Source organism: Manis javanica, chromosome 10 (assembly GCF_040802235.1).
Source record: "Manis javanica isolate MJ-LG chromosome 10, MJ_LKY, whole genome shotgun sequence".
Taxonomy (NCBI): Eukaryota; Metazoa; Chordata; class Mammalia; order Pholidota; family Manidae; genus Manis; species Manis javanica.
Window position 1 is genome coordinate 118,599,465 of NC_133165.1, and position 545,395 is coordinate 119,144,859.

Consider the following 545,395-nt stretch of genomic DNA (forward strand, 5'->3'; position numbering starts at 1 on the left):
AATACCCAAGATAGAAACTAAAGCCACCCGGCATAAGAAGAACACAAAAATCTCAACTCACATGGGAAAGCACCATTGACGTGATTAAAGTTCCGTGGCAGGAACTTTAAGGCAGCTGCTATAAAATGCTTGAACAAGAAATTGCAAACAGTCTGGTTACAAATATTAAAATAGAGTGATTCAGCAAAGAAACAGAAACAAATAAGCAGCAAATGGAAATTTGGAACTGAAAAATATAATAACTGGAAGCAAAAGACCCTGACTGAATGGATTCAATAGCAGAATGGAGATGACAGAGGGAAGAGTAAAAAATTTGAAGAAAAAAGCTATTAGGAAATGAGGAGTCTCAGGAACCTGGGGGATGACAAAAGGGCTAACAGTTGTGTCACTGGCACCTCAGAAGAAGAGGAGAAAGGTGGGGACTGAAAACACATTTGAGAAAATAACAGCTGAAAACTTCACAAGTTTGGTGAAAGACATAAACCGATAGTTCAAGAAGCAGAGCAAATCCCATGCAGGACAAACTGAAAGAAATGCGCACCAGGACACTTCATGATCAAATTGCTGAAAACTAAAAAGAAAGAGAAAGTTTTAAAAGCAACCAGAGAAAAATGAAGTATTACCTATAGAAGAACAATGCTTGAATGACTGGATTTCTCATCAGAAACCATAGAGGCCAGAAAGAAGTAATACAACATTTTTCGAGTGCTGAAAAGGAAAAATCAATTAAGATTTCAATATCTAGCAAACTTCCTTAACCTGTCAAAGGGCATCGACAAAAACCTCACAGCTCACATCGCACAATGTGAAAGAATCAGTGCCTTCCTCTCAGATCAGGGCCGAGTCAGGACTCCCACTCACCTCTCCTACTCAACGTAGGGCCAAGTTCTCACCAGTACAACAGGACAAGAAAAGGAAATGAAAGCCATACCGATTGGAAAGGAAGAGTAAAACTACCTTTATCTGCAGACAACATGACTGTCTATGTAGAAAATCCCAGGGAAACTATTTTTAAAGGAAGAACCAAATTCCTAGAACCGATAAGTGAGGTTAGCAAGTGTTAGTTGCAGGATACAAGGTCAACACATAAAAGCCAATCATATTCTCATATATAAGCAATGAATAACTGGAAACCAAAATTTTAAGAATGTTACCATTTCTAATAGCTCCCTGGAATGTCTGGGTGTAAATCTGGCAAAACATGTACAGAATCTGTGTGCTGACAACTACAAAATGCCGTCATAGGAAGTCAAAGGAGGTCTAAATAAACAGGAACGCTTACCATGTTCATGGATGTGAAGAATCCGTGCACTAAGTATGTCAATTCTCCCCAAAGAAAGCTACAGACTGAACACATTACCAGCCAAATTCCAGCAAGATTTTTTTTGTAGGTGTAGACTAGTCATTTTTAAATGCATATGGAAGGGCATCAGAACTAGATGAATGAACGCAATTTGCAAAAGAAAAGCACAGCTGTTGGAGTCACTCTCCCCAATTCTAACACTCACTCTCAACAACAGTAATCAAGACCAGGTATCTGTGAAGTGACAGAGTGACAGGTGCACACATAGATCAATGGGGCAGAACAGATAGTCTGAAACAGGCTCACAGAGATCTCTGATGACTGCAGGTGGAATTCAGTGGAGAAAGAATAGTTTTCTTCAGCAAATTGTGCTGGCACAATTGGCTGTCCACGTTCAACAAGATGAACCTTGACCTAAACATTACACGTCATGTGAGGATAAGGTCAAAGTGAATCCTAGGTCTAAATGCAGAACATAGATTCTAAGACTTTCAGAAGAAAAAAAAGGAGACACTCTTTGTGACATGGGGTTAGTCGAAGACTTTGTAGAAATGACACCTAAAACATGATCCATAAAAGAAAAAAATGGGTAAGTTAGACTTCATTGACATTAAAAACTTGCTCTGACAAAGACTCCGAAGAGAATGAGAGAAGCTACAGTTTGGGAAAAAATATTTGCAAACCTCATACCTGGAAAGGACTTGTATGTAGAATACAAGAGCTCTCAAAACCCAACCCTAAGAAAACAGCACAGCTCACAGATAGGCAAAGGTCTAGACATTTCACCAAAGAGAACATCCAGATGGCAAATAGGCGCATGAGAAGGTATTCAATATCCTTAGCAGGTAGGAAAATGCCAATTAGAGCCCTGAGGAGTCACCACTACAGGCTTATCAGAATGATTAAAAGAAGAAAGACTGACAACACCTAGTGCTGGTGAGGATGGAGGTAACTGGAACACACACAGCCCATGCTGGGACTGAAAAATGGCACAGCTACTCCAGAAAGTGGTTGGCTCCCCAGTTTCTTGTGACATTTACTGTGTGTTTCTGTAGGATGTGGTAAACCCACCCTGGGCATTTATCCTAAAGAATGGAAGTGTGTGTTCACACAAAAACCTGTGCGTGACTGCTGTTAGAGGCTTTGTTTGTAATAGCTGGAAACAGCCCACATGTCTCAGTCGGTGCATATGGACTGCCGTCAGGTGCAGCAGGGAGGGACATGGGGCAAGTAACATAATTAATTTTTCCTAAGATGAAAAATGCCAAGATATGGATAGTAAGACCAGGAGGGACTCCATCTTAAGGCTAAGATTCCATTTTAAAAACCAGGGAGTTAGGAGGAAAGGTTCCTGACATACTTTATGGTGATCAGCTAACAACCGACCGTATCCTAAGGCCAGGTGAGCAGCCCTAAATGATAGGTCCCCACTGCTTGAGGGTAACCAGCATCGTGGAGAAGAACAGGATAATAAATTATGTGTGGTAAGTTTATCTTACAGAACATCTCAGGACTGGTTGTGGATGGTGACATAATGCCTCTCACCAGAGACAGACATCAGGAGACCACATTCCAGCCAACTCTGGCCCTTTACCCCATTCTTGAAATCCTTAAAACCCAAATCCTAAATCTTTAAGTGCGCTTCCTCTCTGCGGTCACCCCGCCTCCCGTGAGTGTGTACCGTCTCATCAGACAAACTTTGCTGTCTCATAAGCTTTACTGCACTTTCCCCCTAAACTATTTTTCATGATAAAGACAGGAACTTGCCAACCCCCATCTCTGGCTGTAAGTGTCTGTTACTTTGCTATTTCATTCAATTTTCCAGACTTAAGCACTAGTCTTCACTCTCCCTGTTCCACTTCAGACTAGGAGGGAAGGGCTACTGAGATCTGGCTCGGGGTGGCCAGTTCCCTTCACCTGGGTGACCTGGATGGGACGGCAGCTGCAGGACCCGCTCTTCGGGAGAGGGCCACCCCTTCCTTCGCCCTCCAGGCCTGCTTGAAAATCTCCTTTCTTTGCTCTGGGAAGTTCTCAGAACATAATCTCACTCCATCCAGGGCTCTGTGGCTCCCCCAATTCCTGGGGTGGTGGGGGCTCAGTCCCCAGGCCATGCAGATTCAAGCGGACCCTGGGTGCCAGGTGACTCTGGCTTCAGGAGCTGGCCGGGGGGTCTGCCCTGTGCCGGGCAGGAGCTCAGTGACCCCCCTCTCCTCCTGTTCTGCCCGCACAGCTGCTGCCACTCGCTGCCACTCTTGCCGCAATGAATTCCTTCCTTACCACACTCTTGATCCGTTTCTAAATCCTTTCTCCGTCAGAGTCAAGAAGCCTCCCCCACCCAGGCTGCGGTCTGACCGAGGCGCAGCGCCTTCTCCCCGGACTGGTGTCCGCAGCCTGGGGGGCCGCCCCACGCAGACACGCGGGATCCCCACAGCCCCCAGGTGAGTGGGCAGCGTGCCGAGGGGTCCGGCCTCCGAAGGCCACGTGGGCTGCTCCCGCTTACGGGGTGTCCTCAGAGACCCCCACAGGGCGCCCAAGGAGGGCGTCGGGCCGGCGGCGCGGACTGTGCCCCGCGGTGGTGACAGCATCCGAAAGGGTTAACGCTCCCAGAGCAGCGCCCCAAAACAGGTCAACGGCGCTGGGTGGTGGTTCAAAATTAGATAAACCGAAAAACACGGCGAGCGACCTGCGAGCGCGGCTTTCGCCGCACAGCAAGGCCCCCCGCGCCCCCAGCTGGCCCCGGGACCCCCGGTGAGCGGTCCTGGGAGGGCCTGGTCTGGGGTGAGTGGGCGCCTGCCGGCGGAGGTGTCCCCCAGGCGGTGCCCAGGAAGGCCCGGGCGGTGGGGGGGCCTCCCCAGCCGAGCTCTCCGGCCGCCCCTTCGCCCGCCCCCCAGGCCTGCGGGCCAGGCCCCCGCCCCTGCCTGGTCGGGCCGCCGGGCATCGCGGCTGCGCCCCCTCCCACCCCGCCGTGACCGCCGCCTGTGCCCCGGGACCGCGACCTCCGCAGCCGGCCGGGACCTGGAGGAAACCACACCTGTGAACCGGACCAGGGGCGGAGAGCGCGGGCGCGTCCACGCGGCCCCCGCCCCCCGCCCTGCGGCCCCGAGCCAAGGCCTCTCAGGGCCCAGGAGCCCCTCCTCGCCCCGCCCGCCCTCCTGACCCCTGGGTGCCCACCGCGGGGGTCCTTGCCCCGATGCCTCCCAGCGCCCTGCAGGCTCCTCCTCCAGAACGGGGACCCCCTCCCTCCCTTAGGGCATTTGCTTCTGGAAACTTGTGAAACTTTCTGTCCCTTTGAGATGTATGCAAACCTGAAAAGGTAAATAAGCCTCTTGCCAGTGTAACAGCCCAGGAATGTGCTTCTCCATAGTTTCACATCATCCCTTTGAAAGAATCACACTGTGCGCAGCACCCCCTCCCTGTCCCAGTAGGATTGCGACTTAACCTCTTGTCTCCCAGTTGTACCTACCTACCTGCTTGTCACAGACATGATCATTCAGATTTTTTTTTATTTGAATGGCTACCCCAGTTACCAGGTAAATACAGGATGGACTACGAGTCACACACCAGGCTGTCAAGTCCTCTTTTTTTTTTTTTTTTTTGGTAAAATATACATAAGAGAGAAATTTCCATTTTAACCATTTTTAAAAGTACAATGTAAGGACATAAAATACAGTTACAATGTTGTACAACTTTCATCACCATCTATTTCCAGAACATTTTTTATCATTCCGAACAGAAACTGTATCCATGAAACAGTAACTCCCACCTCCCGGGGCCCACATAGCCTCTAATCTCTATCGCACAGGCATCAATCTGCCTGTCCCAGGTTGCTCATACAAGTGGAATCACACATACACTACGTGGCCCTTTGTGGGTGGCTTATTTCACTTGCTGTAATGTTTTCAGGGTTCATCCATGTTCTATCTTCTATCAGAACTTCATTCCTTTTTAAGTTGGTCCATATTGCATCGTATGTCTACACATTTTGTTTATCCATCCGCCTCTAGATGGACACTTGCCTAAGGGTCCAACTTCACTCTTGTCCATGTGGACATCCAGTTTCCCCAGCACCACGTGTTGAAAAGTCTGTCCTTTCTCCATTGAAATAATCTTTCCACCTTGTTGAAAATCAGTTGACCATATGTATGAGATTTTAGCTCTTGAGGCCCATCTGTCTTCCTCTGAGCAAGGATGTCTGCCCAGGTGCCAGAACCACATTCTCTTGATTACTGTAGCTTCATAGTAAGTTTTGAAATCAGGAAATGTGAGTCCAACTTTGTACCTTTTCAAGATTATTTTGTCTATTCAGGTCCCTTGTGATTCCATATGAATTTTAGGATAAAATTTTTTTTCTATTTCTTCAAAAAACATCATAGGGGTTTTGAGAGAGACAGCATTGATAACAGTCAGGGAGATCTGTGCCAAGACACATGTCAAATTGTCAAAAGCTAAAGCCAGAGAGGATCTTGAAAGCAGCAAAGGAGGTGACTGGTCACATACATGGGCTCTTTGGCAAGATTCCCAGCAGATTTCTCCTTAGGCTCCTTGCAGACCGGAAGGCAGTGCGATGGATATTAAAAATCCTGAAAGAAAAAAAACCCTTTCAGCCAGGAATTCTATATCCAGTAAAACTATCTTTAGCCAGAAATTCTATATCTGGTAAAACTATCTTTCAAAAAAAAAAACTATCCCTACAAGAAATGCTATAGTGAGTCCTTCAGTCTGAAATGGAAGGACACCAGACAGTAATTCAAAGCCATATGAAGAAATACAGAACACTGGTAAAAACTACATAGGAAAATATAAAAGCTGATACTTTTGCAGTTTTGGTTGAAATTCCTCTTTTTATCCCTATATAATTTAAAAGGCAAATGCACAAAACAATAATATAAATCGATGTTAATGGGCACATAATATATGGAGAGGTCTGTGACAACAGTGGGGGAGGGGGATGTGTGGGAGCACAGTGTATGAACACTTGAAACCAAATTCACATCATTTAAATTAAGTTGTTATAAGATTAAGATTTTAATTGCAACAGAAGAAAAACAATCATACTGGAAAAACACACAGAAAGGGAAAGAAGGGAATAAAATGGTACAGTACAAAAAATCAAGTAAACACTAAAAAAGGCAGATCTGGAGGAGTTGAGATAGAAAGCCATAGAAGACACACAGAAAACAAACGAAATCTTTTTGTGAAATAATTGCTTTAAGTGTAAATGGATTACTGTCTAATTAAAAGGCAAACATTGGCAAAGTGCATAAAGAATCACGAGCATCCACAAGTTGTGTACAAGAGACTCACTTCAGATACACAGACACCACGAGGCCCGAAGTGAGGCTGGGCTGGGGCATCAGAGTGCAGAGGGACCGGGGAGGGCTGGGCAGGCTCTGTCTGGCTTTATGTCGGATCCTCTTGAGGACACGTCACTGTTTCTCTTGAGGTCACATATGGAAAGGGTTGTGCCTGCCTGGGTCACATGAGACGGTGAGATTTCTGTCTGCAATCTCCGAATGCTTATTCCATAATAAATGGTTTAATTCTTTTGTTCCTCTGGGAGAAGGGCTCACCAGGTTGGTGGGAGACTTTCTTTTCATCTGCTTGTCCCGACTACGTCCACAGGCGGCCTCATCGCCTTCACGCTGTTGCAGGAGACCCGCTGGGCCACTCTGCCCCCGTGACTGTCTCCTCCCCTCCGTCCTGCTCTACTTTTTCTTTCTGAAGAGCCCTCTGTACGTCATCATCCTTGTAGCGTTCAGGACTCTCCCCTTTGCCTTGAGCTGCCCCTTGTACACTGGGAGGGAGCAAACAGCAGGCCACATCAGCAATGCCAAATGAGCGAACAAATGAATGTCTCGCAGGCGGCCTGAACTCACCGTGTCCACAGCCCGTGCCCGCTGCTGCATCCACATCTGCCCACGGAGCTCCGCCCTCCAGTCTCTGAGGCCAGAGCGTTGATCTGTTTGCTGTACCCACGGTGCACACGAGGACACCCCACGGCACCACCTGCCCACCGCACCCCGCCGTGCACCCGCCAGATCCTGCTAGAATCAGGCAGCTCTCAGCCTCTCCCCTCCGCACTGTCCACTCACCTGTCTTGGGACCACCCTGTTCTAGCTGGAACCCCTCCCACACTTCCCCTTTGTTTCCCCAGCGCCTTCTGCCTGGCCTCATGCTGGCACTGGGCAGCCCATATAATCCACACAGGTAGCGTCCTGTGGTCTGCCTGCCCCATGCAAAGGTCAGCTCCAGGTGCTGACCAGAGGTCAGCCCCTCAGTCCGTCTGGGCTGCTTGCTCCAGCACTGGGTCAGCGTGGCCCCGGGCTCAGCACTTGCTTGAGGAATGAACGGGGAGGGACGGTCGCAGGCTCACCCCAGCTTGTCCGTGAACCTGGCGTGGTTCCGCCCTTACTCACCCCCCATCCGGGGTGGCTGGTCAGCACCTTCCTCCTGAGCAGGTGCGGCCTGGGGGAGGTGTTGCTGGCAAGGGAGTGGGCCTGCTGGGCCCTGGTGCGCTGGGTGTGGTCTCAAAACCTGGCCCAGCTCAGAACCCAGCACTGAGCTCCATGGACACTTGGCAGCAGCCCGTGGGGACTGCTGGGCAGCTGGGACCTGCACATGCCCTCCCCACCCCATGCCCTGTAGCCTGAGCTTCCCTGGCCCTGGACAGGAGCTCAGTCATGGCCTCTGCCTGAGCCTCAGTTTCCCCTTCTGGGATGGCAGTTTGTGGCGAAGCCCTGAGGGAGCCCACACCTGGGCAGCTCCCGCAACCCCCTCATGCAGGTCCTGCCCCTTCTCCATCTCCAGGTGGGCAGGATTCCCGGGGGAGCCCTGCTCAGAGGGGGTGTCTCCGTGCACCTCCAGGGGCTCCTGTGTGGACCAGGACAGTGGAGCCAGAACTTGGGGCCAGGCCGCCCACCTAGAGCCAGAGCTCTGGTCTCCTCACCAGCCCTGTACCCCAACAGGGAGAGGCACCTGGGGGGCAGGGGTCTGCAGAGGAAGGCCTGCAATGAGGAAACATGCGGAGCGTGGAGCCCCAGCCTGCTGGCTGTGACCCTGACCTGGGGTAGAGGGGGCACCTGGAGCCTGAGGGCTTGGCCTCCGCTTCCGGGAGGTCCTCCCTCACTACTCCCCAACTCCTTTCTAGTCCCTGGCCTGACCAGGTCTCAGCACCCACAGGGTGCCCCTCAGCAGCCCCTTTGTGGGGACACTGGGAGGTTCCAGAAGAGGCAGACACCCATTTCCAATGGTATGGGTGGGTCTTTGGGCTGAACTTGGGGAGGCGGCCTGGACGCGGCTCTCCCACCCACACCCACACCCACACCGGGAGCCACTCTGTTGGGGTGTTGGTGTCTCCAGCCCAGAGGACGTCCTCAGGCGCAGCCCGGGAGCTCATGCGCGGTGGGGGCAGGCAGGCGCTGTCCACCGCCCACGGTCGGCCTCACCCCAGGCGGCAGTCACAACCTTCGCCCACTTTAATAAGGGTCCCTCACTGTGACCCTCCCCCCGACTTGCCCCAAGGGGATACTTGCTCTGCGGACCCCACCCTTGCCCTCAAGGGAAGAGGCGAACCAGGCTGACGGGTGTTTACTGAGCAGACAAGGTCTCGCCCACCCCTAGTCTTTCCAGACGGCAGCCCCATTAGGGGAGGGAGAGAAGGCCCGGTGGCCGCGGCGGGCTGAGCGAGGGACAAAGGAGCCGGGGCAGCTCAGGGTGGGCAGCTGGTGGTCCGTGTAGGCTGGCACGAGAGCTCTGGGAAGGCAGACCTGGTGGGCCAGCTGTGACACCTGGTGTGGGGCAGGGAAGTCCAATAAAGGGCTAGGGGTCCCTCTGTGGTCCTTGGTCGTGGCTGCAAATGGGGGCCCCAAGGCCACTGGACACTGGGCTGGACAAGCTGGGCGGCTGGAGAGTGGGACATGGCCTGACCCTCTGGGAGGGCCGGTGCGGGGGTGGGGGGCTCTGGGTGGCATGCAGGACCCTGGGTTCTCAGCAGGGTCAGAGGGACAGCTGCGAGGCACTCTGGCACACACTGGACGTGGCCCTGGGTCACCAGGGGCTGGCCAGCCTCAGAAAGCCCAGGGCAGCTCTGGCAGCCACTGGGCAGAGGCTAGTACTTGTCCTCAGGGCAAGGATGGTGAGGTGATCACGGGCTGCCCAGAGGGAGACGGGACCAAGCCGAGGCAGGGCAGGGCAGGGGCTGGGCCACCTGGGGGAGGGGGCAGGCTGCCCAGCTATTTGGTTGGCCCCCACCCAGTGGGTTCAGGAAGGGGCTGAAGGTCCTTCATCTGACCTGAATCTGGCCCCCACCCCCAACGTCCGGCCCGAGGAATCCCACGGAGCTGCAGGCCTCTGGACAGCTGGGAGGAGCCTGAGCCCACAGCCTGGGGTCGGGTGAGACCACCCCCATGCTGAGACCTGGCCTTTGCTGTCAGAGCTTTGGGGTGCCCGGAGGTGAGCTGTCCCCCACGCCACACCCCAGCAGTCCATCTGGCATGCTTTCTTATTCTGCATGAGACACCTGGGTGGCAGCTGGGGAGAGAGGAGTGGGGGGTTGGCTCAGTGTGCCCAGTACCAAGCTGGTCTGGGGGCACACTCCAGCCTGGCCCCCACTGTGCGGCAGAAGCGGGGGAGGGAGCTGCAGGCCCCAAGTGCTCAGGGCTCAGGCCCCTTCTGGGCTGCCCAGTCCTCGGGCACCAGGGCCCATGGCTGTAGGCAGCGTCCCATCACAGAGGTGTCTACCTGGACCCCGAGAGCAGCAGGCACTCCCCAGACGCCACCCACTGAGCTGGCTCAGCCCTCCCAGCGCTCACGGGCCTGTGCCCGGCACCCTGGGACTTTGCTGTGTGGCCCACGTGGACTCCAGCAGTGGTCAGTTGTGGGGGGGGGCTAGCCCCCAGGTCACCTGGCTGAAAGGCAGTGGAGCCCCAGTGCAGACCCCAAGCCCCAGGGGGTGACCTGTCACCTGCTGAAGGTGACCTTGCCAGGGAAAGGGACCCAGACTTGGCTGAAAAGCTCTTCTAGGGGGTAGGAGGAGGTGGAGGACACAGGCTGAGAGACCCTCAGCAGGCCTGGGGACATTCCAGGGGGCAGGATGACTCAGCTGAGCTCAGACGTGGCTCTGAGACCCCCCCACAAGCCACCCATCAGTGGGAAAGGGTCAGTGGGGTCTCATGAGAGGCTCTGGGTGCCGGGGTGCTCTCTGCTCCCCTCTCTTGCTGGCCTCTCCTGCCCCCCACAGCTTCTGCTGTCCACTCTCACTCCAGCATCCCCCAGGCAGAGGCCACCCTCCTGGGCCCTACCTCAGGCCCACGTTGTTAGCTGTCTTCTGCCAAGTCAGAGGTTCCAGGGATCTGGGCCTCCGTGGCTGGTTGGGCAAAGGGGGGTGGGAGGCCATCGTGAGTTCCTAGGCAGTTGTAAGCAGAGCCCTGCTCAGGGGTGGTAGACACTCAGGGAGGAGGACACAGCGACACACAGTGGGCCACCCGGCCAGGGGTGGGGCCAGGCAACTTCCTTCTGTCTGGCCTGTCTCTACCTCGGCTCAGAGACCTGCCTGACCCAGGGGGCAGCCAGCCCCTCTGCCCCCAACCAACCCCAATCTCTTGTGCAGTGCCTGCCACATCCGCCGTGACAGTGGGAGACAGATGCCAGGGGCAGGCTCAGCGCAGAGGCGAGGCTCCAGCCCTTGTCCCCCTGCGGTGCCCAAGGGCCCGGCTGCCCTCTGTCCCAAGGCCCGGCCCTGGTACTCACCGCAGCGGAGGTCACACAGCTGCTGGGGTGCAGAGAAGCGCACATCGGTCCTCCGACCCTGCCGACATGGGGCAGCTGGTTCAGCACAGTCCCTCTGGCACCCCACCCACATCGCCAGAGGGACGGCCTCCAGGGCAGGCCAGGGCCCCACAGCTTCCCGGGGCAGCACCACCCACCTGTATGCAGGTGTGGGGTACACAGGCCTCCTCCTCCAGGATGTCCACGAAGGCAACTGCAGGGTCAGCTGTGAGGTCACCCTGGGCCAGGGGAGGGGAGGGTCACAGGCGGTGGGGGCAGTCCAGGCTACCCCTGTCCTGCTGCACAGGCACACGTGTGTGTGTGGTGCCCATGCGTCCGCAAGCCGTACAGCTGGTCTGGCCCTTCGCCCTCTCCACCAGGCAGCAGTGGGGCTGGCTCAGGCCAGGTGAAGGGTCAGCCACCCTCCCAGCACGATGCCCGCAGACCTGGCTCACTGAGGCTGGAGGGAGGGAGGTGGCCTGGAGCTCTCGGTGGCAGACAGGGGGCCACGTCTTCCCTCCGTGGCACAGGTGCACCTGGAATCGGGCGGGACTGCGCGAGAAGAAGAAGACCCGGAGGCGGCCCCGAGAGGGTGCGGGCTGGACGGCCATCTGCCAGGCTGTGGGGGCGGGGAGGTGAGGCCCAGCACTGCGCCTGCTGCCCCTCCTCCCTCCCACGGGCCCAGCGACCTGTCCTGCCTCGCTGACCACGAGATGTTCTACACAAGCAAAGAAGAGGGTTATTTGCCCCCCAAGGCCCCAGGCCAGCCTCCCCACCCGCCTGCCCAGGGAGAGCTCACCCACAAAGTGCAGCTGTTCGAAAGGGCACCTCACCCAGAAGCCCAGGCTGGTGGAGAACTGCAGAGAGGGTATGCAGGTGGCCATGCGTGTCAGGGGTGGTCGGGGCTGGGACCCGCTGGCCTCCTTTACAGCGCTTCGGGACGCCCCACCCCCACCGCTACCAGCCCTTAGCTCTGCCTGTGGTCAGACTGGGAAGGGGTCAGAGGGGCTGCTGGACCCCAGGGCTAGGCTAGGCAAGGCATGATGGGTAGCTGCAGGCCCCCTGCCCTGATGCCCCAGGCACCCCCACCTGCCTCCTTGCCCCCTTCCCTGGGTGCTGGTACTGTGCCCGGCAGGCCACAGCCCAGTCCCCTTACCTTCAGGCAGAGCTGGGGCTGTGTGTCCACCAGTGGGTACTGCACCTGGGGTGAGCTCAGGTCAGGCCCTGGCCATGCTGAGCCACACCCACCCTGCCTGGTGGGCGCTCACCCTGCCGTGGGCAGGCCCGCCCCTCCTGGTGCGTGCTCACCCTGCCGTGGGCAGGCTGGCCTGAGTGCTCTAGCTTGCGGCACTGGGCCCCTGGCCTCGGGCGCCAGCACAGGCTCACGTGGCCGCTCACGGGGCAGGCTGGCTCCCAGCTCAGCGCCTGGCTGCCAGGGTGGTAGCGGATGGCGTCCCACAGCGCCTCAGTGTCTGTGGCCCCAGGCCCGGGCTGAGTCAGCAGTGCACGTGGGCCACAGGGCCTGGCACCTGGTGAGGGACCACGGGGACAGGCCGGGGCCTCACGTGCCCTTTGCCCGCGGGTCCCAGGCTGGGTCCGGGTGTGTGCACCCGCCGGCGTGCAGTCACCGAGTGGAGCCAAGAGTAGGGAGCCCACTTGCACCCTCAGAGAGGCCCCCTCACAGGACTGGTTGCCCCCAGAGAGCCAGGGCACTGGACCCTAGCAGGGCTTCCGCTGGTGGGCTGCAGGATGGGGGTGTTGGAGGTGCTGGGACACACCTTTGCCCTCCCAGCTGGATCAGGCTGAGCCCACCTGCCTCCCACTCTTCTCGCCTCCCTCCAGGCCCCCAGGCACCACAGGGTACTTGCCGGCTTCAAAGGGGCAGATCTGGATCCGCACAGCATCGGGGGTGGCAGACCAGCCCTGCAGGAGGGACTGGGCTCAGGCAGGGCCTGACCATCCCCTTGTCCCCTCCCGGCAGGCAGCGGGCTGCGCCCTCACTGACCTCAAGGCACAGGCAGGGCAGCTCTTGGCTGTAGGGCAGAGAGACCGTCCTTGAGGCCCTGTTTGTTGTCACCTGCGGCAGAGGCGAGGGCTGGGGTCTGGGGGCTGGGCGCGGTGAGACTGGGGGAGGGGAGGGAGGAGGGGGCGGGACAGGGCTTGGGGCGGGTGGGCGTGGTCGGGGCTGGAGGTGGGGTGCCAGGCTGGGCCTGGGGCTCACCCGCACCAGGGCGCCCTCCTCTGTGCAGGTGAACCACTTGAGGCAGAGGCGCACGTAGTAGTCGCGGCCCCCAGGGGCCTCGGGCACCTGAACTAGAATGACCTTGCGGCTGCGGTCCACCCAGTAGGAGAGATTTCCCGCTGTAGGAGGGTGGCAAGGTGGGGGCCATGCTGGGGCCAGGGGTCACCAGACCCAGGGCTCCATCTGTCACGAGAGCCTTGACGTGGTGACCCCTGCCAGACCCAGGCATTTGGGAGTTGCCCACCTGGGGATCCATGGCGGATCCCCAGGCGGGCCTGGCAGGAGACCTCAGGCACATGGGGGTCCGCAGCAACCCTGGGGGTCCTCCCAGGGGCACCAGGGCTGGGACCCACCTGCAGAGGGGGCCTCACCAAAGCAGTCGGGCACGCTCCTTCCTACGTGCTCATCCCCACAGCCTGCAGATGACAGGGGCGATGGCGGGCTCAGTCTGTCTGCCCCCAGGGTCTGTCCCGCTGGCTGGGCCTCCTCCGCAGGGAGGCCGCGAGCCCAGAGTAAGCCAATGCTCCTGCTGGGAGCTGCCCAGCATGGCCCTGCCCAGTCAGTCCCTCAAGGCCGAGGGCAGCTGTGCCCAGGCCAGCCCCACCTTCCACTTGGTACTGCTGCTCCAGCTGGACACCGCAGAAGTGCGGGACACTCCTCAGGGTGACGTAGAGGCTCTGGGCCACGCTCACTTCCAAGCAGTCCAAGTGCACCTGGAGCTGAGCAGGGACTGGTGTGAGCCAGGCACACCTGGGCCTCTGCCCACCCAGCCCGCCCGGGCCAGCTGCTCCTCACAGAGCTGGAGCCCAGGGCCTCGCACAGAGGAGGAGGGGTGCCCATTCCATAGGCCTGGGGTCCAGGACAGGCTGTGGGTCGGGAGGCCGGGAGCAGGCCGTGGGGCAGCTGCTGGTGCCCAGCAAAGACTCGGGGCTGGACCCGCAGGCCCAGGTCAGGCCCTGGCCTCACCTGCCGCCCCGCCTGCAGCCGTCGGGAGGCACGGGAGACCCGCACGCTCTGACACCGTGTCTCCTGGGTGTCCAGGCTCATGGAGCAGGCCTCTAGGCCCCGAAGGCTCTCTGGGCAAAGGCAGGGGTGCGTCAGACCATGGTGGTGGGGCTCCGTCCCCCCCACCTCTCTGTGAAGTGCGGTTAGGGGACTGCTGTGCCGTGTCCTGCCCCTGGGGGTCCGCGGCCCCTCTCACCGTGCATCGTGAGGGAGGCGTGCATGAGCAGGAGCAGAGAGCAGCTGCCATGCGGGGTGCATCTCATGGCGGTTGACAGTGTCAGGGTCCCCAGGACCGACCTGGGCATGGACATGGGGGGTGGCCGGCAGAAGCTGTTGAAAATATCCCCTGGGGAGACAGCAGAGGGGTGAGGGCCATGGTAAGGCCACATGTGGTCCGGCAGGGCCTCGCAGCCTGGGAGGGCCCCTCACTGTCCTGCCCAGTGCCATCAGGGGATCCCCTGTGGGTGGCGGGCCCACCCCTGAACCACGTCTGTACTGCCTGCTGGGCATCAGGCAAAGGACCAGGGGGCGGCCTGAGCGTGGGAGCTGCGGTCCCACTGGGCCACTCTGCCCAGCCAGCACACTCCATCACTCCCTTCAAAGAGGAGCAGCAAAAAAGCCCTACTAGGGACAGCTGGTCATGGCCCTGGGCCCTGCAGCCTAAGGCTCTGTCCACAGGCAACCAGCTGTATCAGCCCAGGTGGGCCTGGCCCTAAGGCCCTGGGCAGGGCTTGGGCAACTGCAGCCAGGCCAAGGGTCATGCAGGGCAGCTGGCCTGACATCGGAGGGGCTGGGGCCTCACCTTCCGGGATGGGGGCTGCATGGCATTTGGGGCTGGGCCAGGTTTACAGGTGGCGGCTTCAAGAGTAGTGGTGTTAGTTCTATGCAAGACACCACAGGCAGGGTGGCCTGTGCCCCACAGACGTGGCTGCCCAAGTTCCTCCTGCACCCATGGCACGGCTCATCCACAGGCCTGCTGACATGATGGTGAAGGGCCCCAAGGTAGGACGGTGCGCCCAGGAGGGGAACGTGTGTGTGCTCGGTGGGTGCTTCCAGGGCCCCAGGACTCCCAGGGCCCTTCAAGACCTAGGGGGTCTGTGAGGAAGGCCCCCACTGGGGCTCGCCCCCGAGAGGGAGTAAAGGGAGAAGGGTCAGGCCCTGCAGCTCCTCCTGTTCTTGGGAAGGACCACCCTTAAGACGAGGTTGAACTGTTGAAATGAAGGTGAAGGGAGGGAAGCCCGGGGAAGATGAACACCAAGACCCCTCTCTGCAGAGTAAGCAGAAATGAGTGCCTGCAGGGGTCAGAGCTCGGAGAACTGAGATGAGGCGCAGGCCCGGGGACACCAACCGGCCATCCCTCCCGTCCTCGGGTCACAGCGCTTCCACTCAGAGGCCTTCCTCCACCAAAACGGGCAGGTGGGTGATGGTGAAGGCCTGCTGTCCGCAGGAGGGGCAGGGGCACCACTGAGGCTCGGTCAGACTGCCGCAGTCAGCCACCGTGGCGGCACCCGGAGCTCGGAGAGTCCCTGCTCAGCAGCTCCAGAAACAGATGGCAGGGACCGTGGGGGCCACGGGATCTGGATCTGTCCCCAGAGCAGAAGCCTGTGGATCCCTCCATGGCTCAGACGGAGTGAGGGGGACCAGATCTACCCTCCTGCCTGAAACAGCCTGGAAAACTGGACAGAATATGTGGAGCAAAGATCTTAAGGACACGAAGAAACAAGGACGGTGATGCCCGAGAGAAGGGAGACAGACAAGCAAACTCCAGGGGGGCCACTGCCATCGCAACAGGGTTCTGGGCACAGGCAGGGGCCAGGGAGACCTGGCCTCTTCCTGAGCGAAGGGGTGGGGACAGACCCAGCGAGATGGGAGGAGGGGATACGAGGGCTCTGGAGGGTGTCCAGCAGAGCAGCGTCAGCACGCAGGTGTGAGGAGGCCGGCAGAGGCAGGGCCGAACCAACCTCAAGGATTTGGGGAACAGTACCCTGCACCCACACAGGGCAGGTAGCCCCGTTCCCAGCCAGATTAGAAGCCTTGCAGTTCACCAGGCTCTGGGTGCAGCGTACACGAGAGACCTGCCTGTGTGAGGGGAATCACCAGCCTCAGACTGAGCCACACTCTGGTGTGGCCTAACAAGCCTGGAAAGCAGGACCCAAAAAGATGAAGCTGTTTCCAAGTAAGTGAACTATATTCCAGAAAGAGCTCAAGAATATTTGTAGGAATAAAAAAACAGTGTAAAATTCACAATGTCTGTCATCCAATACAAAATTAGAAGCCCTGCAAAGAGTCAGGAAAACACAGCCCATACCAGGGGGAGGAATCAGTTAATTAAAACTGATACAGATAATAGAATTAATAGACTAAAACATTAGAACAATTATTATAATTGTATTCCATATGTTCAAAACATTAATTATAAACATGGAAGATATTAAAGAACCCCAAACCCAGCTACACATGAAAACTACAATATCTGAGATGAAAAACACATCAGGTTGGTAAGATTAATAGCAGACTAGACATTGGTTGTAATACCTGACAACACAGATTTCAGGGCAAGGAGTGTTACCAGGGGAAGATGGTCATTTCATAGAAATACAGGGAGCGATTCATAGGAGTACACAACAGTCCTAAACTGATATGTACTTAATATCACAGTTTCACAATACATGAAACAAAAGTGATAAAACTACAAGGAGAAATAGACATGTCCACAATTATAGTTGTAGATTTCAATGTTCTTTTATAATTGACAGAATGAGTAGGCAGAAAATTAGAAAGAACGTAAATAGTCTTGTACACCACAGCTGACCGACCTGATTGACGTTTATAGGTCACTCCACCCACACCCAGCAGAACCTGCTTGCTTTTCACGTGTTCATGGAACATTTATCAAGATAGACCATATTCTGGTCCACAAAACAGTCTAAATAAATGTAAAAGGATTTAGAGCATACAAACCATCTTCTCTGACCGAAATGCGATCAAACTAGACATCAATAAAATATTTCTGGAAAATCTTCAAATATTTGGAAACTAAACAGCAGAGTACTAAATAACCGATGGGCAAAAAATAAATGAAAAGGGAAGTTAGAAACCATTTTGAACTGAATACAAATGAAAAGACAACAAATAAAAAAAATTGGATGCCGCTAAGGCTGCGTTTAGGGGGATGTTTGTAACACTGAACTCCTATATTAGAAAAGAAAGATTTCAAATTAGTGACCTTGGCTTCCACCTTAAGGAATTAGAGATAGAGGAGTAAAGTATACCTTGAACAGAATACAGTGTTATATGTCAATTATATCTCAAACTGGGGAAGAAGAATAATGAAACCCAAAGTAATCAAAGGAAAAAATAAAGATCAGAGTGGAGACCAATGAAATGGGAAACAGAAATGCAATAGAGAAAAATCAGTAAAAGCGTATGTTCTACTTTGTAGATTCTTCTAGAAAATTGAAAAAGAGGGAACAATTCAGAACTCTGATATCAAACCTGATAAAAACATTGCAAGCAGAGAAAACTACAGAACAATATACCTCATGGCTTTTGAGTAAAAACTCTAAGCAAAATTTTAGTGAATTGAATCCAAAGATATATAAAAGGATAACACATAATTACCAAGCATGGTTTGTCTCAGGAATGCAAGGTTTGATGTTTGAAAATCAATCACCATGATTAACTGTGTTAACAAATTAAAAAAAAAACATGACAATATCAATAGCCATGGTAACATTATTTGACCAAATCCAGCATCTTTTCCTAATAAAACCACTCTCAGCAAACTAGGGACTGAAGGGAACTTTCTCACACCGATAAAGGCCATCTGTGGGAAACCTATAGTTAGTATCATATTTAATAATTGAAAGAATCGATTCTTTTATCCTAAGATCAGGAGAAAGACCAGAATTGCTGCTCTGATCGCTTCTATTCAGCATGGTATTGGAGATCCTAGTCAATGCAATAAGGCAAGAAAATAAACTTCTTTTCCAATTTGGAAAGGAAGAAGTACATGTCTTCATTTGCAGATGACAGAGTTGTCTCTGCAGAAAATCTGAAGGAATCTACAAAAAAGATACAAGAACTAAGGAGTGAGTTTAGCAAATTGCAAGATACACAATCAATATACAAAAATCTACCATATTTCTTATATTAACAAAGAACAATTGCAAATTTAAAAAATTTAAGTGCCATTTATAATATCAATTTGAAGTACTTAAGGACAAGTCAGACAAAAGATGTATAAAATCTATGCCCTGAAAAGTACAAAATATTGCTGAGAGAAGTTAGAGAAAAACTAAATAAGTGGAGAGTTATACTGGGTTCATGGGTCAGAAGACTCAATATTGTTAAGATGTCAATTCTCCCCAAATTGATCTATAGATTTAAAGAAATATATAAATAAAAATCCTTTTGTAAAAGGCCTTTTATTTTTTTATTTATTTTTCAGAAACTGACAAGATGATTCCAAAATTCATATGGAAATGCAAAGGACCTAGAACAGCCAGATAAGCTTTGATAAAGGACAAATCAGAAGCCTGACACGGACCACTTTCAGGACTTAATATAAAGTGATCGCGTACAGGGATCAGGACCGCGCTGTATTGGTGTCAAGATAGAGACAAATGGACGGGACAGAAGACAGCCCCAAAGTAGACGCGTTCACACAGGGACAACTGATTTTCAACAAACCTGCCAGGCGGCTCACTGAAGAAAGGACAGTCTTTTCAATAAATAGCGCTGGATCAACTGGATGTCCAAATGCAAAAAAAATGAGCTTTAATCCATTCGTTGCACTATACACAAAATTCACTCAAGATGGAATTTAGACTTAAACGTAAAACTAAAAAACTTTAAAAAGAAAAACATAGTAAAAACTTTGTGATCTTGTGAGCTACGAAAAGATTTCTTAGCTACAGCACTGAATCATGACCCTTTAAAAGAAAAAATTTGATAAACTAGACTTCATCAAAATTCATCTTTGAAAGACACTGTTAAGAGATTGAAAATACAAGTCACAAGCTGGGGGAAATACTTGCAAAGCATATATCTGATAAAAAAAAACTTGTATTCAGAGTCTGTGAAGAACTTTCCAAATTCAGTAATAAGGAAACCAACAACCCAATAAAACCTGGACAAAAGCTTGGACAGAGACTTCACCTCTGAAGACACAAATGCAAGCAAGCATGTAAGAGACGCCCACCACCGTCAGGCATTAGGGAAACACAAACTGAAACCGCAACACACCTCTGTCACCTACGAAAAGGGTCGGATCCTAGGGGACTGACTGTACCAAGTGCTCAAAAGGGGTGGAGGGACTGAGTCCTCACCGGCTGCTGGGGGGAATGTAGAATGTAAAGCGCTTTATGATCTGGTGACTTCTTTAGTAGGTAGGCACCTGCTATGTGATACAGCCGTTCCATGTGTGATATTTACCTGCATAATGAGAAAGCCTTGCCCGTGAATGTTCTCTGTGGTTTTACTTTTAGTGGCCCGAACCTGGGAGCAGCCTAAATGTCCATCAACAGGAGACTCAGCAAACAGACCGCGGGAGAGCGATGCAATGGCGTGGATTTTTGACCCATGATGAATCTAAGAATAATTATACTGAGTGGGAGAAGTCAGACGTAAGAGTACACACAGTCTGATTCCACTTCTATAAAATTTTAGGAAGTGCAAACTATTGTCTATGGACAGAGAGATCTGTGGTTGTTGGGGAGGAGGAGATGGGGAAGGGCTTCCAAGGGGACAAGGACACTTTGGGAGGGATGGAAATATGCATTATCCTGACTGTGGTAATAGTCTCACAGGTGTAAACATACGTAAGACCTTAGCAAATTGATTACTTAAAATATGTACAGTTTGCATTAATGTCAGTTATATGTCAATAATACTTAAAAGGTCATTTCCTCTCCCTGCCCATTTACAATGTGTGTTGGAGAACAGCAAGCTTCCAAATCCTCCCCCACACACAGTGGGACACGTACGGAGCTTGGCCCCCTGGCAGGGGTGCTCCCCCAACTCAGTCCAAGTTTACACAGATCAGAAGTGGGAAAAAGAAACAATAATAATAAGGAAGGAGACTTAAACACCCAGGGCACAACTGTCTTCATGCCCTCCGGGACTCCTTCATCAGCACCCTCACACCCTCAGGGGCGAGGGGGCTACAGCAGGGGTGGGGCAAGGGGAACAGCAGGCTCAGCCCCCGCCCCCTCCCAAACCGATGGAGGTTTTTTTAAAAAGCTAGTGAACGGTTGTTTCGCCCTTTGCTCTCACTGTGTGCTCAGTGCTAAACAGCAGGAGTGACAAGACCCTCCTCCCAACTGGTCCAAGATTTAAGCAACTGCCGGCCCTGCTCGCCCGGGACCCACCGTCGTCTCGGGACTCATGTAGTGGAGACACTAGGAGCCTCCGGGGGGACCCCACTCAGGGCGCCGGCTGGGATTGAGGGAGAGGCCGCCTGAAGGGCACAGCCGGAGCCCTGGCTGGCCACAGGCCTCCTGGCTGAGCCTGGGTGGTTAGTCAGGTGAGTGACTGTGAGGAGAACCTTGTCCCCAGGTCTGATGCTCCCTCGCCATTGGGGGTCACCCACAGGGCTTGGCGGCTGCGGTCCTACGGAAAGTGACCGTGCCGTAGAATTCCCCATCCAAGTTATCCTTCACGTGTGTGAGAACTTCCTCCTCCACGCAAGAAGTGAGAAATATGCATCTTCTGACCTTTTCTAGAAGAAAACAAAGGCCTATTCCAGCCCCAACCAAGGAAAGGACCCAAACCAGAATATTAAAAAATGGCACAGATTGACAGAAGTGAAGGGCTCATGGTTATGCTGGGAAATGACGAAATATGTACTTAAGTATAAAGGTTGCAAAGGGTAAGGTGGCTACTAAAAAATAAGATGCATAACAATAGGGAGAAGCTTCGTCTCGGGTTCAGCTGACAGCAGGGGGAGAGGGGCAGGTGCCGGAGGAGGACACACCGAAGTGCTTGTGGCACACGGCCCCGGGGTCCCCCGCTGCCACCGCGAGGAGTGACCAGGAGCCCAGAACTCACCACCAAGACTCAGGGAGAAGTAAATATATTCAGTCATATTCAAAGATTTAAAGACTGCCACAGAGCCTTACTATAAGAATACCTAACAGATGTGTTTTAAAAGGAGAAATATGAACCCAAAAGGAAGAAGTGGGTTAGGAAAGGAAAGTGAGCCGGGGGGCCGGTGCAGCACGTTGGGGGCCTTAGGTCCATATCGATGGGGGCACTGCTGGGTGTCCAAAACTAGTTGGGAGTTTCATTTCTGATGTGATAGTCCAGGCTTTTCAGGCCAGTTCACTGTTGAAAACAGCAAGCCATGTGCAGTAAAAGGCTTACTTATGAAAAAATTCTTAAAAATGTGTGAGAGCTGAAAAAGGAACCTGGATCATCAGGCCCAAACTCAGAAAGGCCAGAGGGGCACAGAGCTCGGGAGGCATGAGCCCTAGGGCATGTCCCAGCCCAGGGGGCTGAGGGCTTTGGGGCAGGCACAGGCCAGGGGAATCCCTGAGCCCCCTGGAATCACGTGGGCCCTCGTCCTGGGTGTGGGCGAGAGTCAGGGGGAACCCACCCCTCCCCAGGCCCTGGGGCCCTGGACGAGGGCTTCTCCAAGCAAGCAGGGACAAGGGTGGGGCTCCCTGGAGATCCAGGAATCTCAGGAGGGTCTGGGTGTTGCGTCCAGCCCAGGTTCGCACCTCCAAGAAGACCCAGGAAACCTCAACCAGTGATTTAATTGGAAACAGCCCTGACGTCACACATTGCTCCTGGATACTCCTCAGAGACAGGTGAGTCTGGTCTGAGGGACGCCTCTTCTTCCTAGGCCTTGGGGGAGCACCAAGAGTCATTTCTCAAGGGCCTGGAGCAGATGTATTTAAAGATAAACATGTTGGGAAACCGAAAGCCAAGAGGGAGAAGCAGCAGACAGCCCCACGGCGCCTCCGCGAACAGAGGCAGACGCGCACTGCGGGCCAGCTGTGCTGGACACCTGCCTGCAAATGTGTGCGGTGGGAGAGACTATAAAGAGGAACCTAGCACGTCTGAGAGAAACGAATACAATTTTCAGAAACGAAACCCACGGAAACAGAAACATAGAATGCAATAAATGATTTTAAGAGCAGATTGGACATCACTGCAGAAAGAATTAGTGAAGGGAAGGATCACACTGAATGATCTGGAAAGGAGACAAAAAGATGGAAGACACAGAAGAGAGGTCAAGAAACGTGGGGAAAGAAGTAAAATGTGTAAGATGTTCCCTGATCGGGAGTTCCGGAGGAAAAGCCGAGAGAACAGAGGCAGAAGTGGAGATGACAGCCGACCTTCACAGGTTTACACGGGAAACCGAACGTGCGGGCCGGTCTCACTGTTACTGTTTAGAAGAGCTGCAAAATCCTAAATGAAATTTTAGCAAATTGGCTTGATAGTATGTTAAACATAACCAGATAGGACTTGTTTCAGAATTGCAAGTGTGGTCCACATTAGATAACCTATCGGTAAAATGCACCTCATTAAAAGATTAAAGGAGGAAAATTATATGATTACCTCCATAGATATGTAAAGTTTTCATAAAATTCAACACTTACTCATGATAAAAGAATGTTTAGCACACTAAGGAAAGAAAGGCACTTCTTGTCTAGATGTGGAAATCTCCAAACACCCAATAAACCCAATATTAATGATAAATCCTGGGGATCTTTGCCACTGATATGAGGACTGAGGCTAGGGTTCCCCATTCAACATTGTCCTGAAGATTCAAACCAATTCCATAACATCAAAAACAAACAAACATAAGCTTATAAACTATCATTATTTGCATAATATGTGATGATTATCTATATACAAAAACTTAAGAGAATCAGTGAGAAATCTATCAAAAATAACAGATTTTAATAAATATGTTGGATACAAGATCAATATACAAAAACAGCATTGCTTTACACCAGCAAAAACCAACTAGAATATGTAATAAAGTATGGAAATCATTCACAGTATCCTTCAACCTCTGAAGAAAGGTTTGAGAAAGACCTAAATAGGTGGAAAGGCATACCATGTTCATGGTTGGAAGACTTAACTCAGGTCATTTCTGCTTGAAATTGATCAATAAATTCAATGTGGTTCTAATAAAAATGTGTGATATTGTGACTTATAATAAGAAACATAAAGGGGGCCTGCCTGCACTCTCAGGCATGTACTTTCTCTTTTCTTCAAGCTCTTATTTTCCAATAAACTCCTAAAACTCAAAAAAAAAAAAAGAAACATATTTGATCTTTGTCCATTTCTGATACAGAGCTCCTAAAACCCTTGGAATTTCTGAAGTGGTAAGAACAATAAAGTTTCCTTTTGTTTCTTGACAAACCATGGCCAACCACACCTGAGTCTGGGCTAATGAGGTGACCTTTGGAAAGCACTGAAGGGTGGCAGTCTGACTGCCAGAGGAGCCAGCCATGTGGGGGGACGGTTGGTTCAGCCCCACTCCCCCAACCTCTGGGGCTGGAGGTTGAGTGCAAGCACCAATGGCCAATGATTTATGAATAGTGCCTATGCAATGAAGCGTTCATAAAAACCAAAAAGGACAGTGTTCTGGGTGCTTTTGGGTTGGTGAACACGTGGGGGTGCTGGGAGGGTGACATGCCTAGAAGGCAAGGACTCTCCACAGCATATTCCATGTGCCTTGCCCCATCTATGTATCTCAATCTGGCTGTTCCTGAGTTACATCTTTTTGTAATAAACTGGTGATCTAGTAAGTAAAATGATTCTCTGAGTTCTGTGAGCCACTCTAACAGATTAACTGAATCCAAGGAGTGGGATCTGGGAGCCTCTGATCAATACCAGTCAGAAGCACAGGAGATAAACTGGTGCCATTGGCCCTTGAAGTGGGGACAGCCTTGTGGGGGTGAGTCCTTAACCTGTGGGGTCTGAGGCTAACTCCAGGTAGATGGTGTCAGAATTAAGCTAATTGCTTCAAGGTGCTAAAAAGCACACACCTCACCCTTCTCCCTGTGTGCAGGAAACGCATCTCACCTCATTGCTTTCCCAGGGAGGATGCCTTGCTAATTAGTCAAAGCCGAGCACACTTTTTGAGCCAGTTTTAAAAGTGGACAATAACACTGTTCTTTAAAGAAAGGAAAAAACATGCCATCCTCTCTCTTGCATATGTTTTTGGCTTCTAAAAGCAGGTTTTTTTCCTCAGGACAGTTCATTCAAACATCCTTAGCCACAAAGCTGGTTAAAGAAACTCGGGGTCTGCTCTATAGACTCCGTCACCTCAAATTGAAAGAGAAGCACTTATGTCATGCGGCTGGCAGATTTATCAGAGAAGTCCTGTACTCAGACACAGTGGAGTGCTTGCACAGGTGTTAATAAAGAATATTGCATTACCTTTAAAAAAACAAACAAAAACAACCACATTATAAAATACCTACTGAAATATTCAGGAAAGTTGACAATCAAAAATTAATATTGAAGAGTTGAAGGTGTACAAAATGCTAAGACCCTTTTAAAGACCTTTTTCATATAAAAGTGGAATACAGTTGTACATAAAAAACCCTAAAGAATCCACTCCAAAACTACTAGATCTAATATCTGAATTCAGCAAAGTTGCAGGATACAAAATTAACACACAGAAATGTTGCATTCCTATACATGAATGATGAACTAGCAGAAAGAGAAATCAGGAAAACAATTCCAGTCATAATTGCATTGAAAAAAATAAAATACCTAGGAATAAACCTAACCAAGGAAGTGAAAGACCTATACCCTGAAAACTACAAGATACTCTTAAAAGAAATTAAAGAGGACACTAAGAAATGGAAATTCATCCCATGCTCCTGGCTAGGAAGAATTTATATTGTCAAAATGGCCATCCTGCCTAAAGCAATCTACAGAGTCAATGCAATCCCCATCAAAATACCTACAGCATTCTTCATGAACTAGAGCAAATAGTTCTAAAATTCATATGGAATGACATAAGACCCAGAATAGCCAAAGCAATCCTGAGAAGGAAGAATAAAGCAGGGGGAATTATGCTCCCCAACTTCAAGCTCTACTACAAAGCCACAGTAATCAAGACAATTTGGTACTGGCACAAGAACAGACCCATAGACCAGTGGAACAGAATAGAGAGCCCAGATATTAACCCAACCATATATGGTCAATTAATATATGATAAAGGAGCCATGGACATACAATGGGGAAATGACAGTCTCTTCAACAGCTGGTGTTGGCAAAACTGGACAGCTACATGTAAGAGAATGAAACTGGATCATTGTCTAACCCCAAACACAAAAGTAAACTCAAAATGGACCAAAGACCTGAATATAAGTCATGAAACTATAAAAATCTTAGAAAAAAATATAGGCAAAAATCTCTTGGACATAAACATGAGCAACTTCTTCATGAACATATTTCCCTGGGCAAGGGAAACAAAAGCAAAAATGAACAAGTGGGACTATATCAAACTGAAAAGTTTGTGTACAGCAAAGGACACCATCAGTAGAACAAAAAGGCACCCTACAGTATGGGAGAGTATATTCATAAATGACATATACGATAAGGGGTTGACATCCAAATTATATAAAGAGCTCATGCACCTCAACAAACAAAAAGCAAATAAGCCAATTAAAAAATGGGCAGAGGATCTGAAAAGACAGTTCTCCAAAGAAGAAATACAGATGGCCAACAGACACATGAAAAGATGCTCCACCTCGTTAATCATCATAGAAATGCAAATTAAAACTGCAGTGAGATATCACCTCACACCAGTTAGGATGGCCACCATCCAAAAGAAAAACAACAACAAATGCTGGTGAGGATGTGGAGAAAGGGGAACCCTCCTACACTGCTGGTGGGAATGTAAACTATTTCAACCATTGTGGAAAGCAGTATGGAGGTTCCTCAAGAACTAAAACTAGAAATACCATTTGACCCAGGAATTCCACTCCTAGCAATTTACCCTAAGAATGCAGAAGCCCCTTTTGAAAAAGACATATGCACCCCTATGTTTATCACAGGACTATTTACAATAGCCAAGAAATGGAAGCAACCTAAGTGTCCATCAGTAGATGAATGGATAAAGGAGAGGTGGTACATATACACAATGGAATATTATTCGGCCATAAGAAAGAAAACAAATCCTACCATTTGCAACAACATGGATGGAGCTAGAGGGTATTATGCTCAGTGAAATAAGCCAGGTGGAGAAAGACTAGTACCAAATGATTTCACTCATATGTGGAGTATAAGAACAAAGAAAAACTGAAGGAACAAAACAGCAGCAGAATCACAGAACCCAAGAACGGACTAACAGTTACCAAAGGGAAAGGGACTGGGGAGGGTGGGTGGGAAGGGAGGGACAAGGGGGAAAACAGGGCATTACTATTAGCAGACATAAGGTAAAGGGGGACACGGGAAAGGCACTATATACAGAGAAGACAAGTAGTGATTCTATAGCATCTTACTACACTGATAGACAGTGACTGTAATGGGGTATGTGGGGGGGACTTGATAATGGGGGGAATCTAGTAACCATAATGTTCAAGTAATTGTACATTAATGATATCAAAAGAAAAACAAAGTGGAATACAGATGCTGAAAAGCACACAGAGAAGCGCAGCTCAGTGACTCGTCGTAGAGCCATGGCATGGCCGCCCCGGATGGCCTCCCATCTCAACCAAAGTTCCTACGCTGCTCACTCCACAAGCAACCACTACACTTTTATAACAATGACTTCTTTGCATTTTGTTGTTTCATCACCCGAACGTGCCTCTCCAGAAACTACTACTGATTCTTGCTTGGTTTTTAAAACCTGGCTGATCTGTGGTGTCTCTCTTAGTTACGGGTCCCCCTCACAGTTGCTCTGTTGAAGAATCAGGCCATTTGACCTGCCATGTGTCCTCGACCTGCATCTGCTTTCCTCTGGTGCGAGTCAGCATGAGTCTCTGTCCCCAGTACTTCCAGGAAACCTGCAGTGGGTCCAGAGGCCTGACCTCGCCCAGGGCCCAGTCCTTTGGCAGGACTAGAGCGTCTGGACATTGGCCATGGCTGACGTTAGCTGTCACCAGTGCCTCTCTGTTGCTTCCATGCTGTTTATAATACGCGGGGTGCCTTTCCCATGTCTTAGCTCTTTCCCCTTGACTGCGTCTGTCTGCGTCTCTTCGCTTGCCTTGTGTCTTGTTCTGCTGGGCCTTGATGCCACCCGTGCTCCTGTGCATCTCATGAGGTCCCAGTGCTGGAGCTGGCGCTGGCCCTCCCTCTGGCCTGTGCCGCCACCCGCTTTTCCCAAATTGACTGCATGCTTTCCAGGGCTTACTCCTTGTCTGTTGGGCTCTGCTGCACTTGACCTGTCAGACACCCCTGTGCCTGCTGCAGCGCAGGTGCTGATAGCCCTTATGCCTTGGGGCTTGGCAGCTCCCCTGGGGGTTTGTGAGTGTGTACCTCGTGTTGCCAGCACCATACACCACCTCTATTTTACTGGCTCATTGCTGTTCGTACCTGAGGATTCAGGGAAGCCACAGCCACCCTGCCACTACCATCTCCTAGGATGATTTAGGGCAGGAAGAACAAAGACAGGGCTCAGTCCACCAGAAGTCAATGACCAGCCGAGGTGGAGAATGGTCGAGGCGGTGCGGCCTTGCTCATAAGGGGACGGGGTGTCAGGAGCCAGAGCAGCTTGGGAAGGTGACAGGTGACGCCTGGGGTTGGCGGGAACATGAACTGATTTGTAAGTGGCATCGACACAGCTGGATTTTCGGGCAGCAGAAACTACAGCTGGGTTCCCACCTCCCATCACACATAGAAATAGATCCTAGGTGAATTAAACCTGAAAACTGAAACTTGAAATACAGGAAATATAGAAAAAAATAAAACCTTAAAATATAGGAAATAGAGGGAGAAAAATATTTGTAAAGATCCCCCCAAATTCACACAACCCATTGAAGAGAAGACTAGTAAATAGGATTCCATCAAAATCGAAACCTCGGTATGGCCTTACAAGGCTAGAAGGGAGAACTGCGGGGGGGCCCGTCTGGTGGGGGGGCCCGTCTGGTGCAGGGAGAGGCTGGACACCAGCCTTGGCTGGAAGGCCTTTCTCAGAGACAGAAGGGATGTGGCAGCAGCCAATGAGAGACAGTAAGGGTGTTTTTAAAGTGGGGTATGGCTTTGCATTGGGCAAAAATGAAAATATTGATAAGAGGAAATGGGGTTTCCATATGCTACTGGTGGGGATGTTAACTGGGGCAGCCTCTTTGGACAATGAATAAGGGTGCATGACTTCTAGCTACAGCAAGCCACCAGGTTGTGGGCGGGATGTCTGGAGGGCACGCTGCTCTGTGGGGTGAGCTGGGAGGTCAGTACGCATCTGCAGGGCAAGGCTGGCCCCAGGGCAGGACAAGGTAACCCGGGAGATCTGGGTGGACCGAGGAGCAAAGGGCAGCAGTCCCCTTGGCCTGATACTCACGGGTCATGCGGCTCCTGCAGGTGAAGCCCTGGGGACAGAACAATGAGATGGGGTGAGAGGTCAGCTCGGCCACCTCCTGCCTCCCAAAGCCAGTCCTGGGTGGGCCTAGAGAGTCCCCAGGTGGGGCCTGGGGCATTGGCTCCATATGCCCTGGTCACTCAGTGAGCAGTGTGACGGGGACCTGTGGCCCTCAGGCCCCACTGCCCCCGACTGCATGCTGGACGTCTGACCGCACCTGCTGCATGTCTGCGGCCAGCACACAAAGCACCCCCACCCACCGTTCATTTGTTAGGTGAACCTCTTAGGCCCTGACAGGGGCCGGGGTTCACAGAGTAAAGAAAACAGGGCAAATGTCTCTGTCTTGGAGGGGCCTATGTCCTGAGACGGGAGACCCAGAGACCGGAAATGTAAGATGTCAGAAAACCACATTTCTTGTCTGTCGTTGCGAAGTGAAGTGATGGGGAGAGTAGGGGTGTCTCTGGGGTGTCAGAGGGCCTCACTGGGAAGCGAGTTCGTGCCTGTGAGCCATGCGCATCTGGGGAAAGGGCGGAGACAGCCTGGGAAACCCTTTCCCACCTGCTGCTCCGTGAGAGGGGATTCTCGCCCCCACCCCAACCGCTGCCTGACAGAGCGGATGCGCAAGGGAGGGCACTGGGCCAAGACAGGGGGCATCAGAGTGAGGGGCCAGGCTTGGACAGGGGCCAGGGGAGGTGGCTTGAGGCCCAGCCTGCAGACCCCACTTTAGTGGGTGGACTGCGGGGCCCCCAACTAAGCTTGGGAGAACAAGGTCGGGGGCGGAGTTCTGGGAGTCCATTGGCAGCCCCTGAGGTCCACCGCAAACCAGACCTGCCCTGGCCGCTCAGCCACGACACCACAGGGCATTGAGGGCAGCAGCCACGGGGGCCCTGCTCCCTTCCCCAACCCCAGCCCTCGGGACCCAGGAGGCTGGGACAGTTGGGGTGGGGGCACTGCAGACAGGGACCTTGGGGCTGCTGCCGGCCGCACGGGTGGACCACGGGGGGATAAAAGTGGGGTCCGGTTCTGTGACCTTGCGGAGCTCCACCCTTTCTAAACAAGCTTTTATTTTGGAATAATTTCAGATTTACATACGCTGTGGAGACAGTATCGAGTGTTTTCCCAGCGTCCCCTGATGCCCGCACCTTGCAGAGCAATGGGGCCTTGCTCTGGCGCTTTGCTGCTGGCTGACCTCCAGACTGTAGGACCCCACCCGGTCCCCCCAAGGCGCTTTCCTGCCCCAGGCCTCACTAGCCGCCCCAGGCTGTTAGCCTGCTGCCACCACCCCTGCTGCTGCCACAAACCCAGCTGAGGCTGGAGAGACAGACTGGACTGTGGACTGACCCCCGCAGCCCCGCCCGCGGCCCCTGGGGCAGGCAGAGCGGCAGTGGTCTTGGACCCTTGGACCCCCGCTCCCTCCCGCGGCCCCTGCTGCTGGGGACCCCCCTCGGCATCCTCTGCCTGAACCCCGCCCCCGTCAGCTCCAGGAGGGAAAGAGGACCTAGTGGGGGTGGCTTTCAGAAGCCCCAGGGGTTGAAGGGCGGACCTGTGTCCTGGCCACTGGGCTCTGCTGCCCACCGGGGACCACGTGCTCATCCGTGTTCCTGAAGTCCGCACGGCGGGGCACTGTGGTCCCCGTGGGAGCCTGTGGAGAGCGGGGATGTGGTCTGGGGGCTGGCCCTTCGCCGCCCAGACCCCCTCCCCTCTCCCCTTGGACACAGGACAGGGACCAGCAGGGGCCAAGGCGGGGTCCAGGGGGCTCCTGGGGTCAGTGCCCTCAGGGACCGCGGGCCCTGGCAGCTCTGGGGTGGGGGAGGCGGGGCGGGGCGGGCCGGGTGCCCTGGGGCCCTGCGCGGGGTGGGGGCTCAGACGGAGGAGTGGCTGCCCCCACCCCGGGGTTTCCCAACGGGCTTCCCGGGGCTTCCCGAGGCGGGCTCCGGAGGCGTCTTTGGGGCGGGGTCTGCGTGCCCACTGCTGCCCCCGAGGGGCCCGAGCTCCAGCCGGAGGGCAGGACCCGGCGTCCTGGGTTCGCGCCCGACCTCGGCTCCCCGCCCGCCGCGAGGGGCGCTAAGGGCGGGCGCGGGGGCGGAGGCGGTCTGCGCGGGGAGGCCCGGCGCGAGTCCTCGGGGGCAGGCCTCGCCCATCCACCGCCTCATCCGCCGCCCCAGGACCCTGCCCCAGCCTGTTTCCTCCTGGGCATCTCCTGCACTGTGGTCCCCTCTCCTGTGCGCGCGGCGCTCACTGCCAGGTCAGCAGGACGGGCCTCCACGGCGGGGTTGCCAAGCCCGGAACAGCCCCCGTGGGCACGTGAGCCGAGGGCCTCGTGCCCGTCCTCTCCGGCTCAAACCCTGCTGAGCGGCCGCTCCGTCCCCAGCGGCCCCGCCCCAGCTGCGTGCCAGCCGCCCGGCCTTGCTCTGTCTGCCCCTGCCCCCACCGCACCCTTCCCAGCAGGGCCCCCAGTCCCCAGTCCTGCCAGCCTCCCCTGCGAGGTGGACCCCAAAGCACCGGCCTTCCGACTCCATCCCCACCGCGGGCGGGTCCAGGCCGCTGCCCGCTCCCACCTGGACCTGCTATTTCCTCCGCACCCAGGGGTTCCCCCAAGCAGCCAGTGGGAGCTTCTCCTGGTCCCTGCACCTCTGATCGGAGCATGGCCCCCCAGCCTCTGAGGGCCTGCCTCCCACCCCAGCCACTGGAGTCCACTCTGTCCCTCGTTGAGCTTCCTAGGCCCTCTGCTGGACATGCTTCCAGGCTTTGGGAAGGAGGGCCCAGCGTCCCCAAGTGTCCCCCCAGGGTGCTGCTCCGGTGGCACATAGGAGCCCCTCATTTTCTCCTCGGCATCACGACCCCCACGTGGTGTTTTGTTGTGTGCTGTCTCCATCCAGAACACAAGTCCCTCGGGTCTGGGGCTGCATCTCCTCCCTGCGGTGCCCACACCTGGAGCCGTGCGCACAGCCCTGTCCCCTTGATGCCTTCCATGTTCTGTCTGCCACGTTCCTGCTGTGCCCCCACTGCCAGACACCTTCCAGGCTGTGCCCATGGTGCCAGGCAAGCCTCCGGCCCTGGGGGAGCCTGGGATGCAGGCCCATCTCCGGGCAGCTGCTGCTGGAGCACCTTCCTCAGGTGAGGCTGAGTCCGTGAACCCCGGGACACCACCGTGTCCAAGCTGCGACCTTGCCTTGTGGCCCTTCCTCCTGCACGCGTTGAGCACCTTCCTGCAGCATTTCCTTAGCCAAGTTTGCAAGAGCCCAGCACCGCCTGGAGCCTGGTGCCCGGCGTGAGGCAGCACCATTCAGCGAAGCCACGAGGGGCTCTCGGTGCCCTGAACGTGGCCTCCCCGGAGCGGGACACCACCGTCTCCCAGCAGGGACGTGGCACCGACAGAGCATGGAAGGTGTGGTGAGGACAGGGGCTGTGGCATGGCTCCAGACATGAGGAGCGGGACGGTCAGTGTGCCGGCTCGCTGCTGCCCCACGGGCTCCCAGCAGATCCTGGAGCAGCTGCCAGCCAGGCCAGGCCCCTCGCAGGAACCCCTAGGCCCCCGAGTCCTGTCTACCCTCCATCACCCACTGCCCCGGGCCTTCCACACCCTTCGTCCCTGGGCCTGTTACTCTAACTTGTGTGCTGGGGGTGCCAGCACCCACCTGCAGAGGACCCAGGACCCCCTCAAGATGAGCACCTGGGGGTGGGGGGACTGCTCACCTGAGAGCAGGAGAGGCCACATTCTGCAACCTGGGGGATGGCCAGGCCCTGGTAGGTGTTCCAGGCCAGGTAGATGAGCACGACTGCTCGCCCAGCCAGCATTGGGTGGGATGGGCCGTGGAGTGTGGTGAGGGGCAGGCTTGCAGGACACCCCGTGGCGGCTGCTCTTGGCCTTCCCAGCCTGCAGCTCCGGTCAGAGACAAGTGGGAGAGTCGAGTGAGCTTGCTCCCCAGGGCAACACTCCCCACCCTGGTGGAAGACTGCCCAAGTGGGCCGGCCACAGCCACAGCCCACAGCTTCCTGCCTGGGCCCGGCTCATGTGCGGGGCCTCTGGACTCTGGCCAGATGCCCATGGGGTTTCTAGGATGCCAAAGGAGGTCCCAGGTAACCAGGTTCCCAGAGGGACTGGCTGCTGCAGCAGGGTGGCTGTGTGCCTGTGGGATCAGGGAGCTGTTCTGAACACCCCAAGGCTCCTGGGTGTACCCCCATGTCTCCGGCCCCCATGCTGATGGTGGGGGACGGACCGTAGCTAATGAGCTGATGGCCCTGGTTGTCAAGCTCAGTTGGGCCAGCAGAGGATCAGGAGCCGTTCGGGCGCCTGCATCTGAGAGCCACGGGCTCTGGCCCGGACCCCCGAGAGAGAACTCCCCTGAATCGGATCTGGGACTCTGCCCCAGGTCCCGAAGGCCCCGGTCCCCCCTCTGGATGCAAGAGGCTGCCACACCCTGTAACTCTGGGGCCTGGCTTTTGCTGGGGAATCACCCTGAGTTCCTTTCGCCTTTGACCCTTTCTCTGTGTAGAAGATTCCAAGCAGAGGCCCAGGGTGTCCCGCCCGCCTCTAGCCCCGGCTGGTGCATGTGGGACAGTGGGAAGGAGGGAACTGGGTGTGGATCTGGGCCGGGATCCAACTAATGAATACTGACTTTCACAACATACCACGTACTGAAACAATTCCAGGTAGAATACAGATCTGAATATAAAAGGTGAAACATTGCAACTTTTAGAAGAAAACAGAAGTGACTGTTTTTTTTACTTTGGGGTAAGGCAAAGATTTCTCAAAGAGAAAACAAAAACATGCTAAGAAAAATTGATGTAATACATTGAGATGGGTTTATGTGCATCAAAACATGCTATTGAGAGCAAAAGGCAAATGCTAGAACAAAAGCCAATAGTTTTACACCAAAGAACTTATATCGCAGAATAACAGAACTTCCAGAAGTCAATAGAATAGGCCCACAGAAAAATCTGTCCAAATACAAAAATGGTGCTGTACAAGAGTATTGTTCGAATGGACCGTAAGTATGAGAAGATGTGAGCCGCAATAGTCATCGAGGAAATGCAAGCTGAATCTGTATGTGGATCCACTGCTCATCTACTAGAAGAGTGAAAATGAAAAGAAAGAACACCTAGTGCTGCCCACAGGGCGGAGCGACTGGACCGCTCATGATTCGTAGTGGGATGCGAGCTGCCACGGTCGCTTTGGGAGATCCCTTGGGAGTGTCACTGCCAGAGCTGCATTCATGACCCATCCACTCCATTCCTACAGAAAGGTACACACATGTTCAGCAGGTAAAGGAACCTTCTTGGCAGCCCTGCTTCTACTAGTCTGAACACAAAACAATGCAAATGTCTCTCAACAGCAGTGAGAATAAAAAGTTGCGGTTGAGAATGAATTTTAACTACATGTAAGAAACTAAATTCAGCCACATATCAAATCCCCCATCAAACCAAGTTGGAGTCATCCCTGGAATGCAAGGTTGGTTTAACATTTTTTAAATGATTGATATATTTTTTTAAAAAATCATATTATTCACCACTAATATTACAGAGGAGAAAAATCTCATGGATGCAAAAATGTTTTTGAGAGAATTTACTATATATTCTTGATAATTCTTAGGATTAGAAAGACACTTCTTTAATATGCTAGAGTGTCTATATGTTTAAATCTATATTTATATCATATCTATATCTTTAGAAAGACCTAGAACACATGTCATTATAAATGAGGAATTGTTACAAACATTCCCTTTAAAATCAGGAATTCAACAATGGTGCCCGACAATGTGTGCGAGGTCCTAGCCAGCACAATAAGGCAAGACAAAGAGACTGGAGACAACAAGATTGAAATGCAAGACAGAAAGCTATTTGCATGTGATACATAATCTATGTAGAAAACTCATAAATAAAACTCAAACCCATAAACAAAAAGACATAATATAAATTTTTAGAACTAATGAGTTTAGCAATGTGGGGGTACAGACAATTAATATATAGAATTCATCTGCATGCTATATACCTGTAGCAAACAATGAGGAAATTTATAGAGATGACATCATGTGCAGTAGTATCAGAATCTCAAGTAACTATAAGTAATCTAATCTAATCAAAGATGTATAGGATCTCTATTGGGAAAATCATAAATTTAAAAAAGACCTTAGTAAATGGAGAGAAATATATTCATGAGTAAGAACATATGACTTCATTCATTTTACAGTTTCCCCTAAATTGATCTGCGGATTCAATGCAAATCCAACTGAAATTTCAATAGGACTTTTTGTGGAACTTAATAAAACAATTATGACATTTTCATAGAAGAGAATGAGGCCACAAGACTAGGGCCCCTTTGAAGATATGCAGAGAGAGGAACTTGCCCCACCAGATATAAAGAAAGCATGGCACTGGTGAAGGGGCACAAATTCACCAGTGGAATAGAACAGAGACTCCAGAAATGGACCCACAGATGTGCAAAGCTGAGATCAGTTCACTGGGAGGAAGAAAGGGATCTTTCAATAAATAACTGAAAAAAAATAGTAATCCACTAAAGAACAAAGATAAAATATGATTATTAGCTTATACTATATATAAAAATAAAGTTCAAATGGATTAGGACTTATGTCAAAGACAAAATTTGAAACTCTTAGCAATAAATGTAAGTAAATCTTTTACCTAAAGGAAAAATTTCTTAAGATAAAAATAGCACAGACTAAAAAAAATAAATAACTTTGGCCACATTAACATTTGCAGCTGTTTGCCTTTTAAAAGCTGGAAACACAAATCACGGACTGGGAGAAGCTATTGACAAGATAGTATGAGCACAGATAACCCCATAGAAAAATGGGCAAAAGATACAAACATGTATTTCCCAGAAGAGGAATTCACTTTACCAACAAAAACATACTAAGATATTTAACACCATCACTGAAATGGAAATCAAGATCACAACAAGACACTTCTTAAGTCCATTTGTTTGGTGAAAATTAGAAAGTCGTATGCCTCACAGTGTTGGGGATTCTATGGACTCACAAGATCTCTCACACATTCTTGGTGAGAGCAGAAACTTTTAGGCACTTCGGAAAAACAGTTGTTACCTCCTGAAATTCAGCGTTCATGTGTCCCATGAGCCAGCAATTCCATCCTGGATAGATACAGCATCTACTTACAAGAAAACTTGCACACATGTGAGACATGTGTAAGAAAGTCCCTACAGTCACTGACCACAGAAAAAGCCCTGGAAACAACTTAAATAAACACTCACTGGAAAGTGGATGGATAATTGTAAAATATCCTCACAAATGGGCTGCAATGACCTACAACAATACAGATGAATCTTAGCCGACTGATATTTGGTGAAAGTGCAAGTGCCCTTAAACAATGAAAGCAGCTGCGGCCTCTCCCTGTGGTGACGGACAGGGCCTGCGGCGGGGTGCGGGGGCTTGATGACATGGGTGACTGCAGTGACCACGGTGGTTTTCACGTGAGGCCTTCACAAGAGTGTATATCAATGACACCTTAATAAAAAAATTAAAAAGAGTAAAATCAACTAAAATTAAAAATCTTTTAGGGAATACATACAAATGCAATAAAACTAACTAGAAAGCGGAAAAGGGAAGGATGAACACAGGACTGAGGAGAGTGGTTATCTCAGTGGGAGCTGCAGGGAATGGAATGGGGGCCGGACGGGTGGGCGTAGGTCACCACTCGCAGGCCCTAATCACCTTATTAAAACTGTAAGTGAAAGCGGGCCATGCGAGGACAAGTGACGAGACTGCATCATGAGCCAAGGACTAAGATGAATCGGGGACGCACACCTGAGATGAAATGAGAACAGTGAGTGAACAAGACCCACAGCACAACAAAGCAGGGAAAGATTATGACAGATACAACGTCTGTGAGGAAAAGGAAAACGCAACAGAGCTTTTCTGAAAAATCCACATAATCTTCAAAGATATTAACAGATTGACAGAAATGTTAGCCAGATGGCTGGATTTAAAAACAAAATCAACTCACAGAAGTCAGTTCCATTTCTATCAACCAGGCACAATTTGTTTAAAAAAAAAAAAGAAAAATTTGATATGACTTAGGATAGAATTAAAAAAAACACTTGCAAGACTAAATCTAACAAAAAAAAAGTGTAAGACCAATACAAAGAAAATTCTAGGAGTTTTCTGAAAGATATTTATGGATAAACGAGAGAGATACCATGTTCACAGATTGTAAGACTCAATGATGTAATGGGTCCATTCTCCCCGAATTGATACATGACTTTAACTTAATCTCCATAAGAGTTTTTTATTTCAATTTTTTTTTTGGTGGCTCTTGATAACCTGATGCTATGACTTGTATGGAAGTACAGGAGCTCGAGGAGCCAAGTCATTTCCAAAGGAAAAAAAATAAGATTGTAGGATCTGCCTGAACAATATGAAGACACCTTGCAAACCTACAGTGATGAGGACGCTGGCCGTGGCCCAGGGCAGATTGACAGACCGATGGAGCTTGAAGGAAAGTCCAGAGACACTGCAATATGCCTGCAGGAGCCTGCAGATGTGTACGGGAGGGGCCTTCCAACAAGCTGCCAAGTAGAAACGTGCTTGGGCCCCACCTCACACAGGTGCCAGGTCAATTCTGGGAGCATTAAAAACAAATACATGAGCAACAGCAATGCTCCTAGAAGATGCCACTGGAGATCATCTTCACAACCTCAAGATAAGGACATAATCCACAGAGATCACCAATCACGGAGGAAATGGTTGACCAACTTGGGTTCATTACAATTAAGGTAGCTTTACATCAAAAGACAACATAAAGGACTGAAAAGACAAATCACAGCGTGGGAGATGGTATGTGCAACCCAGTCACCTGAAAAAGGAGAACGCAGGGCTGACACCACTCCTAAAGGACAGGCAGAAAGAGACCCACAGCTCTGCGGCGACGAGACACAAGACACGAGGATCCTCTCAGGAGAGGAAGCCTGAGTGGCCACGCGTGTCTGAAAACAGGCCATTTCACGGGCAAGTAGAAAAATGCCAGTGACCACGCCACACGCTCTCCAGCGGCAAAGATGAAGGCGTCTGTTGCCGCCATCAAGGGTTGGCAACAAGGGGAGCCGCAGACAGGGTCATACCTGGGTCAAGCACGATACCACCCCCCCATGCCAGCCATGCCCGGCGCACTGGGTTTAATGGTCCCCCCGGCTCACGTCTGCTGGGAGCCTGTGAATGCGACCTGGTCTGGAACTAGATCTTGTAGGTGCAGCCAAGTTAAGACGAGATCACACTGGAGGAGGGTGGAGAGGGACATTTGGAGCAGAGACACACAGACAGCGCCACCTGAGGACCGGGCGCCAAGCACTAACGGCAGGACCAGATGCCAAAGAGACAAGGAAGGGGTCTCCCTTGGGCCTTCCGGGGAGCCCGGCCCAGCTGACGCCTTGACTTGGCCTTCCGGCCTCCAGAGCCACAGGAGAGTGAGTTCTGTGGCCAGACCACCGGCTTGTGGTTTGGCACAGCAGCTAACACGGTTAATGGTTAAGCTGAAGCTGTGTGGCCCTATCGATGCCTCACTCCTGGGAGATGCCAGTAGAGGGCCACATAGACAGCTCCTAATAGCAAAAATCTGCAAATGACCCTTACGGAGAGGCGAGCTGCTCAGTATGGGACTGACAGGCCTCGGTGGCAGATTGGACATGGGGTAAGGAGGGTGGGCACGAGTGGGGATGTCCCACAAGGGCACTGCTGCTCTGAAAGCATGTGGTCCTTGGGCCCAGAGCGGCAACTCGGGGGTGACCATGCATGCGTTCAACCAACAAACATCTGCTGTGCACCTGCTCTGGGCACGTGCCACCCCAAGTGCTGGAGTGGGGAAAGCAGCAGTAAGGACCTGTATGGGCAGCTGGCAGCTGGGGGTGACAGACGCCCAGCAGACAGACAGGCGGGCCAAGAGGCTGTCGGTGCAGGAAGGGGAGGGGGTAGTAGTGATGGAATAGGGCCTGTTGAGGAGGTGCGGGCACTGGATAGAGCAGGACAGGGACGGGGCTGGCCCTGCCTTTCCTCATGCTACCCTCCGGGCCAGGCACCATGGGAAGTGCCCTGGTGCAGAGGCTCGGTGCCGCCCCACACCTGTCTGCCCATGTGTGTACCCAGGCCTAGGAAAGGTGCCAGGGCCATGTGCGGTCAGCTCAGAAAAGAAACGTGTGGACATTTCAGAAAACAGGACACAAGAGCCAAGCCGTCTCTGGCCACAGCCTGTCGAGGGCCCTTGGAACTCAACCCCCGACCCACAAGGCACCCCACCCGGAAGTGAAGCAAAAGCCGTCACCCGCCGGTCCTGAGGAGGGGACCCTGGTGCTCAGCCAGTCCCCAGAGCCCCGGGGAGGCAAGACCCCCACCAGCCCCACTGCTTGGCTGGGCCCAGGATGGGGCCAGAGCGCCCCCAACCCTTCCCTGAGCCCAGGCTGGCTTGCGCGCCAGTACACACCCTGCTGAGACCAAAGGAGCTGGAGGCCCGGGCAGACGCGGGGTGAGGGCTCCCTGCGCACCTGATGGCCCGGCCGCTGAAGCACAGCGGCCCCCCGTCTTCACGCGTGGGAGCGCCGTCGGCAGTGGGCATCTAACAAGCTTGGACCCAAGAGTTTGTCAGGCTCGGCTTTGATGAGACCAGTTTTGGGGGCCTTATTGTCTACATGTCGATAATTATAAGTGGGGAACTCTTATCTTCCCGGCAGACTCGGTATGGACAGACCTGACGTCACAGCCCCTCAGCCGAGCTCGCTGAGGGCACAGGCAGGGGAAGGAGGGACCCCTCATCCTTCAGGTCCTGCGGGAGGGCCGGCTGTGGGGGTCCTGGCTCCAGGTCTGGCATGGCCAAGGAGCGCCTCACTTCTGGTGGCTGAGTGTCCGAGATGGAAGATGAAAAATTAACTTTGGAAGTGGGAGGCATTTGCTTCTTGGCTTTCCTCACGCCGACACCTTCCACGCGGAGGTTGGCCCTGTGGACCGGGGACAGCTCCACAGCAGGCTGGGGAGAGGAAGGCAAGGTTAGGGGTGCGAGGTCAGAGGTTGTTCCTTCTCCCGGGTCTGCTGCCAGGTGGGTGTAAGGCCTTAGAGAGAAGCACCAGCCACAATTCCCAATGGCTGGGCTCCTACTGGGTCCCTCCTCTAGGGAGGCCCAGGCACAGGGTCCCAGCCATGAAGCCATGTCACTGGCAAAGCCACCCGCCAGGCCTGCCGCCCCACCTGCAGGAAGAGTACCTAGGGGGGCAGGACCCTGAAAGAGGGCAAGGCTGCTACCCACAGAGAGAGTGGTGGGCGCTGCCGACCAGAAAGGAACAGCCTAGAAGGGCCCAGGCCGTGCTAGCCCTGCCAGCCAAGGCTGGGGGCAGTGGTGTGGCAGCCACAGAGCTGGTGGTGGCCGGGGACAACACGAGGAAGGCTGGACCTCAGGGTCCCGAGTCAGCCTTGTGCTCAGTTTGCGTGAGGCAGGTGCGCCCTGACCACGGCAGTGGGCGCAGGTGCCTGGCGCTCAGGTGGCCCCTGCAGAGGGTCTGCTTTCACGTGGGCTGTGCCCCCAGCTCCTGGCCAGGAAGCAGCAGTGCCCGCCCACCTGTCTCCACAGCAGCTCGAAGTTGCCGATGTCACAGCTGCGGTCTGTCCTGCGGTCCACCACCACCTTGATGGTGTCCACTTGCACCTGCGCACAGAGCTTAGCTGTGACCGGCGTGGACGCGCGCATGGTGGGGCTGGAGTTGATCTCGATCAGCCAGGGCTTGAAGTCTCGCCCCAGAACAAAGTCGGCACCGTACAGCTCGAAGCTGTTCCTGCGCGGCTCCACGTGGTCCTGGGCCATGCGCATGACCTGGACGATGGAGCGCTTCATGGATGGGTAGATGATGCCGCCCCATACGGCCCCGCGGCCCCGCTTCTGCAGGTACTCCTGGAACCGGGTGCTGGTCCACATGTTGTGGCGTGGGAGCAGGGGGCTGCGGTCCTTGTCATTTTTGAGGCGCTTCTGGATGGAGTTGTTGCACAGATGGACGGCACTGCCAGGGGAGGGCACCGTCAGGTAGCTGCCTTCCCGGACCCAGGCCCCACCTCTGGACAATGCCCTGAGATACCCTCCCACCTGCCTCTGAAGCCCTGTCCCCCAGACCCTCACCCCATTCTGTAAACCCCACCTTGACCCCACTCTGGACCGTGCCCTCTGACCCCGCCTCTGGACACTCCTACCCCATGGAACCCTCTCCCCACCCTGCTCCCCACCCCAGTCCCTGCCTACCTCCTACCCCACAGACGCCAAGCCCTTCCCTGTCCGGCACAGGGCAGCTGCCAATCAGGTCCCCTTCCTGAGGCAGCCTTGGAGCACCCCTCCCAGCCTGGGGGCACCATGGGCCGTGGGGACAGGCAGGAGCCCACCAGTCAGAGCCACCCCCAGAGGGGTCCTGTGAGCACAGCCTCCCCCGCCTCACGTTCCCCATCTACACACAGCAGTGAGGTGGGCCCTCGAAGAGTTGGTCTGATGAGACAAGGTGAAAAAGATTTTTATACTCTTGCCTCATTCTAAACAGCATTTAAAATGAATAAGATCTAAAAGATGATAAACTTGTATGGCTCCTGCCACTGCGATGTTCATTGAAATGTGTCACTGGCCCTGGGAGTTTGGCCTGGGTGCCGAGCCTGCAGCAATCAGCAGATGCAAGGGAAACGCAGCCGGACACAGCACGCAGGAGGGTCTGGAGACAGGACGGGGGTATAGGGTAGGGGACCCACAGAGCTGACACCACACTCTGTCGGTTTTGTCCATTTGTGCGAGGTGCAGCCATGCCTGCTTCAGAGGCGATTTCTGGAAGTGCCCTGTCAGCTCAGGGTGAGGGCTGTGGCCCCAGATGGACAATCAATCAGGGTACAGAAAAGGTAACCGACGTCCTGGCCGTGGGGCCGCTCCCTGCCCAGGGGGCTCCTTGTGCACCGTGAGCTCCGGGGCCTCTCCACCCCCCCTGGCCTGGTGGGGACAAACTCGCTCCTGGAGCTGCCTGCCAGGACCCCTTCTCCCCAGTGGCCTGCTCCTGCCCAAGTGGCCTGCCAGGCATGACTCTGGTGTGGACACACCCTAGCCCAGGGACGTGGCTAACCCTCCAGGTGCTGGTGAGCCATTCTCAGGGTGATGCTGAGGCTGCCCCAGGCTCGCTGAGTGTGCTCAGAGAGCAGAGAGCCGGGAGCCCTTAGTCTGGGCAGCAAGGAGGCGGGATTCTCTGCTGTGAGGATGGCAAGTCTCTGAGGCCCAAAGACCAGCTCTCACTGTCCCCACCAAACACATGCCACACCGGACTCTGGTGAGGTGCCGGTTCACCTGCCCCAGGGCCCCCACTCCGGGCTGGCTGAGCCTCTGCCCGGTACCCCAGCACCTCCACACAGCACCTTCTGCACCCTGCACCAGGGGCCTAGTGATCCAGGGTACTCCAGACCCTTCATCCTGCCTGGCACGGCTGGGGTCCTCAGGGTCCTGCCTCACAGCCCACAGGCTGCCTCAGGGGGCGCTGCCCTGCACCCCTCAGCAGCTCTGGCAGCCCCCTCACTCATTTGCAGGGTCCCTACCACAGGGCTTCTGGGGCTCACAAAGAGAAGGCCCTGCAGGAGCTCCTGGAAGGTTGGGGGGCTGGCACAGGCAGACATCTGCTGCTCACCAGCTGTCCTGGGGGCCTCCTGGAGGTGCCCTGGTCTGTGTTCCTGGTGGGCCCTGAGAGAGCAGGACAGTAATGGTGTGCGACCATGGCCAGCCACTCAGCTCCCAGCAGATGGGGCAGCACACACCGTGCAGGGTGGGTCTTCCTGTGGCTGAGGCGTGTTAAGCCTTGGCCATGCCTGGCACCTAGCAGGCACGTGGAAAACGGTCCTTTTAGGACTTTCTGGAGAAGGCACACATTGTGGGGTGCAGAGCACCAGCTTTGAAGGGCCGTGGGCTGGGCCTGTCTCTTGGGGAGGGAGGCCTCAGTTTCCCCATCTGTCCGTCACATGGTGACCCCCCACTGACCTGTCCAGGCTGTCCAGGGAGAAGCGCTGTGTCGAGAACCGTAGGTAGCTCTCCTTGTAGAACCAGATGGTCAGGGGGTTCCAGTCAGTGACCAGGAACCACTGCCTGATGTCAAACTTGGTGTCGTAGATGAGCAGTGGTGTCTCTATGTACTTCTGCACCACCCACTTGGCCTTGGTGGGGAGGTCGTCTGCGGCCACCAACCCCAGGATGTCCTCCATGCGGTTCATGCACACTATGTCTGCAAGCATTCACCACTCAGCCCCGAGCACAGCGTGCGTGATGGAGGCTCAGCCCTGAGACCCAGAGCGGCTTTTCTTGGACCAGGAGGCGGTGCAGCTATGGGCCGGGCAGGTAAGGCTTTGCCCTCAGGTCAGGGCCCCGGCCAGTGTGGCCCCCAGGCCCGGCCCCCAGGACTCCAGAGCAGACCCAGAATGGGGAGGGGCCGGGATGGGGTCAGGGGCACTCTCAAAGGCAGCCAGCATGCAGTGGCTGAGCCCTGGCCCTGGGGGTGGGGTGGGCAAGGGCTCAGGGAAGCCAGCAGGCAGAGACGAGCTGTGTCCCAGAGATGCTGGCTGTGAGGGGCAGGCTCCAGGGACCCCGGGTCCGGGAAGGCCTCACACTCCAGGATGATGGAACGAATGGGGTGAGCCAGGGCAAGGGCAGCCAGGGTGCACCAATGTTCACCCACTGTTGTCAGTCCTGCTTTTTTTTCCTAGTTTATTATTTCTCACCCTCACCCCCTGCAAAGTTAGGCCACACTGGTAGTACTGGTGACATCTGAGCACTAATGTCACCAGTATGTCTCCCGCCCTCCCTTTCTCTGCTGGGACCTCCTGACGCATGAGGGGAGGGGTGTCGTAAGATGGTGGAGGTACTTTGATGGGCAGACCCCCTGCCACCCTCCTGTGCCAACCCATAATAGACAACAAGCGTGAGTAGAGACAGACTGGGCTTGAGAACCACCGAGGTTTGGGAACGGCTGTTCCACAGCATGACCCAGCCCCTCCTGATGGGAGCGCTGTCTGCAGAGGCCCAGAGCCCAGGACGCCACACACAGGAGGTGAGCTCTCTCACAAAAACACAAGACTAGTGTCTTCAGTCATAGCAAGGTGAGACCTTGCCGTCCTGGAATGAAAGCCTAGGACAAAGTGACAAACCGCTGAAGTTGTTCTGGGCCAAGAGCAGGAGGCACTTAGATGCCAGGCACAGCCAGTGACCGGGCAGAAAGAGGTGCATTCCATTTTGAACAGGTGGGTTTGAGGTGTCCATGGAGCAGCCCTGGGGAGCAGGTGTCCACAGTGGGGGAGCAAGGTCTGCCTGATGGATGGGAGGAGGGGACCCCTGCACACAGACGCCACTGTCAGAGGAGTGCGCTCAGGACAGAGCCCAAGGGGCGCACCGGCCCCACCCAGGGAGGGCGGTGCTCGGGCAGCAGGCGGGAGCTCAGGAATGAGAACGTGTTAGGACTGAATGCAGTAACATCACAAATTAATAGAGATTTTTTAAAAATCACATAAAAATTAACTACTTATAAACTTAAAACAATGAAACTCTTCAAACAACTCAAGGGGTGAATGGAATATCCAAGCAAGAAATAAAGTCTAGACACTCAGGAATGTCAATATCATATGACATAAGCAAGAAGTTGCAGCTAAGGCCATATTTGGAGGAAATTTCATAGCCTTACAGGCCAGTTTAACTTAAACAGCAAACCTCGGAGCATGGCTGTGTTGGCCAGTGTCATCGAGATGCCCATTCCCCTGGCACCAGGGCCACTGGGCACCTGTGAGTCCTGGCCCCACGGACGGTGGTGTGCAGCCCACTCGGCTGCCATGGGTCCTCACAGGCCCACCTGGCACCCAGGAGGGCCCACCCCAGCCTTGGCGGACTCATGTGCGTGGTGCCTGTCCTGGGACTCACCTCGGCCACGAGACTTGGCTGCAGGCTTTATGATCCAAATGTTGCGGAGCCCGTCGATCTCCGTCTGGGGGCTCACAGACGTGACTTTGTCTAGTAGAGCCTGGCACCGCAAAAAGTGATTCCTTGGACTGGGGATGAAAGCGTTGCCGCTACAAAGCAAGTCCCAGAGACCATGTGAGATTTTGCAGGGGCACAGGCCTTGCCCACCTGGCACCAGGCAGGCAGCCATCCAGGAGGGAGGGTGAGGGGTATGCCTAGCACTTGCTCCTGCCCCCATGAGGGACACCTGGGACATGTCCCTGCAAGGCTGCTCCTGGCTGGGGCCATGCAGAGACACGGGGAACCCCGATTCGTGGGCCCAGACTGCACAGACTCCCCAGGAGGACTGGGCCTGGGGCCCGCAAAAGCTGCAGGGAGACAAGGGGGATGTGACGCTCACAGGCCTGTGTGTCTGGAGGTGGGTGGCACCTGGGCCAGCATCGCGCCTGTAGGGAGGCCCCAGCATCCTGCCCATGCTGGCAGCACCCTGCGTCCTGCAGGTGAGGCGGGCTGGACTGTCAGCCGGATGCCGGTGGCCACAGTCGTGGCAGCAAGGGGGCCGGCTCAAGAAGCCACAGTGACTGAAGGGGTAAAGCCACAGCAGCTGGCAGGGCCGTCGGGTAGGTTTCAGAGCCTGGTGGTGCATTGCTGAAGCCTGGGACGGGGAAACCTGCCCCCTGCCTCAGACCCCCAGGCTACAGCTGAGGCTCCGCGGATGCCTGCACAGCCCGTGGTGGTGGCCTAGCACATGGTTGTCTGTGCACGACGTTCTGTTCACACCTCCTGGGGACGGAGGACAACAGGAAGGGAAAAGGAAGTGGGGGCGCCTCTGATGATGGGCAGTGGCCCCAACATCGTAAGCTGCAGGTGGGGGCAGGGAAAGCAAAGGCCGTCCAGCGGTGAGCTAGGGTGATGGTCAGTGGGGCACGGCTCCTGGTTCTAAGTGGACATACCAAAGGGGACCCCAACCCTCCAGGACCTCTTTTGTAGCAAACATACTCAATCCAACCCCAGATGACAACAGGACATGACGAAATGGGCGCGAGTCCTGTCCAAAGCAGGCCCGTTGGCCGCAGGTGGCCCGTGAGCACGGTGCTGAGACGGGGAAGGGCACAAGAGAGTCATTATGCTGGCCTGGGCCTATGTGCCCAGGGACCAGCGAACTGACGGTGACAGGCCTGCAGTCTCAACTGTGGCTCAGAAGGAAGACTGGTGGCTGGCCCTCCCCAGGAAGGCAATCCCGGGGCCTCGGAGCCCGGGCCCAGCACAGTGCCTGCCCTTGGCATGGCAGCACTGGAGTGTCCTGGGAGTGGCACTGTGGCCTTGCCCTGGAGGGAGAGGACGGAAGGATGGGGGCTGTCCGTGAGCCTGGTCAAGGTGGCCTGGACACCCCAATCCTGAGAACCCGCCGCTCCCCGATGCCAAGATAAACATGCACAGCGGGCCTTTCTGGCTCTGAGACCCACACACCACACTCAGGCCCCAGGCCCCAGGATGGTGAAGAAGGGCGGGACTGTGCTCAGCAGCCCCGGGGCCCAGGGCCTGCACGGGTTTGCTGCCACCCTGTGGCTTCTCCTGGGACTCTTCTCTCTGGTTGTGCAGGAAAACAGTGGAGCGCGCAGCGCCCTCCCCGAAATGCAGTTTGGCAGCCTGCCACCCGGCTGGCGCTGTGAGCACTTGCAGCCTCCCGGGTACACCGTCCCGGCCAGTCCCCACTGCCTCCCGACCCCCACCCGCGTGAGCGCACCCTCCTGTCCCTGAGCTTCACGTCAGCGGAATCGCATGACATGAGCTTGGGTCTGGCCTCTAACCGTTAGGTGCACGCGTGGCACTGCGTAAGTTGGTCAGCAGCTCCTTTCACACCGGTGGGGTGACATCGGGCTGTTGTGAGTAAAGTCCTCCTGAGGACACGTGTTCATTTCTCATAGATGAATGCCTCAGCACGCACAGGTGAGGTATAGGGCCTGTAGATGCCCAAGTTTATGAGAAGCTGCCCAGAGCTTTCCTACACAGGCTGTGCTGACGTGCACTCCCACCAGCTCCACACAGCAGGTTGGTGCTCCAGCCGCCCCCACGCTGGTGGCACCCGTGTCCTCAGCCTCACATCCTGCCATCCCGGTGGGTGTGTGGTGGGCTCTCGTTGCTTTGACTTCTCTCATGCATAACACCGAGCATCTGTTCACATTCCCTTATGCTTATTGGCCACTTGGATGTGTCCTTTGTTCAAGTCTTTTGATATTTGCAATGGGATCATTTCTCTTGTTGACGTATAGGAGTTCTTTATATATTCTAGATACGAGACCTCATTGGCTATGCGTGTTGTGAACCTGTTCCTCCAGTTTGCGGTTTGTCTTTTCATTCTCTTTCTAGTGTTTCTGATGAACAGAATTCTTTAGTGTCCAAAAAGTGTAATTTACCAATTTCTTTCTATTATGGTGAGTGCTTTTATTTATTTATTTTTATTAAGGTATTATTACAACACTCTTATGAAGGTTTCACATGAAAAACAATGTGGCACTACCTTCACCCATATTATCAAGTCCCCCCCATACCGCATCACAGTCACTGCCCACCGGTGCAGCAAGATGCCCCAGAGTCACTATTTGCTGAGTGACTCTCTGCTTTTAGTGAGCTTAGAAATCTTTGCCTTCCTTGTCATGAAGACATACTTTAATGTTTTCTTATTTTTTAACTTTCATGTATTACATGATACATCCCAAATTAAGCTTTGTGCATTTGTGAAGCAGTACTTTTTCCTTAACGATGCTCTTTGCTCAAGCCCCGTTCAGTGGAAAGATAGCCGTTCCTCATTGGAGGAGGACTTTACTCACAACAGCCCGATGTCACCCCGCCGGTGTGAAAGGAGCTGCTGACCGACTCACGCAGCGGCACCTTGATTCAACGGGCTCAGCCATATAAGGACATATTTCTGGACTCTGTTCAGTTACACTGGTCTGTTTATTGACTTGATCCCAATACCACACTGCCTTACTTATTGTAGATTTGTAGTAAGTCTGGGATATTGGGCATAAGGCTTCTAATTTTGTTTGGTTTGGTTTTATATACACACATACTTGTTAGGTCATTAATTTCTCTAATTTTATAATCTGTGTCTATGATCTTCAATATATCTTGTTTTATTATTTTCTGGATATTTGCTATTATTGTAAATTGTATTTTTAAAATTCTATTTTATGATTGTTGCTAGTGCATAGAAAAAATGACTTTTGTATATCCAATTGTTACCTAGTGACCTTGCTAAACTCATTTATGATACTTTTTGATTTTTAAAATTTTCTGTGTGCACAGTCAGTAAATAGTTTTACATCTTCTTTTCTGATCTCATGCCTTCCCCCCACCCCGTATTATTAAACTAAATGGACAATTTGGTCAATACTGAATCAAAGTCATGATAGTGGGTATTTTTATCTTTCTGATTTCAAGGGGAACACTTTCAATACATAACCATTAAGAAATACATTAGCTTTAGAGTTTTTCTAGATAAATTTTATCAAATTAGGAAGTTTCTTTCCTTAGTTCGCTAAAAAACCACCTTTGCATCTATGGAGATGACCACACTGTTTTCCTTCTTTATTCTGTAAATGTGATGAAATGGACCAATTGTTTTTTTCTCTAATTTTTTTTATTGTGGTAAAATACACATAACATAAAACTGATCTTAGCCATTTTAAACATACATGTTAGTGGCATGAAGCACGTTCACCTTCTGTGCAGCACTGCCCCCATCTCAGAACGCTTCATCTCGTGAAGCTGAAACTCTGTCCCCACTGAACACAAACTCCCCATCCCCCATGTGGGGCTCCCCACCTCTGGCACCCGCCATTCTACTTTCTGTCTCTGTGATTTTGACTACTTAAGTACCTCATATAAGTGGAATCATAAAGTATTTGTCTTTGTATGAATGGCTGATTTCACTTATTATAATGTCCTCAAGGTTTATCCATGTTGTAGCAGGTGTCAGAAATATCTTCCTTTTAAGGCTGAAAAATACCCCACTGACTGACTTTTGAATGTTAAACCAACCTGAGTTCCTGGAACTCAAGATTGGAAATCAAAAAATAAAATTGTTTTCAGTCATAGATGACATATCCTGTGTGTAGTGGAAAATCTTAAGGAATCACCCACACATGCTATGAACTAGAACTGATAAGTGAGCTCAGCAAAGGCAGTTACAAGATCAATATAAAAAAACCAATTGTATTTATATATGATCCAAACAAAAAAATCCTAAAGTAGAATTAAGAAAGAAATTCTATTCATTTAAGAAGGAAAGTGCAAGATTTGAACACTGAAAACTACAAAATGTGGTTAGACTTTTTTAAAAGTTCAAAGCAAGCAGAGAAGCACTCCATCGCCATGGATTAGAAGACTCAATATTACTAAGAACGAGAAAATACCTAGAAAGACAGGAAAAGATTAGGATTGGACCCAGCTAAGACAGGAGGAGGGGCTTTATGGGATGATAGAAATGCTCTAATACTGGACTGTGGTGATAGCTGTAGAACATGATGAATTTTCTAAAAATCATTGAATTGTACATTTACCATGAATGGGCTTATGGCATTCAAATAATAATTCAGTAAGTGTATTTTAAAAACTTAGGCTGAACTACAATGGAAAAACTTGGATGCCTCCTGCTTGGTTACCAAGATCTATGCGAGCAAAGACTCTCCGGCTGTGAACAGGCCAGATGCTTCTGATCAAAGGCCAGTTACATTTTACACTACTGCAACCCTGACTTGTGACAATGCCATATGGTGGGGAAAATTAAAACTTCTCAATAAATTGTGCCATTTTCAATACTCATATGGAAAAATATATCATGATGCCTATCTAACATCATATGCAAAAATCAACTGTGAATGAACTGTATATAAAATATATTAATGGGAAAATCATGGATATTTTAAAAGAAAACAGTACAAATTCATGACTTGGTAAAAACAAGGATTTCTTGAATACTACTACAAAACATCAATCCTAAAGAGAAACTCAGATAAATTGGATTGTATTATGATTAATGAATCTTCTATCAAAAGACATCAAGAGAATTGAAAAAGCCCATAGAATGGGAGAAGATACTTGCAACATATATATCAGACAATGGGCCCTTACCTACAACATATATAAAACTCCTATAAATCGAAACAAAAGAGACAAGAGAATAGAATGGGCAAGAGACTTAAATAGTGACTTCACCAAGAGCATATCCACACGGCCAGTAAACACGAAAAGAGGATAAACTTCACTAGTCATCAGGGAAATACATCTAGAAGAATTCATATATGAGAATAGGAATTTTCTGGAAAAGGGAGTAAAGACAATGGACTACTCCTACTATGAATTAAGTTCTACATATATAGTAATTAAAACTGGGCAGTAGTGTTACTAGGGTAGAAGAGAGCAAGGTCAGTGGGGGACAGCACAGTCTAGACGCAGACCCAAGGGACCAGGAGGCCTGTCGCAATGACAGAGCCGAGAGCAGCGCAAGCGACACAGGAGGCAAAGCCGAGCGTGTGTACGAGGGGAACCCCGGGCAGAGGTAAAGAGAGGGCGGGGAGGAGGCAAAGTCTGACAGAAATGATAGCCAAGAGTTTTGTGAATTTGGTGGAAAGCTCCAACTCAGATCGAATAAGCCTCACAAACCCCAAGCAGGATAAATACAAATAATGCTCCTAAGAACATTATAATCAAACTGCTGAAAAACGAAGACAGAGAGAAAACCTTAAAGCGCCGAGAGTAAAAGAAAATACTACCTTCAAGGGAACAAAGTAATACCTACAAATGATTTTTAAACAAGAAACTATTGGAACAAGATGATGGAATAACAACTTAAAATGCAAAAACATGAAAATCTCTGCAAATCTAGAATTTTACTCCAGTGAAAACATCTTTTACAAGTGAAGGCAAGGAAGTTTTTCAGAATAAAAGAAAACACTAGTGGAACTGCAGAAATGAGTGAAGACCCTTTGGAAAGGTTAATATACAGGAACATATAAACTGATTGACTCTTTAAGACAACAGTAAATATGTCACATGCAGTTAAAACATACGCAGAGGGGAGGGCTGTGGGAAGACGGCAGAACAGGATGCATGAGGAATCTGTCCCCCACCTGGACCACAACTGCACTGGCAGAATCTGATGGGACTATTTTGGCACTCTGGGGGCTACTGAAGGTTTACAATTTCCAAGGGAAGTCTTGGTCAGTAATTTGCAGTTAATTTTGGTCAGTGTGAGCTCTTACCACCATCGCAGATCCCCATCCTCCATCCCTAGCCACGTGGTAGGCAGCTGTGCACATGGTCCTGGAGTAGCCTGCACGCAGCATGAAGGAGCCAGGTGGGGAAAAAGACCCTGTCCTCCAAATATTGGGGATCTATCTCTGCTCTGACCGCTGATTGCTGCTCTTGATCCCAGAGGTAGAGACAAAGGGAAGACAGCTATTGTTGTTGGACCTCATTCCCTTTGTTGTATGCTCCCCTCCTCTGGCTGAAGTGCCCTCCAGGAGATTGAAAGGACCAGCACTTCTCCCCACTTTGTTTTACTCGTCTTCCCTTTTGGGGAGCCAGACATTAAAGATTGGGATGTTTAAAAACAACTGCATATACAGGGAAAATTAGAAAGTGCCCACACTTGCCTAAGAAAAGGCATGGGAAAGACCTGAGACGGCCTTAAATTCACACCTCAGGCACAGAGACACACTACAAGAATTCTTTTCAAAAAGCAAAAATAAACAAAAACAATAACATAAAACAGCAAATGCTGGAAGAGGGGGAAGATCTGATTTCCACAGTTACTAGGAAAGTTTGGCTTATTCAAAGGAAAAAATAAATCAACAGTATCTGTCCCTGAAAGAGATGTAATGGTGGATATATTACACAAGACTTTTAAAAAAATCTTAAATATACTTAAAGAACTAATAAATATGCAGAGAAAGTTTAAAAAGTGATATATGAACAAAATGGAACTACTAACAAAGAGACAGAAAGCCTAAAAAGAAATCAAAAAGAAACTTGGAGCTGAAAGCTGTAATGACTTAAATGAAGATTTCACTAGAGGGAGATCGAGAGGCAAATTCAAGCAGGCAGAAGACACACCAGTAAGACTGAAGACAGGACAGTGGAGACTACTGATCGAAGAGAAATGAACAGAGCCTAAGAGACCTGTGGGCGCCAAAGTGGACCAACATATGCACTGTGGGAGTCCCATAAAAAGAATATAAAGAAAAAAGGGCAGGGAGTTTACTTGAAGAAAAAGTGGCTGAAAAATTTCCAATTTGATGGAAGACATGAATATAAACATCCAAGAAAGTCAATGAATTTCAATAAGATGAATTCAAAGATACCCACCCACAAGAAGACACATTATAAGGAAACTTTTAAAGACAGAGAATCTTTAAAGTGGCAAGATGGAAGTGACTTGTTATATACAAGGGAGCCCCAGTAGGGTCATCAGCAAATCAGAAACCTCGGAGGCCAGAAGGCAGTGGTCCAATACTTCCAAATGCTAAAAGAAAAAAAAAACTGCCAACCAAGTACCTGATAACCAACAAAATTGTCCTTCAAAACCGAGATAAACCAAGACATTCCCAGAGAAACAAAAGCTGAGAAAGTTCGTTACCATTAGACCTGCCCTACGGGACCTGCTCCAGGGAGTCCCGCAGGACGGCACGAAAGGACACTAGACAGTAACTCGAGGCTATAAAAATAGATAAGTAGCTCAATAAAGGTAACTATGTGGGCAGTTAGAAAAGCTGGTACTGTAACAATGGTTTGTTATAACTCTACTTTTTGTTTTCTTCTGGATTTAAGGGACTAATAGATTTATAGAAACAATTCTTATCCCAAAAGGCAATATTATTGTAAATTTGGTTGTTATTTTCTACAATTTAAAAGACTAATGCACTTTAGAGAATTATTAGTTTATGTTTTTGGTCATACAAAGTTAAAAGATATAATTTTATGACATTTAAACCCCAAAGGGATAGGAACAGTGTTGTAAAAGAGCAGGGGTTTTGTATGTTATCAAAGCTAAGCTTGTGTAAATGCAATTTAGAGTGTTACAACTTCAGGGTGTTGAATATAATCCTCGTGGTAACCACAAAGAATACAATATACACAAAAGGAAATGAAAAAGAAATTTAAACATTTCACTTCTAAAACCAACTAAGCACAAAAGACAACAGTAATGCAGGAAATTAGGAACAAAAAAGCTACAAGGCATATAGAAAACAAATAATAAAATGATAGACATTTCCCTCCTTATCAGTAATTATTTTAAATGTGAGTGGATTAAACTCTCCAATTGAAAGACAGTGATTAGAAGAATGAATAAAAACACATGATCAAACTACATTCTGTCTATAAGAGATTCATTTTAGATCTGAAGACCAAATAGATTTAAAGTAGAAAGATACAAAAAGATATTCCCATGCAAATGGTAACCAAAGAGGAGATGTGGCTATACTAATATCAGACAAAATAAACTTGAAATTAAAAAAAGTTTTCAAGAGACAAAGGAGGACATTATATATCAACAAAAGGCTCAACACAGCAGGATGATATAACAAAAAATAAACATTTATGCATCTAATGATAGACCATCAAAATATATGAAGCAAAAATTGAAAGAATTGAAGGAAGAAATACAGTTCTACAATAATAGTTGGAGACTTCAATACTACACTCTCAATAATGGATAGAACACCAAGATAAATGGTAAGTAAGGAAATAGATGACTTAACACAATAAACCAAGTAGATTTAACAGACACGTACAGAATACTCCACCCAATAACAGCACACATATTCTTCTCAAATGCACACAAGACATTTTATAAAATAGACTATATGTTAAGCCACAAGTTAAGTCCCAATAGATTTTAAAAGACAGATAGCATACCGAGTATCCTCTCTAATCACAATGGGATGAAATTAGAAATCAGTAACAGAAGTAAAACTAGAAAACCCACAAATCTGTGGAAATTAAACAACATATTTTTAAACAACCAATGGATCAAAGTATAAATCTCAAGGGAAATTAGAGAACACTTAGAGACAAAAAGTGAAAGTGCAACAGAGCAAAGCGTATGGAATACAGTGAAAGGAATCCGTGCTAAGGGGGAAGCAGGGCTGTAAAGGCTGGCATTGAAAAGACAAGAAAAGTCTCAAACCAGTAACCTGACTTTACAATTTAAGAAGCTGTAAAAAGAACAAACCGAACCCAAAGCTAGTAGAGGAGGGAAATAAAATTAGAACAGAATTAATCAAAACAGAAAAATAATAGAGAAAATTAATGAAACCAAAAGTTGGTTCCTTGAAAAGATCAACAAAACTGACAAAACTTCAACTAGATGGACTATGAACAAAAGAGAGAATAATCAAATTACTAAAGTAAAAAATGGTATTAGGGACATTACTACTGAATATACAAAAATAAAAAAGATCACAAGAGAGTTCTATGAACAGTTGTACACCAACAGATGGGGTGCCTAGGATGATGTGAACAAATTCCCAGGAACACAGAACCTACCAAGACTAAATTATCAAGTAATAGAAAATATGAACAGATTTGTAACTACTTCATCTCTCAAAAAGAGATAAAAAATCTCTTAACAAAGAAAAGTGCTGGACCTAATAGTTTCACTGATGAAATCCAGCAAACATTTAAAGAAGAATTAATACCAGTCCTTCTCAAACTTTCCAAAAAATTAAAGAGGAGGGAACACTTCCTAACTGACTCATTCTATGAGGCCAGCGTTATCTTGAGATACCGAATCCAGAAAAGACACGGCAGGAAAACCACAGACCAACATTCTTCATGAGCACCGATGCAGAAACCCTCAATGAAACACTGACACACTGAATTCAGCAGCATATTAAAAAGACTGTACACCATGACCAAGGGGACTTCATTACCAGAATGCAAGGACGGTTCAGCATATGAAACCATCAATGCTGGTGATGTGATATGATCAGTGTAATATGCCACATTAATAAAATGAAGTGAATAGAACCACATGCTCATCTCAAGTGATGCAGAAAAAGCATTTTCAAAATACAACACCCTTTCCTAATAAAAATACTCAACAAACTAGGAATAGAAGGAAACTACCTCCACATAATAAAAATCATACATTATTTTTATGATACAGTGAACATCATACTCAATGGTGAAAGACTGAAAGCTTTTCCTTTAAGATCAGGAATAAGACAAGGATGCCCACTTTCAACATTCAACAATATAATGGAAGTGTGCTAGCCAGAGCATTAGGTAAGGAAAAGAGATAAGTGGCATTCAAATTGGAAAAGGAAAAGCGGTATAATCACCGTTTGCAGATGATATCACCTTATATGTAGAAAACCCTAATGATTCCACCACAAAAAAAAGAAGTTACACCTAATAAGTGAATTCAACCAAGCAGCAGGATACAAAGTCAACACACACACAAGTTGTATTTCTGTACACTAACAATGAACAACCTGAAAAGGAAATTACAAGAAACAATTCCATTTACAATCACATCTAAAAGAATAAAATACTTAGGAATTAACCAAGAAGGTGAAAGATGTGATGAAAACTACAAAAAAAAAAACCCTGCTGAATAAAATTAAAGAAAACATAAATGGGAACACATCCCATGTTTGTGGAAGACTTAATATTGTTGTCAATAGTACCCCAAGTGATCTACAAATTCAATGCAATTCCTATCAAAATCTCAATGATGTTTTTCACAGAAATAGAAAAGCCCATCCAAAAATTCATGTGGAATATCAACGGAACCCAAATAACCAAAATAATTTCAAAAATGAACAAATTGGAGGACTCACACTTCTTGATTTCAAAATTCATTACAAAGTTACAGTAATCTAAACAATGCAGTCCTGGCATAGAGAGAGATATAGACCAATAGGACAGAATAGAGAACCCAGAAATAAACCCTCACACCTATGGCCAAATGGCTTTCGATCAGGTGTGAAGACCATTCAATGGGGAAAGGTCAGTCTTTTCAACAAGTGGTGTTGGGAACTCTGGGCATCCACATGCAAAAGAATGAAGTTGAACACTTACCTAAGATCATACGTAAAAATGATCTCAAAATGGATTTAAAAAAAACTAAATGTAATATCCAAACTTATAAAACTCCTAGGAGAAAACACAGGGCAAAAGCTTCCTGACATTTGATTTTGCAGTCATTTATTGGTCATGACACCAAAGCATAGACAACAAAAGAAAAAACAAAATGGACTTTGTAAATGGTTTTTAAGTTTGGACATCAAAAGACAGTATCAACAGAGTAGAAAGTCAGCCCACAAAATGGGAGAGAGTGTTTGCAGTTCCTGCATCTGAAGGGGGGTTAATCTCCAGAATGTATTACCTGGGGAATAGAACTCAGCAACCAAACAGTCTGATTCAAAAACGGGCAAAGGATTTGAGTGGATTTGTCTCCAAAGAAGACATACCAACGGCCAGTGAGCACAGGAAAAGATGTCCAACATCCCTGATCATTAGGGAAATGCGAACCAAAACTACAGTGAGAAACCACCTCACACCCATTAGGGTGGCCACTACACTGAACATAACAGCTGTTGGCAAGGATGTGGAGAGTGAGACTCATACACGGTCGGTTGGAATGTAAAATGGTGCAGCCACTGTGGAAAACAGTATGAAGGTTCCTCAAAACACTACAAGTAGCATTTCCATATGACCTGGCAATACCACTTCTGGGTATATACACAAAAGAATTGAAAGCAGGGTCTCAAAAGCATATTTGCACACCCACATTCACAGCAGTGCATTCACAATAGCTAAAATGTGGAAGCAACCCAAGTGTCCAACTGCAGACGAGTGGATGAGCAACAGGCGTTGCATCCACCCAGTGGATGTTATTCAGCCTTAGAAAGGAAGGAAGGTGTCACATGCTCTGACATGGAGGAACCTTGAGGACATCATAATAAATGAAATAAGGCAGGTACACAAAGACAAACGCTCTATGGTTCCACTTGTATTTAGTCAGAATCCTAGAGACAGAAAGTAGATGGTCCCCAGGGGCTGGGGAGGTGGTGTGGGGATGTTCACTGGGGACAGTTTCAGTTTCACAGAATGTAAAGAGCCGTGGAGATGGATGGTGGGGATGGGCACACGACATTATTAACATATTTAATACCACTGAACTGCAGATTAAAAATGGTTAAGACGGTAAATTTTATGTTGCCACAATAAAAACATTTGAAAAAATGTACGTAGAGGTAAAATAAATGACAATGAGCATTGAGTAAGAAGGGGATAAATGGAATCACACTGTCATATTGTTGGGAAGTTGTGAAAATTCCAAGTGAAGGTAAACAATAATAAGTCAAGAACATATATTGTAATTTCTAGGTAAACCCTAAAAGGCAAAAAGCAAAACTGTGTAACTAAAAACCTAATGTAGGAGATGGAGTTAGTAAGAACTTGACTGGGCCGTCTTAGGTAGAGCATGGTGGCGGCCAGCCACTACGTCTGCTGTAACAAGAGGCACACAGGCCAGCCTGCCCTGCCTTTTCCCACGGCTGCCCTGGGGCCCAACCAGGCAAGGACCTGATGGGTGGGAGGTGCTAAGAGGTCCTGCACAAAGGAGCTCCTGAGGTGGGGTGGCATCCTGGAGGGACAGGAACAGAGGGCCTGGGCACTCCAACACCAGACAGGTGATGCAGTCCCTGGACAGACACCCCAACTCCCAGGCAGGCACCCACACATCCCAGAGGCTGCACTTCCCTAGACAACTGAAATCACCCAATGTCCCCAGTTAATGTGCACAGGGGACGCATACGCACTCTGGTTTGTGGGCACCTTGGGCACACAGAACTCTGAACAGGGCGCCTCTTACTGGATGAGGGTGTAGTATTGCTGGGTCAGGTCCTTCCACTCGTCCTCTGTGAGATCGTTGGCAGTGTCCTTGGAGATGTCGATGTCCTTGTGCTCCAGCTGTTCCAGGTAGGCTTGGCACACCTTGCATGCCATGTCCACGAGCTGCCCCGAGAGGCCTGTGAGCTTCGATTCAGCAATCTCAGGAACTGAAACCCAAGCACAGGCACGTGGCATGTGGACCCCCACCCTCATCCCTGGCCACACCTCGAGGATTCTGGCGAAGGCTCCCGCCTCCCTGGGCAGCACCCCCAATGCTGCACCTGTGTCTGGGCAGTAGCCTGCCCTGTGCACGTCCCCTCCCACCATCCCCTCTAGACCCTCAGCCCTAGGCAGGAATGAAGTAGTTCCTATGAACTCTCCGCAAAATCTCTCCTCTTTGGAGCACGGACTTGGCATTCCACAAGTGCGCTGTGACCAAGCCTGCACCACAGTGACGCCTGCAGGCCCCAGGGGTGACCAGGGCCCAGGCGGACGCCCTCGAGTTTATGTGGCTGCTAGAGATTGTAACATGCATTTTAAAATACACTCAGATGAAATTCACATAACATAAAAATTTAAGAGTTTCAGGCTGCCAGTCACGCACATAAGGAGCATGGAAATAGCCACTCCATCCTAACAAGTAAAATGCTGGACAGATGGGAAAATCCACAGCCGCTCTTAGACCCATCAGGGAACTGAGGTCACAGGGCTGCCTCCAAATTGGAGAGAGAGACAAGAGGACAGAGAATCGCAGGCACCGGAGCCGCTGCCGCGCCAGGAACCAGCACCGGAAAACCTGAGCAGAATGTCTGGAGGCTCCGTGTGCACAGATCTGAGAGTGAGAGACTCTGGGAGCATCTGTTACAGGCGCCCCACTCTTTTGTCAGTTTTACTTCCAAGAGTTTGACCTGGTTCGCACTGAGAACACTAGAGAAAAGCCCCTCCTGCTTCTGGAGGAAGACAGGACAGGGGCCATCTAGAAACCCGCCAGACCCGTCCTCACAAGGCCAGCCCACAGGGGACACAGCCGGAGCCTGCCCCGCAGGGGTCCAGCCGGCGGGGGGGACACACAGCTCCACCCCTGTGGTTACCTGAGCTACCAAAGGGGAAAACCGAGCGGTTCTGGCGACATGCACAGCGCAGAGGCGCGAGCTCAGGAAAAGATGGAGGCCCCATCATGACACTAGGAACATTTTATTAAACAAAAGAACAGAGGGAATTTTTTGCCAGTAGACCTGCCTTGCAAGAAATGTTAAAAAAGATCTTCAGAAAGAAGGAAAATGGGAAAGGTCAGAAACTCAGATCTACATAAAGTACAAAACAGCATTAGAGAAAGAATAAATGAAGGTAAAATTAAAACTTTTAGTTTTCTTAATCTGGCAGAACAATCATTTAATAATTATTTTAAAATAATAGCAACAATGTATTAGATGATTATAGCCTATGGATAAGTGGGATGAATGATAGCAATGATACAAGGCCAGGAGGGAGGAGTTAAGAGTGCTTTGTGATTATAAAATACTTGCATTACTGTGAAGTGGTCTAGTGTCACTTGAAAGTGGAATTGGATTCATAGTAAATGTATATTGCAAACTGCAGGGCAACCACTAAGAAGTATGTATATGTATACATATATATATATATAAAAAGAAGTATTACTGTTTGCTAGGAAGGGAGAGGTAATGGAATCATATAAATGCTCAAATAAAACCACAAAAGGCAAAAAAAGGCTGGAAGAAAAAATGAGAATGAAGAACAAGGGCAATGAACAGAAACCAGTGATGACAAAGGTGATGTCACTCCCAGTAGCTCGGTAATCACTCTGAACACCAATGGTCTAAACACGCCAGCTGAAAGCAATCAGAGATTGCTGAGTGGGTCAAACAGTAAGACCAACTGCGTATTTTCAACAAGCAACTTTCAATATAAAAATACTTACAGATTATAAAACCACAGTAATCCAAACTATATGTTATTGGCACAAGAACAGACCCATAGATCAATGGACAAGAGAATAGAGAGCAGAGACATAAACCCGAACATATGTGGTCAGTTAATATCTGATAAAGGAGCCACGGACATGCAATGGGGAAAGGACAGCTTGTTCAACAACTGGTGTTGGCAAAACTGGACAGCTACATGTAAGGGAATGAAACTGGATTATTGTTGAACTCAATACACAAAAGTAAACTCTAAATGGATCAAAGACCTGAATCTAAGTTGTGAAACCATAAAACTCTTAGAAGGAAACACAGGCAAAACTCTCGAATATAAACATTAGCAACTTTTTCCTGAACACATTTCCTTGGGCAGGGGAAACAAAGTAAAAAATGAACAAGTGGGGCTACTTCAAACTAAAAAGCTTCTGTGCAGCAAAGGACACCATCAGCAGAACAAAAAGGCATCCTACAGTATGGGAGAATATATTCATAAGTGACTTATCTGATAAGGGGTTTTCAAAATATATAAGAACTCACACGCCTTAACACCCAAAAAACAAATAACCTGACTAAAAAATGTCTGGAGGATCTGAACAGACACTTCTCCAAACAAGAAATATGGATGGCCAGCAAGCACATGAAAAGATGCTCCACATCGCTAGTCATCAGAGAAATGCAAATTAAAACTACAATGAGATATCACCTCACACCAGTTAGGATGGCCAACATCTAAAAGACAAGAAACAACAAATGTTTGTGAGGTTGTGGAGAAAGGGGAACCCTCCTACACTGCTGGTGGGAATGTAAATTAGTCCAACCATTGTGGAAAGCAGTATGGAGATTCCTGAAAAAACTAAAAATAGAAATACCATTTGACCCAGGAATTCCACTTCTAGGAATTTACCCTAAGAATGCAGCAGCCCAGTTTGAAAAAGACAGATGCACCCCTGTGTTTATCGCAGCACTATTTACAATAGTCAAGATATGGAAGGAACCTAATTGTCCATCAGTAGATGAATGGATAAAGAAGATATGGTACATATACACACTGGAATATTATTCAGCCATAAGAAGAAAACAAATCCTACCATTTGCAACAACATGGATGGAGCTGGAGGGTGTTATGCTCAGTGAAATAAGCCAGGTGGAGAAAGACAAGTACCAAATGATTTCACTCATATGTGGAGCATAAGAACAAAGGAAAACTGAAGGAACAAAACAGCAGCAGAATCACAGAACCCAAGAATGGACTAACAGTTACCAAAGGGAAAGTGACTGGGGGGGATGGGTGGGAAGGGAGGGAGAAGGGGGAAAGGGGGCATTACGATTAGCAGACATAATGTGTGGGGGTCACGGGGAAGGCAGCACAGCACAGAGAAGACAAGTAATGACTCTATAGCATCTGACTACGCTGATGGACAGTGACTGTAATGGAGCATGTGGTGGGGACCTGATAATGGGGGGAATCTAGTAACCACAATGTTGCTCATGTGATTTTATATTAATGATATCAAAATTTTAAAAATTAAAAAAAAAGAGGATATAAATTACTAATACCATCAAAGACAGACACATCACTACAAATCCTATGAACATTAAAAAGATAACTAAGGAATACCATGAACAACTCTATACCCACAAATTTGATAATCTAGGTCAAAAAGATCAATTTCTTGAAAGATAAACTCTGCCAAAACTCATACAAGAAGAAACAGACAATCTGAATAGGCCTCTATCTATTAAAGAAATCAAATCAGTAATTAGTAACCTTCCAAACTAGAAAGCACAGGGCCCAGTTGGGTTCACCGGTGAGCTCTACTAAACATTTAAGGAGGAAATCATGCCAATGCTCCACAGTCTCTTTCAGAAGACAGAAGCAGAGAGGGTATTTCCTGACTCCTTCTACGAGGCTATGGTATCACCCTAATACCAAAATAGATAAAGACATTACAAGAGAACTACAGAACAATACCTCCACGAACAGAGGCGCAAAGATCCTCAACAAAGAATCAGCAAATCGAACCCAACAGTGTACAAAAAGAACCGCGTGCCAATTAAATACCATGAAGTGGCATTTATCTCAGGTATGCAAAACTGGTTCACCCTTTGAGAATCAATTAATTCATCCACATCAACAGGCTAAAGAAGAAAAATTGCACGATCATGTCAATACACGAAGAAAAAAACATTCGACAAAATTCAACACCCATTCATGACCAAAACTCTCAGCAAACTAGGAATAGAGGGGAACTTCCTCAATTTGATAAGAATATCTAGAAAAAATGTACAACTAACATTATACTTAATGGTGAGAAATGAGAAGCTTTCCCAGGCATAAGGCTAGGATGTCTTCCTCTCGCCACTATTTTTCAATGTCACACTAGAAATCCTAGCTAATGCAGTGACACAAGAACATAAAATAAGAGGTGTACAGATCGGGAAGGGAGAAAAAAACAACTGTCTTTATTCACAGATGACATGATTGTCTATGTAGAAAATCTGAAAGAATTGACCAAAAGCTCCTGGAACAAGTAAGTGACTACAGCCCGTCACTTTCCTGCATACCAGCAATGAATAATTATAATTTGAAACTAAAAACACAATACCATTTACATTAGCATGATTTCAATTACCATTGCATTATATTATCACATATATGCTTACATTTCACCAAAAATGAAATACATATATAAATAAATATCTTTTTACTTAATAAGTAAATTTACTAACTTATTAAGTAAATAAATATATAAGTAAATCTAATGCATAAAAAAGTAATTCTGGAATAATTACAAGATCTATATGAAGAAAACTACAAAATTCTGATGAATGAAATCAATAGCTAATGGACAGTCCATGTTCATGAATAGCAAAGACTTAAAATTGTCAAGATGTCTGTTCTTCCCAACTTGATGTATAGATTCAACACAATCCCAATAAAAGCCCCAGCAAGTTATTTGGTGGATATTGGGAAACTGATTCTACAGTTTATAAAGAGAGACAAACCTAGAACAGCCGATGTAATATTGAAGAAGGGCAAAGGTGGAAGAGAGACACTTTCCAACTTAAAGCTTTATATAAATCTACAATAACAGACACAATGCGATATCAGAGAAACACTAGACAAACAAATCAATGGAAGGGACTAGAGAGCCCAGAAGGACACACGTGGATAGGATCGATGCCATGGTCTTTGGCAAAGGGGCAGAGGCAGTGGGGTAGACAGTCCCCTCAGTGGGTGGAGCTGGAACAACTGGATGTCCACTTGCAAAGAAGAACCCAGAAACAGACTTTACACCCGTCACAGAAATTAACTCAAAATGGATCAAGACCTACATGTTAAATGTAAAACTGTAAAACTCCTAGAAGATAACATGAGAGAAAACCGAGGTGAACTTGGGTGCAGTGATGACTTTAGATGCAACATCCCAGGCACAACCATGACAAAATGTTGATAAACTGGACTTTATTGAAATTAAACACTCCTGCAATGCAGAATACACTGTCAGGGGAATGAGAAGACAAGAGAGACACGGACCTGGAGAAAATACTTGCAAACAACACATCTGATAAAGTAATGCCATCCAGCGTATACAAGGAACTCTTGAAACTCAACAGGAAGAAAACCAACGACCCAATTAAAAAATGGACTGGGAAGCAGGACAGACTTCTCACCGAAGAAGATACACACAGTTGGCAAGTAAGCACACAAGAAGAGGCTCCGCAGCCTGTGCCACCTGGGAAATTCAGGGTAAAAGCAGTGGGACCCCACCCACCACACACCTGCTGGCTGACCAAGGCCCAGGCCGCCCACAACACCATGTGCTGCCGAGGATGCGGGGCCGCAGGAATGCTCAGTCATTGCCGGGCGGGTGCAGAGTGGTGCAGCCACCTTGGGAGACAGTTTGGCAGTTTGTCACCACACTGAACAGACTCTTGCCATTCGATCCAGTGGTCGCACTCCGTGGCATTTACCCAAAGGAGCTGAAACCTTACAGTACACAAAAATGTGCACACAGACATTTACAGCAGCCTTATTCATAATTGCCAAGACGTGGAAGCAGCCGGGATGTCCCTCAGCAACTGATGCAGAGAAAGCTGTGGTCCGTCCAGACAATGGGATGTTATCAGCACTGAAAAGAGATGGGCTCTGAAGCCAAGGAAAGATGTGCAGGAGCCTTAAACGCATGTCACTGCGTGAAAGAGGCCAGTCGGAAAAGGCTGCGGAGCGTGTGACTCTAGCTCTGTGACACTCTCGGAGGCAGTAAAGGACCAGTGGTGGCCAGAGGTCAGGGGAGGGGGGGATGACCGGGGGGAGCAGAGGGTTTTAGGGCAGGGAAGCTACTCTGTGTGACACTGTGATGGTGGACACGCATCACACGTGTCCAAACCCACAGGACAAACACCACCAAGAGTGACCCTGATGGAGACTGGACTCCGGGTGGTGGTGACACGTCAGTGTAGGTTCGTGGATCATAAGAAATGTCGCTTTAGTGGGGATGTTGACAGTGGGGAGCTTGGGGGGCAGGGCGCATGCAAACTCTGTATACCTTCCCCTCAACTTTGCTATGAACCTAAAGCTGCTCTATTAAAATGAACAACAGTGGAAAAAACTTATTTGGGCTTCATAGGCCTAGACCCACAGTGGCCAAGGTCTCCCTACACACAGAGGTGCCCTTCTCTGCCATCCTCTCCGTGGGAAGACACGGGTGGGGCCCATCCCAGACGCAGTCCCCCTGCCCTCCCTTGCTGCCCCCAGTGTGGGGAGCCCGGCAGGCTGCACAGACCTTTCGTGCTGTTGGCTTCCCTGTCACTGGTCTGCGCCCTCCTGCCCTTGGGTCTGTTCCTGCTGCGGCTCTGCTGGCTGACCACCCACTTGAGGATGCTGGAGGCCATCGTGCGCCGGAAGTCGTCTGAAATTTCATCAAGCCTCGCCCCCTCTGCCCGTGCTGGGGACCGGGGGCCTCCACCAGCACCAGCATCCTCAGCCCAGGCATCCTGAAGCCAGGCCCCTCCCCTCCCACCCTCATAGCCCTGGGCGGCAGGCCTCCAGCCCTCACCTCCCACCTCAGCTGTGCCCTTCCACGCCCTGCGAAGGGCTCCACCCTGGCTGCTCACCCAACGCCTGAGCTCTGGCTGCTTCCATCTGGGTGTCTGCCCAGCAACCCCTCCCCAAGGCCCCAGCTCATGGTCCTTCCCCCAGTGCACTTCCCCCAGCCCCTGTGACCCCTGCCCTGAACTGCCTGTGGCTGTCTGCTCCTGGGAGCCCATGGTGGGGTCAGGCATGGGGCAGGGGTGCTGGGCAGGTGTTGCATCTCCATGGCCCCAGATCAGGTGCTCAGGAAACAGGTCACCCCTAAAGGGACACCTCCCCTCCTGCCCTGACCTCTGCCTTCTCTCTCCTGGCCTCTTGGCAGATGGACCCAAGAACCCTCCCTTTGTGCCTGCCCAGAGCCAGGTGCCCAGACTGGGTTCCCAGCACCACCCTCAAGCCAGCCTCCCCGACGTGTGTTCTCCCAGAAGCCCCACCAGCCTACAAGGCCCCCTCCTGCCTCACAGATGCTGCCCATGGAAGTTTCTGGACTAGCCTTCACCATGGGAAGTGGAGCTGAGCCCCAGGCCTTGGTTGGAACCATGCTCCCCACCATCACCTCCTGTCCCAGGCTACAGCCTCACTCCCAAGGGCTCCTGAGGCCACCTCAGCAGGGAGCCGACAGCGAGGTCCTGCCCAGTGTCCTGGCCCACTGGGCGGCCCCGACCTGTGCCTCCTGCCACTCACCCAGGAATGCCTGCTTCTCGCTCTCAGTGTAGAGGCCGTAACAGCGAGGGAAGAAGGAGTCAGGGTTGGCCTGGACGTACCTCGGCAGGCTCCGCATGTTCACGCACAGCCCCATCTCCAGAGACAGCACCATGTTAGGCCCCCGCAGGCCGAACGCCAGCCTCCCTGGGACGAGCCTGAACACCTGCGGGCCTGGCGCAGTGGCTCTGGCTCCAATTGGCTCCGGGGGGCAGGGGGTGCCTCCCAGAGCGAGCCCCTCCCAGCCCCTCTGCCCCCCTGGCTGGCGGGTTGCGCAGGCCGGGGCCGTGGGCTTGTCCTCGGGGCAGTGAGGGGCATGTCCAGCCCAAGGGAGGGTTGTGGGCTATCCAACAGGGCCGGGTGGTTCACCTCCTAGGCCCTCAAATGGGGCCATGCTCAGGGCCCCAGAGAGGCGGGAGCAAAAGCTCTCAGGTCTGCAGCCCGGACGCCTACCCTGCTCTGAACCCATGGCCGACGCACCGGCTGTTAAGGAGGCCTGGGGGGAAGTTCTGCACCCCGGGGGTCCAGCTCTACATGGGAGTCTTTGCAGGGAGCCTGGCTTGACTGGACTGCCCAGAGGTATTGCCCACAGCAGGACACCAGTGGTATCCTGTGGCTGAGGATACCAGTGGCTGAGGCCTGGCATGGATGCACAGGGGACCAGACCCCCACGGGGAGCCCCAGGGCAACCAAGAACCTGGTCCCTGACCCCCAACGTCATCCTTGCCTGTTGAAGGAATGATCCCCTGGCTGCTGGGAAACCCTTCTACCTAACCTCCAGCGTGGCTGCATGCAGGCCAGTCCACCCCTGAACCTCAGCCCTGGGGACAGATGGGAATGGCCACCTCCAGGACAGGGCTGAAAGGAGGTGAGGGAGGAAGTCCGAGCGTGGCAGAGCTGTGCCAGTGCTCCTGAAGCCAGAAGTCATCGTGCAGGTGAAGGTGGCCCACCCCGCCTCCGGAGCCGGAGCCCCCTCGGGGCCCTGAGCCTGGGTCAGGCTGTGGCCGCTGCCCTGTCTGAGCCCTGGAACAGCACGAGGGGCATGGGGGCTTTGTGGGGGCAGGTGATCAGCAACTCTGGACACGGACAGCTGGGCAGCGACCCCTGACCAGGCCAGCATGAGGCTCGCATCCTCTGGAGGAGTGGCCAGTGTGTCTCTCTGAGCCACAGGGGTGCTGGCGTCTCAGGAGGTGAGGCGCTGCCTGCTGCTCCCCCTGACCTCCCCCGAGCTCCCCACTCACCTTGGTGGTGAAGGAGGATGTCTTCCCGAAGTGGTTCAGCATCTGGTCACAGCTCAGGCTGCGATAGTTGATGACACTCTTTTTGAAAGTCCAGAGGAAGTATGGCATTTCATTTTTTACCAATCTGGACTGGCAAGAAAATAGCCTTTATCAGCATCCAACACTCAAGGCTCATGCCCTTTGACAGTTGGGCTTAAACTGAAGGAAATCAGATGCCAGAAGACACACGATATGCAAATTTTGACTGTGCCCCTCATCTTGTCACCGCAGCTGCGACTGTGACCACACAGGGCTGCTCTCAGGAGGCACCCGCTCGGCTGTGGGGCACAACGGAGGGCCTCCGGACGTGGCACAAGTGGGGCCTGCGCTGCCCGCTGCATGGCCACCCACGTCGGGCTTAGGGATGCACCGTGGGGGGGCGGGCGAGGGGTGGGTGCACACTTGGTGGCCTGGCAGGACCCCCCTTCCACCACAGGACTTGGTTTCCTCCCCCATCCCCCACTCCTTCAGAGCAGCAAACCCAGGTCCCCAGAATGTAGGCCCAGGAGAGCATGTCCTTGGTGCCTACACTTCTGTGTTCACAAATGGCACGTTTGGTTAAAGATACTAACCAAAAAGGTACAGGGAAGAAACACGTTCCCCAAATTCTGACCCCGAGTCTGGTGAAGACCCTCGGGGGTCACTCTCCGCTGGCCCGCGCGCACACACCTACCACCCTGTGACAGGAGCAGCCGTCCAACCCCAAGTCGGGGCAGGGCTGGGCGGCTCCCACCTGCTAGCTCAGCAGCCACTGGCGACACCGCCTACAACGTCCGGCTGCTGCTCTCGGGGGCTTTGTTGTTTTCCCTACTCCAAGAGTGCTGTCCATGGCCTCTGGTGTCGCTTTCCGAAATTTGTGTCATTTGCCAGTGAGCGGTGACCCAGCCGCCCAGGTACCAGGGTGAGAAACAGCACCAGGCAGAGCCGCCTCCCAGCCAGACACAGGGACCTGGACCCTTCCCGGCTCCCCCGCACCCGTGGGGCCGCGCCGAGCCAACCTTCACGGGAATGGACCAGCTCCGGGGACTGCCTGTGCCGGTGAGCCTGCTCAGCTCTCTGCCTGTTTTTCTACTTGTCCAGTTTTGTTCACTGGTTGTTTCTGATTTGAGTCCTTTACATATTCTGGATATACTATCTTTTAAAATTACACACACTGCAAATATCTCCCCGACTGCCTCATCTCTTGCCTCTGGGGACTCTTCAGAGGAGCGGGCGCCCTCCATTCTGATGTGGTCAGACGTCCCAGTGAGTGCTTCCCGATCTCATGGCAATGTCTTCACTCCCCTAAAATCGCAAGTGAGCCCGCAGTGCCGCCTGCCTCCCGTGCTGCCCCTCCACCCCGGGTCCACAGCCCCCATGCAATGCCTCCCTGGCTCTGCACCCTCTCCGGCAGGTCCATCTTTGCAGGCTGACCCGTCACCCCAGCTACCACCCAGGTCACAGGAGCTCGGCTTTGGGGCTGTGCTCTGCCCACGGCTGGCGTGTTCCCAGCACGACACTGTCCTCATGGCCACAGCCTCACTGAGTGGGGGGCTTGCTCTCCTTTGAGGGCTGTTCCCACCCTTTGCCACTGGATTTCCAGAGTCACAGACACAGCTCGTCACCTTACACATGGGGACACAGGGACACACACGGGCATGCGCCCCCACGTCCCGCGGGGTATAACTGGGGCTGCCTGACCCCCAGTGAGAAGCCAGGTGCGACTCTGGGTCTGTGGCCCACCCCCGGGCTCGGCGGAGGCAGGCCCCGCCTGGGAACTCGCAGTGAGGTTGCAGCTCGGCCGGCCACCGTGCGGGGACCTACCCTCATGTCATGGATGTTGTACATTCTCTCCAAAGCCACCTCCTGGGTTTCTCTGCCTTCAGCACATTTGTGTTCTGCAAACCCAACACAGGAGAGACGTCAGCGTGCCACGGCCTGAATACCTGACCACAACCACACCCGCTGCAGGGCAGCCGCCGTGATGGCCAGGACACCGCTTGGTGGCTTCTCAGCACCCTCATCCCACACCCTCTGTGGGCCTGCGATGGAGTGGGGCAGAGTAGGGCTCGGCTGTGCCCACCTGTTCAGGCGCCCACCACATGGCACCTCCACCTGGTGCCGCGCAGGACAGGGCCCCCAGGGTGTGGGCGGTGGGGACAGCCAGGGGCGAGAGTGCTGGAGGGGCATGGGGACGCAGGCCCACGGGGGCTGTGGCATGGGGGCAGCCTGTGCAGACTCCCCAGCCAAGAGGGTGCAGGCACCGTGCGCAGGTGGGAGGCATGGGGCAGGCGGCACTGCTGAGGCCGAGGAGGGACGGTCAGGGCTGGGACTATGGGGACTGTCCAAACATGGCAGGAGCCCGGCAGGGGCAGGGACACTAGGAAGTGAGCCGCGCTGGGGCTTGGAAGCACCTGCCGAGTGTGCGGGCGCCTGGGCGGGGAGGCCGGCAGTGTGGCCTGTGGTGTGGTCCGTGGGGTTCTCTGCCCCCAAGGCAGACCCCGACACATTCGGGGAAGGCCCAGGTCACAGGAGGTGGGGCGGTGCCAGCACCCCACCCAGCAGTGTGGGCTCGCTCTGGGTCCTGCGGACATACACGCCCACACGGAGACACTGAAATGCAAGGTGCTGATACGTTACCAGTCACTGCTGGGCTCCCATCCTGGACACCCGCGGGGAGCCCGGGCAGGAAGTGGGACTTCTTCTCCACCCAGCCCTTTCTTCGCAGAGCTGCCCGGATCACTGGGTAGTGCCCATAGATGGAGAAAATCTTCTTCTCCTCAAATTGCAAGAGCATATTTTAATTAAAGAATTGAAACACAAGTTGCTCATTTCTCTGTAAGAGGAGGCATCAAAGCAGGGTGGGGTGGACCGCACCTGTGTCCAGCTCCAGGATAAACACCCAAGAACACCCCGGGGCATGGGGACGCAGGCTGGGAGGCAACGGTGGTGTTCCTGGGGGGCTGGGCAATCCTAGCTCAGGGCAAGTCTGGGTCTGGGAGGGGATGGCAGGGCCTTGCGGGCAGGGGGAGGGAGAAGCCATCTCACCGCCAAGGAAGGGCCAGTGGGGGAGGCTGGAGGGTGACCTCAGGTGCCTGCACAGAGCAGGGAGATAGCAGCTGGGGCTGTGCCTAGGCCTCCCCCTCAAGGGATGGGGGCAGGAGAGTAGCAGTCACGTTGGAGCCGCAGGGGGGACAAAGCCGGGACACGTCCACCTGGGGAGACTGAGGGCTGCAGGGCCAGCAGAGAACACAGGGCCTCTTGAGCTCGCAGGAGTGCACACGGAAGCCAGGCAGGAGGGCCGTGGCCCAAGCACACTGGTATCCCTAATTAGCTGACTTTGAATAATTAAAAAAGAGAGATGATCCTGACCTAATTAGATGCACCCCTTAAAAGTGGGTTCAGGGCTTCATCAAAGCTGGAGTTTCGAAGCAGCAGAGACTCCCTCTCCCCACTGCTGGCTTTGAGGAAGCCGGGTGCCAGGAGTCTAGAGCCATGGGGAAGCTGATTCTGCAGACAAGCTGAAGGAGCCTGAGGTGCGTCACTGCCCAGGCAAGCTGCCAGGTGAGACCCCAGCCCAGCCAACGCTGGAGAAAAATCTACCTCAGAAAGACATTTTTGCCCACCCATCAGCTGCTCCATCATCTGCCTTGTCCTGGAGTCCCTGCTGGGAATGTGCCAAGTCCATCCGAGAAGTTTTGAGTTGACACCCGAGTGTGACTTTGGTTATCTATGTAGCTCAGCTTTTTCAGCACATGGATCAACAAAACCAGCAAGGACTCAGGGGCCTCATTAACAGTGGTGTGGCTGGGCAGATTACGAGACCCTCAGAGTATGATTACTGCTGGAGGAATTTGGTCAACTACCCCCCTGGGAAAGAAGCTCCCTGGCCCAGATACCCCCCTCTGTGGATGAAGCTATATGCACTGGAACTCCACTGCATGACTCTAAGTCTCCCCCCGTGTTTAAAGATTTCAAGAAGATGTCAGAATCATCTTACATTGTTGAGACTTAATCTTCAACACTGCCATTACCAAATGATTTCACCCAATATCCTTTTAGCTGCAGGGTTGATACAACTTCCTGTGATGCGGAGATGGATAGAATGATTCTTTGTACATGCTGTTTCAAGAATAGGCGATGATGACCCACTAAAGAGTGAGTGCTATTAGAATTTAGAAATTTTCAGCTTGTGTTTCTATATACTAACAATGATTAGCTGAAGAAGAAAAAAATAATTCCAATTACAGTAGCATTAAAAACAATAAAATAGGTAGGAATAAATTTAACCAAGGAGGTGAAAGATCTGTACACTGAAAACTATAACACACTGATTAAAGATATTGAAGATGCAAATAAATAAAACGATACCCCATGTTCATGAATTGGAAGAATTAATGTTATTAAAATGTTCCTACTCTCCAGAGTCATCTGTAGATTCAATGCAATTCCTATCAAGATTCCAATGGCATTTTTTTACATAAATAGAAAAATCAACCCTGAATTTCAAATGGAACCACAAAAGACCATGAAGAGCAATCCTGAGAAAGAACAAAGCTGGAGGCATCACACTTCCTGATTTCAAACTGTATTACAAAGCTACAGTAATCAAAACAGTATGGTACTGGCTTTAACAGACACAAACACTATTGCAACAGAATTGAGAGCCCAGACATAGACCCATGCACATATGATCAACTAATATTTGGCAAGGAAGCCAAAAATACTCAATGGGAACAAGAATATTCTCTTCAATAAATGGTGCTGGAAAAGCTGGTATTTACCTGCAAAAGAATGAAACAGGACCCCTAACTTATATCACTCACAGAAATTAATTCAAAATGGATTAAAGGCTTAAATGTAAGACCTGAAGCCATAAAAATCCTAGAAGAAATCTCCTTGACATTAGCCTTGTCAATGATTTTACAAATAGAATACCAAAAACACAAGCAACAAAAGCAAAAGTGAACCTGTGGGACTACATCAAATTTAAAAACTTCTGTATAGTAAAAGAAACAGTCAAAAAAATGAAATGGCAACCTACGGAAAGGGAGAAAATATTTGTGTACCACATATCTGATAAGGGACAAGTATCCAAAATATATAATGAACTTCTACAACTCAATAGCAAAAAACCAAATAATCTGATTTAAAAATGGCCAAAGGACCTGAACAGACATTTTTCCAAAGGTGATATTCAAATGGCCAACAGTTACATGAAAAGTTGCTCAACATCACTAGTCATCAGGGAAATGCAAATCAAAATCACAATGAAATATCACCGCATACTTTTCAGAATTCCTATCATCAGAAAGACAAGAGAGAACAAGTGTTGGTGAGGATGTGAGGAAAAGGCAATCTTTATATCCTGTTGGTGGGAATGGAAATTGGCACAGTCACTATGGAAAGCAGTATGGAAGTTCCTCAAAAAAATAGAAGTAGAACTGCCATGTGATTCAGCAGTTTTGCTGCAGGACACATTATCTGGAGGAAATGAAATCCCTGAACTCAAAGAGGAGTCTTCAGTCCCATGCTTATCGCAGCGTCATTCACGACAGCCGAGACATGAAAGCAACTTGTGTCCATCAACAGGTGAATGGATAAAGATATGGCACAGATAAAACGCACAGTGGAATATTACACAGCCACAAAAAAGAATAAAATCCTGCTGTTTGCGACATCATGGATGAAACTTGAGGGCATCATGCTATTTGAGATAAGTCAGAGAAAGACAAATACTATATGATCTTGCTGATGTATGGAATCCAAAAAGAAGTCACAGAAACAGCAGATTAGAGATCACCAAGGGCAAGGATGAAGGTCGTCAAAGGGTACAGTTTTCAATAGTAAGATGAATAAGTTCTGGGGATGTTAACAGTACTGCACTGCATACTTGAAATTTGCTAAGATAGTAGATCTTAATATTCTTACTACCAAAAAGAAAGCATCTATGTGAGGTGATGAATGTGTTAACTCACCTTTTGTGGTATTCATTTTGCAATACATATATATATATCATATCATTAAGTTTACACCTTAAACTTACACACAATGTTATGTGTCAGTTATGTCTCAATAGAGCTGGAGAAGAAAAGAGATAAAAATAATAATCTAGAAATGTTCATAAATAGTGGTATTGTAGATTGTGTTATTAACTGCTCCATCACAAATTACCCCAATTCTTTGTGGCTTCAGATAATAATAAACATTTATTATGTCACACACACAAAAAAAGTAATCAGTCCACAGGGAGGCAAGGACGGAGGGAGAGCTGAACAAATAGAAGGGCATGTGGGGACATGGGTGCGCACCTGGACTTTAGCCACAGATACACAGTCAGGGCTCCAGTTAAAAGGTGGAGAGTGCCAGACTGGGTTTTATTTTTTTTCATCTAATATTATGTTGTTTGCAAGAGAAAAATCAAAAGGACAAACCTACAGATAGTAAGACATAAAAGGATCTAAATGTGAGACAAAATAGCCTTTGGGACAAATAAACATCACCAAAATAAAGAAAAAGATTCCATACTTTAAAAGAAAGGTTTGGTGCACCACAAAGATACATTTGCATGTGCCTGTTGAGAGTGCTGTCTGTTACATGACACAGAAACTGACTGAATCACGGAGTGGACAAACCCACAGTCACAACAGGACATCACGTGGAAGAGCGCACAGACCCGAGAGTGCAGTAAGACCGGATTTGAGCAACACAAACAGCAAGGTCCACCCTGGCAACAAGAATGGTCTCTGCAGCAACTTTCACACGTGTTAACAGAATTCTAGGTGCAAGCCAGTCTGAGCACGTTCCCAGGAGATAACTTTATGCAGGTTACAGTCTCAACCACAGCGCAATCAAGGTAGAAATCAACAGCAAAATAGGGAAAAACCCACCAGTATCGACCTTAAGAACTATGCTCTTGAGTAACCCATGACCGATGAAAAGTAATCATATGGATTATAAAGGACTTTGAACTGCAGCTCATGAAACGCAACCGGAGCAATTGTCAGAGGTGTGTTTGCAACCTTACATGTTACTCGTTTTGAGTAAAAGCAAATTACCAAGCTGGTATGGCCCGGGTACATGAAACCCCAGAAAGGACAGGGACGGGGGCATAAGGAGCACACTGGTGGCCAGTATTTGGGGGCTGGGAGGGGAATAGCCTGCAGGAAGCTGCAGAAAGCAGCTTCCCTGGTGACACAAGCATTGCCTGCATGTGCTCTGGGGGCTCTGCGCCCCTCTGCAGGTGCACCAGCCCCCCTGCCATGAGCTGCACAGGTATGACTGGAGCACTTTGTGTGTGTGCGCGGGCTTTGCTTCCAAAGAAAGTTAACACATTGAGACGTTTTCATGGATAGTGCGTGCTGTGCTTCTCAGGGCTCCCACACGGTCACTGCCCTCTAGGCAATAAAGACAGAAAAGCCTCCTCCTGTTCTCATCTGTTTCCATTTAAGGAATACTAGCACCTGCCATCTCTCTCCCAGGCCCAAAATCTCACATTCTGGTGGAAGGCAAGGCTCCCTCCCTGGAGAAGGTGGTGGGATGCCCACTGCGCCACCAGGACTCGGGCAGCATCTGCCCTCGGCAGGCCGCCCTGGGTTCTGAGTCATGAAGCATCTGACCCTGACCCAGAGACCTCTTCCAGGGTGCATGCCCCAGTCATCCTCACACGCTGGGACAGGCGCTCACCGCGTGCCTGCGGGAGAGAGTTCACCCTTCATGTGGCCGCACTTTTCAGAGTTTGAAAGTATTACCTGTTTCAAAATGCAGCTGAAATAAAGTGACTCAAACACAAGCTTTCACATGGGAGCCAGGGGTGGGGGCCAGGAGGTGGGGTCCAGGCAGAAACCCGGGCTGACGGAGGGGGCTAGGAACCTCGACAAAGAGTGTGACAGAGCAACCGACTCTCTCCAAATCCTAAAATAAATTTGTGACTTTAAAAAGTGCCCCTCCCCACCAAGCCCCGAGAGCACCCACCTGGATCGCCTTTTCTGTTAATTGTCTTGCTATTTTGTATCTGTCCAATTTGGGGGAAGAAGTCAAGTCTTGGGAAATTCCTAGTTTTAATTCTGCAAAAGAGAAACAGACATCAAGGCAAAGGAAAGGGCAAGCGACACTGGGGACGCCGAGGCCCCAGGCCCCAGCACCCACAACCACCTGTCACCTCCTCCTGCCCAACCTCTCCTGGACCTTGGCCCCCAGGCCCTCCTCCCACCACCCTTCAGCCCCTCCCCGGGCCACCGCCCCCGGCCTCACCCCCTGCACACCTGCCCACGCCCCTGCTCTGGCCACGGGGCCTCCTCCTCACTAGGCTCCTCGCCCACTGTGTGGCCCCTGAGGACCTTGTCACTCTGCCTGGGCCAGGGCCATCCAGACCAGCCCCCATTCTGAGAGGGGGCTCCTTTGTCTGAGCCTGGCCACCAGACTCCATCAGCACCCCCTGAGTGCTACAGCACCCAGCTTGAGAACCCAAAACAAAATCCTCCCTGCACCCTGCAGCCCTCCACACTCCCCCCATGCCCCATCTTCCAGGCTCCCCCCACCACAGCACACGCTGGGGTCACATGGGCACAGGCCTCTCCCGTGTCACTCTCCTGGGCCCTGGCCTCAGGAGCACCATACCCCCAGCTGGCTAGCTCCTCCTCAGCCGCCCTCCTCCCCGACTGTGGCGCCTTCCCTCTCCCCACACCTTAACCGTGGAAGCCCAGGCCAGGACACATCCTGTCCAGAGCACTGGCCTCCCAACGCCGCCTGGACCCGCCTGCGTGTCGAAGGCGCAAGAGGCTTAAGACTGATGGAATCAAGGAGCGATCGGTGAGTCCAGCCAATCAAGAGGTAACAGGTGTAAAAATGTAAGAATAGGGAAGAAAAACTTTTTACATATTCAAACACTAAGAGGTGTTAAGAACTTCATGGCAATACATTAGAAATTTAGATGAAATGGACAAATTCCTGGAGAAATACAAATCACCAAAACAGACACAGGAAGAAATAGAAAATACACATAATTCTCTACCTAATAAAGAAACTAAATCTGAATTTAAAACCTTCCCATAAAGAAAACCCCAGGGCTAATGGCTTCACGGGCAATGCTACCAAACTCTCAGTTTTGTGCAACTTATCTCCAGAATAGAAAAGCCATGGCCACAAAAGGCCACAAATAGCCAAAGCAATCCTGAGAAGGAAGAATAAAGCTGGGGGAATCTCGCTCCCCAACTTCAAGCTCTACTACAAAGCCACAGTAATCAAGACAATTTGGTACTGGCACAAGAACAGACCCACAGACCAGTGGAACAGAATAGAAGCCCAGATATAAACCCAAGCATATATGCTCAAATAATATACGATAAGGAGCCATGGACATACAATGGGGAAATGACAGCCGCTTCAACAGCTGGTGTTGGCAAACTGGACAGCTACATGCAAGAGAATGAAACTGGATCACTGTCTAACCCCATACTCAAAAGTAAACTCAAAATGGATCAAAGACCTGAATATAAATCATGAAACTATTAAAACTCTTAGAAGAAAACATAGGCAAAACCCTCTTGAAAATAAACATGCGAAACTTCTTCATGAGCATGTCTCCCCAGGCAAGGGAAACAAAAGCAAAAATGAACAAGTGGAACTATATCAACTAAAAAGCTTCTGTACAGCAAAGGACACCATCAGTAGAACTTTGTAGGCATCCTACAGTATTGGAGAATATATTTGTAAATGACTTATCAGATACGGGTTAACATCCAAAATACATAAAGAGCTCATACACCTCAACACCCAAAAAAACAAATAATCTGATTAAAAAATGGGCAGAGGATCTGAACAGACACTTCTCCAAAGAAGAAATTCAGATGGCCAACAGACCATGAAAAGATGCTCCACATCGCTAATCATCAGAGAAATGCAAATTGAAACCACAATGAGATATCACCTCACACCAGTACGGATGGCCGGCATCCAAAAGACAAACAACAACAAATGCTTGTGAGGGTGCGGAGAAAGGGGAACCCTCCTACACTGCTGGTGGGAATGTAAATTAGTTCAACCATTGTGGAAAGCAGTATGGAGGTTCCTGAAAAAACTAAAAATAGAAATACCATTTGACCCAGGAATTCCACTCCTAGCAATTTACCCAAAGAAAACAACTTCTCAAAAAGACAGATGCACCCCTATGTTTATTGCTGCACTATTTACAATAGCCAAGAAATGGAAGCAACCTAAGTGTCCATCAGTAGATGAATGGATAAAGAAGATGTGGTACATATACACAATGGAATATTATTCAGCCATAAGAAGAAAACAAATCCTACCATTTGCAACAACATGGATGGAGCTAGAGGGTATTATGCTCAGTGAAATAAGCCAGGCGGAGAAAGACAAGTGCCAAATGATTTCCCTCATTTGTGGAGTGTAACAGAGAAGCAAAAGTGAAGAAACAAAACAACAACAGACTCACAGACTCCAAGAAGGGGCTAGCGGTTACCCAAGGGAAGGGATGTGGGAGGGTGGGTGGGGAGAGAGGGAGAAGGGGGTTGAGGGGCATTATGATTGGCACACATGGTGTGGGAGGATCATGGGGAAGACAGTGCAGCACAGAGAGGGCAAACAGTGACTCTGTGGCATCTTGCTGGACTGATGGGCAGTGACTGCAATGGGGTATTGGGGGGGACACGATAATATGGATGAATGTAGTAACCACATTGTTTTTTCATGTGAAACCTTCATAAGTGCATATCAATAATACCTTAATAAAAAAAGAAAATAAATAAGTAAAAATGCATTTAACTATGAAAAAAATGGGATAATATAATCTACCATTCCACAAGGCTAGAAAGGGAACAGTAGAAGACAAAGAAAGTAGAAGACAAGAAATAATAAAAATAAGAATTCAACTAAATAAAAAACAAATGTATCATGGAGAAAATCAACAAAACCAAAAGTTGGATCTTTGAATTTTAAAAATTGATAAACCTCTAGATGAGGAAAAAAGAGATAACACAAATTACCAGTATCAAGAATGAAAAGGGGGACTTCATTGCTGATTGTAGAGATGTTAAAATGATAATAAGATATTACAAACATCCACATGCTGATAATTTAACAGTTCATGTGAAATGAACATTTTCCCCAGAAATACAGCTTACCAAAACTGACAAAAAAATAAACAGAAAATCTGTATACGTTTATTTCTGTTAAAAAAAATTAACTCCATAATAAAAAATGTCTCCCACAATGAAAACGCCAAATTAGAAGGCATCACAGGTCAACCTCACCAAACATTTAAGGGGAGAAAAATACCTTTTGTCAACCCTTTCACTGAATAGGGAAATACAAAACTCTTTACAACTCTTTTTAGGAAGCCATCAATTTAATACCAAAATGTCACAAGAAAATTACAAGAAAGGAATAATACAGGCCAATTTTGTTCATGAAAGTAGATGCAAAGATCTTAAATATTTGTAAATGAAGTCTGGGGATTTACGTTAGAACAATACAGCATGACTACATGGGGTTTATTCCAGGAATATAAAGGTGGTTTGATATTTGACAATCCATCAACATAATCCACATTAACAGACTAAATGAAAAATATATATTATTTCCTCAATAGATGCAGAAGAAAACATGCTATACACATAATAACTACTCACTTTAGAACTCTCAGTAAATCAGGAATAAAAGGAACTTCCTTTAATGCTTACAGCAATATCATACTTCATGGTGAAATACTGAGTACTTTCCCCCTGTGGGGAGAGGGGAGATATCCATTATACCACTTCTATTCAACATTGTTATTATACTGAAAGTACTAGCCAATGCAAGAAATGATTGAAAAGATTTGTAAAGGATGCTTGTATATGTAACTAATGTAAATTAATCTACTAGCTATTAGAATAAGTAGGTATATTTAACAAGGCCACCAAGTTTCAAGTCAGTATTTTAAAATCAATTATATTTCTATACACTAGAAGTAATTAGGAAAAAACTAAAAAATGTCATTGCCAACATTAAAAAACATCAAATATCGGGGAGTAAATCTAACAAAAGACATATGCATACATGTACACTGAACACTACAAACAGCTGACAAGAATTAAAGAACTAAATTGTCACAGATTGGAAGACTCAATTGTTAAAATGTTAATTCTCTTCCAAATAGCTATCAAATACAATGGAATCAACATTAAAATCTCAGCAGGATTTGTATGTTGGGGAGAGGAGTTAAATTAACAGTTTGATTCTAAAATTTATATGGAAATGCAAAAGTTCAAGAAAACCTAAATAAATCTTGAAGAACAAAGTCAGAAGACATATGAAATATTAAAACTTATAAAGCTACTGGAACTCAAACAGGGTAGTATGAAGTAAGGATGGACAGATAGATTAATAGAACAGAATGGAGAACCCCAAAATAGGTCTATCCCTCTTTTTCCACAAAAGTGACACTGCAAGGCAGAGGCGGAGTCAATTAGGTATTTATATGAGGAGAGAATGAACATTTACCCACTGATCCCCTACCTCACGACACTCAGTCCCTATGAACTGTGGATCTAAAATGTGAAAAGTGACCTTGTAAAGTTTCTAAAAGAAAAAAAGGATACTATCTTCTGGACAATGGAGTAGGCAAAGATTTCCCAAAAAAGCTTCAAAAAGCACTAACTGTAAAAGAAAAGATTGACAATTAGACTTCATTAAAATTAAGAGGTTTGGATTATCAAAAGGAATCAGTAAGTGACCAAAAGGGCCAACCACAGACCGCCAGTGATATTCACAGTGCACCGATCTGACCGACACCCAGCGTCCCGAATACACAAAGAATTCCTACAAGTCAGTAAGAAAAGACCCACAACCCAATCTACTAAAGGCCGAAGGATCTGGACCAGGCTCTCCACAGGAGCCCCAGATGGCCAGTAGGCACCTGGGAAGGCGCCCGGTCACCCGGGAAGCCACACAGAGGTACTCATATACACCCACCTAGTGCGCAAAGTGACAGCGACAATGCCAACTGCAGCCTTGGATGTGGGGCAACTGGGACCCATCCTCGGGCCAAACCCCATTTGGTGGTGTCTTGTAAGACTCAATACGGCCTGCCCTAGATTCGGCAATTTTGCTCCTAGGAGTTCCCCACGAAAATGAAGGCCTGTCTCACAAAGAAGCGCGCACAGGAGTTTACCAGGAGAAAGGAAAGGGCTCTCCATCGCCTCTGGGAGACCCCTGAGTGCAAGCACATTCGGTTTTCCACCGGTTTCCCAGGAAGGCGGGCTCCCAAGTTGACCGGCTTGAGGGGCGGTGGGTAGGGGGAAGTAGGGTGGAGGGCAGGGGGTGTCCAGAGTAGGGGCATGGAGGGCAGGGTGGGTGAGAGCAGGCGTCCTGCCCTGGGAGCCTGGCGGCCCTGGGTCTGGTGGGCGCGGACACTGACTGTTCTCCTCTCTGGGGTCCTCTTCCATTGCGGCAGGGAGACAGCGCCTTCCCTCCACCCGGCTGGATGCCGCCGCTCTGGCCGCTGCGGGATGCGCAGGCCTGGGGCGGGGGCGGCCCAACGGCCGCGCAGGACCAGCGCGGGGGGTGTGGGAGGCGGGCCCGCGGCCGGGAGGCAGGGGTGGGACCGGGCCGCCCCGCGCCGGGCTTTCGGGGCCACACAGACCCTCCCTGGTGGTCAGAGGCCCCCATGTCAAAAACACCCGAGGGTCACAGTCGCCCCTCCCAGGGACGAGCCCGGCGCAGGCTCCGCCCCGCAGCTCCCACTCCCGGGGACCCCGCGGGACTCCCGGAGCCCCAGGTGCAGGTTGAGAGGAACGAACAATTCTGGAAGATTCCAGGTGTATTCGGGACAAGGAGATAGCGCACTGACTCTCGGGCATGATTTTAACTGAAGTAAATGTTATTCTCATACCCAGACTGTCCCTGCACCTTGTTGGGGGTGACCCAAGACACAGGAGACCCCCAGCCCTGGGCTAGACCTCCGGTGAGTGAGGATCAAAACACACTACTTACTAAGGGATGGAGAAGGCAGGGAATGCCCAGTGGCGGCCCCGCGAGGATCCCCGCGGCGGGGGTGCAGGGCCAGGGCTGCGGACTGGGGCGGCTCCCCGTTCCGCGGAGGAAACGGGGGTGGCTCGGGAGTCCTCGGGATCACTGGGGCCCGCGCTGCACCCGGTGTCGCACGCCCCCTGGACGCCCCATCTGGGCGTCCTGCATCTTTGCGGAAGGGGTGAGTAGAGAAGATCCAACCACCCTACTTGTGCCCTAGCTTGGTAATTTCCAAAACCTAGATATCATCTTTATTAGGTTTAAAATAATCATTTTGCATTTAATTTCCCAAGAAAACCCAAAAGTGAGGTTCTGCTCCCACTTTGAAGTGGCTGTGGACGACACAGCGCGGTGTGGGTCGATCCCTCGAGGGGCCCCCCCAGTCCCTCTGCGGTCTTCACGGGGAGACTCCCCACCCCAGACAGACCGCAGGGGTTACATAAAGCTGCTGAATTAGCAGGTGGCTGGCCCTCCTAAGCTTTACCTCTCAATTTTTCCAGAACCTGGGCAAGGAGATGCCTGGGCGACCCACAATTAAACAGGCCATTATTTACATGTTAGCGTTTATTAGGCAGTATTAAACCATATTAAACAAAAATGTAAATAGAAACATAAGTATCAATTTAAAAACCCCATTTGTCTGCATTTTTCAAACTCTCTTTGAAATAAGTAAGTGCAAGCTTGTATTAAATCCCCAGGTGCCTACTCTATGCCAGCTCTAAGACTCAGGCTTTCTGGACCCCGAAGAAGTTGCCAGCATCACCTGTGCAGTCCCTGGGACCCTGTTCCGGCTCCAGAGAAGGCCCTACCTGGCCTCCTTGCCTGGGAGATTCCGGAAGAGCAGGCAGCCTGAGCTACAGCAGGAGGTCTGCAGGAAAGAGCCGCCTCATGTGCTCATGCTCACGTGGGAATGTGGCCAAGGCATTAGCCTGTCTGGCCCCTAGCTCTGTCCTTGTCCCTTGGAGCTGCCCTGGAGTGTGAAAGGGGCTGCTTTGCCCCTTCACCCAGCAGCCAGCCAGGGCTGAGGACCACACTTCCTAGGACAGCACTCTCCGAGTTCCAGTTGCCTTACCTGCACTCCTGTTTGATTGAAAATGGCCCGACTTGTCCTGAATACTGTGAGGACACTCTAGCAGCCAGTCACTTGTGCTCAGAGGTGAAAAATCAGGGTGGATCCCCAAATTCCCCTCACAGGTGTGCCAGGTCTCACTGGCCAGTCCCAGCCAGCCCTCATCTCCTGGGGCACATTAATGTGCCTCAACTTAGCAAAGAGCAAACATTAGCATCTCCAGCACAGGGCACTAATCTCCTCATACTGGAAGAAAAGAGACAAAACCTATTAAGTATGCAGCCTTCTGAATGAAAGAACCTGTCCAGAAACAATTCCTAAGACAATTAACATTTCCACTTTGAGAAGGCGCTCACTCGTGGGAATTTCCTGGTGCCCATGTCAATTGAGAGGAACTAACAATTCTAGAAGATTCCAGGTGTACTCGGGACAAGGAGATAGTGCACTGACTCTCGGGCATGATTTTAACTGAAGTAAATGTTATTCTCATACCCAGACTGTCCCTGCACCTTGTTGGGGGTGACCCAAGACACAGGAGACCCCCAGCCCTGGGCTAGACCTTCGGTGAGTGAGGATCAAAACACACTACTTACTAAGGGATGGAGAAGGCAGGGAATGCCCAGTGGCGCCCCCGCGAGGATCCCCGCGGGGGTGTCTTGCATTCTGAGCAGGGTAATGGGAATGGGAGCAGAACTGACAAGGCAGGTGGGGGGCCTCAGCTGGGTCACCAAAGCCATCAAGACAGAGCTGTGGCCCTGTCAGTTTTCAGGCCTTTGGACACAGCCCCATCCCAAAGAACACTGAGCTGCCTCTCGCTGTGTGGGTCAGCCGTAGTGTGGATGTCGGCGGAGGGCTTAGTGGCTGAGCCTCCGGGGAGCTGGGCATCCACAGGCTGTGCACGACCTCAGGACAGGGACTTCACCACTGGGCAGGCAGGAACCTTCTGGAATGGCCGGGTTTAAGTGCAGGCAGAGGGCAGGAAGTCAGGCACCGGGCTCTCATGTGGACAGGCAGTGGGTATGGGGGCTGCCCTGTGCCATCCTGGGGAGGGGTGGCTGCCCTGGCCCTGAAAGGGGCAGGTGCTCCAGGCTCTGCTCCCATCAAGAAACGGTGCTCGCAGGCTGGGCTGTGCCTGGGCACAGAACAGCACCCTGGAACGGGCAAAACCATGCGGGATGAGCTCAGCCCACATGCTGTCTGCACACAGTGGGTGCTCGACCAAAGGGGCAGGGAAGCGGGTGCGGTGTGGGGGCAGCAGACAGGGCAGCAGCGACCTGAGACCCTGGAAGGCCCAGCCACAGCCCAAACCCCTTCCTCAGCTGGGGTCCTGGGGCCACCACTTGTGTCTCAGCCCAGGAAGCACAGAGTCACCATTTGCCTGTTTCACGTCAAATTACCACCAAAAACGAGAGCTCCGCCCTGCAGCCGGCTGCCCTCTCAGAAAGCAAGTTAGAATGTGTTAGCGCAAGGGGCTGGCACCCCACAGACTCGTGACGGGTCTCCCCTCCCGGGGTCACTGGGCCATCTGCACCACGACAGCCCGCCATGCTTTCTCCTTGTCAAACTCCTTTGGGGGGCTGCTGGCCACCTGCAACCGAGAGGCGAAGTGTCACTGCTCCCAGGTCACTCGGCGGCAGCAAGAGCGGGGGCTCTGCTGACCTGGGGGCTTTTCCCAGGCTGTGGCAGGAGAGGAGGCACCCAGCCCCTGAGAGGGAGAAGGAGGCGTCTGCCCACATCCTTCACGCCTGTGCCACCCCCACACCAACAGAGCCTGGGGGGGAACTTTTTGGAGGCCCCACATGCTGACTCTGAGTGACTAGGAGGCTGCTGTGGGGCTGTCATCTGTGTGACAGCCGAAGGGGGGGCTTCACCCCAGCACCCGGCAGAGCAAGCCTCTGCACGCAGTAGGTGCTCAGTGAATGCTCACTGACTGGGAGGACGACACACACCGCAGTACAGGAACATACCCGAGGTAGAGGGTTAGGACCCTCCAAGCTCTTCCTGGGTGGCAGAGGTCGGGTGTCCCCACAGAGAGTGTGCAGGCATTGGCCAGGGGCCTGACACGCAGACAAGGAGGACACTTGAGGCAGAGGTCCCCAGAGACCACCCAAAAGGGAGGAGGACAGCTGCCAGTGCCCCGAGCCCCCGGAACCAGCAGCTTTGGAGCCCGGGGGAGGTGCATCCACTCCACCCCATGCCTTGCTGTCCCCACACAGAACCAGGGTGGTCTCATCGGGGCCCAGCGGCAAAGCCAGCCTCAAAGGAGACTGACCACCTGGGGTAGAAATGACATCTGCAAGGTGCAGGGAAGGATGGAGGCCAGGTCACCCTGGGCAGGCGGCCCAAGGCAGGCGTGCATCCCAGGGAAGAACAGGGCAGCCCTGCAGAGGCTCAGCCCGTACAAGGGCCCCGAGCTGACAGTGCTAGCGTGCTCTAGGATGCCACAGGGAAGGGCCCGAGTGGAGGCCTGGCGGCAGGAGCGTGTATTCCACCCTCGAGGACAGGGCCTGGGGACAGGGCCTCGTGGGCTGAAGGACAGTGGGCAGGTTTGCCCAGTAAAAACACCGCAGGACAGGTTGGGCACGCGGACAGTCCCGCCTTTCAGCTGTGTGGGGAGGAAAAGCAGGACCCGGGCAGAGGATCGTCCACGTTTGTAAGAGTAAAACTGGAAGCACCTGGTCCACACGGTTCTTGGGTGCCCGTGTTTCCCTAGCCTGGGACGGATCTCAGTTCGAGATTTTCCCAGGGTGCTTTAGACAATGAAAGGACGCAAGAGGTCGCGAGGGAAGTCCCTGCCTCCCGGGCACTCACCTCCCCCACGGGGCGCTCCCGCGGCCCGGTGTGCGCGGCGCCGTGCGCGCCCGCCTTGAAGCCCGCGCACTGGATGACGGTGCCGGTGTTGAGGCCCGCCTGCAGGAGCAGCTCGAACATGAGCAGCAGCCCCAGCGCATCGGAGGGCTGCGGTGGGAGGAGGGGCCGGTGACCGTGAGGCCCCGCCTCCCCAGGCCCCGCCCCCGAGACGTGCCCACCTCCCCAGGCCCCGCCCCCGAGACGTGCCCATCTCCCCAGGCCCCGCCCCCGAGACGTGCCCATCTCCCCAGGCCCCGCCCCCGAGAAGTGCTCACCTCCCCAGGCTCCGCCCCTGAGACATGCCCACCTCCCCAGGCCCCGCCCCCGAGACGTGCCCACCTCCCCAGGCCCCGCCCCCGAGATGCGCCCCCAGAGTGCAGCAAAAGGTGCCCAGGTGCCCTGCTGGAGCTCCTGTTATCAGCACCACGGCAAGTACGTGCATCATGACGGGAAGTGTTAGTTGCATTCAGCGTTATTAGGAAACAAAATTTGGGACCAAAGGGATGCAAAATAAAACAACATAAGTTAAGACAAAAACCCTAGAACATATAATTCGTACTGGAATTACCAGTGTAAATTCAAGATCTTTAAAATCTGTATTCCTCAGCTCTGTCCACTAAGAGGGCTTAGAGGCAATGATGGCCCAGTGGAGTGAGCACACAGAGGCCCCAAATCTTGGCCTCTATGTACCATTCCCTGGCCAAGGGACCCAGGCACATCCTGGGCAGGGCGAGGTGAGCCTGGGCCACCTGGGTGTCTGCCCAGAGAAGCTGGGGGCTGCCAGGGAGCGCCAGGAGCCCTCCAACAGTAACGAACAGCCCCGAGCCCTGGGGTGCCAGCTCACACAGGATCTCTCCTCACTCCTCCCTTAAATGCAGCTCAGTTGGGGGCCAGCACCACTGCTATGCTGCCCAAGAGGTGAGCGGGGCCAGGGGATACCATGGAGCACTTCCTCCCCAAAAGAGGGGATCCCCGGGCTGGCAGCCGCTGCTGAACCAGGTGGGGGAGCAGCACCATGTGCCCCTGAACCCACTCCTGCTGACGCCGTGGGGAACACACTGGCGGGACCATCTCCCAGACAACTGGCCTACATTCCAGCAGGTCGGTGTCATGGGGAAACTGTGGCCGTCCTGACCTGGTGCAGGGTGCAGGCTCAGTAGGCCCTGCCCCAAGACTTCAGCCTGCAGAGCATATTCTGGGAATGATCCCTGAACATGGAATGTGACAACACGGGATGACTTTACCTGTCTTAGGTGAGGCAGTGGGGTTCGTGGCGCCTCACTTTTAGAATTGCCAAAGTATTTTAGGGTGAAGGGCCAGACACCTGCCACTCACTTTGAGATGGTGGGTAGGCCAACTGCACTTGGCTCACCACCAACACACATGCACCTACAGACAACCCTAAGCCACTGGGGAGCTCGCATCTTACTGCAGAATTCCTTCAACTTTTCTGCATGTTGGAAATTTCTCACAATGAACATCTGGGGGTAAATACCATCTATACTGGAAGGCATGTAAGAGATAAACCCAGCACTGCATGCCTGAGTCTTCAAGACACAGTAACTGCACGTCGCTGAAGGACTATAGAGAGGCTGGAGGTGTGCACATGGAAAGGCTCTCAATTCTTCTTAAATTTATCTAAAGCTGTGTGATTCAGATAGGAATTCCAGTGGGGCCACTCATAGAACTTGACAGGTCAGTGATTCTAAAACATGAGTGGAAGCAGAAAGGGCCAAGGAAATCCGAGGGGTCTGGGAGGAAGGGGTGTCCAGGTGGGCTACAGGGCTACCTGATGCCAGGAAGAACGGCCCACTCACAAAACCAGGAGCAACCTGAGCACTGGGAGCTGGAAGCAGAGCTGGACCCGCCGGCAGTGGATAGAGCGGGCATCAGGGAATGGTGCAGACGCCCGGCTGTGGGCCTGGCCTCGTGCTGTATGTAGAGCCGGCTCTGGGCAGGTCAGACTGCAAAGCCCATCCTGGCCGGGCGGCCTCTGGTTCAGCCACCTTCCCAGACCCATGCCAACGGTATAGCTGAGCACTGCTTCTGCAGCTTCACAACAAAGGAAGGAACGCGCACCTTGATGGAGGGTGGGTAGTCCCTGAAGACCTCCATGATTTTCGGCACACTGAACGACAGGTATCCAGAGGCGGTGAAGAGCAGCGGGGCTGTGAGGCTGCAGATGGCAATGAGCACCTCCACCTGGTGGGAAGCAGACAGGAGCAGGCTGCCAGAGCCCTCAGCAGATGCCCGCACAGTGGGAGCTGCGAGGAAGCGCGTCTGGGTATAGCAGGGAGCGCCCGCTGGTCTTGACGGGGGTTTTGCACTCTACTCTGACTTAAGCCTCTGCCTGTGCACATGAGTTTCCTCAATCTTTGCACAATTCCGCCCTCTGTTTGTTGAAAAGGTAACAGCTTGAATTGTTGGCCCCCTCTCACTGCCTTTAACACCTGTTCTTGAACCTTCCAGAAGTCTTCCCAGGACACCCAGTCGGGTTCAGAGCCACACTGCTAGAAGCACCTGGGCCATACTTGACCCAGGCAGCGGCCACGTGGGGCATTTGCAACACGGGTATCCCGCCCAGATTCAGTGGCTGTCCCTGTGGAGCTGCTGATGACCACGACAGGCAGCAGGAGCTAGAGGAGCATCTCCTCACGCTTGTGCTCCTGACCCCACCCAATTGGGTCCCTTGGTGCCTGCAGATGGCCGGCTGCCCACCGGCCCCACACACTTAGCTGCCTTCACTTACCAGCTGCGGGCTGGGGCACTCTGCTGCCACATGACTGGCGATGGCACTTGGGAAGCACTGAGGGAGAGGAGAGACAGGCATCAGGGGCAGCAGCTGTGGGCTTGGTGCTGCCCCCTGCTGCCCCGTCCTGTGCAGCGCCGTGGCCAGCAGGGAGCGGCTGCCTGCGGGGGGCCTCCCGAGGCTCTGGCCCCTGGCTCTCCATCCTCATCTGCTCTCCCAGGCAGCTGTGTCTGCTGGTCTCCTGGATCAGGGACACCTAGGCTGACCTTCGCCTGCTGTCCCCCTGATGCAGACACCCTGAGAGGGCACCCACTGGCCACAGGCAGGCCTCGGCCTGCATCAGTCCAGCATTGCTTCATGATCAGATTCAGGGCATCCCACCCACCTGCCATGCTGGCTTCGGCCACTGGCCCGGCCCCCAGCCCCTGGGTAACCAGTAAACTCCCCTCTGTTTAAGGAGTTTGGTTTAGCTCCAGACCATCAGGGCAGAGGATGGTACACACGTCCTCTCCAAGGTTGTGCCCTCCTGCCATCCACCTGTCACCATGGGCTCAGGTGCACAGCACACACTGCTGTCCCAGCTAGTGACCCCGTGTGCATCTAAGCCCTACTTACCCACCCTCACACCCACAGTGGAAAAGGAAATGCCCACATGCTGGGCAGTAGCAGACTGCTCCCCTCAAAGCCCCGGACACTGGAGGGACACCTGCATTTGTCAGGGGCTCTGGCTTGAAGGCGAGGGGTACAGAGGTGGGCTCAGGATGGCGGGAGGAGGACTGGGGAGGGGAGCAGATGAAGGAAGGTGGAGGCAGCAGCAGCTTGTGCAGAGGCCCTGGGGTGGAGACACATAGGGGCCTGGGTGGGGCCCGAGGGAGCCGGAGTGGGTGTGGATGGGACTGTGAGGCAGGTGGAGCTGGGCAGCAGGCTGACGGGGCACAGGTTTGCTTCTGCTCAGTGTAGCATGGCCACTGCAGTCCCTGGCATGGAACGTCCCTGGGGAGGCTGCAGGGGGACAGGCACTCAGGCCCCCAGCCCTGGACCTCTGCCTGGTCTGTGTCCTTGGCCTTTCCCACTGTCCCCCGCCAGGATGGGGCAAGGAGAGCTGGCTCAACCCACCTGGGGAAACCCCACCCGCGCGCTCCCCCACCTCCCTAGGGCCTCCCCAGGGGTGATGTGGACTGGTCCAGGGAGGAGCCTGAAGCCAGCCAGCGCTGCATATGCAAACGGGAGGTGCTGGCCTCAGGCAAGGGCTGTGCCCCACAAGCTGTAGTCCAGCTAAACATGAAAAAATATTCAGTTACATGAGTAAACTTAGAATGACTTATAAAATGATGAAGGACCATATTTAAAATAGTGACCGTGTAGTAAGTACTTACCACATGTTAGGCGTTGTGCTAAGAAATTACTAGAGTAGTATTAAATGTAAAAGGGTAACATATATATCACATTTTATAAAATATATCACATTTTAAAACAACATAAGTGTGTTATATATTATAAAATTATATAAGTATTTTTTGTGAAAAATAATACAAAAAATATAAAATAACAATAGCAATTAATATAAAAGCAGTTCACCAGACTCATTTAATCCTCTGCTCTCAGGGCCAGCGAGGACCTGCCCGGCCCCCAGCCCCCACCTCCCCTCCTGAAACCCACCCGGACAGAGCTCACAGACAGGCCACGGCCAGCCTGATGGGGGCAGCCCAGGGCGGGGGCCAGCGATTGTGCGGCCACAGCGGACCAGGGCCACCCGGGATATACTCACAGCCACTAAAATCCAAAAGAATGTCACCGAGAAGTAAGGGCGGGAGGCTGCGTCGTCCAGGCTCAGAGCAATGGCCCCGCCCAGGACCGCAGAGACACCGGCGGTCACTTCGATGGCCTGCAGGGGCAGGCCGGGAGAAGCTCAGCCAGGAGAGAGGGGTGGGCCCCAGAGTCCCCGGAACACCAGGGGCGCTGAAGGTTGCCGGCAGGGTAAGGAGGGCGCGAGGGTATCCGACGGGTCAGGGCAAAGCAGCCTGCCTTGAAATGTGATGGTGACTGATAAGGGTACCAGAGATGCTTATTTACAGCCCAGGTTCATGAGAGAGGAAGGCAGAGGCTCCCACCAGTTCAAAGGAAGGGAGGGAGGCAGGAAAGGGCATAGGAAGGGGAAGACAGAAACGTGTTGGTGATTATTCTTGAAGATAATGGGCAGAATTCAAAGGCCACAGGTAATGAGATTTAAAAAATAAGATACAGTTACATGTTGTTTATAGAAGCATAGGAAATACACAGACAAGGAAAGTTTGAGGGAAAAAAACACATCAAGCAAGTGTTAACCAAAAGATAACTGATGTAGGTAAATTAAACCAGTCAGTACAGATTGTATGGCCGATACCAAAGAAAAGAGATTCACTGGACACGATTCGAAACGTGTATGTAATTAAAAACATAGGCTCCAAAAGTCTCTGGCAAAAAACTACCAAGCTACGAAAAGAAACCGGTAACAACACACTCAGTGAGAGGTTTTAGCGGCTCTCTTTCAGCAACAGAAAAGGGAATAAAAGGAAATTTGGAAACAACACAGGGTGGCCGCGATTTGCCCTCCAACCAGGCCCCTGGAGAGAGGGTCCTCGGGGGCAGCAGGTGCCCATCAGGACAGCCTGTGCCGCGGGCACGCACACGCCCAATAAGGACCAAGGGAAGGAACGCCCTCTTACCGAGTAGGATTTCAGGACCCGAGCAGGAAACCGCACTTCGTACAAAATGTTGGAGCTTTCAGAGATGAGACCCTAAGAAATAACAGCGTCGTGGAGCCAGCCGCGGCATGCGGACGTGCCTGGGGTGCCGCGGGGGCTCGGGGCGGGGGCAGCGCGCTGTGAGACACCAGCTCCTGCCGCTAGTGGATCTTCAGGCATGAGAGCAAAAGTCCAAACATGCGATCCCGGCCCCGCGATACCAGTTTACAAGGCGATGCTGTCTGCGGACTCAGTCCCTCCGTGTGACCCTCTGAGCTGGGGTGACCCTATCACGCTCTGGAGGAGTCGGGCTGCGTCCCGTCTCTGTCCCAGCAGCCAACCCCCACCCCAGACCCCAGAGTGCCCTGGAGCAGGCCAAGCGGCCCGCAGACGCGCCTTCCCAGGTGCCTGCAGAGCCGGGCCTACCTTCTGCTTGCAGGATGCCTCGCCGGACCGTGCGGAGATGATCACCGTGGCTGCCATCAGAAGCTCCAGCAGAAGGAGCAGAACCAGATTGAAATTTATCTGCCAAAGGACAACATGGGGTCTGTGAAGCTGGCTTTCTTTGCTTTTATCCTGTAGCCTTAGGTGCCTGTCCGAAGCTCTGGGCAGCTACTTCTGTCCAAGGCTGGATGCCTTCTAGGTGCGTGGGCCACACACCACCTCTAGTTCACACTTTTTTGTTGTTGTTGTTTTAAACCATTCTTAGCTCAAGGATTGGACATGGCTCTCGGGCTGTCATCTGCTGACACCTAATCTAAACCTCCCTTGTGTTTGCCCTTCCTGGGTATTTAAAGAGCTGAAATCTTTCTTTCACATCAACACCTGCACATGCTTACAGCAGCTCTCTGCATAATTGCCAAAAATGGGAAACCCAGGGTCTTGGGGGATTAGGACCATCCCACATCCTGATTGTGTTGGCAGGTCCATGGAGCCATACCTGTGTTAGTGTTCAGAGGACAGCAACCTCAGAAGACAACCTAACCACCTGACACAGAAGGCAGACAGGGAGAGCCCGGCCCACCCTCCTCCGCGGGGCTCACACGCTGGCTGCTCCTCCGGCCTCCTCACCCTGGGCCAGGTCACCCCGACCGGGCAGGCCCTGGGCCCCGCTGCCCACTCTCATCACCCACACCAGCCAGTCCAGAGCTGGGCCCTGCCCATGTCCTTTCCTGTGGAAACCCCCGTGGCCCCTGAGGCTCCTCTGTGTGCTTCATGTGCCAGAGCAGCACACCCACAGGGCAACAAACAATGCCCTCAGCGTGGTGTGGCTCTGCCCTGGATGTGTCCCACCTCTCGAGCCCAGGAGAGCAGAAGTGAACTGAGGGAGGGAGTGAAGCAAGCCTGAGCAGGGGGAGCGGGCTCGAGCCAGCGGCGGACTCCTCTGCTGTGGCCTCCCTCTCAGCTCGCCTCTGCTCTGCCAGGCTCGAGATCCCGCGGGCAGGAACAGATGGGACAGGAGCCCTGGCGCAGTCTGGCGCAGGTGGTGGGCGGGGTGGACGCTGCAGTCTAGGCACTGGGAGAGGTGGCACAGTGGGCCACGCTTGAGCAGAAGGCTGAGCAGACGAGGTTTCGTGTGTTACAAGGTTTCGTGTGTCTTTCACAATTTACCCACTCCATGTCCCTGGTGCTGTTCCAGGTGATTGATGCGCAGTGGGTTGCCTGCTTTGCTTTGGGGCTTCTGCCACCATACGTGGTGCTGCTCGGAGCCACACCTCCCAATCCCACGTGCAAGTGTGTCTGTCTGCACCCATGGCAGGTGAACACATAGCCACAGCGTGTGCATGTCTTCAGAGGCACCTGTACTCTCCAGACTGCCCTCCCAAGGGCCTGCGGCAGGCTTGGGAGTGCCGGACAGAGGCCCGCCTCCTGGACCCCTGCCCGTCAGATGTGGGCCAGCACCCCCACAGTTTTAATTATCTACACTGGTCACTAAGCAGCTGAGCGTCTCTCCAGCTGCCTGCGGCTGCCCCATGTCATCTCCTGGCACACCTGACTTTCTCTGTAGTGGGAGGTCCACCACACTGTGGAGCCAGCTCTTCATCCTGAGACTTCACCGCCCTTCCTTAGCGAGCACTCCTTGTCTCCAGGGCGGGTGGGCAGGTGTGTCTCAGCACTGGGACCGCCTCGGCACCCGTGGCACTGCTCCCAGCCCACCTGCCTTGTTGGGGACCTAAGGCAGCTCCTGGCTGTAGGGGGAGTGGCCAGCCTGTCTTCATGGGGCTCCTGCCCTGGCCTTGGCTCACTGCCCCAGCCACTGGGTCCCCCCTGCACTGGCACCCCAGGCCCAGGGTGTCGCCACCTCGCTGGCTGGGACATTAGGGGAGATGCTGTGATTCTCAGTGAGGCTTTGTGATTTCCTACAAAACCGCCTTGCAGACCTTTTGTCTCATTTAGTCTCTGGAACTTTACATGTTTCTTCCCACGCAATATGTATATTTAAATTACATTTTCTAAATGCTCTGTTATGGCACACACAGTCATTTTATGCTGATCTTCACACCCAGCACCCTCCTTCCAGGCTTCTGGAGATTCCAGTGACAAGCGAGTAGGAAATCCTCTCTTCTGCAGAGGTTGGTAGTAGGTGTCCCTTCAAGGCCTGTGGGTCTGCTCATTTCTCGTGCCTTTTAAGCCTGGCTCAGACTTTCTTGGGGCCCCCTCATCCTTCTACCAGTCTTAAAGTGTGTTCAACATTTCACACAGGCAGGGGGCTATTTTTGAGACATATTCAATCGGGTCCTTGTTTTTGTCTGGGATTCTTCTCTTTCAGCAACATCATTTAAAAGACAAGACTTTTCCCTTTTCTCAGTGGTACACAAGCAGTGTGTCTTATGATCAAGAGCATCACAGGCTGATGAAATATGTCACTATGAACTGTTATTTTTTAAAAACTGTTGTAGAAAAGATTGTGTTATCAGTAAATCCATTTACGGAATCAATAAGAATTAATTAAAAACAATTCTTTTCTTCAGAAGCATGTGTAAAATCCTCAATATTTTTCAGACTCAAGAGTTATGATGCACATTTAACTGCATAGCTACGGCGCTTTCGCGATGCAACGGATGGCCCTCCTGACGCCCACCCTGGGGCCCAGGGCTCAGCAGGCTCCGTGGGCCCAGAGCGCAGCCCCTACATCAGCAGGAAGGCAGGGAGGCACCTTGGGGCCCGCCTCCCTTTCTCATGACTCACGTCTGTTGCTGATGGGCTCAGGACAAGTTTGCATCCAAACCAGATTAAACACGTGGTGGTGACAGCAAACGTGGAGACAAACAATATCTGAAAGTTGGGAATCTGAAACGCAAGACAGCGGGTTATTCTCCACTGTGTAACTAGAGAAGTGGAGGTCACATTAGACCAAATCCCAGGTCACTGATCAAAAATCCTAGAACTCTTAACACTTACGAATTAGCTGGGTGGGTGGCCTGCAAGCTTGGGCCTCTCTTGGCTGGAAGGGACAGGGCACCCCATGGCGGGGGCCTAGGGCTGCTGTGGGGTGGCAGAGACACATCCCACCCACACGCGAGTGCCCACAGAGGGCCCGGGCCTGCCCCCCCCGACCGCTGGGGCAGCACACCATCATGCCTCTTCCACGGCTGAGGGCTGGGCAGCTCCCCCACCCACGGGACAGGACAGGAGGCTGCACTCACCACCTCAGTGGTCCTCCTGGAAATGGCAAAGCTCGCAACGGCTGATGGGATGCACTGGGAAGAAACAGAGCCAGGTGAGCAGTCACACGGTGCCCTAAGAGCACTGGGGAAGACCTGGGACACGTCACCAGCCCACTGGACGCATGTGCCTTTCAAAATAAATTTATCCTGGAAGAAGCTTTAACTTTTCAAAAGAGATGAAAAGATATCTAATCATGAGGACCTTCCGGCTGGACATTCTCGGAAGCCCAGTGCGGCCTCTTGTGCACAAGCCTAGGGCTCCTCTTCGCTGAAGAGTTGCCCATGAAGGGAATCTGTCCTGGGAATCTCACCCGAGGCCCCACTTTGATCCCCACAGGAGCCAAGGATGAGGAAGAGGGTGAGCATGGGGTGCCAGGGTGGGGAAAGTGGCCAGAATGAACTGCACGGACCTCTCGGGGACACCTTGAGGGCCACACCAGGTGCCACTCTGGGGCAGAGGGCTGCAGACCCCACAGTGGGAGCAGCCCCAGCCATGGCGGCAGAGCCCCCAAGACGAATGGCAGTGATCTGAGGGGGCCCCAGGGGGAGCAGTGAGACCACGTGACTTGCTTCCCCTCCTGTCATCTCAGGGGAAGGGCACAGCCAAGAATTTTGCCTTGCCCTGGAGCCATCTGGGTTGGAGGTCAGAGGTCACCATCACCCCCAAGAGCTGCTCCAGTGGTGAGGACAAAGGGCTACCTAGAAGGTTCCAGAGAGAACCGTAGGGGTGGGTCAAATTCTTTCAAGGGGTTTTGTTCTATGGGAGCAGAGGCCGGTTGACACAGGGGCTGGGGGACAGTACAGGGAGCTTGTGTCTGCTTGTGCTCTAAGACACTGAGGGTGCTGATGGGTCCCACAAGACCCCAGGGGCCATGCACCTTGGCCTCCCGTGGCTCCCATGAATCCAGAAGCACGCACGGGCTTTGGGGAATGGTGGGGGTATAGTCCCCAGCTGCAAAGGGCGGGCTCCCTGCCAGCTCCCAGGGTGGTCCGAGCATCATATACTGCCCGTTTGAAGTCAGAATGCCATTTCTTGCCCAGGAGTCTGTGAGTAAGACCCAAACCTGCTTCTTCAGTCATTTTCAAGAGTAACAAGTCCTGTTTGCAGGTAAAGTCACACAAAGAGATTTTGAATGAGGAGCAAGTGACCCTGAAGGGAAAATCTGGAGCAGAGAGGCTGAGGTGCACAGCCCCAGCCTCCGGCACCAAGGTGCCACCAGGGAACGCCGCTTACCGAGCCTGCAGCACAGCGCAAGTAATCCATTTCAGAAGGAAACACGTTCCCCAGGTAGAGCGAGAACCCCGACGTCACCAACAGGCAGCTCTGCGAAGCAGCACAGCTCAGGTCACACCACGGTCTTGCCCGGAGACTGACGGCGAACACCCGGCCTCTGCCCACAGCCTGGATCCCACCAGACCTGACTCCTCCCTGGTATCACTACAGCCTCATACTTTTTGGGAGAGAGCAGCTCTGTCATAGTTTAAAGCAAGAAGTGGTGCCTCTCTCCAGAAAGTGCTGTCACCCCAACATGTACAATTTCAGGGCCTCAGAATCCCAACCCTGACCACACCTGCTCAGGCCAGAAGGACTCCTGCAGCCCTCAGGTGCCATGAATGTCTGCAAGGAAATGTCCCAGGACCCCAGGCAAGTCCTCTCAAATGTTTGGTGTCCTCCAGCCTGCCCCCCAGCTCTCTGCTGGCCCAAGCCCTCCTCCCACGCTTCCCACCTCGGGACACTGTCCCACCATTCACTCTGCCAGCCAGTGGGCCGCCCTGGGAGCACAGCCCCTTCTCTCCATCTTGAAAGGCCACCCCTCCAGGAGTTGAGGGTCCTAGAGGTACTCTGAGGTGAGGCAGGACCCAGCAGTCAGCGTGGGCCCTGGGCTGTTCCAGCCTTGGTGGGACACAGAGCAGCCGCGGCAGAGGCCAGCAGGCTGATGTGACAGAGAGTCGTGAACTGGAGACTACAAGGCTGTGTAGGACCCAGGAGCAGCTGCTTCCCGGGCCAGCTGGAGCCACACCCAGGCCAGGGGATGTGTGAAGGCAGGCCAGTGGCCCATGGCCCTGTCAGGGAGTTACTCACCCCCATCAGCACAGAGAAGACCCAGGTCTTGTGACTGAAGCAGAGGGGCAGCCTCGTTGACAGCTGGAGGTCACCAGGCATGCCCTCTGGTGCGGCGCTCCCTGCCCCTGGCCTTCCTAGCTCCTCCCTGCACAGCTCCTCCCGGGTCATGGAGCCTGGGGGACAGACGCCGGCATTCACAGCCTCAGGACAGCTGCGCTGGGAGGCCAGTCACCTCTGCTGCCATTCCTTTATTTGTAATTAAGTTATTATTTTCTTTTGATCACTTTGCAAAACCTCTAAAATACATTGTCTTCAATAAACACTCACTTTTAGGTTGTTTCAGTAAAAGAAATAGCGTTCATACCGAGTGAGGTATGAATTTGAAGAGCAAGCTCTTAGTTCTACAGTGCAGAAAATGGTCTGGACTTCAGGGTCTAAGAGCCTCACTCACCCAGTCCTCCGGAACATTCCCACCTTCCCCAGCAGCATCATTCATGTGCTGCGACCTTTCCAAAGTGTGTTCATGTGCTCAAGGTGGCAAGTGAACCCAAGATGGTCAAGTGGGCGCCCACTAGACATCTTGGTGTCTGCCTGCTTACCTGCGGGGGTTCTGGGCGTCAGGAGTGCTGGTCTGTAGGTGAGGGGCTTGCTTGCTGTTAGCCAGTCAGCCTGCCTTGGGCTCCCAGCAAGAACTATTCACAGACAGAACAAAAGCCCAAGAAAACTGCACTTCAGTGGGGGAAGGAGGGCTGCCTCCTGAATTTCAATGAGGAACTGCAGCGCGGTCCTGGAAAGCTCTGTGGTGGCCGCATAAGCAGTGGCCGCACAATGGCTGGCTCAGAGCGCTGCTCGGCCAGGTCAGCAACACTGGGGAGGTTCCGTCACACAGCTCTCTCGGGCACCAGAGCAGGTACCTTGGAAGAAACAGCCGTACCTAAGGAAGAACTGCCATTGACCGAGCACAGAACCCGGCAGGCCAGAGCGCCAGGAGCCTTCTTTTGAAACAAGTAACTTATTCAAAGGCCTTTTCGCACATCCTTTCAAGCAGACTTTTCCCATCCTGTGATCATATGAGGAAGGTCTCCCTTTGCAAAGTCACATACACACTTGCACACCCAGCTCGGCTGGCATGGCCCCGGAGCTGCTTGGAATTCTGGCCATTGGCCCTTTATTTCCGCTCACTAAGCAGAGAGAAAGGACGGGGAATGTACTTTGCCCAGAGTCACTGGCGCGCTGACAGTCACAGCAACAGTCTTTGTGCACATGGGAACCATGAAATGCCCACACCAAAGCATTCTGAACACCCAGCTCCTCAAAGCAGAGGCATCCGTTTCAAATCATAGGGTGCTCTGTTGTCTCAGTTTAAAGGTTAGAGTTAATTTGCACACACTGTAACCTGTGAAAGTCAAGAGATTTCAAAGAGGTTGAAAACCCTCCCAAACATCTTTACTAATTTTAAAGTAATGCACAGAATTTGCTGGGATTGGTCCAGCTGGATCAAACCCTTCGTGTGTCTGCTTGAAGAAGAATGCTAAGTTGATTTCACCATTTCTGTGCCTTTCCAAAGTTGTTCTATTAAAAATCCAATCACGTTGCCTTGAAACAGGGACTGTAACACAAATTTGTCAAGACCCTAGAGTCATAGTCACTTGAGAAGTGGTTCCTTGTTTCCATAGCAATGCTAGTTTTGAAACAAGTCCTGTTCTTTCTTTCATACTGTCTTCAAACACATCATTGCTCCTAAAATGTACTTCTTCCCATCTGTCTGCTGAGGTCCTACCCATGCTTCAGCATTTACACGGCCATTCTGCAAATATTTATGGAGGGAACAAAGCTGGCCCCATCCTTCCTACATGGAGCTTACATTCTGATTGGGGGACAGGTGCACACAACACAAATACATTAGTGTGTTCTGTGGTGACGCACCTGTTCTCCACGATGGAAAGTGGGGGAGGGAAACGAGGGGGTGCAGTTGGGGAAGTCAGGGCAGGCCTCACGGAGGAGGAGGCATTTGAGCAAAGATGTACAGAAGGTGGGGAGAGGAGAGGCACAAAGGCCCTGAGGTTGTATAGTTGGAGGACAGAGGGCAGAGCGATCCCGCGGGGTCAGGTGCAGGTGAGGCATCCAGGTACAGGGCTCCTGTGGATGTGGAGACAAACTTGACTTTAACTCTGAGATGGACCGAGGGTGGGTTCTGGGCGAAGGAGCATCCAGCCACCTATGAGGCGAGAACATCTGGCTAGGACTCAGGTGGAGGGGTGGGCCGTGGAAGGTGCCTGGATTCTGGAGAGATTCTGAAGAGCTTGTAACACCACCTACAGTCAGCCTGACCTGGGGCAAGAGGGGCAGGAATTCAGGCAATTGGACCTGCCTCACCTAAGATGGAGAAGATGGTGAGGCAGGTCCAGGGGAAGGTCAGGAGGCTCATTCTGATGATGAGGTTCAGATGTCTGTGGGGTGTCCAAGGGGACTGGAAGGCAAAGTCTCAAATCCAGGTCAGGCTCAGGCTGACGACTCCAAGCGGCAGTCCTGTGAAGGGCAGTCCCCTTTGCTCCGGCCACCTCTTCTCCAGGTCCCTGCTGGGAAGCCCCACCACGGCTCCAGCCGTGTTGTGATTTACACGTTTCTGAAGGAATGCCTCTTCCCACCTACCCAATAAATGCCTGGGAACTTCCCATTCCCATGTGTACTCCAGGCCCAAGGGGAGGACTTAGCCGTGCTTCCTAAACGTTTAAGGAATGAGTAGCTCCCCCATGTCTCAAGGAATTATAATCATCGTAAGCATCTAAAGACAGGGAGGCCCAGGCTGTCAGTTAGGCTGATGATCTGACCAGTAAATCAAAAACATGCTGACAAAACAAATTTGGACTTCCACCAGCCAACAACGGTAGGACACCTGTTTTCAACTGCCTGTGGAACATTCACAAAAAGAGACTATAGGGAGGGAGAACTCAGTAAACTTAAGACTGAATACATCCAGATTTTATTTTCTGACCATGACAAAATTAGAAACTGAAAGTTAAAATACAAGACAAATTTTGTAGTATGCTGCTTAGAGCTTAGAGAAGTTTATAACTTCATTGCTTATATTAAAAACGGATAAAGTTCCAAAATTCATGATCTAAATTTCCACCATAAGAAGTTAGGAAAAGCACAAATTAACCTCCGCCCCCCCACCAAAAAAAAAAAAGATAAAACGCAGGAAATACTAAAGAAGAGATAAGAATCAATCAAACCAAGAGGTTTTTTTTTTTAAAAAAAAATTGATAAAATCGATAAACCATTAGCTAGACTGATGAAAAACAAGAGGGGAGACAAAAATTACCATTACCAGGAATGATAGTCCATCACTATGGATCGCGTGTGCATTAAAGATAGTAAGTAAACACTGTCAACAATTTTGTGTCAGTAACGCCACACCTTAGAGGGAGTGGCAGAAATGACAGAAGCTTACTGAACATCACCTCGATAACGGGATGGTCCTATAGCTACCGGGCAAGTTGAATTTGTAATTTAAAATTTTCCCACGAAGGAAACTCCGGGCCCAAGTGAGTGCACTGGTGAGCTGCACTCACGTGGAATGAATTACACTGACGCTAGCCGTCCAGACAGGGGAGGAAAGGGCTCGCTGTGTGCAGCCAGCTTAGGATGCACAGCAAAACCCCAGGCCGGACAAAAGAGCCAGACGGGGTGGCAGGGACCCATATCCCTCGGGAAGCTCCTGCCCCTTGACCGGTGCCACAAGGCGACTGGCATTCCCCAAGCGTGGTAAACCGTGAGCGGCCCAGGCGAGCAGGGCTTCCGCAGCCTGAACTCCGGCCCGTGCGTCTCACTCCCGCTAACGGGCCCCGCGGATGCGGAGGAGCAGCCGGGGACCGCCGCACCCCCGCCCTCGGCTCTCGGAGGGCGGGAAGAGGGCCCCGGGCCCGCGGAGGCCGCCGCCCGCCCAGTGCCGCCCGCGACGTCACTCCGCGGCCTTGCCTGGCTCGCCAGCGCGCCAAGGGCCCAAGAGCCAACCGCCGACCGCCAACGGTCGGGGCCGCGAGGCAACCCCATTGGCCAAGCGCAACAGCGCGCGGGCGCAGGCGCGGGTGCCGCGGCCCCATTGGCCCCCGGGGCGGAGCCGTGCGCAGGCGCCGCGTGGTAACCGCGTTGGACGAGGGCGGTGGGCAGCGCGGCGCTGCGTGGCGGCGAGGCCGAGGCCGCGCCATGCTGCGTCTCGCGGCCAAGCTGGTGGCCTTCTTCTGGCGGAGAGCGGACGGCTGCGAGGGAGAGGCCGGGCCGCCGGAGGCCGAGCTCGCGGAAGGTGCCTCGCGGGCCGGCGGTCGGGTGGGCGGCCGCCGCCTCGGGGCTGTGCATCGGGGCTGGAGAAGCGCCGGCGTCCTCTTTTGCTCGTTTCCACCCCAAACGCAGGCCCTGCCCCGGGAGTGGCAGTGTTTAGCGTGTCTGGACGCCAGTCCCACCTGCGGGGGCCGGGCCATCTCAGGCGCCCCCTCGCTCAGCGCACCTGGTGTCATGGCCGCCGGCAGCGTGCCGCGCCCCCCACCCCGGGCTCCCTCCTTTCTTCGTCGGTGTTGCTCGTGTGCTTAGAAGGCTCTGAAAATACAGCGCCCTAAAGAACCTCATGGGATCGTGTGCCACCTGTCTGGAGAGTGTCTTGATTCTCTCCTCCCGGGAGCCCAGGGCACCCAAAATTACACAGTTGCGTTGTCCGGGGGTCCTAGCGTTTTCGCCCAGCCCCTCCTCCTCTTTGAGAATTGAATTCATGCAGGCACGTCAGAATTGGAGTTGCACGTCGAAGGCCCCGCGCTAACAGCCGTCTGTGCCTAGAGTTGCCGCTGCCTGCGTAGTTGTCTATGAAATGCCCTGGGCTTCAGCTCGGTGCCCCAGCAAGCTTGGGTGTTGTACCACGACCTGGCCACAGCCCAGAGTAGCAGTGAGGACTCAGAACCCCGGTGCCAGTGGGGGATCTCACCAGGACTGGGGGCTCGCTGTTTGGATGAGGGCATGCCCCCTCCTGGGCCAGACTTACTCCCCAAGCCCAGAATCTCTTCTAGCATCTCCTGGTGAGACAATACAGAACCTCCTGACTGCTGCTAATGTTACCCATGATGGGAAAATACAACGGGGCAATAACAGTAGGAATGACCCCTCAGACCCCATAGAATGCTAAGAAGTTACCCTGCACCCCACCTGTGCCAGCCATTCGGAGGTCTGTACATTGCACTTGATTCTGTCGTGTAACCCTCAGCTCTTGGGTAGAGACCATATCTGTCTCCATTTTACAGATGATAGATAATAGGCACAGGGTGGGTAAGGATCCAGCCCAGGGTTACACGGGGCAGTGGGAGATTCAAAGCGGGCAGGCAGGCTCTGCAGTCAGAGCTATCTGCCCCTCGGAGAACCTGGGGCAGTGTGCCTCAAAACCCCTGCATTCTGAACACTCATTTCCCCCGGAGAGTTCTCCAGCCCGTAGGCTCCTAGCCCATGGATGCCAGTGTCCTCCCCCTTTCTCCGGTAGGGAGTATTTGTAGTGTGGGCTAACTTTTGTGGTCAAATAGAACCTCTTCGTTTACCCATCTCAGGGGACACCAAGTTGAAAACTGTCCAGGGTGTGGTGACAAGGTACTGCAGCGATTATGGCATGATTGATGACTTGATCTACTTCTCTAATGAGGCTGTGACTGGCAGAGTGCTCCTGAATGTCGGACAGGAAGTCACTGCGGTTGTGCAAGAAGACAAAGTGTCAAACGGACTGAAGGCCATCAGGGTAAGGCCTGACTTCATTCGGGAAGTCTCTTCCCCACGGGGCTTCCTGCTGCTGTCCTGCTGCTCAGAGGCAGCCTGGCCACTGGAGAGCAGAGTGTACCTGTGCGGGATGCCCTTGGTCTCATAAAACTTAGTGGTGGTCAACTGTAAATCACTCAGACAACACAAATTTAAAATTCCTAAACTTGCCTATAATTTTATACCACCGTAAAGAACACCTAACATCCTACATTTATTTTAGTTTTTTGAAAAACTGTTGTTAAAAATTATTATTATTGGACACTTTGTTATCCAATTAGCAGAGATAATTAGTGGACTTTTTTCATTTAAAGATAGTATTTTCGTACTCTAAATTCTCGGAAGTTGAGTTAGTTAAAGGGTGTGCACCTCTAACATTTTAATGGCCATCACCAAATTATCCTCCTATAATGTTCTGATTTTTGAGGTGCAAGGTGAAAAACGGCCTGTTAACCCAATGTTGGCAAAGACATGGACATTATCAATTCTTGAATTCTTTGCCGATCTAATAAGTGAAAGTGATCTCATGAATTTTATTTGCACTTAAGCTTTAAAGTAGATTAATACTTCACAGTGTTTCTATGAGTTATTTTTCATGTCCTTTATTTTTTTGTCATTGTTGGGTTCAGCTTTTTTAAATTAAAGTTTCTATGTTAGCAAAATTTGCATTTTTTAAGGAAAATTACTACATGAAAGTTGCAAGTGTTTGTCCCAGGACCATGTTTTGATTTTGCTAAAGTTTCATTTGACGTAATTCCACGTGACTGTCTACTGCATGTCACTTTGGGCCTCTGTGAGAACCCTTAGGCTTAATTCCCCCTCTTATCACCCATATGCACTTGGATTTTCCTCTGAAAATTGTTTATTGACATTTAAGTATTTAAACCACCTGGAATTTATTTGCTGTAGACTGAAAGAAGGAACCATACACTTCTTTCCCAGGAGCTAGCCAATCATACCATAAGTGGTTCACTTTTTTCCTGCTTATTGGGAAGGTCCCTTTACCATATACACCAGATCCCCACCCACATGGGACCTTGTCTGAACCACGTGGGCCCCGTGGTGTGGCCATATCCATGAGTGGTAGACTGGCGGCCAACCTCCTTTTCTCCGTGGATGGTATTCCCTTGGTTCTCTACTCACCCTGGGTGGGCATCAGAGTCATTCTTGTTTGTCCTTGTCAGCTCAGAGTCTGTTTGGAAACCACTGAGTTTGTGGATCATTTAGGCTGAGTGACATATGAATCATACACAAACTTCTCTAGCTACAAGTTATGCCTCCCCATTTATTTAAGACTATCTTTGTTTTTTGTTTTTTGTTTTTACAGTTCAAAAGTTTTCTCATTTAAGTTCTGCCCATTTCTTAAGTTTATTTCCAAGAACAATATAATATTGTTTTGTGTCTTCAAGCTACTCTTTTTTTCCGTATACAGCAAAGCTGTTGATTTTTGTTATGTAATTTGGTAGCTGGCAAACTTACTGAGCTTAAATACTTTTAAAAAATGGTTGAGATATACTTTATTGCTACTAGAGTTAGTAAATGCCATCTTAATTATTAATATCCTCTTTCTCGAAATTTACAAATCAAATTCTAGAATTGCATTGTTCAGTATGATAGCTGCCAGCCATGTGTGGCTATTTAAATTTAAATTCATTTAAGTATGTAAAATTAAAAATTAATTCCTCAGCTTCACTAACTACATTTGAAGGACTGAATGTAGCTGGTGGCTACCAGATTGGGCAGCACAAACATAAAACATTTCTGCCATCGTAGGAAGTCCTATTAGATAGCTTTGGCCTTGAGTGCTACCAGAAAAAGTAGACTGACTCTCTTGCCATGTTCTCCACCTGCACTTTAATTCCTCAGGCCTAAAGCTCTCCTGGCTTCTGGTTTTAGCTCCCTGGTAGCTCCCTGATCACCTAAACCAGATGCTGATACCTTTGCTTGATTTACCAACACTAGGTAATATTTACTGACTTCCGTCATGAAAGACATGGAATTGGCTCTTTTACACTACCCCCTGAATTTCTTTATTTTTTATTTAGTTTTTTGTGTGTGTGGTACAATACATAACATAAAAGTTACCATTTTTAAGTGTAGAAATTCAGTGGCATTAAGTACATTCACAATGTTGTATATCCATTAACACTATTTTCAGAACCGTTTCGTCACCCCCAAATAAAATTCTGTTCCCATTAAGCAGTAATTCACTAATCTACTCTTTGTGAATTTGACTATTTCAGCAGTCTCATAGTGGAATCATACAATATTTGTCCTTTTGTCTCTGCCATATTGGACTAAGCATAATATTTTCGAGATTTATCTGTGTAGCATGTATTGGAACTTTATTCCTTTTTTGCATGGCTGAATAATACTCCATTGTAAGTGTAGACTACATTTTGTTGCCACATTCATTCCACAATGGCTACATCATTTTACGTTCTCATCAGCAATGCACAAGGATTCCAGTTTCTCTGTATCTTCACCCACAGAAATTCTTTCCTCTTTTGTGGAGGAGTAGCCATCCTACTGGATATATCTTCAAGTGGTATTGTGGGTATTTTTTAAATTTACATTTTCCTAATAATTAATGATGTTGAGAGCATATTTTCATGTGCTTGTTGGTTTTTTCTATATCTTCACAAATGGGGAAATCCCTTTCCCTATTGAATGGTCTTGGCACCCTTGTTGAAGATCAGTTGACTGTATGAGTGTTTATTTCTGGGCTGTCTATTCTAGGCCATTGGTCCATGTCTTTTCTTTATGCCACATTTTTGATTACTAGCTTTGTACGAAGTTTTGAAATCAAGATGTGTGAATCCTCCAACTTTGTTCTCCCTTTTCAAAAAACGTCTTGGCTGTATTGGGTCCTTAGAGGGACCATACGAGCTTTAGGAACGTTTTTTCTATTTCTGCAAAAGACTTCACTGGGATGTTGACAGGGATTTTGCTGAATCTGCAAATCACTTTGGATGGAATTGATGCCTTAATATTAAGTCTTATAATCCATAAACATGTTGTCTTATTTGTGTCTTTTATAACTTCTTTCAGCCACATTTTGTGGTTTTTCAATGTATAATTCTTTTACCTTTTTGGTTAAATTTATTCCTAATTATTTGGTTATTTTTGATGCTATGGAATTGTTTTATTAATCCCCTGTTTTGGATTATTTTTTGAACACATATAGAGGTACAACAAAGTTTGTGTATTGCTTTTGCAATTGCTGCAACTTTCCTGAATTTGTTTATTAGCTGTGACAGGTTTTCTAATGGAATTTTTGGCAGTTTCTGCATATAAGATCATGTCATCGGCAGACAGATAATTTTCTTCCTTTCCGACTCGGATGCCTTTTGTGTCTTCCGGCTGAATCGCCCTGGCCAGGACCTCCGGTGCTGTTTTGAGCAGAAGTGGTTAGCGTGGGCGCCTCTGCCTTGTCTGTGGCCCCAGGGGAAAGCTCTCAGTCTCTCACTGTTGGGTGCGATGCTCCCTGTGGTCTGGTCACAGATGCCCTCAGCGTGTGGAGGGGGTGCCCTGCACTTCCTAATCATTGAGCGTCTCATCATGAAGGGGCGTTGAGTTTTGTCAGGTGCCTTTTCCTCCCAGGTGATAGTGTGTTTTCCGTTTGTTCTGTTCTACCAGTGTGGGTGTGTCACGCCGATGGGTTTTCCTGTGTGAAACCCTTAACGTTTTGGATAAATCCTCCTTGAGGATGGTTTGTAACCCTTGATACACTGCTTCAGTGTTTTGTATCTGTATGTGTAGATTTTCTTGTTGTGTAGTTCTCTTCCGGTTCAAACAGTGCCTTGCTTGTCCTGCAGGTGGAAGCTCTCTCTCACAAATGGGAAGATGACAGCAACAACCATGGCAGAGGACTGTCAGAATGCAGCCCCCGGGTGCTGATTGGCTTTGTGACTTCCCTGACAAAAGGTGCTGGCTACATCAGTCAGACTACATACTTCTCCCTGGACAATGTCTGTGAAGGTAGACTAAATGGGTTTCTATTTCACATCTAAGGTTAGGTTTCGTGGGCCTTTTAATTTTTACAGAATAGGTTTGAGATGGTTACACGTGTGACTGAACAGGTGAGATTTGGACATGCTTTGCTTGTTGAGAGGGTTTGGAACCAGAGCGGCTTCTTAGGTGCCGGCTCCAGGCTTGCAAAGGTGACTGCAGTTCAGGTAGTCCTGCTGTCATTTGTTCTGTGTTCATTTGTCAGGCGTGCCACAAATGTCTGGGTAACTGTTCCTCCTCAGAATCATTGTCACTAACATAAGTCAACAGTATTACAGATACATAGAAGTACTGCTGTTTTGAAGTAATTCAAATGTTTTAAATTGGGACTTGGGGATACTTTGTCCTTTCCCAGAGTATATATCCATTTTTAATTGCATTTGTCTATAGCCGATCTAATGTTTTGACTTTATGCCTGAAGAATTAATTTGTCGGTGCCGTTTATTGAGTTTAGGATTGATTGTGTGCATGCCCTCTCTAGTGGCACGTGGGGAGCTGGGCAGGGAGAGGCCCAGAGCCAGCTCTTCCTCCCGAGGAGCAGCACCCCGCCATGCTCTGTAACTGGGAGGCATGGGGAACGCTGCCCACTGCAGAGGGGCTTTCTGAGCTGCGTTCGAGCCACACACCCTCCTGCTGCACGTTCAGGGAGAAGCAGAGTAGGAATTCTCTGACACTGTGGCTCCCGGGGAGCCCAGGTACAGAGGGCAATTAGCTCAGCCCAGTGGGCAGCCTGCTGTCTTACCTTACATGGAAAAAAGCCAGGACTCTGACCTTGGTTACTAACGCGGGGATTCCCCCAAGTGAAACTGACAGGTGGTTGCCTGGGATTTTTTTATCTCTGTTTTGTCAGAGAAACTCAGCTCGGGAAAAATCCTGGGATTGCTCAGCTCCAGAGAGAATCCCTAGGCCCCTATAATGATGCCGACAGGAAGTCCCTCCCAGACTGGAACCCAGCACATGCCGTAGATGCTCCTCGGAGGCGCAGAAGAGAAGGTGCCTCCTGAGGACTGGCACCAAAGCACAGGCAGAGGGATTCGTGCCCCTGAGCTACAAAGTTGTGCCATAAGCCGCCCGAAAGCTGCTGTTGACATGACTGCAGAACCTTATGGGTGAAGCAGAAAGAACACCTTTGAAAGAAAAATGTGAAAAGAGCTAGTGGAATCTAACCAGGTCGACAGCGCCAGAGAGTAAAGCTTGCGTCTATGGGGCCTCTTCGGCCTCCTTACCTCTGGGCGAGCAGTGGCAGGAACAAGCAGCAGACAGTGCCTCTGTGAAAGGGCATGGCTGTGTGCCCATCAGACTTTATTTATAAAAGCTGGTGGGAAGAGGAGGAATTAAGCTAAATTTTTTGTTATTTAAGGGAGGGTCAGAATATACTGTTTCCTTCTTGATACTCAGTCAGCAAATCCTGGAGTGCATTCCTCCAGCCAGGTGCTATTGTGTAGAATTCACTCTCACAGGACTGAGAGCTCATGGACAGTGTGTTCCGCTCCGCAGGACCAGTAGTAGGTGGGTGGGCACCTGCTGGCTTTGGGCTCCCTTGGGGGGAGGCGGGGCCCAGCCCCCGGGTGCAGAGCAGACTGAGGACGCAGTCCGGGTGAAGCGCAGGCTCTGTCCTGTGCATGAGCTCCTGAGGGGGCCAAGGCAAGGCCAGCACAGTCAGACCGCGGTGTGGAGACGAGCCAGCCCCCCACCCTGGAAGGGGTGACTGCAGAGAAGCAGGAGTCTAAGCAGTGTGCACACGGGAGGTAGGGTCCCAAACAGGAGCAAAGCCAGTGCAAATAGCGGTTTGTTTTCCCATCAGAATCATGGAATCAAAGGGAAGGTCATACAAGAGCATGCTGGTGAAGGAGAGCTATCTGATATTACTGTGCATGCTGCTGTAAATTCACTTTAAACCCAATGCTGCAGATAAAATACTTTTTTTACGATGATAATATGAATACAGGTTTTGATGGAGTTAAGCACTGTAATAAAAACAAGATCCCTATATATCGGGAAACCTGTGGTTCACACGGTCCTGTTTGCCTCACAGGCCATGATGTTCAGCCAGCTGAACTACAAGCTGTGGAGTCAAGAATTTATAAGCATTTACAGATTTATAAAGGTAGCCAAGCTATAACACTTCTATCACAAAACTAATGTTAACAAACCACTGGGATCTGGCAGCACCTTTGTTTTTTAAGCTGTTCCATGTATCTCAGAACAGATGATTTCAGTGTAACTTCAGAGTGAATTGTACACTTTGACGTTACCAACATCACCAAGTAATGCACTGTGGTTTCCCTACCTCGGAGGTTTCAAGCCCTGCAAGGGAGACTGGGTGGAGGCTGAGTACTGGATCCGGCCAGGCACGTGGCGCAGTGAGGCCATCTCAGTGAAGCCGCTGAGGTATAAACGCGTGGACAGGGTAAGTGTTGACCCTCATTTGTCCCTGGGTTCCTATGTTTCCCTGGCCTGTGGCTCTCCTGGGTGCATTGAGAAGTCAAAATAAATAATGCTCAGTCTTGGCCAAAGAAGACCCTAATTTCTTGTAAGAATGCCGTTTCCTTAAGGAAACATTGGACCCTAGCCCTTCATTACCCTCATAATTAAGTGATAAGTCATGTTGCTTAGGTGAAAGTGTGGAAGCATCCTAATTGCTGTGTGTGATGGAGTGGGTGAGGATGGGAGTGTGTGTAAAGCTGGTATGGTTTGGCAGAGGAGGCTGGAACTCAGAGGTACTCACACGGGGTGGAGAGGGAGGCGAGTGCTGGGCTGGGGCAGACACCGGGCCCTGAGCCCTGCCACCCACGCCCTCCCACTCCACGATGGCTACCTCACTTCCCCATGATCTTCAGGGTACTGTTTCTGCCCTGACACCAGGGTCCCCACTCTCCCCAGAGACAGGACTTTAATTGTCTGCCGTGAGGCTCAGGCGAGGTGTTGCCAAGCAGCCCACCAAGCACTTCTGCTCCCAGTGACCTGCCCACCGGGGACCGGTTTGGCACAGTGCCAACCAGGCTTAACCAGCTCTCAATTGCTGGACTTGCAGGTCTGCATTTCTAGCCTCTGTGGAAGAAATGGGGTGATAGACGACAGTATCTTTTTCACCCTGGACTCACTGAAACTTCCTGAAGGATACGTGCCTCGAAGACATGACATGGTCAGCGCTGTGGTGGTGGAGAGCAGCCAGTCATGCTACATGTGGCGAGCCCTCTGTATGACCCCAGTGACAAGGTGGTAATGAGGAAATGGCTTTCTGCACTGGGAAGGGAAACACCTGGTTTGAGTGCATGTTAAGAGTTTGCTTTAATAAGCCCAGATACCAGGCTGGCCAAGTCTGAGCTGGGGAGGGTAAAGGGGCGAAGCTCCTGGAGGTGTGCTTGGCAGTCTCCGTAACTGGTTGAAGATTGAGGTAAAGGTTTCTTTTTAGTCCTACATGTTATGTTGGTGATCTGATTTCCACATTTGGGTGGATTTTTACATCTTTTGTTCTTAGAACACACTGGACATAGTAGGTCCGTAGAATTACTGATTTCTGTGTCCATGTTCGTCCTTCTGTGCCCTGGTGACCTGCCACCTCCTCCATGCATGTTTATGAAACACAGTGGGCCTCCCTCCAGCTCCCTTGTAATGGCAACCTCCCACTTCCTCCCCTGTGTCACCTGCTTTCCCCCATGGCACTCACCTCCTGGAACTTGTCATTCATTTGCGGTGGTCATTTCTGCTATAGGCCACCCTCACCAGAATGTGAGTCCCTGCTTTGTACCAGTGTGCACGTGCCGTCCAGAGCCAAGCAGTGGGGCATTTGGAGGCACACACCAGTACACAAGGCTCAGAGATGGACAGCCTCATTCAAGTCTGTGGGCGTGCGGGTGTGGCAGACCTGCCAAGGGGCAACCTGGCCTCTGACCTGTCTAGCAGGCCCTTGTCATCTGGCCACTTGGTGCTCATTTCCTCTGCCCTGCAGGCCCCTGCTTTCCTTTGGGAGAATGACTCAGGCCCATCTCTGAGGTGGTGAAGCATGGTGTGTGGCCCTCACCTCTCACCACCCAAGAAGGCCTCTGGGCACCACATTTCCCGTGGCCCATCTGACTCCCAGTGTGTGAGGACAGACGAGGCGGGAGCTCACGTGCAGGTGTCTGCTGGGAGGTGCAGCGGCTCCTCCCTGTGTGTGACCCAGGCTCTGGCTTCCTGCTGGTTCTATACTCTTCCTCTGCCCCAGGGCAGAAGCTGGGAGGCCCTCTTCTGCAGGGGATGTGTGGTCCCTTGGAGTCACTTGCCTACTTGAAGGTGGTACCTGCAGGCCTGAAACTTCCCTGACGATTCTCTTTAGACCGGAAAGGCTGGATGGCAGTGCAGCCCTGATGGGTTCCAATTGCCGTGGGCACAGTAGGGCGGGGTGGGCGGGCGGCCAGTACTGGCCCCAGCTGACCACTGGGGAGCGAGCTTCCCAGCTTAGACCTCAGATGACTTGTAATTCGCTTCCAGCTCTGCATCTGTGTTGCCCCATCTTTCAGTCTCAGCACTTACATCCCCACGTGCTCTCTGTCTGCCAATCACTTTTCGAGATGAGTGGTGCTCACAGTGTGTATTCACTAGCACCTGTTGGATGGAGCAGTGGGGGCACAGCCAGTGGGCTCCCTGTTGTGGCTGGTTCTGGTCCTTGGGAGCCTCCTCAAGGGACCCTGGACTGATGTAGATGTGGGACCTGCAGAGGTGTCAGGGCAGCCCGTCCAGTGAAGGGCTGCTGGCTACCCTTGGGCAGGGTGGCTCTAACCCAGGCACATCCACGAGGCTCGTCCCTTGATGGGGGTCTGCTTGTGGACTCTTGAGTAGCCAACTTTCATAGGCAAGGGGACACTGTGAGCCAGCCCCAAGCCCTGTGAGTTCAGAAGTCCTGCAATCCCCTAGTCAGGGGCCTAGGGGTGAGTAGATGGGGGCCATTTGCTGGGTCCAGGGGAACCCCTGGCCAGTGGGCAATCAGTTCCCATTTCCTGAGTTGTACTGGAGACGAGCACCCACCCTTCTAGCAGATGCCAGTGAAGCTGTCTGCTGGTGGAGCCCCGTCCTCACCCCAGAGCACAGCCTCGGACGAAGAAGAACCACAGGTCTGCCCTGGGCTTTGATATGCTGTTGCCACCACACCCACCCACCCCCGCCCCCCAGGCTTCCCTAGCAGTAGTCGAGACCCCTGAGCTCAGCACGGGCCACCTGCTATGTGTGTGGGTTTGCTGGGCAAGCTGGTCCAGACCCTACAGCCCTTTGGGTCCAGGATGCTGCCTGCATGCAGACCCCTGTCTGCTGCCTGCGTGAGTGATGGGGAAACTGCCAAGTGGAACTTCTGCACTCTTGCAGACCTAGCACCTCCCTCCATCTCTCCCTCTCTGTTCTCTTGGTGGGTTGAGCAAAAAACCTGGGAATCATTTTTATTATTATTATCATTAAGGTATCACTGATACACACTCTTATGAAGGTTTCACATGAAAAATATTGTGGTTACTACATTCACCCGTATTATCAAGTCCCTCCCACACTCCATTGCAGTCAGTGTCGATGAGTGTAGTAAGATGTCCCTACTTGTCTTCTCTGGGCTACACTGTCTTCCTTGTGACCCCCCCCACACACCATGCGCACCAATCATAGTGCCCCTCAATCCCCCACCCCCTCTCCTCTGATAACCTCTAGTCCGGGAATCGTTCTTGCCCCACTTCTCTGATCATGCTTCTCAGCTCACCCTTTAGCAGGCAGAGGCTGTCGCCAGGATGGAGACTGCACTGCTCTCACATGCGGATGAGAAGAAGAAGGGATGTGGGTGGGGCGTGTATGGGGACAGGAGCTGGTCTGGGAGGACCAGAAAGACAGAGAGGCACTCCTGCCTTTAGGCCCCAAGGCCCTGTTTTCTGGATGTAGCTGCAGGTGGGGCCGGATGGCAGGAGGCGCCCGTTCCTCCTGGAGAGCGCTTCCTGGGTAAGCCTGGCAGAGGGAGGGGTGGGGGAAGGCTCTGTTCTGGGGTTCAGGGTAAATCTTCATGCTTTCTGAAGAGAAACTCCTCTGTCAGTTGTGTTCGAATCCTCAGAAACAGTAAAGCTCTTCTACCATCAGACTCACGTGGGCCTCTGAAAGCAAAGCACCGCTGCCTTCGCTCTTGCGGCAGGCCGGACAGCGCAGGACCGAGCCCGCACCTCCACCTCCAGGCCCCGCCCCGGGACTCTGGGGTCCATTCATGAGGTGCTCCTGGAGGCAGCTCTGTGATGCCACCACTGTGCCCCATCCTGTGATCCAGGTTTTATAGGATCTGTAGTTTTCTGCCCCGGGATACTCTGCTGTCCTTGGAAGTTCTGAGTATTGTGGAGCTCGTGCTATTGCACGACCGCCTGTGTGGCTCCGCCCTTGCCCCGAGGAGCAGCGCGTCCTGCAGCTGATGCATGTGGAAGGAGAGCGCAGGTCAGGAGGGACCGTGGGGGTGGCTTCCCCCTGATGCTGTGCTTCCTGCTTCCTGCAGAGACGCCCCTGCTGTGGAGAGGGCTGCACCTGTGTCCTGTGGAGCCCTTTTGTTGAAAAACAAAGGTGATGTTGAAGTCACCAGGATGACAGATTTTGGAACACTGGCAGAAGGAGGAAGTAAAAACATGGTGATCTGCATAGAGTGAGCGTGCAGCTTCAGTAAAATGATGTTAATGTGCTTTAAGCTGTGATTTAAGGATTTCTGTAAAACCAGCATTATTTTGCCCATTTATTATTTCCTTCAAGAAAATCTTTTTGAAGGTTTTCATCCCAAAATACCCTTTTTACTTATCTCATAGAGAGGTATTTATAATTGTCATTCACTAGATAGATTGAATGATATGTTTTGGGGTGACTGAATATTACAGCTTTAGGATCCTGTCTGTGTTCACAGCTAATTCTCTTTTACCAGGAATAAAGGAGACATTCCTCAAAACTTAGTCAGCTGCAGACTGGCTGGCTGGGATAAAGCTAAACAGTTCAGATTTCAAACAATGGATGAAGCCCAGGCACACCCAGGAGTGTTTCTCGTTTCTGATCCCAAGAAGGAGAATTTTTCAGATGAAAATATCAACTCATTAGACAGCTACCAAAAAAGCAAAACCTGTCAGACGTTGGAGAACAGTTTGGTGGACCACAAAGAGGTCCCTCCAGGTAGACATTCAGCCGTTCCCGGTAGACCAGCCTGTGAGCCCAGTGAGAGCAGCCCATCCTGGATGAGGACACTCCAGCTGTTCGGCAGTTCATGCCTCAAGCGCCTAGTCCTAGACCTGTCTCTGGTGTTTAGGGGCTGGGGAGGCAGACAAAAGTAGCCTGACAGACAGCCAGAAATTCCTTGATGTGCCATTTCCTGCACATACTCCTCCTGCGGGCGAGACTGCTCAGGGCTCTGTCTCCGCAGCAGGGCTGTGGCCAGTGGCCAACATGGTGCCTGTGTGCATGGAAGCACACTTCTCCACCAGCGAGCCACCACTACCAAAACGTATCTTTCAGTCTAATTTGGATTTAAATTTCACTTACCAGATGGCTGTACCTGCACAGGAGAAAGTGGGGAAGAAAGAAAGAGTGCGTCAAAGGTGCAGGTGGCTGCAGAGCCCAGCGCCGGGGGACTCATCCCTCCAGGTGGAAGAACCCTGATTGTGATCGTCTGTGAAGCGAAGTGCGTGGCTGGAGGGTTTGGAGCAGGCTTGCTCTGGGGACACTGTCCTTCTAGATTTCAGGGATGGATGTTGTAAAAAGCATTTGTAACTATTTTGATAGGATAAATCATAAGAAAAGCATTGGTGGAGAAAACGGCTGAGTGAGTTGATCCACCTGCCTCCTGGCAGCCCTGAGCCTGTGGGAGGTGCCCACTCTTAACCTCTTGGCTGCTGCCCCGAGACCTGTCTGCTCCCCCACCTCCATCTGGGCAGCTGGCTGAGGCCTTTTCTCCATGCCTGGCTGCGTGTAGCTGGCCACCTGAGCCCTAGCGGGTCTTTCCCCTCCTCTGCCTCCTCCCCTGGGTCCCGAGTTCACCGCCCGTCCCCCGGTCTCCCTCCTCAACAGTCAGCCCGAGTTTTGGCTACAGGCCTTCCTCTCAGTAGTCATCTAACATTTCCTAATTCTAAATCTTTAAAAACATGAATCTACCCAGTTGCTTCCAGCCCATGGACATCCAACCACTGGTATCCATTTAAGTAAACAGCTGTCCTCAGCCCTTGGTCTGCGATGCCTCTGCTTTAAATGACCTTTTTAAACATGGCAGTGTGAGCATAGCAGAAGGTGGTTGGTGAGTGTGCTGAGCCTGGATTAGAGCAACAGCAGGGAGTGGGGCAGAAAGCAAAGTAAAGCATTCTGTATTTTGGGGTTTAAAACTTCGATTTAAACTGAGGAATATGGAGAATGTTTTCCTGTTCTTAGTTCGAGAAATACAGAAAAGGCTGTTTAAAATTCTTGGTTTTATTTTGGGACAATATTATGTTGCTTATTTTAGAGAGTCTGTTTCCCCCATTAAAAATAATTACTAAAAATTAAGGGTTGTGGCTGACCTTGGGGGTTATACCCTTACTTGACTCCCAGCACTGCCGCTGGGAAGCTGTGACCTTGGCCCAGTGTCTTAACCGCTCTGAGCCTTGGTCTCATTTGTAAAATGACAGCCCTTCCTCTGTGCGGCTGTGAGAGTCATGAGGAAGGTGTGTAAAGGGCGCGGTCCCTGGCACGGGGCTATCAGCACGAATGCTGCGCTGCTCGGACGTGCGGGGAAGGGGGCTGTTGAAGCTGCCCGTTTTATTTATAACTAAGACCGAATGGTGTCTTGTCTTTTCAAGGAACTCTGGCCGCTGCAAGGAGCTCCTCCTGCTTTGCTTCTCCAGTTTCATCGTCGGGCGGTTCCTGGAAGTGAACGTTGTGAGTGAGGAGGAGTCGCTGATAGTGGTCCGAGAACCCTTTACATGGAAAAAGCCTAGAGGCCCTGAAGCATCAGCTTCCATGAAAACTACAGTCGTGACCACACAGAAAAGGTACCGTGAGCAGAGAAGGGGTGCACTGGAGCACGCGCTCCGCTGTCGTTGACGAGATACGGACATCCCGAAATGGGACGGGTTTGCAGCTGGGAAGGAGGCCTCTTTCCATGCTTGTATGTGGGGGAAGGTACAGCTCTATCTTCACACAGCACTCAGGTCCTGTCTCTGAGGAGGGCCCAGAGGCGGCCTCTGCACCCCAGTTAGTGTCGAGGTGTCTCTCAGAGCAGGACACAGTCTGACCCTTGCCCTCCCATTCCCTACAGCCCCACCCGTATCCCAAGACATCCATGTCCCACATGGGCACCCAGAGACACTGGTCGGCTAGATCAGCGGGGTGCGGCCAGTGTGGCCTCTGTGATCAGTGCACAGCCCCTGAGAGTGGTCTGTGCTGGGGCAGCGCTTGGCTGCTTGAAGCCCCTGTGGAAATGTGGCTCCTCTGAAGGACCAAGTGGAAACAGTGTGGTCTGCTAATGTGGCCAGGGGACTTTGGGGCATAGTCTCAAAATGCTGCAGCTCACATTTGCTCATCTGCAGTTATGAAACCCAAAAGGCTCTGCAAAGCAGATTTTTTTAAGTTTGGTGCCAAAAAATATGACCTATAGGGATGTGAGGCTCCTGCGTGCCTGCATGCTGTGGATCATGAATGCGTAGAGACTGACAAGCTGAGCTCAGGTGCTGCCCAGAACCCACTGGTTGAAATGGGTTACTTCTCTAACATGGGAAAATCCTGACTTCACACCCCATCTTGCCCAGTTACAGTTTAAGATAAGGTATTGTGGACTTCTACTAATTTGCAGCCGAAGGAGAAATCTGCTATCAGAGAACACAGTGTGGCTGACCTTGGGGGTTATACCCTTGGGGGTTATACCCTTACTTGACTCCCAGCACTGCCGCTGGGAAGCTGTGACCTTGGCCCAGTTTCTTAACCGCTCTGAGCCTTGGTCTCATTTGTAAAATGACAGCCCTTCCTTTGTGTGGCTGTGAGAATCATGAGGAAGGTGTGTAAAGGGTGTAGTCCCTGGCACGGAGCTATCAGGAGTGATGAGGAAGTGGTAACTTGGTCACATGAAGGCCGTGTGCTCAGAGGCTGGAACCTACACGCAGGTGCCAGAGGCTGCTGTGACCTGCAGCCCGTCAAGAGTCCCAGACAATTGGGTTTTAATTACAAGAGCTTTTAAGGAGCCCTAGTTGTTAGGGTTATTCACGCAACTCTCTAGCTGGGATTTGGCTAAACTAGAGGAGAGAGACAGACCAAAAGCCACAAGTATTGTGATTCCCTGGTCGGTTATTTCTGTTTGAATGTCATATTGTCACCATACAGGAACAACTCTAAAATGAGATGTTCATTTCCTATTGTCGAGTCAGTGACCCAAACATCAGTCCTGGTTGGCTCAGACACCCTTGGTCTCCCAGCATCTGCATCTGCCCCATCCTGGGTGGCCCAGCCAGGGCCACTGTCATCCTGGTTGTTCTCTGCTGCTCCTGCCTGCCTCCTGAAGCCTGTGTTCATGCACCCCCTTAGCCAAGCTGCAGAGGACCCTCTTTGTGCCCGGATTTTGTCAGCCAAGTTTCCAGCCATCCTAAGCAGTGAATAGACATGTTTGTTAACTCAGCGTGCCTTTTGAAGCCGCATGGTAAGATGGACTACTCAGGCCATTTACGTAAATGTGTGTGTGGAGGCCATCCTGCCCTTTACCTTGTTCGCATGAGTAATCAGTACTTTGCTGTCACTTACTGCATGCTCTGCCCACCACATGCACTTCACGGGTGTGCTCTGCTCCAGCCCTTGCTGCAAACCCACAAGGGAGAAGGTGTTCCGGCAGGAGGTGACGGCCTTCCAGTGGTGGCTCTGGAGCTGACTGGGTGTTTCTGACAAGACTTGTCTGTAATCAGACTCCCTGTCCAGAACTGAGCTAGAGGAACCTGCCTGTGAGGTGACAGCTGTCAGATATAGAGCCTGGAGGGAGCAGGTAGTGGTGGTGGGCCCTCCCCCAGTCCCTCCCCATCACCCTCCCCGCACAGCCCCTGCCTCACTTCGCTCTGCTGCACAGCCTGGAACTGGGGGCTCCTCGCACCCCATGCTCGGATGCTTTCCTGCTCTCCTGTTTCCATACCCAGCTTTTTCCTCCCCTCACTCCTGTTGCTGCGTTAGAGTGCCCATAGCAGCACTGATGGTCTTTGTCCTGCTGCCGGCAGGCTTGGTGACTTCTGATGACAGCCCTCTCTGGGGAAAGGCGGAAGCTGGAGCGGGAAGCTGAACTTACCCAGAGAAATGACAGGCTGAAAATGGGCAAGCAGAGCCCGGACAGCACCTTTACCTAATGTGTTTTTCTCCAGTATAGTTTCTAATACATCCTTACAAAAGCATAGTAGTAAGAGTTTAGCCAATTGGAAGCCTACAAATAGTTGTTTTCAAACTCACTGGTACCAAGAGGTTCTGGGGTGTCCAGCCTGTTTTCCTGTTGCTGCAGAGCAGTTGTTCTGCTCTATGACAATGAGAGGACCCAGGGAGAGGACCCCAAAGCTAAAATAAAGGTTTGCACGTTCCTGACTTAGGCTGACAGTTCATACATCAGTTATTTTTGGTGATTGAGGAAACTTATCTTTCTAAAATAGGAGAAGATCTCTAAGTAAGAATGGTTGGTCTAAAATGCCTCGTGATTAAGAATTGTTTTAACTTGTGGATTTCTTTTTTAAGGAACCCAAGACGGCAGCTTCCAAGTTTTCTTCCACAGTATCCAATACCAGATAGACTTAAAAAATGTGTGAAACAAAAAATTGACATACTGACTTTTCAGCCGTTACTTGCAGAGGTGAGAGACACATCTGGTGTGACACCCTGGCTCTCCGCCCACTGGAGTTGTTTTCTGACAGTCAGGATGAGCCCTTCTCATGCTTGGGTGCTTCCTGGTCCTTTTGCCACAGGCAGCTGGGAATTCACAGAGCCTCTGAGAGCTAGTGCTTGTGCGAATACCATGCCGGGAGCCAGGTGGCCTGCCCTTCCGGACTCGACTCTCACCACCGGGGCTTTGGGGCTGGGAGCAGAAGATGGGGGAGGGGCACCGTCTGCCACCAGCCCAGGCCAACCGGCCTCCTCACAGCTTTCCAGTCCTGGTGAATCCTCAGTGACTGAGAAGAGGTGGAAAAGCCCTCTGGCCCCACAGATGGGTGCTAGGAGCCGGGCCTTGTTCCCTCAGCTGACTCCCTCCCTCACCTCACCATGCTGTAGTGTCCTCACCTATAACCCCTCGGAGGAGACCCTGCCGGAGCCTGTCCGCTACTGCAAGCGGTAGCTGAAGCAGGGAGGCGTCCAGGCCGGCCAGCACACTTGTGAGCCAAGCTGGTGGGCAGGGCTGGGAGGCCTGCTGCATTGGGCAGCTGGAGGGAAGGGCACAGCCCTGTCTCCAGAAGGGCGTCTTCCTGGGATTTGGGGGTCTGTTCGCTGCAGAGCGGATGAGTAGAAGTGAGGGCCTGGGCAGAGTCCAGGTGAGGAGGTGTGGGCCCAACAGGGCTTTTGTGGGGGGAGAGCAAGCTCGGGCCACATGGGGACTGAGTCAAGACAGGAGACAAGGTTGGGAGAAAGCTAGTGCGAGGTTCTCCTGGGCCCTGGGTGAGACAGGCAGGCAGGCAAAGCTCCCTTGGTGCTGCCACGCCGTGTGATGCGGCCAGTGCCGGCAAGAGGCGGCCCCTCGCCAAGGGACTTGCATGCTGACATGCCCAAAGGGAAGGGAGTGACATGGTGCGGCGCAGGGGGTATGCCCCGCATGGTCTGCTGTGGGGCCCCTAGGAGGCGGGGCACGTGGTAGGAAGTTGCGGCTGTGATGATGTTAGGGCCTGAGGCGAGGCCCCCCTGGTGGCAGGTTAGCCACGATGCCAATGATAGTGACGGGGTGCTCAGTGCAGGCGAGCTTCCCAAGGCTTCCGTGCTGCTGAGCATGAACCCCTTGATGCCAGACTCACAGGCTGCCCTCCCATCAGCTTGTGGAGGTGGAATGGATGCTCAGGGACTGCGGGGCTGAAGGCGCACCCTGGGGCAGGCTCCAGCTCTGGGGGCCCAGGGGCAGCGCCACGGCAGCCTAGTGCATCACCTGCCCCCGACAACCTGTGTCCCTGGGCCCACCCAGGTGCTTCAGAGGCTCTTTGACTCTGTTGAGAAGATCACGTGGTATTTCTTGTTCAGTCTTTAATGTGGCGAATTGATTGATTTTTCAAGCGTTCAACCCTTCGTTCCTGTGATAAACCCCACTTGGTCTGGATCCTCGTACCCGTATGCGCGCACGCTTGCACTGACCCAGTAAAGTTTGGTCAGGACTTCTGTCCGTGCTCAGGAGGGAGGCTGAGCTTGTCTCCTGTGGCGCTGCTGTCTGAGCTGGGGGCGTGGTGCCGACCGTAGAATGCTTTGGGGGTGTTCGCTCCTCTTGACTTTCCTGAAAGAGAGAGTTCACGTAGAACTGGTATTATTTCTCCTTACAGTTTTTGTGGAATTTATCAGTGGGGCATCTTGGGTCTAAAGTTTACTTCCTGGAAGATAATTTTACTATAAATTCAGTGTCTGTAAGCCATAGGACAGTTCAGCTTTTCTCTTTTGAATGAGCTTTGGTGGTTTTTGTCCTTAAAGAAGTGTCTCTTCATCTAGCTTTTCTAGTTTCTTGGCATAAAGTTGTTTATGATGTTAGTAATTTGCGCCTATCCTTTCTTCTTTATCAGTCATGTTGGAGGTTTATAAATTTTTATTAATCTTCTCAAAGAACCAGCTTTTTGTTCTATTGATTTGCCTCTATTTTCTGTTTTCTTTTTCACTGATACCCACTCTGATCTTTATTATTTTCTTTCTTTTGCTTACTTGGCTTCATTTGTTCTTTTTTCTGCTTTTTAAAGGAGGAAGCAAACATCACTGATTTGAGATATTTCTTCTGTTCTGATAGGTTTTTTTAGTGCTATAAATTTTCATCTAAGGACTGTTTAGTTACATTCCACAAATTTTACTTTGTTGTATATATTTTCATTCAGTTCGTTGTATCTTCTAATTGACCTTTTGATTTGTTGATTGACCCATAGATCATTTTCAGGCATTTGGGAATTCTTCCAGATATCTTCTGTTGATTCCTCATTTAATTCTGTTCTGTTTAGAAAACATAGTTTATATAACTGAACTCTTTTATGTTCAATGACTTTTGTTCCACAGTCAAGATAAGGCCTGTGAGCACTGCTGCTGTTGGGCGGGCGTCCCCATGAGTGTCAGTGCCAGGTGGCTGGTCAGGTGGCTGACGTCTGCATTATCCCTATTGACTTCGGTCTGCTTGTTCTATAAATTGAGAAGGAAGTTAATTCTCTAACTATGAATATGTATTTTTTTCCTTGCGGTTTCCCAGGCCTCTGCTTCGGACATCGAGGCTCAGGATTAGGTGTATGAACATCCGTCGTTGCTGTGTTGAGTGGCTCACCCTTTGCTGACATCCCTGGTGGTGTGCTCGGCTCTAGTCTTCTTCGTGTGACACTAGTACAGCATCTGCAGCTTGCTTTGCGTCGCTGTGAACATGGTGTCTTTCCCACACTTGCTAACCTGTCTGCATCTTTATCTTCAAAGTGGACTTCTTACAGCAAACATCTGCTTGGGTGTTGCTTTTATCCGTCTGACAGTCTCTGCCTTTTAACTGTGGGGTTTAGATGACTTGCATTTTATGTGATTATTGACATGATTTGGTTTAAATCTACCATCTTGCTATTTTTTCTCTATTCACTGTTTTTCCTCTCTTCCTACCTTTTTATGATTCCATTTATCTCCTTTCTTGGCTGGTACAGTAGCTCTTTCGTAGTGTGTGCAGCCGCTTCAGGGTCTGTCACGGTGCTAGGCAGTAGAACCCCCTGCTGATAGGAATTTCTGGACCCACCCTGAGATGTGGGGGCTGCTGTTGAGCATTTGAAATGTGTCCAGTTGACCAAGGGAACAGAATCTTTCATCCTCTTTAATTATAGTCAGTTTCCTTGTAAACAGCCGTGCACGCATAGTGGCTGTTTGGATGGCACAGGTTTAGAGCCGCCCTTCAGCTCATCACGGCCACGGGGGTCCTGCACCACTTCCTGTGGAGAGCCGGGGCCTCCCGGGGAGCCTCTGCTTCTCTTGTCTCGGACTTTTTGCTCATGTTGTGAATCTGACTTCTGCATGTGCTTCGAACTCCATGATGCATTTCACCATTTTTACTTAGTGTGATTGTCTTTTTCTTATTTAATTAATTCATTTATTTTGTTGTCATTAATCTACAATTACATGAAGAGCATTATGTTTACTAGGGTCCCCCCTTCACCAAATCCCACCCACAAACCCCCTCACAGTCACTGTCCATCAGCGTAGTGAGATGCTGTAGACTCACTACTTGTCTTCTCTGTGTTGCGCAGCCCTCCCTACATTATACACGCTGATCGTAAGGCCCCCTTTCTTCTTACCCGCCCTTGTCCCTCCCTTCCCACCCATCCTCCCCAGTCCCTTTCCCTTTGGTAACTTTTAGTCCATTCTTGGGTTCTGTGAGTCTGCTGCTGTTTTGCTCCTTCAGTCTTTCTTTGTTCCTATAGTCTCTGGGTTTGAGATGAGTCTCTTGTAAGCAGCATATAGATGGGTCTTGCTTTTTTATCCATTCTATTACTCTGTGTATTTTGATTGGTGCATTCAGTCCATTTACATTTAGGGTGATTATTGAAAGATATGTACTTATTGCCATTGCAGGCTTTAGATTCGTGGTTGCCAAAGGTTCAAGGTTAGCTTCTTTAGTATCTTACTGTCTAACTTAACTCACTTATTGAGCTATTTTAAACACTGTCTGGTCATTTTTAATTTTTCTCCCTTCTTATTCCTCCTCCTCCGTTCTTTATATGTTGGTTCTTTTATTCTGTGCTCTTTTGTGCTTCCTTTAACTGCTTTTGTGGGTAGTTGATTTTATTTTTTGCCTTTAGTTAGTATTTGGTTGGTCAGCTTTCTTTGCTGTGATTTTATTTTCTCTGGTGACATCTGTTTAGTCTTAGGAGTGCTCCCATCTAGAGCAGTCCCTCTAAAATACCCTGTAGAGGTGGTTTGTGGGAGGCAAAGTCCCTCAACTTTTGCCTGTCTGGAAATTGTTTAATCCCTCCTTCATATTTAAATGATAGTCGTGCTGGATACAGTATCCTTGGTTCGAGGCCCTTCTGTTTCATTGCATTAAATATATCATGCCATTCTCTTCTGGCCTGTAGGGTTTCTGTTGAGAAGTCTGATGATAGCCTGATGGGTTTTCCTTTGTAGGTGACCTTTTTCTCTCTAGCTGCCTTGAAAACTCTGTCCTTGTCCTTGATCTTTGCCATTTTAATTATTATGTGTCTTGGTGTTGGCCTCCTTGGGTCCCTTCTGTTGGGAGTTCTGTACACTTCCATGGTCTGATCGATTATTTCCTCCCCCAGTTTGGGGAAGTTTTCAGCAATTATTTCTTCAAATACACTTTCTATCCCTTTTTCTCTCTCTTCTTCTTCTGGTACCTCTATAATGCAGATATTGTTCCTTTTGGATTGGTCACACAGTTCTCTTAATATTGTTTCATTCCTGGAGATCCTTTTATCTCTCTCTGCGTCAGCTTCTGTGCGTTCCTGGTCTCTGGTTTCTATTCCATCAATGACCTCTTGCATCTCATCCATTCTGTTTATAAATCCTTCCAGAGATTGTTTCATTTCTGTGATCTCCTTCCGGACTTCATCCCTTAGCTCTTGCATATTTCTCTGCAGCTCCATCAGCATGGTTATGAGCTTTATTTTTTAATTCTTTTTCAGGAAGACTGGTTAGGTCTATCTCCTTCTCAGGGTTTGCCTCTGTGATCTTGGTCTGTATCGATTTCTTCTGCCTTTTCATGGCGATAGATATATTTGTGGGGAGCTGGCGCGTGTGTTGGGTAAGAGAAAGTCCCTTCTTGCCAGTTTGTGGCCTTCCTCTCCTGGGAGAGCAGCGGCCTCTAGCGGCTTGTGCTGGGCAGCTGCACGCAGATGGGGCTTCTGATCTTGCCCGGCTGCTATGGAGTTTATTTAGCTCTGCAGTCGCTGTGGGCATGGCTGGCCTCAGGCTGCTGCTCCAAGATGGCGGAGCCACGTCGGAGGGGGAACAGGCGGGAGGCTGTTTATCGCGGTGTGGGCTTCCAAGCTGCGCTGCAGTGGTTTGGGTGCCCGGAGTTCCCCGTGATTCCCAGCTGCTGGGCTAAGTGTCCCAGGGCGCTTCCGTCCAGCTGTGGGGTCCCTGTCCCTTTAAGACTTCCAAAAAGCTCTCGCTTTTCTTTGTCCCCAGGGCGCCGGCTGCGGGACCCGCTCACAGGTCTTACTGCCCTGTTTCCCTAGTTTGCAGCACCCCACGCACTGTGTGTCTGTGCTCCCGGTGCGGGTGTCTGGGGCTGGGTGCTCAGCAGTCCTGGGCTCCCTGCCCCTCCCCCTCCGACTCCTCTCCTCCTGCCGGGAGCCGGGGGGAGGGGCGCTGGGGTCCCGCCGGGCCGCAGCTTGTATCTCACCCCCTTCGCCAGGCGCTGGGTTCTCGCTGGTGTGGATGTAGCCTGGCTGTTGTCCTGTGTCTTCTGGTCTCTCTTTTAGGAATAGTGTTGTATTTGTTATATTTTCAAAAATGTATATGGTTTTGGGAGGAGATTTCTGCTGCTCTACTCACGCCACCATCTTGGTTCTCCGTGATTATCTTTTAAAGGCATTTTAAAAAGTGAGTCTCTTGCGCCACAGCATAGCGCCATTCTTGGTGCTCTGTGCACCCGCGTGTGGGTGCCGGCCTCCACAGAGTCCTCCTCCTCCCGCTGCAGGGCGTGGACGTCTCCTGCGGGCTCGTCTGCACGGGCTTGGTTCTTTTGGCCTTTGTGTATCTGGAAAAGTCTTCATTGCACCTTCATGTTCAGAAGATCTCTTCCCCGGGTCTCGCATCCCAAGCTGAACCTTTACAGGTGCAATGTTCCTGCGAGATGTCTGCTTTTCCTTCTCACCTTTGTTCTTTTGCTTGAAATGTGTTATTTTTTTTCTAGCCACTTTTAAGATTTTCTCTTTATTACCAGTCTTGTGAAATGTAATTTACAAAGTGCCTGGGTAGAGTTCTCATATTTCTCGGCTGGGAGTTCTTGGAGATTCTTTGATATGTGGGCTTATAGTTTTTCTGAAATTTAGACGTGAGTGGGCATTCTGCACTCAAATCCTCCTCCTGCCCGTGGGCCACCCAAGGCCACTGCCCAGCTCACTGATGCCCTGTTCTTTTTGCTTCAGTCTTTTTCCCTCTGTTACATTTTGAGTAGTTTCTCTTGCTGTGTCTTCAAGTTCATCGCATTTTTCTTGTACAGTTTGTAATCCCACCAGTGTATTTTTATGTCAGACATTGTAGTAACTATCTCTACAAGTTCAGTTTGGGTCTTTTTTATATCCTCTGGGTCTCTGCTCAATACGCATAAGACACTTAAAACAACTTCTTTCATGTCTTTGTCACTTAATTATCACACATGTCATCTCTGGGTCTTCTTCTGTTGATAAGGTTCTCTCATCAGGAGCTTCCAGTGGGTGGAGGCCAGGTGTGTTGCTGAATGCCCGACGGCACACGAGGCAGCCCAGCCCTGGAGCCAGGAATGCGAGCCGCGGACTTGGAAGCTCTCCAGACCTCTGTCCGTGCTGCTCTCTTCCTGGCACTCCGTCCTGTCGGCTTCCTCGGACCCCCAGCTCTATCTCCTCGACCCAGAGGCCGCATGCCTCCTCTGGGCTCTCTCCCTGTGCTGGGGCAATTGTAGGGCTCACCTAGATGGTTTCTCCAGTCTCAGGGTACGGTCAGTGTTGGAAAGATGCTCTCATTGCCTGTTGAGTTTCAGCAGCTTGGACTCAGTAGCTCCAGAGCTGCTTATTTCCTGGATGTGGGCATGTGTGGTGCATCCTCTGCTCTCACCAACTTCCTGGGTTTTTTTCAGCTTTTGAACATGTCTAATTACAAGGAGAAGTTTTCAACTTTGCTCTGGCTGGAGGAGATTCATGCAGAAATAGAACTGAAGGAGTATAATATGAGTGGGGTCACCTTGAAAAGAAGTGGGGATTTACTCGTCCTGGAGGTCCCAGGACTGGCTGAGAGCCGGCCTTCTCTGTACACAGGTGGGTTTGTTAGCACTGTATTCTGCTAAATGGAGCAGCAGGTGTTGAACCATATGCAGGGAAAAGGATATTTTTAACTGGCAGCAGTACAACCATGTCCCTTGGTTTTCTGTGCTTTGGGCTGGGATGTCACTTAAGACTCAAGTCAGCAAAGTGAACACACACGGCGCCTCTGTCACACTGACGTTGTTTGAAAGCAATTGATCTCAGTAATGTTTTGTTTTGTTTTTTATTAAGGTATCATTGATATACAGTCTTATGAAGGTTTCATAAGAAAAACAATGTGGTTATTACATTCACCCTTGTTATCAAGTCCCCCCCCATACCCCATTGCAGTCACTGTCCATCAGTGTAGTAAGATGCCACACAGTCCCTTATTTGTCTTCTCTGAGCTGTGTGCATCAATCATGATACCCCACAATCCCCTTCTCCTGCCCTCCCACACCCCTCCCCTTGGGTAACCACTAGCCCCTTCTTGGAGTCTCTGAGTCTGCTGCTGTTTTGTTTCTTCAGTTTTGCTTTGTTGTCATAATCCACAGATGAGTGAAATCGTTTGCTACTTGTCTTTCTCTGCCTGGCTTATTTCACTGAGCATAATACCCTATAGCTCCATCCACATTGTTGCAAATGGTAGGATTTATTTTCTTCATATGGCTGAATGATACTCCATTGTGTATATGTACCACATCTTCTTTATCCATTCATCTACTGATGGACACTTAGGTTGCTTCCATATCTTGGCTATTGTAAATAGTGCAGCGATAAACATAGGGGTGCATATGTCTTTTTGACTGAGAAGTTGTTTTCTTTGGGTAAATTGCTAGGAGTGGAATTCCTGGGTCAAATTGTATTTCTTTTTGTTGTTTTTTGAAGAACCTCCATGTTGCCTTCCACAATGGTTGAACTAGTTTACATTCCCACCAGCAGTGGAGGAGGGTCCCCTTTCCCAGTAATGTTTCTGTTTACTTCCTCTTCAGAGTGTTTGATTTCACTGTACAGCAGCAGCATTTTGTGATTTTTCTGGTTTTAGATGTAATAATGTATTTTTTTGCCAGGTGACAAACTGATTTTGAAAACTCAGGAGTACAATGGACATGTCATTGAATACATCAGCCACGTGACTGAGGTGAGGCTGGCCCTTCCCACAGGGTGGGGCAGGGGGTTGCTTCTTGGGGTGTTGATGGCATTTTGGAAAAGTTGAGGGTAATGTGGACATTTAAATGGGATGAATAGAGAACTTGGCCTCTAAGGAAATACTGTAATTTTTGACCATGTAAAGCATCTATCACGCATGCGTCGCGATGTCTGCCTTGGGGCACTCTGAGTGCGTCCCGGAGGGAAAACCCAGGAGGAAGCCTGTCTGGAGTCTGCAGCTCCCTGGGCGCCCAGATAGCGGTCCCGTCTTCCCTGGTATTCATGCTGCACTGACCCATCAGGACCTGTGTGGGCACCTCAGGGGGCACCCACTACCTGACACAGAAAGCAGAGGAGGGCCAGCTGAAGCCCTGACTCTGCACAGGGAACACAGCTGTGAGACCAGAGGGCCTGGCACGGATCCAAAGGAAAGGTGAACCTCTGACCTGTTGACCAGCACTGCATTCCCCTAAATACCAGCCCCCACATTTCAGCTCAATTGGTAGCATGTGTCCTTTCCTAGAAAATGGAAGCTGGCTGGAGTTCCCGAGCTCTTGTCCCAGTGTAGCCTAGCACTTACATCACACGTGGAGGCTGTGCTTCGCCCTCAGGAGGGAGGGCAGGTGTCAGCACCCAGGGCACTGGACACAGAGGGACACCCAACACCAGTGGGTCCTCAAAAAGCTGTGACCATCCGTTAACCCGTGAGCCGGGCCGGGCACTCGGAGGCTCCATGCCCTGCCCGTCCTCGGAACAGGGCTCCTGCCTGCCTTCCACAGAGGCGCCCCAGGGTCACAGCTCGAGATGGTGACTGGTGCTGAGACACCTGGACACACACGGGACTGAACCCCATTAAGGCCTCTGTATGAACTTGCAAGATTGAGCGGACGGGGCGGGTGCCCGAGGAAGCCTCGTGTATGAGCCCCTTGCTTATTAAACCTGCCACATCCCAACCTGGAGTGGCCGCCTCCTTCTTCAGTCCCAGCTGCCCTCTGCGTACTGGGCCAGCTTCAGACTATACCTGGGAAGCTCCCAAGGAGCATGGGGACCTACATGACCGTATGCTGGAGAGATTTGTCATCTACTTGAGAAGGGGGAGATGACATCTGAAATAGCTTTAAAAGATAATTTTGGAAACCAAAAAGGGCATGGAATGTCATTTCACACGGTGTGAAGGACAAGAGTGAATGAGAGGTCAGCATGCGTAGCTGACGTGTGTGCCAGCTGCCACAGGGATGCTGGCCAGGATAGCTATATCCCATGAGCCTGAAGGGCTGATGGAAGCAGAAGAGGGGTTTTTGAGACTAGCGGGCAGCTCATGATTGCCACTAAGGCTAATAAGCCATGCTTGGAAACTGTGTCAGGCTGACCACAGCAGAATGTGCTACAGACCTGCTCTCACGAGAACATTGCTTCCACCTAGTCAGAGGAGGTACTCCAGTGTAGAGGCTGACGCTGCCCCTACTCTCAAAATCAAGGGTGGGCGTCCCTATAACTGCAGGCAAGATGCTGACCGCATGTCCAGAGCACCTGACAGGCCCCGCCATCCCCAGCTCAGAGGGAGGTCAGGTTCTGGGAGCACAGCCATCTTTTCTGCAGGCAAACTGGCACACACCCCTCTCCTGTGCTGTCACCTGGAAGGGGCGTGCCCCTGGCCACGTCCTGTACTTGCCCAGCTCTGCAGAAGACGCACTCACCCACCCAAGGTAGACAGCCCCAGACCTGCCCTCAGCACACTGCCCATGGTCTCCGCATCTCGCTGGCTGCACACCTGCTCCAGGCACTCCACAGGGCCGCATTGATAGCCCCTGACTGTGGACCAGGCCAGACGGTGACAGGCCTCAGGGCGCCCAACACCCAGAGAGGAGGGAAGCAGCGCCGCCTGCAGTGTGCAGCCATGAAAGGCCAGAAGGACAGAGAAAGGCCTGTGGAGACGGCTGGAAATGTGCCCAGGAATTCACTGTGGAAGCCTGCTCGCCTCCCAGGGTTGTGGTGGCACTTGGCCTGTGTTGGAGGTTCCATCAGCATCCCCAGCTCTAACCCACATCTGCTGCCAGCCAAGAGGCACCGGGAGCCCAAATGGCTGAGTGACCATCTTACCTTCCAAAGGATGGGCCAGCTGTGTCCCTCTAGGAAGCTGCAGGGACCAAAACCTCCCAAGCGGTGGGGATGAGGCTGCCCGGCTCCTGCAGCCACAGCCGTCTGGGGTGGGGGTCGTGGGCAGCACCCTGGCCTCAGGGTGTTCAGCCACCCTGCTGCTCCTCCAGCAGGCCTTCCCTAGCATCAGCTGCTGGAGAGACAGAAGTCACTTAAAGCAGTGAGCCCTGAGGCCCAGCCCATGGCTCTCCTCGATTCTCTAGAATGTAGTTTCTGGGCCAGTGCAGGGATGTGGGGTGCCATGGCGGCATGGGTGATGTGGTTGCCGAGGATGCATGTCCAGAAGGAGTGGCCATCCGGTGGCTGTCAGCCTGCCGTCCTCCATGGCTGTGCCCAGTGTACGTGCCCTGGTGTGGGGGTGGGGACCCGAGGGTGGCTGCTCTGCTCCAGGCTGGCTGTGCACTCCTGGGCAGGGAGGTCCTGGAAGCTTGGGGGCAGACAGCTCCTGAGACTGGGCCTGGCCGGTGCTCTCGCAGCCACCACAGCCACCTCCGTGCAGGGCCAGTCACTCCCTTCCTGTTCAGTCTGTCTCCATTAGCGTAGTTCTTGGTTCTAAATGCTGTTTGATTTGTGAAAGCTGCCATTTTGGTTTTTCTATCATACTTGCTTATTTTTGTCTTTCCTGTTTTTTAAACTTTGTACATGGTTTTTCAAGTTTCTGTAAGGACAGTGTCAGGATGTGCTGCCCTGGCCCCCTTTGGCAGCTCTCAGTGCTGACCCTTCCCCCTGGGGACTGATCCCTTGTGCTTGCTGATCCTTGCCATTGGAGTCCTTTCCATGTGGCCTGGTCTCTGGGGACCCGGGCTGCTCTCTCTCTCCTTTGAGGGCCGATGGCAGCCTCTGCAGAGGGGGAGCAGGGTTGCTGCCAGCACAGCTCAGCAGGAAGACCCCGTGCCACATGCAGGCCCAGGGAGTCTGTTCCAGGCACATGCCACCCGCCCACCCTGTGGGTGCCTGGGCCTTGAGGAGCCCACCACCTCACTTGGTTTGCACTCCTGTTCAGCTTGGGGACTTCCTTCCCGCTTTTGTCCCCTGCTTCCTCAAATTTCCTTTCCTGCCCACTGCCAGGCATCGTTCGTTGTAGGCAGGGTTCCTGGACGCCAGCTCCCTGGGCAGCCGGAGTGGGGCACTGTTGTGGCATGGTCGCAGTGCTGCTTTTGTGATCATTGGCTGGCTGCCTTGGGAGGTGGTGGCCTGTGTCACACGTTCTGCCCAGAGCCCTCGAGAGTTCAGCTCTCCAGGGAGCAGCCCGGTGGGCAGTGGTGGGCAGGTAGGCAGACCAGGCCCCTCTGTTCTCTCACTGCACAGTGACCGAATCCTGTTTGTCTTTGCTACGTGGGCCCAAGGCACCAAACTGAGAAGGGAACTTTCATGATGTGTCACTATGTGTGGATAGATTATCCCAAGAAACTCTGGATAAAGTTTGAAAATTGTTTCTTTTTTAGATTCATGAAGAAGATGTGACCCTTAAACTTAATCCAGAATTTGAACAAACTTACAACTTTGAGCCTATGGATGTGGAGTTCACATACAACAGGTATCACTCTAACGGCCCCTCCAGAGGGGTGTCCCCATTCTCTGGGCCCCCAGCCCCTCCGTGGTGGCGAGGGACGGGCTCCGGTGCAGTGTGTGCGCACAGGCTGTGAGCGGGCACTGCCCCCTTTGCACATGCCTCCTGGGGGGCACTTCATCACCAGACGCTTTCACATCGAGTCCTTGGCTCGTGACACATGGCCACCATCATTTATTGTGTCACAAGTATGGTGACCCTGCCACCCAGCCATCCCCTCCCCTTCCTCTACCAAGCTCCCCACCAATAACTGGGATTTTGTGTTTCTCTCTCCCTTGTATTTTAAAAGAGTAGTTTGTATGACTACTTAAAGATACACACAGGAAGTGTATTTCGTTTCTGTCATTTTGAGCGTGTGGTCAGTAGGTCTAGGAGTCGATGCTGAGATCCATCGTGTCACCTGGCGCTGGTCACTCATCTTCACTGCTGCCCCGGCCTGTGTGAGCCCTGGGCATCTGTTCTCCTGTTTGGCTGGCTGCCTGCTGCTGGGAAGGCTCTGCTTGAATACCCTCCTGCCTCCGCACACACACGCCCCACGGTTTCTTGGTAGTAGGAGTGGGGTCGTAGTTCGGCGATGTTCATATTTCAGCTTTAGACACGGGTGTCAGTGATCCCCGCTGTCAGCGTGTGTGGCAGCCCGATGATCATTTCCTCCCAAACCTGGCTTTCTTGAACTTGTAAGTCTGTGCAAGCCTGGTGAGTGGGACTCCTCACCGTGATCTTGGGGGGTGTCTCTGGACTACTCCTGAGGCTGTCTGTGGGTGCTGGCCATAGAATGTCTGCCTCTGTGAAATGTTGCTCATGTCTTTCATTGAATGATCCAACTCTTACTATTTGTAGAGCCCTTTCTGTGTCCTTTGTGCGCGGCTGTGCTCAGGCGTTTATATCACAGGAGACTTCTCTAGGTTCACGTGTCTTCTCATATTCTTTAGAGTATAGATGGAGTAACAGAAGATGTTCAATTCTAAGATCTGCCAGGTTGCTTTTTTAACGTTACTGCTTTCCACGTCTTGCTTAAGAAACCTCCCATGTTCGGGCTGTCAGAGACTGGAAGGCCTTGAGGGCGCGTCGACTATGGGAATGGGGAGGTAGATGCACTTGGCTCCTTTTTGATGTGGTTTGCTCAGGAAAACAGAAGGCAGAACAGAGAAAGAGTGATAGTCAAAGAGGTACATGGGGTCCAGGGAGGGACTTGCCCTGTTTGCTGTTTAAAAATGAGAGAAACCAGCAGGCATGAGACACGCAGGATGAGTTCAGTACCTGGGGAGGGGGGATCCCAGGCTGAGGCAGGGCGCACACCCTCCACAGTGGCCGCATGAGCGATCTGTGCCGATTTGTACCTGGAAATGCCTGATGACCTGCTCCCACCCTAGAACATGAGTCAGGGATGTTCAGAGGGAAGGGGGAGCGTGTGGATACCCGGTCGGGGGAGGAGAAGAGGGAACCATCCAGTGTAGATGGTGGAGTGTGAGGTGTGGGGCTGGGCCCAGGAGAGGAGGGGGCAGGGAGTGGCCGGGGGGGCCAGTGTGGCTTGGAACACAGGGCAGGTGAGGCAGTTCTTGACCTGTGGAGTACTGGAAAGGCAGAAGTTAGATGGAGGGTGGGGATGTCTGAGTCAGTGATCAGAGGTGGGTGCCGAGGTGGGGGGATGTCAGGTTGGGGGCATCAACAAAGGGCCCACTGGCCGCTTTGCTTCACAGGGCTTTTGCTTGTCCCGTGGAAGTGTTTTAATAGTTTGCATTAGGCTCAAAATCAGGAGATCTCACATTTTAAAAAAAAAACATGTATTCCCACCTGTTTTGAACAGTAGGAAGATGGAAGAAACCACAGTGCAGCAGGTGAGACAGAGCCAAGAAGCAGGGCCCTCTGGGCCCAGCCCAGCTGCGTCTCCATGCTGGCCGCCCGCTTCCCACGCTGGGGTCCCTTTAGGAAGCCAGGCTGAGACTGAGGGCCAGACCAGCTCTGCCTCCCGAGGAGCAGCTTGGCAGCCTCGACCGTTTGAACCCCAGAGAGACCAGCTCCACGGCAGAGAGAGCGAGCATGTCCGTCACCCCCAGATGCTTCCTCCGCACCCCCCACCACCACCACACACACTGTCCCAATGCAGCGCTTCAGTCACGGCTGACAAGTAGGCACTCTAGGGTTTCCGGGCAGCTGCATCTAGGGCGGCCCCCCCCCGTGCCTGCGTGAGACCTCAGCCTGGACTGGGGAGGCTTCTTGCCTCTGATGGAGGAAGAATTCACAGACAGGTTGAACAAGTGTAGGTAAAGGGATTCGTTAAGGCAAATGGCAGCAGTCGTGCAGGCGTAACAGGGAGGAGACAGAGGCTCACTGAACTCCTGCCCAGCACAGGGCAGATCCCTGGGTATCTCCTGAAGCCAGAGTCACCTGGCGCCCAGTGTCTGAATCTGCACGGCCTGGGGACTGAGCCCCCACGACCCCAGGAATTGGGGAAGCCACAGAGCCCTGGATGGAGTGAAATTATGTTCTGCGAACTCCCCAGAGGCAAAGAAAGGAGACTTTTAGGCAGGCTGCTAAGAGTATGATCGTACAGCTGCAGTTCCACATGGGTCACCCAGGAACTTGAAAGCCCAAGTCAGAGACCTCGGCAGCTCCTCCCTACTTGTCTTAAGTGAAACAGAGGGAGTGAAGATTAGTACTTAAGTCTAGAAAATGGAATGAAGTAGCAAAGTAGCAGACACCACTGGGAAAGGGGTATCATATTAACCTCCTCACAGGCTTGGAAGAACATGGAGACAAGACCCACAAGGTTGAGCAGCAAGAGGTCTTTATTTGATGCAAAGTACACACTCAAAGGGGATTGCGGGCAGCCTCAGAGAAGAAGTGCTCTGAACGGCTTAGGATTCTGTCTTAAGGCTTTCAATGGGGCAAAGGGCCGGGGTGGGGGGACGTAGGCTTGACTTGTGGTCTCACGATGTCTTGTCTCCAGTGAGAAGCATTGTGTCACTGTCCATAGTCCCCTGGATGTTCTGTAAGACAAACTTAACACAGGAATTTATTGATCCTGTTCTTCAAGATAGTGGCTATCCTCAAGCACTGGGGACATAACATTTATGGTGAGTTTTTGGCTGATTACCGTATAATATGTTAGGAATCTTCCCTCCTAACTCCCTAGTAAAAAAATAGAATCTTAGCCTTAAGATGGAGTCTCTCCTGTTCTTATGTTTTCAGCATATTTCGTCATAGGCAGGAAAAAATAATCATGGTGCTTTTCCCCTGCCCCCTTCCTCAGAATTTTATGTAAATGGAAGCACAACAGAACCTACTGTTTCTTGCCTGGCAGCTTCCACTCACCCCTCCCACGGCTGGTGGGACTCCAGTCCGAGAAGGTGCCCGACAGCGTGCGAGGTCCCATTTGCCCCACCCTCCCCTGACCCTCTGTGTGACCCTGTCTTCTTGACTTTAGTGATTCTGGCAGGGGGAGATGGTATCTCACTGTGGTTTAATTTGCATTTCCCTGATGATTGGTAATGTGTTGAGCATATTTTTATTTGTATATTTCCCACTCAGGAATGTTCTTTGTTGACATGCCTTTTCAAGTCTTCAGTTCATCTTATTTTTAATCATTTTTATTATTATTGAGTTGTTTACATATCCTCAGTACAAGTCCTTTATTAGGTATGTTTTTGCAATTATTTCCTCAGACCATGGCTTGTATTCTCATTGTTTTTAGTAGAGCCTTTTGAAGAGCAGAAATTCTTAATTTTGATGAAATACAACTTATCAATTTTTTCTTTCATGGATCGTGCTTTTGGTGACACACTGAAGAAATCTGCCACCTCAAGATTGCAAAGATTTTCTCCTGTGTTTTCTTCTAGAAATTTTTCAGCCCCCAGTTTTACATTTGGGTCTATGATCTGTTTCAAGTTTTAGAAATGATGCAAAGTATGGGTAGAATTTAGTTTTGGGGGGTGTGGGTGTCCAGTTGTCCCAGCACCATTGGTTGAAAAGACTCTCCTCTCTCCATTGAGATCGTAAGTTAATGCTGATGTGAAGTCAACTTTGCGTTCTCAGAATAACCACCCCCCTTGGCGATGATGTAATTTCCTTTTAGATACTGTTAGATCAGATATGCTAGAATTTTACTAATTTTTGCATCTATGTTCATGAGGTATAGTGGCCTGTCATTTCTTAAAGTATCTTTTTCTGATTTTGTATCAGTCACACTGGCCTTCCAGTGAGTTGGAAAGTGCTGTCTCCTCTGTTTTCTTGGGACAGTCCATGGATAATGAGTTTTCTTCCTTAAGTGTTTGGTGGGATTTACCAGAAGGTCTATCTTCTAGGTCTGGAGTTTTCTCTTTGGGAAGATTTCTGACTACAAATTTGATATCTATACCTGATCAAGAACCATTGGGGTTACCAATTCCTTGTTGAATAAGCTTTGGTAGCATATGTCTTTTTAGGAATTGGTACATTTCATCCAAGTTGTCTAATCTGTTTGCATGAAATTATTTTTATTTCCTTATTATTTTGCCATCTGTAGGGTCTGTACTGACCTCACCTCTCTTGTTCTAATAATGGAGTATGTGTCTTCTCGTCTCATCAGTCTGGCTGGAGGTTTATCAGTTGTATTGACTTTAGGAAAGAATCAACTTTTGGCTTCATTGATACTCTCTAGTGTTTTCCTGTCTTCTATTTTAATGATTTCTGCTCTGATCTTTGTGGGGTTTTTTTGCTTCCTGTGGGTGCCATTTGCACTTCTTTTTCTAATTGCTGCTGGTGGAAGTTAAGGTTGGTTCGAGGCATTTCTTCTTATATAATTCAGGTGTTTAGTGCTGCATGGATGTTGTCCTACTGAAGGTTGTATTGTAATTGCCCAGCCAGTCTCCATTTGCTAGACATCTGAGTTCTCAGTATTTTTCAGTTGCAAACATGGAGCAAAAAACATCCTTGTCTTTGTAAAATGATTTATTTTTATTTTATTTTATATTTTTTGTTATCGTTAATCTACAATTACATGCAGAACATTATGTTTACTAGGCTCCGCCCTTCACCAAGTCCCCCCCACAATCCCCATTACAGTCACTGTCCATCAGCGTAGTAAGATGCTGTAGAATCACTACTTCTCTGTGTTGCGCAGCCCTCCCCGTGCCCCCCCACACTATACATGCTAATCGTAATGCCCCCTTCCTTTTTTCCCACCCTTATCCCTCCCTTCCCACCCATCCTCCCCAGTCCCTTTCCCTTTGGTAACTGTTAGTCCATTCTTGGGTTCTGTGATTCTGCTGCTGTTTTGTTCCTTCAGTTTTTCTTTGTTCTTATGCTCCACAGATGAGTGAAACCATTTGGTACTTGTCTTTCTCCGCCTGGCTTATTTCACTGAGCATAATACCCTCCAGCTCCATCCATGTTGTTGCAAATGGTAGGATTTGTTTTCTTCTTATGGCTGAATAGTGTTCCATTGTGTATATGTACCACATCTTCTTTATCCATTCATCTACTGATGGACACTTGGGTTGCTTCCATATCTTGGCTATTGTAAATAGTGCAGCAATAAACATAGGGGTGCATCTGTCTTTTTTAAAACTGGGCTCCTGCATTCTTAGGGTAAATTCCTGGAAGTGGGATTCCTGGGTCAAATGGTATTTCTATTTTGAGCTTTTTGAGGAACCTCCATACTGCTTTCCATAATGGTTAGACTAATTGTAAAATTAATTTAAATAGAGGGAGACCTGGGTTTCTGCAATGTGCAGTCTCTTCTTAAATAGCAGTTTCGCTTGAGAAAGTTCTCTGGGTCGTTCATTTCTCTCTCTTCCTTGTTCCCCTCTGGGATTCTCGGTGGCAGTGATGTCAGCTCCCACCCTGTCTGTTTCATCTGCCCTCATGGGTCACCATCTCCGTCGTTGTCTTACTCTACTTTAATGCAGACACCTCTGGTGCCACCAGGCAACACCTTGTCTGTCACTTGTCAGCTTCTGTTTAAGCTGTCACCCTTGCCTTCTGGGCACTTCTTGAGATCTTTTTTTTTTCTCTTCAGCCTATTTAGTCATAAGATATACTGGAAAACTGTCAACTAGATAACTTTATATCAAACCTTTATCATACACCCAGAGTGAAAAACACAGTGCTTTTTATTTTGGTTAATTCCTCCTCTAATGTGCTTGTGGGATTTGTTAGGTGCTGTTTTGTTCGTGTTTTTCACGCTCTGAGGCGGGAACATGGTGATCTGCATGCTGATAAGGTTATCTTGTTTATGGGACTGTCAGTCATCATTTTGGAGTCTTGCTGTGGTGACTTTGAAAAGATTTTGGCAGCCTCCCTCCTCTCCTCCTGGAGGGGTCCTGGTGGCCAGGCGGCCTGTGTCACTGGGCGGGTCTCTGGAAGGGGCAGGCGTTAGGTCCTCCCCTGATTTCTTCCTCTCTAACTGGTCTGCTTTGGGTTTTTTTCCTTGTTGTCCCTCATCCTGCATGGAGTTTATTGTATCCTTGACAAATATTTGCTGAAGATTGTATTGAAGGGATGGCCAGGCTTCAGGAGCTCACGGTCCAAGTGAGAAGCAGGTGGGCCCTGGGTGCCCACGTCTAAGAACGTGGGGGTCTGCTCTCGCACCTTCGCTCGGTTGAGGCCAGATGCTCTTGCTTTGGTCATGGTGTTTCTCAGAAGATGGAGTTTTATTTCCTACTTTTTTATTCTTTTTGTTGTGTTAAAAAAACAGACAGCAGGCACACAGTGGGGTCACTTGGGCTGAACCCATGTCACCACACTGAGACTTGACGTGATTCCGGCTGCCCCAGAAAGGGAGTCTGAAACCAGCCAGTAGGGGTCGCCAGGTCAGCACCAGGGAGCTCGTCTGCCTGGCCGGCCCCTGCCACGGCCTTGCGGTGACCAGACTGCTTGTTTGCTCAGATACTTCCCTGTTCCCGCTCCTGCGGTGTAACAGTCGTTCATTCTAGACAGCTCCGCAGCGCTCCTTTCTCTCTGCTAGGTTGGACGTTGCCCAGTTAGAATTGATTTTTATTCAAATAAACTCAGTTTATTCTAACAGTTGTTTTCAGCGGATTTTAATGTTATGAATCTTTACAATCAGAATTACTTTCCTATTGATGTAGTTGTATTAGTATTTCCCTAATACTTCATAGGGTGTATTTTCATTTTTTTTCCTGCTTGTCCACTCGATACATTAAACCAGAAATATTCCCAGAAAGGAAGGAGTTCCTGCTGCCCCAACATCCAGGATGTTCCTGTTCAGCCTCTCTGTGACGCCCTAGTGCTTTGTACAGATGGCTGCTGGAAAGTGGCCCTCGTCCTCCAGGCTTCCTGGTGGTGCCCAGGGCCCTGGAAGCCGTGACTCCAGCGTGGTCCCTGTGTACGTGGTTCGTAAAGGTCCCGCTAGTGTGTTGACGCAAACTGTGTGATCAGACATCGGGGCCATGCCAGCCTTAGAATTTCTAAGCTGAGTCGTTTTACTTCGCTTTCTCTCTGGCAGGACCACAAGCAGACGATGTCATTTTGCGCTTGAGCAAGTCACCCACCTAGGAGTCAAAGGTACTGCTACTGTGGAGTGATCGTCTCCTTTTCACAGTTTCACATAGGGTTTCATGGAGAGCAGTGTCTTCATCACACATTGGAGTGAAACTATGATAGCCAGTGTCTTTGCTGAGACTGGGCAGTTGAGAGTTCTCTTACGATTTCAACTGTGTAAAAAGAGCATGCTCAAATTATTGAAGACAAAGTCATTTGCATTCTGCTTTTTCTCCCAACATAATTCACGTTTGTACTTACAAATAGACAAAAAATGGCTTTTTGCAGAGCCTGTAACGGAGAGACAGCATACAGGGGCCAGAAGAGAAGGTTTGCAAAACGAGTTACTTCAGGATTGACTGCAGACATTTAGGCTGCCTCTCTTGGTTTCTTAGAGCTTTTCAGTAATATCCACTTGCTTATCTTCTCTTGTTTTAAAAGTGTTGTTTCCAGAAGAAGTCATTTTACAGTCTCCCCAAGTGACAGGGAACTGGAACCACGCACAAGACACCAGAAACGATGGGCAGTCTACCACCAAGGTATTGCTCTGGCAACTTTATATATTTAGACATCTGTAACAGGTGTCCCACCAGATCAGCTCTCAGTTGACTGCAGATTGAGAGGAGTATAGCTGGAACATGACCCAGAATCACAGCTAATAACTAGACCGCTCTGGAGTAGACCTGGCATGAGGCCAGCATATGACTATGGAGAGGTCAGACAGCTATGGAGTCGGGGTTTGCATGAGCCTAGAGTTTTACTTCAGAGTTCCATGCTCTTTGTGCTCACTCAGACACAGGTTTGTGTGACCGTGTGTACACAGCAAAATGTCTGATGGACACGCAGCAAATGGGGAGCCAGTGTAGTCCAGTCACTCTGTGAATAGTGCGTCATGCCTGTGGTGCCAGCCGTTCATTGTCCTAAGCTCTTCTTATGTTTCATGAGGGAAGTAGGCATAGTTTTATCCATGACTGTTTCCAGTAAGGAGACGAGTGGAGGCGGGCCACAGTGGGGCTCATCACCTGCAAGTCTTTGCTATTGGAATTTGTTCTTTTGAGCATGTTTGGAATTTATGATAAATACAAATTTTTCAATTATATCTACTGTTTAGAAACCATTTTACCATTTTATAGTCTCCTGTGAAAATGCAAAAATGGTAGTTTCAGAATGGCTGCACAATCACAGAAAATTCTCTCAATGGAAACAGAAGGTTTCCATTAGTCTGCTGTGTATTTCGTGTCTGACCTCTGTTTTATCCTGAAAATAGAAGCACAGATGCAGTGTCATCTGCAGCCTCTTCCTCAGCTCATTCACTGCCCAGTCCACTGCCTGCCCCTCGGGGGATCTGTGTCTGTGGGCGGCAGGTGTGAGGCAGGACAGACGCGTTCCCAGCGTCAGGTGGGTCATGTTCCTGGTGGTCCTGACTATATTTTTAAATGCAGAACACTGTCCTATGGGTTAGCTAAGTTGCCAATAAATTCCAGGGCGTTCCACACATCAACCAAGATGGATAAGGGAATGGATTCACCTTCCCACCTTAAGTAATTAAAAATCAGACAAAACACATATTAACAGTTTCAGATATGGAGCATCAGGCATTACAGAACTGGGTTTTCTGAGATAGGAAATCAATGAGGGGACCCCTTGATGGCCCCAGCTTACACCCTTCGAAGTTCCCAGGCCTGGGAGCAGAAAGTGGGAACCCAGTGGTCCACTGAGTTGAGGACACCCACTTGGCAAGGACAAGAAGGACGGAGGTTACAGGGCACAGGGTTGGGGACAGCATGGCACAGAGAGCCTCCAGGCCCTGCCAGGGTCCCCCGGGGGACCTGGTAAGTGCAGGTGAGGAGAAGACCCAAGTGTGGGAAGGACGCCTGGAGAGCAGAGAGGAGCCCCTAGTTCCCACAGCCAGAGAGTTGACAGGTCATCGGGAGGAGTCCTCAGAAGGCAGCTCCCGAGCAGCGGGGAGTCTGTCCCTGTGCTGCAGGCTGCTCTGCTGGACGGACCACATGGGAGCAGCCTGAGGAAGCTCCACACACCTCCCGTGGGCTTCAGCCACTGTGCCCCTGGGTATCCACCGTGGGCAAGCAAGGACAGGTCCGGAGGCTGGTGCACGGATGCTCACAGCACGGCAGCTCCAGAGGCAGCCGCCACAGGCCAGAACGACCTGGCGTCCACCCGCAGGCGACGGGAACTGTGCTGTGTTCTTGGAGTAGAATACCACTCAACCCCTCACAAGGAGCAGAGTGTTGATACAACCACCTACGTGAACCCCAAATAGTTCCTTACACTGTGGGAAAGACGTCAGACCAAAAAAGAGTGCACGTGTACCACAGGCTTCCATTTTCAGAGCCTTCTAGAACATAGAGCAGTCGTGCCAGCGGGAGAGCGCTGCCGGGCAGGGAGGCTCGGCTCGGCGTGTGTTCATCTCTGGTGGTGGTGCTGGCTTCACAAGTATATCCATGTGTCAGAACTTGTCACATTGTGCCCTTAAATGTGCACACCTTATTGTATGTCAGTTATATGCCACAGAACTCAACAGTAGGAGGGTCAATTGCTGTGACTAAAATCAGGCAATATGTATAAAACTTTTAACGTGACAATTTTACTTCTAGAAAATTTACGCTGCACAAGTGATCATGCAGTTGCCTAAAGACAGGTGTGCAAAGCCGCTTCTTCACCGCCTTGGTGGTAACAGGAAACATGGAGCAGTTTGCTTGTCCCATGACAAACTCAGTTTGCGTTTAAGCACACACACACACACACAGAACCAGTTCTTGTGCAGAATCTGGAGGCAGGTGACCAAGGAGCCAGCGTTTTGCATTACCTGAAGGCCTGTGAGGCTGCTGAGGGCAGAGCCCTACCTGAGCTCTGCGGGGAGGAAGGTCCTGCCCAAGGGGCCCCCAGGGGAGAGGGTCCAGGACTGCACCAGCCCTGCAGGGCCTCCCTTGAGGTGAGCAGGAAGGGACACATGCTCCATCCAGTAAAGCAGAACCTCTGTTGACAGAATTGCTTTACTTAACATTTATTTTGAAAAAGGAATTCAAAAACGAGAGAGAAGCCTTTTTAGCAGCTCCTTATCAGGTGTTCTTTATTTTCATTATGTTTTAAAGGGTAGGACAGGACTTGTGGTCTATGCAGAGCTCTTTTAAATAGAGCAGGTGGAACCGGGGATGCTTGTGTGTACTCTTCACCCTATGCCACACAAATGCAAAGCTTTCATTAAGCCATTTTTCTGTACAATGTTTCTAGAACCAGAAAGCTGTTAAAGGCCCTAAGCAGGTGACACGGGAGGGGCAAGCTGGAGCCCAGGACGCCCTGGGGCTGGCGGCCTTTGCAGCAAAGACAAGAAGTCCGGGTGCGTATGGTGGGGGCCCTGAGGAGCAGCCACCCTAATGTGTGCCTTGAAAGTAGACCCTTTGAGAAGCTCACTGTCCTTCAGAGTGGTGGGGAGATGTGTGCAGCCTGACAGTTCTGTAACCAGAAAGATGAACATTCTTGTCTTATCTGAAGACCCAGCAAAGACTAGATGTTCTAGGTTAGATAGTTGAAAAAACCTTCATGACAAGAGGCTGCACTTGTCCACTTTTTAAGCTCAGGTCTCCTAACACCTAGGGCAATGCTGCGTATGCACAGCAGAAGAGTGGATTGAATAGCCTACGGTTTTGCACTCAGAAAGCTGGTTTTCCTGACTCTGTTTAGCAAAGCCCCCACAGGTTATTGGCAGGACTATCTCCCCCATGGCCTTGCAGGAGGGAATCTCCCTGACAGGGTTGGCGACCTGTACCATGTTCTCAGCTGCTCAGGGCCGTTGGGCCTCTACCTAACAGTGTCTCTCCTTCGGATGCAGTGAATGGGATGCAGGTCCTGAAAGCGAGCAAGGAGGGCTTCTTCAATCCGGCGCTCAACGAGAACCAGAAGCTAGCCGTTAGGAGGATCCTCAGTGGCGACTGCCGCCCACTCCCATATGTTCTTTTCGGACCTCCCGGGACTGGGAAGACTGTGACAATAATAGAGGCCGTTTTACAGGTGAAAGCCCAGGCAGTGACATACGTAGCAGCAAGTGTAGCTCTGTGCTGTGCTCATGTCATCAGGAAGTGGGAGTGTAAATTGCAGAAACAGTGGGAAAGAGCTTAAGAAATCCTTTATTTCATATTCGGCAACATTTATTTTATATTGCTTATGTGAGCATGTAGGATTTTAAAAGCTTATTTCACACATTTAGGAAGAATCTCATTTTCAGAATGGCAGATCATTCAGTCAAGTCATAATTTTACCACAGAAAATTTCCCTTTATAGTAACTAAAGACACCATTCTGCGAAGTTTCAAGTGTCTGTCTCCATTTATATTTAAAATTGAGTTTGTGGAGATAGTGTGTGCTTAGGACTTTTGTGCCAGTCGGGACCCACATGAGCAAACACCTGCTGAGTCCTTAGCTAGCACTGAGCTGCCAGCCGGGTGCGAGTTACCCTTCTGCACCTTCCCCTTGGGATCTTGGAGAATGTGGGGAGCTCCGCCGCCTGCTCTTGCATCTCATTGGCACGTGCACCCAATGGGCAGGGCCATCAGTGTGGGTGTCAGGGCCGCTCAGACTCGCCGCCCTGAGTTTGCACTTGGAGGGTGGCGTCTATCCCTCTTTGTCTCTTTTGTGCCCTGGATGAAGGTGTACCATGCTTTGCCGGACAGTCGGGTTTTGGTCTGCGCGCCATCCAACAGTGCTGCGGACCTGGTATGCCTGCGGCTGCATGAGAGCCAGGCTCTGCGGCCTGGCGCCTTGGTCCGGGTGAACGCTACCTGCAGGTCCGAGGAGGTGAGCACCTTGGACGGCCCTGGGGAGGACGCCCTAAGTCCTAAGTGGCAGTTCCCGGAAGGTTCACCTCACTCAGGCTTCCCGTCTGGGCTGTGTCCTCAGCGTTCTTAAATACTGAGTTTTCCCCTCGACTTGACCGCCAATGTATTGTTTCCTCTTGGTCCTTACCGCGTTGGCTATCAGTATCCCTTTACGAAAATAAAAGTTGCAGTCTGTTGTAGAATGAGATATTGCTTACCAAAAGGAACTGAATGTAGGAAATATATAAAGTTGTTTAGGGAAGGATCTGCGGGATTATATATTATATGCATGGCTCTAAGGTCCATAAAGCATGGGCTAAGTTAATGAAATATTTTGATTTAAGGAAATAGTCTTAAAACTTTAATCTTAAAATCCTAAATCATACTTAGTCATAACTATGAAGTAGAAGTCGGACAAGATTAACCTTCAGAATCCCTTTCAGCTTTGTCAAACGTCCAGTTTAAAGCACTTAATAATTTGGTCCCCACCCCTTGCAGACAGTCGCTGATGCCATCAAACCTTATTGCAAAGATGGAGAAGATGTCTGGAAGGCCTCGCGCTCCAGGGTGATCATCTCCACATGCAGCAGTGCAGGGCTCTTCTACCAGATAGGGTTGAGGTGAGTGTAGAGGTGGCAGCACAGCCCATGGTGGGGGTACCGGGGTTTCAAGGAGCTTAGCAGCATCCCAGGGGAGCGGCCTTCCCTCACAGAAGGAGCTGCGATTAATACGGAATCAAAAGCGCAGGTGCTCACATGCTAAGCAAGATGCACGATGCCCGTTTCCAGAAGAACTGGAACAGATGAGGTACAAAAATGAGCGTGCCAGTTTCCTCCTCTGTAGGGAGGGCTCAGTGGGCGTCATTTGTGGACTTGACAGCTTGAGACTTACACACTTGGGCCCACATTCAAAGATGTGAACTGATTACCAGTGGAAAGAGAGAGATGGGGCCCAGCACTGCGCCCCTGCCACCAGGAGTGGGGGCCTTGGTTCCAAACAGGGCTCTGATGGGGCCTGTCTCAGGGTTGGAGGCCCAGGGCTCAAGCCCGGTGTCCCCGCTCTATGGGGCCCTGAGCACTCTCAGCACTGTCCCCAGGTGCTGCTGGCATAGGGGGACCACCATGCAGGGTTGGCAGCCAGCTCACTCTTCTCACGTTAGCCATGGGGAAGCCGAGGCCGGAGGGCTGATGTGACCTGCCCAAGGTCCTGCAGTCAGCCTGTGGGGACACAAGGGCGGGTGTTGTTGCCTAGCTTCTAACACATGCCACTGTGAAGCCTGTGACAAGGCATGGCTCGTGTCACTGTGCCTATTCCCAGCCCACATGCATGTGTTGCATTTGGGGTCCCAGGTGATGATAGGAATTGATGTAGGTCTCCTGACAGGTGTGGCCCCAGGCTCCGCGAGCCCAGCCATGGGTGTCAAGGAGTTAGCTGCTAAGACAGAAATGACCATTTAGGGCATGTTTGGCTTTAGAGTCGGACACTTCACACATGTGTTTGTGGATGAAGCAGGACAGGCGAGTGAGCCAGAATGCCTTATTCCTCTCGGGCTGATTTCTGACGTCAGCGGCCAGGTAAGGCCTGTTTCCCTGCAGAGGTGGGTGCTCTGCACTCCCAGAGCTGGGTCTAGGCCTGTGCAGGATGCCTGGTCGACAGGTCAGGAGAGGGGCCGGCCCCGTGAGGCAGCGCACACCCCAGCCTGTGGGGAGGGAGCAGGGCTGCCTTGCCCTTTGAGGATACAGTTGTCAAACCGAAATGAAAGAACAGTTGTGGGTGCACGGGCGAGGCACACCCCTGCTGCCTGTGAGTGAGCAGCCAGGCAGGGATCTGGGCACCAGACCCCCCACCTGGCTGCTGCAGTCCTGCCAGCCACCTCTAGACTGAGTCATCAGCTGCTGCCCTGCTCACACCTGTTGCTTCCTCAGGCCCCTGTGATGGGGACCGGGGGTCATCCTCCTACCCCCCATACACTCACTTAAGGGACATTCCAGCTCCTCCTGGTCCCCAGGTCCCAGCCCCTCCCATTTCTGTGGCCAGGGTATGCTGGGGGACAGTCTCACCAGGGAGCTGAGTACAGGCCTGGGAAGCCACCAGGTCAGGAGGACAGGGGGCCACTCCAGGGAGGAGTGGGTGCAGAGACTTCCAGGACAGGGCAGAGGCTGCCCGTGACAACAGGGAGTGCCGGGGTTGGGGGGTCTCGCACGGACCAAGCTGCGTCCCGCCCTCTGCAGCCTGAGTGACCTTGGGGCCACCCACCCCCACCTGCACTCTCAGAGGGCAGGAGGTCAGACTGCCCCTCACCCACTCCCCAGAGCCCACCTGGCCCGTGATTCTGGTGCATCATGCTGGCCATCTGCCTGCACCAGCTCGGGTGCCCACTCATGCCCACAGATTGTCCTCGCTGGAGATCCCATGCAGCTCGGACCGGTCATCAAGTCTAGGCTGGCCGTGGCCTATGGGCTTAGCATCTCTATGCTGGAGAGACTGATGTCCCGACCAGTGTACCTGAGAGACGAGGCCGCATTTGGGGCTTGTGGTGCCTACAACCCCTTGTTGGTAAGCTCGGGCTCCACACGGGCTGCCCAGGAGGTGACAGTAGTCACAGGCTAGAGGAGGGGGCCCATCCTTCCCTGAGTCCTGCTCCTCTGTCCCAGGAACTCAGAAGTGTAGTTGGCGGGTCCCCTGAGGGGTTGGCAGTCCCAGGGAGCTGAGGCCAGCAGGGAGGCAGTGAAGTCTGCGGTGGTCAGCCAGTGTGGGAAGTGGAAGGGACCGCTGAGGGGCAGATGGCTCCCAGCCGACCACCTGGAGGGAACCTGGGTGTGCCCCCCCGCCCCAGAAAGGTGAGCTAAGGAGGGTCATTCCCTGAGCTCAGGCAAAGGCAGCGCTCACTAACTGAACTCAGACATCAGACAGAAATGAGGGAGGTGCTCTTGGGCAGATCTTCAGGGACTTAGCCTGAAACCTGTGTCAGGCTGTCAGCCGCTGGGCCCTTTATCCCAGAAGCATGGGGGGAAGGAGAGCGCAGCAGGGAGGAGGGGAGGGCTGGCCTCAAGAGGGGCTGCAGTAAGGGTCACGGGGAGGCTCTGGGGAGCCCCAGAAGCCGCCCCAAGACGAGCCAGAGCCAGCCATGTGCCTGTGCCGACCGACCATCCCCCAGGTGGGGCAGTGCTGCCTGCATGCCGCACGTGCCTCCTCCCAGGGCTCTGGAGCTGCAGCACCTCCCCAGGACCCGCAGGCCCTCGTGGCCTGGTGTGGGTGAGGGCAAACTGAGATGCTCATCCAAGTTTGGGGTTTTGATTGGTGTCCTGGACGCTGGACGTGTGATCATTGAGCTGGGGTTTGCTACCAGGAGTCAGCAGAACAAGGCGCTTGTTGGGGATCAGGTGGAGGCAGATAAAGGGCTTTACCTACATACTGGACTGCTGTCACCCTCTGGGGACGGGCTGGGGCGCAAACTGTCCTGCCTGCAGGGCTTCATTCCGAGACCGGTAGCTGCTGCGCCAGACGTGGCTGGCCCATGGGAGACTCCTCAGCTGTCTAGACCCAGGGGACCCAGCCTCTCCTTTCCTGATGTTCATGTTTTTTAGAAAAAGGGACCCTCTGACAAGTTGTCTGGTGTGGAGACCATGTCCCAAGCAGGTAGCAGGTGCTGAGCCAGAGCTGGGAGGGCAGGTGGGGGCAGGAAGGGCCCTGGGCCCCAGGATGGGCCTCAGCTTCCTTCCCCTGGGCAGAAAGGCCTGGTGGGCGCCGCCCCTGTCCCCACCTGCAGACCACCCCGCCCGCAGGTCACGAAGCTCGTGAAGAACTACCGGTCGCATGCGGCTCTGCTGGCTCTGCCGTCCAGGCTGTTCTACCACCGAGAGCTGGAAGTCTGTGCAGACCCCCAGGTGGTGACCTCCCTGTTGGGCTGGGAGAAGCTACCAAGGAAAGGCTTCCCCCTGGTCTTCCACGGCGTGAGGGTGAGTCGGGGGCTGGCCCGGGAGGGAGGGGCTCAGGTCCGCTGGCATTGACCCCCTGGGCTGGTTTCAGGGTTGATGCATGTTCTGAGCAGGTGTTCTGTTTCATCCTGCCATGGACCACGTGCTAACCCTGGGCCAAGCTGGTGTCGGGAGAGTAAATAAAGCCAGGGAGGAGAAGGCTTCTGCCCCTTAGGCCAGCCCACCCACCCATGGTGACTGTGCACAGAAGGCCCGGGAAGGGGCTGTCCCCCGATGCTTTACCAGGAGTATGGACAAGCTTTTGGGGGTGGGTGGCAGGCTGGGGGTCGGCTCCCATGCCGCAGGAGCTACCACCACTCCTGGACCAGCATCAGGCAAGGGAGCTGATGTGGGGCAGGGATAGCGCCTCCCCTGCCTCAGCACCACCTGTTGGGTGCACCTGAAGGGAGGAGTTACACACTTGGTTGTCAAAAAAATCACAAGTGTGCACCAAAGTCAAGGTGCTGGTATTGGAATTCAGTTGTTAAACCAGAAGTTAAGGTTTGCATTAACTGCCCCCAGAAGTTGTCATCCAGTTTGGGGGTACCCCTGGGGTGGTGGTGTCCCTCCCGTGCAGCCTGCCCTTGGAGCATGTTTGCTTCTCAGAAGAAAGTGGAGGAGTGTGTACAGGTGCCACGGTGGACAGCAGAGGTCAAGGGAAGGGCTGGTCTCACTCGCACCCTGCACCTGGTGAGGGGCCCTCGTGGGCCAGGCTCCCCCACAGCTCTGCCTATGCTCAGAGGCTTTCCTGCGTATCAGAAGAAACAAATTGGAAAATGCAGTGTGGGGCTCTGAGGTCCCTGTCTTGCATCTGGTGGTCAGCCTGGGAAGTGAGCACTGCAGAGAATCAGATTTGTGAACTGGGAGAGGGGATGTGAGCAGGCCAGTTCTGACAAGGTGTTCCCTACATTCAGTGCCATGCACGTGCGGGTCAAGGGCTTTCCATGAGAAACTGACTGTAGATGTTGTCAATGCTCACAACACTTTTGTGGAAGAAAACTGAGGTAGGACGCCCCTGGATAATGTGGCAATAGGAAGTAAGAGGGCTTGGGGTCAAATGAATAGTCGAGAAGAAAGGCAGGTCATGAGACAGTCCAGAGACGTCGACTTGTTGAGTATCTTTCAAGGGCCAGATTGTGTCCCGGGCTTCTAATATGTAATGCATGTGGGGCTCGGGCTGGGCTGCACGCCCACTGTTTGATCCCAGGTTGACTGGCCGTGGGCCTGCTGGCTGGTCCCATGTCGGATGCCCTTCCCAGGGTGTTCCCCACCACAGTGCCACCTGGACTTGGGTGTGGCTTGCTGTGTGTCCCTGGTGGAGCACACGGCAGAAGATGCTGCCTGAGCAGCAGAATAAAGCCCCAAGGTGGGGCAGGAGCCTGCACAGCACCCCAGCCACTTGACTGGCTTCCTACTGCCCGGCCAGAGTTGAGGAGAGAGGCATGACCCCACCAGAGCCGAGGATGTGACTCCCTGGACCCTCAGGAAGATAAGCCAGCCTCTGATCCAACTGAAAAACCAGTTTGGGACTTAGTTACTAACTTCACCTGTATCTGTCATCACTCCCCTTGCTAACATGTTCATCTGTTTTCTTTGTTGTGACTCCCATCAGTGGACACTTAGTTCCTGGACCCTGGTCCTCTTCCCAGGGAGGTACTGACGCCAGCATCCCTCAAGCGTGGCTCTGCCCTGGCACGTGCCTTCTGACAGGCCTACCCTTCAGGGATTTCTAGACACCTGCAGCTTTTTCTTTCTTTTTTGAAGTATCGTCTATGATAGTACAGCCTTAGGTTGGTTTCAGATGTACAACACTATTTTCTTCTTTGATCCCATGGTTATAGTAAAGTGTATTTTTCTTAATTTCCAAGTGGCTAAAAATTCTGTTTTTTATTTTCTAATTTTATTAGGTTCTAGTAAAAAACTGTGTCCTGTAAACTTTTTGCTTTTAATAATTTGTGGCAAATACATATCAGTTTTGGTAAATATATACCCCCAAAAATGTACATTCTCTACCTGAGAGATGTACATTCCATTTGCATTTTTTTTAATGAATTTGTGGGCTCTGTTATTCGGTTCTTCTGTGTCCCAGCTTAGGTTTTGTCTGCTAGGCACTCACGAGTGAGAGAGGGGCAGCGAAGGCTTACATGGTAATTGTGCTTTTCTGAGCAAATTCTTGAATTTCTAATTGTTCTTGCCTTACATAGTTAATCAGCTGCTGTGCTGTTTTGTGCACATAGTTGCACATTGTACGATGTACGATGTCTTTCCATCGTATTTCACGTTTTAGCTTTAAAGTCTATCTTGTAATACTATGAATGTTGCCACTCCTTGTTTCTTTTCCCCTGGCATCTCTTTGCCTGCTATTCTCATTCTTTACTATTTTACTTGAGGTATATTTCGTAGCAGAAGCTAATGTTTATATTTAATCCAACTTGAGAGTCTCTGTTTTTAATGAGATAAATCAGTCCAGCCTATGGCTATTTAACTTCATCCCTTCGTCTTCACCTTTATTACTATTGCCATTTCTTCATTTTCCATATTTTTCCCTTTTTTTTGTAGCTGATTGGTTGCTCTTCACTGAATGTTTTTTTTTTTTTGTCAATTTAGAAGTTGGCCATAAGCATTCACCCATTGATCTGATTTTTAGTTACCATTCATTGTAAAGCTAAAGGGTAAATTATATGTGGCTTAACAACAGCAAAAACACATCCTGAAAACTAATATATTCTTATTGCTATATGGTGTTCCCTTTTTAAATTATGGTAAAATATACATAACAGAATTTACAATGTTAGCTATTTTTAAGTGTACAATTCAGTGGCATTAAGTATATTCACATTGTTTTGCAACCAATCTAGAACTTCCTCACCCTCTCAAACTGAAGCTCTGTCCCCATTGAACGGCCCTCCCAGCTCCCGTGGAGGGAGCCTCTCCGCGCCTCACAAGCGGTCCCCCCGTGTCTGTCCTCCTGAGACTGGCGCACTCCGCTGAGCAGTGTCCTCGGGCCCATCCGTGCCGCAGCAGGTGTCAGAAGGCCCCCCTTTTAAGGCTGAATAGTTATCCGTCTTGTGGACAGACTGCATTTTGCTCATCCACCATCTATGGACGGGCTCTTCGGCTGCTTCCATGTTACAGCAGTTGTGCACATGCTGCAGTGAACATGGGTGTGCAAACATTTTGTTGAGACCCTGCTTTCACTTCCTCAGGTTCACATGCAGAAAAGGGATTGCTAGATCCTGAGGTGATGCTATGTTTAATTTTTTTAGGAACCTCCACACTATTCCACAGCTGCTGCTGTGTTTTGCATCCCCCCAACAGTCAGTGCACAGGGTCCGATTTCTCCACATCTTTGCCAACACCTATTTCCTCGTTTTTTGGTAGTAGCATCCTGGGTGTGAGGTGGGATGTCACTGTGGCTTTGATTTGCGTTTCCCTGACGAGTGATGCTTGAGGGCCTTTTCCTCAGCTCACTGCAGGAAGGTCATCTGCTTGTCCTCTTGTCGACTGGCTGTCCGCGAGCCCCCACCAGCCATGAGTGCGGCAGCCACCAGTCCGCTCTCCCGTGGCTCCCAGGTCCGCCTCCTTTCCTTTCCTGGCAGCTCTGGTGTGTCCCCTAGGGGCCTGCGTGCCCTCCCGCACTGTGCACCTTGCTCTCTGACCAGTGCTCGGCGCTGCAGCTCTGGGGGCTCGGCCTGTCTGCCCTGCTGGAATGTATGCACCGCCTAAGGACAGGAATGTTTCTCTGTCTCACTCGTGGGCTCCCAGCACCTGCTGCTCCTGTTGAGTGAATGAGCTTGTGTGACAGATGCACCACTCTCTTGTCTCCTGATGACCCAGGGTGACGAGGCTCGTGAGGGGAGAAGCCCATCATGGTTCAACCCTGCCGAAGCTGTCCAGGTTATGCGGTACTGCTGCCTCCTGGCCAGGAGTATGTCAAGCCAGGTGTCCGCCAGTGACATCGGTGTGATCACGCCCTACCGCAAGCAGGTGCGGGCCTGCTCTCCACTCCCTGTTGAGCTTCCCTGGCCTCTGAGCCCAGAAACAAGCTCGCTAAGTGGTACCAGGTCCCTCCACAGCTACTGCCTCTGTGGCCCATGTGGCACAGACCCTGCAGGCACCCACCCCCAGGGTCCTGGTGCTCAGAGCCTGGGGACAGCTCTTCAGCTCCCAGTTGCCACCTGCCAGTGGGCAGAGCAGGGCGCCACTCGCGGACTGAGTGTGTCTGTCTGCTGTTCCTCCCACTCACCTGCCGCCTCCTGGCGAGGACTTGAGCTTTTCCCCACCACTGAGCTTTTTTTCAAGTTCTCTACTTTTTCCCAAGATTGTAAGTGGGTGCTATTTTTACTGACACCTAAGAGATCTTAAGCTTCATCTGCACCCTGTTAGATGAGTCAGCTTCCTTCAGGGGCAGTTCTACTCCTGCTGGCTTGTCGGCCACTTTTCTGAGTCGTCTTCCTGGCTCTCCTGCTGTGGCTGCCACGTGGTCCACCACCTGGCACCCAGGCTGTCCAGGCCCCCAGAGTGTGAGATCCTCCTCCCCACGAGGGGCCCAGCACCATCCCCGGGGAATGCCCTGTCTTTCTTGGGCCTGCGCATGTCCTCACTTGCCTAGAAACGCATCTCCCTGCCCCTGCCGCAGCTCAGGAGGCCTCAGTCCTATAGTGCCGTGCCCGCGCCCCAGGGCACATGGACCGAGGGCGGCATGCATTATGAATCAGCTTGGGTTTGATGAACTAGGGTTTGGAATTGAAAAGCAGTATTGCATGTTGGCTAGTATTTGGCTTATGCTGAAGCATGAAAAGAAATAGATTTGTAAGATTTTATCTTTAATCCTTTATCTGTTTCAAAGGTGGAAAAGATCCGAACTCTTTTGCGGAATGTTGACCTGATGGACGTGAAGGTTGGGTCGGTAGAGGAGTTTCAGGGGCAGGAATACTCGGCGATCATCATCTCCACTGTGGGTACCCCTGTCTTCAGGGGCACCACCCGCCACCGCTCGCTTCCAGGCCCGCTGCCCTTTCCTCTTGCTAACTGCAAATGGAGGCACACCTGAGATGCCGTCTTTATTCCTCTCTGTGGTTTTAGGTGCGGTCAAACGAAGGCAGGTTTGAGGATGACAGATACTTCTTGGGTTTCTTGTCCGATTCAAAAAGATTCAATGTTGCGGTCACCAGACCCAGAGCCTTGCTGATCGTGCTGGGGAACCCTCACGTCCTGGCCAGAGTGAGTGCAGCCTCGTGGTGGAGCTGCCTGAGGCGAGGGTTCCTGGGCGAGTGCTCGGGCTGGCGAGCCTGGGGCACTGCCCCTCAGGCTGAAGGCCCGGCTCCTGGTGTCTACGCAGGACCCCTGTTTCAGTGCCTTGCTGGAATACAGCATTGCAAACGGTGTCTACACGGGGTGCAACCTGCCTCCAGAGCTCCAGTCGCTGCAGAGGTGAGGCTCTTCCTGGCAGCTGTGGGAGGGAGTGGTCCAGCCCACTGTGAGAGTCCAGCCCACCACCCCTCCTCTCTCCCCTCCTGCAGCTGAGGCTGGACATCAGCGCCCTATGACCTGCAGCAGAGCCCGGGACCTGAGGGACAGGACCAGAAGTCTGTGCGCCTGTGATAGAAGAGGGCCAGGAGGCCTGGCTCCACGCCCCAGGGGTCTGCTGCTCTGTCTCTGTGCTGTGACCCCTGCACACTGCCCTGTCTCAGAGTGGCCGTGAGCATGGGGGCTGCCTGGTCTGATAGAGCCTGCTCCACACTGCTGTTGGCCCCGCCCACCAGCCCTTCCCTGCCCCCACAGTTCCTGCAGCCTGTCACCAAAATAAACACCAAGTGGGACATCCAGCATAACTTTCTGCCTAAAAAGGGTTCAGATACTGGGGGGATGGCCTTGCTTTCATGTGGCCTTTGATCCTTGGTGGCCTCACGATGCCTTCTCCTGGTCCTTGAGCCCGCATTCATGTCACGCAATGGCTCTGCAAAGCCCAGGGGCTCTGCAGGGACTCTGCTTGGGGACAGGCTTGCCAGGTGGAGGCGGGACTGGCACCCTGCCCGCCCATGCCCAGGCTGCCTCAGTGAGCAGGAGCCACCACAGCCCACGTGGAAGGCAGGGCCAGGCCCCAACCGGGAGATGCCCAGAGGCACAGCCTTGCCTCCCTTGCAGCCCAACACAGCCTGGGGCCTCTGCCCCTTTACACGGATGGGCAGGGTGCCAAGCAAGAAGCCCTCTCACCTGAGGGCCTGCCCCGCAGCGAGGCAACTGCTGCCACAGACCCAGGGCCCTGTTTGTTGTGCCACTCCTGCTGGGCTGCCAGCACCTGTGTTTAGAGCATGGCTGCGTCCTCCAGAGGGTAGCTGGGATGGTGGGCTGCGTAGAGCGTGTGTGGACACCAAGGTACAGCCCCCCCATACCTTGAGGCCAGGTGCTTCCAGGAAGAAGCATGAAGAGTCGGGCATGATGAGGGATCAGCAGCTGGTGGGGTGGGCCCTGGCCAGCCCTTCCGCTTAGGCCAGCAGGCCAGGGCACGGAGTTCTTATGGGTGCATAGCTTCAGTCTGGGGACCTTGCTTCTGAAACTGCAGCTTTCAGAGGACCGCCCCTTCTCTCTTGGCCTTTGTAGGCAGGTGGAGAACCTGCAGGACCAGGCCCTGCAGAGGTCCCTGCCCTGGGCAGGTACATGCAGGCGCAGGAGACCTTCTCTCCCCGGGTCTGTGGGAACTGGCCCTGCCATCTCCCTGACCTGCCTGGCCCAGGAGGGGCCTCACTGCCCAGCTGTGGTTTCAGGACGTGGGGAAGGTGTGCTGTGAGCTGCTGGCCAGCAGAGGCTCTAGACTCCATGGTCGCTTAGGAATAAACCAAGAGCAGAGAGCACATGGGCTGGGTGTACCTGGTGAGAAACTTCCCTGCATGCTCAGACTTCCCATGGCCACGCAGGGGGATTCACGTGTGTGGAGGACAGAGCTGGCATGCCTGAGCCACATCAGGTGCATGTGCCCAGAGCCACAGAGGCGGCCCGACAGGTGCTGCTCTCGGAGTGCATCCTCCAGGTGGGGGCAGAGGCTGGGCCAGGGGACACCAGGATTTATGCCCGACAGCCTGGCTGTGACTGTCCCAGCCCTGGGCAGGCGGGCCTGGGGCTCAGGGCTCCTCCCAGGTGTGGGCATCATGCAAGGGAACTTGGGTGCAAGTCTTGTCACACACACATGCTATTCCAGCCACAGGAGGGCCCCTAACCAGCCCCTCCGGCCTCAGGAGTGGTTGGTGCCCAGCCGGGGAGGGTTTGGGACCCTCTGTGGGCCCAGGGGAGTTCCATTTCGCAGGCTGCTGACCTCAGGCACACCATGCGTCCAAGGATAAAATTATCAAGAACTAGGTGCTTGGCCCCCTGGTGCCAGGTGGGGAGGCAGCAGTCTGGCCCACCTGGGAGGTCCCCTCTGTGGCTTAAGCCAGGGCCTGACCTCCCACCACCCCAGGCCAGTGTCTTGGGTTCAGCAGGGGAAAGAGGAGCTGGTAGCAGGCAGGTGGCCGGGAAGGGAGCTGCTGGGCCCCCTTCCGCCAAGTTCAGCCACAGACTGGAAGCGACCTTGCTGAGCACCGCTGGGCTCAGCCTGAGAGGGGAAGCCCCGCAGGGCGGGGAGAGCTCACCACAGGTCCTGAAAGGGTGCGGCGGTGGGAGGGGCAAGGCAGAGGGTGCCTGCACCCGGGCTCCAGGGCTGCCCCTGCCGAGTGCACCCCTGCTCCCCAGGGTGACAATCAGGCCCCGTGAACAGGAATACAGTCTTCCCCATTGACAGACCCCCGTGGGCCATTGACTGCAGGTTGCCCACGGGTGTCCGCTGGACCCAGAAGCACGTAGCAGTTTGCCAGGATGGAGAGGGTGGGGCCTCACTGCTTCGAGAAGCACTCCTGGCTTCATGCAGTCTGCCCCAGAGTGTGCCTGGCTGCCCTGTGCCCCACCTGGTCATCTTGGGAGTCAGGATCCCACTGCCCCCCCCGGGTCAAAGCCCCTTGTTTCCCATGTGGCCTTTCTCCTCAGCGTCATCCCCGGCCAGCCCACTGTACACAGCCATGTCTCCCTCTCCAGAGCAGTTTCAGGGGCCAGAAGTCTGACATCAAGTGGTGACCAGTGGGGTCCAAAAACGCCCTAGGGGAGGAACAATTGTTGGCTGAGGACATGACTTCCCCTGTCAGTCCTCCTTGGCAAGAGGCAGGATCCACCCCCCGTTGTCCTGCCGGGGAGTCGGGGACAGAGCTGGGGTGGTCCTGAGGCTGCCGGCCTAATGTCCCCTCACCCCTGTCCACCCGTGTCACAGAGCTCTGCCTCCACCTAGAAATGTGCATGGCACCCGAGACTGCAGCTGCTCTGCTTGGCACTTACAGCCCAGCAAACCCAGCTGTGCGCCAGGTGACAATGTCCCCACCCGGGAAAGAAAGGCAGCAGGTGTTGGGGCCTCCTGGTCGACAGCCATCCCCCAGCACCAGGGTGTGAGCACTTGGGGTCCCACAGGCAATGATGGGCCAGGCACGTGACCCAGTCCAGGGGACAACAATGATCCCGAGGCTTGTCCAGGGTGCCCGGAGGCCAGGGGGGTGGCTCTATAGAGGACTGAGGGCACCAATGCCCCATGGGCAGGAGATCCAGCACAGCTTCGCTGTGTGGCTGCCCAGTGAGGAGGGGAGGGGGGCCAGCGCCGGTGACCAAGCAGGAGGGTGCCAGCCACAGGAGGGAAGCACCACGGGGTTCCCGCTCAGAGGGCCTTGGCCTGTGGCAAGCTGCGCCACCCTGGGAAACAGGTGAAGGTCCTATAGGAGGAGTGGCCTGCACTGGACTTCTTTTCTTTTTTTAACTTCTGTGCTTGGAGGTCCCTTAAGTGAAACCTCACTTGGTTTTAAGATACCTAAAGTTTTTCTGTATCATTTTTAAAGCTGCTCATTCCCAGCATGTCTGAATGTTGTCATTTTTAAAGCAGAACAGTTAGAAAACAGCCTTTTCAGGATATTCAGTGGAATCAAAATCCCACTGCAATTTGACACTCACCCTGGACCACTTGGGAAGGACCCAGTAGGCTGCGCCTCGTGGTGTCAGCCTCAGGGTCCCCTCCTTCCCCCAGAGCTTCGCCTGGGGAATTGCCCAGAGGCACAGTGTGGTCAGAAGTAGAGGCGTGGCAGGCGGGCTGCTCTCCTCCAGGGTGCGGGCCTGAGTGCATCCTGCCCCACCTCACATCTGCGTCAGCTGGCACAGATTCACGAGAAAGCTCAGCTCACCTGCCACCATTCCCCTTCCCTCCACCAGGCACCTGGCCACGTGGGTCCCCAGGGGACAAACAGGGACAGAGCTCCCAGCAGCCTGGGCTGGAGTGTGGGGCGAGGAAACCCTTTGCTGTTCAGATAGTGGAGTTGTTGGTTAATCCCATGTGACCCAACCTAGGGACACACACCTGTTGTTTCTCCGAGACGTGTGTATTCCCTGATGCAGCTGTTGGTTTTGATTTGTGAAACCATAGGATGAGCCTGGCAAGAAGAACTTCATCTGGAAAGTTACCTCCACAGTAAGTACAACTAGAATGACACATATATTGCAAATCTTCACAAAAAACTTTATGCATGGGAGTAAAATTGGCCTTGAGATGCATCAGCTAATGGTTGTCCGTTCTCATGGGAAAACATTACTGGAGGCTGGACTGACACGGGTTCACAGAAGAGCTGATAAAACTGTTACCTAAATGAAGATGCGGGAATACAAGTTTTGCTGTAGTGCTGTCAGTCTTTCACAATCCTGCCATGTGTGAAAAGCCACGTTAATGCATCACCATGAGAAAGGACAAGCTGTTCCCAAGGCAGTGCTTCCCCTGAGACGGGGTTTGGGAGGGTACCCCTGTTCTCCACATTCTGCGGCAGGGAGCAGAGGCCAGAGGGCTAGGCTCCAGGGTCTCTGCAGGACTTGAGCCCCCACCCAGCATGTCGCTGAGGACCTCTGCTATGGGCCCACCCATCCCCATCCAAGTCCCTCTCTGGCTCTGCAGTCGGGTGACAAGGGTGCAGGATCTGAGGGCCAGGCCTCAGCTCTGCCAGGGGCCTCCTGGTCAGGCTCCAGCTGCTTCCTCTGACGTGGAAGGCAGCTAGCCAGCGCTCCTTGCAGAGCACCCCGGGCACCATCAGTTATCCACAGAACAACCCTATCCTGTGGCAGGCCCACAACCTGCCCCTGCCCACGTGCCAGTGCTGAGGCCAGCCACATGCAGCACAGCGGACAGGACACCGGGGCAGAGCGACGCGAGCCATGATATGAGGGACGATGTAGCCAAAGCAGCAGGACTTCTACCAAGAAATTATTTTAATGCCATTACAGGACATGAAGATCTAAATAAAAGGGAAGATATACTATGTTGATGAATTAGGAGTCTTAACATAGTGCAGAATCCAGTTTTCTCCAAGGTAGCACACATTCTAGGCAATCTCAATATTTTCAGCTACATTTCTTTGATGGAAACTTGACCAAGTCCTTTTAAATTGTAGTTGACCCTCGAACAACATAGGTTTGAACTGCATGGGTCCACTCATGCAGATATTTTTCAATAACTGATTGGAAAATTTTTTGGAGATTTGCAGCAATTTGAAAAAGCATTTTCTCTATGTTACTTTACTGTAAGAATATATATGCAAAATGTGTTAAATCAGTTGTATGAAAAAAGTAAATCAGTTGTATGTTAGAGATTAGGCTTCTGGTCAACAGTTGGCTATTAAGATTTTGGGGAGTCAAAGTTATATTTGGATTTTGATTGTGCAGGTAGTTAGTGCCTTTAGCCCCCATGCTGGTCCAGGCTCAACTTACATGGAAAACTAAAGGTCATGAATACCAAAGTCATTGCTGAAAAGGAAGAATAAAGGGGCACCTGCCCATCCGCATACCTGGTGTACCCCAAAGCTGGAACTACAGAAGCTGCTGCTGCAGGTGAGGGGACAGACCCGCTGCAGGTCAGCTCAATGTAGAAACAAAGTCGGATTCCAGCGGTCCTGCTTGGGGGCCACAGGAGAATGAATGTAGAAGACAGACCATCTTACTCCTGGATGGACACTGGAAGGCATCTCTGACACGGAAAAGAAACCCCAAAACTACAAGCCATACAACTGTGGTGGCTTTGAGCGCCCCATCACAGTGAAGGCTTTCTGTCCATACCCAGATAAACCCACCAGACAAAACCCGGAGGAGGGTTTACAGCTGATCCACAGAGGCAAGTCCAGAACTCCTGCAAGTCAGCCAGAGGCGACACCAGGTGTGCAGGCTTGGAGAGGAAGGAAGCATGCACACCCCACTGGTCACCAGAAAAAGGCAGACCAGAAACTGTGAAACTAGGTCCCCAACCCCAGGTAACACCAGGAGCTGGGAATGCCCCAGGGCAGGACCCCTTTTCACCGTGGGAATGTGGCCTCCTGGGAGGAAGGGAGGCACCGCCCACAGCACCTCTGAGGGGCTCCCCAAGGGGCCTTCCGGGGTCTGCACCAGTCACGGGGGTCAGCTGGGTCATGGTGAGGGGCGTGTGGGTTATCTGGTAGGTCTCTGGCTTATGTGGGGAGTGTCATGTTCTTTGCGGGTTCTTTGCGGGCGGTCCGGGTTGCCTCAGGGGTCTGGGCTGGTCGGGAGTGGGGAATAGGAGCAGCCGAATATTCCTCAGAAAGTGGTGGACAAGGAAAACATGTTAGAGGCCAAGGGTGGGTGTCATGCAGGTGCATTGTCCAGACCCATAAGAAAGGTAAAAATGCAAGGGGTGAAGCCCACGTTTGATACAAGACACCCCATCTCTGAGCCCCACAGGGCAGGTTGCTCACAGCAGTGACCCAGGGCCTGCAAGTGCCCAGGACATACTTGTTGGCCGAATTTTTAAATGAAGGTGAAACTCCAACCACATTAAATGTTTTACAGAGAGTGCATGTATACCCCCATTATAGTGAAAGAGGGGCCAGCCGTGAAGGAATAAAGAGAAAATGTGATAAACCGCAGAGGGTCTTTCGGACATGAAATGGAGGCTAGGCTCTGCTCCTGAGACCAAAGCCAGACTGTTCTGAGGGTGGGAGTGGGGGGGACGGCGGCCAGGGGGCGGGAGGTGGAGGGGCTCCGGCCAGAAGCACGGGAACCCCCCCAGAGCCCGCCCCGGCAGCTGGCACAGGCCGGCGAACGTCTGTTGAGGGGGGCAAATGGATGGGGGACCAGGGGGATGGGAAGGGAAACGGGACAGGAAGGGGCCGTGGGGTGGGTGGCACGGGCCGAGCTGTGGGCAGGGGGCGCAGAGCCGAGATCCCGGCAGGTGCCGGAACAGGGAGCGGCCCCCCGCCCGGGTCCGCGGCGCCCCCCGCCCTCGGAGGCCGCCTGGGGTCGGCGGCGGGGACACCGCGGGAGGCGGGGCGGGGGTCGCCCGCGCTCGGCCTCTTCCACCTCCGTCCCGAGGAAGAGGAGGAAGGACCGGGGTTGTTACTTCATTTAATTTAAATATTTTTGCAAAGTCATCCCCGGCGCCGCATCTGCGGCGGGGGGAGGGCGGGGCCACGCCGGAGCCTCCGCAGGTAAACAGCCCCCTCCCCGCGGCGGGAGCGGGGCCCGGCCCGGCGGCACAGCGGCCGCCGCCCCCGCGAGGGACGCGCCAGGGCCGGGCCCGGGCCCCAGACCCGCGCCCCGACCCCTGCCCGCGGGGGCGGCGGCGAGCGCCCCCGCCCCCGGCCCCCGCGCCCCATGCACCACCTTCTGGAGCAGTCGGCGGACATGGCGACGGCGCTGCTGGCCGGCGAGAAGCTGCGCGAGCTGATCCTGCCCGGCGCGCAGGACGACAAGGCGGGCGCGCTGGCCGCGCTGCTCCTGCAGCTCAAGCTCGAGCTGCCGTTCGACCGCGTGGTCACCATCGGCACCGTGCTCGTCCCCATCCTGCTGGTCACCCTGGTCTTCACCAAGAACTTCGCAGGTGAGAGCGGGCCGGGGGCGGGCGGCGCGTCCTCCCTCCGGCCACCCCGCCGCCGGCCGCCGCACTGGGGTCTCCAGGCAGGCCCTCCACACGCGCCGCGGCCATGTGGGCGTCCGGGCCGCCGCCTCCGAGACCCCTTTCCTTTCATTGCTGTGTTCACCTTACATTCGCTTTCCGGGGGCAGCGGGGCGGGCCTGGAGCCGATGGTCCCGCGTCCATGAGGCAGGGGGTCTGGCACGCAAGGGGGGTGGGGAGCAGGGGGGGTCAGGGCCTGAGGGAAGGACGAGTGGCCCGGGAGGGACCAGCAAAGGACGTTACAGGTGGTGAGAACAACTGATGACAAGGCAGAGGGCGCATCTGGACAGGTCCGGGGAGCGGGACTCAGGTCGGGGGGTCTTTGAGAAGCTGCAGGTGCCGGTCAGTGGATGGGTGACGCCGTGCCGGAGGCCTGGGGAGGTCTGCGGGAGAGTCGGCATCAGGCGGAGGTGGGTGGTGGGCCCTTCTGGCCTGCGGGGCTCCTGCCGACAGAAAGCAGACTGAACTGGCAGAGGCAGAGGCACCGCGGAGTGGGCGCTTAGGCGCTGAGGCCTGAAGTCACCGTACTTGGGCCTGGGTATACCCTCCGCACGAGGGGGCACTTGGACGCCCCTAACTAGAAGTAACCCCAAGTGGAGCTGGAAGATGGGCACAAGGCAGTGGGCCAGCCTGTGGGGAGCCGGGGGCATGGAGGAGGAGAAGCGGGCTCCTGGTGCACGGCACCCCAAAGGCCTGTGGGCAGGTGGAGGTGGCCACTGGAGGCAGGAAATGGTGCCCCCAGCTGGGGTTTGACTGGCAACAAGGGGTCTCAGGGCCCAAGTGTCCAATGAGGCCCCTTCATAGCCCTTGGGCCATGTCTGAGGGCCAGAGGTGCCCATCGGGGGCAGAGAGCTGGGAGCTCCCGTGCACCTCTTGAGGGCAGAGGGACATGTGTCTCTGTCCCCTGAGTAACCCTGGCCAACATGTCTGATCCTGTGCTGGGTCTCACAAAGGTCTCATTTTATAGGGGTCCCTGTGACCTAGGGATGCCAGACCTGAGGGTAGACATTGTCCAGGCCACTGACCCCACCACCCCTTGGAGGGGGCCCTCCACCAGTTTCTGTCTTTGGACACCAGTGCCCAGATAATGTGTCAGGACACGTGCGCAGGGCCTGGGAGGCACAGCACTCAGGCGGGGGCATGACCCACGTGTGTGTGGCAGTGGGCCCTGCTCGTCCCTCGGCACGTTTCCTGGGCCAGTGGGAGCAAAGCGGACAGATTCGGTCCCTCACAATGACAGAACTTTATTTCACAGTCTGGAGGCCTGAAGTCTCAGGTCAGCGGGTGGGCAGGGCTGCCACCGCAGAGGCCTGGGAGGGCCCCCCTTCGCCTGTCCTGCCGTGGCGGTCCCTGTGCTCCTCGACCTTCCTTAGCATCACTGTGGCGCATCGCCCAGTCTGCCTCCATTCCCACACGGGTGCCGTCTCCCTGGGGGAATCTGTCCAGTTCTCTCACCGGGGCTCCAGTTACTGGATCTCTTCTTACCTTGTTCATACCTGCAAAGACCCTTGTTCCAAATAAGGTACATTCACAGGTACCTGGGATTGGGGCTTGAACATCTTTTGGGGGACACAATTCTACCCCCTAGAGATGCACACAGGAGGGCCGGCAAGCTCATGACTCAGGTGACCCCCAGGGACAGGGGCTCCCACTCAGATATACCGCTCTGAGTGCAGCTCACCCCACCAGGCCTGGGGTGCCAGGGTCTCCCAAGTACACCCCCACCCCTGGCCCTGGCAGTGCCACCTGCCTCCCTGTGTGGAACCACCCTTTCATGCCTGCATCTGCTCATGGACCTGCGTGCACCCACAGGGCCCACTGCTGGTGTGGGGAGGGGGCCTGGTGTCCCCCAGCGTGGGTGAGGCAGGTCTTCTGAGAAGTGGCAGATGGGTGCTGGTACCTACTGCCTGCTGTCCTGGGACCGGAAACCCACTGTGTGGGACATCTTATCCTCAGTCATGGAACAAATAGCGCTGGCACCGGTTCTGAGTCTGCCGGTTCACCCCTCCCTGAGACGGGATGCCGCATCTGTGGCCCCCACGGTGTGGGGGAGCCCTGGCTGCTTCTCTTGCTCCCCTGGATCAGGGTCTGAGGCAGGACAGTGGCCACGCCACCTGGTGCTCCTGTCTCAGGTGAGCTGTGTCCTGGTACCTCGTTCAGAACTTGGAAGCATCCTGGGGTCCTCTCCCCAGACCCAAGGACAGCAGGCACACAGGGAAAAGGGCACTTGTAGGTGAGAACCAGATGTCCACAGAATGGACTTGGAGGTGCAACCCTGCAGGCAGGAGGGTGCTGCTTAGGTAGGGCAGAGGTGCAAGAGGGAGACAAGGTCAGGAGCTCTGACCTTGTGGTCAGAGGCCCCTCCATCCAGTTCCCTGAATAGAAGCACCCCCAGGGACCTGTCCCTTTGGCACTGTGTTTGCGCTCATCTGCAAGGTCTGATTTCTGAGGCCCACCCCGAGCCCCTCAAACCACCCCACAGTGGGGGTTGTCAGACTGCCAGTTGTGGGGAGCCAGGCGACCTCAAAGTGCAGGAGTACTTGTGGGGTCTCTGCCCTGAGGTGTAGCTGGCCACCCTCCCCAGCCCCTCACACAGCACCAGCAGCGGCCATCTGTCCTTTAGGCGTGGACACGATTCTGTCTATAGGGCTCCGCACAAGGCAGGCACCCTGCAGTGTGAGGCACGGGGGCTCCAACAGACTGACAGGCATGTTAGTCCCTACCTGTCCTGATGTCAGCTCCCTTGGGGCATTTATTTGGGGGGTGAGAGGACAGTCCAGGCTGGGGCGGGATTGGCATGTGCCACACAGTGGCTGTGGTTGGAGTGAGGGCCTCCTCTCTGTGGGGCGCAGGGCTCTCCCAGCCTGCAGATGGGCCCACAGACACCCAGTCTGGGTCCTTTGGGGGCTGTGAATGTCAGGAGCCGGCTCTGCACAAGGGTCGGCTCCAGACCTGCCAAGTTCTACCCTACAGGGAAGTGTCCCACATGACCTCAAGCCAGGTGGACCCCAGCGTGGGGTTCCTGTGCTCATCTGTGCCCATCACTGTGGCCCCTCCTAGACACTCCATTTGGATCTCGGTCACTGCCTCTGCCCCAGGGTTCTCAGGCCTGCCCTCCCCTGAGGGGCCTGGCAGAGCTGCCCCTCCCGCTCTCAGGCAGGCAGGGCCATGCTGCTTGCTTTAGCTGCGCTGCCCTGACCACCTCTGGCCAGGCAGAACCCAAGCAGGCCACCTGCACTCCTAAAGACAGAGCCCTGGGCACGGCCAGGCAGGGGCCAGCAGTGCCCTGGAAGAGGGACCCCAGTGCAGTGCTGGGGCCTGTCCTGTTCCTCTCTGGGACTGTTACCCGGTGTGCACATGGACAACTCAGGGCATTTGGCTAGGGGCCTGACTACTCCCAGCGCGGGTCAGACCCTGGGGGCCACGTGGGTGGGGCTGTAACCCCCACCCAGAGCCACAGCTGACTGTTGTCAGGGGGTGCCCTGGGTGAGCCCCACACACCACCACGGTCGGGACATCGTGGAGGGTACGCTGCCAGAGGAAGGGAGCTTTCCATTTAGGGCACAGTAGCCCCACTGGGGTAGTTGTGGGGGCTGGGGCAGGGTGGGGGCTGGGGCCCGACCGGTGCCCCACCCCAGCCCCGGGTCCTCTCTGCCCCCAGAGGAACCCATTTACTGCTACACTCCGCACAACTTCACCCGCGACCAGGCGCTGTATGCCCGTGGCTACTGCTGGACAGAGCTGCGGGATGCGCTGCCCGGCGTGGACGCCAGCCTGTGGCCGTCGCTGTTTGAACACAAGCTGCTGCCCTACTCGCTCCTGGCTTTTGCAGCCATCATGTATGTGCCTGCGCTGGGCTGGGAGTTCCTGGCCTCCACCCGCCTCACCTCCGAGCTCAACTTCCTGCTGCAGGAGATCGACAACTGCTACCACCGGGCGGCCGAGGGCCGCGCCCCCAAGATCGAGAAGCAGATCCAGTCCAAGGGGCCCGGCATCACGGAGCGCGAGAAGCGCGAGATCATCGAGAACGCCGAGAAGGAGAAGAGCCCGGAGCAGAACCTGTTCGAGAAGTACCTGGAGCGCCGCGGCCGCAGCAACTTCCTGGCCAAGCTGTACCTGGCGCGGCACGTGCTCATCCTGCTGCTCAGCGCGGCGCCCATCTCCTACCTGTGCACCTACTACGCCACCCAGAAGCAGAACGAGTTCACCTGCGCGCTGGGCGCGCCCCCCGACGGCCCGGCGGCCGCGGCGGCCGTGCGCGTCAGCTGCAAGCTGCCCTCCGTGCAGCTGCAGCGCATCGTGGCGGGCGTGGACATCGTGCTGCTGTGCGCCATGAACCTCATCATCCTCGTCAACCTCATCCACCTCTTCATCTTCCGCAAGAGCAACTTCATCTTCGACAAGCTGCACAAGGTGGGCATCAAGACGCGCCGGCAGTGGCGCCGCTCCCAGTTCTGCGACATCAACATCCTGGCCATGTTCTGCAACGAGAACCGCGACCACATCAAGTCGCTCAACCGGCTGGACTTCATCACCAACGAGAGCGACCTCATGTACGACAACGTGGTGCGGCAGCTGCTGGCCGCGCTGGCCCAGTCCAACCACGACGCGACGCCCACCGTGCGCGACGCGGGCGTGCAGACCGTGGATCCCAACGCCAACCCTGCCGAGCCCGAGGGCTCCGCCGAGCCGCCCGTGGTTAAGCGGCCGCGCAAGAAGATGAAGTGGATCCCCAGCAGCAGCCCGCTGCCCCAGCCCTTCAAGGAGCAGCTGGCCGTCATGCGCGTGGAGAACAGCAAGGCCGAGAAGCCCAAGCCGGTGCGTCGCAAGACCGCCACGGACACGCTGATCGCGCCGCTGCTGGACGCGGGCGCCCGCGCCGCTCTCCACTACAAGGGCGGCGGGGGCGGGGCGGGCGACACAGGCCCCGCCCCCGACAAGAAGCACGCCCGCCACTTCTCCCTGGACGTGCACCCCTACGTTCTGGGCGCCAAGAAGGCTAAGCCCGAGGCAGTGCCCGCCACCCTGCCCACCTCCCGGAGCCAGGAAGGGGGCTTCCTGTCCCAGGCAGAGGAGCGAGGGCTGAGCCTGGCCGCAGCGCCCACCAAAGGTAGGCCAGTGGCCAGGGGCCGGGAGGAAGGGGCCTGGAGAGCCACTGCCCAGGCCCCAGGGGGGGGGACCCTGCCCACCCCTTCCACAGCCCGGGCCCCTGGGAAGCCTGGCAAGGAGGTTGAGGATTAACTGGGTGGAAGCAGGGCAGAACGCAGGTGGGACCCCAGCGCGCCCTTAAGGATGCAGCCAACCCGAGGGCCGAAGAGTATATGGCAGTAAGGTTGCCTAGGCCCTTGAGAAGGTTCCAGAATCGGGCTCCACTCTGTGGAGAGGGATGGCCAGAGGGAGGAGGGAAACCCTTCCGGAGGCCGTTCCTTGCCGTGAGCCCCGCCTGCCTTGCTGGGGCCAGGGAGGGGGCCCGTGGGGTGTGACGCGCCCCTGTTGGGCTGTTTGCAGACGCTCCACTGCCCGAGAAGGAAGTCCTGTACCCAGCAGAGCCGGCCCGCGCCGCACTTCCCTCCGGGGGCCCATTTCACGTGTGTTCACCCCCCGCTGCCCCTGCCACAGCCCCCCTGTCTCCAGCCGGCCTGGGCAAGGCGGATCCCCTCACCATCCTGAGCCGCAACGCCACCCACCCATTGCTGCACATCAGCACGCTCTACGAGGCCCGGGAGGAGGAGGATGGGGGTCCTTGCGCACCCCCGGACATGAGCAGCCTCATCACCATCCCCCCCCCCCAGCAGATCCTCATTGCCACCTTCGACGAGCCGAGGACAGTAGTGAGTACCGTGGAGTTCTGAGGGACAGGACCGCCCGGGCCTCCGCAGCCCCTCTGCATGACCTTGGTGTGCCGCTGACCCCAGCCCACGTGGACATGGTCTCCGCTTCGCCCAGCTCTGCCTGCACCCCTGGCCTCCTGTCCGCATGTCCTGGGGCTCAGCATCCCTCCCACCCTGCTCCCCAGATGGCATTGTTGGGGTGCTGGCTGGGCCAGGGGCTGGGTGTGACCCCAGCAGAGCCACCCCACCCCTGCATCAGGTGTTCAGCTGCAAGGTGAAGAGTTTATTTTTTTAGTCAATTTTGTCCTGGGCCCAGGGTGCTGGACTGTGAGGCGCTGGGCTGTGGCAGGACATCTCAGCCCCAAGCCTGAAAGGAAGCTGGAGCTGGTGGCACCAGGGGGTTGGCCACAACCAAGGGGCCAAGCTCAAGGTTGCCCCAGCAGGCACCAGGAGCGGGGGTGAGAGGGGCTGGAGTCTGCCCTCCAGCCAAAGGTCCACATGCACTTTAACCTTGTCCCAACTTACCCGTACTTGATTTTACTATGATTACTGTAACTAGCAAGTGTGTTTATCAGGAGACTTGGATGCATTTAAAACAAAGGATGGTGTGTGTGTGTGTGTGTGTGTGTGTGTGTGTGTGTGTGTGTGTGTCTCCGAGTGTGTGTGCATGTGCACGCAGGCGTGTGCGTAAGAAAAGATGGGTGTGGGCACCAGCGTGTGAGCAAGCGCATGGTGGCCGTGTGCGAGCCAGGGAAGGAGTCCAACGCAATAACCATGTCCCCCACCAGGCCCCCAGCCTGGCCCCAGGGCCCACGCCACTTGCAGTGGGAGCCCAGGGCCGGTGGCAGGCCTGTCCCTATTACCTCAGCCACGGTGACAACGTGACAGTATTAACAAAGTAGCACCGAGCATATCAATAAATACTATTCTGATACCATCTGAGTCCCAAGTGGTTCATCCTGCAAGGGGCCTATGCCTGGCTGAGGCATCAAAGGAGAACACAGGCAGGTGGGCTGCATCCCAGCACGTGTTTTCAGTGCAGTTCTGTCATCATTCGGGTCGGTGAGGCCAGCAAGCCAGGGGAGACCTGCCGCTGACAAGGTGTTTTGCATGCACAGGTCCCAAGAGGCTATTCACAGGAAGCCCCTGTGTCCCGAGGACGGGGTGGGGGTGCGGTGAGGCCCAGGTAGAGCCTTCTTGCGATTTCTGAGGGACACGGTCAGGAAGCAGCTTTGGACTGGCCGGTGCGGGTGATGAGAGTGGGCAGCGGGGCCCAGGGCCTGCCCGGTCAAGGGGTGGTGACCTGGCCCAGGGTGGCGAGGAGGAGCAGGCAGAGCGTGAGCCCCCCGGAGGAGAGCGGGCCGGGCTGCCACTGCCCGCCTGCATTTAAAGTCGTTTGCTGTGCCCTTCCTTGGGAGGCGCAGCAAGGCCTCAGAGGCCAAAACAGGAGAAACGGAAAAGGCATGATTAACAAGCCCTGTCCCCAGACAGCACTCGCCCTCACCCAGGCAAGGATGCTCCCTGGCCCACGGCCCCTCGGGTCGGCACCTTTCTCACACATCTGGGAAGGGACTGCATGTGCCCACAAGACCTGAGCAGGTCAGCAGGGTGGGACCTGCCCTGGCCCCTAGCAGTTCCTCTTGGTCCCACACCAGCAACTGGCTTCACTGCAATGACGAGCCATGGGGGCTGAAGTGACCCTGTGGGCGGGTGGCTGTGCCCACCCAGGGAACCCAAGTCATGCTGGTGTCAGGCATTAATGTTCCCTGAGTGGAGATGGGGGCCAGCCAGGCCCTCCGGCCCTTCCCAGCCACACTCGTCTCCCTAGCCCTGCACCAGATCTCGGCTCAGCTCTGGGCCCTGTGTGGGTTATCCCTGCCGCCCACAAGGCCTCCAGCTCATCGAATGTGGGGGTCAGTGACAGTGCCTGCACCCCCACCCTTGTGGCTCCACCCTGTGGGGTGTGCATAGCCTAGGCAGTGTGGCCAGGAGTCTCCTGTACTTTCCTCCTGCTGGTGGACACAGCACCGCTGGCTGCAGGGCATCCACACACGCACAGGTCCAGTGGAGCCTCCTGTGCCTTGGATGGGACTGCTTTGCTAGGCTGCCACCCGCCTGCCCCTGAGCCAAGACCTGGCAGGACATTTCTGACCAAGTCCCATCCAGAAGTGGTCTGTCCTTCTGAGTAAAGGCAATGCCCCCGGTGTGTGGACTGACCGGTTGCCCTTTGGCTGGGGAAGAGAAGGGGCCAAGTCAGCTTCCTGTGGACACAGACTTACTGCAGGTACCAGGGAGCCCATCCAAGCTGCATGCTTCCTCTACCCCAGTCCCAAGTCTTGCTGCACCTCCTTGAAGTGGGTCCTGCCCAGACCCTGGGTGGTCTCCAGTGGCAAGAGTGCCCAGGCTTCCCAAATGGAGGCTCTGGGAAGGCCAGGGTTTGGGCCATACCCTGCTACCTCCCGGCTGGTTGTTTCCTTCTGCAGCTCGCTGGAGGCACCATGGGCCATGTTCCTTCAAGACACCTTCCCTCTAGCTGTGCCAGGGAAGGATGCAGCTGCCATCCCTCCCTTGGAAAAGAGGCTTGGGGATACCCTTGCAACCCATCACACATAGCCAGGACTGGACCTAGGCATCTTCCCTGCCCAGCATGGGCATCTCAACCAGACTCGAGACAGGAGTGAAAGTGCCCCAGAGAGGACCAGGGCACAGACCTGGTAACTCCCCCTGCTCTCCTGTGTGAAGGTGGCTGTGGGGCGCGCAGAAATGATGCGTGCCAGCAAAGGAAGGGGACAATGACCTGGAGGCGTCCTTCACCAAGGGGAGCAGAGGCCACCCTGAGGCTGCCCGCAGGGCCCGAGAAACCACCCAGGGGGCAGCAGGAGCCCAGCACAGAGAGTGGACCAGGTTTTCTCCCACATCAGCCAGACAGCAGGAGGACCACCCCTTGACTCAGAGAGGGGAGACCTGTGCACCCACAAGTCACCATGCCAGGGCAGCTCCTCAGTCCCCTGAGGCCGCTGCCCGCTCAGCCAAATGGCGACACAGGGTCCAGTTGTCGTCCCCGGGGTACGGGGGCTCCAGCTAGCCCGGGGTCCGCTGGTCCAGAGACCTCCCTTCGGGTCCCTCCAAGGCCGGCAGCAGGACCACCCAGACCTGCGCCCCTGGGGACCCCCGCCTCCAGGCCGAAGGGGATCCCCCGGAAGGGCTGCGTCAAGCCACGGGGGCGCGCTTCACGACCCGAGCTCTCCGCTCCTCCGTGCAGCCTTACAGTTCTGTATCATTGGCCACAAAGCCACTTCGTGTGCGACGCAGAACATCACTCCCATTTTACAAAGAGGGAGTTACGGTCAGAGAATTAAAGAGCGCTTCGCAAAGCCGCCCCCCCGCGCCCCCGGACGTCCAGCTGGGGACTCGACCTCGCGGCATCACAGTGCCGCCTGCGCCCTAGGTTCGGAGGCGCAGGGACGGGACCGGGCGGTGCTTCTCGCGCGCGGCGCCCCGGGAAGTGTGGTCCGCGGGCGCTCGCGCGCGGCCCCCTGGGAAGTGTGGTCCGCGGGTGCGGGCCGGGCGCGCCGCCGGGCCGGACGAGCTGCTCGCGGAACTGTGCTTCCCGGCATGCCGCGCGCCGCTCGTCCTGGCCCCTGACCGCCCACCAGCGACCTCAGCCGGGCCGGCCGGCCCGCCCCGTCCGGTGGGGCGACGAGCCGCATGGAGGCCGGCTGAGGAGCGCCGCCCCGCCTCGGTACGCCGCGCGGCGCGGGCCTGGGGCGGGGGCGGCGCGCTCGTGAGCCCCGGCGGCCGGCCGGGGTCGGGTCGCGGTGGGAGTTAGAGGCAGCCCGCTTTGGGCCGGGCCCAGCCGGCCGCCAGCGGGGGCCCTCGGGCCAGAGGGGTCCGCCCGGACTCGGGGGCGGGCGCGCGGGGCCGGGGCCGACGGCGGGGGTCGGGGGCCAGGGGCGGGGAAGGCGGCGTAGGGCGGCCTCGCGCGCGCCGGCCCCTGCCCTTCGCGGCCGCGTCTCCGCGCACGGTGTGACCGGAAGCGCCTTCACCGAGGTACGACTCACATGCCGCAAAGTAGCTCGGAGGTCACGTGTGCGTCTTGGTAACAACTGTCCCAAGAAAGGGAGCCGAGTGTGCCTTGGCATCGACATTTGAGAAACAGGAAGCCCAATCAGAGGTGTCGGGCTGGCTTTGGGGGTTCCCACAGCCTCGCCAGGAGAACCGCGGTTTCCAGGTTGAATCCCGCTGGAGAGGGAGGTGCACAGGCCTTCGTGCTCGCTGCGCCCCGGGCAGGCTTGGCTCTGCCCGCTTTGTCCCTTCCTCGCGATGTGACTGGGAGGGATCCTGACGCCGGGACCACCGGCCAGCCTTGCAGTGTGGCTGTAATGCTGGGGTGTGGCGCGTACGAGAGGGCCGGGCAGGGTGGGCCAGACACCTACAGAACACCCTACATGCGCTGGTCAGCGTAGGGACCCAGCATTAGGCAGTGTCCAGGTTCCAGGAGGGTCAGTGGGTGTGCTGGACAAGGAGCCATTCAGACCTCCAGCCCAGATGGGAGCTGCATGCTTCCTCTATCCCAGTCCCAAGTCCTGCCGCACCTCCTTGAAGCGGGTCCTGCCCAGACCCTGGGTGGTCTCCAGTGCCAAGAGTGTCCAGGCTTCCCAAATGGAGGCTCTGGGAAGGCCAGGGTTTGGGCCATACCCTGCTACCTCCCGGCTGGTCACTTCTTTCTGCAGCTCGCTGGTCTTTCCAGTTTGGAACTTAGCTTTCTGAGGCCAGCTGCACTGGTTGGAAGCTGAGGCTTTTTCTCCGAACACTGTCCATGCTGGTCAGCCCTTGGCCAGCACTGGGAAGCCAGGCTGGGGTCTGGGAGGCATTTTCTGGCTTCCCAGTTTTTAGAGGGGGAGCAGGGAGAGGACAGGTGTCTGTCTGCTCTGCAGCCACAACAAAACACCACAGAGTGTAAGGCTGAAGCCACAGGCTGTTTACTGGCGGCTCTGGAGGCTGCCGATCGAGGTGGGTATGGATTTGGTTCCTGGCTGTGGACAGTGCCTCCTCCCTGTGTCCTCACCGGCGTGGAGGGAGGTCTGGTGTCTCTGCTCCTAAGGCACCCCCTTGACCTCATCTGAACTTGATCTTCTCCCAAAGATCACACCTCCAAATACCATCACATTGGGGGTTAGAGCTTCAATGTATAGATTTGGGGGACATGATGCATCCCAACGTGGTAGCCAGAAGAGGGGGCAGCTGCCTGGCCTGGGCAAGCAGGAACCTTTAGCTACCACTCACATTGAACTGTAAGATGTCCTCAAGTTATGTCCTGAAAGAGGCACCGCAGAACATTCTTAGGTGCTGGGAACATCATGGGACGCAAATGAGCCTAACCTGTCACTCTGATTTGTGTCCCAGGGCTGCATGCCCCCCGTGAACCCCTGGTGAGCTGCTCATGCCTCTGAACTGGGTGCTTTCTCTGGTGTCTTGGATAAGACTGGTCCTTTCAGGGCTGTGGGGAGTTCCCAGATCTGGAGCTTATTTTCCTGGAAGCACATTTATGATTGTGCAACAGTCATCTGCATGGAGAGCTGTAATTTCCGAAGCCAGATAATGGTGTCCCTGTGCAGACCAGGAGACACCTGAGAGGACTCGCATTTCAGTGTCTCCTGGAACCAGGCCCTGGTTCTTGTGCCCTGAAGGTTCGGGTTCTGCCCCTGCCCTCCACTCTGGGGACAGGAAACCACGGCACAGCAGAGGGAAGCCTGTAGAGGTCTAGCAGTCATGGACTAAAGAGGCATCTGAGAGTGGCACACAGGTTGCAGCTGGGAAATGCCAGAGTGCAGCTGGGCAGGACAGCTCGGGGGCTGCTCTGACGGCCTTGGCCCTGCCAGCGGAGCCCCGAGACCATGCAGCACTAGGTGGCTGGTCTGAGAGCTGGCCAACCCCATGGCTGTCCCCTGCAGCAGTTGCTGGCAGCCAGCCTGAGTAACAGATGGACTGTCCACAGGCGGTCTTGCTCAGGAGACCCGCCACTTGTGCCCACCACTTGTGCTCTGTGGATAGACCTCGGCAGCGACAGCCGGTTGGAGGAAGTGAGTGGCTGGGTCTGGCAGAAGTGTCCTCCCTTGAGCCAGGTTCCCTAGGCTCCCAGCATCAGTGGCCACAGTGTGGTCAGGCCGTGGGCGGGAGCCATGTGCCAGGCTTCCTGGAGCTGTGCTGGCTGGTGGGGACCTGTGTCAGCCTGGACTAAGGTGGGGCGCCCTGAGGGTATCAGCCAGTGTCTGCGGAGTGCTGCGGCCTGCAGTGGTGTGATGAGCAAGGCCAAGCGTCAGGAAGCCGGAAGGACTCAGACGCTCCCGGGCAGCCAAGCAGGTATCTGGGGACAGGCCGGGCCAGCAGTCTGTGGGGGCCCTCGCTCCTCTTCAGGCAACGAAGAGAAGCTCAGGTCAAGCTGGAACTATTTGAAAGTGCATAATCATGAGGAGGAAATGGGAGAATTAATGACCCACTGAAATCACATCTTAGGAAACATCGCTCAGGCCCTGGCCAAGGCTGAGGGAAACAGATATTGGGAAGACTTGTGGGCGTGCCAACAGGCACTGACCTGCACCTCCAGGTCAGGTGCCTGACTCTGTGGTTGGTTGGCTCAGCCGTCCGGGGCTCAAGGCTGGGCTTCAGACCTGCCCCTGCCCGCAGCCTTCAGGACCCAGCCAGGTGCGAAGGGCTCTCAGGGCCTGCCCGCAGGGGAGCCTGGCCCTGCCCCCTCCGTGGGCACAGGCGTCCTGGGCTGCAGAGGGCGGGTGTGTCCCGCCGAGTGCAGGCAGGGTGAGGGCAGAGACCTACCAGACGTGGCCACCACGCCCGCCGGAGGGAGCAGGGGGGCCTCCTGTTTGCTGGCTGTCACATGAGCCTCCCCACAATGGCCCAGGATGTTGTCTTAAGGTTTCCTAGTCCTTTGGTGCCGGTGCTGCCGGGAAGTAGGAATTACCTGCTTCCCTGTGCACAGCCGGCCCCGGGAGCATGTCCAGCCGCGCCCTCTGGCTGCTCCCGCTGGCACAGCCTCCTCTGTGTTCTGGTTGCTGCTTTGCTTCAGTGGAGATCCTTCACCTGTAAAGGGGAAGAAAGGCCTGGGATGGGGAGGCCAGCAAACTGCCTGGCTGGGGCCCCTGGGGACGAGTGCCCCGGAGGCCGGGCCGCGCTCCTTCCCCTGTGAGGCCCGCGGTCTGGCCGTTACCCTGTCCCAGGGCCCAGTCGCTTCCTTTGGCCCTAGCCAGTTCCTCTTCCTGACCCACCCTCTGACCCCATTTCTTCCAGAAGGCCCCACCATCCTGAGGATGGGCTGCCTCCTTCTTGACCAGCTCCAGGGCAGGTCTGCGTGTCCCTGGACATCAGACCAGTCAGTCGGTCAGTCTCGGAGGGAACCGTGCCCTTTCTCTGAGTCACCTGCCCAAGTGAGCTCCTCCCTGTGGTAGTGAGGAGACCGGCTCGGAGAGGGGCAGCGGGCGGCTGGGTCTGTTCTCGCTGCAGCGCGAGACCACAGGGCACAGAGGGGAATGGGCCCTGACACGGTGTCGTGTTTGTTGTGTTACGTGTTTTTCCTTTTTATTATGAAAGTTTTAAAAAGTGCACCAGCAGAGGGGCTGAAATGACCCGAGGGGCTGTGTGAGAGCCCCTGCCCCAGACCCCCTCAGCGGCCTCTGAAAAGCACGTCCCATTTCATCCCTGAGTTCACACCTGGCAGGTGCAGACCTGACACAACCGGGACACCGTGCCCGGCTGACAGCGACCGGTCACGGTCCCCCAGCGGGCTCGTCCTCATGTGGCCGGGCCACTGCCATCTGTGCGCTGGCGCCCGGCCCTTTGGCAGTGCGGCCCCTGTTCTCCTGACTCCAAGCCTGGGAGTGAGCCTGCAGGCCCCGTCAGACTCCAGTTTGAGTTTTCAGTGCATCTTGGGGAGGCGTGGGAGAAGCTGGTACCGTCAGCGCTGTTCTGGTCCAGGCCAAGGTGCCGCCGTGTCCTCCTTCCTCCCACAGGGCCTGACGTGGGCCTCCTCCTGCCGGCTTTGGAGGCCTCCACTCTCTCTGGCAGTTTCTTTCTCTGGTGAAAAAGGCCTTTCTGGGCCCCTGGGCCCGCCCCCACACCACCGTCTCCCGAGCTCCTGGCTTCCTTCCGAGACGGACAGGGTGCTGCCAGGCTTCGCTGGAGTGTCTGACTCAGCCTCAGGCTTGCGGCCCTTTTCTTGAACCAGAAAGCAAGTGCCGTCTCCCGACCACACGGGCCTGAGCGCCACCGCTCCCTCTGCTCCCCCGCGGTGCTGCCCCCACACCAGCTCCTCAGAGTGGGCGGCAGCCGTGGTGCTGCGTCCCGGAGATGCCCGGCTCCCTGGCCCTCCTAGGGGTGTGGCCGTCACTTGATTCACTTCTGCTTGATTTTCTCTTTTTAGGTAGTTTTGTAAATTGTGTTTTGTTCCAAAGTCAAAAAGGAAAGGTCCTGTTCCTCCTGGCTGCCTGCTTCGCTTGGTCTCCAAACTCTAATATCTCCCCTCTGCTGGGAAAACGGGAGGTGGGAGCTGGGGATCCTGCCCGCCAGGTTTGCTGGGCTCCCTGGCAGCTGAGCCGGCTCTTCCTGTTGTGCTTAGCCCCACACCACAGGGCTCAGGTGTCACCCCGGCCTGGGAACCCTGGACCTCAGTGGCCTGCGACCGACAGGTGTCGGTCTGGGTGGCAGGGCAGGAAGGACATGGCCCACCTGAGGATCGTTCAGAGACCTGCACCCCTTGGTGAGCCCCGTGCACAGCCCTGGGGCTCCGCTGGGCGTGCACTCCCGTCCCCTCCCTGTCTCCTCAGGCTTCGCTCAGTGCCAGGAGCACCGTCCGGCCATGGAGGAGGAAGAGGAGCTGCCGCCTCGGGAGGTCAGAGGCCTGGGCTGGCGTCCCAGCCTGGGGGCTGCTCCCTGAATGGCCCAGGGCTCGGGGCCAGGCTGGCTGCTGGCCAGAGTGTGGGGTCCCCCGCAGTGTGGCCTCCTGGGTCACTCCGGCTGCATCTGGACAAAGAATGACCTCCTGCTGGCTTCCCGGGTGTTCCTGAGCCAGCCGAAGGGAACGCTGGGCATGGCACACTGAGGGTGGGCCACCCCCGAGGGGATGAGCACAGAGGGCATCTGTGGCCCGTCCGCAGGGAGTTCATGGAGCAGCTGCTCAAGTTCTGGGCAGGTCTATTGGGGACAAGCAGGTTCCCTGAGCCAGGGCAGGCCGTGGGGGAAAGTGGGCACCCCCACCCAAGCGCTCCCCTCCCCTCTGCAGGCTGACGTGGAACCCATCCTGACATCGGGGGCTTCGGAGGTGGTGCCCAGGGTGCTTTCCGGAGAACCGCAGAGCCTGTGTGCGTGCTCACTGAGGCAGCCCGGTGTGCGCGGGGTGGGCAGCACTGGCCGGGGGGGCTCCTGCCATGCCCCCCAAGTTTGTGGTGAAGATGGGCTGGGGGCTCTTGAGTCCAGGTGGGCAAGCAGAGCTGCAGCAGTACCATCCTCTGATGGGAGGGCCAGGGCCTCAGCTGCCCTGGCATCCTCGGACCAGCATGGCCTCCCTGGTCCTCTGTCCCTCTCCACCTGGGCGCACCCCCTGTGGGGTACAGAACTCACCAAGGCCTGGCTTCTTTTCTGGGGAGGGTCTGGTTAGATGGCAACCCCCTACCCCCGTCCCACACTGCAGGGGACCAGGACCCGTGGCTTCTGGAAGCCAGAGGGGCCTGTGGGCTGCGCTGCCTGCCAGGAACCATATGCCCCCTGCGCATCTGGGTTCCACAGCGCAGGAGCCCTTGTGGCCCTGAAAGCTGGGAGCCGAGGCCGCCAGTGTGGACAGCACCCCAAGCTGCGCCGTGCTGTCCCTGCAGCTGACATGGACGCTTTCAACCTGCTCCTGGAGATGAAGCTGACACGGCGGCGGGAAAGGCCCGAATTGCCGCGCACAGTGACCCAGCTGGTGGCCGAGGATGGGAGCAGGGTGTATGTGGTGGGCACTGCCCACTTCAGCGATGACAGCAAGAGAGATGTTGTGAAGGTGAGTGCCACGAGCTGCCTCAAGAGGCCTCGTTCCACGGCCCGGCTCAGCTGCCTCCACGGGTCCAGCAGCCTCGCTGGTCTCTCAGTGACACACACACCCGTGTGTGACCTTCTCGTCTTGGTTGCTTGACAAACTGAGTTGTGGCCACAGCAGTGGGTGGCCCTCAGGGGTGGGCTCTGCCCCCAGGGTTGGGGTCAGTGCTGGATCCGTTGCAGACCATCCGGGAGGTGCAGCCCGACGTGGTGGTCGTGGAGCTCTGCCAGTACCGTGTGTCCATGCTGAAGATGGACGAGGCTGCCCTGCTGCGCGAGGCCAAGGAGATCAGCTTGGAGAAGCTGCAGCAGGCTGTGAGGCAGGTGGGCTGTGGGGCGGCCTTTCGCTGGGCCCTGTTCCCACTGAGCCCCAGGAGGCGTGGGGCCCAGATGGGGCCTAGCCTGTGGTCAGTGCAGGGGTGCCCTCTCCACCCTGGGATCTGTGTGGTTCAGGACTCTTCCTGCTGGCCCATGAGGGAGGAAAGGCCATTGTGTACTGGGTTTCAGGTGAGGGACAGATGGACGTGCTTTAGTCCCAAGCCAGGAGCTGTTCAGGGACCCTGAGGACCCGTTTGCTAAGCAGGTCACTCTGGTGTGGGGGGTTCCAGTTCATCCCACAGCCTGAAGCGATACCCCCACCACCCAGACCCAGGCAGCAGCCTGAGTCCCACTCACCAGCAGGTGCCCTGAGGGGGTTGTGGGCAAGAGTCATCGGGGTCTGGCCTGGAGAGGTGAGAGGAGAAAGGGGTCCCCCAGCCGAGGCCAGGCACCTCTCATGGCTTGTGGCCCTGGGAGGGCTGTGCAGGGGCCTCGGGACACAAAGGGCCAGGAGGGGCCCTGGAGTGGCCACTGGCGGCAGCCCCTGCTGGTGTCGGCTTGTGGCCACGGGGACTCCGCTCTCTGCCCGTGTGGCCGGCCGACGCAGGGCCCTTCCCGCAGAACGGGGTCATGTCGGGGCTCATGCAGATGCTGCTGCTGAAGGTATCCGCCCACATCACCGAGCAGCTGGGCATGGCCCCCGGTGGCGAGTTCAGAGAGGCCTTCAAGGAGGTGGGCCTGGGCTTGGCTGGGGAGGGGACTCCACATCTGGGGGCTGCCCTGGGGCCTGAGGCCTCCCAGCCAACACGCAGCCTCTGTCCCAGGCCAGCAAGGTGCCTTTCTGCAAGTTCCACCTGGGCGACCGGCCCATCCCCGTGACCTTCAAGAGGGCCATTGCCGCACTGTCCTTCTGGCAGAAGGTCAAGCTGGCCTGGGGCCTGTGTTTCCTGTCCGACCCTATCAGGTAGGACTCACTGGTCTCCTGACAGGCAACCCCAGCCCAGGAAGGGGCCAGAGGCCCAGGGGTACCCACAGAGTGACAGGGCTGTGTACGGAACTCCCAGCCCATTGTGGCTTGGCCTGGCCTGCTGTTCGGCACGTCGCTCTTGTTCTTGGGCTGGGCCTCCTCAAACAAGACCTTCCTGGCCCGCCCTTCCACCGTGACCCCAAACAAAGGGTGCTGAGGTCCCTGCGCTGGATCAGCAGCACCCAGCCCTGCTGGTTGCCCTGTCTGTCCCCAGCAAGGATGACGTGGAGCGGTGCAAACAGAAGGACCTGCTGGAACAGATGATGGCCGAGATGATTGGCGAGTTTCCAGACCTGCACCGCACCATCGTCTCGGAGCGTGACATCTACCTGACCTACGTGCTGAGGCAGGCCGCCCGGCGCCTCGAGCTGCCGCGCTCCTCTGACGGTGACGTCCGGCCCGAGCGGGGCTCCTGCGGGCCGTCACTACCGGAGGGATGCTGACCCGTTATTCCCTTTACAGCCGAGCCCAGGAAGTGCGTCCCGTCCGTGGTGGTGGGCGTCGTGGGTATGGGCCACGTCCCCGGCATTGAGAAGAACTGGACCACCGACCTCAACATCCAGGAGATCATGACGTGAGTGCCTCCTGCACGCCCTGTGCACCCCTCACATGGCGGGGCCCAGGGAGGGGGTTGTGACCGCACCGGAGCTGGGGGAGCTAGTGCTCCCGAGCCAGGCCCAGCTGCCTTCCTTCCCCCAGCGTCCCCCCGCCGTCCATCTCCGGCAGAGTGTCCCGGCTGGCTGCAAAGGCTGCGGCCTTGGGCCTGCTGGGCTACGGTCTGTACTGGATGGGGCGCCGCGCTGCCAGCCTGGTCCTGTCGCTGCCCGCCACCCAGTACTGCCTGCAGAGGGCGTCAATGGCCCGGCCGCACCAGTAGGAAGAACAGTGCACAGGACCAAGCGGCGCTGGGGTCTGGCCCCTGAGGAGCTCCTGGGTGCCACCCCCTCGTGGGGGTCCAGGCCCAGCCACTCCTGCCCTCCCCCACCCCGCCCAAATAAAGAATCGTTTAACTGCTCTGAGCTCAGGCTTCCCAGCAGCCCTCCCCTATCCCCTGCAGGGGCCCCCCAGGGCTCACGGGGTTCTCAGGGCCAGGACAGCAGGTGGGGAGGGGCTGAGGCACCTGCTGGCTGATGGTCCTACCCTACCTCACTGTGCCTTCTTCGTGCCGGCCCAGGAGCGCCTGCCCAGGAGTGACTGATGGTGGGTGCCTGGCCATCAGGGGCCAGCTGGCACATCTGGTGGGGCTGGATTGCCCCATGCAGCTCTGGCGTGGCTCCTGGGAGTGTTTGTGCTGAGAGGGCAGTTTGGCCAAGCTTGGTGTCCCTGGACATGCATCAGCACCAGCCCTGCCTCCAGAGAGTGTGTGGTTTTGGTTTTAAAAATGTCTGAAATTTTTTTACTCAGGTAGTTTTAACTTAAAACAAACTGAAGCAAATGTCAGGAAATACTAGCCTTAAATGTGCTTGGGACAGAGACTTCCTTGAGGCCTCAGTGGTGAGCCGGGGTGCCTGTGGGGAGGATCAGCTCCAGCAGTAAGGCTTCCTGGCCATGCAGGGTCCAGCCTGCTTCCTGACCGTCTGGTGGGGAGCCCAGAGGTGCCCTGGCCTCCAGGGGCAGATGGCACGTGTCCACCAGGGCCCGCCAGTTTGCAAGTGTGCAGCAGGTGCCCACCGCCCTCCCACGTGTCCACTTCAGGTACAGACTGGGCTGAGGCCGCCAGCCCCACACAGCACCCCACGCAGTCGTCACCCGTGCGTGTCGCCTTGCGATTGCTCCCAGGCAAGTGCTGACACCGTAGCATCTGTGCGGAGTACCGGGGCCTGGAGCACGTGGCTTGTTTGTGTGGCCTCGGTGTCTGACTGGGTCAGCTGGAGCCCATGGCCAGCCCACGGCAGGGAGCTGGGCGGGGCCCGCATTCTCCCTGTCATTCACGTGCTTGTGTATGTGTTCCTTAGAAACTGAAATAAAGTCTAATTTTGGAAGCTCCTGTTTTGTGAAATGTGTAGAAATAGGACTCAAGTGCAGGGTGCCATGGTGGGGAAGGGTGGCAGAGGGCCTGGGATGGGCAGCAGGATGCTGGTGGCACTGCCTTGGGTCCTGAGGAACTTTCTCCCCATGCCAAGCATGGACCCCAGCTTGGCACAGGCACCAGCCAAGGGGAAGTGTGTCTGGAGGAGCCGCCCTTACCCCACCCAGTCCACGTCCTCTGTCTCCTGCCCAGCTCAGCCACCCACCCTGGCAGGAGGCAGGGGAGGAGGCGGAGGGAGCCTGGCAGCCTGAACAAAAGGTGCTCAGGACCAGCAGCTCAGATCTGCCCGGGAAGACCAGTGAGCACCGAGGGTGGCGGGATCTGCCCGAGGCGCAGAGGGCGGGTGGAAGGGTGGGCTCTTCCCAACAATGTCTGCCCCCTAGGAAGTATGGCTGTCAGCCCTGTGCTGGGTCTTGCTGCTCTCCTCTGCCTCTCTGCACCCCCTGCCAGCTCCATGGTGCAGCATCGAATGCGGGTAAGGAGGCTGGCAGGCTGGTGGATCTCACTAGTCCACGGTGGGCTGGGGGCTCCCGGGGCTGCTGAGCCTGTGCCTGACCAGGGCTTGCTTTCTACAGGTCCCCGTGGTGCTGCTGGAACCCCAAGGTCTGGCTGGGTGTCGTGGGAGAGGGAGGGGCCAGGTAGGCGCAGACTGGGCACCCTCTGACCCACCATCCATGGGTCCACACCCAGCAGGCCTTACTCCCCGTGAGGACCCACCTGGCTCCCTGCCCCAAACAGCCTGCAGGAGGGGCAGTGAGGACAAGGCCCCCTTCGGGTCCTGTGTCAGGAGGGGCCAGCTGAGCTTGGGGAAGCCTAGCCAGGCCCTCCAAGAGCGGCGTGTGAGGTCCTCGTTGGACCCATGGGGAAGAGGTGGTGTCCGGGGGCAGTGGGAGACACCAAAGAATTTAGGGGGGCAGCAAATGAGTGAGTCCAAGGAACGGCCCCTTGAGAGAGGAGAGGCTGGTGTGGTCCAGGTAAGGGGATGGCGCTGCCTGTCTGTCAGGACCAAGGTTGTGAATGGTCTGTGGGATTGTCACGGGGGTCTGTGGGGACTGTTTCTGGTCACTTGGAGAGCAGTGCCCCTTCCCAGGCCCTGGGCCTCCCAGCTCATGTCTTCCACAGGGAGGGACTGCTCTCAGATCCAGAAAGAGAACCCCAGCGCCCCCAGTGGTGTGTACGCCATCCAGCCAGGGGGAGCCAGCACCCCCTTCCAGGTAAGCAGCCCGTAGCGTGTGTGTGTTGGGGGTGGGAGGTTGTCAGGGCAGTTTGTGTGTATCACTTTGGCTAAAACAAGAGTTATTACTGTTTGAGGAACTTCCTCCCCATGCCAAGCGTGGACCCCAGCCTGGCGAGGGAAGCGCCAGGCCAGGGCTGCCGGCGGTGTCCATCCACAGACGCACTTAGACAGCAGGTGTTTGCTGAGTGTTGTTTATGATTGGCAAAGGCTTGGAGAAACCTAAATGCCCACCTCCAAGGGTATGAACAAAGAAAAATGCCCAGGATACAATATTATGTAAAAAAATGAAGTCACACACTAGGGTGTCAAATAACACATGCCCAACTGTGGGTGCAGCCCTGGGACCTGGGGAGTTGCCTTGGAAGCTTTGACACATTGACAAGCAGAAAAACAATAACGGTTCATTTTTCAAATAAATAGTGATTAGGGGAGCATGGACAGGAGGGCACAGGCCTGTGTGGATCTGCCCAGAGGCCCCCGAGGCAGCTGATGCTTCTGCCCAGGTTCTCTGTGACATGCGCATGGACGGTGGCTGGACAGTGATTCAGAGTCGAGACGGGAGCAGGGAGAGGCCCCTTGACTTCGAGAGGTGTTGGCAGGAGTACAAGCAGGGCTTCGGCGACTTGGGAGGTAGGAGGGCCGTGCTGCCCGTAGGGCTCTGGGGTGTAGCCAGGCACCCCAGGGCCTTGTCTTGGGGGCTCAGCTTTGACCCCCACCAAGGACACGGCAGGGATGCCAGGGGTGGCGGCTGGCCTGAGCCTGGGCGCCCCGCTCTGCAGGTGATCACTGGCTGGGGTTGGAGCACATCTCCAGCCTCACCTCCCAGCCCAGACTGCACACGGAGCTCACTGTAGACCTGCAGGACGTGGGCAACCACACGCTGCAGGCGCACTACGACAACTTCCACGTGGACAAGGAGGACCGGTTTTACCGGCTGACCCTAGGTCTGTACTCGGGGAATGCAGGTGAGTGCTTGGGAGGGTTGGTGGGCTCTGCGGACCATTTCTCTACCCCCAAGCGGCCTGCTTTGCTGACATGCTGTCCAGAGGAGGGAAGGTCCAGACCCCAGAAACCCCAACTTCCTGGCCCACATCTGCCAGCCTCTGCTCTCTGGGGCTGCTCTCCCCAAGCACCCGCCCTTGGGGTCCAGGTGGAGCACAGCACAGCTGCGCGAAGTGGGTGCGGGCCGCGGGGCTGCAGAGCCCACCACCCACGCCGCTACGCCGCGCAGGGGACGCGTTCCGGGGCAGAAGCCGCACGGACGACCAGGAGGGCTGCGGCTTCAGCACGCTGGACCGCGACCACGACCGCTGCGCGCCCTGCACCGACGGCGCGCGCACTTTCGCCAGCTGCAGCCACGATCGCTCCGACTCCGGCTGGTGGTACAGCGACTGCGGCCAGGCGGACCTCAATGGGCGGTGGCCGGAGCCCATGGGGGTCATCGAGGGCCTGCGCTGGGCCGGCGGCGGCAGCGAGTCGGCCCTGCGCGCCAGCGTGATGCGCGTGCGCACCACTGCCCCCCGCAAGGCCTAGGCCTGCGGTGCAGGGCCAGTCAGGCCTCATTAAACGTTCCAGGCAGGCTGTCAGCTGCCGTCCTCCTTTCAGGTTGGGACATCCTCCCTGCCGGACCGCGGGGACTCTGCGCTGCCCGCAGCACCTGCTCGTCTAGGATGGGACTGGGGAAGTCCAGGAGGCCGTGCTGCCCAAACGGGGTGGCCAGAGGCAAAGGGTGGGAGGAACCCTTGGCACCAATCAGGTGTCCCCTCGGTGCGGGCTCAGCGAGGGCAGCCAGCAGGGCACAGAGCCTGGCACTCACAGACCCTCAATAGCTCAGTCCCCCAGATTCCATTCCACAATGTGCGTAAGACAGGGGTCTGAGGGGGAAAGGAGACTGGTGAGGAGGGCCTGGGACCTGCAGAAGAGGGGAGGGGGTGACAGGCTCAGGCTGGGTCTTCTTGGCGGTTCAGAAGGAGGCTAGGAACAGGGGTCTCTGCCAGCAGACCAGGCCCAGGTGGAGGGGAAGCAGTCAGGCTTCAGGAGGGGGCTCTGGGGCCATCCCCCTCATCTGTGTGCACCCCCCCCCCACACACACACACACGTGAAGAAGGTAGTGTCATGGCTGAGGACCTGAGCTGAAGAGGAGCTCGGGAGTCCTGGGAAGTCATGGCCAGCAGGGGCAGAGTTGGTCACACCAGGTCTGAGAAGTCCACACTGTGGCCCCAGGAGAGAGTAGCCGGGGTGGCTCAAGTTAAATTAAGCAGCCATGGTGGAGCTTTTGTGTGTCCGGAATCTTTGGCCCAGCTCTGGGGCTCAGGTTTTACTTTGGGGCCAGGTCAGGGAGGGGATGGGGAAGCCCCTCCAAGGAACACAGGCTCCACAAAAGCATCTGAGGGCCCAGCTCAGGGGACCCCACAGGCTCACCTGAACCGAACCCCTCACCTGGGGGTGGTCCCTCTGAGAGCCAGGCTTTCCTGCCTCACCCTGCACCCACCCTAGCCTCCTAGGTATCTGTGGGGTGTTTTTCTGGGGCAGGTGCTGTTCTAGGGAACTGGTGCCCGGATTGTCAAGGCTCCTGCCCTCCAAGAGCAGGGGTAAGGAGAGAGGCACTCAAAAAGGAAATTAAGGGAATAAGCTCATATCAGAAGTACTGTGCAGGGAATCTCAGGCTGACTGGAGGCCCCAGATGGGTGTGCAGCTGGTAGGTGGGGTGGACGGGGTGGGCATGGAATCCAGCAAACGCGAGGAATCGTGCTTCGGGCAGAGGAGCAGCAGGAGCAAAGGCCCCACACCAGTGAGGCGCCCAGTGAAGCCTTACCTGCCCTTGGTTTTGCCCCGGGCACTTCCCGGCCCCCACTGACCTGGCCAGATCTAGACAAAGGTCTCCTTTTCCTCTGTAGGTCCCCATGCTCCTTGGGAGCTTCCCAGGTATAGTCTGAAGCTGGCCCAGTACGCAGAGGGCAGCTGGGACTGAAGAAGGAGGCGGCCACTCCAGGTTGGGATGTGGCAGGTTTAATAAGCAAGGGGCTTATACACGAGGCTTCCTCGGGCACCCGCCCCGTCCGCTCAATCTTGCAAGTTCATACAGAGGCCTTAATGGGGTTCAGTCCCGTGTGTGTCCAGGTGTCTCAGCACCGGTCACCATCTCGAGCTGTGACCCTGGGGCGCCTCTGTGGAAGGCAGGCAGGAGCCCCGTTCCGAGGACGGGCAGGGCGTGGAGACTCCGAGTGCCCGGCCCGGCTCACGGGTTAACGGACGGTCACCTCTTCTCGAGGACAACCCCTCCCAACACTCCTGTCCTGGCACGAATCCTGGGCCAGAGCCTCAGCACAGGATGGAGCTGGGCCTGACCTTTGCCTTCACCCGAGTTAGGGACATCCCTGATGGCCCACAGAGGACGTGCCTCAGCACGGTCACCCCACTCGGGGCACTTATCTGGACCGGCAGGTATATCCTGGTCTGACTGCCAACCCTGCGCTGCCCAGCCCCCACCGCGAGCCGAGATGACGGACGGACGACGCAACCAATCAGAGCCAGGCCGTCAGGGTCGCAGGCGCAGTGGTGGAACACGCCCCCGGCGGCAGGACTTCCGGTCTGGGCAGAGGGGCTTCCGCCGCAGCGGCGCAGCGGATGGCCGAGCTCAGGGCCGCGCTCTGGGCTTCGCTCGCGGCTGCCCGCGCCCGGTTGCCGCGACTCGGCCCGCAGCCCTCACGCTGCGTCTCCTCGGCCACTGCCCGCGGCGCCGCCATGGAGCCGGCGCCCCGCTGGCTGGCGGGGCTGCGCTTCGACAACCGCGCTCTGCGCGCGCTGCCCGTAGAGACGCCGCCGGCCAGCCCCGAGGGCGCCCCCTGCGCGCCGCGGCTGGTGCCCGGGGCCTGCTTCAGCCGCGTGCGGCCCGCGCCGCTGCGCCAGCCGCGCCTCGTGGCGCTGTCGGAGCCCGCGCTGGCGCTGCTGGGCCTGGACGTGCCGCCCAGCGACGCCGCCGCCCGCGAGGCGTGCGAGGCTGAGGCCGCGCTCTTCTTCAGCGGCAACGCGCTGCTGCCGGGCGCCGAGCCCGCCGCGCACTGCTACTGCGGCCACCAGTTCGGCCAGTTCGCGGGGCAGCTGGGCGACGGCGCCGCCATGTACCTGGGCGAGGTGTGCACGGCGGCCGGCGAGCGCTGGGAGCTGCAGCTCAAGGGCGCCGGCCCCACGCCCTTCTCCAGGTGGGCCCCTCGCCGGGTGGGCCCCTCGCCGGGTGGGCCCCTCGCCGGGTGGGCGGGGCCGGGGCCTGGCGGTGGACGGCGCCCTGGAGGGGCTGCCCTGCGCGCTTCTCCAGGTGTGTACGTTGGGGCTGGGGACGTGCACATGTCCACAGAGGCCCTCCCCACCTGGGGGGGAGGGGGGAGTTGGAGAAGTTTGATCTGGGGAGCCGGAACATGGCGGGGAGCGGCGTCCTGGCAAAGCGAACAGCTCCCGAGGAGGCACTGAGGCCGAGGGGGTGGGAACAAGGTCTGTGGCCGCTGGTCCCCTCCCCTGCCGATCTCCTGCCACCGAGTGTCCCTGATCCCACAGAACTGGCAGCTGCCGACACTCCGTTCCCGTAAACATCCCAAGAACCTTGGAGTCAGTCCCACTTGTAGCTCTCATGTCTGCTGCGTTTCCAGCCGCCAGTGCTGCGAGTGGGGGGGGGACACTTGTCAGACAACCTCACAGGCAACACAGACTTCCCGAGGGCACCCAGCACACTTGGCACTTGTGGGCCAGCCTGTTGGGGCCCCGCAGTCAGGGGGCAGGGGCAGGTAACTTACAGGAGACCCAGAGGCACAGCACCTGGTCCAGATGCCAACAGCCTGACCCCCAGGGTGCCCTGGCTCTCAGTGCAGTGCTGACAGTCTGTTCTGCTCGTTTCCACTGAGCAGTTCATATGTTCACTCCATGTTTGTTAAATGCAAGTTAGACCTAAGTTGGTATTTTATGTTCAAAGAAATCCTGCAGGTGGGTCCAGCTGCTCCCCTTTCGTCCCCCAAGGACGAGCATGTCCCTCGTGCCCCACTGCCAGCAGCTCCATCTTACATTTTCAGAATAACTGGTCTGTTCTCTTCCTCCAGTCTCCAGACCTTTCTGTCTCTGAAGTTTCCTGAGTTGAGCTCGGCACCCCACCACCTCCCCCGAGCACCCTGCTTGGGCTGTCTGCACCAGAGGCTGGTGCAGGAGTTTCTGCCCCTTGGAAGGAGGTGTAAATACCTCTCATCCCGGGGCCTGCTCATTCTGTGAGCATCTTTAGGCTATCTCTGTTCACCCTGCTAATTTATTTTTGCCAGTTGTAAAGACAAACCTTTTCGTGAGAGTAATCTGCTGGGGGGTTGGTTTTTATATTGGAAGACTTGAGTTTTAAATCAGTTTCCAAATTTGAGGTCTGCCAGAACACTTTTTCCTTTGAAGGGAAGGAGTTACTCTGTTACTCAGGTTCACATGCCCTCCATGGGTCCTGGGGTCTCTCAAGCCCTAAGAGGCTGTGAGGAGCTTAAGGCCAGCTGCTGCTGGAGTTGCAGGTGTGTTTTGGGGCTGGGCAGGAGCTTCCTGCCTCCTCCTTCTTCCATGAGGGTTGGGATTTTAGGACAAGCCTCTCCTGGCAGGTAGAGAAGAGCTAGTCCTCAGCTGGCTCCATCCCATCAGCTCGGCTGGAACGGACTTGGGTGTGTAGGGGAAGGGACTGTGGTCACACGTCCTGTCGGCTCTGGGGCAGGGCTGCCCTGAGGCCTTGTATGCTTGCTGTGTAATGTTCTTCAAGTCTGGCTCCTGCTTTGGGAACCTTGCTCTAGGCAAGAAAACAAGCTGCTTGTTTTCAGGATCATTTCTTGCCAGACTCAAGATAGCTTGGTAGTTGTTCCTGCTGAACAACGTGAAATCTAGCCGGGCGGAGAGGGAACTCCCAAGGCCAGGGAGAGGTGGAATGACATTGAGGATGGATTGCCGTGACATGTTCACCCCAGAGACTAGGTGAGTGGAGTGCAGCTGTGGGCTGAGAGTCACACTGGCCAGAGACCTGGGGTGACCACCAGGCCTCATTTACAGAGGTGTTGTGCATATAGGGGACAAGCTGCTCTGCAGCCTGCAGAGCTCTGGGTGCTGGGTGGGCCTGGCTGCTGCCATTCACCTCCTGGGCCCCTCCCTGCAGGCCTGGGCTCAAGCACCCCTCCACTCACACTGGGCCCAGGTCTAACCCCTTCCTGACAGAGGACATGAGCAGCAGGTGCTGTCACCCTGCTGTGGTGTCCTGCCAAGTGAAGCAGCTGTGGAACTCATTATCTTCCCACACACCGTGCTTTGCCTAGAGGCCCTTCTCTCTAGCAGAGTGCTGGGACACTGCCGTCCTGGACCAGGCCAGGACCCCAGGCTTGACTCCCAGACGAGAATGTCCGAGCTCCAGTTGTCAGTGTGTTTTTGCTGGCTGGGACTCTTGGAGGTCAGAGTGTGCAGCCCTGCATGCTGTGAGGAGGGCTTGTGCAGGCCGGCTGCTCCTGCGTACTGCTGCCGCGTTCCTCTTCCAATTTAAAGCCAATTACAGTCTCTGGTCCAGCACAGAGGCAGCTGGGGGTCACCACTCCATTCTCACAACAAGTAAAGAGCTGAACAAACTGAGAAACAGCGACCTTCCATAGATCTGTAAAAGAAAAGAGGCCACAGTCAAAATGTCCCCAAAGTCGGAGCAGCCGGCAGACAGAGTCACGGCAGCAGAGCAGAAATCCTCACGGGGTCCTGGCCCTGTAATTGATGAATTACTGGAGGCTCAATGTAAACAACTCAGAAGCTCCAGGGAGACCTAGTCATAAGGGGCCCCCTATAGTGAATTTTACCTCCTGAAGTTCTACTAGCTTCTCACAGAGAATATTGGAGAAAAATCCCCTTGTGCTCTGGCAGGGGGATAGGAAAAGGAACCATTTGGAATACACTGTGCTGCTGTTAGATGCCTGCCTCAGGAAGCTTCACCCAGCACCCCCGCTGCTGGGGTTTTATTGGAGCCTGCCGGTGGGGGCGGAGGGTGAGGGGAATACCCAGCTGCAGCCCACTCTAGCCTGGTTGTCCTGCCTAAAGGAGAATACAGGGAGCCTATGGCACAGAGGCATACATAGGTCCACTACAAGACTGAGACCTAATTATAGGACTTAGAGCACTGCCCCAACCCCATACCTATGCCGTATCACCATATTGCTAAGGATCTATTTAAAACGGTTCCTTTTACCTAGTATGTCATGCCTGGCTATCAAGAAAAAATTATAAGACATACTAAAAGGCAAGAAACACTGTTGGAAGAGACAGAGCAAGCATCAGAGCCAGACTTAGGGTGGAGATACTGCAATTCTAAGACTGGGAATTTGAAACTATGATTAATATGCTAAAGGCTCTATTTATGGATAAGGTAGGCAACATGAAAGAATAGATGGGCATGGTAAGCAGAGAGATGCAAGTTCTCAGAAAACCAAAAAGAAATGCTAGAGATTTCTAACAACACAGAAATGAAGAATACCATAATGGGCTCATTAGTAGACTGGACGTAGATGAGGAATGAGTCTGAGCCTGAGGGTATCTCAGTAGAAACCCCCAAAGATGAAAACCAAAGAGAAAAAAGACAAAAAACAAAAACTATCAATAATTGTGGAAAAACTGCAAAAGAAGTAATTATGTAATGGGAATACCAAAAGGAAAGAGAGGAACAAGCATTTGAAACAGTAACAGGATTTCCCCAAATCATGTCAGACACCAAAGAGATCTAAGAGGTCTGAAGAACAGTACACAGGATGAGTCCTCCCCACACCAAGGGAGAGAGACCCAGCTACACCCAGGCACCCGTCCTGGGACATCAGAGGAGAATTCGATAACCTACATGAAATGGTCCGGTTTTGTGAAAGATGCAATTTATTTAAACTCACACAAGAAGAAATAGACAGTCTGAATAGGTCTGTATCTATTAAAAAAATTGGATAAACAATAACCTTCCAAAACAGAAAGCACCAGGCCTAAATAGATTCACTGGTGAATTCTACCAAACATTTAAGGAAGAAATTTGCCAATTTTCTGCAGGCTCTTTCAGCATTAGAAGCAAAGGGAGTACTTTCTGATCCATTTATGAGGAGAATCGTGGGAAGATGGTGGTGTGAGTAGTTCAGAGGAAATCTCCTCCCCAAAGCATATATATTTATGAAAATACAATAAATACAACTATTCCTAAAAGAGACACCAGTGGATACAGTACAACAGCCAGGATGCATCTACATCTGCGAGAACTCAGTATCACACGAAGGGGGTTAAGATACAAGCCACGGCCAGGTGGGACCCGAACGCCCCCCCACCCCAGAACCCAGCGGGAAGAAAGGAGTCAGAACAGGGAGGGAGTGAAAGCCCAGGACTGCTAAACAACCAGCTCTAGAAATCCGCACCCGGAGCACACACACAAGGTGCACGAGGTGCTGGATATTAGAGAAACGGAAAAACAAAACCTGTGGGCAGGTCCCCGCAACCAGCATCCCTGAGACAAAAGAAAAGCGAGTGCTTTCTGCAAGTCTTAAAGAGACAGGGACCCCATAGCTGGACGAAGTCATCCCGGCACACTTAGCCAGCAGCTGGGAGTTCCGGGGAACCTTAGGCGCCCTAAACCCCGGGGAGCCAGCGCAGCTCTGAAGCCCCTCACAGCACTAAGCAGCCTGCCAGTTGTTCCTCCAACTGGCGCGGACCCCGACACACTGGCCCAGTAGTGGGAGAGCGGCAGCACGTGCTGGGGGTGGCGGCACCAGAAGGGACTGGGAGCAGATCGCGTGCACCAGCGGCGCCAGAGGGGACCAGAAGAGGCTTGTGCAAGCCCGCAGCAGCGGCCACTCAACAGCCCAGGTGCGGCCCAAGCACACCGGTGGCAGTGGAGCCAGAAGAGCCCTGCACGCACGTGCAGTGGAGCCAGAGGGAGCACGCACGCTGCCAGCAGCCAACCGGAATCCCAGCCCAATGCACAGCCACCCGGGCCAGACCCAAAGGCCATTGCTGGCACAGCTGCCCGGTAGGCAGCTATCACAGAGGAGCGCACCTGGCGTGCCTGTCACTCCCCGCAGGGCTCCGCACTGCTCTGATGGACACCCCGCCCACAGCAGCTTAGGGGACTAACCCAGTGGCTGCTCCAGGAGTGCGGGTAACCGTCACAGGCAGCGGAGAAGGGCAAGGCATCCAGCAAGCAGGAACCGACTTTCTTCTCCCACCTGACACACCTGCAACCTGCCTACAGCCACCACTGTCCCCATGAAAAGGCAGAAAAATTTAGTCCAGTCCAAGATAGTTCAAACAACACCTGAGAAAGGATCTGCAGAGGCAGACCTAACCAGTCTCCCTGAAAAAGAATTCAAAATAAAAATCACAAACATGCTGACAGAGCTGCAGAGAAATATGCAAGAGCAGTGGGATGATGTCTGGAGGGAGATTACAGAAGTGAAACAAACTCTGGAAGGATTTATAAGCAGAATGGATAAGATGCAAGAGGCCATTGATGGAATAGAAACCAGAGAACAGGAACATATAGAACACACAGAGAGAGATAAAAGGATCTCCAGGAATGAAACAATATTAAGAGAACTGTGACCAATCCAAAAGGAACAATATCTGCATTATAGGGGTGCCAGAAGAAAAAGAGAGAGAAAAAGTGATAGAAAGTGTCTTTGAAGAAATAATTGCTGAGAACTTCCCCAAACTGGGGGAGGAAATAGTTGCTCAGACTATGGAGGCACACAGAACTCCCGAGAGATGGGACCCAAAGAAGACAACACCAAGACACATAATAATTAAAATGGCAAAGATCAAGGACAAGGACAGTATTAAAGGCAGCCAGAGAGAGTAAAAAGGTCACCTACAAAGGAAAACCCATCAGGCTATCATCAGACTTCTCAACAGAAACCCTACAGGCCAGAAGAGAATGGCATTATATACTTACTGCAATGAAACAGAAGGGCCTCGAACCAAGAATACTGTATCCAGCACAATTACCACTTAAGTATGAAGGAGGGATTAAACAATTCCCAGACAAGCAAAAGCTGAGGGAATTTGCCTCCTACAAACCACCTCTACAGGGCATCCTACAGGGACTGCTCTAGATGGGAGCACCCCTAAAAAGAGCACAGAACAAAACACCCAACATATGAAGAATGGAGGAGGAGGAATAATAAGGGAGAGAAATAATCATCAGACAGTGTTTATAACAGCTCAATAAGCGAGTTAAGTTAGACAGTAAGGTAGTAAACAAGCTAACCTTGAACCTTTGGAACCATGAATCTGAAGCCTGCAATGGCAATAAGTACATATCTTTCAATAATCACCTTAAATGTAAATGGACTGAATGCGCCAACCAAAAGACACAGAGTAATAGAATGGATAAAAAAGCAAGACCCATCTATATGCTGCTTACGAGAGACTCACCTCAAACCCAAAGACATGCACAGATTAAAAGTCAAGGGATGGAGAAAGATATTTCATGCAAACAACAGAGAGAAAAAAGCAGGTGTTGCAATACTAGTATCAGACAAAATAGACTTCAAAATAAAGAAAGTAACAAGAGATAAAGAAGGACATTACATAATGATAAAGGGCTCAGTCCAGCAAGAGGATATAACCATTATAAATATATATGCACCCAACACAGGAGCACCAATATATGTGAAACAAATACTAACAGAATTAAAGGAGGAAATAGAATGCAATGCATTCACTTTGGGAGACTTCAACACACCACTCACCCCGAAGGATAGATCCACCAGGCAGAAAATAAATAAGGACACAGAGGCACTCAACAACACACTAGAACAGATGGACCTAATAGGCATCTATAGAACTCTACAGCCAAAAGCAACAGGATACACATTCTTAAGTGCACATGGAACATTCTCCAGAATAGACCACATACTAGGCCACAAAAAGAACCTGAGTAAATTCCAAAAAATTGAAATCCTACCAACCAACTTTTCAGACCACAAAGGTATAAAACTAGAAATAAATTGTACAAAGAAAGCAAAAAGGCTCACAAACACATAGAGGCTTAACAACATGCTCCTAAATAATCAATGGATCAATGACCAAATTAAAGTGGAGATCCAGCAATATATGGAAACAAATGACAACAACAACACAAAGCCCCAGTGGGATGCAGCAAAAGCAGTCTTAAAAGGAAAGTATATAGCAATCCAGGCATATTTAAATAAGGAAGAACAATTCCAAATGAATAGTCTAATGTCACAATTATCGAAATTGGAAAAAGAAAAACAAATGAGGCCTAAGGTCAGCAGACAGAGGGACATAATAAAGATCAGAGAAGAAATAAATAAAATTGAGAAGAATAAAACAATAGAAAAAAATCAATGAACCAAGAGCTGGTTCTTTGAGAAAATAAACAAAATAGATAAGCCTCTTAATAAGCCTCTTGTTAAGAGAAAAAGAGAGTCAACACACATCAACAGAATCAGAAACGAGAAAGGAAAAATCATGATGGACCCCACAGAAACACAAAGAATTATTAGAGAATACTATGAAAACCTATATGCTAACAAGCTGGAAAACCTAGGAGAAATGGACAACTTCCTAGAAAAATACAACCTTCTAAGACTGACCCAGAAAGAAACAGAAAATCTAAACAGACCAATTACCAGCAACGAAATTGAATCAGTAATCAAAAAACTACCCAAGAACAAAACCCCCTGGGCCAGATGGATTTACCTCGGAATTTTATCAGACATACAGAGAAGACATTATACCCATTCCCCTTAAAGTTTTCCAAAAAATAGAAGAGGAGGGAATACTCCCAAACTCATTCTATGAAACCAACATCACCCTAATACCAAAACCAGGCAAAGACCCCACCAAAAAAGAAAACTACAGACCAATCGCCCTGATGAACATAGATGCAAAAATACTCAACAAAATATTAGCAAACCAAATTCAAAAATACATCAAGAGTATCATACACCATGACCAAGTGGAATTCATCCCAGGGATGCAAAGATGGTACGACATTCGAAAATCTGTCAACATCATCCACCACATCAACAAAAAGAAGGATAAAAACCACATGATCATCTCCATAGATGCTGAAAAAGCATTTGACAAAATTCAACATCCATTCATGATAAAAACTCTCAGCAAAATGGGAATAGAGGGCAAGTACCTCAACATAATAAAGGCCACATATGATAAACCCACAGCCAACATTATACTGAACAGCGAGAGGCTGAAAGCTTGTCCTCTGAGATCGGGAACAAGACAGGGATGCCCACTCTCCCCACTGTTATTTAACATAGTACTGGAGGTCCTAGCCACGGCAATCAGACAAAACAAAGAAATACAAGGAATCCAGATTGGTAAAGAAGAAGTCAAACTGTCACTATTTGCAGATGACATGATATTGTACATAAAAAACCCTAAAGACTCCACTCCAAAACTACTAGAGCTAATATCAGAATTCAGCAAAGTTGCAGGATACAAAACACAGAAATCTGTGGCTTTCCTATACACTAACAATGAACTAATAGAGAAATCAGGAAAACAATTCATTCACAATAGCATCAAAACGAATAAAATACCTAGGAATAAACCTAAGCAAGGAAGTGAAAGACCTATACCCTGAAAACTACAAGACACTCTTAAGAGAAATTAAAGAGGACACTAACAAATGGAAACTCATCCCATGCTCTTCTTGGCTTGGAAGAATTAATATCGTCAAAATGGCCATCCTGCCCAAAGCAATATACAGATTCAATGCAATCCCTATCAAATTACCAACAGCATTCTTCAATGAACTAGAAAAAATAGTTCAAAAATTCATATGGAACTGCCAAAGACCCCGAATAGCCAAAGCAATCCTGAGAAGGAAGAATAAAGAGGGGGGGATCTCGCTCCCCAACTTCAAGCTCTACTACAAAGCCACAGTAATCAAGACAATTTGGTACTGGCACAAGAACAGAGCCACAGACCAGTGGAACAGAACAGAGACTCCAGACATTAACCCAAACATATATGGCCAATTAATATATGATAAAGTAGCCATGGACATACAATGGGGAAATGACAGTCTCCTCAACAGATGGTGCTGGCAAAACTGGACAGCTACATGTAAGAGAATGAAACTGGACCATTGTCTAACCCATACACAAAAGTAAATTCAAAATGGATCAAAGACCTGAACGTAAGTCATGAAACCATAAAACTCCTAGAAAAAAACACAGGTAAAAATCTCATGGACATAAACATGAGTGACTTCTTCATAAACATATCTCCCTGGACAAGGGAAACAAAGGCAAAAATGAACAAGTGGGACTACATCAAGCTAAAAAGCTTCTGTACAGCAAAGGACACCATCAATAGAACAAGAAGGTATCCTACAGCATGGGAGAATATATTCATAAATGACAGATCCGATAAAGGATTGACATCCAAAAATAAAGAGCTCACACACCTCAACAAACAAAAAGCAAATAATCCAATTAAAAAGTGGGCAGAGGATCTGAATAGACACTTCTCCAAAGAAGAAATTCAGATGGCCAACAGACACATGAAAAGATGCTCCACATCGCTCATCATCAGAGAAATGCAAATTAAAACCACAGTGAGATATCACCTCACACCAGTTAGGGTGGCCACCATCCAAAAGACAAACAACAACAAATGTTGGCTTGGATGTGGAGAAAGGGGAACCCTCCTACACTGCTGGTGGGATGTAAATTAGTTCAACCATTGTGGAAAGCAGTATGGAGGTTCCTCAGAAAGCTCAAAATAGAAATACCATTTGACCCAGGAATTCCACTTCTAGGAATTTACCCTAAGAATGCAGCAGCCCAGTTTGAAAAAGACAGATGCACCCCTATGTTTATCGCAGCACTATTTACAACAGCCAAGAAACAGAAGCAACCTAAGTGTCCATCAGTAGATGAATGGATAAAGAAGATGTGGTACATATACACAATGGAATATTATTCAGCCATAAGAAGAAAACAAATCCTACCATTTGCAACAACATGGATGGAGCTAGAGGGTATTATGCTCAGTGAAATAAGTCAGGCGGAGAAAGACAAGTACCAAATGGTTTCACTCATCTGTGGAGCATAAGAACAAAGCAAAAACTGAAGGAACAAAACAGCAGCAGACTCACAGAACCCAAGAATGGACTAACAGTTACCAAAGGGAAAGGGACTGGGGAGGGTGTGTGGGAAGGGAGGGACAAGGGTGGGGAAAAAGAAAGGGGGCATTATGATCAGCATGTATAATGTAGGGAGGGCTGCGCAACACAGAGAAGACAAGTAGTGATTTTATAGCATCTTACTACGCTGATGGACAGTGACTGTAATGGGGATTGTGGGGGGGACTTGGTGAAGGGGGGAGCCTAGTAAACATAATGTTCTTCATGTAACTGTAAATTAATGATACCAAAATAAAAATAAGTAATAATAATAATAATAATAATAATTCATTTATGAGGTCAGTGTTACCCTAATACCAAATCAAAGACAATATAAGAAACTACAGACCAAAATCTCTGATGAACATAGATACATAGATAATCCTCAACAAAATAGCAGACTGATTCCAACAGTGTCTGAAAAGAATTATTATAGACTGTGACCAAATGGAATTTAGTCCAGATATGCACAGCTGGTTTGATACTGAAAAATTAATAAACATAATAGATCATATCAACAGGCTAAAGAAAGAAAATCCCATCAATACATGCAGAAAAAGCATTTGACAAGATTCAGTACCCTTTTAGATAAAGACTCAATAAAAGGCAGAATGGAAAGGAACTTCCTCAAACTGATAAAGACTATCTACAGAAAACCTAAGTCTTATCATCTCCTTAATGATGAGAACCTCAAAGCTTTCCCACTAAGATCAGACATTAGACAAAGATGTCTCTTCTCACCACTGCTTTTCAATATCATACTGAAGTCTTAGTTAATGCAGTAAGACAAAGAGGAAATTTGTAGGGAAATCTCAACAACAAAAAAGGAACCAAATAGCCAGTTATAACAAGGTTGTAGGATATAAAATTACTATATAAAATGCAATCACTATACTATATACCAGCAATAAACAATTGGAATCTGAAATTAAAACTATATTAGGACTCCAAAAATGAAATATTTAGTGTAAATCTAACAAAGTATGCTCAAGATCTGTATGAGGAAAACTATGAAACTGATAAAATATATCAAAAAACTAAATATAAAGATATTCCATGTCTACAGCTACGAAGACTCAGTGTCAAGATGTCAGTACTTCCCAACTTGATCTACAGATGCAGTACAGCAAGGTATTTTGTGGATATTGACAAACATTCTAAAATTTATGTGGAGAGGCAAGTGCCCCAGTGTGGCCAACGTGGTACCAAACAAGGTTGGAGAACTGACACTGCCTGTCTTCAAGCTTCACTTAAAGCTGCAGTAACCGTGGTGAAAGAACAGAGAGCCCAGAAATAGACCCACATAAATAGAGTCACCTTCCCTGCGGCAGAGGAGCAGAGACAGTCTTTTCAACAAGTGGTGCTGGAACAACTGGATGTCCACATGCGAAAAATGAACCCACTCACAGGCCCTACACCTTTCATGGAAATTAACTCAAAGTAGATCAAACATAAATGTAAAATACAAAAGTATAAAGCTAAAAGATGAAATAGGAGAAAACCTAGAGGACCTTGGGCATGGCAATAATGATTTAGATAAAAATATCTTTAGATAGATTTAGATAGATAAGCTGGTATTCAGTGAAGTTAAAACTTAGGCTCTGCAGAAGTCATTAAGACAATGAGAAAATCCATAGACGGGGAGAAAAATTTGCAAAGACATATCTAATAAAGGGCTATACCCCAAAATTGTATACCCCTCTAGAGACTCAAGAAGAAAACAGATACCTCATTTTAAAATGGGCCAAAGACCTGAACAGACATGACACCAAAGATACACACAGTTGGCAAATAAGCACGCAAGAAGAGGCTCCGCAGCCTGTGCCACCTGGGAAATTCAGGGTAAAAGCAGTGGGACCCCACCCACCACACACCTGCTGGCTGACCAAGGCCCAGGCCGCCCACAACACCATGTGCTGCCGAGGATGCGGGGCCGCAGGAATGCTCAGTCATTGCCGGGCGGGTGCAGAGTGGTGCAGCCACCTTGGGAGACAGTTTGGCAGTTTGTCACCACACTGAACAGACTCTTGCCATTCGATTCCAGTGGTCGCACTCCGTGGCATTTACCCAAAGGAGCTGAAACCTTACAGCTACACAAAAATGTGCACACAGACATTTACAGCAGCCTTACTCATAATTGCCAAGACGTGGAAGCAGCCGGGATGTCCCTCAGCAGCTGATGCAGAGAAAGCTGTGGTCCGTCCAGACAATGGGATGTTATCAGCACTGAAAAGAGATGGGCTCTGAAGCCAAGGAAAGACGTGCAGGAGCCTTAAACACATGTCACTGCATGAAAGAGGCCAGTTGGAAAAGGCTGCGGAGCGTGTGACTCCAGCTCTGTGACACTCTCGGAGGCAGTAAAGGACCAGTGGCGGCCAGAGGTCAGAGGAGGGGGTGATGACCGGGGGGAGCAGAGGGTTTTAGGGCAGGGAAGCTACCCTATGTGACACTGTGATGGTGGACACGCATCACACGTGTCCAAACCCACAGGACAAACACCACCAAGAGTGACCCTGATGGAGACTGGACGCCAGTGGTGGTGACATGTCAGTGTAGGTTCATGAGTTGTAACAAATGTCTGATCTGATGGAATATTGACAGTGGGGAAGGTCATATGTGTGGAGGGACAGGAGGTACATGAGAAAACCCTATACCTTCTGATCCATTTTTCTCTGAACCTAAAATTGCTCTGGAAAATAGAGTCTATTAAAGAAAAAAAAAATAGGCTTGGTGTAAAAAAAGGTTAAGGCCTACAAGGCTGTCCACCTCTTCCCCACTAGTGCTTCTGCTAAATAAATTCCTGAAACAGAATCGCAGGTTTGCAAGTGCGTGTGGGCCGGGACCTCGTAGAGGCTGACGTCGCCTTTGCTGTCCTTGGCGTCCGCAACAAGCCAGGGACGATGATGGGTGTTAGGTAAAGCAGACATTTTTATGACGATATTAGAGCTGCTTATGAGTTGTTTTTTAAAAGCCTACAGGGTGCTTTGAGTCCCTTCCATTAGCTGTCTTATCCTCTGTTGAATGGATGCCTGCCTAAGCACACAGTGACCTCTGTGTTTGATTCCAGACAGGCCGATGGTCGCAAAGTCCTGCGGTCAAGTATCCGGGAGTTCCTGTGCAGCGAAGCCATGTTCCACTTGGGGATCCCCACCACACGGGCCGGGGCCTGCGTCACATCCCAGTCCACCGTCATGCGCGACATGTTCTATGATGGTAATCCAAAATACGAACCATGCACGGTTGTGTTGCGTATAGCTTCCACTTTCCTAAGGTAATGCCAGGGCCCTTTGGCCTGCGTAATGCACTTGCTTTATCAAGTTGTAGGAAATCTGTGCTTTTGCGGCTGAGAAGCCTGGTGGAGGCAAATGTGCGTGCAGCCAGAAGCCGGCCCCTGCCCGGCCCGAGTGCAGGAGGGGCAGCCTGGCCACAGAGTAGATGCCTTGTGTCCCCCACAACAGGCCCTGGGCATTTTCTACGTCTGGAGTCCAGTCCTGACGTGAACACTTGTGCTGAGCCCTCTGTGCACCGTGCCAGGCCCTTGCTACCAGAGAGGAGGTGATGGAAGGCAGCCTGGTTAGCCAGTGTGTGGTTGGCCCAGGCAGCGGGTCCCCAAAGCACTGGTGAAGGGGGCAAGACCTCAGGCAGCCAGAGGGGCTGCCCAGACGTGGGGTCCTGGGAAGGGCCTGTGCCGAGCTGTTTCCTTGTAGCTTATGACAAGGAACTGCATCAAATTTCCCAAGAAAATGGCCTTACTTTGTCCTGTGAATAAGGGCTGCCCCATGCCTGCTGTGTCTGTCTGCTGCCTTTCTCACACCCCTGGTCACTGAGTCCCTTCCAGCTCCTGTCTTGTGAGCCTGTAAGTCTTTGATGTCCCCTTGATGTCACTAGCATCAAACATTTGTGTGGTACTGATTCCTGCCCCAGAGCTGTTGGGAAGCAGCTGCGGCGACCCTGTGGTTGTCTGTCCTGCAGGGCCGGGCTGACCTTGTCAAATGCAGCTGTCACCAGACCAGCCCCTGGGCCCCCCACACCTGAGGCTAAGGTCCCTGGCTTTCTCTTGTTCTCTGGAGGATGGGAGGAGCCAGGGAAGGTATCTACCTCATATAGGAGACTCCACAGCGGCACTCCTGGCCTTTTGACCAGATTGTTCTTTACTGTGGGCCATGCCGTGCCTTGTGGGGTGTTGGGCAGCCTCTTGGCCCCCACCCACTGGTTGCCAGTAGTAACCCCAGTCATAACAACCAAAAACGTCCCCAGCGTTGCCTCAGGTCCCCTAGGGTGGAGACCTGCCAACCACCACAGGCAGTACGTGCAGTAAAGCCGACCCTGCCCGTCACCCACTGTAGGCTGCTGGTGACCGACGTGCCCCTTGGTGTGGGACAGCACAGACCCTTCTTGTCCTGGTGAGTCGGGCAGGTGTAGCAGTTCCTGGCTGCATGGAAGTGACCTGAAGTGTCTGAAAGGCTAGTAACATTTTTGTCTGTTAATTAAATCAATGTGTTCTTTCCTCTGTAGGCTGAGACCTAGCATCCAGACCCTCCTTTTTTGCAAGTGGGTGGAGTTGTTTTAACTTGTTGAAAACTTGGGTCTTCCCTCCAGGTTTGGGTCCTTTGAGATTTTTAAGCCTGCAGACGAGCACACAGGGCGCTCCGGCCCCAGTGTGGGGAGAAACGACATTCGAGTGCAGATACTGGACTATGTGATTGGCACCTTTTACCCGGAAATCCAGGCTGCTCACGGCGGCCACAGCGTGCAGAGGAATGCCGCCTTCTTTCGGGAGGTAAGTGGGGCTGCTCCCCACCCCAACCCGCAGACAGTTGCCTGGCCCCTGCCCTCCCCCACCTGCCACTGAAGACACCGTCTTTTTGGCTGGTGGACACACATGGGTTCTCACCGTGCCCTCCTCAGAGTCAGCACCCTGTCCCAGACCTTCACCTCTCCCTGGCTGTGACCAGGGCTGACTTCTTGCAAACGTTTGAGGGTCGGGGGTCCTGGGACAAACCCAAGGGTCCCTTTGTTCTAGCGGCATTTGTGGGGCCCTGGCCAACGGGAGAACTTTGGAGGGAAGGGCCCCACTTGGGGAGCCTGAGTGCTGGTGGGGCATATGCTCGCAGGGGCCCCAGCCACGCATACCTGGTCCAGACCAGTCTCAAGCTGGGGGAGATGCTGGCTGCCCCGGGTTGTGTCTGGGTCCAGCCCAGAACTGTCAGGTGTGGCCCCCACCCAGCGGGTCGTGCGGACATCCCACGCATGACACCCTGTTTGTTGTGGCATCAGTGAATAGAAGCAGAGGAGAGGGTGGGGCAGCATTCCTTCCATCAGAAGCGGACGCCGAGTCAATGTCTGTGGGGCCGCAGCAGCCACACTGTTTCTTTCCATCTCTCGCATGGGCCTGGGCCTGGGCCTGAGAACGTGAGTGCAGGGCTCAGCTCCCCTGAGGCGGGTCACCTGGCAGGCTGCTCTGCCTCGGAGCCTCGTCTCTTCATCAGAGGCTGAGAAGACAGTACCGCCTGGTTCCTGGCAGAGGTGTGGTGCTGGGTGGCAGGAGCCCTTGGGAGCAGCCCTGCGTCCTGCAGGCCCTTGCTTTCCCGGGCTCCGCGTGTCCCTGAGGCTGTAGTCACGCTGCAGCGGGGTCGCCTCGTCTGGGTGCATGGGCCACCTGAGCCTCTTCCCTGGCAGCCTGCAGCGTGAGGCACCGCTGCCTGGAACTAGGGCAGCTTTGCCTGACAGTGTGGCAAGTCCCTTGTTTCTTCATGGTCATCATTGGGCCCGAGTCTCAGGCGGCAAGGTTCCCTCATTTTTTTGGTTTGGGTGAAACAAATTTGTGAGTATATAAAACAGACAGCTAGGGTATGTGGACATGAGAGCCTGTGTGCATCAGGCTCATCCAAAATTCTCTTTTTACTTCTTGACTCTTGTCGAGTGTTCTCCCCCGTGGAAGTCTCTGGAGAACAAGGACCACTTTGAGAAACAGCCAACTCAGTGGGGGAAGAGCGAGGGGCGGGGGTCAACCAGGGCCCATCCTACCGCAGGTGACGCGCCGCACGGCCCGGATGGTGGCTGAGTGGCAGTGTGTTGGCTTCTGCCACGGCGTGCTCAACACGGACAACATGAGCATCGTGGGGCTCACCATTGACTACGGGCCCTTCGGCTTCATGGACAGGTGGGCCCCACGCAACCCCGCTGCCCCTCCAGGGACACCGCCCCAGAACCAGCAGGGCGGGGTCCTCAGCGGCGTGAGCATCACGCTCCCTTCTCAGCAGGGCCTGTTCAGCCATGCGCAGGGGCACAAGCACCCTGGAAGGTTTCGAGCAGAGAAGTGGCATTTTTAAAGGGACCCTCCACTTCTGGGTTAAAAAGAGGAAAGGGCAGGAGCAGGCAGTGTGCCAGGGCCATGACCTGGGGGGCAGCCGAGGACGGTGGCTTCCCTGTGCTTGGGGCAGCCTCGGGGCAGAGAGGGCCGAGAGCGGCCACAGGTGCCTGAGCCAGGAAGGCAGGGGTGCAGTGGGCCCACAGGTACAGCCTTGGGGCACCCCAGACAGTCTCCTCACCTGTGTGGCAGGTACGACCCCGACCACGTGTGCAATGCATCTGACAACACTGGGCGCTACTCGTACAGCAAGCAGCCTGAGGTGTGCAAATGGAACCTGCAGAAGCTGGCCGAGGCCCTAGAGCCCGAGCTGCCCCACGAGCTGGGCAAAGCCATCCTGGCCGAGGAGTTTGACACCACGTTCCGTAGGCACTACCTGCAGAAGATGCGCCGGAAGCTGGGCCTCGTGCGGGCCGAGCGGGAGGAGGATGGGGCCCTGGTGGCCAAGCTCCTGGAGACCATGCACCTGACCGGTGAGTGGGCGCAGTGCACGTGCCACCCAGGGCTCAGCATTCCCGCTGAGGTAAAATGTGACAAAACCTGCCCTTTTAACTATTTCTCACTGTACCTTTAGTGGCATTAGCTACACGTGTGCTGGTGACCATCCCCACCACCCGTCTCCAGAACTTCCTCAGCCTCCCCAACGGGATCTCTGTCCCCACTGAACGGGCCCCTGGCCCCCGTGGAGGGAGCCTCTCCGCCCCTCATGAGCGGTCCCCCCGTGTCTGTCCTTCTGTGACTGGCGCACTCTGCTGAGCAGTTGTCGTCTGTGCCGTAGCAGGTGTCAGCAGGCCCCCCTTTCAGGCTGAACAGTAATCCGCACGCAGGCTGTTTCTGCCCTGTAGCCGTTGTGCACGCTGCTGCTGTAAAAACACACATACCAAGTACCTGAGTCTGTTCGCACCTCCTGCTGGGTGGACGTGTAGCAGGATTCTGGGTCCTGTTTACCTTCCCAGTTGCTCTAGTGGGAGCTTCTAGGACTGTGTTGAAGAGGAGTGGCTGACGTGGAAGCCCACCTGTTGTCCCTCACTGCTGAGTGTGGTGGTACCTGTAGCCTTTTTCATATGTGGCCCTTACCAGATTAAGGACATTTCCTTCTATTCCTAGTTTGATTGTTTTTCCCCTTCGGTACCAGTTAAGATGATCACATTGTTCTACTCCTAATTCATACTCCGCCTTAGTCAACTTGAATGGCTGTAATAAACCAGACTGGGCAGCTGAACCCAGTGCTGGAGGCCACAAGGTGCCAGGTGGGCAGCTCATTGGTGAGGCTCTCGTGGGTCCCAGAAGGCAGTCTTCCTGCTGCGTCCTCACAGGGTGAGCAAGATGCTCACGTCTCTCCCTGCCAAGGGCTCCAGTCTGTATTTGCAAGGGGTGTTGGTGTTTTTTTCTTGTGGTGTCTTTGGCTTCAGCAAAAGCAATGCCGGTGTCATAAAATGTGTCGGCCAGTGTTCCCTCCTGCTGTTTGCAAGAGTTTCGAGTAGGATTGTTGTTCTTTAAATGGTTGGTGCAGGTCACCAGTGCCACCATCTGCTTTTAACGTTTTCTTCATTGGGAGGTTTTCATCTGATTCAGTCTCCTTATTATGGGACTGTTTTGATTTTGTTTCTGTCATTTGTTTCTAGGAGTTTGTTTATGTCATCTGACTTACCTGTTGGCATAAATCGCTCATAGTATTCTCCTGTCATTTTCAGCTTCATTCCATTGTGGCTAGAAAAGATAACAGGCTTTTTAAAAGTAGTAAGATTTCTGTTATGGTCTGAAGTGTGGTCTGTCATGGAGACTGTCCCGTGTGCACTCGAGAAGACCGTGGCTCCACAGCTTCAGCAGTGTCCAGGTGGCCACTCAAAGTGGGGCGGCATCTCCGGCTCCTGTTCTTGGACTGGTCTGTTTACTATGTGTACTTTGGTGCTCCTTCGGTACCTGCCTATAACTGTTACATCTTCTTGAAGAACCGACTCTTGCTGTTCTCTTTTGTCTTTTAGAAGCTTTTAATTTACAGACAAAATATACTGCTATTAGTATAGCCACCTGCTCTCTTTAAGTTACTATTTGTGAGGGGTATTTTCTTCCATCCTTTCACTTCAGACAGAAATTGAAAGTATCTTACAGTGTGTAGTAGACCCCATCTTTTTGGTTAATCCATCTGCCAATCTCTGCTTTCTGACTGGAGAAATTAACCCGTTTACCTTGAAGTGATTACCATTAAGGGTCTCTGCCACTTCGCTTTGTTGTTTCACACCCTTGCAGTGTCTTGTTCTCTGTGTTTAGTTGATTGTTCTGTGGAGTCAAGGTGTCAGCCCCCTTCTCACTCTGTGTATGTATCTGGGTGTCTTCTCAGGGTCACAGTGGCAGTGTGTCTGCACAGGTCAGGCTGTGGGCCTCAGTACCTGCTGTGTGCTGACCCCTGGGCTGGCTGAGCTTTGGGGGCTTTTTGCAACTCTGCTACTCCTGAAGTGGGCAGTGGTGAGGCCAGGGCTGACCTGTGCCCTCACCATATTTACCCATTTCACAGACAAAGAAGTGGGCTTGGAGTGACGTTAGGTTCAGAGCGGCAGCTGAGCCGGGTGGCAGATGGGGGGCTGCAGAATGGGCTGGAGAGCAGGGGTCAGGAGTCCTTGGACGCAACACTGAGCAGGCCTCCACATTGGGCAGGCAAGCATGTTGGTCTGGTGACTAGGCGGGGGTATGCAGGGCGCACAGGACCTGGGCCTGCCAGCAGTGGCCTGAGCAGCTGTGATTGCAGGCGCTGACTTCACCAACACCTTCTCCCTGCTGAGCTCCTTCCCAGCCGGGCCACAGTCTCTGGGCCTGGACGAGTTCCTGACCGCGCTGACCGCACAGTGTGCCTCCCTGGAAGAGCTGAGGCTGGCCTTCCGGCCCCAGATGGATCCTCGGTAGGTATTCAAACTTTGCTTCCTTGGAATTTGGTTCCAGAAAGGGAAGAACATTGAGAGTGGAGCATATAGGGGAAAGTGCACGTTGGTGAATGTTGGTGACAGGTTAGCTGGGGCCCCTGGGGGCACAGATGGCTGCTCCACGGCCAGAACAGGGGTAGCCAGGTTCCTGTCCCTGCAGCACTGAGGCCCACTGGTTAGAGGGACAGTGATGCTGGCACTGGCTGGGGGCAGTCCTGGGACAGTTTCCCACAAGGTTTCCAACCAGACTGTACCATCTCTCATTGGGAAGAGCCCACCGTGTCCCAAGGGTGCGACCACATTCAGGATAAAGCACAGGAAGCATTAAGTAAGTTATACATTTGCTAAACAAGCCAGCAAATCTTGGTCAGGTAGGAATTTAATGTGACGTACAAGGGATGGGCTGATGGCCCCCAGGAGACAGAAAGACCAGCTGGACGCAGAGCCAGTATCACTGGGGAAGGGGTGCTGGGGACTGTTCAGGTCCCCGGGCCCATCTGGAAGTGGGGAAGAACCCAGGCCTATGTCACATGGGAGGAACTGATAGCAGTGACCTTCTGGGGAGGTCCCTACCCACTCAACAGGACTACCTGTCAGCTTGTGGCATCTGCCCCATCACGTGGATGGGCTGCCACAGAATAAGGGTGGTGAGGTGTCCACGCCCGCGTCATCGGCTGGTTCTGGGCTCGCCCCCTGGTGGGGTTGTAGAGCCACCGAGGACATTGCCTCCAGCTCCAGGCTGAGATGGGTGTCATTCCAGACGCCTGGCGGTCCTTCCCAGAACACTGCCCGCGGCCGGCCATGGGGACATCATGGCCTCATGGACACACCTCCTACGGTCCCTCGGCACAGGCAGCTCTCCATGATGCTGATGCTGGCGCAGTCGAACCCGCAGCTCCTGGCACTCATTGGCACCCGGGCCAACCTTACCAAGGAGCTGGAGCGTGTGGAGCAGCAGTCGCGACTGGAGCAGCTGAGTCCAGATGCGCTGCTGAGCAGGAACAGGGCCCACTGGGACCTCTGGCTCCAGGAGTACAGGTGAGGCCAGCCACAGCTGGGGTCAGCTGACTGCCTGTACCACAGTCTCCCCACAAGGTGGCTGCACAAATGCCAGAGGGGTGGGGCTCGGGTGTGATTGCAGAGCCCGGCTGGAGAAGGACCGAGAAGACGCAGGCGGGGATGCTGCCTGGCAGGCCGAGCACATGAGTGTCATGCACGCCAACAACCCCAAGTATATCCTGCGGAACTACATGGCCCAGAACGCCATTGAGGCTGCCGAGAATGGGGACTTCTCAGAGGCAAGCACAGCAGGCACTGCCGCCCGTGGGTCCTGCAGCAGGGGTGGCCCCGGGTGGGAAGGGCATCCCTAACATGGCCTTTCGCAGGTGCAGCGGGTGCTGAAGCTGCTGGAGGCCCCCTACGCCAGGGATGGGGACACAGCCCAGGTGCTGGAAGCCACAGAGCTTGGGGAGGCGAGTGGAGCAGCTGGTGGGCAGCACCCCTACAGCAGCAAGCCCCCACTCTGGGCTGCAGAGCTGTGTGTGACATGATCCTCGTAACTGCCGTGGAGGTCCCACACCAGAGGCCCCCAGGCCCCGAGTCCTGCTGAGTCCATGAGGTGGTCCCCAGCTGCTGGGGACAGCCCTCCATGCCCACCTCTCCATGACGGCAGAGATGCCCAGTCAAGACCTGACCCGTCTGTGTCTGATGCGGACTCGGCAGCCTACCCCACATGCTCCCTACAAAGAGCTACTTTGCACAAGGGCAGAGCCCGGCTGGTGGATGGGGGAGGGGTGACCTGGCTTGACCCCCTTGCCACCTGGGAAGGGCTGAAGATAGCCCCTAAATAAAGCAGCTTCCTGCCCCATCTGTGTGTCCTGCCCCCTCCCTCCCCGCAGTAGCTCATGCCCGCTCACACCTGCGCGCGCGGCCCCTCAGGCATCCTGGTAGTAGTTGTTGAAGTTGATGCGCAGCAGGAAGTCCTCCAGGTGGGGCTGGTAGCCCCTGTTCACCAGCTTGGTCACCACTGGGGGTGGGGAGGGGGGTCCAGTCAGCACCTGCCCCGCCCGCGCCCGCCCCGCCCGCCCCGCCCCGGGAGCATCACCTTTGAAGAGGAAGTGGGAGTAGTACTTGAAGGCGCTGTACGACTGCTGCATGAGGGCGAAGTTGGGGTGCTCAGCGCCCCGGGGGCCGACTGGGCCCCAGGGCCGGGACATGAGCTGGCTGCGGAACTTGAGGACCAGGCTGAAGAGGCTGCGGATGACGTTCATGACGGGCGCCGCCCGCTCCGTCAGCAGGCCCCTGCGGGCAAGGCGCTGCGTGGGGGCCCGGCGGCGGCAGGCGCACGCCGCGTGGGCGCCCACCCGGGCCGCCCCGCCCCGCGGCGGCGCCGGCCTCACCTGAACACAGCCTTGTGCAGGTACTCGGCATGGGCGCGCCGCACCTCCTCAAGGTCGCCCGCCGCGGCCAGCCGGGCCCGGAACTCACACCAGGTGACGTGCAGTATCTGGCTGGCCACGTAGCCCTGGATGACCCTCACGAAGTGCTGCATCTCGTGCTTGAACAGCTGCAGCTGGCGGAACTGCGCGGAGCCGCCCGCATGGCTCACGAGCGCTGCGCGGGGGGCGGGGGGGCGGGCCGGTCAGCACGGGCCGCGCGCGCAGCGGGTGCTCGGGCCCCAGCCGGGCCTCACCTGTGCGCTTGAGGTGGAAGCAGACATCCTTGAGCGTCCACATCATGAGCCTCAGCTGCAGCAGGAAGGAGAAGATGCCGCTGTACCTGCTCAGGCTGCTGTCGGTGACCACGACGTTGAGGGGCCAGTCCACCTGCCGGGAAGCCGGCTCAGCGCGCGCCCTCGGGACGGACCCCGCCGCGCCCGCACGGCAGGCCCTGCTGACCTGGTACCTGAGCTCCAGGCAGCTCAGTACATCGGGGGCGTTGGGGGCGAAGGCCTCCGGCAGGAACTTGAGGGCGAAGGAGAGGTTGGCGGCCAGCGGGCTGTCGCCGTGCAGGCTGTGCTGCAGGGCCTTGCTCAGCGCGGAGTTGAGCACCAGCGGGGTGAGGAGCTCCCCCGGCGTCTGCCCCGCCCCCAGCTGGAAGGGAGAGGCCCAGGCGTCGGCACGGGGCCCAAGGGCACGGCCAGGGCGCCGCACACCCCACGGCCCGCCGCCCGCGGCCACCTTCTCGAACAGCAGGTCGCTGAGGGACTGGGCGAACTCCCCGTCCTCCATCAGCAGGAAGTGCCGCAGCGCCTCGAAGTGCGCGTCCAGGCGCAGCTCCACGAAGAAGTAGTCCACGGCAGCCTTGTTCACCAGGGACACGCTGCAGGAGTGGAGGGGGGGGGGGGGGGGCGGGGCCTCGGGGGCGGGGCCTCGGGGGCGGGGCCTCGGGGGCGGGGCCTCGGGGGCGGGGCCTCGGGGGCGGGGCCTCACTGGGCGGCCAGCGGGGCGGTGACCGAGTGCTTCATGAGCACAGCCAGGGGCAGCAGCTCGCTCAGCTGCACCGCGGTCTCGTCTGCATCCGACTGAACCCGGGGATCCTCAGGCAGCGGGAAGGCTCGGGGAAGCCCGTGGTGCAGAAGGTGGGCAATGGGAGGCTCCGCTGCAGGGCGACACGCACCACTACAGCACCCCGCCGACAGGCAGGCCGAGCCCCCACGCGCCCGCCGCAGCCCCCCGCAGCCCCCCGCCCCACTCACACATAGCCTCGTAGCTGTCCGGGTATGGCTCCAAGCGGTACTGCCCCGCCAGACCTGCCAGGTAGGCCTGCTCCCGGTCCCAGCGCTGGGCCGCCGCCACTGCCGCCTCCCCAAGGCCGGGGCTGCTCGCCACACCTTCCTAAGACCAGCCAGGCTCAAGGGACCCGCCCTTCCCTCATGGATGAGGAAGGCAGGGCAGGTGGGGTCCCCCACATGCTTCCGATCCCGGAGGGACGGAGCCCTCGCTGCCCACACAAGGCCGGGCGGGGGGCGGGGACACACTCCCCTGACCCCGCCCCCACCCCGCCATGTCTGCTCTGACCTGCGAGCTTGGAGGGTGGCTTGGAGAGAGGTCCTCAGTGTCCCCACTCCTCCCTAAGTGGCACAAATGAGGGAGGGGGCCTCAGGACCAAGGGCCTGCTGTAGGATGGTGCCTCCAAAATCCCCAGGGCAGACCTAACAGCTTTCCTCCCTCCCCACCACCCCCCTTAGGCCCCCAGACACCCCCGGACAGGACAGGGCTGTTCTGTGTCCCACTGACCTGGCTCCTCTGGTGTGCCGTCTGCCAGAGACCCCAGTGCAGCCACAGCAGACAGGCAGTCCTGGAGGCCACCCTCCCCACGGCTGGAGCTGGCCTCCTGAGGCAGGCAGCTGCCTGAAGTGGCCTCCTGAGGTGGCCACGGCTCCTGATCCTGGCCAGGGCTCTGGGCTCCCAGGCCGAGGCCTGACTGGGACGCACGGTCAGCGGGACTCTGCCGGGGCCTGGGCGCGTCAGGTGGCGCTTCCCCTGGGGGTGCCCCCAGCATCACGTGGGACTGAGATACATGTCCATGGACATTCCACCGTGGCCGGGAGGGGGCCACATCCCACACGTTCTCCCCAACCCTGATGCTGGCATCAGACACGTGTCCGTGGACATTCCACCGTGGCCGGGAGGAGGGCACATCCCACACATTCTCCCCAACCCTGATGCTGGCATCAGACACGTGTCCGTGGACATTCCACCGTGGCCGGGAGGAGGGTACATCCCACACATTCTCCCCAACCCTGATGCTGGCATCAGACACATGTCTGTGGACATTCCCCCGTGGCTGAGAGGGGGCTATTCTGGAAGCATAACCCCCTGTGGGAACATCACCCTCTGACATGTGCCCAGGGAGCTGCCCCGTGGCCTGGCTGCTCCACTGCTGGGGGGAGTTGTCCTGGGGGTACTGTGGGGAGGGCAGAGTCACCTGCCTGTCTGGGACACATGTGCCCAGCTGCATATGAGTGTCCCTCCACAGCTGCTGCCCCTCGCTGCCCAAATCACCTCCTACAATCTGGAGGGACCCTGGGGAAGCCGAGGCAGCTACAACCGGCCTCAGAATGGTTCTGAAATCATACTCCTGTGGCCCAGCTGGCCCTGTGCCTGCTGCTGCAGGCAGAGCCAAGGGTGGCAGGTCTGAGCCGATGGTCCAAAGCGCCTCCTCCAGGACAGGGGCCCTGCTGGTGTGTGAAGAGTGCTCAGCCCACTCGTCTGTGGGCAGGAAATCCTGGATGTGGAGGCCTGCAGAGAATGGCCCAGGCCCCTCCGCCTGCCCTGGACCCATGCCGCAGGCACCTGGGGCTGGAGACCCAAGGGGCTGTGACGTAGGCGTGCACAGGCTACCCTGGGCAGCCGGGAGCTGCTCTGCATGCCCCCAGTCACAGCTGCTGCCTCCATCTGGGTGTTCAGGGCCTGGAAACAAGGCCTGAGACACAAGTACATATTGGTCCTCCAGTGATCTGGTCTGCCCCCCAAATTCAATTCTGCCATCAGCACCAAAACCCAAGTGGGGGGCTGTGGGGACACAGGCCAGCCTGAAACCTGTACCTCCAGGCAGCACCCACCTTGGGCTTCCGCTTACCCACCCTGGACCTGCCAGCAGCCCTCACCTGGGAGCCTGCACCCGAGGCATTGGCTAACGGCTCTGGGGACTCCCCATCAGGCACGTCCTTCAGCATGGCCTGAAGTTCAGTCAGCAGAACATGGGGCTGAGGAGCGGAGCTGGACCAGCCCCGCACCCTCACCCACCACACAGACGCCACAGCCCACTGCCCACAACACTCTACACTCGGCTCTGCCATCTGAGGGCCACACAGCCTCCTCCCAGCTGTGCCGTCTTCTGCAGGCAGCTGCTGTTACCAACCCCTCCCAGAAGGGCACACCCATCCATGTGCAATTTCAGAGGGTTCTGAGGCCCCCAAAGCCCAAGGGCAAGCTCCCACCTGAGGCTGCAGCCATACCTGTGTGTGTTTCTGATCATCTAAGAGAAAACGAAGCCGTGCACTTGACAGTCTGTGCCTCTGGATCTTCCATAATGCCTTTTGCTCTCGACGAGCGGCCTCTGCAGACAACTTGCTGTAATGGTCAACCAGTGCTTGCCTGAAACAACCACACCCAGAGAGGACTGGTCACCTCAGTCACCCCAATGTCCAGCTGGTACCCCATGGGCTGGGATGGCTCTCCATGATAGAGGCCGCTGGTGGGCAGTCTCAGCCCAGCACCTTCCGCAGGCCGGCAGCGGGTGCCTCTGGGCCACCACCAGCACCTGCAGGCACCTTCCTGGGCAGGTCTTTCTGCCCACCAAGTTGGGAGCCTCTGGTGGGCAGGCACCCAGCCAGGGCCTAGCAGAGGCTGATGAATGAATGCCAGAAGAAGCCCCTGCAGCCTGAATGCAAAGGGGCCGGGCACCCAGGCCCTCCAGGGGGCAAGGCCTCCCCTCCTGAGCTGCACAAAAGGCATCTGCTGGGCGGACCCCCGAGAACTGCAGAGCGACGCTGAAGCACGCATGGAGCACAGCGCTGAGGTGCCACGCGCTTGGGTCGCGACTGGTGTAGCGCGCGGCCCCCAAGACTCTGATCCTCTCACCCCAGGGAACTGGGTTCAAACCTGGACCGGCCATTTCCAATTTGGCTGCTGCAGGCCAGGGACACAGCCTCTACACCTTGCGTTCTCCATGTGTAAACAGGAGAACATTTGCCCACACATGCACACGTGAGCCCTCCACACACACGTGCACATGCACCACGCAAATGTGTGTACACGTGCACACATCACTCGCTGGCTCCGGGTCACAGGTGTATAACCAGTACCTGAGATGGGGACAAGCAAGATCCCATGATGAGCAAGAAAGGACTGCCCTCCACTAGGGTGCCCCATGAGACACTGGGCCTGCTCCCAACACAGGGGAAACACAGGGACGGGCGGGACGCACTGACACCCTAAGATCAGACATCCGGACGCATGCTGGACAGATGCTCCTCTAACTGTTGAGCTTAACAGGCTTAAAAATAAATAAATGAACAAGAGCTGCTTGATTTAAAAGAAACAGAGACAGAGAGAACGGGACAAGCAAGCAGCATGTGAACTGGCTGGCTTCCAAATATACACAAACCAACCACAAGAAGATGCTCAGGACAGGTAAGGACATCTGACCGCAGCAAAGTGTTCAGAGGCCCGAGCCTGCTGGGCGTTTGGAGTCAGACCCCTACTCTTCCTACCGAATGTACGCTCCTAAGATTTCAAAATAAAAGTGGAATGACCATCACTGAGATCAATGCAGTTTGGCGACACCCTCGCCCCTGGAGGGTCAGCCCAGAGGGACTGGCCACCCAGAGCACCCACCTGGCCTTCCTCTCCAGCTGCTCCTGCAGGGCCTGCAGCCTCTTCTCGCGGTCCCGGAGCTCGCGGGCGTAGCTGAAGTCGTCCTCTAGCTCCTGCCTGGCTGCCTGGCGCCGCTGAGAAAACACACGCAGTGTGGCCCTGCTGGTGGGCCCTGGCTCCTGGGGCAGCCCCCAGCCCCAGGGCCACCCCACCTACCTCCTGGTCCTTCACAGACTGCTCTTTCAGCCTCTGAAACTGCTCTCGCTTCTGGGCGTCCACAGCCATCCGTTCCGACATCTGCCGATCTGCATTGAGATAAAGAAAGAAAGGGTTGCCATTGTGAGGAGCCCTTGCCAGCAGCTCCCAGAATCAGAGGGGGGGACCTTGCCACACGCACCACTCAGTGCTCCCAGGACCCTCGATGCCGCCTCCTGGGCATGGACGATTAATTCTTGTTTTGCAATTTCCATTCGTAATTCCTGAAAAAGATCCTCTGTAAATGCATCCCAATTCTCTGTCCCCTCCCCAGGAGAGCCTGGGAATGGGAGCTGCTCAGACCCTAGGTGGGCTCCTCCAGGGACGGCGCCCAGGCTACGAGGGTGCAGTGGCCCATCCTGCACAGGGACAGGGTGGCTGCCAGGGCTTCCCCGGCTCTCCCTCTCCACCCTGACTCATGTGCTGGGTCAGCCCTGCCCCCACCTCCCTGCTGCCCGCCAGTGCCAGGCCACAAAGGGCCCCCATCAGCCAGGTGCAGAGGACACTCCGAGCTCAGGCCCCACCCCTTCTGAGCGGGAGACTCAGAGAAGCTGCCAAGTGAGGGAAACCTGGGTCCTGCTGCCATGGAGTCCCTGCTTGGCCAGGCTCAGGCCTGCTCACTGCCTAGCCGGCCCCAGGAGAGAGGACAGAGCCCCTGACCCAGACACACACCCCAGAGCCAGCAACCCTCCCCATCAGCCCCAGACCCCTGGCAGAGAAGGGAGGTGCCAGGAAAGCTCCCACACCCCAGTGCCCAGGTACCTTCTCCTCTTTGCTGATACAGCTGTGGCGTGCCACCCGCTCCATCCGCCCCACATAGATGGCACAGTCCTTCTCGATCCCCTTCAACTCCTCAAGGGAAAAAATGACCGAGATCCGAGGCACGGGGACATCAGACCAGCAGAGGTAATGCTGCCAGGGAGGGAGGGCCTGCAGTGAGCCCTGGGGTACACAGACCACAACCAGCCTGCTTCCGTGTTTGGGGACCCATGTGGACAGCTTGCTTTCTCAGAAAGGGTTCCTTCCACAACCAAGGCGCAGGGATTCTCCTCAGCTCCAGAGACATCACAGACAGGACAAGGCTGCCCTGCAGTAGAGGCCCAGGCTGACCCCCATGAATGACCCTTCAGAAGAAGCTACAAAGACCCATAGACTGTAGGCCTCCTTCATGGGAGGAGTCAACCACAGCATGTGCCACTTGCAGGCGACCAGACAGGACACAACCGGCCACCCCTGGGAGCTCCTCCCCACCCCCCACCCCTGCCAAAGACAATCTCTCAGCAGCTCCTGGGAGCCCCCCCCCAAGGAGTTCGCCAGCATCAGCCCTCTCCCCAAGCCCACATCTCCCACCCAGTCGCTGCACCTGTCCTGGCTACTCCAGTCTCCACCCAGTCGCTGCACCTGTCCTGGCTACTCCAGTCTGTTCTCAGCGCTGCACCAAGGGACCTTATCAGTCACAGGCAGAGCCTGGCCCCTCCTCGGTCTGGATCCTCCCTGGCCCTGCATCTGTCTGGCCCGCTGGCCTCCTGGTCCGGACAGCATGGAACTGCCACACCCACACCCCAGCCCGCCTGGCCCTGCTCAGACATCAGACAGCTCCCCTCCACACCCCACTGCTACCTCCCTGGCCGTCCTCCACAGGGCCCTGGTGACCTCTTCACAGGTGCCCCCTGGCCAGGGGGACACCACCCCCTAAAGCAGCTGGGTCCATTGCCCTGCAGGCGCAGCCATCCCTGTCCCACTGGGTGGTTCCCAAGGTGGAGGGAGGGAAGGCGACTACTGGTCTCTGAGATGCCTCCTGCCCCTCCTGTCTTTGAGTCCCAGACACTCAACGGAGCTACTCACAGGACTCTCAGGGGGACAGAGGGATGACAGATCGGGACCCAGCTCCTGAGGGCCGGCATGACCACAGGAGCCAGAGGGGCAGGACGAGGGGAGAGCCAGCACGGGCCCATGGACCCTCCTCACCCGGGGGCAGCAGAGCTTCAGCAAGTTGATGGTTTTCCCGCAGACGTACACGTCGTGGGCAATGTGCTTCAGAAACACAGGGACACAGTCCTCCACTTCTTTGGAAATGAGCACATAGCCGTGGGTCCAGTACAACTTATCTGAATGTGGGACAGGAGACAAGCTGGCCTGCGTGGAGCAGTGGCCCCGACCCACCTGACGGCACCGGCCCAGCCAGCAGCCACCTACCTCTGCAGCCCAGGTACTCATGGTTCACCTGGATCATGAACTCGCCATAAACGTCTCTGAAGACTCCGCTGTACACCCAGTCATGGATGAACCTGCCAGGGCGGAGGGCCGGCAGGGCAGTGAGGGGCCAGGCGGGCAGAGTGGGCAGAGCAGCACCGGGTAGAGTGGTCTGCCAGTGCCCGCAGTCTGAGCCTCCCTGTCCCGACCCTCACCTACAAGCCCAGCGCTCAGCAGGCATCTGACCAGAGGCGCCCTCACACAGCAGCGCCACCGACCGCGGACCCCAGCCCACAGGTCCAGTGCGGCCGTTCCGCCCACAGCGCCCCAGCCCGAGTCAGGCCGCCCCTTCCCGCCCCACCGTGTGTAGGGCTCGCAGCTGGTCTTCAGCAGGGCCAGCAGCACCGGGTAGTGCTCGTTGCTGCAGTTATCCAGGGCCTCCTGGTAGAGGTAGGAGAGCAGCTTCACCCCCTGGAGACAGCGAGGGGGCAGGGGACGCAGGGGGCTCAGTGCGCATGCTGCCCGGTCCTACACCCACCGCAGCCCCACCAAGGGGACCCCGCTCCGCACGCCCCCTCCCTGGTGCGGCAGGAAGGCAGGACTCACAGTGGGGAATGCAGGCCTGGACTCCCCGCCGGAGCCCAGGGGGGCAGTGCCGACACCACAGAGCTCAGCCAGGTACCTAGACACAGAGGCCGGGTGGGGCCAGGTGAGCGGGGGCTCAGAGCCCCTGGCTGAGCGGGCCCAGGCCCTTCACTGCCTATCGTGCTCCCACATCAGAACCATCTGCCCCGGAGGACCAATATCTGAGCTCCCTGCCAGACGGTCTCCAGGTGCCCCATGCAACTTCACCTCCTTCCCTGGCTCAACAAAGATTCCAAATCATTCCATGCCCCGGCCCCTGCAGCTCTACCCTGAGACCCTTCCTGCACCCCCCACCCCAGCGCCCAGGTTCCCCTCCTCTGGCCCGCATGACCACCAGGCCTGCTGCACACCCTCTCCACCCCACCGCAGTCCATGCTCCACAAGGCAGCACAGCCCCCCGCCAGGGCCCCCTCCCTCACTATGCCCGTCTCCAGCCTCTGGGCCCCTACACTGCCTCCTGGAAGGGCACCTTTACCCTGGACCCATACTGAGGGCCTGCCCCGTGCATCTTCACCAGGTGCCCCGTGCTAAGTGGACTCAGCCTGGCGTCCACTATCCAGCTCATGAGTGCCAGGGCCGGGTCTATGGGGACCTGTGTGCCCTTCAGGCAGGAGCCCCTGACCCTAGACACAGCCCCCATGGCAGGCTGCCAACAGACACGCACACAGGACCTGGGGAACTCAGCTGGGACAGAGGCCATCCAGACACCTACCAGGAGGGCTTTCCTCACAGGCCCTCCACCACCCATCAAGCCCCATGCCTGTCCCCACACTCAGCCACCATGCTGGGCTCACCTGAGCTGGCGGCCCAGTTTCTTGAAGAGAAAGCCAATGGTGAGGAGGCTCAGCGTGGGTGCAGTGGAGAGGACGCAAGCCCTGTAGTACTGCAGGTACCTCCTGAGGCCGCTGGTGAAGGCCTGCAGGCGAGGGGGCTGGGAGGGTGGGCAGGCACACACACACGGCCTCGGCTCCCAACTTGAAAGGGTGCACCAGTACTGGGGAAGGGGCTTGGCCCCCACTCCCAACCCCAGGGCTCCATTTTCCAAGGCATGGGCCTTTGGGGGTCATGCCCAGACACCCCAGACCAGCCAGAAGCCCAGGGATCACTGTGAGCCCGTCCCTGAAGCCAGGACCGGCCATACTGGGGAACTGGCACCTGCGGGCCCCGGGAGGATTCCGGAAAGGTGGCAGGCCCTGAGCACAGCTGCTAACTCTGAGAAGGTCTCTAGCTGTTCCGACCACTGGGGTCTCAGAACACGCACGTCCTGGGCGGCCCCACAGGAGCGCGACCCTGGCTCGGCTCACATCTGTAGGGGTCTGCGTGGAATGCTCCGGGACGAACATCAGTCTGCCACCCACAAGGGAACAGCTGTCCTGCCCTTGCGTCCCAGACAACCAACCTGGTGGGCCTGTCTATGTCAGCCTCCTGCCCACTGCACCCCACTCTGACCTGTTTGCCACCAGTCAGCCTCCACTGCCAAACACCTGAACCTCACCACGTGGCCCCTGTGACCATGCTGCAGCGCCAGGACATGAAGGAGGCACAAGGCCCCTGCCGACTGGGCCCCAGAACGCCCACTTTGTCTGGATGCCCACCCATTCTGCACAAGCCAGCCTGCTGTTCTGGGGGACTGTCTCCAACATATGGGCCAACTGTAGGGTTTTCAAGGAAGACCTGGTGCAACCCCAGCTCCCAGGACACAGGCAGTTCTTAGCAAGGCCAGTGCCAGCCACAAGGCCGAGGGCAGTACCTGGAACACGAGTCCCTTGCCGCACGAGGGGTCCAGCACAGGCTGCAGAGAGAAGTGGCTCAGGCGTGCATAGTGGGTCCCACACTCGGCCACCTCTGAGAGGAGGCTGCTGATGCTCTCGGGGGACGCTCCTGATACATGGACACCCTGCTTCACCACAAAGGCCTGAGCTGGCTGGACGGGCAGAGGGAAGGTCCCTGAGGCAAGGCGTCCAGAGCCCAATACGGTGCTGTGTCCCCTCCCATCACTAACCCACCCAGCCATGGCACTGCTCAGAGGCCCACAGCCGTACGCCCCACGCCAAGACACCCAGACAGGAAGTTCCAAAACCAGAAAGCAAGAGGCCACAAAGCGAATCCCAGCTTTCCCACCCTGAGTAGTAAATACATACAAACAGAAACGACAAGGTGTAATTTTCTCACAGACCACGGTGAGGAAGAACACATTCGAAGGCCAAGCCAACAGGAAAGGGTGCTGGCAGAGAGAACACCTTCCACGCTACACAAGCGGCACGCAGGCAACAACCTCACTGGGGCAGCAGGTTTAGAAAAGCTCTTGTCACTAGATGTGGCCATGCAACTGCTAGCGGTGTGCCCCGAGGAGGGAGCAGTGGGTGCATGGGACGCCTCAGGGGGGGCGCCACCTGCGGAAGGGCCGCTACACCAAGACAGGGATGCAGTGGAAGCTGCGCCAGGGGGGCCGCAGCTCAGCGCCTGCGCCCCGCGAAGGGAGGGCTCAGATTGATAGCCGCACTGTCCCCCTGAAAGGGGGAAGAGCAAACCAAACCGAAAGCCGGCCGAGGAAAACCGGCAAACACAGGAGCCTGGACAGGGGACAGAAGACAGAGATGGAAGGGTCTTGAAATCAAAAGTTAGTTCTTTGAAAAGATCAACAAAACCAACAAGCCCTTAGCTGGATTAACTAAGAAAAAGGAGAGACTCAAATTACTAAAATCGGTGAAATAAGAAGAATTACAAGAAAACAGCACAAATGACTGTAAGCCAACAATGTGGCCTACAAGACGAGGAATCCCTGAAACAGAAGCAAAACTCATTCACGAGACAGAAAATCCCAACCCCCGTAACAGGGACCCTGAACCTGTGACCAGAGCCCCTGTGCGGCCGAGCGCCTCCCGGGGGGGCCCCCCTGACTGCGGAGGCTTCCGCTCCAGGGCGCAGCCCCTCTGCGTGAGGCTCCAGCTCGGGAACAGAGCCAGGCAGCCCCTCCCGTGAAGCTCCTGCTAGGAAGCCATTGCAGTAGGTGACTGACTGCTGAGTGACCCCACCTCTCCCTTCCTGCATCTCGATTTTCCACTTCAGATTCACCAGGAAAGAGTGAACCCATGAAACCCTAGCCCCCCCACCCTCAACCCCAAAAAAGGGAGAGTCCCAGGTCCATGCTCTGCTGTGCACCCTCCAAGACTCATGAATGATAAACCTTGTCTTTCAAACTCCCTGGTAGCTTCTTGCTGAGAAGTGTCCCAGGTGCGTCCTACAATCACAGCACCCCCCAGGGCTGGCCCAGCCACCACACTGGCCTAGTGATGGTGGAGGGGATGCCGGCGGGCCGCCCATGAGGAAGTAAAGGCTGAGTGAGTGCCTCAGGCGCCCTACCAACAGCACCACTGCCACACACCCAGCAGGCTAAGGTGGTAAGTGTTATTTATGTGCACTTTACTGCAGTTCAAAAAAATTAAAACAACAAAAGCCCTCAATAAAGAAAATTCCAGGATCAGACGGTTTCACTGGTGAATTTTACCAAACAATTTAAGAACTAACACCAATTCTTCTCAAAGTCTTCCACAAATTGAAGAAGAGGGGACACTAATTCTGAGGCCAGTACTGCCCCGCTTCCACAGCCAGAGGAACACATCACAAGGAAAGCGAACTACAGGCTAGTACCCCTTGCGAACACCGATGCGGACCCCTGACCGACACCAACAGACCAGACGCAGCCGCAGAGCAAAGGATCGTGCGCCACAGCCGGGCGGCTCTTGTCTCAGGAGTGCAGAGGGTTTCACACAGGAAGACCCGTCGGCGTGACACACCCACACTGGCAGAGCAGAACAAACGGAAAACACACTATCACCTGGGAGGAAAAGGCACCTGACAAAACTCAACGCCCCTTCATGATGAGACGCTCAATGATCAGGAAATGCAGGGCACCCCCTCCACACGCTCAGGGCATCTGTGACCAGACCACAGGGAGCATCGCACCCAACAGTGAGAGACTGAGAGCTTTCCCCTGGGGCCACAGACAAGGCAGAGGCGCCCACGCTAACCACTTCTGTTCAAAACAGCACCGGAGGTCCTGGCCAGGGCGATTCAGCCGGAAGACACAAAAGGCATCCGAGTCGGAAAGGAAGAAAATTATCTGTCTGCCGATGACATGATCTTATATGCAGAAAACTACAGAATCCACACACACACACACACACAAACTGTCAAAACCAATAGATTCAGCAAAGCTGCAAGGTGCAAAATCAATGCACAAAAATCACTTGGATTACTCTACACTAGCAATGAAAGATCTGAAAAGGAAATTAAAACAATTCCATTTACTATAGCAATACAAGAATGAAATACTTAGGAATAATTTAACCAAGGAGGCAAAAGACTTGTTACGACAGTGAAAACCAGAAAACGTTGCCAAAAGAAACTAAAGACCTGAATAAATGGAAAGGCTTCTGTGTTCATGGGCAGGAACACGAATGTTAGGATGACAGCGCCAGCCAAAGTCCAATGGCGGGCTTTTTCAGAAATAGAAAAAAATCTATACTAAAATTAATACGGAATTGTAAGACAGTAACAAATAAAAAAATATAATAACAAACATAACAAAATAAAGAAAACAAAAAAAAAGAAAAAAGGAAAAGTTGGAAAACTCACCCTTCCCAAGTTCAAAACTTACTACAAAGCTACAGTAAACAAAACAGTATGATCCTGACATAAAGAGACACACAGAGCAATGGAATAGAACAGAAATCCCAGAAATAAAATACTCACACGTTTCATTCATTCCCAACAAGGGTATCAAAACCATTCAATAGGGAATGAAAAGTCTTTTCAACAAATGATGCCGGGAAAACTGGACACACATACGCTAAAGTTTTAAGTTGGATCCCCCTTATTTGCCACAAATTAACTCAAAAAAGATAAATGCTCAAACTTAAGGGCTAAAACTATGAAACTATAGAAGAAAACACAGAAGCAAACCTTCACAACCTTGGATTTGGCAGTTTCTTAAGTATAACACCAGAGGCATAGGCAACTAAGAAAATATAAAATGGGCTTCACCAAAATCAAAAACTTCTGTGCTTCAAAGGAAACTACCAAGAGTGAAAAATACAACCCACATAATGGGAGATGTCTGCAAATCATGTGTCAGACAAGAGATCAACACCCAGACTGTATAAAGAACCTACAGTTCAACAACCCAACTCAAAAACGGACAAAAGACACAAACAGACACTTCTTCAAAGATATACAAATGGCCAATAAGCATGAAAATACCACTAATCATTATGGAAATGCAAATTGAAACCACCGTGAGACACCATTTTACACCCACTAGAATGATTGTTACCCACAAGAAAAACCTGAAAGTCGTAAGTGCGGGTGGATGTGGAGACTCTGGAGCCCTGGTGCCCTGCAGGGGGAATGTAAACCGGTGCTGCTGCGGCAAACCGTGTGCAGGCTCCTCAGTCAGTCAAGCACAGAATTATGCCGGCACCCAGCAATCCCACTGCTAAGTACACACCGGAAGCAGGGACTCAGACTCTTGCGCAGCAGCATTATTCACAAAGGCCAAAAGCTGAAATCAACCCATGTGCACACCAAAAGATGAACGGATACACATAACAAATGCACACATGAAATACTATTCAGCCTAAAAGGGGGGCCGTCTGACACCTGCTGCGGCATGGATGGGCCCAAGGACACTGCTCAGTGGAGTGCGCCAGTCTCAGAAGGACAGACATGGCGGGACCACTCGTGTGAGGCGCGGAGAGGCTCCCTCCACGGAGGCCGAGGGAGGAGTTTTGGGGGTCCGTTCAATGGGGACAGAGCTTTCATTTGGGAAGGTGAATTTTGGAAATAAAAAGTGGTGGTTATACAACACTGAACGTAACTGATGCCACTGAATAGTATACTTATAAGTGTTTAAAATTATAAATCTTAAGTTCCATATATTTTGCCACAATATAAAAGGAGGGAGTGCTCATTCCACACAATAAGGGCTTTCACACGACGACACCACGAGGCCAGGAAAGCGGTGTTCCAGAAGTCTCCCGGCGGGGGGGGCCTCAGCACCAGCGCCGCCCACACACAGCATGGCTCTGGGCCGACTCCAGATGTGCCCCTGGCACACACTCAAGTCCCAGAACAGCCACTACAGCAGAATCTGAATTTACAGAGTTTGGACTCTTGCATGAAAGAAGGCAGCTGCAGAATGACATGTCCAGCAGCTTCATTTGGGTAAATATTATTCATTTACTTTATAAGCTCCCAGCAAGAGGCAAAAGGCTAAATAAACTGACTACTGCCCAGAATGAGTGAAGCCCTATCCACTGGCCAGGAGATATGTCCAAAAAGAGAGAGAAAAGCCAGCACCAGAGGCCCAGCATCCTGTGGCCCATCCCTGCGAGGCAGGTCAGCACTCTCTCCGAGTGCAGGGAAGGCCTGGAAGGACCCCTCAGCATTTTCTGGGACAGGCATGGAAATATGAGTACATCTCCATTGTTTTACCGACAGCAATTAACATCCTACTTGAGTTCAGTTTTGCAAAGGATGCCAACAAATTAATACTTTGTAGAACGGAAATGAGAAGACCACTCCAGGAATCACCACACTCCGCCGTGACACTCAGGGGCTTGCATCTGGGGCCACACGCTGACTGCGGGGGGCCTCAGTCTAGCCTGTAAAGGGCTTAGAGTGTAAGCCACCAACACAGTGCTAGGGCCATTACCACATGAGGAACTTCCTTACCTGGCAGAGGGAAAACGTGGCAGACACGACACCAATCAGGACATTGAGAGCGTCCTTCACCAGCTCGTGCTCCTTCACCAGGACAGGCTGTGGGGCCTGCAGGAGTCCCCCGCCCAGCACCTGCAGCTCCCCTTGGCGGAGCCCCCAGAATTTGTCGAAGGCGTCCCTTCCTGCCTCGGTGAGGTAGGGCTCGTCTCTGTGGCCAGGGGGGCTGTGTGGGAGACGGGGGTGGGTGGTCAGCAGGCAGAGCAACAGGCACCTTAGCTACATGACGAAGGCAAGAGAAAGGGTCAGAAGTACAGACCGGGCACAAATCCCAACCGACCACCAGCCCTTCAGTCCTCATCCAGCAGGCTCAGTGCTGGCTGCCACTGAGCCCATCAGGATGACCGCAGAAACACAGCGGTGCCCTCTCACCCTGTGGCCACATGGAGTCGGGAGGCCAGTGGGAACGCATTCCCGGAATGCACCCCCCAGCTGGAGGGAGGAAGTCCCCTCCTCCCTCCAACAGCCCCCAGAGATGGCCAGCGGGCCCCCTCGCTCGTCCTCCTCCCGGGCTTCCCCACACAGCAGCCCTGCCAACACCCTTTCCCCAAAAGTGATGCTCTTCCCCCAACTTTCCCTTGGCTTTGCTACAACTTGCAAGTCCTGAATTGCGATTCCTCTGCCAGTCGCAAATGAACCTAAGAGAGTATTGTTTATCTTTCAAGACAAAAGTCATTTTTCCACCAGGTAATGGCTCTAAGCTATAGGAAGTTCTAACATGGAGGTGGGGTCTGACTACCAGCACATTTCCAACTTCACATCAAGCATGAGGTACAAGGTAGAGAACAATACATCTTAGAACTTGCCAAATCAAAAGTGCTTTTTAGCTGCACCATGACTGACCCTTTGTCATTCAGCAGGTGTCTGAGTGCGGGGGGAGCAGTCCTGGGAACAAGTCCATCCCTCAAGGGGGCGGGTGGCACAGACGGAAGCCACGAGGAGAGGACACTGAGCCCAGGACCGCCTCAGAGACACAGGAGACGCAGGCCACATCCCGGAGCTACGGCAGCAGCAGAAGCCAGCCAGTGGGAGGCCCAGAGACAAGAAGAGAGAGGGGAGCTCAGCAGTTGGGGGTGGGGGAGCAGAGAGGTAACGAGGTCACAGGAGCGCTGACCATCACTGTAGACAAGGGACAGCTGTGAAGCTCAGCAGGCGGAGCAGTGATGTGCTCTGATTTCTGTCCCAGAAAGGTGACACTGGTTGTGTGGAGGATGGGCTAGAGGGGACAGGAGGAAGTCAGTGGGCAGGGCTTGGCCAGACAAGGGACACCTGCCCAAACTCCCTCAGGGCAAGAAGAGTGTGAGGGAAAGAAAACCCTCTGAAGCTTCAGCATCCTGAGTGCCCCTCCAGACAGTCTCTCAGGACAGGTGTGCACACGTGGGTGCTGCCACCCCAGGTGCTCTCACCCCAACTCGTCTAGGGCCAGACCCAGCACCACTGGGGCCAGCTGTGCACCCCTTGGTGACTCAGAGGTGAGGAGAAAAACCCATGAAGGAAAACACCCCATTCACTCATCCCCACGGGGAACTCAGCCCTTAACATAAGAGAACTGCTCCCCCCAAACGGGTGTTGGCCGCAGAGAGAGCGGAGCAACCCCAGCTGCGGGGAGGGCGGCCTTCGGACCAACACTGCCTCTCAGGGTGTTACAGAGGGGAGGGGGGTCTTCCAGGGGTCTCAAGGCAAAGAGAGCCTGACAGTGCAGAATTCCATACATGGAGCTCTGCTTCTGGGGGGGTGGCAGCTTCCTAACTGCCCACAGGCAGAGCTCACTGCAGGAAAGCAGGGGACTGGAATTCAAATTGAAACAAGTCCAACAGATCCGCCAAATGAACTCAAGAGAGGCCTCAGGGCTCAGGGCTCAGCAGGATCAGGTCACCGTCTTGCGGGGGGCGCAGCCCTGGGGAGGGGGTCTCCCCGCAGAAGCCGCCCATGTGGAGCATCGGCTGCAATCCCTGCAGGAAGCATGGTGGTATTCCTGACCCCTGGAGACCAGGTGAACGATTATGACTTCTGAACAGCACCCTGAACGAACAGCAACCTGAACAACTAGGCCTAGAAAAGCAGTAATAAATGAAATGCCACCAAGTATTTACAAAAGAAAATGGTGATTTTTGGGGCCAGTTTTGAGACATGTCAAAGGCTGACAGAGAGCAGGATAGTTAAGACTTGTTTTGTACACACAAGACAGGACTGAAGATCTAACCAGAAAGTACAGGCAGAGAAGCCCCTCCAAGACAAGACAACTGCCAACACCAACGGTGCTCAGGGAAGCAGGGGGCGGCTGTCCCTGGAGGAATCCGCACTGGGGGCAGATGACTACGCCAGGAAAGCTGCCGGCATGCAGTCGGCGCTTAATAACTGCGCATCCCTAGGCATGTGCCCATCCTAAGGAGACCATAGGCTGCATCAGATGGTGCTCGGGCCCCACTAACTCCAACTCTTTCTTCAGTGTCCCCCAAACTGGCATTCCACAGAACTGCCAGCAGTTAACACTGGACCAGAATCCCATGACCAAGCATTTGGGTCCTGCATGGCCATTCTGGGAGGTTCCAAGACACTAGCACTTTGCAGAGACTCTGAGAGGTCCTGAGTGCAGAGGCCTCTGGACTGGATAAGCCCAGGGCATAAGCTGCTGGCACCACCTGGGCAAACACTGCTCAACCGGACTCAGCCAGAATGGCTCCAAACATAGGGGGCAGTGGACATGAGAAAAGTTCCTTGTCAGCACCCCATACCCTGGATGCATTTCTTCCTGGCACTGACCACACAGCGTAGCAGGCTGCCCTTGGACACCTCTGCCTGGAAGCCCTCATAGAAAGGACATAATTTGGTTGCAAACTGAGTGCTCTAAGGAGAAAATGTGATTTTCAGAGGTTACCGGCATGGTGGGAACCTCCACAAAGCCTGGAAGTTCTTTCTCTTCTGCATTTCTCTCAACTCCCAGGACACAGGCAATGTCATACACTGGCTTGGCTGAAACTTCCAGGGTCCTAATCCCGTCACAGCTGCTTCTATTACAACCATCTGAGCTCTGAGCAAAGGTCATGTTCACACAATGGGGAAGAAGTAAGACATGTCAAGGCAAAGGCTCATACCATCCAACCTGTTCCCAGCACCTCTTCTTGCTGGCCTCATAGGTAAGCACAGCATCCCACGGGTCGACGTCCGGAGTCACGCCTGCTTCAGACTGGGAATCAGGTGTCAGATTGGATGCTGACTGGAACCCTTCATCTTCCGACTGATCCACACTCTGAGGAACCTGGAGACCACAGGAAAGAAGGAAAGAGCACATATGCCTTTATGTCTATATTTCACCTGTGTGAGCACAATTTCAGAACTTTTCCACACACTTCCATTGCTCATGATGGGAAAGACCCAGCAGAAGGTTTCACCTATTTTTCTCAAGCATGTATGTATTACACAACGTTTTCACCCCAACTGAACCATTTAAGGAATTGATTTATTACAGTTATCAACTTCCAATTTCATGCAATACATAAGCCTCAATGTAACTTAGAATGAAATGCTTCTGATCTGGAAATTCCACTTTGGGAAACCCAGCATAAAAAACTCATACCAGACAACTGAAATAATTTACATAGCCCAAGATGTTGACTATAGCATTATTTATATCTGGAAATAACTTAAATATCTTATATTGGGGGGATGACTGAGTAATAGTAGTGTATCCTTTCAGCAATGCTTATAAAAACACAGAATACAAAGGCCAATGATGATTAATAATGCAGGAAAAATCCCATGTTATAGGTGGGAAAATGTATATAAAAGTGCATGTATAGTATGAACAAATATTCCTTGCCACCATGGCTATTGAACACTTGAAAGGTGACTTATGCCACTTTTTATTTCATCTTAAGTTTAAGTAGCAGCTCTAGAGAGCAGAAAAGTTACTTAACTAACCACATCCCTTGTTGGATAAAAGATGAGAAGCGGCATGTAGCTTTGGCCTACAGGGGGGCCCTCCAGGACTTAGGAGCTACTGACTTTACCAGAACAAAAGGGAAGTCAAAAGAGGCATTTCTAACAGGCTTGGGAGCTGGAGGCAGGAACACAAACACCACCTTAATAGCCAGTCCAGAGAGGTCCGCGCTGTCCAGCACCGGGGGCACGTCCAGTCGGACATCCATGTCGTATGTGCGGCTGTGCACAAGGGCACCGAAGAGCGAGACCCGGGTGTCTCTCTCAAACCCGTCACCGCAAGGGTCACCATATGAGAAGAGCCCAACAGTGGGCAAGCTGGTGCCCGGCGCCGACTCCATCACTTGAAGCGCTTTCTGGATCATGTCCTGACATAAATACTCCTCTCTGGAGATCAGAGATTGAACATCCATCTCAAATACACTCAGGTCGTAGCAGTCGTAGCCGCTGTAAGGGACGTTTCTGCCAACGTGCTTGTTGTTGAAGAAGTAGTCCCGCTTTCGCGGCAGTGCTCGAGGGGGGCCACTCCCTGCCAGCTGAACCAGGAGGTCCAAGACAGACTCCACCTCCGCGAGGGGACAGCAAGGGGCTGCTTCGAGCTCCTCCACAAGCTCCTCCAAACGGTCAGCCTCGGGGCCAAGGCCACCCACTCTCAGGTCGAAGGACAGCATGAGGATCTTGTTTTTCACCGGGAGTTTTGAGAGATCTGGCTGCTGCTTATGAGTCTCATCTTGGAAAAGATTTGTGAAAAGAGCATTGTAGGCCACCCTTTTGAGGCTCCGCTTGGCCCTCCTCCGGCTCACGCCGCGCTGGCCCAAGCGAGGCTTGGCAGCGGGCAGGAGAGCCTCGCACAGGTCACCGAACAGCTGGGTGATGCTGGCCATGCCCAGCCCTTCTCAGCAGCCGCCGGGCTGCGCGCGGGCCTCCGGGCGGCTCAGTCCCCGGCTTTCAGTCTTGAGGCTGCGGCCCCCGGCCCGCGGGCGCAGCCGCCTGCGCTTCTCCGACGCCGTAGCCGCCCCTCAGGGCTCAGAGCCCGGCCCGCGAAACGGCGTGCGCGCCCGGCTTTGCCCGCCGTCTCGGGGCCCCAGAGGAGGACGCCCGTCCGGGCGGGGAAGGGCGCTGTCCGAGGACGGGGTGCAGGCCGGCGCCCAGACAGGGTCCGTAAGCTCAGCCCGCCCCCACCCACCAGCCTGACCCCAAAACTGGGCTCCCGCCGCTGTTGCGTCACTGCCACGCGACCGGGGAAATCGAGTAGGCGCGCCAGAATTGCGTCACGGCGAAGGCCAGAGACGCGCGCCGAGGAGCGGGGCCTGGGCGGACGGGGGCGGGGCCTGGCGGACAGGGGCGGGGCCTGGACGGCCGCGGACCGGCCAAAAGGTCACTCTGCGCTTCCTGCGTGTGGCCTCCTTGCTCCCGCCCGTGGGCTCAACAGAGGAGGCGGAGTCAGACTTTCGCTTAACCGTTTACTGATCGCGAGTGGAGGGAGCGAGGCCAGGGGGCCGTCACCTAGAGGCGGGTCGCTAAGCGGGGCTGCGGGTGGCTGTACTGGACCCCGTGGCCCTGAGTCAGTGCCCTGGGCGCCTGTAGCCTGGCCCTCAGAACTGAAGCCTCAGGAAGCGGTGTGCTGGCCAAAGTTACCGGCTTTGAGGGCTGTTGTGTCATTTCCAGGATGTAAACACTCACACCGTGTCCAATTTCAGGCCGCCAGGTCACTGCACTCCAGGAGGCGCTGGGAAGAAGCGCACTATTAGCCTGACATCACAGTGAGCAGGTTGAGAGCAGCACCCCAGTCTCCAAGGCATGAGGCCCTCTGCCCAAGGGCTGTAAGGTCGGGTGTTCCCCTTGGCCCCAAGCATTCAGCCTGAGCCTTGCCCCCAGCCTCACCAGCCACCTGCAGCATCTGCCACTGTGACTCCAGCTGCCCTCTCAGGCGCACCAGGGCCTGCATGTCCTCTGGGGATGCCACGGAGAAGGGGCCCAGGCTAGGCGGTGCCTCTCCATGCAACACCTGGGCCAGGACCCCTGCAAGCTGGGTTGTGGATTCCTGGGCCAAAGGCAGAGGTAGAAGCAGTGGGTCTCTGGTCTCTCCCCACTTCCCACCCCACAGCACATCCACCGTGCCCAACTCACCTGGTCCACAAGGGCCAAGACTCGGCCCCCTGCAGGCCCCCGTAGCAGTGCAGCTAGGAGTGCAGCTTGGGGGTCCTGCAGGCCATGGGCAGGCCCCACTGCCACCAGTACGAGGTCAGGCTGGAAACTATAGGCTATGGGCAGCACCAGGGCTAGGATGCAGCTCAGGAACCCACCGGTCGTCTGTGGATGATGTAATAGCATAACCACGGCCCCTCATCCAGGGGATCCCACTCTTGCCAGCTCAGGCCATCCTGCCTCCCAATCTCAGCTGGGCAGCTACACCAAAGGTCCCACCAGGAAGTCAGAAAGAGCAGGTGAGGGCCAGAGGCCCAGCCCCCATGACACTGCCAGTGAGTAGCAGGCTCGCTGCCCTGCCACCAGCACTCACCTCTGGCAATGGCATGGAGACATGGGACGTGGACAGGGCAGCCACCTCCTTGCCCCCGATGTTCAGCCACAGACTCCTCCTTCCAGAGGAGAGCACACATGGACACATCTGCATGTGTGTGAGATGCTGCTCGCCCTCCAGAGGCTCGACAGCAGAAAGGGAGGTGCAGAGCGCTCAGGGTCAGAGATGCTGGCGCTGCCGACCCTCTGTGACCCTCCCGGCACTGCCCTCAGGGGCACCCCCTACCAAACTCCAGCTGTGGAAGGTGGAAGGCCCCAACCCACCCATCACCTGTGAGGATCCAGGCAATGTGCCCACCCACATGCAGGACTAGACATACACACAACCCAAGAGCCATACCCATCATTGGCCAGGTCTGGGGACAGGTCCAGCTGTCCCACGGCCACGCAGAGCAACCTAGAGGAGACCAGGCTGCGCTCACCCCGCCTGGAGGCCAGTCGCAGAGCCTTCCCCATGTGGAAGAAGCAGGGGTGGTGTGGCCAACCCAGGCTCAAGGAGTGCCCACCAGCCATGCCCCCAGAGGCTCAGGCCAGCTAGACAAGGCTCACCTCCGGGCTCTGTGGGACAGGCTGTACCGAATGGCCACGTCCAGGGTGGTAGCTACAGCAGGGGCTGGAGTGGCTGCAATGCCGCTGCTCACCTGTGGGATAACAGAAGTGGAAGGCAACTCCTAAACCAGGGTAACAGACTCCTCCATCCCTTCTTTTGGTCCCTGTCTATATGGCTGTCATCCATACACTCTGCAGTCACATTGTTCCACTTCCAAAAATAAGACGCTTGCAAATACACTTTAAGTCATCTCTTTCACCTCTCTGCCTAAGAGCTTTAGTGGAAGGGACTGGGGCGGGGGTCAGGGGGTTCTCACAAACCCATCCCTGGGGGCTCTTCTGGGAAGGGTCCTAGGCACAAGACAACACTCATGTCCACACAGTTCTGTACTACCTAGCCCTTCCCTGGACAGACCACTCCTCAGCCCCTTCAAGGTAACCCCACCTGCCCATCCAGGATCCCATCCAAGAGATACAGGACCTTCCCAAGTGCAGTAAAGGCCTCATCCTGTACCAGGACGTCATGCAGCCTGTGGTGTACAAGCCAGGGAGACACAAGGATGTGGGGTGACACCAGACCACAAGAGAGTCACACATGGGCACACAGGCAGGCATAGTTCCACCTCTCTCTCCAGGCCCACTCTGCCTACCTGGCCCAGGCCTGTGCCTCCTCCTGTGGGGCTGACCCCACCTGATGGAGGACATCAGGGGGCAGGCCCAGGGCCGCGTCCATCTCATTCAGGGCAACAGCTGTTCGGACAGGGGGCGTGGGCTGGAGGCACAGCTGGTGCAGGAGGGAGCTCAGAGCAGCTGAGGCCTGGGCCTCTGCCGCCTTGAACTCAGGCCCCCCGGGCAGCAGGGGCAAGGCCCTCTCCTCTGGGCAGCTTGTGCTGGGATGCAGCGTGGAGGCCAAGCCTACGGGATGGGTCAGAGTCACAGCCACTGCATTGGGCCAGGGCGCTGACCCCTGCCCAGCCAGGGCCACACTGACCTTGCTGCTGGAGGCTCACCCAGTGATGGGCCTGGGCTGCCCGGACACGCTGGATGGACTCCAGGGCACTGCGGGGAGAGGCCGGAGTGATGAGGCCTGGCCTTGCACCCACAGCCCTCCCCACTCTCCTGCTCCCTGCACCTGTAATGCAGCACCATTGGTCCCGACAGGGGAGGGGCGGGGTCGCCCAGCAGCGCCCGCACCACCATGCACACAGACTGGGAGAGTGACTCCAGGTGATAGCCGCCCTGGGAGGAGGGCAGAGGTGCGTCATGGGGGCGGGTGGCCCCATCCCAGGCAGGATGCCCTGCCCTGGGTGGCAGCCCCCTCCAGCTGCGCCTCGGCCTCTGGCCGGTGAGCCCATCCTGTTTGCCAGTCACCTCCAGCACGGCACAGACCCGGCCGCCAGCCAGCACCTGCAGCAGCTGTGTGAGGTGTGCGAAGCACTCTGGTGTGGCCTGCATCTGCCCCTAGAACCAGAGCCAGGTGTGATGAGGGCCTGGCCTGGCACCCCAGAAACCCTCCTCAGCCAAGCCAAGCCCTCACCTCGGGATCCCCAATTGCTGAGTCAAATCCTGCCGAGACTAGCACCAGCTCAGGGTCAAACTGTGGGCAGGGCCAGGAGGGAAAGCACAAGAAAGCAGTTGGAGTCGGGGTGGAAGGGAGGCCCCTCCAGAGAGATCGTCCCCACCCCCAGGGCAAACTGGGCACCAAATCTCTTCTCCACCCCCTGCCCTCCACGAAGTCACCTCAAAAGCCAGAGGGAGCAGCACGTGCAGGAAGGCAGCCACGTAGTCAGCATTTCCCATCCCGACCTGAAGCCACAGGGCATCAGTGTTGGGCCCTGCCAGCCGGGGCTATGGGGTCTTCACCCCTGAGGCCCAGGTTCTGGGGGTGGCCCTGGCAGGATGCTCTGGACTGGGTTCAGGAAGCCCAGAGATGTGGTGAGGAACGCAAGTTGGGTGAAGGGCTCCAGTGGCGGGGGGCACAGGGGACCCAGGCTGAGGAGCAGGCACCTGGTTCCAGGGCAGGTTGACAGTGAAACCGCGGCCCCGCCCCTGCCCAACAGCATCCACATCTGACTCTCGCAGACAGGGCCAGAAGCGCCCATGCTCATAACGGTGCCAGGAGAAGTAAAGCACGCTGCAGACAACCAGCCAGGGTTGGGGTGGGTGTCAGAAGTCAGGACCCTCAGCCCCATGGCCTTCTGTAGCACATGGCCATGTCTACCCCATCCAATTTTTCTAGGTCAGCTGTGTGCCCCAAAGAGCAGTGTTGCAGGGAGGAGTCGTGTCCCCCAACCCCCGCTCACCTGGGGTCATCCTCAAAGATATACTGGATGCCCTGGCCATGGTGGATATCCCAGTCGACAATGAGGATCCTGGGGAGAGACAGCCCTGGGGATACTAAGGGGCAAGTCATCCGCTCCAGCCCAAGAGTAGACGATGCCGTCTACTTCCATCCGGTGTGTGCCCTGGAGACACATTCCCCCCAGACACATCCACGTGCCTGTGCCTGTTCACAGCTGTGGCTGCTGAACCCGGCTGGTAGCCCCCTGTTCATGAACATGCGAATGCCTCTACCCCCTCTCTCTGGCCTGGGGCCCTGCCCTTCAGCAGCCGGGCACCCACCTGTGCAGCCCGTGTTTCTGCTGGGCATGTTTGGCTGCTATCGCCACATTGTTGAACACACAGAATCCATTGGCGGCGGCCCTCTGGCTGTGGTGCCCAGGAGGCCTGAGGGTGACAGTGGAGTGTAGGGCACATCAGGGTCACCCTGTGCTCTCACAGGGACACCCATGGATGGGGGCAGCCGGGGGGAGGGGTGCAGCACTCACCTCACGAGCGCAAGCCCGTTGCGCACAGTCCCAGTCAGCACGGCATCCACAAGCTGCAGTGCAGCCCCCGCGGCCAGCCGGGCAGAGTGGAAGGTACTCTGTGGGGGCAGGAGTACAGATGAGCTCCACCTGCTACTCCTCACAGGCTCTTCCCAAGCCTGAGCCAGGCTGCAGGGCACCAAGGTGTGGGCAGAACAGGTCAGGCCAGTCTGGGTGCCAGCAGCAGCCAGTGGAGTGTGCAGGGCATTCGCATGTTCATGAACAGGGGGCTACCAGCCGGGCTCAGCAGCCACAGCTGTGAACAGGCACAGGCACGTGGATGTGTCTGGGGGGAATGTGTCTCCAGGGCACACACCGGATGGAAGTAGACGGCATCGTATTGTCTGGACAGCTCCTGGAGTTCCCTGGTGCCCAAGGCCTGGGTGCCCCGCAACAGGGCCACGTACTCTGGGCTGCAGAGGGGCAGACGGCAAGGCACGGTCACCAGCTGGAGCGGGGAAGGGAGGACAAAGAGGGACTGGACCCTGGTGGGACTGCCCACCTCACTGCCCCCTCACCCACCCACAGGGTCATGAAACAGGCAGGTGAGGGGGAGGCCAGTGTGGGGGGCATTGGGCGCTGGGGTGGGCCGGGTCCTAGGCAGCCTGCTGGGTGGCATGCAGCCCACCGGGGTCCGACCTGTGCACCAGGCCCAGCTCTGCCTCTGAAGCCTCTCGGGCTGCCAGCCGCAGGCACCGCTGCTCCAGGCCGTGCTGCTGCAGGCGCTCCAGGGCCGAGGTCAGGCGCTCAGGACCCTCGATCTCGCATGCGGGGCTGAGGGGACAGGGCGCTCACAGTGGGGAGCCTCACGCCATCCCTCGCCTCCGCAGGTCGTACTTACTCGTCCCAGAGGAGGCGGGTCGCTGTCATGTCCTCGTGGTACACGAGTGCGGTCCCCATGGCCCGGAGGGGGTCCCTTTGGGGCACCCTGGGGGGCGGGACCCAAGCGCGTCCACACGCAGCAGTACCGGGCCCCCCCCCACTCGGTAACCCCAGGAGCAGCGCACGCCTGGGCCACACTGGGCGGCGGGCACGGAAGGGGCGAGGCCGGGGCGGCTTCCGGCTTCTTCCCCCGGGCCCGCCCGGCCGTCGTCCTTCCCAGGCCGGGGGCTCGTCGGCGCGATGCGCGAGGGGCGGCGTGAGGCGGGTGCCGCGGGCGCGGGCCGCTCCCTGACCCCGCGGGGCCCCCGGACGAGCTGCGCAGGAAGCAGGCGGCCCAGGAGAGCCCGCGCCAGCTGGCGGCGTGGACGCGCGGCGCCGCCCCGGGTCTAAGGCGGGAGGGGCGGGGAGGGCCCCTGGCAAGAGGGCGGCCGGGTCAGGGTCTGGGTAGCGGCACAGAAGCGGGGCAGGCGCCGCCCAAGCGTGGGAAGGACGGAAGGGCCCGCGAGAAGGGCGGGAAGGAATAAACGGGTGAGCGGGCAGGGCCCGCGAGGGGGGGAGGCCGGCCCGGGACGCAGGGGGCTCCGGGTCAGCGCCCAGGCCGACGGCGGGCGGGGACCGGCGGCTGGAGGTGGGGTGGGGATCAAGCCCTGGGGGCGGGCCTTCGGAGGAGGGGGGCAGGCCTTTTGGCGGCAGAGTTCTGGGAGTATGTCCCCCAGGGGGTTTCTTGGAGAGGCATGTGCCTCTGGAAGCGGGGCCCTAGGGCAGGGGTGCCCCTAGCCCCCCTCAGTGGACCCGGCCGACCCCCGCGGTGAGAGGGACTGACGGCGGCCCTGACGTCCCCACCGCCGATCAGGGCACCGGCCTGCCCGGGCAGCTGGCTCCCGCGGGGTTCAGGTGAGACTCCCAGAGGATCGTTTTGGGTCAGATGTCTGCCCCTGCGCCAATCAACGATGGTTAGGAATGTGGTGTTGAGTTTCACCGTCAGGTGCACGTGGCCACGAGGGTCGGGAAACAGAGGGCCTCAGCGTCACAGGAGGGCCCCTGGGAGGCGGCCGGTGCCCACCGTGTCTGCCCATATCTGGCCGAGCCCACTGTGCGTGTCCAGCCGAACTCCAGGCAGGGAGAGGGTGGGAGTCCTGGCCCCACCCTGGGGACAGGTGGGAGGAGCGGGCAGACACACGGTGGTCCCTGACCCAGCTGCCAGCCTTCAGGAACGTTGAATGGCCAACAGAATGCCACATTTGGACGCGACCGGGGGAGAGGCTACAGGTTTGGAAAGAGGACAGAGCCCATCCTCTGCTGTACCACAGCAGCCTCTACATCTAGGCTCCCCAGGAACTTGACCGTGTTGTGCATGGAGCTCAGACAGCTAGGAATGAACCCCAGATGGGACCCTAACATTCACTGCCATCAGTCCCTGCCCCGAGTCTGGCTCCGGAGTGTGAGCCATTAAGAGAAACATCAGCTCACAGTGGGAAGGGGCCCAAGCCCCAATGTGGAGGCTCCAGGATTGGAGTTCACTGGCATAGGACACAGGGAGGTGGGCACCAGCTCTGACCCGCTAGACGGCCCCGGTGCAGGGGCTCGGGAGGTGCCAAGTCTCCCAGGGCAGCGTTCTTTTCCTGTGCAGCTCAGGGGCCTAACAGTGGAGATCCAGCCCAACAATCAGGACGCAAAGCCAGGGCAGCTCTACAAAAGGGTCTGCTTCCTTCCAGCCATATGGGCACAGCGCATGGCCAATTTACTTTCCAGGCCGGGGGTGCAGGAGAGTAAGAATCCACCCCAACAGCCCCCAGAACAACAACCCTGAGGCAGCGCTCTGCGTCCTCCCTGTCCTTTCTTCTTCAGCACTGGTGAGCAGGCAGGGTCAGACGCTAGTCCTTGACCCCTAGCCCTGCCCCACCACAGCTGTGGCTTCTTGTTGCAGCCTGGGGAAGGGGCCACTGCTCATGGGGTCAGAGGCTAGCCCCAGGCCAGGTGGATGTCCTGTCCAGAAAGTTCAGATGCGCCTCCAAAGCTAGGCTGCAGTGCAGCCTGAGAGCAGGGGAACAGGCTTGGGGAGTGAGTCCATGTAATGAGGAGTCTCCTGGGGTGCAAGCCCAAGCAGAGGTCACAGCAGTAAACCGGATTCCCCTTCCAGGTCGGAACCCCAGCTGGGATCTCCAAGATATCCTCACCGACACCATCAGGGCCCAGGGGTCTTCACAGTGCCGTCTCCTTGGAGGCCTTGGCACCCAGCTGCTGGGGGTGCTTAAAGTTGAGCACCTCTTTATACGTGACACCTGGGACAGGATGAGAGCAACAGAGACGGAGCCTCATGGGGGAAGGGGCCCATCACCCATCAGAATCAGCCCCCAGGGTGCACCAAGGGCGGACGCCAGCCCCCCAAGATGGGTGCCGGGCCCAGTCCACTGGTGCTTGCCCTGACCAGTGATGAGCCAGTGAGGCCCACTCAGGGTCAGGGTGCAGGCTGTTAGTCACTGACCTAAGCGCCCATCAGGCCCCCAGAGCATCAGGATCAGAGGTCACACACAGGTGCCATTTGTCCCGCACCACCGCCATTCTCAAACCACCTGTGTCCATCCACAGGAACCCACAGCCCCTGGCGTGGCAGGCAGGCCCTGGCCCCACAGCCTGCCTCAGTGAGCAGAGGACCTCCTAGGAATGTAAACCAGTATGTCCACTTGAGTGGAGCCACTCAGGGTACTACCATGACACGCCCCAGTCCCTGGACCCAGGACATCCACGAAGATTTCGATGAGAGGACTCCCCATTACCCCAGCACCCACCTTCCACACCCAGTGGTCATGCTTCCTGAACTGTGTGCTCAGAGTGAGCCATCCGAAAGAGAGGGAGGCCTGCTCTGCGTCCCTTCTGACCAGTCTTTAGGGACAGGCTCCGCTCAGCCTACCCCAGCATCCCCACGTTTGTCTGGCCAGGGGAGTGTCTATTTGGGGGGCACTGGCCCTCCACAGCCCAGCTCAGGAAAGGGCAGGTGTCTGTGCGGTTTGGCACCACACGGTGCAGGTAGACCCCCCACCCCATGGGGGGTACCTAGGGCCCTCATCCTTCATTCCTGACCGGGGCCTCAGCCACAAATAGGCCCTATGTCCATCATGGTCAGGGGTAAAAGCAAAAGCGCTCACCAAAGTTTCTGTGGGCCGGGACCACAGAGAGGATCCTATGGCTTGTGGTTTTCATGTTAATCTTTTTTAGCAGCAGAAAACTTCCATCAAGCCAAACCAAACTTATACGCCCAAAGCACAGAACAGGTAATCGGGGAGCCCCTGCTGGAGGCACCGAAGAGCCCAGTGGCCCTAAGGGACATGGCTGGAGAACCAGAACCCATTCAGCCCCATCCCCAACCCCATCCAATGTCCTAGGTGTGGGGCACAGCCAGGATGCAGCCTAGCACAGTGGCAGCCCCACGGGGCTGACGGGCGCCCTCAGACAGACCTGCGCCACAGGCTGGTCCTACAGACACTGAAAGACACCAAGCCAGCTGTCCCAGTCTGCCATTCTGGGGTGGAGATGCACAAGGCCAGCCCTAGCGTGGGGCATCAGGACCGCGGCAAAGAGGGGCCTGGGCACCAGCCAGCCTGAAGCTGAGCAGACGGTGGTGGGCCTCAAAACATGAGAAAAGCCCCTGGTGTGAAGGGGATGGCCAGTAAGCTGGAGGTGCACAGCACAGTTTTGGGGGGTCTGTACTGCTCAGTGGAGCTGGAGGGGACAGTCAAGGGGTGGTGAAGTGCTGTGGGCTGCCTGGGGTGGACCTTGCCTTACCGGTGGGATATGAGGGGAACACAGTTGTCCGGGTGGGAGGGGTCCTGAAGGGACAAGGAAAGGCAGGGACAAGCTTGAGAAGCATGAGCACAGGTCGGGGGCACAAGTGGGTATGGAGGGGCTCTGGGGTGTCCCGAGCCTCTGGTCTGGCCGCTTGGAGGGAGCTGGGCACACTGGGGCGGAGGCCAAGTGCTCACCACAGCCTGCACCGAGCTGGGCTCCCATGACTTTCGGAACTCTTTTCGTGCTCCCTTGTGCCAAACCCCTGCCAGGAGCACCCCCTCTTAACCTTCAGCTCCAGCCAAAGGTCGCCTCCACCAGGAAGCCCTCCTGCCCTCTGACTGCCTATTGTGTTCCTCACTTGACCTGTTTCCTGAGGTGGGGGTGCCCAGGACTGAGCCCTTGGCCACCTGCATGGGCCCTCGGGATGCAGCCACGGGCCCTGCCCCGACTCCGGACTCACGCTTCCATTCATCCAGGGTGCGGTCCACATCGTCACAGGACTCGTCATACTTGTGGGCCGCGGGCTCGTCCTCTGTGTCCTGCAGTGACTCGAAGTAAGGGTGGGCCAGAGCCTCGGCCGCGGTCGCCCGTCGCTCCGCGTCCAGCACCAGCATCTTCTCCAGGAGGTTCACAGCTAGGGACAGGGCTAGTCAGGCCCGGCTGGGGAGAGCCCCTTGCCCTGGTCCCTGACCCACACCCTGGCCCTACCCAGAGGGCTCGCGTTGGTCAGGAAGGAGGTGAAATCCTTCTTCTCTAACTCGGGGAGGCCCTTCATGTAGTTCTTCGCCTGTGTAGGGAGACAGGATGAGGGGCCAGCCCCCAGCCCAGGCCCTAGCGCAGGCCCTCCGGCCCTCCCAGCTCCCGACTGACGTCAGCGCTCTGCAGCTTCTGCACAAACTCGGCAGGCGGCGTCCCCGTCACCTTCAGGATCTCCTTCAGCTGGTCCAAGTCTGCACCGAGCTGAGGAGCACAACCTGGGGCCAGAGCAGGGCTCACCCACCCATCTGGCCTGGGCAGCACCCTGCCCCCACCTGCTCCCCACAGGTTCAGGATACGGTCATTGCCCTTAAACAGCGTCTTGCCTGTGATCATCTCCGCCATGATGCAGCCCACTGACCAGATGTCCACTGAGACAGAAGCCCCTGCATCAGGGGTCTGTAGGCCAAGGAGGGTGGGGACACACACACAGGGCAAGGGGAGACTGACACGAGGTGAGGGGGACATGGACACAGGGACACGGGCCATCTAGCCTGCATGCCTTCACCCAGCTCAGCGGCCTCCCCACGGCTTCCCAGGACAACACAGAGGAGCAGGCAGGCATACTGGGAGGCCGACATGGTGGGTGACCTGAGTCCCTGGGCAGTTTCTCACCAGTCTGTGTGTAGCGCATCCAATTCAGGATGACCTCGGGTGCCCGGTACCACCGGGTCACCACATATCCAGTCATCTCACTGTCTGCCTGCCTGGCCAAGCCAAAGTCCAGAATCTGCAGCCAGAGGCAGGAAGGAGGGGCAAAGGGGCCCCAGGGAATGGGTGGGCCAGCCTGTGGTCCAGGAGACCCCAAGGGGACTGGCCCACCAAGCACCCTGCCTACGCTCCAGAGGCTAAGGTCATGGCCAGACCCCCAAGCCTCTCCCTATGCTCCTCCCCATGGCCAGAGCACCCAGACCAACGGACCTTGTGTCCCCTCCACCCTTAGGAGCAGGCACCTCAAGGGGTCTCCCCTACCTGCTCCTCCACTCTGCAGACCCCTGGGCCTGGCCATCACCTTTGAGGATGCCTACTGAGCCCTGCCCTGGCGCAAGACATGGAGGACTAGGGACACTCCCTGCCCTACGCCTCAAGCAGGTACAGGAATGTGCCTGAAGCCATCTACATCAAGTGCCTCCCCGGGGCACATCTGTCCTTCGGCTTCTCAGCTCCTGCCTCGATGCCTGGGGTCTGGGCCTTGGCCTTGGCCTGGGCCACCCCTCCTCCAGGCCTGAGGACCAAAGGCACAGAAGGCAGGTGGGCAGCTGGGGAGGGAGCCCAAGCCCCCCGACCCACCCAGCACACACCTTCAGCTCACAGTCCTCATTCACCGCCAGGTTGCCGGGCTTCAGGTCCTAGGAGCAAAGGAAAGGTGGCTGCGCAGTGGAGCCGCCGCCATGTGAAAGGGCAGAGCCTGGGCAGTGCCTCGATGAAGGAGCAGCCAGACTTGGCTGGCCCCACCCGACGGGAAAGGTGGAGGTGCCCGGGCCCCTAGGGCTGCGTGTTGGCCTGTGTACACCCCACACTGGACGCCGCCACGCCCCGTTACATACAGGCTAGAAGCAGGGGCTCCTGCAGGTCGAGCCCCTCACAGGCTCACACGGCCAGGGAAAGCCCCCCCACCACCAGGACTCACCCTGTGGATGATGCCAGCAGCGTGGATATACTGTGGGGGCAAAGAAGGGGTCAGCAGCAGACAGCTCACTGGACCCGGAGAGCCCCGGGACAGCAGCCTGGGGAGCTCCACCTTCTCCTGCCCCCTAACCCCGACCCATCTCCACCTTCAGGCCTTTTAGCATCTGGTAGACAAGGAACTGGACTCGGTCCTCACTCAGCTTCTCATGCTTCATGAGCTTGCCCAGGTCAGTGCCCATGAATGGCATTACCAGGTAACTGCAGAGATTGGGGTGGGGTGCAGACAGATGTCCCCCACTGGACCTGGGCTCAGAGCCTGGACAACCCTGTCACCTTGTAGTACCGTGTTACCTCCCCTGATGCCCATCCACCCATCCAAAGGGGGCAGCTCTGTCCACCCAGCCCGCCCCAGGACACCAGGTTGGTCGGGACTGGGCTGAAGGCATTCTTGAAGGGCAGTGTGCCAGGCTGGGAGCTGGGAAGCCAGAGGCTCACAGGCAGGGAAGGACGCCAGAGAAAGGAGAGAGATGCCTGCAGGCAGGGGTCATTTAAGTCAGAGGAGCCAGCTGGACCGGGGGCTGGGGACAAGGACAGAAGGGAGAGACACTCATTATCCTGTGAGCACACTGGGGCCAGTCTGAGTCCTTGACCTCTGCGAGGTCAGGAGGCCAGGAGCCTGTCCTCCCCAGCCCCTGGCTCTCAGCCAACAACAGGGCAAGTCCAGGGGTGGCCGTCCACAGGGCAGGCTCGGCAGAGCAAGGACAGGGAGAAGTCCTCCCTATTGCTCCTCCTCTGCCTACCAGCAAAGGTCAACAGCTCCAGTTACAGGCCACACGCTTGATGCCAGGGTCCCAGAGCAGGGGACCTGCCAGCCAACAAATGCTCAGACCAAAGGCTCACACTTCTGGACCTGGAGAGGGCCCGGTACCAAGCACACTTGTAGGAGGCCAGGGGCGTGTGGCAGAGGGTGGACTGTTGTGTGGGAGGAGGTGGGCACTGTGCATCCCAACCCCCATCTGGGCTGCAGGGGAAGCCTGCCTCAAGCGGGTCCCCATGCCAACCCAGTTGGTGCCCGGGAATCTCCCAACACCTGGCCAGCCAGCCCCAAGCTGGCACTCACAAGTCTGTGAAATCATCCAGGGACTCGTCAGGAGTGAACACGTCCAGCAGCCCGATCACCTGGGGAGGAGGCCAGAACACCAAGTGGGATGGGACATGGTGGAAGGCATAGGGGGGGCTCAGGCATATCCCTGAGGCTGGCACTGTGTCTGGGGCAAGAGAGCCCCCCTGCAGCTGTCCCCCTCTACCCCACTGTCCACAGCACCTAGCTCTGCCCACTGGAACTGCCACCCAGCCTGACACGCATGCCCACAGACACAAGCTATTTTTGGATGGTGACAGCCAAGACCCTCCGTGGGAGGGGCAGCTCCAAGTCTGGGTCGGTTCCCAGCATCCAAGAGCTTCAGCCCTCAGCCCTCCCCCACCCCTTCCGGTCCCCACTGAGGACCCAGGACCAGGGTGGGGACAGTCTCCAGGGGCGATGCCTCTGCTGGAGAGGCCCAGGCAGCATGCTATGACCAGTCCAAGAGCCAGACTTGGCCCCGCAAACCCCTGGTCAGAAGCGAGGAACTACACACAGTATGTGACAGCCAGCACTTAGGATTCAGGGTGACAGGGCCTCCAGGGACCCAGGAGACCCGCACTTGGAGCAGTGGGAGGGCGAGCCAGCAGGGGGATGCCTGGCTGAGGCTGCATGAACGGCAGCTGAGGCAGGAGAACACTTCAAGCGTTTGAGGAACATGGGGAGGGAGGCCAGGTGGCCAAGGCCCAGGCTAGGGGGTAGCCAAGGAGCGGCCGGAGGAAGCCCGAGCAGGCCCTGGCACGCCAGGTGAAGGTTTGGCTCTGCTTCTAAGAGCTGCCGAGGAAGAGTTTAAACAGGCCTGACGCTGAATGTGTCCCCCTGGCTGCTATATGGGGACAGACCAGAGTGAAGCAAGACTGGACACGAGGTGGAGGGGCAACCTGAGGAGCCGCTGTGGCCCGGCCCTGGGCGGGGGAAGGAGCGGACAGGGCAGATAAACGGGGGGCCCTGGTACATGGGTGAGGCCTGGCACTGGGGAAGTGTGCGAGCTTCCCAGCAGCGTGATGGACACTCCTGCGCTTCTGTGGTGTGCATGGCAGCCTGGACAGAGGGGCAGGGCTGGGCCACCAGGCAGCGCCTCCAATGGCCCTCACTTAGCCTCTTGACTTCCTCCCGGGAAAACTGGTTTAGGAGAGGCTGGGCCTCCCAGCTTCTGGCTGGGCTCCCTGGAGGCAGCAGCAGGTCAGGACCTCGACTGGGGTGGTAGAACCCACTGGCCCAGTGGAGGGGGCTGGCCAGGCTGGGGGTGGGAGACCCAGAGACCTTGCTGGATAGGCCTGGGGGGTCCAGGGGGAGTGGGGGTGATGAGGAGCTGGAGAAAGCCTCGGGCACAGGAGTCTGCCCTCAGACTCAGGCGTGACCAGGAGGCAGCGAGGCCTGGCAGGGCTGGTGTCCACCATGAGCAGATTTCATCTGGGAGGTCTGTGAGAATGAAGGGCCCACCCTCTTAGCCCCTGAGGAACCGAGGGGATGAGTTTGCTGGTGGGCACAGGAGAAGGCTGTCGGCTCCGATAACCCGGGGGGCAGGTCCTCTGTGTGGGAGCACGGCAGGCCAGGGCCTGGGTGGGCAGACCACCAGCCCTCAGACCGGGCCGAGAGGGACGAGGCAGGAATGGCTGGTGTGGCACGGGGTTGAGTTCTCGGCAGCAGGAGGAACTGCATGGGGAAGCGGGAGGTCCTGAGCACAGGGAAGGGCTCTAGCCGCCAGCAGTAGCGAGGCCGGGCGCGCGTGGTGTCCTGAGGGCAGGTCTGCAGACAGGGGAGGCCTTTCCCTGGTGGGGGTCCAGATCTGCTCCTCGTCCACTGTCCGTGACACCCCACCCCATGGACGCAAAGGAAGCACCTCTGGCGTGCTGGCCACTATACCACCAAGACCCCAAGGCTCTGGGGTGCCAGAGTCAGGACACGGACTCTGATTCCATGCCTGACTCCGCATTCCCAGGGACCCCAGCCCCCAGGGCTGAGGCTCAGGAGGCGGACTAGGGCAGTGTTTAGGGGAGGTGCTGGCTGGAGGCAGGGTTTGGGGTGAGGCCTGGAGAGTCCCTGACTGGGGCCTGGGCTGAGAAGCCAGACACAGCCCCGGTAAGAAGGCCAGGGGCTCCCTCCTCTCAGGGGCAGGCCGAGGGGGCGGACTCTAACCTAGCACAGAGGTGAGAGGCGGGGTGGGCTCTGCCCTCACCCCTCTGCAGACCCTGCCTGGAGCCCGGTCTCCGCCCCACCACACAGGGGGACTGCCTGAGGGCAGGTGGGAAGGCCCGGTCTTCTGGGGTGCGGTCTGCTGGGCAGGAGGCGGGTGCTCCGAGGGCCGGGGGCCGGCGCCACTCACGTTCTCGTGGCGCATGTGCTTGAGGAGGCGCAGCTCGCGGTAGGCCCGCTTGGCGAAGAGCTCCGACTGGAAGGGCCGGTACAGCTTCTTGATGGCCACCTTGGCGCCGGTGCGGCTGTCCACGGCCGAGCTGCGGACGCAGCGCTTAGTGCGAGGGCCGGGCCACGCGCCAGACGCCCGACCCCGGCCGGCCTCCCCTCCCGGCCCGCGCTCACCACACCGCGCCATAGGCGCCCGAGCCCACGGGCTGCAGGTCCTGGTACACAGCGCGCACCTCCCAGGCCGTCTTGGTCACCTCCTGGCGGTAGAAACCCCTGCGGGCGGACGGCGGGGAGCTCATGGTCGGCTCGGGCCCCGCCCCGCCGCAGCCCCCGCTCCCGGGACTCTCCCGGCGCGCGCCCCCAGCTCTCCGCTCCGCGTTCCCCGGCCCGCCGACCCCAGCCCGGCCCGGCAGCGCGCGGCCCCTCCCCCGACTGCGGACCAACCGGCCCCAGGGCCACGCGCACGTGACTGCCCGCCCGCCCTCCGGCCCCTCCGGCCCCTGCGGAAACCGGAGGCGGCAGCTCGGGAGAGGGCCCCGGGCTGGGGGAAGGGCAGAGTGGGGAGGGAGCGCGCCCGCAGCTGGGTCCCGGCCGGGAACCGGGCGCGGGCCCGCCTCGACGCTCAGACTGCACTTCCCGGGCCCGTCGGGGTATCTTAGCAGGCGCCCCGACTCCTCACTAACCACTCCCCCAAGGCGCGGGCCCATCCTCTGCAGCCCTGATCCCCTGGGACTTCTATCCCCGGCCCCAAGCCGCTGTCCATCAGCCCAACTTACACCCAACTGGGTCCACAGTCCTGAGGTTCCAGGTCAACTCACCCGTCCCGCAGGAAGCCCCTTCCCCTGGGCTGATACAACCATCCCACAGCGTGGGGCTCCCCAGCACCTACCCTGCCTGTATCCCCTTTTCCACGTGGGGGAGTTGGTTCTGTCCCCCAAACTTGGAGTACACGCTCAACACCCCCACCCCACCCCACCCGTGACCACTGACACCAGGCCTCCCAACCCCAGGAGGCAGAGCAGCGGTCCCGTAGGTTCCCTTGGGCCATGCACATCCCCCACCTCCCTCCTGTCGCTCACCCCCCTCCATGTAGGGAGCCCACCCCGAGCATTTGCAAGTCCCACTGCCTGTCCCACCCCTGCCCGGCTTACTCCCTCCCTTTTGTCCTTCTAAGCTGGGCCTGAGCCTGCCTCTCCAGGAAGGTGTTTCTGACCCCAAGGGTGGAGGAGGGCCCTACTCCGGATCTCAGCGCCCCCTTACCCCTCAGCGGGGGCGTCATTCTTTCACGGGTTTGTCTGCATCCTGGACCAGACACTCCTGGAGGGCAGTGACCCCAGCCAGCCCCTCCATTCTCTTCTAGCCCAGGAACCCAGGTTGGAGAGGGAGTGGGGTCACAGGATCCCCATCCCCAGGGCCCCCGGCCCCACCCTCTCTGGTCTGCCTGCCATGAATCAGCAGCTCAGGCCCAGCCAGAGCAGCTTTACACCTGTGCTGCCAGCTGGTGATCTGTGTGCCAGTAGTCAGTGGACACAGCCTGCGGTCACTGGAGCCACAGCTGCCTGAACCTCTTGCCCTTCAGGCCCACGGTGGCCCGTGGCAGTACACCTGCCTCCTCCAGAAAGCCCCAGCTGGCCCCCTTACTCCTCGGGGAAGGACCCAGCAGGTCTCCGTGTCAGACCTGACCCTGGGATGGGCATGTGCCAGGTCTGTTCCCATCCCCATCAGCACAGGACTTGGCCCAACCTGGCCTCTAGGGTTCCCCAGAACCTGAGGCCCAGTAGCCACAATGACCAGGTCTCTGGAGGTCCAACTCCCAGATGGTCTCTACTTCCCCGTAGGCTAAGGGCACAGGATGTCTGTGTCCTGGAGACACGCTGCCCGATCCCGTCGCCCGGGTCCTCGGCCCTCTCCCCACTTAACCAGGGAGGAAAGCTATTTCCCTCAGCCCACCACCCTGGGAGGGGCAGGCCTTTGCTCTCTGAGAACTCCGATTGTTCCCCAGCAGCTTCCCTGACCACTGAGCAAGGGGCAGGTCCGGCTCTGGTCCAGAAGTGGAACCTGCCTGGTGAGTCCTCTGCAAGGGCAGCCGGGTTGATCTGCGGGTAGCCATCACTCCCTGTCCCCCTCAGAGTCCACTGGCCTGGGTGGAGGACTCAGCCCACCCCACCCGCAGCCCCAGGCTACCTGAGTTCACAGGGAGCAGGGAGGGCGCTGTGCTAGACAGCTGCTTGTCTGACCGGGGGCCAAGGGACCTGGCCAGTGCAGGCATCTGGTGGGGCAGACCCGCAGGGGTGCAGTGACGTGCCCCCTCTCCCCAGGCATTGGGGACAGTGGGGCAGCAGAGCCTGGGATACAAGCTGAGCAAGAGGGAACCCCCTTTATTACAAAACCCTGGTGCAGGCACTTAACATTCAGAACTCCTTGAGTCATGCGAGGTGGGCGGTCACCACCTGACCACCTGACCGAGAAGCCCCTATGGGGTGGACTCACACCTCCATGTCTCAGGCAGGATGCTGTCCACAGCTCACTAGGGTGAGGGCCAACCCAGAGCCAGAGAGAGGGCAGAGGAGGAGCAGGCGGAGGCTCTTCATAAGCTCTGGGCCAACGTCCAGGTCCAGGTCCAGGTCCAGGTCCAGGTCCAGATCCGTGTGTGCTGCCCCCTTAGTGTCCTCAAGGCTGGATGAAGCCCCTGTGCCTGCTGGCTCCCCAGCTGACTCTGTGTTCTTATGCCTCAGGACCTGCTGCAGTCCCTATACCCAAGAAGGCCCCTTGCCCACCTAAGCTCCTCACATGGTGCACAGCAAGATCTCAGCACCCTCATGGCATCAGGAACTGGGGGGAGGAGAGCAACAGTACAGCCACCCCAACTGGGGCCTCCAGCTGGTCATGGCCACTGGCACTCAGGGTGCCCACAGATTCACACGTATGTGCACAGACCTGGCCATGAAGATACAGTACATGGTAGTGCACATGCCACACATGGCTCAGGGAACACGTGGCTCCAGGATGATTTTCTGATTTGACACCTGGTGGCTGTCCCTGCCCCGCCACTCCCCAAGGAAGACCCTGGCCAGCTGTCAGACCTTTGGGTCTCAGCATTTCCAAGGGGAAACTCTCACTTCCAGGCTGAGCAGCTCTGACCACTGAGACCCCTCCCTCCCTTTGGGTCTCTGCACGCCCCCCAGAGACAGCTCTCTGGGGCTGAGGCGATCTGGAGGCAGACGGTCCCCAAGAGGAGCCCTATGGCCTCCCAGTCCCCATGGTGAGGCCCCCAGGGAGACCCAGCAGCTGGAAGGGGGCGGGAGGACCAAGGGAGTCCAGGACGCTGGCCCGGACTCCAACACCCACGGCTCGCACATGCGCACACTTTCATGAGTTCACATGCATACATGGACTGCCCTTAAGGAGCGGTGTGCAGATGAGAGGTCCCGGGCCAGGGACCAGGGCTGCCAGCCATCGTGGTGTTGGGAGCCACCCTGTGTGGGAACCTGGCAGGCCGAGAAGGGCACAGGCAGACTAGGCCCCTCCTTGCATCCATGCGCCGGGGGCAGCACCACGCTCACTGCTCAGGGCCCAGGTTGCCAGGCGGCTTCGGTGGTTCTCGGGGCTTAAAGCTGAGGACTTCCTGGTAGGTGAGCTCTGGGGGGTGAGGGCAAAGGGTGAGGTCAGGCTGCCAATGGCCCAGTGCCCACACCCAGCTGTCTTGTGTCAGCCTCCTGGCCCAGACCCACCACCCTCTGAGGGCAGCCTGGGCTGGTGCTGCCTGGAGCCTCTGCTGGGCACACCCAGCCCCACCTCTGCCTGCCCCACCCTGGAGTGGGGGGGTGTTGTCCTGCCCCCAGGCCCACCCTTCCACTCGGCCATGGGGCGCTCCTTGGCCTCCTCGCCCTCCTCATAAGGCTCAGCTTCGGGCTCATCATCTGGGTCGTGGTACTGGCTGAAGTAGGCGTGGGCCAGGGCCTCGGCTGCACTGACCCTCTGGTCGCTGTCCAGCACCAGCATCCTTCCCAGGAGGTCCACAGCTGCAGAGTGGCCATAGGGGGAGATCAGCTGCACATCCAGGGCCAGACATGAGCCCAGCCCAGCCCCTGGGCCCATCCTCACCCAGGGGGTTGGCTCCGTGGAAGATGCTCCTGAGGTCCTTCTGGGGCATGGGGGGCAGGGACTGGATGTATGTCCGGGCCTGGGGGCACATGGGAAGGACCTGGGCGGACTGCTCAACCCCTGCCTCCCCAGTACCAGGCTAGGCAGGGGCTTCAAGCCCGGCAGGCGCTTGCCGAGAGAAGCTCCCAGACTCATTCACACCAACAGGCCTGGGCACGAACAAGCACAGACCTGACGTCCCCCGCTTGGATCTGGGCCTGGAGCCGCCCACCACCCTTGGCCAGGCCACTCTTGGTTGACGCAGCGGCTTCACCCTCACTTCCTCGTGCCAGGAACGCCTTCCTTGCTCTCCTGTTCCCCCTGAAGGGTCAGGCGCCTGCCCTGGACTCTAGTTCACTGTGCGACCCACGCTCCCCACATGGCGCTGGATCTGTTCCCACACTGCCCCTTCCTCCAGGGTGCCTGGGGGCTTGGTCAGCAGAGGGAGCCAGTGGCTGGTGACTCACGTGTTCCGAGGATATCTTTGCCAGAACCTCAGGACTGGGTGTGCCCACCACCTCCATGATGCGCTTCAGCTGGTCAATGTCTGCCTGGCTCAGGAAATGCCCACTGGCCAGGCAGAGACCCTTCCCAGGCCCCCAGATCTTCGGGGCACTGCCCAGAACCTGCTTTTCTACACCTGGGGAAGGAGGTACAGCCCAAGGAGGTACCGCATGGGGCAGAGGAGGCAAGACTGGCCAGAAAGGGCCAGGGCCCACTTCTCTTGACCTCCACCCACAAGGGGGGACCCTGGCTCAACCCTCCTCCCCAACCTGGGCCAAGGATACAGTCACTTCCTGGGAAGAGAGCCTTACCCTGGAGCAACTCGGCCATGATGCAGCCCACGGACCATATGTCCACTGTTGGGGGAGGGGATACCATCAGTCTGCCCACCCCATGTCCCTCCTGGGAGAACTGGGGGCAGCCTAGGGTCCCCTCTGTCACAGCTGGGCCCACAGATTTCCTCCTCTAGACTGACCCTAGGCAGGTGGAGGAGTTAGCCCAAGACACACCATGTTGTGGACCTCTCAGGGTTTGTATTTTAATTCTGGCCCCAGACTGTGTCTAATCCCCCAAGACAGGGCACCCTCCCAGGCCCTTTTGTGAGCTGGCCTGCCTGCCCTGGCCCCATTACACAGCTGCCCCCATATAGGTTGATACTACCTGTCTGGTTGTAGTGCATCCAGTTGAGCATGATCTCAGGTGCACGGTACCAGCGTGTAGCCACATAGCCAGTCATCTCCTCATCAGCCTGGCGTGCAAGCCCAAAGTCCAGAATCTAGGGTGACCACCAGGGTTGTCAGCATCCCCACATTCCCCTCCCCGCTGCCTGTGGTCCCCCACCCCTGGCGCTCACCCTGAGCTCACAGTCCTCATTCACAGCCACGTTGCTGGGCTTCAGGTCCTGCAGGGCAGGCAGGTGTGAGCTCAGGAGTTGCCCAGCCTGGCTCTGCAGCGGCCTGGCACCACACTCAGCCAGCCAGCCGACCGCACCTACCCGGTGGATGATCCCCGCTGAGTGGATGTACTGAGGGGAAGACCATGGGGTGTCAGGTCCGGCAGCAGACCCCACCCCACCCACCTGCCCCCGCACCCACCTTCAGCCCACGCAGCAGCTGGTACACGAGGAACTGGACGTGCTCGTCACTCAGTGCCTGGCACTTGACGATGCTGTTCAGGTCAGCGCCCATCAGAGTGGTCACCAGGTACCTGGGTGTGGTCAGGGGTCAGCACGTAGCCCCACGCCCTGTCCCACACATGCTCCCGCCGCAGCACATGCTCACACTTCGCTGAAGTCCTCGATGGACGTGGCCGGTGTGAACACATCCAACAGTCCAATGACCTGAGTCAGGAGAGGAGTCAGGACTCGGTGCCTCATCCAGAGCCCCAGGGGAACCCTGCCCGCCTGGCTGGCCGTGACCCTCACGTTCTCATGCTTGAGGTGCTTGAGCAGCCGCAGTTCTCGGTATGTCCTTCGCGCGTGCACTGGTGACTGAAAGGGTCTTGACAGCTTCTTCACCGCAACCTGCTGGCACAGCCGTGCGTCATAGGCAGAGCTGCAGGTGGCCAGAGAGTGAGGCCCATGAGGGAGGCAACCCCCCCGCATTTACCCCAGCCTTCCCAGGCCACAGGGCCCCGTCCTGCCCCACCCAGGAGACCCAGGGCAGAAGCTGGATCTCCCTGCTTCCTTGCTCCTATGACTCTAACCCCCAGCTCAGCACAAGGCCAGGGGGAGTCTCTATCAGCCCCAGCAAGCGTCTTCCTGCTACCACCTGGGCTATGGGTCTAGGCGGCTCCCTCAGGGTTCCAAAGCTGACTCCAAGCCCCTGGGCCCCCAATGCCTCTGAATGTTCAAAATATTGAGGAAAAGCTGGGCAAAGGTGTTTACCGCATCAGTATTTTTAACAGTGAGAAACTGGACAGCAGGAAATGTCCAGCAGAGGGTGATGTCCAGACCCACAGACTAGACTATCCACCCTTGCCCAACCACACTCCCCAGAGGTCCAGACCCTCTGCCTCCATACCCATCTACTCTTCACAGGGCAGGAGACAAGGGTCACTGGCTTCCTCTTCAAATGCAAATGGTCCAGTCACCCTGTCCCCAAGGTCCCACCGCTCTCGGAATCAGGCCCAGCTTAAAGGCAATGCCTCTGCACAGGCTGCTGCCTGCAGCCACTGCTCCTCGTGCCCCCACCTTCACCTCCTGTCCCTGGAATCCTGCCCTGGAAGCAGACCCTGTAGGACCCGGGATGCTCGTGGGCCCAGGTGGTGGTAGAGGAAAGCCAGCTAAGTGCCTGGGGTATCCATGGCCCCCCGCCCCCAGCCAAGGGCCTGATGGAGAAGGTCCACGTCACTCCTGGGGTGGGAAGCAGGGGCACGGTCCTTCATGTGGGGCAGCAAATCCTTTTCCCTGACTGCCTCTTGGCAGTCAGAAGACAGGGATAGTAGCACTGGGTTGTCAGCCTTGTCAGAAGAATGTAGGAGCCCAGGAGAAGACCATCACCTGCACAGGGGCCATGCAGACTAGGTGCAGGGGAGAGAGATGGGTGTCTCTTGAGCTTGGTACTCCCTAGGAACTCCCAAAAGGTGATTATGGGCCAGAAGTGAATATAGCAAGGGCTGTCAGATCTCCAGGGTATCAGGGTGTGGGCGGGGCACTCACACAGCACACATTGCCCCTCTCTTCCTGCCCTAAAGTATTAGAAATGAAGACACAGGCCTGAGGATGGAATGGCTGAAATGACCTGAGGTTTCTGAGGGCTGGTGAGTGACACCATGAGGTCCGAGGCCTCGGGGACCCCAAACCCCTGCTCCAGGCTCCAGAGCTGGGCCTCGGTAGGTGCTCCGGAGAAGTCCACTCTTCAACTTCTGCCAAAGCCTGCAACAATGCCCCACCCCTGGGCGCCCCTGCCCCTGCCTCCCCACCCTCAAGGCTCCCTCTGGACATCAGCCTTCTGGCACCAGCCTCAGTAAGGACCCCACGGAAGGGGCTGGGGGGTAATTTTCAACATCCACACCTGACATCAGCCTCATTGTTATTGCGACTACAACCAGGGTTCCCTGCAACCACCTCCCCATTTGGCCCCAGTAGAACCCCGACCCTCCCCTGCCCTTAGATACCCTGTGGGCAGGCTGTCCGGGCCCCATGGCCTAACTTCAGGGCGCAGTGATCTCAGCTCTCTTGGTTAGGGCTGGGTGGGATGCAGACCCTCCTAGGATTGTAGGGGGAATGGCAGGCGTCTCTGCTCACACCTAAGTACATCCGGTGTCTGAGACACTAGCGAAAAACCAGGAGAAGGCAGGACCCATGGGGTTCTTGAGGCCATTCAAAGGGAGGGGTCCTGCTCTCCCTACAGAGGAGCTCCTTTTTCCGAACAAAACTACCCGCCTAGGGCAGGGGCATCTGCCAGACCCGGAGGCTGCCTGACCCTTGGCCGGGGCACCTCGAAAGCGTGGTGCGATATTTAGGGGGCCGGGAGACTCGCCCTCTCGCCGGCTGTGACGCCGCAGTATTAAAGGCCTGATGGGGGACGCACCGGATTGGACCTGGCGGGACGACGACCCCTCTCTATGCCCCGGGCGGCCTCGGTGGGAAAGTTTCTCCTTCGCGCCCCCCTTCCGCCTCCCCTAATTCATTCTCGGGATCCGCGTCGGGCTGGGGGCGGAGACAGGCCGAGGCCCCTCCTCACTCGTGAACCCCGCTCCGGGCGGGGTGGGGGCGCGCACAGTCCCGCCCGGCCCCTGCGCCCGCCCCCCACGCCCGCCCCTACCAGACGGAACCGTAGGCGCCCGAGCCCACCGGGCGCAGCCCCTGCAACCGCTGCGGCACCTCCCACACCGTCTTGTTCAGCTCCTGCCGGTAGAAGCCGGCGCGCGGGCCCGACATGTCTGGAGCGGCCGCCGCCCGGCCCGCGGCCCACGCCCCCTCCCCGGCCGCGCCCCGCCCCTGCCGCGCCGGAGACCGAGCCGAGCCGAGCGCAAGGAGGGCGGCAGGATGAGGAGGCGGCGGCGGGCGGGGCGGGGCGGAGCGGGGCGGGGCGGGGGCGCCGGCAGACAAACGCGCGGCTGCTCGGCCCTCCGAGGCGGCGGCCGAGCGGAAACCAGCCCTCGCCCTGGGGGGCGGGCCCGGGCCCGGGCCCGGGGGGAGGGGCGGCCGGGGCCCGCGCCCTGCCCCGCTCGCTCCTAACGCCTGGGGTCCACGCGCGTTTCCGCACGCCCGCGGTGTTCCGCTCTGGGCCCGGGCACCGCCCGATCCCGGCCGCCGCTGCCGCCCCCGCTGGGATCGGCTCCCCGCGCGCCCCCCTGCCGGCGCCGAGCCCGCACCCCCAGTCTCCCCGTCGTCTTCCCCTGCGCCCTTCCCGCCGCCACCTCTTGCATGTACAACCCCCTTCAGCCTGCTCGGTTCCCCACCCGCTCCGGGCCCTGAACCCTCTCCCCCAGCCCGCTCCCCCAGAAATGAAGTAGAACCCTCAAAAATCAAAGCATCCAGGGGCGGTCGATGGGATTTCCATCAAGACAGAATGCCACCTAATGCAAACCGGGCACTTGGTTGGACAGGCCCTCTGCGGCGAGCCTATGGAGGCGCCTTGGACGCCTGGGTAGCCTGGAGGCCTAGCCTGGACGGTGTGCACGCCTCCTGGTAACCTGATGTCGGCCTCGCCCCGCGCTGGCCCCCGCTCGGCCCTCCTCTTCGAAGTGTGGCCGCAGGCCAGGCCTGGGACCAGCCGTGTCAGGACCAGGGACAGCGCCGGCTCCGGTTGGGGTGGGGCGGGGTGAGCTGGTGGTAGTGTTCCCTTAAGACGCTGTCCCTGAATGGGTCTTCTGTGGGGCCTGTACCGTCCCTCCTTCCGAAACAGTCCCCAGCCGCCCGCTCTGGCTTCCCCGGTGGTGAGCAGCCCCTCCCAGGCGCGGCCGCGGAGGTCCGGTTCCCGCAGGCGCCCTACCGTGTCCGCCTAGCGCGCTGCGCCCGCCGTCTACTCTTCCTCTGACTGTACGGTGACCAGGGTTCGGAGAGCACTGCCCCCCAGACAGACGTCCCCTGACCCTGTGCTCTGCGGAGCCCTGATGAGTGGCTGCGTCGCCTCCTCCCAGGAAAGTGGGAAACAGGTTCTGAGTTGCCGGCCTCCGGTTCTTCGAAACAAACTAGTATCTGAGTTTTTAATATGAATCCCCTTATTTTAAAGTATTAGCAACCCAATAAAAATTAACATGTGTCAAGCAGTAGCGGGCAAACGGACGCATCTGGGCGAATGAGGCCGCCGGCCACCCTCGCGTACCCTAGAAGCCAAGTCTCGAACCGCCCCTGGCCGCAGTTTCCCCTCTGGGAGCCAGTGTTGGCCGGGCAGTGACGGACCAGGGACCTGCCCTGGGGCGCCTTGCACAGGCCCGGGGCGGGCCGAGCTTTGCGCGGAGTTGATGGGAGTTTCAGCTAAAGCGCCAGTGGGGAGGGAGCGGAGCTGCGGGCAGCCAGCGGCGTTGGTCTGCGCCGGCAGGTGGGCAGGTGGGCCCGGGTCGTGTTCCCAGGGCAACAGGCTTCGCCCCTGCTGGCGTTGGGGGGATGCGAGGGGACCCCTCCGACCTCTCCCGAATCCCCGCTGTGAGCGGTTAGAGGAGTGGAGAGCTGGGCCTCCCTGCCTGGCTCAGCCAGCCATGCAGGGTGGAGTCTCCCCTTGACATTCGCCTGTGTGCCCACCCAGCCTCAGGCCCACAGGACTCTGCCACACTGCCCCTGGGCAAGGTCAGCTCGTCATACTGCACACCAGTGACCAGGAGTTTCTGGCAGGGGGGCAAGGACAGGACTAGACAGGTCCGAGAAGCTCCACACAGGTGGCACCAGTAGGCTGGGCCTGCCTCTAAGACTGAGCCTGACACGAGCAACAGGGAGGAGGGTGGTGGCCCGGGCAGGAAGGCAAGGCAGGTAGGGCAGGGTGGAGATCTCCGGACCTCAGATCTTTACTCTCAGGCTGATGGGCTGCTGCACAGGGCAGTTTCACAGCACTGTCCTGGCCCCCAGGTCACGTCCTGGGGCGCAGACTGAGCCTGTGAAGGGGTTTGCACGGAGGGGACCGCAGCCAGGAGTGAGGACGGGCAGGACCACCCTACCCAGGTCCTTCTCAGCCCTCTCCTGTGATTCTGTCACTCCTCAGCATCAAGATCCCACCCCTTCTCTCCACGTCCCTGGTTCCCCTGCACTGACCCAGGCCACCCCCTTTGTGGTCCCATGCTGGTCTCCTGGGGACCATTTCTCCCTAAGGTCAGAATGAATTTCCTGAAATGCTAATCTGGCCTGTCTCAGGCCCAGGTGATTTAGCGGAGGGTTCATGCTCTTAACCACCAAGCAGGGTGCGGCCTGTTTTCTGGAAGTCAAGGTCGTCGAGGCTGTCCTGCCCTCCCGTCCCTGCCTTCCTTCTCCCACTCCCTGGGGAGGAAAATAAGTGGAAAGCAACAGGAAGGGCATGACACCCCTTGGCCTCAGCACCCTGCCTGACACCGTGCACCCCAGCATCCACACCCAACTCCTATCCTTCACTGGCACCATGTAAGGACAGCCCCAGGGCCCCTTCACACTTCTGTCCTCTAAAGCAGGGAACCCCATCTTTTGAACATGCAGCCCTTCCCCTAGCTCCAGGGTCCCCAGAGTAGAAGGGGTTCTCGTGGACTCTTCCCCTCTCTTTGCCTAGCTACCCAGTGATGGGGGGTGGAGGTTGGCAGTAGTGGCCTGCAGGGCCTCAGTTCCTGCCTCACCCCCATGGAACCCCCAGCTCAGCATTCCCAAACTGACCCCCCTGCTCTGGCTTGCACCTTGTTCAGATTTCCTAACCAGCTGGGTCTCTGAGAAGGGGAAAGCCTAGCGTGGGCCTCAGCAGTGTCATTTCAGGGTCCCTGGGGTAGAGGAGGTCAGCTTTTCCCCCTTTCCATGTGGCTTGAATGGGGCTGCCCCAGTGCACAGGTGCTTCATCGTCAAGGCCTAGACCACTGAGACTTCCCAGCTGCCCAGGCTGGGGCTGCCAGCTGACGGTGGCTCTGCTGAGGATAAGGCAGCACATGCTGGGAGACAGTTCAGAGAGATGGAACCCAAAGACATGTGAGCACCTGGATCTAGCCAGACCTGAAGCTGGATATCACCATGCTCCTTGTTATGGAGGCACTAAATTCTTATGCTTGGATTGGTATTCTTGAGCACAAAGGCTCCCTGAGGGCAGGCCCTGTCTACTGCCAGCCACATGCCTAGTGCCCAGCACAGTACATGCTGAACGGATGAAAGCCAGACATGCTGATGCTGTGTGCATACACATGTGTGCCTGCTGGATGCAGGGTGGCACATATAGTGGCTCCTGCCCTGTTTGCAGCATGGGGACTGGAAGCAAACCTCCTCCGTCACCAGGTTCCCGGATGACTCCCTACCTCTGGCATCAGCAAAGGTGCCACTCACTCTCAGGTACACAGCCCTTGAGTCCTACTGATGTCCTGAGTCATCCTGGGGTGGTTTATGGACCAAGGAGCCAACCCTAAAGGCCCCACAGCTTTGGGTGGGGGGGTCAGAGCCTTCCCAGAGCCATCCCAGGGTCCTGTGGGCTCTGTACACAGTAATGGCTTACTAAATGAATGCTGAGGGGCCATGCCCATGAAGCATCCCTACCTTATAAAGGAGGAAACAGGTCCTGGACAGCTCAAGGTTCAGTGGGCTCAGACCACACCCCACCCCTGCCCCAAGACTCCTAGTGGCCCAGCCCAAGAGGAAGGGCGGCAGGGGGCAGTGCAGCCACCAGATGGAGCCTGGGCCAGCCCAGTGCCCCTGCCAGGCAGGGCCGCCCCCTTGCAGCTCTGCGCCCACGGTCACTGTGGGCCGCAGGGCAGCCTTTCCATGCCCAGGCCTCGGCTCCCAGTCCCTGGCCATCCTGTTCTCTGGGGTAGCAGGGAGGGTGTGTGCTCAGCTCATCTGATGGCTGAGGGGGGCTGCAGCTTCAGAATCCCCCGGCCAGACCCCAGCACAGGCCTGGCCCCAAGGGGCCAAGGACGGTGCAGTGGGGGGTTCGAGGCCACACGTGCCTACCAGAGGGCGAGACTCCAGCTAGGGCCAGTGTCCAGGAAGATAGGCCGTGAGCAGGACGGGCCCAGGAATGGGCAGGGGCAAGCGAGCCGGGGTGGCAGGTCAGCAGCCCCAGGAGAAACCCAGCCAACCACAGAGTGAGAAAGACGGCTGTATTTGATTTACAATTAACAAGATTTACAAAAGGGGATTAGGGTAGGGTGGCCCTAGTGGAGCTGCTCCTGGCACACCCAAGCCTGGGCCGGGCCTCCAGGTCAGCCTGTCTGACAGGCCGTAACCAGAACCCCTCCTGCTGGGGCCCCTCTGGCCACCTGGGCCTCGACGTCTGACGTCCAGCTTGACCTTTGAGGTGGGGCCCACAGCACAGAGTCCACCCAAGTGCTGGCACCCTGCAGAGCAGGCCAGGTGAGGTCAGGAAAGCATCGTACCTTTTCTCATCCCATCCAGGTGGGGCAGACGTGACAGTCTGGTCCAGGCCCTAGGGGCCACAGGCACTCAGACCTCCCCCCAGAGTCCAGGCCCATGGATCTGAGGTGGCTGCTGGTGTTTGGGAAGTGGAGGCTGAGGCCCAACTGCCCCCAGCAACCTAGCGTGGCGCCAGGGCATAAGGCACATTCGCGAATCACTCAGGAGGCTTGACGCAGAGCACCCAATGCTGGTTCTGGAGGAGGGAGCTGGTGCTGGCACGCCACGAACTCCAACGTGGGGGTTCCCCTGGTGCACCCACACTCAGATGCAGGGGCTCCTCCTCAGCTAGCAAGAGAAAAGGGCTGAGCCCCACCAACTCGGCCTCATTTCCCAGGGGCTGCCTGACACTGGCCATCACACACCTGTGCCAGAGACTGTGGTGCCAGAGGTCAGAGGTTAGAGGTCTGTGACCTTGTTCTCAAGTGCAGCCGCAATCTGCTGCAGGCGGAAGGCCAGCTGCATCTTCTGGGCGGCGGGATCCTCCTCCAGGGCGTTGATGATCTGAGGGTGGGCAGTGTCAGGCCCAGACCAGGGGAGGAGGCTGCCCGAGCTGCCACCCTGGGGAGGACTGGACCTCCTACCTCATCATAGTACTTCTGCGTGTACTGGTAGAGCTGGTGCAGGGCCACAAGGGTGTTCAGGGAGTCTGTGTGTGCCTGCAGGGGGAGGCAGTGTGACCCTGCAGGCAGGAGGCTGTCCCCCAGTGGGGAAGTGTGTTGTGACGTGTAGTCACGGGCAAAAGGAGACACAAAGGGTCACAGACACACGCTGGCCTCAGACAGGTACCCCCCCAACATCCACTGAGACGTGGCAGGCAGCCGGCTCAGCCCCCTGCTCACCAGCCAATCCACCTTGCACACATGCTCACACACAGGTCCCAGCCCTTCTGGGCCCACCCTCTGCTTCTCTCCTGTGGGCATGACCTTACCCAGCCCAGCACTGCAGCCTCCTGCCCTGCTCAGCAAGGGGCTTTGGGAGAGGTTGGGGGGGTGGCTCGGCCCTGGGAGGGTCAGTTGGTGCGTCCCCTGTGGGGCCCTTACCCGGGAAATCTCTGCTAAGTGTGTGTTCATGTCCTGGTCGCTGACCTGCACCATCTGCCTGATCCCCTTGTAATAACTGTGGGGAGAGTCGGTTGGGGCAGGAGGTTACAAGAGACAGCGGGGCAGTAGGTCTGAGGGTGGACCCGAAGCTGCCCCCACCAGGGCCCTCCCCCCAGTCACAGGCATGAACCGCCCCCAAGGGACCCACAGGGTGGGGTCTGGCCTGGTGGCGGGCAGCACTCACGCTTCCACCATCTTCTTGTAGGTAGAGATCTCCTTGGCGTAGAGCAGCTTGTTGCTGGGGGAGTCCTATGGGGGTCAGAGCTGAGTGATGCCCAGGGAAGCAGGGCTGGCTGGCGCCCCTGCCCTCAGCCCGATGGAGGCAAGTTCACACCCACTCAGGACCCCAGAGAAAGGAGGGGTATTTGGGGCTGGGATCCAACTGGGTTGCTCCTCCTGCCCAGCTACAGACTGAGGGGGCTCCCAATGCTGTCAATTTCTCTGCCTGAGTAAAAGGGGTCCCACAGGTAAGAAAGGGTGGGGATCCCAGCTGCCTCAGGCCCTCTGCCTCCCACATCCCTGGTCGACTTACACCTGCCTTTTTCCGGAGCTCCAGCCCCAGATATGCAAATTCATACCACAAACTTCTGGCACGTCCCAAACTGACTTCCTCACCCCATCGTGCCTGCAGTTTCCCAGGCCCGTCGCTCACCCCACTCCATGGGCACGCCCCTCCAGCCCCTCCACGCCTCCTGGGCGATGACACACTTCTCCCCACCCTGCCAGTGCTGCCTTCAGGGTCCACTCACACGGCTCAGTTTGTGCTCTGTGCGTGTGCAGGCATCCATGAAGGTCTGTGCGATGACCGACAGGGAAGCGTCCACCACCTCATGAACGTGCACGTCAAAGATGAAATGGGGGTTCTTGAGGATGTTCACCCAGAACCGGAGCGGTAAACTGCAGTAGAGCGGCAGGTAGTGAGGGGCCATGAGGCCCCATGCAGGGAGGCAGCGGGGAGAAGGGGCCCCCACCTGTTGGTCTTCCAGATGTGGATGGTGTCTTCGTCCTTGATGTCATGTTTCTCCGCCTGCTCATCCAGGAAGTCGAAGAAGTACTTGACGGCAGGCGGCACCGCGTGCCCGGGTGCCAGCACACTCTGGAAGAAGTTGTCCACAAACTGCTGCAGCGTGCCCTGTGGGGGCAGAGGGGGGTGCACAGGCTGGCTCAGCACGTCCCCGGGAGCGGCCCCAGGCCTGCCGTGCGCCCAGCGCAGCCCACCTTGACGGACAGCAGGCGGGTCAGGTAGAGCTCGGTGATGGCCTTGGTGCGCTCTTTCTCCTTCACGCTGCCCCGCTTGGACTTGCCTTCATCCACCTCATCTGCCGGCCTCACCAGGTGCCACACGCGGTTCTCCTCCTCCAAGAGGGCATGGCCTACAGGGAGAGGGGACCACGGGGCTCAACAGCTCCCCCAGATGACAGCACAGGATGGACACTATCCACGCTGACCTCCAGAGGCCTAACAGGACACGAGGAAGGGACTCACGCTCCCCAGGCAGGTCCTGCTGGCTGTCCTCGGGCTGCTGGGAGACCCCCACCTTGGACAAGATGAGAGTGGCTCCATCCCGGACCTGGGGAACGCGGTCATGAGAGCTAGCCTCGCTCCCCATTCCAGGCAGGGAGTGCTGCCCCCAGGCCCAGCCACCCACACTCACATTGTAGTGCATCAGGGTGTTGATGCGCTTCCAGCGGCCTTCCCGCTGAGAGGTCAGGTCAAGGTCTGACAGAATCTGGGCTGTAGACCCAGGACGCCACTCTGCAGGAGGACACAGCCCAGTTCTGGGAGCCCGGCCACAGACTGCCCTACCTAGGCTCTTTCTCTGTCCCCCAATCCCACCTGCCCGACCAAGGCCCTGAAGGCAGACCACTCCCCAGGGCACAGAGCCAGGCACACAGGGACCATGCTCACCGAGGACCACACTGTCAACCTTAGGCCAGCGAGAGCAGGGCTGTGTGCGGTACACCTGGTCAATGATCTTCTCCTTGACCTGGGAGATGGTGTCACAGTTGAGGACCTTGACAGGGATGGCATCAACCCCTTCATCCTGGACGATCACGCTCACTGTCTGCAAGGGAACATGGCATGAAGAGCAGGCGAAGGAGCCCTCAGTCTCACACCCTCAACCCCTGATGTGGGGGCAGCCTTAGGCCACCCTGCAAGGCTGCACCCTCGGGTAGAGAGGCGAAGGGAGGGCTCTGGGCCCCTGCAGTGCCCAGGGAGGCCTGGCCTCACCCGCCTCTGAACACCTGACTCAATAGGACAGAGAGTGGAGACTCGGGGGCCTCTGGCTCAGCAATGGCTCACTCTAGGTAGTCCAAAAGCGTTGCAGAAGCACACGCACAGATTATACACTGCCTGTCCATGAGCGCACAAGCTCACCACCACACACGTGGGGTGTACTCAGGCCCCCTACACATGCCTGCAGCAGCCCTGCATGCATGGGAGGCAGCTGGCTCAGGCTTACAACATGCAGAGCCCTCATCCACAGACACCATCAGGGCCTGATGCCTGCTAGGTTCCATGACCCAGGCCTCTGGAACCTGGCCCAAGGGGGTCCTGAAGCCCAGCTGGCCCCTGGACTCACCAGGGGCGCATATTCCACATCGTCCCCCAGCAACCCTGTGTCGTTGAGGGTGTACTTGGCCTTCTTCTGAACAGCGTCCACTGGTCCCTTCTCCACCTGATGCTTAATGGCCTTGAAGAGCTTGTACAGTGGCTCGCCGGCACTGTCCTGGAGCAATGCGAAGCAGCTCAGCCACGGGCGGGTGGTGAGGGGCCAACATGCCATGGCAGAAGCAAACCCACACAGGTGGGACCAGGCCCATCTGGAGGTGCTGCACGGGCAGGCAGACTTTGGGGGGCAGCACCACCCTGACCCTCTCCCACCCCTGGTTGGGCCACATGGAGCCCACCTTGAGATACTGGTATAGGCAGATGGACATCCAATTGGACAGCATCCTCTCCACCACCGTCTCAGACCTAGAAGTGCGGAGAGGCCCTTGTACCAGGGACCTCTCATTGCCCCTAGGCCTAGCTCACTCACAAGCACCAGCCCGCCCTCCCCAGCCAGGCCCTGGGTCCCTATTAGGATGCACAGGCATGGCCTGTAGGGACCAAGCACCCAGCCCCCAGGAGGATGGTTGTATTATCTCCTACCCCACCCTACAGAGGGCAGCAGCTGACCAGCAGAGACCTGCTGTCAGGGACCCCAGCCCCTGCCGGCCCTCCTCCCCATTCATCTGCATGGTGGGCCTGCTGGCAAACCCAGCGGCCAATGAGCCATGTGCGGGCACCGCCCGCCCGCCCCGCCCCAGTCCCCCACACCTTCGCAGCATCAGCTTGGGGTTCTTGGCCACCACGTATTGCTCCATGAGCTCCAAGAAGAGCGTGCGCATGATGTCCGTGTAGTACTCCAGCTTCCCGTGCAGAGCCACCGTCAGCAGCGATGCAAAGTAGACCTTGGCGCGGGCCGAGAACTCGCGCTGGTTCTCCAGGGTGTGGATGAACTGTGCGGGGGCGGGTCAGTCAGTCAGGGCCCGGCCCCGCCCCTGAGGGCCCAGTCCCCGCCCAAGACCCACCTCCCAAAGCCCAGCCTGCGGCCCCGCCCCGCCCCACCGCCCCCGCGGCGCGGCCCGCTTACATTGACGAGGAAGGACTTGCTATTGAGCAGGTTGGAGAACTGGTAGAGCGCCTGCTCCACCACGGGCCTCCGCGACTCGGGGATGTCCAGCTTGCCCGTGATCATCACATCCTTGTCGCCATCCTTGGAGGGCAGGAAGAAGACGCGGTCGGTGTAGGTCTTGTAGTCCAGCACAGGGATGCCTGCCTCATGCACGTCGCTAGTCTGGTCCTCCATCTCGATCATCAGGTCTGCGGGGAGGCTGTGGTGAGGCCCCCGGCCGCTCGCCCTCCTCCCTCTGCGTGCGGCCCGCCCAGCCCTGGCCCCTACCGGTGAACTCCTTCTTGCAGCGGTCCCGCACGCTCTCCTCCAGGCCCTCCAGCTGGGACTTGATCTTCTCGTACTCACGCTCCGCCTGCTGGCTCTTCCTCCTGGGGGCACAGGAGGCTCCTAGGACCTGGCCTGGGTCAGGCCTCCTGGTGCTGGGCTGTGGGCATGTCCAGAGGGCGCGGGCGAAGTGAGAGGGGCTCACCAGTAACAGTACACGGACACTGCGATGATGGCCACCATGGGGACAATGACCAGGGGCAGGATGAGGCTGAGCGGCACGTCACTCACACGTGTGTCATACTCCACACGGCCCAGTACCCACTCCCGCGAGCCGAACTTCACCTGCACGGAGGGGTGGGCTCAGCACAGAGGGGTGGTTAAGCCCCAGAGCCAGTGCCCCCTGGACATCCGACCTTGCTCACTGGAGCCCCTGCCCTGTGCCCCCTCGTCCTCCCGTGGGCAGAGCCTCAGCACCCCCCACGCACAATGAACTCAGGCAGGTTGTGTGTTGTGTCCCGCTTCTGCCGCCGTTTTGGGGGGGGCTGCACCTCCGGGGGCTCGCAGTACAGGTCCGTCTCCGTCAGGGTCTTCATGACGCAGCGCTCAGCGCCCACGAAAGCCTCAGCCTCGTGAAGCGTCATTGCCTTGTTCAGATTGGTGCCCTGTGGGGGGGCGAAGGCCACAGTGACCAGGAGGGTTGGGGACACCTGGACCAACAGAGCCCAGGCTTGGGGCTGTGGCCCCACACCACCTGGTCAGGGCCCGACCCCAGGCTGTAGGCCCGAGCCCGAGCGACGGCCAGTCCTCACCCGTGCATGGATGAGCTTGTTGACCTGCTTCTTGACACCTCCTGTGAAGTTCTCAAAGGTGGGGTCAGCCACGTACTCAAAGGCGCCGGCCTCGGACCTCAGCAGGGCACGGTGCCCATCCATTTGAATAAGTGCTGTGAGGTTGTAGGCCTCAGGCTCCTCAGGGACCGCCGGGGATGAGAACACGACCTTGGAGTCGTTGTAGAACACATACTCCGAGCCCACAACCTATGGACGGGGGCAGGGTTGTCAAGGCCATTTGGCATAAGCCCATCTCTCCCCACACATCTCCAGAAACTGTAGCAGAGCTGCAGCCCAGGCGGCCCCAGCACTGACCGTCAGGGGCCGCAGGGGGCCGGCCTCCCGCCGCCGCCGCCAGGTCTGCAGGGGCTCCGCTATGACCACCATGGCGAACCTCTGGATCAGGCTGAAGCCAAGGCCCGTGACGCTGATGCTGCGGCCGCCACTAGGGGTGGGGGTGGTGCCTGAGTGGGCACCCCTGGGCAAGGACGTGCCAGCTGCCTCCAGACCAGGTGCCTGCAAGGCTGTGCCCCCACCCCCAGCTCCCCACCGCAGGTCTGGCCACGCAGCAGGCTTGTAGAAGGCAGAGACTATAGAGTCCCTGACCCCATCTGCTTTGGGTATGTATCCATGCAGGTCTATGTGAACACAGGCCTGCTGCAGGACAGGGGACACGCTCGGGACACGCTCAGGACACGTGACTCTTGAGCACTCCCTTTCTCGCTTGTCAGAAGCAGAGTTGGAGGGGCCATGGGACTGCCCATCCGGGTTTCTAGGAGGGGCTGATTCGCTGCGGTGGGGTTTTCCGGAGGCTGCCTCCTGCTGCGTAGACCAGCCCCACCACATCCTCACAAGCCCAGTGGACAGAGGTGAGCACCTGGTAAGCACCTGAATGGGTGGGTGTGGTATGGGTCCCAGGCTGGGGCAGGGGGGGGGGTGGCACTGGCCAGGGAGGGGAGAGAAAGGCCCCACCTAACGAAGCTCCGCAGTGGCACGAATGCTTTCAGCACGGGGTTCTCGCGGTAGGTGAAGGTGACGCCAGGGCTGGGCACCTGGGAGCCCCCATAGTAGATCTGTAGGGGCAGCTCCTCCAGAGTCGACTGGGGGCCGGTGACACACTGGAGCTGTGCCCCAAACTGCGTCCTGAGGAATGGGGGTGGCCAGATCAGTGGGTCAGTGGGTCAGGTTGGTTTCACTGCCTCCTCCGGGGCAGACTAAGGGTCATGGCCCCAGAGCCCCGAACCCTTCCCCAGTACCAGGGCAGACCAGAGGTTTGCCAGCCTTCTGGTGACACCCACACTTTACAAGGGACATCATTGAGGGTCACCCGCACATCTTCTTCAGAGCCCGTGTCCAGGTGGGTGCCGTTGATGGTCAGCATGGTGCCACCAGCCTGGGGCCCCTGCTTTGGCTCCACACTGAGGGGCTGGGGCTGCTGGCAGAGTGACAAGGGCAGTTCGGTCAGGGGCGCAGCCCCTCTTCCCTCCAAGGGAAGACTGTAGGGGTGAGCAACAGGGGTCAGACCCCATCCACGTCTGTCCCAATCTACAAGACCCACCCAGGTCCCTGGCACTAGGCACTTACCTGGTAGGTAAACTGGACGTGGGGTGGTGAGTGGCCAAGCTTCCCATTGATGTCCACCATGACACCCCTCGTGAAGGGTGCCTTGGCACCCCCGATAGTACACACAATCCTGGGTGGGTGATAGGCGTTGGGGGATACTCAGGCCACCTGGCTTGCACACCTGAGGGTGTGAGAGTCCTGGGCACACACATGCCCAGACCACGTCCTTCCTCTCCATCTGCCCAGTCCCCTGCCTCCCAGGGCAAGGACTGACCCAGCCAATGGAGCCCAGGGCATGGGCCATTCACTCACCGGGTAGACACAGAGTACCATTCTGGTTCAAAGGTGCAGTTCTGGTCAGCCACGGTGACCCTCTTGACGTCATCTGCTCTCACCCCCAAATTGGATCCGAATATGGTGACACGAATGCCCCCACCCAGTGGGCCTGTCTCAGGCTGGATCTGGAATTGGCAGAGCCTGGCTGACCCGGTGGCCTGGGCCTGGGGGGACATGGGGAGCCTGGGGCCAGGCTGGAGCCCCTCGCCGCCAGGGAGTGGCAGGCTTACCCTGGTGATGACAGGTGGTGGACACTCAGATGTGGCGTTGCTGCACAGGGCCTCGTACACACACTGGCTCTGCCCACCACACCATACACACTTGTAGGTGGAGTCAGCGGCCAGGCACAGACTGCAGTCGCTGCGGCCAAATGAGCAATTGTAGAGGGTCACTGTGGAAGGAGAAGCCTGTGGTCAGCAGGGCCACCCTGCTCCCCCTGGCTCACCCGGCCCACCTGCCCACCGCACCCACCTTGGAGCTTGCTGTCGATGTTCTTGCCGTAGGACTTGACATACAGGTGCAGGGGCAGTGTCTCGTTGGCATCCTGGGACAGCTTGGGGGACACACAGGGAGAGGCTGTACTCCCAGATCCCACCCAAGCCCCACAGTGGCCCGTGTGGTCCCCTCATAGCCAAGGGGCAGCAGGGGGAGGTTCTCACTGTGGCTGGAAGCTGGAGCCTCAGAGATACAAAGAGTCACTTTGATTCCAGGGACATAGGACAGAGAGTGGCTCCCCGTCTGTCCCACCCCTCAAGCCCCAGGCAGGAGTGACCAGCACGCACCCACTGCCTGCCCCCGGGGCCCAGCAGCCTGTCCTGCTCACCCTGGGAGCCATACCTTCGGGGTGCGAAAGAAGAAGGCTCCTGACTCCTGTGTGCCCACTGACACATCAAACTTGAGCAGGTCGCTGCCCACGTGCAGGGAGGGGCCCTACAAGGCAGCTGGTCAGGGGAACCCGGACAAGCCAGCCCTTCCTGTCCTGCCCTCTCCCTGCCCCACCCCACCATCAGCCAAAATAGGTCGTCCCATCCCAACCAACCCCTCCACCACTCCCAGACACCACGGCCGCCGCCTGAGCACATCACCTGTTCCCTCCTAAGTGGCACCACAGCTGCTCACCCCTCAACACCCTCAGCTCGCTGTCCCTGCTCTCTGCCCACGTCCTCCTGGACCTGCCTCCTGCTGTCCCCGGAGGCATGCTGAGCTAGGCCCTGAGCAGGGAAGCCTGAATGGGGTCGAGGCAGTCCGGCTTGGGTCTGCAGGAGGATGGCCATCGGTATGCCACCAGCCATCGTGACCCTGCTGGGTCCCCAGGCCTGTTTGCACTGATGAGCCCACCCCCCTGCAAGGACCCCACAAGTCACACCCCCACCTTCGCTGTGTCCAGGTTCTTGCCCTGGAAGGTCACGTGTGTTTCATGGTTCATGGGGATGACCAGTGGGCTGGGGTTCAGGAACTGGGGGCAGCTGTCCTCCTGGAGGGAGTAAGGCTGGTCAGTCACCTCCTGGGCACGGCTGAGCTGCCAGGCCCCTGCGGCCCCAGGGCCCCTCACCATGTGGGCGCGGACAATCCCATCCTCGGGGTTGGGTGAGGCTTCCCGACACTCATGGTAGCGCAGGTCCCACTGGCATGTCCAGCGGTTGCTTGTGCAGGAGATGCACCTGGCGGAGAGGGTGGTAAGGGGGCCAGTCTACAGCAGGGCCAGGGGGTAGCGGGTGGGACACTCACGGCAGATTCTTCTCCAGGCTCATGGCCTCCCGACAGTCATAGAAGGGGTACAGGTGGGAAGTGAGAAAGACACTGCCACGTCTGAAGAGAAGCTGGATATTCATGGCCACGTGGTCTGCAGATGGCATATGGGGACAGTGTCAGACAGGGCCACAGGGCACAGGGTGAGGCCAGCATAGTGGGGGCTGGGGACAGGCAGGCCCGGAACTGTCTCTTTTAGCCCCAGCTCCTCACCCCAGCATAGCCCCTGACAGGCCACTGAGCATGGAACCAGAGGCCGAATGTGAAAACCCCGGTCTGTAAGGGGTGCCCGGTGGGGCCTGCCCCACTGACTGGCACTGGGGCTCCACCAAGCCTGTGACCAGGTCCTGGCTCAGGTGCTGGCTCCCAGGGTGGAGGTCGAGTTGCTCCCCAGGGCTCCGTTCTGTTTGCCTGCTTTCTATCCCTGCAGGCACCAGGGCCATGGTTCCTCGGTGTCTGGGCAGAGTGCGTGCCCAGTCCTCTGCACGTCACTGCACGACCCCTGCTTTCACCAGTGAGTCATGCAATGCTGACCCCAATGCTCAGGGGACAGAGGCTCAGCATCTGGCCTGACCCACATTCAGGCCCCAGGCTCTGGGAACAGCCCTACCTGTCTCAAGCTGGACAGGCTGGGGAGGGGGAAGGGGCTTCTGCACAGACAACAGAGCCCAGGATCTGGTACCCAGGCGGTTCTGAGTAAACATGAAGGAACAAGATCCACGGAGCAAGGCCTGGGGGTGGGGAACTGTGGACTCTGCATGGCCCCCGCACAAGCCCAGAGGCAGAACTGCTTGGGGCTTCCACCCCAGCCCACACCCGAGGACTGGGCCACAGACAGGAGGGAGAAGTGCCCGCCCAGCCCCGGGGCAGTGGGGCCTCACCCTGGCCGGGTGGCGTGTCAGGAATGTTACTTGGGGAGCTGCAGACGACGGTGTCCCCCTCCACGTGGGCAGGGTGTGGCGGCAGTTCACCGAAGACACACAGCAGCACATCCTCCTCGCCCAGGGCTGGGAGGGGACTGACATTCAGCTGCACCTGCAGAAGGGCTGTGTGGCTCCCACCAGGACCCCCATGCCTGGCCTTGGGGTGTGGTAGGACCAGGCCGGGCTGTGGGTGGGAACCCCTTGCCCACCCTGCCAGCAGCCTTCCTGCTCATGCACAGCCTAATCCCTTGGAAAAGCCTCTGGAACTTGATGATTTCATCTGAAATAAGCCCTTAGGCAGCCACCTCACCAGCTCCGGAGATGAGGCCCGGTCTGCCATGGATACAGAGGAGCCCCCCAAGGTCACAGGGGCTGGGGGACCCAACCCAACAAAGGACACGCTCCTGTCCTCAGGCTCAGCATCCAGGGTCCCAGTGGTCCTGCCCATCCCAACAGCCCCAGGCCAGCAGTCCTGGCCCCCACTACGCACCTCCCCCTGGGCCCGGCGGCTCATGTTCTGTGGCTGGGCCCCAGTGACAGACACACAGGACTTGTTGCGGCTCCACAGCCAGTGGCCACTCTCCTCAGCCCGTGGGCACTCGGCCCTCCTGGTGCATCTGTGAGGAGAGGGCAGTCTTAGCCCTGCCACCTCAGCCCCAGGCTCCCGGGTGGGGCCACACGCCTCCAAGTCCCCGGCGCTCACCGCCCCTCGACGACACACCAGCCGCAGTAGGGGTCCTGTGAGCTGCGACACTGTGCACAGGTCGGGTGGCTCAGGCACTCTTGCGCGGGGAGCCGGAACACCTTGGGGGCAGGTGGCAAGTGGGACCATGGCCACAGCTGCAGGGACCTCCCTCACACCTCACACTTTCCTGGGGTCACAGGCTTGATCCTACCTTCATCTCTGAGCCCTAAAGCCTCAAACATAAACTCAAGGCTTGCCAGCAAGGGCTCTTGCATGGCCCTGACCCAGTGGTTGGATCTGGCCCAGGATCTGATGGTGGAGGGCCCTAGGGAACCACGGAGGTCCTGGTCATGGCACCTTTCCTGTGCCAGCCCAGGCCCTATGACCCCACTCCCCATGAAAGGCGCTTAGACATCTGGGGTGCTCCTGAGGCTGGCTTGAGGGGCCCTCTCACCAGTCCCCCAATGAGCTGGGAAACCAACCTGTGTCCCCCACTGTCTGAGCTCACAGACGCTGTGTGGGGCCCCTCCCTGGCCGGTCCGCTCTTGGGGAGGCCCACTCGGAGCACTGTCCCATCCTCCCCATCAGGACGGGGCCAAGGCCAGGCAGATATGGGAAGGAAACGCCGCTGGGAGCCCAGGGAGGGGAGGGGCAGCCCCTCTTGTCCCCTCTGCGCCTCTCCGGGTCTCTCACAGAGGTTTGGGCCACTAAGGCCCTGCCTCTCGGCCCCGCAGGCCCACCTTATCCTGAGTCATGGCATACAGAGTGGCCAGGTCTGCAGACAGCACCAGGTCTCGCTGGATTCTCTTGTTGATCTCCACAAGGACAGAGCCATACTCCGTGGAGCTGCCATCCGGAGCCAGGTACACCTGCATGCCAGGGGCGGGCGCATGAGGGCAGGGCCTCACGTAGATGGCCCCAGGGGCTGCCCTGCCCCAGCCCTGGCCTCACCTTGAGGACCCGGCCATCCGAGGTGCCCAGGAAGGCAACAGTGTGGCCATTCTCAGCAGCCACCGTCACAGCGGTCAGATTCAGGCCTCGGCGCTGCAGCACAGCCGTGGCCGTGAGCCCGTCTCGGCTGCCCAGCGGGTAGGGCAGGTGCTCCGAGCCACACGGGAAACTTTCACTGGCGCCCTGCAGACCAGTGTGTCAGCAGCAGACACAGACCCCTGGCCCCAGTGGCCTCTCCCAGCTAGGTCTCCCAACAGGCCCAAAGACAGGGGCCATACTGGTAGGGACCCCACCCACATACTCACTGCTGCATGCCCCCTGTGCCCAGCACCAGTGGTGACCAGAGAGGCAGCGCCCACACATGCAGGTGCTTGTGATGGCCCATGCAGTGATGCCACATGTGGCATCTCCCAGGCCCTTGCAGGTGGGGTGCGGGCACACCAGCAAGCAGCTGTCACAAGCAGACCCACAATGTGTGGGGGAGAACAAGATGAGGCCACATACCAGCCCGTGGCCGCCACACTGGATCTCGCCGTGGAAGGGCTTGTAGAAGGTATCACGGCCCGCCTTCCGGGTGCCTGTGTAGCAGGCGTTGCGGTTGGCCTCCATCTTGGCATGGACCTCGTCCAGTGGGAACAGGCAGAGGCCCGCACGGGGCCCCCCACCGCCCCGGCCATCTCTGCTGAAGACAGCATAGAGGACTCTGCCAGCACCCGGTGTAGCCAAGGAGGCTGCCAGGCAGGTGCTGAAGGGGGGTGCCGGGGCATCACTGGGGTCAAGGCACTGCAGGTCCATCTCCAGGTAGGAGTAGTACAAAGAGTCCTGCTTGCACAGCCGGGCCAGCAGCGTGCGGTTCCGCGGGGGGTGCTTGTCCTGCTGATTGAAGACGAAAAAAACATAGAGGCCATCCTCAAAGGCGGCCACAAACTGCTGCGTATTGGTGGACAGGTAGCCAGCCTTGTACGCAGCATGGTCCGTAGAGGCCTCAAAGGCCTCCCTGCCGGCGATGCGGTCCAGGAGACGCGTGCTCACGATGATGCCGTTGTCATGCGGCCCGTTGCCCTTGCCCACGAACAGCATGCGCTCACCACCGGGGCCTGCGGCGCTCACCAGCCCCACTGTGGCCACACTCTCGTCGTTGCTGGCCACAAAGGACTTCTCGCCGCTGCTGTCCTCATAGAAGAGGCGTGTGGAGATGTTGCTCAGGGCCCGCAGGGCGCAGATGCCCTTGAAGAGACTACCACATTCAACAAGGCGGTTCCTGGGGGGGTCGAGTAACAGCAGCTGGTTGACGTTGTTGGTTAGCGTGGCCTCGTGGCACTGGCTCGCCTCAATGGGCGGTGTACACTTCTTGTTGTCCAGGGCCGGACCCGTGGCCACCTGCTGCTCCAGCTGCAGGTCAGCACCCAGTTGGTAAAGCGCGTTGACTGCCCCCAGGTAAACCACACCCGTGGCCTCATCCACAACCAGGTGGTTCAGCTCTGTCTCGCTGCGGAAGAAGCCCAGCTTGCGGGGCCGCAGGCCCACACTTGTGCTCACCAGGCCCAGGAGCGTCAGGGCCCAGAGCTGCAGCGCCATCGCCCCTGGCACCCTGTGGGAAGAGACAGGCGTCAAGGTATCCCCAGCCTGGGGGACCCACCCACCTGCAGGAAGCCCCCCACCCCTTCAGGGCCTCTCCAGATCCCCTATTCCAGACCCCCTCTGAACAACCAGAACAGAGGCCAGGAGAGTTGTGGCTGTCCAGCGGGCCCTGGGAACACCTTGTCCCTTCCCTGCCTTCCTGCACAGCTGGCCAGACACAGCCACTCTCATCTCCAAGGAGACCACTTCCTTGCCCTCCTCAAGAATATCAGCCTAATATAACCTATGACCAGGACCAGGCCACCACGACTGCCCACTACAGGCATGGAGGAGTGTGCCCTGGCCTCCACCTCCAGGTTCCCAAAGCACCCGCAGCTCCCAGGCAGGGGAGCATTTCCTCCAGAAAGCCTCCCCAACTCATGCACACGCTCACCCCCAGACCCTAGGAACTCCAGGTGATCGGGCAGCACCATCCCCAGACCCCAAGCCCCAGCACACAGGCCCAGGCTGACCAACAGGCCCTGGACGCACAAACTGGTGAGCCACACGCTTGTTCTACATCTGACTCTTACTCAGCACACGGTACAATCAGAGAGGAAACTGAAGCTATAAAGGGGCTGCAGCCAACTGTGGGGCCGTGGAAGCCCAGGCTATTTATATCTGCCCACCAGAGCTGCTCACGCTGCAGCGGGGCCTGTGTTCATCCACCTCTCCCAGAGAGGAGCCAACAATCCACAAGCCCTGCCTGTGCCCTCCCCAGGGCAGACCCTCCGGCACAGGCACACAGGAGGCAGGACCCTGGACCCTGGAGGAGGTCCCGAATCCACAAGGTGTCTGAGGAGAGACCCCAGGGTCTGTGGTGGGCGCAAGCCTGCAGAGCAGGGGCAGCTCACACTGGTGTGGACATCTGTCTGAACACATGTCCCTGTATATATGCAGGTCCATCTGTCTGCTCATGTGTATGAGGGATGAGTGCTAAGGGTCCCCAAATTGGAGGGACCCAAGGCCTTACAAGTGGACCTGGAACACGAGTGGTTCTCCCTCTCGACTCCAGGATCTCAGGCAAATTCAGGCAGGGCCATTCTGCCTCGAGGCCTCTCCCAACCTTAGGGTAGCCCCAGACCCCCTGGGCCCTTGGGTCCCTGCTCTGTCCTGGTCAGAAGCCCCTACACCAGCCTCCACCATCACCCCGATGGGCTGCCCTCCCCCAGTATGTGCATCAGCCCTCATCCTGGGACCCACGGTCTTCCCTGAAGGTATGACATCTTGGATGCCCTGTCCATGCCACGTGCCACAGTGGAGCCAGACCCAGAGGGCAGGGCACTGACACAGGCCAGGGCCCTGGTCTCACGTCTCCCACACACCCAGCCTGCACTTCCAGAGGGGCTGGTCCGCCCTGGGGCCACCTGAAGCACCACCTCCAGGGATGTGCTTGCCCTACACCCATCTGCACCAGGAGGGCAGGAAGGAGCCTGCTCTGCTCCACGGCCAGGAGCTGGTTCTTTGCGGTACCGGCTTTGGGCAACGCTGTTTACTGGAATGCACGGGCCTTCCCTCACGCACCCGTGACTCTCACACCAAGCTGGCAACCTCCTTTGCCTGGACCACTACGAAGCCCCTGGCCATACTGCGGCTGTTCTCCACACCCCCTGCACCCCTCTGTTCTGAGTCTCCACAACCTTCCTCGAAGCCCCTGAGGAAGTGTAACCAAGAAGCAACCAGATGCAAAGCCACCTTGACCCCGAATCACCGCGAGACGCCCCTGCCTCTGCACAGCGCCATCCTGCGCGAAGGACCCCACATGCCCTCCTTCCTAGCCAGCCACCCACAGGCTGCCTGGAGAGCGTCCAGGTAGAGGACAGCAAGCACCTGGGGCGATGCCACTGGCTGCCTGGGGCAGAAGGCTGGTTGGTATCAGGAGAGTGGAAGGCGGCCCAGAGGAGGGGCGCAGGAGGGGCCAGGGCGACCCAGGCCTCCCCAGTGTGGGGGCGATGAGGCTGGGGAGACGAGGGCTGCAGGCAGAGGCGGGAAGATGTCACAAGCCCCTCAGGCCCTCGCTGCAAGAAGGGCAGATCCTGGGGGAGGGGTTCCTACCCCGCAGACGCCCCTCCCATTTCAGCTGCCTATCTGGGGGAGCGGTGGACGCAGTCCCGGAGATGCCCCGACCTGGTGCAGGACGCCCGCGGCTCCAGGGCTCCGCTCAGAAGCCGGTGCACCGGGAGAGGCCCAGGCCAGGCACCCGAGGGGGGCCCTCGCGGCGCCCCACCCCTCCCCCGCCCGGCCCGGGGCCCTGCACCTCCCCCGCAAGGGCGCGTCCGGCCCAAAGTCCGCGCGGCGGCGCCGGCGGGGCGGGATCTCCCCGGCTCCGCCGCCTCGCGCCCCGGCTCGTCCTCCCGGCCCGGACCCGCTCACCCGGGCCTCCGCGTCGCCGCCGCGCCCCCGGCCCTGCTGGGCACCGGATCCGGCTGCGGCTCCGGCCGCGGCGAGCAGGGAATGAATGGAATGTTCCCGGGGCCGAGGGAGGGGGCGCAGGCGGCGGGGGCGGGGCGGGGCGGCGGGGGCGGGGCCGCCCCTGGAGCGGTCGGATCTGCCGGCCCGACTGCTGGCGGCCAAGTCTAGAACCCAGAGCAGACCTCCCTTCCCTGGGCCCAGCTAACTCGCAGCACGGCTCTGGGGGTCACAGCGCAGAAGAATGCTCTGGGCTGCCGCCTCTGGTTAGGGCTGGAACCCCTTAAGTGCTCACTGAATGCTGTGTGGAGTTCGAGGAGAGCTGGCCTACATAACCAAGCTGCTTCCCTACCCACCTGGGAGCCCAAGTCAGGCTCAGACCCTGGCTCCCTGCCCCAGGGCTCCTCTGAGTGGTGGCAGAGTGAGGCTCAAATCCAGGGCTCCATAGGGCCCCCTTGCCAAGACCAGGCCATCCAGGGTGGCAGAAGGGGCTGGGTCACACCTCTCAGGCAGCAGCTCCCCTCCACCTCCTGGACAAACAAAGCCTTTGGGGACCTGCATGGCCAGGGCCAGGAGCGCAGGCTGACCCACCTGCGCCAAAACTCAGGCCAGCCGCTCCGGAGGCCAGCCGCTCCGGAGGCGCCAGACACACAGAGCAAAGCCTCCTGCCGCTGGTGTTCCTGGAACGGGCGCTTCCTGTTTTGCAGGCAGCCTAGGGACCCCTGGCTCACCAGGGCCACGGGGATTTCCTCAAAGGCATCAAGGCGGCCTTCTTCCTGGCTGAAGTCCGGAGGTGCACTTCCAAAAACCTGTACAAACTCTGGCCTGTAGCTGGCCTGGAAATTGTCTGGGTAGGCACCCCTCCCCGCAAGCCCCAATTTCCAAACCTAGTGTTCCAGAACCTAACACTCCAGGCACCCCCACCCCCACTCCAATCAACCCACCCCTGCCAAACAAAGTCTGGCCTCAGAGCACTGTCGGGGGCCTGGTGGCCTCCATGCGCAGGGCACAGCTGGCCCAGAGCCTCAGGATACCACATGCAGTCAGCGGCAGACACCTCTAGTCCCAGTGTGTGTGTGGCTGTAGCCCCCCACCGCCTTCCCCACGGAGGGCCCAGCCCCAACTCACCAAGGCTCCAGCAGTCCAGCTCAGTCTCTGATCTGGGCCAGCATCAAGATTCTCTGGGAAGCAAACGAGACACAGTGGCCTCACTACAAGTCTGGCCCTCCCTCCACCTGTCTCCTCTGCTCCATTTTCTTGGGGGTGGAGGCTGGGGGAGAGCTTGTGGGACCCCATCTGGCCTCTGCCTCTTCTCCTCTGCCCTCAGCACAGCCCCTTCCCTAGCCACTGGCCTCCAAGCCCTTTAGCCCAGCACCCTAGTGCATACACATCCACTTGGTCTTCCCATAATACAAGCCTGACATGTCCCTCTTTCCTCTGCTCAAAAAAAGCTGACAAAAAAGTCTCCTTTCCATTGTAAGTCTATTGGTACTACCCACCTTTTTAAACTACTATGACTAAAATAAAAAGTGCTCTCTGAAAAATGTATATACCCATGACCCCGCAGTTCTTAATAGCTGTGTGAACTTGGGCAAGTTACTTAACTTCTCTGTGCCTCATTTCCCCATCTGTGAAATGGAGACAGTCATAGTGAGCTCCCCCAGGGGTTTGTTAAGAGCTGAATGACTCCTTCATGAAAAGCCTCAGGGGAGCCTGTAACACTGTAGCACACTGCAATGCTTGCTATTATATCCTTGATCCTGGATAAACGTCCACGTATACTCACAGGGAGAGCCCAGCCAACGATACTTCTCAGCAGTGGTTTATCATGGTGAAAAGGACTGGCAACCACCCAGCACCCAGTCAGAGGGCCAGTGCAGGTGGGTGCTGTGTGGCGACCCCAGGGAGCCAAGACCTAGCAGGAATACCTGTGGCACAGGCCCCTGTGTATCTCCATGGCGGTGTGTGCATGGACACACCAAGTTTACCTGCTGAATTCTAGGAACTGCACCCAAACTGAAAATGGTGGTGGAGGCTGGGGGCAGGGAGGAAGAGGCTGGAACAGCAAAGTACCTTCATTTGCCAATTTTTAAAAGTTTTTTTATACGAATATATTCATGTATTACCTGTCTAAAAAAGAAGTGTCTGTGGTAATAAGGATTGCCTCCCCCAGCTATCCCCTCCAGGCCCTCAGTGCCTGCCCCAACCATTCCTACCCCAGCTCCGCCCCCGCACCCAAGGTTCAGCCACTGAGCCCTGCTCCCAGGTTGGCTATCCGCCCTAGCACTGTGCCCCCAGTACCCCCCTTACAGGATCAGACCCTCCCCTCCACGGGGTGCTCCACCTGCCCTGTGCAGCATACTCCCCCAATAAGGTCACCACCTGCGTGTGTCCCTAGAGAGCGGGACCCTAGGCTGGGCCCTCTACAGGTCCAAGGGTGACAAGTAGGGCACGGAGGGCAGCCCTTCCCTCTAGCACCCCGAGCTTCTGGCTGAGCAGGGAAGGGCTAACCTGGGCCAGGGGCTCAAGGTGTGGCCAGTATGAAGGGTGTCTGGTGGCCTGCCTTAGGCACTCAAGGCAGCCTTTGTGAAAGGCACAAGGCCACTCCGTAGTCCAAGTGGGGCCGAACCACAGGGCATCAGGATGATGCAGCCTCATGACAAAGGGGGGAATGGCATGGCTGGACGCTGCACTCACGGGGCCCACAGAGGCACAGTGCATGCAGACCTCACCCCCTGAAGAGACAGCCTCCAGCCCCTGGACTTCTCCCCGTACCACGTCCCCAAGTCCCCAGGCCTCCATGGGTCCAGGCCCCAGGGGAGGGGGGGCGGGGAGCGACCGTGTGTGTCTGCTGCAGGCACAGCCAAGGGAGGCTGGCCTCTTCCTGAGCCCACACATGCCCATCTACCCAGCCCCACAGCACACATACACCTCAAGAAACTTGCCCCAAGTGGCCCACTGACCAGGCTGGGCCCACCTCTCAGCCTCCCAGAGGCAGCGCGTGGATTCTCTTCCCAAGCCCCCCCAACCAGTCCTTCCTGCAGAACAAATCTGGGACCCATCCCCTTTCTCAGCCACTCAGTCCTGCCTCCAATTTCTCCCACCTGGGCCACGCCATTTCCAACAGCCAAGCTTTATCATCTGCTGTCAGGTGGGTCACTTCCACAACCCTCAGAAGGCCACTCTCATGAGTGGCCCAGGCCACTGAGGCCTCAGGTGGCCCCCCATCCCAGTTTCACGCAGGCAACGATACTGCTCATGGGCAGAATCTAGACCCAGACTACCAGGTTCAAGTCCTAGTTCTGTCACTTTCCACCTGGGTTACGTGGGCTATTTTCAAAGCTATGCTATGCCTCAGTTTCCCCATGTTACACCTGGGGATGATAGCAGCATGGACCTCAGGGGCCTGCAACGAGGTGTGGAAATCCGTACTCCGTGCCTGCAGTGGAGGGGTTACTCTGGATAACATCACGTTACCATGTCTCTGCTTCTGCTGTTCCCCCGACCCCGGGAAACTACCCATCCCTCAGCACCCTGAGACACCCATCCTGACCTCGCCTTGCAGGGCTGTCACCCATGCAGGGCTGTAGTCTTCACTGATGGGCCCACCATGAACAAAGGGTCTGGCCAGGTGGTTATTTGTGGGCCTGAGCCCAGTGAACCGGAAAGGGGTGACCCACAGAGGAGGGATCAAGGAGCTCCCTGCGGCGGGTGCCCAAGCCTTCCGCACAGTGGTGCCGGGTGCCGACAGGCCTCTCTCCTCCACAACCCAGGTGGGGCAGGAAGGACCCCTTGCCGGTTGGGTTTCCTGTAGCTTTCCTCCTTAGATGTCACCTTTTTCTAACCAGCAGGCACCAGGCTCTTAGTACAGGTGGTTCTGGCCCCCCTCCAGGAAAAGGTAAACTGGAGGCGCCTAAAGAGGAGGGGCAAAGCCCTCCCTCCAGACCAGGCCCAAGGACTGGAGGCTCAGTTTCTGCCTCTGTAGGTCTCGGGCTTCACTTGGGAAAAGCCTCGGGTGTGTGGGCTGGAATCGGAGGTTCTTTCCATGTCACTATTTTCAGTCAACTGCAGATTAATTTCTTTAAGACAAAATAAAAACAATGCAAAGCATCCAGGCCCAGTGCTGGACAGGTCCACCTCCAGCTGCCCTGGGTTAGGCCAGCAAGTGTGTGAGCTCAGGAAGTGAACCCAGAGAAGGGGCTGGGACTGGACAGGGGTACAGAAGTGCCCAGGGACCAAGATGCAGATTCAGGCACAGGCAGACCCGGAGAACGGATGATTCAGGCCAAGGCCAAGGCCCATGTGTAAACAGGCTCAGATGGGGTCAGATACAATCGCCATCAGACAATGGGGCGGAGGGTCCCAGCACCGTGTGTAGGGCACTAGGGACCCTCAATGCGAGTCGGGGAACAAACCCCTGCCTGAGATGGTGAGGGGCGACTGAAGGTAACTGTCCTCGCCTCGGCCAGGAAGGAGCCATGGGAGAAGCCGAGGAGCGGCCCCTCCACCGCGGGGCAGCTGGCAGCTGGCAGCCAGGGGACCCAGGCTCCGCTCTCCAGACGAAAATGCAAATCTGCAATTAGCAGGGAGCGCTAAACAAACTGGAGAAGACAAAACAGGCCGGGAGCCGTCGAAGCCGGGTCTCCGCGGTTTTCAAAACAAGTGCGAGGGAGGGACGCCAATGGGGGCTACCTGCCTGGGCAGCGTCGGCGCCGCACGCGCCCACCCCGCCCGCTCGGTGGCCCGGGCCTGCGCGCCACCGAGAAGCGGGGACGGTCCCCTGGCACCCGGGGACGGCAACCGCTGGCGGGGACAGACAGGCCCAGGTGCACAGCCCCCCCACCCCCCCGCGCGCCGTGCCAGCCTCCCCGGAGCTTGCGGGCGGTCACCAGGGAAGCGGGCCGGGTGCCGGGCGGGGCCTCCTTGGGCACCGCCCCGCCCCGGCGCACACACCCGGAGGGGAGGAGTGGGCGCCGCGCGCCTAGCGCCAGGACCCCGGGTAACAATAAATGCAGCTGCGGTCACGTGGGCACAGGGACCCTTCCCCGCTGAGCGCTCACCTGGGTCAGGCTCCGTGCAGCGCGCGACTGGCCTTAGTCCTCTGGCCTGGAAGGGGCGCGATAGGCAGCTCCGCCCCGGCCCAGGGTCAGTCCCAGGGCTCGGCCCCCCGCTTGTCTGCCGGCCAATCACGCGCGATCTTAGCCCCAGTAGCCGCCTGCAGGACCCCCCGACCCGGGGCTGGGTCTGCGGACACTCGGGGCGAAGGGCGAAAGCCCAGCTCTTCCCGCACCACCAGCCAGGAGTAGGGGTGGGGCGGGGCGGGGCTCCAGGGACAGACTGACGTCAGTGCCAGAAAGCCTCCCACAGGACCCCTCCCAGGTAAAGTGTCGCCACCCATTTCCCACCAGCCCTGGCTCCTGGGGCAGGATCCTCCTTCCACCAGCCTGCACTGCTGGGGAGACTGCCCATCCTCAGCCTGGGTTAGGGGGACTGGTCAGCCTCCCCTTGCAGTCTGGGCTCTGGGTTCCAGCATGAAAAATGACCTCTGGCTGGTGGCAAAGAGAAGGTCACAGGTCCAAGACCCAAGGCCAAGGACATTGTGCCCAGAGAAATCCCAGCTCCGCCTGAATCCCATCACTGTCCGCCCTCCCAGTCTGGGTCACTCCCCCAGCTCACAGTGCCTCCAGGACACCTTTCACCTCCGAGGCCTGAGGTCACAGCCACCAGGGCATCTGCCTGTAGTCCTTGCCCTTTGGCATCTGGAGCTTGCTTGGTAAGGCCAGGGGCTGGTGCCCCAGCTCCTTCCATCCTTGTGACAACTGTAGCCTCTGTATTTTATGGGTGCTGACCTAGACCAGGGTTCCCACATGCTGGTAACTGGGCCCTGCTGCTGCCTAACCTCATGGCTAGGTGGCTTTGAAAAACCTGAGAACATGGTTTCAATAAATTACTGTTTTTCAGGAAGAATGGCAGGCCCTGCCTGGAGCCCCCAGCCCCAGCCCCTGCTCTTCCTTGGCCTCCTGGGAGAAGAGGGAAGAGGCCAGATTTGGGCTGGGGCCGGGTGAGGCGGGCTCTGCAGGGCACCTGAAACACAGATGAGGCCTCCTGCCCCTGCCAAGGCAAAAGGACAGTTCTGACAACTGCCCAGCCCCAGAAAGGACTTCTGGGAGAGTAGCTGAGTCCCCTGCCCCACATCCAAGCTGGGAGAGGCTGGGGGCATTCCTATGGGCATTTCAGGGCATAAGGGCAGGCATGTCCACCAGTCCTGATGTTTGCCTCCCTGTTGTCCCACCCCACCTCTGAGCTGCCTCCACTCATGTCCCCTCTGCAGCCTCACCTCCACAGCTGGCTGGACACTGCTGGCCAGGGAAGCCTGAGGCTCAGGGCGGCTGCAGCTGTCCCAGGACCAGCCCCCACCCACAGCCCCCTTCCTGGCCTGAGGGCAGGAGGCGGGGAGGTGGAGTGGGGGGTGGGCGTGCAGGCTGACTACGGTTGAGGGCCCAAGCCAGTGAGCAGACAGCAAGGCCTGTAATTTTGCCATCAGTCTGTCAGTGCCTCAGCGGTCACCCCAGCCCCGCCTCCTCCATCACAGCAGAACTCCATCATTAGCATGGGGCACTGTGCCAAGCTGGCATGCCAATTACCATTCTCAAACATGTGACCACACATGTGCAGGCACACATGCCTGTGATGCACATGGGGGATTCTGCCCCGATGCTCAGGAGTGTCCCCTGTACAGAGAGCTCATGGGAAGTACTTCAGTCCCTGGCACTTAGGCTGTGGGTGCAAGGAGTCTGCCAGTCCCAGCACTAGCTCAGCCTAGGATGCCCAGAGGCCTGGAAGAGCTGGCAGGCCTCAGGGGAGGGAACATGTGTGGGAAAGGTGGGGGCAAGACCACCTTCACAGAGGGAACAGTGAGACACTGCGGGAACAGCCCCGGGTGGCTTCGCAAGGCCCCTGTCCAAGCAGGGTTGGGGTGCTAGCAAGGTCATGGTGCTTGGGGTGTGGCCAGGGTCTGAAGGCCAGGCTACAAGTGGGGCAGTGGGGGTAGGAGCAAGCACTTGAGAGTTTGGGGAGGGCAGAGGAACCCGGGATTCCCACTGTGGAGATGCCTCGGCTCGGACTGAGGCGGTGGCGAGCAGGACATGGTTCCAGGTGACCAGGACTACATGGTGGGGACAGGTGGGCACCGGCCTCCCTGCCGTTTCCAGGAAGGAGCCCCAGAGCCAGGCCCGGTGCCTTCCTCCCGACGCTCGCTCGGTCTGGCGGGAAGCGGCCGCCCAGGGGTCAGGCCAGGGGCCTCCTCCAGGAAGCCCGGCTGGGCCTGGAAGACAGGCCTGCCCGAGTCTCCCTCTTCTTCCTTCTTGTCTTCCCATCCCCCACACTGACACACTTCCTGGGTCCTTGTGGTGGCCCCTAAGTCGGGACATCTCCGAGGCACGGGAGGGGGGCCACATTGCGGCCCCGCCCTCCCACTGCCTGCCCTCAGCGCTGCCAGCTCTGCCAGGCCGACTCTGCAGGTCTCTCCTACTTTCTGGGAAGGAGGCAGTGGCCACCACCTTCCCTGCAAAGGCCAGCGGGCTCACCCCAGCAGTGTCCTGGGCCCTGGCGCTCCCCCAGAGCAGACCCCAGCTCTGAAAACACCTTTGGGGCTGGGGAGAGGGCTGAAACCCACATTCGGCCCAGAGCCCCTGCCTCCTGTTGGTGCTGGCACCTACCTCTCCGTAGCTGGGCCTCCACAATGCCCAGACCACCCCCATCCTGCCAAGCTGCCCACGGCCTCTGAACCACATGGGCCTCAGGGCCTCAGGCCCCCTTTTGCCCCCAAGGCAGATCCACACTCCCCAGCCCACAAGGCTGCTCCCAGGCCCCTGCCCAGCACCGGGTGGGCACAAGCCCATCACCTTTTCCCACTGTCACCCATAGACACCACAGTGCCTGCCTCTGAGGGCCCTTGGCACTATACAGCCTTTGGTAGCCAGCTTGCAGCCCAGCAGGGTGCCCCAAGGGGAGCCAGTGGCATCCCCCAGCAAGGCCCCAATCCAGCCTGCACAGACCAGAGCAAAAGGCCAGCTGGGAAGAGAGCCGAGGCCCTACACAGGGCCAGCCGGCCGGAACCATCCCAGCCTCAGGAGCAGACAGCCCTGCCCAGCCACTGTGTTGACACAGGTGGCCTCCTGAAAGACTGACATCAAACCCTTTTCCTCTTTCTTGCTCTTCCTGAGGAGGGGGCCCAACCGAAGCAACATCAGACACAGAGATCTGAGCTTGCCACCATGCATGCCTCTCTCGCACAGAGCCCCCCATAGGAACTGCGATCCCAGGGATCTGGTGTCCACACCCAAACGTGACACACCCAGGGCAGGGCCAATGGCAATGCTGGGTTCAGAACCCAGGCTACACCCAAAAGAACTCCCTTCCCTCCCCATGGCCCCCAGACCAGGACCCACCTGGCACCAGGATGCGGAGGTGCCAGGTTTCAGAAGTCTTGCAACTTAGAGGCTGAAGACAAGGGTGTGGGCACCAAGCTGGACCCTGTCCCTGGACATCTCTGATTCTAGCGCAGGGTGAGCCCTTCCCCCACCCAGTGCCCTGGGATACAAGGCACTCAGAGGGGCCAGCTGGCCCTTCAAATGCTGCCCAAGGCAATGGAAGGGGCCAGAGGGCCTCTGTGCCCCAGCCTGGCTCAGGATGTGCTAGTACAAGCTGGACACCGGGGTCTTCATACCCTCAGGGGCAGAGACAAGCAGGAGCCCTTAAGGGGATGTGAAACCGTGGAGAGGAAGAACGGAGAGAACCACATGCGGTCTGGAGAGAAAAGGGAAGCCCTGGTACTGCTTCCTCTCTTGAGCACCCCACGGCCCCCAACCCCACCCGTGAAGGACAGGCCATTGACCACCCCTCCCAGCCTACTATAATTTGAGACCAGAGGCCACCCCCCTATAGCACCACCCCAAACACAAACAGCCTTTTAGGCTCTAGGGGAGGGATCCTCCCCCACCCCCAGAACCTGCATCCACCTCAGGAAGGGAGGTCAAGGCCAAGACCACCATAGCCCCCTTCAGCTGGCCAAACCTGGGCTTGTTCTCTGGCAGGCCTGTCAGCTCACCTTCTCCCCTGCTGGGCCCCAGCTTTACGGGCACCGTGTCCAAGGCAGGCTCCAGACATGCGAGGCTCCTTGAACAGGAGGCTCCTCAAGAGGGAAGGGAAGCTATCCCCGCACCTACGAGGCCAGGGCAGGAGGGTGGGAGCCTGGTGCTGCGGCAGGACATGGTAAGAACTTCCTGCTCACAGGGCGCCAGCTCTTGATGACAGAGGGCCTGGCACCTCAGTGTGGCTCTGCCCAGATCAGAGATGGGATCACAGGGGTGAGTGGACCACACTGCCTCGCCCCACCAGCACCCCCCCTGCCCACGCCCAGCATCCCAGGGGGATCATTAGCTCTGGCCCCCAGATGAGAGTGAAAGCAAGGAGGACACTGGGATGTTCCCAGAACAGCCTAGGTTCTGGGACAGCTCAGGTGCCTGGAGCAGAGCCCCCCTCACGGGTAAGCATATGCCATATGGACCCCTCCCCATGCTGCCAGCACCTGGTGCCGTCCAATTGGATCTCTTCTGCTCCACTCCCCTGGACTGGGGCCAGGCCCCTGGACGTCCCGCACTCCACCCCAGCTGCCAGCTCTGCACCCACAGCCCTGGCCCCCACAGACCCGGGGAGCCCACGTGGCAGAGGTAATGTCCCACATGACTCCCCACAGGGCTTGATCCACGGCCTGGGTTTCTTCACCTGTGGCACCCCTCACCTGCTGGACCTTTTGCCTGTTGGACAGGCTGACAGGCACCACATCCAAGTGGGGAGACAGTGTAGGGGGCGGGTGCTGCAGGGTGGGCTGTCAGGGGGCTTGGAGGGAGGCTGTGCACCAGTGGTCGGTGGGTCAGTCCGGGCAGGAGGCTCGGTGGGAGGGAGACCCCGGTGCCCCACCCCAAGCAGTCTGAGTCACACCCCTACTTGCTTCCTGTCACCCTTGGGAAGCACCAGGTGTGAGTAAGCCATCCAAGGTGTGTCCCTGAAACTGGTTCTGGAAGGTGGCCTCAGAAGGCCTCCAGGCCCTGGTGCCAAGGCCTCTGGGACCCTAGGGGGTCCCCAGCGGGGCTCTCCCGAAGGACCAAAGGATGGGTCCAGGGCTCCTCCAGCCCTGGGCCTCCCCCAGGGGCCTGGGAACACTTCAGGCGCGCTCCCCGGGGCCTGCTGGGGCAATCTCGGCCTCTCCAACCCCAGTGAGCAGCGGCCGCCCCGCCCCCAATCGGCCTGAGCAGCCGCCAGAGGTGGCGGAGCTGCCCAGGCTTGCCCGTGCCTCCCTCCTGGGGCCCTCGGCCCACGGCCCCGGAAGTGGATCCCTCTCCCGCGGCTGCAGCCTCCCCCCATGGGTGGCTGGACACGGCTGGATAATCCAAAATAATTCCCTCTTGGCAGGCAGCCGGCGGGGGAGGGGGGACTCACATTCCAAACCCTTGTTTTTCTCACTAACTTCCCTCCCCTCCTGAGGCAAGAAACCCCTGGCTGGACCTCAGGCCTCCCCCAGCCCCTCAGACCGAGGGGGGCCCCCAGTAGGCACGACGGGAGTAGGTGGGAGGACCAGACCCACCTTCTTGTCCTCAGTCTCCTCAAAGAATTCCTGAAAGCTGATCCGAACCAGAAAATACCCAGCAGGCCCAACCAGGCCAGTGCTGACCCTGCCCTCCTCGGACGCTCACCTCAGGACAGAGGGGCACTCTCTCCATCGGCTGTCCAACTCTCAGACTGAGATGGCATCTGCTCTCCATGCCCAGTTAACATCTGGGCATGAGGCCAGGCTGAGACCCTCCCCCTCCAGGCAGCTAACCCTAACCCGCTATTCAGAGCCGAGCCCCTAGTCTGGGGAGGGGGAATTGGAGAGGAGGGCTCTGGGCTGAAGTTAGACATGGAAGGGGAGCTCCCCTGGGCAGGCACGGCCGTGAGAGGCCTCCAAGCTCCAGAACATTCTACCGGCTTTGGGACCCAGCTTCACCCAGAGTCCTGACCCCCACCACAGGCCACGATGGGCACAGACGGACCCCTTCGTTCTCCGAGTTGATGGGAGGAGGAATCCAAAGACGTGGCAGGAAGCTCCCAGGCTCTTGAGTTCAAGGGCCCCCAAATCTCCCAAGCCAGCCTGGGCACAGAAGGCGGGAAGGGCCTATCCAAGAGGGCTTCCTGCTAGAGGAAGCATGCAGGGGTGCAGGACCAGTGGGAGGGCGGCAGGGCCCAGGCACTAAGTGTGCCCCGACCCACTTCTGTGACTTCCCGAGTCCCAGGCTGTCTACCTGAACACCACACCAGGACCGGCCAGAGCAGGCCCCGAGGAGACGCAGGCGCAGGGCCACCAGGGCTGGCCAGTGCCCCTGGTCCCGACCCAGAGCCCTGAACCCACTTTCCAGTCCTGCCAGGTGCAGACCAGGGATTCACGGGGTGGCCTCTCCCATCCCCTTCTCACAAAAAGCCCCGGGGAGTGCGGGGGCTGCCAAGGCCTGACCGTGGTCCAGCCCCCTGGGGAAGGCCCAGGCTCAGCCACCTGGAGCCGCGGCTGGGTGGGTGGGGTGGGGGCCCGGGGCTCTTGCACAACAGGGACTCTCCCGCCGTGCCCCCGGATCTCGGAGACGTGAGAGGATGGGCGGGGAGGAGGGTCGGGAACCACAAGAGACCCAAGCGTCTCCAGAACGGTTCGGGAGGCGGGAGCGGGCGCGGGCGCGGCGCCCCCCGGCCAGGCCAGGCCTGCTCTCCCCGCCGCCGCAGGCCCCGCCTGACTCTCGGACAAGCACGGGGCGGGAGCGGCCGTGCCCCAGCTGGACGGACCCACGGACAGCGACCGAGGCCCGAGCCGTCCTCCCCGGGGCGGCAGCTGCCGCGGGTCCCCGCGCCCCGAGCGCGGCAGGCGGGAGGCGCGGCGCTAACAGCGAAGCCCCCCAGCGGCGCGGCCGCCCCCTGAGCCTCGCACCCCCACCTCGGTACCTGCACGTCCGCCGCCGAGGCTCGATGGCGCCCGGGCCGAGATCGGCGCTGCGCCCTGGCCCGCGCGGCTGCCATGGAGACGGGCCTTTGTGTGGCCAAGGAGGGGCCGGAGCGCGCGGGAGCAACGGCCCCGCCCCCGACGGGAGAGGGGGAGGCGGGGAGCGGGAGGGGCGGGGAGGTGGAGGGAGAGGGGCGGGGCGCCCCCCCACGCGCGCCCCGCGCCCCCCGTGGGCTTGCCGCGTCGCAGGGCAGGTTCGGCCGGGTTCTCGCCGGGCCTCGCGCCGCCCCCGCCTGGCCTGGCACCACCGCGGGAGCGCCGCGGGCCGCACCCGGGCCACAGCGAAGCCCCCCAGCGCGCTCGCGGCCCTCTCAGAGGTGGGCGGGCGCCAGCACCTCCTCCACGGACGGCATGGGCCCGCCCCTCCTGCCCCTCCCGGGTGGGGAATGCTGGGCCCGTCCCGTTCCCCGGAGCCTCAGCCCCAGATCTCCTGGGGGAAGAGGGCGCCTGCCCAGACCCCACTCCCAGCTCGCCTTCAGCCCCCAGCTGCCCCCTTCCTCCGTCCTCCGCCCCCAGGGCCTCTGGGGACGTGGCCAGCTGGGTCTTTGAGAGCTTCTCCCTGGGGTTCCCAGCTCTGGACTTGAACTGGCCCCACTCTGGCCCCTGCAGCCCCCGCCTACCCTGGCCCTGATGCCCCCGGAGCCCCCTGAGCTGGAGAAGAGGTAGGGACCCCTTCATGCAGCCAGCTCTCTGTGCTCTTCCCGCTCCTCCAGGCGTAGGTCTGGATGTGGTGAGCAGCAGCTGGGGGCCCAGAGAGGGCACAGGGCCATCCCCCAAACCCCAACCCGCATCCCTGCACTGGGATGCTCCCTCTTCCCCTTGGGGACCTGCCGTCCGCCCAGACTTGCTGCCTCCGTGTAGACAGCCCACTTCCTCCCCTACCAACCCTCAGGCATCCCCTCCCCGTCTGTTCTCCCCACCCTGGGACCTGCCCCCAAAGCCCAAGGACTCCCCACCCAGGAGAATGTCACTCATCCTGGCCACCCTCCCACCCCCGCCAGCCCTGAACCACATCCACACCATGGCCACCCAACTCCCACTACAGGGAACCCTAAAATTACCAACTGGGAGCCAACTTCGTATCAAAAAAGGAAGTTAAAAGACAAGCATGTGTCACAGAAAGACATTTCAATACCAAAACTGTGGGAAGGCCAGTATCCCAGACGGAAAAGGATTCTCTAAATAAAGTCCAGGAAGCTTGGGGGCAAAGACTGTCCTTCCTGTCCCTGCAGCAGCCAACCGCCATCTTCCAGCTCAGCCCCCAGGCTGCCACACCAGGCCCTGCGTGCAGTCCGGCCTCCCGAGGCCTCAGAGCCGGTCCGCAGCAGCCTCCCGGGCCAGCGGGCACCTGCTTATCCAGGCCCTCCTGCCCGTGGAGCTGTGGTGCCAGGGGTCCCTCCTCGCTCCTCACTGCCTTCTTCCCATCTGACGAGGGGACAGAGACCCAGCCAAGCCAGAGTTGGCCCAATACTGGGTAGGAACAAAGGGGCTTCTGGGGAGGAGGGAGCTGGCAGGACACCGCGCCTAGCCACCCCCCACCCTCACACCACAAAGACTGGGCTGTGCCCAAAGCAGGTCCATACAGTGCAGTCAGGTCACAAGGAAAAGGGACCAGACCCTCCCTGGGCCGGGGCGCTCCAGGGGGCTTCCTCCCACCTCTGCACTTCAGCCTGGGACTCCTCCCTGCGGGGAGTCCCTCCTCCAGCGCCCTCCCCTTTCCCAGGGAGCCTGTGGAGGGGCTGCTGTGAGGGACAGCTTCTGGCCTCCACCAGAGCCCTAGGGGAGGACTCAGGAAATCAGGGGAACCTAGCTGTGCCTTCCTGGACTGCTGGCCCCTGATGAAGCTCCCCGGGGGCTGCACAGAGGCTACCGTCCTCGTCCCTCAGCCCTGTCATGCGCAGCAGCCCTCAAAAAACCAAGTGAGGTGCCCACAGTATGGGAGCCACAAGCTGGAGTGACGTTTGATGCATATCCCTCACCTAGGCCAATTTCCCAGGCCACCCACACACCTTGAAGCCCCCCAGGCCCCAACCCTGCCTCCCAGCTCCTTCTCCAGCCAGTCACAAGGACGGCACTGGCATCTCTGCAGACCCCGTGGAGATCACACCCTGGGCAGGGAGGCCATCCGTCCAGACCAGTTGGGCAGGCTGCCCAGAGTGGCCTTGGGGCCAATATAGTGCCTCTCACTGCAGGGTCTCCAGCTTGCCCCTTTTGCAAAAATGGATTCACTGCCTCTGCCTGCCTTTTTCTGTCCTGTTTAATTGTGGTCATGCCTTTGGACCCAGTACTCAAGTGGGTTCAACTGTCTATGGGATGGAGACAGTGACAGGCTGTCCTAAGCATGGTAAGGGCTGGAGAAGATGACACTGGCAGTTCTGAGACCTGTGCCCAGGTCATCTGGTGGAGTGCAAGTGGCAGAGTGCTCCACCCACACTGGCTCACTGCCAGGGCCCAGCTCAGGAAGCCACAAGCCGCATGCATGTGGGTCTCTCGGGCAGATATGGGTCAGGTGTCTACACAGCATCACTTCCAGATAGGAACCTTGGGGCTGGAGGTTGGAGAACTACTCCCGGCTCTGAGTCCATGTCTCATCCCCACCCTTCCACTGACAGACAGAGCTGTCATCTTGTGCTGGGTGGGCCATGGCAGTGCTCCATGGTATCAACAACAGCATAGTACCTCTGAAGACCTTTTACTGCTTGCCAAGGAGTTCAGTGCCCCAGGGCTGCGGTGGCTGTGCAGGGCTCTGGCTTGTGGGCTGATGAGGCTAGTGTGCCTGCGTCATGTGGGTGGATGGACATGAGCCGAAGCCAGTGCCCATCAGCTGTAAACAGCGTGCAGCAGAGTGGAAAGAGATGGTACCTGGTGGGGTACTCTTAAGGGGTCCCAGGACAACCCTGGAGCCTCCTGGCAGCCTGCTGGGCCTCCCAACACCCTGGTGGCCTCCCAGCAAACCACAGGAGAAAGTTCCTCCCCCAGCAAAGCAGCCTGTGCCCCTCTCAAGCCAATGACCACAGCGAGGTACTCCCAGCCCCAGGCAAGACAGGTGGTTGGGCTACATGAAGAGTGGCTTGCCTGTCAGCTGCCTCCCTCCATCTTGGGCTAGGCAGTTTGGTGGGGCTAAAGGGCACATCAGGGCCTGCAGGGCTCAGGCAGCTGGGTGCCCCGATGAGTGAGGGCTCACAGCTGGCCGGGAGCCCCAACCTGCAGCCCTGCGGAGGTGGTTTGTGGAGGCTCTGGTCAGTGCATGACCCACCAACAGTCAGGGGCCACACTGTGGTTCCAAACGCAACCTTTACTGCTGCAACAACTGTAGCACCAGGCGGGGCCAGGAACAGGAGCGGCAGGGAGCTTGGGTGGGGCTAACCCTCACTGAGGTCAAGGAAGCTCAGCCTTACCCAGCCCCCAGGGGCAGCTAGGCCCCTGTACCAAGCCCCATGGCCCAGACTTAGGGAGAGCCCAGGATGGCCTGCAGGTCCTTGGGCAGGGAGCTGATGACCATCTTGATGGACAGCCGTGCCCGCTGCAGTGTTGCCTCCTTCACGGGGAGCTGGTGGCCCTGTGCTCGCACCTGCAGGGGCAGCAAGGGGCAGGGGCAGGTGACCTCCACGTCTGGTTGGCTGAGGCTGGGCAGAGTTGGGAGTTATCTCACCAGCTTCTCCTGAAGTTTCAGGACCAGGTCCACGACCTCCACCTCAGATTTGTCCTTCATCCAGGTTTCAATGTTCTGCTGGGGACAAGACAGGGCCACCCATTACCCAGGCCCTCCCTAAGCCCTGGGCCTCTGCCCCTGCTCCAGCCCAGCCCCCCTTACCGCCTCACAGATGGCCTCAAGGTGCAAGGCTTCCAGTTTATGGGCCATCTCTCTGTGCTGCTGCCGGTACCAGCCATCAAAATGGGGGGACTGGAGAAACCGCCTGTGGGCAGCAAGGGGCAGCAGCTGTGGAGTTGACTGTGTGCGTCAAGGGGAAAGCACAGGCAGCTTGCTGTCCACCCACCTGTAGAGGCCCAGCCAATCCCCCTTGAGGGTGCAGGTGAGCTGGGACCCTCTGTGCTCCAGGCTGTGCAGGAAATCATCCCGGCAGAAGGGGCGGACCTGGGGAGGAGCCTGAGATAGGGGCGGGTGAGCCCAGGTGCCTGGAGGCACACTCACAGGCCGGCCTCAGCTGGGTCAGGACCCTCCCCCAGGACACTTCCCGCATTCCTTGGCCACGTGAGGACCCGCAGCCCCCACACAGCTGCCTAGGACAGATGCCAAGATGGCACTTCCTATAGGGGAGGCCTCCCACACCCCATGTGACCCCATTTCTCTGTCTCATGGGGACACCCAGCCCTGGGAGCTCCTGCACTCCCACCACCTCTTCCCCATGCCCACTCCTAGATGACCCCCCCGTCCTCTAGAATCTGGTTGAGAACCCACCCTCCCCTCCCCGCCCCAACCACCACCCAGACCCCCACCTTCCAGGGTGTGATGCTCTTCTGCAGGGGCATGAGGCTGGCCATGTACTGCTCCTGGGGGGGAGGGCAGTGAGTCTGGGGCCACAACCCTGTGTCCCCCACCCCTTGCCCAAGCCTTACCAGCGGGAGGAGGAAGCTCTGTGTGAGCTCCAGGAGGCGCCGCCTCAGCAGGGCAGCCTGCGCATCCCAGGGCCGCTTCTTCTGCAGGCCCTGTGGGAGGAGGGGTGTGTGTCTGAGCCCCAAGGCTACAGGCCACATGCCCCCTTCGGCCACCAAGCACACATTCCCTGCCCTCTCAAGCCTCCCAGCCCCTACCTTGAGCAGCCGCTTGAGCAGCGCCTTGTCCCGATGGAGGTGAGCCGTGTAGGCGGTGTAGAGGCCTAGTGGGAGGACACAGCTGCCGTCCTGTACCACGGGGGCTTCCTCCCACATGCCCCAGCCCACCTGGGTGAAGCAGAGACTGAGCCACCCTCTAGGACTGGAAGCCCACTGCCTGGGTCCCGCAAGAAGAGGGGCTCCGCCTGAGGGGCTCACCTGGTTTGGTGTCCAGAGTCTTCAGCCTCGAAGGCTTTTTCAGCTTAACCTGCTTAGGAAGGTCCCCTACGAAACACACCCCATGGCTGGGCCTCAGCGCCACGGCTCCACTGCCCCGGGCTCAGACTCCTCAAGGTCCCTTGCTGGGTGGGTCTCTGAGACCCCCACCTCCCTAGGACCCCTGGGCAACGGCCAGGCCAGCTTCACCTGACATCATGGGCTCCCCGACACGGAGGATGTGGGGCCAATGCTGGAGTGTTTTGATAAAGAAAGGGTTCGTGACTCCCAGGACCACGTTTGGTCTGGAGAGAGAGGAGAGAGAGAGAGAAGAGGCAGAGAAGCAGACCCAGTACCCAGCCCAGGAGGGCGGAGAGGGCACAGGCACTTACGGGGCCTGTGTGCGCGTTGAGAATTCCTTGAACTCGCTGTCATGGATGGTGAAGTAGGGGCGGTAGTCACAGCAGAACCTGAGGGGCTGCAGGCAGCTGTGGGGGTGCAGCGGGGCAGTGAACACAAAGGGCTGCTCAAGTGCCCCCACCACCCCTGTGCGGCTGCCCAGCCTACCTAGTCAAGGCCAGCACCATCTCCGAGGAGGCGGCCGGCGAGGGCGCCAGGACCACCAGGGGCTCTCCAAGGAGCATGAGCTCCCACAGCATCTGCACGTGCGTCAGCACAGGCTGGAAGCACCTGGTGCCAGGCAGGGCTAGGCAGGGAGGCCTGGCAGGGGCAGAGGCTGCCCAGCCCTGTCTCCACCCCAGGCAGCTCCCAGTGAATGCCAGGTACTGCCCTGCCGGTGAGGACATCTGAAGACGCTGAGGGCATATCTAGGCCACCCCATGCTGACAGTCCAGGTGCACCGGCCTGGCCCTGTGCCCTCCATGCCTGAGCCGGCAGCCCTGGCCCCTGCTTGGCCCAGCACGGGCAGAGCAGTTTCTGAAGCCTGGCTCTCTCACAGACTTGCCCAGAGAGGGGCAGCCTCGGGCAGCACGGATCCCCCTAAGACAGCCACTCCCAGCCCTGCATCTGCCTTCCAGAGCCCTTCTGCTCGCTATGTCCAGACACGGGCGCAGTGGGTTCCTCTTCTGTGTGATTCTCCCTCACAGATCTGGCCAAGGGTTGATTCCTGGTGGCTAGTCCCCCTAGTGGTCCTCACCCTGCACGGGCTTGAGCCTTGGGGGCTTGCTCACAGTCTACCTGGGCAGCGGGCAGCAGCCTTTTGGACTCACCTGAACAGGTCCAGCTCGTGGACACTAGTGAGGATCACTGGGGCTGGCAGCAGGTGCTGAGAGGAGGCATGGGTGGGGTCAGCCTGAGGGTAAGGCTGGCATCCCACAAACCCCAAGTAATACCTCCCACCCTGGGAAAGCCTTGGGGGCTCCAGCCCTTGTCCCACACACCTCCCACCCCCGACCCCACAGCATAAGAGGGTGGCAACCAGCCCCGCACAGAGAAGAAGGCCCAGGCGCTTGGCTTTGCCTGGGGTCTGGCTGCCCTACAGGCCCCCAGGAAGTGGGGCAGGGAAGTCTGGGTAGGTGGGAGGGCTGGAGAGATCTGGTGTCCCTGGCCCAGGAGCAGGGTCCCCACCTCGTGGCTGCACTGCTTCAGAGGGCTGCATTCAGGTTTGTCCTCCCTGGATGGGATGCATACCTGGGGGAACAGGTGCAGGCTGGAAGTGGGCCCCTCCACACCCTTGGGGCCTTCCCATCCAGTCAGCTGGCCCTCACCTGGAGGATGACTCCCATCACAGGCAGGCTCAGGGTCTGCCCAGGCATAGGGGCTGGCCACTGGTCAATCTCACTGCATACTGTGGACACAGGTGGCCAGTGTCAGGACCCTGCCCCAAGCAGAAGCAGCCTGCTGAAGTCCCAAGTGCTCGGTGGGGATGCTGAGATCAATCTGACAATGTCTGATGGCCACTCACCTGCTTCCAGGCAGGGAGCCAGCTTGTCAAAGTACTCGGGGGCGATCAGGCTCAGTAGCGTCTGGAACAGCCGTACAAAGGGCAGGCGGGACACCAGCACCAGAGACTGCAGGGCCCACGGGGCTGGTGAGACATCACCCCAGGCACCCACGAGCCTGCAGGGACCCTGAGCCTGGACCCAGACTCCACCCAGGGCAGTGTGTCCCACCAACTCCAATGGATAGCTGTCCCTAGGAATGGCCCAACTTGAACCCCAGGTTATCAGACAGAAGATCTGAACCCTGTCCTGGATGACGTCAGCGTGGAGCTGGCCCTGGGCCTTCAGAAGGAAGTACACGAAGCCAAGATTTCTGGGATGATCTTCTCAGGGGTCAAGCAGCTCTTGCTTAGGCATCTGAGTTCAATACTAAAGTTGTCCTAATCTTCAAAGTGTGACGAGGGTTCCCCTCCAGCCAGCAGCAAGGAGCAGGGATGTCTGGGGCCCCGAGAAGGAGGGCTGAGGGCACGGTGCTGGGCAAGGAGGGGGCAGTGGGGTCTGTTCCCCAGAGGAGCCAGCAGGAGAGCTGGAGGCAGCAGCTCCTCTTCCCTCTCTGCCTGCTGCAGCTCTACGTGGCCAGGGCCATAGGAGAGGCAGGCACTCCTGGAGGCTCAGGCCCCGGGCCCCTCAGACCCTCTCAGCCGCACTGCCCCGGGGGCAGCCAGGTGGCTCACCTTCTGGAAGTAGCCCCTCTTCACGGAGCCGTCCTTCACCTGCCTGAAGTACACGTAGCCAAAGTAGTGTGCCAGCTCCTTCTGGAAGGGGCAGTGTCAGCCAGGCCACACCCACCCCCTGCTCCCTCTGCCCACCCAGACCCACTGCCACGGCTGCCACACCATCCCCAACCATAGGGGTCAGGCCTGGGGGTCCTCAGCTGAGGGGGTGACACCTCCACAGGGAACATTTCTGCAGATGCAGTGGTGAGTGGCTTGGGGACCCAGGAGCATCTGAAGGCAGATACCTGTCTCTGCACACCAAGCCACACCTGTTGCTTGTTGGGTGCCCAAGAAAAGCTCCAGGGACCCGGCTGAGTCCCCAGAAGAGCTGGCCCACTCCTGATCAGGCTGGGCTTGCAAAAGCTGGAGACCCTGGTGGCTGCGGCCAGCCAGAGCCTCTCCTGCCACACAGGGCCCAGTGCCTTAAAGGGGCTGTCCATACTATCCCTAACCTGGCCCGCAGGAAGAGGGGAGTGGCAGGCTAGAGAGGCAGCCCATGCTCACCTGCAGTGATGCGGGGGCCCCCCTGTCATAGCATCTGTCACTGGCGTGCCAGGGGCCCCTCTGCCCTCCACACTGACGGATGCGGAAGCTGAACTGAGTGTCCCCAAGGCAGCCTGGGAAGGAAGGGAGCCCCGCCACACATGGTCAGGCAAGGACCTTGAGGGCTGCCCTCTGACGGGCTATAAATGCCCCTGAGAGAAAGCCCAGCTCTCTGTGTCTGCATCTCCCCATGGAGCTCCCTGTGTCCTGATTCCTGCGCTGGAGTTTTAGAAAAAACTCAGCACCAGAGCAGCCCCAGCCCACAGCATCCACACAGTGAGCAAGCCCAGCCCCGGGAACAGCTTCCTTGGTGTGGGACCCTGACACTGAGCCCTGGGGAGGGGCACAGGCTACATCACCCAGCTCCAGGTGGCCACTGTGGTGGGGTGCAGGAGACTTGGCCCTACTGGGCCCTTTGCCCAGCCACCTCTTCCAACATGAACCGGGGGAGCCTGGCAGCCACTGCTGCAACGTGGAGCTTGGGATGTCTCCACACAATGTACCGACTCTGTGATGCCCTGGCTGAGGCCTCAAGGGCTCTCGGCAGCTTCACTTCCTGCCTTCTTTCTTACCCCCAGCCCCAGGGCCAGTGTCCAGAGCGGGGCAAGTTGGGGTCACCTACCTGAATGGGAGTCAGGAAAGGACAGGTAGCAGATGCTGCTTTTCTGAAACACATGAAACGTAGTGAGGGCCGGCCCCCTCCTGGGTGATGTCTGCTCCCAAGGAGGCTGGGACCCACCTCTTTGTCTGTGAGCCGGAAGTCACTTGGGTACACCAGCTGCAGGGGACACAGAGCACTGAGTGAGTCGGCTGGTCAGGTCAGGACGCTGGACTACGTGTGTGTTCCCCTCTCACTTTCCCGTCTCTTCTCGGCTCATCTTCACTGGCTCAGTCCTCCTGCCTTCTCCCACCTCTGGCTCCCCACTGACCCCTTCTGCTCTTCTCTGGACTCCCCTGCCTCCCCAGGCCCCTCTCAGCATGAGGCCACTCCACCTTCCTTCCCCTTGGCCACGTACCTGGGCAGATCTCCAGCCCCTTCCCCACACCCCATGCCCAGTCTGTGGTTGGGTCTCCCTGCTGCCATCAGCCCGGGGGGCTGTCCCCACAGTTTCAGGAGCAGTTTTCGGAGCCTGCTGGAGGCCTCCTCTCTGGTCTCAAGCGGCAACAAGGTCTGCCTGCTGCCCACCTCCAGCCAGAGGGTCTCAGCTACGCCAGGGCCCACTCTGCCTTGTCCGGGGCCCTGCTCCCCTGGGCCTAGCCAGCCTCATCTCTCCTGGTCTTCACCCAGATGTCACCCAACAGTGGTGTTCCTGCCTCTTGAAGGCACCGTGAGCATCTTTACCCAGTCCCCGCTGGTCAGGGATCCCGGAGCTTCTGGCCTGGGCCTCACCTGTAGCATGAGCCCCGAAGAGGGCTCTGAGTTGGTGGTATCCAGTGAGGGTGACCAGCTGGATGAGCCCTACATCCTCTGGGAGTGGAGAGCCAGTGAAAGCACAGGCTTGGCACCCCAGGCCCTGACTGACGCAGGAGGCAGGCCCTGCTCTGGAGGCCACAGGCCGAGGTGCAGGTGCCTGGCCAGAGCGGGTTTGCTTGTATGACACCATAAAGGCAGGGAGCCCCCAAAGCTCCCGAGGTGCCCCAGGGACTTGGTGCTCACGGCTTCACTTTGCCCTGGCCTGTGCTCTCCCAGGAGCGGCAGTGCTGGAGCCTTTGGAGGCCAGGAGCCAAGTGCCTGCACACGTGGGTCCCCCCTTGCTCCATCCACCCAACTCCTGCACTGAGGAATTGGGCTTCAGTGGAAATGAGGCTTCTTCTGGGGTGTGCCCTGGAACCCAGACAGTGTGTCACTGCACCCGGTTTGTGCTGTTGGGTGATGCAACTTCTTGTCCTGTTGCTCGGGGCTGCAGCACCAGCCCGGTGCTGCCGAGTCCTCCCCGAGGAAGAGACACGCCAGCTTTGCCTTGAAAAGGCCCATCAGCACAACACTTCAAGTGCACCCAGGGGCCCCAGGCCCCATGAGGTTGGAGCCACGGTCCCCCCACCGTCTTCTCTTTCCTGTGCAGTGCTGGCGCCAGAGGCCACTGAGGGGAATGCCCGCAGGAGCTGATGTGAGGGTCCATCTGTCCCGTCTGTGGTACACCAGGTGTCCTGAACACAGGGACCGCACCCCAGCATGAGCAAACCCCTGCAGAACATGGTATTTGTGAAGTGTGCCAAGACACGTCTGTGAAGTAGGACAGGTGGGTGACATGCGAGGGGGTGCCCGTTAAGGAAGTAATAAGAAGGAAGTGCTAAGAAGGAAGGGAGCCGAAGGGTATTTGTCTGGAACTGGACCCACAGAGGCGCCCTGGGACAGCTCTGAGAGGGGCAGGGGCTGCAGGACTATGCAGGCCACGCCCTCACGTGTCTGTGCGGGGGAGGGCTGAGGAGAGGGCAGGGCTACCATGAACCCTCTGTGCGGAGGCCAGGTGTCTGCACCTGTTCTGAGCAGGTCACCTCAGGCTCCAGCTCCACACTCAGGCCCAGGGACCCAGTAGGACACTTGACGGAGTAACCCATGTCCACAGCTGGCACACCCGTTCTTGGGAGCAGGGACCAAAGGTGAAGTGGACCACGCTGGGCCACACCTCAGCAAGGGGGGAGACAGGGAAGGGGCTGTGTTGCCACCAGCCACAGGGGCTGGGTCTTCCCACCTGAGCCCCAGCCAGCCCGGTGCTGCCCAGTCCTCCCCGAGGAAGAGACACGCCAGCTTTGCCTTGAAAAGGCCCATCAGCACAACACTTCAAGTGCACCCAGGGGCCCCAGGCCCCATGAGGTTGGAGCCACGGTCCCCCCACCGTCTTCTCTTTCCTGTGCGGTGCTGGCGCCAGAGGCCACTGAGGGGAATGCCCGCAGGAGCTGATGTGAGGGTCCAGCTACCTCCTCCTCAGCCAGACATCCAAAAGGTTTGTAAAAGTGTCAAATGATGCCACTCTGCTCACTAAATTTTGAAAATATGGTTGTTTTCATGAAAATGTTAACATTTATGTCAACACAGAACATTTTCTGTTTTTTTAGAGTGGATTAATACATACTTTTAAATATCCTCAGTTTTAATAGTATAATGAACATTGATAGATATGACCCCCACAAAAAACACTTTGGAGTTCTCGATAACTTTTAAGATTGTGAAGGGTCCTGAGACTGTGCAGTGGGAAGCTGTGCCTGGGAGGGTGTGAACACCATGGTAGGGAAAATGCTCTTGGGGTCCTCCAGCTGAAATTCAATCCACAGGCTTGGCAGGTGAGATACTGAGGGGTGAGCTCCCAAGCTGAGACAGTGGAGCCGGGCACTTTCCTTAGCTGATCTGTATACCTTTCCCCATGACCTTGCCTGCCCCGTCTCAAGTCTGAGCCCTCCCTGCCCAAATGGGATGTCCCCACATATCCTCTGCACAGTCCTGAACCACCTACACGCTGTCTCTGGCACAGAATAGAAACTCCAGGAGGGCAGGGCCTATCTTCTCGTTTAACCTTATGCCCCCAAGTCCAGCACTGGCACCACAGGGCCTGCCTAGTAGCAGCTGCCCAGAACCTGGTTTATTGAATGAATGAATGGGCAGCTTCCTACCTTTGTTTTTTCTGGCAATTTTGAAAGAGGGGCTACCTGAAACAGGCCTACTTCCCTGTCCAGCTGCCTCCTTCATACCTTCTGAGATTTGGCCATGCCTCAACCCTTCCTCTGAGCTCCAGCTGTCTATGGAGTCTCTGTGGGCTGTGAGCTCCAGGAAGACAGCAGAGGCCAGGGCCTTTGCAGCATTCAGCCAGGCTGACCTGGTGAATACGTGAGCTTATGGAATGTACCCCTGAAAGCCTGTGAGCTCAGAGGAGATGACCCTTGATCTTCCCCATGATTTCCAGGGACAGAAGGAAATGTAAAACACAAACCTGATGAGGGCCATGTGGCCACAGTGCCCAATAGATTCAGAGCCCAATTCCTGCACAAACACAATGATTTGGAGGGGTCCTGGGTCCCAACACTCTCTCCCTGAGCTGTGCAGCCTCAGTAAAGGCTCAGAAGCCCAAGTACACAGAGCCTTTCACAATACTTGCTTAGAATTAGCCTTCTGACTTGTTTTGTTTTAGGAAATTACACATGAGAATGCCTTAAGGAAATAGAAGAATCTCTTCTCTTGTGATCTTATGGGGAACAAGTTGGGCAATAGTAAGAATGTGGGCTCTGTGCTGTAGGGTAAATCACCTCTCTGAGCTCAGTTCACTCCATCAAGTGAGGCTGTCACAATAATGCATGCCTGGTGAGGATGGGTGTGGTGGCATGGGCTCTCCAGAGAGCTGGACACAGTGCCAGGAGCCAAGAGGCCCCAGAGATGCAAGCTTCATGGCCTTTCAGAGCTTTACAAGTTCACAAGTATGCTACCTGCCAGGCTCACGGAGTTCTTTCTGACAGTGTGGGAAGTCTACCTGCCAGCCTCCCCTGCACCGGCCGGCTCACCTGGTCTGTGTTGTGGCCCTCAGGGCATAGAGAAGACCCTCCTGACAGGCCTTTGGAAGGCCTCCCTCCCTGCGTCCACCACATTTTCAGCTACACCCGGAGGAAAGAAGCTGCCAGTGGGGGTGGAGAGGAGCCTTGCAGGCAGCGGGAACGCCCCAGGCCTGGTGAGCTAGGTGCAGCGGGTGAACAGAAAGGTGACTGCTGTGGCTTGAGTGTGACCCGCAAGAAGTACGGATCTGATTCTAAGTGAACAAAGAGGTGTTGAAGGACCGTAAGCGGGAGAGCCACAAGGTGCGACTTTGTAGGGCAGTTGGGAGGGGGTATCCGAGATCGCACTGGGGGAGATCAAGAATACCACCCTCCTCCATCCCCACTGGACGTCTTGGAAACTCGACTTTGCTTCTTTTGCCAGGGGAGCGGCGCCTTTCAAGAGGTGACAACTGCGGGAGGAGGAGGAAGAGGCCGCCTGGGGGTGTGCCGGGGGCTCGGGGGCCCCCTCGTCCCGCGGCTCCGGAGGAGGGCCCGCCCGGGCCTCCGCAGCTGCCCGGCCGCGCCGCCCCCGCGCCCCCGCGCCTACTCACCTCCAGCGCCTGGCCCAGCTCCAAGTCGAAGGTGACCACGCACACGCACTCCAACCAGGCCGAGAAGCGCGCCCAGGGTGCCGCCGGAGCCCGCGCCTGGGAGGACGGCGCGCTGAGGTGGTCGCGAGCGCTGCTGGACTCGGGGCGGGACAGCGCATCCATGGCTGCTCGCAGCGGCCGGCAGCGTGTTGCCCGGGGAACGGCCCCGAGGCGTTGCCGGGGGAACAGCCGGGAGGCGGTGGCCTCGGCGCACGTCGGGCCGCGCTGTGGAGCAGTCGAGCGTCCGGCGTGGACCAGAGCGGCCCTGCTGCGATCTCGCCCGCCCCTGGCGGCCGGAGGAGCGCCGTACAGACCAGAGAGAAGGGCCCGCGCGAGCTAGAGCGGCCCAGAGGCAGGAGGCGGACTTCCGGGAGAGTGGCCGGCCGGGGGCGAGGTGGCGCGGGGGCGGGGAGTGCGGGGCGGGCTGGGAGAGGGCTGGGAGAGCTTTCGGGTGGAGGGCAGCGCGGGCCGCGGCTAGCCGGGGCTCGGAGGTAGCCGCGGGCGGCAAGCGGCGCGAGGCAGGGGGCGCCCGGGCAGCTTGCCCCACTCCCGCTTTACCCGTCGCTGCACGTGGTCCGACCCCGGCAGCGCCGGTCTCCTTGGCCTCAGGCCTGCGCTCTCCGGAGGTGTGGGCCCCTCGGGCCGCTTCGCACCGCCCCGCGCCTGTTGGTCGAAACCAGACGGACGCCAGGAAGGAAGAGGCGGGGGAAGGGGGCGGGTGGCGACTGAGGGGCAAGTCCCCTCCGCTCCGGTGTCCGCTGCGGGCAGCCCCTGGCTCCCGAAATGTGGCTGCAGAGTCCCCACCCGGGTCACATAGTCGAGCGTGGAGCGGCCAGTTTGGGAACGCGACGTGTATTTTTTTGGAATGAAAACTGACTCCGGCTAGGCTGGGCTCCCGTGAGTGTTTTTCACGCATGCGTGGCCTGGTGGGAGAGTCTGGTGGGTCTTCACTAGCTGTGCCTCTGGAGCACGTGGCCGCCTGAGCCCCCGGCGGTGGGGACGACGTTAATGAGGCCTGCTAACTAATTGCCTTGGCCTCAGATAATGTATACATCATTTCTGCTTACAGGCCATGGGCCAAAACTAGTCGGCGGTCGGAAACTAACTGCAAAGAAGCCTGGGAAATGAGGGACATGGATAGTTGGTGAGCCACGCATTATCCTTTATAATTACCATATGTCGTTGAAGAGGCCATTATTTTATAATTCCCCAAGACAAGCTGCTACCAATTACGCAGTGAGAGCAATCAAATGTTTTCAAACATTCTATTATGAAATGTTTAAACCAGAAAAGATGAACTCTCCAATGACCATTTATCTACTACCTAAAATCTATATCGATAATTAACATTTTGTTGTATCTGCTTTATTCCATGTATCTATATCCTTTCCTCTATGCATCCGTTTGTCTTTTACGATTAATTTCAAAGACAGTTGCAGATATCAGTGCTATCACCCTTACAGTGTGTGTGTCATTGATTAGTACTTGTCAGTTCTTTTTTCTTTCTTGCGGGGTAAAGTGTGTGTGTAATGAAGTGAATGAGACTTACATGGACACATTTTAGCCCAAAGTACTAGCAAGATCGGCACCATCGACATCACTCCAGAAAGTTCCCTCATGACTCTTCACGCCCATACCCCATTATTCTGATTCTTTGCACCACAAATTACCCTATTCTAGAAATAAACTGCATAAAACGGAATCATACAATTGGTAGTCTCTTGTGTCTGGCCTCTTTCACACACCATGTTTTCGAGTTTCATCCACTTTGTGGTGTGTCTAATAAGTACACCCCTTCGTATCGCTGTGTGTATCCTACTTTGTGAATACACAACAGTTTGTTTATTCCTTCTATTGATGGACATTTTGGCTCTTCCCAGTTTTTGGTTAAAGTAAGTAAAACTTTGAAGATCCCTGTACAAAACCCCTTGTGGAGATGCATTTTCATTTCTCATGGATGAACACCTAGGAACTGAATTGCTGAGTCATAGCAATAGTTGTAAAGATATGTATTAAGCTTTTTAGAAACTGCCAGACATTTCCCAAAGCAACATTTTTCTTATTGCCACCAACAATGTCTTTCTGTTTGCTTCACATCCTTGCCAATATTCGATGTTGCCTATTGTCTTAATTTTAGCCAGTCCCCAGTGCATGGGTAGTGCTAACTTTAAAAATAAAACTGTCAGTTATTTTACCAGCAAAATGGGTTTGTTCAGAAACAGCAGAAAATTGGAACTGAGGACAAGCTATTGGCAAAGCCACAAGCAAGCCCAGGTGCAGAGCAGAGGAGGCTCCTTTATAAAGGGGGACCTGTTGGGCTTCTAAGCGGAAAGCCCATTGGAGGAAATTGAGAGTTGTAGGTGTCATGACTGCTCATTGGAGCCATGACAGCCTCTCATTGGCTGGGCTGTTGCTGCAGCAGGCAGAAGTGCTTCCTTCCTCTACTGGGTGGGAAAGGAGCCCAAATAGTATGAGTTGTAAAGCATTAAGTCCTTCCTCTGGCGTCTGCGGTTGACCGGGAGGGGTGGGCGTCGAGCTCCCCCTTCAGGCCTCTCCGTGGCATGTCAGGGCGTGGGGGGGCCTCCCTTTATCAATTTTCACAGTAGTGATATCTAATTTGTGGTTTTAATTTGAATTTCTCTAATAATGGTGTTGAGCATTTTTTTCATGTGCTTATTTGCATACCATCAACTGTAAAATGTATTCTGATTTCAAGCGTTAAATTATGAGAAAATGTGCATCTTAAAATCTAACAACCCCCAAAAGTTCCTTTGTGCCTTTTTTTTTTTTTTTCTTGAGAGGGCATCTCTCATATTTATTGATCAAATGGTTGCTAACAACAATAAAATTCTTTATAGGGGACTCAATGCACAATTATTAATCAACCCCAAGCCTAATTCTCAACAGTGTCCAATCTTCTGAAGCGTAACGAACAAGGCCTTACATGGTGAACAAGTTCTTACATAGTGAATAAGTTCTTACATGGTGAACAGTGCAAGGGCAGTCATATTACAGAAACTTTCGGTTTTGATTGAACATCATGAACTATAAACAAGTCATATATGATTATTCATTTGATTTTTATACTTGATTTATATGTGAATCCCACATTTCTCCCTTACTTTAAAAAAAAATGCTGAAGTGGTAGGTAGATGCAAGATAAAGGTAGAAAACATAATTTAGTGCTGTAAGAGGGCAAATGTAGATGATCAGGTGTGTGCCTATGGACTAAGTATTAATCCAGGCTAGACAAGGGCAACATCCACGGATGCAGAAGATTTCTCTCAAAGCAGGGGGGGTGAGGTTCTGAGCCTCACCTCTGTTGATCCCCAATTTCTCACCTGATGGCCTCCCTGCGACTGTGCCTGTCTTAGGTTGTTCCTCCCTTGAGGAATCTTACCCGTCTCTGGCTAACCAGTCATCTTCTGGGGCCATACAGGGAGATGTAAAGTTGGTAAGTGAGTGAGAAGCCCTTTGTGCCTTTTTACAATCCATTCCTTCTCACACCTGAAGTCCAGGCATCTATTGAACTGCATTCTGTCTGTTTTGCTTTTTCTCAAAATTTCTATATAAATGGAATATGCAATGTAGGAGGCTGAATAATGACCCCCAAAGATGTTCACAGCCTAATTCTTGGAACTTGTGAATATATTACCTTACTTGAGGTGAAAGGGCCTTTACATTTCTGATTAAATTAAAAGATCTTGAGATCCAGAGGTTATTCCCGATTATACAAATGGGTTCAATGTAAGACTCCCTTTAAGAGGGAGGCAGGAAGAGCAGAGTCCAAGAAGGTGATGTGATGATGGAATCGGAAATTGAAAAGATGCCACATGACTGGCTTTGAAGATGAAGGCAGGGCTCATGAGCCAAGGAATGTGGATGGCCTCCAGAAGGTGGAATAGCAAGGGAACAGTGTCTGTCTTGAGACCTCCAGAAGGAACACAGACTCCTTTCAGATTTCTGACCTCCAGAACTGTGAGATAATAAATGTGTGTTGTTTTAAGTCATGGAGTTTGAGGCAATTTGTTAGAGTAGACACAGAAAACTGATATATAAAATATGTAATCTTTTCTTGCACTCCGTGTAATATTTTTGAGGTTTTCCATGCTCTTGCATGTATCAGTACTGTGTTCCTTTTTATGAATAATGTCCCATTGATGCTGGGGTTCTTGTTTGCGGAGTCAAAGAATGACCTTATCAAACAGTCAAGGTAAGACAGCCAGGGAGAGGCTTTTATTTAGAAATAAAGTGAGAGGACAGAGCTCCTGGCTCACGCCAGGGGGGGGACAAGAGAGCCCCCGGGGTGGTGCGTTGTCTAGGGGATTTATAGGCAGTTGAGGATTTTTGGGAATTGAGGGCTTAGGGTGTGGACTTGTACCACCTGCCCTGCCCTCAGGGCTCTTGGGTCGCTGTCTGTCTGCTAGGGCTGTTTACAGTGAAGTCACGGGTTATGCTGAGATGCCCTTGGGGAACACTCAAACATTCCAGGCCAGGTTGCTCCTGGCCTTTTGACCTTTAACTGATCTCACTGAAGATGGCTATATTCCTACTCTAGTATCTTTACCCTAGAGAATTAGTGTGACCTTGACTTTGCATAATGCTGAACAGAGTTTCCATAGGGACTTTACATTGTTACATTGCTTTGACTATAAATATCTTGCCTTGCTTTTTCCTGAGGCCCTCACCCTACACTGTCTAAGCCCATGGTCCCTGTCTCACCAATTGTCTGGACATATGGCATTTTTTTTATGCATTCACCAATTTGTAGCCATTTGGATTGTTTCCAGTTTTTGCCTATTAGGAATAATGGTGCTCTATACATTTGCATACAAGTCTTTGTGTAGACACGTTTTAATTTCTCTTGGGTAAATACTTAGGAGTGAAAGTGTTGGGCTTGTATGATAAACTTATCTTTAACTTTTTAAGAAACTGACAAACTGTTTTCCAGAAATGTATGAGGGTTCTAGTTTCTCCACATTGTCACCAGCACTTTGTTCAGTCAGTCTCTTTCATTATAGCCATCCCAAGGGGTGTGTAGTGGTATCTCATGTAGGTTAATTTAGCATTTCCCCGATGATTATTGATGTCGAGCATCTTTTGAGGTGCTCATAAATCATTTGTATTCTTTGGTGAAATGTTTACTTAAATATTTTGTGTATTTTTAAATTGTGTCTTCTTATCACAGAGTTGTAAGAGCTTTCAAAAATATATATTCTGGAATCAAGTCCCTTATGAGATATATGACTTGAAATTATTTTTCCAGTCTTGTATTTATCTTAATGGCACCTTTTGAAAACCAAAAGTTTTTTGATGACTTCTAGTCAATTTTTTCTTTCATGTATTATGCTTTTGGTGTCATATCTAATAAATCTTTTCTTAACCCAAAGTCCTAATGCAAATAATTTCTGTGTTTCTTTTAGAAGTATCTCAGCTTTCACATTTAGGTCTGTGATCCATTTTGAATTACTTTTTGCATATGGTTTGAAAGAGGATTTCACTTATATTTTTACATATGGATAAGCAATTTTTCCAGTATCATTTGTTGAAAAGACATTGCTTCCCTATTGATTTAACGCCTTTATAAAAAATCAATTGATCGTATTTGTGAGGGTTCATTTTTTGACTATTCTATTCCAATGCTCTATATGCCTGTCCTATGTCAATTCTATACCATCTTGATCATTGTGGTTTTATAGTATGTCTTGAAATCAGGTAGTGTAAGTCTTCCAACTTTATTCTGTTTTGACTATCTTGATCCTTAGTATTTCTCTATAAATTTTAGAATTAGCTTGTGAAGTTCTGTCAAATAAAGTGAAACAAGACCAACTGCTGAAATTGTCCTGGGTACTGAATTGGGTCTTTTGTTCAGTTTCTGGAGAATTGCCATCTTAACAATATTGAGTCTTCTGACCAGGACGTAGCATGTCTCCATTTATTTAGATCTTCCCTAATTTTTCTCAGCAATGTTTCATAATTTTTATTGCATGGGGATTGCAAGACCACCCTCAGCTTTAATGATTTGCTAGGAGGGCTCCTAAGACTCAGCATATGGTCATTCTCATGACCATGGTTTATTACAGAAAAAAGATACAATGTAAAACCAGCAAAGGGAAAAGCCTCTGGGGCAAAGTTTGGGGGAGACCAAGCATCAGCTTCTAGAGTACTGTCTCAGGAAAGTCACACAGGACGGGGTTAATTGTCCCAGAAATTGTGAAAAGGGTATGAATTGTTGCCAGCCAGGAAAGTTCATTAGTGACTTAGCATCCACAGTTTTATGAGAGCTTGTATTTCTTTCCTAAGGCTGCTGCAACAAACTGATACAAACTAGGTGGCTTAAAACAACAGTTTATTCTCTCACAGTTCAGGAGGCCAGAAGTCCAAATCAGGTGTCCTTAGGGTATGTTCCTTCTGAGGCTGAGGAAGTGTCCGTTCCAGCCTTCTCTGCTAAATTCTGGTTACTGCTGGCGATTCTTGGCAGTCCTTGTCTTGTGGTTGAATCTCTCTGTCTCTGTCTCCATCACCTCCTCTGTGGTTTCCCTACTTTTCTTAAAGGGACATCACATTTAGGACCCACCCTGATCCAGAAAGATCTATCTCAAGATCCTTAATTACATCTGCAAAGGCACTTCTTCCAAAGGTCACATTCACAAGTTTTGGGTAGACATATCTTTTTTTTTTTCTGGTTGGGGGTAGGGGGCTGGCACTGTTTAACCCACCACAGGGCTGATCAGATAGGCAGGTTCTGGTGCCTAGTGCCTGCCCAAATTCCAGGCACCCAGAAAGCAAGCAGGTGTTCAGCGTAAGTTATGTTGTTTACTTAAACAATTTAGGCATAATGACCCACTCTGATCATTTCAGTGAGTGGTGAAACCCTCCTGAAATCCAGGTTTCCAGACACTAGCCAAGGGTTAGCCTTGTAAGCAGGATCGGTTAAGGATAAGCCACTAGCCTGCTGGAAGAACTCTCTACCATATCATAAGTCCAGGGAAAGGAAATCTTGGGGCAAAATACCTCTAAAAACTGAAATCAGTCAAAGGGAGAAATAAAGTTCAAAACCCACTTATCGCTTACAAACTCCAGTCCAGGGCTGTCTCTCGCTCCCCTGCTCCCGAAGAAGCAAGCAAGGCAGCCTGCCCCTCCCTTTAAACTCGCAAGCCCAGGTAATTACCTATTGACATGGAGATGAACTTCTCTCCATCCCTGAGGATATACAAATACACTAAAGCCAGGCGAGATAGTCTGGAAATGTTACAATTTTACCCACACATACGCACTTCTGTTATATTTATTCCTAAGTATTTTATTAATTTTGATGCAATTGTGAATGGAATATTTTTCTTAGTTCCACTTTCAGGTTGTTTGTTAAAGTACACAGAAATATAATTTGATTGTTATGACCTCGTTAAACTAGCTTATTATTTCTAGGAGATTTTTTTGGTACATTAGGATTTCCTAAATAGAAAATCATGTCATCTGTGAATAAAGACAGTTTTGCTTTTTCCTTTCTAATCTGTATGCCTTTTTTTTTTGTTTTGTTTTACTGAACTGGTTACAACCTTTAGTACAATGTAGAATAATTTCAAATATTTCTTCTCTTTCTTCTTCTCTTTCCTTCTGGTATTCTCATTATGTGCATAGTACATCTTTTGTCCTTGGATATTCTTTTTTTTGCAGTTTTGTTCTCTCTGCTTTCTGTATTTGAGGATTCTGTTGATACATCCTTCAGCTCAGAGAGTCTTTCTTCAGCTGTGTCCAGTCTATTAGTAAGCCCATCAGAGACTTTCTGTTATGGTGTTTTCTATCTCAAGCTTTTATTTCTGGATCTTTCTTAGCATTTCCACCTCTTTGCTTTGGTAGCCCACCTGTTCTTCCATACTATCCACTCTATCCATTAGAGCACTTGTTTTAAATTCCCAGTCTGATAATTCCAACACCCCTGTCATGTCTGGTTCTTAGGCTGGCTCTGTCTCTTGAAATAGGGTTTTTGCCTTTTAATTGTGTGATTTGCCTTGTCAGTTTTTCTTGAAATCTTGACATGATGTGCTGGGTAAAAGGGCTATAAACAGGCTAGTCATGTGGTGGGGAGGTGAGGAGGGGAAGTGTCCTGTAGTCCTGTGTTGGGTCAGTCTTGTAGTGAGCCTGTGCCTCTGGGCTGGGAACTTCACAAGACTTCTCAGTTTTCTTCCCCTCTTAGCTGGACAGATGGCCAGAGGGGGCTGGAGCTGGGTATTTCCCCTGTCAGCCCGAACCCCAGCAGGTCAGGCTCTGGTTAACTAGCTTCCCTGGAGGGCAGGCCTTCTGAAGAACAGAGCTCTGGCACATCTCAGAGTAATTCCCCTGCAGGAAGCATGAGAGGATTGCTCTCTGAATCTCACCAGATTGTGGGGCCCCCTATGACTGGGTCCCCCAGAGTTTATAACTGTCAGAGTTGTCCCCTCAGCACACCCCAGAATTCATCAGTCACAATTCAGGCTCCCCCAGCATGGGCTTCCTCAGCGGCTTCTGCTGGGGAGCAGTGATGACCTGCATCCTCGTCTCTCCAGTCCGGGGAGCAGTGGTTTGGCCTGTGACCTCCTTTCTCTTATGCGTCCAAGAATTGCTGATTTTTCAGTCTATTCAGTTTTTACTTGTTGGGATGGAATGGCAACTTATATAAGCCCCTTACGTGTGGAACCCTACAATGTGGAATTGAATGGTAAGGGCAGACATCCTTGCCCCATTTCTCATCTTAGTGGAAAAGCATTACATCTTTCGCCATTAAGTTTGATGTTAGCTATAGATTTTTTCTAAATACCTTTTATGAGCTGAGGAATTTGAGGAATTTACCATCCATTCCTAGTTTGTTAAGAATATTTCACATGAATAGGTATTTTAGTCAAATGCCTTTTTTGCAGCTGTTGGCATAATCCTGTGGTTTTCATCTTCTATTTTCTTAATATAATGTATTTATATTGATTGAGTTTTGGTTGCTAAACCAGCTTTGCATTCCAGGAACCCCATTGATCTTGGTAGACAATCCTTTTTACATGGTGCTGAATTTGGTTCTTCATTCATTCCTGTTGATTTGAGTGAACATTTTATATCATTTCCTTTCAGCATTGAAGAACTTCCTTTACTATTTCTGGTAAGGCAGATCTCTTAGCCATGAATTTTCTGTTTTGTTTATCTGGGAATGTCTTTACTTTCATTTTTTTTCCACCTTGATTTTTGAAGGATATTGCTGAGTATAGAATTTTTTATGGACAGGTTTTATTTTTCCTTCAGCACTTTTGAATATGCCATTTTACTGTATATGGCCTCTTATGAGAAGTCAGCTCTTCATTTGCATCATTGTTCCATTTATGCAATGGGTCATTTTTCTCTTGCCACTTTATGGTTTTCTTTCTTTGACATGCAGGGATTTGGTTATGGTATACAGAGGTGTGGACCTCTGCATGTTTATCCTACTTGGTTTGTGGGGCAGTGGTCTTCTGATGCCCTGGCTTGTGTCTTGCTGCACTGCAAGTGGCTCTTGAACAACAGGATGGGGCCTCATCTCCCCCTCCTCTGAGGGGCTCCAGAGTTAGCGCTCATTTTGTGTCAGTTTTACTTTTTCAAGTTTATTGGTGAATAATTATGCATTTAGTAGTCTTAGTGGTAAAGTTTACTTTATTTGGTCCATCTATGACAAAAATACTGAGTTCAGCTTGGCTTTATTCTAGCTGTACTGTGTACAACACTATAAGGCAGTTTGGAAGAGAAATCTGTGGAAGAGCCATAGGTATCAACCTTATCTTGGGCTAATTACAGAAACAAGGATTGTAGAAGCTTTGCATATTTTCTCTCTGCATGTTACAGTATGTATTTGTACTATTTAGTTTTAACATGAGAACATAAAAGAATATTCAGTGGGATAGTGACAGAATTTGAGGAGTAACAAAGTAGCCAGTGGCAGATACAATGACTGTTGAGACTTCATATGATCATTTTGGGGAAAGAGTGAGAATTTCTTTACATACGGTCAGGTCAGGAGGGATGTGTCTTGCTAGGTGAAAACATACTATTGTCTTGTTGTATGGGACTTTAAGTGTTTGAAAGGATGCAGACAGAGCTGACTATCCAGAGGGTCAGATTCTGCCTGTTTCCTATTTATTGCCTCAGCTCCAAGTGCATTCCTCTCGGCCTGCTCCGCGATGCCAGAGCTGGACCCTGTGAGCACGCCTCCTGTAGCTGGCCCAGCTGAGCTCTGCCAGTAGAGGGCGCTAGAGAGCCAGTGCCGGAGGAGGGGACTTCTGGGTTGCTGTATGCTCTTCCTCTTGCTCCTCCTGCGCAGCTGCCAAAGACAAGGTGGGAGGCATGCAGGGCGCCAGTGCCGTGGGCGGCTTCTGAGAGTGTGGGCAGCACTCCCAGTGCAGGTTTTCCAGGCTTGGAGGGGTGTATTCCCACCCATCAGCAACTACAGATCAGCTCTATCCCAGGACAACCCAGGGAACGTGGTTGCCCACTGGGCAGCAGCCACACAACTCCCTAATACAGAATTAACTCCCACTTTAGGGAGGAGACCCCTTCCAAGTATTGTCCTTTTTTGAAAACAGAGTTCTCTTTACTCCTTTATAATTAGTGTGTTGTCAGTAATTTTTCTATCAAACGTTCTCTGCTGACGTCATTGTGTGGTTTCTGTCCCCTTATGGGACTATGACTACTGATAGGAGGAAAAACCAGGCAGGCTATGAAGTGTGTGTGTGTGCATACACGTGCACACATGTGTATGTGTACATGTGTATGTAGCATGAATGTAGGTAGTCTTGAGATTTGAAATAGGGAGGCCAGGAAGCCCTTACTGAGAAGGGGACAGTGGAGTCTCAAGTTCTTGAAGGCAAGTCAGTAAGCATGCCAATAACTAGAGGAAGAGCATAACAGGATTCAGGGACAGCATGAGCAAATGGGCTGTGGCAGGAGGCTATACTGACTGGCGCCAAATAAACAGAGGGCCGAAGTGGGAAAATGAGATCAGGTCATGCAGAATGTTGTGGTAATAGCAAGGACTCTTGAGTCTGGAGCCAGGGGCAGGGATGTGGCCTGCTCATTCTCTCTGGATCCCTACGGGGTCTCTGCTGATTAGGCAAGCTGGCCTCCAGCAAGCCTGGTGGAAGCTGCAGTCCTGAGTCAAGTGCGAGTAACCTGTCTATGACCAGGGCATGGGTGGTCGAGAGCTGTCTGTATTTAGAAGTGGAGGGATTTCCTGATGAGGCCACGGTGGGGTGTGGGAGGAGAGGGGCCCCAGCTGACCTAGGCCCTTTGGCCTGAGCACAGGAAGAGCACCGCAGTTGGGCCTAAGTTCGACCCCACTCTGCGCCGAGGCACCGCGCTTCAGTGGGAAGGGGCCTTTAGCTTGCGGAGCTGCAGAGCATTTTTCAAGTCGGGTGTAAGCCTGATGCGTTTCTACCCCCATTTCCTGGAAGTTTACCCTATAGACCACGCCAGTGATCTGCCTGCCCCGAAGGATACTGGGGAAGGTGTTCTAGTGGGAGATGCCTCACCAGAGACATTCTGGCGTCCAGCTAGGGGGTCCTGGGGGGGGCTGCTGGCCCAGGAGCCGGGCGCCGGGCTGGCGGAGCGCGGTGGGCGGGAGCGGGATTCGGAGGCTGTGGCGGGTCATAGGCCCACCTGTTCGATATTCCCAGCGTTCGAGTTCTTCTTCCAACGTGTTCCCACGGTTCACATCGACTCCTGAAACAATGACTCTTATTTTAAAGGTTAGTTTGATCGAAGGAATTCCAACCAGCGTTTAATGGTCACACATTGTAACACAAAGACTGCGAGAGGCTGCGGGCGGCGCTGCGCCGCTGGCGGAGGACCCCTGCCTGGGCCTCGGGGACGCGCTGCTGCCGCCGCATTGGACATTTGTCACTGTAAACGCGCAGTCCCGGAACGAGTCGGTCCCGCTGGGACCGAGAGCCGGACGCACAGCGGAGACGCGCGAGCGGAAGCTGCACCTACCGCGCTGGCGTTGGCGCGTCCCTGGGAGCACGCGTCCCGCCCCGCCGCGCCACCTGCCCCGCCCCCGAGGCCGCGCCCTGACAGCAGGCGCGCCCCCGCGGGCCCCGCCCTTCACGTGCGTGCGCGCCCCCGCCGCCGCCATTTTGGAGCGACTGGAGCGCCGCCCTTGGACCCTGCCGGTCCCGCGCAGTTTCCGTGGGCGCCGTGTCCGTGGGCGCCGCGCCCGGCCGGGCCCCATGTGCGTGCGGCCTACCCCAGGCCGTCCGGGCTTCGCCTCCGCCAGCGTCCTGGCCTCCACGCGGGCCTCCGAGGAGCCGCCGCAACGCCCGGCCCGGGGGGCAGGTGAGTGCGGCGCCGCGGCGGCCCCTCGGAGCCGACCGGGCCGTGCCTGCGCCTACCGGTGCCCCCGTGGTGTCCACCCTCAGTGCCCACCCTGTCAGGGACGCTCCCTGTCACTGTCCATCCCCGTCAGTGTCCCCCCGTCAACAACCACCCTTGTCGGTGTTCCCCCGTTAGTGTTCCCCCGACAGAGCCCACCCCGCCAGTGACCCTCTGTTGGTAGCTCCCCATAGTGCCCGCCCCACCATTGTCCACTGTCAGTGCCCACCCCCACGACAGCGTCTCCCTGTCAGTGGCCCCTAAGTGCTCCCCTCGCCCGTCAGTGTCACATGTCAGTGACCCCTCCCCGTTAACACCTCTGCCGCTGTGCTGCCCTTCCTCCGCAAGGCCAGCCTACCCTGCTGGTGTCTACCCCGTCCGGCCCTCCATTAGTGCCCCCACCAGCCGGTCGGCGCTCCCCATGACCCTCCTCACTGTTCCCTCTCTTACCCGCCCTTGGGAGCCCTGGCCCCCTTGAGTGTCCTTTCACCTGCCCCCAGCCATGTGACATCTTCCACGCAGCCTTCCGGCTCCTTTGTATCCTTGCAGCTTTACGACCTGTATAGTCCACCCAGTTGTTACTTTGGCCCCCAGTTTGCTGTCCCACCAGCTCACCCAGGCCCTCACTGCCATGGTCTTTGCCGTCTCTGCAACCCCCTCCCCCGCCCCGTTTTGTCACTGTCCCCGCCTGTATCCGTTCCTATAGCCTTCTCCAGCTTGTTACTCTTTCCCCCCGCCTGTCACCTGCCCTCATGGCCCCTCCCTGCCGTGTCCTTGGCCTCTCTCTCAGTGCCTGGGCATCACCGACACAGCTGCCCCCCTCTTCTCCATGTCCCTTCCTTTCTGGTTTCTTTTCCCTTTCGGCTTCTGTGAGCCCTGTGCCAGCCAAGCTCTGGAAGCTGAGAAACAGCTAGCTGTGAGTGGGAGGACCGAGCCTAACAGACTGAGGGGACAGCATGTGCAAAGGCCCTGAAGTGGACCTGCTCCAGAAACCTGTATGAGACAGATTGATGTGTGGCCAGGGTGAGCGGTGCAGGCAGGAGGCAGGGCTGGAGGTTGACTGCCTTCCTCCTGAACTTGGGGCATTGTAAGGAGGGAGAGGCGAGGTGTTGGGGTGCATGTATTGTGGTTGAGACTTGGGGGATACTTTGGAGGCAGGGGTTGGGACTTGCTGCTGGAAAGGGAGAGGCTGTGAGGGAAGGAGAACTGGGCTCTCTGGGCTTCTGGGTGGAGCACACGGGTGGACTGTCACACTGTTTCCTGAGGTGGGGAGGTTGGGTGGGGTGGTGACAGGTGCTCCAGAGTTGTTGTAAGTTGAAGGAAAGTAAGGCTTTCTCCTGGCCGAAGTGGTGAAGTCTGACAAGTCCCAGGGTCAGTAGAAGGCATCTTACAGAAGAATCTGAAGCCCAAAGGAGAGGTCCAGTGGCAGGCATACGCCCAAACACCCTCAGCGTGGGAATCAGGTTTAAAGCCTGGGCCTGGCTATTAACTCAGAGCAGGACATCTTGATCATTTACTCTGTGCTACTGAGTTAGAGGCTTTATGCCAGTCATTTCACTTAGTCCTCATGAGATCCCTAGGGTATAGCAACTGCTTCCTGTTTTAGGGATGAAGAAACTGAAGTATACAGCAAATTGGTGATACAGCCAGGATTTATACCCCAGGCAGGCTAAAGCCTCTCCTCCCTACTCTTTTGGTTGAGGAAAAGGCTAACTTTTGAAACACTGTTTGCATCTTTGAATGGTAATGCTTGTTGATTACCAGGGCACTTCTGTGTGTGCTGCTCCAAAGAGGCTTCACTTGGGAAAGCAGGCGCAGGCCCTTCCTGAAGTGCATGACCTATACCATCTCATTTAATCCTTGTTTTTTAAATTAATTAATTTTTATTTTGATATCATTAATCTACAATTACATGACCAACGTTATGTTTACTAGACTCCCCCCATCAAGTCCCCCCTATGTACCCCATTACAGTCACACTCCATCAGTGTAGTAAGATGCTGTAGAGTCACTACTTGTCTTCTCTGTGCTATACTGCCTTCCCCGTGGCCCCCCTATATTATGTCTGCTAATAGTAATGCCCCTTATTTCCCTTGTCCTCCCTTCCCATGCATCCTCCCCAGTCCCTTTCCCTTTGGTAACTGTGAGTCCATTTTTGGGTTCTGTGAGTCTGCTGCTGTTTTGTTCCTTCAGTTTTTGCTTTGTTCTTATGCTCCACAGATGAGTGAAATCATTTGGTACTTGTCTTTCTCCACCTGACTTATTTCACTGAGCATAACACCCTCTAGCTCCATCCATGTTGTTGCAAATGGTAGGATTTGTTTCTTCTTACAGCTGAATAGTATTCCATTGTGTATATGTACCACATCTTCTTTATCCATTTATCTACTGATGGACACTTAGGTTGCTTCCATATCTTGGCTATTGCAAACAGTGCAGTGATAAACATGGGAATCCATGTATCTTTTCGAATCAGGAATTTTGTTTTCCACAGGCAAATTCCTAGGAGTGAAATTCCTGGGTCAAATGGTATTTCTATTTTTAGTTTTTTGAGGAACCTTTATATTGCTGTTTCACAGTGGTTGAACTGATTTACATTCCCACCAGCAGTGTAGGAGGGTTCCCCTTTCTCCACATCCTCGCCAGCATTCATTGTTCCTTGTCTTTTGGATGTTGGCCATCCTAACTGGTATGAGGTGATATCTCATTGTAGTTTTAATTTGCATTTCCCTGAAAATTAGTGATGTAGAGCATCTTTTCATGTGCCCGTTGACCATCTGAATTTCTTCTTTGGAGAAGTGTCTGTTCAGATCCTCTGCCCATTTTTTAATTGGTTTTTTTGCTTTTTGGGTGTTGAGGTATGTGAGTTCTTTATATATTTTAGATGTTAACCCCTTGTCACATATGTCATTTATGAATATACTCTCCCATACTGTAGGGTGCCTTTTTGTTCTACTGATGGTGTCCTTTGCTGTACAGAAGCTTTTTAGTTTGATGTAGTCCCATTTGTTCATTTTTGCTTTTGTTTCCCTTCCCTGAGGAGATGGGTTCAGGAAAAAGTTACTTGTGTTTATATTCAAGAGATTTTTGCCTATGTTTTTTTCTAAGAGTTTTATGGTTTCATGACTTACATTCAGGTCTTTGATCCATTTTGAGTTTACTTTTGTGTATGGGGTTAGACAATAACCCAGTTTCATTCTCTTACATGTAGCTGTCCAGTTTTGCCAACACCAGTTGTTGAAGAGGCTGTCATTTCCCCATTGTATATCCATGTCTCCTTTATCAGATACTGATTGACCATATATGCCTGGGTTTATATCTGGGCTCTCTATTCTGTTCCATTGATCTATGGATCTGTACTTGTGCCAGTACCAAATAATGTTGATTACAGTGGCTTTGTAGTAGAGTTTGAAGTCGGGGAGCATAATTCCCACAGCTTTATTCTTTCTTCTCAGGATTGTTTTGGCTATTTGGGGTCTTCGTGGTTCCATATGAATTTTAGAACTATTTGTTCTAGTTCATTAAATAATACTGTGGGAATTTTGATAGGGATTGCATTGAATCTGTAGATTGCTTTAGACAGTACAGCCATTTTGACGATATTAATTCTTCCTATCCATGAGCATGGGATGTATTTCCATTCAGTGATATCTTATTTAATTTCTCTCATGAGTGTCTTACAGTTTTCAGGGTATAGGTCTTTCACTTCCTTGGTTAGGTTTATTCCTAGGTATTTTATTATTTTTGATGCAATTGTGAATGGAATTGTTTTCCTGATTTCTCTTTCTGCTAGTTCATCGTTAGTATATAGCAATGCACAGATCTCTATATTAATTTTGTATTCTGGAACATTGCTGAATTCAGATATTAGATCTAGTAGTTTTGGAGTGGATTTTTTAGGGTTTTTTATGTACAATATCATGTCATCTGCAAACAGGGACAGGTTTTCTTCCTTGCCAATCTGTTTGCCTTTTATTTCTTTGTGTTGTCTGATTGCCGTGGCTAGGACATCCAGTACTATGTTGAATAACAGTGGGGAGAGTGGGCATCCTGTCTTGTTCCCAATCTTAAAGGAAAAGCTTTCAGCTTCTCACTGTTAAGTAAAATGTTGGCTGTGGGTTTTTCATATATGGCCTTGATTATGTTGAGGTACTTGCCTTCTATACCCATTTTGTTGAGAGTATTTATCCTGAATGGATGTTGAATTTTGTCAAATTGTTTTTCAGCATCTATGGAGATGATCATGTGGTTTTTGTCCTTTTTGTTGATGTGGATGATGTTGATGGATTTTTGTATATTGTACCATCCTTGCATCCCTGGAATAAATCCTATTTGATCATGATGGATGATCTTTTTGATATATTTTTGAATTTGGTTTGCAAATATTTTGTTGAGTATTTTTGCATCTATGTTCATCAGGGATGTTGGTCTGTATTGTTCTCTAATAATTCTTTGTGTATCTGTGGCATCTGTAATGATATTTCCTTTCTCATTTCTGATTCTGTTTATGTGTGTAGACTCTCTCTTTTTTCTCGGTAAGTTTGGCTAGGGGTTTATCTGTTTTGTTTATTTTCTCAAAGAACCAGCTCCTGCTTTCATTGATTCTTTCTATTGTTTTATTCTTCTTGATTTTATTTATTTCTGCTGTAATCTTTATTATGTCTCCTTCTATTTGGGCCACATTTGTTCTTCTTTTTCTGGCTTCATTAATTGTGAGTTTAGACTGATCATGTGGGATTGTTTTTCTTTCCTGAGGTGGGCCTGTATTGCAGTATCCTTCCCTCTTAGCATGGCCTTCGCTGTGTCCCACAGATTTTGCTGTGTTCAGTTCTCATGTCTCCATGTATTGCTTGATCTCTGTTTTTATTTGGTCATTGATCCTTTGGTTATTTAGGAGCATGTTGTTAAGTGTGCATATGTTTGTGGGCTTTTTTGTTTTCTTTGCATAATTTATTTCTAGTTTCATACCTTTGTTGTCTGAGAACCTGGTTGGTACAATTTCAGTCCTTCTGAATTTACTGAGGCTCTTTTTATGGCCTAGTATATAATCTGTTCTTGAAAATGTTCCATGTGCACTTGAGAATGTGTATCCTGCTGCTTTTGGGTGGAGTGTTCTGTAGATGTCTGTTACGTCCATCTGTTCTAATGTGTTGTTCAGTGCCTCTGTCTCCTTATTTTCTGTCTTTCTGATCTGTCCTTTGGAGGGAATGGTGTGTCAAAGTCTCCTAAAATGAATGCATTGTGTTCTGTTTCCCCCTTTAATTCTGTTAGTATTTGTTTCATATATGTAGGTGCTCCTGTGTTGGATGCATAGGTGTTTATAATGGTTATATCCTCTTGTTGCACTGACCCTCGTTTATCATTATGTAATGCTGAAGCATTCTTTCCTTTTGCTCTTTCAGGATTAGTTATATTTGCTATATTTTCATATTGTATATGGTTTTGGGAGTAGGTGTCTTTCTCACCTCTCATGCCCTCATCTTTTTTCAGCTCCATTTATTTAAATGTTCTTTAGTATTCCTCAGCAATGTTTCGTAGTTTTCATTGCAAACTTCTTATTCAGTGTATGTGTATTTGATGTATTTTTTTTGACAAAAACATGTTGTATTTCTATACACTAGTAGCAAATAATTTCTTTTTTTATTTTTATTAAGGTATTATTGATATACACTCTTATGAAAGTTTCACATGAAAAAACAATGTGGTTACTACATTTACCCATATTATCAAGTCCCCACCCATACCCCAATGCAGTCACTGTCTGTCAGTGTTGTAAGATGCCACAGATTCACTATTTGCCTTCTGTGTGCTACAGTGTTTTCCCTGTGATCCCCCACACCATGTGTACTAAACATAATACCCCCTCAATCCCCTTCTCCCTCCCTCCCCACCCGTCCTCCCACATCCTTCCCCTTTGGTAACCACTGGTTCCTTCTTGGAGTCTCTGAGTCTGTAACAGCAAATAATTTCAAAAATAATTTAAATAATGCCAACATTAATAAAATTATTTGGAATAGATTTAATCAAGGTGCAAATCTTGTACATTGAAAAATTTTTTTATTAAGATGTCATTGATATACATTCTTCTCAAGTTTTCACATGAAAAACATTGTGGTTACTACATTCACCCATATTATCAAGTACCCCCACCTCACTGCATTGCAGTTACTATCGATCAGTATAGTAAGATGCCACAGAGTCACTACTTGTCTTCTCTGTGCTACACTGTCTTCCCCATGGCCCCACACACACCATGTGTGCCAATCATAATGCTCCTCTATCCCCTTCTCCCTCCCTCTCCACCCGCCCTCCCACACCCCTTCCCTTTGGTAACCGCTAGTCCCTTGGAGTCTGTGATTCTGCTGCTGTTTTGTTCCTTCAGTTTTGCTTTGTTGTTAAACTCCACAAATGAGAGAAATCATTTGGTACTTGTCTTTCTTCTCCTGGCTTATTTCACTGAGCATAATACCCTCTAGCTCCACCCATTTTGTTGTAAATGGTAGGATTTGTTTTCTTCTTATGGCTGAATAATATTCCATTGTGTATATATTCTACATCTTCTTTATCCATTCATCTACTGATGGATACTTAGGTTGCTACCATATTTTGGCTATTGTAAACTGTGTGGTGATAAACATGGGGTGTGTGTATCTTTCAAATCAGGGATTTTGTTTTCCTCAGGTAAATTCCTAGGAGTGGAATTACTGGGTCAGATAGTATTTCTATTTTTAGTTTTTTAAGGAACCTCCATACTGCTTTTCACAGCAACTGCACCATTCTGCATTCCCACCAACAGTGTAAGAGGGTTTCCAGTTTTCCTGCATCATCGCCAGCATTTGTTGTTTCTTGTCTTTTGAATTGTGGCCATACTAACTGGTATGAGATGATATCTCATTGTGGTTTTAATTTGCATTTCCCTGATGATTACTGATGTGGAGCATCTTTTCATGTGCCTGTTGGCCATTTGTATTTCTTTGGAGAAGTGTCTGTTTCTGTCCTCTGCCCTTTTTGGATCAGGTTATTTGTTTTTTGGGTGTTGAGGCGTGTGAGTTCTTTATATATTTTAGATGTTGATCTCTTATCAGATGAGTCATTTACAAATATATTCTCTTATATTGTAGGATGCCTTTTTGTTCTGCTGATGGTGTCCTTTGCTGTACAGAAGGCTTTTAGTTTGATGTAGTCTCATCTGTTCATTTTATAGTTTCCCTTGCCTGAGATGTGTCCAGTAAGAAGTTGCTTGTGCTTATATTCAAGAGGTTTTTGCCTTTTTACTTCTTAAAGTTTTATGGTTTTATAACTTACATTCAGGTCTTTGATCCATTTTGAATTTACTTTTGTGTATGGAGTTTGACAGTAATCCACTTTCATTCTCTTACATGTAGCTGTCCAGTTTTTCCATCACCAGATGTTGAAGAGAGGCTGTCTTTCCCCACTGTATATCCACAGCTCCTTTATCATATATTAATTGACCATATATGCGTGGGTTTATATTAGGGGTTCTCTTTTCTGTTCCATTGATCTATGGGTCTGTTCTTATGCCAGTACCAAATTGTGTTGATTACTGTGGCTTTGTAGTAGGTCTTGAACTCAGGGAGCATAATCCCCCCAGCTTTATTTTTCCTTCTTAGTATTGCTTTGGCCATTTGGGGTCTTTTGTGGTTCCATATGAATTTTAGAACTATTTGTTCTAGTTCATTAAAGAATGCTTTTGGTATTTTAATAAGGATTGCATTGAATCTGTAAATAGCTTTAGACAGGATGGCCATTTTGGCAATATTACTTCTTCCTATCCATGAGCATGGGATGTATTTCCATTTAGTGTTGTCTTCTTTAATTTCTCTCATGAGTGTCTTGTAGTTTTTAGAGTATAGGTCTTTTACCTCATTGGTTAGGTTTATTCTAGGTATTTTATTCTCTTCGATGCAATTGTAAATGAAATTGTTTTCCTGATTTCTCTTTCTGCTAGTTTTTTGTTAGTATATAGGAATGCAACAGATTTCTGTGTATTAATTTTGCATCCTGCAACTTTGCTGAATTCAGTTATTAGTTTCAGTAGTTTTTTGGTGGATTCTTTAGGGTTTTTTATGTAAAATATGTCATCTGCAAATAGTGACAGTTTAACTTATATCTTAACAATTTGGATGCTTTTTATCTCTGTGTTTTGTCTGCTGTGGCTAGGAGTCCAGTACTATGTTGAATAAAAGTGGGGAGAGTGGCCATCCTTATTTTCCTCCTAATCTGAAAGGAAAAGCTTTTAGCTTTTCACTATTAAGTCCAGTGTTTTCTATGGGTTTGTCTTATATGGCCTTTATTATTTTGAGGTACATTTTTTTGAGAGTTTTTATCATGAATGGATGTTGAATTTTGTCAAATGCTTTTTCAGCATCTATTGAGATGATCGTGTGGTCTTTATCCTTTTTGTTAATATGTATGATATTGATTGTTTTATGAGTATTGTACAAACCTTGCATCCCTGGAATAAATCCCACTTGGTCATGTTAGATGATCTTTTTCATGTATTTTTGGATTTGGTTTGCTAATATTTTGTTGAGGATTTTTGTATCTGTGTTCACTTGGTCTGTAATTTTCTGTTTTTGTGGTGTCTCTATCTGATTTTGGTCGCAGAGTGATGCTGGCCTCATAGAATGAGTTTGGAAGTATTCCCTCCTCTTCTGCTTTTTGGAATACTTTAAGGAGGATGGGTATTAGCTCTTCTTTAAATGTTTAATAGCATTCAGCTGTGAAGCTATCTGGACATAGCTTTTTTGGGGGAGAATTTTTTATTATCAGTTTGATTTCTTTGGTGGTAATTGGTTTCTACAGACTTTCTCTTTCTTCCTGGGGTCTTGGAAGGGTGTATTTTTCTAGTAAGTTGTCCATTTCTTCGAAGTTGTCCAATTTATTGGCATATAATTTTTCATAGTATTCTCTAATAATTCTTTGTATTTCTGTGGTATCTGTTGTGATTATTCCTTCTTCATTTCTGATTGTGTTTGTGTGTGTACATTCTCCTTTTTTTCCCTGATAAGCCTGGCTAGGGGTTTATGTATTTTGTTTATTTTCTCAAAGAAATAGCACCTAGTTTCATTGATTTTTTTCCTCTGTTGTTTTATTCTTTGTGATTTTATTTCTGCTCTGATCTTTATTATGACTCTCCTTCTACTGACTTTGGGTTTTATTTGTTCTTCTTTTTCTAGTTTCTTTAATTGTGAGTTCAGAGTGCTTATTTGGGATTGTTCTTGTTTCTTATTGTTGCATATTTCCTCTTAGAACTGCGTTTGTTGCTCCCACAGATTTTGGGCCGTTGTGTTTTTGTTTTCATTTGTTTCCATGTATTGCTTTATTTCTGTTTTAATTTGTTTATTGATCCATTGATTATTTAAAAGCATGTTGTTTAGCCTCCATGTGTTTGTAGGTCTTTTTGTTTTCTTTGTGTAATTTATTTCTAGTTTAATGCCATTGTGGTCTGAGATGCTGCTTGGTACAATTTCAATCTTTTTGAATTTATTGAGGTTCTTGTGGCCTAGCGTGTGATCTGTTCTGGAAGATTTTCCATGTGCACTTGAGAAGAATGTGTATCCTGCTGCTTTTGTTGGAGTGTCCTGTAGATACCTGTTAAGTCCATTTGGTCTAATGTATTGTTCAGTGCTTCTGTTTCCTTATTTATTTTTTGTCTGGTTGATCTATTGATGTGAGTGGTGTGTTCAAGTCTCCTAAAATGAATGTGTTGCAGTCTGTTTTCCCCTTTAATTCTGTTAGTATTTGTTGTACATAATTAGGTGCTCCTATGTTTGGTGTGTAGATATTTATAATGTATGTGCTCTTGGTGGACTGACCTCTTTATCATTCTGTAGTGTCCTTCTTTGTCTCTTGTTACTTTCTTTGTTTTGAAATTAATTTTGTCTGACATAAGTACTGCTACTCCTGCATTTTTCTCCCTATTATTTTGCATGAAATATATTTTCCATCACTTTGTTTTTAATCTGTGTCTTTGGGTGTGTAATGAGTCTCTTGTAGGCAGCATATATATGAGTCTTTTGCTTATCCATTCTACTACCATTCTGTGTCTTTTGATTGGCACATTTAGTTCATTTACATTTTGGGTGATTATTGATAGATATGTACTTATTGCCAATTTATTAATTGTGTTCTGGATGTTTTTTATAGCTCCTTTCTGTTTCTTTCTTATACTCTTGTTATTGATGGGTTTCTTTAATGTTATAATTATATTTTCTTTTCTATTTATACCTATTCTGGTTATATATTAAATTTACTGAAATAAGCATGGTAATCTCTTTTGGTACATTTCACTTTATTTATTTTGTTTTAATTTTTTATTAAGGTATTATTGATATACACTCTTATGAAGGTTTCACATGAAAAAACAATGTGGTTACTACATTCACCCATATTATCAAGTTCCCACCCATACCCCGATGCAGTCACTGTCCATCAGTGCAGCAAAATGCCTCAGATCCACTGTTTGCCTTCTCTGTGCTATACTGTTGTCCCTGTGATCCCCCACACCATGTGTACTAAACATAATGCCCCTCAATCCCCTTCTCCCTCCCTCCCCACCCGCCCTCCCACACCCCTCCCCTTTGGTAACCACTAGTTCCTTCTTGGAGTCTCTGAGTCTCCTGCTGTTTTGTTCCTTCAGTTTTGCTTTATTGTTATACTCCGCAGATGAGGGAAATCATTTGGTACTTGTCTTTCTCCGCCTGGCTTACTTCACTGAGCATCATACCCTCCAGCTCCATCCGTGTTGTTGCAAATGGTAGGATTTGCTTCTTTCTTATGGCTGAATAGTATTCCATTGTGTATATGCACCACATCTTCTTTATCCAGTTCATCTACTGATGGACACTTAGGTTGCTTCCATATCTTGGCTATTGTAAAAAATGCTGCATAATTGTATTTATTTATTTATTTATTTATTTATTTATTTTTGTGTGTGTGTATTTATTGTGGGCTTTGGTTTTGTGGTTATGAAAGGTTCAAGGATAGCTTCCTTACTATATAATAACAGTCTGTCTTAAATTGCTGATTATTCTATTTCAAACCCAATCTAAAGGTACTGTTTTTTACCTTCTTCGTCTTCCTCCACAGTTTTTGTATTAGATGTCATAATCTGCACTTTTTGTGTATCCTATGACTGATTTTTGTATATAGCTGATTTTGCTCCTTTTAATTTCATACTTGCTTGGTAATTAGTTGGTCTACTACCTTTACTGCAGGTTTATTTTCACCGGTGAAAGCTATTTAGCCTTAGGAGTATATCCATCTAGAGCAGTCTCTTAAAGGTATCCTGTAATGCTGGCCTAGTGGTAGCGAATTCCTTCAGCTTTTGTTCATCTGGAAATTGTTTAATTTTTGCTTCAAATTTAAATGATAATCTTGCCGGGTAGAAGATTCTTGGCTGGAGGCCCTTCTGTTTCAGTACATTAAATTTATCATGCCACACTCCCTTCTGGCCTGTAGAGTTTCTGTTGAGAAGTCTGCTGATAGCCTGATGGGATTTCCTTTATAAGTAATCTTTTTTCTCTGTCCGGCTGCTTTCAACACTCTCCTTTTCCTTGCTCTTTGCCATTTTAATTATTATATGTTGTGGTGGTGTCTTCCTGGGGTTCCTTTTATTAGGAGATCTTCGCGTTTCCATGGCCTGAGTTGTCTGTTTCCTCCCCCAGATTGGGGAAGTTTTCAACAATTACTTCCTTAAAAAGACTTTCTATCCCTTTGTCTTTCTCTTCTCCTTCTGGAACCCCTATTATGCGAATATGGTTTTGTTTGGATTGGTCACACAGCTGTCTTACCATTCTTTCGTTCCTAGAGATCCTTTTTTCTCTCTGTTCCTCAGCTTCCTTTTTTTCCTGTTGTCTAATTTCCATTTCATTTACCTTCTCCTCTACATGATCTAATCTACTTTTAAATCCCTCCATTGTATGTTTCATTTCAGATATTGTATTCTTCAGCTCTGAGTGGCTTTTTTAAGTCTTCTGTCTCTTTGTTGGAGTCCTCCCTGAGATCTTGAATACTTAACTGTAAATCCATGAGCATGTTTATGACTTTTATTTTGAAATCCTTATCACGAAGACTGATGATGTCTTTCATTTAGCCCTCTTTCTGGTGTTCTGTCTTGTAGTTTTGTTTGGATCCTTTTCCTCTGCCTGCTCATTTTTTCAGGATTTCTGTGTTTCTTCCTTTGTATTAGGTGTCTCTGCTATGCTTTCTGACCTATAGAGTAAAAGCTTTATGAAGAAGGTGTTCACTGGTTCCCATAAGCTCAAGAGTCTATACTCTCTAGCATCTGGTTCTATTTTGCAGGGGCCGCAGCTGTTGGTGTGCCGTGGGTGGTGCACCTTTCTTTCTGGCGTCTGTAGTTGTCTGTCTAGGTGGGCAGTGTGCTTGAGCTACTGCCTTTGTGATCAGCTCAGGGGTACAGGGATAAGGGGGTGGGTCGGCTGATGTGCGGCTCTGCCCCGGCTGGATGTGCAGCACTGGGTTTGGGCACCCACAGGATGGAAGGAGCTCTGGGGGCTGGCTCCTGTAGGCACCTCCCCATTTTGGCTGAAACGGATCCAAGGAAGCCAGGAGAATCTCCCTTTACCTGCCAGGCAGCAAAGTCTCATGCTGCCTCTGGGCCAAGAAGTGGGTTTTCTGCCAGCACCATGTGTGAGGAGGAACCTTGAGGTTTAGTTGCCAGCAAGGGGGATAGAGTGTTGGGCTCCCGAGAGTTCCTGATCTGTTGGGCTGGGGGAGGGCTGGGGAGGTATCCTCCACCTGCCTGTTCTTCTGAGGAGAGAGTTCTATCCACCCTTGCCCCTCTGGCACCCCTCTTCCTCCTGGCAAGTCTTTCAAACTGCTGCCTCTGCTTTGTGTCTCAGGACTGGCAGAGGGTACCTGCCCTCTACCCTAGCTGGAGTCTCAGTGTTCCAGAGTGTTCTACCTGCCCCTGGTGTCCAGCCCTGACCATCACCAGAACCCAATGTAACGTGGGCTTGGGCTCCCGGAGCAGACCTCCAGGGCCAGGTGTGCAGCACTCCTGGGCTCCTACCCCTTCTTACTCCATTCCTCTTTCTCCCGCCTTTAGGCTGGGGTTGGGGGAGGGCTTGGGTCCCACTCAGTCTCAGCTTTGCCCCTTTACCCTTTTCTGTGTGTTCTTCTTTCCCAGGTATAGGGGGTCTGTTCTGCAGTCTTCAGGTCATTTTCAGATTTAGCTGTATTTGCTGTATTTTCTTCTTTTATGTGTTTTAGGAGGAGATTTATGCCTTGTCTTTATACTCTGCCATCTTTAATCCAATTCTCTTCCAATACTTTCAGATTTTTAAAGCTGTGTATAAAGTTCTGGAAAGCCAGTTTTGACTTATCAGCTTAATAAGTTTAATTATGAAATGTTAGATGTAAAAAGATTTATGTATTTTAGAAGGTGATAACACTGACTTCTTCCTGGCTTACTTGTACAACTTGGAATACCTTTTTTTGGTTTGATTTTTATTTCAAGTTTAAAAATGCACAAATGTAGAAAAAACATACTGAACCCATGTCCTCATGGTTAGTTAACCAGACACTGATTGGTGTATATCTGTAGCACAAGCAAGGACAAGGAATTTTTAGTTCCTTAATTGTGACATGTTCTGATAATTTAATACCAACTAAAGGTCCTGATTTGTTTTCCTTTTCTCTCCCATTTTGGTAAAGTAACTTTACAAAGGCAGAACTTAAAATAAGTTTTTTTTCCTTTTATTTTTTTAGGTGAAGAGATTATTAACCTTCTACTGAATGAAAAAATTATTCTTAAAGTTGCGTATTCTCCAAGAAAAAACCCCAAATGTTTTTATATTTTGCCTGAAAACAAAATCTGAGCAAGAAGCTTACATAGAAGGTAAGATAATTTTCCTTTTTAATATTGGAATGATGTGTTCCATGAAAGTTTGGTGGAAGTCATCTGAAAACAATCTAGGCCTGGCATTTTTCTTAATGAGGTGATTTTAAACTTCTGATTTAATTTATTTAAATTAGAATAGGGCTATGCAGACTTTTTTGTTTTTGTTTTTTTTTCTTAATGTTTTTATTATAATACAGAGACTACATGTTTTCCCTTTAGTAGAACATATTTTCAATTAATAGGAATCATTAGATAAAACAGACTGGAACATACTCATATCAGTAATGAATGGATTACCACATCTGCATAGCTGGCATAATGCTAAAGAAGCTGGTAGGGGGAAAGAGAATGTGATACTACTCTGAATATTGCTCCCACTATTGAAGATTAGGGCATATTTAGATGGACTTTTGAAACTTTCTTTCTGAACTCTGGTGTTTTCCTTTTGTGTTGTTTTTTTTAAATTAAGGTATCGTTGATATACAGTCTGATGTAGGTTTCACAAGAGCAACATTGTGGTTTCAACATTTACCCACATTATCAAGTTCCCACACACATGCCCCATTGCAGTCACCGTCCATCAGCGTAGTGAGATGCTGTAGAGTCACTGCTTGACTCCTCTGTGCTGTGCTGCCTTCCCCGTGGCCCCCACATTATGTGTGTTGATCATGATGCCCCTTGATCCTCTTCTCCCTCCCTCTCCACCCCTTCCCCACCCCCTCCCCCACCCCCTTTCCTTTAATAGCCGCTAGTCCCTCCTTGGAGTCTGTGAGTCTGCTGCTGTTTTGTTCCTTCAGTTTTGCTTTGTTGTCATGCTCCACAAATGAGTGAGTAAAATCATTTGGTGCTTGTCTTTCTCTTCCTGGCTTATTTCACTGATACACACACTTTTTAAAATTCATCTTAATTAGTTATACTTTTCTAGGAAGATATCCATTCAATCTAAGTCTCAAATTCATCGGCACATGCTGATTCATTCTTCTGTTGTACTCTTATCTGTTTTAATGCCCCCATTAAATTTTTCAACAGCCAAAAAAAAAGTACATTTCCCTTTTTGATTCTGCTTTATTGTGAAATTTATGTGAATATACTGTGTAGGTAGAAGCTCATGGTGATGACGCAAGGAGCTTTGCTTGAAGGTGTGCGTGTAGCCTGTTGCTGTTTAGTTGTGTGTTGACCCTCCTGTGTCTGGTTCTGAGGTGCTGTTTGTGGAGAAGTTACTTGGTCTGTCTGTGCCACAGTGCAATCCACATAAAATGGGGACAGCCATGCATATGTAGCGAGGTGTATTCTCTATGCCACTGTGGGAACACATGAGAGAGGGTGCACACTGTTGCGACTGCTGCCTGGAGGGTTCGCGCCACATGGAAGGGAGCAGGGAGGGGAGGGCTCTGTTCCCACCTGTATCACATGCCTCTAAGGGGCTCTTCCCTGGCAATCCAGTTAGATGCTGGATAAATTATAGTGAATATAATTTCTTGTGAGCTCTTTGGCACGTTGAAAGTTAAGATAATCCTCCAAAGGCCAAAAGAGAAGAAAATGAAAAAGAACAGTGAGCATCACTGTAGCACCTTTGCTCCTTGGTAATAAGCATGACCATGCATTAGAGGAGGCAGTGTGGGCCTTAGGGTATCTATAGAGTAATGCTAAGCAAACTTGAACTTGCAGTCAGAACACATGTGCACACACACCACTGCGAGGAAGAGTCAGTGTAATTACATGCCCAGTGCCTGCCGATGTTCAGTAATCAGGTGCAGTAAATATAATGCATGAAATGTTTGAAGAAATACAAAATAGAATAAAAATTAGTAGTGAAAGGCAAAGTATCAAAATGATCCAAGTAGAATTTTCAGGAATGAAAAAATTGCTGAATTAGAAACTCGGTACCTGTGGATTAAACAGATTAAACATGACTGAAGACAGAATTAGTAAAGTGGAATACACATTTGAAGAAATTGTCCAACATACAGCATTGAGAGAAGGGAGAGGGAAAATGAGAGAAAATGGAGGAGAGAATAAAAATGTGTAGTCATTGTGTAGTTGGAATCTCAGAATGGCAGAATGGGGGAAGTAGACGAAAGGCTCTAGTCAAAATATTAATGTGCTTGCCTTTCAGAAACTAATATAAAGATATTTATATAAGATATAAATTTATGAAATATATAAGATTTAGAAGATAGTTATATAAGATATAAATTTATAAGATATATATAAAATGTAAGATATATATTTATATAAGATATAAATCTAGATTTAGGAAGTATACTATGTCCCAAGTGGTATAAATAAAAAAAACCCTGAAATTGTATAGCAGCAGAGACAAAAGGCTCCTAAGCTAGAGGAAAAGATTGCCTTCAGAGGAACATCTGTTAAGTGGACAGCAGGTGTTCCTTAGTGTGAAGAAAAAGCAATTGAGAGCAGGACAGTTCTGCAAGGTGATGAGGGAGTACAGATTTCAGTACAGAATTGTGCATGGGGCATATCTTGCAGAAAAGCAGCATGTCTTAGGCTTTTGGTAGGCTAGGTTACTTGGTCTGCCCTCTTATCTCCTATCCTACACCCAACGTTGTAGAAAACAGCTAAAATTGTTGGATTATAAAAAGAAATCTAAGACTTGATAATATAGCAAGGAAATTCTAGACCAAATATAACAGAAAGTAAGGGCCCAGATAGTAGTTTAAGTAGTTTAAGTGGATTTGCTTTTGCCCTGAGGGTGTCACTGACCTGCTTAAAGGAGGGCTTTGGTTTTAGAGGCCTGTGGAGTACGCACAGTGACTAAGATCTAGGTCCTCTGGAGGCAGAGCCTGAGTAGCCCCAGCTCTTACAAAGTGGGGCTGTGAAGGCCAGCTCCTCTGGGAGGGCAGAGTAGAAGCTGGCCTGCCTTACTGCACTCCTGCTCCCCATTATTGTGTTTATATTAAATGTAGCAGGAAAAAACAGGGACAGAACTCACAGCTATGGATTAGCCTTTGTGAGGATTTGTAACCAGGTTCACTCTTCCTGGTAGTTCAGGGAAATGAAGCACAGATTTAGTTTAAGATTTTCTGGTTTGGTGATGCCTTTCAGCACCCATAGGAGCAAACATGAGACCTCTCTGGAGGAAAACACCTTCATCCTCTGAGGGCAGAGAATCCCTGCAGAGATTGATTAACGGTGTTGACACAGTTTGTTAGCACTCAAGACAAAACCAAGCAAGCCCACAAGGAAATCACTGTGGATGCAAACCAGTAGAAACAGACCCTCCAAACCTTCAGATTTTGGAATGACAGAAATAGACTATAAAACAAGCATGCTCTTTATTTTCAAAGAAATATTTAAGTAAATAAAGCTACCTGTAGGAAACTGTAAAAGGTTATCTATAGTATTTGAAAAAGAAACAGATAGAACTTATAGAAATAAAAAATATAATATCCAGTATTAAGAATTCAGTGTATGGATTTAATACCAAATTAAATAGAGTAAAGAGAAAAATGAGAGAACTAGAAAAACATCAGAATGAAGCTTAGAGAAAATGATGGAAAATGTAGAGGTTAGGGGCTTGGAGGGCTGAGGGAGAACATGTGCATGTGTTTCATGGCTGTTTTATAAGGATAGGAGAGGATGGGGGTGGATTTATTAAAAAACTTAAAGGCTAATGATTTTCAAGAATTGGTAGAAAAAAGCCAGTTTAAGATTCAAGAAGTTAAATGAATCATAAGCAGGATAAATAAAAAGAAAATTTATAGCCGATCAGAAGAGAGGAAGGCTGCAGATTACCAAAGACAAAGAGGGTCTTAAGTAAACCAGAGAAGTAAGACTCTGACCAATGCCCTCTGAGCAGGTAAGACTGACAGCCGCCTTTCCAGTGCACAGGTGGCACTCAGAAGCCAGTGCAGCAAAGTCTTCATTGCCCTGCCTGAGAGTGGTGAACAGTAGCTAATTTCTAACTCTATTCGGGGGAAAAACGCTGTCAGGAATGAGGATGAAGTAAAGACCTATTTAGGAAAGCAAAAACAGTTTGTCACTAGCAACCCTTTACCAAAGTCACCTGTAAAGAATGTGCTGGAAAAAGTGATCCCAAGTGGAAGAACTGAGACTCAAGAATGAAAAGTGAACGAGAAGGAACATTACCTTTTTAGAAGAAGAAAAATAGTGATAGTGGCTTGTGGAGAAAAGCCAAGGTAGAATATGAAAACAATAGCATGTAGTAGAGAAGGGTAAATGGAGATAAAGCATCCAGTCTTTTTAATAGCTGGGATTGGGTTAAGGTATCGATTAACTGCTGATGTGAAAGGTGTACAATTTACAAGTGCTAAGGAACTGCTGTAGAAATGGAACATCCTGCAACTTCCAGGGAGTGGGAGAAAGTTGTGGAACTTCTCTATTCTTATAAAATTTTAGCACCCCTTGTACTTGACATGGGATATTGGTCAGACAGGGTGCTTGTTCAGACCACTTCTGTGAGGGTTATGGTGGAGGTCTTAGCAGCCCATAAATTGGAAAAATGGGAAAAAAAGATAAAGGATTTGAATGGGAGAAGCAAAACTCTTGTTATTCATTGATATGATTGTATATCCAAAGCAATCTACAGATAACTTAATCAAATCAATAATCATTTAGCAAGTTGCTGGACATAAGATCAACCTACAAGAATTATCATATATCATCAACAAACACATTGCAGTTAAAAAGGCCTGTATGTAGTAGCGCTATGAATGAAAAGTGCTGGAAACAAGTCTAATAAAAGATGTGTAGAACCTCTGGAGAGCACTGCACATTTTAGAGGAATTAAGACGAGTAAATGGACAGATCATACCCTGGTTTTGGGTTGGAAAATTCAATGTTGTAAATATGCTAGTTCGCTCCAGACTGATCTAAAAATTCATCATAATCTCAATAAAAAAACCCAGGACGTTGTGTGTGGTGGTTGGGGTTCAGAGGGTGAAATTGACAGGCTGATTCCAAAACCAGATGGAAAGGAAAGGGTCTGTGAACCCATCCCGTGTTGTTGGTGGGACTCCAGTTCGTTCCTGTGCGGGTGATCTTGTTGAGACGTCGTCTGAAGGGGTGAAATGCTCTCGTCCTTGGTGTCGGCGGGTGCTGGGGCCCTGGTCTCCTGCCCTTCCACCTTGGGTCCCTTTGGAAGCCTCATTCTGTTGGTACTGGAAAAGACTGACTGCACTTCAGTTTTTCTGTGTGTGTTGTTTTGCTTCTGAGTTGCCCAGTTTCCCAAATATACAGTTCCACAACCCAGGAATAGCATCTAATGATAGTAGAGCGATTGCTTCTCTTGGGTTAACAGGTGATGGTCAGGGAGCAACACCAGGCAGCACCAAGGCCAGGCCTAGCCCGAAGGGGCTCTGAGCCTGTAGCCCTCAGTGGGTTCCTTGGGCCCTGCCTTCATGGGGGAATAAATAGGACACAGCCTTCTCAGCCTCCTGCTTTCTGGCTGAGCTGAAGACAAGCAGCCACAGGGGGCTGTTGTCTTTCTACCACCAGGCAAGGAGAGGGTAAGTACTAAAGCTCCTTTGAAGAGGGCTGAACGCTCGTCATCTTACCCTGTGCATCAGTGACCTCACATCTCTCCCTTCCTTCATTCAGGAAATGCACATGTTTGTTGAATGCCAGGTGTATACTTAACTCCTGGAGCTTTTGGAGAAAATGCGAACATTTTTCATGTGGAGAAGCTAAAGCTCATGTTGGTTAAGGAACTTGCTCTGATTCACATGAAGGCGTCCATTGCTGAATTGCTGCAATGAGCTGCTGCAGGGGGCAGACATGCAAACCTCCCACGACCTGGCCCACAGCCACCTCAGCCTGTGGCTTTCCCTTGTGGGGTCCAAGGGCTGCTCTGGTTCTTGCCATCTCCCATGGAGCAGAAGGGCCAGGAGGACCCGGGTGTTACCCACAGGGAGGCCCTCAGGTTCCAGTGTCACTTCTGCACCATCCCTTGTATAATTAATATTTTATAGCCATTTTAATTTACCTTTATGTTTGTGCTTATTTCTTCTTTTCACTTTGATTTTGGATATTTATTCATTTATTCCACCCACCCCCCTTTTACAACTTAAGCCCTGATTTGGGCTTTTTGCCCACAGTGGACTGTGCCTAGTATAGATGTGTCTCATTTGTTGATTGATTGTACAAATATCCATTGCTCTCCGTGGACACACCACCAGTTTTTCAGGTCAAGTAGAATCCCAGTGGCGTGTTGGTTAATGTCTAGCAACCAGTTCGTTTGAGAGTAAAGAAACCTCCTGGTCTGTAGCACTTGTCAAGTTCCATGGTGCAGACACTGGTCACTCCCAGAGGGCAAGTGGCCCCAGTGGCCCCTGTGGAGGCCCTGAGGGAGGCGCTTAGCCAGTGCTGAGCGGTGCTGCAGCTCTGGCCCCACTGAGCCCGTGCTCTGGCAGGGTGACCTCACCTCTGCTTCCTTGCAGTCAGGCCTTTGAGGACAGACTGCTGCGCTGTTCCGGGTCCTTGCGGGGGAGGTCATGTCACCCTCACAGCGGCTCTGCAGGAGAGAGACCACATCGTCTCAGTTTACAGGTATGGAAGCCGAGGCACAGGAGGCCATGGAACTGGCCTCAAGTCACTCTCCAGAGCCAGGAACTTTGATAATAAATCTTTTAAAAACATTGATTTGTGGTCAAATAGGTAAACAGGGTGCATTTCAGATTCTGATTTTCTCTTAGCAAGTCTCTACCACAGAGCATTCTTTTTTGAAGGGCTCTATTCATGGAACTGTATGATCACATGGGCAACATTTCTCTTGGAATCTACCTTCTATGTGATGGTTACGCTAACCTGAAAAAAATAAAGAAGCCAAACTTCAAGTTCCTTTTGTTTGCTGTTGGATAATAGTCCAGAAGATGTTGGTACTACTTTCGTTGGCATGCCAGATAGATTGTGGAGGCCACTGTCAGGATGGGACAGGGACCCTGCGTTGGTTCCCTAGAGATAAGCAGAGATGTCTCAGGCCCATGAGCCAGCTCTCGAGCCTGTCATTTATTGTACCAGCTTCTCAGACCACAAAGGTATGAAACTAGAAATAAATTATGCAAAGAAAACAAGCCTACAAACACATGGAGGCTTACCAACATACTCCTAAATAATCAATGGGTCAATGACCCAATAAAAACAAATCAATCAATGTATGGAGACAAATGAAAACAACTCGACACCCCAGAATCTATGGGACACAGCAAAGGCAGTTCTAAGAGGAAAGTATATACAGTACAGGCTTGCCTCAAGGGAAAAGAACAATCCCAAAGAACAATCCCAACTGAACAGTCTAAACTCACAATTAATGAAACTAGAAAAAGAAGAAAAAATGAGGCAAAAGTCAGTAGGAGGGACATAGTAAAGATTAGAGCAGACATAAATAAAATTGAGAAGAATAAAACATTAGAAAGAATCAATGAAATCAGAAACTGATTCTTTAAGAAAATAAACAAAATATATAAACCCTTAGCCAGACAGAAAAAAAGAGAGTGTACATAAATAAACAATCAGAAATGAGAAAGAAAAAATCACTATGGACACCACAGAAGTACAAAGAATTATTAGAGAATACTATGCAAAATTATATGCTAACAAATTGGATAACCTAGAAGAAATGGACAATTTTCTAGAAAAACACAACCTTCCAAGACTGTCCCAGGAAGAAACAGAAAATCTGAACAGACCAATTCCGTGCAATGAAATTGAATTGGTCATCAAAAAAATGACCTAAGAACAAAACACCTGGACCAGATGGCTTCATTGTTGAATTTTATCAAACATTTAGAGAATGTTAAAGTTTTCCAAATAGTATAAGAGGAGGGAATACTTCCAAACTCATTCTATGAGGCCAACATCACTCTTAATACCAAAACCAGGCAAAGACACCACAAAAAAAGAAAATTACAGACCAATATCCCTGATGAACATAGATGCAAAAATACTCAAGAAAATATCAGCAAACTAAATTCAAAAATACATCAAAAAGATCATCCATCATGATCAAGCAGTATTTATTCCAGGGATGCAAGGATGGCATAATATTTGAAAGTCCATCAACCTCATGCACAACGTCAACAAAAAGAAGGACAAAAACCATGTGATCATCTCCATAGATGCTGGAAAAACATTTGATAAAATTCAACATCCTTTCATGATAAAAACTCTCAACAAAATGGGTATAGAGGGCAAGTACCTCAGCATAAAAGAGGACCTATATGACAAACCCACAGCCAACATCATACTTAACAGTGAGAAGCTGAAAGCTCTTCCTTTAAGATTGGGAACAAGATAAGGATGCCCAGTCTCCCCACTTTCATTCAGTGTAGTTCTGGAGGTACTAGCCATGGCAGTCAGACAACACAAAGAAATAAAAGGTATCCAAATTGATAAGGAAGAAGTTAAACTGTAACTGTTTGCAGATGACGTGATATTGTACGTGATAAAAAAACTAAAGAATCCACCCCAAAACTACTAGAATGAATAACTGAATTCTGCAAAGTTGCTAGATACAAAATTAATACACAGAAATCTGTGGCATTTCTGTATACTAACAACAAACTAGAAGAAAGAGAAATCAGGAAAACAATTCCATTTATAATTGCATCAAAAAGAATAAAATAACTAGGAATAAACCTAACCAAGGAGGTGAAATATCTATACCCTGAAAGCTACAAGACACTCCATATGAGAGAAATTAAAGAAGACACCAATGAATGGAAATACATTTCATGCTCTTGGGTAGGAAGAATTAATATTGTCAAAATGGCCATCCTGCCTAAAGCAATCTATAGATTCAATGCAATCCCTATCAAAATTCCCACAGCATTCTTCAATGAACTAGAACAAATAGTTCTGAAATTCACATGGAACCATGAAAAATCCCGAATAACCAAAGCAGTCCTGAGAAGGAAGAATAAAGTGGGGGGATTATGCTCCCCAATCTCAAGCTCTACTACAAAGCCGCGGTAATCAACCCAATTTGGTACTGGCACAAGGACAGGCCCAAAGATCAGTGGAACAGAAGAGAGAGCCCTCATATAAACCCAAACATAGATGGCCAATTAATACATGATAAAGGAGCCATGGATACACAATGGGGAATTGACAGCCTCTTCCACAGCTGGTGCTGGCTGTACCGGACAGCTACATGCAAGAGAATGAAACTGGACCATTGTCTAACTCCACACACAAAAGTAAACTTGAAATGGATCAAAGACCTGAATGTAAGTCATGAAACCATAAAACTCTTAGAAGAAAACATAGGCAAAAATCTCTTGAATATAAACATGAGCAACTTTTTCCTGAACGCATCTCCTCGGGCAAGGGAAACAAAAGCAAAAATGAACAAATGCTGGTGAGGCTGTGGAGAAAGGGGAGCCTCCTGCACTGCTGGTGGGAATGTAAATTAGTTCAACCACTGTGGAAAGCAAACGAAGGTTCCTCAAAAAACTAAAAAATAGAAATACCATTTGACTCCGCAATTCCACTCCTAGGAACTTACCTGAAGAAAACAAGATCCCTGTTTCAAAAAGACATATGCACCCCTGTGTTTATTCCAGCACTATTTACAATAGCTAAGATATGGAAGCAACCTAAGTGTCCATCAGTAGGTGAATGGATAAAGAAGATGTGGTACATATACACAATGGAATATTATTCAGCCGTAAGAAGAAAACAAACCCTACCATTTGCAACAACATGGATGGAGCTGGAGGGTGTTATGCTCCGTGAAATAAGCCAGGCGGAGAAAGACAAGTAGCAAATGGGCTAGGCTGTTTTTTCTTTTGTTGTTGATCATACAGATTTTAAATTGTGAATTATTTTACAACAAGCTTCTGCCATTTCTGAATTCTTTCTGAATCTTGTCCTCAGCTCCATGACTATTTTATGAGCAACTATTCAGCCTTAATTATGTTTTTCACTGATCTCTTTACCTCTCTCTGTTGTGTACCACTTGTTTAAAAAAATCTTAGGTATAATTCATATATAATAAATTGACCCATATTATATTTGTGTTTCTGTGAATTTTGCTAAATATACCACCCACAGTTAAGATACAGAACATTTGCAGGATTCTCTTGTGTAACTTTCCAGTCACTTCCTCCTGCAGCTTTTGGTCCTAAGTGACCACTAGTCTCTGTCTCCATAGTTTCGTTTGCAAGAAGTCTTTAGACATATGGTTTCATTCCGCTTGGGTAAATCCTGGGGTTGGAATTTTCAGTCACATGGTAAGTATATCCTTACCTACAGGAAAGTGGTAAACTGTTTTCCAAAATGGTTATCCCATTTTAGGGTTCTGCTCACAGTGTATGGGAGTTTTAATTCAGTATCCTCATCAACACATGGTATTGACAGCTTTTAAATTTTAGCCATTCTTTTGGTATGTAGTGGTACCTCATTGTGTTTGTAATCTACATTTTCCCGATAACAATATTGATCATCTTTTCATGTGCTTATTAGCTGTTTGCTTATTTTCTTTTATGAAGTGTCCATCCAAATCTTTTGCCTGTTTTTAAAATTGGGTATCTTTTTCTTCTTATTATTGGGATTTAAATGTTCCTTATATATGTTCTGGGTGTGAATGCTTTTTCAGATATAGATAGCAAATATTTTCTTCCAGTCTGTGACTTGACTTCTTTTTTTTTTTTAATTCAAGAGCAGAAGTTTTCAATTTTGATAAAGTCCTGTTCTTCAGGGCTTTAAAAAAATAATTTGTATTTTCTTGTGTCTTAACCTACCTTAAGTTCGCAAAGATTTTTTTCCTGAAGTTTTCTCCTAGAAATTATAGCTTTTATGGTAAACTGTATGATCTGTACATGGTATGAGGTAAGGGTTGAGGTTCATTTTTCTTATGGATATCCAGTTTTCCAATATCATTTGTTGAAAAGGAGTACATTCTCCACATTGAGTTGCTTTGGTATGTTTTTTGAAAGTCAGTTGAGTATGTGTTGGCCCATTTCTGAACTCTTTTTTAATTCTCTTGAGACACCAGAACCACACTGTCTCAATTAATACCCCTTTGTCATAAGTTCTGAAATAAGTGGTGGTAGTGTGCCAGCTTTGTTCTTCCTTTTCGAAATTGCTTTGGCTAATCTAGGCTTTTCTCATTTCCACGTACATTTTACTATCAGCTAGTCAATTTCTGTTTTTAAAATCGACTAGGATTTGATTGGGATTGAATGGTTTCAATATACCAGTTTAAGGAAAATTGACATCTTAACAACACTGCATTTTCCAATCTGTGAGCAAGCTTTCCCTTTAAATCTTCTTTAATTTCTCTCTGAAGTGTCTTGTAGTTCTCAGTGATAGGTCTTGCACATACTTTATTAAATTGTCCTGAAGTGTTTCATATTTTTGGATGTTACTTTTAAGTAGAATTTAAAACCTTTTCATTTTCCAGCTCATTGCTATTATATAAAAATACAATTACTTTTGTATATTAACTTTTAACTGGTAAGCATGTTAAATTCACTCTGATTCTAGTAGCTTTTTTTCCCTTATAGATTTCTTAAATTGTGCTTACACAGTCATGTCATCTGTGAGTAAAGACAATTTTACTTATTCCTCTTCAATCTATGTGTGTTTTATTTCTTTTTCTTGTATTAATAGTACTACCTAGGACCTGCACTACAATTTTGAATAGAAGTGGTTACAGTCGTCTTCTGCTCTTAGGAAGAAAGCATTCAGTGTTTTCACTTTTAGGTAGGCTGTTAGCTCTGGGGTCTTTAGAGATGTACTTTATCAGGTTCAGGAAGTTCCCTTATATTACTAATTTATTGAGTGTGTTTATCATGAAAAGGTGTTGCAGTTTTTCAAATTGCTCAAATCCATCTGTATTAATAATTGCATTAGATGTAAATGGTCTAAATATATTAATTAAAAGTTAGAGAAAAGCAGACCAAATAACAAAGTAAGGCCCAATCACTTGTAGCTGTTTACAGAAGAAACACTCGAACATAAAGAACAAAATGGGTTGACAGTAAAAGGGTGTTAAAACATGCCAAACAGTGACTGCAGTGTGTGGGGGGGACTTGATAATATGGGTGGATATAGTAACCACACTGTTGCTCTTTTGAAACCTTCATAAGATTGTATGACAATGATACCTTAATAAAGAAAAAAAAGAAGAACATACACCAAACATGAACCACACAATTGGGGTGCTATATTAATGTCAGACAAAGCAGATTTCAAGATATGTTATCTTACCAGAGATGATTAGGGACATTACAAAATGATCAAACAGGCAATTCATAAAGAAGACCTAGCAATCTCCACCTAATACAAGAAATTAAAAATACATCAAGCAAAAACTTACGAATCAAAAGGAGAAATAAACAAATCCATAGTTGTAGTTGAATATTGCAATCCTCTGGTCTCATTAATTGATAGAACAGGTAGATAAAAATCAATGAGGATATGGAAGACTTGAGTAACATTATCAATTAACTGGACTTAACTGCCCCACCCAGTAGCAGAGAATAAAACCTGTTTTCCAGTGCACTTGCTATATTCACCAAGACAGATAATATCATATGTAAGGCCATTTGTCAGCAGGCCACAGCCTCCAGAGAAATCCAACCCACTGCTTGGTTTTGTACAGGTGCAGACTAAAAATGGTTTTAATTCTTTTAAAGAGTTGTTTAGAAGGATAAGGAAAAGAAGAAAAAGAATATGCAACATTCACCCTATGTTGCCTACAAAGCTGAAAATAATAACTGCTTAACTCTTTGTAGAAAAGTTTGTCAACCCCATGCTAGGCCATAGAAAAATTAATTAATTAAATTAAAAGGAATGAAAATAATACAAGCCTCTTCTCTGACCACCACAAAAGCTAGGAATCAATAATAGTTAGAAAATCCCAAAATAACTGGAAAATTAAGCATTTTATTTCTAATAATCTGTACATCAAAACAATCAAAAGGGAAATTAGAAATATCTTGAATTCAGTGAAAATGGAAATATCAAAATCTGTGGGATGCAGATAAATCAGTGCTTGAAGGAAAATTCGTAGTGTTGAATGCTTATAAAAAAGAAAAGAAGAAAGGTCTGTAGGAAAAGAAGAATGGTCTGAAAACCAGTGCTCTAAAAAGGTCCTACCTTAAGATGCCAGAAAACCAAGAGCAAATTAAACCCAGAGTATGTAGTAGGAAGAAAAGTAGGAAGACAAGAGAGGAAATCTATAAAATAGGAAATGGACAAATAATAGAGAGAAAAAAACCTGAAGATGGTTTTTCAAAGGGCCAATAAGATGAGTAAACCTTTGCCTGCACTTATGAAGGGAGAGAGTGAGGACAGGCACTACTAAAATATAGGAATAAAGGGGTAAGGTAAAATGAGTATCTTCATGCTGGTGACTTAATCAAGTCAATAAAATGCTCACATGCCTTCAGCAATGTGAATCACTAAAATGGAAATGAGAGGCATTACCCTGATAGAGGTATCGTGAGAAAGAAACTAGAGGCCAGTATTCATGTAGCCACTCCAGCTGAGCTGTCTTATGATTAGTGCTTGCATGATGTACTCCTTTTCATTCTTTTTTTTTATTGTGGTATCATTGATACACAGTTTTATGAACATTTCACAAGAAAAACAATGTGGTTATTACATTCTTATTATCGAGTCCCCCCCACAAACCCCATTGCAGTCACTCTCTGTCAGTGTAGTAAGATGCCACAGAGTCTCTATTGTATTCTCTGAGCTACACTGTCTTCCCTGTGGCCCCACATACACCATGTGCACCAATCATGATACCCCACAAAACCGCTTCTCACTCCCTCCCCACCAGCCCTACCCCAACCCCCTCCCCTTTGGTAACCACTAGTCCCTTCTTGGAGTCTGTGAGTCTGCTGCTATTTTGTTCCTTCAGTTTTGCTTCATTGTTGTACTCCACAAATGAGGGAAATCATTTGGTATTTGTCTTTCTCTGCCTGACTTATTTCACTGAGTATAATACCCTCTAGCTCCATCCGTGTTGTTGCAAATGGTAGGATTTGTTTCTTTCTTATGGCCAAATAGTATTCCATTGTGTATATGTACCACATCTTTTTATCCATTTATCTCCTGATGGATACTTAGGTTGCTTCTATATCTTGGCTATTGTAAATAGTGCTGCAATAAACATAGGGGTGCATCTGTCTTTTTAAATCTGAGAAGTTGTTTTCTTTGGGTAAATTCCTGGGAGTGGAGTTCCTGGGTCAAATGGTATTTCTATTTTTAGTTTTTTGAGGAACCTCCATATTGCTTTCCACAATGGCTAAACTAGTTTACATTCCCACCAGCAGTGTATGAAGGTTCCCCTTTCTCCGCATCCTCAGCAGCATTTGTTGTTCCTAGTCTTTTTTATGTTGGCCATCCTAACTGGTGTGAGGTGATATCTCATTGTGGTTTTAATTTGCATTTCTCTGATGACAAATGATGTGGAGCATCTTTTCATGTGTCTGTTGGCCATCTGAATTTCTTCTTTGGAGAAGTGTGTTCATATCCTCCGCCCATTTCTTATTCAGGTTATTTGCTTTTTGGGTGTTGAGACATGTGAGTTCTTTATACATTTTGGATATTAACCCCTTGCTGGATATGTCATTTACAAATATATTCTCCCATACTGTAGGATGCCTTTTTGTTCTGCTGATGGTGTCCTTTGCTGTACAGAAGCTTTTTAGCTTGGTGTGTCCCATGTGTTCGTTTTTTATTTTGTTTCCCTTGCCTGAGGAGATGCATTCAGGAAAAAGTTGCTCATGTTTATATTCAAGAGATTTTTGCCTATGCTTTCTTCTAAGAGTTTTATGGTTTCATGACTTACATTCAGATCTTTGATCCATTTTGAGTTTACTTTTGTGCATGGGGTTAGAAAATAATCCAGCTTCATTGTCTTACATGTAGCTGTCCAGTTTTGCCAACACCAGTTGTTGAAGAGGCTGTCATTTCTCCATTGTATATCCACGGCTCCTTTATCATATATTAATTGACCATATATGCTCAGGTTTATATCTGGGCTTCTATTCTGTTCCACTGATCTATGAGTTTGTTCTTGTGCCAGTACCAAATTGTCTTGATCACTGTGGCTTTGTAGTAGAGTTTGAAGCCGGGGAGCATAATTCCCCCCACTTTATTCTTCCTTCTCAGGATTGCTTTGGCTATTTGGGGTATTTTGTGGTTCCATATGAATTTTATAACTATTTGCTCTAGTTCATTGAAAAATGCTGTTGATATTTTGATCGAGATTGCATTGAATCAGTAGATTGCTTTATGCAGGATGGCCATTTTTTTGACAATATTAATTCTTCCAATCCATGAGCATTGGATGTGTTTCCATTTATTGGTATCTTCTTTAATTTTTCTCATGAGTGTCTTGTAGTTTTGACAGTATAGGTCTTTCACTTCCTTGGTTAGGTTTATTCTTAGTTATTTTATTCTTTTTGATGCAGTTGTGAATGGAATCATTTTCCTGATTTCTCTTTCTGCTAATTCATTGTTAGTGTATAGGAATGCAACAGATTCCTGTATATTAATTTTTTATCCTGGAACTTTGCTGAATTCAGATATTAGATCTAGTAGTCTTGGAGTGGATTCTTCAGGGTTTTTTTGGGCATATTTCATGATTTTTTTTGATATCGTTAATGTACAGTTACTTGAACAACATTATGTTTACCTGACTTCCCCTATTATCAAGTCCCCCCCATGTACCCCATTACAGTCACTGTCCATCAGCATAATAAGATGCTGTAGAATCATTACTTGTCTTCACTGTGTATACTGCCTTTCCCATGTCCCCCCCACCGCCCCACTACGTTATGTGTGCTAATAGTAATGCCCTGTTTTCCCCCTTATCCCTCCCTTCCCACCCATCCTCCCCAGTCCCTTTCCCTTTGGCAACTGTTAGTCCATTCTTGGGTTCTGTGAGTCTGCTGCTGTTTTGTTCCTTCAGTTTTTGCTTTGTTCTTATGCTCCACAGATGAGTGACATCATTTGGTACTTGTCTTGTCTTTCTCCACCTGGCTTATTTCACTGAGCATAATACCCTCTAGGTCCATCCATGTTGTTGCAAATGGTAGGATTTGTTTTCTTCTTATGGCTGAATACTATTCCATTGTGTATATGTACCACATCTTCTTTATCCATTCATCTACTGATGGACACTTAGGTTGCTTCCATTTCTTGGCTATTGTAAATAGTGCTGCAATAAACATAGGGGTACATCTGTCTTTTTCAAACTGGGCTGCTGCATTCTTAGGGTAAATTCCTAGGAGTGGAATTCCTGAGTCAAATGGTATTTCTATTTTGAGTTTTTTGAGGAACCTCTATACTGCTTTCCACAATGGTTAAACTAGTTTACATTCCCACCAGCAGTGTACGAAGGTTCCCCTTTCTCCACAACCTCACCAGCATTTGTTGTTGTTTGTCTTTTGGATGGTGGCCATCCTTACTGGTGGTGTGAGGAGATCTCTCATTGTGGTTTCAATTTGCATTTCTCTGATGATTAGCGATGAGGGGCATCTTTTCATGTGTCTGTTGGCCATCTGAATTTCTTCTTTGGAGAACTGTCTGTTCAGCTCCTCTGCCCATTTTTTAATTGGCTAATTTGCTTTTTGTTTTGTTGAGGTACGTGAGCTCTTTCTGTAATTTGGATGTCAACCCCTTATCAGATATGTCATTTATGAATATATTTTCCCATACTGTAGGATGTCTTTTTGTTCTACTGATGGTGTCCTTTGCTGTACAGAAGCTTTGCAGCTTGATATAGTCCCACTTGTGCATTTTTGCTTTTGTTTCCCTTGCCTGGGAGATATGTTCATGAAGAAGTTCCTCATGTTTATGTCCTAGAGATTTTAGACTATGTTTTTTTCTAAGAGTTTTATGGTTTCATGACTTACATTCGGGTCTTTGATCCATTTTGAGTTTACTTTTGTGTATGGGGTTAGACAATAATCCAGTTTCATTGTCTTACATGTAGCTGTCCAGTTTTGCCAACATACTTGTTGAAATGACTGTCATTTCCCCTTTGTATATCCATGGCTCCTTTATCATATATTAATTGACCATATATGCTTGCTTTATATCTGGACTCTCTATTCTGTTCCACTGGTCTATTTGTCTGTTCTTGTGCCAGTACCAAATTGTGTTGATTACTGTGGCTTTGTAGTAGAGCTTGAAGTCAGGGAGTGTAATTCCCCCTGCTCTATTCTTCCTTCTCAGAATTGCTTTGGCTATTCGAGGTCTTTCGTGGTTCCATAAGAATTTTAAAATGATTTGCTCTAGTTCATTGAAGAATGCTGTAGGTATTTTGATAGGGATTGCATTGAATCTGTAGATTGCTTTAGACAGGATGGCCATTTTGACAATATTAATTCTTCCTAGCCAAGAGCATAGGATGAATTTCCATTCATTAGTGTCCTCTTTAATTTCTCTTAAGAGTGTCTTATAGTTTTCAAGGTGTAGGTCTTTCACTTCCTTGGTTAAGTTTATTCCTAGGTATTTTATTCTTTTTGATGCAGTTGTGAATGGAATTGTTTTCTTGATTTCTCTTTCTGCTAGTTAATCATTGGTGTACAGGAATGCAACATTTCTGTGTATTAATCTTGTATCCTGCAACTTTGCTGATTTCAGATCTAGTAGTTTTGGAGTGGATTCTTTAGGGTTTTTTTAATGTACAGTATCATGTCCTCTGTAAACAGTGACAGCTAAAATTCCTTTTTTATATAGAAGCATTTTTTATTGAAACAGTTCATGTAACAGAAATGCATTTTAAGTGTACAATTCAGTGATATTACATACAATCCCAATGGTGTAGAACTCCCACCTCCATCTAGGTCCAAAACATTCTCATCACACCCAGTGAAAACCTGGGGCCCGTAAAGTAGTCACTCCCAATTTTCCCTTCCCTCCAGCCCCCGTCAACCACCAATTTTCCTTCTGTCTCTGTCAATATTTCAAAGAAATTAAATCATATGGCATGTGACCTTTTGCATCTGGCTTCTTCACTTAACTAATGTTTTGAAGATGCAATCATTTTCTAGCATGTATCAGTAGTTTACTCCTTTTCTTGGCTGTATAATGTCCCATTGCTTCATATATCCTCTTTTGTTTATTCATTCAATTGATGAACATTTGGGTTGTTTCTAACTTCTGCCTATTGTGAATAGTGCTGCTATGAACATTTGCATGACAAATTTTTGTTTGAATACCTATTTTCAGTTATTTTGGATATATACCTAGATGTGAAATTGCTATGTCATATGATAATTCTATGTTTAACTTTTTGAGAAACCACCAAACTATTTTCCATAATACCTGTACTGTTTTACAATCCCAGGTATGAGGGTTCTAATTTTTTTTTAAGTTGCTCATGTTTATATTCAAGAAATTTTGCCTATTTTTTCTTCTTAAAAAAGGTATACAATCTTTTAATTTTTTTATTAAGGTATCATTGATATACACTGTTATGACGGTTTCACATGAAAAACATTGTGGTTACTACATTCACCCATAATATCAAGTCCTGCCTGTGCCCCACTGAAGTCACTGTCCATCAGTGTAAGATGCCACAGAGTCACTACTTGTCCTCTCTTTGCTATACTGTCTTCCCAGTTTAACTCCTTCCATGCCAGTCTGGATGCCTTTTATTTCTTTGTGTTGTCTTATTGCTGTGGCTAGGACTTCCAGAATTATATTGAATAGAAATGGGGAGAGTGGGCATCCCTGTGTTGTTCCCAATCTTAGAGGAAAAGCTTTCAGTTTCTTGCTGTTAAGTATGATGTTGGATGTGGGTTTGTGATATGTGGCCTTTATTATGTTGAGGTACTCACCCTCTGTACCCATTTTGTTGAGAATTTTTATCATGAAGGGATGTTGAATTTTGTCAAATGGTTTTTCAGCATCTATGGAGATGATCATGTGGTTTTTGTCATTCTTTTTGTTGATGTGGTGGATGATGTTGATGGATTTTCGAATGTTGTACCATCCTTGCATCCCTGGGATGAATCCCACTTGGTCATGGTGTATGATCCTCTTGATGTATTTTTGAATTCGGTTTGCTAATATTTTGTTAAGTATTTTTTGCATCTACGTTCATCAGGGATATTGGTCTGTAATTTCCTTTTTTTTATGATATCTTTGCCTGGTTTTGGTTTTAAAGTGATGCTAGCCTCGTAGAATGTGTTTGGGAGTATTCCCTTCTCTTCTACTTTTTAGAAAACTTTAGGGAGGATGGTTATTAGGTCTTCACTAAATGTTTGATAAAATTGAGTGGTGAAACCATCTGGTCCAGGGGTTTTGTTCTTAGGTAGTTTTTTGATTACCAATTCAATTTCATTGCTGGTAATTTGTCTATTTAGATTTTCTGTTTCTTCCTGGGTCAGTCTTGGAAGGTTGTATTTTTCTAGGAAGTTGTCCATTTCTTCTAGGTTATCCAGTTCATTAGCATATAATTTTTCATAGTATTCTCTCATAATTCTTTGTATTTCTCTGGTGTCCATAGTGACTTCCTTTCTCATTTCTGATTCTGTTTATCTGTGTAGATTCTTTTTTTCTGATAGTCTGGCTAGTGGTTTATCTATTTTGTTTATTTTCTCAAAGAACCAGCTCCTGCTTTCATTGATTCTTTCTATTGTTTTATTCTTCCTGATTCTATTTATTTCTGCTCTAATCTTTATTATGTCCCTCCTTCTTCTGACTTTGGACATCATTTGTTCTTCTTTCTCTAGTTTCATTAATTGTGAGTTTAGACTGTTCATAAAAGATTTTTGTTCTTTCCTGAGGTGGCCTGTATTGCAATATACTTCCCTCTTAGCATGGCCTTTGCTGCATCCCACAGATTTTGGGATGTTAAATTGTTGTCATTCGTCTCCATATATTGCTTGATTTCTTTTTATTTGGTCATTGATCCACTGATTATTTAGGAGCATGTTATTAAGCCTCCATGTGTTTGTGTTTGTGGGCTTTTTCATTTTCTTTGTGTAATTTATTTCTAGTTTTATATCTTCATGGTCTGAGAAGTTGGTTGATACAATTTCAGTCCTTTTAAATTTACTGAGGCTCTTTTTGTGGCCTAGTATATGATCTATTCTGGAAAATGTTCCGTGGGCACTTCAGAAGAATGTGTATCCTGCTGCTTTTGGGTGGAGTGTTCTGTAGATGTCTGTTACGTCCATCTGTTCTAGTGTGTTGTTCAGTGCCTCTGTGTCCTTATTTTCTGTCTGTCTGATCTGTCCTTTGGAGTGAGTGGTGTGTCAAAGTCGCCTAAAATGAATGCATTGCATTCTATTTCCCCCTTTAATTCTGTTAGTATTTGTTTCACATATGCTGGTGCTCCTGTGTTGGGTGCATATATATTTATAATGGTTATATCCTCTTGCTGGACTGAGCCCTTTATCATTATGTAATGTCCTTCTTTGTCTCTTGTGACTTTCTTTGTTTTGAAGTCTGTTTTGTCTGATGCAAGTACTGCAACTCCTGCTTTTTTCTCCCTATGCTTTGAATGAAATGTCTTTTTCCGTCCCTTCACTTTTTGTCTGTGTATGTCTTTGGGTTTGAAGTGAGTTTCTTGTAAGCAGCATATAGACAGATCTTGTTTTTTTAATCTATTCAGTGACTGTGTCTTTTGATTGGTGCTTTCAGACCATTTACATTTAGGGTGATTATCGAAAGGTATGTACTTAATGCCATTGCAGGCTTTAGATTGATGGTTACCAAAGGTTCAAGGCTAATTCCCTTACTATCTAACAGTGTAATTTAACTCATTTAGTATGCTTTTACAAACACAACCTAAAGGTTCTTTTTTTTTCTCCTTTTTCTTTATCCTCCATTCTTTATATATTAGGTATCACACTCTGCACTCTTTGTCTATCTCTTGATTGACTTTGGGGGTAGTTGATTTGATTTTGCAGCTGCTTAGTAATTAATTGGTCTGCTTTCTGTACTGTGGTTTTATTTCCCCTAGTGACAGCTATTTAGCCTTAGGAATACTTCCATCTATAGCAGTCTCTCCGGAATGCACTGTAGAGGTGGTTTGTGGGAGGTAAATTCTCTCAGCTTTTGCTTATCTGAAAAAATTTTAATCCCTTCTTCAAATTTTAATGATAATCTTACCTGGTAGAGTATTCTTGGTTCGAGGCCCTTCTGTTCCATTGCATTAAATATATCATGCCACTCTCTTATGGCTTGTAAGGTTTCTATTGATAGCCTGTTGGGTTTTCCTTTGTATGTGAAGTTTTTTATCTCTCTAGCTGCTTTTAAAAGTCTGTCCTTATCCTTGATTTTTGCCATTTTAATTATATGTCTTGGTGTTGTCTTCCTTGGGTCCCCTGTGTTGGGAGATCTGTGGATCTCCATGGCCTGAGAGACTATCTCCTTCCCCAGACTGGGCATGTTCTCAGCAGTCACCTTCTCAAAGACACTTTCTATCCCCTTTTCTCTGTCTTCTTCTTCTGGTACCCTTATAATGTGAATATTTTTCCATTTGGATTGGTCACACAGTTCTGTCAATATTCTTTCATTTCTAGAGATCCTTTTTTCTCTCTGTGCGTCAGCTTCTTTGTATTCCTGTTCTCTCATTTCAATTTCATTTACTGTGTCCTCCACTGCATCTAATCTGCTTTTAAATCCCTCCATTGTATGTTTCATTTCAGATACTGTATTCTTGTACATTTGTATCTCATTCCTGAAATCCTCCCTGAGTTTTTGAATATTTTCTGTAGCTCCATTAGTATGTTCATGAGTTTTATTTTGAACTCTCTTTCAAGAAGATTGGTGAGTTCAGTTTCATTTGTTCCTTTTCCATGGTGTTTGTGATATTTAGGTTTGAACTAGGTTCCTTTCATGTTTCATGTTTGTATGTGGGGCCCTCTAGTGCCCAGAAACTCTAGTCTCTGTGGTTGCTCAGCCCTTGGAGTGATGTTGGGGGTTGTAGGGGAGTGGCGCTGGTAACTGTGGGAAGTAAAGAGCTCTTTCTGCTTCTTGGCTGCAGTGCCTGTCTCCACTGTCAGAACCAGTGGGCCAAGCACACGGGTGTAAGCCTCTGTGCTTTGTGTCTCTAGCTGTTCCAGGCGGGGCCTCCCACTGGCTGGCCTGACTCCAGGGCAGGGACTTCCGTTTTGCGAGCCAGCGGGCCAGGAGGAAGGTGCAGCAGGCTGCCTGTCACAGTGGGGGCTTCGGAGCTGAGTAGCTAGCAGGAGGATGGAGCACCTGTAGCTCCTGAAAGTTCCCAACCTGCTGGGCAGAGCGCGCCCACACAACCTTGTTCACCTATCCCATCTCGTGCTCAGGAAGCTCCGTGCAAACCCTGCCGCTTCAGCAGCCCTCTTGCTGCTAGGAAGCCTGTCAAATCACCCGCCTTTCCTTTCTTCCAGAGCAGCCGAATGTGGATCCCTGTCCTCTGTGAACAGCTGGAATCTCAGTCTCTCCAAGTATTCTGCCTGTCTTAGCTTTCCAACCCCACTAATCTCCAGAGCACTATGCAATGCAGGTCTGTGCTCCCAAAGCCGATCTCCAGGGCTGCGTGTTCAGCAGTCCTAGGCTTCCACACACCCCCCCCACCGCCCGCTCTGTTTCTCTTCCTCCTGCTGGTGAGCTGGGGTGGGGGAAGGGCTTGGGTCCCACCGGACCAAGGCTTTGGTACAGCACCCTGTTTCATGAGGTCGGCTCTGTTCTCCAGGTGTATGCAGTCTGGCGCAGCCTTCTTTCCTGTTGCTGTTTTAGGGTTAGTTGTATTAACTATATTTTCATATTATATGTGGTTTTGGGAGGAGTTCTCTGTCTCACCTCTCACGCCATCTTGAATCTATATCTCCCCTTTCATTCTTTTAGCCTTTTTTTTTAAACATTTAACCTGTCTTTATATTTAAAGTAAGCTTCTTATACACCGCATAAAATTAATTCTTGCTTTTTTAAATCTAGTCTGGCCATTTCTGCCTTTAGTTGAAATTATTAATCCGTTTGCATTTAATGTACTTTCTGATGTGGTTGAGTTTATCATGTCTGGTATCTTGCTGTTTTTTTCCATTTGTTCATCTGTGTTGGTTGCTCATTTCCTCATTTTGCTGGGTCTTCCTTTGGGTTAATCTAGTCCTGTTTTAGGGTCCTGCTAGAAAAACTTGTACCTTTTTATTGATGGGATCATGTGGTACACCCAGCCATGCACCCCACTATATAGCTGGAAACAGGACCCACAGAAGCCACCTCTAGTTGTGCTGTGTTGCAAGTTTCTTTTTGGAAAAAAAAAACAGTCTCCCCTGGTTTCCCTCTTTCTCTGAATTGAATGTTATCCAAGCATTTGAGTCATTCTGTCGGGTTCTGAGGAAGGGGGCTTCTGGTATGTGTGGAGATAGCCATCTTGTCCTGACAGTGTTTCTAATGTCCTTACTTCTGTCCCTGAGAGTCTGTGCTACCTACACCCACAATAGCCATCACACTCCTCACAAGAGAACTAAGGAAGATCCTGGGGCCCAGCAGGAACCTGCAGCATTAGTCTGTGAGTCCCTGGCACTATAGGCAGAGGTTCAGCCTTGAGTGGGTGGCAGTGTGTGCAGGTGTGCACAGGGCATCCCAAGGCCAGGTCATCAGCTCAGTCTGGTGGGCTGAGCAGGGTCTGTCAAAGGAGGGACTGTCTGAGCAGAAGAGCATATGCAAAGGGTAAGGGTGGGAAAGTGAAGTTTGTGTCAGAAGAAAGTGTACTGTCGGGGTGGGCGGACAGGAGGAGGTGCACAGAGGCTCTGGAGGCATTTGGTGAAAAGTGGCCTGAGAGTGGAGGGCATTTTGAGCCAGTGGAGGTTTCAGAGCTGAGATAACATGAATGTGAAGATGTCTGTGTTTGGGAAAATTAAGTTTGTTGGAGCAAAGACAAGAGGCTGCAAAGGGGTGGCTGGAAAGCTGGGCAGTGTGCAGGAGGCTCCTGGGCCAGCTGGGCTTCGTACAGAACCCTAGGCAGCCTGGGGTTCACATCATGTGAGCCCTCTTCTTTCCTTCTAAATAATAATATCAAGTAAAGTAAATCCCAACTGTTACCGTAATTTTGCAAATAATAACTTGTGTAACATTTAAAAGATTTCATCATCTCAAAATAGAGGTTTTACTTCAAGGAAGATAGAGGCTTTATGTTTTTCATTTTATGTGGAACAGCGAAAACTTTGTTGCAGACCAGCCTAGGCCCACACACAGCCTGACTTTGGTACTCGCTGAGCAGGACAGAATTTGTGTAGTCCAGGCGAAGACAGCAAGAGCCTGGAGCGGGTGCTGGTGCGTCGGGGAAGGGCCGGGTCAGTAGGGACTGAGGGCTGAGTGAGTGCCGGCTTCAAGGACAGCTGGGGCCATTCACGAGATGGGGCCTCTGAAATGCAGGCTGGCGGGTGGGGGCTGAAGAGGAGCGGCCTGCCGGACAGAGGGGCCATCCTGAGTCCGATTTGCTGGGGTCGCCTTCTCCGAGACTTCCTGTGCTCTTCTATCGCATGGTGAGGAGTGGGCCCTTGAGGAGACACAGGAGAGGCTCAGGGGAACGAAGTCCATCACACAGAGGAGGGGGCCAGGCCCCGTGGGGAAGCCTCAGGGGTCAGGGGTCCGGAGGCACAGATGTGAGGGGGGAAGGGTTAGGCCATTGCCTTTATTGGGGGTTCCCATGGAAGGGCTGGGCGGGTGGATAGCTTAGGGTCCGCTGGTCCGAGTAATTTCAGCAGGCCCTAGGCTGTAGATAGGGGTGCTCCCTAGTTCCTGGCTCCCTGCCCTGGGGTAAGGAAGGCCGAGGACAATTGTCCCCTGGCTGTGCTGACCCAGAGAGGAGCTGCCCCGACGTTTGCAGGGCACAGGCACGCTCTGGCACACCTCTTGCTGCCTCTAATAATTGGCCCTGGGAGGGGCAGTCTCCCCTGATCCAGAAAGGTTCTTTAAGATGCCAAAACATAATACACAGAAAATTAAAAATCTATGTGCTACTGAGATGTTTAGGTAGAGGTCCAGCGCTCACGCAGGAGGGGGTTGGATGCTGGGGAGGCAGGTTGTGAGTTGTAACTGGGGTGCAGGGGCTGCATGGCCCTTTCAGCCTAAGGGAGCCTCGGCAAGGGAGTGCCTGGGGCTTGTAGACTGCAGGGTGTGGGGAACAGGGTCGCTCACCGGAGGAACTGAGCCTGGGAGGAGCCTTGAGTCCCTGCTGACTTTGAGCCTCACCTGGAGAGGTCCAGCCAGGGCAGGTGCTGGCCAAGTACACTTTGAGCCCAGCCCATGTGGGGATGGCCTTCTTGGACTTGGGTGTGGAGTTGTGGGGTGGGTGTGCACCGGCAGGGAGAGGTGAACCTCCTGTCTTTGCTTGCAGCTCCGTGGCCACCACCATGTTCTGGAAGTTTGACCTGAACACCACATCCCATGTTGACAAGCTACTGGACAGGGAGGATGTAACTCTGCGTGAGTTAATGGATGAAGATGACATCTTGCAGGAGTGCAAGGCTCAGAACCAGAAGCTGCTGGACTTCCTGTGTAGGCAGCAGTGCATGGAGGAGCTGGTGGGCCTCGTCACACAGGACCCGCCCCTGGACATGGAGGAGAAAGTCCGCTTCAAGTATGTATGAGGCCACAGCTGGTGTGCTGGGTGTGCCACAGGGAGGTGGCGGGCAGAGCTTGAGTGCAGCCGGGCGCATTGGCCTGAGAAGGAAGGAGGCTGTCCCTGAGGGTCGGTGTCTTTAGTGTCCAAGATTGTGGAATCTCACGGTGAGATTCTCCTGGGTCACATACAGCAAGTCATGACCAGATGGAGGTGTGCTGATCATGTTCACGAGCCCAGGACAGGGAGGCTGACGGAGCTGTGGTGTTGGTGAGACCCCTCACTCTGGGTCTTTGGCTTGGAGGAAGTGTGTCCTGTCATTGTGGTACTGACCATTCTCAAAGTTTTGCCTAAAATGTTCCGTTCTGCAATCGGTCAGAGTGTTAGGTGACAGAAGGCAGGGCTTTGGGTAAGGACAGAGGGATGTGTGTAAAGAGGGACCATGGGTGGCAGGAGGGACCCTGGGGACCCTGCCTCCAGCTCTGAGAGGCTGTTCTGGGGAGAGGGAGCTGGGGCTAGGGACACAGCAGAATCAGGGCGTATAGGGCAGCCCCTAGGTATTCACGTGTCCCCCAGGGAAGTGTGGCAAGAAAGTCTCAGCAGCGTCAGCAAACTACAGCCCAGGGGTCAGATGCTTTTTTCTGTGGCTTGTGAGCTGAGAATGGCTTTACACTTTTAAATGGTTGAAAAAAATCAAAGGAACATTTTGTTGAATGTAAAAATAACACCAAATTCACATTTCATTGTCCTCATACCAAGTGCCATTGAGACACAGATGTGCTTACCCGTCCACAGCAGCAGGGGTAACATAAGCCATCAGAATATGCTCTCTGGCTTTTGCTGAGCTTTGTCCCAGAGGGTGACCGGAAGTGCCTCTGGCAGGGTGGTCCGTTGGGGTCTTTGGCAGGGGCTCCTTGCCCATGCAGGGGCAGCAGGGCCCTGGACAGAGGCAGGGGCTTGTTCAAGGAGAGTCCGGGGGTTTAGAGCCGTGGTGACCGTCTATGAAAGGTCAGATAGGGGCTGTCATGCGTGGGACACGTCTGGTCAGTGCCAGTGCCGACCCAGGTGTGCCCTGCATGGTGACAAGTGATACGGTCTTGTATAGAGGGTGTTGGTTACAGATAGGATGGGGACCTGGGGCAGGGCACAGGGTCCCCAAGCAGCATGGATGAGACAGGAGAGTTTTATAGTCAGAGAGTTTGGAGAAACTCATGATGCACAGGAACAAAACCAAGCACATGAAACAGCGAGGAGACCATTAGCTGAAGGGAAGGAAGAGCGAAAGTGGGTCGGGTCAGACCACCGGAATTCATACTTTCCCCGTCTTATTGCTGCTCTTAATGTCTGGTCTTTCCCTTTTGGCTCTACATCTGGGAGGTCTCTTCAGATTTCATCTCCACGTCCTCGTGTCGATTTTTAAAGTTTCTGTTACCACATCTTAAAATCTGAGAGGTCTTTCTTATTCTCTGACTGTTCAAATTCCCTGTCTTCCTATGTGGTTCTTGATGGTTTCCTTCTGCTCCTCCGACCCTCCTCTCTCTCCGGGCGGTGGTCTGTCTGGCCAGCACTTGTGTTCCTTTCCCGGGAGAGGCACCGAGCTCGTGCAGGGGTCTGTGCGGGGCTCGCCCGTCACTGTGGTGCTGGGGCCAGCCGCTTCCTCAGACGACAGTCCCCTTGGTTTCTCCAGCAAAGAGCCTTCCTGCCCCTGCCTCGGCTGGCTGCGTCAGGGGGGCTGGGGGCACCTGACGCAGTTTGTCCCAGACCCCCTGTTTCTGGACAGGGTCCTACCCCTCCCTCTGCGGTGGCTGGTGTCCCCTGGTTGGGGGGCTGCTCTGGTCCACTTTTTCTGGGAATAACCTCCGCGTCCTGTGTGCCGGCAGCAAGGGAGGGCCTGGGAGTCTCCTGCTGAGTCTCCAGCCAGTCCCCCCGCCCTGCACGTGCTTTGTCTTCAGGCCTCGCCTGCCTCATTTGAGTAGGAGTCTCACAGTGTGTGAGTTCGATCTGCCATGTCTAACTGGATCCCCATCCCTCACAGAGCCTCCTAAAGCAACCCTGCTTCTTGAGGAATCATTATAAAATACTGGTGACAAAAAGCTCAGGTGCTCCACCCGCGTGTCCCTTCAGAGGGTCAGCGCCGTGTGTGTGCCCGCAGGGCACAGCCTCCCGGGGAGCTCGGGGAGCTTCCTGATGCTGCAGGGCGGGCGCTCCTGCGTGGCGTAGTTCTCCTTTGGAGGCTGCAGGACCCGGACACCCACTGCCTGAAGGGCGTGGGCCTCACCCGGCCTGTGGGGCGGCCAGCTTGGCCCTCGCGTCCCGCACTTGGAGCAGGCCTCCTCCGGCCCCCTGCCCCTGGCGGCCGCATCGCTTCTGCTGCACTGGTTCTCACGTGCACGCCCACAGGGTTGGGCCACCATGCCAGGTCCTTGTAATGATCCCACGAGGTGGGCCCTGGCGCCCAGGCACTGCCCCCTCTGTCTGGGCCCCCTTTTGCTGTCTGGGTCTGTTTGTTGAAATGGCCGCCTCTTGTGAACCTGGCAAGTCCCTCACACCCAGCCTGCCTGCGTGGCCCTGTTTTCCTGAGACTAGAAGGCATTATCTCTTCTCTGAGCTGACAAGAACACCTGTCCCACAGCCAGACCGAGATCCTCCATTTCCTCCCCCATCCACACGTGGTTGGCAGCCATCCTTTGCCCACTGTTTCCTCTGGGGTCTCTCTAACCCAGCATCTCGAGCCAGTGCCCAGTGACCACCTTGGTTTAGGCCCGTGCTGGGCCCTCTGTTGGTAGCTCAGGAACAGGAGGTCCTAGCGGTCGACCTTGACCCCGGGCCTGCTGTGTTGTGGGTGCAGCTCTGCCTTACACAGCCTTGAGGGGAGGGCGTGCCTCCAGCTGGAAGCAGAGGTTAGGTAACGCACTGCATCTGCACAGCCTGTCCCCCCCCTGGACTGTCAGCCTCATTGGACGCCCCCGCCTGGTGCTGTCCGCTCCAGCCCCGGGCATGCTGGCCCACAGTCCCAGTTGTGCTTGGGTGTGGCACTCGGCACTCGGCACACTTGTGTGTGTCCATTGGTGAGGCAGGGAGCACTGTGGCCTCATGAGATAAGGTTGAGTCTGGCCTGTTGTCAGGTGAATGGTATATCATGTACATATATTGGTATTTCTTAGTGATAATTTGCCTGCATAACACCTCGTAACTGGTGCTGCATGGTGACCGGCTTATGTAGCAGTTCTTCAGTCCACAACAAGCCAGATGTGTGCATGCTGAGGTATAGGGACTGGAAGGCCGTGGAAAGGGAAGCAGGGGAGGCTTCCGGTGAAGGAGGAGAACTTGGCCTCACTAACCGTGGCTACAGGTAAGGATGAGGACAGAGAGGAGAGCCAAAAGACGAAGGTTATTTAGGGAACGGGAGCAGAGTTGGAAGGTGTGGGCTTTCAGGGTGTAAGGTGTGAGGAGCCAGGGAAAGCTATGTAAAAATGCTGAGCTTCCAGTAGTCAGTGAGGCCAGCTGGTCACAGAACAGTCAGATTTTTATTCTGTCCTGAGGCCTGTTAGTGTCTTGTTTTTTGCCCTTTGATCGGCTTCCTAAGAGGCAGATTATTGAAGCAGCTTCCCAAGAGCTGGAGTCTGTCTAGTTCAACTCCAGCTGCTAGCATTGTGCCCTTTCAGATATCCCAACACAGCCTGCGAGCTGCTGACTTGCGATGTGCCCCAGATCAATGACCGACTCGGTGGGGACGAGGCTTTGCTGAGCCTTCTTTACAACTTCCTGGACCACGAGCCACCTCTCAATCCTCTGCTCGCCAGTTTTTTCAGCAAGACCATTGGCAACCTCATTGCGAGAAAACCCGAGCAGGTAAGTCATCTGCTGAGCCCACATGGTTTGGGCTGGCTGGCATGGCTGTTGCTAACACACCTTGCTGTCAGCTGTTAGCGTGTGAGCAGCATTTCTGACTGTCCCATGGGGCACGTGGAGCAGCGTGGGCTGCTGCTATGCAAGTTGGAATCTGATCAAGAGAGTGGCTTTCCAGGAGGTGCTCCTGCTGTCTGGCTCTGGGGTAAGCAGCCCCTCCTGCCACCCCTGGCAGCCGCACAGGACCACAAACTGGGCCAGCCTGTCCTGTCCTGACCAGGCACAAAGTCCAGGGATGTGCCTGCCTCATGGTAGGACCTTGGGGTGTCCGCCTTCCAAGCTCTGCAGCTCCGTGGGTGGCAGGGGTCTGTGTCTAGGTGCTTATTGTTGCAAAACAAATAAAGGAAACTTTACAGCCCCACCCAAGATTATTTTGAAGTAAATCCCTGATACCATTATTTTATATGTGAATATTTCAGTGTGTTTCAGGATAAGGACTCTTAACAGTTTCTTTCTGTGACTGAGGCATGGTCTGTGGTATGGATGGGTCAGTGTGTTTAAGCATTCACCTGTTGAAGGATATTTTAGTTGTCACGGTTCGGCTATTAAAAATCAAGCTGCTATGGATATGTGTGTTCAGCAGCCCCCTTATCTGTAGTTTTCTGCAGTTTCAGTTACCTGCGGTCAGCCGCGGTCTGGAAGCAGATGGTCTCCCTTCTGACGTACTGTCAGAAGGCCTCTAGCACCTAATGTTATGTCGTGATGCCTTCATCATCCACCTCACTGCACCTCATCTCGTAGGCATTTCGTCACATCATCACAGGAAGGGTGAGTGCAGTACAGCAAGGTGCTCTGAGAGAGAGACCACATCCATGTGACTTTTATTACACTATTATAATTGTTCTATTTTATTACTACTTATTAATCTCTCTTGCTGTGTCTAGTTTATAAATTAAACTTTATCATAGGTGTGTATGTGTAGAAAAACACACAACACGTTAGGGTTTGGTACTCTGGTTTCAGGCCTCCACCGGGAGGGGCTTGGGACATATCCCTGTGGATAAGGGGGGCTGTTGTAATGGTCTTTGGGTGGATTGGTATTTTTGAAATGGATTTGGTATAGACAACATATATTAGGGTCACGTGTTTTTTAGCTACTCTGTAATTGGCATATTTACGCATTTACATTTAATATAGTTACTGATATGTTAGGGCTTATGGCTGTCATTTTATTTGTCGTTTTCTATTTGTTTCTTTTGTTTTTCATTTATCTCTCCTCTTTTTCTTGCCTCCTGTGGATTAGTTGGCCATTAAAACAAATCCTAGGTTGACTTAGGTCATGTTTTTAGTTCTCTGTGTGCAGGTCTTTCAGTGGCTGCCTTAGTTGTTAGATTATACATCATTATGTATATGGTCATACATTATATGTTACTTTATATGTTATATGGCCATAACTAGGACATGTGTGTGGTCGGCTTGAATTGATAACGTGAAAGTGGTTGGGCCCACTCCCAGTCCCACCATCAAGAGCATGGCAGTTCCTCTTGCCCCGTTCCTCCCTGTCCTTAATATTATCAGTCCTTTTAGTTTAGCCATGCTGGTGGATGTATATAATATAGCATTGTGGTTTTAATTTGCATCTCTCTGGTGACTAAAGAGGTTGAGTGCCTTGTCATGTCTTAATTCGCCATTTGGGCATTTTGTGAAGTCTCTTGCCCACTTTCTATTAGGCTGTCTGCTTTTCTAGAATTCTCTGTATTTTGTAGGTACAAGTCTTAATTGATTTTGTGTTGCAAACATCGTTGCTCATTCTAGCTTGCCTTTTTTTTTATTAAGAAATCATTGATATACACTCTTATGAAGGTTTCACAAGAAAAACAATGTGGTTATTACATTCATGAACCCTTATTATTGAGTCCCCCACATATCCCATGGCAGTCACTGTCCATCGGGGTAGTAAGATGCCACAGAGTCACTCTTTGTCTCTCTGAGCTACACTGTCTTCCACCATGTGCACCAATCATGATACTGCACAATCCCCTTCTCATTCCCTCCCCACCAGCCCTCCCCCACTCCTCCCCTTTGATAACCACTAGTCGCTTCTTGGAGTCTGTGAGTTTGCTGCTATTTTGTTCAGTTTTGCTTCATTGTTATGCTCCACAAATTAGGGAAGTCATTTGTTATTTGACTTTCTCTGCCTGATTTATTTCACTGAGCATAATACCCTCTAGCTCCATCCATGTTGTTGCAACTGGTAGGATTTGTTTCTTTCTTATGGCCGAACAGTATTCCATTGTGTATATGTACCACATCTTATTTATTCATTCATCTATGATGCACACTTAGGTTGCTTCCAATTCTTGGCTATTGTAAATAGTGCTGTGATAAACATAGGGTTGCATATGTCTTTTTGAATCTGAGAAGTTGTTGTCTTTGGGTAAATTCCAGGGAGTGGAATTCCTGGGTCAAATGGTATTTCTGTTTGGAGTTTTTTGAGGAACCTCCATACTGCTTTCCACAATGGCTAAACTAGTTTCCATTCCCACCAGCAGTGCAGGAGGGTTCCCCTTTCTCCGCTTCCTCGCCAGTATTTGTTGTTCCTAGTCTTTTCTGTGTTGGCCATCCTAACTGGTGTGAGGTGATATCTCATTGTGGTTTTAATTTGCATTTCCCTGATAAATAGTGATGTGGAGCATCTTTTCATGTGCCTATTGGCCATCTGAATTTCTTCTTCGGAGAAGTGTCTGTTCATATCCCCTGCCCATTTTTTAATAGGGTTATTTGCTTTTTGGTGTTGAGGCGTGTGAGTTCTTTATATATTTCGATGTTAACCCCTTGTCAGATATGTCATTTGCAAATATAGTCTCCCATACTGTAGGATGCCTTTTTGTTCTGCTGATGGTGTCCTTTGCTGTACAGAAGCTTTTTAGCTTGATGTGGCCCAATGTGTTCATTTTTTATTTTGTTTCCCTTGCATGAGGAGATGTGTTCAGGAAAATGTTGCTCATGTTTATATTCAAGAGATTTTTGCCTATGTTTTCTTCTAAGAGTTTTATGGTTTTGTGACTTACATTCAGGTCTTTGATCCATTTCGAGTTTACTTTTGTTTATGGATTTAGACAGTAATCCAGTTTCATTGTCTTACATGTAGCTGTCCAGTTTTGCCAACACCAGTTGTTGAAGAGGCTGCCATTTCCCCATTGTATGTCCATGGCTCCTTTATCGTATATTAATTGACCATATATGCTTGGGTTTATATCTGGGCTTCTGTTCCATTGATCTATAGGTCTGTAATTGTGCCAGTACCCAATTGTGTTGATTACGGTGGCTTTGTAGTAGAGTTTGAAGTTAGGGAGCATAATACCCCTGGCTTTATTCTTTCTTTTCAGGATTGCTTTGGCTATTTGGGGTCTTTCTTGGTTCCGTATGAATTTTAGAACTATTTGCTCTAGTTCGTTGAATAATGCTGTGGGAATTTTTATAGGGATTGCATTGAATCTAAATTGTTTAAGCAGCATGGCCATTTTGACGATATTAATTCTTCCTGTCCATGAGCACGGGATGTATTTCCATTTAGTGATGTCTTATTTAATTCCTCTCATGAGTGTCTTATAGTTTTCAGGGTGTAGGTCTTTCACTTCCTTGGTTATGTTTATTCCTAGGTATTTTATTTCTTTTGATGCAATTGTGAATGGAATTGTTTTCTTGATTTCTCTTTCTGCCAGCTCATCACTAGTATATAGGAAAGCACAGATCTCTGTATATTAATTTTGTATCCTGGACCTTTCCTGAATTCAGATATTAGTTCTAGTAGTTTTAGAGTGGATTCTTTAGGGTTTTTTATGTACAATATCATGTCATCTGCAAACAGTGACAGTTTAACTTCTTCTTTACTAATCTAGATGCCTTCAATTTCTTTGTGTTGTCTGGTTACCATGGCTGGAACCTCCAGAACTATGTTGAATAAAAGTGGAGAGAGTGGGCATCCTTGTCTTGTTCCCAATCTTAGAGGAAAAGCTTTCAGCTTCTCACTGTTAAGTGTAATGTTGGCTGTGGGTTTGTCATATATGGCCTTGATTATGTTGAGGTACTTGCCTTCTATACCCATTTTGTTGAGAGTATTTATCCTGAATGGATGTTGAATTTTGTCAAATTATTTTTCAGCATCTATGGAGATGATCATGTGTTTTTTGTCCTTTTTGTTGATGTGGATGATGTTGATGGATTTTTGTATATTGTACCATCCTTGCATCCCTGGAATAAATCCTACTTGATCATGACAGATTATGGTTTTGATATATTTTTGAATTCAATTTGCTAATATTTGTTGAGTATTTTTGCATCTATGTCCATCAGTGATACTGGTCTGTAATTTTATTTTTTGTGGTGTCTTTGTCTGGTTTTGATATTAGAGTGATGCTGGCTTCATAGAATAAGTTGGGAAGTATTCTCTCCTCTTCTTCTTTTTGAAAAACTTTACGGAGGATGGGTATTAGGTGTCCATTAAATGTTTGATAAAAATCAATGGTGAAGCCATCTGGCCTAGGGATTTTCTTCTTAGGTAGTTTTTTGATTACCAGTTCAGTTTCATTGCTGGTAATTGGTCTGTTCAGGTTTTCTGTTTCTTCCTGGGTCAGTCTTGGAAGGTTGTATTGTTCTAGAAAGTTGTCCATTTCTTCTAGGTTATCCAGTTTGTTAGCATATAATTTTTCATAGTATTCTCTCATAATTCTTTGTATTTCTGTGGTGTCCATAATGATTTTTCCTTTCTCATTTCTGATTCTGTTTATGTGTGTAGACTTTTTTTTTTTCTTGATAAATTTGGCTAGGGGTTTATCTGTTTTGTTTATTTTCTCAAAGAACCAGCTCCTGCTTTCATTGATTCTTTTCTATTGTTTTATTCTTCTCGATTTTATTTATTTCTGCTGTAATCTTTATTATTTCCCTCCTTCTACTGACTTTGGACATCATTTGTTCTTCTTTTTCTGGCTTCATTAATTGTGAGTTTAGACTGTTCTTATGGGATTGTTCTTTTTTCCTGAGGTGGCCTGTATTGCAATATACTTCCCTCTTAGCATGGCCTTTGCTGCATCCCACAGATTTTGGGATGTTAAATTGTTGTCATTCGTCTCCATATATTGCTTGATTTCTTTTTATTTGGTCATTGATCCACTGATTATTTAGGAGCATGTTATTAAGCCTCCATGTGTTTGTGTTTGTGGGCTTTTTCATTTTCTTTGTGTAATTTATTTCTAGTTTTATACCTTCATGGTCTGAGAAGTTGGTTGATACAATTTCAATCCTTTTAAATTTACTGAGGCTCTTTTTGTGGCCTAGTATATGGTCTATTCTGGAAAATGTTCCGTGGGCACTTCAGAAGAATGTGTATCCTGCTGCTTTTGGGTGGAGTGTTCTGTAGATGTCTGTTACGTCCATCTGTTCTAGTGTGTTGTTCAGTGCCTCTGTGTCCTTATTTTCTGTCTGTCTGATCTGTCCTTTGGAGTGAGTGGTGTGTCGAAGTCTCCTGAAATGAATGCATTGCATTCTATTTCCCCCTTTAATTCTGTTAGTATTTGTTTGACATATGTAGGTGCTCCTGTGTTGGGTGCATAGATATTTATAATGGTTATATCCTCTTGCTGGACTGAGCCCTTTATCATTATGTAATGTCCTTCTTTGTCTCTTGTGACTTTCTTTGTTTTGAAGTCTGTTCTGTCTGATGCAAGTACTGCAACTCCTGCTTTTTTCTCCCTATTATTTGTATGAAATGTCTTTTCCCGTCCCTTCACTTTTTGTCTGTGTATGTCTTTGGGTTTGAAGTGAGTTTCTTGTAAGCAGCATATAGACGGATCTTGTTTTTTTATCTATTCAGTGACTCTCTATCTTTTGATTGGTGCTTTCAGACCATTTACATTTAGGGTGATTATAGATAGGTACATACTTATTGCCATTGCACCCTTCAGATTCATGGTTACCAAAGGTTCAAGGGGAACTTCCTTACTGTCTAACAGTCTAATTTAACTTACTTAATATACTATTACAAACACAATCTAACAGTTCTTTTATTATTCCTCCTTTTTCTTCCTCCTCCATTTTTTATATATTAGGAATCATACTTCATACTCTTTGTCTATCCCTTGATGACTTTGGGGGTGTTTGATTTGATTTTGCAGCTGCTTAGTAATTAATTGGTCTACTTTCTTTACTATAGTTTTATTTCTCATGGTGATAGCTATTTAGCCTTAGAAACACTTCCATCTGAAGCAATCCCTCTAAAATACGCTGTAGAGATGGTTTATGGGAGGTAAATTCTCTTAGCTTTTGCTTATCTGGAAATTGTTTAATCCCTCCTTCAAATTTAAATGACAGTCTTGCTGGGTAGACTGTTCTTGGTTCGAGGCCCTTCTGTTTCATTGCATTAAATACATCATGCCACACCCTTCTGGCCAGTAAGGGTTCCATTGAGAAGTCTGATGATAGCCTGATGGGCTTTCCTTTGTATGTGATCTTTTTTTTTCTCTCTGGCTGCTTTTAATACTCTGTTTTTATCCTTGTTCTTTGCCATTTTAACTATTATATGTCTTGGTGTTGTCTTCCTTGGGTCCCTGGTGTTGGGAGATCTGTGCACCTCCATGGCCTGAGAGACTATCTCCTTCCTCAGATTGGGGAAGTTCTCAACAGTTACCTCCTCAGAGACACTTTCTGTCCCTTTCTCTCTCTTCTTCTTCTGGTACCCCTATAGTGTGAATATTGTTCCATTTGGATTGGTCACACTGTCCTCTCAATATTCCTTCATTTCTAGACATCCTTTTTTCTCTCTGTGCCTCAGCTTCTTTGTATTCCTGTTCTCTAATTTCAGTTTCATTTACTGTGTCCTCCACCTCATCTAATCTGCTTTTAAATCACTCCATTGTATGTTTCATTTCAGATACTGTATTCTTGAACGTTTGTATCTCATTCCTGAAATCCTCCCTGAGTTCTTTAATATTTTTCTCTAGCTGCATGAGTATGTTTATGATTTTCATTTTGAACTCTCTTACAGGAAAATCTATGAGTTCGGTTTCACTTGAACCTCTTTCTCGTGTTTGTGGGATTTTGGTTTGAACCAGGTTCCTTTGATGTTTCATATTTGTATTTGGCGCCCTCTAGTGCCCAGAAGCTCTAGTTTCTGGAGCTGCTCAGCCACTGGAGTGATGGCAGGGATAGCAGGGGAGCGGCGCTGGTGCCCATCAGGTGGAAAGAGGTCTTTTCTGCTTCCGAGCTGCAGTACTTTTCTCCACTGCATGCAGGGAGAACCTCTGTGCTTTGTACTTGTAGCTGCTGTAGGCGGGGCTCTCGCTGGCCTGGCGCAGTGGCGGTGTCAGCCGGTTTTTTGAGCTGGGGCCGGCCAGGAGGAAGGCTCAGCAGATTGTATATCTCTGTTGGGGAACTCGGAGCTGCCTAGCCAGCCAGGGGGATGGAGCACCTGAAGCTCCTGAAAGTTCTCAACCTTCTGGGAAAAATGTGTCCAGGCAACTCTGTCCACCTGTTCTTTCTCTTGAGCAGGAAGCTCTGTCCAGTCCTTACCCCTTTAGTAGCCCTCTCGCTGTTGGGAAGTCTTCCAATGTGCCCACCTCTCTTTTTTGTCCCAGCGCGGCCAGATATGGATCCATGTTTTCCATAAGCACCTGGAATCTCAGTCTCTCCGAGTATTCCTCCTGTCTTAGCTTTCCAACCCCGCTAATCTCCAGAGCACCATGTAATATAGGTTCATGCTCTCAGAGCAGATCTCCAGGGCTGGGTGTTCAGCAGTCCTAGGCCTCCACCCCCTCCCTGCTCCATTTCTCTTCCTTCTGCTGGGGAAAGAGCTTGGGTTCTTCCAGATCATGGCTTTGGTATGTCACCCTCTTCCTGAGGTCTGCTGGTTTCCCCAGGTGTAGACAGTGTGCCGCAGCCTTCTTTCCTGTGGCTCTTTCAGGAGTTGATGTATTTGTGATATTTTCATATTGTATGTGGTTTTGGGAGGAGGTTTCTTTCTCACCTCTCACGCAGTCATCTTTAATTCCTTCCTAGTCAATTCTCTAGCTTGCTTTTAAAAAAAACTCTCTTAACATCTTTTAATGAGCAGAGGTTCTGATTTTCTTGAAGTCCAATTCATAATTCTTTTTATTTATGTTTTTTTAATTGCTGTTCTGTTAAGAACCCTTTACCTACCTCAAAGTCATGAAGATAGTCTTATGTATTATCTTTTAGAAGTTTTATTATTTTACCTTTTATATAGCTATCTACAATCACCTGCAATTGATTCTTGTAAATGGTGTAAGGTTGAAGTATTTTTTTTTAAGTACGGATTTTCAGTTAAGTCAGCACTATTTATTTATAGGGTTTTTCAATTGCTTTACAATGCCCTTGTCATAAATCAAGAGATCATATGTTTAAGTCTGTTCTATTGTCCTGTTTATAATTGCATCAATATAACATTATCTTGGTTCTTTAGCTTTATAAGTCTTGATATTTGATAGTTAGTCCTCCCACTTTTTCCTCAAGGCTGTTTTTACCATTCTCCGCCTTTTGCATTACTTCAGAATGAGCAAATTCTAGAGTGAGCTTGTCAGTTTCCTCATTCTCTCCTGACGCCCCCCCCCCAAAAAAAACCTGCTGAAATTTGTATTAGGTTTTCATTGGCTATAGATTTGGGCTGGCAAATTGTGGCATAACAGGCCAAAAACAGCATGCCCCTCTCTTTGTAAATGAGATTTTAGTGAAACAACCACTGCCACTGTTGACATAATCTATGGCTGCTCTGGTGCTACAGGTAGCAAAGCTGAGGAGTTACGGTTTCTTTAATTTTGCTGAGTAGTGTTATAATTGTCTGTGTAGTGGTCATATAGATCTTTCATTAGGTCTATTCTTAAATAGTTAATTTTTCATGTTATTCTAAATGGTATCTTTTTTCTTGAAATTTCTAACAGATAATTATAGATTCACATGCAGTTGCATGAAATAATATGAAGACATCCTTTGTATGTTTTGCTATTTCTTCCAATGGTGACATCTTGTAAAACTCTAGTAAAATATCAGAACCAGGATATTGACATTGATAACAGTCCTCTGATCTTCTTCAGATTTCTCCAGTTTTATTTGGTGTGTGTGTGTGTCCGGGTATGTGTCCGGGTGTGTGTGTGTGTCTGGGTGTGTGTGTGTGTGAGAGAGTCCTGCACAGCTTATCCCCTGTAGACTCGCCCATGTGGTCGAGCCGACAGCCCGTGTGTGTGTCCGTGTGTGTGTGTGTGTGTGTCCGTGTCCGTGTGTGTGTGTCTGTGTGTGTGTCTGTGTGTGTGTGTGTGTGAGAGAGTCCTGCACAGCTTATCCCCTGTAGACTTGCCCATGTGGTCGAGCCGACAGCCCGTGTGTGTGTGTCCGTGTGTGTGTGTGTGTGTGTGTGTGTCCGGGGGTGTGTGTGTGTGAGAGAGTCCTGCACAGCTTATCCCCTGTAGACTCGCCCATGTGGTCAAGCCGACAGCCTGTCCCTTCGGAGCGCAGAGGAGTGTCCCTTGGTGCGGGGGGGCCAGCTTGTCTGACCACTCACACACTGAAGGGTATCTAAGCTGATTAGTTTTTGGTAATTGTCAATAAAACTGCTTTTCTAATCATTTATCTCTATATTATTTTGCTTCATCTGTGTGTAAGATCATATCATCTGTGATGAATGACAGTTTTGTATTGTCCTTTACAATTCTTACGCCTTTTATCTCTTTTTCTTGCCTTATTGCATTGACTGGAATCTTTAGTACAATGTTGAATCAAAGTAGTGATAGCGGGCCTACCCTTGTTTTATTTACCACCTCAGAGGAAAAGTTTTCAGCATTTTACAATTAAGTATGATGATGTTTCATGGAGTTTTTGTGGTTTTTTTAAATCAGAGTAAGGAGATTTTCTTTATTCCCAGTCTTTTTAGTTTATAACATGAATGGTTGAAGTTTATCAAATGTTTTTACTGTATCTGTTGAGTTGATCATATGGTTTTTCTTTTCTATTTTGTTGTTAGGTCAATTCCACTGATTGGTTTTCTGATGTTAAACCAACCTTGATATCCTGGTATACACCCAACTTGGTTGTGATATATTGTGCTTTCTTTCATATTGCTGAAGTTTTGCATGTGTGCTCTTCAGTGAGATTGGCTTGTGATTTCCCTTTCTTATATGCCCTTTTCAGGTTTTTAGAATCAAGGTTGTATGGCCTTATACAAAGATAATGAGGCATATTCTCTCATTTTATGTTTCCTGGAATATTGTGTATAAGATTGGGATTATTTTTCTTGAAGTGTTTTGTAGGATTCACTAGCAGGGCCATTAGATCCTAGAGTTTTCTGTATTGGGGAGGATTTGATTACAGATTTGGTTTTTTTTTTTGATACTCTACAACTATTCAGATTTCCTATTTCATCCTGTCAGTTTAGATAAGTGTGTTTTTCAAGGAAATTTTTCATTTCTCCAAATATAAATTGGCATGACATTGTTCCTTAGCATCTCTAGGAGTATTTATCTGTAGGATCTGTGGTATTGCCTCTTGTTTCTTTCCTGATACTATTGTAGAACCCTTCTCTCTAGGAGTTAATCTTTCTTTTCAAAGAATGCCATCCTTCTGCTGCCCCCTCTTCTCCCTCCCTCCTGTCTCAAGTGAGTGTAGCTGAGGTCCCCCAGCTGACTGGGGCCTCTCCATGTCCCCATCATTCCTGGTAGAGCCCTAGGTCTGCCTCAGTGCCGTGTCTTGGACGTGCGGGCGCTTTGTCTCTGTGGTCGAGCTCAGCTCAACCTACACAAACAGGCTGGGGGCCCCGCCCAGCTTCTCCTCCCCCATCTACAGCTGCCTGTAAGCAGCCTGCACGCTGGTGTGGTGCTGTGCCCCCACCTCCATGGCGTCAGACTTAGGTGTCCTCCAGCCAGCCTCACTCGCCGCCTCTTCTCCTCTGAAGCCTCACCCCCCTTCCCTTGAACTGCTCATGGGCTGGCCGGTGGCTGGCTCGGTGCTCCGCGGGTTTCTGTCCCAGGTCGGGGGCTGTCGGTGGTTGCCGTCACTTTCTGGCTCAGCTGTCTATGCTGGTCATTTCTGTTGGAAGAACTTGAGCCAGGATGGATTGACTGGTTTCTGTGCTGTCTACCCTGGGATGTCCTTGTCAGGTCAGCATAAAGCCACGCCTCACCACACACCTCCGTCAGCCCAGGGTCCTCCTTCACCTCACCTCCGAGGTGCAGAACTTCCCTGGGTTCAGGTCTCTACCTGTCCTCAGAGAGGTCTTTCTTATAACTTGTTCAGGCCATTCCATTATTTCTACTCAATATGATTGAAAATTAACCTTTCTTATGAGAGTTCTTGGGGGCAGCAGCTCTTATTTATCAGGGTGTGCTTGATTCCAGGTGATCGTGTTCTTGAAGAAGAAGGGCAGGTTTGTTGGCCTGGTGCTGCGGCATATCGGCACCTCCGCCCTCGTGGACCTACTGCTGCGCCTCGTCAGCTGCGTGGAGCCGCCTGGGCTGAGGCAGGAGGTCCTGCACGTGAGTGCCGGGCCGTCCTCTGAGAGCCCGCTCCCTGTCTGCAAGTAGAACGCGAGTGTGCAGCGAGCACCCGCCCCCCAGCTCTCCACCCTGAGTGGTTTTTTTCCCTCTGGGGTCTGCACTTCCTCTGTCATTGTGCCTCACTCCATGCCTCAGCAAAGGACAGAGTGGTTCCTTCTCCCCTTGACACTCTGTGGAGAAGCAGAAATGGGCTTTCCTCACCACCACCCCCCTGCCCCAGGGCCTTGGAGCAGGGCTCACTGGCGCATGCCCAGGGATGCGCCTATGAGGGAAGCAGTGGCTGGCAAGGCTTCTGTGCAGAGAAGCCCCCAAGATGAGAGGTGGTCTGTTTGATGTCCCGGGTGTATGCCTGTGTCTGACCTGACACGTGTTCATAGTGAGGAACACTGCCAGCTCCCTGAGGGCTTTCCCAGAAAAGAGGGGTTTTCTCAACTGAGAAGCCCAGGAAGTCAGTGCTGGAATAGAACACCGTGAGCCGTTGGTCCTTTGCAGTTTTGCAGCTCCTTCCTGGAGTGACAGCTGTCAGCAAGGTGGCAGCTCTGCCAGAGCGATGACACATTTCCTTGCGGAGCAGCTCCCACGAAGAGTCAGTCCTGGTGGCTAACGCTGCACAGTGAGCACAGTGCAAACATCGGCTGCTGCTGAAGTTAGCGGGCAGCCTGCAGGAACTCTACGCTGAGCCGTCACGTGGGCCGGCCGTGCTGAGCTCGGATAAGGAGGAGCCAGGCATGACTCGGGCCTGTCTGGGCCCTGCTGCCTGTGGACTGTGGCCCCACTGGAAGCATCAGTGCTCACAGTGCCCCTCTTGGCCCTGGATAGGCCCCAGTGCTGCGGGGAGCAGAGGCTTACAGGGGCCTCGTGTCCAGTGAGCTGTGCCCTGGGAGCCACTGGCCATGGGTGTCTCCAGGTCCAGCTTTTTCTGTCTTCCAAGATGCCCTGAAGAGAGAGCGTGTGCGTGTGTAAAAGTGCACCATTAGGACATGGGATGTGACTCCCTCCTTTATAAGCTGTGGGTCACTCCAGATTTGGTCACAGTGTGTTCTTTCGGGGTCTGAGCAGACACACTTGCAAGGCATTGAATCTCTGTCTCTGCCTCTGATGTGTGGACTTCTGCTGCATGAAGAAGTCCTCGCTGTGTGGTCAGAGGGGAGCAGAGCCACGACCAGTCTCTTTTCCCTGGCAGTGGCTCGATGAAGAGAATGCCATCCAGAGACTTGTGGCCCTGATCCATCCCGGGCAGGATGAGGACGTGAGTATGGTGTGCGGAGCACATTTTCTGCAGGGCCCTGGACGGGGCTGCTAGCTAGGCGCTCTCTCTCCTTTCTCCACTGGCCACATACCTTCCTTGTAATCAGGCTCTGATTTCTAGAGTGTTTTTTCACTAAAAAATAATACGTCCCTATTACAGAAAACAACGTGAACAGATTTGTGTTAGTTGTCTATATCTGAGTAACAAATTATTTCCAAACTTAATTGCTATGGCAAGTATTTTTTTGTCTCAGTTTCTTTGGGTCAGGGATCTGGACACAGCTTAGCGGGTCCTCCCTCCTGGGCCTCCCCCAAGCCTATGGTCATCTCAGGGTTCAGCCTGGGGAGGCTCCTCTGCCAGGATCACCAGTGACTCGCAGATCCAGTTCCTTGGGGCCTGTCGGCCGATGCTGCCTTCAGCTCCGCCCCACACAGGCCTTCCCATGGGGCAGCTCACAGCGTGGCCGCCGGCTCCCCTAGAGCAGGCAGGGCAGAAATCATCCTTCTCACGCCCACCTTAGAAGGACAGCCTCACCGGCCATCCTCTGCTCTCCAGTGAGCGACGGGGTGGGACTCACAGCAGTGCAAACCCTAGGAGGCTGGTGTGGGTGTGCATGGGGTGGCACGGGCTTCCCCTCCCAGCCCCTCTTTGTCCCCTGCGATCATAACTGTTGAGTGTTTGGGTTGTATCCTGATAGGCCTTTTTCTACAGATGACAACACTAACCACTTGCTGTCCTCAGCAATTTGAGGCCAGTGTGCTGACCTATGTCTGCAGCTTCCTGGCCGCCGGGCCTCACTGTTGTTTCTGTCAGCCCACTGGGGTTTCTGTACCCCAGACTGAGGGAGGAGCATGCCCTCCACCAGTGTGGTGGTGTGGGCCAGCCAGCCCACGCCAGGCCAGGGACAGGTGTGAAGCCACAGCGCCAGCCCGGCTGCTTCCATTTCTCCGAGAATGTCCCGTGGGAACCCCCTCAGCCTTCACCACCCATGCGTGCACTGGTCCCACTTCCCGGCGCTCCTCAGGGCTGGTGGCCAAGTCTCTCTGATCACATGCATCTGCCCCCCAGGACACCCCACTGTTGCCGGCAAATGCAGCAAGTCAGATTCCAAATTTTCATGGGTTAGTGTTTCCCTAGGAAAGCCAAGTCCTTTGCTTTCTCTGTAGCAGCTCTTGTATTTTCCTTACTTCCCAGAACTCATTCTGTAGCTACCATCCAAAATTTAGTATTTTAAATATTAACTTAAAATACAGCGTCAGTAACATGGTCCCGTATGCAGTATACCTCAAAGCAGAGCCAAGGGAAAGAGCAGTATCGGCAGAGTGTTGACCATGGGGAGCCCTGTTTCAGCCCTAGGGTACACAGTTCAGGGCAGCTGGGACGTCTGAGCAGACCTGCCTCTTGACATTGGGAAGCACAAAGGCATCTCTGAGATGAATGGTTCTGAGAGTCCAGCATCCTTCAGAGAACTGAACGGGCTGCTCCAACTGTCTGGCAGTCTGGCCCTGCTGCAGTTTCTCCTCAACCTGAGGGAGGTGCCGCGTCTCCCTTGTCTTTTCAGAGACAGTCCAATGCTTCTCAGGCTCTGTGTGACATCGTCAGGCTGGGCAGAGAGCAGGGCGGCCATCTGCAAGAGGCCCTGGAGCCGGACCCCCTCCTTGCCGCGCTGGAGTCGTGAGTGTGGGCCACCATGCCGCTGGGTCTGACTGGGGGCATGCCAGGGCCTCTCTGAGTCGTGAGGACCCCCAGACCCCGCTCTGAGTGCCCGAGGAACTGCCCCTCCTCTGACTCAGATTCTGACGAGCTGCTTGTGAAGTGCCCACCCCATCCGGAGCCAACCTGATGGGCCTGCTTTTCACAGGGGAGGTCTCGGGGTCTTGCAGGTCCGGCAAGTGTGGGCCAGCAGGGGCAGGAGCGTTGCAAGAGCCCGGGTGCCTGGCCCAGAGCCTGAGCAGCCCCTCTGGGTTTGGGGTGTTGCTCATCCACAGGGAGGAGAGACTGTCCTTTCGACACCTGTGTGTGCATCGCTCTGCCAGGCAGTGACCCCGTGTTTGTCTGACAGGCAGGACTGCGTGGAGCAGCTTCTGAAGAACATGTTTGACGGGGACCAGACCGAGAGCTGCCTCGTCAGTGGCACTCAGGTGTTGCTCACCTTGTTGGAAACTGGGCGGGCTGGGTGAGTCTCCTGGGGTCTCACTTGATGTGACACCTCAGTGACATGAGCCAAAGGATCGGTCTGGGCATGTTATCTGTATTTTTAACTAATTTTTAATTATGCAAGTAATCACATGGATAGACTCTCCTTGTTGAAAAGGTGAACTTTGGAACTGTGGCCATGTCCCCTTTGACCTTTGCTGTCAGTCTGTCAGTCACGTTCTCATCTCCGCCCAGAGGCTCCACTGTCACCAGTTTGCAGTGTTTATTGACATGTCTGCAGAATTGGTGTGACCAGTGGACTCCCAAGGGTTGTTGCAGTGCATCACTGCAGTACTTGTGTGTGTGTGGTACATGTGCGTGTGTGTGTGTAACATGTACGTGCGCGTGAGGGGGTGCACATGTGTGCTTTTGTCTTCTCTCTTCTGTCCCATGCTGTGGGGCATCTGGCCCCCTAGGTGACTGTTCCTTCCTTGTGCTGGAGGGAACCTCGTGCAGCCCCAGCACTGATAGCCTGTACACTTTTTCCAAAAAAAAGAACAAGAAAATGACGAGAAATTGACTTAATTTTGGTAGTGAGATTATTAGCTCCCTCTCTCTCTCTCTCTCTCTCTCTCTCTCTCTCTCTCTCTCTCTCTCTGTCTCTCTCTCGTACCCAGTAGGTATTTACTAGTTTATCACCTAAATTATGATGTTACTGTTTTCTCTAGCTAGGCCACCAGAATATTGGTCTTTTTCGTCTCTGTGGCCCGGGGATCCTGGGTCCTTCGTGCAGGGACTGGGACCCTGCCCAGCACTGCCTGCGGGGAGGGACAGTATCAGAACGAGGAAAACAGAGACAAGCCTGCTGATTCACTTTGCTTTTTCTATCCGGTTATGTATTTGAATCTTTTTTCCATAATGGTGTCATACTACTTTTATAATATAGTTGGGAAAAGCGTGTCAAGATCTCACAGAAATCAGTTTGGAAAAACCAAAGGCACAGCGTGGGCCCGTCTTACCTCCTGGTTGTCAGCCAAGGAGTGGGGACGGTGGCTCATTGCAGCAGGGGGAGGGGAGCAGCGGTGGCTCCAGTGCAGGAGGCCCACCAGCTCGGCAGGAACACAGGCCGGGTGCTCTCGGCCATCCCCTGGGGGCGCTGCCAAAGGCCTTCGCTGCGTCTCCTCTCTGCACTGTTGCCTCGGAGGGTGCTGGGTGGCCAGCAGCAGGGCTGGAGGCACAACTCCAAATGCTCTCCCTCCACAGGACAGAGGGCTTGATGGACTCCTGTCCTCAGGGACTAGAGAGGTGGCACGCTGTCAGTGGCAGTGTCCTGCGTGGCATTGAGCCACGGCTGAAGGACTTCCACCAGCTTCTGCTCAGTCCGCCCAAGGTGGGTTGGCTTGTGGGCTGCCAATAGGGGCGAGGCACCCAGGCCTGTGATTTATACAAGACAGTGAGCTTGCTCACATCCACGTGCCAGGCCCCAGCTGGAGAGCCGTCAGGAGGTGCTGGAGACGTGTTACAGACCCATCCACCCAGCATCCGTCTCCTCTCTTAGAAGAGGCCTGGGGGGTGGACATGTCTGCAGCCCCCAGATGACCCTTGTGCCCTGAAGCAGGGAGTGATCTGAGTTCACTGTAGGCCTGGCCTCCAGGTTGGGGGTACCCAGCCAAGGCCCCAGGGGCTCAGCTCAGCAGCTCTGGGCAGTGCTCGGGTCATGCCGAGGGGGGCTCCTCCCTCAGCACTGCCCTGCTCAGCCTGCAGCCCCTCTCTCTCGCATGGCTCCTTCTCTTTCCCGGGTGCTTCTCCTTAGCACCTGCATGCTGCATGATATTATTATTTATCTACTTGCTTATTGTCTGCCTCTCCCACTGGAAAGTAACCTTCAGAAAGGCAGGGCTTCTAGAACATCCTATTAATGAAAAGGTGGGTATGTTAGGCTGCATGTGCGGGATCAAAAGATACTGTATCCAGTATGACAAGGCCAGCTCTGCCATGTGTGCCTGCAGCTCAGGGCCTGAGACCGTGTCCCCAAGAGAGCCGGCCCAGCTTGGATGTGTCTCCTGTGTGGCTCTGTACATCCCTTTGGCTGTAGGCTGACAAGAAGCCCTGGCGTCTGGAGCAGAGACCCACCCTCGCTCTCAGGAGGCCCTGAGGGGAGCAGTGGGGTTCTTAACCCCGCTAGTCCCACATTTCCCTCGCAGGCAGCACTACCTCGAGGAGCCTCCACACCCACACTGTCTGTCCCCAGGCCAGGCCCCACCACAGAGCAGCGCCCTGGCCCTTTGGGTAGTTGGCATCTGAGCTAAGGGAAGGCAGCAGTGGCCAAGGCTCTGACTGGATGATGCTTCTGTGTTTGCAGAAGAAAGCAATTCTGACCACCATTGGCGTGCTGGAGGAGCCGCTGGGGAATGCCCGTCTGCATGGTGCACGCCTCGTGGCTGCCCTTCTGCACACGAACACGCCCAGCATCAACCAGGAGCTTTGCCGGCTTGACACCCTGGGCTTACTGCTGGTGAGTGGGCCTGCTGCCAGCCTGCACGCCGTCCGTGTGTCCCGCAGAGGCTGGACAGACCGGCTAGATACAGCCGGGGATGGTGCTCAGGGGCCAGCAGCTGGCCCTCCTCACCTGGATGAGAGTCTGTGTGAGAGGAGGCTCTGGTGTGGTCCTAAAACAGACCCAGTCTGCAGAGAAACCATATCCTGGACCCACTCCAGCCTGACCGTGGGGTGCTGGCAAGGCAGCCTGAGGGACAGCGGCCGTCTCATGCAGCAGGCAGATTTGCGAGGCCTCTGAAGGAGTGGTGTGCTAGGCCCATCTTCCTGACTCCTGCCTGAAGACAGGACGTACGTCCGCAGTCGCAGCATCTCTCTAGCACAGGGGCGTCAGCAGGCAGCTCCCCTCCCGCGGCAGGCCACTCCAGCAGTGCTTGGCAGGGCCAGCGGCACGTGCTCTGTTGAGCCGGTGCTCCCGCTGCCTGCGGGATGCCCTGGGTGTCTGAGGAAAGGGTCCGGCTGGCTGTGATGGCAGAGCACTGGGCGGGGGCAAGGGTCAGGGGTGTTGCCCCGGGGTGCCCCTGGGCACATGTAGCCCCCAGGCTCTCCAGCACCTTGCCCTTGGGCCCCCACTCCCAGGGACCTGCAGCCTCTAACTTGGGGCCTTCCCTGTGGAGGCAGTCTGGCCTCAGGCCTCAACACTTTCACATGTTCTTCTGTGTTTGGAAGGTGTTTTTCCCCTGCAGTGACTGAAGTCCCAGGTGCAGCTCAGGGGCAGTTATGGGGAGACCTTTCCTTTTTCTCTCTTCAAAAAAAATCCTCTCTCCCACCCCCTTTTTATTTTTACTTTACTGTGGTAAGTTATATATTATAAAATTTACCGTTCTAATATTTAAGTGTAGAATTCAGTGTCGTTAAGTACATTCACAATGTTGTATAGCCATTACCATTATTTCTAGAACTTTTTCGTCTCAGCAGAAACTGATAATTAAGCAGTTGAACCTCATTCCCCTCTCCGCAGCCCCTGGTAACGCCCACTCTGTTTTCTGTCTCTGTGAGTGTGACTCCTCTGGGGACCTGAGTTGAATGGAATCATACGGTGTTTGTCTTTTCTGCTTATTACTTCACTGGGTACAGTGTCCTCAAGGTTCATCCATGTTGGAGCATGTGTGAGAATTTCCTTCTTTTTTAAGGCCTAATAATATTTTGTTGTATGGACAGACCACATTTTGTTCATCTGTTGGACACTTGGGTCACTTCTACCTTTTGGCTATTTTGAATGATGCTGCTGCGAACACGGTGTGCAGATACCTGTTTGAGCCCCTGCTGTCACTTCATTTCAGGGTGTGTGTGCGCGCGGGATTGCCGGGCCATAGAGTGGCCCTGTGTCCAGCTTTCTGAGGGACCAACGGACTTCCCCGCAGTGTCGGCTCCACTTCGCGTCCCTCCAGCAGTGTGTGAGGGCTCCAGCTTCCCCGCATTGTCACCAACACCTGTTTTCCATTTTTGTGTTAAAAGACATCTTAATGATTGTGAGGTGGCATCTCATGGAGTTTTGATTTGCAGCTTCCTAATAATTAGTGATATTAAGCATCTTTTCATGTGCTTTCATTCGCCTTGTGTGTATCTTCTTTGGAGAGCTGTCTGTCTAAGTCCTTTGACTATGTTTTCCCCCAGCCTGCCCTTTGCCCACTTTTCTATTGGGTTTTTGTTGTTGTTGAGTTGTGGAGCTCTTTTTATGTTCTGGATATTAAACCTTATCAGATACATGACTTGTAAATATTTTCTCCTATATTGGGTTATCTTTTCCTTATCTTAATAGTGCCCTTTAACACAAAAGGACATTTTAATTTTGATGAAATTCAGTCTATCTATTTATTTTGTTTTTTGCTTGTGCTTTTGGTGTCATATCCAAGAAGTCATTGCCAGATCCACTGTCATGAAGATCTTTTCCTGTGTTTTCTTCTAAGGGTTTTATGGTTTTAGCTCTACTAGGTCTTTGATACATCTTGAGTTAATTTTTATATGCTCTGTAAGGTAAGACTCCAACTCGATTCTTTGGCGTGTGAGTGTCCAGTTTTCCCAGCACCAGCTGATGGAGAGACTTCCTTTTCCCTGAATGATCTAGTACTGCCCTTGCCGAAAATCAACTGACTGTGTATGTGAGCATTTATTTCTGGGCCCTGTTCTCTAGCCTGTTGGCCCAGATGACTCTCTTCATGCTGGCACCACACTTGTTTGATGACTGAAGTTCTGCAGCATGTTTTGAAATCGGGAAGTGTAAGTCTTCCAACTTTGTTCTTCCTCAAAATTTTTTGGTTTTTGGGGTCCCTTGAAATTCCATATGAATTTTAGGATGGGTTTTTCTACTTCTACAAAATAATGCCATTGAGATACTGGCAGGGACTGCACTGAGTCTATAGATCACTTTGGGTAGTATTGTCTGTCATCTTAGCACAGGTCTTCTAGTCCATGAACACAGATGCCTTTCCATTTATTTAGGTCTTTAAACAAGTCTTTCATCTCCTAGGCTTAATTTATTCCTATGTGTTTTATTCTTATGGATGCTATTGTAAATAGATGTTTTCTTAACTTTTTTGGTTGTTCATTGTGATAGAAATTCAGCTGATTTTTATATGTTTATTTTGTATCCTGGAACTTCACTGAATTTATTAGCTTAACAGTTTATGTGGAATATATAGAATTTTCTGTATATAAGATTGTATCATCTTTGAAAAGAAATAATTTTATTTCTTCCTTTCCAATTTGGATGCCTTTTATTTCTCCTTTTTACATAATTGTTGTGGCTAGGACCTCTAGTGCCCTGTTGAACAGAAGTGGTGGGAGCGGTCATCTTTGCTGTATTCCTTATCTTTGAGGAAAAGCTCTCAGTCTCTCACTATTAAGTGTGGTGCTCACTGTGGGCTTTATCACTGTGGCCCTTTCTGTCTATTCCTATTTTTTTGTTTTTAATAAGAAAATGTATTGAATTTTGTCAAATGCTTTTTTATTATCGACCGAGATGATTATGTGGTTTTGTCCTATATTCTTTTAATAAAATGTGTCACATTGATTAAGTTTCATATGTTGAACTATCCTTGCATTCCAGGAATAAATCCTACTGGTCATGGCATGTAACCATTTTAATATGCTCCTGAATTTGTATTTCTAGTATTTTGTTGACAATTTTTGCAGTGATGTTCATAAGGGATATTAACATATAGTTGTCTTTTCTTGTGATGTCTTCATCTGGCTTTGGTATCAGGGCAATGCTGGCCTCATAAAGTGAGTTTAAGCAGTGTTCCCTCCATGCTCTTTTAGGAAGAAATTGAGAAGGATTGCTATTATTAACTCCAGTTTAAATGATAGAATTCACAAGTGAAGCCGTCGGTATGGGGTGTTCTTTATTGGGAGGTGGATCCGACTGTTGAAGATGAGGTGGCATGCGGAAGTCACCTCTAAGGTCACCCAAGGTCACAGAGACAGAGAATGGGAGGCTGATTTGGGACTTTCTGCAGAGAACTGTGTCTAGCAGATGGACTTTCAGTCTTTACCCAGCTCCCCACTCCCTGGTGTGAAGGAGGGGCCCAAACTCACACCCCTGCCCCAACCTGACCGCCCCCTTCTGTGTAGGCAGCCCAGGGTCAGGGACACAGACTGCTGTGGCCCCTGCTGCATGTGGTGGCCACGGGGGCAGCGAGCAGCATGCCTGTGGCACCCCTGTGGCACCCCTGCCAGCTGAAGGGGTAAGAGGTTCAGGGACAGCTATTCCCCCATCCCCAGTCTGGGAGAGGGGAAGCTGTTGTCCACACTCAGCCTCCCTCCTTTGGCAGCTTAGAGTTGGGCCCTTGGGCCTCCCTCAGGAAGTGTCCACACGTGCACTTTCATGTCTGCTCTTGGATGGGGGTCCCCAGATGTTTGAGAATTTAATTCACTTCTAGTAACTCATGGGTCAAAGGCAAAATCATAAAGGAAGAATGACAGAAACACTACAAGCAGATGTATAGAATGTAGCTGAAGTGGGCTTTACAAGGGAATGTGCAGCCTAGTAAGACGCTGGAAAAGAAAAAAGGCTAGAATTAGTTAAGTGTCTAACTTAAGAACTAAGAAGTGTTCAGATAAGAGCAGATTAATGAGAATGAAGCAGTAGCAGCTGAGGACGGGGGGCAGGGGGCCCTCGCACAAGCTCCCAACAGACTGTTGTGAGGAAACACCCACCTGGCTGCCAGCACCCAGGGAAGCATCTGGGAGGGTCACCTTCTCCTCTGCTCCCCGCTGTCCACCGTCCAAAGACCAGCCACAGACATTCCTCTGTTCTCTGTTCCCCCAGGACCTGTTTTTTAAGTACACCTGGAATAACTTTTTGCACTTCCAAGTGGAACTATGCATAGCCACTATCCTCTCCTATGCTGCCCGGGAGGACAGTGCAGAGGCCAGCGGACCCGAGAGCCAGGCGGAGCCTGCACCAGGAAATGGGGACCCCGACACCCCCCATCCTGCCCCCAGCTGCCCTGAGAATGTGATGGTGACCCACGTAAGTCTAGCAAGTGTCCAGTGTGGCCAGCCCTCCCTGGTCCCCGCTCATTTTCTCCTCTGACCTCCTTGGGCCCTCTGACCTCATGCTCCCCTTATCCCACAAGACAGGGATCATAGTGTCCATGTTTGCCAGGGCCATAAAGCACTTGCCGTGGAGGAGGAGGGTGGGCGTGGGAGGAGTGTTTGCACCTTCAGAAGGGTAGGGGAGCTGCCTGGACATGGCGCGTGATCTGCTCCCTCCAGGCTCTTCCACAGGGAAAATGCAAGGGGGAGAGCCTGCCCACGACGCTTCCTGCTCGAAGCGCCTCTAGGACTCCCACAGCTGTGCACGGCTCCCCAACCCCGTCTCTGTCCTAAAGAGCCAGCATATGCCTGGCAGAGGAGACCGTAGTGTTTGCAAGGAAGAAAGGAGGCAGACAAGGACCTGAGTGGGTGGAGCATGAGTAAGAGGCATAGACCCTCTTCCTGGGCAGAGGGGCCCTTGCTAACATGACACTTCAGGACCTCGGTATGGCCCTGCCCCTGGGGCTGGCAGTGATGAGGCTCAGACAGGAGGGACAGCAGCTTAGAAAGGGTGCCCCTGGTGCGAGGCCCTCTGGAGGGTGTGGGCTTGAGCAGGCTTACTCTGCCAGCCTTTGTCAGCTGCTCCTGGAGCCGCCATGTACAGGCCTGAGCTGAACAGTAACTCAGTGGGTGAGGAGGCAGCTTCCCTGAGAGCCACGGAGGGGTGGGCTCTGCAGGCCAGCAGGGGGCTCTCACTAGATGATGAGGCCACATGTGGGGTGTGAGTGGGGGCCAAAAGCAAACATCCCTGTGAGAAAGGCCTGCCTGGGTGTGACACTTCTGTCCTCCCCAGCTGAGAAGGCGAAGTGTCTGGAGGCGGCTGAGGGGCAGCAGTGGGACTTGGCATCTAGGGGCGGGGGACAGGGGGGCCGAGACGGCTCTGCTGTGACCCTGGCCATCACTTCGCGGCCACAGGGCAGTGGGAGCTGGGCTCTGGTGCACTGCCCCTCCTGCTAAGCCAGGCCCACCTGCTGCCCCTGTACCCCAGCTGTTCCAGAAGTGCCGCCTGCTGCAGAGGGTCCTAGAGGCCTGGGAGGCCAACGAGCATGCACAGTAAGAACTCGCAGTGGGGCCCTGGGCTGCCATGGGACGTCTGGGTTCAAGGAACAGGTCCTGCCCTTGTGGAGAGCAGCTGGTGGTGGGCAGAGCAGCCCGGCCCCTGCTCCTCGGGCCCCCTGTCCTCCTCACCTGTCCACTGGCAGAGACCCAGTCTTGCCCTTGGCCCACCGCCACCCGCCAGCCACCAGCACCCCTCTCACTGTCCAGGCCACTTCCTGCTCCCTTTCCTGCCCCAGCTGCCCCTTGTTGTGGGGGCCCCAGGATCTGAGACATAGACAGTGTCACTCCTGTCTGGGAGTCTTCACCACCCAGTCCCCCTCAGGTGTGACCTGCAGGGCCCAGTGTGGGTGGCTGCTGCCTGCAGTCCCACCCTGGCCCTTGGTGTGCTGTTCCAGGGGGCTCTCCCACTCGGCCCCCGACTTCTGCTCTCACCGAGCCCGCCACCTTGTGTCCCCACTCACCCACCCACCCTTCCTCTGGCTGGGCCAGTGTGCCCAGGGAGCCCTGCACCTCAGCCAGGGACAGGTCCACACTGTCACCAACGGTCCACGGCACCTCAGAGGTTAAGACCCACCACAGGCAGCAGGCAGGCCCCTTGAGGCGTGGCCCTCGCAGCCTCAGCCCGGCCCCCCTGCCCTGGACAGCGGCTCCTGGGCCTCCGCCTCCACCAGCTTCTCTGGGGCCAGACCTGCCACGGTCTCCTGATGCCTCCCACACCAGCCAGGCTCTCTGACTTGAGCCCGCATTTGCTTCCTCTCCTGGTTGGTGGCAGGCTTTCAGAAGACAGAATGTGTTGAGCCAGCTGTCCACGCCGGCTCTGTAACTGCATCTGGATGGTAGCACATCACGAGCTCCTGATGCACTAGGGCTTTAAGACTTCTGCTGCTGGATCGTGTGAGCCAGACAAGAGGGTGGACACAAAGCCGTGTGTTCATGGCAGCATGGGCTGGAGAGGTGGACAGAAGGCAGGGTGTGCGCCCGGGGGCACACAGCCAGGCAGCAGCGGCCCCCACCTGCCTCCACCTGTCTGCTCAGCGTCCCTAAGAGCCGCAGTCACAGTGTTGTAGCCGTGCGTCCGGTTGTCTGTTCTGTGTCTGCCTCACTGGGCATTTCCTCAGGCCAGTCAGCTCTAGGGGTGCTAGGAGGGACCTTGGGGTCGGGGTGCAGCACTGGCTAGGCCTTGCTGGCATGAAGGGCTGCCACCGGGCTTGGCGCCCATGGGCAGGCCTGGTCTGCTCTGGGGGCCGAGCAGCCCGGGTGGGCTCAGGACCCAGGTGAGGCCAGTGTGGAGCAGGCGGGTGGTGCAGCAGTGAGGAAGCTGCCGGAAGCGTATGAGCCAGGGGGCTCTGGTGCGTGCAGTGAGGACCAGCCTGCAGCCACCCCATGCCCGCTGTTCACTTTCAGGGCAGCAGGTGGCATGAGGCGTGGGAACATGGGCCACCTTACCCGGATCGCCAATGCGGTGGTGCAGGCCCTGGAGCGGGGCCCAGCGCATACCCACATCCATGCGGCCGTCCAAGGTGAGCCTCCCACCTGCTGGCCTCTGCAGTTGATGACCCCATGGGTCCCAGACAGTTGGCTCGCCGTCTCCTGGGGGAGCTCCACTGGGGTAGGCCTGCGTCTGTTGGGCGGTCCCCTGCCCAGAGATGGAGGGTCCCCTGTGCCCAGAGACCCATCAGGCGCCTGCCAGGGCAGCTGCCAGCTCAGGGCCATTGCTGAGGCATTGCTGCTGTGCACAGGCCCCCCTGGATCCTGCCTGATGGTTGCCACACTCCTGCAGCCTTGGGCCCTTCCTAGAGCAGTCCAAAGAGATGGGGAGGTGGTCTCTGTTCCCTAAGGATGGGCTTTGGGGACTCAGCCCTTTCCTGGCAAGGCCTCACCTCCATCTAGCCCTGGTCTAACAGCTACCACCCTGGGCTTCCTCTTGGCCCATCATGTGAGTCCCACAGGGGCCGCCACTCTTGCCCCTTCCCAGCCTTCTGTTCTGGGCACACAGGCTTGCTGGGAAGGCCCAGGAGGGCCTGAGGGGTCTCGGTTCAGACAGGGAAGGCACGCAACTCTGAGGGGCCCATGTGTCCTTGCTGGGAAGAGGTGTGCCCAGGATGCCAAGGGCCACAGGAGCTCAGGGGTGGATGTGTGGGTGGACTCAGAGATGGCCAGGACCCCGAGGACATTGTGGGCAGTGCTTACGCTAGCTTCACAGGACAGCCAGGATGGTCTGTCCCCAGCCTGTGTGGGGCCCAGGGCAGCGCTGGCCAAGGGTGAGACAGGCGGTGCCAGGTGTTTGCATGAAGCGAGGGCCGTCCGTGAAGCCCCCAGCATGGAGTGTGACAAGATGGTGATGCAGCCTCATGCTGTGAGCGGGAGGGACTGGGAGGGTGGCGCTGCAGTGGGCACCTCAGGCGGTCTCGGCCATGGCCCTCCTGTGCCTCCCCTGATTGAACTGAGACCCCTTAAGGCCTGCCCGCGTCTTCCCAGGAAGCCTGTGTGCCCAGGACAGAGCCAAGAGAGCTCCAGGTGGTCCTGCAGGACAGGAGCAGGGGTGTTCTAGGTTGGTGGCCTCAGGCTGGGGTCAGGCCCACGGGTCCGTCGGCACCTGGGACGAGGGCATTCAGGCCCAGGGAAGGCTCCCTGGGAGGGGCCCGGGAAGGAGGCGAGGGGAAAGCCAGAAGCCCTGCTGTAATGATCTCGCTGTCTGTGGAGGGTGAGTCTTTCTGGGGCTCCAGTCTTCCTGGGAAAACAGACACTCATGGGCCCATGGGCTGTGCTTGGGCAGCAGGGAAGTCAGGCTGTGTCATCGCATACCTGCCTCTGCAGTTCCTGGGGTCAGAGCTCAAGGGGGAACTTTTGCTGAGCAGCCTCAGAGCCCTGGCACCTGCTGAGGTTAGGCTATGTCCCCACACGGCCCTCCTGGACCCTGTTGTGTCCAGCAGCTCTCAGATGTCACCTTGGGGCCCTCCTGGACCCTCCACAGTGGTGCTCAGCCCTGTCCCTTGTGGGGCCAGAGTGCAGCCACTGGCTCTGCCCCAGCTCACTAAGCCACGTTTCCTGTGGGTCTCCCCGCAGATTGCCAAGGGCGCTGGGAGAACTTTGTGGAGGAGACGCTGATGGAGACCAACCGCAGGAATGCCGTGGACCTGGTGAGGGGCTCGGGCTGCGCCTGCAGTGACATCAGCGGGGCCACAATGCTGGCGTGTGCCCCTGTGCGTCCTGTGTGCCCGTGCGGGCCTGCGCGTGCATTAGATCCTCTGGCGGCCTGTCCAGGATGCACACGGCTCCTGGGGGCCCTCGGCCCCTCCCCTGCTCCGAGGGGCCCCTTGCTCACTCAGCCCACCCCTCTGGCTGTTGTAGGTGAGCCCCCACCGCCTACACCCCTCAAGTGAGGATGAGGATGTGGAGGGCGTGTTCCCAAATGAGCTGACCCTTCAGCAGGTGCGTGAGGCTGACCCTGTCCCTGACTGGGTCCCCCCCAAGCACTCAGCAGTGCCGAGGCCTTGGCCTTCCAGACCGCGCCTCATTGAGCTGCCTGGGCTCGGCCTGGGGACGTGGGCCTGGGCAGGGGGCCGGGCCTCTGCTCACCCTCTGATCAAGGGAAGGCCTCAGAGCCAACTCACCTCGAGATCCTTGAGGACACGGTGGACAAACGTGCAGGTCAAAGTGAGCAGGGCCGTGGCCCTGAGGGCTCAGCTTTGGGAGCAGCTCTGAGGCCAGTGGGCCTTTCCCCAGGGCAGCCTCAGCCTCAGCCTGGACGCCCTCTCCCCCAGGCTTTCTCTGAGTACCAGGTCCAGCAGATGACGGCCACCTTCGTGGACCAGTTTGGCTTCAATGATGAGGAGTTTGCAGAGCAGGATGACAGCGTCAAGTGAGTCCCCAGGAGGACCAGGGCTGCACCACCTCCACTATGGCCTGACCCCAGACTTCCCAGTGGGCATCTCGTGGCCGCCTCCCACGCACCGTGACCTCCTGTTCAGACCCCTTGGGAGGGAGCTGGGCTCTGCTCAGTGACCAGGTGTGACCTAGCCCTAGAGGCCCTCTTGCCGTTGGCTCAGCTGAAGACCAGGTGTGACCCTGCTGGGCAGAGCCCGCATGAGAGAGGCCGCACTGAGACACCCCAGGGAAGGCAGGCTGTCACTGTGGACCGGGGATGTGCCGTAGGCCGGTGGGAGCCACCCCCAGGCAGCCCTAAAGATGGAGAAATCCAGGGAGCCCATGGGAGGATGGGAAGCCTCCCCCACCCTCCCATCCCTGGCACCCCTGTGTGCATCACGTGGCCTGTCACTAACGGGGGTGACATTCACAGTCCTGGTCTCCTGCTCTGCCACTCTGGGCTGCAGATGCCCTGCCTTGCGAAGGTTCACCTCCCCCTCCCATTCTCTCCCGGCCCTTCCCAGAGCATCACAGGACACGTTGTCCCTGTGAAGTGTGGTTGTGCCTGGCATCCCCCTGGTGAGCAGCCTGGGTGTGGGGTGCTGACCCCGCCACTATTCTCACAGCTCTCCCTTTGACCGGGTTGCAGAGATAAACTTCACCATCGATGCCGACGAGGACAGTGTGAGTCCCCAGCTTGCTGGAGGCGGGTGGCCACGGTGTGGGAGTGGCCACCTTCCCTCTGGGAGCCACCCACAGCCACGGGGGCCTCTCTTGCAGCCCAGCACGGCTCTGTTCGAGGCCTGCTGCAGTGACCACATCCAGCCCTTTGACGACGAGGACGATGACATCTGGGAGGACAGGGACACACACTGTGCTACCCGGGTGACGGCCAGAGCCAGGTGGGCCCTGAGGCACTGAGAGGCCCCAGGACGCTGTGAGAGCACCCCCAGCCCTGCCTGGCCGTGATGCCCTGGGCCCACACAGCACCAGCTGGTGGCTGCTCCCACCACATGTCTCCCCACAGGTTTGGGGGCCCTCATGCCTCAGAGAGCTGCTCAGGGGATGGCCTGGCATCAGAAGGCCAGGATGGGAAGGAGGGCTCAGAAGCAGACAGCACCGTGGCCCAGGCAGGCACCCCTCCGGCCACTGCCCAGAAGGAAGGTCCCCAGGTGGAAGGGGGCCCAGGAGGTAGACACTGGGGCCAGGGCCTGGGCTGGGTCGGGACTCAGGAGCAGGTGGACTGGTGCCAGCCAGGGCTGCCATGGACCTGACACCCTCTGACCCGGGTGCAGTCACAGGCAGCCAGCATGGTCACAGCTGGTGGCTGTTGGTCTCCAGTCCTGTCGGGCAAGGCATGCGTGGGCCATATCTCTTGGGACCCTGTGGCTGCATCTGGCTGCACGGCTCTGAGGTCAGGTGGAGCTGGCCTGCTGGTCAGGAGGCCTGAACACTCATCTCCCGGCAGGTGCCACATGGATGGTGCTTGATGAGCCAGCAGACTCGGCAGTGCCAGCCCCAGGAGTGGGTTCCGGGCTGTGGACAACCAGCGCCCCCAGCGCCTTGGCTACAGAGGAGAAAGGCTGGGCCCAGTTCACGGACTTCCAGCCTATCTGCCGGTGAGGCGGGTGGAGGGGGGGCTCTGGGGTGGCGCCTCCTGGGCGTTGGCTCAGCCTCTTCCTTCCGCAGCTTGGAGTCAGTGCCCGGGTGCAGCTCCCCGGGGGACACAGGGCACCGCAATTCAGGCCAGGGCCCGGAGAGAGCCCGTGAGTAGAAGCCACTCTGAGGGCACTGGAGCAGGAGAGGGGGCCCAGGTCTCCCTGCTGATGTTGGGTTTGCAGTCCACCCAGGGGAACAGTGTACCGTGTGCAGACGGGAGCCCCTAGTCCCAGGCGCCCACCCTGTGTGGCCCCTGGTGGCTGTCCCCCAGGCCTTGTGACCCCTTCTCAGTGGATCCCACGCTGGCTTCATGCCCACTCAGTGGCTTCCTGGGACCCGCTCAGTCCCTGGCCCTGAGCCCCTGCCAGACAGACTTGAAGCCCTTGGGTGTCAGAGCCCCAGGGAGGGACTTGGGGTCTGAGTGGGGCCCTCCCTCCGGAGGACAGTGCCTTCCTGCAGTTGCAAGGACATGGGTTTGCAGCCCCTCCATCCTCATGGACCTTGCTGGTCGCTGTCTTTCAGTCAGCCCAGCCTCCCCTTGTGTCTGGAACGTGTGTGTCCCCAGAAGGTCTCTCTCGGTGGCCTCCAGCAGCAAGAACGAGCAGAAGGTAGCTGGTGCCTGGGAGGCCAGCGGCATGGGTCCCAGCCGGGAGACCCTCCTGATACCCGTGTCAGCCCCCAGGTGTGCAGCACGCATGGGCACCTGGGAACCGGCCAACCCTGCTGCCCCAGAGGCCCCCATGACCCTGCGGCCGCCTCTGGGTCGGGGACAGCCGTTCATCACAGTGGAAGCTGGGGTGGGGGTGCTGCTTTCTCTGCGAGTGTCAGAGTAAAGCCAGGGTCCAGGTGTCCCACCCCAGGGGCTCAGGGTGGGCCAGCTCCCAACACACACAGGTCTCATTGGACTGAATGGCCAGGATTGCAGGCCTCTGGCCAGGCTGAGCCACCATCCTGGGGTCTGGGGTCGTCCAGACATGTGTGTACCTCAATTGGCACCTTGGAAATGCCTGTCACACTTGGATAGTAGTACAGGGGTGTCTCAGGACCTCCCCTGGGTACATGGACCCTGATGGGGGGGGCACCCCTAGTATGGGCAGCCGCACACATGCCTCCAGGGGCAGGCAGGGGGCCTATGTCTCTGGGCCCCACTAGTGGACAGACCCTTTGGCTGGGCCATGAAGCTGGGGGATGGCCTGAGGAGCTGTGCGCTACAGAAACGGGGAGCCGGTGGCTAGGTGGGGGACGTGAGCTGGGAGGTGGTGCTGGAGGGACAGGGTGGTCCCCAGACAGACCCCGTGGCGGGCCAGCCTGGTTCCCCCATTCTGCCACCCATGGTGGTCCTGGAGGGTCCCTCAGGGTTTTGGAGCAGAGGGAGGCAGGGCTTAAAGGTGACACAGGGTTCCTGAAAGGGTTTAAGTCCTTAAAGTTTATACTCACAAATTATCATAACCTCTCCTCTGACCACCTGGGAAACCAAGTCTGCTCTGAAAGCAGGGGTGTCCATGAGTCCCTGCACTGTGCAGCTGGTCCTGCCTGTAGGTGCCCACCTGTGCCACCCTCGTTAACAATGGATTGGTGTCCAGGCATCTTGAGTGCTGTGGGCTTTATTGCGCACGCAGCGGAATGCCCTGTGTTCCAAGTACAGCCCCCTCGAGTTCCCGTGGGACCCTTCCTTATCTCCCACCATTACCCTTGCAGGCTTCCAGGGGTCTCTGAGGTCGGAGTAGCCATCATGTAGCAGACATGAGCCTGGGGCAAGAGTCAGCTGGGTGGGGCTGCTGCAGAGGTGCTGGCATCGAATACCAGCTCCCCTGCCCTCGCCTGCTCCAGGTGTGGTAGAGGGCAGTCTGGCCAGGCGTGGTCCAGAGTAGTGAGGTGTGACCAGGAGGGCCTGAGGAAAGCGTGTTCGGGAACAGGCGGCCAGGGCCGAGAGGGACTACATGTGGCTGGCAGCTTCTGGGTGAGGGCTCCCTGGAGGGCCTGAGGCCTCGGTGCTCAAGCAGGGTGTCTGGGGATCTTGGACCTTGGGATGGCAGAGCCATCAGATAACCGGACACAATGTCTGCCACACAGGGCTGAGGGCGCGGCCAGCACACTGTCAGACCCCACCTCCCCTGCACCCGCAGAAGTGGCCTCCACCCCAGCCACGGCAGCACTGAGCAGGGCCTTGGCAGTTCCCCCGGGGCCCAGAGCGGCTGTCAGCACTGCAGCCCCAGCCGTCAGCATAGCAGCCGCCCTGGGGACAGCGACGGGAGACAGGTGAGCAGGTCTGCCCAGGGACAGGGGCCCAAGCCTGGAGCAGCTTCAGCTGCCACCCCTCTTCCTGCAGGAGTGTGGACATGCCACCCCCCATCTCTGGCACCGCCCTCAACGGCCCCATGTGACAGTGCTGCCACCTGCCATGGCATGCGCCCTCCAAGGAACTACCTGGTGATGCCATTTTTAATTTAATTTAATTTTAAAATAAATGCTGCATTTTGCTGGCAGTTGGAACCAGTTGGACAACCCAGCCTGTAGCTCCTGAGACCCCAAGTGGGCTGAGCCCAGCTTCGTGTGCAGCAGCAAGGCCACAGACATGCACTCTGCCCGTGGGCGGGGCCGCGAGGAGGCACACGCCTTGGCTCCCACCCAGGGAGAGCTGCGTGCTTGAGCCTCGTGTCCAGCTGCAGCAAAGGTCCGGAGCCGGGCTGCCTAGTCTTGTCAGCCCAGTGGCCCTGGGAGTTGGCCTTGAGCCAGGCCTCAAAATTTGACTGCCTTAATATGCCCCCTGGCCTTGTGGGGGTGCCGGCCCATGACTTCAGTGGGCAGCTGGCATATCTGGTGGGCCAGCGCGGGCAGCTGGGAGGGGGTACACGGTGCAGAGATGGGCTTCAGCATCTGGGTGGTGGGGGGGCTATACCTGTGGGCTGCATTGTCCTGGAGGCACCCACAGGATTGAGTCCACCTTAATGTTCTGATAATCAGGGCACCCCAGAGCTCAAACTCCCCAATAAAAATAGTGTTATTCTTACTGAGAACCTGTGTCTTGTTAAGCTGCAGGCCCTGGAGCCCCAACCACACTGGGGGTATCCTCTGCTGTCCCAGGCCCACCCTTGGGCCACACGGAGCTCTGGGCTGCGCACAAGCTTGACCTGGAGCGCCTGCATACAGCGGAGCAGCCACTGCTGTCCCCGGAGGGCCACTGGTCCCCCTTGGAACAGCTTATGGCCGCCTAGCCCCCCAGGAAACCAGGCAGGCGTGGGACCCCAGACCTGTGAGCTTTCTGGGTGCTGGGAACCTTGGTCCCACAGCCGTCCCTGTGGCCCAGGGAGGTACTAGAACTCAGCTCACCCATATCCACACCTGCGCTCACCTCACACCCGCCATGCTGCCAGCCCCTCTGACTGACTGGGAGCCAGTGGGGTGCCAGAGAGGCCCCCACCCCCCACCCCCCACCCCCTGCCTGCTCAGCACCTGTCGCAGGTGGGTCCTGGAGGTTTGAATGGGAAACGAGAGCAGTGAGCGTCACGCCCCACCCCCACCCCGCCAAGACCGGGCAGGGCCAAGGCAGGCCTGCGGGGAAAAGTTACCAGGATGGAGGTCATCAGGCCCCCGCGTAAACACATGAACCCGCTCACGCAGCCCCCTGCCGCCCACGTCCTGGAGTGCCCTCACTCCCAGGGACCCCTCCCAGTCCTCCAACACACGACCCTCGTCTGACCCAGGACAGCAGCGCTGTAGCCACGCCCACCCTGCCCGTCTGCGCCCAGGGGTGCGTGAGGACTGCACTGCCGCCCTTCGTGACCTGCCCGAGCTCCTCACAGCGCACCCTCAGACCTGCCCAGGGTGCCTGGGTGGCGATTCCTCTCCGGCTGTGCCAGCCCAAGACCACCTTGGGGGGGGTTGGCACCTAGGCACCAGGCAAGGCTGGATGAAGCCACCCCCAGGATAGTGGACTTCCTGACACATCAGCCCCTACCCGTGGGCTGGCTCTGGACAGAGTGGCTGAGGAGACGCAGGCATATGGCATATCGTGAGCTCTTTATAGACTCTGGTTCCAGGAACGGGCTGCCTGCGGCTGGCTGGGCGGGGGTGGACTATTTACAGGCCCATGCCAGGCTGTACCATGGCCACCTGCTGCCCTCAGCCAGAGTCCTGTAGAGCCGCGAGTGGGACAGGCGGGGGCTGTACACACACGTCTGGGGGTGGGGCCTCAATACTGTGAGGGCGGGGTCTGTAAACATGGCTGGGGCCCTGCCCACCCCTGGTGGTCTGGATTGGGCTGGGCACGGGGCGCCCGAGTGGCTGGGCTCAGGCATCCGACAGGCAGCCCTGGATCTGGTCCACCCACTGCTGGGCTGATGGCACGTCCTGGGCACAGAAGTTGTAAACACGACGCGTGGTCTTCACCTGGGGACGGCGGGTTGCTGAATCCACTGCCCCCCTCTACGGAGCCCCCACCCAGCCGTCTCCTGTGCCCCAGCCCCAGCTCACGTCAAAGAAGGCCTTCTCATCCACAGTTTTGGGGGCACCCATGGTGGGGGTGCCTGGCGCCACAGTCTCCACCTCGGCCAGGTCGATGACGCCCTTGCACTCGGTGTCCACGCGGTGGTCGTAGTAGCGCAGCTACGGGGGAGCAGGGCGTCAGAGTAGGGCCCTTGCTCCCCCCCGCCCCCGCCTGCTGCCCACTCACCTGGTGCTTGGTCTTGTCCAGCACGAACCAGCGGGCCTTCCAGGGCTTCATGAAGGCCCCCTTCTTGTACAGGGTGCCCTCGTAGGACCTACAGGGCCAGGGACACGCCATCCATCAGGGCCTGGCGAGGTCATGCCCCGGCAGTTGCCCCCACCATCAGCCCCACCTCGGCAACAAGACCAAGGCTCCTGCTTCCAAACTGACCCAGGGCTGGAGCCCTGGCCAGGGACCACAGAGAGAGCCTGGGACTGTCCCTGGAAAGGAGATAGAGAAGGGACCCCGGCCCTCCCATGACAAGACACCACGGAAGGTTCCAAACCAGTCTCAGGGTCTGAGGGCAGGTGCCCCCCGACGAGGACATATGGCAGGCAGGCCCAGGGAGGTGACTGTGGCAATGTGGTCCCTCCAGGCCTGGAGGGTGGGAGGCAGCCTGCCAGGCCTGGACTCAGGGGGAACCTGCATCAACCTCACCTGGCACCTGCCTGCCCTCACAAATACCCCCTGATCCTTGCCCCTCTGCAGACACATGGCCTGGCCATGGTCACTGGTCCTGCATCCCAAACCCCTTCCAAGCCAACCTGATGCTCCTCAGCAGCTGGCAGCTTAGACTCGGGCCACCACCCTGCCTTCCCTAAGAAACTCCCACAAATCCTCCCACTGAGACAATCACAAGCTGCCCAGAGGCACCTGGCCCCATCTGAGACCCGTCCAAGACTCCAGGCCCCCAGCTCAGAGGTGCTCCAGGGGAGTCCCACACCTGTTCTCACTCTCGGCGGTCTGGAACTGGCTGTACAGGGTGCTCGTGCTGCGGCGTGCGGCCTGGCGGGAGCCAGATGTGGTTGAGCCGCTGCTCTGGTCACTGTCCAAGCTGAGGCTCAGGGTGGAGCCCACGGGGCCCTCCTGCAGGTACACACCCAGCGAGCGGCGGTGGTGTGGCACGCTGGACACCAGCAGGGAGCTGGGGGTGCCCTGGGGGCAGGAGGGTGGGCCTGTGTCAGGGCCAGGCAGCCTCCCCCTGCTGGCAGCTTCCCCCCCCACACACACACACACCCCACCTACCCCACTCACACGTCCCTCTGGCCGGCCTTCCAGGCGCTGTGCGGCCTTCACCCGATCCCAGGCATCCTTCCAGCGCTCGGGAGGGCGGCCCAGCTCCGTCTCCAGCCGCTGCAGCTCCTGGGGGAGAATCATGTCAACTACAACTACATGTCATGTCACTCAGAGGTTAACATCCAGGTGGAACGTGGAAAAGCAAAGGGTGGAAAACGCAGGCAAGGGAGACGGTGCACATGAGGTGCAGGCGGTGGTGAGGCAGCGGGTGGGAGGTGACAGTGGGAGATTCTGTGAAACAGATGAGAGGTAACAGAAGGCATAACCAGGGGACAGCAAGCACAGTCCCCAACAGGACAAGCAGACACACAGCCCCAGGAGAGGCGGGAAAGCTGCTGGGAAGCAAGCCCCCGGCCAGCCCCCAGGGAAGACATGCTCCCTGCAAAGCACAGGTGGACTCCGCTTCCAGCCACAGGGAGTCGGTCAGTCCTGCACTAGCCCTCCTGCCACGAGCAGCTGTGAAACTGGACGGGGGCAGGAAGCAAGTGAGGCTCCCTGGGACAGGGCCACACCAAGGAGCCCCACGCTCCCCAGCTTTTTGCCTGGTCGGGGGGGTGGGGGTGGGGGGATGGAGCCAAAGAGCACCAGGTCTTGTGAACCGAGGCGGCCGAGATGGGCTGCACGGGGCTGCTGGTGCACATGGAAGGGAGAGCAGCACGGGCAGGAGCTCTGGAGGCGTCCCTGAGTCTTTGACCAAATTAACTGCCGCGTGCAGGGAAAGGTATCCCAAGTCCTGGCAGAGAGCAGCTACTGAGCAGCTATGCGCTAAAACCAAACCCTGACGGCCATACAACGGGGAAGATGGAGAATTCCAAGCAGCCAGAATGGAGATGCACACCACCCCTAACATGTCTTCGGAGAAGGCGCCTCTAGACCTGGAAGGAGGGCTTCTCCAAAGCCCTTAACAAAAGCTTAGAAGCAACCCTTGAAAAGGTCAAGCTGACCCACAAGCTCATTACTGCCTCCAAGAATAAAACCCAAAACTCTTTCAAGACAACACAATCTTGACTCTCAATAATGCAGAATCCACAATTATACTTACAAAAAAATTATTAGACAAGAAAACAGGAAAATGAAATCCATACTTGGGGGGAAGGTTAAAAGAGAATCAGAAATGAAATAGGTATTGAGATCAGCAAACAGACTCAACAAAAAAAAGTTGTTATAAAAAGATGGACATAATGGTTGAGCAAATTGGGAATCTCTACAGAGAATGAAAACTACATGTAAAAAGGAACGAAATGGAAATTCTAAAGCCAAAAAACATCATTTAAAATGAAACTTCATTAGACAGGCTTAGAGCATATTAAAACAAGAAAGGGAAGGGCAGGGGACTTGACAGGTCCTGTAAAGGGGATCATCCAGATAAACTGCAGGGGGCAGATGGCAAGAAAAAGCAAACAGGGCCTTGGTGGCCTGAGGACAATGAAGTCTCGGAAGGAAGGAGGGAGAGACAGCAGAGAGACCTTTCGAAGAGTCAAAGAAACAATGGCCTATCATTTGAAAATGTACAGAATTTCTGCTCCTTTGAAAGTGACAAAAATAGCTACAACGGCATAACTGCAACTTAGCTAGGTATGAACACATGGCTGCACATTATCGTCAACACATACACATTTCTGTGAAATGATCTGGATTCTCTTACCAGAAAGTCACAACGTGAAACCGGGTTTGGCAAGAAGGGCCCCCACAGCGGAACTCACAGCCTTTCTCCCCTTCTTTAAGCAATTTGGTGTTCAATCTTCACTATAAAACCCATTAATAATTTCAGCTTTAAAAAAATCCAGGTGGTATATGGAAACCTTTTTAGATTTTTTCCTCAGATTTGTTCATGGAGATGTAATTCTATCAAAACACCTTATTTTGCCTTACATATACTTGTGGCATGGACACTGCTGCATTTAGAAATTTGGTACAATTTGTATCGTGTACCAAACTGATTTAAAGTAAATCTGCATGTTTACTGAATGGGGGAAAAAAAAGGCCTAAAATGTATTAAATTTGATGAAAACTATCATCCCATAGATTTAAGAAACCTAAAGATCTCTGAGCAGAATAAACTCAAAGAAAAACCACATTATGGTCAAACTGAGGAAACCAAAGATGTAGAGGAAATCTTAAAGGTGGTCAGAGGTGAAAAGGGCGACACTGCATACAGTTTACGAGGATAAGAACGAGCATCAACTTTTAATCAGAAACACTGCGAGCCAGGGAGCAATGAGGCGACAGCTTCAAACTGCTGCGTATGGATCGCCGTCAATTCTTCGTAGAATTCTACGTCCAATAAGAACGCCCTTTATAAAGGCTTACTGGACATGTTTCAGATGTTTTCAGGTCAGCAGAAGATGAGGAATGGGTCTCACCTCTTGGTGCGGTTCTCCCATGGTCTGCATCAGAGGCCACAGCCCTGGCTGCTGGGCTACCTGGGGCAGCTGGCCGCTGGAGTGCAGCCCTCTAGGCCACCCGGCTCCCACCCCCAAACCCTGGGGCCCTCGTCCCTCCTCCAGTCTCCACCCTGCTGGGTCCCGACTCCTGAGGCCAAGCAGACACGCCCACCAAGGATGGCAAACGGAGAGGGAGGCCCCAAACATGAAGCCCCGGGCTTCTGGGCCCACAGGCGCATCTCACCCTGAAGGGCGTGCGAGGCACAACCCAGAAGAGCCGCTGCTCACATGAGGTGGGTGGGGCAGGCTCTGGACCCGGACCACCACAAACCTCGGTGTGGCTGACAGCCAGGTACAGCCTGGTGGGGTGGGTGGGAGGCGGCAGCGTGGCAGAGGGGAGGAATGGACCCTAGGGAAAACTGTCTTCCCTTTGGGCCAACCCCACAGGTGGCCAGGGAAAGCACGTGTACCCAGAGCAAAGAGCCGTGTCCTGACATGTCTGAGAGCTGGGGGCTCATACAACAGCCTCTGGACATTACTGCCTGCAGACACACAGCCAGTGCCCTTCAGGGTCGCGGGGCCCACACCCCCCCCCACCCGCGGCGTCGGATGGGGAACTGTGCATACCTCCAGCAGGCGTGAGATGGCATCGGGCTGGGCCCGGGGGCGGCTGTCGTAGCATGGCCACACCACCCGGCGCCTGCTCTGGGGAGCGCCCCCATCAGGCCGTTCCTCCTCTGGGGGCTCAGGTGGCCCCTGGGCTAGCTCCCAGTCATAAGGGGGGCCCTCAGACAACGTCTCCTCAGTGTAGAAGTCCCACACCTTCAGGTTGGACACGTTGCTGTAGGGCCGCAGGACCTGGGGGATGGGGGACCTCGCATGAGCAGCTGGGCCAGGAGAAGCCTGCCTGCCCCGACCAGACCCCGGCTCACCTCAGCATCCTCGGGCGCATACATGTAGTTGTAGAACATGGGTGTCCTCTTACACAGCCGGTCCACATACTCCCACACGGACCTGCACGCCTGCGGGCCCCTGCGCTCCCCCTTCTCCTCATACAATAGCCCTGCAAGGGGCAGCACTGAGCCCCAGCCCAAGGCCACCCACTCCGACCCCTGTCCCTGACCGCCCATACCCAGCTCTATGCGTTCGTAATCCGAGTCGAGCAGAAAGGTCCGGAAGCGGCGGGATGCATGGTGGTAACCAAGGAACTTGAGGTAGAACTGGCTGAACTCGAACTCCATGGGAAACTGCAGGTGAACCTGTGTAGGTTCAGGGTTCAGGATTCAGAGGCCAGGGGCCAAAAGGCTTTAGGGACCCGCCTGGTCACTTGCTCACCTGGTACACACAGTCCAGGAACTGTAGGAAGACGGGCGTGAAGCCACTGCTCTGCCCAGCCAGGGTGTGGGCGCCACGGTGGCTGAATCGGTGGCCAAAGGACAGCCACTCCTTCTCCACCAGCAGACGGAAGCCCTCCAGGGTGCGGTAGAAGGGGTCCGAGAGCAGCTGCACGAGGGACACCACCTGCCGGTACTGCCAGCCCGTCAGGAGGGCGCCCAGGACACCTGGCCCCCCCGGCCCGCGGCCCTCCCCGTACCTGGGTGGTGATGTCCCAGCCGTCCTCCAGGCTCACCAGGACAGAGGAGCCCGAGGCCAGGAGCTCCACCACCAGCACCGAGACCTGCAGCAGCTTGTGGATCTGGGGAACCAGCTGCCCCTGAGCACCTCCTGGAGCCGGCACCCCAGCACCCAGCCAGGCCCTGAGACCCAGGTATGCAGCCGATGCACACGACCCACCCCAGCATGGCTCCTCCCACTCTCCCGACCCTCTAGGACCAGAGAGTACCCTGGTCCTTGAAATGCCCGGCCCCACCCTGGCAGTGAGCAGATGCCCTATTAGCCAGGCCTGGCGTCCCCTCAACTGCCCAGAGCCACCAGTAGCCAGTGGCGGCCACACGCTTGCAGGGTCCAACACAGCCAGATAGGCCACCCAAGACCCTATACATTTGACCTGGGGGGAAGGGGCCCAGGACGTAGGGGGTGCCCGGATGGCCCCTCCCTGCCTCTTCACCCACCCCCAGGCTGACCTAACCACGTGGGGGCAGGGTCAGTGCAGAGACCTGGACCAGCCACTCTGAGTCCTCCAGCGAGCGCAGGAAGGAGGCCGGACCGGGCTCGGCCGTGGGACAGCCAGGGACGCACGCCTTCAGCAGCTTCTTGAAGCTGGCCTTCACCTGCCGGGCCTCAAACACCTCGATGGGCACCAGCTCCCACTGCTGCAGGGGGTCTGGCCGCACGCCCTGAGGGATGCCACCATGGTCAGACACACCCAGGGCCAGGCCCCTCCTGCCCTGTGCACCCACCCTAGTTACCTTGAGCTGGGCTTTGTCCCCAATGATGTAGAGCGCTGCACGCTGGGGCCGAAGAAAGCCTGGGTCGGGGGGGGTCCCATTGGCCTGGGGGGCACCCAGCATGTCTCTGCTTGCTAGCCGGGAGCCAACATCAGTGCTGAGCCCACTGCTGCGCCCACTGGCCCGGACACTGCCCCATTTACCTGCACAGAAAACACCACGTGAGTGCCCGAGCAGGGCTAGGGTACCACTTACCTGGGGCTGAGCACCAGGGGCAGGGCTGGGAAGGTTGGTGGGACCCAGGAGGGGGCCTGTGCCTGCATTAGTGCTGGGGCTGGGGTGGGAATCCGGCATCAGGCTGTTAGTGCGTGCTCAGGGCTGTGGGGAGGGCTGGGTGATGCTGGCTGTGACAAGGGGCCGTTAGTGCCAGGTGTGGGGGGACGTTAGTGCCCACGACTACTCAGTCACATGGGGCCATCAGCACCAGGTGTGGGGGAGCCGGCCTGCATGGCCAGTACGGTACCTCGGGGTGCAGTCCGTCTGGAGGCCGAGGCCGCCATGGGGTTGGACAGCGTGGTGACCCTGGCTCGGGGGCTGGGCACTGGGGGGCACAGCAGAGAGAAGGCTCAGGCCTGGCCACAGGCCCGAGGGGGTGCCCAGCATTGGGGGGCCTGTGGCCCAAAGGCAACAGGTGTAGGACTGGGTTTCCACCAAGTTCCCCAGAGACCCTGGTGACAGCAGGGGTCAGCACCAAGTCTCTCTGGGCCACCAGGGGCAGGCCAGGGAACAGAGGGCCCAGCCGCACGCAGGCAGGACCACAGAAGAGGAGAAATCCTGGGAAGTCCTTCCAAGGTCTTCTCCTTGGCCTGCCCCTGTACCCTTGGCCCCCACAGCACCGCCCAGAGTGGTTCACAGCACGTGGCCACAGGTAGCCTCTGCCAAGCACACAGCTACAGGAGGGGCTCATGAGACACAGCCCAGAGAAAAGGAGCTCCTGGCCCAAAACGATACAAAGCCATTCAGCTGAGGCACAGGCAGGCCTGGTCCCCAGGGGTAGTGCCGGGCCAAGTGGTACTGCCTGCCTGCCAGGGCTAGGCCCAAGGCTCGCAGGCTAGGATAGCCCAGCCTGGAGGCACAGGGAGCCTGAGGGGGCAAGCTCCACAGTGGTCTCTGGGTTCCAGACCCTTTGCCCAGCCCTGTGGGGCTCACCTGCCTCCACAGAGGTGGCAGCAGGGCACTGTTCTGGGCCTGGCACAGCAGTCACCACGGACAAGCGCAGTGCCTGCCCACCACACTGTCACTCACTGCAAGGACACAGCATGTCCATGTCATGTGGACAGAACCTGGACTGGAACTGGGTACAGCTGAGGTGAGCTGAGCCTCCAGACACCCCTGGGCAATCCATGCCCTGAACTTGCAGGAGACAAGGAGGCAGCACCAATGGGCTTTGGGAATAAAGATGCCCAAAAACATTAGGGGCAGATACAGGCACTGGGGAACCAAAGATCCTGCAGGGAGGGCAGCACACAGAACTCTGGAGGGGGCGGAAGGCGGGAAGACAGGCAGCCTGCTTAGTGACAGGCTTTGTTGTCTAGAAAACCAAAAGCCACCAGAGCAAGGGGCCAGGTCTGCAGCTGCCCAGGACGGCACTGCAGGGAGCAGCCGTGACGGCAGATGCCCCGCCCTTGGTCCCCGTGCCCAAGGGAGAGCAGAGCCCTGTTGAGCATGAGCAGAGGTCTGTGGGGCACCAGGGCCCGTGCGAGGCCCCTCCTCAGGCCATGCCAGGGAGGGATGAAGACTCCTGTGGGCTCAGGAGCCACTGCAGCCAGAGCCACCGGGAGGCGCCGAGGAACAGGTGGCCTGCTTGGGCCAGGGCGGGGGCCGCTGGCCGTGGGGGATGGCATATCTGGGTGGTCAGCTCACTCACAGGCCTCAGCTAGGGAGGGCACGGTTTCAGGGATGAGACCCAGGCCCCACACCTGCCCGTGCAGCCCAGTGCAAGGGAGCTGAGGCAGGTGAGCATGGGTGTGGGCACAGGGACCAATGTGACACCTGTACCAGCCAGAGTGTGGAGAGGGTCTCAGAAAGGGGCCTCCCAGCTGGACGCTGTGACCACAGCTGCTGAGTACAGGCCAGGACTCGGGGTGGGGCAGATGGACCAGCATCTGGGCCACTGGCCAGGCTTCCCAGGCCCCTGCTTCCAGTGGGGAAGTGCGACCTCATAGCAGACAAATGCTGCCGGATACCAGGCCCTGAGCCCAGAGAACCAACATGGGCAAGACGGTAGCTGGAGTCGCAGGTCCAAGGACCAAGCCTCGAGGAGCCCTAGCATCTATCAGCCTGGCCAAGAGTCTAAGAGCCAGACAGGGCCAGAGCACCAGCGAGGGTCCAGGCAGGACTGACGGGGTCAGACAGGGACATAGGAGGGGGAATGGATCAGCTGGGGTAAGGCAGGGAGACAGGATGAAACCAGGAACGAGGCAGTGGGTCAGGCTGGGAAGATGGGAGGGGCAGGGATGGATGGGCCAGACGGAAGCAAAGTGCAGGCAGGAGTGGGCAGGCGAGGCACAGAGGCAGCTGCCCAGGAGGAGACCCCCAGAGGCCAACACAGCCTCTTCTCACATGCCCTCTGGGACCTCGCAAATCTGGAAGCCTCTCGCAGAGTGAGCACACGCATGGATCACCTCCCCAACCTGGGATCCTGGAGTCACCCAGACCACCCACCTCCGGGGGCCGCCCTACACAGGCATGCCAGCGGTGAGGGGCAAGGCTTGCTAATGGCCTCTGGTCTGGTGCCCCTCTGCGAGCTGGGATAACGGGACCCCACCCTGAAGGACGGCCAGAAAGGCACGGGTGCATGGGCAGGTCCCAAGGCTCTGGCAGCCAGGGCAGCGGGTCCAGCAAGCACAGAGGCCCATGTGAGGACAGGGACAGACACCCAGGGCAGAGAGGCCAATGGGTCAGAGGCCAGGCGGTAAGATGGCCAGGATGGGGTGGGCCATGGTGGTTGGGGGGTGCTGTGTCCGGTGCCTCAGAAGCCCGAGGCTGTGGGCAGGAAAGACATGGCAGCCAAGGAGCTCAGGGAGGCAGTAGGAGAGGACTGGTGAGGGCTGGGCCTCGGGACTTACCTGGTCTCACACTGGGCCCTCCCCTCAACCTGCACCCAACATTCTGCCCACTTGCCAGCCCTCCATGATGCTCTCACACCCCCAAATGTCCTCCCGCCCTGCAGTGCCCCTCACCATGGCTGCCCATGTGGGCCAAAGAGAAGCCGCTGAGGGTGTTCCGACCTGCAGCATCTGCGTAGCGGGGCATGGCGCTGACCACAGCCTGCAGGTACTTCTCCTGCTCCAAGCTGCTGGAGTCCGCCTGGGACTGGCCTGAGGGAGGAGGCAGAGCTCGAGCCAGGGGCGGGGAGGCAGACACGGCAGGGGGGCAGAGACAGTACCTGGAGAAGGCGCGTTTTGGGCCTTGAAGAGGCCGACGACACCCTTGCCGTGCAGGCCCCCTGAGCGCAGCAGCACAGCCTTGGAGCGCCCACTGCGCCAGCAGACCACGGGGAAGCGGTTCTGGCGGTAGCAACGGGAGACGCGCTGCAGGGCGTTGTCCTGGACACTCTGGGGGACGATCAGCAGCCCGGGGTAGCTGCGAGGGTGGACGTTTGAGGGTGAGGGGACGTGCAGGGCACAGGGAGCACCCCCACGTGCTCACAGGCCCAGCCTCCCAGAGCCCACCCCTGCTCACGCTGGTGGCCACGCTGCCCTCACCCTCCCAGTTCCCGCCAGCCAGCTTGAGCTCACCTGCGGCAGATGGCGTACATGCGGTTGACCGGGGAGACACGGAAGGGCTCAGACTTGGCGCGGCTCAGACTGCTGCTCAGCGTGCCCAGGCCCAGGCGCTGGTAGTCCCGGCAGCATGCCCGTTCCACCAGCCCACTCATGGTCATGCGGTCCGAGGGCTTCAGGGCCAAGGAAGGGGTCAGCGTGCTGGGCTCCAGCTCCTCCGAAACTGAGGCAGGACAGACGACACACAGGGTCATCGCCCACAGACCACTCAGACCCATGCCCTGCACACAAACCTCCGCCCAGACCACCCAGGGCTTCATCCACCCCCACCTGAGATCTCATCTTCCTGGTCCTCAGAGGGCGGCTGGCCCTGGTGCTCCCAGCTCGGGGGATTATACTTCTTCCGAGTGACATACTGACGCCCAATGGTCTTCTTGGCGTTTTTCACGAGGTTCCGAGAAAGAGTCCTGCCGGGAGGTAGGTGCGGGGTCAGCTAAGAAAAGCGTGGGCCCTGCACACAGTTCTGGGCAGTGCAGTGGGGGCCAAGCGCTCTGGTCCACACCTAAGGGAGGGACCCTTGTCCTTGGCAGTGCGGGGTGGCCGGCCAACTGTGTGGGTGGAGCCCAGGGTGAAGGCGAAGGTGCCCCTGAGGTCTGGCGGGTAGCGCAACTTCTGCAGCTGCTTCCGGAAGAGCTCAGCGCTGTCAGACCCCACCTCCTCGTCGAAGGCCATCTTCAGCAGCTGCGCCAGACACAGAACGTCAGAGATCCCTGGGCGCTGGCAGCCTATGGGATGCCCCATGCCGTGTCCCCAGAGCTGAGGCATAACTAACAGGATGGAGGCAGGCCCGCTGTGGGGTTCTCCGCGGAGCCATCACACCCAGGGCTGGTGAGGTGTGTCCTGCTACAGGGGCATCAGGAGCAAGTAGGCACATGGACAGAGCTGCCCGCCACACTGCATGTGCCTGTGAGGCCGAGGAACTCAGTCTTTGTTTACGTTTGGGTTGTGCTGGGCTCACACAACAGTCCAGACATGGACTGAGCTGGGGCTCCACAAAGGAAGGGGAAAGCCCCGAAGGCCACACGTCACAGGCAGGTGACCCACAGCTCAAGCACCATGCCTACCCTGGAAACTCACAGATGCCCCAGGGAGACCCAGCCTGATGTGGCCTGTAAACACAGGGTGGGGGCCTGGATGCCTGCAGCGCCCATCCCCACCAACCTGGAATGTGCAGGAGCGTAGCTGCAGCCCGTCCTGTAGGAGTTGGTCTGTGGGGGTCTGGACGCTGACTCGCTTCTCCTTGGTGAGTGCAGCCACAGGGAAGGAGCGGACCACCACCTGTTCCCCCACTTACAGCAGGCCAGGCACAGAGTTAGGGGAAGGAGGGGAGGGTCAAAGAAACCCAGGGTACCAGAGCCACAGGTGCAGGGAGAGACAAGAAGAACCCAACTCGCCCTGAGGACCCAGGCAGAGGGCAGGGGAGGGAGGGTAGGACAGGAGGGTCTAAGGGCTCACCCAGCGGGTCGGTGGGCATCCCTGTGAAGATGACCCGGTAGGTGGTGAGGAAGATGGCACCCTCGGCTGGCAGCAGTGCGGGCCCCCCACCGCTACCGCCTGCGCCCCCCTCACGTCCATCCGGCAGCAGGCAGACACGCAGGCCATCCAGCACACACTCCTCGCCAGGCAGAAGGCGTGGCCGCAGCAGCTTGGGCTGCTCAGGGACAGAAGCAATCTCAGGACACAGCCCGGGCCCTGGTGCCCACAGCCCGGCCATCCTGCTCACCTTCTGGATGGGAGGCAGCCTTCTGCTCTCTCGGTGTACGGCCTCCAGGGTCTCAACGTGCATCTGGACGATGTCTGGGAGAGAGCAGTTCTCATGGCCTGGGCACTGACCCGCCGGGCAGGGCAGTGTTCACACACCCGGCCCCTATACCTGGCACCATGACGTGCAGCCCCTTGAGGTGGTCGCTGGTGACCCCACTCTCTGTGCAGACCTTGTCTACGAAGCGGTTGATGAAGCGGACCACGGCACCGGCCACATCACTGGTCTCCGAGTCTTCAAAACCACTTTCTGTGTCATAGCTCTCCGCCACACTGCCCGCCATGCTGGGCCGGGAAGGGGGCACAGTGGGCACAGGCCCGCTTCCCCTACCCCCAGGCCATCCCACCCTCCAAGCCCATGGCCTGCCCACCTGCTGGTGACCAGGCTGTTGCTGACGCTCTCCAGGTCACCCAGCCCCGCGCGCTCCCGCAGCAGCCGGCTTCTGCTGCTGTCCAGGGGCAGCAGCAGGTAGCTCATGCGGCTGGCGTAGTGGATGGCCTGGCTGAACACCGTGCTCTCCTCCTTCTGCACCAGCTCCTGCTGCTTCTCGCGGCTCAGGGTCGGCCACAGGCGCTGCTGCTCAGATGCCACGTCCAGGGCAGAGCGCTCGTCCTGTGCAGGCGCTTCTCCTCCCTGCCGTGGGGCCACAGGTGAGCCGGGGCCATGCCAGTCCCCGTCCTCCTGGGCCCAGGGTGTCCCCGCACACCTGTGAGGGGTCTTGGTCCTCGGCAGGCTCCAGGTAGAGGGCCCGGATGTGGGTCTGAACGTCTGCGTAGAACATCGCCTCCCAGAACTGCGGTGTGCTCCACACCACGTGCTCCTGCACGCAGCTGTATGCAAACTGCGTCACCCCCGGGCTCAGCTTCTGCAGAAGCCAGGTGGGAGTCACCAGGTGTGGCAGAAGGGCTGGGGGAGGGTCCCGGGCTACCCCAGCACTCACCCGGCAGAAGGCCGTGGCCAGGGGCAGCAGAGCAGCTGCGATGCCGTGCTCGTCCAGGGAGGTGCAATCCTAAGGCAGAGCCGTGAGCCCGTCGGGGCCTCCTGGGCCCCTCATGCCCCACCTGGTGTTGCCGCCGGAGAGGAGCCTCCCACCATCACCCACGAGCTGTCTGCACCAGCTCCGGCGAGGGGCTCCCACACCATGCCATAGACCAGTTGTCAAAGGTGCCGGGAGGCGCCCCTCTGTGGGTGGACTAGGGAGCCCCTGCCCACCCTGACCCCTGCCACACACACCTGCAGGCAGCAGTTCATCATGCGGACGACAAAGTCAAACTGCCGGTGGTCCAGGACCGCTCGGTTCTGCTGCACGTGCAGGTGCAGCTCCTGGGCGAGGCAGCGGCGGGCCGCTCGCCCCTTCAGGGCCCTCAGCACGGCTGGGAGCAGCTGGGGACAGGGAGAAACAGGGTGGAGGGCTCAGGCCTGCGTGCGGGCCATGTGACCTGCCTGGAGTAGCAGGAGGGAGGCGCAGGGAAGGCCCCAGCTCACAGCCAGTGGGGACATAGGGATGCTGGAGCCCAGGCTCTAAGCACCCAGGGAAGGGGAACCCAGACTCCAGGGCTTTACTGCCCTGCAGAAGCTGCCACCGCTGGCAGACACAGCCCTCCACTCACATGAACACTCACAGAGACGGACACCGCACGCTCACAAGCCAGCGTGCAGACATGCTCTGGGACAAGGCCCCATGGCCCTGAGCTCCAGCACCCGCTGGCTCAAGGCTTCAGCCCCTTGGCCAGCCAGGGCCAGGGGCCAGAAAACACAAATCTAACGCAGAGCCGGCAGCTGGCTCGGTGTCCAGCAGGCCGCACGTCTGTTCTGCTGTTCACTGTGAAACAGCTGGGGGGCCCACAGGCCCCTGTCAGGGGTGGTGGAAGAACTGGGTGCCTCACAGGGGCCCACACAGCCAGAAAATGCAACAGACCCCACGGTACTAGTGAGTACCACATGGCAAGACTCTAAGCGGTTTCTAGTTTCTACGAATTAAAGAAATCACACACATGGGCCTGCACGTGTTTCTGTGGAGGATGAAGGAGAAACTTAGAAAAAACCCTCACAGTGTTGTGATGTCTAAAAGTTGAAGTAAATACACGTCATTGAGCCTCCCCAGCAGGCCCTGCCTGGCTGTGCTGAGCAGGGGACCCGAGACCCGGCATCCGCCTGCCCTTCCTGCCAGCCCACCTCCCTCCAGCTGCTGGCAGAGGAACAAGGCCAGGGCTCCTCCGAGGAGGCTCTCCTGCACCAGAGCTGTGCCTGGCCACCCTCACCTTCTTGGCTTCGAGCATCTTCCCCTCGAACACATAGGAGATGCAGTTTCGAACCACCTCAAGCCGGCGTGCACTGTTGCCATGGAGCCCACTGCTCCGCTCCAGGATAGCAGCTGGGGAGCGGATAGCATCAACGCCTCTGACCTCGTGCCCACCCCGGGCTGCACCCAGGGCCCTCCCTCCCTGTCACGCACTCATGGGGGGCCCCGAGGGCACGCTGGTCCTCCTCTCAGCCTTCACCGTGGGGGGCGCGCCCTGCATCTTGGCTGTGGCCTGGTCCACGATCCACTGCACCATGCTCTCGTCCAGCCGGGGGAATGGCCGGGATGCCTGCTGCAGGTGACTGGCCTCCCCTGGCCTCTGGACCTTATGCATGGACACGGCAGGGTATGGGTTCTCCTGGGGGGACACAGGCAGGCGTGGACAGGTGGCACGGCACAGTGACCTCAGTAGGTCAGCCCACCCGCTTGCATTCCCTGCCATACGTTCTTATAGAGCTGTTCCGCCAATTCCTTGACATGACGCAGGACTCGCTGGGGGTGGTTCTCTTCTGCCCGCATCCGTGCTACCTCGTGGGCCACCAGCTAGGGGAAGAGGCATGATCAGATGGGCTGGCCAGGACAGAGAGAGGGGGGCAGGGGTTCCTCCCAACTGGGGGGTGTGCACCTCATCAAACAGGTCCGTGGGGCGGTAGGGGACTCCACGCTCCGACACAAAGCCTGCAAAGGCCATGCCCTCCAGCACCTTCATCAGGAAGTCGTCCTCCACCAGCCCGCGCTGGCCCAGGAAGGCTGCCTGGGGCATACCAGGAGGTCAGCCCCGCTGGCTCTGTCCCACCTGCCTGCCTCCAGCCAGCCCCGCCGGGCAGCCTACCTTGTGGAAGCGGATGACGGGCTCGGGGTGGACACGGACCATGTGCAGACACCAGCGGTAGCCCTGCAGGAGCTGAGCAAAGAGCCGCAGGAAGACGGCACGCAGTTCCTTGTCCTGGGCACGGCAATGCAGGTGAGTGCCAGGCCCTGCAGACAGCCTTCCACCCAACCTGCCCATCCACATCCTGCCAGGCCTCCTGGGCACTTGGCCCACTCCTGCACCCCTACTCTCTTCCTCCACATAAAGCCACAACAGCCCCCTAAGACTCGGTACTAACCACCCACCCTGCACAGGACCCCCAGAGGCTTGCACACCCTCCACAGTCCCCGGGACCAGCCCAGAAGGGGCAGCCTCACAGCATGCCTGGCACTGCTAGCTGGCCATCAGACCAAAGGAGAGGGCACAGGGCTGGTGGGGGCGGCAAGTCCCCTGCACCAGAGCTGCCATGAGCCCCACCTGTATATTCAGTGAGGAAGCAGGCATTGTGGGTGGTGGGAAGGCAAGATCTGCCAACTCCAGCTCTGGATCCAGGACCTGCAGGGGCAGAGGGAGCAGGGGCAGTGGCGTACCAGCCCAGGTCTGGGGTCCCCTTGCTGCCAAGGGACCCTGCCTGGCTCTCCCCGAGGCCTCACCATGCTCAGAACACTGTGTGTCTGACTCTGCAGCGGCTCTGGCAGGGGTGGAATGTGCACACATTCGGGGATGGTCACCGTCCCTCCATCCAGATCAGCAACAATCACGTCCAGCTGGGGGCCGAGGGAACGCACGGTCAGGGATGTACAGGCCAGAGAGCAGGGCGTGGAGCAGCGAGGAGCACACGGCAGGGCCCTCACCAGCTCCTGGGTCTCTGCCTGGAAAGCAGCGTTGACGCCGATGATGAAGGGCGTGGGAGTGCTGAGGACCTCCAGGAGCTGCGCCGGCAGGATGGGCACGTAGGTGAAGCTGCAACAGGCCTGGACTCAGCACAGCAAGCCCCACGAGGACAAGGCAGGCCAGGGGCCTGGGGGCAGTGGGGCCAGGAGGGGCACCTGTATCTGAGAGGGAAGAGCAGGGCCAAGAGTCCTCGGCAAGCGTCGGAGAGCCTCTGGTAGCTGCGAGACAGGAAGAGCACCTTGTGCTCCGTGAGGGCGGCACAGAACAGAGACAGCACGTTGGTGATGCCTGCAGGGAGAGGACAGGCTTGGAGGCACCTGCCTGAGACAGGCAGGACCTCGACCTCTGACCACCAGCCCCTGGGGACAGGAGAGGGAGGGCTGTGCAGGGGCTGACGGCAGGCTCACCCAGCTGGCGGAAGAGCAGGGCCACACTGCAGCGGCTGACAGGCAGCGAGTCAGCCAGCGGGGTCTGAATGACCTGCCGGTCACCAGCCCCCAGCGAGATGGTTCTCTGCGGGAAAGAGAGACACCAGTGCTCACTGTGCCAGCCAGCCCCACAGCAGCCCATAGCTCCGTGGCCTCAGAAGGCCTGGTGGACTGACAGACCCCAGATGGGCTGTCCAGGACAGGCAGCACCCAAGGGACCAGGCATGCCTGGCCTCTGCCGGCCTGAGCAGTGCTGCAGAGAAAGCTCAGGGCCTCTGACCTGGGGCAGGGACGGGGCCTGGGTGGGCAGAAGAAACAAAGAATCCGTACCACTCCGTCCTCAACAGAGTCCAGCTGCACAGGACAGACGGGCAGAGAGACACGGTTAGACACACCCACACGTGGGGGCATGGGCCAGGGGCAGACAGACAAGCTGACACCAACATCCAGAAATAGGCACATCCAACGACCAAAGGGACAGAGAAACTGAAGGAAGGCAGGTACAGAGCCAGGCGAGACCCAGGAGACACAGGGGAGCAGGCAGGGCCAGGAAGGGTGACAGGTGTGTCTGCAGCACCAGACGCAGGAGAGTTTGCGGCCTGGGGCCATGCTCAGGCCAGACCAGACCCCGCCCCACAGCCTCACACTGGGGGACATGTGGCTGCAGATGCACAGCACCTGCCTCTAGACCCACCTGGGAGCCCCCAGCCAGGGGGATGATGCACGTAAGCAGGTTCCCAATGACGTTCTCCAGGCCCACGCTCAGGCCCTCCACATGGATGGTGTAGATGAGACCCAGGCTGTTCTGCAAGGACCGCACACAGGCTTGGTGACAGCCAGCAGGAGGAGCCCACGTCCTGCCTCATGGCCTGGCTGCCCACCTCACCCTGAACACCTCCACGTGGTCCAGTCGAGACACCAGCACCAGTGTCTTTGGTGCAAACAGTCGGCCAGACGGATGAGGCACCGAGGGGGACAGTCGCAGAGGATCCCCCTCGTCCACTTCCTCCTCCCTCTCAGCAGTGTCCTCGGCGCAGGCCGCTTCCTGTGGACAGAAGCCCCATTCGCCCGGCGCTCAGGCACATCCCACCAGCCCAGGAGGACGTGGCTGACTTGGAAAGGACCTCTCCTGGGATCCCAGCCTCGCAGGGCTGGGGTCCCAGACCAGCATAGCTGGGGAGATGCAAGGGGGTCAGCCATGACCAGAGGCTCAGCCCCGGGCAGGCTGTATCCCAAGCCTCCCAGCTGACCTGTGTGGGATCTGCCGGCTCCCAGAAGGTCAAGCAGGCGCAGTAGTGCCTCTCGGAGTTGATGTCAGTGAGAACAGCAACAAAGAAGGTTGGTGGGTTCCTCTCAGGACACAGCTGCCACCCACTGGGCTGGCAAAACTGCAGGGAAGGAGGGGTCCGGGGTCAGCAGCAGCTCCCTGTGGCCCTGCCCTTGAGCTCCTGCACAGCAGGCAGCACCTTGCCCTATGACCTGGGCCTCAGCACCCCCGTGAAAGGGAGTGACCACCTCGGCCTCACTGTGGGGCAAGGGCCCTGTGACACAGGACATGGTCCTCGCTGTGACATGGGCACCAAGCACCCTGCCAGACAAGCGAGACACCCCTTCCCCCACCTCAGCTCAGGGATCTCACACCCAGTGGGGGCCGGGCACCACAGAGGTGCCTCAGTCCTGGAGGACCAAGTGCCAGCTACTGCTGGGCCCCCACAAAGCACCCCCAACTTACCAGCTCGATGCCCTGGGGGAACGGGTTGTCCTCCCAGTCCTTCTCTGGGAAGCGCTGCAGGATCTGGCCCTGGCCTTCCCCACTCCCTGAGGACGGGAGCAGATGGTCAGGGTACCTACCACCTCCCACACCTGCACCCAGCTGGCCTCAGAGGTCTCAGATGGATACATCACACCCACCCTCGCCTCATCTGGCACCAAGCCTCGTTTCCCTAAGAACAGTCCTGCGAGGAGGGGTCGTGAGGCAGCCCCAGACCCCAGGGACCCTGGAGAGCACAGAGAAGAGCCCCTTTGGCTGGGCCTGGCACCAAGAGCAAGGAAACCCCAAACCAGGGCCCTCCCTACTCCCACCCCACCCCATGGTGGGAATGCCCCAGCCAGAACCCACCTCCAGCCTGCAGCATAGCCAGCCAGCACGGGCCCCTCCACTGGGAGCGAGTGGCTCTGCACCGCCCCACAGCCACCCAGCTCGGGCACTCGGCCCAACTGCCCAGCCTGGTAGCCGGTGAGCTCCACCAGCACAGTGGGCACCACACTCGGTGCCTGGCCCAGCACGGGGCCCAGAATGTAGCCAGCAGGACCCAGAGATGGGTGGCAGTGGGCAGGATGGGTAGGGACCTCGTTTCAGGACACCCACTGAAGGAGTGGGCCCAAGTGCTGGGGACCAGTAACTCTGAGAAGTAGGGAATGGGGGGCTCCCTGCAGGCCGCTGTGCACACAGCCCCTGACCAGGACTGCCAAGAGCAGCACTGGGTTCACTGGGCCAGGGACGGGTGCTGGAGTGTGGGGGGCGGGAGGTTCATGTCCCTGCACATGCCCAGGGCACACTGCATCCCCACGGGCTAGCCCCCAGTGTGTGTGTTCCCTCCATTCCTTGGAACCCATCACACCGGGTCCCCTCTGGTCCCCTTCCCTACCCCACTGGGGCACCGCTCCCAGTCCACACGGGCAGGGCCTCTGACTCACCCCTACAGAGGCAAACCAAGAGGACTGTGTTGGGGCCCCAGTCACCTTGCAGGGCCTGTGCAGCAAGGACACGGGTCCCTGCTCTTCCTCTAGCTGCCACCCAGCACAGCAGCAGGGCAAGGCAGGCAAGACAAAAGCCTCCCCACCCTTACCTCCCAAGCCAGACCCAGGTCCCCAGGCACAGAGGTCCCCACCCTCTGCTCAGACCAGCCTCAGCACTGCTGCCCACACCCCCACACACGGCAGGAAAGCAGGGCAGACAGGGAAGGGGAGTGCACGCAGCAAGAACCCCTTGGAGGGCCTGCCCCAAAGCCCAGGAGGCCACTGTGCAGCCTCCGAGGGTCTGCCAGACACAGCCCCGCGTCCAGCACAGCTGGGCCATCGTGACCTGAACCAGCCCAGGAGCTTCAGACAGAGCTGGGGCCCAGACACAGGCCTGGACCCACGGGCACTGGCAAACACCCCAGCAGCCTGACAACACCAGTTCCCCAGGCCCCCTGAAGGCAGAGCAGTGGGGCTGCGGTCTCAGGAGACCACCCACCCTCCTGACCCATGAGGAAGGCAAGGAGGTCAGAGCAGCAGGCAGGTCGCTGGCGGCTGCTGTGGTGGGGAGGGGGTGGGCGGGGGGCATGACTGACTCACAAAACCTCAGCTTCCTGCTCCCCCCCTCCGCCCACCACAGACACCCTGAGGAGAGGCGGCAGACGGGGAAAGAGGGACGGGTGTCTGCTGCTACCAGGGCTGCTACACTTGAGCACCCACATGGCCCACCAAGACCCCCCCCAGGGTCTCCTGCACAGGCCTGGCTAGCGAACCCTGAGCAGTGGGTCTGCCCCCGAGGGCTGATGTGTAGGCAGCCCCAAACAACTATGTGGGCCCAAGCCTGGCTGGCACACAGGGCTCACCCAGTTCTTGCCACGAGGAAGCAAGTGGAGGAAGGAAGAGGGGTGTGTACGGGTGGGGACAGCAGCCTCTGCCCCACAGGCTCCCTCCCAAGGCTGGGCAGGCAGACTGACTGGACACTGTCCACCACCCACCCTGTGAAACAACTCCCACCTGCAGGGCTCCACCCTCCGAGGCACTAACTGGAGACTTGCCTCAGGCTGTTCCAACTGCCTGCACAGACAGGTGGCCGGGCAGGGTGAGCGAGCACCCCCCCACATCTTTACTGGGGCCATGGCAGCCCAGGACTTGGCCTGCAAGTCTCAGCCCAGCGAGGTCCCTCCCTCCAGGCAGCTCTCTGCACTGTGCCAGAGACTGGGGCCTGCAGTGGGACCCCCAGAACCATCCTCCACTTCCCTGGTGTACCTGTTGGCTGCTGAGCCAGACAGGAGTTCTGTGAGCAGGCAGCACCTCCATGTCCCTTTCTGCACCTGGGTCTGGCATGCCCGTGGCCTGACTGGGACTTGCGGAATGCATACAGATGGCAACATGGCCACCCTCCCACACCCAAGCCCGCTCCCACCCCAAAGCAAACAGGTTCCTCAGGAGAAGTGGACCAGGACACAGCAGGCCCCTTGGAGGGCACCCCCAGGAGCCCTGACTTCTGGTCTCCCCCTCACCCTTCTCTGAGACCCTAGCCCACATCTCAGCTCTGTGCCGGGGGCCACACTGCAGTCTGGCTGCTGGCCCGCATCCTGGCAGGGGGGGAGCACTGCCGCTCTCCCAGAGCCGCCCCCACCCTCCCAGCACAGCTGTGTGCCACAGGGCGGGCCTCTGGGGGGCCGAGGAGGAAGGACACCAAGGTCCCCCGAGACACAGATGGGACGAGAACTTCCTCTTGCAGCCACAGCCCTAGAGCCAGCCCCGTGCGGGCTGCAGGCCTGAGCGCCGGTCGGGAGACCCAGAGCATGCGCTCTGCCATCTGCTGGCAGCGCCTGTCACCGGCGCCAGGCTCCGACGCTGGGGGGCCGCCCCAGGACAGCACGAACAGGCCAGGGAGGACGGCAGCCTCCTCTTCCCATCCCCTGCCCCCGGCACTGACCCTGGACTAGCTCAGCCATAGGCAGAGGCTGAGGGAAGGCGCCCTCCTGCTGCTCCAGCCACCCAGACCTCCACACTCAAGACTCCAGGAGATCCCTGCCAGCCATGGCAGCAGCAGATGTGCAGAGGGGCCACAGCCTCCCCAGTAGGCTTCCCCAACTTTCCCAGTCAGACCAGACCGGCTCTGACCAAAGGCCTTGGCCCCTCAGCTGCAGGGCGGGGGCTGGCAGTCACCTGAGGCCACCCCAAACAGCCCCGACCTGCTCTAGAGGGAGGGCAGGAACATGGGCGAGGGAGCAGATGGGGCCCAGGAATGCAGCTGGCTCAGCACGGTCAGGACTCGAGGAAGCCCTGGGATGGAAGGTCTTCTCAGATGCTTCAAGGAGTGGACAGGAGGCTGCCCCCAGCACCGGAACATATCCAGCCCCTCGCCCCCAGCAGACACTCACATGGCCACCTGTCAGGTTAAGTGTCTCTCCTGCTCCCAAAGACACACCCCAGGCACTGGCCACATGGTGTTAAGTCAGCTGACTAGGGTCGGGGCCCCTGGGGCCAGCGGCTGGACACAGGTGGTCTGTCTGGCCCCTGTGATGTCCTCAGAGCCAGGGTGAAGGTCTTTGGTGAAGGAGCTCCCCCAAATCACCAGGGAGGAGCCCACACTCTCTGAGATGAAAACAGGGGTCCGGTCCAGCCCTGTCCCCACCCTCCTGCCTGGAGAGGTCTGCCAGGTGGTAACCCTGACACCAGAATGCTCCCTCGGGTGGGACTCCTGTACCCAGGCCCTGCATCCAGAAGCTCCGGACAGGACATCCAGATCCAGGCCGAGAACGAGGCTTTCACCACTCCCACCCCTCCACTGATCCCAGAAGACCCAGCACCACTGCCCTGACGTCCTAGGCCTGAGGGCACACAGGGGCCCTCCACCTCCCAGAGGCGCCCACTGCGTCTGTGCCTACAGTGTCGACACCTGCCGCTTGTCATGGGCGAGACACCACCATTTCCCGGACCTCCTGTGTGAGTGGCGTCACATGTGTGTCCCCTCATGCTCAGTATCCTGGAAAGTCTGGTGGCTCATCACATCTCCAGATGAGGACACTGAGGTGCTGAGCCAAAGACTAGCCCCAGGTCACAGCTACTAGGTGGCAAAGCAGGGACCTGTGGCCCCAAGGTTCTCCTCTGCTTCAGGCTTCCCCACACAGCCTGGCTCTGCCCTCAGCGCCATGGCCAGGGTCCCAGCCTTCGGGCTTGTTCCTCACAGGGATGGACAAGTCCTGCCGAGAGAGGCCCTGAGGCTGGATGACCAGCTCCAACCCCAGAATGCAGGGTTCCATGGTCCCCCATCACTTTTGCAGTGGACATCCTTGAAATCATTCCTTCCTGCCACTCAGAGTGAGCAGGCCCTGGGGGCTCCAGCCTTCTCCCCTGTCCTGCCCAAAGACCACACACACCAGGGGTGTCCCCCTACCTGTCATAGCCAGCTGGTCACGGAGCCCTCCCAGTCTCCTCTGGCCACCCCAACTGCCCACCCCTGCTGCCACAGCGGTCAGCACGTCTCGCCTTGGCCTCTGCCTGTGGCCTCCACCTCCCCGGGCCCTTCCCGCATCACCCTCGTCATCTGCACACCGGCTCTGCCCCTGCAGCTCCTGCACTGGCCCCTGGCCTGGGGCCCCTCAACCCGGGGCTGCCGCCCACCGGCCTTGCTTCCCTGGATCCCGTTGGCTGCTCTCCTCGGAGAACAGGCATGGCCTCCTCACACCCCCCACACGTGGCTTGGCACAAACAGCCCCCTGCTCGGACCTGCACCACACAGGCAGCAAGCCTGCCTCCTGCGGACTGGGGGCCTGGGGGACGAAGACGGCCAGGTCCCGGCCCCGGGAACTCCCTCCGTGGAGGGAGGGACATGCAGACAAGCGGCAGCTGAGGAGGGGCAAGTGCCAAGCGAGAGGGGGCTGGACGGTGACAGGGCTACGCCGACAGGAAGCAGAACAGCCCGCGGGCGGGACCCCGGGCGGGACCCCACCCCACATCAGACTCAAGGGTCGGGCCTGGCCTGCCCACACAGCCATCCCCGCCTCCGCCAAGGACACACACTGCCCCTCACTGGGCAGGCGGGATCCGAGCACACGGGCCAGCTCCGGTGGGCCACCCACTGCCGGGGCTCAGACCAGGCACTTGGCCTCTGTCCTGGCACTGCCCCACAGATGGGGGAGGAAGCAGGGAAACCTCGGCGGGCTGCCGGGAGGAAGCAGCGGGATCACGCACGCAAGGCGCTGTGCGGGGCCTGGCACACCGAGCACGCTGCCCAGAGCCGCGCTCCCCGCGGCGGCTGCTGATGTCACCGTCAGGCTGCTTCCTGCGACCGCCCGGGCTGACGGGCTCTCGACGCCGGCCTCCCGGACTCGGGCGCCAGTGCCCCACTCGGCGCCTGGGCTGCGGGCCTGCGGACGGCAGGCCTCACGCCAGGAGTGCCCTTCTCTCCGCCCCACTTTGCCCCCGAAGCCCTCTCAGAGACCTCTTGGCGAGGCAGCCCCGGGCCCCCACGCCCTCTTCTGCGTCCCACCAAGCCGCCCGGCCCGGAGGCCCCGCACAGGGCCTGAGTCTTCAGACCGCGGGCACCGGGGGTCGGGAGGGGGCTGCAAAAGGACAGTCCGCTCCCCGCGGAGGCAGAGCCACCCGGCAGCCGACCAGGGTGGCCAGAGCCCACCCCACGCACGGGCAGCCGGAGGCCGGGCCACCCCGGGGCTCTCCCACCTCCCAGGCCCACGCCGACGTGCCTCCGACCGGGTTCTGCCCTGAGCGGGGTGGGCAGGCCCGCCCTGTCGCCACTGGGTGCACCTCGGGGAGGCCGCCGCTCCCCACGCCGGGCCCGGGCCCGGACCCAGGCAGGTGCCCTGGACGACGCTCGCCCTGGCCCCGCCGGCCCTGGCCCCCGCCCCGACCCTCAGCGTCAGCTCGCGGCCCCGGTCCCCGGTCCTCGGCCCTCAGCGCTCGGCCGCGGGCCCGGCACTCACCTCGCGGGTGCGGCCCGAACGCCACCAGCACGAAGTAGTCCGCGAGCCGCGCCATGGCGAGGGGCGCGGGCGGGCTCCGCGGCTCCGGGACGCGAGGGCGGCGCGCTCATGGCCCGGCCCCGGCCCCGGCCAGCGCTGCCCGGCCTCCCTGGGCCCGCTCCGCCGCGACGGCCAGGGCTGCCGGCGCCATCTTCCCAGCCAGCCGGCCCGCCCGGCCGCACCGTGCGCCTGCGCGGCTCGCCCCGCCTCCCGTGGGCGGGGCCCGGGCGGCGCGCCCCGATTGGCGCCCCCGGCGCGGGCTAGGGGTGGGTGGGGCCGGTAACGGCGGCTCGCGCGGGCCTGCGGCCGGTGCGTGGGGTCCCTGTCGCGCGCTCGCGATTCCTACAGCGGGAGGCGGGGCGGGCCCCGCCGCTGGGCTCCAGTCCGGGGCTTGGCGCGGTCGGTGTGGAGGAGGCTGGAGGGCCCCGGCCCCTTCCCACAGGTGTCCCGGCTAGGGGTCCGCCAGCCCGGCCACGCGGGAGGACCCAGGCGCCCCCTGGGGGTGTGCAGCGTGCGGAGGGACCCCTCGCGGAAGCCCCAGCCAGCGCGGGGTGGACAGCAGGGAGGAGACGGCGCCTCTGGGCGCCCGTGGCCCGCTGGGCTGTGTTTGGGTGCTCGTGCTGTTGCAGAAACCTACGAGGGAACGAAGTGCTGCGCTCCACGGCGCGCCGCCTTGCAGGAGCCAGCCAGAGATGGAGGGGACCAAGCCGGAGACAAGGCCCCGCAAGCGTCTGTTTCTGTTGGGTTCGGGGTGCAAAGGCTGAGAAAACTTCCTTTGGCCCTAGCTGGCTTGAGTTGGTTTCTGTCACTTCTCCCCAAAAGTGCCCTCTCCGCCACACTGCTGCACCTGTGAGCTTGTGGGCAGGCAGCGTCCCTGGCAAGTCCTCTGGCTGGGCATCTGAGCCCAGCTCTGCTCTCCAGAGCCTGTGGGGACCTTGCTCCCTCCCACCTCCCACCCATTCCTTGCAGCCCTTTCAGAGACTCCTTAGTGCCAAGACTAGGTTCGTGTGCTGTCTACACCACACACCCTCCACCCAAGCTTCCTGCCACTGAGATTCCCGCCCACCATGCTGTCCATGTCACGCTCCTGCTGGTCCCTCCCCTCTGAAGGGCCGCCTTCTCTAGTCTTCACCTTCCTGCAGGGGGCCTTCCCTCTCCCACCCCGTGGGCCCCTGGGCTGCCTCCTTCCGACCTTTTATCCCACCCAGTGTGGCTCCCATCACCTGTCGTCCCCCGTGTCGTCGGCCCTACCTCTCTTACTTTGTTCTCACTGCCCCCATCTGACAAACCCCAGCGGTGCACCAGTGCTGCCTCCCCTCCGGGCCTGCACCCCCAGGGAGTGCAGAGTGGCCCCCGGGACAGCGCTGCCCAGCCACAGTGGACGCTTCCCCGCCCCCCGCATAGCCTGCTCACACATGGTCAGCTCTCTTCTGCCCTGTAGTCTCCCCAAGCCTCTGACCCCACTCTTGTGTCTCAGGGGTGAGCCCACTGCCCCTCCTGCAGAGAACCATCAGGTGGGAGGCCTTGTGTTGCATCACCAAGCTGCAAGCTGCCTCCCGCACACCCCACCTGCTCCTCCCACACTGAGGGCGGAGGCCTCCCCACCTCCCATGTGCCCTATCCATGCCCCGTACCTTTCCCTCTCAATGGATTCTTGTCAGGATTAAACTCGATCTCTCCCACCCTAAAACACTCAGGCAAACCAGCCAAGCGTCATTCTAGCTTTTCTTGGCCTGCATGAATTTCTCTATAGCATTCCTCCAATGTCGCCAGCACCATCCACTCGTTTGGGGCATTTCCGTAGGTGAGCCAGCCCACGTCACTCCCCAGAAGCAGCTTCTCCGACTGAGAATACACGAAGGGCACCCTTGGGTTCCCCTCAGAGGCATGAGGACCGTTATAGACAAGTGCCGTGAGACAGGCTGTGCAAGAACGTGTGGGGTCACACAGGGGCCTCCGATCCATCCCGGAGCGGCAGGGGCAGGACAAGCAGCCAGTCTGAGGCGTGCGGGCCAGAGCGCATGCCACCCATGGGCTTCTGGGGCTGTGGGACCACAGTCCCAGGAGGGCAGCAAGTGCCCTGAGAGAAAGGAGCCGGTCAGCTGCCTTCCCTGGCCACAGACCTCACGGAGGCTTAGCTCCACCTGTCCCAGGTTAGACTCTCATGGGGATGGAAAATCTTTATTTTCTCTTTATTGGTGAGTATTGTCACATTTACATTTTGGAAAGATGGTCCTGGCAGCAGCATGGGAGACAGACTTGGGGAATGAGCGGGGAGGAGTAGCAGCTGCAGAATCAGGTCAGTCTCTGGGGTCCCCTGCTGGCTCCCCTTCCCTTGTTTTCCTTCAGAGCCAGCACACAGAGTTCTGTCCCCTTTCTGCACCCACTTCCGATGATGCTCACCACACCCTTCACCTGCCAAAGCCTTGCAAACTGTGAAACTCCCCAAACTGCCCCAGGCCTGCCCTCTTCAGACCCAGGCCCCCAGCAGGGCTGAGGCGCTGGTTCCCTCTGCATCCCTGCAGCTAGCTCCTCCCCTCTCTCCCCAGGGACTCCCCGCATCAGCAAACAAGAGCCCACCATCCTTGTCTGCCTCTCAGTCCCGCGCAGCTTCCCTCGACACTGTCCACTCTGTCCCCACGGCACCCCTCCTGCCAGCCCCTGAGCTCTCACCTCCTGCACTCCTGGGGCAGATGTGGGTGGGTGAGGCACCTGGCCCTAGAGGTGGGTTGGGACCCTGTCTGGCCGATTTAACCCTGCAGCACCCACTCCTTCAGCCTAGAAGGTTTTACCCCCACCAGGTTCAGGGACAACGTGTCCCACCAGAAGGGACAGAAGGCAAGGCTGGTAGCCCCCAGGTCCCTGATTAGTCACAGAGCACTTCCCAGTGGGCTGACCCTGTCAGGCGCCCCTGCCCTACATGCCCAGAGCTACCCAGCGGAGGGCAGGACTGGGGAGGAGGGCCAGCCATTGCTTCTGACTCCGCCCCCTCCTGGAAAGGCTACTTAGCTCTGGAGAAGCCAGCGCCACCATTCCAAGCAAGACCCGGATGATACTGACCCAGGGGATCCCGGGCACAGCTGGACACAGGCCAGCCTGGCTCTGCCAAGACCTCAGACTCCCCTGCCACTTGGCACCCGAGACCCTCTCACCAAAGGACACAGGACCAGCCTGCCTGTTCCCTCACCCGTGCCCCTTGCCCACACCTCGCACCGAGGGCCCCCCCGAGGTGAAGGCTGAAGGGGTGGCTCAAGGCTAGGGCCCCCACACCTGCCCGGCTGGCTGCCCCCTCCAGCCCCGCCCACATGGCCCAACTCCTGACTGCCACCCTCACCCTCGGTTGCATCAGCCTCCTCTACCTGCAGCTTCCAGGCGCGCTGTCCTGCTGCCTGGGGAGCCGGCAGCCCGCCCGACCCAGGTGAGTGCGGCTTGGATCTTCCCAACCCCTGCTTCACCAGGCAGGAAACCAGGATGCCTGGGAGGTTCCCTCAGTCCCTCCTGCTTCTGTCCCCACCTTCTGCTGTTAGGGAAGCCCCCCATCTGCTGCTAAGGCTCACCCCCTAAATCAAGGGGGACCCCCAATGCCTTCAGCAACCCTGAGCAGGGCAAGAGGCCTCTCTTTGCCTCTCTTCCTAAGGCACTCCTCTTCCCCCTTATTGGCAGAGCAGCCCCCTCAACAGGGGAGGTCAGTAGGAGGGATCCCCAGGCCTCCCCATGCCCCTACGCACCACCCTAAGGAAAGGGCTGAAGGGGGAAGACTGAGCACGGTATCCCACGGAGGCCAGGGGTACCCTTTGCCCAGAGCGTGCAGGTGAATGGGTATGTGACGGGCTACTCATCTGGCTGAGGGCCAGGACCCAATTGCTGAGCTCAAGGGGCTGTGGGCTTCCCCTGGCAGTGCTGCAGTCTGGGTGAGGGGTGGGGCCGGGCTGTGGGCCCTCCTGGCCTGCTGGGTAATGGTATGAGGGCCATGGGCTCTGCTGGTAGTGCTCTAGGCTGTTGGGGAAGCTGTAGGCTCCCCCTGGCAGTGACCCCAGGCCTGTGTGGAGGGGAAAGTGAGTGGGTTTAAGGTTCCTGATAGGCTGGGCCATCGGGTTCACTTCCTCCATCTCCCTCTGCAGGGAGTCCTCAGCTCGGACCTCTTCCAGTGGCCTGCAGCCCCCGCTTGTGGTCTGGAAGCTACGCCAGGCCCTCCAGCCACGGAGGAGCACCAGGCTATCCCCCGTGTTGGGTCGGCGTCTCCGGGATGGCCCCAACCAACGCTCAGGCTCCCACAAGCCCCGAGCCCAGCTTCTGCGGGTGGGCTGCGTGCTGGGCACCTGCCAGGTGCAGAACCTCAGCCACCGCCTGTGGCAGCTCGTTGGGTCAGCCGGCCCACGAGACTCGGCCCCTGTGGACCCCAGCAGCCCCCACAGCTATGGCTGAGGTGGGGCAGGCCCTGCCTCTGTCTGTCCCAGCCAAGAGGCTGCACCTCAGTCCCAGATCCGTAGCTGGGCCTCCAGCCTGCCCAGCCCCCAGAGCTCCTGGCAAAGAAGTGACTGCAGCAGTGGTGCAGGCCTCTGAGGAGAAACCCCTCACTTTCCACACCCACCAGGTCCCGCAGCCAACCTTGGACTGCTTTGGACGTATAAATTCAGGCACCTCCAGGCATATGTGCAGGCAGAATTCATATACCCAGAAATGTCCAAGCTCAGGGGATAGGTGCTAAGCAGGAGTGGCTGGCAGCCCTGGATGCCCAACAGTGCTTCAGAGGGGAGGGGTCTGTCCAAGCACATGGAGCAGAAGCTCAACACCCAGGGGGACACCTCTGGGATGCAGGAACGGGGCCAAGTCGGCCCAGAGTGGCCCCTTTCCTGCTGGTCCTGACATGGTTAGATCAGAGCCTGGCTTGGCCTGCCCCAGGTCCCCCATCTTCCCTACCCCGTGCCCTTGAGACTGGGAGGAGCAGGCAGCTGGCCCACTGTGGTCTGGGGCTGGGGTGAGAGACAGGCTGTGTTGATACCTATGTGGCTCCCTCAAGGAGTATGGGGATGTGAGGGTTCCACAAGCAGCCACAGGGTCCCTCAACCTCGCCCTGCGTAGTGGGGGCTCAGCGGAGGGAAGTGTTTGGGCAGCAGGTGTGAGCAGCAGGTGTGAGCAGGCTTTCCCAAGAGGGCTGGAATGGCCAGGAGAGCCGGGTCTGCAGCCAGCTGCATGGGGCTCACCGTGTGTCTGCCCCAGGTGGGTCTTTACACAGTCCTGCCGAATGGATGCCAGGCCACACGAGCCTGACCCAGGGTTCAGAAGGGTGGTTTCTGTTAGTCAGCGAACCCTCCTGTAGCACTTGACTCGCCAGTGCTTGTCTGCGCCGCCCTCTCTGACAGCTAGTGAGGGGCACTGTCATTGACCCAGCACAGAGGCCAGGGATGTGCCCACAGTCACTGCACCATCCATCCAGAGCCTGGGCTTGGGTCACAAGCAGCCTGCCAGCAGACTCCCAAGTATGCGAGAGTCCTGGAAGCACCCATCTGGCTCCCACCTTTGTGCCTGCCCTTCCAGCTCAGGGACATGCCCTCCGCTAGGCCCTGTGGGAACAGTTCAGGCTGGTCCCTGCCCTGGAACCACAATGCAGGGCAGTCAGTGTCGTGAAGATTGAGCAGGGCAGGCCGGGAAGGCTGCCTGCAGGAAGTGGAGATCTGAGGACGGCAGCAGTCCCAGAGGGAGCAGCAGAAACACCACAGCCTCCAGGCCACAGGATGGGTGGGCAAGGCTGGGAGAGGTGCCCGAAAGCAGCTGAGAGGCTGGAACCAGCGCCAGAGTGCGGGCCTGTGGTCACTGAAGGGTGTCAGCAGAGGCAGGCAGGGAGGGCGGGCGGGCAGAGAATGAGGAAGAGAAGGGCCCGGGAGGCCCTCCCAGTCCTGGGGTGAGGGGGCTACCTGACGCACACACACTCCTGCTCCCACCGAAACCCCTCCTTCACCCCTTCCCAACCCTACCACAGTCCCAGCCGCCACCTGCTTTTAGGGTAATGGCTCCAGCCTCCTCCCTGAAGCCCCCTCTCCATCCCTCCAGCAACTGCTTGCTGAGCAGGTAGGGAAGACAGGAAGGACCGAGCAGGGCCCTGAGCGCCAGCCGTCCAGGTGGGAGGGGACAGAAGAGAGGGAGCCCTAAGGCAGGGTGCCTGGGCTGGAGCCCTGAAGGCTGCACTTTGATGTTTTGAATGGGGGATCCCAGCGCCCCTCAGTTTATTCTCAGCAAGCGCAGGGGGTCACGGCAGGAGCAGCCCCCCAACAGGCTCCCGGCCACACAGCGAGGGCGAGTAAGTGTTCCGGCTTGTGCGCCCTAGAGGTGTGTCCCCAGTACCTCCCACTTGGACCACTGCCCCCTTCCCGCTCCCAGACTTTACCCTGAGCACACTCAGCACCCGTCTTTCTGCAGAACGCTGGCCTCTTTCCAATATGAGACAGTGACTCGTTTGCTTTCTGTCTGCCTCCCCCTTGAAGAATGTCGGCTCCCAGCAGGATGTCTGGCAGTTAGGTCCTTGGCTGCTGGGCTCACCTCTGCCCTAGTGAGATGGAGCCCCTCACCCCCAGAGCCCCTTGGCCAGACTTCAGTCAGTCTCTCCTTAGCCCTGTGCACAGGCCTCCCCAGTATCAGCAGGAATCCCCACTCTTGAGATCTGATCAGACCCTCATCTCCACCCTTGAAATCTGGTCAACTCCTCATCCCCACCCTTGAGAGCTGATCAAGTCCCGTCCCCACCCTTAAGATCTGACCCTCCTGCCTGCCTTCAGTAAGAATCCTGTCAAGTCTGTTCTGCAAGAATTCCCAACCCTACGTGTCTCCTTGTAGCAGTTTCCCACCCACCGGTGACTCTGCTCTTTGGGGATCATCACAGCTGCCTCTGCTGTATTCAGAATGGAGCCCAGTCTCTTTCCCCTATTGGAACGGTTTTGAATAAAGTCTTCCTTCCTATTTTAGCAAATGTCTGAGCACCTATTTCTTCATTAAGCCCACTCCACCCTCTACCCCTACCTCCCCACCCCCCAGCAGAATCCCAGGTGCCTGAGGATATTGGGATGGGCCCTGGGGTCTGCACCACCTGTTGGGAGGGGCCTAGGGTGGTTGTTTAATGCTCAAGGTGCTCTGGGGCAGAGCAGACCTAACTGCTAGAGAGCTGCTTCCATCTCCTGAGTCCTGGCGGGTCAGCTGCTCAGGTAGGCTGAAGTCAGGGCGAAGGGGGCTGGGGGCCCTTCCTGTGCTGACACATTAACCTGCTGAGGCCGGGAGGACGGCGGATGGTCACTCATTACCGAGGGCCAAGGCCAAGGGGCTGGGTGGCACCGGGTCACTTATGTAACCTGTGCGCATATATAGGGGTACACAGGCCTGAGGACCTGCCCACCTGCCGGCTCTGCACGGCCTCAGGATGGAGGTGATCGTGGTGAGTACCCAGACCCAGTGCACAAGTGGCCCTGCTGATTGCTCACCCAGCGGCCAGCTAGCCCTCATGGAAAGTAGGGGCAGCCCCCTGCCCTCTCCCAGCAGGTTCCTGCCGGTCTGCTCACCCGGTCAAAGGGCTCCCTCCTTCCTGCTGTGGTTTAGCTGGGGTAAGGGTCAACAGCACCCCCACCCACAGACTCCCGAGTCCTGAAAAGGACCTGGGGGTGGGGGTGCTGTGCACTCCCACGTGGTGTCCCTGTACCTGCATGTCTCTCTGGAAGCAGGTGACCAGACTAGGCCACAGGCAACGCTGGTGCAGGGGCCAGACATCTGCTGGGAGGGCTGTGCCTGGGGGTGCCCACACTGGGCTGCTGGCCCATCTCTTGAGTCCGATGCCCCTCGGGGTGTCCTTGCTTTCTCATGGAGATGGCATCATGCTGATGGCTCCAATCCCCTCCCAACCAGGGCCCAGACCCTTCCCTGGTCTACCGGCCTGATGTGGACCCAGAGAGAGCCAAAGAGAAGGGCAGCTTCCGTGACTACACTGTGAGGACCCCGACCCCCACCCTGTGCTGCCCCCAGCCCCACCCTTTCCTGGAGAGGCAGCACAGCCCTTGGCACATGTTGGGGGGCACCCTTGGGGAAGCCCACATGCACACCAGTGGGGCCAGGCTTGGGAGATGGGAGGTGGCGGGCCCCTGGCTGTGCAGCTGCCCGGTTGACCCTACGGCTTGCAGTCCGGCCCGCTCCTGGACCGCGTCTTCACCACCTACAAGCTCATGCATACTTGGCAGACTGTGGACTTCGTCAGGAAGAAGGTACCTGACCGACTCCTTTACCGCAGCTCTGAGGGTGGGGCCACCCTCCCCCACCCCAGCACCAAGTGGATGGAGAGGCGCTGGGCCTTGCCAACCTGTGCCCATGATGATCTCTCCCCTCCTGACCCAGCACGCCCAGTTTGGGGGCTTTTCCTACAAGAAAATGACTGTCCTGGAGGCTGTGGACATGCTGAATGGGCTGGTGGATGAGTCAGACCCAGATGTGGACTTCCCCAACTCTTTCCATGCCTTCCAGACTGCAGAGGGCATCCGGAAAGCCCACCCTGACAAGGGTGCGCCCCCCCCCCAGCCTGCCCTGGGGTGTGGTGGGGGCCCTGCCCCCTAGCCCCTGCGCCCCCCACAGTCTGCCCTGCTCTCTCCTTCCCAGACTGGTTCCACCTTGTGGGGCTCCTGCATGACCTGGGGAAGGTCCTGGCTCTGGCAGGGGAGCCCCAGGTAAGTACAGAGGTGGAGGGGGGTCAGCAAGATGGGGCTGGGGCAGGCCAGTCACACCCACCTGTGGCCCCTGGTCCCTCCCCAGTGGGCAGTCGTTGGAGACACCTTTCCGGTCGGCTGCCGTCCCCAGGCCTCCGTGGTTTTCTGTGACTCCACCTTCCAGGACAACCCCGACCTCCAGGATCCTCGATACAGGTGCCCCTCCCCCATGGCTACCCCCCCCCCCCCACCGCCGGCTGCTCCTGGCCCCCTCACCTTCTGCCTCTCCCTGCAGCACAGAGCTCGGCATGTATCAGCCACACTGCGGGCTCAGGAACGTGCTGATGTCGTGGGGCCATGACGGTGAGGCGAGTTAGACTGGGACAACAGGGACTGCGGTGGGGCCGCCCCACCCCGTGCCACATGGTGACCCCTCTCTCCCGCAGAGTACATGTACCAGGTGATGAAGTTCAACAAATTCTCCCTCCCTCAAGAGGTAGGTGGGGGAAGGGGCCTGGCCGAGGGCCCTGCCCAGCTCTGTCCAGCCTGCAGGGTGGCTTCCTCCTGCCCCAGGCCTTCTACATGATCCGATTCCACTCCTTCTACCCGTGGCACACGGGCGGTGACTACATGCAGCTCTGCAGCGAGCAGGACCTGGCCATCCTGCCCTGGGTGCAGGAGTTCAAGTAGGGCCCTGCCTTGGGGGTGGGGTGGTAGGGCAGGGAGGAAGGACTGGAGTCCTGAGCTCCTTCACAAGGCACTGCCCCTCCCCTGCTGCAGCAAGTTTGACCTCTACACCAAGTGCCCCGACCTGCCGGATGTGGATGAGCTGCGGCCCTACTACCAGGGCCTCATCGACAAGTACTGCCCTGGTGTCCTGAGCTGGTGACCAGCCTGCCCGCCTGGCCCAGGCCAGGCCCACTGCCCCAGTGTGACAGCCCTGTCAGCACAGTGATGAGCCGTCCCCCAGCCTTGCTGGGAGACCCCATAGCCCTCTTACGGCCAGCACTGGCCGCTCTGGCAGCCTCTCTGCCCAGTGACAATAAAGGCCTTGAAGCAGCCTGAGTCTGACCCTCATGGGGCTGTGGCCTCTCGGACATGGTGTCTCACTGCGCCTCCTGCCATGAACATCTTCTCGTCCCCCAGATCCAGTGTCAGACCCCGGGGTTGCCCTACACGCCCACGATCACCAGGTTCTCCAGATTCATGTGCCTTAAAAAGCCAAACTGAGCCAAACCCCTGACAGCTGGAAGAACCCAGAGCAGAAAGTTGCCTGTGACCAGCGGGCCAGGGGCTGAGGAGGCGGCCCACCAGTAGATGCCCAGGGCCCTCCTGAGGTGCTGCCCCATCTTGGCTTGGCCAGTCGCCTCCCTTCCCTGGGGTTTCATCCCCAAGTGTGGACCTTTGCAGCTCCAGGTGAGCGCCGACTCCCTCTCTGCCTCTAGTGGTTTATTTATTGGAAGAAAATGGATCTTTTGTCTCAGAATTCCTTTCTGTGGGAATCTGCTGATGGCATCCCAATGGTCTCTGTTAATATTTTCCTTGGTACTTCCTGCTAATTGGCAAGTGAATTTAGAGACTTAATCAGATTCGGGTTTGGCTTCTTGCGGGCGAGAGCATGTTAGAGGTGGCGCCTGTTCCTCAGGAGGCAGAGGCTGTCCTGTGTTGCTGGAACATCCCTGACCTGCTGAGCACAGGGCTCTGCCCGCCCCTCCTCCCTCAGGTTCCCTGAGGGCCCCGCTGGACAGAAGCTGCCTCCTAGCCTCTCTGGGCGCTGTTGGATTAGGAAAGGCAAGTAAAACCCCAGGTTTTCTCCTAATTTACCATTTGCAAGGGTTGTTTCCCTAGCACCCTTCAAAGGTGATCGACTTACCTGCATTTATTTGTATTAAGAACAAACAGATTTGAGTGTCTTTGTGCTCCAGCTCATTGAAGTATTCTCAGCAGCGCTCAGCTGTTGCGTCCCCAGCTGGTGTGTGGGGCTTCCGGATGGGCTCCTGGGTCCCTCTGGCATGGCCACAGGCCTGTGCTGGATGTCCCGCCCCCTGGGGTGACAAGACACCCAGGCTGCTAACTTCCTGTGTCAGCAGTAACGTTACCACAAACTGGGGGGCTTGAGACAATAGAAGTGTATTCTCCCAAGTTCTGGGAGCCAGAGCGCCTGGGGTCCAGGGGTGGGCAGGGTGAGCCCCGCCGGGGCCCCTTCCTGCCTCTCCCAGCTGCACATGCCCGCTGGCATCTCTGTACCCTGTCTACACCCCTCCACCTCTAATAAAGATGTTGTGATGGCCTTTAGGGCCCACGCAGATAATCCAGGATGACCTCCTCATCTCAGGATACTCAGTCATATCTGCAAGATGCTTTTCCCAAATAAGGTCACATTCACAAAATATGGAAAGCTTTTGGGGGCCCATATTTTAGCTTGCCACGGAGATGGCCCCAGACCTGCAACTGGCCATTTCTCCTGAGGCCCTGCTTTCTCTGAATGGGAAAAGGTATTTCAAATCCCCATGAAGGGGGCTGAGGGTGCGGGCACCTCTTGAACGTCCACCAGCCCCTGGTTGTGGCCACCAGACTTGGCACTGCCCACTGCCCTCCTCCCTGCTGCTCAGGCTGCTGCACGGCCCAGTCCCACCGTCTGGCCCACACGCCTCCTGGCCCTCCCTGGGCACCCCAGCCCCTGCTGTGTGCTGGCATCAGGAAGGGACAGGCTTGGGTGTGTTTTGGAGACTCTGCTCAAGCTCTTCCTGTTCCCTTGTTCCTTGCACCCGGAAAACTCGTACCTGACCTGGGCCCCCTCACACCATCCCCAGGCAGCCCCCCAAGCACAGGCAGCCTCCTCCTGCACCACCCGCCCACAGGCTGTGAGCTGGAGCAGTGCCGCTGGGGTCCCTCCCTGGAGTCGCCCGTGGGGAGTAGGGGCAACGGTGAGGCCAAGTGGAGGGGTCCTGGGCACGGCCGTGAGGGGCATGCCACAGGGTGGACGGCCTCTCTGCCTCCTCAGAGGAGACTGGTGGGGGGAAGAGGGGCGTGATCCCAGGGCTGGGGAAGGGGGCTGTTGGGTGGGCAGCCCTCGGTGTCCGAAGTCACCATCCCAATGCCACCCTGGGATCCCCCACAGGGCGAAGCGCGTGTGCTTGCCTTTGCCCCTGTCCCAGCCAGAATCTGTTTGCCCTTCCAGAAAGGACCCAGGCTGGGAGGGGAGCAGACCCTGTCTTCCTGTCCACCCGGGGGACTGCCAGGCCTCCCAGCGGCCCTAGGCTTTGGGGCAGCCGAGCTGAGGGCTCCCCAGAAGAGGGGGGGCTTGGCTCCACCTGCAGCCTGCTCTGCTGTGCCACCTCCCTGACCCTGTGCCTCCCGGCCCTGCCGGCTACTCCCGTGACTCTGGCAGCAGCCCCTGCTTCCCACCTACTTCTGGGGCCCGGCCTGGGGCTCAGGGCACCCAACCACCCTTTCTAGTCAGTCAAATTTCTCTTTAAACGAGCCGGTTTCCTCTGAGAAAGTGGGCAGCAGGCAACAGGGTCTTAAGGAATCTAGAATCTCAATCTGGCCTGTTTGGGACTGGAATTTGGGAAAAGCTGCCGGTATTGGCAATCTGGCTGCCTGTGGCGGGCGCAGAGCAGCTGATTTGTATCAAGAATGAACAGATTTCAGTGTCTTTGTGCCCCAGCTCATGGAATCATTCTCAGCAATGCTCAGCTGGCCCAGAGTCTTGGCTCCTCTGGGTGGAATAGCTGGTTGAAGGCTGTGGAGACGATGATGAAGGGGCCACTTCTAAGGGCGCACGCGGCCTAAGAAAACACGACAAGCCCCAGCCCCTAGACTGCAGGCCCCAGGCATGCACTGAAGCCGGGAAGGGGCTGGGCCACTCTGACCCCAGCCCGGGCCCGTCAGGGTCTGTAAGGTCCGTGCCGCTTTCACACCGCACCGCTGAGCTGGCAGTCGCGAGGAGGGCGTGCAGACCTGTATGGCAGGCAGAGCTGCGGCCCCTCAGAGAAGCCGGCGGCCCCAACCGCTAGCAGAGCTGTGTCCTTGATGCCTCGCACTCGCCGCAAAGGGGTCGGTTTCACATGAGGACATCTTTGATGAAGAGTGAAAGTTACTAATATTACAAAATCTTCGTTCTTGAATACAGCTCCTTTTAACCTTGTGTGTGACAGGGCAGGAAGGACACAGTGACACCCCTGCGGAGCCCTGAGGGGGACGCTCACCTCCTGGAGGGGCCCTCGTGGGGCTGAGCTGAGAGCCCCACCCTCAGGGTCTCTGGGAAGAAGGACAGATGGACAAGCCGCAGTTATTCAGTCCCAAGTATTTGCAGGCATCTCTTAAAAATGAACAGAGTGGGCCTGTCCCAGGAAAACAGGAACAGCTTTCCCTGCCAAAGATGAAAGTTAGCTTTCAAGCAAAAATTAGGATCTGCAAAGACCTGTATACAGCCTTGTAAACGTGACAGCTTCTTCACACCCAAAGGCTTTTCTGGGCCGTGGTATTAATGAATGTGATGTTTTCAGGTTGTACAATGGGACGTGTTTACATTTGGAAGAGACTGTGTGGCCGAATGGACTGATGTTCTCTAAATGACCAATACACAATGCTCCAAAATCATGCACGAATAAGAACGTCCCTCCAGAGTGCAAGATACACCAATATGTTTTCTCGTCCCCAACGATGGAAAGCTCACCTAGCACCGCTTCAGATTCTGAGTTGCAGTGAGACCCTAAGAAATGACTACTGAATTTTGATGTGGTATCAGAGAACGTCCACATGGTCCAAAAAGGCTTCTAAAATACTGCCTTTTCCAAGTGCAAATCTGTGTGAGGCCAGACTGTCCTCGTATATTTCTGCTCTGGGCGGTGGGTGGTTGGTTGTGGCCTTCCCTCTTCGGAGACTGCAGAGCCCGAAGGCTGCAGAGCTTCTATTTAGCAAAGCGAAAGGAGGGCGCAGAGGGGCGGCTGACCCCAGGGGGATAGCAGCCCGCCAGGTCCCAGGTTGTGTCTCTTTCTGGGCCTATTTGGTTTCCTAGCTCCCAGCTGCCGTCCTCGCGCCACTGTGCAATCGGCTCGTTTCCTCCCTTCAGCATCTTTGCTCTGTGTTGTTGTCTGCTCCGTGAGTCGCTAAGAGAAGCTCACGGTGGGGCCAAGACCATAAAGAGAGAGATGTGCTAGCGATGTCAGGACAGCCTCAGGGTCAGCAGTGACAAGGTCTTCCTTAAGGGCACAAGCTCCCAGTGACCCCTACCCTTTGTTTATCAGTTTGTGCTGCACCGTGAAAGGGGTTGGGCTGAGGGAGACAGGGCAGCCTCCGGGCCGACACTGGGTGGCCTGCCCTAACATTCCCTCCCCAAGGACTCAGTACCCTGGGACTCTGGGCCCCGTTGGCTCGGAAGACAATTCTTGCCAAGGAATTGAGCTGGTCTTATAGGCAGCCTAAAGAGGCTCCATCCGGGTATTAAGCTCAGCCGCTTCAAGTGAAGATTGGGGCGCATCTGGGAGGCAGTGACCATACCTGTAATGCAAGCAGCTATGCCTCTGGAACTCCCAGCACGATGGAGGGATAGGGCTGGGATGTCACCGAGGTCTAAGTAAAGGCTAGGGTGACAAGGCATGTGTGGGTAAGGGAACCGGGTTTCAGGAGGGACTGTGTCAGTCTTTGGATTCACACAGCCAGGGTGCAGATGTCTGCCCGATGTGTAGGGAGGCAAAGGTAGACATCATTTTCTGCAGAGGAAATATAGCCCTAGCGTGCTGGAAAGGCACCTGATTAATAAATATTTTTTACAGCAGCAGACTCAGGGACTCCCAGAAGGAACTAGTGGTCACCAATGGGGAGGGGTGTGGGAGGGAGAAGGGGACTGAGGGGCATTATGTTTAGTATACACAGTGTGGGGGGGTCATGGGGAGAACAGTGTAGCACAGAGAAGGCACATAGTGGGTCTGTGGCATCTTGCTGCGCTGATGGACAGTGACTGCACTGGGGTCTTGGGGGGGACTTGATAATATGGGTAAATGTAGTAACCACATTGTTTTTTCATGTGAAACCTTCATAAGAGTGTATATCAATAATATCTTAATAAAAAATCAAAAAAAAATGTTAAGGTACATGTAAAAGCACTGGGCCACCCCAATGGTGGGACAGAGGAGGTGGTCGATGGAGGCGGTCACTCGAGCTGCAGACGGGAGGTGAGGCTGAGGAGAGACACCATCTTTATAAAACTCATCCTTCACAGAACTTTCACGATACCCGCAGACCCTGTCCAGCAAGTTGCTTACTCATTTAGTTTTTCTAAGTTTCTCTCTTTTAGCTAATCATTCTACTTTAAAACAAAATCTTACTTTCTTTTTTTCTTTACTTTTGACCATACAAGACTCTTTCAAAAAAAAAAAAGATGGTTTTCTCTTTTTAATTTTAGCCCCCAGCAAAGGCCCAGATAAGGAACTCACTGATGTTAAGATCCCCAAGGTTTGGAGGACATCGCGTATCTGCTTTCTCAAAGAGGTGTTCAGAGCTTCCACAGGCTTGCAGCCCCAAGAGGGTGGCTGTGGAGCTTTCTCTGTGGGTTTCATCCCAGAGGCACAGGGCTTGACTCGAGAGTGACGGATTCAGCCAGGCATCCCAGGCACCTAAACGGCGGTGGGGTAGAAGAGCAGCACAGTCAGAGGGCCCTTCCACCTGGGGTCAGCTGGGGTCCTGGGCATCTATCTGTCCAGGTTTCGATGAATACCTGATTTCCTGGTTGGTAGAGAACCGACTGACAGTGTTTGTCTGTCCCAGGTAGCACCTTGTGCCCAAAGACCCTTACAGCTTGTTGAAGTGTCCTAAAGAAATTTTATTGGGCTAGACTTGAGGACAGAACTGACGGATGTTGCTAAGGTGGGGTATAGGGCACTCTGGCATTACCAAAAAGGCTTGAGAAAATAAAATCTGTTCCCATAGGCAGCATGAGGGGTGAACCTCCTCCTGACCTTAGGGATCCCATTTACCTCCATTACATGGATGAGAGATCTAAGGAAAGAGTTTAGCAGAGTCGGGGGCTCCTGTATCTACGAGAAAATGTAGAGGGCAACCTGCCGTGTCCAGAGGACCCCTTAGCTTTCCCTTTGGCTGCGATGGTTCTGGCAGCCGGCTAGAGTGGAGGGCCCTCCAGGTCACAGCCATGAGGGGCTGGAATTGCGAGCCGGGGCCCTTCCGCCTTCCCGGCGATCTCTCCTCTGGTGGCCGAGCTCCCCACAGTTGGGAGGCGGCCTCCGTCCTGGGCATTCCTGCAGGCTCACTGCAGACACGACAGCCCCTGGCGCGGGTCTGTCCTGGGCTGCAGGGAGCAGCTGGTAGGCTTACAGCGGAGCCAGTACCTGGGCCTGTGGCTCCTTACTGCCTCTCTGTTCTCCAAACTCTCCCTTCTTCCTCGAGGTCTCGATTGTAAAGACTGAGGAAGCACCGTAAGGAGGCCTGACGGGGGCGTTCTGGCTCAGGAACAGGTTTTGTAGTTTTATCCCTGTGTCTGCGGCTGATGGGTGACGAGTGGACCCTTCAGGATCAGCCGCCCATCCGGCGTGGTCGGATCGTGGCTGCGTGTCTCATGAGGACCCTCTGTAGCCTTCCTAGGAAGGCAGTGGGGTTCTCCTGTGGCCCTTGATGAACAGTTGCTAGTTTGGTATAATTTCCAGGCTTGGACTTACTGGCCTTTATTCCCTTTACTAGGCATAGGAGCATGGGGTCCCCAAACTTGGGCTGGGGCACTGTGGTTCCGGATGGGACTGCCAGGCCCCCACTGGTACCGGGGGGGCTGGTCGTGTGGAGCCGGTCTGCAAACTGCAGGCTGCCCTGTTTTATCCAGGCATTCCCCTGGAGCGGGGGTTTGGCCCATCATAACGGTGCTGCCCTCTGGGCAAGGTCAAAGGTCGGTATGAGTTTGTGGAAACCCTCAGTGTACTTGTCAGGGTCATCTGAGAATTTCCCAGTTGGGTCTTGGGTCTGGCTTAGGTCTTGCCTTGAGAAGGGGGTTTGGACCCAAGGGCCCTGCAGGTCTTCCAGCCTCTGGTAAGGGGTGTAGCCTGGGCGGGTATGACGGGACTCAGGACAGGCTTGAGCCAGGGAGCCTTGGTATTTGGGGGCCTCAGGGCTACGGGAGGAGGCTTGATCCTCTTTCATCTTCTCTTTGGGGGAAAGTCGGGGAGAGGCCAGCCACAGGCCCTCCTGCACCCGTAGCTGGAGATCAGCTAAGGACTGCGATGGCCGGTTGATACGTAGGCCAGGCTGCAGCGAGGAGAGGGGCGTGGAAGGAGGGGGGAGCCCCCCTCTACCGCCCTCAGCTCTTGCGGGGCCAGGCAGGCCGTCCTGTGCGGGCCCCTGGAGGAGCTCTGGGCTGCAGTTCCCCTCACCACGTGCCCTCTGGGTTCTGCACTCGAGAAGGCCCTACCCGGGCGTTCGGACTCAGCCTCGCCGCTGCCCCCCCTCTGTCTCCGCGGCCTGAGTCCCTCCCTCCTGGGGAGCGCGTGGCTGTTCCCTTTTCGCCGCTCCTGTGTCCCGTGGGGCGCCAACAAAGCCTAAGGTCTGGATGGCCGCTAAAGGGCACAGGTGGGTGGTCATTCCACTCTGAGGCCGAGGGCGTGGCCCGTCTGAGGGGCGCGAGGACATCTTCACCGGAGCTCTTTCCCCCCTTCTGTTTTTCCAGCAGCTCCGGGAGGACACAGAGCGGGCGTCCCCTCAGGCTTTCACCGTCTCTTTGGGAGAAAGTGTGCTGACGGAGGCCTCTGGGTCCCCACGCAGGCAACAGCCTGGGAGCCGGTGGGGCCGCGGCGACGGGCTGTCCATGGGAAGGGGAAAGTGCTGCAGGGCCTTGGGGGTCTGGGGGAGCAGCCCCAAGAGTGAGAGGAAGGATTTCCCACTGTGGGGACAGATGTAGCTTATGGGGGGAAAGGAACTTGGCGGCTGGAAGTGGGGGGCCCTTGGGCGGCGGGGGGCCACTCCCTGTAGTGACCAGAGGAATGGCCTCTCCTGGAGAGAGAGAGGGGACAGAGGGGCAGCTGGGCAGCAGGAGGCTGCGGCCTCACACAGTGTGCAGAGAGCGGCCGGGCAGGACAGCTGGGGAGTCCTGAGAGGGCCGAGCGGACGGAGCCGCGTGGGCAGGGGACCCACCAGGACCGGTAGAAAATCAGGAAACAAAATCCCCCCTCCACCCGTATGGACCCATTAAACACTCATCAGGGGTTGGAAGCAGCTGTTTCTACAGCCGCCCTCTGCGTGGCCGTGGCCAGGGCCTCACAGCCGCAGGGCGCTTAGCGCTGTCTCCCCTGCTCAGTGGGCAGTTCACCCTGTCGCGAGGCTTCCTGCAGCGAGCGGCCTAATGGCATCGAAGTGCTCAGTCGGACCCGTGCCTGCAGGTTGCAGCTGTTTTTGTCCATGAGAAACAGAAAAGGAGGGAAAGGACCCCCAGAGGACAGGTGGGTCGTGCCTGCAGCCAAGGGGGTGAGGCGCGTGCGGGTCTGGCTCACAGCACCAGAGTAGGTCCTGGGGGCGGGCGGGAAGGGGGTTGTGGAGCTCTCCAGTTCTCGTCTTCCTGGGGAATTCAGGCGGGAGGCCCCACAGGGTGCTAAAGCTGCACGGCTTCTGTCCAGCAGAGCGAAGGAGCAGGCTGACCCCAGGGTGGGTAGCAGCTCTCCAGTTTTTACATGGTGTCTTTTATGGGGCTTATTTGGTTTCTTCCCTCCTATTTGTCATTTTGATTGTCTTGCTTCCTCCCCTTGAGCTTCTTTGTGCAAGTGTGTGGGGGTCATTTTGCACGTGAGTGACTATGAGAACTCACAGTAGGGCCAATCTGTAATGAGAAAGATGTAGTAGTGATGTAAGGATGGCCTCAGGGTCATCAGTAAGGTTGGGAAGGTCCCAGGGAGACAGGGCAGTCTCTGGGTGGAGGCTGGGTGGCCTGCCACCCTTCTTTCTCCCCTCCTGCATGTGTCTATCTGTCACTCTAACATTTCAACCAAAAACGTATTGACCAGAAACAAATATGAGAAGCTGGACACTGAAGAGATTTTGCAAATGCATAAAACTGCCATTCTTCTCACTTAATTTTCCTGGAAATATGGTTATTTTTTCATTTTAAAATTTGTCAGTATGGTTGCATGTAGCATGTTCATTTTTATGTTGAAATAAAATGAATATGTAAGTGTTTAAGGAATTTCTCAGTTTGATTCCCAGTGTGGCAAATATTGATAGATGCATCCCTCATAAACAAAAGCTCTTGGTGGTCCTCCAGTTTTCAAGAAGGTGAAGGGATCCAGAGACCAGATGACCTGGTCCGTGGGCGCCAGCCAGCCCCTCAACACCTGCTCTGTGGGCTCCATGGGGCAAGATGGAGGCCACGTGTAAGTGCCACCATCAAACTCAGGGGCCACCAGTATGGCTCCCTCCAAGCCCCTGACACGTGCCTACCCCAGGGGGAGTGGTCAGCCACCATGGCATGACCATCCATTATGCTGGGCAGTGGTTTGTCACCATGAGCTCCCCCTTTGTGTGTGTTTAGACTTTCTGTCTCCTGTGTGTCCCTCAGCACTGCCATCCAGTAACCCATGAGTGCCAGTCATGCAGGAAATGCCTGGCGTGGTGAGCCCAGGATATGGCGTCCAGGAGTCACCTGGCACATGTGGACAAACACCTCTCACCTGCACCCAGTGGTCCTGGCCGAGCTGCTGTCTGCTCCAGTGACTCTGTTATGCTGCACCAGGTTGTGTGGCTCCCAGGGAAGCGATGCTTCCTCCCAGAGGCACGGCAGCCCTTCCACTTAACTGGCCATGGCCAGTCACATGGTCATTCTGAGCACCACTGCACCTGAATGAGCAGGCAAATGAAGGATGTGACCGGTGTAAGCTCCACAGGAAAGGGCTGCTGGTGCATGACCAAGAGGCTGGGAACACGCACTAGACCGGTTCCAGGAGACCCTGGGGTGCTTGGAGAACTGCCAAGTCCAGAGGCCAGGGCCAGGGGGAGATGGCAACACTCTCTGCAGACAGACCCGAGGGCTCTGACGCCTCAGGACGGTGCATGCGGGGAATGCCCTGGACACCAGCCCATGCATGATTGTTGAAGAAACAAGCTTGACTTGTATTTTTTTCCTTGCTGCCCTTCAAACACTTACGAATTGGTTTCTTTCCTGGTGGCTACATCACAGTTTGGTGTGTGAAATGCAGAATTTAGAGACAGGATTGTGCTGGGCTCAAGGTGGGCAGATGTTGAGCCAGAACCTGGCAGTGATGTGGCTGCAAAAACAGGTCAGCATTTGTGGGCCTCCTCACTGTGGTGCACATGGGATTTTGTGCAGGGTGTGGAACGGCTGCCTTGTGTCAGTGGGAGCACTGCTTAGTGGTGGGGGGAGTGCATTTCAGAAAGATGGAGTCCTGGGCACCCCAGGAGGGGTGTCATGCCTGATTTCCAGTGTCTGGACCACTCCCGTGGCTGGGGATCTACCTGCTTGCGAGTTGGGTGGGAGGCGGCTCTGCATCTTTCCCACCTTCCCTTTTAGAAACTAAAAAGAGGAGAAATGTGCTACCCAAGCGGCTGTGCGGCCCACATTCTAACCTGGCTGCACTGACTGAACTTGAAGCTGGGAGTCAGCCCAGCACAGCAGTGCGTCCTCACCAGCCAGGCTGTGGCAAGGTGTTTTGCCTGTGGTCGATCTTAGTAAGTTTATTTGTGATATAGAGACATTCAAGAGAATTGTAGGCTCACTGCGTTTGTATGTTTATTCATTAATGTTTTTTTCAAAGCTTGGAATGATTGGGTCAGGTCAGATGACTGCATGGTTAAAAAATAAAATTAAACCTGTAATGCAGTTAAAATATTTTTGGCACATCATTTCCAAATGGAACACTTCTGAGCTATTGTTAAAACGTGCTAAATTTAAATAGAAGAGAGAAAATGAAAATACAGAGAGGGGAGGCTTGCATAAAACCAACAATGTGCAGACTCGGGGCAGGCCCTGTCAGTATCCCAATGGTATTGTTTTTGCAGAAATAGAAAATTTCGTCCTGAAATTCATATGGAATCTTAAGGGCCTGCAAATAGCTACAACAATCTTGAAGAAGCAGGATAAAGCTGGAGGACTCACACGTCCTGATTTCAACACCTACAACAAAGCTACGGTAATCAAAACAGTGCGGTGCTGGCATAGAGACTGATGTACAGACCAACGGAACTGAGCAGAAATCCCAGAAGTAAGCCTTTGCATATATGGTGGGTTGATTTCCACCAAGGGTGCCCAGACCTCTCAAAGGGGGAAAGAATGGTCTTTTCAACAAATGGTGCTGGGAAAGCTGGATGCTCACCTATGAAAAGAATGAAGTTGGACCCTTACCTTACATCACATACAAAAATTAACTCATAATGGATCAATGACCTAAACATAGGAGTTAAAACCATAAACTCTTAGAAGAAAACATAGGGGAAAATCTTTGTGACCCCGAATTTGGTAATGATTTCTTGGATATGAAACCAAAAGCACATGTAATACAAGAAAAAAATTAATTTGACTTCATAAAAGTGGAAAATTTTTGTGTATCAAAGGACACTATAAGAGTAAACAGGCAATACACAGAATGGGAGAAATGTTTGTAAATCACACATCTGATGAGGGATTAATGTCCAGAATAACAAACTATAATTCAACAACAAAAAAACAAAGAATTAAAAAGTGGGCAAAGGACTTTAAAAGACATTTCATCAAGTATACAAATATATAAATGGCCAATAAGCTTATAAAAAGATGCTCAACATCATTAATTAGGCAAATGCAAATGAAAACTACCATGAAATACCATTTCATACCCAGTAGGATGGCTACTATCAAAAGGGAAAATAACAAGTGTTGGTGGGGATGTGGAGAAAGTGAAGCCCTGGCACATACTGCAGAGAATGTAAGACGGTGCAGTTGCTGTAAACAGCTTGGTGGCTCCTGAAAAAAGTTAACCATAGAATTGCCCCATTACCCTACAGTCCCACTCCTAGGCATGCACCCAAAGGAACTGAAAGCAGGGACTTAAACAGATACTTGTGCACCAGTGTTCACAGCAGCATCATTCACAACAGCCCAAAGGTGAGAACAACACAGATGTCTACCGGTGGGGTAATGAATAAACAAAATAGGGTATAAATATAGCTTGGAATATTATTCAGCCATGAAAAGGAGTGAAATTCTGGTAAATGCTGCACATGGATATACCTTGAAAACATTATGCCAAGAGCCAGACACAAAAGGGCACAGGTTGTAAGATTGTTTATATACAGTGCACAGAAGAGGTGACTCTGCAGAAGCAGAGAGTGGACTACTGGCTGCTTAGGGCATGGTGGGGAGAGGTTGGAAGATGCCAGCTAAGGGGAACAGGGCTTCTTCTTGATGAAAAGGTTTTAAAATGGACTATGGTGATGGATGCACAACTCTGTTGTTCACTGAAAGCCACTGAGCTTTACATTGTCAACGGGTAAATTGTACGTCATGCAGATTGTATCTCAGGGAAGTCATTACAGAAAACAACAAAAACCCACAAGGAAGATTCATAAACTGAGTTTAAAAACCTAAGAACTAACAACAGGTTTTTGAATTTTAAATACATTAGTCTTAAACCAAAAGTCAACTCATAGATCATTTACTCCATTTGTATCTAATCTGAAAGCTCAGGCTGCATGCAGGTCCAATCGAGCCACATGTGGCTGTGGGAACGGCCTGAGCTTGAAGTGCCATCTGTCTGGCTCAGAGAGAGGCTCGGTGATATGGGGAGGTCCTGGCCCCAGTGGGGGTGCTGTCCGGGGCTGAGAGTGCGGGAGGTGGGGCTGAGGACAGGGGCAGGGGCAGCAGACGCCATGTGACAAGTTCCCACAGAGAGCTGTGACCTTGCTGGACAGCAAAGCCCCAAAAGGAAACCTGGACCGTGCCCTCGACTCTTGGTTTCCTCGGGTGTCCTCTAGGGGGAAGTGGCCAGAACAGAGGCAGTCAGATGCATCCTCCCTCCTCCGGCTCGGGTTCAGGGCCCCAGCTCATTTCTCTCCACCACACCCTGTGCCATGCCAGTGGTCTGGCAGTCCCCCCTCTGCTGCCCCTCATCTCTCCTCACCCCTGCCCAAGCAAGGCCCAGTGCCCATGCCTGCTGATATTTTTGGAGAGGAAGCAGGCGTGGGAAGGAATGAAGGGGTGCTCTGATGAGTTCTCTGGTCCTCCAATGGTTCCAGACCCCACATTCTGCCACTGGCCTCACAGCCTTCATGTGCAGAGCTGACAGCTCAGCCAGGTTGGCTGGACTGAGATGGAGGCTCAGGGCCCTGGGTCTTGCTGGGCCAGGCCCTTGTGTCCACTCTGTAGAGGGAATGAGGATGGGGGAGTAAAGGGACCCGGGACACCAGGTGTTAGATGGACAGCATCCAGGCTGTGTCTGCTGCCAGAAGCCAAGAAGGCCCACTGTCCTCAGGCTTCCCAGTGGGAAGGAAACAGGTATGTGGTCAAGCTAAGATATGCCTTTATTGGTTCATGGATCTAGGTGGCGATGGGCTGGCGCAGGAATATCGTGTCAGGGCCATCTTCCTCCTCTTCCTCAGCAGGACAGCTTCTCCCCGCTTGTGCACCTGCTGGGGTCAGGCATCCGACTCAGGACCCTACAGTGGGGCAGAGGGAGAGGGCCTCCCACAGCCCTGACTGGCCACACATCTGCCCTCTGGGCCACCAGCCAGGCCAGAGGGTGCCCTGAGGAGGAGCGTGGTTGGCGGGTGGGGGGTGAGCAGGCAGAGCCTGCCCCAGAGCACCTGCTGAGCTGTTGGCTAAGGCACGACGGTTGGGCCGTGTCTTGCTGCAGAAGGCCAGAGATGTGCCGGGGACCCTGGCCCTCTCTGGACATGCGGCTGACGGAAGGCGGCTACTTTTTGCGCCGGGGTGTCTTGGAATCACTGCTACCGTTGCTCGGGGCTGAGGCAGTCGGTTGGCTGGCAATTCCCGCGTCCTTCTTGGGGGCTGGCCTGTGCTTCCCTTCCTTGGCGGGGGGCCCCAGCAGGACCTGCACGACCCTGATGACCCCCACAGTGACTAGGAGCCCCCAAAGCAGGGCGGGAGCCTCCAGAGGAGAGAGCTGTCTCCGAGCCCAGCGGAGGGCCTGAGCCAAGGTGGTGTTGGAGCTGCGGGCCCTGGGAGGGCTCCTGTCCTGTGGGGGCGGGGTTGAGAGAGGTCAGCGGGGGCACCCTTCCCACCTCCCCAGGCCTGGCTCAACCCCTTCCTACCTGCAGGCCAAACTGCCTGAGCAGCATGTCCAGCGTCGGGTCCCCCAGGGTCACGGTGGGGAAGAATTCCTCTACCCACTGGCGCCGCCACCACTGGCTGCAACAGGAAGGGCGTTCAGGTGGCGCCCCAGCGCAGCCCCAGCACCCGCTTGGTGCCCCGGCCTTACCCCTGTGCCCCGGGCTGCGAGAACCAGTACTTGTAGAGCTGGGCCCGCACATAGGTGGGCGGGTGCTTGTGGAAGGGGTACCTGGCCACATCGTTCTGGATCAGGCGTATCACTGTGGGGGTGGCGGGTGGGAGGATGGAAACCCAAGGATGGGCTCAGCAGAGCCCCGGCCTGCCCCGCCCCAAGACCCCGCCCTTCCCGAGGCCCCGCCTCTCACAGCCCCACCCCAACCTTCCTGGGTGGGCCCTCTGTGCCTCACCTGGCTCCTGGCCCTGCAGCAGGCGGAGCACCAGGCTGGTGAACCAGGGGCTGTGCGAGGGCGGGCCCAAGGCTGCAAACCACATCTGCCAGTCAAGGCGTGGCTGGTGGGGCACCACAATGGGGGGCGGCCGGCTCATGTTCCCAGGCTTGTACATGAACTCGATCTCCTGTCCGGCAGAGCCCAGTCAGATGACCAATTGGACCTGGGGCCACCCGCCCCTCTGCACCAACACGCCCTGGGTGCCCCGCCCTGTGGCGCCAACACTCACTGTCCAGTGGCGCCCATCGTAGCTGCCCTCCAGCACGACCTCTGGCCGCCCTCCCAGACCCGTCATCCGCCGGAACAGGCCGTAAGAGTTAACCAGCTGCAGGTGCTCCACGGCTCCAAACAGGCGGTGGGCCCCAGTCCAGAGGCGCCCATGGGTCGAGGGCTCCATGTAGGAGTATGGCACCTGGACAGGTGGGCAGAGGCTCAGTGCTGCCCCTCCAGCCCCCAGCTGGCACCCCTGAAGTGCTTACCCACCAAGCTGGTCATGAACAAGGCCACCGTGGCAGTGCCCAAGATGGAGAGCTGGACTGCGGAATAGAGTTTCTGGAGCCACCCGTGCACCTGGGTCCACCTTGTGGGGGGAACCGAAGTGCAGTCAGGCCTGCCCCGGACAGCTGTACCCCACGCCCTTGGGCCACGTACCTCCAGAGGGCTGTCAGGAGTTCCCAGGCAAGGGAGACCGCCCCCAGCCACATGGTGGGCAGGGTCACCATCTTCAGCCACTGGGAAAACTGGTGGAAGGTGAAGGCTGCGGAGGGAAGGGGGTGTGAGGAGGGGCCTGGCCCCCGCCCCCCACACCCCTGGCTGACACTCACTGGTTCTGGAATGGACCGTGTGCTGCTGCCAGTCGACCTCCAGTCCAAAGCAGTACACGGTGCCACAGGCCAGCAGCCCATAGACGGTCAGCTCCAGCAGCAGGGGCAGCATGGCCAGCAAAGCCCTGGGCCACGCTGCAGGGCAAGACGGTCATGGGTCAGCTGGGATCCACAGCAGGGGGTTGGGGTCACCTGGGCAGCCCTGGAGGGAAGACACCCTGGTGGGCAGTGAGGAGGATGGCTGGCTGGGACAGACTGACACTTACAGGGGGGTGACTTCTTGCAGCCGCTGTTGCACTTGGCAACCAGGTGCTCGTCATCCAGAAGGGCAGTGGTGAGCACCAGGGTAAGCAGGTTGAAGAAGTTGTAGTTGCCGGTGAGGATGATTAGAACTTGCAGCAAAACCTGGGGACAGGTCACCATTCACAGCCTGCGGCCGGGCGCCTCCGCAGCCCATGCCAAGGTCTCTTCTGCAGGCACTCTGCCCTCTCCTCGTTAGAGGAGAGTGTGGTAGCTGGTCTCCGTTCTGTTCGCACTCCACCTAGCCTCCACCCCGGCTCTCACAACCACCTGAGGAAGATCCGGCCTGGGCATGCCTCATGCAGCCTTTCCCCATCTGCCCCTGCTGCCCTAAGACTTGCCCCCCCAAGCAAGGCTGCAGCCTTGCCCCACAGGTACACCTGCATGCCTGGAGTTGTCACCCCTCTGCCAATGGGCCTTTCTGACTGCTGGCAGTGCCACCCTGTCCCCAGTGGGACCCAATGGGCAGTGCTGAGGAAGGCCACAGCCAGCCCGCCTTTCTGGAGGTTAAGGCCCCCACCCACCTGGGAGCAGAAGGCAGCCAGGCGCAGGCGCCGAACAGGGGCGAAGAACAGAGGTGGCACTGCGATCTCAATGAGGAACGTGGCAACCACGCTGAGTTTGTGCAGCCAGACAGGCAGGTGGTGAGCAAACCAGGCAGCGGGCGTGGGCAGGCACTGCGTCTCGTAATGGTAGGTGAGGGCTGCAGGCGACGGGTGGCAGTCAGCACTGGGTGGAGCCCTCAAGACTGCCCCCTGTCCAGGCCGGAACCCTCACCAGTGAGCCCCCACCATGTGGGGCAGCGGCTGGTCAGCTTGACCACACCCGAGGCGAACATGAGACGAAACAGCAGCCAGCGCACGAGCCAGAAGGGGAGGCCTTCATGGGGAGAGGCCCTGGCCAGCCTGCCCCGGGGGGCCTGCTTGTGGTGGGGGCGCTGCCTCAGAGGGGCCACCAGCACGGCCAGAAAGCCAGTCTCCAGCAGCAGGGAATCCCTACAGAGAGAAGGAATAGCACACAGGGACTCTACTCAACATTGCTGCTCCCCACAGAGGGCCCTCCTAGGGAGGCAAGCACACCCACCCCACCCCACCCCACCCTGCCTCCTGTGGCCCCACACCCAGTAGTCACTCACCACTGGAAATAAAGAAACACCTGGCCCACCTGCAGAGAGAAGGGGCATGTCTACAGAGGCAGGCAAGGCAGAGACAGGACAGGGTGGAGGGTGGAGGGCCTGGAATGATTTGGTGATGGGGGTTCCAGGGACACAGGAGGGCACAAGGAGCCCACTTGCCTGGCAGACTGACAGGTAGGCCGCCCAGAGCAGCAGGTAGATGAGGAGATGGCGCAGCTGGCGCAGCAGGAGTGCACCCAGGGCCAGCAGGGTGCCCAGCAGGCTCAGCAGCTCCAGGCCCTGGGCGGTGTCCAGCCCCAGCCTTGGGACCTCCCATAGGAGCGTTGGGGTCTCCCACAGCTGCTGCCAGCGTCCCTTGCCCTGAGGCCGCAGTATCTTCCGTGCAGGCAGGATGCCCTCCGTGCCATACAGGCCTGTGGGAGGGCATGTCAGGGCCAGGCCCTGGACACTGCCTTCGAAGGCTAGACTCTCCCACCAGTCAGGGCCTGCAGACTCTACCCACGACGGGGGAAAGGCCTACAGACCTTCCCCCCAGGTCACCTGTTGGTCCCCCTGCCCCGGGTCAGACCCCGTAAGGCCTACCCGACTCCCCAAGTCAGGATCTCCCACCTGGGGGAGCTCAGTTCTATTCTCCTCCAGGTCCTTTCCTGCCCCACCGGTCTGGGCCCACCCCACTCAGGGTTCTGCGCCCGCCGCAGGAAAGAACCCGGAACCCTACGGGAAACAGACCATTGCACGCCCTCCTACCCTCACCCCGCGGCCTGCAGAGCACGAACTGCAGCCCCCTCCCTATCGCACGCATCAAGGCCTGGGCCACACTCCCGTCCGGGCCGGCGGGAGGCCGGAGGGGAGATGAGGGGGCACAGGGCGCGGGCGGGTCGGCGTCCTCACCCGGGATCTGCGTGTAGAGGGAAGCGAAGGCGCACATGTAGACGGCGGCCACGCCCTGGAGAAAGAGCTGCCGCGGGCGCCGGGAGCCCGCCATATCCGCTACGCGGCCCGCTGGAGGGGAACCCGCGGGCCCCGCCCCGCCCCGCCCGCCCCGCCCCGCCCCTCCGGCGCCCGCCCCGGTCCTTCCGGCGCTCAGGGCCCGAGCTCGCCGCACGCCGGGATTGGCCGCACGTCATAGAAGTGCGCGCGGCGCGGGGCGCTGCGTGCCTTCCTGGGCGGGGACAGCAAAATGGCGCCAGAACCGGTGGCGGGCTGAGGACGCTGGCGCCCCCGAAGCCGGCCCTGAGGTCCCGGCCGCCCTGGCCCCGCCCGGACATGGAGGACGTGGAGGCGCGCTTCGCCCACCTCCTGCAGCCCATCCACGACCTCACCAAGAACTGGGAGGTGGACGTGGCGGCCCAGCTGGGGGAATACCTCGAGGAGGTGAGGGCGGCCCCGGGGGAGCGGCGCGGGGCCCTGGGTCGGCGGTGCAGGCGGCCCGCCGCCTCCCTGTCCGTGTCCTTCGGGCCCTCGGGCCGCGCTCGTCCTCAGGCTCGCCTGTCACCCATCCCCAGCTCCGCCTCCTCAGGTCACCCCTTTTTAAATTAGCCTGGAGCTGTCATCACAAGTCGCTACCCAGTAATGAGCTGGGAAATCGATTTAGTGGGTGGTGACCAGCGTTTTTCTCTAATGTAATAGCACAGAGTAGAATCAGCGTGCATGTCTGGGTGTTGGAGAGCTCTGGACCATAGCGTAGGAGGACTTTCTTACCTTCGATATTCAAACCATCTTCGAGCTATTGCCATGTTCCATCCCGTCAGCATTTAGTCCTTCTTCCTACTTGACAGCTGTGTCTAGACCTTGTTAAAGAGTCGTCCACTCCGTTTCTGCCCTTCACTTTCAATCCTCAGCCCGCTTGGACTGCTCTGTCTCAGTCAGCAGTGACCTCCATCCTACCAATTCCACAGGACACCAGCAGTGTCGTCTTACTCAACTCAGCAGCATTTGTTGGGCTGATCACTCCGCTCTTTTTGAAACACTTTTAGCCTTGTCTCAGGCTCCTCTCCACCTGTGCTTTCCAGTCTACAACACTCGAGCTTGTTCCTGGCTGAGGATCTCTCTATTTTCTGCTTCCACTGGGGAATATTCTTTGCCCTGTTATTTTTGTGGCTAATTCCTTCTCACCCTTTATTGTTTCAGTTTAAATATCTGCTGGATACTCTCTTTAAAATAGTTCTCTACCATATAGCTTCTGTACTTTACAGCATTTATCACATGCTGTTCTTTGACTTATTTACTTACGATTTTTTTCCCCTCTAAAATGTAAGTTCTGTGAGGTCAGGGGCTATGTTTATGCTCTCTTCCCTTTGCTTAATAGAATGCCTGGCATAAAGCAAGTGTGGAATAAATGTTTGTCAAATGAACACTTGATCCGATATTGATCTTCTCGCTTGGACACACAGTCTGATGAGAAGATGCAGAGAACCGTGCTGGGTGGGGTACTGTGGGTTCTGGTTTCCACACTGAGCTGGGCCGCATGGGATGCCTGGTAAATCTGCTGCCTGGCTTGGCCGTCTCTGCTCCCGCTTCGCATGCCTGCTCCATCAAACCTTCCCTGCCCCATGGTTTTCTGCCTCAACTTTTGTCTTTTTTCTTCTTTTTTTTTAACGCACAGCTACCAGAATGTGTCTTTTTTAAAACACATCTTACGTTAGTTGCTATCCTTTTCCATCCATTTGTTTATTGTTGCTGAGTGTCCATTGTGTGCCAATAACCATGTTAAACCCTGAGAAAAGAGTGGCATGCAAGCAATAGACCCTGATCCACTCCTGTGGGAAGATGGATCCTAAGGCAGTGACTATGGGCGGTTGTTAACAGATACCATGCGTTTAGTACTTAGTTGCGTATAGGCTCATTTACTCCTCACAAGAGGCCTATTGGTACAGGTATTAGTTTTATAAAGAGGTTAAGTGACATGCTCAGAGTCCTAGCTGTTAGGTGGCAGAGTACAGCCCACTTTTCTCATCACTGTGTGTGTCTGTGTGTAATCACAAACTGATGAGAGTTTTGCAGGAAAAGTAAGAGTTCCATGGGGAGTTTGACTGGCAACCTCGTTTTGTTTGGGTTGAAAAGAATTGCCTAGTCAGAGTGAGCCGAAGAATATTGCAGGCGGAGAGAAGGCAGTGTTGCAACCTTCTGGGGTGGGAAGTGCTCAGTCCAGTGGGGGCCTGTTGAATATGAATTTCGGGTAAGGCATCCAAATGGTGTTTGAAGAAGGCAGTTGGACATAACAGGTTTGGTGTCATGCGGGAGGTCCAACCTGGAGCATGCGTTTGGAAGCTATTAGAAGGTGAGTGGAGTGTGAGGTCCTGGGAGTGGGCGAGCCAGCCGAGGCTGAATGTGACATCCAAGAGAAGGCCACCTCTTCAGCTCAGGGCCAGGTGGTCTGGCCACCTTCTTTCTCGTAGTCCCACCTTTCAGGCAGAGCCCTTCATGTGCATCCAGAGTGCCTGTACTTTCTCACACTGTCCTGCTCCTATTTCTTCTCTGTCTGCCACTGAGATGGTCAGCCTGCTCTGTCCTTCAGCAGCTGGTGGAGGCAGTCCTTTGGTGGCCCTTCCCTGGATTCTCTTCCTTTATCTCCCTTCATCTTTCTTTCAGTCACCACTTCATCTCTCATCAGACATTTATGGGACGCCAGCATCAGGCACTGAGCTCAAGGCTGGCTTGACCCTGCTGCCTTTCACAGTTCATCGAGGGAGGAGAGACTCAGAGGATGTGGCGAGACGACCCTCACAGGCGTCTGAGCGAGACTGCAGGGCACAGCTGGGGCAGGCGTTCCTGGAAGATGGGAAGCAAAGGCAAAGAGCTTGAAAAAATATGTAGGGGCTTCAAAGTGCAGTTCTGAGAGGCATGCAGGAGAGGGGCCGGGCTGTGGGAAGAATCCTGAGTTAAGTATTTAGCTAAGCAGTCTGGGGCACTTGGATGTCTCAGCACAGGCACTTAGGGGCAGCTGGAACTGCAGTCCTGTGGCTTAGGAGAGGGCTGGTCTAGATGGGCTGGGGAGGGGTTGGCATGTGTTCAGTGGGTGTTGATTAGAAGGGGACAGTTGCTGGGGCTCAGGGGAGCCTGGCGGGGGGCAAGGGTTGCAGAGGAAGAAAGAAGACCCCTTTGGAAGTGTTTCCTGAGTTTTATGCTCAAAGGATGGAGACCCAGCATTTTATGTCTGTCTTCCCTGCCCCATGAGTGTCCCCTTTCCTTCTCCCAGCGTGAGGGATCTTCTGCTGGGAGTCTGTCCGAGTCAGCCCTGACTTGGATGGGCACAGCGGGAAGCACTTCCAGCATCTTTGCAAAGGAGCTTGCGTGCAGCCCAGACTGCTCGTGGGGGCCTCTTCCAGGGCTCCTCCAAAACTCTCAGTCTCACTCGTAAAGGCCTGGCTCTCTCCTGCAAGAAATGGACAAGCAGGGAGCCCCACACAGAGCCAGAGCCGTCAGTCGAGGGGCTGCTCTTGCCGACCAGATACTCTGGGCCAGAGGCTGGGAGGCGGTGCGTGGTGGGTGGGCTGCCCAGGAGACATGTGCACAAACTTGGCGTCCTACTCCCCGGTGTTGTGTCTTGCAGCTGGACCAGATCTGCATTTCTTTTGACGAAGGCAAAACCACCATGAACTTCATTGAGGCAGCGTTACTGATCCAGGGCTCCGCTTGTGTCTACAGTAAGAAGGTGGGCCTGCTTGGCCACTGGTCTTGGTGTTTTTGTGTTGAGGGGGCTGAGGGTTGCTGTCCTGCTGGGGCAGAGGACAGGCTCACCCCATCTCTGACCTCCTTTGCCAGCGCCTCCCTTCTCCCCTGATCACTGGCCACCTTTTAACTCTGAAGAACAAGGCTGGATATAAAATCGCAGGGCTTGAGGGCTTGCTGCTGAGCATCCCACGGTGTGTACACAGGCGAGCCCACATGACGAAGAATCACACAGTCCAGAGTGAGCAGTCCCATGGTCGAGAGTCCCTGTTGTAGAGCCAGAGGAAAAGCAGAATGAAGGGAACGCCTTGGGAAGCACTCACTTGGAAAGTGCACCCGAGAAGAGAAAGTCAGAAAAATGAATCGAAAAAATGTCCTGTTGGAGTTGGAGCAGCAGAGAATTTCAGGGAAGAAGCTAAAGACCAAAAATGTTGAATTCATGAATTGGACCCATATAGTAAAGATTTTCAAGTATGCTGGGTGTACGGGTAGGTCACCAGGGATTTTAGTGAAAGGAGGGCCAGACTGTAGTAGGAGGGGAACAGTGATCTGGGAATGTGTCAGCCTGCACATCACCCAGGCCGAGGGAATTGGAGTCCCAAGGTGGGGTGGAGGGGGAACCACAGAGCTAAAGAGTGACATGGGGAGGCAGGGAGCAGGGACAGGAAAGGGTAAAACAAATCCCAGATAGGTAGGAATGGCTCAGGAACATGGTCTGATGGGCTCGCCTTGAAAAGAAAAAGACACCTCATCCAGGAAACTGAAAGAAATGTTGATGCAGAGAAGTGGACACAGGGATTTAGGGGTTCATGCCTGAGGCCCCAGTTTTTATAATGGAGGATGTAAGTCAGCTGCCTGAGAATCAGTTACTAGGTAGGAAATTTAGAGAGTGAAATTTTGTGATAGTTCAAAATTACTTGCCAAGAAGAATGCAAAATAAAGGATTAACCAAAAGTATTGCAAGCCCAGTGGAGACCAGCTGCATCCTGCTGGCGCACCATTCTGTGGTTTTCCTCCATTCTGTGGTTTTCCTCCAGTAGCACTTAGCTGCCCCCGGTGGAGCTGTGAGAAAACGTGGGCCACAGCACTGACCCAAGTGGGCAACTCAGCGGTGGGAGGAGACAACAGGAGCCCAGGGGGTGGCGCTTAGGACTGAGCCAGGAGCTCAGCAGGGCATCCAGCCAGCCGGGGCAGATCCTGCACACATGGTATCGTGCTCAGGACCCAGTGGATTTACCTCCCGGTACTGTAAGTGACTCAGACAGTCTAAGATTTCACTGGTTTTGTCCTAGATAATCCCATTAGGTCGGATCCCTATGTCCTGCATTTATCCTAAGGAGGAATGTCTGCAGCTAATTCTGAAAGCAAAGGCATAAATCGAACCACTAGACAAATAAAGGGACTCTGATAAAGCAGTGGCAGTGAAGTGTCTGGAAGGTGCCTGGGGGTGTGGGACCACCGCCCCGTCAGCGGGACGTTCTGAGATGAGGGAGGCTGCACTGTCCCATGTGGCAGCTGCCAGCCCTTGAAACACGGCCAGTGTGACTGAGGAGTTTTGAATCTGAGTTCTAGTAACTTAATTAGTTTAAATTCAAATTGCTATGCCCCTAGTGGCTGCTGGGTGAGGTCATGCAGCGCTGGAGTCCTACACCCCTGTGTGAGTCTTGGACCCACCGCTGATCCAGGTTCCCCCACTCCCCGAGTCCCAGCTGGTCCCACGGAGAAGAGAGCAGTAGCGACTAGTTCAGGCGGATGAAATGGGATGAAGCATGAAGCCTGGCCCTGTGAATGGCAAACACTGACAAAAGCTGGTGTTCATCCCTGACAAAAGCTGGTGACAAAAACGTGGTGTGTGGGATCAGTGCCCGCCATCTGTTTGGCCCATTGCTGTGGCCAGTGCAGAGCGCCACATGTAAAGGAAGCACAGCAAACATTTCTTTGCTTGAAAAAAAGCGCCAAGAAGAGAGGTCGGGGTGCTTTTGGGCGCTGTCACCCAGCGGCAGCATGCACCCTGCTCCCCCTGTCCTGTGGCCAGCATCCGGAAGGTCCCGCCCCTCACCCTCCTAGGGGCTCCCCAGTCTGCGGCTGCACCCAGGCCCCGGGTGCCAGCAGAGGAGCAAGGCAGACAGGGCTGTGCCAGGTGCAGATGCCCAGCGTCCAGAAGCCCCCCTGCTGCAGCGTGGTGGGGGCTGAGGAGAGCTGGGGGTACTGAGCCGCTAGGGATGCGTGGGCCCTGCGGGCTCAACAGGAGAAGAGTTGGAGGCAGATGGGCAGCGTTTGTGCCAAGGCTTTGGAGAGGACAGCGGGCTTCTCTGTCCTCCGCGGACATCCGGTGTGGAAGCAGTGGGGAGGGTTGCGGAGCCTGGAGGCAGCCCTCCTTCCTGCGCCCTCACTGTCTGCTCCGGCCGCCAGGTGGAGTACCTCTACTCGCTGGTCTACCAGGCGCTCGACTTCATCTCGGGCACGAAGTGAGTACTGGAGGTGGGCGCTGGGAGTGCTGCCTGCTGGGAGCCTGCAGCCTCCTGGGGCCCACCTGCTGCTTCTCTCACAGGCGGGCCAAGCAGCTCTCCTCCGTGCCGCAAGATCGTGCCAGTGCGAACGCCAGCTCCAGGGCCGTCCGGGATGTGGAGGATGAGGTGAGGTTCTCGGGTGCATGGCCACCGCCCGCTGTGTGCTTGCTGAGGGCGCAGTCCTCAGCCTCCCCGTGTCCCCACAGTTCCTGTCACTGGATGACCTTCCTGACTCCCGTGCCAGTGTGGATCTGAGGAATGACCAGGCCCTCAGTGTGAGTGCCCCTCCCCTGCGTGTGGGGGCTGCGCCTACATGGGGGGGGTGCTGGAGTGTCTCTCCATGTGCCCCACCCTGAGCCCATGTGACCCATGGCTCACTCCCTTTTGGCCCTTGTGCAGGAGGTCCTCGTTGTCCCCCTCCTGCCCATGGCCCTGGTAGCCCCTGATGAACTGGAGAAGAGCCACCACCCCCTGTATAGGTACAGGCCTGAGCCTGCGGGCAGGGGCCAGGGAAGGGGAGAGGGCTGCCTGGGGAGGGTCTCTACAATGGCTGTATTCTTGGCAGCACAGCTGCCAGGGGGAGGTCCTAGCCAGCCGGAAGGATTTTAGGATGAATACCTGCACCCCCCACCCAAGAGGAGCCTTCATGTTGGAGCCGGTGGGCATGTCCCCCGTGGGGACACTGCTGCCGGGGAGCCACCAGGGTGAGGCTTGGGGCGCAGGGCTTGTGGGAAGGAAGGTTTTGTGGGTAGGGCTCCTGGTTGGGCATTCTGTACCCACCAGCTCTGGTCCTGGCACCGTTTCACTGCCCAAGGCCAGCCCAGCTCCAGGGAGCCAGGGGTCTACTCTCCCTCCCCAGCTCTGGCTCTGCTAGGCCCCTGGGAGGGGCCTTTTGGGGAAGGGTCTGGGCCGACCCTGTCCAATCCCCCATTTTTCCCAGAGGCTGGGAGGGCCGAGGAGCAGCCAATGGAGGTCTCTGTGTGCAGGAGTCCAGGCCCTGTGCTGAGCATCCCTCAGGAGCCAGGTGGGCAGAGGGCACCATGGCAGACGTGCAGGTGGGGGCAGGGCAGGCCCCTGTGTGGGGATGCCTGCTGCTCCAGAGCCAGGGGTGAGGTGTGGGGCAGGCTCACCTGTGCCCCACCTTGGCCTGCTGCGCTCCTGTCCTGGTTCAGTGACCCCTCTGACCTTTCCCGGGCTCCCCCTCGTCTCCAGGCAGACATAGATGGCAGCATTTAAAGAGGAAAATTGCTGAAAAACAAAGTGAACCAGACAGACAGCAGTGTGGCGAGGTGGGGCACACCCTGCTGCGTTCTCTGGCGCCGCCCCTTGGTGTTTGTCGCGCAGTGTGGCCCTCGCCCTGGTGGGCAGCCCCTTCTGCTGTGTGGTCTTGGGCTCCCTGGGGCTGACTGGTCTCTTGCTCCCCTGCCCAGGCACCTCTCCAGAAGGCCTGATGCCCGGAGGCGGGGGTGAGGATGAGGATGCAGAGGGGCCAGCAGAGCTCCCTGAGGCCACAGCCCCCGAGGGCCCCCTGGAGCCCCTGCAGCCCAGGAGCCCCCAGCAGGTGAGACCCATACTGAGGCCCGCCTGGCTTGAGCTGTCAGCTGGAAGGCAGTCCTGAGGTCTCGTCCCGTCCCTGCGCCTGTGCTCCAGGGCAGCAGGCGCACCCTCCAGCGAGCCCCAGACCTGTCCTTGCACCCAACCCTTTGGACAGTGGCTTCCATGTCCCTCCCCCTCCTCTGCTCCTCAGAGGGTGGGCTGGGGTTCAAGGGTCCGAGCCCCATGGTGCTCGTGGCTGCTACCCAGGGAGGCAGCTGGTCTCCAGAGCTGCTGCTTCTGAGGTCGGGCTGGCAGGAGCGGATTGGCCTGGAGTCTGTGCTGTCTCCCTCCATCCCCAAGAGTTGGCTCTGTGTTCCAGCCTAGAGCTAAAGTCTTTATCTATTTAAAAACAGACTGACACATACAGGAAAATATGTTGATGTTAATTTTGGTTGGTAGGTATGTGGTTTATTATTATGCTATTTTTCGGTTGTTTTTCTAAAGAAAAAAAAATGCTTCGTGACCTAGTTTGCTAGTTTGTATGTTATCCTGAAGTTTTTCCTGAATTGTGGTTTTACTTTTTAGTACTTGAACTGTTTGAACCGTGTCCTCCCAAAAAGGGTCTCTGCTGGGTTCTTGGTGTCTGACCCTAGAGTCAAGCTGCTGGGGCCCAGAGTCTTGGGTGGAGGAGGAAGAGGGGTTCTCTCTGGGCCATTTCTTTACAGAGTGCCACCCAGCCCAGGAGGTGGGAGCTGCAGGAGCGACAGGTGGTCCTGGAGCCTACGTCCTGGCTGAAGGTGAGGTGGGCTCGACCCAGGTACCTTGGCATGGAGGGTATGCTCGAGGCCCCACTGCCCACCCCTTCACTCCAGCCAGCTTTCAAAGCCTCAGTGCCTGCAGTCCTATCCTGAGGCCCTTCGTGCTGGCTCTCCTTTGCGAGAAATCCCCCCCCCAGCCCTCATGTACCGCCCTCGGATCCTGGATCGAGTGTGGCCAGCTCTTCCCTGGCTGTTACTGTATGTATGTCTGGGTTTTGGGGGGAGGGTGCATGTCCCCACTTCCTGGGTGTCTGTCTGTACTCTGCTCAGGAGACCCCAGACCCGTGGCAGAGCCTGGACCCCTTTGATTCCTTGGACTCTAAGCCCTTCAAGAAAGGTAATTGGCTGGAGGTACAACACCACCCAGGCTTTTGTTGCTGATTTGCTGCAGAGTGAGTGGTGGGTAGGGGTGGGCTTTACCCATGGGACACCTGGCAGGGCTGTGAGACCCACCCCTAGGGGATGTGTTGCCGTGCTCCACCCTGGCGCCCACACTTGTGCTCTGAGACACAGTCTGTTTGCCCCCAGGCAGGCCCTACTCTGTGCCTCCCTGTGTGGAGGAGGCTCCAGGGCAGAAGCGCAAGAGGAAGGGCACCACCAAGCTGCAGGACTTCCACCAGTGGTACCTGGCTGCCTGTGAGTGGGTGTGGTGGGGTGGGGCTTGGCAGGGCCACAGCGGGAGGGTCCAGGTTGGCCTACAGGGGCTTGGTTTCTGCTGACCGAGCTTGCTTACAGATGCTGACCATGCTGACAACAGGAGGCCCCGGCGAAAGGGCCCGTCCTTTGCAGGTGAGGCCAAGAGCCTGTGTGGCTCCTCCTCCGGGGGATGACGGCAATGCACTCTGCCTGCCTCCCCTCAGCCCAGGGATGCCCAAGGCCCTGGGTGGGTTGGGCTGGTCTAGGTGGGACGGGGAGCCCCTCTCACAAGCCCTTGTATGCAGACATGGAGGTGCTGTACTGGAAGCACATGAGGGAGCAACTGGAGGCCCTCCGGAAGCTGCAGAGGAGGGAGGCAAGTGCCAGCGCTGCCAGATCCCAAGCAGCCCCTGGCACCAGATCGTGCCCTCACAGATGTTCTCTCTGCAGAGGGCAGAGCGGTGGCTGCCAAGGGCTGAGGCACTGTGGACTGCAGAGGAGGACCACCTGGAGGACTCCCTGGAGGACCTGGGGGCAGCAGGTGGGTGCCTACTGGGGCGGGCTCGGGGGCTCAACACCCGCTGCCCACTGACTTGCCTCCTGCTGGGGTGGCCCCGCCTCCCAGCAGATGACTTTCTAGAGCCTGAGGCATATGCAGAGACCGAGGGGTCAGAGCCTGGGGTAGCTGCAGACCCAGGTACTTGTGAGAGGGTTGCCAGCCAGGGGGTTGTGAGGGGCCTGAGGATGGGCAGGAGGATGGGGGACACCTTTGGCCACAGCAGCTCACACCTGCCTGTTCTTCAGAAGCAGATGCCATGCCGGTGTCCCTGAGCTATGAGCTGATCCGAAGGAATGTGGTAGGTGCAGGTGAGAGCGGGCAGGGGGCTGGGTGAGGGGCCCCGGCACAGAAGGTGTTTGCTCCTGGTGCCCCCTAGGAGCTCTTCATCACCGCCTCTCAGAAGTTCGTCCAGGAGACGGAGCTGAGCCAGCGCATCAGAGACTGGGAGAGCACCATCCAGCCCCTGCTCCAGGAGCAGGTGATGGGGGGCTCCGGGAGTGGGGGTGCGTGTGGGCAGGGCTTCTGCTGAGAACTGGAGTTGGCTTGCCTTGGGTTTGCCCAGGACCTTGCCCCCTCCCTCCTGCAGGAGCAGCACGTGCCCTTTGACATCCATTCCTATGGGGACCAGGTGGTATCAAGGTTCAGCCAGCTCAACCAGTGGTGTCCCTTTGCAGAGCTGGTGGCAGGCCAGCCTCCCTTTGAGGTGTGCCGCTCCATGCTGGCCTCTCTGCAGCTGGTGAGTGCCTGGGAGCCTGGGAGGGAAACAGTCCTCGCTTTCTGCTGATGCCTCGTCCCTACAGGCCAATGACCACACAGTGGAGATCACCCAGCAGCCAGGGCTAGAGGCGGCCGTGGACACCATGTCCCTGAGACTGCTCACACACCAGCGGGCCCACAAGCGCTTCCAGACCTACGCTGCCCCCTCCATGGCCCAACCCTGAGTGGGAGCACTGAGACTGGGGCAGGGCATGCATCTGCTCATTCCACTCCTGCTTCCTGGCTGATCCAGCCTAATAAAATGGTGTTGCCACCCCACTTACTCCTTAAAGAAAACCACACAGCTCCTGCTCTGTGCAGAGAAGAGGGCTGCCCATCTCCCTGGCATCCTCAGCAAGTAACCAGGTCCTGTGCCCCTTTCCTGCCATGGCTTTCTGGTACAGATCACAGGCACATGGATTCATTGCACCTTTTAATGACTCGCTCAGTGCAGGATGCTGCGGAAGGCAGCCATGTGACGCTTCACGCTGTCTACAATCTGCTCAGCTGACTTGCCCCGGCCATAGTAGTCTGTGAAGAGACCATCAGGGCTGAGCAGGTAGATGGCGATGGAGTGGTCCACGATGTAATCCTGGTCCTCGTCCTTAGGGCCGGCGCTGTAGTACACGCGGTAGCTGTGGGTGGCCTGGGCCACCTGCTCCACAGAGCCCGTCAGGCCCAGCAGCCGCGGGTGGAAGTCCTGCACGTACCGGGCCATTGCTGTAACATCATCCCGCTCGGGGTCCACAGTGATGAAGATGGGCTGCACCAGGGGCAGGCCAGGCTCGGCCTCCAGCTGTCGCACCACCTGCGCCAGCTTCTCCAGCTCATCGGGGCAGATGTCGGGGCAGTGTGTGAAGCCGAAGTACATCAGCACCCACTGGCCTCGGAAGTCTGCTTTGCAGCGAGCCTGGCCCTGGTGGTCCAGCAGGCGGAAGTCCCCCTGGCCCACGGCTGCCTGGCGCAGGGCCTCTGTCCGCTCTCGCTGCTGCCGCTGTTCCTTCTCAGCCCTTGCTGCCAGCCAGGCACCACCGAGCCCAACCCCAAACAAGGCTGTGACCAGCACCCTAGTTCGCAGCTCAGGGCCCTGGGATTGGCCCCGCCTGCCTGTCTCTGGGCCCCACCCTGACATGGGCTGGTACCTCAGATGTAGGGCCTTGCCTCCCACGGTCCTAGGGAGGGCTGGGGCCTTGAGCTGAGGAAGCCTGGGCCAAGCTTTGGGTGCCTGAGCCAGCAGCATGGACCTGTTGCTCCTGGAAAAGAGCAAAGGTGTCAGGAACCAGAATGGCCTCTGCCTCTGGGTTGTCCCTATCACTCTGGAGAGAGGTGCCAGCCCCGTGCTCCGGCTCACAGCTGTCTACAGCTGTTTGCCTGGTCTCACCTGAACTCAGCTGCTTCACCTCTGAAACATCAAACTCCAGCTTAGACTTCAAGCGTCCATATCTGTACTCGTCCCACCCTGTACCTGAGCTGACTGGAAGCATTCCAAGTGCATGCTTTGGGTGCCTGAGCATGAGTGTTTGCAATAAACCCTGCTTCAGGAGGCTGGAGAGTCTGGCTTCAACCCCCAAAGGTCGTTTCCTTTGGCTCTTTTGCAGCCTACCAATCCCTCCCAGCAGAGGCCTATGGTTCCCCCACTGCCCTCACCATGTTCAGCAGAAACGCTGTGCCACCCACACACGTGTTCCCCCAGGGAAGGTAGGCAATCACCACTGGCGCTGCTCTACCCCTCCAGGCAGCCCCTTTCCGCTACCCACCCCTCGCCCTGGCTGAGAAATGAGATTCCTACTTGCCAGCCCCATCCTACACACTGTTCCCGAGAGCAACTGCCGTTTCCTGGCCCTACCATTGCTTTGTGACCTCTGTGCCTTTGTCACGGTGGCCTCGGGACGCTTCCTAGGTGGAGGTCTCAGGACTCCCCCTCACCTGTTACGCTGCTGCGGAAAGGACCCTCCCGAGAGCTGCTCAACGTCCAGGCGGTGCTTGGGCTCTGGGCAGGAAGACCTTGGGCGCGTCGCCTAGCCCCTCTCGCTTAGCTTCCTCCTTTACCAAGTGGCTCTGAGCAGCGCACCAGATGTGCTTGGCAGCGGAGGCAGCCTGTGGGTGCCTCCCGGACCCCTCCCGTCCAGGCGCCCTCGGAAACACGCCGCTGTCTGCCCAGCGGTAGTGTCAGAAAGCCGGACCCCGGCACAGGCCAGCACAGAGCAAGGCCTAGGCGTGGTGCTCAGGCTCCCCGGGCCCTGGCGTCCGTGCCGGGAGTCGAGGAAGCAGCACCAAAAACAGCTTAATGCGCGCAGGGTCGTGGGCCGCCGCGGCCGCTCCGGATGACACGGCGCAGGCGCCAACGGCGCCACGCATGCGCATACTGGCGCGGAGACAAGGGACGCCCGGCCGCGCGCGAAAGACGGCGGGCTCGCTGGCGGACACGTGCCTGGGGGTGGCACCTCCTCCCGCGGCTGCCCGCTGCCTCGTGGCTCCGCGGCGGTATTGTGGGTCCGAGAGCACCCGCCCTGCTGGCGGGCGGGGCTTAAGCGCAGCGGTGCGGCACCGCAGCCCGAGCCTAGACAGCGGATGACCGCATCTCGCAGGTGCCGCCCCGCAGGAGTTATGCGTGGCGGTCAGAGGGGCCGCGACCTGGCCCCAGGCCCGCCCCACTCCAACCTGCGGGGGTAAAGTTCAGTGCGGATCCCGCCCCGCAGGGCCTCAATCAACCCACGCGTCGTCTGGCTGCGGTCCCTGCTGCACTCTTGGGTGTCAGCTCCCCAGGAATGAGTCGGCCACGGAAAGTTTGGGGGTGGGTAGGAGAGACCTGAGGCAGACAGCGTGCCTGACCTCATCGGTGGGGGACAGGAAGACCTTGCACCTGGCCTGGGGCAGTGGGCCGTGAAAGTTTCCCCCAGACCCTAGGTCAGGTCAGCCTTGCTATGATAAGGTCACTGGGTGGAGCTTGAAGGAGGGAGGCCAGGTCCTGGCAGAGGCCGGGATGAGACAGGGCTGCCCACTGGACTGGGAGGCACATGGGGACCATGCGGCCCAAATTCTGAATGGGAGGGTGGGCCCACATGTCCACCCAACAGAGGCCATGGCCCCACGGCGACTCCTGCGGAGAGGCCACACAGTCTTGGGCCAGCGCCTGTGCCTGTGTCTTGTTAGGGAACACTGTGGCCCCTCTGAACTTCATGCTCACCACCAGAGTACCTTATTACTAAGGATGGAGGCTGTCGGGTGTAGAAGGGCTCAGGGCCTGGTGAGTTGTGCATCAGTCAGGTCACCCTCCGGAGCTGGTCAGGCATTCTGTGATGAGGGACAATGACCCGGGGGTGGGGTCAGATCAGTGGGGGAGGTTCCATGGGCTCCTGATGAGAAGACCCTGACTCTGCGATTGGAGGTCAGGGATCTTTAACATCCAAGAAATGGACCCTGGAGCGTGGGTTCAGTCACCTGTGATGAGTTGCAGGCTGTCCATGATAGCTGTCCCATCTCTGCTTTCATACAGGATGCCATCACTGGAGCAACAATACAGCTGCTCACCCACTCTAGCAGCCCCCACATCTGGCCAACCCCTGCATCAGGACCCCCACTGACCCTCAGCGGCCTCTGGTCAATGATCGACTCCATCACTGACCCTGACCAAGGACTCAACATGTTGTTTCGGCAAATGTGCAAAAACCATGACCAGTGATTTATGAATTCTGGTAAGTCCTAATTAATGACTGGTCTGACCCATCAGGGATGCTCTGATCAATGTCCTGTGGCCCACTAATGATTAATCAGAGGCCCATCAGTGATTTTGACCAAGTTCCTGTTAGTGACTCCAATCAAAGCTCCATTGATGACCTTGACCAAAGCCCAAGGACCATCAATGACCCATAGATAATTATGATCAATATCCTCATTGGTGACACTGGTGATCCCTCAGAGATTCTGGACAATGTTTCCAAAAGTAATCCAAATCAATGACCAATCAGTGGCCCTGTTCTGGGCTGTGGAGGATACGGAATCCAAGAAAAGATGGTTTACCCAAGGTCCCTTCCCCACCTTGGCACTGTGAGCCCAGCCCTCCTCTGCTGATCACCGGTGCCTGCTGGCAGGGGTGTGAGTGCTGACTGGCCATGCATACCACCCCACACTCACCCTCACCTGCCCTGGTTTACTGAGCAGTTGTAATGGGTGTCTAGCTGGTGGGGAGGGAATGAAAAATAATTGCCCTGGTTTGGGATGGCTGAGTCAGTGGGGAAGGAGGCCGGTACCCATTCCTGGGGGCACAAGTCTTGGTGTGTGTGTGTGTGGGGGGGGATACCCAGCTTTTCCCTTTGGAGTCCTATCTGGGGTAAACTGAGTAACTAGTTGCTGTTATGATGGGCTGATGGGGAAGGGGACCCAAGTTCTGTCCCGGGGGAAAAGAGGCCTGAGTCCTGCCTGTGGGGACTCTGGGCCAGGCTTGAGGCTAGGAACTGCCTGTGGGCTGATGGCTTTTTTGAGGTCAGAGGTTCCAGTCCAGAGAAAAGGTATCTTCTGACCTTGCAGCCACAGACAGATGGGGCAGGTGCTAGAACCAAGCTGACCTTGTCATTCACTACCCCTTGGAATATTTGTCCATGAACTGCTGGCACCAGGCCTCCGGTCACTCCAGCTGCTGCCAGGACTTGGCCAGGCTGAGGTCAGTGCCATGCACTCCTCCCAGATTCATGCCTCACAGTCTCATGGCCATGAGCACGGCGCCCAGGTGAGGTGTGGTGGTGTAGGCAGCACGAGGGGGTCGGTGGGTTATTCGGGGATCAAAGGTGCGCTGTGGCGTCCCCGAGGGCAGGCAGTCTCTGCGCCCACCCCACGCACCTGTTTGCGTGCTCTCCGGTCCCCCACAGCGCGCACCAAGCCCAGTGTCCTCTGCCCCCCCTCGCTTCAGGCACATCAGCTCCTAGAGCTGCCTGGGCTCCAGCAGGGATCAGAAGGGCTCGGCTCCTTCCCGCAGGGGCCCCCAGGCGCGACTGTCGCTCCCGGCGTGCGAGACACACCTGGGACCTGTGTCCGTGTGTCTGCAGCCCGGTGTGCTTGTCCCGCCCCTCTTCCCGTTTCTTGTGTCTGCTCCTCTCTCCCGAGTCTGTGCTGTCACCGTGCGTGTCTCCGCGTCCCGCCGCCGCGCAGCTCGGCCCCCACCCAGCCAGCCTGTGGCCGCTGACAACACTAAGCCCTCAGCGGCAAGAGGGGCGGGGTCTTGCGGACAGGTGGGACTCTGGGCCAATCGCCGCCGCAGGGAGACAGGACGAGCCTGCTCGCTTCTGTTCCAACCAATCACAACGGCCCGCGCGGACTTCTGAGACTCGGCCCCCGCGCTCCCGGCGGCGTCTCGTGGAGCCGTGGTGCCGCACCTCACTGCGCGTCAGCCCCGTGTGCGCCCGCCCCCCGCCGACCGCGAGCACAAACAGGCGGACACGCGGCTGGCTCCGGAAGCTTTAAGCAGACTCGCGTGGGGCTGTGCCCTCCTGGGCTCAGTCCATGTCAGTCACCGTCCGGGCCACGTAGTCCGAGTGCCGGATCCCGAAGGTCCAGCCGCGGGGCTTCCGGTGCTGCAGAGGAAGGACGCGTAGCTGACTCCAGCGGAGCCGGCTTCCCTTGGGACCTTGTCCCCAACCTCGGCCCTTGAACCTTCAGCCCCCCTGACCCTTGACCCTGGGCTGCAGACCACCTGGTCCACGCTGTAGGCTGCGGGCCCGGGGTTCTGGGCCTTGTCTTGGGGGAGCGAAGTCCGCGCCAGCATCGTAAACTGGGGGGCCCGAGACTTGTAGATGGCGGGGTTCACCACGTGGTAGGCGCAGGGACCCGGGGTCTGCGGGACGGTAGGAGGGACGCCTTGGTCGACCCCACTGCCCGCTGACCCCTGACTCCTACCCTGACCTTCCGCGGCCCGCCGGGCGGCCACCCCATCCCTGCAACCTTGCTGAGGTCCTCGAAGACGCTGCCCACTGCGCTGCGGCCGTAGAGGGAGTAAGTTGGAGCCGAGGCTTTCCCGACGACACGCGGGCCCAGGAGCGAGGGCACTGTGTAGGCCGCGGGACCTGTGGGGCGGCGAGCGGGGGTGGGCCTGGCCGGTCGCAGTGCGGGTGCTGGGTGGCCCCGGCGCCTGGAGGGCGGTTCCGGGCGGGGATAGGAGGGTCCGTGGGGCCTTTTTGGTCTCACCTGGGGTGTGCTTCTCCGTGTGGACGCCCCAGTTTCGGGGAGCGATGGTGTGCCGAGGCGCGCTCGGGTACGCCGCGTTCCCTGCTCGCTCCGGGAAGTACCGGCCTGCGGGGCGGACCGGGGGTGTGGGCCAGAGCCAGGCTGGGAACCCGGGATTAGGGGAAATCCGAGCCGTGGTCTGTCAGAGCCCTGCGGGGTTTGGGGTTCTTTTGAGATCCGGTTATGGGGGCGCCGAATCGTAGTGTTAGGGCCCCCGGGGGATCGGGGCTCAAGTAGGGGAGCCCGGGGGCCTCCCCGGAGAGGCTAGGCGTTGAGGCCGGGGCCCCGGGGGTCCTGACCCGGTCCGGGAGTGAGGAAGGGCGCTGCGTGGCGCGGGCGGCCGCAGATGGAGTAGGCTGGGGCGCCGTCTGGGCCGCGCACGGTCATGCGCGCGGGCACCAGGTGGCCAGGCCCCGGGCTGCACGGCGTCTGCTGCGTGGGGAGGCGTGTGCCGAAGGTGAAGGCGGGGGCGCGGGGCCGCGACGGGTCGTGCAGAGTGTAGCCTGCGATGGTCGCGGAGCGTCACCGCGGGCCGGCCTCTCCCGCCCCGGCACAGCCCGCTGCCCCGCGCCCGCCACGGGTACCGGTGTTCGGTGGTAGCTTGTACTTGGGTCCCGGGCCAGTGTAGAGCGCTGCGATGGGGCCGCGGGGCCGGTGCGGCCGCCAAGGGCCCACCCAGACGTCCGAGCCCATGGCACGTGGGGGCGCTTAGAGTCCGCTGCACCTGTTGATAGAGGTGGCCGCCAGCCCCGACCCGCGCCCGCTTGGCTCCAGCGCAGCGGACTCGGGGCGGGGCCTGTCCCGTATCCCGGGCGCCGGAAAAACAAACGGTAGCCTTCCTGGCTCTGGGAGGCGCGGAGCGGGGACCGAGCTTCAGGGTCAGTAGGGGCGGGCGCACCAAGTTAGGGTTCAGCACTGCGGGGATCGAATCCCCCGGGGTTCGGGGGTGCGGGGCGGGATATTTTAGGCGCATCGTGTGAGGACACCGGAGAGAGGGGGCCGCGTGGGAGACGCGGTTCCCGGAGGGGGCGGGGCCTGAAGATGCACTGACCCAGTCCTGTGGCTCCTGTGTCCGGAAGTCTAGGTGGGGTGCCCGGATTACCGACCCCGCCCGGCCCAATTTCCAGACCCCATTGTGTCCGTTCCCGCTTCCTGGCAACGGGCTAACTGTCCCTCCCCCCCAGCCTGGCTCCGCCCCTCCTGCTCCCAGCACCAGTGCTCCGGGCCTGGCCTCCTTGGAGTCCGTCGCGCTGGCGGGCAACCTGCAAGCCTGCAGCCCGGGCCACAGATCCAAACGCGGCCTCTCCCTTGCCCAGGACAGAAATGGACGGATCTGCAGACAAAAGTCGAGTATGAGAATAAAGATATTGAATATACATACTAAACTCAACTTAATTGCTTTGTGTAAAGTGAGAACTTTGCATCAATTTTAGTCCATGGAATATTTGCAAAAAAGTCATGTATGGGCCGCAAAAAACCCCGTGCAAGTTGAATAAAGGGATATAATAGGGCACATGACTTGATCACAGTCCAAGATAATTCTTAGTGTAAACATTAAATGGTTTTATTTTTAAAGAAACAAACTTAAATACTTAGAAATCAACAAATTCACTCTCATAAACCACCGGATCAAAGAGAAACTCAAATGTGAAGTTACAATTATATAGAAAACACTGTAAAGATAAATCCCTTCATGCTCAACTATATGACCTAGTTAAAGCTGTGTTCAGAGTAAAACATAGCCTTAAAATGACTTCATTATTGATGAAAAAAATGAAATAATTTTATTTTTGTTATCCTTTAGTAAACCTTGTATTCTGTATAGAAGTTAATTCAGAGAATGTTAGTTTTATATGCAGATGGTTTCAACTCACTACAAGCTTTCCCTGGGAGGGTAAGTGCCTCATGGTCGGGCATCATGAAGGGTCCTCAGAACTCAGGGCTGGGCAGTTAAGCAGATCTGAGATGGGCAATGACACCAAAGTAAGTGTAACCAGGAAGAAACAGAACTTGAGTCACTTCAATGTGACCATCTGGGGTTTCTACTTGCGTTTAAAATTTAGAACAGTGAAATAGGGAAAACTGCAAGGTGTAATATTTTTGTTTGGTGCAAACTTTATTTCACGTGTGACATTTTTCTGAAGTTGAGTATATTGTAAATTGGAAATTAAAGTTACTAACTGTAATTGATAATTAGAAGTAAACTATGAGCAAAAAGTTATTATTGGTGATTACTACTGAAAATCATGTTGGGCAACAGGGAGTGTTAACAAGGATCCTGTCTGGAATCAGACACACCATGTCCACCCGGCTGCACTGGGGGCCTCTGGGGTGGGCTGGGCTGTCGCTCGGTCTCCAGGGGCTCCCAGTGGCTGGCCATCCAGGGCCAGCATTTTAGTCAGGTTCAGGACTTGTGTCCCCAGGACTCTGCCTGGACTGTCGCCAGGTGCAGGAGTAGTGCTGGGGAAGGTCAGAGAAGGCGGAAACGGAGGAGCTCAGGAGAGTAGGGGGCAGGCCGGGACTCGATTTTGGGAGATGAGTGCAGTGAGGGTCACAGGGCTGGGTTCCTGGGCAGTGGGTGGCGACCCGATGTGGCTGGTCCTTGTTTGACGTTATTTCTTAGCCAGTGAATCATTTATTTCATGCCTCCCATGGGAATAGCTGAATCTCCACCCCCATCCCCGAGATTATAAAAATGGTGCATCCCGCTGAAAGGACAGCCAACCTGTGCAGGACACCCAGCCAGAAGCAGCACCCCCGGATGCGTGTCCTGTCCGGAGCGGGTTTGGCTCCCACGCCGGTCCTGCGTGAGTCCAGCCGCCCCACTCTCCCAGGCCTGCAGCTGTGCGCCTCCTCCCTGCATGACAACCCTGTTGGATGGGCTGATGTAATGGGATTTATTTAACTGATCCTCATTCATTCATTCACAGGTACTTAGGATGGCCCAGCATAAGACTGTGATCTTCACGCCTTTAATCAAGTATTTCTTTAGGATCAACCTCCCAATGTGGAATTCAGGGTCTGCGGTTAACCACCGCGGGGCATGTGCTGCTTTACTGCCCCACCCCTACCGCCATCGAAGGGCAATGTCCTTAGAATGTTGCCCAGAAGGGAACTATGTCTCCTTTGCCAACTGCTGTGTCCTATTCCGTCATGAATATTTAAGGAGTGAATAGTGAAGTTTATTTTCCTTTCTCCAATGGATTTCTTTTTCTTTCTTTCCAGTGAATTTTGAGTGTTTCTGTACACCCCAGCCAGTGAAAATTAAGGTCAACCTTTGATAATAATAGCCAAATGATATTTATAGAGCATGTGTTGTATCAAGCACTATTCTGAATACTAATTTATTGAAATTATTTCATTTAATCCTAACAGCAAAGTACTAAAGTGCTCTTACTTATTCCAGTTTTACAGACAAGGGAACAGAGGCATAAAGGTCTGCAGGCCTAGAAAGTGGTGGGACCGAGATTCAGATCCGCAGCGTCCGGCTCACACACCCTAGGCCCTGGAGAGTCGTGCTGCCAACCTGGCATGAAATGAAGGCCTTGTTCTGTTGAGACTGCTTTCCATTGGCTCTTAGGAAGAATGAACACATTTCATATATTTATCGGCCACAGGACTTTTGGTGAACTACCCGTTGATGTGTTTTTGCCAATTTTTCTATTGGCTTTTTGGTATTTTCCTTATTGATTGGTAATACATTTGTCTGTCATGTACATTAACTTTTTTGGATCGTATGTCCTCCGGATTTATTTTTCTTTTTACTCTGTTATTGGTAATCTTTTTTTGTACAAAATAATTACACTTTTTAATAGTCTAATATGCCATACTTTTCCATCTGGGCTTCTAGCTTTCTGGTACAATAGCCTGATACTAGAATACCATTCTCCTATTTTTTATTTCTAGCATACACACACTCACATACACCTCTACCTATGATTTCAAAGTTTTCATCATTTGGAATTTATTATTGTGTATAGTATGAAGGAAAAATGCACCTTTACTCTTTCCTCCTCTAATGCCATTAATTTAAAGACGTCATTTCCCCAGTTATTTTAAATGCTATCTTTGTCACATACTAAGCACCATAAATTTGTTTCTGGACTCTCAACTCGTGTCTGTCTGTCTGTTCTTGCACCAGTGTCCTAATGTCTCATCGTGGCTTTGTAGTATCTTTGGTTTCTGACGGGGCACATGCCCTTCTCTTCTGGCTTCCTCTCCAGCAATTACTTGGATAATTTTACACGATTTTTTTTCTAGGTGAATTTCTGAGTCAGTTGAAATCGATTGGAATTGCAACGATTGTATAGGTTAATTTGGGGAAGATTAGCTAGTTTATAGTTTTGAGTTTACCGTTTAGGAACAGGTAGGTTATATTTCTCTAGGTCCAGGCAGGATCTATTGTGACTTGGACAAAAGCAGTCATGGTAGAGAGAGAGGAGGGTGGTTGGAGATACATTCTGGAGGTAAAACTGACTTGCTTTGGTGATATGTTGGATATAAGGGATGAGGAGGAGGCGGGAATCATCTTTTGCTTTTGGTTTGATTCCAAATCAAATTCCCATTTCTTTGCTCTGGACTGGTATCGGAGCTGGACCCTGTGGGCACATACCCTTTGCCAGCTGAAACCATGCCAGGCCCTGCCCAGAGAGGGTGCCGGAGGGACACTTCGAGGACAAGCCTGGGAAGGGGCTTAGGGGCCGCTGTCAGTGGGGCGGCCCGGACTTCGTGCGGGTGGCTGGGAGCTGTCAGCACAGTGGCCCCTGTGGGCCAGCAGTACCCTGCCTGTGCCCCCTGGCGAGTTCTTCTGCCATGTGGTGGCCGCTCCTCCACACCAGCTGACTCTCCCCTTCTTTCTCCACCAGCAGCAGCTGCCTCGCCCTTGTGGCAGGTGCTGGGGCTTGGTTCTCCTCCGTGCCTTTGCTGCTTCCCTGTCCCTTGGAGTTCTCTTTCACCCAGTTCAGTGGATAACCTCCTTTTACTAGTCAACAATTCTTCATGTTATTTTTTTCCTGTTCAAATTAGTGGTGTGGTTTTTAGTTCTCTGATTAGAACCTGATTCATAGGCAGGAACAGAGATCCCACTTACTGAGGTGAAGATGGTAGGGAGTGGGGCGGTTCTGGTGGGTGTATTGACCCGCGTACAGAAGACAGAAACCATCCGCAAGTGTTTCAGGCAGAGGTGAGTTTGTTACAGGGAATATTACAAAATCAGTGGTGTAGGAACTGAGAGGTGGCCCTTGGAACTATTGTTTAGGAGAAGACTAGTGTAGTTGTGACTGTGGGAGCAGACACCTGGGGTCCTGCACATCCCTCTGTCTACGCTTCACCCTCTCAGCAGCCCCGGCAGAGGGGTCACAGGCAGGTGCAGCCTCCTGTGCCTCAAGGGGGTGCACTTAGCTCACGACCCCACCCAGAAGCCTGGCTGCAAGGGAGTCTGGAAAATGTGGTTTTTAGCTTTTCAGTTCTACAATGCAGGGAAACAAACAGAAGCAGACGATGAAATGGAAGCTGAGTGCAGTCGACATACCCACAGCAGATGGGAAATCAGAGGTCCAGATGTGAGCGGAAGATCTATGCCTATTGCTCACTAAGCAAAGACATTAAGCGGGTAGACACTGGGCCTGGGGCTCACTGGAAAGTTTGGGGCTGGAGATGGACCCAGGCGACATCAGCAAGCCAGGGGAATGGTTGGGTCACTTAGAGCCAGGTCACTGTGTCCAGCCACCCTCACTCATATGAATAACGTTTTATTGGAACACAGCCGCATCTTTTCGTTCCTTTTTTTATGGCCTCTTTTCATGCTACGATGGCAGAGTCGAACAGTCGCAACAGAGAGCATATGACCTGCAAAGGCAGAAATAGTCATTATCTGACTCTACAAAAAAAACCTTTGTTGACCCCTGATTTCAAGTGGATGTGGATAAAGCACAGAACTCTCAGGCCACAGCAACAGGCCTGGGTGGGAAATTTGGCAGAGATGACCACTCCGATGTCTAAATCATACAGCACTTGGTCTTCTGGGCTCAGCAGTAAGGCTACATCTCAATAACTATTTCATGAGCCATCAGGCAGGATGTTCGGTGAGGACAGCTTCTCAAGGTTCTGTAGTCTGCATGGTGGATGGTTATGTTGGCCAAATAATATTCTGCCATGCACAGTGAATCCCATCAGACTGCACGAAGACCATTACTGTGACACCCACAGAGTCACCTCATGTGGCTGTTTGCAAGGAACATCACTTACATCTGTATCCATGTTCTTTAAGCAACTTCTTTTTATGTCACCAGGGTCACCTTGCTGCCCTGCCCACAAGGTCACACATGTAGCATTGATTGTATGGAATTGCAACCACGTGACCGGGACTAGACAATGGTCATGTGTCTTCTGCAAGGCTTGGGAGGCACCAAGCTCAAGCAGGCCAGGCCAGGCCCACAATAGGCACAAGGACATTTTCTAAGAAGAGGAGGAGCCAGCAACCAGCCAGGCCAAAGAAAAGCCAAGAGAAATGGCACAAGGAGAGCTGAGATGGAGAGTGTTTCAAGAAGGCTGCAGTGGCCATCTGCCCAGTGTTACAGAGAAATCAAGGAAGGCCCGTGTCTTGAAGATAATGAAATGCAAACAGCTAAATTCCTGAATTAAAAAATGACAGGAAAACATAAGACAAGTGTGCCCATGCACACTCTAAAACAATACCTCCCAAAAACAACTTCTGAAATTATCTAATGTGGTATATGCACATTTAAATAATAATAGGCAAGTTTTGAACTTTCAGTTTCTGAACTACAGCAGAGAACGCGGTTGTGGCTGAAACTTTCAATGGCTGGTATCCTGAAAGCCCAAGTACAAGAAATCTCTCAGAGCACAGAGAAAAAAACAGAACTGGAAATCATGAGGGAAAAAAAAGATAAAACAACTTGGAGGAGAAGCACAGGAGATAAAACTGGCCGAAGACAGGGAGATGCTCCCGAAGGAGCAGAGGGAGTGCTTGGGTCAGCGCTGAAGGGCAGGCTTCCCAGCCGGACCGACTTGCTTCGTTAAGTGGAGGGCTCACTGAATCCCAGTGGAGGGCTCACTTAGCCTGCTAAGAACAGACAATTATTTAATTCTTTTTTTTTAAATTTATTGAGGACTTTATTTGTGCCAGGTGCTATTCTATTCCCACGGGCTGGGAAAATAACAGTGCCTGAAAGAGTCCATCCCCCAACAATCTCACATTTTAATGTGGGAAGGCTGGAAATTAATATATGTATATGGAAATATTAATAAATATAATGGGAAGTTCTTGGTTTCTTTGAATGCCAACTATATAATATATACTGAATACTGAATAATTCATCCATATTATCGTGTCCTCCCCATACCCCATAGCAGTCACTGCCCATCAGTGTAGTAAGAAGCCACAGTCACTATTTGCCTTCTCTGTGCTACACTGTCCTCCCTGTGACCCCCCACACCATGTGTGCCAATCATAATGCCCCTCAATCCCCTTCGCCCTCCCTCCCCACCTGCCCTCCCACACCCCTCCCCTTTGGTACCCTCTAGTCCCTTCTTGGAGTCTGTGAGTCTGCTGCTGTTTTGTTCCTTCAGTTTTTCTTTGTTCTTATGCTCCACAGATGAGTGAAATCATTTGGTACTTGTGTTTCTCTGCCTGCCTTATTTCACTGAGCATAACACCCTCCAGCTCCATCCATGTTGTTGCGAATGGTAGGATTTGTTTCCTTCTTATGGCTGAATAATATTCCATTGTGTATATGTACCACATCTTCTTTATCCATTCATCTACTGATGGACCCTTAGGTTGCTTCCATTTCTTGTCTATTGTAAATAGTGCTGCAATAAACACAGGGGTGCATCTGTCTTTTTCAAACTGGGCTGCTGCATTCTTAGGGTAAATTCCTAGGAGTGGAATTCCTGGGTCAAATGGTAAGTCTGTTTTGAGCATTTTGATGAACCTCCATACTGCTTTCCACAATGGTTGAACTAATTTACATTCCCACCAGCAGTGTAGGAGGGTTCCCCTTTCTCCACAACCTTGCCAACATTTGTTGTTGTTTGTCTTTTGGATGGTGGGGATCCTTACTGGTGTGAGGTGATATCTCATTGTGGTTTTAATTTGCATTTCTCTGATGATTAGCGATGTGGAGCATCTTTTCATGTGTCTGTTGGCCATCTGAATTTCTTCTTTGGAGAACTGCCTGCTCAGCTTCTCTGCCCATTTTTTAATTGGATTATTTGTTTTTTGTTTGTTGAGGTGCGCGAGCTCTTTATATATTTTGGATGTCTAGCCTTTATCAGATATATCATTTATGAATATATTCTCCCATGCTGCAGGATGCCCTTTTGTTCTATTGATGGTGTCCTTTGCTGTACAGAAGCTTTTCAGCTTGATATAGTCCCACTTGTTCATTTTTGCTTTTGTTTCCCTTGCCCGGGGAGATATATTCATGAAGAAGTCGCTAATGTTTATGTCCAAGAGATTTTTGCCTATGTTTTTTCTAAGAGTTTTATGGTTTCATGACTTACATTCAGGTCTTTGATCCATTTTGAATTTACTTTTGTGTATGGGGTTAGACAATAATCCAGTTTCATTCTCCTACATGCAGCTGTCCAGTTTTGCCAACACCAGCTGTTGAAGATGCTGTCCTTTCCCCGTTGTATGTCCATGGCTCCTGTATCGTATAGTAATTGACCAAATATGTTTGGGTTAATGTCTGGACTCTCTGTTCTGTTCCACTGGTCTGTGGCTCTGTTCTTGTGCAGTACCAAATTGTCTTGATTACTGTGGCTTTGTAGTAGAGCTTGAAGTCAGGGAATGTAATCCACCCAGCTTTATTCTTCCTCCTCAGGATTGCTTTGGCTATTTGGGGTCTTTTGTGGTTCCATATGAATTTTAGAACTATTTTCTCTAGTTCATTGAAGAATGCCATTGGTATTTTGATAGGAATTGCTAATTTGTCCTTATTTTAAAATTTTATCTTATGCCTCTTCTATTAAAAGACTTTCCATTAATGTTTATATTAAACTTCACAGCCACATTATCAATAATTCTTTCAATATCACTTTTTAAAATCATGTGCATGTTTTTATCACTCTCATATTGTTGAATGTGTACGTGTTTTAATTTTTTCCATTATAAATCATATTATATTGTTTCTCTTTTTTAAAATGACTTCTTTCCTCCCCCTATCAGATGAATTCCTTAAGAGGCATTTCCTGTTGTGTGTAATTATTAAATCAGGGATTTATATTTTATAAGCCTTAAACATTGTTCTAGATCTATTTGTACATCCATATATACTTTCAACATAAATAAAATTATATAATATCATGTCATTTGTTTTTTGTGTCATTTCTGATCAGGCATTATTTCTTGCTTTAAAAAGGCCCAGTAATAAAGAAACCCTACATCTGATGGTGTTTGCTGCTCTCCACCATTTTATATGTATTAGCTACCCATTTGTATTTAGCTCTCTGTTTGGAATTATGTCATCATTTCACTGTGCTTTTCCTCCACTAAATGTTTCATAAAGGACACAGTGGTGGCTAGGTCCAGCTTTGTTTGAGCTCAGGGACCAGAAAATGGTGGAATTTTCTTCTAGTGGGTGCTGCAGTGGGTCAGCTCACGTGTAGATGCATTTCCCCACCACCAGGGCCCCGGGGTGGGTGCTGACGGTTGCTGGTGGGCAGGAGACTGCCTCCATTCCTTTTGTGCATCCCTTGAGGAAACAGGAACCTCAGGTAGGTACACGGCACACACCCCCCTCTAGTCCTTGTCCAGACAGGATTCCTGCCTTACAAGCCAGAGGAGCTGTTAAAGGTCCGATCTTTCCAGGACCCATTTCCTCAATTTTCATTTTTTACCTTGGTGGTAATTTGTGATATCTATGCTATCACAGCACAACTAGAACAATTGTTCGTGTTTCATAATTTGAAGTTGTGTCACCTTTTCAGCAGTACCACATTTTTACTCTCTGGGAAGTTAGGAAGGCAAATCTCCCATAATTTAAGGAGGTAACATGTCCTCAGTCACCTTCCCAATAGGAAATTTCTCCTTGCAGGGCAGAGTTTTGCCCTTGAGCTAGATTTTGACAAAGGGAGGTGTTTTCTTTCCACAGAGAAAGTGACTAGACCCTTGGTCACTGTGTGTCTCCAGGACCCACATGGTGTTCAGCGCCTTGTAAAACTGGTTGGGATTATTTCCTAGGCTAGGTCCCTCTCCATGGTGGCACCTGAGCATCACTTGGTAGACACTTCTCTTCTCTGACAGCAGCCTGGGGCTCACACTGACCACAAGGATCTTTAGGAACTGAGTGGCGACACCAGGGTGGGTACCCTGTGGTCTGCAGGGAGGTGCAGGTGGAGGGGGTCATCTCCATCCTCTCAAGGTCTTTGGACCCCAGACTTAACCAAGAGACAGAGACTGAGAGCAGGACGGAGAATAAGGCAGTGTCTGGGAAGCCCGCCCCCAACTTCAGGGCCACCTTAAAGCACGGGCCCACCTTCTGCCTCTCCTGTCATCTAATATGTCAGGGGAGGAGGGCTGGGAGACGGCCAGGTGGGTGACATAGCCCGAGGCCCAGCACAGCCCAGGCCGAGTGCCAGCTCACGTCCTGGCCATGTCCTTGCTGCCCAACTCGGGAAGAGGCAGCGGAAGAGGAACAAGCATGTGCTGTGGGGCCCTGCCTTCGTCCTGGGGATCCAGGGTCTTCTCACGTCCAGGTCCCCCCTGGCACCCGTCCCGAGAATCACTCCTGAGATCAGCTTAAGTGAGAAGCCAACAGAGGAGACGAGACTCCTGCCTGAGGAACCAGGTACTGAGGGGAAGTGTGCCAGGCCTGTGGGCGCCCGAGTCCTGGCGAGGAGGTGGGGGACTGCAGTGGTTCGGCAAGGACGAGGGAGGGCTGTGGACTGAGAGGGGACAGGCCAGAGGAGGGTTTCTAGATCCTGGGGGCTGGCTGCCGTGGTGACAGGAGCAGGGGCACGAGCCTGGTGAGAACAGCATCTGGGCCGCCAGGACGGTACAGAGGGCACAGGGAAGGCTCAGGAGAACTGCAAGAGCAGGTGGGTTATGATGACCTGGGCCAATAAAGGAGACACAACTTTTGGATTTTCTTTATTTTGTTCATCTTTTCTCTTGACAGCCTAGAAAATTCCTTTTGAAAACTCTATCCATCTCCGCTGAACTCAGGGTAAGGGAAGTCTAGAGGCTGCTGGCGGAGGAGGTGAGGGGGCTTCCGCCTTGGCGCACCCCCGTGTATCCTGTGGGAGAAGAGCACAAGCCTCACTTCACACCTGCTGTGACAGGAGGTGGTGCCTGTCAGAGGTCCCGTCTCTGTGCTGGACATGCTCGGTGTCAGGACCCCCCCCCCACTATCTCCCTCCTCAGCTGCAGCTGGCACCCCAGGGTGTGCCCAGGCCCCCGTGCAGGCCCACAGTGGAGCCGCCTCTCAGGTTTCTGGTAATTTCATCGGGTTGCATTGTGTTGCTAAGGTCATAGATAACATCTCCCTTGGGCACCTCATCTCTGTCAGAGCCCCTTGAGGCTGGATGCTGGCTCAGAGGAGGGGCCCTGGGTATGGGATGAGTTCAGGAGTGTGAGGGTCTGTTAGGCAGAAGTGGGTTGGCTGGGATACAGGCATGATGTTGAAATCTGCCATTTGCCACTGGAATCCATGGAAAAGGAGAAGGAGCAGGAACTGAGGGGACCTGAGATGCCCCTGGGCTCCTGGCCGGTCACGGGTCATGTCCCCTGAGAGCTCCCGCTGGGTCCTGCTGACAAACCCTGGTCCCAGCGTGGCCACAGACCCACCCCTGCCCCGTCAGGCTGAGCCACTGACCCCCAGCGCATGTCCACCTTAACTGGGCAGCCCTGTGGGTGGAGCGTGCGGCTGATGCCCTCGGCACCCACACAGGCCAGGCCAGGCTGAGTGCAGGACTGGCTTACACGCGGCACGTACAGCTTCCAGCCTGCTGTCCCGGCTCTTCCCGCTGGGTGTGCAGCCCAGCAGTATGATCCAGGGCGCCTCGGAGCCTGCCGGCCCTGGCTGGGCCTGGGGCTGGGGTGGGGACGGTGACGGCGACGGCGACGGGGATGGCGCTGGGCTGGCCCTGCTGGCACTGGCTGTGGTGGCTGTCACTGCCCTGGTCTTGCACTGGCTTGGCTCTGGGCAGGAGCAGGAGGCGGCAGGACTGGCACCCATAGCCCCCGGACAGGCAGGAGGAGCTGGGCCAGCCCTGCCCCCAAAGGCCAAGGTCAGTGGTGGCATCAAGGGACACAGCTCAGGGCTGGGGAAGCCAGACCCTCCGGGATGCAGCCAGGGGGGCCCAATGGCAGCCGGGGCCCAGCATCTGGAGCCCCCAAGAGGTAGAGGTCTGGCTGCTACAGTCACATCTCGGCTCAAGACACCTGGCAGGGTGGCCGGGGGCCAGGGGTTGGGGCAGCAGCATGATAGTGCTGCCCCGGAAACCCTCCGGGCTAAGGGAAGGGGTACCCTCCTGGGTAGGAGCCAAGCAGGGGGTATATCTGCCCCTCTCTTGATACACTTCACGCCTCGGAGTCCCGGCAGAGAAATAGAGGAGCGGGTGGAGGCAGGAGAGCTCCGAGCAAAGGTGCCAGGTGACCAGGCCCCGGTCCATGCCAAGGAACAGGACACCACCCCCTGGCACCAAGGTGTGAGGTCACCTGGCTCCCTGGGGAGAGGCCCAGGCAGCCAACGGAGGCAGGTGGGCAACAGCTCAGGAGATAGAACCTACCACTCCCCGAAGCAGGACCCCCTGCGCCTGGGCACTGTGGTGAGCGTGTGGGACACTGTGGATGCAGCCAGCAGCCTCTCCACGGGCGTCCAGAGGCCCCCCTCCCCCCAGGTGCTGCCCCCATCACACATGCTGGCTGGGCCGCTGATGGATGGCTCAGAGCGGGGCAGTGGGAAGGAGAGCCCCCAGCCAGCCCCAGTCCTGATTCTGGGCTCAGGGGCTGAAGCTGGTGAGAGCAGAGAGGCTGGGCCCTGGGCCCCCCCGGAGTCTAAGGGATCCCCAGCCCCCATGGAAGGCGGGCCCTGGGCAGGGAGGGAGGTCGTTGTCACTAGGAGCTTCAGACAGGCCCCAGGCTCCATGGGCTCATGGCCAGAGGGGCTGCAGTGGGGATGGCCACTCTTATCCCAAGGTCAGGGGACGACAGAGGCCTGCCATTTGGGAAAGGCTGGATCTCGCAGCTCTGGGAACCACTCTTCCTTCAGCTCAGGGCTGGGAGGGGCAGAGAAGGAACAGGGCCACAGCAGCAGAGAAGGGGGAGCGTCCTGGCAAGGCCAGAAGGAGCAGGGCCGTGGGCAGGGGGCTGGCAGTCTGGACAGAGGGGAGCTAGACACAGACATCTGCAGGGGTGACCCTTCCCCAAGTCCCTCAGCCCCACCCCGAATATGTGTCCCTAACCCCCCCCCACGCTCAGCTCCTCCGCCCTCAGCACGTCCCCACCCAGGCCCCTCACCTGCCCCCACTCTTCCCACCTCTTCTCCTTCAGACTCTTTGCCCTTCAGAGTTAGCCAGGGTCCTGCTGGGGATGACTGTCTCAAAGACGTGCCAGCTCTGACCGCAGCCCCAGCCCCAGCCCCTGACCCATCTCCAGCTTCTGCCCCAGTTACAGCCCCCGCCCCCACTAGCGGGCCAGGGCTTACATCTCACGAGCCCAGTGGGGCTCTCTTCGAGGGTAAGCAGGGAGGGCAGATCTCAACTAGCTGGGAAAACCTTATTTCCATGGTTCTTAGGAGTCACCCCTTCCCCAGGCAAGAGGGCCCCCAGGGGAGGGCCCCAAGCACAGCTCCAGGGAGCCCTAGAGACCCCAGCACCTTCGCGCTCTCTGAAAACAGAGAGTCTGGTGCTCTGCCTGAAGGGGCTGTGTTCAGCCTCAAGGACAGTCACAGCTCGGCCAGAATGGTCCCGGGGACAGGCACGGGGGGCCTGGCTGAGGCTGGATGTCAGCCACAGCAGAAGAAGACCCCCAGCGCTTCCACCCCAGGCCTGCCCACAGGCCCAAGAGGAGACGGAGACGAGGACAGACATCCGGCCTTCCTGCTGCCCCGAGCTGCCATGCCCAGGGCCCCGTCACTGCCCGCTGAGCCCGCGCAGCCTGGCCCTGCACCCTCCCCGACTGCGAGGCCGGAGGTGCAGCCTGTCCCCCGGCCACGGAAGCACAGCCTGTGCAGAATAGCCGAGAACTCTGAGTGGGAGGTCAGCCAGGCTGCCCCAAGGCAGCACCAGGGGGAGACAACAGCCGAGAGGCCCAGCTCTGCAGGCAGCCGGGGGGATCTCACGGAGAAGCAGAAAGAGACCCAACAACTCATGGTGTTTCTGCAGAGGCCCCGGAGCTGGGGAGTGGTGGCGGGGCCCAGCAAGCCCAGCCCCACAGGCCAGGAGACGGCTCCAGGAGTCGCTCTGCAGCGGCGGCTGGACCTGGGCAGCTGCCTGGACATTCTGGCCTTTGCCCGGCAGCACGGGGAGCCCTGCCTGGCCCAGAAGGCCTGTGCGCTGATGAGTGACAATCTGCTGCGCGTGCTGGGAGACCCGAGCCTCTACCGGCAGCTGAGTGGGGCTGACCGGGAGCGCATCCTGAGCCTTCGGACCGGCCGGGGCCAGGCGGTGCTGGGGGTCCTGGTGCTGCCCAGCCTTTACCAGATGAACCGCTCCGGGCCCACAGGGGGCGCTCCTGGGGAGGGGGCTCCTGTGGCGGGGCCTGCACCCCTACCTCCTCGCTCACACGTGCACGTGTTCAACCCCCGAGAGAACACATGGCAGCACCTGACTGAGGTGCCCGAGGAGGCTCCGCTGCGGGGCTGTGGCCTCTGCACCATGCACAACTACCTGTTCCTGGCGGGGGGCGTCCGGGGCTCTGGTGCCAAGGCCACCTGCTCCAATGAGGTCTTCTGCTACAACCCTCTGACTAACATCTGGAGCCAGATGCGGCCCATGCAGCAGGCCCGCGCCCAGCTTAAACTGGTGGCCCTGGACGGGTTGCTCTACGCCATCGGGGGCGAGTGCCTATACAGCATGGAGCGCTATGACCCGCGTACAGATGCCTGGACCTCACGCGCACCCCTCCCTGCAGGCACCTTCCCTGTGGCACACGAAGCTGTGGCCTGCCGTGGGGACATCTATGTCACCGGGGGCCACCTCTTCTGCCGCTTGCTCAGGTACAGCCCTGTGAAGGACACATGGGATGAATGCACCTACAGTGCCAGCCACCGGCGCTCCAGTGACATGGTGGCACTGGGGGGCTTCCTGTACCGCTTCGACCTGCTGCGGGGTGTGGGTGCCGCAGTGATGCGCTACAACACGGTGACTGGGTCCTGGAGCCGAGCCGCCCCCCTTCCACTGCCCGACCCAGCCCCACTCCGCTGCGCCGTGTTGGATGACACCATTTACTGCCTCAGCCACCAGGTCACCGCCACCCTCACGGTCTCTGAGGGGACTGCTCAGTTCCAGGCCAAGGGGCTGCAGCCCTTTCCCCTGGGGAACAAGGGAGTCCTCTGCCCGTTCATCCTGACACTGCCCCCCGCAGACCCGGTTCAGACTGCCATCTGAGCTGCTGCTCTCCATGGAGACCCTGGGGCCAGAGGCAGGGGCAGGTGGGGCACAGGGAGGTGGCTGGGGTCCAGAACTTCGGGTTCTTGATTCTGGGACATCTTTCTTTTTCTGTTCTAATAAGCTTCATGATTTCCCCAGCCAACCCGCTCCTGCTCCCCTCCAAGCGCAGGCTCCCTGCACTTGTGAGCTGGTCTCCGTCATCCGGCACCTCTCACCCTCACACCACGCCCATGCTATTTCCTGCCTTTATTGACAGTCCTTGCCCAATGCCTCAGCCAGAGCACATGCCCCTCCCGGAGGCAGAGCCCCCTCTCCTGGGCTCCCATGGGCCGGGCTCCCCTCTCACAGCAGCCACTACACTCTGTGGAAATGATCTGCCAGTGGGACTGCCCAGTGCTCAAGAGCCAGGGGCTGCATCGTCCCCAAGGACCAGGACTTGGCTGATTTAGGAGCTCAGTGACCCCAGAGCCAAGGAGGAAGATGGCTGGAGGCACATTCTGGCTTCCTGTGTTCTGTCCCTGGGGCTCCAAGATAGGCAAGCAGCCCGTGAGGGAGTGGGAACGGGGAACAAGGAACCGGGAAGTCCCCGGAAAACCTCCTTGCCTCTGGGCTTTCCTGCCTGTCCTGAGTTGTGGGGAGCCTGGCCTGGCACCCCAGGAACAACTCTGTTGCCCTCCTTTGCCTGATTGGTCCTCAGGCCGAGAATCTTTGCGAAGCTTCTCTGCTGTCTGCAGCCCCCACCCAGAGCTGGCCAGGGCCATTCAGCCCCATGTTCCTCTGCAGCCTTGTGGGTCTCTCTCACCTACTTAGCCCCTGAAGAAGCCACCCCACTTCCCCCCAACCCCTTGCTTAAGTAAGACCTGGATTTCACCTTTGCCCTTACATGTCTGTGTGGACATGGACAAGACATCTAACTTCGTTTTTCTTGCCTCTGAAGTGGGGCTAGTGGACTCTGTCACTCAGAAGAGCTGTGAGAACGTAAGGTCCCATACGGAAGCCCCTGGCAGAGTTCCCAGGACCCATGACTGAATGATTCGTGCTCCCCTTCACCCACTTTGGAAGCCACCATAGGAAGGTAAATAAACTAAATGTATTTAGTTTCCCATGTCCCACCCTCTGACCTAGTTTGTTCCTGTCTGGCCCCTTTTTTTCTTTTTATTCTGTGCTTGGCACTGCTGGCACTAAATGTGTTTAATTCACTGAAAGCAGCTACATCTTACACTTTCTCATGTTTTGTCCACAAAGGTTGGATGTGTAGCTGGGTAAGGCAGAAGGGGGTCCTCAGGTTGTGCTTGAAAATAAGTTTACTGAGAAATCAAGTGCTGTGCATAGCGCCGTATATTTGGGTCGCTGTCACTCCGCCAAGCAGAAAACCCACCACCAGTGGCTTCTCCGCACAGGCTGCCCGCAGCGTCACTGTTTGCGCTTGGTCTCCCTGAGCAGCTCTTGCCAGTTCTTCTCCATCTCCTCCTTGCAGTTGAGGAAGGCATCCTCCAGCCGGCGCACGGACTCCGCCAGCGTGGGGTTGGTGCGCATCACCACCATGTCGTAGGCCATCCATGTGGCCTGCACTGCAACAACCAGACAGGTCCCAGTCAGGCTATGGGGTGGGTCTGCGGCTCTGGGGCCCCCTGGGGAGAGCCAGATGCTTCCAACTATGCTCAGATCCTGCTGAGTCACCCAGTTTTCTCTCAGGAGAGAAAGCAGTAGGCTACCCATTACAGGGCTCATAAAAGCCCTATTAAAACTCCTTACACAGAGCGCTGATGAAACTTCTGCAATACACCCAAGTCTTAATTCTGGTTACATTAGGCCATGACACTAAAAGGCTGGAGGCCAGTCTGACATGAAATGTCAGGAAAAATTAGAGCAAATACAGATTCTTACGCGAATGCAGATGCCAGCGGTTGCAGGGTGACCCCCAGGTTGTCATGACACCCACCCAAGCTCATACACTCAGGTAGGGCTCCCGTTCCTGCAAGGCCCCGAGCCTCGTGTCGCCTCGTGCTCAGTGGCCTGGGACGCCTGCCCACTCCACTCCAGCGTTAAGGCCAGGCTTGGGCTCCTCCCAAGAAGGTAAGCTGCGTCTGTGTCGGGCATCCTTTGGTGCTCACCACTCTACTGACTGAGCTTCCTGCGCTGAGAGCAACTTGAGGGTGTGTCCCCTGGGCCTATAGATGAACGTGTGCTTCTTACACACATCCAGTGGAAGTGTGCAGAAACCCCACGTCCCCAGCCTTCTCACTGCAACTCTTGCCGCACCGCTGTGGTTCACTCCCTGGAACTACGAATAACAAGGTCATCTCCCTTCTGCATGACAGCCAACCACAGTAAATCCTCTTTGCTGGCTTGAAAACACTGGATTCCTTGAGAAACTATGTCCTCAAGGAAATTAACCAAAGAGGAGCTAGCAGAATGATGACCAATAAAGCACATGTATATCGACACAACTGAGGTCAGCAGCACGGCAGACTTGAAGTTCTACAGAAAGTGACATCTATTTGGCTGGAGAAAAACTGGTAGAAAAGCTGTGTGAAGGACCAGCAGAGGGAGGGCACACGACTGTCCTGCTGGCACAGGGATTCTTGGACTTCTGGAAGCATGACAGTCATTTAACACACGTTAAAACATGGACAGCTGGCCCCTCCCACAGCTCAGAGAGGTCTTGTCTAGCAGGTTGGGAATGGTGCCCAGGAACCTGCACCTTAACAAGCATCCCAGATAATTCTGATGCAGGGGGCCTGCAGACCACCATTTCAGATGTGGGGGTCAGAGCAGAGCTTGCTCCTGGCACTCCACTTGCTCTGTGACTTGGAACAAGTGGCTTCAGTCTCCTAATTCATAAGGACAGACAACATCCTAATTGCATGGCTTGCTGTGAAGGTTAAATGGATCATATATGTGGGGGCCCGGCCTACGGCCGAGGCTGAGCCCCACTCTAGCTGGACAATGCCCTAAAGATGGCGCCTGCTTCCTGCTCACCACCCTTTCCCCTCTTCCCTGTTGGGGATTGGCCCAGCAGACTTTCTTACCCGTGCACAGCTTGTGCTGCCCGCTTAGAGTGGTGCGTGACACCTATCCACTTAAAGGTCACGCATGATACTGTCCCGGATTGGTTGGGTGACTGAATATAAGGGAGCCCGCCGGGAGGGAGGAGAGCTTCCCGACAACTGCTGTAACCGCCGTGAGAGATTAGACAATAAAGCCTAGAGAAGAATCAAGACCTTGGGCGTCTTGCCTCGGCCCCTGAAGGGTTGCGACAAGTGGTGCCGAACCCCGGGAATCGCTAAACCTCGTCGCGACCTGATCCGCTGACCCTGGTGCCTGCTGATGAACGTCACTGGACGCCGTTCGGTTGGCTGGCTAGACCGGGAGAGGGAACCGAGAAGGGTGAGTGGATCGGCGAGTAAACTGAAAGTATACGTGGCAGGGCAGACGGCAGGCAGTTGCGGTGGGTGTTTATGTGTAGTGTGTGTGTCCTGTTAGTGTTTGTGACATTGTTTATTCTAATATATGGAATGAGGAGGCGCCAGTAAAGGTTCGCAGAGCAGCGACGAAATCAAAAGGTTCGCAGAGTGGCGACGAAATCAAAAGGTTCGCAGAGTGGCGACGAAATCAAAAGGTTCGCGGAATTAGCGACGTAGTCCATCTAAAATCATAACTAGGATACTTGCCCCTTTAGAGAGAGGATGGAGACGGAGGCCTCTAGGAACCTCTGAAAGCGCTCCTTAGAGCTAATGGAACCCCTTTGAAAACGAAGACTGCCAGGGCATTCCTGAACACTATAGAGAATTGTGCCCCATGGTTCTTAGATGAAGGAAAGATCACCAGCCCTTTATGGGACAGGCTGGGGGATGACCTACGCCGGGCAGACAAGAGGGAGCCCCTTCCACCAGGGACAATCCCTATTTGGGGTCGAGTAAAAAATTGCCTGAAGGGACAGAAGCCAAGCTGCCGAGAGGCCATCCAAGAGGGGGAGGAAATATTAGAGGAAGTACGAGAAGAGCGTGCCTCCGCAAAGGCATCGGAAGGGGGATCTGAACAGGGACTGCCATATGACGAGGATGAAGACGGGGAACTTTCGGGGGATGAGCTAGAGAACAGGTTTAATAGCAGAGTTAAACTAACCACAGAGACTCTTTACAGTGAGCAGTCTAATGCCATAATGAAAAAACAGGGGTACGCGGGCACTAGAGGACTAGGGAGGGATCTCCAAGGGAAAGAACAACCAATCCTTTTAGCAGGGAGACCGCCCAAAGGGCCCGGAGGACCAGGATTGGGTTTTTCTTCGGGGCCACTGAGGGAAAACAGCCTATAGAAATAACATGGCAGTCAAAAAGGCCCGTGTGGGTACCTCAGTGGCCCCTCACCAAAGAAAAGAAGGAAGCAGCCCACACTTTAGTACAAGAACAGATAGCAGCTGGTCACCTCCAGCCCTCTACCTTGCCATGGAACACACCTATTTTTGTAATTAGGAAAAAGTCTGGCAAGTGGAGATTACTCCATAATCTCAGGGCAGTGAACAGACAGATGGAGCTTATGGGACCTGTACAATTAGGCCTTCCTCTCCCTGTGGCCCTGCCCAGAGGATGGAATTCTGTTTCTTCTCCATCCTGCTTCACCCCAGAGACTGTCAAAGGTTTATTGCCACAGGGCATGGCTAATAGCCCCACCATGTGTATGTAAAGAAGGCCTTACAAACTGTCAGGAAACAGTTTCCCCTGATAATCATCTATCATTATATGGGTGACATCCTGTTGTGTCATGAGAGCAGCAGGGAGCTAGAGACAACCCTCAGGGTCAGGGTATGGTGGAACGCACCCACCTCACCCTCAAGAATGCCTTATATAAACAAAAAGGGGGAATAGGAGAAGATTTTAGAACACTGGACAAAAATGGCCGCAGTGCAGCAGAGCGGCACGGTCAACAATCCAATCCAAAACACATGCCTAAAGTTTTGTGGAAGGATGTGTTGGAAGGAACATGGAAAGGCCCGGACCCAGTGATAATCTGGACCCGAGGCTCGGTTTGTGTTTTTCCACAGGACCAGCAGAACCCCGTTTGGGTGCCTGAACGTCTGATACACAGAGTGGAAAACCCCGGAGCGGAGGTACAAGATGATCGCACTGCTTCTGCTCCTGCCGTGGATCCTACAGCAGGCGACGGCGGAGCCGAGCTGCAGCTGCAGCCACCGCCGCTCTGACTATCACCATTCCTACGGCAGAGACGCTGAATGAACCAGCAGAACCCCGTTTGGGTGCCTGAACATCTGATACGCAGAGTGTAAAACCCCGGAGCGGAGGTACAAGATGATCGCACTGCTTCTGCTCCTGCCATTTTAAGAATGGGATGGCCTTGGTTAACCAACACATGAACCTTCTTCAAAAACAATTGGACCTCTTGGGGGAGGTTCTGTCTGTGGGCTGCATCCATTCTTATATGGGGGTGTATTACTGGTATTCCTTTTCATAATTATTCTAAAGCTGCCAACTTGTCCAGACAGTTAGGCAAGATGTTAACCACAATTGGTCCAGTGAGCTTGACGAGCTCACCACTCAGCTATGGTTAGAAATTTTGCTCCGTAGCTCAAATAGCTGAAGCTGTGTTAAACGCCACCAAACCCTGGTCAGGTGTAGGTATCATAGGAATATTGCTAATTGTGGGCCTCCTCCTGGTCGGGAGGAAAGTCTGTTCCATACAAAAACAGCAACGGGAGAACGGAAGGTCCTGTTGCAGGCCATGGCAGCGCTAGAGGAAGGCATCTCCCCTAGAGTATGGATTAATATGCTGGATCAGTAGTCAAGGACGGGTAAGATCGGGAGCTGCGCATATCAACCTAAGACAGGGCGCAGACCTAAGCTGTCTGTTGCCTGAGGATGGGTAAGAATGCCGCAGACTCCGGACGACCTAAGACAGGCATGATCCCGACAGCCCTTTGGTTATAAAACAATAAAGGGGGAGATGTGGGGGCCTGGCCTATGGCCGAGGCTGAGCCCCACTCTAGCTGGACAACGCCCTAAAGATGGCGCCTGCTTCCTGCTCACCACCCTTTCCCCTCTTCCCTGTTGGGGATTGGCCCAGCAGACTTTCGTACCCGTGCACAGCTCGTGCTGCCCGCTTAGAGTGGTGCGTGACACCTATCCGGTTAAAGGTCACGCATGATACTGTCCCGGATTGGTTGGGTGACTGAATATAAGGGAGCCCGCCGGGAGGGAGGAGAGCTTCCCGACAACTGCTGTAACCGCCGTGAGAGATTAGACAATAAAGCCTAGAAGAATCAAGACCTTGGGCGTCTTGCCTCGGCCCCTGAAGGGTTGCGACAATATATGCAAACTGCCTACTAACATGTAAACCCACATATTAGGTGCGTGAGAAAGGAGAAACTCTTACTGTAAAATAAATAATTGAGGTATTCAGGTCAAAGAGTTAGTGTAGGCAAGAAATTAAAATTCAGGGGAAAAAAGAGCCCCCAGAAATGAATCTCATAGAGTCCTACGTAACAGCTGGAATTCTAGCTCTGAGTTTCCTAAGGCCAAAGCAGAGGGTAAGTTGCCAGAAACAAAATGTCACACTTTGTACGCCTCCTTCCGGTGAAGTTTCCAGAATGGGTAAATCCTTAGAGACTGAAAACATATTGGTGGTTACCAGGGGTGGGGATAGAGAATTATGGAAGTGAGATTAATTAATGGGTATGAATTGTCTTTTTTAGGGTGATGAAAATGTTTTGGAACTAGGTAGGGTTGGTGACTATACAACATTGTGAATATATTAAATGCCAGTGAATGGATACTTGAAAATGGTTAATTTTATTATGTGATTTCACCCCAATAAAATGCTTATTTAAATTTAAGATGTAGATACTATAATTATCTTCATTTTTCAGAAGTGGTAACAGAGGCACAGAGAGGTTAAGTGGCTTGCCAAGGTCATTTGGCTAATAATGGCACAGGCAGGATTAGACCCAGGTAATCAAGCACCAATGTCCATGTTTCAACTACTTATGGTGCACTGATTCTTATGTTCCAAAAAGGAAACCCAACAGACTAAGAAGCATATTGAAAGAGTCTGGAACTCATTACAGAAGTAAAAATTAAAACAATCAGATAACACTTTAAATCCAGTAGACTGGCAAAATTAGAAAGCTGGATATCAAGTGTTTGGGAACCATCCATTCAAAGTCCCACTGGTATTCTAATATCCTTCTGTTATAGCAATTAACACATATATTGGAATTATTTCCCCATCAGACTATAAGCAACTTGAATGCAGGGCCTGACATAGGTGGTCATTCACAAAATATTTATTGAGAGAATGAATGAATAAATAAATGGTGCTTTAAACACCTCTGTTCCCAACCCCCCAAGTCTTGATGTCTTTTTGAGCCCTGGGATTATATATTTTTCAGCTTTATTGAAGTACAATTGACAATAATGTACATATTTGAGGTATATAACTTGATGTTTTGATATGTGCATGCATTGTGAAATGATCACCACAATCCAGCTAATTAAGATTCATCACTGCACAGTCATCACTTTGGGTCTGTGCATGAGAACACCTAGGATCTACATATTCATATATGTTGTCACAAATGACAGGATTTCCTTCTTTTTTAAGGCCAAAAACGATTCCACATTTTCTTTATCCATTCATCTCTCAATGGACACTTAGGTTGTTTCCATATCTTGGCTGTGTGAATAGAGCTGCGATGAACAAGGGGGTGCAGATGTCTCTCTGAGATACTATTTCATTTCCTTCATTTCCCAGATATTTATGCAGAAGTGGGATTGCTGATCATACTGTAGTCCTATTTTTAATTTTTGAGGAACCTCCATATTGTTTTCTATAATGGCTATCCCAATTTACATTAAGCTCTGCGATTTTATATGTATATAATATATATTTCATTGAAGTATCATGGATAATCTATTTTTTTAAGTATCAAAAGAAACAATTTATTAAATTTGGAAGAATGTAAATTTAATATTATTTGACATTTAAGTATGATTTGTTTTACTGAGGTAAAATTCACACACCATGACACTCACCATTCTAACTGAAGTATATACAATTCAGTGGTATTTAGTACATCCACAGAGTGGTGATCATTGCCTTTATTTGTTTTCTTCACCCCAAATGTAAATACTGCATCTACTAAGCAGTCACTCCCCATCCTCCCCCCACCTCCCAACCACGGATCTGTTTTCTATCTCTATGAACTTGCCTATTCTGGGCATTTCTTTTTTTTTTTTTTAATTGAAGTATTGTTGATGTACAATCCGATACCGGTTTCAAGTATACAACACAGTGGTTCAACAGTTACCGGTATCATTAAACCTCACCCCTACTGGTGCGGCTACTAAGCTCTGGGATCATGTTTTTGAGAGTGTGGAGAATATGCCCATCTCACGTGAAGTGGCACTCGCAGCTCAGCATGTCTGTAACTGGACTCCGTCTGCCCACCTCCTTGCAAACATGCCCCTCTTTCTGTGTTCCCGAACTCTCATCTCTACTTTTCTACTTCTTTCTTTCATTCAGCAACTCCTGCTCCTATTGTAGTCTTAGCTGAGAAGTCATTTACTTGAGGAGGCCTTCCTTGGCTCCTTACATTAAATTAGGTTCCCCTTTGGCTATCTCACAGCACCATGTAGATAATTCTTTTCTTTTTAATTTTTATGTTGGTATTATTAATATAAAATTACATGAGCAACATTGTGGTTACTAGATGCCTCCCATTATCAAGTCCCCACCACATGCCCCATTACAGTCACTGTCCATCAGCGTAGTCAGATGCTATAGAGTCACTATTGGTCTTTTCTGTGCTGTACTGCCTTCCCCATGCACCCCCTCATTATGTGTGTTAACTGCAATGCCCCTTATTTCCCTTCTCATTCCCTTCCCACCCACCCTCCCCAGTCCCTTTCCCTTTGGTAACTGTTAGTCCATTCTTGGGTTCTGTGATTCTGCTGCTGTTTTGTTTCTTCAGTTTTTGCTTTGTTCTTATGCTCCACGTATGAGTGAAACCATTTGGTACTTGTCTTTCTCCACCTGGCTTATTTCACTGAGCATCATACCCTCTAGCTCCATCCATGTTGTTGCCAATGGTAGGATTTGTTTTCTCCTTATGGCTGAGTAATATTCCATTGTGTATATGTACCACATCTTCTTTATCCATTCATCTACTGATGGACACTTAGGCTGCTTCCATATCTTGGCTATTGTAAATAGTGCTGTGATCAACATAGGGGTGCATCTGTCTTTTTCAAACTGGGCTCCTGCATTCTTAGGGTAATTCCTAGGAGTGGAATTCTTGGGTCAAATGGTATTTCTATTTTTAGTTTTTTGAGGAACCTTCATACTGCTTTCCACAGTGGCTGTACCAATTGACATTCCCACCAGCAGTAGGAGGGTTCTCTGTTCTCCACATCTTCGCCAATATTATTATTTCTTGTCTTTTAGATAGTGGCCATTCTAACTGGTGTGAGGTGATAGCTCACTATGTTTTAATTTGCATTTCCCTGATGATTAGCGATGTGAAGCATCTTTTTTGTGTCTGTTGGCCATCTGTATTTCTTCTTTGAAGAAGTGTCTGTTCAGGTCTTATGCCCATTTTTTAATTGGGTTGTTCGTTATTTTGATGTTGAGGTATATGAGCTCTTTATATATTTTGGATGTTAACTCCTTATTGAATAAATTGCTTACAAATATATTCTACCATACTGTATGTTGCCTTTTGTTCTGCTGATGGTGTCCTTTGTTGTACAGAAGCTTTTTAGTTTGATGTAGTCCCACTTATTCATTTTTTATTTTGTTTCCCTTGCCCAAGGAGATGTTTCCAGGAAAAAATTGCTCATGCTTACGTTCAAGAGATTTTTGCCTATGTTTTCTTCTAAGAGTTTTATGGTTCCATGTCTTAATTCAGGTCTTTGATCCATTTTGAGTTTACTTTTGTGTATGGGGTTAGACAGTGATCCAGTTTCATTCTCTTACATGTAGCTGTCCAGTTTTGCCAACACCAGTTATTGAAGAGGCCGCTTTTCCCCATTGTATGTCCATGGCTCCTTTATTGTATATTAATTGACCATATATGTGTGGGTTTGTATCTGGACTCTATTCTGTTCAGTTGTTCTATGGATCTGTTCTTGAGCCAGTACCATAGTGTTTTGATTACTGTAGATTTGTAATAGAGCTTGAAGTCAGGAAGCGTAATACCCCCAGCTTTGTTCTTCTTTCTCAGGATGGCTTTGGCTAATCAGTGTCTTTTGTGGTTCCATATGAATTTTAGGATTATTTTCTCTAGTTTATGGAAAAATGCTGTTGTTATTTTGAGAGGGATTGCACTGAATCTGCAAATTGCTTTGAGCAGGATGGCCATTTTAAGAATATTAATTCTTCTTATCCATGAGCGTGGGATAGATTTCCATTTATTTGTGTCTTCTTTATTTTCTCTCATGAGTGTCTTACAGTTTTCAGAGTACAGGTCTTTTACCTCCTTGGTGAGATTTATTCCCAAGTATTTTATTCTTTTTGATGCAATTGTAAATGGACTTATTTTCCTGATTTCTCTTTCTCCTAGTTAATTGTTAGTATATAGGAATGCAACAGATTTCTGTGTATTAAGTTTGTATCCTACCAGTTAAAATCTCTCCTTGTATGTGAATCCAGTTATTGGTTATAATAGTTTTTTGGTGGAGCCTTTAGGGTTTTCTATGTATAACATTATGGCATCTGCGAATAGTGACAGTAGTATCCTTTATATAAAAAGTGGCTTGTATAGTATTATTCCATTTTAATAAACGTGTATCTTACAAGAAAATGGTCCCTCCAAGCATCTGCCCATTGGCCCATCATTTTATTTTTGCATAGAGAGCAACTTGGAATAGTATTCACCAATGTTAACAGTAGTTAATTCTGGGTGACTGGATTTTGTTGATTTTAAACTTTCTTTGAAATTTTCTATTTTGATTGAATTTTTTTTATTAAGGTATCATTGATATACAATCTTATAAAGGTTTCACATGAGCAACACTGTCGTTACTACATTCACCCAAATTATCAAGTCCCCCTGACACCCCATTGCAGTCACTGTTGAATTTTACTTTGAATTTTTAGAGCAATGAACATGCAACATTTGTTTAAAATTAATTATCAAATTAATAATTATTTATACTTATTAAATAGAAATATAATTATGTTATGATTATTATTTATTTTTTAAATGCTATTAATCACACCTGAAAAATCCCACCACATATAATAGTATGCTAATAAATCAGAAAATATTGATAGAATGGGTAATATGGAGGAAATATGAAGTACCCAAATTCATACAATCTTAAAGCAATAACCAAGGAAGCAATGGAAAAAGTTATCGAAATTATCTCTGAGAGTTTAGCCATTAAGGTCTTTGAAACATTCAATAAACAGTTGTTTCCAAGTATGTACATAAAAATTCAGAATATAGAAAAAGAGGACTCTAGAGTTGAGTAGACTGGAACAGTACTATAGTTCAACCTAGCACCTTTGAACAAATTATTTAAACTCTCTGAGCTCCAGCTTCCTCATCTATAAAATCAAGATAGCAATGGTGTCTATCCCCCATAAGTTTGTTATAAGGATTAAATGAGAATGTGTATAAAGCATATAGTAAGGAGATGAACACATGGTAAACAATAAATATAAGCTATTACTATTATTAATGACATTATAATAATACTAAATGCCCAAAAATCTACAGCCTTCTTGTATACTAGTATTAATTATATAGCAAATAAAATAGAGGAACATCAGAAATAAAAAATAAAGTGAGTTGGTATCATAGATTAAAAAAAAATGGAAGAACGTCCTATTTACAATAGGAACAAAAACACAGAAGTAAATGCATTGAAAAATCTGGAGAGTTCTTGTTTTGCCAGCATATATACAAAAACTAGAACAATACAGAAAATATTAGCATGGCTCTTGTACAAAGATGAGAAGCAAATTTGTGAAGCGTTATGTTTTTATGTAATGAACAGCATGACAACTGTAGCTAACAATATTGTATTGTAGATTTGAAAGTTATTAAGTCAGTAGATCTTAAAAGTTCTCATCACAAGGGGAAAAAACTTGTAATTATGTGAGGTGATGGATATTAAATGAACTTACTGTAGAAATCATTTATCAATTCTCTTAAATCATTATGTTGAATAACCTACTTATACAATATTATATGTCAATTATGTCTCAGTAGAATTGGAAAAAAATACAACTGAAAGCAAAGAAAAAGAAACTGGAGGAGAATATTGCAAAACCCTTTTGAGACATATTGAAGAACATCTGAACAATTTGGAAGATATAACCATGTTTCTGGATGAGAACACTTAATGTTAAAAAGATATTCCTTCCATATTAATGTATAGGGTTAACACAATTCCAAATAAAATATTAAAGAATCTATCATTCACATGGAAGAATAAATATGTAAGAAAGCTAACAAAAGAAAAAAGAAAGAAAAAAATGATGAAGGGGAACTTACTGATTAACAATAATGAAACTAGTGTGGTAAGCCATAAAATCTGACATACTATGAGACCAGTCAGCTATCTCTGCTGTACTGTAAAAGAACTTCATGAGTAATAAAAAAATCATTTCTAAACTAACATCATGGGATTGATTTGGGGGAGAAAAAAACAAGTTAGAATCTCTCCTTGTACCTGAAGAACTTTGCATTCTCAAGGCTCACTAGCATAAGGCACACTGCAGCTTAACTTGTCCAGAGTACATTCATTTGCTCGTTGGTGGTTTTAATAACTGCTATGATTGCTTCCTTGGTGACTTTCCTTGCCCTGTGTGGTCACTGCGAGAACTGGACAAAGGCTTCTAGGGATGACAGAGGCCAAGGACTCACCTACTAGGCCTTTAAATTTAACAGAAAGTATCAGGGTAAGAAATTAGATCATTCTGGTCCAAAGTAATGCTACTTCTGTTAACAATATTTGTCCTAACTTGTCCTAGAGACACTATGAGGAAATAGTTCTGGTGCTTACACTTCAGGTAGAAGAACATTTTAATATTCCCAACCATTGGATTTGAATCTGTGGGCCCAAGAACATAGTATAGTTTGCCTAAGATAAAGGTAAATTATACAAAATATTTTAATATTATTTAATTGGTGGTTGCTTATATGTTGATAAAAACATACTTTTAACAGCTGGTAAATTGCTAAGGAAATTTTTTAAAAGACTTATATTATCCCCAAATTAGACAACAGTGCAGTACATTTATATAAAAGCAGAATTAGAAAAAGAGGAAAATATGTGAAACTAAAACTAAAGAAAAGAATAAGGTAAAGGGAAAATAATGGACCTTATACCAATTTAAGGAATGTGATGTGGAAAAGCACCAAGGTGAGGGGATATGGAACTGTCCATGTCAAAAGCCTCATTCATGGCAAGCAGACATAGGCTAAATCTTTTTTAGTCCTGTGGCAAATGATGTACACAAACCTCCTAATAGTGAAGCTGCTTAAATACAACAGTTCCAAGTCAGACAACTTTAAGTTTATTGAGGAAACCTTAAGTTTTTAAATTGTCGAAGCTGAGTCTTTTATGTGAATTGTTCAATATAAACATCTCTCAACCTTGTCTCTAAGGTAAGAGAGCACTTTAAAAAAAACACTATTACCTTAGTAACAGTACTTTAGCAATATTAACCATTATTACTTAAAAATTTATGCAACTACTACCTTAATTAATTTTTGAGTATTTGCCAGAGTCTCTAGCGGATCCAAACAAAAACGCAGTACACAGCTTGGTTTCCTTGGTGCACCAGATGGTTTAGAATTAAATGTTGAAAAGGAACACAAAGAAAAGTAAGAGAAAAGATAAGCAAATATTACACTGATTTCGGATTAAGGGAAAATTCTCTAGGCATCAAAACAATGGGAATAAATCAGAAAGAAAAATATTGATAGGTTTTCACTGCACAAGACTTCTGTTTACCGAACTTTATATACAAAATTAATAGGAAAATAACAGACTGAGGAAATGTATTATGATTTCGAACGAAGACTTACTAGCCTTGGTACATAAGGAACGCTTACAGGGGCTCCTACTGCAGCGATCTGCAATTCCCACCCTGTTCCCAGCGCCAAGCCTCAATTAAGGCTAGCTCCCTTTTAGCCGCTAGTTCTACAAAGGTTTCCTGATGGGTCTTCCCTCTTGAAACCATCCCTGACACCCTTACCGGAGGAGTCTATGTGAAAAAAACAAATGTCTTTCTTGCAATCCGAAGCGGTTCTCTATCACCTAGACGAAAGGTAAAACTCCTTCACTTGGCATTAAAGACCCTTCTCACTTTTTCAGCCGCTTCCCTCCTTGGGTCTGCCACCTCGGGGATCCCACGTGCCGATCTGGCTCCTTGTCTGTGCTGGCCTTTCCTTCATGGGCACACAGCCTTGGCTGTCTCTTCCGCTGGGCCGCCTTTCTTCTCTACCCGCAGCACCCCCGCCTCATCTGTATGGTCTCAGCTCCTTCTCTAGCGCTCTGCTGCCGGCCTTACCCGCCTTCCCAAGCAGTCAGCCTCTCCTTTTCTCTCTAGTACTTGCTTTGCACCATTATTAGTATTTGCCGGATTATAATTTTAATATATAGTTTTTAATTTATATATTTAAATTATAATTAGTCATCTTGATGGCTGTTTCTTGCCCCTACCCACTTCTTCAAATGAAGGAGCATCTTTATTCAACTTTGTATGCCTAGAATAGCTCATAGTTAGTGCTCGGCAAATGCTATTAAATAAGAATATTTAATTAGAAGAAAAGAATTACATAACTTATAGTGGAAAATGAATTATAAAAATTTTTTTTAAAAGGAGGGTTAACTTTCAGGTACATAGGCAGAAAAATTACAAACATTTCTAAGTAGAAATTCTCTAAAGCCTGTTGTAATGAATGGAGATTATTTGCAAACTAATAGTGTCCTTAAAAATAGTTTTTTTCATTTGAATAGAGTATGTATGCTTTCTAAAATTTTAGAAAACTTAGGCTCACAAATTATAAGAATTACACATACTATGAATCAGTAAAAAACAAATTAACTAAATTATAATTTTATCACTACCACTGCTGGCTATTACAGTGGAAACATGTTGAGTAAAAGACTAGCGTTCTTTTCCAAAAATGGAAAAATTTATTTAACTCTCCTGCTGCTTTATGCTGGTGAGTTTTACCTCCCATTTCAGCATCTCACCTATCTTAGCACTATTACTCTGAACTCATTTTATTTAAATAATGTACAGAAAGAATGTTCCGGTTTTATTCACAGGTGTTATACTAACATCATTTGTCATTTGCTGAGTACTTGAGCTTGGGTGTAGCTGGTACTGTGCTCAGTTACAGAAGAAGTCACTATTTCTGCTCTCAAAGATAACAGTCCAGTTTCAAAAATAAGTTGCAACCACACACAAAATAGAAAACCATTCAAGGTGATATTCAGTGGTAAGTGTCAAATTTTGTGACATGGTACTTACACAGTATAGAAGTTGAGAGGTGGATAGGGAAGGCCTCGTTAAGAAGGCACTTGATTTGAGCTCAGAAGTGAAGGGAGGACTTGAGCTCTTGGCAACAAGAGAGAAGGCATTCTGCCTGGGGAAGGACCTACCTGAGACTTTCTCCATTTCTTCCAGTAGTTTTTCCAAGTCTTTATTCAGGTCTGACAGTGTTTTTGGCGTGCTGTCATAGTCTCTTTCCCCAGGGTCAGAATCAGCCATCTAAGCAGTTCACAGAAAGAAGATGCAGTGAGACAGTCAGCGTTTCAACTCCAGCCCATTACCCACACGGAGGTACCCATGCCAGAGACCTGAGGTCATCTTTAATTTCTCCTTCTAGCTTTCTGACTTAAGGGGTTACTGAAACTCAACAATTTTTGTATTTGTTCATGGAACAGATTTTACTCATCTATGTGTTAGGAAGGCCCAGTGCTTGGGAGCCACCAGTGAACTGAACCCTGCCTTTGTGGAGCTCATAGCTTGGCCTGGTTCTTTAAAGTCTCTCCTGTCAGTCCCTTCCTCCTTCTGCCCAAGGCTGCAGCTTTAATTGAGGTCCATTCCATTGTCCATCATTGATTATAGATTTACTGAGTATCTACTATGTTCTAGACACCTATTATGGCTCTGTGGATACTGCAGTATATCTGTGGATCCAGACATAAAACCCATGCTCTCATGTAGGTTCTGTTCCAGGGTAGAAAGATAAAAAGCAAGTTAACAGACTGATCAGATAACTTCAGTTTGTGGTCACTGCCATAGAGGGAATAAAACAGAGTGGTTTAATAGAGAGGCTCTTTCATGGGGAGGGGTGTTTTAGCTTTTAAAGTCAGAGAAGTCCTTTGTAATGAAGTAACATTTGAATTACACTTGCGTGATTAAAAAGGAGTTGGCCTGGGATGATCAAGAGGAAGTTCTAGGCCGAGGGAACGGCTCAAGAAGAAGTGGGAGTGGCCCTGGCACGTTTTAAGGAGTAGAAAGAAACTGTAGAATGCTGTTGAGAACAACGGTATGACATGAGATCAGCTAAGCAGGCAAGAACTTTGGCTTTATTCGGAGTGTGAGGGAAAGCCACTGGAGGTTGAGAGCAGGGCATTATGTGATTATGCTTTAAGATAATAACTGCAGATGCTGTTTGCAAAATTGACTGTTGCAGAAGGCTGACAGTAGGCAAGAGTGGGAAGACCATTCAGTCAGGAGAGCAGCAGAGTGGTCCAGAGGTTGGACCAGAGTGGTACATTACATCAATGGTGAGAAGTGAAAGGGTTTGGGCTGTTTTGGAAAACAGGCCAACAAAAATTGGTAGATTTGAGGTGTCCAGGTTTGCAAGGGCAAGTTATAGGAAGAGAGAAATCAGAATGACTGCTAATTTTGGTGAGAACAACTTGACAGACGGCTTGTTACTTTGTGTGAAATGAGGAAAAGTAGGTGAACAGATTAGAAGGGAAACCAAGCACTCTATTTTGAACATGTTGACATGAGATGCCTATCAGGTCTCCAAGTGGACATACAAATAAGCAGTTAAAATGTGGGCCTGGAGTTCAGGAGAAAGGTTAGAGTTGGAGCTGAAAATATAAAGTTTGGAACTACTGGTGCAGCCTCTCTTCACCTCTCCCATGGACTATCATCATAGACTTCTAAATGGTCTTCTTGGTTGTAGTTTCATCCTGTACAATCCATTTTCCAGTTCACCTCGAGTGACCTCTCCTAACATGCAGATCTGACCATGTCACTCTGTTTGAAACTCTTCAAAGCTCTCTGTTTCTTTCAGTATAAAATACAATCTCTTTGAGATTATTACTATAGATATAAGATTTTTCATAATCTAGCTCCTGACCACTCCCATTCTCATCCAGTTCTGAGTTGTGAGCAAATATTGAAGAAAGCCTTAAGAGATCCATAACTCAATGAATTTAAATTAAATTAAATTTTTATTTAAAATCTATAAGAATTGTGTATTTCCAAGAGATGTTATGAGAAAAGACCCATGAAAGAACACCTAACTCTGTGAAGTTAAAAAATGGCTACAGTTTTCTTACAAAAGAGCTAAAGAAATGCAAATAGAATAAAATAATTCTATCATGTGGATGGTTACAAACATATGTATGAGGCAAAGAAGGAGATAATAACATAATCTATATCTAACTTGTGTGGGCTAGTTGTTCAATTCATTAAGTTATAAAGCCCCAATTATAGTATTTTATCCATATATTCAACACATACTTATTGAAGGTACAGTAGCGAATAAAATAAATTAAAATCCTCAGTCTAATGGGATTTATATTCTAGTGTGGAACGTTCACAAAAAACCAGATTAATAAGTGAAAAAAATAGGAGAGGAATAAGCACTAAGGAAAAAAAGTCGACCAGAGATGGAGGTGGGGTGGGAGAATGTGTGTAGGGTGGTGGCTGCAATTTAAATAAGTGTTTAGGGATGGTCTTGCTGAAGTGAGTTTGACTAGAGACCTGAAGAAGTGAGAGAATGAGCCCTACAGATGTCTGGAGAAAGTGTATCCCAGGCAGAGAAAATAGCATGAACAAAAAGCAATGAGGTATAGCTGATACAGAGGAGTGAAGAGGGCGCAGTAGAAGATGAGGTCAGAACACGGGGAGTGAAATTATGGGGGGCCTTGTAGGCCACTGAAAACACTGGCTTCTTCTTTGAGTGAAATGGGAGCCTGGAGGGTGACAGTCTGATTTACATGTCAATAAATCATCAGGTTGAGAATAGTTTGTATGAACATGGGTGGAGGCAAGGAGGCCAATGGAATAATGCAGGTGAGAGATAAGAGGTATCTTATTACACAGCTCGGATCTGCACTGGAGTGATGGAAATAGTATGGAGGAGGATGATTCAGGGTAATTTTGAGGGCAGGAATGACAAAATTGCTGATGAGTCAATGTGGACGTGGGGGACGACATTAAGGTTTTTGACTGGGACAGCCATAAATGGAGGTCACCATTAACTGAGATGGGGGAAGACTGGAAAAGGCTGGTTTGTGTGGAGAAGAAAACTGAGTTTTGAACATATTACGTTTAAGATGCCTGTGAGGCAACCAACTGGGGGGATAAGTAGGCAGTTGAATGAATTCAGGGGACAGGGTAGGCTATAGATAGAAATTTGGGAATCATCAGAATATAGATGCTATTTAAAGACATGAGAATGGTGAGAGCAAGGGAGAGATGCAGATGAAGAGGCTCAACATCAAGACTGGGGAAATGTGAAGGATCCAGCCAAAGTGACTGAGGAAGAGGGGCCAGAGATGTAGAAGAACAAGGAGAGTCATGCTCTGGAAGTGAAGTCCCGACTTCCAGAAAGTCACTGAACCCCAGCCAACATGCTCTGGTCATTGTGAAATCTCAGCAAACTGACAAGACAACTCTTCACGGCACAAGAGAAGGGAGCTCCAAAAATTGTATGGGATAATATAGATGTGTCCTTAGTGGGTGAGAACTTACTCTACTGGGAAGGTAGGGAATTAAGAGAGGAAATGTTTAAGACCATAAAAAACTAGTTACTGTGAATATTTGATATTTTATGCATTTCTATGTTTAAGATGATCTGGCTTATTGGAGTAACAGGCCAGCTTTTCCATTCTAGTTTAAAATTGAAATTGGTGATGAGTTGTAACTTTAAGTAAAAATCTTAGTAAGTTTATAAAGAGTTTTAGGATAGTTAAGAGAACTTGAGGTTTATCATATTGATAAGTTCGACTTACATTTATAAGAATTACTTAAGAAAGTGGGAAGGATTGTTAGTAAGAATTGAGGTGCTTAAAGAAATGGAATATATTAAGTTCATAATTAAAGAGCTTAAGTTTGTAAACGAAACAAAACCATTAAGTTACTATTTTTTAGACCTAGAATAAGATTAAGTTTAGAAAAAGGTAATTTTATTTAGAATAATCCTGTTTAGAATAAATAATTTATTAAATAGTCTTACTGAAAAAAAGATTTATAAACTAAACATAAATGCTCAAGGAAGACTAGATTTTTTTAAATGGAGTGTTACCTTTTATTTTATTTTATTTTCCAACTTTTCATTCTACAAGTTTTCAAACATCCAGAAAAGCTGAAACGATAGCACAGTGAGTATCCATAAACCTACTACCTACATTTTACCACTGTTAACATTATTTAACTATATTTATTTCTGAAACACTGAAACTAAGTTGCAGATATCATGACCCTTCATCCCTAGTCCCTAAACACTTCCTCAAGCATCAGTTAAAACTAGGACATTCTCTTTCAAAATCCAGCATCATTGCCACACCTAAGAAAATGAATAATAATGCTCTAACCTCTAATATCCAGTTGAAATTCAAATGTTCATAACTGTCCCAAGGATGTCCTTTACAGCTGTTTCTTTCTTAATTTAAAAAAAAATTTTGGTATCATTAACCTACAATTACATGAGGAACATTATGTTTACTAGGCTCCCCCTTTCACCAAGTCCCCCCTACAAACCCCATTACAGTCACTGTCCATCAGCTATGTTTCCTTTTTAAACAGCCAAGATCTAGTCAAGATTTACACATTGCATATGGTTCATGTCATCTATTGAAGAGTTAATTTATTGGGCACTTACTATGTCCAGGGTTACATAAGCATTCCTATTTGATTTTCACAAGAAAATTTGAGTTTTTTTGTGTGTGTGCTTAAAAGTGTTTTATTTATTTAATGGTTCACCTTGAAAAAATTTTTATATTGATGTACAATAAAATGCACAAATAGTGTACAGTTTGATGGATTCTGACATATATAAATGCTTATATAAACACTGCCCAGATTAAGTCATCAAACATTCTTTTTTTTTTCAGGAATACTGGATTTTTAAACTAGTAACTTTAATAAACATTACTTTTTAAAACCAAAGTAAACATTCAAATAGCCCTACTCTGCCTAAATAATGCCTTTAAAGGCATCAAATCTCATATTTATCAATATATAGTCATGTCCTCGTATCACCCTAAGCTTCAGTCATAGCAAATATTTAATTTGGTAAATTTGGGTGCTACTATATATCAAACAATACTGCAGAAAACGGAAATTGAAAAATAAATAAGTACACAGTTCCTGTCATCAAGGACATCAGTCCAGTACAAAGAAACTTGTAAAAGCAGTGTTCTTTGAAGAACAATAGCCTATTCATTCAAATATCTTTGCTCAGTTTTAAAGCCTTCTCATAAAATGGCCTTTACAACCACGTCGAGCACTCCGCAACCACGGTCTCTCTTGCCTCCGTGCCTTCACCCCTAATTATTACTGCCTGGAATGCCCCTCCCTCCCCATCCCTTGTTTTTTTAAGACATTTCAAAGGCCACTAGCGGAGGTCACCAGGAAGCGGGGCAGAAGGAGGAGGGGGCTGAGCTCTCGAACGTTTACAACTGGGGAAGACCAAGAGGAACCAGCGAACTGGAGTGAAGAGCAGCGCGGGTACGAATGTCTTGGCAAGGGAACAAAGTAAAGGAGTGACCAAGTGTGCCTTCCAAGAGCGGCGTAAGGAAGAAAAGTGACCACTGGAGTGACGGCCTGGAGGTCGCCGGCACCCGGGACAGCACCTGTTTCCACGGGGGCAGTGGATTCAGGGCATTGGGTTTGGGTGTCCCCGGTCGTCTCAGTACGAACTGTTCCAGGGGAGCAGTAAAAAGAAGGAGCAAGATTTCCATCAACAAAGAATTGAAGGTGTGCAGTGAGTGGTGGTGTGAAGGCCGAGGAGATGGGGGGAGGGGAGGGGAGAGAGGGAGGGGGAAGGGGGAGGGGAGAGGACGAGGGGAGGGGGCGAGGGGATGGTAGAGAGGGAGGGCGGAAGGGGGGAGGGGTGAGGAGACGGCGTGAGGGGGTGAAGAGCTGAGAGGGCCGGGTGAGGGGAGGGATGAGGGGACGGGGCTGAGGAACTGGGGCGAAGGTCCGGCGCGAGGCGGTGGGCACAGTCGGGGGCGCCGTGGCCCGGGGCTCGGGGCGCGCAGGCAGCGCCCGGGGCCCCAGGCGGGCCGGCCTCGCTCACCTCGCGCTCAGCCCGCGCCCGGGTCCAGCCGCTGCCCCTGCCGCGCACGGAGGCAGGAGGAGGCGCCCGCGAGCGGCGCCCCGCCCTTTTCCGTTACCAGGCCCGCCCTCCGGGGCTGGCCCTCGCCCTCATTGGTTGCCTCCCGAGCGGAAGGGGCGGCCCTTCCCCGCGGTCTGGCACGTGGGTCTCCCAGCCCCGAACTGCGAGGGCGCTGGGGCCGGGGGCCTGGCGCGGCGCCGGGGACAGCGGGCCCCTCCCCTCGGCCGCTCAGCCGTCAGGCGGCGCCCTGGGCCGTCGGCCTTCCCGATCTGTGTCTCGCGCCCTGGAAGCACTTGGCGCGGAAGGTGTAGGAACTTCGTTGGACTAGCAGCTGAGAGCCGACTGCTCCGTCCTCCCCGCTGGCGTGCGCCGCCGACACAGTTGCATCTCTGCTGTTGGGGAACCAAGGCCCGCGGCCGCCCGGCCGGGAAGCGCGAGCACTAGTTCAGCCCAGGTGGGCCTCCAGGCCGCAGAGGCACAAATCCGAAAGCCGGGAACTGGGGCGGGGGGGCGCTGCACAAAGCCCCGGCGGAGGGGAGGCTAGACATCGCTGCGGCCCCCGAAGGCCTCCCAAGGAGCGCAGCCTCTGCCTGGGGGCGATGGCGTCTTGGAGCTCGGTGAGCAGGAGTGGCAGGTGAGGAGGGTGCCCTGGCCGCTGGAGGGAGGCTGAAGGTGAAGCCGGCTGCTGCTGCCACTGGGCGAGTGGTGGTGGTGTGCACAGGCAGTGGTGTCGCGGGAGGGAAGCACGGAGCCGAAAGCCGTTCAGAAGGCAGCCCTACAGGGCTCGGTCATATGGAAGTGAGAAGAACGTGGCTGGAAGGTGCTGCCACTGGCCTAGATGGGGAGGGTTGTTCGTGGGTCTTGAATACCTTGAACACCTGTGTTTGAGGTTCCTGACAACGCTGGGACTCACTGAATTTTCTCCCAGGGACTCCAGTCCTGTGTAGACTGACTGCAGAGCAGGAGCTGAGCCAGATAGTCTGGGCACAGAGCAGTAGCCCACCTATTGAGTCGGCTGCCGGCCCCTCCACCTCGCTCTAGATTCCTGCCCCTTCCCTTCCAACCCTGGTCTCTGGCCGTCTCTTTCTAACTCTAAGCCACGCTTCATACTTGCAGTCATTCTGGCAATTGCTTGGCTGCCCAGAGTTTATTTCTGTTACAGCATCGCAGGAAAACATGAGTCAGGAAACTCGGACGGGTAATGAAGGCAGCTTCAGGGAAGAATAGGAGCTTACCAGGTGGAGAAAGGGACCAGGATTCCAGGCAGAAGGTTCAGTGAAGGCAAAGCAGGGGTGTGGATGGGCCTGCCTCCTTTAGGGCACGGGGAATACAGCTGGGGCTCAGGGCTCCTGGGGAGGGGCAGAGCTGAGCGAGAGACCAGTTGGGCTGGCATGTGAGGGGCCTTGAGTACAGTGCCCAGAAGGTGGAGGTGGGCTATCTGAAACACCCTGCAGAGCCCAGGCCCAAGAAAGCTTTGATAAGGAATGGAACATTTTATGAGCATAGATGTACTTTTACAAGCTTTTCATGGAGACTCCAAAGAGATCAGGGGCCTCTGCCCTAGAAATCCTCTCATGTGCTCTCAGGGTTTTAACTACCTTCAAAGCTGTTACCAGGAGCCTAGATCGCCTTAGGTTTCAATTATGTTTTCAAGAGTCTGCGAGACAGTTCATGAAGTTCTTAGAGGCATGTTCAAACTTGACATTAAAAAATCACATTTCATACCCCGTCTCCCAGAATAGAAAACTGGAATTATCTTCGATGCTCCCTGTCAGGTGTGTCAGTTCTACTTCAACATTCTTACTTCCTGATTCTCCTTAGTTTAAGTCCCTTTGTTTCCTCCAACTCACCGCCACTTCGAGCAGGACCCTTTGACAATAATGTCATCCTGATTAGCCAGAGTGATTCCATTAAAGGTGGGAAGGTTATGTCACCCTCTGTTCAAACCCTGAGATTTCCCCACCCCTCAGAGAAGCCAAAGTCTGGCCCAGAGAGAGGCCCTTGCTGCCCCACTCCACCTGTCCCTCTAGCTCGTCCCCTCCCTGACCCTACCTCTAAGCTCTACCTCCTTGGGTCTGAGTCAAGGGACCCCTCAGGAAGGCCTGCCCTTGCCACCTTGTCTGAAATTGACACCCACCCCTCCCTTCCCTTAAAAATAAGTTGCTCTTAGCACTTACTATGGTCTCACTGTGAAATGTACCCATTCTTCGTAGTTATTGCCTGTCTTCCTCATTAGGAAGGGCCCCACAGGGAGGGGCCGTTCTCTCATTTTGTTCACTGCTGTACCCAGTGCCCAGCACATGGCAGCCCTCACGCAGCAAGTATTTATTAGGTGGGTTATTCCAAAGCCTCCTGGTCTCCCTGCCAGCCCCTCTGTCCCCGACCGATGCATGCCTCACCCAGTAGTGCATTCCATGTGGGCAGCTGCCTTGCTCACCTCTGAATCCCTGCACAGAGCCAGAGGGGTGGTAGGCGCTCGGCAAACACTGGCTCCTAAGAGGAGGCCTGTGCCTGCACCTGATTCACTTCTGGGTCCCTAGCACCGGGCAGAGCGCTGACATCTAGGTTCACTCAGGCATGCAGAAATAGTGATTTAGTGCCTACTTCCCTTAAAATTTTTTTGTTTTTCTTTTAATGTTATTTTAATAGAAAAGCCAACTCAAGGGAAGGAGCATATGTTGCTCCAGATTATCCTGTGTGCCCGTGTGCCCTCTCATGGGCACCTGGCACCCAGACCTCAGGCCTGGGGTTGCAGCTCCTCCCTGTCGTTGGGAGAAGGCTGAGGTCTTCCACGGGGCTGCGCTCCAGCCCAGAGGGGTGCAGAGGGCACGCCCATGCACAGAGGAGGCAGACGAGTCCCACTCTGGCAGAAAGATAAACAGGGAATGTTCTGACGCAAGAATTTATTCCAAGTGGACGTGGGTGTGGATAGTGACCTCAGCAGAGACACGTATTTCAAAGCAGGTCACAAGCTTCTCACAAACAGTCGCCCAGCCTAGCCCAGCCCTCCCCTTGCTACCTCTTTGACCTGAGCCGAGGTAGGTAGAAGGGCTTCCTAGTTCCCAAAAGAAAACACAGGTACCTAAGGGCTAAGAGAACTACACAGCCTTATTTTTATTAGTATCTAGCAAGAAAAAAACAAACTCAAGATTCCCTCCCTTTACTACCCCCACCTCCACTACGTGGGCCCTCAGGGAGCAGCTTCTGCCTGGGGAGTGCCTGCTGCCAGAGCTGTTCTTGGAGCCTGGGCACCCATGCACAGCCACTCCTTGTGCCTGTGAGCTAACGACAGGCCCCTGGACACCGTGGGGAGGAAAGGGTGGCTGGCATTTCTCTAGCCCTCAACCGTCAGCCTTGGAAACTTGGAAGAGGTCAGCGATGTCCAGCAGAGCTTGGCGGATGTGGTTCCCAAAGCGCTGGGCATTCTGCGGGAGCCGAGAGCTCAGGCAGACCCCCAGGTGAGCCCCTGCCCCTCTGTTCCACAAGCTGGGACTCTTCCCCAGCCAGACAGGGCCCCAAGGTGACACCTCCTCCTCAGTCCCGAGCAACAGCGGGAGACTTACCGTCTCTGAGCTTGAGAACTTGCTGGAGACGTGGAAGAAGATGGTGTTCTCACCTGCGATCATGTAGGAAACCCCGTAGCCATCATCAGCTACCTGGGGGCAGCACCAGGGGTGAAGAAGTAGTAAACCAAACCTTGAAGGTCTGAAAGCCAAGCTGACGGTATCTCTGTTTTCCCAGATTCGCTGGAAGGTCCTGCCTCCAGCTGCTGCATTTTTCTTGAGGCAAGAACCACCCCCAGGAAACAAAACCAAAGAGCTGCGCCCTGCAGCTCTTGGCCCCAGCCGGAGGTCCAAGACCTCTTATTTCCCCCTGGAGGCCCCAGGTCACTGCCTCTCTAGCTCCTTGACAAACTAGACCACATGAAGGGTCTATGGGAGAGCTGGACTCTCTCCTGTAATCACACTTCAGATGGAACCTGCCCTGGGCACAGCCACTCTGCAGCAGGGCTGCTGGCATGGTGGTGCCCCAGGCATCTGTCTTCTGGGGTCAGTAGTGCCCATCCTGTTTCCATGCAGGGTAGGGCCCAGGCTATACTCCCCTTCTGGTCTGACCTCGAGGCCCTGCACTCAACGTCCTTCCCTCCACCCCCCCTTCAAGGGCACTTACGGGGCCAAAGCCACCACCGGCACCCAGGTGTTTTGGGTACTGGTCTGGGTCAAACATGCGTATCTGGAATTGAGCGATCTGGCTGGTGGAGAGACGCCAGGGTTCTGAGAGCACCTGCAAAAAGGAGGCCAAGCTCAGACACCTGCCGTCAGGTGGTGCCCGAGCACCAGTGTAGGCGGGCACCATACTGGCCAAGGATGCACAAATGAACAGAGCAGGACCTTCCTGACTATTGTCCCTGCCTCCTCCCACTATGGTAGCAGCTGTACACAAGGCTATGCTGCCCAAGGCCCATGTGACCAGCTCTGTCCCCTCCCCTCCTGCTGTGCCTCACATCCCCCAGCCTCTGTCTCTGTGTCTGGGCCTTGAAGGCTCCCTGGACCTGGACGCTCTGCCTGGGCCTGATTCTGTAGCCTCTTCAATTTTCTCATGAGTGCTGATGCCGCCTGAGTTCACACTCAGGAGGACCCCAGCTCCATGGTGGGAGGCTCTTGCTCAGTACCAGCACCACATGCCTGAGTGGGGTGTGGGCACGAAAGCGGGCCCCAGCCCTCCGGAGCAGCTTCAGGGCATGGCCAGACGGAAAACAGGCTGAGGCCCATCAGGAAGGATGGGGACAGAGGAAAAGCCCATCTACAACACTCACCTCAGCCAGGAAAGGGGAGCTGACCCCCAGGTACTTGGAGACCACGTAAAGGCAGAAGAGGTGCCTGTCAATCCCAGCCCCCGTCATGGCCAGGCGGTACATATTCTGGTGCTTCTTAGAAGCTTTCCGGAAGAGATCTTGTAGGTCTTCCTTCTGGGGGTAGAAGTAGGGCAGTGAAGAGTTGCTGTGACCCTCAGAACGGGCAGGAGGCAGAGGGGCTACCTCACAGTGTGACGCTGGGGGCCTCACCATGTGGGACCTCTCCACCATGGCCTGAACAAAGGCTGTGGACTCGCTGGTACAGGAACGTACAGTCTCTGTCCGTCCCTCCCGGAACATTCTAGTCATTGAGGCTTCATAGGTCAGGCAGAACTTGCCCCGGTCCTGAAGAACACAGAGGGGTCAGTTTGGCAGGTGGACTCTGGGGCCACCTGTCTGCGCAGCAGCCTGGAGGGGCCCCTACCCGGAAGTGAGCCAGCTGCAGGGCAATCTGCACGAAGGCATCGGGGCTGGTCCGACATTTCTTGATCAGGCCTTTGCCAAAGGGCAAGAACTGGAAGCAGTACAACTCCACATCGTCTGCCAGCGCCTTGGCCACCTGGTAGGAACTCTCGATGACGGCCTGGCACTGCCGAGACATGGGAAGGGTCAGCTGGGGACCCAGCACCACAAGCAGGACTCCAAGCAGGACTCCAGGGTCACGTCGAGGAGGCTGAGGTTTAGGTAACAGAAGGCAGGACTGGTTGGGTCTCAGCCCACACTTGTCTTTAGGCAACAAGGACAACCTGAGGGGCACCAGCCGCCAGAGGCCAGGTTAGGCTTTGTGGGAGAAGCTCCATGTGACTGGTGCTCCATGCACAAGTCTTGGAGCTCACATGTTTCTCTAACTGCCAGATGGCCCAGGGTCTCTGTTCTCCCTGGGCCTGTCTGGACACTGGGAAGCTCCTGACCCTCCCTCTGAGAGCAGCGCTGGGCCAGAGGGGAGGAGATGGCGCAGTTTCTGAGGTCCTCGTTATTCTTCCATGCCTGTCCCTGCCTCTTGGCTTGCATACCGGCTCAGGAATGTCCCACTGCAGCCGCTGGGGAGGTGCCAGCTCAGGCCTTGGTCTGCCTAGGCAATGCCCTGTCTCCGTGTAGCCCAGGTGGAAGGTTTCAGTGCCAAGGACAAACTGTAGGGAGAAGGTCAGGCTGAGAGGCTATCCTGGTCCCCACGGCAGCCTGCCCCGCAGGACCTGCATCTGGGCCTGTTACCTCCCAGAGGTGCCCTATGATAGGGGCGTCTGCCCACGCGTGCTCTGTGTTGAGGCCCAGCTGGCCATTCTTGAAAGCGATGAGGGTGAAAGACTTGTCAAACCACCTGCAGGGCAGGAGACAGGAGACGTAGGGGCAGGCGCAGGGCCCGCAGAGGCCACGCAGGAGGCCAGGCTGTACCTGTTGTAGCAGTTGCCATGCAGCAGGGCCTTGCCATACAGGCTGAGGCTGGCCTCATCGTCGGGGTCATAGTGGTGAGACTCCTCGTCCAGGGCCACAAAGAAAGCAGCACGCTCAATGGCATCCAGGGCAGCCTTATTCTTGCCAGAGCTAAAGAAGGCCTGGCGAGCCTTTGCCCACTCCACTCTGGGGGCACAAGGGCAGGGTGAGCGGCAGGGCCACTGGCTGCAGATGAGGGCACCTGGCAGGGCCTGGAGCCCGGGTGAAATGGGTGTGCCAGGCTGTCCTGGGAGGTGTCCCTGCACTCCCATTTAGCCACCACCCAGTTAGAAGTGGGCAGCTACCCCCACCACGAGTTCCCCTTCCTACCAAGGGTCCTGGCTTGGACAGGAGATGCTGAGCCTGGCTCACCCCCAAGTCATGCCTTGGACCCTGAGTTTCAGGGTGGCTCCAGACCCAGCTCCTCTCATGGGGCCCTGAGCCTTAGCCAGGACAGCCCCTGCCACGGGCCCATACCTTCCGCCCGCAGTGAGCGCTGCCAGCCTCTCCTCCCCAGGCTGAGGTGGGGAGGGGTCATCCAAGACCCTCTGGAACTGCATCTCCAGGTCCCGTGGCTTGAGCAGGCGGGAGCCCTCATAGAGCCACACCTTGAAATAGCGGCCCTTGTGGTAGACGGCCACGTGTCTGCTGTCCGTGAGGTGCTGCAGTATGTCTGTGACAGGCCAGCAGGTGGGTGAGGCTGGGTAGCAGGACACACCGCCCAGCTTGCCTGGCTTCACACACTAGATGCGCACTTGGGGGCCACAGGCCATGTGCTGATACTCCAGCACCTTGTTTAATGCCAACAGCAGTGCTGAAGAATTTCATAGAAGAGGAGAGTGGAACTAGGAAATGACCCCAACTGTCCCAGGGTCAGAAGCAAGGCCTCTGTGAGCCCGCCCCCACTCTGGGCTCAAGGAAGGGCATCAGGTGAGCCTCAGTAGGGCTGCGCTGTTCTCCTACTGCCTTTTACTCAGTGGCCTACCTTTCCCTGCACTGTGAGCCCTGAAGGGAGGGACTCTGGGCCCCTCGGGGTCCCAGCACTGGCATCATGCCTGTATATAGGTGTCTGGTACTGGTCACTGTTTTTCAGTTATGACTCTGACTCCGAAGATACCAAGTGACAGGCAGGTAGTGGGCACCTTGCCTGGGCAGGCCTATAGCTGGAAGGGAGGAGGCTCCGTCCCAGTGGTCCCAGCGTGGGCCTGGTACCTGTGTCCTTGCCCGGGATCCGCGTGGTGTTGAACATCCTCTCCATCTGGTAGGAGCACATGGGCACGATGCCCAGTGCCATCACCTGGCAGAAGGCCCAGCATGGATCAGACGTGGGCCTCCTCTCCCCATCATGCCCTCAACCCAGTGCAACTCACAGGCTTGATATCTTCCCGGTCCAGTTTACGGCGATACATGATCATGGCGTGGACAATGTTTCCCAGGCGGGCTGCCTGCACCTCTGTGTTCTTGGTGAGCACAAAGTCCTACCGAGAGAGCAGAGCCAATGGGGTGACTATGACAGGTGTGTGCAGTGGCTCTTCTCTGTCCAGTGTCACCTGGGTCTCCCTGCCCCAGGACCTGAGCTGTCTTGTCCCCGTTCCCCAGTCCATCCTGCACATGCTGTCAGGGGGAACTGCCAGAAATGAGATGCATAACCACATAGCCCTTCTACTTCAGCTTGAACTGAGCCGCTTTTCCATAGTCTGTTTTATTTGTTCATGATTTGTTTATTTTGCTTTGAGAAAGAGGTTCTTATTACTAAAAAACAGCTTACAGCCTCTGGAATGGACTAGTCACGTCTGAGTTTCTGAGATGGCAGCTCTGTGGAGGAGAATCCCAGCATGCTACTCAGTGCTTTGGCCAGCGTGGGGGGACAGGCATGCTGGAGCAGAAGGGCTGGTCACAAGGGGTAGGGCCCCAGTGACCTGAGCGCCAGGAGAGAGAGCTCTGGGTCTGCAGGGACACAGAGGAGGGCATGCTCCAGGAGGTCCCTGGTAGTGGTGTCAGGACAGCCAGGAACCTGGAGCTGGGAGGCCACCAAGGGAACCAAAGAAGTGTCAGGGCCTGGGCTGGGCAGGGCATGAGCCTGAGGGGCCCTGCAGTGCCAGGCTGCGGGCCTCCTGGATTCTTCAGACCCTCAGCATCCCTTGCCACCTCGAGGCTGCTTCCTGAATATTCTAGAATCTACCCTATCCTTCCTTTCCCTGAGGCCTCACTTTGGAACCCCTACTCGCCCATGGAAAATGCTGCCAGGGCTCTGGGCTGACCCCCAGGCCTGGAGCCCTGAGGCCTGGAGCCCTTTGTGGCCCCAGCTCTCACCATGACATAATAGTTGCTGTTCACCATGAGGGGAGTCCTGCCTCGGAGGTAGATGTACTCTTCCCACCAGTCACTCACCTGTGGGTGGGTAGGAAGTAGAGCTGGGGCGGAGGCAGCCAGGACACCAGGTGGGTGAGGCTAAGCCCAAGAGGGGGAACTCACATAATTAGTCGCCCACCATGACTTGAGTACCAGGTACTTCTGCAGCCTGGGCGCAGTCTTGTGCTGGAATTCCTTGGCCAGCATCTCCATTCGGTAATATTCCTTGTCATCCAACAAGGGCCGCACAGATTCCAGGTACTGTCCAGCCAAGTTATCATCAGTGTGGGGACTGCCTCTGCCTGACCCTCTTCCAACCCCATCCCCGTTGCCCTCAAGCCCACTCTTTGCAGGGGACAGTCCCTTATGTTTGGACAAGTCCTCTGAATCCAGCCTACCCTGCCCACTGGGATGCCTGGCCAGGCCCTCACCCGCTGAACTGTGGCTGGCACGCTGGGCACAGGAAGCTTGGGCAGAGATGTCTGGAAGCTGTAGAGCATGGGCCGCCGACTGGACAGAAGGCGGACACAGATCTGGGGATAGGCAGCAGAGAATGTTTTTTTGGGACCCAGGAGAAAGAAGGGAAATAGCAAATCCTTGAGCTGAGCCCCACACTCAGACCCAGGACAAACCCACCATGTGCCAGGCACCAGTGCCCTGCCTGCCTCTTATCTCTAGTTCAGAACCCCAAATGAGGTCCCCAGGGTCTCAAATCAGTCTGAACCCCACCACTGGCTTCTGCTCACAGCCCAGATTTTGGTGAAGTGGCTGGTCTGGCCGTGCATTTCAAACATCCAACCGTGGTAGGAAAGAAGGAATTTCAGGGTTTGACGGAAGAGGAAGATGCCCATCATCCAGACCCCAGTGGAGAAGATGGCTGTGCTGAGAAGTGCCCGGGTCTGTGGGGTCCAGTAGGGGCCACATCTGTCAGAGAAGAAGAGAGGGCTGCAGGGGTCCACTTGAGGGAAATTCTGACTGGAGTCTTGATGGCACCAAAGGAACAGGACCTCCCCAGTCACACATTCACCTGAGAGCATCACACGTGAAAATTTAGACGTGGGACTGAGATGATGGTGGCTCCCCATTCCCCTCCCGTGGGGAGGGAGCTGCTCAGGGGAGCCATGTGACCTCCAATGGCTGCTGTCCAGTATCTGCCTAGCTCAGGAACCTTGGTCTTGGATCCCCAGCCCCTCTCTCATGGCCCCACTTCTTACCCTGCAGGGAGGCATCTCTGGATATAAGTGACCAGCCCCATGGAGATGTCCGTATTGCAGTAGGAGGAACCCACTGTTGCCATGACGACAACCAACCAGCTGGTGGGGCTGCCAGGATACACACCCCTAAGGATGCCATTCTGGGAAGGCAGAAACAGGCATGCTTAGCAGGAAGGCAGCTGTGAGGTCCCGGTCTTTGGCTGGGAGGCTTTCTCCCTTCCTCACCTGCTGTGTTAGTCCTCCTCCACGTCTGGCCTTCCCTTCCACATTCCCACACCTACAGCCCCGGTTCCTCACTGTGCCCCACCGCCACCTCTTGCACCCCCTCCACCTCCAGTAACCCTCCGGTTTCTGCACTGTTACAGCCTGTCACCCAGAGGCACTGCCAGCCAAGGCAGGATCCTGACAATGGGGCGGCAGCTTACATCTGGCCTCTACCTCCGCGAAGGCTGCACTGTGCACCTGCTGGGAGGAAGAAGCCAGAGCCACCTGCGCCCACCTTGATGCGGATCAGGCGTTTCTTCCACGAGTTGATCCCAGACAGGTAGATGTGTTTCAGGGCCTCCCGACTGAGCCGGAAATCGACCCCGTCTGGGGTTACTGTGAACTGGAAAGCCACGGCCTGGTGTGCTTCCGCCATCCTGGGGTCTGGCCGTCACCTGGGGGGCAGGAGCGTCGGGGCTCAGGCCGGCCTGACGGCGGGGGGCCCCACCTCCCGCCCTCTCACCGCTGCCTCCGCCCCCGCAGGCCAACGGCCGCAGAACCCTTGCGCTTGCGTTACGGGCGGGGTCGGGAGAGGGGTCGAGGCTTTAAAAGCCAGGAGGCCCGAGGACATTGAAGGGTTGCCTCGGGGTGGGGGAGAGAGGCGCCGGGAGAAGCGAAGTCGGTCTGGAGCCAAGCGGTGTCTGGGCGCCCCGAGGCCCGACCGCTTGGGGCCCCGGTGCAGTTATTGCCCAGGGCCCAGGCGCGTGGCCCTGCGCTGTCCCCTACTCCACTCACGGCTCGGGTTCACTCCTGTCCGCGTGCGGGGCCAGTCGCTCTGGCCCGTGTCCCTGTGTCCTTCAGGCCTGGCTACCCTCGCCCCGCCCACAAGAACCTGACACCCACTCCCAAATTTGGGTTGCAAAGACAGATGTGGGGCGGCAACCAGAGTCCCCTCCCTTCCGTGGCGGGAATGGGAGTGGGAATGGGTGGTGGTGTGCGGGTTTATGCAAACCTTAGATTGCTCAAAGGTTTGGGAACCTGGGTGGGTGGCAGGGGGAGGGGTGGTAAAGGGTCTTACGTGAGGATGGTAGCATTAGAGCTAAAAATAGCCGAATGCAGGGAAAAGGTCATCAATGTGTCAGCTGTGCTGCCTGCCCATATCTCCAGCGCTCAGGGTTGGGCAGCCCCATCCCGGGGCCCTCTTTGTACCCCTTACTCCCCAGTTCCCGTAGTATTTGTCACTTCTAAGCTGGAGCCAGGGACGGGGCCCTCTAGCCCGCTGAGTGGATCCTTCACCACTTTCGAGCCCCAAGCACCACACAGCCACGCTTTTCAGGAGATCAGGCTCAACAGGGGCCACTTTTGTCAATGCATGCATGCACCCTTGGCTGTGCTGTGATGCAAGGACAGGACAGGGTGTAGAGGAAGAAACTTGTTTATTGTCTTAAGGTACACAGTCCAGAGGCTCCCGCAGCTCCGGGGTTCAGCCCAGGCCCCAGGGCCTCCTGCTCTTTGCCTCTCCCTCCAAGGTCCTGCCCTGGAGGCCGTGAAGAAATCCAAGGAGTTGTGGGGTGGTGCGTCAGAATGAGGGGTGGAAGCTGGTCAGCTGTCCCTTCTGCTGGAAGTAGAACTGGAACCGAGACTGGGCATACTCCTAGGGAACGACCACCCAACATGCTGGTGAGCAAACTTGGGACCAGCACCCCACAGCCCCTCACTATGCCCACAGCCACTCAGGCCTGCTCACAGGTGTCCTGGAGGACATGAGGCCCCTGCTGCTTGCCCTCCCTACTTGTACCCCTCGCCCACATGGGTGACTCACCAAATAACCAAATTCTATGGTGGACATGGATGCCTGGAGGATGGACCAGAGACCCCAAAAGAAATGGGATGCCAGAGCATACCTGGGAAGCGGGATAGGAAAAGCAGAGAGGTTCAGAGCACAGTCGATACTGTATAGATCCCCTCCCCAAGGCTGGTCGAGCCCCAAAGTTATAAGTTCTCCCCCAACACCCTAACCCTACCTGTCCTCACCTACCCTTCCCACTCGTTAACTCTTCCTGTCAGCCTCAGCCCTCTTCCCTAATCCATGCCCCCATCTGGCATTGGTGCCCTCCCGGCAGCCCTGGGAAGTCTGGCTGGCTAACTCTCCCTTAGCCCCGCCTTCCTCTGTGCTATGCCCCACCCACCCTTCCTCACCGATTGGCCTCTACCAGCAAATCTTCTTCCAGTTTCCTCTGATCCTCTTGGGAGATGGTTTCACCTTTCTTTACCTCTGCCAGGTAATGGCGAATAAAATGGAGCTGAGATCAACAGACAAGAGTCAGAAAACAGGGAGGCATTGGGGCATCTCAGTCAACACCCTCTCACCATTCCTTCCAGACTCACCCTCGTCCCCCACAGGCCAGGTCCTGCCCTGCCAGCCTCTGGCCCACATACCTGCTGTGCCCGGGTGGGGAAGTCCGCAGGCTGCGCTCTGTAGAAAGGCCAGTCCTCATGAGTATAATCATAAATCCACTCACAGAAATGGTTCCCAATGTCAAAGCCCCTGGGGGAATAAGATGGACACAGCTCCCAGATACCCTGGCGGCTGGAATACAGGGTCAAAGCTCTGGTCTCTCTCGAGGGCTCTGGGAACAGACCCACAGAGGTCACCTTCATCCTCACCTGTAGTTATAGCTGCTGTACTCGAAGTCGACCAACATAAGTCTATCAGCATTTTCTGGCTCTGAGAGCAACAAGATGTTCCCTGGGGTAATGGAGTGGGTTGTGGTCACCCAGGCCCTCAGATGCCCTCACTTTAGGTTGGGAGACTCCAATACCTTCCTTCCCCTTACCTTCCTGGATGTCATTGTGGCAGAAGACCACTGGTGACGGGGTAGAGTCCAGCAGCTTCCTGCAGGGTACCAGGGGGAGTAGTTCTGAGAGGGAGTGACTAGAGAGTCAGTCACCCTGACCCCAGCCTCCTGCAAATCTGGGGGAGGACCCATTAGGTGCCTGGCACCAACCCCTCCGCCCTTCTGCTTCCCCAGCCTTCCTGCCCTCACCTGAGGCTGTCCATCTCATCCTTCAAGCCATACATCTCCAGCAGGTTCATCTGGGAGAGGCCAGCAGGGGGTAGGTCCTGGATCTGCTTTAGGTACCTGTAGCCCAAATAACGGCACACTCACTCTGCGATCCCACCCCACCCTCTCTCCTACCCATTTTCCTGTCATTGTATCACTAGTCTGACTTGTTTGGAAGCCTGTGCTGTGAGACCAGGCTAGACGCCCGGACACCTGATCCACTCAACTGGAGGGAAGGACAAAGGCACGGGTGCACTCAGCCGCACCGCAGTGTAGTAAATGCCAGCATGAGGGTTTCGCCCAGGTGTGCAGGAGCCCTGAGGAAGCCCCTGACTCACCGCTCCATGGTCCCGAACAGCCAGTGGGGCTCCTTGGTGAAGGGCATCTCCATGCCGTGGAACTGGGCCATCTTGGTGGCAATGGCTGCTGACAACAGCGGCTCTCGAAGCTCATTCGTTTTCAGTGGTCGGCTCTGCACCCAGGAACCTATCAGGGTGGTGAGGGGGCTGGGGCAGGAGGGGGAAGGGATGGGCCAATGGGGGGAGGTCACGGTCTTGGGGAGAATGCCCTACCTGGGGTGAGGGATGTGAAGCACATATTGGGAAGGGGATACGGGGAAAAGAGGGCCGGGCTGGGCTCCTACTGGAATGTACTGTTCCAGCCGACCCTCAGGAAAGACTCCGTACAGCTGGGGCCCCAACGACCGCTCTGCAAGGATGGCGAACATCACACTTTCAAGGACCAAAGAATCCACGCCCTGAAGCAAGTTGGACAGAAGGGAGCTGGAGTCAGGATTCTCCAGAGGTGAAGTGGTGCTGGCACACACAAGCGGGTCCATTTTCTCCTTCCACCCAGCCCGGGCTTGTAGTTCTATCGACTGGAGGCTCCTGGGCTAGGCTTTGGTATGACCATGGACAAGTGACAGCCGGAGCCTGTGTCCTTATCTGCGCAGTTGGGACAGTACCGCCTGCCCGCTTACGGGAGCGGTCCTAACAATTGCCAGTGCGGCGCCTGCCCCTCACCTGCAGGATGGCCCCGTAGAGCCGCAGCAGCACCTCCCGGGGCTCCTTGCCCACGCTGGGCAGGCGGTCCGGCAGCGAGCAGCGAAACAGCAGGTTGCTGAGGCCTCCGCTGCAGACCCACACCAGGCACTCAGACCGCGGTCGGCCCCGCCCCGGTCCCGGTGCCCCGCGTCCGACCCGGCGTCGGTGCCCGCCCCCGGCCCGCACTCGGGGAGAGGCTGACCCCTGACCTCCCACCTCACGGGGTCAACCCTCAGCTCCTCGGGCCGCACTCGGCGCCAGGCCCCGCCCAAGTACTCCCGGCAGCACTGGTAGGCTCGGCGCTCGGCGTCACACGACAGCGCCGAGCCGCGCCGCCGGATGGGAGCCGCGTCCGCGCACTTAGACAGCGGGAGGCTGTCCTGGGCCAGCCGGCCGCCGACAGCCCCGCCTCCGGCCACAGCTGCGCCCTCGGCCGCCATGGCACCGGTTCACCAGGCCGGATGCCCGACCGCGCTCAGCCCCCTTCGGGCTGGCTCGGCTCTGCTTCCGGCTCGCCGGAGCGCCTCCGGTCACACTCGGGTCTCCCCGGCTCCGCTCGGCTCTCTCCGTGACCCCGGTCGGAGTCGCCTTTCCTAAGGCCAGATTCAGCGCGTCTCCGCCGCGCCCAGCCCATATCAGGGCGAAGACCAATGGCCTCGGTCTATGGGCGGGGCCTCTGTAAACACAGGCCACTGTTTGGACCGCGAACCGGAACCGAGGCATTGCGTGGGCCAGTCAGAAGCTTCGCTAATGGTGGGGCACACGCACAGCGGCGTGTCACGTGGCAGGCCGGGACTGAGGGCGCGCAGTGGGCGGTGGACTCTAGGGCCGGGGGCCGGGGGCGGTGCGGGCAGCTGGACCTGCCTCCTGCAGGCGCCTCCCTGGACTGGGAGAGGACCGCTGAGTGCGTGTAGCCAGTCCTGCGTGTGGTCCCCTCGGGGGAGCGGGGATCGTGTGAGACGCACGTCCGACGGGTAGAGGGTGTGGGGCACAAGGTAGGAGCCCAATAAACACCTGCGCCGAGCGCGTGAGAGAAAGGGACCCTTCTCACCCTTAAGTGGGACAATTCCCATGACGCCAAGTACCTTAAATAAAAATCGCCGCCGAGACTCCCTTGTCCGTTGAAGTGCACCTCTGAGAGGACGCTTGGGTTGCCCTGCTTGAAACTGATGCCTTCAAGCCCCACTTAACTTCCCCTCTTACTTCCAGACCTAGAACCAGTTATAAAATAAAACCAGGAGAAGTCTCCCCTTGGAGCCGGCAGCGCGTCTGCCAGGTCCCCCTGGGAAGTCGGACAGCGTTCGGACTTCCCCCAGCGGGAAGGTGTACAGTCTTCCTGCGTTTCTGCTGCTGCCCCAGGCGGCAGTGGCAGCCAGGATGACTAGACCCACAGGGGTCCGTCGCAGTGCCTGTTGGACCATGGTGGTGTTCTCTGGGGTAAAATAGATAGGCAGTTGACTAGAGTGTTGTTTGTTTGAATAACCAGAAAAAAAATTGGGAATTGGTGATCACAAGGCGAACATCAGTTCACAGTGGAAAATCATGCCTCACTCTGTATTTAAATCTGAGCCATGAGACCTGGAGCCACATTGAAAGGGAACTTGGTCCCTTCAGGGGAGGGCCCTGTAGTGCCGCCGCAAGTGTGTACAAAAAGTGCTCCTCTGATCCTTCCCCCAAAGGACCTAGAGCCACTTAAGAAAAGTAAATGATTTGCTCTGAAAAATGGTCTATCCAGACCTTTCATGGGCAGTTAGATACAGGATCTGAGCTGACCCTTATGGCAGCGACTGGTTAGAGGAGGAGTTATGGAAGCAAGATGATAAATGCAATCCTGACCCCAGTCCTGTGGCTACTTCTCTGGCCCCAGGGCATACTTGGGATGACTACACCTAGCGATGGGCAGAGCCTATACCTTGATCCCTGGCCTATGGAATTAGAATCATTACAGTAGGGAGAATAAAGTGAAACTCCGCTCCGCACTCCCACCCCTTCAGGAGAATAAATCAGTATTCCCAGTGGGACTGCAGAGATTGTGTCACTCGAAGACAAAAAGTGATGGTCCCCATTACATCCGCTTCACTTCACTAGAATGGCTGGTGAAAAATCCAGATGGATCCAAATAAATAATGGTGGGTGACCACAAACTCCACAAACTTAGCCAAGTAGTATCCTCACAGCAGCTGAGTTAGATGCTTTATCTTGACTGGAACTGAGTAATGCATCTCTAGCCCTTAGTAATGCAATTATTGATGTGGTGAACATTCATTTCAATTTCCAGCAGTAAAGAGTAAATTTCCAAAAGCAGTTCACATTTATGTAGGAAGGACAGCCAAACATATTCATTGTCCTGCTTCAAAGTTGTTTTAACTCTCCTGCTCTCTGTTAACAATATAATCCATTGAGACCTTGATCACCTGGACGTTCCACATAACATTGATGGCATCACGCTAATTGGACACGGTAAAGAAGTGCTCTGTCCTTGGTAAGACAATGCATATCAGAGGATGAGAGAGAAACCCTCAAGACTTGTGGAGCCTGTCATTAGTGAAATTTTCTGAAATGCAGTGTTGTAGGGCAAACCAGGGCATCACTTCTAAGATAAGGACAAGTTATTGTATCTTGCATCCTTGTCACAAAGGAGGCATAGCACTTGATGCACCTCTGAATTTTGGAGTCAGCATGTGTCATGCTTGGGAGGACTGTTCTGACCCATTTATTGGGTGACCTGGAAGACTGCCAGTTAGAGGGACCCAGAGCAAAGGAGGGGTCTGTTATGATCCATAATGGAGGATGGGATCCCCTGCCACTCAGCAGAACCAGTGGGTTATGATTGGGCTTATTTGTGAACTCAGGTGTTAGGTCCAGGGGACATAGCTTTATAGAAACAGTTTTTGTTAACCAAATTAGGTAATTATGCTGAATTCCAGGTTGACAAGTTTGTGGGCATAAGAGGCCTGGTAATCTCCACTCAGGGCCTCCTACAACCTATCAGAACCTCTCCCTGTTCAGGCAGACCACCATCACCACCAACTTCAGTGCATTTTTGGGAGGAACTAGTGAAACATGGGAAACCATTCTCACCAAATGCTCCCAAGCCTGGTATTTCCTGGAATGCTTTGCCAGGGGTGTCCCCTTCGCACTTACCACAATAAAAAGAACATTACCTGAGAGTCATGTGTCAGAGAGCTAATTTTTATCAAGGCTCCAATGCAGCCCTATTTGGGACTATGTCATTGGTCCAATGTGAAGACTTGTGTGAAAATATAAAATCTTGTTTTGTATTCGGTTATTATATAACTGTATTTTGGGTGTGTACTTGATATGAAAGAGTGTTTTAAGACATTTAGATTTCAGAGATTGTCGCTATTCTCTAATAGCACCAATCCCTTAAAAAACTCCAACTCTGACTTAGTGTCATAATAGTTCTCCTCATTCGTAGAAATCTATTTTCTGAAAGGTATAACTATTTGTGGATTCTCTTTCTTAAACCAGAAAAAGCATTTTTTATTTTACTGTCTTTTCCTTTAAGAATAACAGTATTGTAAACCCCATGACTTTTGGAGACGAGACTATACCATTTATTTTAGCACCAGGTTATGCTTGCTTTCTGATGGAAATGACCTAGAAGAGAAGGGGAAATTGGTGCTAGAGAGAGGGTTAATTTCAAGCAAAGGACTTGAAAAGGCAATGAGAAAAGTGGAAGGATCAAGAAACCAGAGGTCCGTGGTGGTGTTATAACAGCTCCCAGGTTCTTTGACACTCCTCCCATTGAGAGATGGGGTCTATGGCTTCTCTCTTGAGTCTGGCTGGACTTGTGACTGCTTTGACCAATAGCTATGGCAGAAGTGATTCTATATGACTTCCAAGGCTAGATCAGAAAAGGCCATGCAGGAATTGTCAAACTGGCCATCCTGCCTAAAGCAATCTACAGATTCAATGCAATCCCTATCAAAATACTAACAGCATTCTTAAATGAACTAGAACACATAGTTCTAAAATTCATATGGAAACACAAAAGACTCCAAATAGCCAAAGCAATCCTGAGAAGGAAGAATAAAGTTGGGGGGAGCATTACGCTCATCGACTTCAAGCTCTACTACAAAGCTACAGTCATCAACACAATTTGGTACTGGCACAAGAACAGACCCACAGACCAGTGGAACAGACTATAGAGAGCCCAGCTATATACCCAAGCATATATGGTCAATTAATATATGATAAAGGAGCCATGGGTATACAATGGGGAAATGACAGCTTCTTCAACAGCTGGTGTTGGCAAAACTGGACAGCTACATGTAAGAGAATGAAACTGGATCATTGTCTAACCAAATACACAAAAGTAAACTCAAAATGGATCAAAGACCTGAATGTAAGTCATGAAACCATAAAACTCTTATAAGAAAACATAGGCAGAAACCTCTTGAATATAAACATGAGCTGTACGTGGTGTCACCCATCATTGCTGGGACAATTTAGCATTGTCTGTAAAACTCTACTGGATGAGGACAGCTTGAAGCTTGCCCCTGGCCTCGCTTGGACTCTGCCCTGTGTGCCTTTCTCCTTTGCTGATTTGAATCTGTATCCTTTCACTGTAATAAACCTTACCTGTGAGGAAGGCAAAAAAAAAAAACAACAAAAAAACATGAGCAACTTTTTCCTGAACGCATCTCCTTGGGCAAGAGAAACAAAATAAAAAATGAACAAATGGGACTACATCATGCTAAAAAGCTTCTGTACAGCAAAGGACACTATCAGCAGAACAAAAAGGCATCCTATAGTGTGGGAGAATATATTTGTAAATGACATATCCGACAAGGGGTTAACATCCAAAATATATGAAGAACTCACACACCTCAACACCCAAAAAACAAATAACCCTATTAAAAAATGAGTGGAGGATATGAACAGACACTTCTCCAAAGAAGAAATTCAGATGGCCAACAGGCACATGAAAAGATGCTCCACATCACTAATTATCAGGGAAACACAAATTAAAACCACAATGAGATATCACCTCATGCCAGTTAGGATGGCCAACCTAGAAAAGACTAGGAACAACAAATGCTGGTGAGGACATGGAGAAAGGGGAACCCTCCTACACTGCTGGTGGGAATGTAAATTAGTTCAACCACTGTGGAAAGCAGTATGGAGGTTCCTCAAAAAACTAAAAATAAAACACCACTTGACCCAGGAATTCCACTCCCAGGAATTTACCCTAAGAATGCAGTTTCCCAGTTTCAAAAAGACATATACACCCCTATGTTTATCGCAGCACTATTTATAATACCCATGATATGGAAACAACTTAAGTGTCCATCAGTAGATGAATGAATAAAGAAGATGTGGTACATATACACAATGGAATATTATTCAGCCATAAGAAGAAAACAAATCCTACCATTTGCAACAACATGGATGGAGCTAGAGGGTATTAGGCTCAGTGAAATAAGCCAGGTGGAGATAGACAAGTACCAAATGATTTCACTCATCTGTGGAGCATAAGAACAAAGAAAAAAACTGAAGGAATAAAACAGCAGCAAACTCACAGAACCCAAGAAGGGAGTAACAGTTAACAAAGGGAAAGGGACTGGGGAGGGTGGGTGGGTGGGAAGGGAGGGAGAAGGGGAATAAGGGACATTACGATTAGCACACATAATGTTGGGGGGGCACAGGGAAGGCAGTATAGCACAGAGAAGACAAGTAGTGACTCTATAGCATCTTACTACGCTGATGGAAGGTGACTATAATGGGGTGTGTGGTGGGGACTTCATAATGGGGGGAATCTAGTAACCACAGTGTTGCTCATGTAATTGTATATTAATGATACCAAAAAAAAAAAAGGCCATGCAGCTTCCACCTGGCCCTCCTAGGGTACTTCCTCTGGGGAAATCCATCCATCATGTAAGAATTCCAACTACACTGAGACCACCATGCTGGAAGGCCAGGTGCAGGTGCTGGTTGACAGCCCTGGCTGAGCTCCCAGTCAACACTCAGTATCAACTGCCAACCTTGTAAGTGACTATCATTGTGATCGTGGATGTCCAAGCCAGCTGACCTCAGACTGCATGAGAACCTCAGACAGGAACTTTCCATTGGAGTCCTTCACAAATTTATGACCGCAAAACTGTAAGCAGAATAAAATGGTTTAATCCACTAAATTTGGCAATTACTTGCTCATAATAATAACAAGTATAACTCGAAAAACTTATGGAGCAAGGAACTGTGGATATCATGGTGATAGAGTAAGAAAGCAAGAAAAACAGGAGGTGGTAGAGAATTAGATGCTTAAAATCAAGATTCAGGAGATGGTGAAGTTATTGCTTATGACAGTTTTCCCAACAAGTTATGGCTCTTAGGCTTTTCATCTTTATTATATATTTCTGTTCACAATTTTAGCCATTGGCAGTTTTATTTTATGCTTGTGATTTCAATGTTGTATGAACAGGACGAAAGACCGTTTGCATTTATTTTCTCATTTATGAGAAAATTGTCAGAAAATGTCCTCTCACTCTTTAGGATTGCTCTGAGGTCAGGATTGCTGAAACTGTGTTGATGTTCTAATATTTCCATGTAAGTCCAAACAACTTCATGTTTTGTACTAACTGTCTGTACCATTAGTGGACCATAGAGCAAAGTATAAAAATGGTGGAGTCAAACCCTTAATTTGTCTTTTAGGAGAAGGAAAGGGAGTCTGGAAGGACACTGACACTGGGTAGTCAGGAAGACAGAAGGAAAACCAGTAGCACATGGGGCCCACAAGCTGAGGGAAGAAAAGCTTCGAGGATTGGTCAGCCCCCCGTGGATCTCGGCTCTTTCATCCATACAAGGATGCTGTAATTAAATGAGGTAACACATGTAAATTTGATGAAATGTGCCAGACGTAAGGTGCATAAACCATTCAAGAGATTTTGTCTTTTCATCAATGCATTTCCTGAGCTGGAAAGAGCAGAGTACTGAGGGGTTGGGAGGAAAATGGGCTCTGTGTGAGCCGCAAGGGGAGGAGGAGCGTCGGGTGATCGTGAATAAGAGCTAGGGCCCGCGCCTGCGGCTTTGCATGTCATCTTGTGGTCCTCACAGCATCAGTGCACAGATGAGGAAGCTTAAGGCCATAGGACTAAGTAACTTGCCCTTGTTCAGAAAGTTGATGGCAAGATAAAGATTGGTACCTCGGTCTCTCAGACCCTAAGGCTAGTTGTTGGTTCAGTGTGCTCTGGGGACACATAGAAGTGGAGTGGACAGACAACTGGAGGTGGAAGCCCCTACTTCATGACCTTTATACTCCAGGAATTTGGGGGCAAATCATCGGATAAAAGGGAGAGAAGGAAGGGGAGGGGCTTGAGCAGGGTTGTGGAAGTGATGATCTGTGATGGGATTTAGGAATATAAAGCTTCAAGGTTGGTGCGATCCCAGGTGGAGAATCCCGAAGCTCTTTCTGGAAGAGGTAACTGGAGTTGAGAGTCAAAGACTTGACGAATCAGAGGTCAAGGAACCAACTGACCAGGGTGTTGGATCATTTATGTGGATTACAAAGTCCACCACTTTGATGACAAGACTAAGGCTTGAAAGGAAATCTGGGAAGCTGGGGTCAAAATGCTGCGAATTCTAGGAAGAGATGTGGAGTTTTGTGGGAAAGTCAGGGAGTGGTTACTATGTCCAGACCCCTTGAACCTCAGAAATGGGGAATGTTCCGTTCCTAGTGCTCCTGAAACTGAAAAGACAGCATGATGACAAGGACTTAATGCCCCAGACCTGGTAGAGCCCATATAACCCCTCTCATTTATTCACATATTCATTCACATATTTACTGAGCACCTACTGTGTGCCAGGCAATGTGTTTGGAGCATGGAGGTCCAAAGAGAGCCTAAGATAGTGTTTCTGCTCTTCTGCAGCTTTCAGTCACTAGGAAGGGAAAAATAAACAAATAAATGTCACTCTTAGAAAAACACTAATTGAGATAAAATGTAAATTACGGTTGGGGTACAACCTGTCACTGGCCTAGGCCTTCCCTCTGGGCAAAAATGATTGCCACACAGAGCGGTGCCCCTCTTCCCATCTTACATGAGCTCCTGCCCTGTGGTTTCCTCGCATTAACCACTGGTATGCCTCATCCTTCCCTTAGAAACAATTTTCCACAGAAATAATTTAGACAAAGAAATGTTTGGGCACATAATTCCCATTAAGGAAAACAAAGGATGATTTTATTTCACTCTTGTTGAAACTCCAGGCTCATTCGGTCAAATCCGCACAGTCCCCCTAACCTGCCCCTGCAAACCTGCCTTTATCAACGGTATTCTCGACCCTGGTCGCCCTTCCCGCGCTCCAGCGCCAGCTGATCCTGACCTGATCGGACTCCCGGGGCTCAATTTCAACATCACTCCCCCAACACAGCTCGACATCATCAAGCCAGAATATGTCGGTAACCTAAAGTTGGTGCTCAAGAAACAGTATTTCCAGTGGAATGAACATGATCTCAAGGTTATAACCTCACCCAACGCCCATCAGTGCCTCTGCTCGGCCTGTGCGGTCGGTACTGTGCACTGAAGGCTCAGTCTTTGCCCGGCCGGTCAGCGTCCTGTGCATGGCACACTCCGATCCAGCGCGGATCAGCACGCCCGGGGGAACAGCTCCTCCGGCTTGGATCCGCACCGCGCGGGAAGCGCTCCTGCAGCCCGGCCGGCACGCGGTGCGCAGCGGCCGCCGCCGGCCCGATCAGCACCCCGGGGCGGACAGCGCCCCGTCCCCGCGCCCTCCGACCCCGGCTGTTCTGCCCTGACTCCTTGGGACGTCGGCGCAGCTCCCGGGCCGCACCCACCCCCCTGTGAGCCCCTTCCCCCCGAAAAAGCCCCAGTTAGCCCCAAGTCTGCGGACCCCGGCCGCCGCCTTCCTGCGCGTCCCGCCGCAGGGCCTCCGCGAGAACTGGAGCCCCCGCGCCCGCCCCCCGGGAAGGCCGAAACCCGACTCTTCCCCGCCGCGCCCCTCCGTCAGGCCGGCTTCGCCAACCAGCGTCCCCGCCGCCGCCCCCCCCCACTCCCGCCTCCCTCCCCGCCCTCCCCCTGCGGCGCTGCCGCCCGCGCTGCGCGGCGTCCGGGCCGGGGTCGAGGTGTGTCGCGGGCGGGGTGTCGCAGGGCGTGTCACGAGGTGAGCGGGGGGGGCCGCGGGCCGCGGGAGGGAGCGCCCAGGGCCGCGCGGGGCTGCAGCTCCGCGCCCCCTCCCCCCGCCGCAGTCGGCAGGCCTTTCCCCGGAGAAGATGGCGGATCGGGCGGAGATGTTTTCTCTTTCCACCTTCCATTCGCTGTCGCCACCGGGCTGCAGGTACGCACTCCGGCGCCCCGGGCCCTAGCAGGCCCTTGCCTTTCCTCGGCCCCCCACCCTGACCCAGCCCCCAGGCTCCCCCGACCAGGTCCTTCCACCTCTCCCCCGTCGCCTTTGGAGACCTGAGCCCCGGGCCCCGGTGGGGCCCCGAGCCCTGCTCCCCGCCCCCCACTTCCTCTCCCCCCACTCGGGGGCTTTTCATTTTTGTCCTCCGCATATCCCGTCCTCCAGCCCCAGTAACCACCCCCCCGACTTCCGGCCAGGATCCAGCGCCGCACCCAGCCTGGGCAGCTGACCCTACGGGGTGGCGATCCGAGCCCGTCCCCGGAGAAGAGTCTCTCTGGGCAGGGCGCTGAGCACGCGCCCCGCCTGGCACTGCCCTTTAAGTCTTGTGGGCCTCTCCTCGGCGGCAGCCTGGCCTGGCCGGTAGCGCCCGGGGAGGGCGGGAGAGAAATCCCTGCCTAAGGCCCTGGGGGAAGGGCCCGGCGCGGGGAGAGCGCGGACCTCCCGGAGCCGGCCAGCCCCGGCTGGAGGGGGAGCCCCAGCGGCCGGACCCTGCTCCCAGAACAGGCCCCCCCACCCGTCTGCTGCTGCGGTTTCAGCCCCTCCTCCCCGTGCTGTGCGCTCAGCCTGTCTCCCCTGAGGCCCAGGCCGAGCCCCAGCGGGACCTCGAGCTGAACGTGTCGGGCGGAGAGGCTGCTGACTCTCTGAGGGCGGAGGGCTGGGGGAAGGGGCCTCCCTGGCTGCTCAGGGCTCCTACGGTGAGGAGAAGCCGTTGGACGGCAGAGCGTGGGGGATGGCAGAGGGCCGGGTGTCCCCGTTAGCCCCCCTTGGGACCGGCTTCCGGGCCGGGAGTCCAGAGCTGGGCCCCCTCGGGAGCCCTGGCCCTGTCCCCTGACCACGGTCTCCTCTCCAGGCCTCCCCAGGACATAAGCCTGGAGGAGTTTGACGACGAAGACCTGTCCGAGATCACCGATGACTGCGGCCTGGGCCTCAGCTACGACTCAGACCCCTGCGAGAAGGTGGGAAGCCTGGCGCATAGAGCCCCCCCCCCAGGGAGAGCCTCCCTGGCGCTCTGCTCGGCGTTCCCTTGGGGTTCACGGGGGGTCTGGGCCCAGCCTCAAATAGGAAACCCCTCTGATGGCTCCTCCCTCTTGCCCTCTGGCCTGTGGTCCTCCTTGACGTCAGACTCCTCTCATAGACCCCAGGCCCTCTGCTGAGTGTCTCCCCAGCGGTCCTGCGGGACCCCCGTCACGGGCTACTTAAGGGGAGGGGAGGAGCACCTGTGGTGCCCTCTGTGCTCAGACCCCATCCCAGAGAGGTCTGACCCCTCCAGCCGCCCTCCCTCCGTGTCTGCCCCTCAGCCCTGTCCCCACCTCTCACGCTTCTCTCTCTGCCTCAGGTCTCTGTCCCTGAAATCTTTTTTCCCCCCATTCCCTGCTTCTCTCCTCCCTGTCTTTCCACTTGCCTGTTTTCATTCTTTCAAGAACATTTCTGAGCAACTGCCATGTGTCAAGTGCTGGGGGCTTCCAGGTGATGGAGAAGAGGACAGGACAGGTGTGGTGCATGACCTAGTAGCAGAGAAAGACGTGTGTGAGGCAGTGGCTGCTTGAGTGCCAAGGGCTGGACCCCAGCAGGAGGACAGAGTGCAGTGAGGGGGAAGGCAGTCCAAGTAAGACCAAGGCCATCAGGGAGATCTTCCAGTGGAAATGGCACACCACCGTGCCCCTAGGGAAGGGAGCAGAACCAGGCAGACGAGGGAGGTCGGCGGGAATGGAGGCGCTGCTGGCAAAGGGATTAACCCTGTCACGGGCCCTGAGGTCGAGGCAGGCTGGGTGAGTCCTGGCTACCAGCTGTCGTCCTTCGTGCCCTCATTCGACACTCACTGAGCATGCTCCGTGGGCTGGGCCCTGTTTCCAGGGGCGGGGAGCACCTGCGCACAGCCCGAACGTGGCTCTGCCCTGGCAGGGCTTGCAGCTTGGTAGGGGGGGCAGGGGACAGACCAGAAACTCTTTAGTCATTGTGAATTGCGTTAGAATTCCGTGCAGGCGTCAAATGTGACAGGGTTTGGGGATGAGATGAGACCGGCAGGTGGGTTGGGGCGACTCTCAGACTCTGCCACCCGGGCTTAGGAGTTTGCTCTCTTACCAAGAACTGGAACGATCCTTGTGTATCTCAGGCAGATTAAAACAAAACAAAAAAACTGTTTTTGTTGGTGGGAAGCAGAGTGAACCGGAGGCTCCCCTCCTTGGTGTCCCCTTTCGCGGCCCCGGGGACCCGAGCTGCTGTGGCACTGTGCCAGCTCTGCCCTGTCCTTCCTTCCTGCAGGACGGCCTCTCCCTAGGGCGCCCGGAGCAGCCACACCCCATCTGCTCCTTCCAGGATGACTTCCAGGAGTTTGAGATGATCGACGACAACGAGGACGAGGACGAGGAGGACGAGGACGAGGACGAGGAGGGGGAGGAGGAGGAGGGGGGCCCTGGCTCTGCGGCCCCTGCCCCCGAGGCCCCGTTTCCCAGCCCCTCCCCGGAGGAGCCCCACAAGCACCGGCCCACCACGCTCCGCCTGCCCCCGCTGGGAGCCCAGGTGCGCCCAGCCCCGCAGCCCCCGGAGGCAGCCCGACCCCCGCCGGCGCTGCCCCCCGGGCCCCGTCCCTCCCGCCCCCCGAGCGGCGCCCCCCTCAGCGCCCGCCCTCCCCGGTGTCTCCAGGACTCCCTGAACAACAACGGAAGCTTCGCCCCTGCGCCCCCAGCGTCCTGGCAGGAGACCGGGCTCCGCTCGCCCCGCCGGGAGGCCCCCACCGGTGAGCGCAGGGGGTGGGTGGCGGCGGGCACGGAGGCGCGCTGGCTGACGCACCCCTGTGTTCGCAGAGCCGCCCGGGCACGCAGGCTGCGACGACGACGGGAACCGGCCGGGGGAGCCCCTGGCGCCCCAAGGTGGGGCCTCGCCCTCCTCAGACCCGGGCATCGAGGCCGACCTGGGCAGCCGCTCCAGCGGAGGCCGCGGGGGCAGGCGCAGCAGCCAGGAGCTGTCGTCGCCCGGCTCCGACTCGGAGGGGGAGGCCGGGCAGGCGGGGCGCGTGCGGGGCGCGCCCCCGGGCCGCATGATCTCGTCCATCTCCGAGACGGAGCTGGAGCTGAGCAGCGACGGCGGCAGCAGCAGCGGCCGCTCCTCGCACCTCACCAACTCCATCGAGGAGGCCTCCTCGCCCGCCTCCGAGCCCGAGCCCGAGCCCGAGCCCCCGCGCCGGCCCGCCTTCCTGCCCGTGGGCCCCGAGGACACCAACAGCGAGTACGAGTCGGGCTCCGAGTCGGAGCCGGACCTCAGCGAGGACGCCGACTCGCCCTGGCTGCTCAGCAACCTCGTGAGCCGCATGATCGCCGAGGGCTCCTCGCCCGTCCGCTGCCCCGGCCAGTGCCTGTCCCCCGCGCTGCGCCCCTCGGGGGGGCTGGTGTCGCCGGCCGGCGAGGCCCCCGAGGCGGCCGCGGGGCCGGGCGGCGTGGAGCTGGTGGACATGGAGACGCTGTGCGGGCCGCCACCCCCTGCGCCCCCCGGGCCCCGGCCGGGCCCCGCGCAGCCCGGGCCCTGCCTCTTCCTTAGCAACCCCACCCGCGACACCATCACGCCGCTCTGGGCTGCTCCCGGCCGCGGCGTCCGCCCGGGCCGCCCCTGCTCGGCCGCCTGCTCGGAGGACGAGGACGAGGAGGAGGACGAGGAGGACGCCGAGGGCCAGCTGGGCCCCCCCGGCACCCGGGCCGCGGGCCCCGCCGCCGCGCTGGACGCCTCGCTGGTGTACGACGCGGTCAAGTACACCCTGGTGGTGGACGAGCACACGCAGCTGGAGCTGGTGAGCCTGCGGCGCTGCGCCGGCCTGGGCACCGGCAGCGAGGACGACAGCGCCGGCGAGGCCAGCGAGGAGGAGATGGGGGCCACGCCGCTCGGTGGCGGGCAGGCCGCAGGGGACGCCTCCCCGGACAGCCCCGGCCTCACCTTCTCCAAGAAGTTCCTCAACGTCTTTGTCAACAGCACATCCCGGTCTTCCAGTGAGTGGCCGGCGGGGCACAGGCAGCCCCCAGAGAGCCGGGGCCGAGGACGCCTGGGGGTGGGCAGGGCCGGGCGCCCCACTCTGACCCAGAGTATGGGCCTGAAGCTTTCCGCAGACCCCCGGGGTGGGGAGAGGGCCGCCCTGCCTCCGCCCCACGGGCTGGCGCCTCCCTCCGTCCCCACGCAGGGCCACCCACCGCGGACTGTGGAGGACAGGGGTCGTGGCCAGGCCTTCGAGTGCTTCCCTTCCCCCTCTGAGTGTCTCCGCTGCCTCTTCTCCCGTCTCTGTCTCTCAGGCACGGAGTCCTTTGGCCTTTTTTCCTGCCTGGTCAATGGGGAGGAGAGAGAGCAAACCCATCGGGCTGTCTTCAGGTACAGCCTGTCACTCACTGTCAGCGACCCCCAACCTCAGTCTGCAGACGTTACGGGACACTGGGGAACACAGCCCAGCCAGGCCTGCCCTCCCCACTGACTTCCCACGTCTGATCTGACCTCAGGTTCATCCCCCGCCACCCTGATGAGCTGGAGCTGGATGTGGACGACCCAGTGCTTGTGGAGGCCGAGGAGGATGACTTCTGGTTCCGTGGCTTTAACATGCGCACGGGCGAGCGTGGGGTCTTCCCTGCCTTCTACGCCCATGCAGTGCCTGGACCTGCCAAGGACCTGCTGGGTGAGGCCTGTCCCCAAGAGACATCTTGCCACCCTAGATCCCCTCCGCCCCACACTCGCCTGACCTAGGCCCTTTGTAATCCCCCAGGGAGCAAGCGGAGTCCCTGCTGGGTGGAGCGTTTTGATGTGCAGTTCCTGGGCTCAGTGGAGGTGCCCTGTCACCAGGGCAATGGCATTCTGTGCGCAGCCATGCAGAAGGTCAGCTTGGAGGTGGGGGTGCACCCTAGACCTGCAGGCTGGCACAGCCCCTGGAGGCCCCAGGCCTCTGTCCTCCTCAGAGGTGCCTCGCGGGCCTCGGGGCAGGCTCCCCTCCCGCCCTGACTCAGAGGCCTGGGCAGAGCGTGTTGCTCTGCTGTCCCACTGTCACCTCCTCCCCTTGTCTGGAAATCAACACCAGCTCTCCCTGGCCTCCTGGGAGTCCTTTGCTCACTCACCCATTCACCCAGTGAACACTTGGTGGGCACCTGCCTACCTGCTGGTCTGTGATACCAGGGGAGCAGCGGGGGGCAGGGCAGCCCTGCGCCAAGAACTCCATCTAGCTCATGGGGATGGGCAGTGGGGCCGTGGTCCTGATTGGAGGGACAGAATGACGGAAGACGAGGCAGGCTGAGTGCGGGCAAGTGACTGACAGGTCTTGACACTGAGGGACGGCCAAGACCACCTGTTCACGTCTTCCAGGATCAGTGCCAAGAATCTTAAAACATCATCTAAAATGTTCCACCAAGGGGAGAGAAAGACACCCTGATAGGCCCTTGAGACCCTCTCTACCCCGACTTCTTCTCCAGATTGCCACTGCCCGGAAACTGACCGTCCACCTACGTCCTCCTGCCTCCTGTGACCTTGAGATTTCTCTTCGGGGGGTCAAGCTGAGTCTAAGTGGAGGACCTGAGGTGGGGCTGTGGGGGCCTGCGGCACCGGGGAGGCTGTGGGTGGGGTAAGGCAGGAGGGTCTGACCAGGGAATGTCCAGCAGGGGTTGGCGACAGGGACCCCAGGCCACCTGCATGTGACTCAGCTTCCACCCCCTCTGCTCTAGTTCCAGCACTGCAGCCACTTCTTCCAGATGAAGAACATCTCGTTCTGTGGCTGCCACCCCCGCAATAGCTGGTGAGAACTTTACCCTGCAGAGTCCCCACAAACTGCCCCTTCCTGGTCCCCATCCCCCACCGAGAGTCCTTGGGAGCCCCACCTGCACCCACGTGGCTCCGCGTGGCACCCACTCTGTGCTGGGCTCTGGAGACCCAGATCAAACGGGCTTCCATCCAGGTGGGCAGACAGGCAGACACATTGACAAGTGCTGGAAGCATCTGGGGGAGTCGGGTGGGTGTCTGTATAGGGCTCCGGTGAACAGACCTGTAAAGGTGGTTGAGTTCTGCTGGGATTCAGGAGGTGACTGAGGACCGTTCTGCAAACCTGGAAAGAAGTAGATGATGAGGTGGATCTCTTGACAGGGAGCCGGCTGAGCCAAGGCTGAGGGTGAGGAGCGCTCGGGGTTCAGGGGAGCAGCTGGGATGAGGCTAGAGGACAGTGGGAGCCCTTCTGGCTGTGTCAAGGAAGTTGTCTTGATCCCCCTGGCGATGGGGCCATGGAGTGGCATAGAGTGACAAGCTGGCTCTGGCTGCTGTGCAGAGTGGACAGACCCAGGCGGTGGCAGGAGGAGGTCAGGTGGCTGCTGAGGTTCCCAGTGCCTTGTCCTGGAGGCATTCAGGAGGGAGCAGGTAGAACCTGTGCTGATTGGGTGCAGAGGCCGACCTGGAGGGAGAATCGAGCGTGATGTGCCACCTGGGTGGTGGGCAGAAAGCAATCCGCACGCCAAGTGAAGGAGCATGGGATGAAGGCCCGGCAGCTTGGAAACGTGATTTCAGTCACAGATGCAGTGAGACTGAAGTGGCCATTTGTCACATGAGTCTGGAGTGTGGGAGGGAGACCTGGAGGGAAGGAAGCAGTTCGCAGCAGGTTGGTAGCTGCATCCGTGAGTCAAACGACATAGCCAGGCAGAGCAGGAAGAGACGAGAGACAGGAGGGACAGTGCCGGGCTTGGGGGACCACAGCCTCCTGCCCAGCCAGACGCCTGCCCACTGGGTCCTGGGTGGTGAAGACAGGCGGGGCCGGCTGAGGCCCAAGATGACACGGGGTGTTAGAGGAAGCAGGTCCTCAAGGGCCAGCGGGATGTAGGAAGGGCCTGAGGCTGCTGGGGCTGGGGCTTGTGCAGAGGCTAGACCAGCGTGCACGTCATTTGGACACTTTCGTGGGAAAGAGAGTAAGGTGGGATCTGTCTGACCATGTGGTGGGGCAGCTCTGGCGCGTGAGGACTGGCCCACGGGGCCGCCCACAGCGCGCATGGCCAGTGGGCGGGCAGAGCACCGCCAGCGGCGGAGGAGCAGTCTCAGCAGAGAGACAGGGCCCTCCGACTCGGGCTCCCGGCCAGACACTGACCTGGGCGCGGTTCCACGAGTGAGAGATGGTCAGCTCAGTGGTTCAGGCTCAGGCTGCGGAGGTCGTGGGGGAAGGGACAGAGGAGCCACTCTCTGGGCCCGGGCCTTCCGGATGCCTGATGCTCCAGAGCTCCCCCGAGCCCATGAGGCGAGGAGGCACCGACAGCACTCTGCGGAGCAGGTGGCAGGTAGAGGTGTGCTGTGCGTGCTGTTTCTAGGGAGGCAGGAGCGTGTGGCACTGAAGGTCACAGACTGGCTGTGTGCCCTTGGGCGAGTTTCCAAGCCCTTCTGTCCCTTAGTGCCCCCGTCTAGAAGTCACAGATCAGGACGCCTGCTCAGGCTGTTGTGCAGTCGTGGGAGCTGATAACACAAAGCGTGCGGGACGGTGGCTGGCCTTGGTAAGCAGCATCCCGCGTTGGCGACCGTGAGCAGTAGCATCGACACCCGGCTTTGAGGAAGGCGCTGGCGCATTTCTGGGCCAGACACGAGCACATTGTCCTGCTAGTGATGCCAGCTGGTGGGACCACAGAACCCCAGTGCAGTCTCATGTGGGTTGGATAATTTTTATTAATGTCCTGAGTGAGAAGAGGGCAGATTAAAGAATAACATGATGAGTGACAGCAGAATGGTGGGGAGGTTCCCCTCCAGGAAAACGGTTTTATAGGTGGGGGCCCATGCTGAGCCCCACGGAAGCTCAGGGAATAGCTGTGGGTTCATAGGACCAGAAGTGGGGCTGGGCAGGCGCGAGGCGTCAGGCGGTGATGGTCAAGGCAAGAGACGGCCGAGACACTGAGCCCAGAAGACAGGCGGGGCCTTGCTCTGTGGTCTGGGGCAGGCTCTGGGCAGAGACCAGAGGTGGGCGGCCCTGGCTCCTGAAAAGGAAGAAGGCGGGGTGCCCCCGATGTGGAAAAATTAATAGATCGCTAGACTGGGACCCAGGAAGGCACCCCTAAGCCTTGAAGTCACATGACCCACGTTTCTCTGTCCTCCCACCCTCTCTCTGAGACCTCTGTTCCTGCCTTTTTCCCAAATCACTGGGGGCCCGTGGCATGGCCCTGCCCTGATGACATTCTCACCAACTCCCCCTGCAGCTACTTTGGCTTCATTACCAAACACCCTCTGCTGAGCCGCTTTGCCTGTCACGTCTTTGTGTCCCAGGAGTCCATGAGGCCTGTGGCCCAGAGTGTGGGGTGAGTGGGTGGCGGGGCAGGTGGAGAGCTAGGGTCAGCCAGTGGGGAGCAGGAGCTTGGATGGGGCCTGAGGAGGTCGGGTGCGCAGGGCTGGGTAGATGGGTGGGGTGGCGAGGTCTGGGGGCCTGGCGAGAGTCTGGGTTGCAGTGCAGGGGAGGGTCAGGTGAGAAGCGTGAGGTGGTGGGTCAGGAAAGTGTGCGTCAGGAGGGGGTGGGATTTTGGGGCTGGAAAAGGCACAGGTAGAGGGTGGGGGTGGGACAGGGCACTGGGGCCAGAGAGCAAGGAACGGGGACCGGCGTGGACTCAGGCCTGGGCCGGATCGCTGGGGGCGGCGTGGGAGGCCTGCGTGGACGGGGGCGCCCCACTCAGGGGTGGTGCTCCCCCCAGCCGAGCCTTCCTGGAGTATTACCAGGAGCACCTGGAGTACGCCTGCCCCACAGAGGACATCTACCTGGAGTAGCTGCCCGCTGCTCACCTGCCCCAGGTGCAGCGGGGGCCGGGGCGTCGGAGAGGCCAGACGGGGGGCATGAGGGACCTGGCACCGGGGAGTCTCCGGGGCCTTGTGGGGACATTCCTTCTTGCTCCCCAGAGGCTGCAGAGAGTGGAGCCTGAGCCGCCCGCTTCCCCTGACTGTTCCCTCCTGAGTCCTCTCGCCCACCCCTTGACCTCTCCCCTCCTCAGGCCTGTCTCTGCCCCTCTGTGTGCCTGCAAATTCTCGCCCTCTGCTCTTTACTTTGGGGTCAGAACTGGGGGGGGCGTGGAAGAAGGTGAGGCTCCAGGTGACCCCCTCCTGCCCCTCCCTGTGATTTATAAAGGAATTTTAATTTTTATAGTGAATCTCAAGGGATCATCCCGTCCTTAACTGCAGGGACAAAGAGAGGCACCCTCATACTGCCCCACATGGCACTCATGGGGAGCAGGGAGGGGCTCACCAGAGGGTCTTGGGGGGACTAGGAGTAAGTTCTTGATGCTCACCCCAAGCCCCCCAGTGATGCTGGGAGGAGGGTGCCCCACCCCGGGCCCCAGCCACGCCGGCGTCTGCTTTGCCTCTGCGAGCGCTCCCCGCAGCCCAGCACCTTAATAAACTCTCTGCTTGGTGTGACCCTGGCTGTTTCTGGGGGGGCCCAGATTTGGGGCTGGGGGCCCAGGTACTGGCCTTGGCACGGGGGCCAAAACCACAGGGTGATGGGGATTTCGACACGTTTCAGCTCTGAAATCACGCCGGGTCTCTGTGGTACCACACAGGGAGCCCCTAGGGATTCTCCCTAAATGCGCTTGATGTATTTGGGGTGAGGAAGCTGAGGCCAGAGAGAGGGCGCTGGTCATACTGTGCATGTTCTTCACCTGCCCTGAGAGCCCCGAGGGCAGCTGGCATGGCTGCAGTCAGTGTGTGCACACCGATGAGCATGAGGGAGAGGGCGGCCGTCTGCTGGCATCCTGACATTGGCATTTCAAAAATTATCCACAGAAAGCCAGAAGGAAAGAGATGGCTACTCGCTATGGTCTTAGGTGGTTGAGGATACTCTCTCCTGGAGAAAGGGCTGCCGTCCTGGGGGTGGGCCTGGGTCCCCCCCACTGGGCCTGGTGCTGGCGTGACACCAGGAGGCCACAGGTGGTCATTCAACGACAGTGAGCAGAGGGAAGTATGGACACATTCGCTGCATAAAAATTCCAAACTGCTGCATATAGAAATCACACACCTCAGAGGACAGCCGATAGAGAAATACGGCCAGGGTGTCAAGAGTCGGTGGGTGACGCGGGCCTGCAGCACGAGGAAATGCCACTGGCCGCCCTGCACACCAGAACATTCCAGCTCTGCTCCCCAAGAAGACAAAGCAGACCCCCTCTGAAAAAAACCTCCTGCTGACTGAAGCCAAGAGGCAGCCCTGGGTGTGTGTTTGGAACTTGAACCCCATAGCTGTAGTATGGGGGGACCCGCCCCCCACCTTCCCCCTGTACTCCTCCCTCTCCTCGCCCTGCCCTTCCACCGCCAGGAAGGCACCATGTGCCCAGCCGCCCCCGTGCCCCTGTGGGGCTTGGCCTCTTGCTCCGGCATCTCTCTCCCTTTCCCTCCCACTGGCCCTTTAGGGTAGTTACTGGACTTGCTTAGGTGTCTGCACCTGAAATAGCTTCTCGACTGGACCGTTCCCACGCCTGCCCACTTTCCTGCGCCACTGCTGCCTTCCTTGCACCTGCCCACCCCACCCCCTCCCGCTTTCACCTCTCTGGCTGCTGCTCCTCAGCTCTGCTGCAGACCCTGTCCCGGTTTGTCCCAGGTCCTCCTTCCCTTGGACCCCATGCCTTCCCCGGGACGGGGCCCAGCATGCTGCCTCTGAGTAGACTCCTTGGCTCAGCTCTGTGTGCTGTGGGTTAAGTCACCAACCTGTGACCTGCAGGGGCCAGTCACTGGGCTGGTGCTTTGCAGGCTGCTGTAAATATAACCCTAACAAGGGCGCTGAGGGGCAGAGGCCTAAACTGCCTGGCGGGTGCTGTGGATGCTGCAACTCACACCCTTCTCCACCTGCCCCCTCTCAGCCTAGTCTTCCTAGACTCCCTCACTCCCTCCCTGTCACCCCTCTCTTCCCCTCCATCTCCCCGCCTCTGCCTGGGTGGAACCACCTAGAGTTTCATCCTAGATCCGACCGCCCCTGGGCTCCCGGCCTGCACCTGCAGCCACGCTGGTGTTTTGAAGCACCCTGAGCAGGCCACTCTCTTGCACTGCAGTGGCTCGGCGCTGGGCCTCAGCCTGCCCCATGCCTGCCCTGTGCAGCCCTCTCTTCCCGCCCCTCCATCTCTGCCCTTGGAATCCCCAGTTCCCACAGGCATCTGCTATTCTTCTCTGTGTCTCTGGGGGACCTCCTGTCCTGGGCACTGGGACCCCTGGGCCCTGGAGTTGGGTGGGGGCGTTCTGCCTGCTTCCCTGGCAGGAGCATGGCTGATGCACCCCCGCTCCCAGCCTAGCTCAATGCCCAGCGCAGGAGGCCTTCAATACCAGGACTCCGACATCTAAGGGTAGTGCCCTAAATAAAAAGCCTTCCACACATTCTTGTTTAAAATTGAAACATTGGGCCGATATCAAAAAAGTGTGCTTACTAACACATTTAGTAATAATACAGAAAATATTAAGGGAAAATAAATACGCAGAAACTATGCTAGATAGCACATGTAGAGAAATACCGAGGAACATGAAGGTCAGCATTGTGTTCACAGGTGGGGCTGAGGGTGTTCCTTTTCCTTTTTTCCTGTCATAAACGTCATAATTTTTTCAACTATCACGTGTTGGTTATTAGAGACCCCCAAATGCAAATAGAAACATCCACAGAAAAGCGAAAGATAAAAATGTATAGGTATGTTAATTGAACTCAAAAACAGTTATTTTAGCCACAATTAAAGTGCCCATCTCAGGACTGTCTTGAGGCTGAGCACATTTACCCACTGGGCTGAGAGCAGCTCATTCTTTTATAGACATCATGCCCCACAGAACTTGTTTCATTTTCCCGAGTACTATTTTTCCATTATAAAGAGTAGCACACGGTCATTACAGGAATTTTGGAAACTGTAGAAAATCGAAGGGGGGTTAAAAAAATCCTTATTTCTTCTTGACTTAAAGACAGCTATTAACTAAGATTTTTTTTTTCAGTTTTCTTTCTATGTATGAGTTTTATTTTGTTTGAGGCCAGAGGGAGAATAGGGGAATCAAGGGAGAATTCAAGGCAAAAAGTGAAGCGGAGTATCCAAGGTCGTCAAAATAACACAGCACGACAGAGAGCGGCCGTCTCAGTGCACGTCTGGCGACGGAACAGGACCGGATGCGTGAGTCAGGAAGGTCGCCTGGCGTGAGAAGGGAGGCGGACGTCATCGCAGCGACGGAGTAGAGTTTGTCTCGATCAGTTTATGATAAAAACAGATCTGAAAGAATAATGTGCTAGAACAATGACATGTACACGCTGGGTTTCACGCTGTACTTGCAGAGGACACCATTCTTTCTGGTGTCAGTGGAAACATTCAACAATGGCTCATGTAATGGATGCGATGCTAAGAGTTTGCCTCCAGGAAACCCCAGCAAGAACCATCTGTCCAAGCAAGTGGTGGTTCTGTAGCAGGAGGCCGGAGGCAGCACGGCCACTGGAAGGCACACCCAGGGTGGCCAGCTGCTCCCCTTGGCCCTGTGTCCTGGGTGTGTGTGTGGCCGTTGTCCTCATGACTGCCTGAGTGAGGGCCACTGTGCCTCTGAGCATTGCGCTCAGTTCCAGGCAGAAGGAATTGGAGGGCAAAGGGGCAGGCGGCCGGCGTTGCGAAGCCCCCACTGAATGCTGTGGTGAAGGAGTGGACAGAGAGAGGCCGGGAGGGAGGGAAACCTGGGACAGGTGCCTCGCTGGTGTGCCCGCCTGAAGGGTGGGGAGCAAGAGCATCGACCAGCTGGCTCCTGGCGCCACGGGTTGAGGGCTGCTCAGGGATTGCTCGGAGCAGCTCCCATGAGGGCGCAAGCACAAGAAACAGTCCTCTCAGGGCCGCCGAGCCAGTGCAGCCACGGTCAGAAGACTGCTTCCTCGAAAGAAGAACAGAGACCAAAGCCCAGGAGCAGGGAGTGGGGCGGAAGACCTCCTCCTCCTCCTGAACAGGTCCGTAGGCCTCCCGACAGGGGAGCGGGATGGGAAGTAAGTTAAGGAGCATCACCTTGGTTCCAGCAGAGGGAGGGGACCAGGCTCCGCACCCACAGACTGTTGCTGTGAGGTGGCCTCACAGGTTTGCAGGCATGGGCGCAGGTGTGGTGGGATGCGTGCAGGAGCGATGTGCGTTGGGGGTCTCTCCCTGAACCGCCCCACCCCCACTCCTGGGTCATGTTTTATGGGATTGGCGTAAAACCCAGCACTCTGGCCGTGTCTCAAGTCCTAGCTCCTGTCCGACGGCAGCACCCTCAGAATCCAGAGCCATCTGCACCTGTGAGCAAAGTACTTTCATACGTAGAGCTTTGCAGAGAGGAGCAAAAAACAATTTAGCCCCAAAAGCTCTCTCAGCCATCATTTGATGACAGAAGGACAACTTTTATTTGATTTCCTATTTCCTTTATGCAGGTTTGGAGTGGATTGGACAGCTGGCCCCTGACATTTCCTCAGCACCCAAGGGCCACCTCCGCAGAACCCTGCTCACCACCCTGTGGGCTGCCACTTGCAGCCTTCATCTAGAAGGACTGCTACCGTGCAGAACATGACCCAGCTGCACCCCTTTGGGGGGCCTTGCAGAGATTCACATGGAGAGGAGACTGACCCCCCTCACTTCAGAGGAGGGGTGCATGGGAAGCTCCTGGGAAGGGGAGTGAGGGTGGCAGGATGGGCACAGGTGGACCCCACAGGACTCTGGGGGGCCCGCCAAACACTCTGCATGTGAACTGACCCCTTCCGAGGCTGCATCCGTCCCCCTGGATGGCAGGGACTGTGTCCCACTCCCTCCCACTACTCAGCCCACATTTGCTGAGATTAGCAGGATGGGGTTAGTATTTAATTCCCTCTGGGCTGCTTAGCGCTTTCTGTGGCCACAACCAACCTATAGAAACTGATTCTGGGTAATTTAACCAAAAGGGAATTTATTGAGAGGGTGCTGGGGACTCCCAGGGTAGAACAGAAGGCCAGACAGCAGCTACAGGGAGCCAGAGGCCCCCTCGAGAATGGGTGGGCTGCAGCTCCCGCCCACGGCCCCAGGCCCACCTCTGCTGTGGGGAGAGGAACCGACCCCTTCCCCAGCTCTGGGGGCCCCACCACCTGGAGACCCTGGAGGCGGCCGTCGTCTCCTACAGGGAATTAAGTGGGAGGGCAGGCTCTGGACACCGGGTCCAAGGAAGCCATCCATTCCACATTGTTGCAGTGTTTGCCAAGCAAGGAGGAAATCTGTCATCTCCTGCTGTGGAAGGGACCCTGGGCCCGGCCACCGCCTACCGGCTCCCTTCCTCCAGGGACCTGGATGACCCCCACCTCGCCCCTTCTCCTGAGGGAGGCCACTCTCCCTCCTTGCTGTGGGTGGTGCCAGGCTGCCAAGGTGTTATTTTGTTCAGCAGGGGGTGGAGTCTTGGGCCGCCACAGCTGTGACGACTCTGAGGATGTTTTTTCCCACAAAGGAACCGAGCAGGCTGGGGGTGTCAGCAAATGCGGTCCTCTCTCTGTTACTGCTGCCCCTGCACCAGGCCTGGTCAAGGGGTGACAGGCCTCAGACACCCAAAAGGCAGTGTCCAGGGGTCGTGAGGTAAGATCAGAACCCACCTTGGTGTTGCGTTAAACACCAAGTTGAAATATTTGCATGAGCACAGAGAACAGTGCGGGGCGTGCACACCGAAGCACGGGTGCCGCTCACTGAGGGCTGAGATCGCGGGCATCATATGGGTACTCTAGGGAGAACCTAAGACTTTTGAAATTAAAGACGTTCAGAGGAGGCACAAATGTAATTATTTCATGGAAACACCCCCTTTTGCTCCCCTTTCCAGCCTGTGAGCACGGTGGGTGGGGAGGCAGGGCAATGAAGGGCCCCTGGGGCCCTTGGGGCTGCCCCTCGGCCTGCTGGCCGCTTGGCTCTGGATGCCTGCTCTTCCTCCCTAATGCACCCGAGGGCAGTCACGGCACCGACGTGCTTGTTCTGTCCGTTCCAGCACCCGGCTCCTTGCAGGCTGGGGGTCCTTGGGGAGGTGGCTCTGTGGCTGTGGAGAACCCCCAGCCTGGTGGATGGGGCACCTTAGCTTTAAGCACGCAGAAGAAAGGCTGCTTTTTAGATCAACAGCAGCGGGGAGCAAGCGGAGGCGGGGGCCACGGTAAGCGTAGGAATAGGTGTGCGCGTCTGGCGTGCATGCACGGACAAGTGCCCTTGTCAGGGCACGCCACATTAAAGCGGCGGGCGTGGCGAGAAGCGAGCATTTGTGCCGGGGGGGGGGGGGGGGGACCACAACAAAGCCGGCTGTGGGGTACGGTGTGGCAAGACCACTCCCCTCTCCGACCGTGGGTGTAGAGGGTGGGCTTAAACACCGTCCTTGGACGTCGGCTGACAAGGACGCATCCCTGACTGGTTCGATCGTCCCCCCCACCCCCCCGGTGATCATGCCCTTGTAGGACCAAGTCCTCTTCCTCTGTGGCGTTTATCACGGTCGTTTTATTTCTATGAAAGTATGAAGTACACACATCGTCAAGTGCACAATCCTAAGTGTGTGGCTTGATTCTTCTGTGTGTATGTGTGTGTGCTTCCCCCCCATCCAGAGAGGGCACTTGCAGCACCTGAAGGTTCCCTGGTGTCCCTTCCCATGAAACACTCACACCCCTCCCCGCAGGAGGTTGTCACTCTGAAATGCCAGGTGTGTGGGCATCGGCTCATCTCCTTTGCTCCAGAGGAGGCACTTGGGAGCAGGAGTGGGCCCCTCCCGATCTATGCCCAGCACTAGGAGGCCGCGGGGCACGGGTGGGCATCTGTGGAATGTGCTGCTCTCCCTGCTGGCGGGTGGCTGAGCTGGAGGAGGGGCCTACAGGCTCTGCCTGGGCACCAGCCTGCCTTTAGTTCTCGCTGGGGCGTTGGCTCTTCAGATGTGGTGCACAGATGGTGCACCTTCCTCAGTTCCCCTGTCCTCACCCTGAAACCAGGAAGGCTTGAGGTGGCTGTGGGTCTCCCTGAAGAGAAGCTGCAGGCCACAGGCAGAGGCCATGGCTGGCCCATCTGGGGCCAGTGCCTCCAGTCAGACCACATGTGTATGTGGGCCTTCCTTCTGCCAGCATCAGTGGCTACCAGGGCTCCCAAGGATCCCACCGACACAGAGGACAGCCCAAGACACAGAAGGATCTGGGGCATGGCAAGTGCAGCCCCCAAACCAGCCTAGAAGTGATGGCAGAGTCACAGTGAGAACACGGCACCAGGCTTCAGGGGGCCACGTCACCTGAACATGTGCCCACCACACGGCTCCTTCAGCAAGACTGATTTTGGGTAAAGTAACAGACACACCACCAGCAGCAGCTCAAACAGGCAGTTTATTTTCTTACATTGTGGGGGCTGGAGGTGGGTGGTTGAGATACGGGTTTAGCAGCAGCACAATGCTGGTGAGGGCCAGCGATGCTGTGGCAGAGTCCTCACTGCCCCAAGGAAGGGCCCTGGAGGGAACCCAGAGATCCCAGGGGCGGCCCCGGCCTTTCACAACCAGAATTCTCAGTCCCATGCCACTCCACCAGACCGGTCACTGGGCTGTGACTGGCTCAGACCAGCTACTTAGCTCTGGGGACAGTGGGAAGCTGTACCTCCAGGTCAAGGGGCCTCTGCCCACCACTACAAAGGCCCGTTCGTAAGGAAGGTGATGGCTCTCTGCTCAGCTGCGGCGTCTTGAGCACCCCGACTCAAGCACTCTCCTTACTAACCACCGCTGAGGGAGTGAGTGGGGTGCGACTCTCACTCTGGGAGCACACGTGGACCTGACCTCTGCATGAGAACCAGGTGACCCCAGGCGGACTACATGCCACAGTGCAGATGTGGGCAGGCAGTCAGGAGGCCCTCCCTGCAGAGGTGGCCCTGAGCAGAGCCCAGGTGAGCACAACGGCCTGACAAGGGGACGGCCAGGCCAGGACAGCACGACTGCGGGGTGGGGGGCAGGCAGGCCTTGGAGGGCACGGTAGCCCACCCTAAGGAATCTGCATTTAATTCTCAGCATGACAGGAAGCCTGAGAGTTTCTGGGCAGGGATGGAACTAAACCCAACAGGTTTTGATGAGCTCGCTCTGTCTGCTCATGAGACTGGCTCAAGAGGGGTCAAGGGGGAGGCCGAGAGACAGGAGATGTGTGCCCAGCAGAAAAGGCAGAGCTTTGGAAGGGGTGGACGCAGGGCCCAGGGACTCTCAGGAGCTGCTGAGGTCCCTCCCTCAGAGACAGCAAGGGTGCCCAGCCCTTCTACCCTCACCTGGAATGCACATTACCCACCTGCAGACCAGTTTCTGACGGGCCAAGGGGGTCTGGTTCCTGTGCCTGCAGGGATGCTTCCTGCCAGGGAAACCTGCCTCTCTGAGGGCTCTGCACCCTTGCGATCCCTGTGCTCCATGGCCTCCCACCTCCCACCCCGTTCCTGGCACATAAATGCACTTAGTACTGCCTGTGAATAGGCAGGCTTCTTCTTTTTTATTTTTATTTTTATTTTTTATTAAGGTATTATTGATATACACTCTTATGAAGGTTTCACATGAAAAAACAATGTGGTTACTACATTTACACATATTATCAAGTCCCCACCACACCCCAATGCAGTCACTGTCCGTCAGTGTAGTAAGATGCTACAGATCCACTATGCGCCTTCTCTGTGCTACACTGTTCTCCCCGTGACCCCCACACCGTGTGTACTAAATGTAACACCCCTCAGTCCCCTTCTCCCTCCCTCCCTCCACACCTGCCCTCCCACACCCCTCCCCTTTGGTGACCACTAGTTCCTTTTTTTTTTTTTTGAGAGGGCATCTTTCATATTTATTGATCAAATGGTTGTTAACAACAATAAAATCCAGTATAGGGGGGTCAATGCTCAATGTACAATCATTAATCCATCTCAAGCCTAACTCTCGTCAGTCTCCAATCTTCTGAGGCATAACGAACAAGTTCTTACATGGTGAACGAATTCTTACATAGTGAATAAATTCTTACATGGTGAACAGTACAAGGGCATTCATCATAGAAACTTTCGGTTTTGATCACACATTATGAACTATAAACAATCAGGTCAAATATGAATATTCATTTGATTTTTATACTTGATTTATATGTTGATCCCACATTTCTCCCTTTATTATTATTATTATTTTTATTTTTAATAAAATGCTGAAGTGGTAGGTAGATGCAAGATAAAGGTAGAAAACATAGTTTAGTGTTGTAGGAGAGCAATTGTAGATGATCAGGTGTGTGCCTGTAGACTAAGTATTAATCCAGGCTAGACGAGGGCAATAAACCATCCACGGATGCAGAAGATTTCTCTCAAAGCAGGGGGGATGAGATTCTGAGCCTCACCTCTGTTGATCCCCAATTTCTCACCTGATGGCCCCCCTGCGACTGTGCCTGTCTTAGGTTGTTCCTCCCTTGAGGAATCTTACCCGTCTCTGGCTAACCAGTCATCTTCCGGGGCCATACAGGGAAATGTAAAGTTGGTAAGTGAGAGAGAAGCCATATTGTTTGCAAAGGTTAGCTTTTTACTTCTTTGCAGATTTACGCCCTGTGGCTTCTATGCCCAGCACTTGTCTCGAGGTATCTTTACCACTTGGAAGAATTATGATACTCGGTAATTCTCGATATGAGGCACGAATTCTACTAAAGGGTTGTAATTAGGAAGGAAGAAGAAACACTAGTTCCTTCTTGGGGTCTCTGAGTCTAGGCAGGCTTGTTTTCATGACCCACAGTCGCGTACTCTGACACACACAATCCCAAGGTGGTTGGCAGCTTCCAGACCCAGGACGCCTGGGTTCAAATCCCAGCCCAATATCCTACTGGCTGGGTGGCAGCGACTGCCCCACGCCTCAGGTTCCTCATTTGTAACATAGGCAGAACAGCACCTACCTTAGGAGTATCACAGGATTAGATGAATCATCACACCTACAAGTGTACATTGGTGTTATCAGCATTATCAGGTTCAAATCACCTCACCTGTCCATGCCTGGGCAGGGCTGAGAGCCCTCAGGCCTGAGGCTCTGGGCAGTAACAGCAGGATGGCCAAGGGGTGCAGCTGGGCTGACAGCAGACCTGCAGGGCAGGGTCCTTGCCCCGGGCCATCTGGCTGGGGCTGAAGGTCACAGAAGCATCAAACTGAGCCTTGAGCAGCTGAAGCTGCTTCAGCGCCTGCAGTGCTTCTGGGGCAATCTTAGCCACACTCCCCAGAAGGTTGTAGTTCTCACCGGGGTCCTCAGACAGGTCAAAGAGCAGCGGGGGCTCATGGGCAGTCAGAGGGCTAGAAGCGTGGCAGGCGGGGTCCGCAGTGGTGTCACTGTGGGCAGAACCTGGGGGTGGGGGGTGCGTCTGTGCAGAAGGCAATGGGAAGGAAGGGCCAGGCTCTGGGGCTCCAAAGGCATCAGCAGTGCTGGGAGAGGAACTCACCCTGGGTGAAGAAGTGAGCCTTGTACTTCCCACTACGCACAGCAAAGACCCCATGGACCTCATCAGGGTAGGCCGAGTAGAAAAACAGAGACTGCCGGGGGCTCTGGGGGGAAGTGGGAGTCACAGGGTGGGGAAGGGCTCCTGGCACCGACCTGCACACACCCAGAGCTGTCAGCCCTGCCCCGGCCCTGGCCATGCAGACCCCTGTGCCCACCCAGGAGCCTCACAGGAGGGACAACTTGGTGGCTGCACAACGGAGGACCTGCCCAGACCAGGGCCTTTCGGGTGCTGGCCGTGCTCACTCCCACAGCCGGGAGGTAAATGGGGAGGGGAGGTGGGCAGTGATGAGTCAAGGCCCCTGGCTCTACCTTGCCTGTGCCCAGAAGCAGGGGGCTGAAGTCAACACCATCCAAGGTGACATTGGGCAGTGGGGCCCCGGTCAGGGATGCCAGTGTGGGCAGGAGGTCCAGGGAGCTGGCCAGCTCATGGGTCACGCCTGAAGGCAGAGAGCTGCACCGTCACTCCACGATGGTGGGGAGGGGCCGAGGGTTCACGAGGAGAGGGCCTGAAGACTGACCAGGAGAGATGTGGCCTGGCCAGAAGGCCAGGGCAGGCTCCCGGACGCCGCCCTCAAAGGTGGTGCCTTTCCCACACCGCAGAAGGCCTGCGCAGCCGCCATGGGACATCCGCATGGTCTCGGGTCTGGGAACATGCACGAGTCCATCGGCCCTTCATGGGCTGATGGCTTAGGGTCTCTGACCTGCCCTTGCAAACCCAGCCCCAGACTCATCAGGCAGATGATGCGCGCAGCAACGGCCAGCCCTCCCTGTCCCTGCCCTGTCCTGCGAGGCCGGCACCTGCATGCACTTGTGGTCCCCTGGGGTCACCACAGGGGGCCAGCATCTCTTGAGACCCTCTTATCCCACTGGCCCTTGGCCAGCAGTGGAGATGGGGAGAGCCAGGTGCCCCACAGTGCATCCCTCAGCATACCCGTTGTCTGCGGTGAAGATGACCAGCGTCTCTCGGAGCAGCCCCAGGTCCCCCACAGCCTCCATCAGGGCCCCCACAGCCGCATCCAGCTCCATCAGGGAGTCCCCAAATGGTCCACGGCCTGAGCGCCCTGCAAAGCTCTGCCCACTGAACTGAGGGTAGTGGGTGTGCTGGGGGTGGAGACTGGAATTAGCAGTGGATAGGGACACGGGCAGCCTGGAGGGTGGGGCCAGGGTCACTCACATGGGAGGCATAGTACAAGAAGAATGGGCGGCCCTGACGCTGGGCATCAGCCATGAGGTCTCGAGCAAAGGCCAGGTAGCGGGCCTCCAGCCCAGGCAGCCAGGGAGGCTGCGCCTCCACAGACAGGTTGGCCAGCAGTGGGATGGGGACCAGGCCTTGGTCACAGCTGCCGTCACAGGCGGTGGCCGGCGGGAAGCAAGTCAGGTTCTGGCAAGGGCCCTGGGGGCGTGGCTCCATTCAGGGCTGCGGAAGGAGGTTTGGGGAGCAGGGGAAGGGGACAGGGGAAGGCAGAGAATGGCTGAGGCCCAGTGGCTCTTACCTGGTCATGGGAGTATGGGATGCCCAGGAATCGATGGAAGCCCTGGTGCAGGGGCAGAAAGGCCCCCTCAGGCCCCACCCCAAGATGCCACTTGCCAGCTATCCCTGTGAGATAGCCTCTGGCAGCCAGGACCTCAGCCAGGGTCACCTCCTCCAGGGGCAGGCCCCCTCTGGAACTGGGCTCCAGAACTCCAGGGTACAGGCCCATGCGGACCGGGAGCCGGCCGGTCAGGAGGGCGGCCCTGTGGGACAGTCACAGTCTGTTAGACTGAGGCGGCCACACGGAGGATGGGGGGCAGTGGGGGGAAGACAGAAATTCGAGCTCCTGCACAGGGAGAGCAACCCCTTACTCCCAGTGAGGCCCCCAGGGAGTCTGGGAGGAAATGGAGAAGCAGGTGGGGAGCAGGGGGTCGGCCCTACCGCCAAGCTCACCGAGAAGGCGTGCACAGAGACACGGGCACATAGAAGTCGGTGAACCGCAGGCCCCCAGCAGCCAGCTGGTCCAGGTTGGGGGTGGTGGAACTGGGGTGCCCATAGGAGCTCAAGTCCCCATAGCCCAGGTCATCAGCGAAGATCAGCAACACGTTGGGAGGGCTGGCAGTGGCCAGGCCTGCAGCCAGAGCCACCGTGAGGGCCCAGACTGGCACCATGGCACACGGCGCTACCGGGCCTTCCGCAGAACACCCTGGAGGACAGGAACGCGGGCTCCAGCAGCCTTGTCCCCAGACCCAGGCACTACCCTCCCCTGAGACCCCAGACCCAGGCAGCGTCCTCTGGAGACCCCAGACCCAGGCACTGTCCTCCGGAGACCCCAGACCCAGGCAACGTACTCCGGAGACCCCAGACCCAGGCCCTCCCCTCCCCGGACACCCCAGACCCAGGCAGCGTCCTCCGGAGACCCCAGACCCAGGCACTACCCTCCCCGGACACCCCAGACCCCAGGCAGCGTCCTCCGGAGACCCCAGACCCAGGCATTATATAGTTTCTGGTATAAATAGTTCCCTGACCCAGACAACCCCTTCCTGAAGGCCCAGAGGAATCAGCACACGGAAACCCCAGACTCCAACAGAACCTAGAGGACCGTAACTTGGGACATATTCTCCCTGGAGACCCTCAAGGACCAGGACACCCGCAGATTCTCGGGCGTATCTGACCCTCTTCACGCGGAGATCCTCGCCCCGGCTCAGGGTCAGCGGCAGAAGGCCCAGGACCCTACCCGCGGGTCCCGTGTCGCGGGCGAGGGCGGCAGAGGGCGACGGGCGGACAGCAGACAGCGGGATGCAGAGCCTTCGCCGGCGCTTCCGCCTTGGACGCCCCGCCCCGCGGCCCAGCGGCCCCGCGACTCGCTGCGCGGCGCAGACAGGCGGGGACAGGGCGGGGCCTTATGGGGGCGGGGCGGGGCCTGGGGCCTGCCGGGGGCGGGGCCTGGGGCCTGCTGGGGGCGGGGCCTGGGGCCGGGCGCGCGCTCCGCCGGTCCGCTCAGAGGTCCCTGGTGCCCGGCGGGGGAGCGCGCTGGGCGGACGGTGCCCGGCGCACGAGCTGGGAGCTCGGGGGCTCCAGGCGGTCCTCAAAGAGCTGAGCCTGCGGTGCTCAGGGCGCCGGCAGTGCGCAGGTGGAGTGGAGACCATGGAGCCAGCGACTGCTGGCTTTTCCCTCGACGCTACTTTCGGTGCTTTTCTTGAAATACGGGATTAGGACATTCTTTCAAACTATTTCCCCTCCGTGCGTGTGTGGGGTGTGTAACGTGGGGGGTGGGAGGCGTGTCTGGGTTCTGGCCCGCCTCTAGTTACACCACTGGGAGGCACCCATCGGAGGAGGAGGTGGCTTGGTCCTAGTTCATCACCGGACAGCCCTGGACGGATGACTTCACCTTTTTGGCCCCAGCTCCGTTAGCTATTTCAAAGTAGGAGAGCGCCCCGGGGGGTGGTAGTATTTTACACCGTGTGTTTGGACGCCCCACGGCCAGTGCAGTGACTGGGCCCCTAGCAGCCTCCCTAGCAGCTCCCTAGGGGAGACCCTTCCCAGAGGTGCTTTCTGGCCTCAGGCTCCACAAGCTCAGGGCGCTCCTCGGGGAGCTCTGACCTCAGCCAGAGAAGCGGGGGGTTTCTGTGATCGCTGACCCTGGAGGCAGTGGGAGAGTTGGGGGGGGGACCTGAAAAGGCCTCTGGAGGCAGGGTTGGCGGACAGTTTCCACTGAAGCCCAGTCCTGCCTGTGGAGCTGTCAATTTCCTGATGAAACCTGACAAGAGGTCAGTGTGGGGGTGCAAAATTTGAAGGACAGGGCCTCTCAGACACGGGGCTGGGCACGAGCTGGACTCGAGGCTGCTGACCTCGTGGGAAACAGAGAGGGCCAGTGTCTGGTGAGCAGCCCCTTGGTGTCACATTCCAGCGTGGTTTCTGGGCCTGTGCATGGGAAACAATGTGGGGTGGCTGGCCAGGACAGAAAGTTTCTCGGTGGCCCAGAAATCTTTGAACCTGTAATTGGAGCTATCACAGCTGGTTGGCGCTGTCAATTGGAGTTTAAAAGGAAACAACCAAAAACACTTTCTTCCCTTTCAGCTGCAAGCTGGACCCACCCCAGGCAGCGGAGGACCTGCCCCCGCTCTCAGAAGGAGCCTGCCTGTGGTTGTAATGTTTTGCGAATGGCTGGCACTTCCCCTGCGGTTTCTGGAGGTTGCTCAGGTGTGTGCTCATGGAAGGTGTGCCTGCCAGCCCTGACCTCTGGGTGGGCGGAGGGGCCGTGTGCTGCCAGTAAAGCTTGTTCAAAGCCCAGGCTCTGCAGGTGTCTGAGTTTTTGGAGATGTGAGACATTGCTTTTTTGGCATTGCTGCGGGAAGGTCAGCTTGGGACAGAGCCCTGAAGGGAGGCAGCCCACCAGGGTGTGGGAGATGGCTCTGGGTGCTTGGGACATTGCTACTTTGAAACTGACACCCCCAGTTAGAGAGGGGGCCTTACGACGAGTCTTGTGGGTCTTATCTGTGTGTACCTGGGACAAAGGATGAGAGAGGCTGCCCATCTCCCTGACCAGTGGGGGTGGGTGAACTGCTTCAGTGAGAACTCCATCCCCATGAACAGGTTTGGCAGTGGTTCCTGGGCTGGGCTGATGTGGGGACCCAGGACCCTGGAAGCCACCAGAGTCTGACCTTGGGTCTTCTCTGGGCGGCCACCACTCCTGCTCCCCACCTTGGCCCACCCAGGTTGCACTTCCTCCTCCTCAGCCACCCTGAGGCAGTGGGGTCGGCCTGTTCCAGAAGGGCTTTGCTGGTGGCCTCGGCCAAGGGGAGGGCGGCAGCTTGACAAAGATTGTCGCTTGGTCAGGTTTACTCAGACTCCTTCCTTGTGGAGTCCAGTTTAACAAGAACTCTCCACCCTGGGTGCCTGCTCAGGTTCTTGGCGCCTCCCCACCCCTGGGTGATGTCTGAGCTCCCTGGCTTGCCTCTAGCAAGAATCACGGTAGGTTGGTCAACCAGAAGCCACCCCCACCCACCTTGTTTCCTCTTAGTGATTCTCCATCCACTGACCCCTAGCCATGCTCCTCGGCTATTATAAGAGAGGAAAAAGCTTTCCTTGACCCTCATTACTTTGGCTGGGCCTGAAAATTAGACTGGCAAAGTTTAACAGGAGCAAAGAGTGCCAATTTATTTACTTTTATGTGTTTTACATGACATGGGAGCCTTGAAAAGAAAATGAAGACCTGAAGAAACAAACCTGAGTATTTTTTGCTACGTTAGAGAGTAGACAGCCATCTTCTTGGAGGAACAGTGTAGGTTAAGGGGTATGAGGTTAGAGCAGTAATCTGGGGGAGCTTGGCCGGCCCACTTGTTTGGATTCTTCCCTTTGTCTTTGGCATAAGGATGCCCCTTTCTTCAGGAAGCAGGGATGGACCCTCTCCCATGGGCTGTTTGAGGGGAGAAGGGTGGGGGAATGTCAGAGTGACCGTGCTTCTGCTGTTTCCTCAGGCCCTTCAGCTTAAAATATTCTATATGCACAGGGGCCATATTTTGGGGTAGCATGTCCTGAACCCCACCACTATGAATTTCCACTTTCCCATGCTGTGATCATAGTAGAGCCCAATGTCTCCTGAACTACAAAATTCCATCACAGTGGTCAACACCTGGCTTGCTGGTCCTGATTAAACCCTGCCATGCACCCACTGGAATGGAGGGAGGCAGAAGAGCTCCCAGAAAGGGGGTGCAGTTCTGAATAGACGTGGCCAGTGTGAGGTGGCATGGGTCTGTGTGGCACTGCCCTCCACTGGGCTGCCTCAGTCTCAGCCCTACTAACTGCAGATAAGCAGGTATCCCCCAGCCTTAGGCCTCTGAGCTTGCTGTTCCATATCAGGAATTCTTGGCCCCACATAGGCATGGTGAGGTCCTTTCCCTATTTCAGGTCCACTGGGATGCCACTTTCTCAGTCAGGCCCTCCCTGGCTCCCAAGCTCCCTCTCCCACCTCCTGTCCCAATGTGACCTGCTGCCATTGGGTCCCTGTAAATGGAGGACTACAACAATGCCCACTCATCCCCTCATTGGGAGGTGCAAACTATGTAAAGCAGACTTGACTTAGGCCCAGCAGGCATGTGGCAAGTCTGTATTATAATTTGTGTTGTTGTCATTATGTGGGTTAGGTGGCACTGGGCATGGACCATGAAAACTTGCAGACATGGAGGACCTCCTAGGCTGGGGAAGATGGGGTAGTCTGGGTAACAACAGGTGGAGAGGTGAAGATAACCTGTCAGTTGAGTTATAAGCATGGTCCCCAAGAGAACATTTCAAAGACACACCCGGGGTGACCCAGAGAAGCAGCCTCTGATTACTGGTGTCCACCTGTGAGTGGCACTCAGCTGAGCAGCTGACTGATTCCCAAAATAAATTATACCATTGTCACATTGCATGAGCATGTTATCAGGAATGCTAGTTTCTTCCAGATAGGAAGTTCTGCCCAGACCAGGTGTGGGACAATTGTTTCTTTCCAGTGCTTTCAAGGAACTGTATGGAGCTGAGAAAGAGCATCTTCTTCAGCAGATCCAATACTTGGTCCCTGAAGTGTCTGCAGGCAGCAGACACCAGACTGGTGTGCATGGCAGCCAGGGCACCCCACAGCAGTGCAGGTCTGGGTGTGGCTGGGTGAGAGGCAGCCATGCCTGCCTGGGTCTAAGGACTTGAGGCATGAAAGGCATGGGATAAACTAGGTGGGACACAGTCCCGCCTCCAGGGCAGGTCAGGGACACCTTAGACACAGGTAGAGAAGGCTCAAATAACAAAATAGTTGCACCATTTTGCAAATCTGCGTCAGCTAAGTCCTGCCTAGGAATGGATATTGGAGGAAGGTTACCCTAAACCAGACAGAGCTGATGGTGAGCATAGGTTCTGAATTCGAGGGGCTGGAATTGTGTTGACTGCCTGTGCTCTGGTGATTAAAACTAGGGCTCACGCAGCCCGTGTGGATGAAGCAGAGATGCTGGAAACTCCTTGGTTTAATGGTTTTGTTAAAAAACAAAATTCAACTGGATAAATGTGAAGATCTAATTGACTTGATTCAGTGAATGAGGCAGCATCCCCTCTAGCAGGAAGGAGCTCTGAGAAGCTCTAGACGTGGGGGTTTCTATAGCAGGAGGAGGTGGAGCAAGGCAGTTAAAGGAGTAGTTTATTTCAGGCAGGGTGGCCTTCCCTTCGGGAGTGCAGGAGGGCCTCCCACGCGGATGACCTCACTAGTGCTCATCAGGAGATTGCAGGGTGGCTGATTTAAAATTCTGCTCCGGGAAGAGGCTGAAACTGCAGTTAGGTGAGATATGAAGTCTTGGGGGGCTTAGCACAAGTGACTCCATTTGGGAGCTCGTCGTTTCTTTTTAACAGTGGAGAAAAAGGCACTCAAAGACTGAGAGGCAGGAATGCGTTGTGCTCCGTTGTCCTCTGACTTCCCTGTGAGAGCTCAGGGAACACTCAGCAAGACAGTAAGGAGTGTCCTTAGGAGTAGGGCTCTGGGAGGCTGGTGCTGTAAGGCGCAAGTGTGACATGGTGAAGAGATACTGGGGTGGAAAGGCTGTGCGGCCAGGAAGGTCACCTTGATGGTCAAGCAGTGGCTGTGGCCTCAGAGACCTTTGGCTCATTGGTCATGGAATCGCTTTCCAGGCAGCCCCAATGGAGGTGGGGGTGGTGGAAAGACCCTAAGCCTCAGGGATGTGGCCAGATTTGTCTCACAGTGCAGGGGTCACAACTTCAGCTCCTCTTCCAATTCTGGACATGAGTCATTCACAGTCCTTGGCCAGAGGGAAAGACCTGGTGGAAAGACCCAAGGCTGCACTACGTCTTCCTACAGCCTCCCTGCAGGAGGTGCAGCCTCTGGCCAGGACGCCATGCACCGGGGGATGGGGCACCTCGGGCTCCCAGGGCAGACTGCTGGCGACTGACTCTGGGCTAATGCCACTTACTGGACATTCTGATGCCCCACTCAGAGGTGGCCTTTGGAGGTCACGTGAGATATGCATTTTGGGCCACAGTTCATCTCACGAGGGACACACTGAGTGTGTGAACTATCTTGTATTAATTTCCCCAGATCTCAAGATACACAGAACAGCTGGCCAATGCAATACCTCCGGCTGATCTAGGCAAGGACTCACAAGGCAGGCTGCCCAGCGGAGGCTCCTGGAACTCCCCTCCTATGTCAGCTGAGGAAACACCTGCTGCTTTGACGGATAAACCCCCGAATCTCAGTGACGTAATACAACAGATGATTATTTCTTACCCACAGCAAGTCTAGTTTTCAACATGGGCAGAGAAGGGGAGCTCTACATCCTGTGTGATCACTGGGGACCCAGGCCAAAGGCGGAAGTGTTGCCATCTTTAACGTGATTTAAGGTCATCCTGGATGTCCGCATTCAGCCAAGCGGAGGGTAAGGGGAGAGTGTGCAGCATGGAGCAGAGGGCGTTTATGGGGTGAGGCCTGGAGTGCCACACAACACCTCTACCCAGATGGGCTCCAGAAGTCTGTGGCAGGGCCCTACATAGATGCAACGGGAGCTGGGAAATAAAGGCTCTGGTCTGTTGGAGCCGCCGCTGGGACATTGGCGTTCTGATTTGCTGAGGTCACCTCGGTGTGCTCACTGTCGCAAAAAGAGCAGCTCCGTAGGGGACCAGGACTGTGATGTTGGGGGAGTGTATTTCTAGAAGCTCAGATTAGACTTTTCTCTTCCAGTTCTTCCTGTGATTTTGTAGGCACTAATTCCCTGTATTAAATCCCTTTCTGCTCAAACTAGCCATCTGTGGGTCTGGAACATATACCCAAACCCTAGCTTTTACATTCAGTGAGAGGAAAGGTCTTAGAACTGGGAGGCCAGGGTGTGAAGGATCACTTATAGGCACATGGATGATGTCAGAATGTGGGGTGAGCAGGCAACCTGTGACCAAGATGCCAAAGTCCTCAGTGAATGAGATGGCAAGGTTGACCAGTGGAACCTATTTGATCACTGCTGTATTCCTAGTGTCTCATACTTCGGGGTGTATGTGTGTGTCTCTAATAAATGTTTTAAAATGCAGGATTTCCTTCTGTCCATTTACACATCCATTTAATATCTGCATAGCAAACTCATTAAACACTTACATGCACTGACTGCTGTGGCTAAATAAGAAAAACAGATTTCTAAACATGTGATCTAATGGAAAATATAATCTATTGCAAAACACTTGGACATGCTGAGTAAAATATAATAAGCATTCTTTAAAATGTATAGCTGAGCTTGAAAGAAAGCAAGGGATATCCCCAGCAACCCGAACTGAAGTGGAAACTAACAGCAACAGGCTAAGTAAGTATGATATCGGGGACCAGCCACTTCAAGCTTTGGGTTTTAATGGAGGCAACAGACAGGGCCGTGGCCCCATGCAAAATAAGAAGTTGGAATTTAGATTCTCACATAAATTTAGGATTCTGAAAGACTCATTATTTCAGTGAAAGACTAGAAAGACTAGAAAAAAAAATCTGCTTTCCAGGAAAGAGAAGTGGAAAATTTTGTAACAACCTCACCACAAGATGGAAATACAATCCCAATGGGTATGGGTTTTAAATATATACTACTTGGGTGGCTTGGAGTTGAGTTGGAGCGGTTATAATCGGGCAGCACTGGAGCACCTCGCAAAAGCCAGCAGTCTCTCACCTCAGTCCCTCCAGGTCCCCACAGATCGGTTTAGCCAAACATGGGGTCACAGTCTAAAAATCACAAAACCTGTAAATATGCTAAAAATGTTCACAGAGAAAAAAGATGCAATTGAAAACCTAAGCGAGAAATGAGAAATGACCAGAAAGGATTAGGGGGGAAGAAAAAGGGAAGAACCTGACAGATTTGAAAAGGAACAAAATACCTTTGGAAATGAAAAACGTAATTGGAATTTCAATGGGTAGGCTAAAAAGGAGAGTAGACACAGATGAGAATTAATGAACTAGAAGTTGGCTCTGAAGAAATTACTCAGAATGGATAGACTAGGAAATAAGAACATTTTACGTAAGTTAGAATGAGATGGTCTAACACTGTAAACATTAAAAAAAATTCTACACTTTACAATTTCATTAAATATATTCGCAGTGTTGGGGAACCATCTCCACTATCTATTCCCAGAACTTTTTCATCATCCCGACAGAAGCTCTGTTCCCATTAAATAATAACTACCTATTCTTTCCTCCCCCCAGACCCTGATAACCTCGGTCCTGCTTTCTCTATGAATTTGCCCGTTCTAGGTGCCTCATATAAGAAGAGCCATATAATGTCTGTTCTTTTGTGAATGGCTTATTTCACTTCACGTAAGGTTTCCAAGGTTCATCCATGAAGTCAAACAAGTTTTTAATAGGAGATACTGAAGAAATACAATATTGAAAAAGATAACAGCAGAGAATTTCCAGATTCCTCAGATTCATAACAAATCCCAAACAGGATAACACGAAAACACATTTAGGCATATGATGGAACTGAATAATATTAAAGACAACAGGGTCTTAAAAGTAGCCATAAAGAACAAGTTACCTACAGAAAGAATATTAAAAACACCATTTATTTCAATGGCAATAATAGAACCCAGATGACAACAGAATAGTGAGTAAAAAAATATGGAGTATCAATAACTATTAATCTAGAATTGTATGTCTAGGGCGACAGATTGCTAGCTGCCCATTGTGCATCCGTCATGCTTCTCCCTCATTAATAGAGCCGTGATGTTGCGGGGAGCAACAATGTGCTCACCTAAGAACGAACTTCAGTTTCTAGGCTTACTTGGAGCCAGACCCAATTCTAGCCAGTGAGATGTAGGTACAATTGCTGGGTAAAGTTTCAGAAAAGTTCCTTCAAAGGATCAGACATCTGTTTATGATGAAAAACTCTCTGCAGACAAGGACTAGAAGAGAACCTCTAAATCTGATAAAGGGCATCTACAGAACACCTTCAGAGAGCACCATACTTAGCTGGTGCAATATCAAACATCTTCTCTGTATGACTGAGAGTCAAGTAAACACCTTGCTCTTACCATTCGGTATGACACTGTCCTGGTGGTCCTAGCCACTGCAAAAAGGCAAGAGAAAGAAAGAAAAGGCACAAAAATTCAAAAGGAGGAAGTATTTTGCTTTTGCTGATGTAGAAAATCCTAAAAATCCATAAAAATGCTACTAGAACTAAGTGAATTTAACGAGGTGATAGGCTAGAAGTTTATATAAAAATCTGATGTAGTTCATATAAAAAATCAGTTGCATTTTTATATACTAGCAACAAACAATTATAAAATGAAATTAAAAATTTCATTTGCAATAATGTAAAATAACAAAATTCTTAGTAATAAATTTAACAAAAGCGTGTAAGAATTCTACCCTGAAAACTAAGCCTTGCTGAAATGAATTAAGGACACAACATGTTCATATACTCAAAGACTTGACATTGTTAAGATTCCATTCTCTAAATATATTTATCGATTCATGTAGTACCAATCAATTCCCAACAGGACTTTTTTTTTTGTAGAAATTGAAGAGCTGATTCTAAAATGCATACAGAAATGAAAATGACTTAAAATAGCCAAAAAGATTAAAAAAGAACAAAGTAGTAGGACTTATACTATCCGATTTCAGGACTTACTATGAAGTTATAAAAATTAAGCCAGTGTGGCACTGGAGAAAGAATATAGATTAAAGGAAAATAATAGAAAGTTCAGGAATAGACCCACATATACCTGGTCTGATTTTCAACAAAGTTGAAAAGATAATTCAGTGGGGAAATTATCCGCCCCGTTGGGCAGCCCCTGGAGCAATCAGAGCCATAGAGCCAGTGGCAGAATGGTGGTGCCCAAGGGCTGGAGGAGAGGGGTTTGGAGAGTTCCTGTTTCATGGACACAGTCTCCACAGGGCATGGCAGAAAAGTTCTGGGGATGGATGGTGATGATGGCTGTACAACAATGTGCTTGTACTTAATGCCACAGAATTAAACACTTAAAAATGAAAAAATTTTCAATTTTATGTTGTATATTTTTATGTCCTATACATTTTACCACAATAAAAATTTCTTAAAAGTAATTTTTAAAATGGTGTGACACAACTGTAGATACCAAAGGGGAAAATACAAACATAAACCTTTTGTTTGACACAACAAACAAAAATTAGGTTGAAATTAGTCATAGACCTAAATGTAAAAGTTAAAACTTCTAGATGAAAACACAGGAGAAAATTTTTATCTTGTGATAGGCAAAGATTTCTTAGGACACAAAGAATATGGCAATAAAAGAAAAACATAAATGGATTTAATGCCAATGAAAACTTTTGTTTTTTACAAGAGACTGTTTTTTATGAAAGTGAAAAGGCAAGCCACAAAGTCAGAGAACTTTTCCAATGCACGTCTTACAGAAAACTTACATCCAGAGTATATACAGAGTTCCTAAATTTTAACAACTCAAACTATCTGATTTTTAAAAAATGGGCAATAGTCTTGAAAGAAACTTCACAAAAGAAGACATACGAATGACCAATAAGCACATAAAAAGAGGCTCAATATCATTTGTCATAAGGAAAATGCAAATTCAGACACACAAGGAGAAACACTTACACATGGCAAAAATGGCTAAAATGAAAAGGACAGGCAATCCCAAGTGCTAACAAGGATATGGAGGGACAGAAGAAGTCGGAATGTAAAACGGTACCACCATTCTGGAAACCTGCTTGCTGATTTCTTAAAAAGTCAGCATACATTTGCCATAACACATAGCCATTCTATTCCTAAGTATTTACCCAAGAGAAATGAAAGCTTAAGCACGAAAACTTGGGCACAAATGTTCATAGCAGCTTTATTCATAATTGTTCCAAATTGGAAACACAAATGGGCACTTCAACAGATGAACTGATAAGCAGACTGGTATTTTCATAAAATGGACTGCTACGCAGATCAAAAAGAATGAACTGAGTGGAATTTACTGATAGGAGGGCTTCCCTCAGGATGGAGGGTGGGGAAGGGGACTGTGGCAGCCTGGAATGCCCCGTCATCGAGGAACTTGAGAAGGACGGACTAGGAATCACCATTTTTAGCAAAACTAAGCCCTTGCAGCAGTGACTGCTTCTCCTCCTCTGGCCCAGGGGTCTCCCCAGCCCCCCAGCCACGCTTAGGGAGCAGTTCCCTGCCCTGGAGCTGCAATCAGCTGACCCGGCCCCGCCCCCCTCCAGCCAGTCCCACTTCCCAGCAGCCTTCCTGTCATTTAAGCTGTGGGCCGA

At 54.2% G+C, this 545,395-nt stretch overlaps 29 protein-coding genes, 6 long non-coding RNA genes, 1 other non-coding gene and 1 pseudogene across 160 annotated transcripts; 19 read left to right on the top strand and 18 right to left on the bottom strand.

Moving 5' to 3' along the window:
* Window positions 1-3,620: 3,620 nt before the first annotated feature.
* IL17REL (interleukin 17 receptor E like) lies at window positions 3,621-32,720 on the bottom strand. 14 transcript variants are annotated; one of them, XR_005058130.2, is made up of 20 exons: window positions 32,506-32,719; window positions 28,792-28,819; window positions 14,512-14,661; window positions 14,277-14,386; window positions 13,915-14,029; window positions 13,664-13,726; window positions 13,290-13,429; window positions 13,074-13,145; window positions 12,937-12,991; window positions 12,377-12,540; window positions 12,225-12,269; window positions 11,902-11,925; window positions 11,524-11,687; window positions 11,227-11,307; window positions 11,051-11,108; window positions 10,603-10,706; window positions 9,719-9,832; window positions 6,874-9,090; window positions 6,608-6,773; window positions 3,621-5,883 (listed from the first exon to the last, which is right to left on the bottom strand). XR_005058130.2 is itself a non-coding variant. In XM_037006745.2 (17 exons), the coding sequence occupies exons 1-16, from the start codon at window positions 32,605-32,607 to the stop codon at window positions 10,618-10,620; spliced, it is 1,476 nt and encodes a 491-aa protein (XP_036862640.2). In that variant the 5' UTR covers window positions 32,608-32,719; the 3' UTR covers window positions 9,719-9,832; window positions 10,603-10,617. The 14 variants fall into 14 exon arrangements, 5 of the variants coding, with proteins under 5 accessions (XP_036862640.2, XP_036862639.2, XP_036862638.2 ...); XR_012121674.1 differs by having other exon boundaries at window positions 6,874-7,097; window positions 7,180-9,832; XR_012121677.1 differs by having other exon boundaries at window positions 6,874-9,832; window positions 13,682-13,726.
* Window positions 11,855-23,593, top strand: LOC108401706 (uncharacterized). The gene is made up of 3 exons (XR_001854246.3): window positions 11,855-11,936; window positions 15,238-16,491; window positions 18,766-23,593. It is a non-coding gene; the product is annotated as an uncharacterized lncRNA (long non-coding RNA).
* Window positions 32,721-33,905: 1,185 nt separating the features above from the next.
* Window positions 33,906-80,223, bottom strand: TTLL8 (tubulin tyrosine ligase like 8). Of its 4 annotated transcripts, none has more exons than XM_073214071.1 (13): window positions 80,092-80,223; window positions 74,649-74,740; window positions 69,315-69,453; window positions 68,499-68,572; window positions 66,657-66,785; window positions 65,398-65,512; window positions 64,406-64,582; window positions 57,659-57,845; window positions 44,731-44,879; window positions 42,808-43,048; window positions 40,384-40,819; window positions 39,523-39,798; window positions 33,906-34,045 (listed from the first exon to the last, which is right to left on the bottom strand). In XM_073214071.1, the coding sequence occupies exons 1-12, from the start codon at window positions 80,117-80,119 to the stop codon at window positions 39,529-39,531; spliced, it is 2,037 nt and encodes a 678-aa protein (XP_073070172.1). In that variant the 5' UTR covers window positions 80,120-80,223; the 3' UTR covers window positions 33,906-34,045; window positions 39,523-39,528. The 4 variants fall into 4 exon arrangements, 1 of the variants encoding a protein (XP_073070172.1); XR_012121681.1 differs by having other exon boundaries at window positions 33,912-34,045; window positions 39,259-39,798; XR_012121683.1 differs by lacking the exons at window positions 74,649-74,740; window positions 80,092-80,223 and having other exon boundaries at window positions 33,912-34,045; window positions 39,259-39,798; window positions 66,657-66,780; window positions 69,315-69,342.
* Window positions 69,595-71,357, top strand: LOC108401697 (C->U-editing enzyme APOBEC-1 pseudogene; annotated as a pseudogene).
* A 1,025-nt stretch (window positions 80,224-81,248) lies between the features above and the next one.
* MLC1 (modulator of VRAC current 1) lies at window positions 81,249-96,949 on the bottom strand. 6 transcript variants are annotated; one of them, XM_017667831.3, is made up of 12 exons: window positions 96,426-96,884; window positions 95,845-95,999; window positions 94,996-95,085; window positions 93,741-93,794; window positions 93,283-93,384; window positions 90,520-90,618; window positions 90,076-90,147; window positions 89,139-89,255; window positions 87,371-87,427; window positions 86,701-86,885; window positions 84,583-84,729; window positions 81,249-83,359 (listed from the first exon to the last, which is right to left on the bottom strand). In XM_017667831.3, exons 2-12 carry the CDS (start codon window positions 95,992-95,994, stop codon window positions 83,221-83,223), a joined length of 1,212 nt encoding a protein of 403 aa, XP_017523320.1. In that variant the 5' UTR covers window positions 95,995-95,999; window positions 96,426-96,884; the 3' UTR covers window positions 81,249-83,220. The 6 variants fall into 6 exon arrangements, with proteins under 6 accessions (XP_017523320.1, XP_017523322.1, XP_017523316.1 ...); XM_017667833.3 differs by having other exon boundaries at window positions 86,701-86,823; window positions 96,426-96,858; XM_017667827.3 differs by lacking the exon at window positions 81,249-83,359 and adding an exon at window positions 83,595-83,828 and having other exon boundaries at window positions 86,701-86,823; window positions 96,426-96,933.
* Window positions 96,950-99,958: 3,009 nt separating this feature from the next.
* Window positions 99,959-151,738, top strand: MOV10L1 (Mov10 like RNA helicase 1). Of its 5 annotated transcripts, none has more exons than XM_073214074.1 (27): window positions 99,959-100,132; window positions 101,412-101,596; window positions 105,432-105,594; window positions 107,922-108,034; window positions 108,659-108,843; window positions 112,112-112,255; window positions 112,526-112,767; window positions 113,137-113,272; window positions 114,420-114,611; window positions 117,313-117,427; window positions 124,562-124,739; window positions 125,795-125,865; window positions 129,476-129,567; window positions 137,048-137,106; window positions 137,524-137,621; window positions 140,335-140,440; window positions 140,933-141,111; window positions 141,747-141,893; window positions 142,412-142,533; window positions 143,388-143,487; window positions 144,305-144,469; window positions 145,699-145,872; window positions 149,728-149,877; window positions 150,740-150,847; window positions 150,976-151,113; window positions 151,232-151,323; window positions 151,413-151,738. In XM_073214074.1, exons 1-27 carry the CDS (start codon window positions 100,036-100,038, stop codon window positions 151,414-151,416), a joined length of 3,555 nt encoding a protein of 1,184 aa, XP_073070175.1. In that variant the 5' UTR covers window positions 99,959-100,035; the 3' UTR covers window positions 151,417-151,738. The 5 variants fall into 5 exon arrangements, with proteins under 5 accessions (XP_073070175.1, XP_073070177.1, XP_073070174.1 ...); XM_073214073.1 differs by lacking the exon at window positions 99,959-100,132 and adding an exon at window positions 100,169-100,892; XM_073214075.1 differs by lacking the exon at window positions 99,959-100,132 and adding an exon at window positions 100,900-101,038.
* A 6,362-nt stretch (window positions 151,739-158,100) lies between these two features.
* Window positions 158,101-165,681, top strand: PANX2 (pannexin 2). 4 transcript variants are annotated; one of them, XM_037006726.2, is made up of 3 exons: window positions 158,101-158,824; window positions 162,561-164,009; window positions 164,519-164,884. In XM_037006726.2, the coding sequence occupies exons 1-3, from the start codon at window positions 158,599-158,601 to the stop codon at window positions 164,749-164,751; spliced, it is 1,908 nt and encodes a 635-aa protein (XP_036862621.1). In that variant the 5' UTR covers window positions 158,101-158,598; the 3' UTR covers window positions 164,752-164,884. The 4 variants fall into 4 exon arrangements, with proteins under 4 accessions (XP_036862621.1, XP_036862619.1, XP_036862620.1 ...); XM_037006724.2 differs by having other exon boundaries at window positions 158,103-158,824; window positions 164,692-165,681; XM_037006725.2 differs by having other exon boundaries at window positions 158,103-158,824; window positions 164,695-165,681.
* A 7,886-nt stretch (window positions 165,682-173,567) lies between these two features.
* Window positions 173,568-178,140, top strand: TRABD (TraB domain containing). The gene is made up of 9 exons (XM_073214104.1): window positions 173,568-173,632; window positions 174,023-174,101; window positions 174,612-174,778; window positions 174,997-175,137; window positions 175,753-175,863; window positions 175,956-176,095; window positions 176,373-176,545; window positions 176,621-176,732; window positions 176,858-178,140. Exons 1-9 carry the CDS (start codon window positions 173,600-173,602, stop codon window positions 177,033-177,035), a joined length of 1,134 nt encoding a protein of 377 aa, XP_073070205.1. The 5' UTR covers window positions 173,568-173,599; the 3' UTR covers window positions 177,036-178,140.
* On the top strand, window positions 177,707-181,010 carry LOC140843675 (angiopoietin-related protein 6-like). The gene is made up of 8 exons (XM_073214106.1): window positions 177,707-177,937; window positions 178,282-178,485; window positions 178,571-178,662; window positions 178,763-178,825; window positions 179,310-179,401; window positions 179,845-180,054; window positions 180,204-180,389; window positions 180,656-181,010. The coding sequence occupies exons 1-8, from the start codon at window positions 177,707-177,709 to the stop codon at window positions 180,955-180,957; spliced, it is 1,380 nt and encodes a 459-aa protein (XP_073070207.1). The 3' UTR covers window positions 180,958-181,010.
* A 1,626-nt stretch (window positions 181,011-182,636) lies between these two features.
* Window positions 182,637-204,755, top strand: SELENOO (selenoprotein O). 2 transcript variants are annotated; one of them, XM_073214098.1, is made up of 9 exons: window positions 182,721-183,626; window positions 196,668-196,871; window positions 198,200-198,380; window positions 199,633-199,763; window positions 200,163-200,443; window positions 202,717-202,867; window positions 203,741-203,926; window positions 204,030-204,186; window positions 204,274-204,755. In XM_073214098.1, the coding sequence occupies exons 1-9, from the start codon at window positions 183,052-183,054 to the stop codon at window positions 204,445-204,447; spliced, it is 2,040 nt and encodes a 679-aa protein (XP_073070199.1). In that variant the 5' UTR covers window positions 182,721-183,051; the 3' UTR covers window positions 204,448-204,755. The 2 variants fall into 2 exon arrangements, with proteins under 2 accessions (XP_073070200.1, XP_073070199.1); XM_073214099.1 differs by lacking the exons at window positions 204,030-204,186; window positions 204,274-204,755 and having other exon boundaries at window positions 182,637-183,626; window positions 203,649-203,839.
* Window positions 203,250-225,321, bottom strand: TUBGCP6 (tubulin gamma complex component 6). 5 transcript variants are annotated; one of them, XM_073214088.1, is made up of 26 exons: window positions 224,166-225,321; window positions 223,179-223,342; window positions 220,039-220,249; window positions 215,054-215,227; window positions 214,098-214,219; window positions 213,265-213,340; window positions 213,020-213,129; window positions 212,662-212,753; window positions 212,434-212,573; window positions 211,228-211,377; window positions 210,608-210,689; window positions 210,427-210,515; window positions 210,232-210,344; window positions 208,851-208,989; window positions 208,500-208,571; window positions 207,127-208,315; window positions 206,908-206,960; window positions 206,586-206,724; window positions 206,320-206,488; window positions 206,068-206,209; window positions 205,786-205,980; window positions 205,581-205,713; window positions 205,288-205,501; window positions 204,993-205,189; window positions 204,811-204,914; window positions 203,250-203,989 (listed from the first exon to the last, which is right to left on the bottom strand). In XM_073214088.1, the coding sequence occupies exons 1-25, from the start codon at window positions 224,904-224,906 to the stop codon at window positions 204,823-204,825; spliced, it is 4,998 nt and encodes a 1,665-aa protein (XP_073070189.1). In that variant the 5' UTR covers window positions 224,907-225,321; the 3' UTR covers window positions 203,250-203,989; window positions 204,811-204,822. The 5 variants fall into 5 exon arrangements, 4 of the variants coding, with proteins under 4 accessions (XP_073070189.1, XP_073070191.1, XP_073070188.1 ...); XM_073214090.1 differs by having other exon boundaries at window positions 204,993-205,141; window positions 214,098-214,234; XM_073214087.1 differs by having other exon boundaries at window positions 214,098-214,234.
* Window positions 225,322-225,471: 150 nt separating this feature from the next.
* HDAC10 (histone deacetylase 10) lies at window positions 225,472-231,576 on the bottom strand. 14 transcript variants are annotated; one of them, XM_037006709.2, is made up of 20 exons: window positions 230,821-231,556; window positions 230,619-230,753; window positions 230,296-230,392; window positions 229,941-230,038; window positions 229,735-229,839; window positions 229,416-229,484; window positions 229,120-229,246; window positions 228,853-228,918; window positions 228,650-228,709; window positions 228,484-228,573; window positions 228,245-228,351; window positions 228,104-228,171; window positions 227,763-228,027; window positions 227,558-227,642; window positions 227,113-227,204; window positions 226,904-226,960; window positions 226,544-226,622; window positions 226,153-226,335; window positions 225,914-226,066; window positions 225,472-225,751 (listed from the first exon to the last, which is right to left on the bottom strand). In XM_037006709.2, exons 1-20 carry the CDS (start codon window positions 230,877-230,879, stop codon window positions 225,719-225,721), a joined length of 2,028 nt encoding a protein of 675 aa, XP_036862604.2. In that variant the 5' UTR covers window positions 230,880-231,556; the 3' UTR covers window positions 225,472-225,718. The 14 variants fall into 14 exon arrangements, 6 of the variants coding, with proteins under 6 accessions (XP_036862604.2, XP_036862605.2, XP_073070194.1 ...); XM_037006710.2 differs by having other exon boundaries at window positions 225,907-226,066; window positions 230,821-231,548; XM_073214093.1 differs by lacking the exon at window positions 228,484-228,573 and having other exon boundaries at window positions 230,821-231,559.
* A 973-nt stretch (window positions 231,577-232,549) lies between these two features.
* MAPK12 (mitogen-activated protein kinase 12) lies at window positions 232,550-240,972 on the bottom strand. 9 transcript variants are annotated; one of them, XM_037006715.2, is made up of 15 exons: window positions 240,715-240,972; window positions 240,500-240,629; window positions 239,617-239,829; window positions 238,153-238,211; window positions 237,179-237,290; window positions 237,034-237,063; window positions 236,705-236,752; window positions 236,019-236,133; window positions 235,703-235,774; window positions 235,518-235,597; window positions 235,356-235,434; window positions 235,108-235,281; window positions 234,645-234,688; window positions 233,347-233,519; window positions 233,005-233,143 (listed from the first exon to the last, which is right to left on the bottom strand). In XM_037006715.2, the coding sequence occupies exons 1-14, from the start codon at window positions 240,837-240,839 to the stop codon at window positions 233,358-233,360; spliced, it is 1,443 nt and encodes a 480-aa protein (XP_036862610.2). In that variant the 5' UTR covers window positions 240,840-240,972; the 3' UTR covers window positions 233,005-233,143; window positions 233,347-233,357. The 9 variants fall into 9 exon arrangements, with proteins under 9 accessions (XP_036862608.1, XP_036862607.1, XP_036862609.1 ...); XM_037006713.2 differs by lacking the exon at window positions 233,347-233,519 and having other exon boundaries at window positions 232,550-233,143; window positions 235,518-235,621; window positions 235,730-235,774; window positions 240,715-240,971; XM_037006712.2 differs by lacking the exon at window positions 233,347-233,519 and having other exon boundaries at window positions 232,550-233,143; window positions 240,715-240,970.
* Window positions 240,973-242,902: 1,930 nt separating this feature from the next.
* Window positions 242,903-249,229, bottom strand: MAPK11 (mitogen-activated protein kinase 11). Of its 8 annotated transcripts, none has more exons than XM_073214107.1 (12): window positions 248,955-249,229; window positions 246,611-246,740; window positions 246,468-246,526; window positions 246,282-246,393; window positions 246,182-246,211; window positions 246,041-246,088; window positions 245,848-245,962; window positions 245,499-245,543; window positions 245,151-245,323; window positions 244,645-244,723; window positions 244,389-244,562; window positions 242,903-244,179 (listed from the first exon to the last, which is right to left on the bottom strand). In XM_073214107.1, the coding sequence occupies exons 1-12, from the start codon at window positions 249,068-249,070 to the stop codon at window positions 244,100-244,102; spliced, it is 1,161 nt and encodes a 386-aa protein (XP_073070208.1). In that variant the 5' UTR covers window positions 249,071-249,229; the 3' UTR covers window positions 242,903-244,099. The 8 variants fall into 8 exon arrangements, with proteins under 8 accessions (XP_073070208.1, XP_036862585.2, XP_073070210.1 ...); XM_037006690.2 differs by having other exon boundaries at window positions 245,151-245,230; window positions 245,472-245,543; window positions 248,955-249,213; XM_073214109.1 differs by adding an exon at window positions 248,305-248,461 and having other exon boundaries at window positions 246,041-246,211; window positions 246,611-246,709; window positions 248,955-249,090.
* On the bottom strand, window positions 246,722-281,983 carry PLXNB2 (plexin B2). Of its 13 annotated transcripts, none has more exons than XM_073214079.1 (39): window positions 281,845-281,982; window positions 270,946-270,998; window positions 270,409-270,653; window positions 266,293-267,379; window positions 265,789-265,971; window positions 265,578-265,706; window positions 264,856-264,956; window positions 264,643-264,769; window positions 264,111-264,264; window positions 263,209-263,323; window positions 263,033-263,141; window positions 262,853-262,954; window positions 262,318-262,410; window positions 261,952-262,033; window positions 261,711-261,871; window positions 261,457-261,605; window positions 261,166-261,274; window positions 260,880-261,016; window positions 260,554-260,724; window positions 259,897-260,026; window positions 259,561-259,788; window positions 259,237-259,413; window positions 258,954-259,093; window positions 258,752-258,852; window positions 258,443-258,672; window positions 258,127-258,308; window positions 257,715-257,781; window positions 257,387-257,533; window positions 256,711-256,867; window positions 256,457-256,557; window positions 256,288-256,372; window positions 256,021-256,175; window positions 255,774-255,934; window positions 255,552-255,699; window positions 254,987-255,051; window positions 254,743-254,818; window positions 254,284-254,358; window positions 254,065-254,203; window positions 246,722-246,740 (listed from the first exon to the last, which is right to left on the bottom strand). In XM_073214079.1, the coding sequence occupies exons 4-38, from the start codon at window positions 267,364-267,366 to the stop codon at window positions 254,099-254,101; spliced, it is 5,526 nt and encodes a 1,841-aa protein (XP_073070180.1). In that variant the 5' UTR covers window positions 267,367-267,379; window positions 270,409-270,653; window positions 270,946-270,998; window positions 281,845-281,982; the 3' UTR covers window positions 246,722-246,740; window positions 254,065-254,098. The 13 variants fall into 13 exon arrangements, with proteins under 13 accessions (XP_073070180.1, XP_073070179.1, XP_036862575.1 ...); XM_073214078.1 differs by lacking the exon at window positions 246,722-246,740 and adding an exon at window positions 253,373-253,987; XM_037006680.2 differs by lacking the exon at window positions 246,722-246,740 and adding an exon at window positions 278,927-279,040 and having other exon boundaries at window positions 253,373-254,203; window positions 270,409-270,597; window positions 281,845-281,929.
* A 3,194-nt stretch (window positions 281,984-285,177) lies between these two features.
* DENND6B (DENN domain containing 6B) lies at window positions 285,178-295,491 on the bottom strand. Of its 6 annotated transcripts, none has more exons than XM_037006659.2 (21): window positions 295,184-295,335; window positions 294,603-295,042; window positions 290,851-290,889; window positions 290,734-290,776; window positions 290,073-290,185; window positions 289,527-289,607; window positions 288,816-288,921; window positions 288,619-288,698; window positions 288,479-288,541; window positions 288,121-288,176; window positions 287,459-287,581; window positions 287,284-287,379; window positions 287,102-287,196; window positions 286,895-286,960; window positions 286,676-286,740; window positions 286,481-286,570; window positions 286,361-286,414; window positions 285,901-286,010; window positions 285,717-285,819; window positions 285,555-285,632; window positions 285,178-285,473 (listed from the first exon to the last, which is right to left on the bottom strand). In XM_037006659.2, exons 2-21 carry the CDS (start codon window positions 294,684-294,686, stop codon window positions 285,351-285,353), a joined length of 1,668 nt encoding a protein of 555 aa, XP_036862554.1. In that variant the 5' UTR covers window positions 294,687-295,042; window positions 295,184-295,335; the 3' UTR covers window positions 285,178-285,350. The 6 variants fall into 6 exon arrangements, with proteins under 6 accessions (XP_036862554.1, XP_036862557.1, XP_036862550.1 ...); XM_037006662.2 differs by having other exon boundaries at window positions 291,502-295,042; XM_037006655.2 differs by lacking the exon at window positions 294,603-295,042 and having other exon boundaries at window positions 285,555-285,629; window positions 295,184-295,491.
* Window positions 295,492-295,808: 317 nt separating this feature from the next.
* PPP6R2 (protein phosphatase 6 regulatory subunit 2) lies at window positions 295,809-382,319 on the top strand. 7 transcript variants are annotated; one of them, XM_037006642.2, is made up of 26 exons: window positions 295,809-296,119; window positions 296,292-296,366; window positions 321,338-321,467; window positions 327,890-327,998; window positions 346,750-346,992; window positions 350,640-350,826; window positions 362,220-362,357; window positions 363,562-363,627; window positions 365,189-365,301; window positions 365,690-365,803; window positions 367,027-367,153; window positions 368,126-368,278; window positions 372,590-372,793; window positions 373,847-373,911; window positions 375,322-375,437; window positions 376,984-377,057; window positions 377,269-377,349; window positions 377,682-377,779; window positions 378,411-378,468; window positions 378,565-378,686; window positions 378,812-378,975; window positions 379,253-379,403; window positions 379,474-379,550; window positions 379,966-380,125; window positions 381,517-381,702; window positions 381,773-382,319. In XM_037006642.2, exons 3-26 carry the CDS (start codon window positions 321,365-321,367, stop codon window positions 381,825-381,827), a joined length of 2,964 nt encoding a protein of 987 aa, XP_036862537.2. In that variant the 5' UTR covers window positions 295,809-296,119; window positions 296,292-296,366; window positions 321,338-321,364; the 3' UTR covers window positions 381,828-382,319. The 7 variants fall into 7 exon arrangements, 6 of the variants coding, with proteins under 6 accessions (XP_036862537.2, XP_073070193.1, XP_036862536.2 ...); XM_073214092.1 differs by lacking the exons at window positions 295,809-296,119; window positions 296,292-296,366 and adding exons at window positions 307,333-307,546; window positions 318,272-318,362; XM_037006641.2 differs by lacking the exons at window positions 295,809-296,119; window positions 296,292-296,366 and adding an exon at window positions 307,333-307,546.
* Window positions 305,367-308,654, bottom strand: LOC118970274 (uncharacterized). Its single transcript, XR_005058121.2, has 3 exons — window positions 308,033-308,654; window positions 306,745-306,934; window positions 305,367-305,537 (listed from the first exon to the last, which is right to left on the bottom strand). It is a non-coding gene; the product is annotated as an uncharacterized lncRNA (long non-coding RNA).
* A 1,125-nt stretch (window positions 382,320-383,444) lies between the features above and the next one.
* On the bottom strand, window positions 383,445-407,894 carry SBF1 (SET binding factor 1). Of its 9 annotated transcripts, none has more exons than XM_073214084.1 (41): window positions 407,691-407,894; window positions 401,732-401,817; window positions 401,250-401,387; window positions 400,886-401,044; window positions 400,694-400,804; window positions 399,979-400,084; window positions 399,727-399,859; window positions 399,532-399,640; window positions 399,331-399,444; window positions 399,155-399,232; window positions 398,699-398,812; window positions 398,492-398,620; window positions 398,311-398,409; window positions 398,020-398,224; window positions 397,826-397,938; window positions 396,798-396,947; window positions 396,505-396,573; window positions 396,271-396,429; window positions 395,935-396,197; window positions 395,676-395,848; window positions 395,526-395,599; window positions 395,258-395,453; window positions 394,964-395,091; window positions 394,305-394,483; window positions 394,073-394,209; window positions 393,758-393,965; window positions 393,406-393,602; window positions 393,200-393,337; window positions 390,481-390,558; window positions 389,979-390,160; window positions 389,727-389,906; window positions 389,204-389,305; window positions 388,945-389,130; window positions 388,742-388,868; window positions 388,542-388,672; window positions 388,237-388,467; window positions 385,184-385,291; window positions 384,873-385,015; window positions 384,116-384,203; window positions 383,917-384,048; window positions 383,445-383,832 (listed from the first exon to the last, which is right to left on the bottom strand). In XM_073214084.1, exons 1-41 carry the CDS (start codon window positions 407,743-407,745, stop codon window positions 383,734-383,736), a joined length of 5,607 nt encoding a protein of 1,868 aa, XP_073070185.1. In that variant the 5' UTR covers window positions 407,746-407,894; the 3' UTR covers window positions 383,445-383,733. The 9 variants fall into 9 exon arrangements, with proteins under 9 accessions (XP_073070185.1, XP_036862531.2, XP_073070183.1 ...); XM_037006636.2 differs by having other exon boundaries at window positions 384,873-385,084; XM_073214082.1 differs by having other exon boundaries at window positions 385,175-385,291.
* A 2,555-nt stretch (window positions 407,895-410,449) lies between these two features.
* Window positions 410,450-414,873, top strand: ADM2 (adrenomedullin 2). Of its 2 annotated transcripts, XM_073214115.1 has the most exons (3): window positions 410,450-410,958; window positions 411,095-411,147; window positions 411,851-414,873. In XM_073214115.1, the coding sequence occupies exons 1-3, from the start codon at window positions 410,779-410,781 to the stop codon at window positions 412,152-412,154; spliced, it is 537 nt and encodes a 178-aa protein (XP_073070216.1). In that variant the 5' UTR covers window positions 410,450-410,778; the 3' UTR covers window positions 412,155-414,873. The 2 variants fall into 2 exon arrangements, with proteins under 2 accessions (XP_073070216.1, XP_017513523.2); XM_017658034.3 differs by having other exon boundaries at window positions 410,803-411,147; window positions 411,851-414,871.
* A 139-nt stretch (window positions 414,874-415,012) lies between these two features.
* MIOX (myo-inositol oxygenase) lies at window positions 415,013-417,501 on the top strand. 4 transcript variants are annotated; one of them, XM_073214113.1, is made up of 10 exons: window positions 415,013-415,152; window positions 415,617-415,697; window positions 415,889-415,969; window positions 416,100-416,262; window positions 416,334-416,425; window positions 416,556-416,620; window positions 416,700-416,767; window positions 416,851-416,900; window positions 416,978-417,090; window positions 417,185-417,501. In XM_073214113.1, exons 1-10 carry the CDS (start codon window positions 415,138-415,140, stop codon window positions 417,291-417,293), a joined length of 837 nt encoding a protein of 278 aa, XP_073070214.1. In that variant the 5' UTR covers window positions 415,013-415,137; the 3' UTR covers window positions 417,294-417,501. The 4 variants fall into 4 exon arrangements, with proteins under 4 accessions (XP_073070214.1, XP_036862562.1, XP_036862564.1 ...); XM_037006667.2 differs by having other exon boundaries at window positions 416,511-416,620; window positions 417,185-417,465; XM_037006669.2 differs by having other exon boundaries at window positions 416,358-416,425; window positions 416,511-416,620; window positions 417,185-417,465.
* Window positions 417,502-430,888: 13,387 nt separating this feature from the next.
* LMF2 (lipase maturation factor 2) lies at window positions 430,889-435,430 on the bottom strand. 3 transcript variants are annotated; one of them, XR_012121694.1, is made up of 15 exons: window positions 435,275-435,430; window positions 434,543-434,796; window positions 434,384-434,412; window positions 434,026-434,243; window positions 433,773-433,951; window positions 433,215-433,353; window positions 432,949-433,083; window positions 432,776-432,881; window positions 432,608-432,704; window positions 432,354-432,536; window positions 432,083-432,251; window positions 431,824-431,935; window positions 431,657-431,753; window positions 431,189-431,580; window positions 430,889-431,011 (listed from the first exon to the last, which is right to left on the bottom strand). XR_012121694.1 is itself a non-coding variant. In XM_037006645.2 (14 exons), exons 1-14 carry the CDS (start codon window positions 435,366-435,368, stop codon window positions 431,299-431,301), a joined length of 2,094 nt encoding a protein of 697 aa, XP_036862540.2. In that variant the 5' UTR covers window positions 435,369-435,430; the 3' UTR covers window positions 430,889-431,298. The 3 variants fall into 3 exon arrangements, 1 of the variants encoding a protein (XP_036862540.2); XR_005058110.2 differs by having other exon boundaries at window positions 430,889-431,014; XM_037006645.2 differs by having other exon boundaries at window positions 430,889-431,580.
* Window positions 435,431-435,526: 96 nt separating this feature from the next.
* Window positions 435,527-446,148, top strand: NCAPH2 (non-SMC condensin II complex subunit H2). Of its 5 annotated transcripts, none has more exons than XM_037006653.2 (20): window positions 435,527-435,757; window positions 438,936-439,037; window positions 441,467-441,522; window positions 441,606-441,690; window positions 441,771-441,839; window positions 441,964-442,043; window positions 442,135-442,268; window positions 442,505-442,588; window positions 442,995-443,125; window positions 443,826-443,897; window positions 444,189-444,255; window positions 444,447-444,554; window positions 444,654-444,707; window positions 444,860-444,930; window positions 445,005-445,095; window positions 445,180-445,251; window positions 445,359-445,411; window positions 445,490-445,591; window positions 445,788-445,849; window positions 445,914-446,148. In XM_037006653.2, the coding sequence occupies exons 1-20, from the start codon at window positions 435,650-435,652 to the stop codon at window positions 445,954-445,956; spliced, it is 1,644 nt and encodes a 547-aa protein (XP_036862548.1). In that variant the 5' UTR covers window positions 435,527-435,649; the 3' UTR covers window positions 445,957-446,148. The 5 variants fall into 5 exon arrangements, with proteins under 5 accessions (XP_036862548.1, XP_017513527.2, XP_017513529.2 ...); XM_017658038.3 differs by having other exon boundaries at window positions 435,528-435,757; window positions 445,700-445,849; XM_017658039.3 differs by having other exon boundaries at window positions 435,529-435,757; window positions 445,183-445,251; window positions 445,700-445,849.
* Window positions 446,149-446,289: 141 nt separating this feature from the next.
* On the bottom strand, window positions 446,290-449,124 carry SCO2 (synthesis of cytochrome C oxidase 2). The gene is made up of 2 exons (XM_017658046.3): window positions 447,796-449,124; window positions 446,290-447,122 (listed from the first exon to the last, which is right to left on the bottom strand). The coding sequence occupies exon 2, from the start codon at window positions 447,107-447,109 to the stop codon at window positions 446,315-446,317; it is 795 nt and encodes a 264-aa protein (XP_017513535.1). The 5' UTR covers window positions 447,110-447,122; window positions 447,796-449,124; the 3' UTR covers window positions 446,290-446,314.
* A 2,184-nt stretch (window positions 449,125-451,308) lies between these two features.
* CIMAP1B (ciliary microtubule associated protein 1B) lies at window positions 451,309-454,309 on the bottom strand. Of its 6 annotated transcripts, XM_073214118.1 has the most exons (8): window positions 453,960-454,007; window positions 453,137-453,418; window positions 452,670-452,809; window positions 452,385-452,588; window positions 452,047-452,151; window positions 451,804-451,925; window positions 451,556-451,696; window positions 451,309-451,436 (listed from the first exon to the last, which is right to left on the bottom strand). In XM_073214118.1, the coding sequence occupies exons 1-8, from the start codon at window positions 453,990-453,992 to the stop codon at window positions 451,369-451,371; spliced, it is 1,095 nt and encodes a 364-aa protein (XP_073070219.1). In that variant the 5' UTR covers window positions 453,993-454,007; the 3' UTR covers window positions 451,309-451,368. The 6 variants fall into 6 exon arrangements, with proteins under 6 accessions (XP_073070219.1, XP_073070218.1, XP_036862568.2 ...); XM_073214117.1 differs by having other exon boundaries at window positions 452,670-453,418; window positions 453,960-454,309; XM_037006673.2 differs by lacking the exons at window positions 453,137-453,418; window positions 453,960-454,007 and having other exon boundaries at window positions 452,385-452,517; window positions 452,670-452,976.
* Window positions 451,660-456,196, top strand: LOC118970271 (uncharacterized). Its single transcript, XR_005058117.2, has 3 exons — window positions 451,660-451,854; window positions 453,270-453,435; window positions 455,492-456,196. It is a non-coding gene; the product is annotated as an uncharacterized lncRNA (long non-coding RNA).
* Window positions 456,197-463,830: 7,634 nt separating this feature from the next.
* Window positions 463,831-465,673, top strand: LOC108389518 (uncharacterized). Its single transcript, XM_073214324.1, has 3 exons — window positions 463,831-463,906; window positions 464,048-465,136; window positions 465,621-465,673. Exons 1-3 carry the CDS (start codon window positions 463,831-463,833, stop codon window positions 465,671-465,673), a joined length of 1,218 nt encoding a protein of 405 aa, XP_073070425.1.
* Window positions 465,674-465,822: 149 nt separating this feature from the next.
* Window positions 465,823-467,861, top strand: LOC140843834 (kelch domain-containing protein 7B-like). Its single transcript, XM_073214244.1, has one exon. It carries the CDS (start codon window positions 465,838-465,840, stop codon window positions 467,659-467,661), a length of 1,824 nt encoding a protein of 607 aa, XP_073070345.1. The 5' UTR covers window positions 465,823-465,837; the 3' UTR covers window positions 467,662-467,861.
* Window positions 467,862-468,984: 1,123 nt separating this feature from the next.
* On the bottom strand, window positions 468,985-489,316 carry SYCE3 (synaptonemal complex central element protein 3). Of its 3 annotated transcripts, none has more exons than XM_037006674.2 (4): window positions 489,197-489,316; window positions 487,491-487,558; window positions 483,306-483,414; window positions 468,985-469,235 (listed from the first exon to the last, which is right to left on the bottom strand). In XM_037006674.2, exons 3-4 carry the CDS (start codon window positions 483,412-483,414, stop codon window positions 469,078-469,080), a joined length of 267 nt encoding a protein of 88 aa, XP_036862569.1. In that variant the 5' UTR covers window positions 487,491-487,558; window positions 489,197-489,316; the 3' UTR covers window positions 468,985-469,077. The 3 variants fall into 3 exon arrangements, with proteins under 3 accessions (XP_036862569.1, XP_073070221.1, XP_036862570.1); XM_073214120.1 differs by having other exon boundaries at window positions 487,491-487,554; window positions 489,197-489,245; XM_037006675.2 differs by lacking the exon at window positions 487,491-487,558 and having other exon boundaries at window positions 489,197-489,302.
* LOC118970371 (U6 spliceosomal RNA) lies at window positions 479,568-479,670 on the top strand. Its single transcript, XR_005058291.1, has one exon. It is a non-coding gene; the product is annotated as a U6 spliceosomal RNA (small nuclear RNA).
* An 18-nt stretch (window positions 489,317-489,334) lies between the features above and the next one.
* LOC118970272 (uncharacterized) lies at window positions 489,335-502,699 on the top strand. Of its 5 annotated transcripts, none has more exons than XR_012121698.1 (4): window positions 489,335-489,869; window positions 496,331-496,451; window positions 499,453-500,971; window positions 502,518-502,699. It is a non-coding gene; the product is annotated as an uncharacterized lncRNA (long non-coding RNA). The 5 variants fall into 5 exon arrangements; XR_012121699.1 differs by lacking the exon at window positions 502,518-502,699 and adding an exon at window positions 502,324-502,455 and having other exon boundaries at window positions 496,334-496,451; XR_012121695.1 differs by lacking the exon at window positions 502,518-502,699 and adding an exon at window positions 502,324-502,455 and having other exon boundaries at window positions 489,336-489,869.
* CPT1B (carnitine palmitoyltransferase 1B) lies at window positions 492,522-500,174 on the bottom strand. Of its 3 annotated transcripts, none has more exons than XM_017677498.3 (19): window positions 500,087-500,174; window positions 499,587-499,746; window positions 499,088-499,227; window positions 498,620-498,797; window positions 498,305-498,406; window positions 497,997-498,134; window positions 497,835-497,912; window positions 496,892-496,999; window positions 496,734-496,818; window positions 495,999-496,194; window positions 495,483-495,668; window positions 495,303-495,408; window positions 495,104-495,220; window positions 494,515-494,679; window positions 494,301-494,435; window positions 494,052-494,204; window positions 493,406-493,519; window positions 492,799-492,891; window positions 492,522-492,660 (listed from the first exon to the last, which is right to left on the bottom strand). In XM_017677498.3, exons 2-19 carry the CDS (start codon window positions 499,725-499,727, stop codon window positions 492,577-492,579), a joined length of 2,319 nt encoding a protein of 772 aa, XP_017532987.1. In that variant the 5' UTR covers window positions 499,728-499,746; window positions 500,087-500,174; the 3' UTR covers window positions 492,522-492,576. The 3 variants fall into 3 exon arrangements, with proteins under 3 accessions (XP_017532987.1, XP_036862545.1, XP_073070217.1); XM_037006650.2 differs by having other exon boundaries at window positions 494,515-494,763; XM_073214116.1 differs by lacking the exon at window positions 495,483-495,668 and having other exon boundaries at window positions 494,515-494,763.
* CHKB (choline kinase beta) lies at window positions 500,711-504,032 on the bottom strand. 2 transcript variants are annotated; one of them, XM_037006666.2, is made up of 11 exons: window positions 503,616-504,032; window positions 503,379-503,487; window positions 503,000-503,113; window positions 502,695-502,828; window positions 502,339-502,434; window positions 502,129-502,187; window positions 501,959-502,040; window positions 501,731-501,767; window positions 501,491-501,594; window positions 501,114-501,195; window positions 500,711-500,945 (listed from the first exon to the last, which is right to left on the bottom strand). In XM_037006666.2, exons 1-11 carry the CDS (start codon window positions 503,837-503,839, stop codon window positions 500,871-500,873), a joined length of 1,116 nt encoding a protein of 371 aa, XP_036862561.1. In that variant the 5' UTR covers window positions 503,840-504,032; the 3' UTR covers window positions 500,711-500,870. The 2 variants fall into 2 exon arrangements, with proteins under 2 accessions (XP_036862561.1, XP_017532988.2); XM_017677499.3 differs by having other exon boundaries at window positions 501,731-501,839; window positions 503,616-504,030.
* A 5,127-nt stretch (window positions 504,033-509,159) lies between these two features.
* Window positions 509,160-511,954, top strand: LOC108407878 (uncharacterized). Its single transcript, XR_005058120.2, has 3 exons — window positions 509,160-509,969; window positions 510,075-510,245; window positions 511,624-511,954. It is a non-coding gene; the product is annotated as an uncharacterized lncRNA (long non-coding RNA).
* Window positions 511,955-512,478: 524 nt separating this feature from the next.
* Window positions 512,479-522,149, top strand: MAPK8IP2 (mitogen-activated protein kinase 8 interacting protein 2). Of its 3 annotated transcripts, none has more exons than XR_012121693.1 (12): window positions 512,479-512,711; window positions 513,628-513,733; window positions 515,040-515,297; window positions 515,421-515,514; window positions 515,582-516,754; window positions 517,052-517,127; window positions 517,253-517,425; window positions 517,513-517,622; window positions 518,210-518,314; window positions 518,459-518,529; window positions 520,157-520,255; window positions 520,949-521,047. XR_012121693.1 is itself a non-coding variant. In XM_037006646.2 (12 exons), exons 1-12 carry the CDS (start codon window positions 512,647-512,649, stop codon window positions 521,505-521,507), a joined length of 2,403 nt encoding a protein of 800 aa, XP_036862541.1. In that variant the 5' UTR covers window positions 512,479-512,646; the 3' UTR covers window positions 521,508-522,149. The 3 variants fall into 3 exon arrangements, 2 of the variants coding, with proteins under 2 accessions (XP_036862541.1, XP_036862543.1); XM_037006646.2 differs by lacking the exon at window positions 520,157-520,255 and adding an exon at window positions 521,435-522,149; XM_037006648.2 differs by lacking the exons at window positions 512,479-512,711; window positions 520,157-520,255 and adding exons at window positions 512,947-513,472; window positions 521,435-522,149.
* Window positions 522,150-530,137: 7,988 nt separating this feature from the next.
* ARSA (arylsulfatase A) lies at window positions 530,138-535,038 on the bottom strand. 4 transcript variants are annotated; one of them, XM_017677502.3, is made up of 9 exons: window positions 534,890-535,038; window positions 534,106-534,358; window positions 533,675-533,915; window positions 533,356-533,574; window positions 533,113-533,282; window positions 532,700-532,824; window positions 532,491-532,618; window positions 532,123-532,225; window positions 530,140-532,025 (listed from the first exon to the last, which is right to left on the bottom strand). In XM_017677502.3, the coding sequence occupies exons 2-9, from the start codon at window positions 534,321-534,323 to the stop codon at window positions 531,706-531,708; spliced, it is 1,524 nt and encodes a 507-aa protein (XP_017532991.1). In that variant the 5' UTR covers window positions 534,324-534,358; window positions 534,890-535,038; the 3' UTR covers window positions 530,140-531,705. The 4 variants fall into 4 exon arrangements, with proteins under 4 accessions (XP_073070222.1, XP_017532991.1, XP_017532990.1 ...); XM_017677501.3 differs by having other exon boundaries at window positions 534,828-534,991; XM_017677503.3 differs by having other exon boundaries at window positions 534,761-534,991.
* A 92-nt stretch (window positions 535,039-535,130) lies between these two features.
* On the top strand, window positions 535,131-541,205 carry LOC108407875 (uncharacterized). Of its 4 annotated transcripts, none has more exons than XR_005058108.2 (3): window positions 535,131-535,342; window positions 536,233-536,355; window positions 540,227-541,205. It is a non-coding gene; the product is annotated as an uncharacterized lncRNA (long non-coding RNA). The 4 variants fall into 4 exon arrangements; XR_005058106.2 differs by having other exon boundaries at window positions 535,133-535,285; XR_001855840.3 differs by lacking the exon at window positions 535,131-535,342 and adding an exon at window positions 535,352-535,576.
* Window positions 541,206-545,395: the final 4,190 nt, after the last annotated feature.

Bases quoted from the DNA above. Each gene is read 5' to 3' on its own strand.
- IL17REL (XM_037006742.2), bottom strand. From the start codon at position 32,607: ATGCTGGCTGGGCGAGCAGTCGTGCTCATCTACCTGGCCTGGAACACC. The intron at 14,387-14,511 runs GTGAGAGGGGCC...GCCTTTGCCCAG, and splicing joins CGCCTCCCTCACGATGCACG to AGAGCCTTCGGGGCCTAGAG. The intron at 10,707-11,050 runs GTGAGTACCAGG...ACAACTGCCTAG, and splicing joins GCTGTGTGACCTCCGCTGCG to GAACTCACGATGGCCTCCCA.
- TTLL8 (XM_073214071.1), bottom strand. From the start codon at position 80,119: ATGGAAGAGGACCCCAGAGAGGAGAACA. The intron at 64,583-65,397 runs GTGAGTGGCAGG...GTGCTGGTGGAG, and splicing joins CGAGAAGCAGGCATTCCTGG to GCCCCCGGTCCCCAGCACGG. The intron at 44,880-57,658 runs GTAAGAGGCGCC...CTTGCTTTGTAG, and splicing joins CAATACTACACCCTCATCCA to CGGCAACGCTTTCATCCCCA.
- MLC1 (XM_017667827.3), bottom strand. From the start codon at position 95,994: ATGACCCGGGAGGAGCTGTGCAGGGAGGAGCTAGGAAGGCCAGGGGCA. The intron at 86,824-87,370 runs GTAAGTGAAGGC...GCTTCCCACCAG, and splicing joins AGTGCCCCAGCCCGCAGCTG to GTGGAGGTGCTCATTGCCAT. The intron at 83,829-84,582 runs GTGAGTGCCCGG...TCTGCGTGTCAG, and splicing joins GGGAGCGCCCCGTGGGGGAG to GCCCCTGGCCAATGCCTGCA.
- MOV10L1 (XM_073214073.1), top strand. From the start codon at position 100,688: ATGCCCTGGGCTTCAGCTCGGTGCCCCAGCAAGCTTGGGTGTTGTACC. The intron at 100,893-101,411 runs GTGAGACAATAC...TACCCATCTCAG, and splicing joins ATCTCTTCTAGCATCTCCTG to GGGACACCAAGTTGAAAACT. The intron at 105,595-107,921 runs GTAGACTAAATG...CCTACCTCGGAG, and splicing joins CCTGGACAATGTCTGTGAAG to GTTTCAAGCCCTGCAAGGGA.
- PANX2 (XM_037006723.2), top strand. From the start codon at position 158,599: ATGCACCACCTTCTGGAGCAGTCGGCGGACATGGCGACGGCGCTGCTG. The intron at 158,825-162,560 runs GTGAGAGCGGGC...CTCTGCCCCCAG, and splicing joins CTTCACCAAGAACTTCGCAG to AGGAACCCATTTACTGCTAC. The intron at 164,010-164,407 runs GTAGGCCAGTGG...GGCTGTTTGCAG, and splicing joins GGCCGCAGCGCCCACCAAAG to ACGCTCCACTGCCCGAGAAG.
- TRABD (XM_073214104.1), top strand. From the start codon at position 173,600: ATGGAGGAGGAAGAGGAGCTGCCGCCTCGGGAG. The intron at 174,102-174,611 runs GTGCGTGCTCAC...CTGTCCCTGCAG, and splicing joins CGGAGAACCGCAGAGCCTGT to CTGACATGGACGCTTTCAAC. The intron at 176,546-176,620 runs GTGACGTCCGGC...TTCCCTTTACAG, and splicing joins GCTGCCGCGCTCCTCTGACG to CCGAGCCCAGGAAGTGCGTC.
- LOC140843675 (XM_073214106.1), top strand. From the start codon at position 177,707: ATGCAGGGTCCAGCCTGCTTCCTGACCGTCTGGTGGGGAGCCCAGAGG. The intron at 178,663-178,762 runs GTAAGGAGGCTG...TGCTTTCTACAG, and splicing joins TGGTGCAGCATCGAATGCGG to GTCCCCGTGGTGCTGCTGGA. The intron at 178,826-179,309 runs GTAGGCGCAGAC...TGTCTTCCACAG, and splicing joins GTGGGAGAGGGAGGGGCCAG to GGAGGGACTGCTCTCAGATC.
- SELENOO (XM_073214099.1), top strand. From the start codon at position 183,052: ATGGCCGAGCTCAGGGCCGCGCTCTGGGCTTCGCTCGCGGCTGCCCGC. The intron at 196,872-198,199 runs GTAATGCCAGGG...TCTTCCCTCCAG, and splicing joins ATAGCTTCCACTTTCCTAAG to GTTTGGGTCCTTTGAGATTT. The intron at 198,381-199,632 runs GTAAGTGGGGCT...ATCCTACCGCAG, and splicing joins ATGCCGCCTTCTTTCGGGAG to GTGACGCGCCGCACGGCCCG.
- TUBGCP6 (XM_073214087.1), bottom strand. From the start codon at position 224,906: ATGGCCAGCATCACCCAGCTGTTCGGTGACCTGTGCGAGGCTCTCCTG. The intron at 213,341-214,097 runs GTGAGCCCAGCA...CTCTGTGTCTAG, and splicing joins AAACTGGGCCGCCAGCTCAG to GTACCTGGCTGAGCTCTGTG. The intron at 213,130-213,264 runs GTGAGTCCTGCC...CGCTGTCTCCAG, and splicing joins CCAGGCCTGCATTCCCCACT to GGGGTGAAGCTGCTCTCCTA.
- HDAC10 (XM_037006709.2), bottom strand. From the start codon at position 230,879: ATGGGGACCGCACTCGTGTACCACGAGGACATGACAGCGACCCGCCTC. The intron at 229,485-229,734 runs GTGGGTGCCCGG...GTCTCTCCCCAG, and splicing joins CAGAAACACGGGCTGCACAG to GATCCTCATTGTCGACTGGG. The intron at 228,028-228,103 runs GTCAGTGTGGCC...CCCATCCCGTAG, and splicing joins GGTGAGCCTCCAGCAGCAAG to GCTTGGCCTCCACGCTGCAT.
- MAPK12 (XM_037006712.2), bottom strand. From the start codon at position 240,839: ATGAGCTCCCCGCCGTCCGCCCGCAGGGGTTTCTACCGCCAGGAGGTG. The intron at 236,134-236,704 runs GTGTGTGCTGGG...CTCTGGCTGCAG, and splicing joins ATGAGGACTGTGAGCTGAAG to ATTCTGGACTTTGGCTTGGC. The intron at 235,435-235,517 runs GTCAGTCGGGAG...CTCCCTACACAG, and splicing joins AGAAGCTGCAGAGCGCTGAC to GCGAAGAACTACATGAAGGG.
- MAPK11 (XM_037006684.2), bottom strand. From the start codon at position 249,070: ATGTCGGGCCCGCGCGCCGGCTTCTACCGGCAGGAGCTGAACAAGACG. The intron at 246,212-246,281 runs GTGGGTGCGGGG...TCTTCCCCTCAG, and splicing joins AGCTGCTGCGTGGGCTGAAG to TACATCCACTCAGCGGGGAT. The intron at 245,963-246,040 runs GTGAGCGCCAGG...TGGTCACCCTAG, and splicing joins ATGAGGACTGTGAGCTCAGG to ATTCTGGACTTTGGGCTTGC.
- PLXNB2 (XM_073214079.1), bottom strand. From the start codon at position 267,366: ATGGCGCTGCAGCTCTGGGCCCTGACGCTCCTGGGCCTGGTGAGCACA. The intron at 255,935-256,020 runs GTGGGCTGCGCT...CTGCCCCCACAG, and splicing joins CCCGCCTGCTGTCCGTCAAG to GGCACGCTGCAGCAGTTTGT. The intron at 254,204-254,283 runs GTAGGAGGTCCA...GCCCACCCTCAG, and splicing joins CGCAGAAGTACTATGATGAG to ATCATCAACGCCCTGGAGGA.
- DENND6B (XM_037006654.2), bottom strand. From the start codon at position 295,345: ATGGATGCGCTGTCCCGCCCCGAGTCCAGCAGCGCTCGCGACCACCTC. The intron at 290,777-290,850 runs GTGGGTCCCAGC...CATGTGTTTCAG, and splicing joins TCCGGCTCACAGACAAAGAG to AAAAGCAGCATCTGCTACCT. The intron at 288,699-288,815 runs GTGAGTGGCCAT...CTGTGTCCACAG, and splicing joins GGCTCCCTGCCTGGAAGCAG to TATGCAGTGAGATTGACCAG.
- PPP6R2 (XM_037006642.2), top strand. From the start codon at position 321,365: ATGAAAAAATTATTCTTAAAGTTGCGTATTCTCCAAGAAAAAACCCCA. The intron at 346,993-350,639 runs GTATGTATGAGG...GTGCCCTTTCAG, and splicing joins GAGGAGAAAGTCCGCTTCAA to ATATCCCAACACAGCCTGCG. The intron at 350,827-362,219 runs GTAAGTCATCTG...GCTTGATTCCAG, and splicing joins TTGCGAGAAAACCCGAGCAG to GTGATCGTGTTCTTGAAGAA.
- SBF1 (XM_037006635.2), bottom strand. From the start codon at position 407,745: ATGGCGCGGCTCGCGGACTACTTCGTGCTGGTGGCGTTCGGGCCGCAC. The intron at 400,805-400,885 runs GTGAGGTGGGCA...CGGTCCTTGCAG, and splicing joins ACCACGTGGAGGTGTTCAGG to AACAGCCTGGGTCTCATCTA. The intron at 394,484-394,963 runs GTTGGTGGGGAT...TGTCTGGCGCAG, and splicing joins TACGCTCCTGCACATTCCAG to CTGCTGAAGATGGCCTTCGA.
- ADM2 (XM_073214115.1), top strand. From the start codon at position 410,779: ATGATACTGACCCAGGGGATCCCGGGCACAGCTGGACACAGGCCAGCC. The intron at 410,959-411,094 runs GTGAAGGCTGAA...CTCTACCTGCAG, and splicing joins GCACCGAGGGCCCCCCCGAG to CTTCCAGGCGCGCTGTCCTG. The intron at 411,148-411,850 runs GTGAGTGCGGCT...CTCCCTCTGCAG, and splicing joins CGGCAGCCCGCCCGACCCAG to GGAGTCCTCAGCTCGGACCT.
- MIOX (XM_037006667.2), top strand. The intron at 416,263-416,333 runs GTGCGCCCCCCC...CGCCCCCCACAG, and splicing joins GAAAGCCCACCCTGACAAGG to TCTGCCCTGCTCTCTCCTTC. The intron at 416,426-416,510 runs GTAAGTACAGAG...GTCCCTCCCCAG, and splicing joins CTCTGGCAGGGGAGCCCCAG to TGGGCAGTCGTTGGAGACAC.
- LMF2 (XM_037006645.2), bottom strand. From the start codon at position 435,368: ATGGCGGGCTCCCGGCGCCCGCGGCAGCTCTTTCTCCAGGGCGTGGCC. The intron at 434,413-434,542 runs GCAAGTGGGCTC...TTCTCTCTGCAG, and splicing joins CCTACCTGTCAGTCTGCCAG to GTGGGCCAGGTGTTTCTTTA. The intron at 431,754-431,823 runs GTAAGGCCGGGG...TTCCTGTTGCAG, and splicing joins TCGCAGCCCGGGGCACAGGG to CCAGTGGTGGCGGCGCCAGT.
- NCAPH2 (XM_017658038.3), top strand. From the start codon at position 435,650: ATGGAGGACGTGGAGGCGCGCTTCGCCCACCTCCTGCAGCCCATCCAC. The intron at 445,252-445,358 runs GTACTTGTGAGA...CCTGTTCTTCAG, and splicing joins TGGGGTAGCTGCAGACCCAG to AAGCAGATGCCATGCCGGTG. The intron at 445,412-445,489 runs GTAGGTGCAGGT...GGTGCCCCCTAG, and splicing joins AGCTGATCCGAAGGAATGTG to GAGCTCTTCATCACCGCCTC.
- SCO2 (XM_017658046.3), bottom strand. From the start codon at position 447,109: ATGCTGCTGGCTCAGGCACCCAAAGCTTGGCCCAGGCTTCCTCAGCTC.
- CIMAP1B (XM_073214117.1), bottom strand. From the start codon at position 453,992: ATGAGGCACTTACCCTCCCAGGGAAAGCTTGTA. The intron at 451,697-451,803 runs GTTGCAGGGATG...ACCGTCCCGCAG, and splicing joins TCTTCGAGGACCTCAGCAAG to ACCCCGGGTCCCTGCGCCTA. The intron at 451,437-451,555 runs GTGGTCTGCAGC...CTTCCTCTGCAG, and splicing joins CAGCCTACAGCGTGGACCAG to CACCGGAAGCCCCGCGGCTG.
- LOC108389518 (XM_073214324.1), top strand. From the start codon at position 463,831: ATGTCCCCTGAGAGCTCCCGCTGGGTCCTGCTGACAAACCCTGGTCCC. The intron at 463,907-464,047 runs GTCAGGCTGAGC...CGGCACGTACAG, and splicing joins CACAGACCCACCCCTGCCCC to CTTCCAGCCTGCTGTCCCGG. The intron at 465,137-465,620 runs GCGGGCCCTGGG...TTTGCCCTTCAG, and splicing joins ATCCCCAGCCCCCATGGAAG to AGTTAGCCAGGGTCCTGCTG.
- LOC140843834 (XM_073214244.1), top strand. From the start codon at position 465,838: ATGGTTCTTAGGAGTCACCCCTTCCCCAGGCAAGAGGGCCCCCAGGGG.
- SYCE3 (XM_037006674.2), bottom strand. From the start codon at position 483,414: ATGGCTGATTCTGACCCTGGGGAAAGAGACTATGACAGCACGCCAAAA. The intron at 469,236-483,305 runs GTAGGTCCTTCC...TGGTTGTTGCAG, and splicing joins AGAAATGGAGAAAGTCTCAG to TGCAGGCCACATGGATGGCC.
- CPT1B (XM_037006650.2), bottom strand. From the start codon at position 499,727: ATGGCGGAAGCACACCAGGCCGTGGCTTTCCAGTTCACAGTAACCCCA. The intron at 494,764-495,103 runs GTATGCAAGCCA...CCTAAACCTCAG, and splicing joins AGTGGGACATTCCTGAGCCG to CCTCCTCGACGTGACCCTGG. The intron at 494,436-494,514 runs GTAGGGGCCCCT...TGTGTTCTTCAG, and splicing joins TGCAGCTGGCTCACTTCCGG to GACCGGGGCAAGTTCTGCCT.
- CHKB (XM_017677499.3), bottom strand. From the start codon at position 503,839: ATGGCGGCCGAGGGCGCAGCTGTGGCCGGAGGCGGGGCTGTCGGCGGC. The intron at 502,435-502,694 runs GTGAGTCAGGGG...TTTGGGCTACAG, and splicing joins CTGTTCGGGACCATGGAGCG to GTACCTAAAGCAGATCCAGG. The intron at 500,946-501,113 runs GTGAGTCACCCA...GTCGTTCCCTAG, and splicing joins CCATAGAATTTGGTTATTTG to GAGTATGCCCAGTCTCGGTT.
- MAPK8IP2 (XM_037006646.2), top strand. From the start codon at position 512,647: ATGGCGGATCGGGCGGAGATGTTTTCTCTTTCCACCTTCCATTCGCTG. The intron at 512,712-513,627 runs GTACGCACTCCG...TCTCCTCTCCAG, and splicing joins CTGTCGCCACCGGGCTGCAG to GCCTCCCCAGGACATAAGCC. The intron at 517,426-517,512 runs GTGAGGCCTGTC...GTAATCCCCCAG, and splicing joins ACCTGCCAAGGACCTGCTGG to GGAGCAAGCGGAGTCCCTGC.
- ARSA (XM_017677502.3), bottom strand. From the start codon at position 534,323: ATGGTGCCAGTCTGGGCCCTCACGGTGGCTCTGGCTGCAGGCCTGGCC. The intron at 533,916-534,105 runs GTGAGCTTGGCG...ACTGTCCCACAG, and splicing joins TCTCTGTGCACGCCTTCTCG to GGCCGCCCTCCTGACCGGCC. The intron at 532,825-533,112 runs GTATGCTGAGGG...GCATGTTCCCAG, and splicing joins ATCTTCACCGCAGACAACGG to ACCCGAGACCATGCGGATGT.